The sequence below is a fragment of the Antechinus flavipes genome, chromosome 3 (assembly GCF_016432865.1).
Source record: "Antechinus flavipes isolate AdamAnt ecotype Samford, QLD, Australia chromosome 3, AdamAnt_v2, whole genome shotgun sequence".
Classification (NCBI taxonomy): Eukaryota; Metazoa; Chordata; class Mammalia; order Dasyuromorphia; family Dasyuridae; genus Antechinus; species Antechinus flavipes.
Genome location: NC_067400.1, coordinates 99,858,974 through 100,435,689, shown reverse-complemented (window position 1 = coordinate 100,435,689; position 576,716 = coordinate 99,858,974). Strand labels below are relative to the sequence as shown.

General features: G+C 33.1%; 2 protein-coding genes across 2 annotated transcripts; one reads left to right on the top strand and one right to left on the bottom strand.

The window, feature by feature from the left end:
• Nucleotides 1-151,225: 151,225 nt before the first annotated feature.
• DIAPH3 (diaphanous related formin 3) lies at nt 151,226-570,943 on the top strand. The gene is made up of 27 exons (XM_051983890.1): nt 151,226-151,675; nt 210,275-210,454; nt 224,155-224,259; nt 248,001-248,131; nt 264,688-264,762; nt 264,836-264,905; nt 267,052-267,188; nt 268,599-268,704; nt 276,827-276,937; nt 277,968-278,086; nt 278,481-278,597; nt 283,425-283,543; nt 283,629-283,693; nt 286,154-286,258; nt 290,131-290,469; nt 292,749-292,863; nt 329,659-329,754; nt 332,182-332,276; nt 340,789-340,890; nt 361,589-361,828; nt 379,140-379,269; nt 392,248-392,373; nt 402,279-402,442; nt 422,263-422,398; nt 443,422-443,517; nt 443,996-444,055; nt 569,708-570,943. Exons 1-27 carry the CDS (start codon nt 151,481-151,483, stop codon nt 569,968-569,970), a joined length of 3,597 nt encoding a protein of 1,198 aa, XP_051839850.1. The 5' UTR covers nt 151,226-151,480; the 3' UTR covers nt 569,971-570,943.
• On the bottom strand, nt 485,734-488,895 carry HDAC8 (histone deacetylase 8). Its single transcript, XM_051983891.1, has one exon. It carries the CDS (start codon nt 488,809-488,811, stop codon nt 487,672-487,674), a length of 1,140 nt encoding a protein of 379 aa, XP_051839851.1. The 5' UTR covers nt 488,812-488,895; the 3' UTR covers nt 485,734-487,671.
• Nucleotides 570,944-576,716: the final 5,773 nt, after the last annotated feature.

The window sequence follows — 576,716 nt, the reverse complement described above, 5'->3', positions numbered from 1 at the left end:
TTTCCAGTTCACTAATCCTATTTTTCAAGGATTTTACTTCTTTATCCACTCTCTCTTTAACTTTCTCCAGGCTCTTTTGCCAAGCCTCCCTCTCCTTTTCCCAAGCTTCACTCTGCTTTCCCCATTTTTCTTCTAGCTCCCTTGTGAGAGCCTTTTTAATCACTTCTATGAGGTTCATCTGTGCTGAGGAACAGATGATTTCCTCCTTTGGGGAATCACCTGGGGACTGCCTGTTTTTAGTCTCCTCAGGATTTAGAGTCTGCTCTCTATCTGTATAGAAGCTGTCAAGGGTTAAAGTCCTCTTCAGCTTCTTGCTCATTCTGTCTATTAATCAGAGATAAACTACCAAATAAAAACAGAAAAAACTGGAGTCTTTCTTTGGGGGGGGGCTGGGTGTGTTATCGAGCTTCCTCTACAGACTGCAGGTGGCAGCAGTGAGGCACTAGCAGGACTGTCCTGCGCCTGCGCTCTGAGATCCCAAAGCGTGCTGAGTCACTGAGGGGGGGAAGGGGGGGGGGGGCCAGGTCCTGAGAGACTCCAGCTGTTTGCGGTTGTGTTCTTCAGCCCGGTGTTTTTAGCTTCTCTGCTGGGCTGTTGACTTGCTGCAGGTTCCAAACCTGTAGCGAAGCTCTCCCCGCAGAGACGGCTACGATCACTCCCCACCCCCTCTCAGCTCTGCTCCCGTGCTCTCACTGCCGCTGCCCTCAGCCTGCGCCCGATCTAAAACCGCCCCAGCCCTCCAGTAAAGACAGACCTTTCTTGGCGGATCTCAAGGATGGCTTCTCTTGGTAACTATTTGTGGGTTTTTTTCAGTCAAGCATTGATTCAGAGGCTTGTAATGAAGTGGATAGTGAGAGAAAGCGCGGAGCTTATGCAACTGTGAGCCTCCTCTCCGCCATCTTCACTCTAAGAAACTAAAACTAGTGTTGGAAAAGGTACTGTTCAGCATTGATAGAGGGAGTTTTCCAATCAGGGAGTTATTATATCTATATAGACATGTACATATACCTATATACATATATGCATATATGTTATATATACATGTTATATATACACACACATTTATATCTATGCATACACATTCCATGAGGCTAAATGTGTGTGTATATATATTGCATTATTTCATAATCTCTCATATAAATATATTATATATATATATATTTTCTCAAAATAAATCATTCAGTTTTTTCAGTGAGAAAATAAATCACATGATTACATGGAATTGTAATAATAACTAACTTTTATGTTTTGTTACTATATGTCAGATATTATAGTAAGTGCCTTATAATTATTATTTCATTTAATCCTTACAACAACTCTAGGAGGTAGGTGCTATTATTATCTCCATTTTACAGATGAGGAAACTGAGGAACATAGGGGTTAAGTGATTTACCTAGGATCACAGATTTGAATTCAGGTATTCTTGACTCTAAACTGATTACTCTATTCACTGAGCCACTTAATCTGAATTAAAAAAAAAAAAAAGTGAACTTGTTAGATTGCTAATGAATAATGAATAATAAAGGAGAGACATCTTTCTCCTTTCCTCTCTCTCTTTGCCTCTTTTTCTTTGTTTTTCTCAGTTTCTGTCTCTGTTATCTTTCTCTGTCTCTCTGTTTCTCTCTGTGTCTCTGTCTCTGTCTTTGTCTCTGTCACTGTCTCTGTTTCTAGCTTTGTCTCTGTGTACCTCTCTCTTTCTCTCTGAGCCTCTCACTTCTCTCTCCCTCTTTACCCCCCTTTCTCTCCCCCTTTATTTCCCTGAATGTTCCATTCTATTTGAGACTCAGAGACCTTTTTATTTTCTCTTTCTTTTTTTTTTTTTTTTTTGCCCAGCTTTGTGATTTCAATGTTTATAGATTTAGAGCTGTAAGGGATCTTAGAGTCTATCTAGTCTAACCCCTTTGTTTTAAAGATGAGCAAACCAAAGACCATGAAGATTAAGTGATTTTCCTTAGATCACACAAGTAGTAAAAAAATCAAAGCTGAAATTTGAACTCGGGTCTCCTGACTTTAAAGCCAATGATTTTTCTATTGGTGTATGGAATTCCCTAGAAGAGAAAATGGCAAACTACTCTAATACCCCTGCCAAGAAAACCCCAATTGGGGTCACAAAAAGTCAGAATTGATTGAAATGACTGAACAACAATAAAAAAGGAGTTCCCAGTGAGGAAACCCTCTCTACTAATGTAGATGATCAGCTGTTCCTATTAATAATTGTGTGGGTTACTGAGAAGATGAATATCTTGTCCAGGGTAAGACAATCACTATGTGGATGAGGTAGAATTTGAGTTCATGTCTTCTATAAGTCTACTATATACCTCACTATACACTGATTGTGTTTCTCATGGTTTATATTGAGAAGTAAACAGTGGGAGTTGACACCCTTTCCAGAGGAGGATAAGCAAACCCTAGACATCCCCAACCAATCGAAAATAAGCCAGATAAGAATGTACACCTGAATTCACACTATTTCTTTGGTATTTAATGATTAGCTTCTGAATTCATCATTTGCTTTGCTTGTTTCTGTTTCTGGAAAGAAGGTGTAAGTCTAACCAGATTGCTTTATTTGACAAGACCAGTTTTTTTCCTTAGGAATCATTTTCTGCCACAATACTATCATGAGCGCCAAATGTATTTTAAGATCCTCCTGGAGTTAACATTGCTTTAAATATTAAGATGTCAATACCAAGAATAAGACAAACAGATATTTTTACTGTTGTTGTTCTGTTAGGTATATTTGTAAACGACTCAATATTGGTTTGCTTTAACTTAATCTTCAATGAATTTAATTTATAAATTAATATTTCACTAAATGCTACCCGCAGGAGTCCTCAAACTTTTAAAATAGGGATCCAGTTCACTGTCCCTCAGACTGATGGAGGGCCTGACTATAGTAAAAACAAAAACTTTGTTTTGTGGGCCTTTAAATAAAGAAACTTTATAGCCCTGGGTGAGGGGGGATAATCGTCCTCAGCTGCCGCATCTAGCCCTCAGGCTTTAGTTTGAGGACCCCTGCTAAGGATTTTGGGATTAATTTAGGTACCTAAATTCTTATTGAATGACTGATTGATGGATTGAGTGAATAAATTTAAGTATCAAAGGAGTCAGGAATGGGAGTCACATATATTGCTGAAGTTGGTGGAGTTTTGTGAAAGAAAACTAAAAACAATCAAGTGTCTGAATTAAGTCTAGCACCAATATGGTGAGACCCCAGGAACAGAGAGCCACCAAGCTGCCTGAAAGGTGTTAATCAGCCCAGGTTAAACAAACAAACAAAAATAACATAACTACAAAAAAATACACACAAAAAACAAGCAAACAAACAAAAAAAAAGCAAACAGGTAAAAACTTCTAAATTAATTAATTTTGGGATCAGACTAGCAAGTAGCCAGTGCACTTCCAACATGGATACAATAGGTAGACTCAATCTAAAAACAAACAAATACATATTAAAGAAGAGAAAAGAGAAATATAAAAATGATGCTGTTTATATAAAGGCTCTGAAGGATAGGTGCCACATTAGGTCAAAATTGTCCTTGATACACTTTATCCAGCAAAGCTGCCATAAATGGAAGGATCTGACATGAGAGTAATCTCCCTGTAACAATCTTCTTACAACAGAACAATCCATAATAGCCATAATAGAGAAAGCAAACAGTAATAAAGGTACATTACTGTGCCTTGGCGAGATCAAACAATACTCAGTTTGATAGAGTGTGTTCTTTAAAGTGTCCTGAAAAGTCCATATTTCTGGGTATCATTGAACTACTAGGATTTTTCCTTAGGTAAGGTTAAAAAAATAATTGTGGCTTAGACTTCTTTTTTCAACAAGAGAAGGATCAGTAATGTAAGTTCTCTAAGGTAAAAACAGGGATATAGAATATAGCCTATTCCTCAGGGCCATTGTAGAACAGAAGAAAGATAGTGCTTCAGAGCTCACTGCCCTGAATGTATTCTTTGTTGGGCTCAGAGGTGTAGGATGCTCGGGGTTTGTTGAGATTTTTTTTTCCTTTTTTTAATGGCTACTTCAACAGAGAACTGCAGCGGAGCCTTTTTCTTAAAAAAAAAAAAAAAAAAAAAAAAAAAAAAAGCTTTCAGTCATCCTAGAGATACTTCTATCACATTCCAATTAAAAATGGATTTCTCACACCTGTTTCTCTCCACTTGAATTTTGCCTATTATTGAAACCTAACATAAAGAAAGAAATGTCTAGTAGCTGAGGAGAACTTTCTAATAGGAATAGAACGGGACAGGGAGGGACATAATGCCATTAAAAAAAATACCAATTCTAAAAGGAAGAGACAAATAGAAAGAGGGGACGGTTAGTCAGTCAATATTATTTACTGAGCACTAACTATAAGGACATAATGGACTTAGTATCTATTGTCCAAGAATTTATAACTTAATTGCATGATGGGGAAGGGAGGCAATATTGATAGGAATAAAGAATATAACAACTAAGAGCATATAATTAAAAAATTCTTTTTCTCATCAATAATCAGGAAGAGAACCCATTGACAAGGTGTTCCTCATTTATAAAATATACTTAAACTTTCATAATAATTCTCCTGTTTAAAGAATAGATACATAAATATTTTTTAATTGTGTTTGAATCTTTGTGACCTCATTTGGAAGTTTCTTGGCAGATATACTGGAGTAGTTTGCTATTTCCTTCTCCAACTCATTATACAGATGAGGAAACTGAGGCAAACAGGATTAAATGACTTTTTTAGAGTCACACAGTGAGTAAATGTCTGAGGTCATATTTGAAATTAGGAAGATGAGTCTTCCTGATTCTAGGTCCAGTGGTCTATCCACTGAATTACTTAATTGCCTTAACTATCATATATCACACCATAATATTATGTAATTATAATATTCTATATTATTACATAGTACCTATATCATATATCACATAGACATATAAGCGTATAATACATACTCACATAAAAATTTGAATGAAAGAAAAAAATGCATTTGTGTGAAATCAGAAAAGAAGATTCAAAAAGATGATTTATCTTAGTATATATTTTTTCTTTTGGTTGAATCTTCCCTGACTGAAAATCAAAAGTAAGAGTATAACACAGAGTATACCTTTCTTGTGTCATTTGGACACAAGGAGATGGCATCACCCCATGTTTAATAGCATAGGATACAAAGCCATTCATTATATGAACTCTAACTGCTCTACTTCACAGAAGTGATTGGACTTGAAAGTGAAGTGACATGGAGCCATATTAGGTAACAAGAACATTTACATAATTGCTTGGTCTCTTGGTGAATTCAGGATTTCATTTAGAATTCACTATTTTATAAACTACACAAAGGTATTTTTAAGTTGTCAGGAATGGATTAAAAAAAAAAAAAGATAGGATAAAGCATCTAGCTCAAGCCACTCTGACTTTAATATTTTTTTCCTCAGTACTATTTATCTTCCCAGTCATAGCTGGTACTCCATCAGTCGTGATAGCTGCTATTTTCTCTGGATTTAGATCAAACAACTTCAGAACATCCATCAGGATCATTTTTATGTCTTTCCTCCTTTGATGACAAACCCCCAAAATTCCCCATCATGTACTGTGTGCAAGCTGTTGGTCTGACAAGCATTAGTAACCTCAGAATGTCACCCAGAGACAGGCTTTCATCCTGGAGGAGGCTAATGAATTTTGCTGCAACCAACTTGTTCTTGTACAATTTTTCAAGTCACTTTTCACAGTAGTTTTAATGTTCTAACAGTTTACTTTTTGTCCATCGAATCAGAATATAAAATCTCTGATGAAATGGAAAGAACGTTATATGATATGAGTTCTGGTCTTAACTTGTGGTCTTAGAAAAGCCATTTAAATTTTTAGTATCCCCAGCTACAAAATAATGGCATTTAGGAATGAGAAATGGGGTGAGATTTAATGAGTTAGATCAATTGATTTCTAAACTTCCTTCTAGCTCTAACATTCTAGAATCAATCACACTTATAGGTATTCCCTACAATTGGTCAATAATGATTACTTCCTTACTAGTCTATCCAATGAAAAGACTTGCACCTCTTACTATTTAACCAGCTTTACTATTTCCCACAGGCCAGATCAAGCACTTGGAGCTGAGATACCTCCCAGGTGTGCCCTGGCCTCTCCATAAATAAATGCTTTCTCTTTGTATCTGAAGATGTCTCTGATTAGTTAATTTGTGTAAGGGGCTTTAGTACCCCCAATCCACATATTACTCATTTCTGGACCTCTACGTAATTTTTGTGACTTCTATTGTTTATGAAATTTTGTTAAATTCCCCTATAAAACAATGAGAATTTTTCTGTTACATATCTAAAGACTACATTTCTAATTTAGGTTATCTGGTTTGCAAATGTATGCTATGGGTTGCAGGGAAGAACCAGGAAAAAATGGCATAGACAGACTAGGACAACTATATTTCCACTATTGGAAAAATAGAATAATATCTGTATGCTACTATTAATAATGATACAGAAAAGGAATGTATGATATGAGGTAAAACTAAAAATAATCATAAAACAGGAGAATTATTGTGAAAATTTAAGTATATTTTAATAGAACATCTTGATAGTGGGTTCTCCTGATTATTGCTGAGAAAAAAAGGATTCTTTTCTTATTATATTAATAATCAGTTTTATGTACTGATCCAAATCCAAAGATTTGCTTTTTGATTGATAACCAATAGTGAATTATTAGTAGGGTTTTTTTCCTTTTCATTTTCTTGTGAAGAATGGGCTGATGAGACATTTTCTTTAATGTTGGATGGGACCACACTCAATTAGGAAAGTTTAATAAATATATATATGTATATATCTCCAATATATATATATATATATATATGTATATGTCTCATATATATATATAAATGTATATATTTCATATATATATAATTTTCATTTATTTATTTGTTTGTTTTTGCTGAGGCAATTGGGGCTAAATGACTTGCCCAGAGTCACACAGCTAGGAAGTGTTAAATGTCTGAGACCAGATTTGAACTTCCTGACTTCAAGGTTGATGTTCTATTCACTGTGCCACCTAGCTGCCCCAGAAAGTTTATTTCTGATTAAAGAGTAAAAATAATCTAATCTGGGTGAATTCTACCCATTGTGTTCAATTTAAGTAGTCTGGGTAGAGATAATCTCTTTGTCCAAGAACACTAAAATGAACACCCCTAGCCCCTTATTAAAAAAAAAAAACAAAAAAAAAACCTACCTCTCATTATAATATTGATTCTGTCATTAATTGTTAACCAATCAGAATTGATTTTCATCCTTAAGGATACTATCTTTTCTAAGGATATTTAAACATTCAGTGGTCTCTATACAGGATCTGGTTTCTGAGAGAAACACTGGCCTCAATTTATTAATTAATTGCTAGTCTAATTAATACGTTGATCATTATTAAATCAATTGATCATCTAGAAACTGTGTTTCTTGGACTTTTCATTTGTCTCATTGTTTTTGCACCAGTTCTATCTACTCATTCCCAAAGTACACAACAAAATGTTTCTACCATTTTGTAGATATATTTATCCCTACTTATATTGTCTTGGGCAGAAGGTATCAATCAATCAACAAGCATTTATTGAGCACTATTAAATGACAAGTACTGTTCTAGTCTCCAAGTATGCAAATATAAAAGAATGCACTATGAGAAGAAAGCATGGTAAACTCTGTTTTCTTTTTAGGTCTGTCTTCAAATTGAAATGTAATTTGAGTCCCAAAGTTTATTGGTGTGGGACTCTCTCTTCATTGCTGGAAATCAGTGCCCCATAATAACCGTGCAAGGAGAAATGAGTAGAGTTGGTGAAACTGGGAGAGAGGAGAGATCTAATTTTCTCTTTGGTCTTTTCAGGTTCTTCTGGCTTATTACTTCAAGAGAGAAGTGGTCAATGCTAATTATTCTTCAGGGTCAAGAAGGGAGAAAGACTGGAAAGAAGCAAGCATACAGAACTTCAATTATGTATTCATTTTTAGCTTGCTAGCCAAGATTTCAGGGAATTTTTCTTTTGTGTGACAAATGGGACTTTCTCCCTTAGTTGAACCAAATTATCTTGCTGCCAATGGGAGAGCTCCTTCAATTTATATTGACTGTATATATTCTTGTAATTTATCGATTTCCTATTTTGCTATTGACTTGGATAAATAAGTTTCTGTGTTATTTAGTATGTATTTCGCTATGAAACTGGTATTCTGTAGGAAGGGAGTAAAATCTTGAATATAAAACTTAGGGTCCTCTTTCCCCACTTAGACATTGTCATTAAGAGTTTAGTTTAACTTAAAAATTACTTCCCTAGACTAACAATTTTCAAAGGATCACAAAAATATCATTTTAGCCTGATAGCCCCTCCTTTTTAAAAGAAGATCTGTGTCTTGACTGACAATTGAATTGAAGTCTTCCCCAGCAGGATGAATACAGAGAGGACTGGCGAGACTTAAATGAACTGATGCTAAGTGAAATGAGCAGAACCAGGAGATCATTACACACTTCGACAACGATATTGTATGAGGACATATTTTGATGGAAGTGGATTTCTTTGACAAAGAGACCTAATTGAGTTTCAATTGATAAATGACAGACAAAAGCAGCTACACCCAAAGAAAGAACACTGGGAAACGAATGTGAACTATCTGCATTTTTGTTTTTCTTCCCGGGTTATTTATACCTTCTGAATCCAATTCTCCCTATGCAACAAGAGAACTGTTCGGTTCTGCAAACATATATTGTATCTAGGATATACTGCAACATATCCAACATATAAAGGACTGCTTGCCATCTCGGGGAGGGGGTGGAGGGAAGGAGGGGAAAAAAATCGGAACAGAAATGAGTGCAAGGGATAATGTTGTAAAAAAAAAATTACCCTGGCATGGATTCTGTCAATATAAAGTAATTATTAAATAAAAATTTTTTAAAAAAAAGAATTGAAGTCTTTCTTGAGCAGATAGATGTTAGAGATTTCTAGTCTTGCCTTCCAGAGACTCACATAGAACATCCATATTACACATGTTGAGAGGAAACCTTGTTAAATAAGCAAAGACATTGTTCTATTCATTCTTCTGTAAACAAAGACACAGTTCCCATATACTCTCCCCATTCCCCCCAAAAAAGTTTAGGGATTACACAAGCTAGATTTTGAAGGGCTAGTTCCCAAGATCAGTTTCTCTGATTCTTGTTCCCATCTTAGAATTTTGTTGATGAAGTTTCTAAAATAAAAGTTCAATATGGTATGTGTTGCTAGGAATAGAACAACCCTTATTTCACTTGCTTCAGAAAATGCATAAGACACAAAGTATCCACTGGGGCCCATGAACAAATACAGAAATATCAAGCATTTAAATAGTCTCTTAGAATCATTAAACTTTCCCCAGAAAATAAATACATTGGAGAGAGGGTTGGGAGAAAGCTGCTGAGCAAACAATTCCTCTTACTATTAGTAAGAGACTTTCCAAGCAACTTATAACAATAATAGGTTGGTAAGAGTCAATTCTCTTGCCCCTACATGGAACAGCTTTTGCCCTTCAGTTACCAGGTCTTCTTTCATTGGCAGTCTTCTCCAAGTTATAAACTGATGGGAAATGTTCTCTCTCCAGGAAGTTTGGTGCCTGGATACTCAAATTCAGGAACTCTTAAATTTACATGGAAACACCATTCTCAGAAACATTAGTCTCAAAGCAATTCTCAGAAAAGGAAATAGAAAGGCAAAAAAAAGGCAGCCAGGAAATTGAGGATACAGTAATTTCCCTCTCAGTCTCACCTGGGTAGATATACACCTCTTGTATGCTTCACCTACAAGTTGCCATTTTCTGTTTCAAGTGTTAGAAGTGGGAAAGAGAAGAAAGGAAGAAATCTTTTTATTCCCTCTTGCACTTTGGTCTAGAACTTCAAAATAGAGAGAATATAAAATGCAGTACAAAATATCTGAGCTGACATTTCAGTTCTCCTGAAAGGTAGTTCTTCTGACAAAGTCTATCTCCTCTGTCCCTCATTCATCAGTCATTTCAAAGGCATCCTGAGTTACTATTTGGTACTATGGGACATGTGTGGTCAATCCCTGTTACATCTAAATATGTAAGTATTTAGAAAGCAAATATTCTTGAAAGTTTTAGGGACAGGATGCTTTGAGACATAAAAATTAATTTATTTCCAGAAACTTTTTTTATTTATTCAATTATCTTGTTGCACAAGAAAAATCAAATCAAAAAGGAAAAAAATGAGAAAGAAAATAAAATTCAAACAAACAACAAAAAGAATGAAAATGCTATGTTGTGATCCACATTCAGTTTCCACAGTATTCTCTCTGGGTGTAGATGGCTCTCTTCATCACAAGATCATTGGAACTGGCCTGGATCATCTCATTGTTGAAGAGAGCCACATCCATCAAAATTGATCATTGTATATTCTTGTTTCCATATATAATGATCTCCTGGTTCTGGTCATTTCACTCAGCATGAGTTCATGTAAGTCTCTCCAGGCTTCTCTGAAATCATCCTGCTGGTCATTTCTTATAGAAGAATAATATTCCATAACATTCATATACCGTAACTTATTCAGCCATTCTCCAACTGATGGGCATCCACTCAGTTTCCAGTTTCTTTCTACTACAAAAGGGCTGCTACAAACATTTTTGCACAACCACAAACATTTATTAATATGTAATATAGCTTTCTCAATATGGTTCATAGGGAAGAAAGTATTTCCCCCTCCCCACCCTTCTCCAAGGGATACTTATTTCCTGTCAGGAGAGAAAGCAGCAGACAGAAGCCAGAGCCTAGACACTCTACTCCCTTAAGAAACGAGGATACTGGGCTAGAACTATACCTAACTACTCCTTTAGATATTGTCAGTCTAGAGAAAATAACTTGATCACTATTCATTAATGAGGAAAAGAGACCCCAAGACTCCAAAGTTTGACTATCTTTCATCAAATATCAATTCTAAAATGAACCCACATAACAAATAGCAAAGAAATTCATTTATTTAAGTTGACAACAAAATAAAAATCAGAGAAACTTTACATTTGAGACCATATGCTAAATAATACAGATTGATGCAGTTTTTGCATTGGGATGAAATAACACATCTTAACCACGAGAGTCCCATATCTCATCCAAGTAAAAATTTCCTGAAATCTCCAATACAGAAATCTGACAACAGGGACACAATAGAGACTTCTAGCTCCTCTCATGAGCTGACTTCTTCCTTGTCTTTCTTTCTCTTCAACAATGTGAAGAGAGGTTGACATCATACATCTTCTTTCTTCAAGCTGGAAGCTAGAAAACCCTCTCTCCCCCACTGTTCTCACCAATTCCTCCCCCATCATCCATGTAGGTGGGGGAGTATTGATCTCCACCAATGCAGAGGCAGTGCCTTATCAATGAACTTTGTTACAAAATGAGCTTATGTTAAGCATATACTATCTAAAAGATACTAGGAATACAAAGACAAAAAAAAAAATAGCTCCTGTTCTCAAAAAGCTTATTTCTACTATATTTTGATAAATCTGTGATTTTATTGATATAGAAATTCCTCCTAATAGTATATATCATAAATCACTTGTAGTTTTTTATCACGGTGACTCCTAGTCATGGCTTCCAATATACTTTCCATAGAATATTTATCCAGTTTTCTGTGAACTTTCATATAGAACTATTGTTAATACTTTAATTCCAGTAGAAGACATAGGTTATCTACTAGTTATCCCTCTTTTTTAGTACATGAATAAACATCTTTTTTTTTTTTTTTCTGGCCATTTATCTTTCAGTTGATATTCTTTGTTCTGTTTCTCTTGGGAAATTCTTTTCTGGTAATGTGTTATAATCTACTTGCACTCACAATCGGTCACTTCATTTCTCTTTGGGTGACTCACAACTTCAATTCTCTAGAGACTGTGATATTCCATGACTCACAGTTGTACAGCATACATATTAATGTAAGAAGTGGGTCTTAGTTTCAGGGAAATACTTAGAATCATTAAAAAGTACTGCACAATTTCAATTCAAATTGCAGTCCCTTTCCTATTTCCTAGTTCATTGTCCATCATCAAGATCTTTCCAAGATATATGTACTTAGAAATATACTTTATGACTTAGCCATCCATATCACAGCATATGATAACCTTAACAATAGGAATTCTTTATTCACTATTTAGTTTTGTTAGTGTGGCTAATTAGACTGAACTCTTTTGAGTGATTATGGGATTTATTGGGAATAATTTACAATGTTCTTGGGCTTGATAACATAATGGTATTAGCAAATAATGCCATCTGAAGTACATATAATATACAATATATGGACTTCTTTTACTATTCAATCTCTGATATACCTATAAATTAGTCTGTTTAGGGAAGACAATGAGGTGAGAATGTTGTCTATATTGTTGAACCAGAAATCCCCTTGGTGAGTATATATCCTAAAACAGTCACAGACATAAAAATCACACATGTATCAAAATATTCATAGTAGCACCTTTTGTGGTAACAAAAATCTACAAACAAAATAGGTGCCCAACAATTGGAGAATGTTGAAACCAATTATAGTATATGAATGTAATGGAATACTAATAAATAGTAAATAAAAAAAATACCAGGCATTAAGAGAAACATAAGAAGATGAAATGAGGCGGGGAAAGTAATCAGAATATTTCCTTGTAAATGAGCAAGGAAAGGAGAAAGGATCTAACTATAGATAACCATACTCTGGGGATAGAAAAAATTAGGGTCACATTAGAAAAACAATTGATCTGGGAAACAGATCAAGGAGAAGTAGTTGGACCATTTAAAAATTATGATTTAAAAAAAAAGGATCGTGATACAATATTACAAGAAATTATTAAGGAAAATTGCCCTGAAGTTATAGAACAAGAAGGCAAAACAGCACCTAAAAGAGATCTCAGTTCTCCTGAGGAAGATTTAATTTAAAGGAATATCATAGCCAAGTTTCAAAGCTCCTAGGTTAAAGAGAAAATATTGGAAGCAACAAGAAAAAAACAATTTAAATGTCATGGGTTACTCAATTAGGGTTACACAAAACTAGCAGTTGTTATATTGAAGGATAATAGGTATTAGAATACTATATTTTAAAGCAAAAGAGCTGGGCTTATGACCAGTGGTAACTTACCCAGCTAATTTAGGTACAAATCTGAATGGGAAAAAAAAGGACATTTAATAAACTTAAAGATTTTCAGATATTTGTGACAAAAACAACAGAACTTAAAGGAAATTTTGGCATATAACATCCAGGAGAAATATAAAAATAAACATTCAGTATCAATCAAAAAGGACTCAATAAGGTCAAATAATTTACTTTTTATATATGAAATTATAAATTATATTATGACTATCATTTTTATTTGGGTTGTTTAAAATAAAGGCTTAGACTGAGCTAGATACGATGGGGTGATTCCAATGTAGCCTACATTCCTAGGCAAGAGATAGTTCTCCTTCTAAAGCCAATCCTTCAATTTGTGTCCTTGATTCCCATTTTCTCACTTCTCTTCCGGGAGCTTACTTTGTGATCACTTCCCCTTTCTCTCATCTTTGGTTCCTCCTTATCTAATCTATTGCCATCAACCATGATTAGATTCATAGGATCATAAATTTAGAAATGGAAGGACTTTAAAAATCATTGCTTTTACTTAAAGATGAGGAAACTAACAGCCAGAAAGTTTATACAGATGATTTACTCACAGTCACCCAAGTAGTGAATGGCAGAGTTAAGTTTTAAATCCACTTCTATCAGTAATCTATCTCCTTTTCAATAATGTACCTTTTTTCCTTTCTCTCAATACATTCTTTCCTTCAGTGATTTTATCAGCTCACACTGGTTCAATTTTTACACAAATGTTTCTAAGATCTTTATAACTAGAAGTACTTTGCCCTATATCCCAATCCTATATTACCTATTTCATGTTAGCCACTGCAGATTGAAGACATCCTTTTTGATCTCAACTTTAACCTGTCCAAAACAGAGCTTATTATTTTTCATGCTAAACCTCCTCTAAAATCCCCCTTTTCTGTTGAGAACATCACCAAACTTCCTGTTATAAACTGTTATAAGGATGAGGCAAGTAGAGCACTTGCCTTGTCACATGAAGAGCACAAAAACATAAAATATGTATCTATTTTCCCAAGCACACTATACCTTTAGGATAAGTAAAAAATAATTTGATATTTTTATCTCAGACACAAAATTAACTGGAAACAGTGCTGTTAGTTACTTTAGTTCTTGATTTCAGATTAATTTTTGACCATTTCCAATACTCTGTCCTGGTTCCTCTGCTTTTCTTAGAAGATATTCTCTTCTTTGGTAAAATCATAAGCTCCCATGGCTTAAAATACCACATTTATGTAGATGAATCCAAAATCTATCTATCTATCTCTACTTTCTTCAATTTTAGTAGCTCATTGTATTACTCCCCTGAAATCTGAACCTTTTCCATATTTTCCTAGCATTATTGAGGCCATCAATACTCTTTTAGTTTCCCAGGTTCCCAAAGTCACAATCATCATTTGCTATTCATTCTTCCTTACTCATATTCTTCTCATTTCTAAGCAGTCACCAAATCTTGTTGAATATATAGTCATAATATACCTTACATCTTACATCTATCCCTTCTCTCTATTCAGACAGATACTATCCTTCTTCATCACACCTCAGTTGATTAGCCTCTTAACTGGCCTTCCTATTTTTCAGTCCCTCTCTAATCAATCCTCCACACAAACATCAAATTAATATTTCTAAAACACGGTTCTAATCACATCATTCTCCCCTCAGAAATCTATGATTCCTCTCTAAAATAAAATGCAAACTTTTTAACTTGGCATTTAAAGCCTTCTACAGACTAACTCTCATGAATAAGGATTCATAGTTTCTCTTTCCAGATTTATTTCATATTATAGCTCTCCACACAATCTACATTCTAGCTAAACTTTCATTTGATACCTGAACTTAACATTCTACCTCCCATCTCTTCATCTTTGAGCTAGGTTTTCCCTATTTCTAGATTATGCTTTTTCTTCAGTATTCTCATGCCCTAAAGTATTAGTTTTATTCAAAGTTTAGTTTTCTCTTCCTAGGCAAAGGGTTTTCTAATCCCAAGATTTCTTAATGTTTCTCCTTTTTCTAGACATTTTGTATTTCCTTGTCCATAGAATTAAATTATAAATGGAAAAACGCAGTGATCTAGTTGTAGCTGTAAAAATGCAAGATAAAGGTCACCAGTCCAACAATACTAAGTGTATTCTTGAGGTATGTAGAACCTCCAGAGAAATTTGAATATTTCTAAGACTTATTACTAGGAGCATGATGTGAGTTGAAAGGAATTAACTTGCCCCATCCTAAATAGCAAGCAGGTTTCAAGATATCAAGTGAATATATCAAACAGAAAGATTTTGATCCAAGACACTTGTATGTACTGGCCAAGTGTGTCTGTGAACCTAACTAAAAAAGCAATGAAAATGTATTAATTACCCTGTGGCATATTTCAGCTAGGGCAATCGCATAAAACAGGAGACAGTTCCAGAAGATGGCAGCAGCAGCTTAGTAGAGAAAAAGCCCAGCAAAAAAATGATGGTAGCAACTCTGTAAAGGTAGCTTCAGAAATGGAGATCATCATGGAAGCATGAGAAGTTGTTGGGACAATAAGCTAACAAATCTATCAAAATGTTCCCACTGAGATATAAACCAAGGCATATGAGCTGTCCAGAAAATTTCCTCTCCTAATAACAGCAGAGAAATCTATAGAAATTGAATGAATAACATGAGGAATATTTCCTTATTATTTAAGTTCCACTTTAAAAAAAAAATGCCTTTTGTTTTGAATTCATGTCACCTGGCTTGATCTGGTATAATATAAATTGGGAGGGATTTATAATTATGATTTTGACCAGATAATGAATAAATAGTATGGAGATTTGGAGTATAGCTGGAGTGGGAATGAGAGGTAACACCGTGAAGGAAATCTAGGCAATTACATGATGAATCTTTCTCCTTCCTAGGAGAATATACATGCACTGAAGACAAGGAAAGATTTTTTTTTCTTCCTTTATTAAACTGAATTGCCTTTGAGAAAAAGAAGCATCAGTTAGAGAGGGGACATGTTTCATGTGGGCTCTTTGTACGTATGGGTTCTTCTACAATGCAACTCATTATTCTTTGCTCCTATTTAAGTACAGGAACCAGAACCTACATGACAAAAACATAGCCTTAGAGATTAAAACAAATATATAATAATAAAATTTGATTTTCTAAAACTTCATTAGGTAGGTTTTTGTGTAAACAAAGGAGATAAGTGCCATTGAAAATCATAAACCAATAACCCCCCAAAAAATAATGACTCATTACTACAGCTAAATAAGGCACAATTTTTGCCCATTGCAAAATTTCCACTATAAAGATGGAAATTTGCAATTCATAGAAAACTATGAAGATATTTTCCATGGAAGAAATGCAAGCTTTCAACATTATAAAAATGCTCCAAATAACCAATAATAACAGAAATACAAATTAAAGCAACTCATCAGTTGAAAATAGAAAACAATTGTTGGAGGAGTTGTGAGAAACAGACATACTAATGCATTGTTGGTAAAGCTACTAAGTGATACAATCATTCTGGAAAGCACTTTGGAGCTCTATTTTAGATGAAAATAAAATACCATTAATCAGATATATTTCAAAGGGTCCCCCTCCCCCCAAAAGGAAAAGGATTATATGTACAAAAATATTTATATATTTATTATGCTTTTATTTGCATTCAGTCACCGTAGTTCTTGGTGCCAATGGCTCTTTCCATCACAAGTCTATTGTAATCACCTTGTACAAAAATATTTATAGCAATATATTTTGCTATAGACAAGAACTAGAACGAAGTGACTGTCAATTGGGGAATAACTGACCAAATTATGTATGTAAATGTAATGAAATATTATTGTGACCTAAGAAATGACAGAAGGGGTGAATTTACAGAAAACTTAGATGGAATGATGCAGAGTAAATTAAGAACCAAGAGAACAATTTTAACAACCACAAAAATATAAAGTAAAACAACTGAGAATTTAGATCAACGATATAATTAATCATCATAACATAAGACTGATGATAAAACGATTCATATTTCTTAGAAAATAAATAATAAACTAGAGGTAAAAAATAAGAAATATATATTCAGACACAAACAATATGTGAATTTCTTTTGTTTTAATATATTTACAGTATTTTTTCAGGATTATTAGGAGAGGAAGAAGAGCTATGGAGAGGATTGTTGTTCAGTCTTTTCAGTCATATCCCTCTCTTTGTGACCTCATTTGGGATTTTCTTGGTAGAGATATTGGAGTACTTTACAATCTCCTTCTCCAGTTCATTTTATAGAAGAGGAAAATGGCAAACAAGTGTTAAGTGACTTACCCAAGGTCTAATAAGTGTTGCAGGCCAAATTTGTACTCAAGAAGATGTGTGGTGCCTAAAATGCTATATAATTTTAGATATATATTTAGACTGATGGGAAAGTTGAGAGTGTGGTTTTTGCAAATGTCATTTTGCAGGGTCATTCCAAATAAGTTTTTCCATTACTCTTTTACCCTTTTAAATAGGAAAGTTTCCCAACTGTTAGCCTGTGAACCTGCATAATAAACCTCTTGAATAATGTGACATTACAAGGCACAAATTAACTGTTTTGAAAGTCCTTACAATTTTTGTCTAGGGTCATGTGGAGTTGAGGGAGTCTTGACCCATCATGCCTATGATAGCTTTACCCATGATTTTTAGATGCAGATATTACAGAACAGTTTGATCTTGTTAAAATCATGTTCCCTCCTTCTTCTGAGATAACCAATGATTCTGACCATTGCAGAAAAAAGGCTATTTTCATCTTATTTATTCTGACCTTAATAAAACAATCATTTCCATGACACAGCAGAAGAGAAAAAAAAAAAAGGATGTTATGCCACAGTTCTCTTTAACTGTCCTGACTCAGTTTCCCTGTCTCAGTTTCCTTAACTGCTCTGTCTCTGACCCAGTAAAACTAAGGATTATTCGCTCTCGGGTTATAAATTAGCAAGATAAAAGAGTAGATCTCCTGATTCTTTTATGGATTTACAATATTCCTTTAGAATATTCCAAGATCAACCCATGATATCTTTACTTCTTTGTCTCTGGAATTTTTAGGTTTTATGGCTTCCCCTCCCTGATAAAAACTTTCCCTCCCTTTCTCTTCTTTGTCTCCAAAAAGGTATTTAAGAAGTTGGGGTTCCTTCATTCATGGCTGGAGAATGGCATCTGGCATCTGCTGGACGCTGGATTCTTTGGGTCCTCCAGCCCTGGGACCAACATGAATTCCTTGGTCCCAGTATATCTTTATCTCTGTCTGACTGGATAATCTGAGACGAGAGTCCTGTCCAGTCAATCTTACTCTCCCATTAATAAAAATATTAAAACTCTCTAATCTCTCTCCTGCCTCAGTTTCTCCGGCATTACAAGGATTGCAAATGAAATGCAAATCTATTAAGTATAACTTGCTATTCCCTTTATATATAAAATAAAGTTATCATGTAATTTTCTTTTTTCCCCCTTTTTTCAATCTTCTCTAGTGATAATGATAGGGATATGAAGTTGGAAAAAAAAAAAACTACACAAATCAGATGTACTTTAATGTTCAAATATGTTAAATGCTTAAGTAAATATTAGTACCCCAAACTGGTGCCTTTGGGGGATTAAAATTTTTCACACTCCAATAAGAGACTGAGACAAAGCTCTGAACCAATAACACTTCAATAAAGGATCCATGGCCCCCTTGATAAAGTGGACTTCATTTCTTCCTTATAATCTGAAATGTCCATTTTTTCCAGGACCTTGTATTTGTAGAGTTTAATATCCCAAATGGTAAAATACATTATCTCATTGGTTGATATATGATACATAAACTAAAATTAGCAAAAATGTTATGCAGTAACTAATTGGATGAAGCAAAGAATATCTCTGCTGACTAGGTGGTCACAATATGGATGTGGGCTCCTCTTTAGGTCAAGCAGGAGAAAATGGTACAAGCTATACATAGTCTTCAAGAACATATGGAATAAATTGATCAATGATGGACAGAAGCAGCTACACCCAGAGAAGGAACACTGGGAAATAGTGTAACCTGGATAATTATGAGTTCCACTAGGGAATTTGTCTTTGCATTTTTGTTTTTCTTCCCAGGTTATTTTTACCTTCTGAATCCAATTCTCCCTGTGCAACAAGACAACTGTTCAGTTCTGCACACACATATTGTATTTAGGATATACTATAACATATTTAACATGTATAGGACTGCTTGCCATCTAGGAGAGGGGGTAAAGGGAGGGAAGGGAAAAATCGGAACAGAAGTGAGTGCAAGGGATAATATTGTAAAAAATTACCCATGCATATGTACTGTCAATAAAAAGCTATAATTATAAAAAACAAAAAAAACAAAAAAAACAAAAAACAAAAAACAAAACAAAAAAAAACATGGAGTAGGAAGACTTTCTGTACCATGGATGAGATCCTGGCTAACTAGGTGGGATTGGTAGAAAAAGTCAGAAGTACTCATAAGACTATACTCCCTGAGGCAAGCAAGGAAGGGCACTGAGATTAGATTAGCCTTACAGTCCTACCCCTGTGGAAGTCTTGGGAAACCACATTTTACTGTGTCCAATCATAAAGTCAAGTAATAAAAAAACCTGAGGTTAAATTACCCCTAAATTTATCCATAGTCTATTCTATCTTTCTTAAAACTCCTTTGGGTTAGCCTGCCACAGCATTCTACCTCATGGTATTGTTCTCCTCACCCCTCCCTTTTGGTTTCTTTCTTCTAGTAATAGCTAACTAACTCTTTTTAAGTGATAAATCTTTTTTTTTTTTTTTTTTTTTTAGGATTTGGCCTGCCAATTGATGACCTATGCCCACCTCATGGAGTAACCCCTTACTCCTGGATAATTATGAGTTCCACTAGGGAATTTGTTTTTTCCTTTATTAATTGTTAAAATCCTTTTTTTTTTTTTACTAACTATATACTCTCCTATATGAATTGCTACTGAATCTCATCATTTGATTCTGGACCCCAATCATCACCATGGTGCCCGCCATGCTTGGTTTGATCATGGACTTTGAGTAAAAGAGGATGCAGATATCTTTGTCAACATTTCTGTGAATGAGCAAGAAAACTCTATAGCTAGTAACAAGTAATGAACATTACATTAAAGTTTGAGGCCTATTATATGCCCTTTTAATTAGAATCTATATTCTTATGTGTCTTATACGAAGTATAGAGTAATATACTGTTCATTCTTATAACAATTATTAGGTGATTGACTAGATATGTATTACTCTATAAAAATATTAAAATATTTACTAATAATCATTAACCCTTATAAAACCATAATAAACTGATTTATACTGATTAGAATTTGAGTAGGGGTCCTCAACAAATCATTTTTCTTACCAGGGGGAATGAAGCAGAACAATTCAAGAAGCAGAGGCAGAACAATTTAGGGAAACTGAGGCAGAACATTTTAGGGAAACTGAGGCAGGACAACTTGTGAAACAATAAAAGGAAACTGTGGCACAACAATTTATATATAAATAACTGATTAAGAAGGATCAAAGTCATTAGTAGGGAGCAGGCAGACTTTAATAAATATTATTCAACAATGAACCACATCTTTACTCTCTCACATGATATAAAAGTGCTTACTTTTTGTTAATTACCAAAAAATGTATCTGACTCTAGAACAAAACACCCCCTTACATGTGTATTTCCAATGTATCTCCTATTCATACACTAAGATCATTCAAGATTTATTGGAAATTTTGTATTTTTAAATCAATTTTCAGTTAAATTTGATAGACATTTATAAGTATCTAATAAGTGCAAGAAAACATGCTAAGCTTTGGGGAAAAAAGAAATATAGTCTCTTCTCTGAAGAAGTTCACAATCTAAGAGGAGAAGACAACATATTAAAGGAAGCTAAAAGGAGTAAAAAGGAGAATGCCAGCAGAGGGGGCATAATGGTGGATGGAGTTGAAATCAAGCTGAGCTGTTGATGGAAAATGGAGAAATACCTGGAGGGTTCTGAAAGTTCAGAACCTTTCTTAAGGGGAAAGCTTTGAGAGGGCTTTATGACAGTCTTCCCATCAGAGGGGAGAGGCAATTGAAGAAACTGAGGTATTGAGTATTAAAAGAAAAAATCCATCTGTATGGTGATGAGATTTTGGTTGATCAACTTATTCTAGAGGGTTATCCAAACCAAACAAGGATACTATTGGAAGAAGGAAAATTGTCCAAAGACAGAACAAAAATAATACTGTTCAATAATCAATATCAAGTGAGGAATAAAACAGGTATTTGACATCATGATAGAGGAGATCCAGTGCAAAGTTCAGGTTAAGGAGAGATTACATGTGATGTGATCTATGATATGGGATTTGTCACCAAATGATGTCAGGCACTAAAACTTTGGGTTCGGTCACGTGAAGAATTCCCAGTGGCCATTCTCTTTGACAAAAGGTAGATTAATTTAGGGAAATAGGTTACAGAAAAAATGAAGGTATACAATTGACCCAGGGAATGATAAATATGAAATGGAATTGGGGGAGCATATGAAAGACAAGTTCCTCAGTGGAACTCACATTTACCCAGTAGAAAGAGAGCATCCCATGAGTTTGGGGCAAGCCCTTAGCTGGTAGATTAAATCCATACCCTAAAAGAGCTAGTTGTAAGGAGGCAAAGTGGCTTTGGGGAGCACAATGAAGTTAGGGGGGATACCACATGGCATGAGGGAGGAGAGGTAAGGAGAAAGACACCAAGAGGCAGAATGCCATGGTGGGCTGACCCAAAGGCTTGGCTTACAGATAGATTTTATAGGGAAAATTTAATCTCAAGAGAATTACTGGGATTTCTACGGGGGGGAGAGAGAGGGAGTCTCAGAGATTTGATATAATTTGGATTTCAGAATAGACCACCTCTCCAAAGGGTGGAACCATGGAACTAAAGTGATCTCTATCAGAGCCTTCTGCCTGCTTGCCTCAGGGATTAATTTTTATCACTTCCTCTGCTAATTACACCTAACATAGAAGACCTCATCACATGTGTATGGTAGGGTTCTCCAAATTTCTGATTTCAGATAACATTATGCTGATTTCACTAAGCTCCAAAATTGCATTTAACTGATCCATCCACATAGAAAAGACCAAATGAAGAATGACTGTTGTACAGATTTCAACATGCATCTGAATAAACATTCTCTAGTGCTTTTTGAACAATCTGGTACAGAAAATACAGATGGACAATGAGCTAAGCCCAGATTTGAAAAGGATTAAGGGAGAGGTTGGATTGCTTTCAGGAAATTCCAAAATTTTTAGCAATGAAGCTTCTCATAACAGCAAAAGCAAGTCTTTTCAATGCAAATATTTTACCGTTGTTGCCAAAAGGCAACTAGACCTGGGATACCAATGACTTCAAGTAGTTAAAGGTGAGCATCTCAAAGGAAGTAATGGAAAGATGTAATTACTTTGAGAAGTCTGCAACATATAACCAATAAATAATTCTAACAAAGAACAAGAGTAAAAGATGTCATCAAGTCTATAACAGAAAATGAAAATGTGCTAATTATGTAGCAAGAGTGAGAAAGGACAAATGAAGAGATAAAGTGTTCCATTAGTATATTCTTGCTATTGGGAGAAAATGAGAAAAGCCTTGAACATATTGGGTGGACTTCCCTCCCCCCCCAGCAAACTTTCAGGAAAATACGGACTAACATCATGCAAGATTGACAGGCATATATAATTATAATTTGCACCATTGGAGGAGACTTTCAAAATGATGAGATCCTACATCCATTATTCCACTGTACTGGGTATGCAAAGTCAAAAGGCAAATAGTTCATGGCTTCAAGTTTATATTCCAATGCTTACAAAGAGCTTATGTTCTAAATTCTGTTGAACAATTTAATGTTTCCAAATCTTCACTCTTCTGCTTAAAAATCTTCAATACCTCCTATTGCCTATTAGATAAAGTTTCATTTCATGACTGGCTTAAAAGTGTCCTCAAATCTTCTATAATGCTTCCCAGTCTTACACAGATCTTTTCCATGCAAGCTTTCCATGTCACAACTACTTTAATTCTCTTAAACACTCTCAAGGAATTTGTGGTGCCACATGAAGGACTATCCTAAATTATCCTAATTATCCTAAAATTTTCCTTACCTCTCCTCCCTCATATCATGTGATATTGTGTGGAAAGTACAAATATCCTACTAATCAGGGTATTTAGTTAATTCTAGCATACTTCATACTCTAGAATCCAGTCAAGTTTAACTACTCTCTCTTTTTTTCTCAATAGTATTTTATTTTTCCAAATATATATAAAGATAGCTTTCAACATTCATTTCTGTAAAATTTTGAATTCCAGATTTTTTCTTTCTCTGTCTCTTGCCTGTCCCCTCCCCAAGACAAGCAACAATATGACCTAGGTCATACATGCACAATCATTTCTATATTTGTCATGTCATGAAAGAAAAAGAAGACCAAAAAAAAAGAAAAAAAGCACAAGAAAGAAAAAAGCAAACAAACAAAAAAAGTGAAAATAATGTTTTTGATCTATATTTAGTATCCAAAATTTTCCATCCCAAGTCTATTAGAATTGTCTTAGATCACTGTATTGCTAAGAGGAACTAAGTCTGTTACAGTTGATCATCACATAATCTTGCTGATATTGTGTAAGTGTTCTCCTGATTCTGCTCACTTCACTCAGCATCAGTTTACATAGGTCTTTTTAGGCTTTTCTGGGATCAGCCCACTGATAAGCATCCACTCAATTTCCAGTTCCTTGACACTACAAAAAGAGCTGTTACAAACATTTTTTTGCACATGTGGGTCCTTTCCCCTATTTTCTGTTCTTTGGGATACAGACACAATAATGACACTGTTGGATCAAAGGATGTATAGTTTTATAGCCCTTTGGGCAAAGTTCCAAATTGCTCTCTAGAATGGTTAGATCATTTCACAGCTCCACCAACAATGCATCAGTGCCCCAGTTTTCCAACATCCCCTCCAACATTTATCATCATCTTTTCCTGTTTTCTTAGCCAAACTGATTGGTGTGAGGTAGTACCGCAGAATTGACTATTCTCCTTATTCTAAATATAATTATATTTGCTTATCTTCTTTTTGTTTTCTTTTTCCTTTGGACAGGAATGTTCTTTTATGCAGCAGGGATTTTCATCCTGACTATCCAACATAATCTAAGGAATACTATCCAGTTTCTTTAATAAATGTTATTTATGGGGGTGAAGTTCAAGTTGTTTTGCTCTGATATTTTCATATACCTGACAGTATAAATATAAATATCTATAGAAAAATACTTTTCCTCTGTGTTCTCCCATCAAGATTTTAAAATGTGAGCTGGCTAAGACCTACAAGGACACACATATATAGATATACAGTTGTGCAAACCTCATATATACACATTTATGATTACATATATGCAATGTATATATGTATACACTTATGTCTCTATATACATGTGTATATATAAACATTTATATTGAGAGTTCCTCTCATATTTGCAATTTACCTAAGTGGCATGCTGGGGTTTATAGAGTACTTTCCAGAACCTCTAATTCATTTATGCAGGAAATATTCCTGGTTTGAATTGTTATCATCTTATTTTCATTTGCTCTATAAAAACAACTATAAGTATCACTATATTTCCCTCTTCTTCTCCTTTCCTAAGTTTACAATTCATTATTTTAATACTAAGTCAATATCCTTTCAGTCTTTCATTTACATCATGCATCATGTAGGGAATAGCATTGTCAAGGTCATCTATTGCCTACATTGTCATATACATTTCTTTTTATAAAAGCACAGCATTAATACTGGCATTACTGTTGAACTGTTCCCATTTCTGTGACTTTACCATATAAAAATGTATTATTCATAAAAGAAAATGCATTTCAGATATTTTACAATTGTTGTTATTGTTCTAGAGGGGGAAATAAATGCAGAAAGTGGTAGTTGTAGAAATATGTTCTCTTTCACGATTTAATCTACAATAGCAATTTAATCCATTTACCTTCTTCAACCTTAAACTTTCCACTAAACTGCAAAACTTAGAGTCAGCTAAACCATAAGCACTAATTTAAGGTCAAGGTACTCCTGGGAAAGATTTGAATACTTAAGATAGAATTCAACAACTCTCACAAAGGTCTATAGAATGACAAAAATCCTTTCTAAAAATAATAATCATAAAGTGGAAACTCCATTTCTGCTTTTTTAAAAAATCATTTTCTTAGGCTCTATGAAACTCTCATTTATGGATTTGCTGAGATATTTAATAGCATTCTAAAGATGCTAAAGTGCTAAATTCATTTCTTATGCAATGTACAACACCTCTCAGAGGTAGACCACCACTGATACTTCGAAATACTTTACATTGTTAGGAGTTAGTCCTCATTAATAACCCATAAGCATCTTTATTCATAATTGTACAAAGATGAAAATGTTTTCTTTTTCATCCCTACATTATCATCGAGGACATCATCCAGGATTCTCTTTTACTGAAACTGAACTCTGTTGTTTCCAAATACATTTTCATTATGATGCAAAGATTAGAAGATTCAAGATTCTCTCCAAGTTCATCCGTGACAGAATACAGGTGTCCAAGGATATAAACACATTAACTGTACTAATACCAGTTATGCTTCCTCCTCTACTGGGAATACCAGAAAACCATGGCAACAGGGTACGGAAGCTCTTCAAATGATTTGAAGGGCAACTGAGTTAAGACTTTGAGAATTACTAGAAGATCCTGAGACACTGTTTGGAGTGTTGCTTAGAGTCACTGACCAAACATCGCATGACACAACTTGACAATATTGTCTTGTATTCCGGAGGTAATTAATTATATTTTCACCCAATTTCTCATAGTTTTGAATTGAGTTAGAGTGGCCTGTGGCTTTTGAGAAGCAAACGCAGGTCTCATCAACCCTATTTAAATAATATAAGATGGTTTTATTAGTCAGTCCTTCCTTTTCTTTGGTCTCTGTTTAGAAGCCCTATAATGGCAAGTCAGCAATCAAGAACCTGTATCCTAATCATTTTAGCAATCAGCTAGTTGGATGGTGTTGAATATCCCAAATTCTTCTTTGATCTCTATTTCTTCATCTGCAAAAAAAAAAAAAAAAAGGCTTGGATTATGTCCCTTCTAAAGTCCCTTCCAGTTCTAACATTTCATGGTTCTTTGATCAGGCGATGATACTTTGACAGTTTATATCATGCACTTCCTAGGTACATAATAATGAAAGATATCATTTATAATAATGGGTCATGAAGAGTCAGACACTACTAAAAAATGACTGAACTGAAGTTAATAATTACAAAATTATATATGTTTTTGGGACTATGTTTTGTCCAGGATTCAATGATAATATAGTTAGTATATTCCAGTAACTTTGCCAAGAAAAGCCCAAATGGCATTATGAAGAGTCAGACACTACTGAAAAATGATGGCATTTGGGTTTTTCTTGGCAAAGTTACAGGAATGCTTTGTCATTTCCTTTTCCAGGTCATTTTACATATAAGGAAACTGAGGCAAAGAGGGTTAAGTATCTTGCCAGAGTCAAACAACTATTAAATATTTAAGATCAGATTTGGCTTTAGGGAGACAAGTTTTCCTGACTCCAGACGTAGCACTCTATACATTCCACCACTTAACTGTTTCAATTATTAACTACATAGTTATAATTTCCAAGAAAGCAGGTAGAAATATAAATATTAACCCTGATTCTCAACTGGCTGTGTAATGTTTAGAGACTAGTAAGAATGGAATATATAATGAAAAGTATAATTTTCTTTAATAAGCAATGTAATAAACAATAAATAAATAACCTGTGAGCTCCATGAGAATACAGACTAGGTCTTATCTAAAATTTTTCTCTTCTCACAAGGGTCTATACTATCTATGTAACCCCATGAGGGTGAATAAAGTTTACTTTAGGTTTTCTTAAATTCCAGATACAATAAATTTAAAAGGATAAGAAATTCGAGCTATATTCTCTTAGAAATATAATTTGGCCTTTAAGTTTATAAGTTGTATATGAAGAGATAAATTGTATGTAAAGATAAGCTACATTTTTTTTTGCCAAAATGACTTCCTGCAAAATGTTGCCTTTGAGGAAGAAAATGTATTGTAAGTATCATTATCCAGAGGGATTTGAATGATCTGTATCCACACCAAGCTGACAAGCATTATTTCTGTTTTGGAACTTGGTAAATTGGTATTTTCTCCCATTCATTCCATTGGGCAAAACTGTCCTTCATTAAGGTAGTCCAAGTAGACTGATGAGTGAAGAATCAATACCTACCTGATGGTCCAAAGATATCAAGTAGATCACTTCTGTGGGAGAGGAATAATTTTCATTGAATGTAATTTCCTTGTCACAGCAGAGAGCACTGATGGAAACTTCAAATGAGTACACTCTGAAATGTTCAGGACTGGAATTCTATGTTTGGGAATGTACAAAAGAAAGTCATTTTCTGTTATTTCTTTAGCTATGCCTCTATCTTACTATTGTAACTTTGGTTTGGTAAATAAAAATCTTCCAAATTGATTTATATAGTTTGATATGTCCAGATCTTTTTCCTACTATATTTTAGTACAAAAAGATAGATGACTGCTGGAGTTGGCTGCTAGATTTAGTCATTGTGTTCTGTAATGGGTTAGCCAAGGTCTTTTTTGTGATTGCTTGGTGATGTCTGTTTGTTCCAAAAGTATTTCTGTACGTTTTTAACCTGTTTATATATCTTATGACAATATCTATCATTTTTTATATGAGGAATGTTCATATTTCTAAAGCTGCCTTGTATGAAAATCCCTTACAATCAAAGAGGTTTTTGTTAGGGATGTTTCAGATCTGTTATTGTTCATTTTATTGTTCCAAAAGTATAACTCAACTGGTACCATGAAGATATTAACCATAAACGAGTTCCTCTCATGAGCTTTGTGTGTCATCAACATATTCATACATGGAGCTGCATCTTTCTCCTTGGTAGCATTATACCCTATGTATATTGCCTATAGAATAATAAAGTGTTTGTAAGTATCATTTTCTTTCACTAGTTTAATGGGACCTCTGGTTTCCAGATCAAGACTTCTAGTCTCAATTTTATCATAATATAAATGAACAATTTGACATTCATCAAATCTGAATGATATTTTGATATCACTGAAGAATCACTAGAGTTGTTTGTGATAGACATTGCATGGTCCCTGACAACTTGACAAATAGTTTAAAGTTGAATCCTTTTTTTTTTTTTTTTGTGGAGACCATTGTAACTGCCTTGCTTACTTGTTAAGTTGATTGTAATCTGGAAAACTGATTTTTCTGGCTTAGTTTTCCTCTGTTCAACACACTGTCTGTTCCTTAGCTACATCCCTTCCCTCCTACCTATTATCTTAGTTTCTTTTTTTTTTCTCTTTCCCTTTTTCTGAAAATTCCCCTTTATCTCTTCTTCCATAATCTAGAATTTACTAAAGATATAGTAGAAGAAATTTAAACTATGGATAAATTATGTATCATCTCTATTGTCTTTTCTATTAGGACTCTACATTGTGAAAGTTTTTGTTTCATGTAGTTTGGAAGGTATAATAAGCCTTTGGTATGGCAACTTCTATATTAAAAAAAAAAAAAACATGTTCTTTTTAAATTTTTATGGACCAATCTTATATTCAGACAACTATGGGCAACACTTTGGTCTGTGATATTTCAGTTTTAGTACAATTTATTGCTTGAATTTTCAAGGGTATTTTGGCATGTATTTTTAGCATGAGGATTTTTTATCACTCCAAGAAAGAAAGTAAATTTCCAACATATAATTATAGCCACAAGTTATAGCTTGCTAAGTATTCAGCAGGTACTACATTTTTGTAGCCTGTAGAGATATATTGAAAAGTTTCTACCATTTCATTGAATAATATGGGTGGATCAGTAAGTCTGACCTCTTTCAGATAACCCATTTGTTATTTCTGGTGGTAATGGCCTAGATCTGAATTGCTATTATAAACTTCCCATTTCAATATCTCAATCAAAAGAATGTCTCCATTTAGCAATTCTCTTTAAATGAGAATAGATGCAATTCCCATCCATTACAAATATTTTTTGGCAAGTTAATTCTCTCCAGAAGGAGTAGAAAAAATGCCTGTGGGTTGTTTTATACTTTTCCAAAATGTGAGTATCAATAACCTATTCTCTAGAAATTTGGCATGGTCCAGCATTCTGGGAACTGCCCTTTCTTCTCTGTGAAGTTTATTTGATCATGTTTCTGCTACTGAGGAGTTACTTGATTGAACTGTGAGCCTTTAATGATTCATCCTGAAATTTGCTTATGGAGAAAAGCATGATATCACTCACTATCTGGACAAATAAAGGGGATAAAAGATTCTTCTGATTATCCTCTAGGACTCTGAAGTATATATAGGGTTACATAGAATGAAGTCTAACTCCAATGTATTTAACCAGTGTCCTTCAAAGATAGGACTTCTTTATGTTTTTGTATATGTCCTGGTACCTTTTCACAGTCTGGTAAAATCTATTTGTGAAACAGGTGAAACCTGTTTTGTAATGATGTTTTTAAATACATAAAATACACAAGGTTAAAAAAGGAACACAATTATGTTGAAATACAGTCATCAAATAATAATAAGAAAAAGTTCATGAATTAGCCCCAATGCTACATAAACTATTTGAAAAAATAGGGAATGAAGGAGTCTTACCAAATTCCTTTTATGACACAGACATGGTACTGATACCTAAACCAGGTAGGTTGAAAACAGAGAAAGAAAATTATAGACCAATCTCCCTAATGAATAGTGATTCTAAAATCTTAAATAAGATATTAGCAAAAAGACTACAGAAAATCATCCCCAGGATAAAACACCATGATCAAGTATGATTTATACCAGGAATGCAGGGCTGGTTCAATATTAGGAAAACTATCAGTATAATTGGCCATATTAATAATCAAATTGAACAAAAACCATATGATCATCTCAATAGATGCAGAAAAAGCATTTGATAAAATCCAATACCCATTCCTATTAAAAACACTCGAGAGTATAGTAATAAATGAACTTTTCCTTAAAATAATCAGTAGCATTATTTAAAACCATCAGTAAGCATCATATGTAATGGGGATAAACTGCAACCATTCCCAATAAGATCAAGAGTGAAACAAGGTTGCCTCGATCACCATTACTCTTCAGTATTGTATTAGAAATGCTAGCTTTGGCCATAAGAGCTGAGAAAGAGATTAAAGAAACTAGAGTAGGTAATGAGGAAACCAAACCATCACCTTTGCTGATGATATGATAGTCTATTTAGAGAACCCAAGAGATGCTACTAAAAAGCTATTAAAAATAATCCACACTTTTAGCAAGTTTGCAGGATACAAAATAAACCCACATAAGTCATCAGCATTCTTATATATCACAAACAAAATCCAACAGTTAGAGTTACAAAGAGAAATTCCATTTAAAGTAACTACTGACAGTATAAAATATTTAGGAATCTATCTGCCAAGGGAAAACCAGAAACTTTATGAGCAAAACTACAAAACTCTTTCCATACAAATAAAGTCAGATCTAACCAATTGGAAAAATATTAAATGCTCTTGGATTGGGTGAGCAAATATAATAAAAATGACAATACTACCTAAACTAATCTATTTAGCACTATACCAATCAGACTCCCAAAAAACTATTTTAATGACCTAGAAAAAATAACAACAAAGTTCATATGGAAAAACAAATGGTCAAGAATTTCAAGGGAATTAATGAAAACAAAATCAAATGAAGGTGGCCTAGCTGTACCAGATCTAAAATTATATTATAAAGCAGCGGTTACCAAAACCATTTGGTATTGGCTAAGAAATAGACTAGTTGATCAATGGAATAGGTTAGATTCAAAGGACAAAACAGCCAATAACTTTAATAATCTAGTATTTGACAAACCCAAAGACCCCAGCTTTTGGGATAAGAACTCACTGTTTGATAAAAATTGGCGAGAAAATTGGAAATTAGGATGGCAAAAACTAGGCACTGACCACACGTAACACTGTATACCAAGATAAGGTCAAAATGGGTTCATGACCTAGGCATAAAGAATGAGATTATAAATAAATTGAAAGAGCATAGGATAGTTTACCTCTCAGACTTATGGAAGAGGAAGGAATTTATAACCAAAGAATAACTAGAGATCATTATTGATTACAAAATAAAAAATTTTGATTATATCAAATTGAAAAGTTTTTGTACAAACAAAACTAATGCAGACAAGATTAAAAGGGAAATAATAAACTGGGAAAATATTTTTACAGTCAAAGGTTCTGATAAAGGCCTCATTTCCAAAATATATAGAGAATTGACTCTAATTTATAAGAAATCAAGCCATTCTCCAATTGATAAATGATCAAAGGATATGAACAGACAATTTTCAGATGATGAAATTGAAATATATCCATTCATATGAAAGAATGTTCCAAATCACTACTGATCAGAGAAATGCAAATTAAGACAACTCTGAGATACCACTACACACCTGTCAGATTGGCTAGAATGACAGGGAAAGATAATGCGGAATGTTGGAGGGGATGTGGGAAAAATGGGACACTGATAACATTGTTGGTGGAATTGTGAATACATCCAGCCATTCTGGAGAGCAATTTGGAACTATGCTCAAAAAGCTATCAAACAGTGCATACCCTTTGACCCAGCAGTGTTACTACTGGGCTTATATCCCAAAGAGATTTAAAAAAAGGGAAAAGGACCTGTATGTGCAAGAATGTTTGTGTCAGATAAAGAGAGCCTTAATTGATCAAAGATGGACAGAAGCAGCTACACCCAGAGAAAGAACACTGGAAATGAATATAAACTGCTTGCATTTATGTTTTTCCTCCCGGGTTATTTATACCTTCTGAATCCAATTCTCCCTGTGCAACAAGAAAACTGTTTGGTTCTGCACACATATATTGTATCTAGGATATACTGCAACCCATTCAACATGTAAAGGACTCTTGCCATCTCGGGGAAGGGGTGGAGGGAGGGAGGGGTAAAATCGGAACAGAAATGAATGCAAGGGATGATGCTGTAAAAATTACCCTGGCATGCGTTCTTTCAATAAAAAATTATTAAAAAAAAAAAAAAAAAAAAAAAGAATGTTTGTGTCAGCCCTGTTTGTAGTGGCCAGAAACTGGAAACTGAGTGGATGCCCATCAATTGGAGAATGGCTGAATAAATTGTAGTATATGAATATTATGGAATATTATTGTTCTGTAAGAAATGACCAGCAGAATGATTTCAGAGAGGCCTGGAGAGACTTACATGAACTGATGCTGAGTGAAATGAGCAGAGCCAGGAGATCATTATACACTTCAACAACAATACTATAATGATGATCAATTCTCATGAACGTGGCCCATTTCAACAATGAGATGAACCAACTCAATTCCAATAGAGCAGTAATGAACTGAACCAGCTACACCCAGTGAAAGAACTCTGGGAGATGACTATGGACCACTACATACAATTCCCAATCCCTCCATTTTTGTCCACTTGCATTTTTGATTTCCTTCACAGGCTAATTGTACACAATTTCAAAGTCCGACTCTTTTTATACAGCAAAACAACGTTTAGACATGTATATATATACTATATTTAACTTATGCTTTAACATATTAACATGTATTGGTCAACCTGCCATCTGGGGGAAGAGGTGGGGGGGAGGAGGAAAAAAGTTAGAACAAAAGGATTTGCCATTGTCAATGCTGAAAAATTTCCTATGCATATATTTGTAAATAAAAAGTTATTAAAAAAAAAGAAAAAAATTTAAAGAATGCAAAAATGTAAAAAAAAAAAAAAAGAGTAAATTCATAGTCCCCAGACTGTAATCCCGACTGTAAGGGTGATTACTTGGGATCTCCATAGGCCAAAATAGATGTGGAATCTATTTGTGGGAGTAATTTATGATCCTGTACCTGCTACAAATGTCTCAACAATTAAAGTTTAGGTCTTGAGGTGCCAGAAAGGGGTAGACATTGAATCCTTTTAGGATTATCCCAGTTTATAGAAGCTAAAAAGGAAAATGTGATAGGATAAATTGAGATTTGAACTCTAAGTAGCCTGTGTTTTACTTCTCTGGTAGTTTGCCAAATGCAAACTCTCAGAATAGAAAAGGCCTATCAGCTTCAATCCCCCATTCACAAGTTACCCAGTCATCTCATACTCATAAGACTAAAGAATTTAACATTCCTTGTCATATTCCCTTTAGATATATATAGAGAGGCACATACTGTCAAGCAGAAGTATGAGAGAGACTGCAATATTGTAGAATAAAAGCCCCATTGTTCTGTTGATTCTAAAGTAAATGATGGAAATTATAAGCTAATTTACATACTGAAAGATTAGGAAAGTATCCCTTTATTCCTATTAATATATTTTCCCTTCCTAATTATAGAGATTTGAATCTTTTTAAAACAACTTTATACAAAACATTTGTGTGGCTATAAGAACTGCATGTTAAATGCTAATTCTGGGCGAGTTATTTGCATAACCTTACAAAGGAGCTAAATTGCTTGTATTTAATAATAAATAGACAGTTTTAAAAGGACTTGGGATATCTTGGAAAAATATGAAACAGAGAGAAATCCTGCTTCTATTTTAAGATTTGGAAATTTTTACAGCTAATATTTAAAACTACTATCCACTCTCTAGGGGGAAATTGTCCTCATTTTCTGATAAGTTAAATATTTCAAGGATCTTTATAAATGATGGTTTCAAATAAATTGCAGGAAAGAATTAATTTCTTTAAAAAATATTGTGGATAATTTTCTAAAAATAATGAATCACCTCAAAAATAATATTTTGTTTTTATAAAATAGAAAGTTGTGAAGACCACTTAGAGACTGAATTAAGTTAAAGTAAAAAGAAGGATAGAAATAACTACTTGAAGGATTCAGGCAATAATATCTCTTGAAGAAAATGGTTGAATTTTGCATTAGGAAGGGGAAGGTGAAATATGTTTCCTCCACTTTTGCATTATGTGCAATTTATGAAATAATTTTTCCAATTCGCTCTTTGTTCCTGGAATATTCCTTTACTGAACATATTTTATGGCATTGTAAAACAAATTATGCCCCAGCTAAGTAACTACTGTTACTTTATATCCATACATAGTTGTACTTATATACATACATATGCATACATATGGTAACTACAAAAAAATTAACTTTGTAAGAGAGATGTCAAATGTTTACATTTGACACAATAAATTCTCTGATAATTTTTTGTGTGAAATCTATTTTTTGCTGCTTTGCCTACTTGTTAAGTTTGCTGAAATCTCAAAAAAAAAAAAATCCAAACCATTGTTATTTGTTTGTTGAATTCAACACTCAGTAAATTCCTAATGAAGTCCTCCTGTTGTTACCTGATATATCCTCTTTTTTCCCCTGTTTCTTCTCTCAGAAATTTATGATTTCTTCTAGGCAGGAAATTTAGGTTTTCCTATATGATTTGGTATTTTCTGGGTGTAACCTCAAAGTCAGAAAACCAATCAAATGTATCTCCCTGGGATTCTTTTCATCACTCTAAAGCATATAGAGCAGTCCTGATAGCCAAGTGGACAATGACTACAAAAATGAGTGACCCATATATCCTGAACCAAAATCCTAGTTGAAATTTGGTGGAATCGTGTACCAAATGGCAAGCATCTTGCCAAGCCTTCTCCTACAATAGCCTGAAAACCATCATGCTTGAGGCTGCCTGGTTATATCTCTTTTCTGTTCCCTTCTCACTTTAGAGATATTGGCCCGAGTTCCAATGTGAGGTGCCTGGGGTGGGGAGATGGGGGTGGGGAGTGGAGGGGGAGGGGGAGGCTTGCATATTGCTATGAAGTACAATAGATGGCCAGAGGAGGAGCAGACTTTTGCACAATGAAAGGTCTCAGACTAGGATTGTCCTAGTGTAGATAAAATGAGTATGTTCTTCTCCAGGTTGTGGGAGAGAATCCTTGGAAAGAGGGTTCACTATGGCATATAGCAGATGCTAGGTACTTGATTTAAGAAGCCCTATACTACCCTAAAAGCAGCAACCCAAGCCATGATTCTGAGTCTCCATGACATCAGTGAAGGTCCTTTGGATGAAAATCCTAGGTGTCTCTGAAAGGTGATAAAACCATATTTTCTATAACAGTCATTTCCCTGAAGAAGCACTGCCCTGAGGGGCCAGATTTCCCTAGTCAAATATTCAAGACCCAATCTCAATTTTCTGCTTGAAGCATCTGCTGACTCTGCTTCTTACTCCTACAGCCTTGATTTCTTCTACTACCTCAACTATGGAACCTGAAACTAGGACTGCTTCTCTCCCTAAAGATTACAATACCTACTAATGGGAAAGTATTCTTGAGCTACCAGATTTGGATTAGGAATAGACCCAAGCTTTAGAAAAATCTCTTGGAATTGGGAGAGACTTGAAGCAAAGGAACCAACTAAAAGGCTTTAAGGTGATAAGATATTGAGTAAGAGTAGTAGTTATGTGAGTGGAGGGAGTTTCTTCAAAAGATGTAGTAGAGACAGAAATGATGAGATATGGCAATTAACTGGATGTGTGAGGTGGAAGGAGGAGCAAGAGTGAGAAGAGGGATGATACTGAGTTTCTAGTATACTTCCTATGTACTTCAGATTCCTATGGAGCTTATCAGGGAGTTCCTCAGAAATATTCACATCTGATATCCAGTTCTACGCCTGGCCAACAAAACGCGTACTATCAAGCAAAAGGTTCCTATCTTTTTCTCCTCCCTTTAGTTCACAGCCAGGATCAGCACCTTCTCATCAGGAGAACTGTTGGTCCCCAATTTGGTGATTGCTACACCATCTCCTACAATTTCCCAGTAAAAACTATGATGATATTACCTATGACCCACCCACCATTCCACTAAAGAGTTTCTTTCCCAAGAATGTTGATATCACACAATCATCTTCACACCATAATCTTATGCTTCAGTAGAATAGTCCTCTCCAGAATGCTTTATGCCATCTTTCTCCAGGTTTCATCACAGTCTAATTTATACCAGGAATGCAGGGCTGGTTCAATATTAGGAAAACTATCAGTATAATTGGCCATATTAATAATCAAATTTAACAAAAACCATATGATCATCTCAATAGATGCAGAAAAAGCATTTGATAAAATCCAATACCCATTCCTATTAAAAACACTCAAGAGTATAGTAATAAATGAACTTTTCCTTAAAATAATCAGTAGCATTATTTAAAACCATCAGTAAGCATCATATGTAATGGGGATAAACTGCAACCATTCCCAATAAGATCAAGAGTGAAACAAGGTTGCCTCGATCACCATTACTCTCCAGTATTGTATTAGAAATGCTAGCTTTGGCCATAAGAGCTGAGAAAGAGATTAAAGAAACTAGAGTAGGTAATGAGGAAACCAAACCATCACCCTTTGCTGATGATATGATAGTCTATTTAGAGAACCCAAGAGATGCTACTAAAAAGCTATTAAAAATAATCCACACTTTTAGCAAGTTTGCAGGATACAAAATAAACCCACATAAGTCATCAGCATTCTTATATATCACAAACAAAATCCAACAGTTAGAGTTACAAAGAGAAATTCCATTTAAAGTAACTACTGACAGTATAAAATATTTAGGAATCTATCTGCCAAGGGAAAACCAGAAACTTTATGAGCAAAACTACAAAACTCTTTCCATACAAATAAAGTCAGATCTAACCAATTGGAAAAATATTAAATGCTCTTGGATTGGGTGAGCAAATATAATAAAAATGACAATACTACCTAAACTAATCTATTTAGCACTATACCAATCAGACTCCCAAAAAACTATTTTAATGACCTAGAAAAAATAACAACAAAGTTCATACGGAAAAACAAATGGTCAAGAATTTCAAGGGAATTAATGAAAACAAAATCAAATGAAGGTGGCCTAGCTGTACCAGATCTAAAATTATATTATAAAGCAGCGGTTACCAAAACCATTTGGCATTGGCTAAGAAATAGACTAGTTGATCAATGGAATAGGTTAGATTCAAAGGACAAAACAGCCAATAACTTTAATAATCTAGTATTTGACAAACCCAAAGACCCCAGCTTTTGGGATAAGAACTCACTGTTTGATAAAAATTGGCGGGAAAATTGGAAATTAGGATGGCAAAAACTAGGCACTGACCACACGTAACATTGTATACCAAGATAAGGTCAAAATGGGTTCATGACCTAGGCATAAAGAATGAGATTATAAATAAATTGAAAGAGCATAGGATAGTTTACCTCTCAGACTTGTGGAAGAGGAAGGAATTTATAACCAAAGAATAACTAGAGATCATTATTGATTACAAAATAAAAAATTTTGATTATATCAAATTGAAAAGTTTTTGTACAAACAAAACTAATGCAGACAAGATTAAAAGGGAAACAATAAACTGGGAAAATATTTTTACAGTCAAAGGTTCTGATAAAGGCCTCATTTCCAAAATATATAGAGAATTGACTCTAATTTATAAGAAATCAAGCCATTCTCCAATTGATAAATGATCAAAGGATATGAACAGACAATTTTCAGATGATGAAATTGAAACTATATCCATTCATATGAAAGAATGTTCCAAATCACTACTGATCAGAGAAATGCAAATTAAGACAACTCTGAGATACCACTACACACCTGTCAGATTGGCTAGAATGACAGGGAAAGATAATGCGGAATGTTGGAGGGGATGTGGGAAAAATGGGACACTGATAACATTGTTGGTGGAATTGTGAATACATCCAGCCATTCTGGAGAGCAATTTGGAACTATGCTCAAAAAGCTATCAAACAGTGCATACCCTTTGACCCAGCAGTGTTACTACTGGGCTTATATCCCAAAGAGATTTAAAAAAAGGGAAAAGGACCTGTATGTGCAAGAATGTTTGTGTCAGATAAAGAGAGCCTTAATTGATCAAAGATGGACAGAAGCAGCTACACCCAGAGAAAGAACACTGGAAATGAATATAAACTGCTTGCATTTATGTTTTTCCTCCCGGGTTATTTATACCTTCTGAATCCAATTCTCCCTGTGCAACAAGAAAACTGTTTGGTTCTGCACACATATATTGTATCTAGAATATACTGCAACCCATTCAACATGTAAAGGACTCTTGCCATCTCAGGGAAGGGGTGGAGGGAGGGAGGGGTAAAATCAGAACAGAAATGAATGCAAGGGATAATGCTGTAAAAATTACCCTGGCATGCGTTCTTTCAATAAAAAATTATTAAAAAAAAAAAAAAAAAAGAATGTTTGTGTCAGCCCTGTTTGTAGTGGCCAGAAACTGGAAACTGAGTGGATGCCCATCAATTGGAGAATGGCTGAATAAATTGTAGTATATGAATATTATGGAATATTATTGTTCTGTAAGAAATGACCAGCAGAATGATTTCAGAGAGGCCTGGAGAGACTTACATGAACTGATGCTGAGTGAAATGAGCAGAGCCAGGAGATCATTATACACTTCAACAACAATACTATAATGATGATCAATTCTCATGAACGTGGCCCATTTCAACAATGAGATGAACCAACTCAATTCCAATAGAGCAGTAATGAACTGAACCAGCTACACCCAGTGAAAGAACTCTGGGAGATGACTATGGACCACTACATACAATTCCCAATCCCTCCATTTTTGTCCACTTGCATTTTTGATTTCCTTCACAGGCTAATTGTACACAATTTCAAAGTCCGACTCTTTTTATACAGCAAAACAACGTTTAGACATGTATATATATACTATATTTAACTTATGCTTTAACATATTAACATGTATTGGTCAACCTGCCATCTGGGAGAAGAGGTGGGGGGGAGGAGGAAAAAAGTTAGAACAAAAGGATTTGCCATTGTCAATGCTGAAAAATTTCCTATGCATATATTTGTAAATAAAAAGCTATTAAAAAAAAAAAGAAAAAAATTTAAAGAATGCAAAAATGTAAAAAAAAAAAAAAAAGAGTAAGTTCATAGTCCCCAGACTGTAATCCCGACTGTAAGGGTGATTACTTGGGATCTCCATAGGCCAAAATAGATGTGGAATCTATTTGTGGGAGTAATTTATGATCCTGTACCTGCTACAAATGTCTCAACAATTAAAGTTTAGGTCTTGAGGTGCCAGAAAGGGGTAGACATTGAATCCTTTTAGGATTATCCCAGTTTATAGAAGCTAAAAAGGAAAATGTGATAGGATAAATTGAGATTTGAACTCTAAGTAGCCTGTGTTTTACTTCTCTGGTAGTTTGCCAAATGCAAACTCTCAGAATAGAAAAGGCCTATCAGCTTCAATCCCCCATTCACAAGTTACCCAGTCATCTCATACTCATAAGACTAAAGAATTTAACATTCCTTGTCATATTCCCTTTAGATATATATAGAGAGGCACATACTGTCAAGCAGAAGTATGAGAGAGACTGCAATATTGTAGAATAAAAGCCCCATTGTTCTGTTGATTCTAAAGTAAATGATGGAAATTATAAGCTAATTTACATACTGAAAGATTAGGAAAGTATCCCTTTATTCCTATTAATATATTTTCCCTTCCTAATTATAGAGATTTGAATCTTTTTAAAACAACTTTATACAAAACATTTGTGTGGCTATAAGAACTGCATGTTAAATGCTAATTCTGGGCGAGTTATTTGCATAACCTTACAAAGGAGCTAAATTGCTTGTATTTAATAATAAATAGACAGTTTTAAAAGGACTTGGGATATCTTGGAAAAATATGAAACAGAGAGAAATCCTGCTTCTATTTTAAGATTTGGAAATTTTTACAGCTAATATTTAAAACTACTATCCACTCTCTAGGGGGAAATTGTCCTCATTTTCTGATAAGTTAAATATTTCAAGGATCTTTATAAATGATGGTTTCAAATAAATTGCAGGAAAGAATTAATTTCTTTAAAAAAATATTGTGGATAATTTTCTAAAAATAATGAATCACCTCAAAAATAATATTTTGTTTTTATAAAATAGAAAGTTGTGAAGACCACTTAGAGACTGAATTAAGTTAAAGTAAAAAGGATAGAAATAACTACTTGAAGGATTCAGGCAATAATATCTCTTGAAGAAAATGGTTGAATTTTGCATTAGGAAGGGGAAGGTGAAATATGTTTCCTCCACTTTTGCATTATGTGCAATTTATGAAATAATTTCTCCAATTCGCTCTTTGTTCCTGGAATATTCCTTTACTGAACATATTTTATGGCATTGCAGAACAAATTATGCCCCAGCTAAGTAACTACTGTTACTTTATATCCATACATAGTTGTACTTATATACATACATATGCATACATATGGTAACTACAAAAAAATTAACTTTGTAAGAGAGATGTCAAATGTTTACATTTGACACAATAAATTCTCTGATAATTTTTTGTGTGAAATCTATTTTTTGCTGCTTTGCCTACTTGTTAAGTTTGCTGAAATCTCAAAAAAAAAAAAAAATCCAAACCATTGTTATTTGTTTGTTGAATTCAACACTCAGTAAATTCCTAATGAAGTCCTCCTGTTGTTACCTGATATATCCTCTTTTTTCCCCTGTTTCTTCTCTCAGAAATTTATGATTTCTTCTAGGCAGGAAATTTAGGTTTTCCTATATGATTTGGTATTTTCTGGGTGTAACCTCAAAGTCAGAAAACCAATCAAATGTATCTCCCTGGGATTCTTTTCATCACTCTAAAGCATATAGAGCAGTCCTGATAGCCAAGTGGACAATGACTACAAAAATGAGTGACCCATATATCCTGAACCAAAATCCTAGTTGAAATTTGGTGGAATCGTGTACCAAATGGCAAGCATCTTGCCAAGCCTTCTCCTACAATAGCCTGAAAACCATCATGTTTGAGGCTGCCTGGTTATATCTCTTTTCTGTTCCCTTCTCACTTTAGAGATATTGGCCCGAGTTCCAATGTGAGGTGCCTGGGGTGGGGAGATGGGGGTGGGGGGTGGAGGGGGGGGGGGAGGCTTGCATATTGCTATGAAGTACAACAATAGATGGCCAGAGGAGGAGCAGACTTTTGCACAATGAAAGGTCTCAGACTAGGATTGTCCTAGTGTAGGTAAAATGAGCATGTTCTTCTCCAGGTTGTGGGAGAGAATCCTTGGAAAGAGGGTTCACTATGGCATATAGCAGATGCTAGGTACTTGATTTAAGAAGCCCTATACTACCCTAAAAGCAGCAACCCAAGCCATGATTCTGAGTCTCCATGACATCAGTGAAGGTCCTTTGGATGAAAATCCTAGGTGTCTCTGAAAGGTGATAAAACCATATTTTCTATAACAGTCATTTCCCTGAAGAAGCACTGCCCTGAGGGGCCAGATTTCCCTAGTCAAATATTCAAGACCCAATCTCAATTTTCTGCTTGAAGCATCTGCTGACTCTGCTTCTTACTCCTACAGCCTTGATTTCTTCTACTACCTCAACTATGGAACCTGAAACTAGGACTGCTTCTCTCCCTAAAGATTACAATACCTACTAATGGGAAAGTACTCTTGAGCTACCAGATTTGGATTAGGAATACAGATGCTGCTGGCCTTTAGAATGAACATTTGGTAGAACTGGAGAAACTCAGGGTCTAGTTTCAGTTCCAAGTAAAAGCCAACTTAGATCTTTTTTCATCCTGGCCTCTACAGGTGGAATGAGAGCCCTGAAAAAGGAAAAGGAAGTAGAAGATCTATTGACTCCAGAGTTCATTAGATGCTGCCCGCAAACTCAATACCTTCCAAGATAGAAATCTGTAAGTTAGGAGATGCTGTTCCTACATATGTAGGTGGTACAGGGAGACTGAAGCAAATTCAACCACCTGAACAGAACCAAAATATCAGATCTCCTGGGGACATCAGCAAAGAGAATGATGAGGAGAGACTATCTCTCATTGATGCATAAACAAGTCAAGTATCACTCCAACTTCCCCAACAGTTTTTATCTCAGTGTTGACAGGAGTCTAGAGTGAAATGTGTAGACAATTAATTGATCAGTATGAATTTATTAAGCAATTATTATATGCTAGTCACTGTGATAAAGAACAAGCAAAAATAGTTCCTGTTCTCAAGCAATTTATATTCTAATTCTAATAATACATAAATAAATAGGTACATACAAGACAGAGAAAGGGAGAGCAGATAGGAGGATGCCTTAGAGGGAGAAGACATTGGTGTTTGGTTTTGGGAAAGATCTTCTAGAGATGATGGCACTCGATCTAAGTCTTAGAGGATGTCAGGGATTCTAAGAGATAGAGGTGAGAAGGGAAACAATTCCAAGCAAGGAGGATTCCCAGTACGAATGCATAGAGGCAGGAAAAAGTGGTTAATATTTGAGGAATAACAATTAATTAGTTCAGCATGTACAATGTAACAAGGTATAAGAAGACTGTAAAAATAAGAAAATGTCAGGCTTTGAAGAATTTTAAATGACAAGCAGAGGACTTTATTTGATCTTAGAGATAATAAAATTATTGAGTTTTAGTAAGTGGGAAATGGGTGTTTGTGTGGGACATGGTCAGACCCAAGCTTTAGAAAAATCTCTTGGAATTGGGAGAGACTTGAAGCAAAGGAACCAACTAAAAGGCTTTAAGGTGATAAGATATTGAGTAAGAGTAGTAGTTATGTGAGTGGAGGGAGTTTCTTCAAAAGATGTAGTAGAGACAGAAATGATGAGATATGGCAATTAACTGGATGTGTGAGGTGGAAGGAGGAGCAAGAGTGAGAAGAGGGATGATACTGAGTTTCTAGTATACTTCCTATGTACTTCAGATTCCTATGGAGTTTATCAGGGAATTCCTCAGAAATATTCACATCTGATATCCAGTTCTACGCCTGGCCAACAAAACACGTACTATCAAGCAAAAGGTTCCTATCTTTTTCTCCTCCCTTTAGTTCACAGCCAGGATCAGCACCTTCTCATCAGGAGAACTGTTGGTCCCCAATTTGGTGATTGCTACACCATCTCCTACAATTTCCCAGTAAAAACTATGATGATATTACCTATGACCCACCCACCATTCCACTAAAGAGTTTCTTTCCCAAGAATGTTGATATCACACAATCATCTTCACACCATAATCTTATGCTTCAGTAGAATAGTCCTCTCCAGAATGCTTTATGCCATCTTTCTCCAGGTTTCATCACAGTCTAATTTCTTACCCAAATATTTAAAGCATTTTAAATGTTTAAATATTTAAAGCATCTCAAATAGTCAACTATTTACTCAAAATAAAAGCTCTTTACTACAGTCCTAAGTATGACTTTCAAATTACTGTAAGAAATGTTTCCACAGTAGCTATCCCAGTAGATGCATTTAGAACCATAAGACTACAAAGTTAGAACCAGAAGAAGCCTCAGAGACCATGGCAGAGACCATGCCATCTACCATTACCATTTTACAGATGAAGAAACTACAGATCAGAAAATGACTCACCTGGAATGACATAGATTGTATCAAGCAGAGCTGGGATTCAGTGATTCAAACTAAGGTCCTAATTTTCAGCCAAGGTCCTTTCTACCACTACTCACTTACAGTGACAGTTCTTGACACTTAGTAGGTGCTTAATAAATGTTTATTGACTATTGATAGACATTTACCACAAATCAAGCTGTTAGGAAAAAGCATACTCTACTACTGCAATAAAAAGACAAGCTGTCTGAGTGACATTTCAGAGTTGATTACTTAGTCCTATTCAGATAGAAATCCCTCTGTAATCAACAGTCATCCTTAATGTTAACCTCAGTAGGGATTTTGCCTTAATAAGAAATTGAGAATTGGGTTTTTAGTGATAATTATGATTATAATTTTCAAAGGACCAGTCTTTCCTTTAATAAATAATCCTTATCCAAGAACAAGCATCCTTGAATCTTATCTCTGCTGTTTTCAAATTAGCATTTTAAGAAATCAATTTTGGTGCTTCAGAGATATGCAGCAAATCAGTGAAGCAGAGTTTTCTTATATTTATATAGTGATAACTGCACAGTACCCATAACAGAGCATTATCCATGTTTAGATTATCCATGTTTATATTTCTAATATCAGATAGTTTTTTTTTGTTGTTTTTTAATTAATCTACTTTCACTAAAACAATTGTAAGCTATTAGAACACAGAAAACTGGGTTCTAGTGTCAAGTCTGATTCCAACTACCTATGTGGCCATGAAAAAGGCAGTTAACTTTCCTGGCCTCCGTTTCCGTATCTGTAAATAAATGAATTGGGTTAGACCATAAGTTCGAGATTTCAGGGAGAATCAATGAACTTGAACGGAAAAAAATTACATTTTAATTTTCACTAAATTAACTGAAATTTAGTATTATGAACATAGGCTAGTATATAAAATTCATAAAAATGGTGGCCAGTAAATTGTGCATGAAGATCTCAGCAAGCCACATAACTATTTAGAAAATCACACATCTTTATGTTTTTTTTTAATCAATAATCATCATATTAAAGTTACATAGGAACTACATTTTAATCTGCTTTGGGCCACATTCAGAGTGTTGTAGGCTTCATGTGACCAGCTGGTCAAAATTTTGACATCTATGATGTAGGCAACAAACATGTTATAGTTTTACCAAACAACCAAAGGGACACATATCAGAAAAAAAGAATAAAACTCCATGGCTGGGTAATCTCTAAGATCCTTTCTGGTTCTGTTATTCATTCTTCATTTTAAAGAAGATCAATGACATAATGATAAAGGCAAGATATGGTGTGTTAGGCTATATTTGAAAGTCATTGGATTGATTGGAAAGCACAAGTGGTCTCTTAGCACATTTAAAGTGGAAGTGTCTCTGATTTGTGCACTTACAGTTCATTTGTACTTCTATGATTCTGCTTTATTCATGGAGTTCAACATCTGCTTTGATGCAGGCAGAAAATGCTGAATGATCCTATGTCACTGTTGCTCATGTTTTATGGCTAAATTAAAGTTTCTAGGTCTAAAGATACTGTAACGATATAACCCTTTCAACCTTTTACAATTCTCATCTTTGAAAGAATCAAAGACCTTCAGTGTATAGGAAAGGACTACTTTTCCCCACCCATTTATTCATATGGGATAAAAGACAAATGTAAACACTGGGGTAGCAACTTGTGTAAGCCCAATTTCAAGTCTGGAAAACCTGAGTCTGTATGACTTTAGCCACTTATAAGTTTTTGATGCTGGGCAAATCATTAAAGTTTCCTTAGCTTCAGTTACATCAATCTATAAAATGGGGAAAATAGTATCCATCTCCCAGAGTTGCTGTGAAGATCAAATGAACTAAAATATATAAAAATAAAATATATAAAGTAAGACCTTTTGAAAGTTAAAGCACTATACAAATACTATTTTTATAACTTGAAAACTGGATTGCCAAACTTGAGAGCCTTTTGGTGGTTATTGGACCAATATACCCATTACTTGCTTTAAAAATTAATTTTCAGAAATTGTGAAAAATTAGTAGATATTGGGAGATGCTCCTGAGAAGTTCCAAGGCTGGAGTCAGAAAGATCTGAGTTCAAATCTAGCCTCAGATACTTACTAGCTGTGTGACTCTGGGCAAGCCACTTAAACTTGTTTGTCTCAGTTTTTTCCATCTGTAAAATGAGCTGGAGAAGGAAATGGTAAACCACTGTACTATATTTGGCAAGAAAACCCCAAATGGAGTCATGAAGAATTAGACATAACTGAAATGACTGAATAATAATAACAAAAACATCATAAACTAGGATGAATTTTCTGGAGGAGAGATCTCAAGCTCTTTAAAAGGAAGAGAAGTTGAAAGAAATCTAAGCTTGAGAGTGTCAATGAATGGGAAAGACTTTTCTCTTGCTTCTAAAGAGTTTGACCTCTGAGACCAAGAATGATCTGTAGAGATGAAGGTCTTTGGGAGAGGCAATCTGGAAATCAAAAACAAATTAAGGAACCTGCTTACTCTATATGTCTATAGCTTCCAAAGTCTTTCTCTTTGCCCCAGGTTACACTCTTTTCATGTCTGTCCATCCAGAAGAATGTCTCTGACATCCACAATAAGTTTTTACACAGAATCTAACTCATCATTCTTTCTACCAATCAGGATCTATCTCCTTTAATACATATTCCACAGCATCAGACTGCCCTGCCTCAGGCTCTGAGGAATTAGGTTTCATTTTTATACTTTTTCATATATAAAGGATGCATTTTATATTGACATGGTAGTCACTTCCCAACCCAACTTCAGTAAACTCTCTCTTTAGGACAAAGGAAAACAATTAAACAAAAACTTAATATAAAAACCTTACCCTAGTGTAGATATTTTAGTTTCTATATATGAATTGTATAATTCATATACAATGCTTTTATTTATATTATCCATATTATATTTTGTTTCGTGTATATTATCCATATTATATTTTGTTTTATGTATATTATCCATATTATATTTTGTTTTATGTAATATATATTGTATTTTTTATTTATATATTTTTACATATTGTGTTTTGCTTATTTTTTTGTATAGTCTGTATGTATACTATGCTCTTAGTCCTCTTAGCTTCCTATTGGAAAGAAATTATGTTTCATTGTCTTTTCTCCAAATCCTTCATTGGTTTTTCTAGTACTTGGAAATGAATTTTCTTTTTGGTAATATTTTCATTTACATTTTGGCAATCATTATGTATATCTTTTCTTTGGGATTCCATTCATTTTATTCTTCATCAGTTCCTACAAATCTCACATTTCTCAGAATTTTTCATATTTTCATTTCTCATTGAATAATAATATCCTATTATTATTGAATGCCATCATTATAAATTTCTTATAAATCATAACTATATTATCATTTTAAAACACAATTTTTACATTTAATATCACAGTTCCTTATTAATGGATATCCATTTTGTTTCTAGATCTTTGTTATTATAAAGAATGACCGATAAGTATCTTTCATATAATAGATCTTTGCTTTTCTTTAGCTTCCTAGGCATTTATGTCTTATTTGTGGGATAGTGGGGTCAAAGGATCTGGACAATTTAGATATTTTTTATATAATTTTAAGTTGAAATCAAAAAAGGATGGATCACTTACAGTTTCATTAAGTGTGTTATTAAAATGTGTTGAGTTAAAAATGTGTCTTTTCTGTGAAACCCTCTAAGGCCCAAAGTATCCAGATGCCTGGTCTGTATTATTATAAAAAAAAAATCTTATAAAGAAAAGTAAATTCTAAGACAAGGCAATACTACTTTTAAAAAATAAGTAATAAAGATACCTGACATTTTATTGGGCTTTCTAATTGCAGAGTATATTTGATCCTCACCACAACATGGGAGATAGGAAATACAGACATGATTATTCTCATTTTACTGCCAAGGACATCAAGACTCAGAGAGATTAAATAACTCCCCCAGGATCACACAGCCAGTAAATGGAAAATCAGACCGAAGATCATGTCGTCTGAGTCTAAAGCCAGTAGTACTCCTACTATTCCCTCACCAGGTTTGCTAAAGGTTATAACTTCACAATTAAAAAAAGTTAGTATTTGTGACAAAAAATAACTGAGGCATTTTTGCTCTATATCTAGGCTGGGAACTTTTTTTTTTCTGCCAAGAGCTATTTGGATATTTATAACATCATTTGCAGACCATACAAAATTATCAACTTATAGAACTCAAGCAGTGTGAGTTTGATGAGCTAAAAGCTCTTCAACACCTGCCTAAGCAAATGATTTCACAGGTCTATATGGCTGGAGAACCAGACATTTCCCAGCCCTGCTCTCTCTGAATAGGCCTTAGCACCTTTTTAAAATGTGTCTCTAAGTTGATTGCTAACATTAACCTTTCTGAATATCTTATTAAGATCTAGTAAATTATCAATAGATCTTAGAGCTGGTTTAATTAATTTTGCTACAGTTGGCAAGTATAGTATGACAAAAAAAAAAGTCATAGAAAACAACTCAAGAAAAGCAGACAAGTAACAGATGACTGTTATTACTTCTGGAAATAATATTCCCCAAGAAGATAAAATGCACATCATACTGATATTAAATGAGAGAAAGTTGCCATTGAAATTCCAAATTCTGATAATATAACAATATAAGAAAATAACTGTAATTTAGAAGTCCACAATTTTAAAAATTAGCAACACTTTGAATTTTTTGAAATGATAGTTAAAATGTATTTGATCACTAATGTATTCATATTCTCACGTGAAATTATAATAAATTCCAGGAAGCCCAAAACTCCTATCACCAGGAAGCACATGTCATTTTTTGGACGTACTGTGCCTTTTACCATAAGCAATTCTCAATTATTAACCTTAAAACATTTCAAGAAAGACAGAAATGGAGATAAATTCTCTCTTTTCTTACAGCCCACGCCAGACATTTTCATAATTTCCTCCTCTCTTTGCAGAAGGCAATTAAACCCCTGTGCATAAGATTTACAAGTCCTTGGAAAAACAAAACCATTAGAATGAAAACAGTATGAATATTTTTAAGAACTGTGTTCCGGGTAGGTAATTAGCAATTGAACTTTGAGATATTAAAGCAATAAATTTCATTATCAATCAGGATATAAAATGAGAAGCTAAAATCTTTGTCACGTGTTTTAAATGGATTGAGTATTTCAAGGCAAATATTTTAAGACCAATCTCTCGAGGTCTTTTCTAGCTCTGATTCAATGAATAACTTTTATTCAGGGTCTCTGAGGAGAGATCTCTTTTCAAACTGACACTGCATTCGTTTTCTATTGTTCAGGACTTGTGAAAAGCTAGATAATACCATATAAATCTTTATGATACTTATCATACTTTTTCTCCATTTTGATGTGGTCAGCTGTCTCACTGTTAGAAACTGACAAGTGATGGCAGTACATGACTGTATTTAAATCTAACACATGATGATAAAGTATATCTTTATGTTGTGATAACATATAGGGATTACTCTTTCAATACCAATATGTTATACATGGTAGGAAAACTAGAAAGCACCTAAATCTGAAACCCCTCATTTAACAAACGAGGAAATTGAGTGAAACAAGGTTGCCTAATAAGGGTGGGATTCAAAATAACCATGGATGAAGTTATCATCAGGACTTATAAGCTATCTTACCTGTCTTTTAGGAAAAAATCTTTCAACTTTTAACAATTTTTTTTTATTAAAGCTTTTTAATTTCCAAAGTATATGCATGGGTAATTTTTTCCAACACTGACCCTTGCAAAACCTTTTGTTCCAAATTTTCTCCTCCTTTTCTCCATCCCTTCCTCTAGCTGGCAGGTAGTCCAATACATGCTAAATATATTAAAATATATGTTAAATCCAATATATGTATACATATTTATACAGTTATCTTGGTGCACAAGAAAAATCAGATCCAGAAGGAAGAAAAAGAAAAACTGAGAAAGAAAACAAAATGCAAGCAAATAACAACAGAGAGAGTGAGAATGCTATGTTATGTTCCACACTCTGTTCCCATGGCTCTTTCTGGGTATAGATGACTTTCTTCATAACTGCACAAGTGAAACTAGTTTGAATCATCTCAGTGTTGAAGAGAATTGATCATCAGAATTGATCTTCGGATAGTCTTGTTGCTGTGTATAATGATCTCCTGGCTCTGCTCATTTCATTTAGCCTCAGTTCAAGTAGGTCTCTCCAAGCATCTCTGAAATCATCCTGCTGATTGCTTTTTACAGAACAATAGTATACCATAACATTAATAGAGCATAATTTATTCAGCCATTCTCCAATAGACAGGCATCATTCAATATCCAGTTTCTAGTCACTACAAAGAAGGTTGCCACAAACATTTTTGCACACGTGGGTCCCTTTCCCTTCTTTAGATCATTTTGAGATATAAGCCCAGTAGAACACAGCTTGATCAAAGGGTATACACAGTTTGATAACTTTTTAAGCATAGTTCCAAATTGCTCTCCAGAATGATTGGATCTGTTCACAGTTCCACCAATAACATGTCAGTGTCCCTGTTTTCCCGTATCTCCTCCAACATTTGTCATTATCTTTTGCAGTCATTTTAGCCAATGTGAGAGATGTGTAGTGGTATCTCAGAGTTGTCTTACTTTGCATTTCTCTGATCAATAGTGATTTGAAGCACCTTTTCATGTGACTACAAATAGATTCAATTTCTTCATCTGAAAATTGTCTGTTCACGTCCTTTGACCATTTATCAATTGGAGAATGGCTTGAACTATTATAAATTTGAGTCAGTTCTGTATGTATTTTAGAAATGAGGCCTTTATCAGATCCTTTGGATATAAAAATGTTTTCCCAGTTTATTGCTTTCCTTCTAATCTTGTCTGCATTAATTTTGTTTGTACAAAAACCTTTTAACTTAACATAGTAAAAATTATCTATTTTATGATCAATAATGATCTCGTTCTTCTTTGGTCACAAATTCCTTCCTCTTCCACAAATCTGAAAGGTAAACTATCCTATGTTCTTCTAATTTGTTTATAATATCATTCTTTATGTCTACATCATGAACCCATTTTGACCTTATCTTGTTATATGGTATTAGATGTGGGTCTATGCTTACTTTCTGCAATATTAGTTTCCAATTTTCCCAGTAGTTTCTGCCAAATAGTGAATTCTTATCCCAAAAGCTGGGCCTTTGGGTTTGTCAAATACTAGATTGTTATAGTCATTGGATATTTTGTTCTGTGAACCTAACCTATTCCACTGATCAACTTTTCTATTTCTTAGCCAGTACCAAATGGTTTTGATGACCACTGCTTTATGACATAGTTTTAGATATGAATAATTTTGTTGTTATTTTTTTCTAGGTCAGTAAATAGATTCTTGGTAATTTGATTGGTATAGCACTAAATAAATAGATTAGTTTAGGTAGCATCTTTATTATATTTGCTCGACCTATCCAAGAGGTCTATCCAAGAGCACTTGATATTTTTCCAGTTGTTTAGATCTGACTATTTGTGTGGAAAGTGTTTTTTAGTTTTGCTTATATAGTTCCTGACTTTCTCTTGGCAGATAGATTCCCAAATATTTTATACTATCAACAGTTATTTTAAATGGAATTTCTCTTTGCGTCTCTTGCTGTTGGATTTTATTAGTGATGTGTAAGAATGCTCATGATTTATATGGATTTATTTTGAATCCTGCAACTTTGCTAAAGTTGTGGATTATTTCTAATAGTTTTTTAGTTGATTCTCTGGGGTTCTCTAAATTCTCTCATCGTATCATCTGCAAAGAGTGATAATTTGGTTTCCTCATTACCTACTCAGATTCCTTTAATCTCTTTTTCTTCTCTTATTGCCAAAGCTAGCATTTCTAATATAATATTTAATAGTAATGGTGACAGTGGGCAACCTTGTTTCACTTCTGATTTTATTGGGAATGATTCCAGTTTATCCCATTACATATGATGCTTGTTGAGGTTTTAAAAAGATGCTTCTGACTATTTTAAGAAAAAGTCCATTTATTCCTATACTCTCTAGTGTTTAATAAGGATGGGTGTTGGATTTTATCAAAGGCTTTTTCTGAATTCATTGAGATAATCATATGATTTTTGTTAATTTGGTTATTGATATAGTCAGTTATGCTAATATTTTTCCTAATATTGAACCAGTCCTGCATTCCTGGTATAAATCCTACTTGGTCATGGTGCATTATCTTGGGGTTGATTTTCTGTTATATCTTTGCTAATATTTTATTTAAAATTTTTGCATCAATATTCATTAGGGAGATTGGTCTATAATTTTCTTTCTCTGTTTTCATCCTACCTGGTTTAGGTATCAGTACCAAGTCTGTGTCACAAAAGGAATTCCTACCTTCATTCCCTATTTTAAAAAATAGTTTATATAATATTGGAGTTAATTGTTCTTTAAATGTTTGGTAGAATTCACATGCAAAACCATCTGGTCCAGGGAATTTTTTCTTAGGGAGTTGATTAATAGTTTGTTCTATTTCTTTTTCTAAAATGGGACTATTTGAGTAATTTATTTCCTCTTCTGTTAATCTAGGCAATATATATTTTGGTAGGTATTCCTCAATTTCACTTAGATTATCAAATTTATTGGCATAAAGTTGGAAAAAGTAACTCCTAATTATTGCTCTAATTTCCTCTTCATTGGTGGATAGTTCTCCCTTTTCATTTTTGAGACTAACAATTTGATTTTTCTCTTTCCTTTTTCTAAAGGTTACTAAAAGTTAACTAAAGGTTTTTCTATTTGGTTAGTTTTTTAATAAAACCAACTCTTAGTTTTATTTATTAATTCAATAGTTTTTTTTTTTACTTTCAATTTTATTGATCTTTTATTTTTAAAATTTCAAGTTTGGTATTTGATTGGGGTGTTTAATTTGTTCTTTTTCTAGCTTTTTGGTTGTAAGCCCAATTCATTGATCTTCTCTTTCTCTATTTTAGGCAAGTAAGCATCTAGGGATATAAATTTCCCCTTTATTACTGCTTTGGCTGTATCCCACAAATTTTGGTATGTTGTCTCATTATTGTCATTCTCTTGGATAAAATTATTGATTGTGTCTATGATTTGCTGTTTCACCCATTCATTTTTTAGGATGAGATTATTTAGTTTCCAATTACTTTTTGGTCTATTTTCCCCTGGCCTTTTATTGAATGCGATTTTTGCTGCATTGTGATCTGGAAAAAAATGTATTTACTATTTCTGCCTTTCTGCATTTGATTTTGAGGTCTTTATGTTATAATATAAAGTTAATTTGTGTATGAGTTCCATGAACTGCCAAGAAGAAAGTGTACTCCTTTCTGTCTCCTTTCACTTTTCTCCAAAGATCTATCATATTTAGCTTTTCTAGTATTCTAGTTACCTCTTTGACTTCTTTCTTATTTTGTGGTTTGATTTATCTAGTTCTGAAAGAACAAGGCTGAGCTCTCCCACTATTATAGTTTTGCCATCTATTTCTTCTTGCAACCCTCTTAATTTCTCCTTTAGGAATTTAGATGCTACACTACTTGGTGCATATATGTTTAATACTGATATTGCTTCATTATCTATGGTACCAAGATATAGTTTCCTGCCTTATCTCTTTTAATTAGATTGATTTTTGCTTTTGTTTGATCTGAGATCAGGATGACTACCCCTGCTTTTTATTTTTTTATTTCACCTGAAGCAAAATAGATTCTGTTCCAGCCTTTTACTCTGTATGTATTATTCTGCTTTAAATGTGTTTCTTGTAAACAACATATTGTAGGATTCTGGCTTTTAATCTAATCTGTTATCCATTTACACTTTATGGGAGAGTTCACCCCATTCACATTTACAGTTAAAACTACTAATTTTGTATTTCCTACCATCTTATTAACCCCAAATTACACTTTTCTCTTTCCTTTTCCCCTTTCCCTCCTCCCCAGTATTCTATTTATGATCTCTACTTGCCTCAAGCAGTCCTTCCCTTTTAGAGACCTCCCCTTTTCTTATATCTTTCCCCTTCTATTTCTGTTTTCCCTTCTATTTAGCCTATTCCTTCCCCTTTCTCCTTTCCCCTCCCACTTTTCTATAGGGTGAGAGAAATTTCTTGGTGAAGTCAAATATATCTAATATTCTTTCTTGGAGCTGAATCTGATGAGAGTAAGATTCACATAATATTCATCACCCTGCCTTCTTTCCCTCAAGTATAATAGATTTTCTTTGTCTCTTCCTGAGATGTAATTTCCCTCATTTTACTTCCACTTTACCCTTTTTTTTCTGTTACAATCCCCTTTCCACCTCTAGTTTCTTTTTTATATCATAACAGTAAAATCAGATTATACATGTACTCTCTATGTATACCCATAATAGAAATACAGTTCTCAAGAGTTTTTTTTTTTTCTTTTTGCCTTTTTATGCTTCTCTTGAGTTCTATATTTTTTTTGTTTAGCTCTGGTCTTTTCAACAAAAATAAATGGAATTCACCAGTTTCATTGGATGCCCATCTTTGTCCTTAAAAGAAAATGCTTGGTTTAGCAGGGTAATTTATTCTTGGCTGCATTCCAAGTTCCTTCACCTTTCAGGATATCAGATTCCAGGCCCTTTGATCCTTTAAAATGGAAGCTGCTAGCTGAGTAATCCTTATTGTGACTCCCTGGTATTTGAATTGTTTATTTCTGGCTGCTTGTAATATTTTTTCCTTGGTCTGATAGTTCTGAAATTTAGCTATAATATTCCTTGGGATTTTAATTTTGGGGTCTCTTTCAGGAGGTGTTTGATGAATTCTTTTGATGGTCATTTAACCTTCTGATTCTATGATACCCAGGCAGTTCTCTTTGGTGATTTCCTGAAAAAGTGTGTAGGCTATTTTTTTCATCATGTATTTCAGGGCATCGAATAATCCTTAGATTGTCTCTCCTATATCTATTTTCCAGGTCAGTTGTTTTCCCAATTAGGTATTTTACATTTTTTTCTATTTTTTTCATTTTTTTTTTTTGTTTTGTCTGACTGATTCTTGTTCAATTCTGAATTTTAGTGAATTATTTTCTTCATTTACTTTAAAAAAATTTTTTTTTGTATTTGTCCAATTAAATTTTTAAATGAGTTGTTTTGTTCTATGGAATTTTTTTCCATTTCACAAATTCTGTTTTTTAAGGAGTTATTTTCTTTTTCCATCTCACAAATTCTGTTTTTTAAGAAATTATTTTCTTTTTCTGTTTCACAAATTCTATTTTTCTGAAAGTTGCTTTCTTTTTACCATTTTATCAAATCTACTTTTAATGAGTTATCTGCCTTTTCTAAATCCTCTAGCAAAGTTTTTATTTCCTTTCCCCATTTTTCTTCTAGCTCTCATTTAAGATCCTTTTAAAATTTCTTCTAGGAGAGCCTTGTGTGGTGGGGACCAGGTTATATCACCTTTTGGGGCTTCATCTGGAGAAAATCTGCCTTTAGTCTCCTAGAGTTGGAAATTTGTTCTTCTCTTTCACCATAAAAGCTGTCTATTGTCAGAGTTCTTTTTGCTTTTTTACTCAATTTTTAAAACATTAACATCTGCTTTTAGGTTAGGGGAGGCTTTCCAAGTTTCCTTTACAAGCAGCAGTTTCCTCTATGAGTGGCCATGCTATGCTGGGTCAGTGCTGGGTGGCTGTAGCTAGGTCCCATGAGATTCTAGTGATTTGGGTTTCACTATTGACCTTTTGTGTTTGTGTTAGATGTTTTATAACTTCTCTGATCTACCAGCTTGCAACCAGGGCTGAGTGACCAACACTGCTGTAGATTTCTGTAGATTCCTCCCCTTAGATTCTCTGCCACAGAAATAGTGAATGCATCCTTTTCAGACCATGATGCATTGAAAATTACATTCAATAAAAAGCCACAGGAAAGTAGACCAAAAAATAATTGGAAACTAAATAATCTCATACTAAAGAATGATTGGGTGAAACAGCAAATTATAGACATAATTAATAATTTCATCCAAGAAAATGATAATAATGAGACATCATACCAAAATGTATGGGATGCAGCCAAAGCGGTAATAAGGGGAAATCTCATATCTCTAGAGGCCTATTTGTATAAAATAGAGAAAGAGAAGGTCAATGAATTGGGCTTGCAACTAAAAATGCTAGAAAAGGAACAAATTAAAAACCCCCAATCAAACACTAAACTTGAAATTCAAAAAATAAAAGGAGAGATCAATAAAATTGAAAGTAAAAAAACTATTGAATTGATTAATAAAACTAAGAGTTGGTTCTATGAAAAAACCAACAAAATAGACAAACCCTTAGTAAATCTGATTAAAAAAAGGAAAGAGGAAAATCAAATTGTTAGTCTTAAAAATGAAAAGGGAGAACTCACCACTAACGAAGAGGAAATTAGAGCAATAATTAGGAGTTACTTTGCCCAACTTTACGCCAATAAATTCGACAACCTAAATGAAATAGAAGAATACCTCCAAAAATATAGCTTACCTAAACTAACAGAGGAAGAAGTAAATATCCTAAACACTCCTATCTCAGAAAAAGAAATAGAACAAACTATCAATCAACTCCCTAAGAAAAAAACCCCAGGACCAGATGGATTTACATCTGAATTCTATCAAACATTTAAAGATCAATTAACTCCAATGCTAAATAAACTATTTGAAGAAGTAGGGATTGAAGGAGTCCTACCAAACTCCTTTTATGACACAGATATGGTACTGATACCTAAACCAGGTAGGCTGAAAACAGAGAAAGAAAATTATAGACCAATCTCCCTAATGAATATTGATGCTAAAATCTTAAATAAAATATTAGCAAAAAGATTACAGAAAATCATCCCCAGGATAATACACTATGACCAAGTAGGATTTATACCAGGAATGCAGGGCTGGTTCAATATTAGGAAAACTATTAACATAATTGACTATATCAACAACCAACCAAACAAAAACCATATGATCATTTCAATAGATGCAGAAAAAGCATTTGATAAAATCCAACAGCCATTCCTAATAAAAACACTTGAGAGCATAGGAATAAAAGGACTTTTCCTTAAAATAGTTAGGAGCATATATTTTAAACCTTCAGTAAGCATCATATGCAATGGGGAAAAACTGGAACCTTTCCCGGTAAGATCTGGAGTGAAGCAAGGTTGCCCACTATCACCATTATTATTCAATATTGTATTAGAAACACTGGCCTCTGCAATAAGAGTCGAGAAAGAGATTAAAGGAATTAGAGTAGGCAATGAGGAAACCAAACTATCACTCTTTGCAGATGATATGATGGTATACCTAGAAAACCCCAGAGATTCTACTAAAAAGCTATTAGAAATAATTCATAATTTTAGCAAAGTAACAGGATACAAAATAAATCCCCATAAATCCTCAGCATTCTTATACACCACCAACAAAATCCAAGAGCAAGAGATACAAAGAGAAATTCCATTCAAAATAACAGTTGATAGCATAAAATATTTGGGAATCTACCTACCAAAGGAAAGTCAGGAATTATATGAGCAAAATTACAAAAAAGTTTTCACACAAATAAAGTCAGACTTAAATAATTGGAAAAATATTAAGTGCTCTTGGATAGGCCGAGCAAATATAATAAAGATGACAATACTCCCTAAACTAATCTATTTATTTAGTGCTATACCAATCAGACTTCCAAGAAAATATTTTAATGATTTAGAAAAAATAACAACAAAATTCATATGGAACAATAAAAAGTCGAGAATCTCAAGGGAATTAATGAAAAAAAAATCAAATGAAGGTGGTCTAGCTGTACCTGATCTAAAATTATATTATAAAGCAGCAGTCACCAAAACCATCTGGTATTGGCTTAGAAATAGATTAGTTGATCAGTGGAAAAGGTTAGGTTCACAAGACAGAATAGTCAACTATAGCAATCTAGTGTTTGACAAACCCAAAGATTCTAAATTTTGGGATAAGATTTCATTATTTGATAAAAACTGCTGGGATAACTGGAAATTAGTATGGCAGAAATTAGGCAAGGACCCACACTTAACACCACATACCAAGATAAGATCAAAATGGGTCCATGACCTAGGCATAAAGAACGAGATTATAAATAAATTAGAGGAACATAGGATAGTTTATCTCTCAGACTTGTGGAGGAGAAAGAAATTTGTGACCAAAGATGAACTAGAGACCATTACCAATCACAAAATAGAAAATTTTGATTATATCAAATTAAAAAGCCTTTGTACAAACAGAACGAATGCAAACAAGATTAGTAGGGAAGTAACAAACTGGGAAAACATCTTTACAATTAAAGGTTCTGATAAAGGCCTCATTTCCAAAATATATAGAGAACTGACTCAAATTTATAAAAAATCAAGCCATTCTCCAATTGATAAATGGTCAAAGGATATGAACAGACAATTTTCAGATGAAGAAATTGAAACTATTACCACTCACATGAAAGAGTGTTCCAAATCACTATTGATCAGAGAAATGCAAATTAAGACAACTCTGAGATATCACTACACTCCTGTCAGATTGGCTAAGATGACAGGAAAAAACAATGATGAATGTTGGAGGGGATGCGGGAAAACGGGGACATTGATGCATTGTTGGTGGAGTTGTGAACGAATCCAGCCATTCTGGAGAGCGATCTGGAATTATGCCCAAAAAGTTATCAAACTGTGCATACCCTTTGATCCAGCAGTGTTTCTATTGGGCTTATACCCCAAAGAGATACTAAAAAAGGGAAGGGGACCTGTATGTGCCAAAATGTTTGTAGCAGCCCTGTTTGTAGTGGCTAGAAACTGGAAAATGAATGGATGCCCATCAATTGGAGAATGGCTGGGTAAATTGTGGTATATGAATGTTATGGAATATTATTGCTCTGTAAGGAATGACCAGCAGGATGAATACAGAGAGTCTTGGAGAGACCTACATGGACTGATGCTAAGTGAGATGAGCAGAACCAGGAGATCATTATACACTTCGACAACGATATTGTATGAGGATGTATTCTGATGGAAGTGGATTTCTCTGACAAAGAGACTTAACTGAGTTTCATTGGAGAAATGATGGACAGAAACAGCTACACCCAAAGAAGGAATACTGGGAAATGAATGTGAACTATTTGCATTTTTGATTTTCTTCCCGAGTTATTTTTACCTTCTGAATCCAATTCTCCCTGTGCAACAAGAGAACTGTTTGGTTCTACAAATATGTATTGTATCTAGGATATACTGCAACATGTTTAGCATATATAGGACTGCTTGCCATCCTGGGGGGGGGGGGAGGAGGGAGGGAGGGGAAAAAACGAAACATAAGTGATTGCAAGGGATAATGTCGTGTAGAAATTATCCTGGCATGGATTCTGTCAATGCGAAGTTATTATTAAATAAAATAAAATTTATTATAAAAAAAAAATTATCTTACAAACAACTTTACCTCTTCAACAAATTGGTTTATGATAGATCTCAATGGAATGCTTTAGGCTGAGCCACTGGAGCCAATAGTAAATTTGGAATACTGCTAAGAATGGAGCGATGATTATAAGAAGCAGACAGATTTATCAGTGCTCAGAGTTGTTATTCCGTTTGGCTACTTCTTTCTCTTACATCTTCCACAATACTCACCACTGATGGGCTTTCAATAAATCCCTTGTTCAACAAATATTAATTGGTTGGAAATTATTAAAACAAGGTGACTGTCAATAACATTTATATTCACTTACTCTATAAATTGACTTACCAACAGTCAACTCATCCATCATTAATGACAGTATTCTTTAATAATATTAGGTAAGGTGTTAACATGAAATAGAAGAAATTGAAGAGTGATAAAGATGTCTGATCTAATAGTCACATTTTACAAATAAAGAAATTAAAGCCTCAAAAAAAAAAAAAAAAAAAAAAAAAAGATTCTCTGCTACGTGGGGCCCCATTCAGCTGAGTCTGCACCACCCCTGACTCTGCACTGCCTGCACTAGCATTTGTGCTCAGCTGTTTTTGCTTGACTGCCTCCTTCCCATTTCCAATTGAAACAGACCTTTTCTGCCAATCTTCAAAATTATCTTCTGCTGGTAATTTGTTGCACTCCCAATATTCATGGATTCTGCTTGTCTAGAGCTAATTCAGAGGCTGGATTTGCTAATTAGTCTGAGGGTTGTAGGAGAAGGTCAGAAGGAAATCTATGTCCTCTCTGCCATCTTGGCTCCACCCCAACAACTTTGAAAGACTTTAGAACTCTCATTGTGGCAGTGATAAGTCACAATTTTTTTTAATATTTTATTTTATTTTATAATAACTTTATATTGACAGAATCCATGCCAGAGTAATTTTTTTTACAACATTATCCCTTGCACTCGCTTCTGTTCCGATTTTTCCCCTCCCTCCTTCCTCCCCCTCCCCTAGATGGCAAGCAGTCCTATATATGTTAGATATGTTGCAGTATATCCTAGATACAATATATGTTTGCAGAACCGAACAGTTCTCTTGTTGCACAGGGAGAATTGGATTCAGAAGGTATAAATAACCTGGGAAGAAAAACAAAAATGTAAATAGTTCACATTTGTTTCCCAGTGTTCTTTCTTTGGGTGTAGCTGCTTCTGTCCATCATTTATCAATTGAAACTCAGTTAGGTCTCTTTGTCAAAGAAATTCACTTCCATCAGAATACATCCTCATACACTATCATTGTCGAAGTGTATAATGATCTCCTGGTTCTGCTCATTTCACTTAGCATCAGTTCATGTAAGTCTTGCCAAGCCTCTCTGTATTCATCCTGCTGGTCATTTCTTAACAGAACAATAATATTCCATAACATTCATATACCACAATTTACCCAGCCATTCTCCAATTGATGGGCATCCATTCAATTTCCAGTTTCTAGCCACTACAAACAGGGCTGCCACAAACATTTTGGCACATACAGGTCCCTTTCCCTTCTTTAGTATCTCTTTGGGGTATAAGCCCAGTAGTAGCACTGCTGGATCAAAGGGTATGCACAGTTTGATAATTTTTTGGGCATAATTCCAGATTGCTCTCCAGAATGGCTGGATTCGTTCACAACTCCACCAACAATGCATCAGTGTCCCATTTTTCCCGCATCCCCTCCAACATTCATCATTATTTTTTCCTGTCATCTTAGCCAATCTGACAGGTGTGTAGTGGTATCTCAGAGTTGTCTTAATTTGCATTTCTCTGATCAATAGTGATTTGGAACACTCTTTCATATGAGTGGTAATAGTTTCAATTTTATCATCTGAAAATTGTCTGTTCATATCCTTTGACCATTTATCAATTGGAGAATGGCTTGATTTCTTATAAATTAGAGTCAGTTCTTTCTATATTTTGGAAATGAGGCCTTTATCAGAACCTTTAACTGTGAAGATGTTTTCCCAGTTTGTTGCTTCCCTTTTAATCTTGTTTGCATTAGTTTTGTTTGTACAAAGGCTTTTTAATTTGATATAATCAAAATTTTCTATTTTGTGATCAGTAATGGTCTCTAGTTCAAATTTGGTCACAAATTTCTTTCTCCTCCACAAGTCTGAGAGATAAACTATCCTATGTTCCTCTAATTTATTTATAATCTCGTTCTTTATGCCTAGGTCATGGACCCATTTTGATCTTATCTTGGTATATGGTGTTAAGTGTGGGTCCATGCCTAATTTCTGCCATACTAATTTCCAGTTATCCCAGCAGTTTTTATCAAATAATGAATTCTTATCCCAAAAGTTAGGATCTTTGGATTTGTCAAACACTAGATTGCTATAGTTGTAAGTCACAACTTTTAAAAGTCAGTGATGCAGCAGTACAGAATAAAATGTAAGCTTTCAGACATAGTCAATGTGTTGATTTGTTTTGCTTGACTTTACTAATCTGGATTATGGTACAATGTCTATGTTTATATGTACAAGGGAATGGAGTTAGTAGATGACAGATGCAAAAAAATGAAATAAAAGAAAACATAACTAAAATATTAAAAATAAAGGAGAAAAACAAAAGAAAGTACAAAATACAGGGTCATTTTGTTAATGATTTGTTACATTTATTATACTTTTAAAACTGTAGGTAATGGAAGTTTATGACATTACATACCATCCCATTCTCTATTCTTTGTAGTTGAATTTTTTGTATTTGTTGATAATTCAAAAATCTTTTTGAGGGAGGCAATTGAGATTAAGTAACTTGTCCAAAAGTCACATAGCTAGTGTCTGAAATGTGATATAAGTTCAGCTCTTCTTGACTTCAGGAGCAATGCTCTATTTACTGCACCACTTAGTTGCCCCAAATTAAGTTAAGATGTAACCTCTAAGTTCCCATCTAGCTCTAAATCAAGAATGCTTAAAAGAGTCAAACAAATTTTCAACCAAACAAAATACAAAACCCCCAAACCTAATTCATAGAACTTGCAACACTTTTGAAATGAACACACAAATATTTGGAGCAATAGCAAATAATAATAATAATAGCAACACCAACTCCAAAACATAAATGACCAAAAAGCTGCTACTAATTTGTAATAATCCTAAAATAGTTTTTAAAACTAGAGAATTCTCAGAATCACATAGACACAACTAAGTGACACAGTATATAGAGCTAGAATTAGGAAGATGCTTTAGATACTTACTATCTAATTTACTAAAGTATGACTCTAGGCAAGTCAATCTCTGTCTGCCTCAGTTTTCCTCATTTGTAAAATGGGGATAATAATAGTAACTGCCTTCTAGGATTGTTGTGAGGATAAAATAATATTTATAAGACACTTTGAAAACTTTAAAATGCTACATAAACTTTAGCTATTTTTACTATAGGATTCTAAATGGACAGCAGGAACAATATCTCTTGTTTTACATATGAACAAAATGAATTAAATAACTTCCTAGGGTCACTCAGTAAATAAGAGTAAACATCTAAGTAAACTAAATAAACAAGTAAGACAGTTTTTCCTATTACTAGCAAATGATAATGATATGATGATTGCATAATATGCCTAAAACATTCACTACTAGTATCTTATCCCATTGCTCATCACTTCACATCTGGCTTCTTGCAATTGTCACTATCATGCTCCTCCCCATTTCATCCAATATTCTCTTGCCAGATAATCTTCCTAAAACATCATTTTCATTATTCTCCACTACTCTCCATAGTGCACCCTTTATTCTAATCAGGCTAGTCTCTCACTCTCCATCCCCACACACTTACGCACATTTTCCAACCTTGGCTTAATCTTTTTTCCCCCTCTCATATCTGAACCTTAAATCTCTTTTAAGGTCTATATTAGTATCATTCTACTCAGGACACCTATTACATTTCTTCTTGTGTATACCATAATTAAGTAATAGATGAAAGGTTTTTTTTTTTTAATTTTCAAGAACTTTAGACATCTATCTTTCATTCTTCTTTTTGCAGATGAGGAATCCTGAAGCTCAGATAGATGAATTAATCTACTTAAGGTCATATAGTTAACTGAAGGCTGAAATAAGACTGTGTAGAAAGTAATAAGTGCTTTATACATATTGTTTTTCTGTCATTCAGTCATGTCTAACTCTTCATGATTGTATAGTATTTTTTGAGCAATAGAAGTATAATAAGTATATTAATTTCGCAAAAACAACTCTATTTTGGTTTAATCCTCTATTTTGTTTTTAACTAGGCAGCTAGGTGATGCAGCAGATAGAGTTATGTGCCTGAAGTCAGAAAGATTCATCTTTTTCAGTTTAAATCCAGATTCAGATATTTTACCAGTCAGTAAATCCTGGATAAGTTGTTTAAGTTTGCTTCAGTTTTTTGCCTCAGTTTCCTCATGTGTATAATGAGTTGGAGAATAAAATGGCAAACTATTTTTTTTTGGAGCAATAGCAAAATTGTATTTTTGCCAAGAAAACAGAAAATCCAAATGGCATCATTAAGAGTCAGACATGACTGAAACAGTATAACAATAACAAACACTGGTTTGTAAGTTCTTTTCCTGTAATAAGTACTGGGCCTATAGTCAGAAATATTTAAGTTCAACTTTAGCTTATTACTTATTAGCTGTAGGGCACTGGGCATATTACTTAATTACTTAATGATTACTTAATTCTGTCTACTTCAGTTTCCTCAACTCTAAAATGAGGTAACGGTCGTAATTACCTCACAGAGTTTTTTTGAGGATTGAAGGAGATAATATTAAGTATTTAACAATGCCTGGAATTTAGTAGTTGAGTAATAAATGCATTTATCCCTCCAATTGATTAGCATAGGTTGGCAATGACATTGATTGACAATGGATCCATCTCCCAAATCTGATAAACAACTAATAGTGTGTATGTCCCCCAAATTTGGGAAACAGCTGATAAATAACTACTCATTAGCAAGTCAGAAAACCAAATAAGCATACTACAAAATAAAAACTTTGGTGGTTTCTTTCATCATAAGCTTAGGCAATTAATCACCAATTAGAACTTAAATAAAAACCCACTGGGAAGCCATCAGTGTGCTTCTGGGTGGCTAAAAGAACTGACCCATATGATCTTCGTACTCACAGATTTGAGCATTTCATGTTTGTTTGAAAATAGTACTGTTCATGGAGACTTGCCAGAACACTACCTTGGAGGGAAAAACGTGGCCTTGGGTTGGGCAGAGAAGAACTTTGTCATGAATACAAGTATGGACTTGCTTCCCTGATCTCTGGAATCATAGATATTTTGGCCCTAGAGGGGTTGATTTCTTATATAATTGCATAGTATCTATTAATAAGGAATGATTTCATACATACGTATGGTGCGGGTGTGTGGGTGTTTGGCCTCCAGAGAAACATTTAAATTCCTGAAGTGCAAGGAATAGCATTTTTCCTTAGAATTCAGTACAGCAGTAATCATAAAATTGGCCTGTCCAAAGTACTCAGTTAATACCTATTGATTGAAAACAATTAAATAAGTTTGATATTCTCCCCTTTCCCAACTCTAAACTAGATAGGTGGTGGCTATTACAGATTAATAGACACAGAAACTCTTTCTGCTTGGTTCGGTGTTTTTATAAAGGTAAGTGATCTCTCTCTCTCTCTCTCTCTCTCTCTCTCTCTCTCTCTCTCTCTCTCTCTCTCTCTCTCTCTCTCTCTCTATATATATATATATATATATATATATATATATATATATATATATATATACATATATATATATGCAGTTTAAGCTTACATTTATAAAGTGTCTAGAAGTGCTAGTCATTGATAGTATACAGCAAACTCTTCAAAAAATATTTGTTTTTTGATAGCCTGGGAAATACTCTTCTTCACTAATTAAGCCATTCTATTAATTTATCTTGGGGCAACTAGGTGACTAAATGGATAGAGCTTTAGGCTTAGAGTCAAAAAACCCTGGCCTCAGACACTTACAGGCCAGAGGTTTTTTGACTCTAAGTTGCATGATCCTGGACAAGTCATTTAATTTCCAGTTTCATTTAATCCCCTGCAGAAGGAACTGGTACAATCATTCCAATATCTTTATCAAGAAAACTTTCACAGATGGTAAGGCCCATAGAATCATGAAAAATCAAATGAGACTGAACAATAACAGTTAATTTAGTGGTTGATTCTTAGGAAGTTGCCTGGGGAATTGAAGTTAGGTGACTTATTCAAGATCTTACTAGACAGAACCTAAATCTTGACTCCATGCATAACTTTCCATCTATTAGACACACTGAAGGTACAAGTCAAAAAAGTGAATAATAGTGGCAACCCTCAAGAAGCTTACATTTTATTGGGGAAATAAAATGTAAAAATAAGCAAATAAAAGAGGAGAAAAAGAGAACTAATGACCAGAGGAATCAGAAAACGGCTTTATGAAAAAATTGACAGTGGAGATGGACTTTATCAAGTACCATTGCCAAGAACTATACTGGTAAAGATTTTGTGCTATATAAAAAGGTAGGAGAAAATATTTCTGTCGGTAAAGCTATTATACTTTATATTCATTTTTTCCTGAATTTATAGGAAATGGTGCATAGCTCTGGTTACATGTTTCTGAGTGCATTTCTGAAATGCTTTGTCTATAATTTCAAGTTGTCACAAGGTTAGTTGGTTCCTGATGTGTAGTGGGAAAAAGAAGGAATATGTGTAAATATATTTAAAAGCTATGATAGAATTTCTCCCTAGAATATGACTCACATCTACTATAAACATTCCAATCATTCAATCATTTACTCCACAAACATTTGTTAAGCTCTGTCTTTGAATAAGGGATGTATTAGGCATTACAAGGGTAAAGACTATATGGTCCCTCTGTTCAATGCCACATTATAATCTTATCCTTTTCTCATTATGTGAGATTTGTACATTACAGTCACAAGATCATAGCTTTGGAGTTGAGAAGGACCTTAGAGGTTATATATTACAATTGCTTCATTTTGCAAATATGGAAAATAAGTCCTAGGAAGTGAAAAATTACTTTTTCAAGGTTATGTAGATACTAAATAGATGAGCCATAATTTAAACTAAAATTCTAGGGACTTTGTTCAGCAATTTGGTACATTTAAAATAAACTATACTGACATTTTCAGCTTTGTAAACAATTATAATATTTTTTACCAGGACATATATTTTGGCCACATGCTTTCATTCAGCAAAAATATATAAAGCACCTGTTATGCTCCAGCACAATCATAGGTTAGAAATAAAAAGAACAAAATAATCCTAGCATTCAAGAAGCTCAGAAATCATCTAGTGCAATGAGTAACTGAACAGAAATCTTTCTCTCTTTTACATCTCATCTAGTGCTAGGTAACTCACTACCTTCTACTTTTGGAGAGCTCTAATTATTGAAAATTTTTTCTAACTTGGAACTGATGTCTAGCTCTCTTTAGCTCCTACATATTTCCCCTAGCTTTCTATTCTATGGCCAGCTTAAATCAATTTCCTCTCTAAAATGATATCCCTGCTTTATTTGACACTTACTAGCTTTGTGATCTTGAGCAAAGTTACTTAACCTCTAAAGACTTAATTTTCACTTCTCAAAAAAGGGAGATTGATGTAGAGACTACTTTAGAATATTGTTGTAAAGTTAAAATAACGATATAATTCCTTTGCAAACCAAAAAAGACACGTGTAAAGAGGTCACTCTAGTAGACTCCAATTACTATAATAATAAAAATTGCTCAAATGAATTAGTCAGTGGTTATGATGAAGTTTTAAATGTTTAAACAAGATGATCTATATCTTGTGAATTCATTGATTAACATCAATTTTGTGAACTTCTTTAATTGACCTAAGGAGAGAATAGCTGATTGGTTAATTAAGTAAGCTAACCATACTTCTCAGAACTTTAAATAGCTGAAGATTTTCAAGAGTCTAGTTGTAGAAGAGTTCCAGTTCAAAGAATTCCAATTTGAGAGTTAGAGTCAAGCTCCTGAAAAGGAATTGCTGTTGGGTAGAGAAAAGAAAGTTTCTGTGGCAAGGAGGAGGGGTGCAGGCGGGAAGAAACGCACTAAAAGTACAAAGACAATGAGTCACACATATAGAAAACACCTGGCAAAGGGGAAACTCACTTGGTTACTGGAAGTCTTCAGCTTTCTTTAAATAGTTTTTAATGACATTTTGCTTAGGTATAAGTCCTCTGCCAGACTTCAAGTGCCAGTTCCTTTGTAGTGTACATCATTAGTACTTCTCATCACCATAAAGGGGTCATGATCCCTAAAGCTGCCTTTTCTCAGGGACCGTTGGTCCTACTTGAATGTGTTGTGCCCTTCTGTAAGCCCTCATTAGGCTGATAACTATAATACACACTATAACATGAAAAATACATCAGAAAGTTGTGAAATAAAGTTCTATTCGAGGGGAAAAGGCCTTCTCACATAAAATTTTGTGAAATGATCAGGCAAGATTTCATAAATGAGGTGGCATTTTGAATTAAAGGAATGGATAGACTTTCTACACCTGAGTCCAAGATGAAATAGGAGTGAAAAAAAAATATAGATAGATTTTTCAAAAATAGACTTTGGCATGAAGGGTAGTAATATGAGACATACAATAAAGATACTAGAATGTGGAGGGCCTTAAATCCCAGGCAAAGGACTTAAATTTAACAAAGCAAGTAAATGGAAGCCACTGAAAATTTTTGAGCTGAGAACCTAGAACAAAGAACATAAGGTTTAGAAAGATTTTTCTTATGTCAATTTATTTGATTCTTACAACAATCCTGTGAGATAAGTATGATTATTATTTTCATTTTGCAGATGAAGAAATAGATTGAGAAAAGTTAAGTAATTTGCCCAGGACCACCCAGCTCCTGAAAGAGGTTTCAAATTCATGTCTTCCTAATGCCCAGTCCAGTGCTCTTTCCATTGTGCAGTCTCACTATGTTGAAGAGGAAAGGGAAAAGAGTATGAAAGTCCTCTTAGGAAGTAATAGCAGTAGTATAAGTGAGTGGCAAAGAGGAACTGTCCTAGACTAGTAAGGGTGGAATTGGTGGAGGATGGAAAGTGATAGTGGGTAGAGAGAAGAAAGATGCAAAAGTGATTGTGGAAGTAAGGGGAGAATAGGAGGAAGGAAGCAAATCTTAAGAGTTCTTGGTAAGTGGTTGCACATGGAAACTGAGTAAAGTGTTAAAGATAGAAATCTAGGTTTTGAACATGAGAAACAGCTGATCCAAAAGAAATGAAAAACCAGAAATAGATGAGGACCATCTGTTGACCCTAGGTGTATGCTGCCTACTTGGGCTTTATTGATAGATGCATCTGGACCCCAGGTACTTCTGTTTCTGAGGTACTGACAGGTTTAAAAGCCTAAATGGTCACCTGCATAAGACAGATGACTGATTTACATGAAACTATTAATGATGAGGTATTAGTGTAATGAATCCGTATTTGTATTACAGAGAATTAGGATTTTTAAAGTGTCTTCCCACTCTTAATTCCTTCAGAAAAAAGAAAGAAAAATTGCTTTCAGCTCTCAGCTATCCTATTCATGGACAAAACACTATGTCCTGAGCCATGTCACTCACCATAAGCAGAAGGAACAAAGTGATTGATAAAGGCAGAATTGGAATAAAAATGAATCAGACCCAGGAAATTTAGTTAGGCAGGATTTAGGGGTGTTGAAAACTCAGAATAAGTATGTAAGGCAAGAGCTCATTCTATTATACCACAGCTTCTGGGAAATTCTCACTCTATAAGAAAGTTTTAATATTTCTTTTGGGGAATTCATTCAACGCATAGTCTGAGATGTCTTGCAAAAATGATGTTGGATCCTCAGGGCTAATCCTTGTTTCTAGGGTCCCCCAGACAGATCCATGACTATTCCAAAACCACAAAAGGAGTACATCTTTGGTCTCTTTATCTCAAACTGGTCTCCAGAAAACACTGTAGAATTATAAGGAAAGCTGATTTTTGTGTATCATTACTATGCATCCACTTTCTGCTGGGGTCAGTGTTCCCTGAGGACAGTCTGCCAGGAGCCAGGCCAGGTATCTCTCTTCCTTATGCCCCAAAGCAACTAGTTCTACCTATACAACCAAAACAAGGAAGTGCCGGATCCAGCTATCATCCCAGCTTCCTAGGTAACTTGTGAAGAACTCTTCAGTGCAAAGAACAATATCTTCGATTTTGGGTTTTCCATCTCTTGCTATGTTTGTCTACTAAGTGAAAAGAGTGATGTTTTCCATTCAATGAAGAACATTTTTATTTCTGGTCATAACCAAAACATCCAAGGGATTATTCTGATAGGGTTGACTACAAATTTATATTACATAACTTCAACTGAGTGCTCACAGCTGATAGGCAAATTTAATATACTTCCCTTAACAATTCACTATCCCACTCTCCATAGTAGCTCTTCAAAATCATTTTATCTATCTTCAAACCTCTCCCCAATCTCTCAGCTAAGAAACTTACCTCATATTTGATAGAAAGAATTACATCCAATTGCTGTGAATTCCTTCTCCTCCCATATTCCTCATTTCCTATTACTCCCATGTCTTCTGCACTCTCTCTCCCTTCACTCCTGTGTCACAAGGGAGTGGCCTTACTTCTTACTAAAATTAATCCCTCTACTTGTCCAAGTGATCCCATTCCATCCCATCCTCCAGCAAATTACCCCTCTTCTGTCATGCCCATCTTTCACTTATTTTCTTTTTTTTTTTTTTAGTAAATTTATTGCTTTATGAATCATGTTTGGAGAGAAAAATCAGAGTAAAAGGGGATAACCATGGGGGAGACAGAAAAATAGAAAAAAGAAGTAAACATAGCATGTTTTATCATGCCTCATCTTACTTCTCTGGTCATTTCACAACTTATACCCACAGGTGCCTGTTAGGGTTTTGCCCTGGACACTCTTCTCTCTATATGCACTTCACTTGGAAATCTTATCAATTCTTATATATTTAATTATCAGTATAATCTCTATGCTGATGGTTTTCAAATCTATATTTGTAATGGGCTGAAGTGCAAGTTGATGCATTGAGGACCCAAGCACATGAGGCAAAATAGTATTGGACCATACTCTATTAATATTGGAGAAAGAATGGCCTCTGCCTCTCTTTGTTCAAGTCCTGATGTGTTGTATAGGAAATGACGTAGGGATGATTTTGGTGGGTGGAGGCAGAGGGGAGGAAGAGAGATGGAGAGAGACTGCTGGCTGGGTTCCTGTTGCGGCTGTTCACATTGGGATCGCCATCCCCCTTCACCTCCACAAAGAATAAAGAGCGAAGATTTTTCCCTCAACCTGAATTCCTGACTCCAGCTGATTTTAAAATATGCAGTCATCACATATATTTCCTGCCCCAATCTCTCCATTGACTTCCAATCTTGCATCTTAAACTGAATGTCCAATAGACATCTTAAATTCAATAGGTCCAAAACAAGTCATTATCTTTTCTTCTAAACCTTTCCCCCTTCCTATCTACATTATTACTATATAGTGCAATACCATTCTCTCAGTTCTTCAGGTTTGTAACTAAGGAATCATCCTGGATTCTTCACTATCCAGTATCCCCCATATCTAAACTGTTGGCAAGGTCTGCTGATTTTACCTTTGAAAAATCTCCCAAATGTGCTCCCTTTTCTCCTTTGACTGCCACAAAATTATTTCAGGCTTCATTTTGTATCCTGAGCTTAGTACAGGGCATGGAATATAGTAGATGCTTATTAAATGTTAATTGATTGATTCAGTAGTCTCTAAAAACCTTTTCAATATTAAAGATATGTATAATCTCCATCACAGCTCAAGGTCAGAGATCCCTGACTATTCCTTAGTGATTAAAGTAGTAGATGGTGGGATTGAGGTTAATGCTGAAGCTCAAGTAACTCAGTCTGAGTTGGGGGAATTAGAATAGGAAGGGGTTACCAAAGTAAAAAAAAAAAAAAGCAACTAAGCTAGCAGGACATCTGTGGTGAAGACTAAAGAGGTCCTAGAATAGGAAAAAACAGGTAGAGGGAGAAGAAATGGAGCCAAATAGATAAATGTAGCCAGAATAAAGGAAAGAGTCGAAAGATATTTCTAAAGAATGAATAAGGACCTAAAACTTCAAGGATAATGAGAAAACTCTAGGGAAATTCTGCTTGATCTAAAAAGTCATCAGAAGGAGTTGACTGTGGGTAAAAAAAAAAATCAAAAATAATAATAGCTGATATTAACAAAGCTCTTTCATAAAACATCTCATTTCATCTTCATTTCACAGTTGTGATCATTTGTCAGATTTTAAATGAGATATTTATGTTGTTCCCCAATCCCAACCTTACCTAGATTAATTGAGTTGGTTCAGAATTGGGAATAATATAAATAAAAGGAATTGCCAATTAGGAACATCCTTCCAAATCCTTAGCAACTATTCTGAAATTTGTAGTCTTAGAAAGTGGCTCTCTCTTGTTATCCCTTTCTGTCTTTCTGTGCTTCTAGTTTTGAGCATTTAATTCCCTTCAGTTCAGTTCCTTATATATTTGCTTTCTATATGTGTGTTCACTGGCCTAATTGGTATCTAGTATGTGCCTTTGCCTACATATGTGTCCTGACCACATATATCACACATGTGTGTGCCTTATGAGGGTCTCTGGAGTGCAGCCATTGATCATATGCTTTCTTTATGTGTATTCTCTTCATGTATATTCTTGGGTCATCCATATTCTCCACATGTAGGATCTCTCCCACTTGGTACTATAGAAATTACCAGAAAAGCATTTCCCCATGTGCCCCAGGGAGAATATTTTTAACTGCTTTATTATATAGTTTGTTTTCATTTAATTGTTTTAAATTAATAAGGCTATGGAAAGTACCTGCATCAAGATGTTCAAGTTATGGATTTGAGAGGATTTTGACCAACATGACACTTTAAAGGAGGAATCGGTTTCTTGGAATCCTTGTATGTGGGGGAGCCCAAGTTTCTGTAAGTGGAGTAAAATTGCTTCTAAAACTTGACAATCACCTAGATCCCTGAGTACCTCCAGGGATAAAGAATGCATTACCTGAGTTGGGGGAATTAGAATAGAATAGGAAGGGGAAAGACTACCAATTCCCTTTTTGGATGGCAATAATTTTTAGAAAGTTTATCTTCGTGTGGGTTGAAATCTGACTCTCCCAAATGTCTACCTAGTTCCTCTCTCATTCTAGTTAGATGGACATTTCTTCTAAAAAATATTCAGTATAAGAGTTATCTTTGCTAAGTTTGTCCTTAGACTTTACAACCTTACTTTCATTTAACCTAAATACCACATGCTATAATGGAACCTTGTTCTCTTTTGTTCTGTCTATAGTGGACAAAGGGAACAGATGGAAACTATTCTCTGTGTGCAGGAGAGCACAAAGGTCTAGTTGACATGTTATTTGCCACCTGTGCAGTTCTACAAAGGGTGAAGTCTTCTCATCCTTAATTCCCTACTGATACCTTTTAATGACTGCCATTGATTCACGGTTCATTGCCTCAACCATTAAGTCTCCTGAGTTGAATGCTATTTTTTTTTCCAGTTGCCAATGCTGTCCTGAAGGGTTGGATTATAAGTTCTGTGGGAAAGAAGGTCTCTCTATATTTTACTTAAAATGTCTAGGGAGGACATATGCCTAAGCATAGTCCTTTTCTAAGCATGATAACTGTACATACTTGATTACTTTTGAAAATTGCCCTTGAATTCTATCCTCCCTAGTCTTTGAATTTTGGATTAAGGAGAATACTTATTTCTATCTTAATCTTCTTTGCTCAACCATTTCTAGACTTGCTAACAAGTTCCACTTGGTCATTGTTTGAGCCCCGATTGAGTCAGAGTGAATATAAATAGTAATTGTTTATATTTGAGTCAGAAACTCTGAAGACCCTCCCTTCCCAGATTGATTTTTTGACTAGGTAAAAGAGACCATTCTCTAAATTATTTCTTACTTAATCTTAATGATTATTGATTGATTGAATAATTGATTGAGCCTTGCCTCAGTCAAACTGAGACCCTAGCTTAAAGACTTCAGCTTAACAAATTAGAAGAACATAGGATAGTTTACCCCTCAGATCTGTGGAGAAGGAAGAAATTTGTATCCAAAGAACTGAAACTTGTAATTGAACACCAGATAGATAATTTTGGTTATATTAAGTTAAAAAGGTTTTTTGTGCAAATAAAACTAATGCAGACAAGATCAGAAGAGAAGCCATAACTTGGGAAATAATTTTTACATTTAAGAGTTCTGATAAAGGCTTCATTTCTAAAATATATAGAGAATTGACTCAAATTTATAAGAATCCAAGCCATTCTCCAATAATAAATGGTCAAAAGATATGAACAGACAATTTTCAGATGAAGAAATTAAAACTATTTCTAATCATATGAGAAGGTGCTCTAAATCACTTTTAATCAGAGAAATGCAAATTAAGACATCTCTGAGGTACCACTATACACCTCTCAGATTGGCTAAGATGACAGGAAAAGATCATGATGAATGTTGGGAGGGATGTTGGAAAATGTGGACACTGATACATTGTTGGATGAGTTATGAATGGATCTAACCATTCTGGAGAACAATTTGGAACTATGTTCAAAAAGTTATCAAACTGTGCATACCCTTTGATCCAGCAGTGTTTCTATTGGGCTTATATCCCAAAGAGATCTTGAAGGAAGGAAAGGGACCTGTATGTGCAAAAATGTTTGTGGCAGCCCTTTTTGTAGTGGCTAGAAACTGGACATTGAATGGATGCCCATCAATTGGAGAATGGCTAGATAAATTTTGGTACATGAATGCTATGGAATATTATTGTTCTGTAAGAAACGACCAGCAGGATGATTTCAGAGAGACCTGGAGAGACTTACATGAACTGATGCTGAGTGAGATGAGCAGAGCCAGGAGATCATTGTACATGGCAACAACACGACTACACAAGGATCAATTTTGATGAACATGACTCTTTCCAACAATAAAATGACTGATGCCAGTTCCAATGATCTTGTGATGAAGAGAGCCATCTATACCATAGAGAGGACTGTGGGAACTGAATGTGGATCACAACAAAACATGCTCACTCTTTTTGTTATTTGTTTGCATTTTGTTTTCTTACTCATTTACTTTCTTTTTTTGATCTGATTTCTCTTGTGCAGCAAGAGAATTGTATAAATGTGTTTATACATATTATAATTAACATATATTTTAACATATATTGAATTGCTTGTCATCTAGGGGAGGGGGTTGGGGGAAGGAGGAGAAATCTGAAACACAAGGATATGCAAGGGTGAATGTTGTCAAATTATGCATGCATATGTTTTGAAAATAAAAAGTTTTATTAAAAAAAAAAGACCTCAGTTTAAAAAGGCCAAGGTGTCTCATTGCATCCAGTGCCATCTCCAGTCATCCTGATCTCTACCTTGCCTGACTAGATGGCACTGGAGGAGAAAGTGAGACTGGTGACTTTGCACAGCTCTCCCTCCCTTCAATCAAACTCACTTGCATGTCATGGTATCCCTTCCCTGAGGTTATGGCCTTCTTCAAGAATAAAAGAAAAAAACAAGCAGTCATACTAAAATGATTTAACCTTTCCTGTCTTCTCTTGTCCTGCCTAAGTAGTAGTGAAATGTCCTTAAGGGTTTAAGAACAAAGAGGGAAGAAGAACAAGAAACAGTGATATTCCATGACCTAAAAAAATCTGGGTTTCTATATAATTGACTCATTTATCTAAGAGCTGGGATCATCAACTGAGATTATCTGTTCTAGCCTCATAAAATCCATAGAATTTTAGCATAGAAGAGACCTTAAAGGTCTTCTAGTCTACCTGCCTCATTTTGCAAATGAAAAAGCAAGACCCAGAGTGGCTAAGTAATTTGCCTGAGGTTTCACACCATTAGTTATTAGCATTGCTGGGACTAAGACTCAGGGATTTTAATTCTTTATTTAGCATTCTTTTTTCTAAGGTATATTGTTGCTCTAGTTAAATCTTGTTGTAACTTGCAACCTCCAATGTTTACCCTAAAGAAAGATTGAATTTCATTTTCTCATTTGATTAACAGAGTAACTTCAGTTCCTTTGGACCATTCTGGGAAAGGTTTTGGAAAGTCCCACTAACCTCAGTTGTGTTTAATTTAGATCTCTTCAAAACATGGGGAAATCTAGTAAATTCACTTTAGCAAATATTTGAAATGTTGAAAAGTTACAATATCATAAGTTCTTTCTCTTTTTGGCTTGCTTTTTGGAAAAGTTGCTAAAGATTTTCATTATTCTTTCACAGTCTTATTGTTGTTTGTCCTTTATTCCGTGACATCAGTGAGATGATACCATGACATTCAAATGAGTTTGATTTAAGTGATGATGGGCTATGTAAAGTCATCAGCTCTACTTTTCCCTCTCCTGACACTTGGGTATAATGGCAAGGAAAAAAAAGACTAGGAAAAGAATAAGGTAATAAGAAGGATTTTTATTGGTTTAGGTGTATGGATTTAAGCCAGTAAAGGGATAATTTCTTCTGGTTTCCAAGATATAGCATGGTGTTTGAACTTAGATTTAAAATCAGTAGAACTATGTTACAATCCCAGAATGGATATGTACTTCCTTAATAGAATTTTATATTAGACATTTCTATCTGAATGTCCTGGAAACATCTTTACCTATATAAAATAGAACTCATTATCTTTCCTCCAAACTCTTTCCTTTTTCAAATCTGAAAATACAAATAAATTCTTCTTTTTAACTTATAAAGTTATAAACAATTTCACTAGACATTATCACATGATCTCTCCTTACCTCCTCTTTCTCCACCCCGCTTTTCTTCAATCCAGTCAAATTGACCATCTCCCTTTGGTAAAGAAATAACAGCTTAGCACAGAAGGTATAAAACTTGACCCAAGTAACAGGCTCCTTAAAAATTAGAATGTCTTAAAAAGAAGTTAATGACTTTGGGAGACAACAAGAAATATTAAGCCAATTTCAAAAGATTGAAAAAATAGAAGACAATGTTATAAATCTCACATTAAGGTAATTAGACTACATAATGGTAAGAAAGCATCTAACTACTCTCAACAAATTCAATTCAGTAAGTCCAAATGAACTGCATTACAGAGTTTTTAAAAACTGACAGATATGAATGTTAACTACTTTTGATAATCTTTGATCTTGGATAGAGATAGAGGGATAGAGAAGGGCAAATGTTTTGATTTTTTAAAAAAGGATGAGGGGATAAATATCTTCAAACAATAGTGCCATGTTACAGAGTTTCTCATCCTAACTCATGGACAAAATAAAGAAATCATACATTAGGTACACAATTATATAGATCTGACAACTGTTTGAATGATAAATAATAATCATCAGGAATCATCAGGATAAGGAAGTGTCACCTTGAAAGGAAATCTGTAATATAGTATCTCAACATTTTTGTCAGTGACTTGAATGAAATCATAGAGGATATATGTATTAGCCTAGGTGAAGCTGGCTCCAAATACAGGATCAGGACCTGAAGAAACTAAATCAATAAAGCTTATGATAATAATGATGATGATAAAATATTTTTATTAAATATGTACAAACATTGAGCAAAGATATATAAACAAGCATTCAATGAGGATATATAAGTGTAACTCTCCAGGTTGATTTCAATCAGGGAATACATAGGTCCACAAAAAAAGTACCTTTCCTCTAAATCAACCATTTATCAAATCTGAAGATTCAACTCCTTTAATTGATATCAATTTATATAAGATTCTCTCTAAAGCTGTTCTTGCTGTTATTTGTCTCTTTTTTTTCTGGCTCTCCATGATCAAAGGCCAAATCATTAATCATACCAAATATTTAATTAAATAATTAATCATTAATCAGCCTTTCAAGACCCAAGGCCTAGACAGAACATACTTGACAATATAGCATGACTGTCAAATTTCCAAAGTCACAAAACTGGGTGACATAGTTAATACTGAAGACAAAGTAAAAATCACAAAATTCTCAATAGATTATAAAAAAAAAGGACTGAATTACAGAAGTTAATATTTCATAGTAATAAATAAAAAAAATCTTAGTTAAAAAATCAGTTTCACAAACTCCTTATGAGGTACCCATAGTTAGATGGTAGTTTCCTGGGAACATGGCTAGATTTCAAGTCAAGTATGTTACATGGAAGTCAGAAAAGAAAAAAAAAGCTAATATTATCTTGGGCTATATTGAGAGACAAAATCTATCATGAGAGGTTATTTTGCTGTACTCTTATATAATCAAAATAACAATAGGAATATTATTTTCAGTTCTGGGTGTGACATAATAGAATGGCATAGACAAGCTGGAGTGTATCCATTTTAGGATGATTTAGATGAAGCGTGAACTACAAACTCTGACATATGAAGACTGGTAGAAAAACTGTGAATGTTTCATATGGAGGAGATATGACAAGTTAGAGATGTTAAGAGTCTTCAAGTATTTGAGGAAATGTCAAGGAAAAGAGGGATAATTATTTATCTTGACTTGAAAGGCAGAATGAGGAGTATTGGATAGAAAATGAAGAGATAGCTTTAGGCATGATATGAAGTAAAGCAACTTAACCAAAAGCTGTACAAAAGAGATGCCTTAGAAAGTAAGTAATGGGTTCTCCTTTGTTAACCTTCTTTAAGTATAATTTTCTTTCTTCCTAGACCTCTTAAAGCATTTATATAGATGAATGTTTGTTAGATATATTGAAATAGGGATTACTTCTTAATTTCTATTTAATTCAATAAGAATTTATGAAGTGCCTCCTATGCTCCTGATAACATACTTAGACGTTGGGAATATGAAGGCAAACTAAAAAGAGTCTCTGTGCACAAGAAGCTTACAATTCTACTTGGAAGTTCCTTCCAATTATGAGATTCTGCATTTTCTTAGATCCTTTCCATCTTTAAGTGCATGATCTTGTAAACTTCATTTAACCTTCATAAAATTTATAATTCTTTGGTTATTTGTGTTTCTTTGTTTTCTTAGGATTAGTTTTCATTAAAATTTATTCACTGCTGTGAATTCACCTACATTTATAAATGGGGATTAAAAATAAAAAATCCAAAATGCAAGGATATCCACAAGATAGAATCTAGATGGTTTTAAAATTATTTTTGTTGAATTTGGCAATTAGAATCATAGAATCTGAAGGCTAGAAGTTAAACCTTCAAGGTTGTCCATTCATCCCCCTCCTTTGGAAAGCTGTCTGTATTTTTTCCCCATCAGACTTCAAAGCAGTAGCATAATGCAGTGGGTTATTTTTTGTCTGTTTGTTTTTTCTTGCTTCTCTATTTGTGGCTGCTTATGAAAGAATATTGGGAGGAGGGTGAGGGAGAACCAAAGAGCCATTGTTGGATACAGTTCTGAAGGAAAAACAACAACAAAAAGATTGATCTTAGCAATCAATTAACGTGATTATTGGTTAAATGAGGTTAATTCCATGTTGGAATAAGCCAAGATATTTCCCTGTAGTGACAGATCCTATTTTGCTAATATGAATTTTTGCCTTGCCAGTGAGCCACAGCAGACTACTTGAGACAAGAATAATTAATTAAAAGAAACATTTCATGAAGGCAGATGACATTGACAGAGTAAGAAATAAGCAAAGCAGAGAGACTAAAGCAGGAGAATTCACTATCACAAGATGAAGCACTCTCCTTCACCCTCCTAACCAAAAAACCCAAAAAAAACAAAAAAACATCCAATTCCAGTGAAACAGATATTTCCTTCTGATGAACAAAAAATGCAGAAGGCAATTCAGCCCTTCAGAGATCTGTTTTTTTCATCAGCTTTGATCTGAAAATGGAGACAAGTGTTTCGAGTACTGTAGCTGATAAGAAGTACACTTGAACAAAATGTGGATATTCACACCCTGAGCCACTAGACATTTGCTGCATTTAAAAATTAAAAAAAAAAAAAGACCCCCAAGTCACCAAGTTTCAAAAAGTTCTCTAAGGAAGAGGACACAACCTATAGCACTTCCATGAGCACAAAATCTGTCGTGTCCACAAGAACACAAAACTTAAGCTAAACTCATATTCCCAGCTTCATCTTCAGCTTTTAGCATATTCATTTCTAGACAGTTTTTACTGACAGTGTGTTTACAATCCTTGGCTGTCACTTGCTAAAACTGATGAGTGAAACTGATAAAGGCTGCCTTGTTTAGTTATTATTGTTGTAATAATACCTATTATTGTAGGTAGTTGGGTTTGAGCTCCATTTCCTGCTCATTTTCTGGCCATCTCTTGCAGAACATTGTGCCAGGAAGTAGGGTGGATGCAAAATCTGAATAAATCAGGTGAGGTCTTATCTCTGACTTCCTGGTGTATGTAACACACAAATCGGGATGGATCAAACTTTTTAAATAGGGGGCCAATTCACTGTCCCTCAGACTGTTGGAGGGAGGGTCTATAGTAAAAACAAACAAACAAAAAACCTTTGTTTTGTGGGCCTTTAAATAAAGAAACTTCATAGCCCTGGGTGAGAGAGATAAATGTCCTCAGTGGCCGAATCTGGCTCGCAGGGCCATAGTTTGAGGAACCCCTGCTAGGATATCACTGAATGGGTGCAAGTTATAGGAAGGCTTATTTCAGATCAGTTAAAGAAAATGTTTACTTATTCAAAATACAAATTCCTCTGCCTTTTCCCTTTACCACCCAAATCTCTAAATTACTCTTCCAACTGAGTAGATGCCTATCAATTGGAGAATGGCTGAATAAATTGTGGTATATGAATATTATGGAATATTATTGTTCTGTAAGAAATGACCAGCAGGATGATTTCAGAAAAGCTAGAGAGATTAACACAAACTGATGCTGAGTAAAACAAGCAGGGCCAGGAGATCATTATATACTTCAACAACAATACTACATGATGATCAATTCTGATGGACCTGGCCATCCTTAGCAATGAGATGAACCAAATCAGTTCCAATGGAGCAGTAATGAACTGAACCAGCTACATCCAGTGAAAGAACTCTGGGAGATGACTAAGAACCATTACATGGAATTCCCAGTCCCTATATTTTTGCCTGCCTGTATTTTTTTTTATTTCCTTCACAGGCTAATTGTACAATATTTCAGAATCCGATTCTTTTTGTACAGCAAAATAATGGTTTGGACATGTATACTTATTGTGTATCTAATTTATACTTTAATATATTTAACATATACTGGTCATCCTGCCATCTAGAGGAGGGGATGGGGGGAAGGAGGGGAAAAATTGGAACAAAAGGTTGGCAATTGTCAATGCTGTAGTTACCCATGCATATAACTTGTAAATAAAAAGCTATTAAAAATTTAAAATAAATAAATAAATTACTCTTCCAATTTCATTTCCTACTATTCCCCTCCACAAACTAACTCCCTGTCAAATTGGGTTAGGATAAGATGGGACCTGTAGAATAGAAAGTGTCTTTGTATTCCCAACATCCAACACAGTATCTGGCACTTGATAAATAGTTAATGGGTGACTATTTGACCTTATTGACCATCATTCCAACCCCTTCATTTTACAGATGAGGCAATTGAAGCCCAGGGAGGTAGATTGCTCAAGGTCACAGATATAGTTAGTAATAGAGTTTGTTTTTTAATTTGGGCCTTCCAACTTCAAATTTTGCTACATCATTTTAATTGTTTTCTCATTTCCATAGTTTTCTCTGACTTTCACACATATAACTTGCATGTTCAATAAAGACCTCTCTTATACATTACAATGTGCTCCTTTTTTTTTTCACCTTGTCTATTGAAATCCTTCTTTTCCTTTAAGACCCAATTTAGAAATTACCTACTCCAAGAAGCCTTTTCTCATTGCCCTATCTAAAAATTTTATCATGTTCCGGAAATTTTCCTAAAACTCTTATTTTAGAATTTGTAATATTCCTCTTTTTATATCATAATATCTCTAAGAAAAGAAATGGGAGAAAGCAATAGAATGTTAGTGTTCTATAAAAATGATAAACAAGTTGATTTTAGAAAGGCCTGGAAAGATTTACATGAATTGATGCTGACTGAAATAAGCAGAACCAAGAACATAATGTAAGCAATGACAATAGACTTTGAGCAGAAAATGCTATCTGCATCCAGAAAAAGAACTATAGAGATTAAATGTAAATTAACACATGCTATGTTCACTTCTTTTTTTCTGTTTTTTTTCCCCTCTCCCATAGTTTTTCCCTTTTGTTCTGATTTTTCTCTCCCATCATGATTCATAAAACATGTGTATTAAAATAATTAATTAAAATAAAAATAAAGAAAAAAGAAAAAAAAAAGAAATGTAATTTTTGTCTTTCTATTTTTGTACCTCACAAAATAGTCGTGGTACATAGTAGATTCACAATAAACATTTGCTGTCACTGAACAAATGTTCAAAACTATGGGTCAGCTAGGTAATTATTAATAATTAATTAAAATCAAAATAAAGAAAAAAGAAAAAAAAAAGAAATGTAATTTTTGTCTTTCTATTTTTGTACCTCGCAAAATAGTCGTGGTACATAGTAGATTCACAATAAACATTTGCTGTCACTGAACAAATGTTCAAAACTATGGGGCAGCTAGATAATGACTGAAGTCAGGAGGACTTGAGTTCAAATCTTGCCTCAGACACTTAACTCGACCTAGCTGTGTGACCCTGGGCAAGTCACTTAACCTCAATTGCCTCGGGGAGGGGCGAAGGGGAGAAACCTATGCAAAACTGGAAATAAACTTCCTTGGGAAGTAGTAACTTATCCAACTCTGAATGTGTTCAAGCAGAAGGTAAGCAAATTTTGAAAGAATGCCTAAGAGGGGATTTCTGTTTCAAGAAAGATGGCCTTTTAAAAATTTAATTTTTTTCAATGAACAAGCATTTATTTTCTCTCTTTCCACCTCTCCTCTCCCACTAGAAAAAAGAGAGAGAAAAGCCTTAGTAATAAGTATGTATAAGCAAGCAAAACAAATTCCCTCATTAGCTAAAATCAATTATTCTACAACTTGGGTGCATGGGTAGCAAGCTTTGTTGGTATTCTGGAATTTTAGTTTTCCATTGTTAAGAGTTCTTAATTCTCCCAGCAGAGAAGAAAAGAACAATTTACAAGGAAATAAAGAAAAGATGGACACTCATGGATATACTTTCTTCTACATATTTAGATATATATGTGTATATATATATATATATATATATATATATATATATATATACACACATATACTTTCTAGTATATAGTAGTTTGTTATATATTTTGAATTCTCCCTGATGTTCTGCTGGGCACATGACAATGTTCTCCTGTTTTATTTTGTTTTGTATCCTTTTCTGTTTTTCTTGTTTTCTTATTCTGTTTTGAAAAACAGAATAAATTTATTAAAAAGAAAGCAAGAAAGAAAAAGGGAGGACTACATGTAATAGTGCATAAAGCACCAGCCCTGGAGTCGGGAGGACCTGAGTTCAGATCCAGCATCAGATACTTGACACTTCCTACCTGTGTTACCCTGGGTAAATGACAATACCAACTGCCTCACAAAAGAAAAAAAAGAGTTCTCAATTATTTCAAGATTGATCCATCATAAAAATGATAACCTTACAGGTCCTTTCTAGCTATAAACTATAAAGTAACTATATGGTAACACTGTAAAAGAAGAGCAAACAAAAAGAGGATAGGGAATAATGAACTGTGAAATAATATTTGCAGAAATTTTATCTTAAAATGTTATATATTTAAGATATATAAGGAAGTCTTGTAAATATAAAAGACAAAGAGCCTTTAGATAAATGATTAAGCAATATGGAAAGGAGGTTTTCAGAAGAAGAAATGTAAGACATTAACAAACACATCAGAAAATGTCATATAAGAAAAATATCAATGAAAACAACTTAGAGATTCTACTTTATACACATCATATTGGCAAAGATGACAAAAAGAAAAGAAACAGTTATTGAAAGGGAATTGCAAGGACAGGTACATTAGTATACTGTTGATGAAATTGAGAAATGGTCCAACAATGATGAAAAGCAATAAAATGATACTATGCCTAAAATGTCACTAAGCAATATCTAACATTTGACTTAGTAATATCACTATTAAGCTGATACAACCAAAAAACGTATAGAGTGAAAGGACCCATATATTCAAAAATGTTTCTAGTGGTGCCTTTTGTTTCTGCAGAGAACTAGAAATAAAAGGAAAAAAATTAAAAGAAAGCAAGAAAGAAAAAGGAGGGACTAGATGGTATAATGGATGCTTATCAATTGGGAAATGACTGAACAAGAATGAATAGAATGGAATATTATTATACCACCAAAAGAGACGTTGAATGGACTGACATAAATTAACATAGTGAAAATAATTTATGTAATTACTGTAATATTGTAAAGGAAAACAACTTTGAAAGACTTGAGAATTCTAATCAATTCAACCATGACTTCAGAGAAGCAATGGTAAAGTATACTTTCCATTTCATGAGAGAGAGGTGATGGACAAGAGCTGTGGAATGTGACATACAGTTTTAGACAGTTATTATATGCATTTATTTTTCTTGATTCTACTTAAATTATTTGTTACAAGAGAGGACTTATACTTCGGAAAAAAGTAGTTGAGAGTTTGGGGAAAGTAATTATAGGAAGTCTCCCCCCCTTCCCCCCTTCCCTTTCCCTCCCCTCCCTCCCCGCAAAGTGTCAAATGAAACACTTAAATATACACAACAGAAAAGAGATGGAAGGACCAAAAAGATACACAAGCAGAGCAATCCTGGTACTACCATGTTACATTTAATGTATATTTTAAAAGAAAATAGTCTAAATATGATAGAGAATCAAAGTCTTATATATAAAATCCTCTTTTTCTTTTCACCTGTCTGACAACATAATCATCTACAACTCAAGACATTCATAGAATCATAGTTAGCATTGGAAGCATTGACCAAAAGTCCGAGGAGATAAGAGCAACTGGGCGACGAAAAACACAAAGGGCACAAACCAATCTTTCAAATGAACCTTTTTTTAAATATGGAAATGCTCATTTTTATTGATGTTTGTCAAGTTCATTTGAAAATAATTTGTTGGGGGGGGGGTTAAATGAACTTGACAAATATCAATAAAAATGAGCATTTCCATATTAAAAAATAATGTAACATGGTAGTAGAATGAATTGTGGGTCAGGGCAGATTGGGAGTAGTAGGTGAAAAAATAAAATAATGGACTACAAACCTGCATGTATGTTGATTACCATCACATTCTAAATTCCTGCTAGGAAGAACAGTCTCAGATAGGGATTAACAGGTATTCAGCATCTGTTAAACCTGAGAGTAAGGTGTTATCACAGACTACTCCCAAATCACACTAGATTCTAGCTCTACCATGACAATCTGATTATGACCACAGTTAGACAAGAAACCTTGAAAGTGAGCCAAATATCACATGCCCTTGGCTAATATCCCATGAGCAGCAGTGCAAAGTATAGTTCAAAGAAACCTTGAGTTTTCTGGTCTTATCTTTCCTGCCCTTTCTCTATTCTCTAACTATATCAGTTCCTCTCACTAATATCTCTTCATCCCTATCCTTTATCCCTATCTAGAACCTTCCCAAATCTGGATTTTTCTATATCTGGAGATTTTTAGGCTAGACAATTCCAGTTTCCTAGCTGATTGGTGTCTCCTTGTCTGTGATTTCAGAGGTCCATTTCATCAGATCTAACTCATTCCTTCTTTTTAAAATACCTGACTTTCTCTAATTTGTGTAGCTGCTACTACTCCCAATCTGCCCTGACCCCCAATTCTGATCTGCCCAGGAGTCCCAGTAAAACCTTGTTGTACTGTGTCTTGGGAAAAGCTTTTCATCAACTTTCTAATGACTATTGAGCCTGAGGCTCCCTATGACATCCCTGGCTATAATATTGCTCTCTCTCAGACCTGCTCTTGTGGAATTAATCTTAACTACAATGTGTTTTGTGTATAGGAGAACCAACCATTAAACATTTATTAGCACACTGCTGATTGGAGCATACTAAGACTAGAGCATACAAGAATCCAAGAATCCAAAAAGACTAAAGTTAACCTACATCCAGGGCACTATTTGCTTCCTCATACCTTGTAAATAACTATTCTGTTAGATTACCTTACATAAAATACTTATATGTACTTAATTAAAGGCAAATCCAGAAAGGAGATTGCAGAACTCTCTCGAGCTATTGATAATAGTTCCATAAATTACAGAAAGCCAAATATTTAAAAATGAAGGAATTATTTGGACCTGATGGATTTCCTATCCTTTTCAGCCCTGTAGTACAACGACATTACTTCAACTATTATTCTAAAAGAGTTAAACCACCTAGTGAGCAAAACTTCAGAGCTACTGTTTGGTAAACACCAAATTTTTGCTAATTTGACCACCTCCCAGTACTAGCTCATGTCCCACAAAGCTTCAGGAATAGTTCCAAAATCTTTGGGTTTAAACAAAAGCAAGGACAAGAAGTATGCTCCTACCATTGGCCTAGATCAAATCCTAGAAAAAAATTAGAAACCTCTGATAAAAATCTACTCAACTCTTTGAAATCATTCTAAAAGCTAAAAGGCCAGGACTTAGAACTCTTCAAATGAAAGGTAACTATACCTCCCACTAAAAGTGAATTCTATTTCCCTTATTTCCTTATTCTCCTTCCTAGTTGCATTATCCAAATACAAGCCTCAGTTATGTTTCACAACAGTCTATTATTTCCCAGATACTAGAAGAAAATTTCAGTGTTAGTCTGTGTTAATAGTTGATATCACAAATAATAGTAATTTTATCTCTGCGAGCGTATGGGACTACATAGAAAGTCATCCATTTCAGAGGAGAAATGGGATGGTAAGAATGGGAGACAAGTACTCTGCCACACTGATTGTTCAATTTGATGTTCACAGTGTGCAAACTTAGTTCCTAGAACTCCACAGGAACATTTGAGTGCCAGGAATCATTCATGGCACACTGAGGCCTTACCTCTCCTTATATTTGTTATCTCTTCTTTCCCTAAAGGAATCCTCCCACTCTCTTTTTGCTATATGCCATACCCTTGTAAAAATAGAGGTCTTGAGTATCAAAGTAAAGAGTTTATTTTTTATTCAGAAAATAATGGGAAGCTATTGCTAGTTCCTAAAAGGGTTTTTTATATTAGAAAGAACAATCTGACAATTCCCAGAAAGATGAATTGGACTGGAGAAAAACAGGAAATAGGGAGACTAGTTAAAGGCTTTGTTATAAGTGAGAAGTAACAAGGATCTTCAGTGTAATGATTAGAAGAATGGAAGTATGAAGGGAGGGAATAAAAGCAAAGCATATAAAGGTAGAATCAACAGAAGTTGACAACAGATTAGCTATGAGAATTATAGTGAGGAGGGCTTAGGTAAAGGGATTCTGAAGTTTTTATCATGGTTAACAGAAACAAAGATGATACCAATAAAAAGAAGAGAGAAGGAAGGAAAGAGTGCTTTCTATGTGTCCAGATCTGAAAGCAAGAAGAATCAGGTTTGGGGGAAAGAATCAGGTTTGCTTTGGGATATATTCAGCTTAAGACATCATCAGGATGTCCAAATGTGCCAGAATGGAGCTCAGAGATGGAAGAAGAGATACAGATTTCAAAGTCATTTGCATAGAAGTAGTAAATGGAGCTATAGAAATTTTATGAGATCATTAAAGAAAAAAAAAAGGAAAGTGAGAAAAGAGTTACAGACTGAAGATAGAAATTTAAGGCTTGTCCACACTGATGGAGTGAGAAAAAGAAGAGGGCAATGTTTGGGAATGCACACATTATGAATGAATGCATTTAGAAAGAAGGGTTGGTGCTAAGTGCTTCAGACAGGCCAAAGAATGAGCTCTGAGAAAATGCTATTGGATTTAGCAATTAATAGAATAGTAGAGAACCTGGAAAGAATATTTGCAATAGATTGGTGAGATAGAAACCAGATTACAGTGGTCTGAGGAATGAAATATGGGGCACTATGCACCAAGTAAATAAAGATGATTCTCTCTTGAAAGAACTTTAACAATGAAGGGTATGAAAAATAGAGGGAAATAGCTAGAACTGGTAACAGGTTCAAAGGAAAATTACTTGGCAAAAGGGAGACTTGGGTACCTTTGATAGCAAAGAAAAAGGAAACATTAGAAAGGTAGAGCATATACTTATTGCTTCTTCTATGTTGAAGTGACCATACCCACCTTATTATAGTGTCTCTGTTTCTAATCTTGAGTGAGAAGCTTGCAATTTATAGGTAAATGATTGGAAATAGCTGACTGTAATAATATTAAGACACTTAATTGATTAGCTTTAAAGACATTAATATGTTCTATAAAATTACTTTTCTCTAAGGAATTAAAAGAACAACATAGATGAGGTATGATAATCTGCTGTCACCTATCCCGCAGGGCTTTTCTGAAGAAAGAAATAGATGAGCTATAAAGCTCTATAGAAATAGGAACCACTAAATCTACTTTAAAAGAATGTTACTATACTACTTTTTTTTAAAGGATAAAACCTTCTAGTGTGTTAGACAGGTATTTTTCACATCATTTTATAATTGATTCAGAAGGAAGATTTGCCCCAGGTCACAGCAACTTGTGTAGAGCCAGAAATATAAACTAGGTTTTCTGACTTCCTTTCATCTCAAGATTCCTATTTTATACTCTTGAACATAATATCCTGAGGACTAAACTAGGTAATTCTTCAACCTTCTTGAGCTTCACCTTTTAAAGTGTTTGTAAATCTGATAAAAGACTGATATAGAAGGCACACAGGGAGTTGACACAAAGAGCTATTTCTTAGTAGATAAGTGGTCAAAGAATATGAACAGTTTCCAAAAGAATTCCAAACTCTCAACAACTATGTGAAAAAAGTTCTGCAAATCATTAATAAAAGAAAGATGTAAATTGAAAGAGTCCTAAGCTTTCAGCCAGAATTATTGGCAAAAATGCTACAGCTAAAAGGGGATGGTTTGTGATAAGGTGGGAATCTACTAAAATGTTGACAGAACTGTGAAATACCCTAATAAGTCTGGGAAATCATTTGGAATTATGTGGAAAACCCCCCATTAAATTGTTCATATTCTTAGACCCAGAAATACCATCCCTTCAGCATATACAGAGAGAAAAATGGTCCTGTGTACAACTTATTCATAACAGCACTTTTTATAGTAGCAAAAATAGAAAACAAAATAAAACCCTGGAAATAAAGTGGGTGCTCATTAATTGAGAAATGAATGAAAAAATTGAGGCATATTACTGTAACAGAAAATTGTTAGGCTAACACACAATGAACAAGAGGAATTTAGAGAAATGTGAGATTTGTGTGAACTAACCCAGAACTAGAAAAGTAATATATACAACTTCAATAAATGAAAAGAATACTAAAATGGAACTCAATACTGGGAAACTATATAAGAGAATAAATGAATGGAAAAAGTTATGAAGTTACAATGAACAAATTACAGGGATTACAAATATAAAAGTGAAGATAAGTCTTTGTTCTCAAGGAGCTCCCATGCAAATGGGAAAATAAACATATATGGGGAGTATCAGTTTCATGTAGCTTAAAGAAGTCCCATGATACTCAGGGTGTATGAACAAAATGGAAAAAAAAACTTTAATGTCATTTTACTGTCAGTTTTTGATATGAAATCAGTTGATGGTACCAAGGACTTTTGTGCTAAGAATTTTTTTTCCTCTGAATTTTCAGTAAGTGTCACTGCAAGAATCTGAAGAAGCAGTTGCCAGGCCATAACAATAAAGAATTTACTTTTGGAATGATGATGTGAGGGTGTGCTGAAAGCAAGATCAGTAGTCTGAGAGATGCCACTAGTCCCAGCGCTCTTGCCTAACCATGCCAGTTGGTCAGTAGTTGATATTGATAGTGGCAAGGAAGGAGTTGATTCTTTCAAAGATAATTACAGCATGTAGGCTGGAAGCAATGCTAATGAATGGAGAGCACTGTTATTCTCAAGACTCCTGAGTTTCAGAATTTAGGCTATCCCAAGTTGAGTTCTAGGAGAGGTAGTAAGAAAGGAGATTGTGTCAGATTGACTTGATTAGCACATTCTGTCTCCTATTTCTCCCTTTGGATATCCTGCATGCTTTAGCTAGTCTGAAAGAACCCTATAATGATCAATCTTGGTCTTGTTAAAAAAAAAATAAGAAAATGCACCTTTTCCTTTTCATTGGACAGTTGGGAAGAGTGTTGGGTACATATTTGTTGCAAAAGCAGTCACTGTGTTGATAGGTTTTGTTTAACTGTTTTTCATTGTTTCAGAGGAAGACTCAGCAGATGGATTGGAAGGTAGCAATGAGATATGTTAAAAATGGCTATAATATTAAAAAATTAAAGGCAATAATATAGCTTAGAATTTTTTAAAATTATTAGTTAGAGGACATGAGAAAAAACGAATGAGAATGAATCAATAAAGAATACTGATGAAATTACAGCAGTAGTTCATGATCTGAGTCCATGAATATATTTCAGAGGAATCTGTGAAACTAGATAAGAAAAAAAGTATATTTTTATTTTTGCTAACCTTTAGTTTCCTTTATTATGCAATATATTTTATTTTATGTGTTAAAAAGCATTATTCTGGAGAATAATTGAATAAGTTTTACCAGACTATTAAAGATGGTACACATTTGGATTAGAGTGACAAAAAAATTATAATGATACCTTATTCATTAAAATTAATTAATTTAAATGTAAATAATACTAAACAAATTTAGTTGGTTGAAATGCTATTTGATATTAAGGTTTTAATAAAACTCATTTTTAGAAAATAAAGCATTATAGACATTCTGAATGAATAAATGAAGAATTTATTAAACACTTACTTTGTGCAAAGCACTGCAATAACCACAGGAGATTTAAATATAAGTAGAATGGGGTTGGATCATGTCTAAATCAAAGCTTCTTAAACTGTGAATAGGGTTACATAATTGAATGTGGAGGTCACAAAAATTTGGCAACAGTAAAAGGCAACAAATATTCCACCAAAATTTAATTCTTTATGTAACAATAAAGACATCTATCTCATTAGTATTCAAATTTACTTTCATTTTTAATAAATGGTAAAATTAGAAGTATACCAAAGAATTGTTTTAAAATAAATCTATCTCTTTATGATTATCAATGAATGTTTGACTTACATACTTATTTCATATACCTATGTACCTAGGGTCACATAAACATTTCTCTGGTGAAAAGAGGTCATGAGGGGAAAAAATTTAAGAAGCCCTGTTTAGATTACCTAAGATGGAGACACCAGTTTCTGGGAGATATTTTGTGTTCCCTTACATTATGAATAGGAATATCTCTTTCCATTTGTTGCATAGCTTGAAATGCAGCTTTAAAAAATTGCCAGACCACTATCTTCTCTGCTTTTGTCTGTAAGGGGTGAAAGTCTGAGTTCATCCATGATGGATGTCAGGAATAAACTGATGGGAGGGGAATGGAATAACCTCTGCTCCCCCTTCCCATTTCACCTACTAGCTTTAAGAAATAGAGTTGGAGTGGTTTATTTTGTTCTATTTCATTTGTCCTTAGTACTAATCACCATTGGACCTGAAATTGAGCCTTGTTGACCTTGGCACCAGGATTCCAGCTGAAAGCTGCAGTGAGTTATTCAAACTGAGAGTTACAGTACTTAAAACTGGGACCCATGGGGGCTTTGGACTTGGGGCTGTCTTTATACAGGGATTGAGCTAAAATGAAAGCCTAAACATCTCCCTTGCCTGTTCCTTCAAACATATGTGGTATAAGTGGTGCAGGGGAGGATTATGCTCCACATATTGGGGGGGGGGGGGTATGTTTGTACATTTATTCTTATTGTACATTTGAAGTAAATGTTCCTTTATAAAAGCTAATCTGATAGTTAAATAGTTTAATGTTACTGAGGTGCAAGAGAAATCAAAACTGTAGGAACATAATTAATGGGGGCGGGAGCCAAAGGCAGAAAATCTGCACATTCGTAAATCTCCTTAAAAGTAAAGGAAAACCTTGGAGAATAGGTGAGATATGACATTCAGGTAGTAGTGGTCAAGGATAACCACTTTTACAAGAAATGAAAAGCAAGATTGTCCCTATTTTCAAGGAATTCATTTTCTAATAAGGAATATGATATCTTTCTTGCTACTTAGCTTATTTTTCGATATTTAATCTTAAATTTTCAAGGATTTCCCATTTGATTTATAAATGAATGATTCTCTCCTACAATAAATCTTGAGAAGATGAATCTATTCACTTCTAAGCAACCATTCTAGAAAATTAAAATTTTGCTTAAAAAAAAGACAAAGGGGAAAAATCTCGTAATTTATGTTATACTATTGAAATGCTCCATGAAATTCACTGTCGAGACATTTTATTTTAAAGTCAATTTAAATCCTTCATGCCAAAAATAAACTACCTTTTTTGTTTCTTCCTCAAAGGAGATTAAAAACATCTGGTCATTGTTTTATGCTTCTCTATGAAGAGACTTTCATGTACTTGTGAATTGTTATTAAATTGCTCCTTAAGCTTCTCCAAGCTGAATATTTGTGTTGGCGTGGAATTGTTTTGTTAACTTGTATCCATTCTGAAGTCCTTTAGCATTAATACTTCCTAGATTTCTCTTGACTAGCAATACCAATGAGCTTCTCTCCTCCCCTTTAATTATGTTAGTTGGTGTTTTCCCAAGATTAATCTCATGTCATGAGTTTTTAGGCATACATTTCTAAACTTGTTAATTCTGTATATATTATCTCCCTTTTGTGGTGTATATGTCTAAAACGCCTGGTTTAACACCAGCTGCAAATTTTTAATTTGCTCTTTACTGTTTTCCCACCAGAATTAAGTTGATGTTAAATAAAAACAAAACAAAGATTCAATATACCCCTCAGAGAACTCCAGAACAAGATGCAAAGATTTGCCTTGGGCATACCGCCTAACATCAGGGCATTTCAATTTTATTCTCAATATCTATGTCTTGAAAACTTTTTTCTTAATGCCATTATGAGTTAAAACTTTTAGCACTAGATAGGAGCTAATTTCCCTGTTTAATAAGATAAAGGCAGTTATGGAATAAGCAAGTTGACAGTGGGTCTACTACATGTATATTCAATAAGTACCAATTCATTCATTGGGAAGGCAAGTAACATAGTTCAGTTCTAATTGTAACTTTGTTACATGGTCTTGGGCAAGTCATTAATGTGATGTGGATTTCAGCTTCTCTTTTGTAAAATAAGATAAAGTGAAAGTAAATGATTAAAAAAAACTTTTAATTTCTTGAAAATATTCAAAGTTATAACCCAGCAACAAGGTTTATATAAAATTAGAAATTATAATTCTATAAAAGATGATTGTAGGAGTTACTGATCTCCCAAGTAGCCCTTACATAATTTGTAACAAAAATGTTTGAAAATCATTTAAAAAATCATCTCTCTGAGCACCAGTCCTGAAGTCTGGAGGATGTGAGTTCAAATCTGATCTTAGACACTTAACACTTCCTAACTGTGTGACCCTGGGCAAGTCACTTAATGCCAATTGCCTCAACAACAACAAAATCATCTCTCCTTTGCTATCATCTTTAAAACCATGCTGATTACAACTCTACTTTAAATTAATCTCATCCCTCTTCAGCCTCCTTTTCCCTTTAACTAAATCATATGAGTAAGGCAGCCAGTTTTGAACTGTGAGAATGCTGTAACCTTGAATCCCAGAAATAGACTGTTTATCTTCAGAGTGAATAGACAATATATTGATGTCAGTCAATTAGAGAAGTAGATACCCTAAGGAAGTCATTCCCACCTGACTATTAAAAGGCTCCATGTATCATTGTTCCTTTTCTTCAACAATTTAGGAGTTCATTCTTTACTATGCTCAGAGATTTTCAGTTGTTTAAGATAGTTTATTATGGTTGCATTTTCTCCATTTATTATTTGAGACGAGGTGGTCATTTATCTCTTTTCCTTATTCTCCCAACACCTGATACATATGATTGAATCATCAATCAAACTGTATTTACACTTAAACTTGGACTTTAAAAGGGAGAGACACCAGGATAGACAAATGAGAATTAGAACTGTGAGGCTGAATATAGCAGCCACTTACATATTGACTCAGTTTCCAAGAAATAAATTTGTTGTGTCCGGACTAGCTCTCTGGAGGATCTCAGTATCAATCCGAGAACTTGGTCTTAGTGGAGGAGTGATGAGGCAGGACCCACATGGATGGTCAAACATGGAATCCGTTTATTCTAAATTCTCTCACCCTTATACACCCTAATACCCTAATATAACCATAGTACATTGTGCATGTGCTAACTGTATACTGTTCATGTGAGATTACATAAACAACTTACTATTGTATGTAGATGACTTTTTGCCACTTGGTATCACTCTGTTTCAACTACAACACAGGTTATCACGGCCTCCTGACTTCTCAGGGAGGCAGAGATCCTTTAAGGGAGATGGGGAGCCAAACCAGACACTGTTAGCAGCTTCCTGCTGGGCTGAAGGGTCTTATACCTCACTCAGAGTTCCCCTACTATCTATAGCCCTCTACATAAATCTTCATGGCCATGTGATGCACACAAAGTACCATGTACTTACGTGATTCTTCTAGTACCAAAGATGTCAAGGAAGCACTTAAGGGTAGTTCCTGACCAGAATTCCAGATAGAGAGGAGGAATTATCAAAAAGTGATCAATTCAATATAACAAGCATTGTTTTAATTTGCATTTCTCTCATTAGTAATGACTAGGAATTTTTTTTTCATATAAATAACCTAGGTTTCTTCTATTGGGAGAAAAAAAAATCTGTCAAATCCTTTATCATCTGGGAAATGGCTCTTTTAAAAAATAAATTTGAATATGTTCCTTATATATCTTAAAAGAGAGGCTTTTATCAAAGCAACTTACTGCAAAGATTTCCCCTGGTTAATCATTTCCCTTTTTTTATTTGTTTGTGTAAAAAAAATTTAAAGTTTTATTAATAAAAAATTATCCATTTTCTCTTCTGTGATCCTAAGTTTAGCAGTAAGTTAGGCAATGAAAATAAGGCAATACAAAAGGTACACAAATGAAAAATCTTGACCTCAAGTTTATATTCTAGTGGAAAAGATTCCTTCTTTTTCTTCCTTAAATTTTACTTATCATTGCTCCTGTCATCAAATTCTATCAATCAATCTAGCATAGAGATGGAATCCAGTGCTCTGGCAACAAGGTGTAAAGGATCTGAAAGCAACCAATCTGCCCCAGAGGTTAACCTAAATTGATTTCTAGGACGATGTGAGTCAGAAATTTTAGTAAGGAGTCTCATTAACAGAATCTAATACCATCTCATCTACACTGTAAGACTACCAGAGATCATTTTTTAAAGAAATTATTCTCACTACTACAGATCTCATCATAAAGAATAGTGAAGGTAGTGAGGGGTCTACTGTAGGTAAGTACTTCAAAGGTTACTCAGATCAATGTTTTCTGGGACATGGGCTAGACTGTCTTTCCATAAGGGTATTTATGGACTTCCCTACATCGACTGAGCTCTCCCCATCAAGTACTAAATGTTATATTCCCTTTGATAACCTTCAAAGACTCTCAAAGAAGACTGGATTACTAGTTAGTTTGGTACTTTGGTCACCCTTTTTATCATATCAAATACTCTTACTTATGAGATACTATTTATTACCTAGTTGAGAAGAATATATAGTTTCTTTCTGAGGTTACTGTTAATGACCTCATGTTGTTACTCAATTATAAACCCATGCAGGGTTTCCCCCTTTCTAATAGACTTCTCTTCCAGTCCAATGTGACAATTTACACTTTTCCCCTATGATAATTTCTCACCATCTCTGATATGACAATTCATGCAATAGATTTATGAGTTTCATATCTTTACTACTTTTCTCACAGTACAGAGTGCTAACAACAAACAGCTGATTGGCATAGTTATGTATTTCTTGTTAAAATCCAAATTGGTTTAATTTTTTAGCTGATGTTTTTCAATTTTCACCAATGCTGAGGTGAAGAAAAAAGAATGAAAAATTCAGTTGTGAGACTCAATGCTTAAAATTAATATGAAAAGCTAATTGATGAAAAAAAGTTTTACTAATCAGTGATAAAAAATTTAGCAATTTCTTTTGTCAAGAATAAAAAAAAAAAAAGACTTCTACTCTCTGGTCTTTACTATTACAGGAAAGATTTGTTTTTCTTTTTTTTTCCCCTTCGTGAGACATTTGGAGTTAAGTGACTTGTCTAGGGTCACACAACTGGTAAGTGTTAGGCATCTGACATTGGATTTGAACTCAGGTGCTCTATCCATTGCACCATCTAGCATTTAGTTCTTAAAATAAATGACTTTATATAAGTTGTGTAATTTTTGTGAGTCATTATTTTTATCTATTAAACAATGGAATTGGATTATATTGTCTTTAATTCTGATCATGGAGGATTAAAAAGAGTTGGTATTAAATTTGTGCTCTGAAAACAGTCTCATGTGATATATTGTTTCAGAATAAATAACACATCAGAAATGTACTCAACATTGTCTCTGAAAGACCTTTTCACACAAACTTAGCTTTTACTGAAACAGACTCTTAGTTATATGATAATGATGGCAATCACTACTACAATATCCCTCACATTCAAGTTTATTAGATCACAGATTATGAGCTGAAAGGGATCCCAGTGAGTACCCATGCTAAACTCTTCATCATAACAAATGAAGAAACTGAAGTTTCTGTTAAGTGACTTGTTCAATATGACAAATTTAAAAAGTGGTAGAAATGGAATTCAAAAATAAATTGTGTGACTTCACATGCAGTGGTCTTTCCACTGTGCCATACTCTGCCACTAAATACATAGGAAATAGAGGGAAAAATCACAAATATATGCCCATGGTGAGGGAAGTTTCTCATAAGGAAATTTGTGTAATATAATAGAGATTTACCTGGATCACAATGGGGTGCCAAACTGCAAATTCGGTGGTACAAAGACTTGCCATCCTCATCAGATCTGATGATGTCATTAAAAGCTTTTCCTTCTCATAAGATCAGAGATTTAGAATTAGGAGGGATCTCATAAACCATCTAGTCCAATCCTTTCATTTTACAGATGAGAAAATAGAGCCCTGGAAAAGTAAAGCCACTGCCTTAGGTTACATGGGTAGTAAGTATCAAAATATCCTTTTCAATCCTTTCCTTAAGCTTCCCATGCACAGTGGATAAAGGGCTAGGTTTGAAGTCACTAAGAACTGAATTTAAATCTTGCTTCATATATTTCCTACCATTATAGTCTGAGGAAAGTCACAACTTCCCTTAGCCTCAGTTTTCTCATCTATAAAAGAAGAGTGTTAGATCCAGTGGCATCTCTCTGCCTTTGGTCAGGTGGTAGCAGATAATAATAGTGTTACCAACTGTGGAACTACCATTATCTACTACCACCTGGCTCAGTTAATCAGACACCTTCAGCATCACCATAAACTGCTGATCATCTTGCTGATCATATCACACTGTACTTCTAATGCAGAGAAAAAGAGTTTGTAATTTGTTCTGAATGGGAGGGCTTAGGATCAACATTACTACAATACAATCCAAATTAAATCAATATATTCCTTAATATTTAGTGAAGTGTATGCAAAGGTGGGCAAAAAAGAGGACAACAAAAATATCAAAAACAAACCATGAATACCTTTTTCAAGAAGCCAGGGGATCTATAATATTCTCCCCAAAATTAAATAGTTTGTACATTAACTTATATGTTAACAACTACTTACAAAGATAAGAATCATTTCTAAATCCAGCTTCACAATAAGCAGGCATCTTTTTTTAGATACGAATACTCTTTCAATAATGCTATCTAGCTATCAGTCTTCAAAGCATTAAAATTGAGGGTAATTCAAAGATTAAAGAAGTTGTGTCTAATAGTATAAGTTGAGTGTGATATATTATTAACAAAAAGTTATCCAGAGAAATGGCATAAGGGATGTCATATATATGACAATGACTGGAAAAGGAAGGGGATAAGAAGAAGAATGAACAGTTGATATGTTCCAGTGGTATCTAAGCCATATTAAGAGAACTAAAGGAAGATCCCTCACAAATTGGATGAATCCCTTTAGAAAATGTGTGAGGAGATACAAATGAGTCAAATAGGATGAAAACATGTGGTCAGGTTGTGATTTGTCATTACAAGTATCCAAGTGGAAATGACAAATATAATGAAGTATCAAAGCCATTGTCATTGTTATCTTTAAAAGATAGAATTATGCTAGGTGTTCTAAAAGTAATTCTGTGACATGATCTGCAAAGCTGCACAACCTTATTGTGTGTTATTGTATAGGAACTTAGGAGAACATCTCTCTACTGGTCCATGAAAATACTAGCATCCAGATATGTATCTGGAAAATTGAGTTCACAGTTTGATTGAGAAGGTAGGGGAGAGGGGAGGAGTGATCTCATCGAGAGGTTAAGAAGGCTGGGAATACCCTGCAGAGATGGAAGGCAGGGAATTAACATCTTAGAATATATTTGGGGGGCTGCCATGGAATTCCTACCTATATTCTAATCAAGTTTCTGAAAACCTGTCATTGAAATACATTCTTTTTTTTTTGAAAGAGATGCTACTCTATATTATTAACATTTCTTCTTATTCATATGGTATTTAATAATTTACCTTTCCCTAAGGAAAGTTGATTTTGTTATCTTCTTTTCCCCAACTATAAAGACAAACATTGATGTTTAATTAGATAGAAGTTACGAAAACAATCATATACTTTGATCCATTGTTAATTACATTTTGGTAATATACACTGAGAGTTATCAAAACACACCCCCAAAAATTATCTGGTCAAATCTCTCATAGTAGCATTATTGAAACTGCAAAAAGCTATAAATAGTTCAAATGACCTCAAATAAAGGAATCATTAAAAAGTTTTGATACCTTAATATTATGATTTATAGTATAATTAAGATTGACAAACATAGGAACTGAAAGGAAGTTGAAAGTTGAAAAATGTTGAGCTAGAAAATCAAATATGCTCTTAATAAGACCATAGAAAAGGAAAAATAAATGAGAATTAAAGGAGACTTAGAGGTGACAACAGACAAATTATTCTAAGTCAAGTCAACAAGTATTTATTAAGCATCTACTATATGTCAGGCACTATTAGAGAAAAAGAAAGTGAAAAAACAATTTTTTATAAAAACAACCCATTCTCTAAGAGAGCTCATAGTCTTAATTATCTTATGACATTTTATCAATTGAAATTCAGTTTTTAATATAGTTGAAAAACAAGTTAAATCAATTGTATTAATGCTTAATATTAAGTTTATACTAAGTTGCTTGTTTAAAGGATTTTCAAAAATGACTGCCAGCCAGTCATCCATAATCAATGAGTCCTATTGGATAAGGAAGAAAAAGGGATGTTTTTCTGCTATTAATTAAACAATAAATAATTAATAATTAAACAGTAATCATTTCAAAGAATTAATTTAGACCAAGTTACAAAACAGGATTTTTAAAGTTGAAAATAAAAGATTAAGAGAAGAGGTATGGAAAATAATAGAATAAAGAGTATTGTCCTGATTTCTTTCTTAATACTACTGATTTCTTTGAAATCAAGCTGCCTAAAAATATGTTAGAAATGAAACCATTTTCAGTAACAAATAAATAGTATTGGTTGTCCCATGATCTTATCAAAATGATTCATACTTCCCTTAAGATGGTCAGTATATGAGTCACATTCCTTTATCCAGCTATATTATTATGGATATAAGCATAATTTCACCATTAATGGAAAAATTGTCTTAAAGCAAAAGATGAATTCACCCTTAAGTTTATATCTCAGAATGTAGTATTTACTTATAAATGTTGTCACCCAGGAAAAGATAATGATAAATGTTGGAAGGGATGTGGAAAAACTGGGAATCTAATACCTTGTTGAAGGAGTTGTGAATTGACCTAATCATTCTGGAGAGGAATTTAGAACTATGCCCAAAGGACTATCAAACTGTGCATACCCTTCAATCCAGCAGTATCTCTGCTAAGTCTGTATCCCAAAGAGATCATAAAAAAGGGAAAAGAACCCACATGTGCAAAAATGTTTGTAGCAGCCCTTCTTATAATGGCAGGAAACTGGAAACTGTTATGTATGTCCATCTTTGGGGAATGATTGAATAAGTTATAGTATATGAATGTAATGGAATATTATTGTTCTGTAAGAAATGATCAGCAAGATGATTTCAGAAAGGCCCAGAGAAACTTTCATGAGCTTATGCTAAGTGAAGTGAGTAGAATCAAGAGAACATTGACCATAGCAACAACAAGATTATGTGATGATTAACTGTGATGGACTTGGCTCTTTTCAACAATGAAGTGAGTCAGACCAATTCTAAGAAAAATTTGGAACACAATATTTTGCAAGGGTGAATATTGAAAACTATCTTTACATGTATTTTGAAAATAAAAAGCTATTATTAATTTTTAAAAGAAATGTCACAGAGATATTTTATTCCAACTTCTTTTGGGAGAAACTGGTTCAAGTGAAAGTAATTAATCTATAATTTGTAAGTTCCATGTTCTCTTTTCTCAACTTTATTCCATTTTCCTATCATCCTATAATGTTTAGATATCAGTGATGGAGTTAACAAATATTTTTATTCTTCCTAGAAAAATATTCTAATTTCTTTAATTCAATAGAAGTTAGAATTAAAAATTGATTACTGCTGAGGAAAGTCAATCAAGTTACCAATTCAGAAGGTTTAGTGAAAGTAGAATAATCAATATTGTGTGGGTATCCTCCAAGCTATATATCTAGTCAACTGGGTGATTAAATGGTACTATAGAGCTGTCATGACATTGGGAGGCTTCTGCATTGATTAAGAATGAACCTTGGATTGAAAGATTAGATAGAAGTCATTGGCCCAGAGCCTTAGAGAGATAAATTCTAAATCTGACTTAGATGGATTCTGAAAGGCAGATTGGATTTTCTTCCTAAGGCACAAGTACAATGGTTGCTATTTCCAGCTGAGAAGGAGCCAGGATGATCATACTAGATTTAGGTAATATTTAATATGAAATAATTTAGGAAATTTAAAATAAGCTTTTATCATATAAGGTCTTATATTAAATTCTAGGAATCCAAAGACAAAAACAAGTCCCTGCTGTAAAAGGTACAGATTTTACTAGAGCTACCTAATTATGTCTTATAGACCCTTTTCCCCCATTAGGCTACCTTTGCATTATTACAATTCATTCCAGAAGCCACATTTTAAGAAGATATTAAGCTGAAGTGCAGACATAAGACCAAAGTATTAAGATAAATGAAGATCAGGACATAGAATGAGATGAAATTAGGATTGCTTAAACTATAAAAGAAAAGTTTTAGGTGGGAACTGTTTGCATATATTAGAAAGCCTGCCATATAGAAGAGTCATTGGGCTTCTTCCTTTTGGCACCAGAAGTAAAAGACATGAGTAATGGGTAGAAGATGAAAAAAAGACAGATTTAGGCTTTTGTAAAGAAGGCCTGAACAGAAAGGCCCAGAGAGACTTACATGAATTGATGCTAGGTGAAGTGAGTAGAACCAAGAGAACATTGTACACAGTGCCAAAAAGGATTATATGATGATTAATTCTGATGGATGGTGGCTCTCTTGAATAGTGAGGTGATTCAGGGCAGTTCCAATAGACTTGTGATGGAGAGAACCATCTGTACCCAGAGAGAGGATTGTAGCAACTGAGTATAGATTACTATAAAGAATTTTCATTTTTTCTGTTGTTTGCTTGCCTTTTAGTTCCTTTCTCATTTTTTTTCCTTTTTTATTTGATTTTTCTTGTGCAGCATGATAAGTGTGGAAATATGTATAGAAGAATTGCACTTGTTTAACATTTATCAGATTACTTGCTACCTAAGGCAGGAGAAAAAAGGGAGAAAAAATTTGGATTACAAGGAATACAAGGGTGAATGTTGAAAACTATCTATGCATATATTTTGAAAATAAAAAGCTTTTAAAAAAAGGAAAAAGAAAAAGAAAAACTTCTGAACAATGAGAATTGTCTTAGTGAAATGGGCTGCTTGTTAGTGGATTTCCCATTACTGAAGGTCTTCAAGCAGATACTGATTCATCATTTGTTAAAGAGAGGACTCCTCTTCAATTAAAGTTGAACTCATTGAACTCTGAGAACTCATTCAGTTCTATGATCTTGAGATTCTATTATCTTTTCCACTCTGGTCTCTCTCTCTCTTCTTCCCATCTACCATTTAGGGAACCTCAGCAACACCCAATACAACCTTCATAACCAACAGAATAGGACTTCTGGCATTGGCAACCAGAGAATCCATTCTTAGATGTGTTCTGTTAATTCCAAACCAAACCAAAGAGACTCCTCTACCTTACAATGAACCACTTTTCCTGACTCAGCTTTTGGATCTCATATATCAAAAGTAAATGTTAGCAAAGAAAAAAACAAACCATTATTTCTGCTATTCCTACTGTCATTTCACAATCTTTTCTCCATTTCCTTCCTCCCTTAATTCTGACATAATAAAACCTTTCCATACTAGTTTATAGGACTAGCCCAGTGCACATGAATCAGAGGATTCTATCTCTTGTCCTTACCCTTAGCTTCCCTAATTTGTCAGAGTCCTGAATCTATACCATCTGGCTTGTTTGTTATACTTCTCTATCCTTTTATTATGACTCCATTAACTTATGTCCAGGGATGTCAAGAGAATGAATAGCCCAATAAAACAATAGAATACACTTCCAGATTTAAAAAGAAAGAAATACACATGAAATCCATAAATCACACCCACATGACAATAGCCCAGAAGATTGCATGAGAAGATCTTCTTCTTTCCTGCAGAGAAAAAGAAAAATTGAATTGCTTGTCTCTTACGTCAGCCCTTGACAGCTAGAATTATTGTACATTCAAGCACAAAAGCAGAAATGGGCAAACATTAATATTGGCTTCAAAAATAATTATATCTGAAATAGGCACAATTTCATGGCAGATGACTATGTATTTCCTTTGGTGTTTGTTTGCCATTGACAATGTGCTTTTGATCAGGAGAAACTCAATACAGCTAATTGGCCAGATAATTCATTAGCAGAAAATATTATTATTAAAATATGAACTTTCATAATATGCTATACAACTCTATTTTGTTTGCCTTGTGATACCCTGAAACTTTATATTGATTATATCCATTAAAATATAAACCTTTAAAAGAATACATCATGAGCCCCAGTCTCCTGCCTGCCAACCTCACACCTATATAATGGAGACTCATGTTTCAACGAACTGGTTATAGATAAGCACAAGGCTCTTGTCCAACAGTAATACACAGCTAGCATGAAGAGTTCAAAGAGCTTAAATGAGGATAAATTTGGAAGCCCCATGCAGAGAACCGACAGCTTCAGAGGCTTAAATTAATCCAGTGTTATCTGACATATGGCACCCACTCTATCTAAAGTGAAAAGAATACTCTTTGTTCAGTGTCTCATCATTCTTTTTCTAGAAGTGATTATTTTCTCTCTAAACATCTTCTGAGGCATTTACATAAAGCTTCTGCAGAGTCTACTGTCCATGGAAATTATATTACTCAAGCCAAACAGTCAATTAATCTAATAATTCTAAATCAAACATGGTGTCTGAAATCTGTGTTAAAGAAGCTTAATATTAAAGTAGATCATTTCTTCCTTAAGTTGTAGATCTGATTTGATACTTGGGGAAATTTTTGTTCACTGTTGTAGAGAAAGCCAAATATCTTTACTATTCAAAATAGATGTGCTTTATTTTTATCTCATTAGCTATTTCCCAATTATATGCAAAAATATAATGATCATTTTTAGAAATTTTGAGTTCTAAATTCTTTCCCTCCCTCTCCTGATTCTTTCCCTTCCTTGTAAAAATAAGCAATTTATATATGAGGTCATGCAAAATATATTTCTATATTAGCTGTGTTGCAAAAGAAAACACAAAATAAAACCACAAAAATAAAGTTTTTAAAAGTATACTGCAATCTGCATTCAGAGTTTGTCAGTTCTCTTTTGGGAAGTGGATAGTATTTTTCCTCTTTGTTTTTTGTAATTGTGTTGGATCATTGTCTTGATCAGAGTAACTAAATCTTTTATCGTTGATCATTCTTACAATATTATTTTTATTGTGTATAATTTTCCCCTGGTTCTGCTTAATTTGTTTTGCATATGTTCATATACATTTCCCCAGGTTTTTCTGATACCATTCTGATTGCCATTTCTTATAACACAATTCCATCACAATCATATTCCACCAAATTGTTCATTCATTATCTAGTTATTGAGTATCCCCTTAATCTCCAATTCTTTGCCACCATAAAAAGAACTGCTATAAATGTTTTTGAGCAAATGGGTTCTTTTCCCTTTTCTTTGATCTCTCTGGGTTGCAGACTTAGTAATAGTATTGGTGAGTCAAAGGTATACACAAATGGATAGACCTTTGGTCATAGTTCCAAAAATTTGTTCTCCAGAATGGCTAGATTGGTTCAACTGTTCACCAACAATTCATTATTAGTGTCCCCCCATTTTTCCATATCCCCTCCAGCATTTGTCATTTTTTTTTTGTCATGTTAGCTGATCTGATAGGTATAAGGTCATATCTAAAAGCTGTTTAATTTGCATTTTTCTAATCAGTACTGAATTGGAACATTTTTCAATGTGAATGTTCATAGTTTTGAATTCTTCTTCTGAAAACTACCTGTTCATGTCCTTTTACCATTTATTAATGGGAGAATGTCTCTCATTTTATAAATTTGGCTTAGTTTCCCACATTTTTTGAGAAATGAGGCCTTTATCAGAGAAACCTATAATAAATATTTATTTTTGGTTTCCTGTTTTCCTACTTGTAATGTTTGGGCTAGCTTTCTGGAGGTCCTCCTCCAGATGGGCCTTGGTTTCAGCAGGATAGACACCAAGAGAACGGTCAGGAATACAGTCTAGAGTCTTTATTGTCTCCTTCACATCTCCTTTACAGTCTGTGTCTGTCACAGTCTGATCCAGCCTCAGTCTGCGTCTCTCCCAGTCTCCTCCTGCAGTCTGTGACAGTCTAACTCAGTCTTGATCTTAGTGGAGGAGTGCAGGAGGCAGGAGAGCCACTAGGAGGATGGTCAAGGATGGAATGTCTTATTTCCAGTCTTTCTCAGCCCTTACATACCCTATTACAATTACTTCATTACATCATACTGATGATGTGTGAACTAGAGAACCATTACATCACCATGCTAAGTACTAAGTATATATATATATATATATATTAATTGTGCCAAAAGCTACTTCACACTTTTTGTCTAAATCATTTATCTATTTTGACCTTACCTTGATATACAGTGTGAGATGTTGATCTATGTCTTATTGCCATTGTTCAGTCATACCCAAAACTTTATAATCTCTTTGTGACAGATTATACCATGCCAAAATATCCTTTCTTGACAGACTTTGGAGTGATTTTTCATTCCCTCATCAAGTTGACTGAAGCAAACACAAGGTAAATAACTAGGTTTTTAGTTGATTCTCTAGGGTTCTTTAAGTATACCATCACATCATCTCAAAGAGTGTTAGTTTTGTTTCCCTATTGCCTATTTTTATTCCTTCAATTTCTTTTACTTGTCTTATTGTTATAGCTATTATTTCTAGTAAAATATTGAATAATAGTAATAATAATGTACCACCTTTCTTCATCCCTGATTTTATTAAGAAAGCAAAATAGATGTGTTTAAGCATTTTTGTAATGAAATTTTGGAAGAAAGTGACTATCAATGGAAAGTTAGATTGTTTGGACTTAAAAGAAACACAGGTATTAAAGATAATTTTTTAAAAGCTCAGGTGACAAAAAGGAAGTAAGAATGAAAGGGATATGTATTGAACATTATGAGCTGAATCTATAGGATATTCCTTCCCAAATCTCTTTTTATCGTGTAAGAAAATACATAGAAATAAGAATGCAATATTGAACCACTATTTTCTATTTTTTCATCTCCAGTTGGACTGAGATGCTGAACAGATAGATGCTGGAAAAAAGTATGTGTTGCTATATTAATTTACCAATAAATACTACTTTCATAGTCAAATGGATCTATGGTTTCATATTTTTGAATTCCCTCCAGAAATGTAGATCACCACCCATCCATGCCTCTCTATCCTGTGCAACCTTCTCCCAAAAGTTCATCACAAGTCATTTTTCCCTATGAAGGCTAATTTTCCCTCTCCTAACATCCTTGTATATACTATATAGTAGTAGAACATTCCAGTGGTCTTCTTGTCACTTCTCACTCTTGACTCGTTGAAGTACTTTATTGATAACATGTTTCAGTCTACTTATTCTAAATATAGGTCTTCCTTGCCTTTTGTGTGATGCTCATCCCTACTAGTGTAGTTTAGTTAGTAGTACTAATTTAGTAAGAGGTAGTGTGGACCTGTGTCTCACAGCCATACAGCAACACTAGTGAAATATTTATATAATTAAAAATATAATATAAAAAACCATGGACTTTGCTGTTATGGGAAATCTGGGTTCAGTAAAAAATGCTTTGTGGTTACCTACCCATTCCAGTTTCCTTTTCCTCTTCTAATTTGATACTAGCTCATTGGCTATCTCTATTATTTATCCCAGAAATAGATACTATTGGACAAGATCTATAGGTTGTCTATTCGCAAGCATGTTGCAATTTAAACAATAAACATTTTTCACATGCTTACCTTTTCCAATGTGGCTGGACAAACTAAATTCCTCGTAATGATTATAGAATGACTCTTCAATTAGGCTCTGGAATGTCTTGGGGGCAAGAGGCAATCATACTGTCACCTGAAAATAGGAATATGGTGGGAAACACCAACCACAGAGAATCTATTCAATCTGGACTGTGTTAGATCTCTAAAGAGGCAAATATTTCTGACAACCTATTTTATTCTTCATCTAATGGTTTTTTTCCTTTTTCAGATCAGAGGGCTATTTAAAAGAGCTATTTATGTTAAATATTTGATTGAATATTGAACAAACTTGATTTATTGATGGGAGACATTTATAAAAGAACATATAATGTAAGGTTTTGTTCTAAAGAGTTGAATTTTTTTCATAATCAACAATAACCACAATGGGATTTTATATAGTCTAAATCTTTAAGTCACTTGTAAGATAACAAAGATGTGGTGCTTTGCTTTCTATCTTTTGAGAAGATCTGATTGTTCCCCTACAAACATCCTTAATGTGTGCTTAGATATACATCATGAAGACTTTGTTTAGGTCACAAGGTTTCTTGGTCAACCCTTTTCAAAATTTTTTTGAATAAATGAATTCTGATTTTTTTCTACATCTTTTCCATAGTCTCCTTTTTTAGATACTTTGTAGATCAGTCCTTCAAAATCCTGACAATTATACTATCTCCAACATGAACCCTGTCAATATATATATATTTGATTTAATTCAGCTGCTTTTCCTAGTTTTGCTCTCTTTAGTGCTATTTATAACCGTTCTATAAGTTTAATGTTGGAATCTGAGTGATGGTTTCATTATCTTTCTTTTTTTTTTTAATTTTATTTAATTTAATAATAACTTTGTATTGACAGAATCCATGCCAGGGTAATTTTTTACAACATTATCCCTTGCACTCGCTTATGTTTCGTTTTTTCCCCTCCCTCCCTCCACCCCCACCCCCCCAAGATGGCAAGCAGTCCTATATATGTTAAATATGTTGCAGTATATCCTAGATATAATACATATTTGCAGAACCAAACAGTTCTCCTGTTGCACAGGGAGAATTGGATTCAGAAGGTAAAAATAACTCGGGAAGAAAATCAAAAATGCAAATAGTTCACATTCATTTCCCAGTGTTCCTTCTTTGGATGTAGCTCTTTCTGTCCATCATTTATCCATTGAAACTCAGGTCTCTTTGTCAAAGAAATCCGCTTCCATCAAAATATGTCCTCATACAATATCGTTGTCGAAGTGTATAATGATCTCCTGGTTCTGCTCATCTCACTTAGCATCAGTCCATGTAGGTCTCTCCAAGCCTCTCTGTATTCATCCTGTTGGTCATTTCTTACAGAACAATAATATTCCATAACATTCATATACCACAATTTACCCAGACATTCTCCAATTGATGGGCATCCATTCATTTTCCAGTTTCTAGCCACTACAAACAGGGCTGCTACAAATATTTTGGCACATACGGTTTCATTATCTTTCAATGTGAAAATTTTGCTTTTGTTTTTTTTTAATATTTTGTTATGATAATTTTTGAATTTTTTTCCTGTTTTTCTTGGTTGTAGTCCTTTTTCTATTTTCTCCTTGAATGTTCTAGGGATATTTTGCTTATTTAGATATCTTTCTAAGTTTTTTGAAGACTTGTTTTACTCTTTACCCTTAAATGCTTCTGTTTGTTTTATGAAATAATGGGGCTCAACAAATTTATTTAAGATTAAAAAATAAATAAATTTATATTGCAATCTAGTCTTATTTTAGGCAGCCACACCTCTCTACTTTATTATTGTAGTCATTAATTTACATTGGCTTAACTTCTGGAGGAAATTATTATAATTGTTATTTGCCATTGTTTTGTCCACTTTTCATTTTCAATAGCTTACTTAAATGTTCATAGTTAATTATATGCCATTTCTCTCTTTTTTCTTATTACTAATCTTCTTGTTTGTTATAAAATTTGATAGTAACTGATAAGATAAATGTTTTGTGCAAAGACAGCTAATTTAGGGATAGTCAACACTTAACAAGTGTTGACTGACAGGTCCTATATCCGTATTGTCTTTTTCTTATCTGTTAAGATATAGTTAATTTAAAAAAAAAATATTTCTTCCTTTTTTTTCTTTCCTTCCTTTCTTTCTTTTTCTCTTATTTATTTATTTGATGATGTTGCTTGGTGTTCTCTCTGCGGAGCACCTATTGCTTCTTTTTCTAAAGTAAATATTTGTGACAGAGGCATGAGACTTTTGTATAACCTAAAAGTAATTGGAATTTCTCATTTTTTTTTTAGAACTATACTTTCCCATGTATTCCTCCCAATTCTCCTCTTTTCCCACCTTTTCATTCAAATCAGCAAGTGTGAACAAATATGTTAATTTGATTTGAAGGATTTTATCAGTTATCAGCTTGATAATTCATCTTATTCACCAGATCTAGCTTTAAAAGACAAATCAATTTCGTCCAAATCAATCTTATTCTCAAAGGACAAAGATTTGTTACCTTTGAGGATAATAAAAACAATCTGTCTCAGACAAACAATTTATCTCAGACAACTGCTGTTTCAAAAGCAGAAGTTCCCTAAACTGTAAGTGATGAAAATCTCATCACTTATAGTTTATATGGAAAACCTCTAATGGAATGACACTTATATAATAGGTTCAACACCAACTTTCTTAAATGATGAACAAACCAAGACTATCTAAGCTGAAAATAAATCATTCCAAACAAACAAACAAAAAAAAACAACAACAAAAAGAAAAATGAAATCACCTTTGTGACTTAAAGATAAAAAAAGATTGTAGAAGAATATAAAGAAAAAAGAATTCAGTTGATAAATGAGTAAATGTAGCATAAATATTGAAATAATGATAATAGCTAACATTTACATAGCTCTTTAAGATTTTCAAAACACTTTATAACTAGTATATCATTTTAATATTACAACAAATAGATTATTATCTCCATTTTATAATAGAGGCTAAGTTATCTAGCAAAGGTTAGTGCAGTCAAATATTTAACAATAACCAGAGAATATAGCAAAAAAAAAAAAATCACACACAAAAAAACCCTACATGACTTAGTTAAATTTAGCTAGGGTATCATTTGCCAAGTTGGATTTTGTAGAACTCTGTTTCCATGAGATGTGAATTGGGGAGAGGATTTTATGAGGATTTTGGCTTTAGATTTATTTATTATTTCTCAGATATTAAGTGTAAATTTTTGAGCAACCCAAAAATACTTATGTGAATCTTGGCATGAAAATAGGCTTAAGTTCCACTATTTTGTTTCATTATTCTCCCAAGCTACCCTTAATATTATGTATCTTCCAGACCACCCACTAAGCATGCATATATAAGCTCTATACTACAATCATAGATGCTATATGGTAAAGTTAGTTTGATAAACACTGATTTCAGGCATCAGTTAGAATTGTATCCTTGTTATACAATTATCCAATATCCTTGTAGATACTCCAGCCTTAAGAAAGTAAGGAAGCAGAGTGGGTTTGGAATATTTCTTTTTCTAACAAGCACGTGTAAGAATCTATAACAATCTTGCTAAACTGTCATTCTCTTCCTCTCTCCCTTTTTTTTAAGGGGTTGAGGGAGGAAGGTAATAGGACAAATTCATTGACTATACTCCACTTTCCAATAATATTGTGCTCTCATTCAAACAGAATAAGGATTCCTGGTAGGAAGAAAAAAAAATAGAGGGATTGGAAGGAAGGTAAAAATATTCCAGGATATGGTATAGATGAGAAATTTGTTGCAAAAGCCAAGGTTGCTTGGATACCTACTAATTATGATTAACATTTCCCAAAAAGTAGAAAAAAGGCTCATTACTGAGAGACAACTTTTATAAAAGAGTGAATTGATGAATCTTCTAGGAGCTGAGATAAAGGCAATAGACAGAAATCCAGGAAGGACTGACCTCACAGAAAAGACCAGTATGGCAAAAAGGGACTTGGAAGCAATGCAACCAGACTACTGAGACTTCCTCTTTTGGTGATATGAATCTTTTGCAAAAACTAGGATGGAACCATTCTGAAGAAAATGGAATGGGAAATGATTTTACTTTTAGGTGGGATATATGACTTCCCTTGCAAAATGGACTTAGGTGCAGTCTTATATCTGTTTATTACATGCATATAAATAAAACATTTTCTATGTTCCACACCTTGAAAGCCTGATATTTTCATTAGAGTAATTGAAAACCCCTAGGGAAGAACCAAAATAAGCCAGGTTCTGATGTCCCAAGAGTTTCTAGGTGGAGTAAACGTGAGCTGGAGAGAATAATGATCGAGGAGCTACTGAGATAGAACTCAGGTCTCTAACGCCAAAGCTGCTTTTCTGCAGTTATACATCACAGGTTAATCTTAAAAGTGATGTGAGAGGACTTGCTGCTCAGACAGGGACTGGAATAAATGAATTCTGACGTCCCTTCCGATTCTTTGTTCCTGTGATTTTTCTATCTTGCCTGGTTGCTGTGTCCTGCAGTGGGCCAAAGGGGAAAATTATGGCAAAATGGGAATGCAAGCTTAGGAGCTCAATGTTTTAGCCATCTAAGCATCTATCCGCTAGAGGCCAGCAATGATAGCTGATCAGAGTGCTGGGAAAGTAAGCACTTGCTGTCAGCATCTATGTAAAAACCTCAAGGAACAGTGCTTAGAGTAAACAGATGTCTGAATGAAGGCTGGAGGTTCAGCAGCATGTGGGGATGGAATGGGGTTCACACTAACATTAAGGCAAATGTACTCTCAGATGCATGGCAAGAATCAAGCTAGAAAATTCATTAACCTAATCTAAGGAATTACAGTCATCTGCCCAAAAAATCTGACTGATTCATAATCTATTAGAAAACATAACTTTGTTCTGTAATTGGTTCCCATTTTCTTTCCATTCCCAGTTGCCAAATCTCTCCTTTCCTTTTCTAATTATCATGATCCCTGACCTGTCTTTCAGTATCAACATTAGGAATTCTCTTCTGCTAATTCAAGTTTATTTAACTGTTTGAAATTACATTGTAATTTCATACTATGAAATAAAGGCAGCTAGGTGATGAGTGCAGTGGACAGAAGGCTGGATTTGGAGTCAGAAAAACCTGAATTCAAATTTAGTCTCTCAAATTTTAGTTGTGTGAACCTGATCAGGAACTTCTCTCTGCCTTAGTTTCCTCAACAATAAAATAAAATAAAATAAAAAATTGTTGTTTAGTCATTTCAGTTGTATCCAATCTTTTGTGAGCCAATGTGAAGTTTTCTCATCAAAGATATTGAAGTGGTTTGCGATTGCCTTCTCTATCTCATTTTACATGGGAGGAAACTGAGGTAAACAGAATGAAGTGACTTTAGAATCAACCAGCCAGCAAATGCTTGAGGTTTGATTTGAACTTATCTCTTCCTAACTCCAAACCTGGCACTTTATCCATTATACCATTTAGCTGCTTCAATAAAAATGATAATATTACCTAAATTAATTTATAGATTCAGCGTCATACCAAATTAATCAAGAGTTACTTCATAAAACTATAAAAATACATTTATAATCTAGATTTTAGGTTAGGAATCTCATTGAAAAATTATAATAATAAATAAGAATGAAGAGAGCCTGCCACATTCACTAAACTATATTGAGATCACAAATCCATCAAATTATTTTATTTAAAATGATATTTATTGGGTGATTAATTTCTGCCTATGTTCCTCAGTTTTCTCTACATATGGATATGGCCTTAGCTTCAGTCTTTTCTATCCTAATTGGCTCCTTGGTGACAGGCACTGGAATTGTACCTAAAAAGTTTAAGCAGAAAAATAACCAGCTGGAAGAATGTGTGTCTGACAAATCCAACCTCAATTAGTGATAATGAATGACCAAAAGAAAAGAAGAGCTAAAATAAATGAAGGATTCTGTGTATGTGAATACTCAAAAGTCCAACATAACTGAATAATTCATGCTTGGTATTCAATGGGCATTTGTGTAACTATGTGATGTGTAAAGATATAGTACATAATAGGAGATCAAGAAATATTTGTAGATGATGAAGATAGTGATGATTGTTGCCACGTGTCACATTTCAAAGCTCTGCTGCTGATCAGATTCTGAATCCCCAGAAAAGCAAGATCCAGAAAGACTTGGGAAATGTCATAATGTTGGAAACCTACTCTTCTGAGTGCCCAAGAAAAGGTTTGGTTCACTAAAATTGGTATTCAGGTAGATGGGATAGCCCCAGTATCTTTATTTTTAAGTATTCTAACCTTCTGTACATTATCCTAGTTAGCTATTGTTCATGTAATCAAGCTTTTTTCTCTTGCTGGTTCTTTAGTCCCTTGCTCATATATAGTCTTCTTTTCTTAATGAAATATCCTTAGGCCATTACACTTTATCAGTGGATCCTGAGACATTTTGTCTTTTTCTAAATTAAGTTTATGAATGTCAATATACCAGGACATGACTGAAACAAAGGACAGAAAGTTATAGCAGGTTAGGTCTGACAGGCTGAGTTAATAATTAAGGTTTGAGATGGGAACAAAATGAGATATTCTTAGAACTTTTAGCAAATAGCAAAAGGAACTGAACAGCTCATAGAATGGAAAAAATACTTAATAAGCTTTTGTCTCAGATAGATTCCCTCTTATGCCCTCTTACTTTATAGAAATGCAATCATTTGGTCAACTGGACAGAGTGGGATGACTCATAACATAGTAGGACATCTGCCAAGTCCGAGGGGCACTAACTCCACATGGGCTGGTCTTTCTAATACCATTATGTATCTCCAAAGCCATCACATGATGACTTGATTTAGTCCTTGGTACCTTGGAAAAATCTCAAAGACAGGTCCCTTTCCTTTGAAGAGAAAGAACAAACTTGGCCCACAAGGCAAGGAACTTTGTTGTCTGCTCCTAACACCAAAGTTACAGGAATTAAATCTTAAGATTTTAACAGGAAATTGTGGAAGTATGTGACAAAGTTCTACATCTAATTCAAGTGAAAAAATATGCTAATTGAATGGGGCTTGTCTACAAGTTGATAAGCTTTTATTCTTTTTTTTCTTTAGTTTTCTTTTTCATCATTGTGAACTTGAAAAAACTCAACAAAAAGAAACATGTCCTTAACCAAAGATGATTTATGACACTGAATCTACTGCATGCAATTTTTAATGAAAAACATTTCAACAATTTAAATATATTTTAAGTATGTATTTCAAAGGCAACATGCTACAACAGATAGGGTTGGCCTTGGACCCATGAAGATGTCAATTCAAGTGTTTCCTCTGGCACATTCTGGTTATAGAATCCTGGGCAAGTCAATTAAACTGCCTTGAGACCTGTAGAAAATTTTCTAAGATTATAAGGTGCAGAGAAAGTACTAATATACACTGGTAGAAGGAACTGACTCATGCAAAAGTTCCCTATATCAAAGAAATCAAAGGGGTCCCTAACCCTTTTTAAAAATTCCTTCCTTTTTGTGTGCTCTCTTTCTCACTCTTGCTCTCTTCTCTCTCTCTCTGTCTCTTCTCTGTCTCTGTGTATGTATGTGTGTGTCTCTGTCTCTCTGTCTCTGCCTGTCTCTATAGCTCTATTTTTCTCTCTGTGTCTCTTTGTCTCTCTCTGTTTCTCTGTCTCTCTGTCTTTCTCTCTGTCTGTCTCTCTCTCTCTCTCTCTCTGTCTCTCTCTGTCTGTCTCTGTCTCTCTCTGCCTCTCTCTCCCTTCTTCACTTCCTTTTTTCTCCCTTCCTCCTTCTCTACCTCCCTCCCTTCCTTCCTTCCTTTTTTCTCTTTTTTTCTTTCTTTCCTCCTTCCCTCCTCCCTTCATTCTTTCTTCCTTTTTTCTTTCTTTCTTTCATTCTTGCTTTCTTTCTCTCTCTTTCTTTCCCTCTCTTCTTCACTTTCTTCCTTTCTTTTTTCCCTTCCTCCTTTCTTTCCTCCCTCCCTTCCTTATTTCCTTCTTTTTTCTTTCTTTCTCTCTTTCTTTTTCTTCCTTCCTTCTTACACATATATCCTTTTTGATAATATGTTCTGGCTACTTGCAGTGCTTTCGCTTCTTCCCTCTACTTCCTGACTTCCTGTAGCTTTTCAGGTAAATAAAAATAGGACTTTCTGTTAGACCAAAAATATAACCTCCTTCAAAATTTCTCCCAGATACTTAGTTCCAGCTGTTTTTCCTGAGCTATGAAACTTGCAAATAGCAGCAAGAGTCTGAAAGCTAAGCTGTTAATGATATACTTCCCTAATCACTCTTACTAGAACCCAATCTTTTCTTCTATCTTAAGCTGTCTTTTACCAGGAGAGATGACCTTCAGTCCCTTTTCCTGTTCACAACAGACCAAATGTTTCCATGTGCTCTCATGCTGAAAAACAAAAATAAAAAGTAGGAGGCTGTTTTCCCAAAGCATTCATCCATTCATTCACCAAGTGCAAACCCTAAAATGTTCCTCCCTTTATCACCCACTTTACCGTGACTATTGGGCTGTCAATCACTCATTCTTCTAACCTTTTCTCTTCTCCTCTCAGAGGGTCCTTGGATTACCATATAATCATCTCCCTCTAAAGATCTGCAGGCCCTAATATTTTAAAGAGGACCATAGCTCTATTGTAGTTTATAATCTGGAGTTCTGTCAGGACAACAGCTTTTAAGAATGCAGAAGATTTTTCTCTTTAAACTTTTTAATGCCTATTTTAAATATATAGAACATGGTAAAATTATTTTTAAACATTTATTTTATTATTTATTATATCTATTTTAAAATAAATAACTATTAAAACAGTTTAAAGGTTTGTTATCCTATATGTAAAAGGGAAATAGAGAACACAGAATCATGGTGAATTTTAGAAGAAAGACCCCTTAATTTCTTAGATGAAAAACAAAGGCCTTAAGTCATAACTGAAGACCGGTCACATAGTTAATTAATGGCAATAATAATAACTCAAATTTTTGTAGTGACTAAAAATCAATAAAAATCCTTCCGTATATTTTCATCCTTATAATAACCACCTTACAGGGTTGTTGTTTTTTTCATCCGCATTTTATTCTTGAGAAAAATGAGACAGAGAAAAATTAAATGATTTGCTTGTGATCATGTAATTAAGAAATGTCTCATATAGGATTTGAATCCATATTCCTGATTCCAAGCCTAACTACTATTTAGTTATCCATAACTTGAAAGTACTCTCCAGACCTTACTTTCTTCTGTTTTCAAAGGCTTGGGCACATCTCAAAGAGTAGATGAGCCATCAGAAGAGAACTTTAGTCTTCTTGTAGTGAAGGAAATAATGTTTCTTGCAGAAAAGACAAAAAAGATTAATGTGTATTTTCAAACAATCCTCTGATAAATACTTATTGAATCCCAGGCACTGTGCAGACTGCAGTCCTACAGATTGAGACAATTTAGTTGGAAAAATAGTCTAATTATTTCAACTGACTGTTGGACTCTGTTAAGTCTTGGCTTCTACTATAACTAAAGTTACAATCTATTTTGTGAAATGTACTTCTTACTATTTTTACATGTAATTGGGAGGGTTGTTTTTTGTTTTTGTTTTTGTTTGGCTGGGTTTTTTTTTTTTTTTCCAGAGGCAATTGAGATTAAATGATTTGCCCAGGATCACACACAGTGAGTAAGTGTTAACTATCTGAGGCCATATTTGAACTCAGGTCCTCCTGACTTTATGGCCAATGTTCTATCCATTTTATCTAGCAGTCCCTTTACATGTAATTGGACAAATAAATTAATAGTGTGAAAAAAAATTTTTAAATGTTTTTTATTCTGTGGAATTTTCAAAATATGTGTACTCATTACAGTTATATAAATAATATATATACTCAAAGTAAATTTAAAAAAATGAATAAAATTTTTAATGTGAATATAATTTATTCCAATCATTCACCTCTTTTTTCTTCTTTTATTTCAAATCATGTGTTAAAGAATACAAAGGCCTTCATCCACAATTAAAATAAGATAAAATAGAATGTATATATGCATTTTTAGTAGATCATGTTGTGTCATTCTCTGAGACCGTATTTTGGTTTTCTTGGCAAAGATATTGGAATGATTTGTTATTTTCTTCTCCAGTTCATTTTACAGAAGAGAAAACTGAGGCAAACAGGATTAAGTGATTTGCCCACAGTCACACAATTAGTAAGTGTCTGAGACCAGATTTAAACTCAGGTTCTCCTGATGCTCTACCTACCATCTGAGTGGTTAGTGGACATGTGAGTGGCACTGAGCCACTCTAGTGTGTGTGTGTGTGTGTGTGTGTGTGTGTGTGTGTGTGTGTGTTTGTAATATATGTGTATGAAAGACTATTAGAACTAAAAGAGACTTTAAAAATCATCTAGTCTCATTTCTACATTCAAATTCCTAAACACACTTCATGATAAAGAATACTCTCCTGTGGGCTCTATCACTTCTTGTCAAACACCAATTTTAGATCACCCTCACTACTCTTCTCTTTTTATCAAGTTCCCCTTCTTAGTATTTAATGTCCTTCACAATCTGTCTTCAGCTTAACTTTACAGGTTTAATTCCCTCTCTCCATTTACATTGGCCAATTTGCTATTCTTCATGTGCAACACCCCATAGCTCACTTCTGCATTTCTGCACAAGCTATATTTCTTCCCTACCCATGCACTCCCTCTTTACTCCCTTATCTCTTTAGCATCTTCAAAGCTCAAGCACCTCCATCTCCAATCCCACCCCACCCCCACTTCTCAAAACCATCTTGCATTTATTTTGTATAACCTTAAACATGTACATGGTGGTTTTTTTTTTTTTTTCTGATGTATAGAAGCTCCTTGAGGGCAAGAACTGTGTGATTTTTGTCTTTGTAATGTTTAGAATAGTTCCTGGAAAATAGAAGGTACTTAAAACTGTTTATTGATTTGTTTATAAATTTTAATCATACTCTAAATCAGTCTGAAGGCTGAAGTCTACAACTTTCTATACTGAAGATTGCTTATTTTTGTTATCTGTTCTCCTTTGGGAAGCCTCGGTTTTCTCATTTTTAAAATGGGTATAATAATACCTGTACTACTTCAATCACAGGATTGTTGTGAAGATAAAAATGAGATAATTTACATCAAGTGCTTCATAAACTTTCAGTTATTATGTCAATGAGCGATCCTTTTTTTTTTTTTTTTTTTTTTTTGGTTCTTCTCTGCTCCATTTTCTTTCTTGAATATTACCTGTTGTTTCAGGTATTGCTGCGCTATCCAATACGTGTGTATACTCATGCAAATGTACCCATTAGTAAGAGAAAAGAGTTCTAAACTTGTAATCCAAAGATCTAGTTTGAGACCTAACTCTTCCTTTAGTAGTCTATGACCTTGAGAAAATCAATTACTTAGTCTCTCTAAACCTTAATTTCCTCTAAAATGTTGATAATATTTGATCTTAAAGGATTATTGTGAAGGTTCAAGATGAAGATATCACAAGGCTAGAAGTAGAATCAGGAAGATCTGAGTTTAAATTCAGTCTCAGTTACTTGCTAGCTATATGACTTGGAGCAAGTTACTTACCCTATGTCTGCCTCAGTTTGTTCATCTATGAAATGGAGATAATAGCATCTACCTTCCAGGGCTTATTGGGTGGATAAAGTGAGATGATATTTATAAAGAGCTTTGGAAACTTTAAAGTGCCATATAAATGTTAGCTATTATTATTTTTACAAGAGATCCTGTATGTACAGATATATAGAATTATAAAGTTTTATGAATATGAGAGATTATTATAATTAGTTATGTCAAACAGGCAATCATAATGTCACAAGATTTTAATAATTACCAAATTAGGGGGCAGCTAGATAGCACAGTGGATAGAGCACCAGCCCTGAAATCAGGAGAACCTGAGTTCAAAAATGAACTCAGACACTTAACACTTCCTAGCTATGTGATCCTGGGCAAATCACTTAACCCCAATTGCCTCAGCAAAAAACAAACAAAAAAACAATTACCAAATTAGTTCTGGCCAAATTCAAAATTGCATAAAATCATGTGAAAGTAGTTTTGTAAACTGTAAAACACAATACATGTAAAGGGGAAAATATTGTTGTGGAAATAGGGTTATTCAAAGCCAGCTGAAGTATCAATATATTTTGAAAAAGGACAATTAATTAGACAGACTTCTGATTTATAATAACAGAATATATAAAACAATGGAGTCTTTAGTTCATAAAGCTCTGGACAAATACTTGATTGATTGAATTGGGACACAGAAGCTTTTCAAAATCATCAGAACAGTTGCTTACATGACTTTGATGGGCTACAGAACCGATTCCCAGTTGAGTATACTTTTGTTTATTCTTATTCCAAATCACCACCTACTTTAATAGTTGATTTCAAGGCTCCCTGATTTCCTTGGTGTGGGTACTGCCTTTACTGACAGGGATCACAACCTACTATTATTATCTTTGAGAGTTGTGATGGATAAAGTAATTCATTAACTGTGACCAATCTTCTAATAATATTCATTTCCAAAATTAGCCAGGCTTGTCCTCATATAATAGACATATCAACAATTGAAGCCCTTCTAACTTTGTAGACCTATTTGAACTTATGTTCTGTTGACTTGTCTTCAGGAATAGATGGATGAAAATAACTTCTTACTTTGTGCAAAACACTCTACTGAGCACAAGAGATAACAAAAGAATAGCAGCATGATATATCCTGCTCTAAAAAAAACTCATATTCTAATAGGGAGAAACTATTCATGATAGGAGATTTTAGCTGAAAATCATATGGAAAAGCTATATGGTCTTTAGGGCCCAATGGTCAAGCAAATGGGAATGCATTTTCTTTAATGGTATTTCCATTGATGAAACATTTTCATTTCTGATATCAAATTTTTGACAAGGTCAAGGACTATGGTGGCAAGAATCTACAGTTTCATCCATATAGCATTAAGGATCTGAAATAGGATGATAGTAGAGGCAACTCACATCATTTTTTAAAATTTAAGCTATAGATAAGCACTTGGTCATAATCAATGAAGTGGTCTTTATTTTATATATCTATATCTATACATATATACATATGTATATATACATATACATATATTATAGAGATCATAGTTATCTAGTTTTCTAGGTCATTAGATTTTTTTCTTAAATGACATTTTATAAAAGGAATATTGTCAAACTATGTATCTAAAAATATAATCATTATAATACACACACATACACACACACACACACACACACACATACACACACACACACACACGCACACGCACACCAGAAGAACCAAGATCTTTGCCGAAGAGTAGATAAGACAAATAATAAAACAGATAAGCAAATAATAAATGAATGAATAAACAATTATAAATTAATTGATGAATAATAAAATTAATTAAGATGAATAATAAGATAATTTGATTCACTAAGAAAAAATGGACACATTTTAAAGTTTAATCTGCATTATTAACATTTTCTCTATTACTTTTTAAAGCCTAGATAACCAACACAGTAACAACTCAAGCTTTAATTGTAGAATTTTCTATTTTCCAAGGTGTCAATGCTCACTCTAAAAATTTAACAATCATGTTTTTCCAACTGGTTTGAGCTGGCTATGCAAACTCCTGACTCTGCCTTCAAAGCGGGGAGGCAAATTAAAGTTCACCAGCTCCACCATCAATCCCTCCATCATAATTATATCTAAGGTTTTAAAGTTTCATAATTTGCATGGTCTAGCACTAGAAGACAGAGGATGTTTGGCAATTTAAAATAATTCATTTTCCCTAACTCGATTAGCTGAAAGAATGCTGGACAATTGTCTATTAAAGGAAGAAAGGAAAATCAGGAATTAGAAAAACCATGTACTAACTACCTGAGAGGCCCTTTTATATGAAACTTGGATAGGTCTGTGGACCTGACAGCAAAATCAGTCAATCAATAAACATTTATTAAATATTTACTATGTCCAAGAAATTGTGCTAAGTTATGAGACAAAAAAGATAGTCCTTGTCCTCAAAGTTTGCAATTTATTTGGGAACACAACATGCAAACAAATATATTAAAATAAGTTATATGCATGTGATAAATAGGAAATAATTAAAGGAATTAAGGTACTGAATTCAAGAGGGATTGGGAAAGGCTTTCTGAAAGTGAGATTATAGTTGAGATTTAAAGGAAGACAGGGAAGTCAATAGGCAAAGTTAAGGAGGAAGAGCATTTCAGGAAAGTAAGAGAATATCTGTAGCTGAGAGATGGAGTGTCTTACTTGTAGAACAGCTAGGAGAACAGTGTCATTAGCTGGAAGAATAAGATGTAAGAAGACTAGAAAGGAAGGAGGGACCTAGATTATGAAGAGTTTTGAATGCCAGAGAATATTGTATTTAATCCAGGAGGCAAAAGGGAACCCATGGGGTATATTGAATATCGAATATGTTGGTGACATGATCTGATTTAGCTTTGGGAAAATCACTTTGGTGGTTGAATACAGGATGGATTAAAGTGAAGAAGGACATGTGGCACGTAGATTTACAAAGCATCTATGAGAATAGTCCTGTGTGAGGGGATATGGGCCTGCATTACAGTGGGGGCAGTGTCAGAGGGGATGGGGGGTATATTGGTGAAGTATTGTAAAAGTGAAATTAACAGGTCTGTCAACAGATTGATGGGGGCTTGGGAGTAAGATGCTGAGAAGTAATTAGGAGTCAAGAGTGATTCCTTAGGTAAATGACCAATAAGATGATATTACACTCTACAGGAAAAGAGAAAAGTGGGGAGTGAGGCAGTTTAGGGGAAACATGTTTTGAACATGTTTTGATTAAGATTTCTACCAGACATCCAGTTGGAGATGTCTGAAAAATAGCTGGAAATTGGAAACCAGCAGAGAGATGGGAGCAGCAAAAATAGATCTGAAAATCAGCATAAGAAAGAAAATATGTGTTGGTTTATCCCAGATAAATAAGAATAGGTTAGTCTCACAAAAGAGAAATAGTAACTCCCTTCAGGAAGAAGATGATGTCTGGGAAATGAGCTTTCCAGGAGTCAACTGAGTAGTGCCAGTAGTTTAGCAGAGAAGCAGAGATATAGCAGCAGTGAAGACAGAGTGAAATAAGAGTGAGCCACAGCCATTTTTTCAGGAGGTAAACTGAAGGATAATCTCACACAATCTAAGGAATGTGAGATATCTAGGAAGTGTTTCTGTTCTCATAAACTTGGGAGTTTATGGGAAATTGTGTTGGATCTTGACTTTCATTCATGACTTTGAGGACAAGGACTATCTTTTTTGTCTCATGTTATAACTCCAGTGCTTAGCACAATAACAACTAACAGCATAAATCATTAATAGATGATTAGTGAACATCTAAAATTGGAAGTGTTTATTAAAAGGAGCCATCACAGATTCTAGAAGAACTTATGCTAGACTATGGAGAAGAGAAGAGGGAGTAAGTATTTACATAGCACCTATTACATACCAGCCACAGTTTTACAAATATCATCTCATCTGATCTACACAACAACTTTATAAGATAGATGCTATAATTATCTCCATTTTATGGTTGATTTGCCCAAAGTCACACAGCTATTAAGTGTCTGATTTTCTGACAGGATTACTAAACTAGTAGATACAGAATGTTATGAACATAATCTACCTGAATTTTTAGCAAGCTCTGGGTAATGTATTGCATACTATTCTTGTGGAGAGCAACAAATTAGATGCTAATTCAATTTAGCAAATTCAGAAGTAGCAGGATGGCCAGACTCTGAGTACAGTAATTGTTAACTGAGTACAGTTAACAGTTCATTGTAACATGGCAAGAGATCTGCACTGGTAAACTCAAAGTTCTATGCTTTATCTTGTCCTACTTTACATTTTTTTGACTTGGAAAAGAAGGACAGATTTCATCAAATTTTCAGAAAATACAATGGTGGGAGGGTAACCTAACACAATAGTTGACAGAAACCAAAAGGAATTTGACAGGATAGTACATGGGCTGAATCGAATGAGATGAAAATCAATAGAGATAAATGTGAAGCCATGCTTGTGATGATAAATATCAACTTCACAAGTATAAGATGGAAGACAATGGATAGATGGCAATTGTCCAAAAAAGATCTGGTTTTTGAATCTGATTAGATTAAAAGCTCAGTGAGTAAGCAGGGTGATATGGCACACACACACACACACACACACACACACACACACACACACACACAAGCAAATGTTATTGGAATATGTTAATTATTGGAGTGTATTAATTAAAAGAATTAAAGCACTGCAGTCAGATGGAATACAGTACTGGATCTGAAAGCAGAGAAACTTATGTTCAGATCTAATCTCAGATACTGCCTAGCTGTATGGCACTAGGCAAATCAGTCATTTACAGTTTCCTTATCAATAAAATGGGCATAAGAATACCTTCTACCCTCCAAGATTGTTATTAAGGGTTAAATGAAATAACATTTGTGACATTCTTTCAAGCCTTAAAACACTCTGCAAATGTTAGTTATTATTAAATCTTCAAGGAAGAGAACCTTAAAGTATTATATAAATATTAGTTGTTACTATTAAATATCCCAAAGTAAGGAGGAGGTAGTCTCAACAAACAATATTTTACTTGTCAGAGTTTATTATCTAGAGATTTGAATTCTGTTTCCAGAGTCTTTTGGAATTATCTTGGATCATTGTATTTCTGAAGAGTAAAAGTCATTTATAGTTGATTGTCAAACAATGATACTGTTACTGGGTTACAATGTTCTCCTGGTTCTGCTCATTTCACTTTGTATCAAGTTATATTAGACTTTCCATAATTTTCTGTGCCCATTTCTTTGTTTTTTTGAGAAATAGCTTTTTTATTTTTCAAAATACATGCAGAGCTAGTTTTCAACATTCATTCTTGCAAAATCTTGGTTTCAAATCTTTTTCCCTCTATCCCCACCATCCTCCTCTCCTAGATAGTAAATAATCCAATATAGGTTAAACATGTGCTATTTTTCTAACTAACTAACTGTGTGTGTGTGTGTGTGTGTGTGTGTGTGTGTGTGTGTGTGTGTGTGTGTATCCATATTTGTCATGCTGCACAAGAAAAATCAGATCAAAAGGGGGGAAACGAGAAAGAAAAAAACAAGCAAGCAAATAACAACAACAAAATCAACAAGGTAAAAATACTATGTTGTAACCCACATTTAGTTCCCATAATCCTCCCTTTGGAAACAATGGCTTTCTTCCTACAAGTCTATTGGAATTGACCTGAATCATCTCATTGTTGAAAAGAGCCAAGTCCATCACAGTTGATCATCACATAATCTCGTTGCTGTGTATAATGTTCTCTTGGTTCTATTCACTTCACTTATCATCAGTTCAAATAAATCTCTCTAGCTTTCTGAAATCATCTTGCTGATCATTTCTTATAGAACAATAATATTCTCCAATTGATGAGCATTCATTCCGTTTCCAGTTCCTTGCCACCACAAAAGGGCTGCTCCAAATATTTTTGCACTTGTGGGTCCCTTTCCCTCCTTTATGATCTCTTTGGGATATAGCCCTAGAAGAGACTGCTGGATCAAAGGATATGAAGAGTTTGATAGTCCTTTCAGCATGGTTCTAAATTGCTCTCCAGAACGTTTGGTTCAGTTCACAACTCCACCAACAAGATATTAGTATCCCAGTTTTCCTTCATGCCCTCCAACATTTATCATTATATTTTCCGGCCATCTTAGCCAATCTGAAAGATGTGAAGTGGTACCTCAGAGTTGTCTTAATTTGATTTTCCTGAATCAATAATGATTTCTTATTGCACAATGATATTCCATTAAATTAATATATCACAACTTATTCAGCCATTCCCCAACAGATGGGCATCCTCTTAAATTCCAATTTTCTGCCACAACAAAAGGAGCTACTACAAATATTTTTGTATATAAGAGTCCCATTTCACTTTGAAATATAGACCCTAATAGTAGTATCGCTGGATCAAAGAAAGGGTAGGCACAGTTTAATTGCTCTTTAGATGTAGTTCCAAATTGCTCTCCAGAATGATTGGATAAGCTCACAAACTTTACCAATAGTGCATGTGTCCCAATTTTCCTATATCCTCTCCAATATTTATTAATTTTTCAGGCAAAAACCTTCTTAACAATTAAAGGTATTCTAAAGAAAAATAGGCTAATTGTTAGAGGAGATGGGATCCATCTCTTTGAAAGTCTTCAAGCAGAAACTAGACAAACATTTGTGGGTTACAGTGGAAGTGTTTGGGCTATAAGGGTTAGATTAGATGGTTGTTGAGGTCCCTTCCAATTCAAGTTTTTTCTTTTTTTTAATTCTGTGTTTCCCTTCATGCATAGTGGTTGGAAGGGGGTACCTAAAGAACTAGTCTACTACTTGATTTTCCCTTCTTATTTCTTTTGTTATTTTGTTTAAATGAGACAAAATATCATAGCATCCTTAGGGTTCTTGGCTTAGAATAAGGAAGACCTTTGTCCAAATCCTTCCTATGACATTTATGAGCCACATGATCATTGACAAATTATTTTTTGAGGCTCAGAAAATACTTATCAAAGTCTATCCACTAAATTAATGGCTGATAATTTTGCACAGAGCTCCCCTCCCCCCACTTAATCCAATTCACTTAATTTTTACTTGCATGTCATGGTATTACTTCCTTGATGAAACAGGTGGGTTTTTTTTGTTTTTGTTTTTGTTTTTTTGTTTTTTTTTTTTGAGAATGAAAGACAAATAATGGCAAAGCTAAATTATAGATAGATTTCTATCTGTTTGTTTGAAAAAATACTAAATCCTTGATGTATTCTGTGTTAATTAAATGCTTTCCTATTTGATTTATAATGCCTATCTGGTCTATTGAAAGAGAATAAAAAATAGGGGCTTAATCCATATTTGTATAGCTACTATACCCAAAATACCCTATAGAGAATTCAGTTTTATTTGAGATCCATGCTACTGTACACATTTTAAATACTCTAATATACATTTAAAATAGTCTCAGACAAATACAATGTTTAATAGCTGTGTGGCCTGGATAAGTCATTTAACTCTATTTCTTCCATTCCTCCTCTGCAGAATGAGCTGGCGAAGGAAATGGCAAACTACTCTTGTATCTTTGCCAAGAAATCTCAAATGGGGTCACAGAGAATCAGATTTAACTGAAACAACTTAACAACAATCACAACAAAAAGAAAAAGAGCTACTTGCCACATGAAGATTCAAAAAAAGAGAATAAATCTAAAACTGTCTCTCATTTTTTAATTGATGAAGTCCTTCCTCCACTGTAGTCACAGGACTAAGGGAGTAATAGAAAAATTGTTTCATTATCCCAAAGCGATTTTCGATTCTCCTTTAAAATCCTACTCAAATAAAACAGAGAGTGCTAGAGTAAGAAAGACTGAGTCCAATCTTGCTTCATATTCTCACTTGTGACAGTGTTTGCCCACCTTGGAGGTGACATTTAACATTATCTTCGGTTCAATTATCTCACTTGTAAAATGAGGGAAATAATAGCCATCATTTCCCTCATTTTACAAATGAGATAATCCTCATCTATCCTCATGTGGTTGTTGTGAGGTTCAACTACCATACATAAAGTCTTTGCAAACCTTAAAATTCTCTGTAATTGATTGATATTACTATAAAGTCTTTCTTGATCTTCTAGTCAATAATAGCTTCATTTTTCTCTTCCCACATTATTTTTTAGCTATCAACTAGTGCATTATCTTTTAAAATTGTATGTTTTAGTCCTCTATAATTCTTTCTCCATTTGACTGTAACTTCCATAAGGTCAAGGACTATCCATGTTTGTCTAAACTTTGTACCATTCTTACTGCCTAGCAATGCTCTGAATAACCATAGCCACTTAGTAGATATTTGTTGAATGAATGAATAAACAAATTAATGCCGTTGAAAAGGCAAAATATTCCTTTGAGCATCAAGTTTACTTGTGGTATATCAGTGAGGATTCCGGAGTATCATGTCTAAAACTAATGGCTGTGTCCTTCTTATTAGAAAAAACTATAAAATAGTAAGACACATTAATGAGATTAGCAGTATAGAAGTAACAACAACCACCCAAACTTTGAAACCAATTAAAATAGACCAAGGCCAGCTATGCCACATAATGAGTGATCATTTTAGCATTTTTCTGAAAGGTCTGAGAGTGAACCAAATTTCTCAGTAATGACTCGTGCTGGACAGGCTCATGTTTGAAATATGAGATACTATATCTGATTTAAAAAGCATTTTTGAGATCATGCTGGAAATTCAGCAATGTAAATAGAAACCATCATTTTCTTTCAGAACTTAATACATTTGCATTGTGGTTTTGAAAATAATGTGCAAGCCTATACATCCAATATAAAAATTTATACAAATATAGAATGTGGAGAGGTGTGAGATGGTCTTAATTGGTAATTGAATTTGCCAGACTAGATTAAATGAGTAAGATCCAAAAATATCTTTTTTCACTTTGATAATTTCAGAAATGCTTTTTCTCTGCCATTGCTTCTGGTACTGTTAGTTTTGATATGTTTCTGTGTTACTAAACATGGTGTTAATTCTTTATTTACAACATAAAGCAGATGGGGAAGGCATTGCCAATAGACACTCTTGCCTAGGAAACACTAGTTTTGGTGTTGGAGGATGGCATATGTACACAATCACTTTTATGAAGAACACAAGATTGGTTCACACTTTCTCAATACCAGTTTTCAAAAGGCCTGATATAAAGGGACAGATGAAATGAGCAAAGTTGGCACTCAACACAGTAGAACATCTGCCTCTTTTATCTTTAGCACAACTAAAGCAAATCTGTCTGATTCCAGCAGTCTTAAAGCATAGAGAACACACAGATCTAAAACAATTTGAAAAAGCCTTCCTATCCAGATGTTTGAGAAAGTTTCCTTTTCCCTGGGGTGATTGGAAACTTTCTGATCCCACCTGTTGAAAAAGTACATACAGATTCATGTTTTTTCTACCAATATACAGTGTGGTGTAATAGATATAGCATTTCTTATAGGCAGAAAGATCTGGGTTCAAGTCCCATCTCAGACACTCATTAGCTATATGACTCTGGATAACTCAATTTGTCCAAACCTCAGTTTCTTCATCTATAAAATGAGAATACTAATAGTATCTTCCCTCATGGATTGTTATGAAGATTAACTGAGATGTCTGTTAAATGATATATGAATACCAACTATAATATAATTTGGTATTTATAAAACTTACCCAGTCTGTATAAAAGATGAGTTTATAAAGCATTTCCTATTCTGCACATTTTGTCAAGTATTACAAACCTAAGCCCCTATTTATCTTTTTAAAAATATAATTTTCCTTAAATTTAATATATTATAGGCTACTTTTTAATTATGTGAAATATGTATGCATACATATATATGTGTGTGTGTAGTCTATGTATTTATATAATTAAATTGAGGAAAAGACTCAGGATAATTTTTCTAGAGTCTTTGTACAAAAACTTAGTTTTTAGAAAAAATATCTATTTAATGTTGTTTAACTTCAATTCTCCATTTTACTTGCATAATAATAATAATAATAATAATAGCTTAGTTTTTATGTTTTATTGAGACTTTTGCTTTTTTACACCAGTTATTTCCCAATAACCATTATGGAACACCTTCTCTATGCCAACAAAACTCTCTTTTACAGCAAAAAAAAAAAAAAAAAACAAAGTTTAATGAAACTGAGCACCAGCCTGAAGTCAGGAGGGCCTAAGTTCAAATCTGGCCTCAAACACTTAATACTTCCTAGCTGTATGACCCTGGGCAAGTTACTTAACCCCAATTGCCTCAGAAAAATAAAAGTTTAATGAAACTGATTGACATAGTGCCCCCATTGTAACATTTATATAGCATTCTGAATCTCTGCATCCTTGGATCCCAATACAGATACTAACTTTAGTTATCTCTGAAACGTAGCTAGAAAGATGGGAAGTTCTCTAAATCTCTGAAGTTTATAAGGTGATCCTCTAGTGAAATCGACCCAGGGTTCTTCTCCCCACTACCCTCCTCCATCTGATATCTTTTCAAATGGTTAGCTAAAACTCTCTTTTCTTTCCATTTACTATATCTCTTGGGTTCTGAACTAACTTCCTAATTTCATTTAGGTCCCAAACATCATTACCAAGTTTCCTCTGTCAATTGGAATAGACTTCCTGTTCAATATCACTAAAATTCATTCATTTAGTAGCTCTCAAGGACATTCTTAAACTGATTAAAGACTTTTCACACTTTGATTGAGATGTGTAATCACATTGTTAAGGGTTTAGCATCTTATGTCTTACTTTAAATCTGTTGGAGTAATGAGATTGATTGGTTTACTTAATCACTGCATCCTTACTCATTATCCTAAATGTATATTGATCTCTATTTCTACTTTTTTCAATAGTTTATATTTACACAATGCTTTATGGTTCAACTATTCTTTATAGAGATAATATTCCTTTCCTGTTTTTTTCCTTGAACTCAAACCCTCAACTACTGTTAATGCCTTTTTAATGAGATTACCTTTCAAATACTCTATTTGGCTTGTATGTAAGCAGTTATTTGCATATTTCTCCCTTGTTAATATGAGATGTCCTTGAGTAAGAAACCTTGCTTTGCCTAACTTTGCCCAGAGGATAGTACAGTCTGACATGTGGTAAGCGCTTAATAAATGCTTTTGACCAATTGATTGGTCACATGTAATATTTCCATTTTACATATGCAAGCACATCTTTCAGTGTGGCATAGTAAATGAAGTACTACTTACAATCTGGAAAATCTTCAAATCTTGCTTCTACATTTATTAGAGATGTGAGCATGGGCAAACCTTTTAATTTTTTGAGTCCAAATTTCCTCATCTATAAAATGAGGATGCTATTATCTGGAATTTCAATTTAATTGGGTGATTGTGAAAATCTAATGAGAAATTACATGTAAAGTGCTTTTCAAATATTAAACTGTTACATAAATGTCATTATTTAGTGACTTGTTGAAAATCACATGAGTAGTAATGATGGGGTTCTAATGGCAGTCAGAGAGTTGTGGAAATAAATCCCCTTTTGGTAGGAGGCGCAGGTTCTTTGTGAAAGAATTCATGGACCTGAAGAGTTTTAGGTGACAAAAATGGAAGTTTATTGTTGGATGAGAAGTCAGCTTTGATAAGAGACTGATTTCCTAGTGGCAAAGTCCTATTAGGGAAATAGAGGCTGGCACTGAGAAGAGAATGTTTTATCAGCGGGCAGTGTCCTGGCAGCTGTACCACGGGACGAGGCATAGTCCTGCTTTGGACATTCTTCAAATAAATAAGTAAACAGAAACCTATTATATAAGCAGATCTTGGGTGGGGGATGGGGTGGGCTGGGGCAGGTTGAACTGATCAGACCAGGATCTCCCAAATGAAATTGCTTTGAAGGTGTTTTCGGCCTGAATTTGAATAGAGATTGGCTATCAATGGAGGTGATTTGCCTTAGAAATGACCCAGTTGGACCAGAAACTGGAAACTAAGTGGAGTTTCCACTTGTCATTTGGAGTGGATCAATTGGAGAATGGCTGAATAAATTGCAGTATATGAATATTATGGAATATTATTGTTCTGTAAGAAATGACCAACAGGATGATTTCAGAAAGGCCTGGAGGGACTTATATGACTGATGCTGAGAGAAATGAGCAGGACCAGAAGATCACTATATACTTCAACAACAATACTATATGATGATCAATTTTGATGGACCTGGCCCTATTCAACAATGAGATGAACCAAATCAGTTCCAATAGAGCAGTAATGAACTGAACCAGCTACATCCAGAGAAAGAACTCTGGGATATGACTATGAACCATTACATAGAATTCCCAATCCCTCTATTTATGTCCACCTGCATTTTTTATTTCTTTCACAGGCTAATAGTACACCATTTCAAAATCCAATTCTTTCTGTACAGCAAAATAACTATTTGGACATGTATACATATACTGCCTTTAACTTATACTTTAACATATTTAACATGTATTGATCAACCTGCCATCTGGGGGAAGGGGGGGGGGGAAGGAGGGAAAAAGTTGGAACAAAAGGATTTGCAACTGTCAATGCTGAAAAAATTACCCATGCATATATCTTGTAAATAAAAAGCTATTAAAAAAAAAAGAAAAGAAAAGAAATGAGCCAGTTGGATGAGGACTCTTAATTTGTGAAGGGAGATATGCTTCTCAGGAGGGCCTGAGACTCTATTCTCCCTTCTTTACAGATCAAAAGGTACACAATTTTAGAGTGTTAATTTTACATATTACCTTTAATATGTAATTAACAATTTCACACACCTGTCAGTAATAGGTTTCGAACCCAAGTTTTCTAATGTTAAATGCAGAACTATGGAGAATATCATGCTTATAAGATCAGGGATTGGGTAAAAGATTGCTTTGGTGCTTAGAAGAACTCTTTGGCCAAATAATTTTACCCAATGGGACCTCAGTTGTCTTACCTATAAAGTGAATCAAACAGACTAGGTAATGTCTAAGGGTTTAAAATGTTATGTTTGTTTTTTACATAGCTTATGTAAAGCTTTCCATTTCCTTTTTTTTTTTTTTTAATCTCTCTTTTCCAATTTTTTTTCTTGCTAATTCCACATTGAAAACAATATGGTTGGTAGAACCCTAGCCATAACTTCTTCCAAAGTTGTTGCCAATCACAAGAGGGTTTTTCATTACAAGTGGTGGCAATAGTAAAGACAAAGATGGAGGCAGAAAAGAGTTCCTAGATTCCTTTGGAATTTCTTCACAAAAGCCAAATTACTCTTTGTCTCTTGGAGGTTGAAAGACTCACTTTGTTAAACTGTAATTATTCATGAATTAATGTATGACTTGAAGTACACTAATTGTATTTTATTAAGAAAGGTCAAATCTCCATAAACTATGTGAGTCATGTTTCATCCCTTCTATGTAAAAAAAAACAAAACAAAACAAAAATCTGCACTGGTAAGAGGAGAAATAATTTTCATATTGTAAAAACAAACAAGTTCCTTGTCACAACCCTGCCATCTGTCTTCCTGTTCTACCAACAATGCCATGTGTAAGCTTTGCAAAACAGTTTTGAAGCTAGCCAAGGTTACTGTGCCCCTATCTTATAGCTGAACATTAGACTGCCAATGAAGCCAATGTGAGACAGGGTTTTTGTCATTCTTAGCAATCAAACTAGCAACAAAAGAAGGATAGCTTTTTTTCAGATTAAGTCTTAAAACATTTTAACTAACCATGTACCCATGACTCTGGAACATCATGGGCTCTTGGTTATATATATCTACATGTGGATTATCTACTTTTTAAATTGCCTGCTTCAATTTTAAATAGTTAAATCTAATCCAATTTATGTTTTTAGACTACCTTCCCATATCATTGATTGGTAGATATCCAGAGAATGCAAACTAATTTTAATAGATTCAATAAATGCAGCTACTAAGAATATTCATGTGCAACACACCTTTCCAGGCACAGCAATAATTATTTGGGGGAAACTCAGGAGGCCTGAATGTGGTTGATGCTTGGAGAATTCTGGTAAGAAGAGAGAGATAGGGGAAGTTGAAGAGGAGTGGGTGTTTTATTCATCTTGAGGAGTAAGAACATGCAATGAGATTTTTTTTTCCTCCTAACTTCCTGTATCTGGTATATTTTGTCTCATGAATCTCTCAAGCAATTTGTTGACGTCTATGGAAACCTTCTTAGAATAATGTTTTATGCATAAAATAAAACGAATAGGATTACAAAGGAAATAATTTTTTAAAAAGTTCATGAGTCCTTCATAGAAGGGCTGAGTGAATGGTTGCAGAGACGCAGAAATGCTTCTGGGAAAGTGGCTGCAAAACCATCAGTTGTAAGAAATTGGATGATACAGACATTCTGGAGAGCAATTTGGAACTATACTCAAAAAGTTATCAAACTGTGCATATCCTTTGATCCAGCAGTGTTTCTACTAGGCTTATATCCCAAAGAGATCTTAAAGAAGGGAAAGGGGCCTGTATGTGCAAGAATGTTTGTGGCAGCCCTGTTTGTAGTGTCCAGAAACTGAAAATTGAATGGCTGCCCATCATTTGGAGAATGGCTGAATAAATTGTGGTATATGAATATTATGGAATATTATTGTTCTGCAAGAAATGACCAGCAGGATGATTTCAGAAAGGCTTGGAGAGATTTATATGAACTGATGCTGAGTGAAATGAGCAGGACTAGGAGATCATTGTACACAGCAACAACAATACTATGTGATGATCAATTCTGATGGACATGGCCCTCTTCAACAATGAGATGAACCAAATCAGTTCCAATAGATCAGTAATGAATTGAACCAGCTACACCCAGGGAAAGAACTCTGGGAGATGACTATGAACCACTACATAGAATTCCCAATCCCTCTATTTTTGTCTGCCTGCTTTTTTGATTTCCTTCACAGGCTAATAGTACACTATTTCAAAGTCTGATTCTTTTTGTACAGCAAAATATCTGTTTAGACATGTATACATATATTGTATTTAACTTATACTTTAACATATTTAACATGTATTATTAAATCTGGGAGAGGGGGAAGAAGGGGAAAAATTGGAATAAAAAAGTTTTGCAATTGTCAATGATGAAAAATTACCCATGCATATATCTTGTAAATAAAAAGGTATAATTTAAAAAAAAAGAAAGAAAGAAACTGGATGACACAGTCCCTCACAGAAGCTTTTCCTTCCTGTTACTGCCTCCTTGCCACAAAGACAGAAAAAGTAATATCGAATTACCCTCCCTGTGTCTCAGGTAGGTAGCTGTTCCTGCTCCCTGCAGTCAGATTAATCCTATTGTACTTCTATTGTGCTGATCAGCTTCTACCCCATTTGTTTTGTTTTATTTTTTGCTTGCCCCAATTTAATTTTTAATTCTCTTTAATATACAAGATACATTTTTAGCACAATACCTTTGGTTATGTGGTCATTTAGGGAATACTGGAGGAGAAGAAGAAAAATGAACATGATAGAGTTCAATTCTAGGGTTAAAGTACAATTCTGTTGTTTAGTCATTTTAGTTGGGTCGACTCTTCATGATTCCATTTAGAGTTTCTTGGCAAACATACTGAAGTAGTTTCCTATTTCCTTCTCCTGCTCATTTTACAGATGAGAAAAGTGAGACAAACAGAGGTGCTCAGGGTCACACAGCTAGTAAGTATGTGAGACCAGATTTGAACTCAGGAAGTTAAGTGTTCCTGACTCTAGATCTAGCTGCCCCAAAGCACATAATAATTTATTAATTCTATCTACATATGTACCTATCTTGGCTGGAAGAGCAATAGATGGGCCATTCTGTCACAATATTTTAAACCCCCCAACAAATTTTAAAGCAATTCAAAGTAAAATAAATGGAAGAGAGAGAATTATATTTGAACCTATATACTTCCCTCCTCCAGACACATGAGAGCACCCCTTAAAAGGCAGAATGAAAAGGAAGTCATCACTGGAAATGTACTTTAGCCAGTTTACATCCTTAATGCACCCCATTGCCTTTTAAGTGACCTTGTAATTTTGATTCATTTGGAAGCATGATGGTCCATAATTCACAGTCACATATGATCACCAAAAGAATATTGTTATTTTTGAAATGGATTTTTGCAGTGGGAAGCAGTTTGGGATCATTGAAAGTGCCATGCAATTTGCCAAATGCAATCCAGTCTGATTTTCTTCTATTCAGCTTTGAGTCTAACTCGTTGTCCATTTGCAGTGACAGTAAAAGTGTAAGTATTGATAAATGAATACAATGAGCTGTCTGTGTCCATCCAACTGAATGCTATCATCTCATCAATAGGCATTTTTCATCAATTTGGTTTTTACTATGTGAATTGCTAGAATAATCCCTTCTGAGTGACCATGGAATTCAGTGAGGAGGCCCTGTGGTGTTTACTGTAATAGGACCTGATGAAATCAGCACATTGTCATCTGCAAATAGGAGCATCTGGACAATCTCATTACCAAAGTAATCTTCCTAAAGTACAATTCTGACAATGTCACCTCCTCCCTCCACCTCCATTCAATTAACTCCAGTGGTTCCCTATCAAATATAAAATTCTGCTTGGCTTTTAAAACCTTTGATATTCCCCCCCCCCCCCCATCTATCATTCCATTCTTTTTACAACTTATTCCCTTTCATTTATTCTCCAATCCAGTGCACTGGACATTTGTGACTGACATGTCACACAAGATTCTCCATCTCCCAATTGGGTACACTTTTATTGGCTGTCCTTCATGACTGGAATGTTATCCCTCCTTAATTCTACCTCCTCCCTTCTCTGACTTCTGTCAAGTCACAGTTAAAAGTCTCAAACTGAGATCTGTTAAAGACCTTAGCTTAAAAAGGCCAAAATCTCCCATGGAATCCAGGACCATTTTTAGTCATCTGATTTATAACTTGCCACTGGACCCAGACAGCTCTGGAGGAGAAAGTGAGACTGGTAACTTTTGCACAGCCCTCCCTCATTTAAGTCCAATTCACTTATATACCATGACATCAACTCCCTGAAGTCCTCTTTGAGAACAAAGGACAAATGTTCAACAAAATTCCTACATGCTCAAGAAACCTTTCTCATTCCTCGGGGATGATTTTCAATTTATCTTGTGTGTGTGTATATATCTCTATCTCTATATCTATTTGTCTTTCTATTTATAGATAGATATATCTGTGTATATATTTGTACATATGTATGTGTGTATATGTTAATATGTGTGTGTATCTATGTTTATGTGTTGTATGAGCTTCTTGAGAATAGGGACTGTTTTTGCCTTTCTTTGTATTCCTAGAGCTCAGCAAATCATAACAGCTTAATAAATGCCTGCTGATTGATTGATCTACCTATTGGGAATCCTTGTTCTCTTTGGAATTTACCCTCCAAGAAACTGGCAAATATTTTTTGGCAAATTTTCTACCTTGCTTGATGTTGATAGCCAGAGAATCAGAATGACTCTATTTCATAAATTTAATTTAACATGGAATCTTGTGTGATGCTAAAACCTTGTTTGAAATGAACCCTCAAGAGGGAGCAGGTTTTAGTTCTAAGCTAAAGTCTAAGCTAAGATTTAGACTTGTTTAGTTTGAGGCTCCTGTAAGATATTCAAGTGGAAAAGTTTAGCAGGCTTAGCCCATTAGAAAGACCAGGCTGGCTGGGAAGGTTTGGCAATTAGATGAGTACAAGTGATAATTGAACCTATGTATCCTAATATTGTCCAAAACCCCTCCAAAACCCCAAGGGTACACAGAAATCCAAGACACTAAAACTAAAATTTTTTAAAACTGAATTTCTCTAAAATTATGAAAGTCAAATAAAGCAAAATGTATCCAAAAGTAGCTTGAGTTCTACTGAAGGATTTCATGACATATAAATTTTGTTCTTTACAGAAATGACAAAGTCAAAAGAACATATTAGATAAGAAAAGGAAAGCAAATAATAAAGTATACTCGGATTGGAAAGGATAAGAGACAATTAGTAGAAAGTTTAATAAACATATCAGGGAGAAGATTCCAGAGAAAAAATAATGCTAATCATTAAGGACTATCTTAAAATTAAAGATGTCTGTAAAGTGCCTGAGATTTTAGAAAAACAATTTTGAGGTTGTCTCAAAAATAGTAATCTTTAACAAGAAAAATCAAAAGAAATTTATATACTTTACGAATAATAAGTCTTGATAAAGTCACAATTGAAAACAAAGAATATAGATTTTAGTCACACATAAATTAGCAGATATATGAGAATTTGATCAGAGATTAAATGTGATTAAAATGGTTATTTAATTTATTTCACTTTTAGTTTTTTAAAACTCATGTACAGCCTTGCTTTCCATGTAAGTCTAGGGTGGATTTACTAAGAGACAGTCCTGTGTCACCTCCTGTTAAGTGAAGGAAGAAATTACTCTAGATTGGTTGAGAAATTTAGCAACTTTGGAGAAACAAACACTTTGGAGCTACAAATGAAGAGAGAAGAGCTCTAGTGTGGAAATAGTTATACATAGAAATTTGTGGAAGTATTGAATAAATAATTCAAAGGAATGAGGCAAGAACCTGTCGTATAGCATCAATAGCACAAGAATTTTGAATTATAGTTATCTATATTATATCTTATTTAAGTCTTTGCAATTCAACAAGTATTTATTTATTTTTTAAAAATTTTTTATTATAGCTTTTTATTTACAAGATATATGCATGGGTAAGTTTTCAGCATTGACAGTTGCAAATCCTTTTGTTTCAACTTTTCCCCTCCTTCCCCCCATCCCTTCCCCCAGATAGCAGGTTGACCAATACATGTTAAATATGTTAAAGTATAAGTTAAAGACAATATAGATATACATGTCCAAACAGTTATTTTGCTGTACAAAAAGAATCATACTTTGAAATATTGTACAGTTAGCCTGTGAAGTAAATAAAAAATGCAGGCAGACAAAAATAGAGGGATTGGGAATTCTATGTAGTGGTTCATAGTCACTCCCAGAGTTCTTTCTCTAGGTGTAGCTGGTTCAGTTCATTACTGCTCTATTGGAACTGATTTGGTTCACCACATTGTTGAAGAGGGCCAGGTCCATCAGAATTGATCATCATGACAGTATTTCAACAAATATTTCTTAAGGACCTACTATATGCCAAGCAATGTATTAGGTACTAAAAATATAAAGACAAAATAAAAAAAACAATCCCCCTTTCTCAAAGAACTTGCATTTTATTAGGGGAAAACAGCATGTATATAAATAAATAAACACAAATATATATAATAAACACAATGCAGACCCAAGAAAATGATATACACAATGATCATAACAATGTAAATAGAAATAACCAGCAGGAAGCCACTGAAAAGGAACATTGCAAAATTACAAAAAATAAGCTTTATCCCAAAGAGGAGGGACAAAAAGACTCTCATAAGAAGACACTTCTCTTTTCCAGGCATACTGTATGTGTGTGTGTGTGTGTGTGTGTGTGTGTGTGTGTGTGTGTGTTGTGTGTGTGTGTGTGTAGAGAAGTTGAAAGTGGACAAGGTTTATAATATCTCATATAACACAGGATTTTTTTTTCAATTTTTTTCTTTTTTTTTCCTTTTTTTTAACAAACTTCTTTGTTATAAGGGATTGCTTTTGGGAAAGAGAGAGAGAAATAAAGGAAGAAATGTAGCAATGGAAAAACAAAATATATAAATAAAAACCTATGAAAAAGGAAACAAAATATGGTTTGTTAATTCTCATGATTCTCTAATTGTTGGCATTAAAAAGTGTTAAGAGAAAGTGTTGTGCAGTGAATTCTTTTCTTTAAGACGTTAATTCAGTTGAACCTTAAATGGCTTACTCCTGTATTAGACTGTACTTTCCATGAGGAGCATGACAGTACCTTATCTAAACTTTGCAAATCCTCTAGAGACCAACAGGATTCTGTACTATAGGTATTTAATATTGGTGAAACGATGAATGAATGGATGGATGAATAAGTGAGTAAGTGAAAAGAAAACACCCAGAAGTCAACTTTCAATTGTACTTATACTTTAAAAATTTTGAAATTAAATAAGAACTATGGTCATATAGAATTGAATTGTAACAATTAAAATGATAAGATTAAACTATATTGACTTGCTATACTAATAAATTACTTTGATTTTTTTATTGGTGTCACTTTTTAAGAAAATAATACTTGGGCAAGAATCTCTGCACCAATGAATTCTAGTAATACTCACTTAAAGATTCTAAACAAAAGAGAACTCCAGCAGTTTATTCTATTGAAAATATTGATTTTGATGTTCTTTGTAGTCAAGAGATTTTTTTTCCTGAATAAATTGATTTCAAAATACTTGGGTTTGTAGCAGAAAAAAAAAATTGTATATATAATAATTAGATAACCAAAGATCTCAGAGATAAAGAAGTTTTAAAAATGATATAATTCTTGGCTTAAAAAAAAATCACTCTACTAATACCATACTCTGTTGTTTTGTTGATCATCATGAGTTTTTTGCAAAGGACTGATGACATCACAAATGATGTCTTGACTTGAACATGAATTGGATGTAAGTAAAGCAGTGTTGCAAAAAGTCATCAGCCCCACTCTCTCTTCCAGATTTACTGAAATCCAGTATCAAGACAAAAATCAGGACTATTGGCAATGACCTGGAATAACCTTGATGTCTTTGATGTTTGACCAAATACTAAGTGCTTGCAGCATTGAGTCCCAAAGTTTTTGATAATGGAACAAATTCTGACAGGTCCTATGGCTCGCCAAGCTGGAAAGGCTCCATCTATATGTTAACTAAATAAGAAAATATTTTGAAAGACTGACCACCAGGTGATGAATTTATTTTAACTATGACAACTTACAGTACTGTCTACTCAGAAGTAGAAGGACTATTTGAGGAATATCTGCAGTAATGAAATCACAGTTCTTTGGGGTATTAAAGTAAAAAAAAACATTACATTCATAGCTATTTAATCTGTCTAGATTGATAGAACAAAAATTATCCCTTTTTTCCATCTGTTGTTTAGTCCTTGAGAAACATTATCAAAGAACCAGTTATTAAAGTTGATTTGTCCTCATCTCTACTCTCTTAAATATTATCAAGGATTGGCAGAGAAATAAGAGAGATGAGGAGGAAAGGAAAGACTGACTTAGATAGAAACCTGACAAGTTGAATGAGAATATAAGAGAAATGAGGATCTGCCCTGTATCTAGGGCATGGCCAAAGAGACTTTTCCATTGCTAAAATGTAAATAGTTGTGACAGCATCTGAAGCTCATATCACAGTATTCCAGGATTTGCTTCTACCTGCTCCTTGATGGGAAAAATCTTTTCACCCATTCCATCACTGAAGATGGAATCATGGAAACCTTGAAGTGTCTTGGAGTTGGTGTCTCTGCACCCAGCTACAGAAGTTTCCCTAGAAGCAGTGTTATACATACCCACCTCATGGTCTTTTTAGTGATATTTGCCTATCCATCACATATGTTGTATCTCCTTTCTGCCTTTCTTTTTGGTCCATCTCCTTTTCCATTCCCAAATCCACAGGAATCCATCTAGGGCCTCACACCAGCTATTCCAGAACCACTTCTTCTTTCACTAAAGTTCTTCTTTCTCTAAAATTAGTCCAGCCCTTTCCATTCCCCACCCCTTCAAAATTTCCATTTCCTTAGAGCATTTTAGCTCTAAGGAGAAAGCAAGAAAATGAAACAAAACTGTCCCAGGATGTAAGCAACCAAATCCACATCTAGCCCACCTTTTCTTTTCCCTCTTCATCTCTTTCCTGTTAACCTAAGATTTTTTTTAATTGGTAGAACTAAAAACAGTGTAGGAGAGAAATTTTGGTGCAGTGGAGCACCCCTAAATCAAGTTCAGCCTACTACACAAGGCAAACAGGATTTGGCAAAAGAGAAAAAAAAGAATAAGGGTCTGTTGTAGCCTCCAATGGGACAGAGGGAGGAAGGGAGGAGATGAGGCAGCCAAGTAGAAAAAAGAAGCTACCTTGAAGAAACTTTTGGCATTTGAGCTTAAAATTATACGCATACACACATACACAGTTTTTTTCTAAATCCTGGTTATCAAGGTAACTCTTTTGGCCTGCCTCACCTACTCCCTAAATACATTGCAAGTTACTGATGCCCAAGACAGAACCAACAATAAATTTATAGAATGGGCTATACACTCTCGAACATGTTCTATTGCTACTAATTTGTTTTATTTAGCCATACATAGTTGTTACAAGGGAGAACTTTGGGGGGGTGGGAAGGAAGGAATGCAGAATATAGTGGATAATCATAAAAATAAAATCTCCCCACAAAAGCCAAATAAAACAAAACAAAAAGAAGTACACAAGAGGACATAAACAAATTAAACAATTCTTTACATGTTTCCTTAAAAAAAAAACCCACTCACATAAAAGAAATTCATAGTTTCTTATACAACTCTCTAAAAAGGCTCTTCCATCTCTGATAATTACTGTCTGTGTGACACTGGGCAATTCATCAGATGTCCTTTGGCTTCAGTTTCTACATCTTATAAAATGAGAGAGGTGGATGAGAACTTTTGAGTTCTTTTCTAGTCTAGATCTCTGATCCTATGATCATCATTGTATATTAAAATGTTTATGTTTCTTGACAGTTATTAAGTTTACAATAAAAACATTTTTAAAAAAAACGCAGACTTTGGATAAGCAGAACTTGGGACCATTTATGGTGATATGTAAACTTATCTTGAGGTTCTGTATCACTTCGACCTTTAGTAAAAACCACTGACAGTAATTCCATACTATTGTGGATTTTATAGTTAATAAATATTTAGACCCTATTCAAGGAGGCTTAGTTACTAAAATATGAAAAAAATTGTATTGTAGTTTCATCTATAAAATAGTCTCTTATCATGGTAATCAACTAATTTAGAGGTGGGGGATAGAGGATGGAGAATAACAAGATCTATTGTTAGACTAAACTGAATTCTATCTTCAGTCTAGTGACTGTTATTATTAATTTGAACCAGTTCTATGATTTCACTGGGCTAAGAATTCTCCTTAAGGGAATTCCTTCTACCAATGCAGATTGGCACCTGCTTTGTAATTTATAGATTCAGAGAACTCCCTTGGAGATTATGATTTGTCCATAGTCATAGAACTAATATATGTCAGAAGCAAGACTTGAGCTCAGATATTCCTGACTCTTGAGACTAGCTCTCTCCTCTCTACCTCCTAAACAATACTGCCTTATTTTTTATAATTGTATATGTGTGCTTTACCAAGTTTGATTGAATGTGGCTGTTTGACTGAATTTACCAGGTAGCTGAATAAGTAGTCTTGTGTAGCCCCAACCCCAGAGATCCTTAGGTTATTTTAAGGGAAATTGTTTTCCTTTGAGAAATACCATATAGATCTAGTCCTTATAAAAATGAACATAACCTTTCAATATATCTATGGTCAGCCTAGGGGGCTGAGTAGCAATTAGCCTTTTTTGGTCATATATATCCCAAACACAAGATGTAAGTAAGAAAAAATGTCTAGAGACTGAGTGTTTAGAATTCTCTTGGAAATATAAAGTGGGGGAGAACAAAGATGGCATGTAAAGGAGTCTCAGGTGAATGACTTTTGGAAAGCTTATTATTTTGCAGAAGAAAATGTGACAAATATGAAATATAGTTCATTAACTCAACTGTGAACATTAAATGGCTCTCCTTTCATAGGGTCATGCCGCTGTAAACATTGCTGGCTAGCGTCAGAAAGGCTCTCAAGCATGGCCAACATCCTTATTAAGGGCAATGAATCATCTGTGAAATTCAGATGCATTTATTGGTTTGATAAGGAAAAAAAATGTTAAAACGTGACATTTGAGTTGCTGAATGTATTGAAGCAGTTTAAAAAATTTAATCCATAGGTTCAGATCTCATATTTTACAAACAATACAAGGCATCATGTTTAAAAGTAACAACAAGATACCACCCATTCCTGATACCATCAAAAGGAACTATACCAAGTTCTGATGGAATTGTGACATGATAGACTAAATAATATGTAGAGAAATTAATTTTCCTTTCAGAACAACAGGCTGCTCTAAGATATTTAGAAACTTAAAGTCAGACTTGTGAGGTCTCTGAAGGAAAATAGTTTTTAAAATAAGACAGACAACTTGGTAGATCTTATTACTACCTGCTGTCAGTATTCCAGATAAAAGCTTTGCCTTTGTGATTGAAGAAATTGAGTAGGAAGTTTAAACTTTTAATAAGAAATTGTGGTAAGGGGAGAATTATTGACTGAAATTAATGATAATAAATTTGTGTTTACAAACCTCAAGACATTTTTATTATCATATTTAGGAAATACACTGAATGCCTTTTAAAACTTCAAACTGTGTTAAACTCAATAGTTATTTATCTCTCCACCCACTCCCCAGCTATCTTACTTATGTAGTAGATGATTAATAAATGTTTATTGAACAAAGTTTGAAATTTAAAGCAACATCTGAATTGAATTACTACAAATAAACACCTTACATTCCTCCTCCTCTGACCTGTTGAGATTTCAGTGGATGCTTAACTAATCTATCCCTACTTTTTTGGCTCTGTCATAACCTGTAAGACATTCAACACAGTTAGTTCTGTTAAATTCAACCATGAGAAATTAGCTGCCCATTTTTTTCCCAAGGTTTTCATGTGCTGTTTCTTTCTTTTTTGTTGCCATATCTACTAACTGAGAGCGATGTGAAATTGTAAAAGAAGATAATATAAATACACTGCTTTGACTTTTATCTCAAATTTCATCTCTAATGGTGATAGGAATATTGTCTACAGGGAGGAAGTTCTATTTCTACAATGCCAATGTTCACTCCCAAGATGAATTAAAGCACATATGAGTCACTTGGATTGAGAGGTTTGATAAATAGTTTCCTGAGCAAAAGCTTTTTAGAAATCTCTGGTTTGCGTGACTATCTCTCTCTGGACAGGTTTTCTCTTCATCTGTTTCCTCTATCTGGGAGAATTATCTTTAGACACTAAAGAAGAGAACAAAAATGGCTAACAGGGAATTGAAACCCCACATAAGTGAGGAGGTGGTAAAAGACTTGCCTGCTATGAATTCAAGTCACCAGGCCCTTAGGAAATAAGTTTCACAGTACTGAAATAATTTTTGATGTAATTTCTGAGCTTTGTTGATAAATTTTAAAATGTGGTGTAGATATGCATAAAGGTTATTTTAATTTCCTTTTTTAAATGTTTTTTTCCAATTACATGTAAAAACAATTTTAATTATGCTTTTTATTTAAATTTTGAGCCTCAGATATTCTCCCATTGTCCTTTCTTTCCCCCTCAATTGAGAAAGTCAGCAAATTGATGTTATATATGTGCAGTCATGCAAAACATATTTCCCTATTAATAATGTTGTGGAAAAAAAAGAACCCCTCCCCAATAAAAATACCAAGAAAAATAAAATTTTAAAATCATACATATATATATACACAACACATAAACACTTACACACATGTATTCAGAGTTCACTCTGTACTCTATTTATTCTTTTTCTGGAGGTAGATAGAATTTTTCACCATAAGTCCTTTGAAACTGTCTTAGATTCTTATATTGCTGAGACATGCTAAGTCATTCACAGTTAATCATACAATATTGTTGTTATTGTGTACATAGTGTTCTCTTGGTTCTGCTCACTTTATTTTGCATTAGTTTATGTAAGTGTTTCTAGGTTTTATTCTGCTAGTTATTTCTTATAGCACCATAGTATTCTATCACAATCATATACCCCAACATTTTCAGCCATTCTTAATTGATGGTTATCTCCTCAATTTCCAATTCTTTGCCTCCACAAAAAATAATTGCTATAAATATTTTTAAACATAGAAGTCCTTTTCCTTTTTTAAAATTTGTTCACAGTTGAGAAAATGGAGCCATAGCTAATGAATTTGAGTTATACAACTAGTAGGCCTCTGAGCCCAGATTTTAACCTAATTCTCTACTGTGTCATCTATCTGTCTCTTGGGTAGGGTCATGATCTGAACTGTTGGAGGAATTAATTTCCTAACTCGCAATGGATATTATATTACCTTATACTCATTAAATTGGTAAAAATAATTAAAATAACAAAATTCAATGGGAACAGGGTAAGCAATGTAACAACAGTCTTACTGCTATGGTATTACAAATAGTCTTCAAAATTCGATTCTTTCCATATGCCAATTCACCTTCCATATGATTGCTAAAGTGATTTTCATAAAATAAAGATTTAACCAGTGATAAAAAAAAAAAAAGCTGCTCATCTGATATAGAGGTGATAGAATAATATGTAGAACGAGACACGTATTTTTGACATAGTCAATATGAAAATTTGTTTTGCTTAACTATACTTAATTATTACTAGGGCTTTTTTTTTTCCCTTTCTTCTCAGTGGGAGAGAAGAAGAGGAGGGAAGAAAAACAAATATTTAATAATTGAAAAAATTTTAATTAAACAAGAAAAAAACTAAAAGAATCTGAGACTTAGATACTCCTGAATTCCTTCCTTGTTTACATAAAGGGAAGCAACAAGAGCCAGTATGTGTGGAGTGGTGTAAGGCAGGCATATGACTGAGAACTTCCCCACCCACATTTCAAAAAGTTTACTTCTAGAGGGAAGGGATCAGGGTGGAAGGAGGACTTTTGAGTATGTCTATTGTTTCAGTCAAATTGACCTGTTAAAGACCTTAGTTTAAAAAGGCCAAGGTCTCCCACGGCTACCAGGGCCATCTCTGGGTGTCCTGATCTATATCTGGCCATTGGACCAGATGGCTCTGGAGGGAAAAGTAAGGCAGCCCTTGCACAGCCCATCCTCAAATCTGGAACCTGTCATTCCATGATCACTTGATGTCATGGTCCTCTTCGAGAAGGAAGGATAACCAATAGTTTCCCATACTGGAATCACAAATTTCAATTGAGTATGACAGTGAGTTGTGATATTTCATAGTAACCTAGGGAAATAATCAGTACTCAAACTTGCTCTTGAACCTCTCCAGGTAATTAGTGGATATTTTGTTATTACTTACATAAGTATATGTTGTACCAGATAGATTATATAAGCTTCTTGAGAGCTGGGGTTGTTTCATTTTTGTCTTTATATTTGAAACATTTAGCATATCACCTGGCATAGAGTAGAATTTAATAATTGCTTGTTGATTAACTGATGGGGCTCTGAATTCACAGAATCACAAAATTTTAGAGTTGGAAAAGATTAAATTAGCAGTCATCTAGTCCAACACCAGACCTCACCCCTCAAATAATGACCTCTAAATAGTCTCCACCATTTGTCTGAAGACCATTTGCTTCTCGAGGTTTTTCATTCTATTTTTGTATAAGTCTGTTTATTAGAAAGATCTAATGACATTAAAATATAAAATTTCATTTTCTGGACTTCTCTCCATTGTTCTTGTTTCTGTCTTCTGGGTGCAAACTGCATGGATTGATGGGGTTTCTTCCATTGCTTGAATGACATTGATATTCATTTTTCTTTGGCAACTAATTTCGTGACTTCTATACCTTATTTGGGTTTCAGTAATTTACTTTAACATGAATAAATTATACATCATTACTTATAATTACTTGATTCTCTCCCCCCACTACCCATTTCAAAACTTGAGAATGAAACCAAATAGTGAAATTCACCACTTTCAAGTGAACTATAGTTAAGAGGTTCACACTACTAGGAAGATCTTTGTTCTCCTTTAAACAGCTCTATCATCTGCAAACACAGGCAGATTAATTTTCTAATCAAAACATTCTGGGAAACCATTAAGCATGACATTAAACAGTGTTGTACTAATTACATTCCCTATGAAGAATTTCCTTACAGAAACTTACAGAAAAAGACCCTGGAGAAAATTTATCAGAGCACAAATTGCTTTAATGTATTTTAAGAAGAATCACACATCCACAAAATAATTTTGCTTTTTCACACCCATTTTAGAGTTAACTACTATGCTTCATTATGATAGCAAGATCTTCTTGACCCTGTTAAACACACAGTTTTGTGATTGTGGCAAGAGAATGTACTTAACTCCATGGCAAACATTTGTTCTATAATGAATATTTGCTTTTTACTTCTGTTACTCTGGCTGGAGAAATAGAAATGTGTGTGTGTGTGTGTGTGTGTGTGTGTGTTTTCTATTTGGGAAAAACATTTCCCACAATATTGCTCAGAGTACAAAAACAGGGGATGATCCTTTTTCAGTCTGGACTCTGTTTGGATGGAAGCATTTATGGTGTATGTCATGAAAGCTGGGAAAGAACTATTAAAAAAGAGATGAAATGTGGGAAGCAGTGTAAGGATGAAATAAGGGGAAAAAATGGATACAAACACAGAAAGTGGAAGTGAAGGCTATATATCTCCCTGATATGAGGGCTTGTCCTAAGAAGATACATTGTTAAGATTCAAGTTTTTACATAAGAATTAGGTTCTGAAGTGTTGTTCAAATCATTGATCCAGCAGAAAATCCTTTTTGCTTTCTCCTGAGTTGTTGTAGTATGCTGATACTGATGCATGAGGAGTATCAAGGGAAGGTGGTGGGAAGTCTGTTTTCTTCTACCTGTTTACAAGACTTACCCTGAAAGCTAATCCAAGAATCATAGCCGAGAGTCTTTATAAATTAAATTCCCTAGGATTTGGGGAAGTTGTAACCTGGAAAGGGTAGATAAAAATGATTGCTATTTGATTCTTATTTCATGTTATATACATCTTCCATTTAGTTTTAAATGAATGTCTTTTTGCATTGCTGGGAAGTCATTTGATTAATCCTGTTTGTTCTTGCAAAGTTCCATGGGGCATTTGTGAGTGGAGGTTGAATGAAATCAAACAAGTACAGATGATACTCTGGTTTTCTGTTGTCTGTTACTTCCCAAATCTTAGCTTTCATAACCATCATTTTTATTCTCTATACTGCTTAATTTACTATTGTATTGCTGTTGAGAAGTGGTTGGGGGGGGGGCAAATGTACATAGAAAAAGACCACCTTGTTCACTAATGTTTTATGAAAAAACTCCATGAGAAACAACATCCTATATTACACCATGTAACTCAGAATTTCTCTGAGAATTCATAATTTTCATTAGGATAGGTAGGTAGTAGAGTGGATACTGACTGGAATTAGTAGGATCTGAATTCACAACAAGCCTCAAACATTTGCTAGCTGTGGGATCTTGGGTATGTCACTTAACAGTTACTCAATTTCTCATTGAAAGAAATAAACTGGAGAAAGATGTAGTAAACCAATTCCATATCTTTGCCAAGGAAATCCCAAGTGGGGTCATGGAGAGTGGGAAAGCATTCAACAGCAACAATTTTGCTTCGTAGTCTGAACTTTTGTTCATAAAGGGATGAAATCTGATTGATTAGAACATGTTTCATATTTGCTTTTTCAATATACTGTAAGTGGTAGTGGTGGTGATGGTGGCAATGGAGTTGAATGAATCCCCTGTTCAATTTCAGTTTAAGTGATGAAATGGAAGAGTAAGTAAGAGGTAGATAATTGGGACAATGAGACTTAAATGCAGTTACTTTTTTTTTTTTAAATCAAGTCTGAAGAAGATTCTCCATCAAGTATGATACAATTAGAAGACAATTAATCATTGATTGGCAGAAAGTTCTGAAATATCTCAAATAGTCCTCTTTTTTTGGGGGGGGGTGTGTGGTAAATTTTGCAATAGTATTTTATTTTTTTCCAATTACATGTAAAGACAATTTTCAACATTTGTTTGTGAAAGATTTGGAGTTCCAAAATTTTTTTCCTCCCTCTTCAAGATGGCAAGTAATCTGATATAGGTTATACTTGTGCAAACATTAAAACAAATTTCCTATTATCTTTGTCCATATTTGTCCATATTAGTCTCAAACAGTCCTTTAAAAAAGTAAGACATGCCCTCTATGACAGTGTTTATCATCATGTGGTCTAGGAATTCCTGGGGAATCTCTAAAACCCTTTCATGTTTTTCATAATTATTTTCATAATAATAGTAAGATATTATAATTTCTAATGTGATCAATATCGATAGATATAATCTATATAAAAAACAGTTCTTTGGAGAACCCTCCATGTTTAAGAGGGTAGAGAGGTAGATTCTGAGATCAAAAAGTTTGTAGAGTCAAGTCTCTTGAGATAGGGACAACTTTATGGAGTGTGAGCTTTGGCTATGGAAGAAGACTCCAGCTCTGAAGAGGGAACTTGCTCTTGTACAGAGATTTCTTTCTCTTCCCCTAATCAGCCAATATCTTGCTGTGGATGAGACATCAGGAAGGAGGCTAGGAGAATCCAGAGGAGTGACATAATTAACAAACGCTGTGAATAGGGAAAAAGAACATTAGGATCTTGAAACTATATGTTATCTTGGCCACCCAAATTCCCTAAAGGTATGGCTTTACTAGGGAATCCTAGGAGTGTGCCCACTTTTGCCAATGATTTCAAATTTATAGGAGAATATGTTTCAAATTTATTGGGAAAATAAATGTTGGGAAAACATTTTGGAGCCAAGTATTCTTATAGTCACATCTTAGTAGCACCTTGCTTGGTTCTTTTGCGTTCTCTAGCTAGATAAGGTAAATGTACAGGTTGGGGCTGGTGAGCTGTAGTTTTAGGAATATGAACTCATAAACTACCTTAAACCTAGAGAAGATATCCTCTGAGGGCTGCAAGCTATGAGTATGAATTTTAAAGATTTTTTTTTAAGGACTTTTTTTTTTTTTTGAGGGTAAGGATGAGAGAGTGTATCAATAATGCAGAAGGGTTGCTAGGCATGAATGCTTCCTAATTGAATGAGTACCACAATTTTTATTTTTGTTTTTGTTTGTTTCTTCTTTATTACCATTAGGCAGGAGTATGTAAGTAAATGTTTCACAACTTCTCTCTGGAAAAAAAAAATGTACAAAGTACACATTTTAAGTTTAATCGAGTTTATTAACATGTTCTCCTTTCTTTTCTTTTTTTTCTCCATTATTTTCTTAAGTCTACACCATCAAATAAACATAATCAAGCCTATTTGTAGCAGTTGCTCATTTCAGAGATGTAAATGCTCACACTGAAAATTTAACATTTTTTCCAAGGTATCTCCAGAACATCCCTGACAAATACATAGACTAAGTCAATTTCAGGTCTTTTAGATAGGAAGATCCATTTCTAGATTCCACTAAGTAAGTGGAACTAACTTAGTGGGAGTAATAGACTATGTTGTGATCCACGCTCAGTCACCATAGTCCTCTCTCTAGATTAGATGGCTCTCTCCATCACAAGACCATTGGAATTGGCCTCAATCACCTCACTGTTGAAAAGTTCATCATTTCTTATAACACAATAGCATAGCATCACAATCATATACCAAAATTTGTTCATCTATTCCCCAATTTATGTGTATCTTCACAATTTCTAATTCTTCTAATTCCTTAATAATTAAACAGGTTTTTTCCTCACAATAAAGCAACATTTTTTCTTTTGGTGAATTTCTAGTTTTTTCCTCTTGTATATACATATACATATATATGTATATATACATACATACATACATACAGATAAAATACAAAAGATAATTTTGTGAGAAAGGAAGAGGAACGACACCAATAATTGGGGGAGGAGAAAGAAGGAAGGGAATAAGCAATTATATGGCATATACTAAGTGCCACTGAACAATGTAGGTGCCAGTATTATTCCCATTTTATAGTTGAGGAAGCTGAAGCAAACAGAGAAACTGCCCAGACTCATACATCTTAGTAAGCATCTGTGATAAAATTTGAACTCAGGTTTTCCTGAGTTGTATTCACTGTGCCACCTAGCTGTCTTTATGATCAATAAACAAAGTTTTCAATTCATTTGATCATTTCCCAGATGGGCACATAAGCCTAAGATGTTTCCAATTTTTGCTTTCTGGAATAATGCTTATGTAATGTAATATTATGTAATACTTCTCCCCATTTCTCAGATGTCATCCTTACAAGTAGTTTTCAGTGGGATTACTATTTTTTCCTAGTTCTTATTGTATCACTTCATATTGTTTGCTTCCATTTTTTTAGATCTTGACTCTAGTGGTCTGAAGGGAATTGAATAAAAGGAATTTAAATTAAACTGACTTTCTTTGGGTATTTCTGCAGAGGAGAGTCAACACTTAACCTCGAACAGTGTAACATGGTAGGCAACAGTGTTACATGGTATTTAGGGAGTACCTAATGGGAAAGTTTTAATGTTTGATGTCTGTCTACTTTGATATATGTCAGTGCTAATAACCAGTTTCCTCATTATGCTCTCTTTTCATAGACTTAAGCCATGCAGGTAATATTTTATGAAATATATAATATTTCTTCATTATTATTGTATTATATATTACTGTCATTCAGATTCGTATTTAAATGTATATATGTAGCACCTTTGAAAATATAAAGTAATTCTTTATATTTTCAATATTTTTTTAACTCTCTCATGAGATGTATCTTCTGGTTCTGAATTATAATAAATTATAATAAATGTTTACCTTCTTCTTAACTATCTTTCACACCAGCAACCTAGGTTCAGATAATGATCATTTGCTATATGTTTCTCAACTCCATCCCCACCTCCCCACCTGTCCTTGTCTGTAAGCAAGCAAGGACCAAATTTTACACAGAATAATAAACTTTTATGTGACTTGACAGCTAATTCTGTCTAGCTAAGTGGCATTGTAGAAGAATGCTGGATTTGGGGGTTAGTAAAATCTGAATTAGAATACAGCCTCTAGTACACTAATTGTGCAAATCACTAAAAATTCTCTCAAGAGTTTACTCATTTATTGAATGGCAATAATAATCAGATAGCCTCCAAAACCAGTAAAGGCATTTTAATGAGATTTATGTACTCACTGGCTGGGCCAAACTCTCTGAAGGATTTAACCCAGTAGAAAAAGAAGCCAAGGATTTTTTATAGAGTAGTAATGATTACATCACAAGATATGAGGTTATAGGAGGAGTTTGCTAGCAAGGGGAGGTCCTAAAGAGAATGAATACTGAAAAGAGAAAGCGGGATGAAAGAGGGAAGGACTGTATTAATGAATGGTGATATTTTACCTAGCAGGGGTTCACTCAAAGACAGCAAAGAAGGAGAACTGCATATATTCCATGTCAGGAGAAAGATTTATTGAGGTTTATGACTCAGTGTCTTGTTCTGCATACTGTTGGTGCTACTTTCTTGTTGGATGATTTCTGTGTTATGTTTTGTGGGAAACATCAGGTAGCAACTTGGTGCTATGATTACAGAATTTGTTGACTCGATCATTATCTCATGATTAATGATTTCTGTGGTGCTCAAGGCTGGGATAGATTTGGGCTGGGATGCGCTGGGGGAACAACCAGAATTTCCATAGCAGGGCAAGTAAGCCTCTCTCAGTTTTCTTATCAGCAAAATGGGCATAATAATAGCATTTACAGCACAGCTATAACATCAGATGATTCATTATATTATTCATACTATTATGTTTAATATATATAAAATGCTTTGCAAATCTTGTAGTGTTGTGTAGTCATTATGATGTACAATAGTCTTTTTTACTTATTTTTCTTTAACATCCATTTTTTAAATGTTGAGTTCCAAATTCTATTCCTCTCTCCAGTTTTTTCACTAACCCAGTGGGAAGGTAAGAAGTACCCATAATACATGTGAAATCATACAAAACATTTCCATATTAGCCATGTTAAAAACAACAACCAAGAATAAAATAAAATAAAAATAAAGAGAAAAAAAAAAAAAAACACGCTTCAATCTGTATTCGGAGTCCATCCATTCTCTCTGAGGAGGTGGATAGTTTTTTTTTTTTTTTTTTAAACCATGAGTCCTTTGGGGGATCCCCATTCTTTGGATATTTATCAGAATCTTTTTTCTTTTGGTTGATCGTTGAAGAGGCTCTATATAGAGCACAAGATCCTGCAGTTGCTGCACAAACTGAAAGCTTGTAGTTTTCTGGTCATTTTCTGGAGAAATTGAAATAGAACTACATTTCCCAGAAGGTATCGCGAATCTGAAACGCGGTTAAAGAGGGTAGCCAAGCTGGGAGGAGAGCTAGTCAAAAAGACCCGACTGTTGAAATGCAGAGCGCATGAAGTCACCGAAGAGGAAGAGTTACAGTGCGAAATACAACGAAGTACATAAAACACATAAACTCTAAGTCAGCTTCGGTTTGACAATTCCGACCAATAAACTCACGCTCCGAAGAAAGAGGGAGGGATTTAATGACTGTGCGTCAGATCGCGGGAGGTTCTGGATTGGCCGAGCCGGAGGCGGGGCGGCGATGGCGGGAGTATTCGGACTGCGGTGGCGGCTGCGGCGGTGACGGTTGGGTTTGGCCGCATCCGGGCTTTCGTAGTGCCGAGATCAGGTCTGTCCATAGACCCAGCTTCTGGCCTGCGCCGTGTCCCGTGGCTTGGCGCGGCGCGGCGCGTGGTCAGCTCCACCTTCTCTCCCCACTCCGGACGGAGCCGCAGCCGTCTATTCCAGCTCCGCCGGCAGAGCTCGGGAAGGATGGAGAGGAGCCGGTCGCGACGTCCCCACCAGCCGCACGGCCTGGCCGGAACGCCCTCCTCCTCCTCATCTTCGTCGTCTTCGTCGTCCTCATCGTCCTGCCGTGGTGGCCGGGACACTAAACCGCAGCGGCGAAAGGGGCAAGCGTCGGGCCACGGACCTACGGGGGAGCCCGGGGAGAAAAGAGCCAAGTTTGTAAGTATCGTCTCTAGGCTGGGCTACCACTTATTTATTTGATTGGGGATTTGAAGGCGCTATACCTGAACCAGCAAAGCCCACCTAAGTTTTCACTTACGTCATTGGTAGCCAACTGGAAGGAGACCCCAGTCCTTGGGGGTGGGGAGTGTCTAACTAGTTATCCGCTATGGCTTGACCTCCCGTTCCGGCTTGAGCAGCAAGTTTGAGAGCAATCTTGTTTTTCATAAAATTCTGCTAATCGGTTCTCAGTTATGCTTTCAGTATGATTAGAAAATTTGCATGATGGGATTGGAGACAGTTTAGTTTTAAATCTTGGCAGGATGGGCAGGACCTGTAGTCACTCCTGAGGAATGTATTTGTTATCTTGGAATGGAGTCCAAAATGTAAGAAACTTTCCAACTTGCTGGCATAAGCGTCCAGCAAGGGAAGAATGGGGCAGAAGACTTAGGTTGTCCTCTTGCAGTTGTCTGTCATCTTAGTGACATTCCCAAGTTGAAAGTTATGTAGCTCTTATTTTGTCTCTTGTTTACCAACCTAGTACAGAGGTTTAGATCTTCTTTATAGTCCAACCTGGAAGCTTATCTTTGACTTTAAACTTTTGACATAGTAATATAGAAAATTCTTTTGTGATATACCAGAAACTTTTAACACATGTATCTACTACAAATAAGTAGACATTGCTATGAATTTATGGAAAAATACTAGTAATGACTCATTGCTTTAAGAATTAAAAATGCTCAAACTGTTAGAGTATCATTGAACATAATTTTTAGTTAGCATTAACAGGGACTGTATAAAAACTATTTGGTTAGCAATAATAGGGATTGCATACATATTATGACCAAAGTTACTATATATATAATAACACATGGGGATATATGGTGAGTTAAGTGTCAGTTTCCATTGCTGACTCATCTTCTTTCCAGCCAAATGTGGGTGTATCCCAGGGCTTCATCCTGAGCATTTTTTTTTTCCTTTTATATTTTAAACAATAGCTAGCATTTATATGGAGTTTTAAGCATTGCAAAACATTTTATATAAATCATCTCATTTCATTCTCACAATAACTCAGGGAGGCAGGAGCTATTATTCCCATTTTACAATTGAGGAAACTGAGGGAGATAGAGTTTAAGTGACTTGCTCAGGTTAACATAATTTGTAAGGATATAAGACTGGACTGGAATTCTCATGGCTTTAATAATCATCTCTCTATGTGATAAGAATATGGATAGAGTCTGGACCTATAATTTCATTGGTAAAAGCAATTCCAACACTTCTTTACAATTTAAGAGCTCCAGAGAAGTTAAATGACTAAAGAGACTTAAGTGACTATGTCAGAAATCGGACTTGAATCCAGTTCTTTCTTAGTTCTCTTACTAACTGTGCTACTTTGGCTCTCTATCCACTACGCCAGAATACTTCTCAGATTCTTTGTGAAGATCATTCATAATTTTCTCCTTCATTTCTCACTTGTACTTTTGTCCTGACTTTGCAACTGCCTGATGAACATCTTCACTTGGATGCAAAAACAGAGATTTCAAACTCGTGACATCCAGAATGGAGCTTGTTAGCTTTCCCTTGAAACAAATTTCCTGTTTCTAGAGCTTTCACATCCTTTCATTTTCAACTTCCATCATCTGTGTTTCCAACCTTCAAATCATCTCAATTATCCCCACTTACAATCAGTTGCTTAGTTTTTCAAGTTCTACCTCCTCAACATTTCTTGCTTATATATTTGTCCACAGTGTCCTTTCCCTTACCTGGCTACTAACCTAGTATGGTCCTTTTTCACTTTCTGTCCAGTTTTTTGCAAGAGCACAATGGACAGAGTCCTGGGCTGGAAGACTGGAGTTCTAATCCAGCTACTTACTGACACTTACTACTTCTGTCTACCTTAGTTCTCATTTGTAAAATAGGGATGATAATACTTCCCAGGGTTGTTGTGAGAATCAAATGAGATAGTATTTATAAAGAGCTTTACAAACCTTAAAACACTATATAAATGCTAACCAGGCTCCTAATTGGTCACCTTGTCCAAGGCTCTCCCTTCATCAATCCATCTTTGTAGAAGAGTTTCCGTTGTCTTTAGTTGTCTTTATGTTAACACATACTTGGTTCTGTTTGGTATTTAAAGTCCCATACAGTTGAACTTTAAACTCTCTTTCCGCCCTGATTTCACATTACTCCCCCTCATTCTGTTTCAGCCAAGCTGGTCCATGTGCTCTTTGTCCCAATAGAGAATTATGTTTCACTTTATGTGCTTGGAATATTCTCACTTTTGTATCTCTAGTAAAGGCCCATTTCAAGTGCTCCCTTCTACATGTGGCTGTTCTTGATTCTCTCTAGTTTTTAGTGCATTTTCCACCAGTTGAACTTATTTTGTTTCTATCTTATATTTATTCAATTCAGTTTAACACATTTATTGTTCCTACCATGTTCCATGCACTTGGGATGCAAAGTCAAAATGAAAAACAATTATCATTATAGTTTACATTTTGTTGAGGCAGGGAACAATGCATACACTGACAACGTAATATGAACATCATAGAGCATCCCAAAAATCTTAGGGCAGTTTTAAGTTTAATAGTTTTGTGCATTATGTGTGTGTGGGCTGGGGTGAGGTGGGGTGGGTGGAATGTAGTAAGTCTTGGCCTATGAGACTGAGGAACTTACTAAGTTCTTTTAGTGGTATCTATATACATGTTTTCCCAAGTATGTTCAGAACAAAGATTATTTCATATTTTTTGTCCCTATCTGTAGCACTTTATAGTGCCTGGCACATAGTAGTTGCTTAATATATTCTTGTCAAATTGATTTGAAAGAATTTAATATGGACATAAGCTCAGAGAGGATTTATGATCTTCTGGCCTTTGATTTTAGTTTCCTTAGTACCAGAATAAAATTTTATGTTTTTCTCCTCCATATCCTAATCAGACAGTCATAAAGTAGGAGTCAGATTGCCAAATGAAAGATTCTTTCCAACATGAGAAAAATTAAACTGGAGAAATAATTATTTTCTCATCTGTTATAACAACCCCTTTTCTATCTTCAACTAAGAAACATGACTGTAAAGCTAGAATATGAGGATAAGGGGAAAAAGTGAAGCCAGTAAGAGATCAGAAGTCATGATGAAGGTGAAAAGATCTTGAGGATTGAGGACATAGGACAGTGAGGACCGGATATTGTAATCAGAGAGAAACATTTCTTTGTTCTGGAGTTTGCAGATAGAACAGTTCTGAGGAATGATAAGATCTTATATATGTATGGCCTAGTGGCTACCCAATTTTATTCTTTCTTCATCCCTTAACTCCCTTGTACTTTTGGTATTTTTGTTGAGCCTTCTTGGATAACTCTAGACTCCTAGAGCCAAACTGCTGAACACTTTAGAAGTAGTATCCTGGTCCACAAGTCTATATTATTTTGGAAATAACTTGTAAGAATGAAAAGATCATTTGATTTTGAGTTTGTCAAATCTGAAAGCAAGTGACCAAAAAAGTCACAGAGCTTATGTAACCACCTTTTAACTCTAAATTTGCCAAAGAGCTCATGCAGGCTATCACAACCACAGTTAACCTTAAAAATTATCAGGCTCACATAGCTCATCACAACCATAGTTAGCTCTAAGAAAAAAAAATAGAATAAAAATAAAATGTAAAAATAGAGGGGTCATAAACAAAACCTTTTTTTATTCCTTTGGAGGGATACTAGATACATGTACAGATGCCAGTTTTAGTGTGGGCAAATCTCAATATATAGAGCAATGATTACTCAGCAAGCTGTAGTCCTGGCAATGAGGCATAACAGCAACTAGACAGTTTGATTCATAGCAGGGCTTTGTGACCAGAACATATATCCTATCGGTGCTTGTCTGAACTCAAAGACTACCAGGTGCTGGAATTTTATTATGACCGAGTTCATCTAGGTTGCATACAAAATATTATTGTTGTGCCAAGTTCAGGGACAACTTGTTTCCTGAGCCTTAGCTCTGGAAGACAGGGTTTCTCCAAATAGTAAAAAGAGAAGGGTGGTCTTGGTATGGAATACTGAAAAATTAGAGGACTTGGATTAGATTGTTGAGTTTGTCACTTATTATCTTTGTGACTTTGTGCAAAGACAAAAATTACTTAACTTCTCCTTAGTTTCCTCATCAGTAAAGTGAAGGATTTAGAAATGTCTTTTGAAGGCCCCTTCTAGGTGTGACATTATATGATCTTATGACTTTAACTATATCTAACTACTTCACTCTAATCCTTTTATTCCTCTCTTGTTATCTCATAATCATATTCATCATACTAATTATTCCAAATCTCTGACACTTTCTTCAGACTCAGTTCTATTCACTTGAGCTTTTTGCAGATACCTTCTCCTTCTACTTTGTTGAAAAAAATCATGCATGCAAGTTCACCTACCCTCTTCGATGCCTCATGAACTTGCTAAATATTAAAATACAAGTTAGGCATAAAAAGATTTGAGGAGAGAAAATGGAGAGCTCCTTTCAAATTTAGCTAGTTTAGGGACTATCTGTTTTTTTGTTAAGAATTTAAGACAACAGGGAACATAGTTTCTATATTGTTCTGTAAATTCAGGAAAAGCCCTAATGATTTAGGAGACCAGTTTCCCATAAACAGCCAGGTTATCATCTTCTGTCAAACCCCATTTGAATTATTATAGTCCTTTGGTGGTTTATCGATGAGTTTTGATTTTGCTTTATTCAACTGTTTCTCAGTCTTTGTTATTTATATCTTTTTTCTAGTTTTTAACATATATATGTATACATATTTATATGACAGATTTCCAGTGTGACTGTTTTTCAAAATTTTGATAATTTTTTCTTCATATACTCTTTTTCCATTTGATAGGTGATACCTTGGAGTTTATTTTTTTTTAAAGTTTGCATTTCTCCAATTAATGATTTGGAACATTTTTTTCACCTCCTTATATAAATGGCAGGTCTGACTAAATTATTCCTCTGCTTTTTAAGGTGTTAAACTGATATGATTATTAGTTCATTCAATGGTTAACCAAAAGAAGTTTACTTAACCCTAATCTAAAAAAGGATATTCGGTCAGATTGCTTCTGCCAATCTGGTTTAAAGGGTAGGATGTGGGTGTTCCTTCAGTCTCTGGACTTCCACAAGGTGGGACCTATATCATTCTGGCCAGAAGCTACCAGCAAGCTTCAGCTAAGGATGTGGAGTTTAAGCCTTAGTCAAGACCCAGGCCAGTCACCTGGCTCATTTGAGACCTAGTGACTTCTTTTAGGTGACTAAAAAGTAGCCTGACTTACCTGGAGGAAGTTTGAAGTTCCTAATGAATAGTGATAACAGTTTGCTGATGTACTTCACATCCTTGACCACTTATCTCTTGGGAAATAGCTTTTAGTCCATTCCTAAAATTTGATGAATGCCTGTGCTGATTGAAGAGCTTCATCTTCAGGCCTCCTTTATAATTTTTTAAATGGCTCTTCTTTGCCTTCCTCCAAAATTTGAGAAACATTAATTTGACATGGGTCCAAGATCATGATTTAAGGCTAGGGTTATAAGCTCATAGATTTAAAGCTACATGGAAGAAGCCATGTAGCCCAACTCCTTCGCTGTACTGATGAGAAGACTGAGGCCCAGAGAGGTGAGATGATTTGCTCAGGCTCATACAGATAATACTTTTCAGAAGTGGAATTTGAAACCAGAACTCTTCCTCTGGACCAGATGCTGAATGTGAATTCAGGAGATTGAAAATGGATGTGTGTGTGTGTGTGTGTGTGTGTGTGTGTGTGTGTTAGTGATTTAAGACTTAATCCTTTCCCTTTGTTAGGAGACTGAAGTTGGAGGTCTCTGGTACCCTTCAAGATACCCCAAAGCAGTGGTTTGAAAATTAATAGTTAATGGTCTTAGTAAATTCAGTTTGGGCTTTTTGTGTTGTTTAATCTCAGGATTTTTATATTAGGTGTTCTAGCCTAGCTTGGCCAACTGGGTTAACTCTTAGAGGAAGATGCTTTTGGAAATTAGTTAAATGGCTTCAAGTACTCCACACTGGTGAAGTCATAGTCACAGAATCCATGGTCCAGTTTCACTTTGATCTCTTCTTTTTTTCTGTGTCCCCCTTTCTTCAGTCCCATGGCCTTTTCACTCTTTTGGCTCCTGGTGGCCTTTAAGGCTTATTGTACTGGCAAACCTTATGCTGTGAAGGGATGATTTTTTCTGGGGTAGGAAAACATGTTTTTTAAACAAGGCTTCTAGTTGACCAGTCCTTGAATCTTCTATTCACCAATCTTCTCTCTGGTATCAAAAGATGGGGTGAGCCTACATCTTACCAAAGTTAATGTCTCAACCTAGGCCCTTGATCCTATCTTCTTTCTGCTTGGTTTCTTACTTAATTATTTCTCCACTAACCTAAATTTAAATCTGACCACAGTCTCTAACTAGTGATGTGACTCTGGGTATCAGTTAACCTCTGCCTCAGTTTACTCATCAGCAAAATATAAATGATAGCATCTATCTCACAGAATTGTTATGAGGCTCAAATGAGATAATATGTATGAAATGCTCAGCACAGTGTCTGGCATTTAGTAGATACTATTACTATTATTATTTTTATGATATTTTCATTTTTAAATCTCTTCCTCTTCTGATTTCTTCCTTTTAAGTCCTCCAACTTTGCACGATTATTTTGTTGACACATTTTAAATGTATTTGTTATCTGTTATTTTTCATCTTAATTGAATAAATATATATATATGTATATATATTGCAAACCTTAAAGGGCAATATAAATAAAAAGAGTAACAGCATTATTATTTAAGACCTTTCTCAGGTCTTGCTACTAGGTCTCCCTTTCTCAGGATTAGCTCTTTGGCACAGTGAATAGAATACCAAGACTTGAATTGGGAAGACATTTTTTATGAGTTCAAATCTGACATCATACAAACCACTCTAGTGTCTTTGCTTTGAACACCTCATGGACAGTATGGTCCACTGGGTCAAGAAGAATTAGATATGACTGAACAACAACAATAACAGGTGCCACTTATTTCGCTACATTGTTGTAGCAAAGGAATAAGGCAATTGGATGATGCCATAGCAGCAAAATAATATTGTATCAGGTGGAAAAGTTGCAGTGAATCCAGTGTGGTTATTTTATTAATGTCTATGGTGGATTTTTGGGAAGATTGTCCCCAAGACATGATTAATAATTTAGTCATGGAATAGATTCGATTCCATTCATCAGTAAACATCCATTCTGCTTTGCCAGTCAAGATTCATCCTGGACAGTGGACAGAAATGCCCTTGTACCTTTTTATGTGTGAAAAAACATTTTGAACTGACTCTAAATAGTAGATACAATATTCTCACACTACTATGGATTTAGTAAAATTTTTTGCCAAAATTTTGAATAGGTTGGGATGGAGTAGAGAAGGAATAAATGAGACGATCCAGGACGCTAGGAAGAAGCTTCTCACGACAGGCAAAATGGATGTACACCTTTCTGGTAGATTAGGTCTCTGACTCTAGATACTAAGGATTTTCATCCAATTTAGTTCCCCCAGTCACAACATAATTTACTTGCTTGTTCACCCAGTTTACTATACTTACAGTCATGTGATAAGTAGTAGTTTTCAACTGTTTTATATTGCATAATGGCTACAATATGGGTTACTTGTATGATGTGCTGAAGTCAATTCAAACTAAGGAAAACAAATATTAAGTTTTCACTGTGGACATTTACACTGTGGAAATGGGCAAACTCTACAGATCTAGGCTTGATTTGTTATTTTGGTGTTTGTACTTAAGAAAATAATAGAGGAAATGTTTTTGTTGTTCTACTATATAGTCATGCCCAACTATATGTGATCCTTTGGGGAGCTTTCTTGGCAAAGATAATTGGAGTAGTTTATCATTTCCTTCTCCAACTCATTTTTCAGATGAGGAAATTGAGGTGAACAGTTAAGTGATTTGCCTAAGGTCACACAGTTAGTGACTGAGGCTGGATTTGAACTCATTTTCTTGATTCTAGTTCAGGTGCTCTATCTATAGTACCACTTAGTTGTCCATAAATTAAGTAAATTAATAAAAGTAGATTAAATTTTAAAAATATGTCTTAAATACTCTTTTTCTTTTCTAGATAGCCAGTTGTTAAACATTTATCAGTATGCTTCTGGTTAGGTGAGTTTATATGCTTTTGTGAGCTAACCTGAGTAACTCTGCATTATTTTTAATCTTCTATTGAGAAAAATACACTTAAGTCTGATTTTGCATTACAAGAATTAATAATTGTAATCTCATCCCCTTAGTATACAATAAGTTTAGCATGATAGAGATTGTGTTTTCACTTAAACCTTAATTTTTCTTGGATTAATTTGTTGTACTAAGTGATGTTACAATCTTTTGCAGCGCTAGTATTCTCTCAGAAGTCCTACACTCACATTTTTAAATACTTATAAATATCTACCTGAATATTCCACTGGCTCCTCAAATTCCATGTGTCCAAAATATTAGTTCCTTAAACTCTCTTCTTCTTTCAGAATTTCTATCCAAACCTTGGTATTATTTTTGATTTCTTCCTCTCTTACTTGCCACATTCTATCTTGATAGTCTATAGGTTTTGGATTTTTTTCTCTTCATGATTTCTGAATACCTCCTATTAGTTCTGTTCTCATTGGAACTATAGACCTTCCTTACTCTCCTGGACAGTGGCAATATATAAATCCTGCTAAATGCTTTTTCTGCCTTAATTCTCTTCTCTGGCATATTTATGCTAGCTTAATCTTTATAGATTTGGTCATGTCACTTCATTCAGAATCTTTCAGTAGCTCCCTAGAAATCTGAGAAAGTTCTGATTTCTTATTCTGGCATTTAATATGCTCTCTACAATCTGGTGCCACTATTTTTTTTTTTTCAGTCTTATCTCAGAAACCACTCCACATAATCTATGTGTCTGCCTTCTCGCCTTCCATATATTTCTTACATTCCTCTGTCTTCTATCATTAGCTCACAATGTTTTCAGTGTCTTAAGACTGCTTTCCTTCAAAAGGAAGTAGACACTCTATGTATAGAAATTCTACTACATCTGAGAGCACATCTGAATTAATTAAAATTAGTGGGGTCAAATCCCACTTCCAAACTTATTAACAGTGTGGTATTGAAAAACTTGTTTCACTTAGCAAAGTTTTAGCTTGCTTAATTGCAAAATGGATATAATAATGATAGGGCTGTTGTGAGCAAGGTACTCTTCACTTTGACATACTTTATGAATTTTTTTATTAATTATCTTTAAAGCCCAGATAAAGTATCACTTTCTTTTGAAAGTCTTCCCTAACTTCTAGCCCCCTGAAAGGTATTTTTCTCTTTTAACTTCTATAGCATTTGGTTTGCTCCTGGACTACTGCTTCTCTCATTCTTACCTGACTTTCTCTGGTTTCTATGCCTTTGGCCAGAATAACATTCCAAGCCTGGAATGGATCTCTCCCTTGCCATTTATTGGAATCCTTCATTTCTTTATTAGTATGAGTCAGCAAAAGTGATATCAAGAATCTTCTCTATGTTTTAAGATTTGCAAAACTCTATCGATTAATTAATTAATTTGTTTGATTCTCTAAACTATGAGGAAGGGTATGATCCCTGTTCTTATATATGAGGAAACTAAGGAGCATTAATGTGAAGGAACTTGTTCTTGGATATATACCGCTAGTAAGTGCCAGAAGTGGATTTAGAATTCAGCTCTTTTAATTCCAAGGCCATAGCTTTTCCACCTATATTTAGGGGCAGATTAGTTAAATTAGATAGCTTCTTTCTGGAAGAACAAGTAGACAAGCAACTGGAGTACCAAAAATAAATGTATAGGTTCAGATTCTAACAATGAAGAACTCTGACAGACTCCTATTTATTCTTACTTAGCCTACTCATAGTTGCTATATCAAAAATTCCTGGGATCATTGGTACTCTTTTTGTCTATCTCATTTAAAAATCCACAAAGAATCTACTTATTCTATTTCATTTTTAATTAGTCTGAGCTTCTGAATAGAGCCCATTTTTTGATTTGAGTAATGAGTGTGATTTAAGTTTCCCAGAAATAGAAGGAGGCTGGGGCCCAACAGTAGTGATGAGGCAGAAAAATATGTTTCCTTGTATCCTATGTTTGTGTATGTGTGTGTGTTTTCCTCTGTTGGTTTATGTGCTTTTCATAAATCCTTTAGTTATATTAGAGATGGTTATATCTATATTTCTGTTTTTTGAGAGCCTGAATCAGACTAATATAATCATGCTTGAGTGGTCTTTGCTCTTAAAGAGATTACTATCTAGTATAATGACATAAGAAATCTGCAAACAACTATAATGCAATTAATAATGTATTTTATGTGTGTGTGTGTGTGTGTGTGTGTGTGTGTGTGTGTGTGTGTGTGTGCATGCTTGTGAGAGAGAGACAGAGAGACAGACAGACACTGATTTCAGGAAAAAAAGATCAATTGCAATTGAAGAATTTAGGCTGCCAGAATCCTAGTTGCCAGAGCTCAACGAGGTGGTGTTTAGAGGATAATTGGTAGGGCCTGAGGAAAAAGGAATCTCCTGAGCAAAGTTATCATAGTGTGCCATGGTCTAAAACAGCAAATAGAAAACTATCAGGAGTTTACAGCTAAGTAACCAAATCTCAGGATTAGATAGAAAACAGACCGATAAGTTTATAGCAGTAATCTAAAACCCTACTAAAAGTAGTCACTACACACAGAATGCTGTATAAGATTTGGGGATACACAGACAAAACGGAAAAGATTGTTCCTGTCCTCAAGGACTCTTTTATATGGCTGTGTGGTTATTTGTATGGTTACACAAGGTAGTCATGATGAAATGTTTGATCATACTGTTGTTTGTCCTTTATGGTATTTTACCTTGCATGTGAATTAGATTTAGGCAAGGCAAAGTTGCACAAAGTCATCAACCTCACTATTTCCAAAATCATAAAAGTCCAGTGGCTAGACAAAAAGTAAAAATACCTGGCCTGTTGATGGCCTGGGATGCAGTGGATTACCTTGGTACCTTTTATATCTGACCAAGCATTGGACCTCTTTCAGCTGTTGTCATGGCCATTGGAACAAATTGTTCTTATCTGTCCATTCTATGGGGTGAGGGTGAGGTAGACATTGTTTTAACTCACCAATTTGCTTGAGGCCTTTTGGTTATCCTCAACCTAGTTTAGCCTCTGCCAAGATAATTTACCAGGCTGTGGTTGATGCATATACTATTGCTTCTTAGAGCCACATGTTGGATGAGCCACTGAAGTGTTAGTCTTCCCTTAACATCCCATACATATGCAAATATATGTGATATGTGTTCCAAGAGGACTATCATTTTCCTCTGTCTTACCTCACATTAAAGATTTGACCTTCTGGAGCAGTCCCCAAGTAACTTCATAGTGAGAAATTCCAAACTGATGCTGTTAAAATTTGTGAGAAAATTGAGGCACTGGAGTGCAATCTTTTGTCATGGAGTTTATTTTATTGTATGTTTTTTTTTTTTAATAACTTTTTATTGATAGAATCCATGCCAGGGTAATTTTTTTTACAGCATTATCCCTTGCATTTACTTCTGTTCCGATTTTTCCTTTCCCTCCCTCCACCCCCTCTCCCAGATGGCAAGCAGTCCTTTACTTTTGTATGTTTTTCAATGAATCTGTGATCTCCCTGTCTTATCCTGTATAATTATTATCCCCTGTACTCCTGTGTGGTCATTCAAAATATTGTAGACCTTCCTTAGTCTTTAAAAACAAAAACAATACTTCTCTCTGTGCCACTTATTTTTATTTGTTTATGGAAGGCTTGCTAATTTAAGTTTGAAGATTGACCTTTAGAAGAAATAATCAAGAGTTTTCATCATGGCATATATTACAGAAAGCTCCCTAAGGGCAGGGATGATCTTAGTTTTATTTATACTGGATCATCAGACAGTGACCTGCACACTGGCCAGTATTTAAGAAAAGTTTGGATTGAGTTAAGTTTAAACAATTTTCCCAAGACTGTCTTTCCACTTTTGAATCCTTAATTTGGATGACATTTTTGTTTGTAAAGAATGAAAGATCTGATTTTCAGATGAGAATTTTAGGCTTTAGATAACAGAATTCTGTGAAGTATAGTAGAAAGCCTGGTAGATCTTACTGAAACAAGATATTCTTCAGTGAAATGCTAAGATGAATCAAGTGGCCTGGAATTGCTTTAGCTATGTCTTTTATTTGCCATAGAAACACAAAGCAATTTTTATGTTTTTAGTCTGTAAAAGAATATTGAGTAACCTATTTTGCTTGTCTTTCATAGTGAAAGCAGATAATAAAGATGAATGACATTTCTATAGCCCTTCATGGTTTACAAAGCTCTTCCTATTGGTTAATCATCTTTGATACTCAGAATTATCCTGTGAGGTTGGTAGTGCAAATATTATCTTCATTTTTTTAGATAAGAAAAATGAGACTTAGGTTAAGTGCTTATCTAGCCTCTAAAGAGTAGGTTTTTGGATTCCAATTCAATTTCTTTTCCTTATTGCAGCAAAGTACATTTATAATAACTCTACTTATTTCATTCTTTCCTACTCATATCTTTGTAATCCTGAAGCCTAAGGACTGGTCTCAGACATGTACTAGCTGTGTGATCCTGGGCAACCTTTACCTGAGAACCACCTCTGTAAAATTATTAGCTGGAGAAGAAAATGTCAAACCACTTCAGTAACTTGGCCAAGAAAGCCTCAAAGCCCAAGAGTCAAAAAGCATTGGAGAGAACTAGAAATAACAAAGTTAAAGTTAAAAATACAGAGAAAGGCTCTTTGATTTGGAATTAGCTTAATTGCTTAAAAAGCATTTTTAATTATGGCTCCAGTAAATATATTAGTTATAGCCTTGTGGTACTCTACATTTCCATTCAATTGCTGTGGAAATTTCTTCTGAAGAGATGTCGCTTCATATGCTTTTGTTGAGTTTATAGAATATTGACATTTTCATGCTTTTATTGTTGTTGGCTTGAATTAACTTTGCTTTATGGGTTAATTTTATTGCAGCATCCTAGTATCTTTATTATCCTACAAAATGAATTTCATTTTTCATATGTTACATGAATTTTTAAATACATGTAAAGTGTGTTGCTGCTATATGTCTCAGTAATTATCTTTAACTCTTAGCCCATAGTACCTTCCAAAATAGAAAACAAATGATTGCTTACAGAATGTGTGCAGTCTTCCTTGCTGATTTCCAAAACTGATTTGACTTTTAGATCTATAAAATATAGATTAAACATAACCTTTTAACTTCATGGGATATTGAAGATCAAAGTACGGACAAATCTTTGAACAACATCTACAAAGGTGCCTTTCTCTGTTATTAATAGTGTGTCACTGAAATATCTTAATCCAAAGGGACTAATTTTCCCAAATGGTATATTGTAATGGATGTTATTAATGTAGGGGGCGGGCATTTAAAAGTTTAGATAAGTTGAATTACTGGGGTCAGAACATCCAAATAACCAGTTATTGGTCATTTATGACCAATTAAACTAGCTGATGATACTTGCTGTAGTTCTGGTTCTTTAAAAAGTACATTGAAATCTTTTTTTGATTTCTAAGCTGTTTTTCCCCCTAAGTCATCTTTCTTATTTGTTTTGGATACTTAATTCAATCTCAAATGTCATTCCATACATACTGACTTTCCTTTGAAATGAAATGTCATTAATTTGATCTAATTGTGGAGAGGGTGAATTTGAATGAAAAAAAAGTCTGAATTTTTAAGAGGCAGCAGCTAGATAGTACAGTAGCTAGAGCACTGGGCTTGAGTTCAAATATGACCTCAAACATTTATTGGCTGTTTAACTCCAGGAGAGTCACTTAATCCTTTTTGCCTCAGTTTCTCATCTGTAAAATGGACTGGAGTAGGAAATGGAAAACCACTTTCCTACCCTTGTCAAAAAAAACCAAACAAACCTCCAAATCCAAATAAAATCATAGAGTCCGGCATGACTTACACAATAACAACTGAGTTTTAAAGTATTTTTAGGAACATTTAGTTTTGTTATTATTGTATGCCTTTAGTAACTTGGCCAATTCCTTGAAGCTTTATCTTAATGGACAGAGGAGTGATTTGCAATTATTGTATCAAATATTTGTATGTTCATGTGTTTCTAAATGGTTTTAAAATTGTTTAATCATTCTCTAGTATCTCCTTTACCTTTCTATCTTCTCAAAATAAAAATCAAGTTTCTTTTTAGATTCTACTTGGTGAGACTTCTTTATACTAATGAAATCACTTCTCTAATCTTATACTTATCCCTATCATGGTAAATTTCAAATATCTTTTTCCTGTGAAAATAAATTTATAAGTATTTTGGGAATTGTGGGACATTTTCCTTTCTTTGAAGTATAGACCCGATAGTAGTGGTACAGAATCAAAAGATATATATATATATATACACACATGGTTTAGTCATTCTTTGGACATAATTTTTTTTCAGAATAGGGGACCAATTCACAGATCCACCAGTAATGCATTAATGTTTTGGGACAAATTTCTTTGTCCCAAACTATAAATCACAGAGAAGGTGCTGATTTGCATTGAAATAGGGCATTTCCTCATTTTGGAGGTCCCTTTACTCAGTGAAATCACAGGTTCAGACAGGGGTATCTTCTCAGGAATTTGTTCCGTTTATGCTGACTGTAAGGCTCTTACTGGAAATAGGAATGTAGTCTGGAGAGTATTGCTGTTTCCAGGGCTTTTTGGTTGAAGGTCTAGAGCTGTCTCCATTGGTATGAGAATGATCATGGTGATTTTACTAGACTAGCTCATGGTACTTCTTGTCTTAATACTTCAGTTAAGCTGATTTGCTCTTCTGAAGTGGCAGTTAGTTAGAAATGGCTGGCTTCTTCTCTATATTAAACGCTTAGTCTAGATGCAGAACTGGTAGTCTGGTGGGGTGAAGTAGGAAGGACAGGGACTTTGGTGACAAGACCACACCTAAACTTTCTAATATCTGAAGGAACCTTTGAAAATAACTTATCAAAGTTAAATTAAAAATTTAATACAGCCTCTATAGTTAAACTGTTGTTTATTAAAATGGCTGAGTTAAACTCAAAATAATAATTAAAATTCATTATTAATAAAAAATTAATTATCCATTAAATTAAAATGGAAAATATCATATAAATCTTTTCTTAATACTCTAGCTCTATGAACCTGTGACTGCTTTAATAAAATAGTAAGCATTCAAAACTATTAGTTTGCTTTTCTTTCCTCTTGGAAGGAATATTTTTCCAACTGATATCTCACATTCTTTCTCCATTTGTATTATATGTATAATATTACTCTTCCCTTGATAAGAGAAAAAAATCATTTTTAGTTGTTTAACTTGCTTTACATACATATTGAAAGTACTTCCAAAAAAATGGACATTACTTTTTAAAAAAAATATCCCAGATGTACATGATATGGAGAGAGATAGGTTTATGATCTCTCTCTCACTCTCTCTCTCTCTCCTCCCTCTCCCCCCAACACACACACACACACATACACATACCCCAAAGCACAAATATTTATTTAATTAAAATTTGGACAAAGTGGCATATATTCTAGCTTTAAACTAATTTATTCCAATTCTGATTTCTCTTGGCAGTCATACTGGTAAGCCAGACTAGTTTGATTCTTGTACTTGCATTTCTGACCCTGACTTGTGTTTTTGGTTCTGGACTGGGCTAAAAAAGTTATTCATTCTGTTAAATAAAATGACCAGTTCAGAAGTTCTCAGAATTCTGGTCTTAGAAATCTTTTATATTCTTAAAAATGTTTGAAAACTATTCCTCCTAACCCCTCAAGAACTTAGGTTTATAATAAGTTGATTATATCTATTTTGCTATATAAAAATTTAAAATCTTGTATTATAAAAATGGTTTTGACCTTGAAGACTCCTAAAAGGTCTTGGGTACCTCATGAATACCCAGATAACACATTGAGAACCATTATTTTAATCCATACTTAGGAATATTAAACATTTAATAGCTATAGAGTTGCCTTTTCCTTTTTAGGAACAGCAAACAAAGGTTGTGGTAGAAACTTTGGCCGGGCCACTAATGACAGTCCAATCTCAACTAACTGATGGCTATTACTTAATAGCTACATTTTTCAAACTTCATTCCTTGGAATCTGAGGTCTCATAAAACAGTACAAGAGATTCTTTGAAAAAAATAAGCTGAAGAGGTAGGTAAATGCACTCAGGAATCTATTAGTTCTGTTATCTGTGTCTGCTCTGCACATTATACACACAAGCAATTAGAGCCATTCAGTCCAATGGAAAATATGATCAAAAAGTTTGTCTTGACTTAGTTATTGAATGCAATCAATAATGGTTGCTTTTTAAGTTGCCTTGAAAGAGTATTTTTATTGACTAGCATCTACTTAACTCTCCTCCCCCCAAAAAACCTCCTCATAAGTATATTTTTGCATAAATGCCCATTTAGGATAATTAGGCAAAACCAGGACGTTTGAGTAACCAAAAATTAAAAGCATCAATAGCCAAGACTGAGGATGACACAAAGGTTCTTTTTTCAATTTAGTATTTTCAGTTCTAGATCCTCTCCATCCCCATTGAGACAACAAGAAATATAAAATACTTTATGGATATGAAGTCATGCAAAATATTTATACATTAACCATATGTGGATGGGTGAGGAAGAAAAAAATAGAAAAAAATGCTTCAGTTTTCACTCTGAGTCCATAAGTTATCTTTCTGGGGTTAATAGCATTTTTTTATCAAGAGTTCTTTGGAACTGTGGTGGGTGGAAATAAAGTTTGAGTGCCAAATTCCAACTACAGTAGAAATGTAAATATGATGATAATTATATTCAATTTGGTTGTTTGATTTTGCTGAGTCTGATGTGCAGTTATGTTATGTTACCAAGTCTTTAAAAACTGCCCCACGATTCTGCTAAAATTTCAAAGATATTTGCAAGTAAAATGTAATCTATTGAGAAAAACTCTGGTAATTTAAAGAGGGACAGAGGCACAAGGTAATTTGATGAATCAGTTTTGAAGAAAGGTTATACAGCTTATTTTGAATTTTATCTAAATTGTGTTGTAGAACTTGTATGAATTTGTAGTTTGCTAATGTGGAGTAATATTTGGAAGTTCAGTCTCAGGATCAGGAAGACTTTGAGTCCTCAGTATTACCTTTAACTGTATAATCCTGGATAAATTACTTAACTTCTAAATCCTGAGCAAGGTTCCTCCCTCCTATTCTTAATGTAATAGAAGTTACATATCTACCTTTTATCCTGTGAACAAATGAAACATAATTAAAAGCACATCGGGTTAACAAGATTATACTCTCTGATGTTGAGTTGTCAGTTCAGTTCAATTCATTTGGAAAAAATTAACTTGAATATATAAAAGTTACAGTGTTAAGCATTAGAGCAACAAAGACTGATACAGATTTATAATTACTTGAGAGTGTCTTCAGAGTACTTTAAAGAATTATTTTAGCAAATTTACATATAATAGAAATAACTGCCTCATGCATTTGGGCAAAATATAGAAATGTCAATTTTGGAGTTTATTTCTTCTAGCCTCCCTTTGTCCATTCCTTCATGATTGGTCTTCTTGAGCTACATTCTTGAGTAAAATGGCTCTCCTTTGAATAGTAAGGTCCTTTTCATAATCATAGATGCATAATCTTTAAAATACTATATATATATATATACTTCTGCTTTGCAAGTTAATCAAGTCTTGACTGTCTTAGAAAAAGTAAGAAATGTCAGTAGAAAAATAATAGCTCTTAAGAAAGATCTTGAGAGCTGAGGCTAAATATTTACTTAATTGTTTACCCAAAACTAGGTAGCAGTGTTACATTGTGGTTTCTAAGCACAGACCAATTAGTAGCAGGGAGAATCACAGTGTTGGAAAAGATCTCAGAGTGTCTAACTTACTCATTCCAGAACAATAATCCTCACTATAACATAATTGGTTTTTAGTCATCTAGTCTTTAAATTCCAACCTTTATTATTAAACTATGTTTCAATTAAGTGTCTACTCAAGTAGGAAGACATACAAATATAGCCCTTGTGCTCAAGAATCTTTAAAATACTAAAATTTGTAAAGTCCTTTATAATGATTATTACATTTGATTTCAAATGAAACTACTCTTTCTAATCACCACTTGTCCTCTAATTGCTAAACCTTTTTTTTTGTCCTAATTCTTCTTACCTGCTTTTTAGTATCAACACTGTTGATTACCTTCTGGAATACCTTTACCTCCTTAAAATTTCATGCATTGTTCTTTCCTAGTTCTTTTAAAACATCTATTTGACCTCTCCAATCTCTTGTTGCATCATAATACATGGTCCATTGTGGATGAATCCCTCAGACTATTTTGGCCCTTGGGCGGCTGTTAAGACATTTCTCAAAGATCCTGCCAGTTTGGTTCCAAACTACTGCAATAAAGTAAATATTGCTATAAAGTGAATGACATGAATTTTTTGATTTCGCATTATTTTTACACTGTACCATAGTATATTAGGTATACAATAATATTATATATTTTTAAAAGTACATATATTAGTTAAAAATACTTTATTGCTAAAAAATGATATCATTGAAACTTTCAGTGAATCATAATATTTTTGCTGCTAGAGAGTTGATGGCTGCTGACTGTCTGGGTTAATGGAACAGTCAAAACACATGCAACATTTATCAGTTTAGTTTGCATGAGTATGGTTCATGGAATCCCAAAACAATTATAATGCTAACCATCAAAGATTACTGGTCATAGATCATCACAACAGATAATAGTAGTGAAAAAGTTTGAAATATTGCAAGAATTACCAAAATCTGTTACAGACATGATGTGAGCACATGCTGTTGGAAAAATGGCTCTGATAGACTTGTTTGATGCAGGGTTGCCACAAACCATCTATTTGTTTAAAAAAAAAAGGCACTATCTATGAAGCTCAATAAAATGAAATGTAGTAAAACAAGATATGCCTATACTTGTGTATTATTGAAGGTAGGTGTGCTAATCATTTATATGATAATATCTCTTCCTAAAAGGCTAATTTGTGAGTGATATGGGTCCCTAGTGTGTGGAAACTCCATGGGGAGAGTTGGGTCAGTAAATATTTGTAATGCCTCAGTTTTTCTGCGTCAGTTTCCCAGAATTGTAATATCTCAGTATCCCTGCCTCAGTTTCCCTGGTGGCAACCTCCCCTTCTTGTGCCATTGGAATTGAGAGAATAGGGGCCTCTGACTACTCTCACAAAAGAGTCATAAAACTCCACATGGTTTATCTCAAATGCTTGGTTATCTCCTGCCTCAGACTCCTTTCTCCTGCTCACCATCTTCTTGACTCCCAATCTGTCAGAATTAAAAAATTATGGTCCTTCCTAGAATTTCTACTCACCCAGTGCTCTGCCCTGCCTTGCCTTTGTTTCCCTGATAACTGGAGCCCTATAAAAGAGTCTAGTATTACTTGCTGGTTGCTAAGTGCTTTCAGACAAGAGTCCAATCCAGGCCAGCTAGTATAGCTAGCCCAAATTCTCCACTTAAAATTATTGTTATTAAAATATTAAAATTCCAGTCTCTGTCTTGCCTCGGTTTCTCCAGCATTACATATTCATTAAGTACCTACTACATAGTAGTACTATATAGTAGTATAGTACATAGTAGTACTATATATAGTAGTAGCCAGATACTATACCAATCCCTGGGGATACAATTGTAGCTGCTTTATAGTTCTATGGGAATTCTCTTGAAGTCTTTTGTACTATGATGACTCCTTTCTCGGTTCCATCCCCTTTCCTTCTCTAGCTCTGGCTGATCTTTATTCTATTTCAGAATATATTGTGTTTATATTGAGTTATTTGCTTTCAGGGGACAGGACCAATAACCCAGTATTTTAGCTTGTTTGTATTGGATGTGGGAAAGGTGGGGAGCACCAGTTTGGACAAGTGAGATCTGTATTTTGGCCCTTGAAGTATTTTTTTTTTTTCCTGAGGTAACTGGGGTTAAGTGACTTGCCCACGATCACACAGCTAGGAAGTGTTAAGTTTCTGAGGCCAGATTTGAACTCAAGTCTGTGATGACCGCGTATTTAAAATCAGCAAGTTAAGGGGAAAATCTTCTATCTTTATTGAAGTGAAGAGGTGAAAAAGGATTGCGATAGCAATACGGACAAGAAAGATTGCGATAGCAATATGGGCAGCTGCGACAGGAAGCCAGCTAGCAGAGGGAGATCTAAGCTGAAGGGCCGTCGCAGTGGCAATGCAGCAGCTGTGACAAGATGCCAGCCAGCAGTCTCTCCTTCCCCTTCCTTTTCCACTCCCTTGCCTCCACCCACCAAAAATGTCATTTCCTATACAACACATCAGGACTTGCACAAAGAGTGGGCGGGGCCATTTTTTTCTCCAAGCATATATATTAATAGAGTATGGTCCAATTACTATTTAGCCTCACGTGCTTGGGACCTTGGTGCATCAACTCAAGCCTCAGCCCATTACACAAGTCCTGCTGACTTAAGAGCTGGTGCTCTATTCACTGCACCATGTTGCTGTCCCCCTTGAGGTATTTCTGAAGATAAAGGTGTTCCTGTTTTTTTTTGTTTTTTTTTTTTTTTGGATGAAATTTTAATTGCTAAATATTTGGGGGGGCAGCTAGGTGGCACGTATACTTAGCACTTGTTTGACCTTTCCAAATTTTCTTATTTGTAAAATGTGGATAGTAACAATAATTATGGTGCTAAGTTCACAGCATTGTTTTGGGAACCCATTTAGATAATGTAAATAAATAAATAGCTTTGAAAACTTTAAAGAGTTATGTAAATATTATTGCTGCTGATGCTAGATAATATCTATTAAGTATTTAACCCAGTCCTTCTGTTCTTTGTGACTAAAATCCTTGAAAAGGATGTTTCCATAATAGATAGCTCCTCATAACTCCTTATAATCAGGCTTCTGACCTCATCATTCCATTGAAACTGCCCTCTCCAAAGTTACTAATGATCTCTTAATTGCTAAATCCAATGTCCTTTTCTTGTTGTTTATTTTTGTTTTTGCAAAGCATTTGAGATCAAAGAACTTGCCCATGGTCACACAGCTAGGAAGTAGTAAGAGACTGGACTTGAACTCAGGACCTCCTGACTCCAGGGCTGGTGTTCTATGCACTGTGCCATCTAGGTGCCATTTAGCTGCCCCCAGTCTTTGCTAAGGCCTCATTCTCCTCTACCTCTCTGTAGCTTTTGACAATGTTGCTCACCCTCTTTTTCCTTGATACCCTTTTTCCTTCTGATTTTAGGAAGCCACTTTCTCTTGGTTCATTTTCCTCTGACCAGACCAGTCCTCCATGTCCTTTGTTAGGTCCTCATCCAGATCATGCTCTCTATCAAAAGGGTTTCATTCTAGGCTGTCTTATCATCTCTTTCCTTACTATTTCCCTTGGTTATCTCATCAGCTTCTATATATTTACCAAATATCTCAAATTTGGTCCCAAATCTGCCTTTCCTGTCCTGTTTTCTCTTCTGACCACTAATCTCTCATCTCAAACTGCCTTTCAGACATCTCAGATTGAATGTCTAGGAGACAGCTCTTAAAGTCGACATGTCCAAAACTGAATTCATTATTGTTCTCCCTAAAACCTCTTTTAACTTCCTTTATATTGTAGAGGGAAGTATCATCCTTCCAGTCCTACAATCTGGATGTTGTCCTCAACTTCTTTCTGTCTGTCATCCTCAATATCCAGTCTGTTGGGAAGGCCTCTCCCTTTTTTATCTTTACAATATCTCCTGAATATGCTGCTTTCTCCCCTCTGTCATTGGCACCACTTTGGCACTGACCCTCCGCTCATGCTTTGTGTTGTTGTGGTGGCTCATTAGTGGGTCTTCCAGTCTCTCCCTACTCCATTAAGTGATTTTCCTAAAGTATAGGTCATCCCTGTCATCTTCAGGATGAAATATGAAATCCTCTGAAATTTAAAGCTCCTTATAACAGTCCTCTCCTATCTTTCCAGCCTTCTTATACCTGACTATGTAGCACATACTTTTTTTTTTGTTTTTTGTTTTTTAATTTTATAATAACTTTTTATTGACAGAACCCATGCCAGGGTAATTTTTTTACAACATTATCCCTTGCACTCGCTTCTGTTCCGATTTTTCCCCTCCTTCCCTCCATCCCCTCCCCTAGATGGCAAGCAGTCCTATATATGTTAGATATAGCATATACTTTTTGATAGAGTGACACAGGCCTCCTTACTCTTCCATGAACAAGACACTTATCTCTTGGTTGCAGACATTTTCTCTGGCTGTCTTCTGTGGTTGAAGGGCTCTCTCTTCTCATCTGGCTTCCTTCAAGTCTGAACTAAAATGTCTTTGTATAGAAACCTTTCCTGTTCCTTCTTAATTCTCATACCTTTCTTCTGTTAATCATTTACTATTTCTGCTGTAGATAGCTAGTTTGTACATATTTTTTTGCTTATTGCCATTAGACTGTAAGCTCCTTAAGGACAGGTACTGTCTTACCTTTTTTTTTTTTTTTTTTTTTTTAAATCCCAGCATAGTGCCTGGCACTTTGTAGCCAGGGTGGTTGTGGGGTGGTAGTGGTGTTTCTGTTGTTTCCTACTCTATTGATCCTGATTTGGGATTATCTTGGCAAAGATACCGGTTTGCCATTTCCTCCTCCAGTTTTATTTTACAGACAAGGAATTGAAGCAAACAGGGTTAACTGAGTAGGCCAGGATCACACAGTTAAGTGTCTTGAGACTTGATTTGAATCATGACTTCAGGCCTGGCACTCACTGCTACTTAGTTGCGCTGTAATAGTTTGATTAAAGTGCCTGTTAACACCTCTTACTACCCACTCCTTTCTACTTATGAATTGAATGTTGTTTACTTGTGTACCAATGCATCTGGAATTTAGTTTTTAAAGTTGGAAATGACCTTGAAGATTTTGATTACATAATGTTTGTGACAAATGTGTTTTTTGAACTATTAGTATATGTTATTATTTATATCAGTGTTCTTCAAAGTGAGGAGCTGCTCAACTCCAAGGAGTATGTGGTAACAATCAGGATAGTGAAGAGTGGTCTTATCCCATTCATTTATGAGGTTTGACTCTTAATAAAATCACTCTCCTTCTTGTTCTTGAACTCCTTCCTTCTTCCCTCTTTGCAAGCTTCTAGCTTTTCCCTTTTAAGCCAGGACATGGCCCTTCATATATCATCTAGTTACTGCTAGACACTAGCACACCCCTCCAGGTATACTTATTCTTTGTCTCCTAGATCACCTGACTGTGACTATTTTGACTCAGAAGTAGAAGCTCCAGTCCCACCTTCTTTTTCCTTTTGGGTGGGACAGCATGAGTCTGAAACGAGGAATGGAAATGAATTATTTGTATTCAGATCTCATTATCTTTCCCCTCAAACTCATTCCTCTTCTAAATTTGCTTATTTTCTTTTGAGGATACCATCATCCTTTTCAGTCACCCAAGTCTAAAATCTCTACCTATCCCAATCAGTTACTGAATTTAGTTGTATTTACTTCTATAACAAATCTCCATACTACCCCATTTAAGTTCTCCTCACTTCTCTGAAAGATTGCCACATCCTCCTAAATATCAGCCTTCTCTCCTCTTTCTAATCTATCCATCACACAGTTGCCAAGATGATTCTCCTAAAGTGCACTTCTGATCAGGTCAGGAATCCAGTAGGTTCCCTTTTGACTTCAGAATCAAATGTTATTTCATATATTTTTAATGTCTTTTTTGTATTTTATAATGTACATAATTATATGAGCACACATGTACATAATTACACATATATGATTTACCTTTACAATTTATAAGACTTAAATAAAATATTCATTTGGTATATGGTCAAAAATTTTTTTTAACTGAGAAGGATATGTGATCAAAAACATTTGCAAATCACTAGAAAGTACCTAACCAAGACACTGCATTCTTTTATAATCCCAGATAAGAAAAAGTTCACTGAATCTTAGAATTATAAGGAAGGCCATTGAATTTAATGATCTTTTCATCTCATCTTTAATTGTTTTTGTTATCTTCTAGTTCTTGAGTATGGAAGATCTGGTTTCAAATCCCCCTACTGACACTTATTAGTCAATTGTGCTTATTTGTAGATTTATATACCCAGAGGAAATTTCCTATATAAATGGAACTCCACACTCTTCACTGTAGAGTGGAAATTATATATTATATATAACTATATAATATATATTGAAGTATTATATTACATATAATATGTAAAATATATGAAATACATATTATATATTTTATATTATATATAAAATGTATAAAAATATTTATTAAACATTTTCTGTATGGAAGGAAAGCAGAGAGGTAGATTTTGAGAGAACAAAGGTACAAGCGTACCTCATTTCATTGTACCTTGTTCTATTGCACTTCACAGGTATTGAGGATTTCCCCCCCCAAAAAAAAAAAAAAAATTGAAGGTTTGTAGCAACCCTGCACCAAGCAAATCTATTGGTGTCATTTTTCTAATAGCATGTACTCACATTGTCTCTGTTACTTTTTGGTAATTCTCCAGTATTTTAAACTTTTTCATTATTGTTTCACTATTATGATGAAATATGAGCAGTGATCTTTGATGTTAATGTTTTAATTGTTTTGGAACACCACATGAGATGGTGAACTTAATTGTTAAATATTGTGTGTATGCTGACTGCTCCACCGATTGTCTCCATCTCTTTGAGCCTCCCTGTTCCCTGAGATACAACGATACTGAAATTAGGCCAATAAATAACCTTATAAGTGGCTTCTTAGTATTCAAGAAAAAGGAAGAATTAATTGATTTGGCTAACTTTATTGTTAAAATTATTTAAAGAAATTTCCACAATCACCCCAACCTTCAACAATCAGCATTCATCCATCAATATGGAGATAAAACTCTTTACCAGCAAAAAGATTTCAAATTGCTGAAATCTCAGCTAATGATTAGAATATTTTTAGCAACAAAATATTTAATAGACTATGATATACTGTGAAATCTATGTCATGTGCTTTATTATGACACTTGCTTTTGTTGTGATGGTCTTTAACTGAACCTGCAATATCTCATTGTATATCGTGTATGTGTGTGTGTGTGTGTGCGTGTGTGTGTGTGTGGCAATAGATAAAGAGTGTGGGTGTGGGTGGGTGTGGATGTATAAGTTACATTCAAGGACCTTACAATAAATTGAAGAAGCTATGGTAGGACAGGCATGAAATCTAAAAACTCTTTAGAATAAAGAGCAAGATGTATATAAATGGTAGGTCTGGGCATATGGTTAGTGGAATATTTTAAAAGGATGGGAGTGCGCAATTTAAGAGACACTTAGAAGATTAGACTTTGTGCAGGAAGTAGTCTTAAGGTTGGGACTGGAAGAAAGGTATTGTTTTGAAAGTTGCTATCCCACTATATCAGCAAATGTTCTTTTAAAGGCACTTCATTTAAACATTTTTTTAAAAAAGGAAATATTTATTGTGTTTTTAGGTTAGTTTTTGAAAAATTGCATGTTGTAAACATCAGATGTCATTTATGTTTGTGTTTAGTGATCATGTTCTCATTAATGGTAAGTAATTATCACTGACTGGTATAAACGAACATTATCAAGATGGTACAAAATAGTTTTTAACTTGGAATAAAGGTAAATGACAGATTAGGTTTATGCCATTATTATGTGTCATAAAACATAAAAAATAAAACTAATGCAATATGTTGTTGCCACAGAAATTGAATTTGTGTCAAAAGGATTTGTGTCATAGTGATAAAGTGAACCTTATAGTTTTATTGGAATTATGTATCTAGTAGGTGGCAATATCAATTTATAAATCCAAAGAACTTTTTTTTTGAGTAGGGGCAATTTGTATGTGTGTATTTTTATTAGTTACTGTGGCCAAATAAAATAAATAATTACTGTATTTTATTGACTTACATTGTTAGTGATCTTGGAAAAAGTAGGGAGATTATACTTGCTATATATATTTTCTAAATATTTTTGCTTACTTTCAAAAGGCTGAATCTGCCTTTTTTAGGTAGTATGCTAGACTAAGAAGAGGAAAAAAAATTTGCAGAACAAAATGCAAGGCAAATACTGTGAAGTTCCAAAGAAGCCTCAGGAAAACCTATTATTATTTAATCAGCCTTGTTAGGGAGACTTCTGGGGTTCTCTCAGAATCTAATCTTTTGTTAGGACTTTCTCTCAGATTCACTCTCTTTTCTTAACTTTCCAATAATGGTTAAATAACCTCCTGAGATGGAAAAGTCTTGTTCCCCTTTTGGCCTATTTCCTTATGTGTAACAGCGGGCTTGGGCAGCGTCATTCCTAAAGTCCACTCCAGCTTTTAAATTTTAAGATATTGAGATGAGAGATAGATTTGGTTTTCTGGGGGAAGGTAAATGGAACTAAATGTCTCTTTCCCTTAGAAATCAATCATTAAGTGTTTATTAAGTGCCTGCTCTTTGCTAGAAAACGAAAATACACACACACACACACACACACACACACACAAAGACGATTTCTGTTCCCAATGAGCTTATAACATTATAGATATGTACAGAATAATGAAATAATTTAAGTACAGGATGATTAAATATCAAGTAGCCAGTGAGCAAAGAAGATATTTTATAGAAGATGCTTGGGCATATCTCAAGGAAGTAAAAGAGATTTTGGGAGGTGATTGTAAGAAGAGATTTCCTTACAGACATGGGCGGGGTGTATGAGAGAGCCAAGGCAAAGAGCATAGAAATGGGAAATTGGGTGCCAGGGGTAAGGAAGAGAGATTGGTTTGCCTGAACTGGAGTATAGGTTGTAGGTGTAGGGGGAATCCTATATTAGGAGGCTGGGGAGATGAGGGAAGAGGGATGGGCTTTCTACTGATTTTATCCAACACTTTGTACTTTGGTTTCCAGTGTCATCCATCACTCAGTTGAAACTGCCTTTCCCTCAGCATCAGTTCATGTAAGTCTCTCCAGGCCTTTCTGAAATCATCCTGCTGGTCATTGCTTAGAGAGCAATAATATTCCATAATATTCATATACCACAATTTATTCAGCCATTCTCCAGTTGATGGACATCCACTCAGTTTCCATTTCTGATCACTACAAAGAGGGCTGACATAAACATTCTTGCACATACAGGTCCCTTTCCCTTCTTTAAGATCTCTTTGGGATATAAGCCCAGTAGTAACACTGCTGGATCAAAGGGTATGCATAGTTTGATAACTTTTTGAGCATAGTTCCAAATCACTCTCCAGAATCCAGCCTAATTTTTCCAGACTCCTTTACCATTACTCTCCCTCTCCAGTTTCCTCCCTCTTTTCCTTTCTCTTCCACAAACCCAACACTCCATCTCCTTTTCTACATATTTACACTATCCTAATGTGCCTGAAATATACTTTGTTTTTTCCTTGTCTGAATTCCTTTTTTTTTGATAGAGGTGAAATGTCATAATTTTTCTGCATAAAGCTTTTCCTATTCCTTTCCATTGCTACTACACTCCTAACCAAACTATCTTCCAACTACTTGGTACATATTTGTATTTTTTCCACTTTGTAATCATAATAATAATTAGCATTTATATATCAAGATTTGCACAATACGCTACAGAATTTATCTCATTTTATCTTCATGATAACCCTGGGAAATAGGGATTATTATTATATTATTTTATAGATGACACTAAGATCAAGAGAGTTTCAGATAGTTGTTCATCATCACACAGCTAGTAAGTGTCTGAGGCAGAATTTAAGTTAGGTTTTCCTCTCTTTAGGTCTAGCATCCTATGTAGGATGCCACTTAGCTGCCTTTATATTTATGCTATGTATATTTATACATGTAATTATAAGCTCCTTTGGAGTAAGTATTTTTTCTTTGCACTTAAATCTCCAGTTTCTGATACCCTGTCTGATACAAAAATACTTATTGGTTGATGATTGATTGAAGCAAAGACTTAGAGAGGAAGAATACCTTCTACCTGAGTCTTAAAGGAAAATAGAGTTTCCAAGAGGCAGAGATAAGGAAAGTATTTATGGGACAGCCAATATGAAAGTACAGAGATAGGAAACAGTGTACTGTATTTGAGGAAAGTTAAGTCTGGTTTGGTGGAGTCAAAGAAGAATAATATGAATTAAGGATGGAAAGATAGATTGGAATCAGGTTATTGAAAAAAATTATATGTCAAGCATGATCCTAGAGGTAATAAGGAGTCACTGGAGTTTAGAATTAAACTTTAGAAGGAACATTTTGGCATTGATGTGTAGGATTGATTGGAGTAACTTGAGATAGAGGGACTAATTACTTGAATATTGTAATAATTCAGGACATAGGATATTGGCAACTGCATTAGATGGTAGAAGCCTTGTAAATGGAAAGAAGGTGTTACAGATGCAAAAGACATGGTAGAGACAGAAATGACAAGATCTGGCAAATGCTTGGATGTCTGGATCGGGGAGAATAAGGAAATCAACAATTTTGTAATCCAGTGACGTTCTGGAACCTTCTATTTGAAATCAGGAACTTGGCAATAAACTTTTTTCATCATGTTGAGTTTGAGATTCTTCAAGGACATATGGAATGTTCACCAGGTATTTGGTAATATGATTGAGGGAAGATAAAACAAAACAATGAATAGAACAGAAGATTTCTCTGCTCAAGTTAAGGCAGGAGTAGGATGTTTTTTCCTCCCCTCCTCCTTGGTTTCTTCCTAGACTTCCTTTATCCCTCCTAAATCTTTTAAATCCAACAAAATACTCCGAACAAATCAATGATGCTAGCTCTAAACTAATTTTATAATTAATCAATTTTATATTGTCATTGATAATATAATAACAGGTTGTTTGGGGACTTTGATGGTAAATTGTGAAATATTCTTTGGACCCTTTAAGTATTTGATCTTTGCAATTTGGTTGGTGTCTGGAAATGGCTGTGAATGATGTTTGTTTTCTATGATTCTTGATAACTAATAGTAAAATAAACACAGGTATGGATAAGGCATGCTGCCCTTAGGCTTATAAAGTATATTTTTCTAGCTATCTTAAGGGGAAAGGAGTACAGTGGTGTGTGAATTTTTTTAATTGAGTGACACCTCAATATGTATATGAATCACAAATTATAATTAAAAGCAAAGTGACATTTGCTGGATAAGTCAGCAAACTGTCATTCTGTCATTTTGTAAAATAAGACACTGTCATAATGTAGTTTGAGATAATGAACTGTCTTTAGGTACTATGCTTGTAAGATAAATTATTGAAACTCTTGAAAATGAACAAAGCATTTGAATAAATGTTCAAACCTGTAATCCATTTTATACCCTGCAGCTAGAGATTTGGATGCCTTGTTATGGCAGTTATTTAAGCATGTCACCTCTTTGGCTTTTGAAGATCCTTCTGCCACCTGCAGGATTACAAATTCCCTACCTGACTTTCTAGGCCATCCTAAATATGGTTCCAGCCTCTTTCTCAAAACTTATCTCCCATCACTCCCTAATTGGAATTATCTTAAGCCAAAGTAGTTCTTTGTTCTCCAAATATGTCATATTTTGCCACTGTACCTTTTTTCATGCAAGGGCCTTAAGGGTAAATGCTTTCCTGTAATGTTTTTACAATATATCCATCTTTTCTATGTACCACCTTCCACTATCACAACATACTTATTCTTTAATATTCGTCTTAATTACAACCATCTTCATGTGCTGAATGTATGAAACTGGAGATTTAAATGCAAAGAAAAAATACTTACTCCAAAGGAGCTTACAATTACATGTATAAATATATATAGCATAAATATAAAGGCAGCTAAGTGGCATCCTGCATAGGGTGCTAGACCTAAAGAGAGGAAAACCTAACTTAAATTCTGCCTCAGACACTTACTAGCTGTGTGATAAACAAATGGTTTATCTAGTTCCTGGCCTAGGTCTGTGAAAGGTGTGATGAAAGTATTGTTTATTTTCATTCTTTTTTCCTTCAGTGTTCAGATCTCATTCTTAGGGTGTTTCATTTGTCACTTAAGATCTTAATGGTTTTTTACATATAGATCCTGCTTTTTCTACTTGGTGGTAAAAATCTTGAAAATTTGAACAATTTCAGTACAAGACACTTATTAAAAAGTTTGTTGTACACAGAACACTGTTTTGCTACACTTGGGAAGAGATAACAGGATTAGCTTATTTACCATATTTCAAATAATTATAACTTCAAGTGAAGAATCAATGTGACTACTTCATAGGTTTCATTATTTGTACCAATAGGAATCTTACTATAGTTTAGAAGTCTGTTAGACTTTTATGTTGTCTGAAGCATCGTGGTGTGAATGAAGAGTTTGGCCTTGTCCCTACTTTGCTGAGCATTACATTTTCTACTGTGGACTAGCTGCCTAATCCCTTTGGATCTTACTTGCCACTTTTATATGACAGAGAGCCAGAGAAGGGGATTGATTTTTTCATACTTTTCTTTGTAACACCCATTTTATGTTTCTTACAAAACCAAACCAGATTTGACATTGTTTGGAGTAGAATCAAAGAAAAAAACCTCAGGCTTCTAGGAATATTGCCTATCCAACCAATGATGTTAGATTATTGACATTAGCTTATCTTCACCTATTTAATATTAAGTAAGCATTAAGCATATAGTTTGAAGACTCTATACTACAAAAGATCTTAAAATTTAGTAGGAAGATACTATATTTACAAAATTATAATATATACAGTATCTAAATATATGTAAGTCATACATTCAGCACCCTGACAAGGAAGAATTCGTCCAACTGGGAGATGAGGGATAGCTACATGAAGATGGCTGTAATTAAGACGAATATTAAAGAATAAATATGTTGTGATAGTGGAAGATGGTACATAGAAAAGATGGCTATATTGTAAAAACATTACAGGCATATGGAATAATAAATAAAAGCAAGGGGTTGGGAAAAGAAATGGTGACTATGCTAGATTGTGTAATTAGAGTAATTATAGTAATTAGAAAAGAGTAATTAGAGGTGAGAACAGGTTGGAATTGGATTGTAGGGGGCCTTCTTTAATGCCAAATTCAAGAGTTTAGAGGTAAAAATTGAAGCTTTTTTTTTTTAAAGCAATTATATATCATAGTAAATAATTTGGTAGCAATATGATTCATATCATAATACAGACTATTGCATTAGTTTGTATGAAGAAATAGGTCCATCATCTAGGCTAGGCTAGTTGCAGTGGAATCAAAAAGACAATATGGATGCCAGAGAGATTTTATGGAAGAATATTCAGAAGTTTTAATGCCCTTATCTATCATTCTCTTTGTCACTGACAGATTTTATGAATAAATTGGCTGTGTTCTCTGCTTTTTCTGGCCGTCTGGTTTTTAGCTTTACCACTTTACTGAAACTGTTCTTAAAAATCATTAATAACCTTATTGTAAATTCTTATGGCATTTTCTTATTTCTCATTCTTTCTAATCTTTCTGTAGCACTTGGTGCTGGGTTCACTACTCACTCTTTATTTTGGTATTTTTCTACTGTTCTTCACGATATGTTCCATTATTTTTATAACCATTCTTTCAATGGTTTTACCATTACCAATCTTTCGTTCCTTCCCCTTTTACCTCAGTGTTAATTCTGGGGTTGGTCCCAACAAGGTCTGAGGGATTAGAAATAGGGCTGGTGGTCTTGAGAATGCTACCATTCCTAGTTCTTTTGGTACAAATAATGTATTCTATAAAATAGTCACATCTATTCGAATCTTCACTCAAAGTTATAGTTATTTAGAATATGGTAAATAAACTAATCCTGTCATTATCTCCTCCAAAGTCTAGTAAAACAATGTTTTACATATAACATACCTAGTACCATTCTTGATCTCTGGGTTTGTATGCTATCTGCATTTAATATTTCCTGGTTCACCTAGCAATCCAAGCTAATTCTGATCAGTTTCTTATTTTAAAATTGCAAAGTACTAAAAGAAAATTAAGGGTAAAGATGTTCATGGCCCATTTTTGCCAGCCCCCAAAATGGCAATGCAGTTTATCATAGCTGGATTTGAGTCTCACTTTCTTCTGCTCCAAGATCTACTGCTTGGGAAACTGATGTAACCCTTACATTAGATATGGTACAAGCTAATTTTAGGGAAACCAAACTTAAGTAGGAAAGTACAACTCCAGGCATAAATAAATGATTGTCCTATCCACAGACAATGGAATTAGTAACAGCTTCTGTCCTTTACATCAGCTCTACCAGGATTTCCTACTTTCCCCTTAAACTGGAGACATTTAAACCCATATTCATTATCTTCTCTTTTCAAGCCTATTCTTTCCCTAACTTTCCTGTTCCTATTGAAAGTACTACTATTCTCTTAAGTAATTTTGGCAGTGTTCCTTTCCTTGTACCACTGTAATATCCTTATAATTGGTCTTACTGCTTTCAACCTCTCCTTTCTCTAAGTCATTCTCTACACAGTTGCTGAAATTGATATTTCCCAAATACAAATCTGATTGTCTCCTCATCCCTTCTGAAATACCTTTGGTAGCTACCTATTGGTACTAGATAGAATAAAATACAAAATTTTAGTTTAACATTTAGGGTCTTCCACAATCAGGCTTCTGTCTTTATAATTGTAATTTATATCACCATCCTTTTACACATTCTTTTTTACCCCTTAAAAAAAAACTTGAGACTTCTGGCCAAGATGGCAGAGAGGACACACACATCTACTTAATCTTCATCTTTCCTCAATTCTTATTTCATGGCAAGGCCTCGGAATTAGTGCTTGACTGGAAATCCCCTCCATTCTCCTCCCTCCTCCCCCCCCCCCCCAATAATTACCAACAGAAGACATCCTTGAAATTCACCAGAAAAGGTCTGTTTTTGCTCTTGGCCATGGACGGCCAGATCAGGTGCAGGCTGAGGGCTGAAAGTGAGAATACGGTAGGCAGCTCACACTGAGCAGACTAGAGGGGGAGTGGGGTGTAATCTCAGCTGTTTCTGGGGAAAGAACTTCGTGTGGATACTTTGCCTTGACAGCAAGCCAATAGACCAGCAGATAAGCTGTAAACACAGGAGATAAAAACTATAACCCTGAAAAGCTAGGGTCTCTTGGGACCTGCCCACACCCACCTGGAGTGTCTAAGCACACTCTCAGAGTCTGAGTCTCAGAGTGCAGATGTAGTGCAGTCATTGCTGTCCTGCTAGTGCCTCACTGCTGCCCCCCGCAGTCTGTGGAAGAAGCTCGGGTAATACCATCCCCCTTCCCCCCCCCAAAAAAAAAAAAAAAAAAAGACTGGATTTGGGTTTTTGCTAGTTTGTCTTCTTTGATTCTTCTCTGACAAAATGAGCCAAAAATTAAAACAGACTCTAACTATTGATAGCTTCTATATGGATAGAGAGCAGACTTTAAACCTGAGGAGACTAAAAACAGACTGTCCAGATGAATCCCCAAAAGGGGATATGATCTGGTCCTCAACATTCAAGACTCTCATAGAAGAAATTAAAAAGGCTCTCACAAGAGGGCTAGAAGAAAAATGGGAAAAGGAAAAGGAAGCTTGGCAAGACAGTCTGGATAAGTCATGCCACTCATTTAAAGATGAGAGTGGATAAAGAAATCAAATTCTTGAAAAACAGAATTAGTGAATTGGAAAAAGAAAATAGCTCTCTAAAAAATAAATTTGGCAAAATGGAAAAAAATTCCAAAGAACAAAACAACTCACTTAAAAACTCAATTAGACAATTAGAAAAAGATATAAAAAAAGTGAGTGAAGAAAATAATTCCTTGAATCAGAATTGAGCAAATGGAATTGAATGACTCCAGGAGACACCAAGAATCAGTCAAGCAAAACCAAAAAAATGAAACAATGGAAAAAAATGTCAAATTTCTTTGGGAAAACAACAGACCTGGAAAATAGATCTAGGATAGATAATCAGAGAATTATTGGACTCCCTGAAAAATATGAAGAAAAAAAGAGCCTGGACACTATTTTCCAGGAAATTATCAAAGAGAACTGCCCAGAAGTTACAGAAACTATATTTTACCCTCTAGGGGAAAATAGACATTGAAAGAATTCATCGATCACCTACTGAAAGGGATCCTAAAATCAAAACACCAATAAATATAGTGGCTAAATTCCAGAACTATGAAACCAAAGAAAAGATATTACAAGCTGCTAGAAAAAATCATTTCAAATATAGAGGAGCCACGATAAAGATTACCCAAGATCTAGCAGTGTACACATTAAAGGATTGAAGGGTCTGGGAAGTGATATTCCGAAAAGCTAAAGAACTTGATATGCAGCCAAAAATAAGTTACCCAGCCAAAATGAGCATTTTTTCCCAGGGAAGAAGATGGACATTCAACGGAATAAATGAATTTCATCTATTTCTGATGAAAAAAACCAGAACTAAACAAAAAGTTTGATCTCCAAATATAGAACTCAGGAGATACCTAAAAAAGCAAAAAGAAATCTTGGGAACTATAGTTCTGATAAAAAGATATATAAAGAACACATGTATAATCTGTTCTAGAAACTAGAGGTGGAAAGGAAATTGTACTAGAAAAAGGGTAAAGTAGGGGTACTATATTTCACAAAGAGGCAAAGGAAACCTATTATATCTGAGAGAAAGACTGGAGGGGGATGAACATAGTGGGTGGCTTTACTGCCATCAGAATTGGCTTAAAGAGAAAAATATTAGACGTATTTGATTATGGTGAAACTTCTCCCACCTCGTTGAAAAGTGGGAGAGGAAAAGTGAAAAGGGAAGGAGTAAGCTAAATAGAAGGGAATTCAGAAATTGTGAGGAAAAGGAGTAAGATAGAGGGAGGAACTCTAAGGTGGGGAGAGGGATACTAAAAAGGAGAGTTGTAAGAAGCAAGTGGTGCTCACAAGTTTAATACTGGGGAGAAGGTTAAGGAGGAAGGAAAGGAGAAAAGCATAAGCAGGGGTTAACAAGATGGCAAGTAATACAGAGTTGGTAATTTTAACCATAAATGTGAATGAGGTAAACTCCTCCATAAAGAGAAAGCGGTTAGCAGACTGGATTAAAAGCCAGAATCCTACAATATGTTGTTTACAGGAAACAGACCTGAAGCAGGGCGATACATAAAGAGTAAAGGTAAAAATTTGGAGCAGAATCTACTATGCTTCAGGTGAAGTCAAAAAAGCAGGGGTAGCCATCCTCATCTCAGATTAAACAAAAGCAAAAATTGATCTAAAAGAGATAAGGAAGGGCACTATATCTTGTTAAAGGGTAGTACAGATAATGAAACAATATCAATATTAAACATAGTAGCATCTAAATTCTTAAAAGAGATATTAAGAGAGTTGCAAGAAGAACTAGACAGCAAAACTATAATACTGGGAGATCTCAACCTTGCACTCTCAGAATTAGATAAATCAAACCACAAAATAAATAAGAAAGAAGTCAAAGAGGTAAATAGAATACTAGAAAAATTAGATATGATAGATCTCTGGAGAAAAGTAAATGGAGACAGAAAAGAGTACACTTTCTTCTCAGCAGTGCATGGATCCTATACAAAAATTGACCATATATCAGGACATTAAAAATCTCAAATTCAAATGCAGTAAGGCAGAAATGGTAAATGCATCCTTTTCAGATCATGATGCAATGGAAATTACACTCAATAAAAAGCCAGGGGAAAAGAGACCAAAAAAAAATTGGAAACTAAATAATCTCATAGTAAAGAATGATTGGGTGAAACAGCAAATCACAGACATAATTAATAATTAACTTCACCCAAGAAAAAGACAATAATAAGACGTTATACCAAAATGTGTGGGATGCAGCGAAAGCACTAATAAGGGGAGATTTTATATCTCTAGAGGCTTACTTGCATAAAATAGAGAAAGAGAAGGTCAATGAATTAGGCTTGCAACTAAAAATGCTAGAAAAGGAACAAATTAAAAACCCCCAGTCAAACACTAAACTTGAAATTCTAAAAATAAAAGGAGAAATTAATAAAATTGAAAGTAAAAAAAAAATAACTTATTGAATTAATTACCCATGCCAGGGTAATTTTTTTACAGCATTATCCCTTGCTTTCACTTCTGTTCCGATTTTTCCCCTCCCTCCCTTCACCCCCTCCCCCAGATGGCAAACAGTCCTTTACATGTTGAATGGGTTGTAGTATATCCTAGATACAATATATGTGTGCAGAACCGAACAGTTTTCTTGTTGCACAGGGAGAATTGAATTCAGAAGGTATAAATAACCCGGGAAGAAAAACAAAAATGCAAGCAGTTTATATTCATTTCTCAGTGTTCTTTCTCTGGGTGTAGCTGCTTCTGTCCATCTTTGATCAATTAAGGCTCTCTTTATCGAAGAGATCCACTTCCATCAGAATACGAGATGTCACTTTTAATTTGATGTCTTTTTTGGACATTCTGTCTCCTCCTCCCCCCTCCACAATTGTTCATTCTTCTTCCTTTTTGAAATTACTTTGTAGAATTTTTACATATGGTTTGTAATTATTTATCTTTGTACATTTCCTTTCTCCCTTAACAGGATATAAGTTCCTTGAGGGCAGGGACTAAGAGTTTTGTTTTTGTTTTTATATCCTTAGTTCCTTGCACAATCTCTTGTGCTTATTTATTTTAGTAGGTGTTTAATATTAATTTTTATCGAACACTGGAAGTCATTTTTGATTTTTCCTTCTTCCCACATATTCTATCAGTTGAGCTTCCCTAGAAATGTGAACAGCCTGTAACTTCCAATTGAATTTGCTTTTTCCTTAATCTTTTGAGGTATAAAGATTCTTGGGATATTTTGGTCTGTTTTTGTGTGCTAGCTAAACTGAAACTACAAAAGAGATGCAGTTTTGCTTTTTAATAGGTACTATCAAAATAAATTTCTGATATTCTGTAGGAATTTCAATTCAATCTTTTTGGGACAAAAAGTCCTACCCAAATTGACTACTACAGAGATCACTCATAGAAAGCAGAATTATTTATTAGAATATCGAGAAGCAGACCCTATCATGGTCTGTGAACCAAATTCATAGCAGGACAGAGCCACTCCCTTGAAAATGTTCACAATATTTATATATTTCAGACAAAGAACCCCCAAAATCCCAACTTCCATATGTTGTGATTGGTCACATAAGTCTGTATTCCCCTATTTGGTCAGTGGAATACAGTAGATAAGGTAATGTACAGCTTCTTTTTTAATCCCTTTTTTGGACAATGGAATGGAGTCCAGGCCTTATCTAAAATCACGTGACTCCGGAGAATCCGAAACTGAGACTTTAAGGCTTCAATTAATTTAGCTAACAGTCTCTGATAAATATGTGCTTAATCTGTAAGTTTTTCACTTTTTCCCTCACAAGTTTATATAAGTTGAATTCCTGAAGCCATCACCATAATTGTTAGCTGGCTAAACAACATTTAAGTTTAATAATAAATTTAATGTAATTAAACCAGAGTAATTGTCATAAACATATAAAGCATAGTTTATTTCTCTAAATATTATTTAAATTATTTATTGTAATGCCAATTTAAAATCCAGTAGGGTATGTTTAGACTTAAGGTAAACTTTATAATGTAAAGTACAGGAAAGAGAGTGAAAGAGCAAAGCCCTCTTATCATTTCATTGACTTCAATCTCTGATTCAGATCTGCACGCAAGTCCAACAGAGAGGTCCAGAGTTCTCTTGGGCCACCTGAAGGAGAGGAAGAAAAGTAGGAACAGAATCACTAGGCCAGCCACTCTCTTCTCAGTTAGCTAGTGATGAAGCAATGGGAGCCAAAGGGTCAGAAGCCTCCCCTGCTGGTGCAGATCATACATTCATATGTAACCATATATTTATTTTCAGCTTCATCCCTTTAGAAGTAATGCACTACTTTTCCCTGCTGAAAATTTCCCTACTTAACTATATTTGAAAGTGCTACAACCAAGGGAGTCTGACCCTTATTTAGTAAATAGAGCCAGACAGCTTCTTCTGTTAGAGAATTGGAAGGGAGAATGAAGCAGTGGACACTTGGTACACAAGGGATATCTTCTCCTTGGTGGTTGATAATCTCTATCATCATTTCTACCACATTACCCAAAATGGAAGGGGAACTGAAGACACCAAGTTGTAATTTCCACTTGACTTGTATAGGCCCTTACTCCTTCTTTTCTAGGTTGTTATCATAATTCAGTTGGTTGTTGCCTAGGGAACAAAGTCCAGCTAACTTTAGTTTGCTATTCAAAGTTTTACTATTGTTTAGCACTAACATATCTGTTTAGCTTTATTTCAAATTACTTTAAGCACTAGGCCTGTTGCCTAAATGTAAACTTTCATTAATTATTTATTTGTCTCCCCCAATTTTGTGCCTGCTTCATGGAATGCTTTTTCTTGGTTGAGTTGTATTTGGATTATAATTCCATCAACGATCATGTTCTCTGTCCTTTCCAGCTTTATTTTTTGAAAATTTATTATATATGCCATCTATGCCTTTATTCAGTTTTTTGATACAAAATAGTGAATAAAGCAAGGTTATTGATACAGTGTTCCAGCAGGCCTCCAGAGACTTCTCTTCATGTAATACTGAGCACTGAGCACTTTATCATTTGTCTCTGCATCTGGTAATTCTAATAGTTAAAATTTCATTTCAATCTACTTTTATCTAGCCCAGAAGTGTCAGATTTAACAACCTGTATAAATCTACAGTTCATCCCAACCAGATTAAAATATAGTTAGGAAATGTTTAACAAAATACAAAAATATATATAATGTAACAATAGATAATGTTAATTTGTGGTTTTCTAAGTCTATGTGTTCCCTGCAGGAATCCTTTTCTATTTGAGTTTGAAATTACTCTTTGATCTAGTTTGTCTCCAGCTCCACCTTTGAAAATACTTAGAGTTGGGCATTTGCCTTTCTGAAGCCTAGCTATATTATATCAAAAGCATTTCTTTTCATCTAGTAAAGACGGCGGAAAAGAAAGTCTAAGATTAGTCTTATATGAATTAATACTTTCTCTTAAGGAGACATACTTTTTTTAGTTTGCAGACTCCTATTATAATTACCTTTATAATTTTACCAGGAGCTTCATTAATTTAATAATGATGAATATGGACAACATCTATCTCTAGTCTGTTGGTATTTCTCTTTAACACAATTTCACATTGTCACTTATTCAGTAATCATATATATGTGTGGGTTTTTTTTCCGTATCCTGAGATTTAGGTTTTTTTTTTTTTTTTCCGAATACATGATTTGAACCTTTTGAAGTTAGCTAGATATTTTCTTACTGTTACTTTAGGTTCACATCCTTGGTTAATCATTTTTATTCTGTCCTTCCCACTTTAATCATTTCCATAGGTGGAGAAACCAAAAATCAATAATAAAAAATACTACTCATTTCCAGAGAGAACTGATTAACTCTTAATACAAATTTTCCTGTCTTCATTTGGGGTGCACTGGGGCAATATAGCTAATATGGAAATTGGGGGGGTGATATGGCTAACATAGAAATATATTTTGCATGACTTTGCAGGTGTTATTGATAACATTTTCTTAGTGGAGATGTGAGGGCTGGGATAATATGAGAGAATATTAAAATAAATTATAGGTTTAAGAAAATTTTTTTTGCTTCTATTTTTTAGAGACAAAGGTGATTTTATTATTACAATTATTATTTTTTAAAAAAATGCTTGAATTTTAAAGGATGGCTGTGAAGAACAGAGAAGTATTTGGGAAGCTAATTCCATTTTACAATGTAAAATTATTTTAATGGGACAACTAAGGTAGTGCAGTGGATAGAGTACCAGCCCTGAAGTCAGTAGGAACTGAATTCAAATGTGATCTGAGACACTTAACACTTCCTAACTGTGTGACCTGGGCAAAGTTACTTAACCCCAATTGTCTCAGCAAAAATAAATAAATGAATGAATGAAGTAATAATAATAATAATAAAAAATTATTTTAAGTAAGTTAGAGTAGTTCTTTTTAAACTATTTTCACTTGTGACTCCTTTTCACCTGAGAAATTTTTAGGTCACTCTGAGTATATTTGTACATAAAATAGGAATACAAACCAAATACTTATTGATAATAAAATCATAATTTTGTGACCCTGACATTTAGTTGCAAGATCCCATATGGAGTCCTGAACCATAGTTGAAGAAGCTAAGAGTTAGATGACATAAAGGTACAGGCAAAAAGGCAGCTTTAGTGGTTTGAGAACATGTTATGAACTTTTGCTATTTTCAGTAGAATTCACTTAAGATTTTGTATAGAAGAAAATAATTCTTTATTGGTTTGAAACTATTTTGCTTTCAAGAGGTTAACAGTACTTTAAGAGAGGGACAAGATACTGTGAATTGTTTTTTCTACTTGAATAAAAGAATGTGTTTGACTATTTAGAATTATTTAAAAACAATCTATATTCATTTTCTGGAACTACTTATTTCTTTTGCTCTGTATTTTTTTTTTTAAACTGGAAACCAATTTATTCCTTTTTTTTAATTGGTCTTGTGATGCTTTCTTTGAATTGCTTTGCCAAAGAGATTCTTTGGGTCTAGAAATGAAATTTAAAAGTGTCCACTATCAACAGTGGTAATAAATCAACTAGAAGTATTATAGGTACAAACATTATTTTTTCTTTGCTTTTTGCATAGGATGGTTTAGCTAATTAAGCCAGCAAAATACTTTGTTTTCATGTGTGAATCTTATAACCTTCCCTCCTCCCCTCCCTTTTTAAAAACTCATTGAGGGGAATATATATTTAATTTGCCAGTGTCTGTTTTTTTGTTGAATAGTCAAGATACTGGTAAAATAATTCCATATTCAACTTCATAGAAGTTCTCTTTTTTCCCCCCAAAATACTTTAGCATCTTAAAAAATATGGGGAAGAGAGAAATAATTGTAAATTACTGAAAGATTGATCTTTTTTTTTGTATTTACAGCATTTAAATATTAGGACACTGACTGATGATGTGGTAAGGTTATTCTTAATATTTCCTGTGTTCTAGATCTCAACTAACGATTCTACTGTGTTGCTCTAACTCAAGTATTTAAAAAAATGCATGTGCAAGCATAATATTTTTAAAATAGTAAACAAGTTATTGAATTATTTCTTTTTGAAGAGTTTATATTATTGCTTTGGATTGGAAAAAAGAAATGAGTTCATAATATGCATGTTCATATTTTTAACTTAATAGTTGTTAGTCAATTTTAGTTTGATCATATAAGCATGCATTTGATTTGATTAGCATGGCTTAAAAGTTGTCCAAAATTAGCTATTTTATCAACTCTTAAGAACATGTAGTTGCTAATTTAAAACATTTTCTAAGTCCACATTTTCAAATTATGGTTTTCTAATAACTACAAATTGTTATTTATTTGTTGAATAGGTGAATGATCATGACTCTTGCCCTTAAAGGCTTATATTAAATAAGAAAATGTATGTGAAATACTAATAAAATATCTGTTATTTAAATGGTGAATAGTCATTTTGTCATCTAGAAATAATTAGCAATTTTTTTTGTTTGATCAACATTAAAATTTTAGGGTGACATTTTTGGACATTATGGCTTACCTTTCTTTCACATTATGGTTCAGTATTTGTAATTAGATTTACAATGTTATAGTGACTTAATCCGATTCTTGATAAACTCTTATATTTAAGGACATGATTATCCACTAAATTTTAGAAGATAAATTCTTAAACTCAAGGGCATGATTATCTGCTAAATTTTTCTGTAGTGTCTAATTGAATAGGATCTCAAAGGGTTGGTTTTTGTTTGTTTGTTTGTTTTGTTTGTTTTTGTTTTTGTTTTTTGGATATTTGATCAAATTTAATATAGTTTTTAGGTTTAGTTAATTCATGGCCCCCAACTAATGTTGCAAAACTTAAGTGGATAAAATTAGGGATTTAGAGAATTTTGAGGGTTCCATTATATAAGCTGATATTAAATATGAGAAACATTTCATGGTATGTAGTCAGGCTGTTTTATATATAGACTGATTCTTCTGTTTGGAACTTTGAAGTTTATCTGATGTCACTAAATTAATACTTTTATCTCTAGAATCATTAAAAATTAATATTTCAGTCCATTCTTATATTTGGGCAGGAGCAGATCAGGTTCAGCATGAAATGGACTATGTCCAGCGTGGAAGGACATGGCGAAACAGGAAGTGAAATCAGTTGGCAGAAAGAACAGATCAGGTAGCACTAGAGGTCTTAAATCAATAGGAAGGAGTCAAGCAGATAGAAAAGATGCTAAGTCTGAGAAGTTAGATTTATTTAGCAAGGGTACCACTAGCAAGAAATACAGATGAAAAGAAAATTCTGACCCAGAGTCAAAAACTGTTTTCTTTTTTTCTTTATAGTGAGTGCTGTGGTAAATATACAAACATACATACTCTGAGGATTAGTAAGACTATATTAGAGCTCAGCTGTGTGTGTGTGTGTGTGTGTGTGTGTGTGTGTGTGTGTGTGTGTGTGTGTGTGTGTGTGAGAGAGAGAGAGAGAGAGAGAGAGAGAGAGAGAGACAGACAGAGACAGAGAGAGACAGACGGACCAAAGTCAGGGTTGATTTCTCATTATCAGGAGTAAATACCTAGGAATCCTTTTAATGGATATGGATTTGTTTGTCATACAGAACGAACAAATTATTACTTTTTCTTGTTTATTCTGTATGCACCAATCTGATGTTAATTTCCTATTTTTTTTGGTGTAAGATAGCAATCACACATATTCTTGGCATATAAAATTGCTTAATACTGTGAATAACCTTTTTTTTTTTTTTTCCAGAATGACTTGAGAGAAGGAACACAAAAAAGGTGTTCTGCTGCAGCCATAAATTTGAATAATAGTTTGCTAGAAACATTAAAAAGGAATATCATGGGAAGCATTAATATTAAATCCCATCTTTTTAAGTTGCTTTGTTAGAGGTCTGCAAAGTACTTCACATTTCAAGGTTATTTCTTGAGTTACTCTATCAAAAAGTATTTGTTCAAAAGCCTCATTTTGAAAGCATTTGAATTATTTTTGTAGGTATCTTCAAGCAGAGAATTCGATTTATCAAGTATTTATTGATTACTATGTGAAGATGTTGGTGATACAAAATTTAGTTAAGAGAAAACTCTGCTCTCAGAGTGCTTCTAGTCTGACAGAAGATAAGATAAAAATAAAATAAACATATTAGAGTGGTGTTGTGATATGGGAGCCATCTGCCAGTGGCTGCTGGAGGTCTAACTCAGACCTATAGAATGGATCTCTTCATGTGAGAGGATGATGATGATACAAGGAAACTAAGAGACAGTTGCGTTATCTGACCTCTCTCCTCTTTCCTTTGCCTCCAGTTTATTTCATTTCCAGTCCACAAACAACATCTGTGTCAGTAAAGGCTGCTTTGCAACTCCTTCAGATAATTATGATTCACAGCTGTGGAGGCTCTGGAAGAATTTACCTGCCCCTTCACCTAGGCATGGTCCTGAACAATTCCCTGTTTTTCTTTTTATGGATATTTTCCCCCCACAGCATAGTCAGTAAGTTTGTGAATTTGCTGTTATCTGAGTCCAAACACTAAGGAATGCAAACAGCAGTATCATCTCTGGATGGTTATAGGGTGAGATACTATAGTAGGTGTTGATCTTGTGAGATGTCATGGAGGCAAACTTTCAAACAGAAAAGAGGACTATAGTCAGAACAGGCATTTAAGTCTTTCATCAATCTCCTGACCTGGCCCTTTGATGTGTTGGCCTCATTTATTTACCTTGACTAAAAAAGTCTTACTAGGTCTCTTCTTTTCCCCATGGGTTACGGAAGGAACTCGGGGAGGATCCTATTCTCAAACAGCTCTTGGAAGCTGCTGTTTTTTATGCCCCACATTCCATCTTTGACCATCCTCATGGTGGCTCTCCTGCCTTCATCACTACTCCACCTAAGACCAAGGCTCACCCAGAGATCCTCCAGAAAGCTAGTCTGGACACTACAGAGTAGTACAACAGAATATAGTATATGCATAATTTGGGGACAGAAAGTTAAGGAATTGTTTCTTTTAGAGCAATCACTGTTTGGATTAGATTTTTAAAGGATTCAGTTATAAGAGAAAAGTTAGATTGGTTTTTCAGGCCTAGGCAGAAATATTAGGAAGGCATGGAGATGGCAAATTATAGCAATAGTTAGTGGTCAAAATTAAGATAAACTCTGGCACTGTTTCAAAACAACAACTTTGACAAAATCAAATAATAGCAACAGAAAAGAGGGGAAAGGAAAGAAACATTTACAGGGAACATTTCAAGAGAAAATAACACATCAAAGAATTAAATAACCAAAGTCCTAATAAAAATAAACTGAACTAATATTTATTTAATCTAAGGCTTTTTGCTAGAAAAGGAGGATACAAAAGCTGAGACAAAATTAAAACAAATGTAAAACAGGGTAAACACGTATAGGGTGTGTGTGTATGTATGTGTGTGTGTGTGTGTGTGTGCATGTGTGTGTATGTGTGTGTATGTGTATGTGTATGCATTATGGAGTAGGAAATTAAGAACTCTTCAATAGCAAAGAACCAGGATAGCTAATTTTTAGAGATGTAATCTAGATCAGATGAGTCAATTATTAAGTTCCTACTATGTGCTTGGCTAAAGGCAGAAGAAACAAAAAGGCATTATACAGTACCTGTCTTTTAAGGATCTCACAGTTTGATGGAGGAGAACAAAACTGAAAAGGGAGAGGGTTACCTAGTTCAGGCTGGGATGTATTCCTGAGCTAGGATGGGGATAAGAAGTGAGCTATAGATTGATTTAATCTTACAGAATGATGAATTTTTGAAGATCATGAAATCCATCCTGGTAGGAAATTGGAATTAGTTCCTTGGGAGTCCTCCTCATTTAGGGGATTGGAAGGAGTTTCCAGATATCTACCCTACATCCTTTTCAACCTAGTGTAGGAAGAAATTCCAAGGGTAAGGGATGCTGAAGAGGTATGAATTTCATAGTTGATTTCATCTTACAGAATGAGTTTATAGACATGAAATCTTGGGAATCACTGGTTGGGATTAGTGTGGGTTAGAATTAAAATAAGACAGAAAAGGAGATAAGATTACTAAAGGAGGAATATAAGCACATTAGCATCAACAACTATCCTGGGCTGTTTCTTCTATTTTGTAACCAGTAAAAATAGGCTGTTTATAAAGTGGTGTAATTAAAATCACCCAGAGGGCAAAAGAGTAGATCCCTTTCTTTTTTAAGTGTCTATTATTGGATGGAATATAGCTGGAGAACAAGGAAACCAATATAGATTGGACAGCAGCCTCTGTTGTAGATATTATTTTATCAGAAGAAAAGGATAAGCTTCTGCATGACCAGAAGCTTGACAGAGGAAAGTTAAGCAAAAAAAAAAAAAAAAAAATTGAGCAAGTAAAATAGAAAAGATTTTAAATCAGTGAAGAAATATTTTGTAATATTGAATGAGAAATGAGAAAGTATGGAAGGACAGAAATTAGAAATCAGAAGTCTCAAGAAACATATAAAACAAATAAAACAATGGGCTGTTTAGAACACTTGATCAAAAATCTCCTAAAAAAAAAAAATCTCTCCTAATATGACTACGAAATAATGGCAAGTTTGTTATTGAAAAATAGATCTCAGAGAAAATTTGACAAAACAAAGGCGGTGCCATTGCAAGATTGCATGAATTCCACACAAATGAAAGCAACTACCTGTGGATAGGCTTCACAGAGATAATTTGAAACTTATTGGTCTTCCAAGAAAACAGTGAATTAACAAACCTAAATTACATATTACAAGAAACAGAAGAAAATTGTACCACAATCCAAAATAATGAAACATAATAATACAGTGTATTATATTATAATCCATAGTTATCAGAGAAACTCAAACCTTCACCCCCCCCATGTGGTTTTTAAATTTAATTATTAGATAATTACTATTACTACTAATAGTTCTATCTTACATTTATATAGTACTTTTGGGGTTTCAAGGCACTTTATATAAATATCATTTGATTCTTAGAACAACCCGATAACAAAGGTGCTTTTACTAGCTCTTCCTTATAGATGATAGAGCCTCAAATCAGAGAGGTTAAATGTTTTGCCTAGAATCTCACAAATATTTGGATTATGAGGCATATTTACTTGAATCAAGTTCTGCTGGCAATCAAGATACAGACCTTTGCTATTAACTGAAATAATTTTTAATGATCTATGAGTATGATTTGGGTTTAAATCCCTACCTCTGACCACCCCAGGGCGTCACTTCTAAATACCCCAGGTAGCTCCCCAAACAAATTTAACCTTGATCTGCTTTGGTAGAGAAGAGTTTCTGTCTCTGTCTCTGTCTCTGTCTCTGTCTCTGTCTCTCTCTGTCTCTCTCTCTCACACACACATATACACACACACATCTTTAGGAGAGAAAAAATGCCATAAGAAATCTAAAGTAAATTGGCTATTTGACATTCAACTATTTCAGATAGAAAAGTAAGAAAGGCAGATAAGTATAACTAACAAGAAAGTAGGAATAGTGAAATAGGCTGTTCTAGGGTTGTAACATTTCTCCCCCTCCCCCCCCCCCCAGTCTCCTTAGAGACCCAGGAGAAGCTAAGGACAATCAAAGGAAAGAATGGGGTCTAAGAGACTAAATTTTAACAGAATAGGAAAAATAATCAGGAGGGAAAACAACATTCTGTGTATTAAAATCTATTTTTTTCTAGATCTTTTCTCTTTGTGTGTATGTATAACATGAAGGGAAGTCACTTAGGTAGTGACAAAAAGAAAACTGATGAGAATGCTAGAAAGATACATTTTTGTTTGAGAAATAGTCTCATTGGTCCTTATTTGGAGAAAATGGTAAAGCTGGGCAAATGCAGTAGAGAGGAAGTACCTGGAACTAGGAAATGGGAAGGAAATCCTTTCCTAATTTGGCATATGATTGAAGTATGAGTAATTGCATTAAGTAATGTAGGGGAGTATAGTACTACACCAGTTTCTTTTGTGAGGAGTGTGTCACAGGAGATGTCTTCTTTAGACAAGGGTATCTCACTTTGATTTATTTCATGGCACCCAAAGTAAGGGGTATAGACCATTGGGAGGGTATTGTCTTGAATTCATAGGATCATCATAAGAAAGGTAGCCTATTCTGGTCTTAAGATGAGCAAGTGATGAATATAATGACAGGGCATACAATCTTTCAGTAGTATTCTTTTTCTACTGTCCCTTTTAAGAAAGCCTTTTCATTTTAAAAATCATTATTTTTTAAAGGAAAAAGAAAAAAAAAAACAGAACCAGTCAATTCATTGAAAAAGTCTGAAAATGCATGAAATGTTCTACTTTGATGGACCTTGTACTACTACAAAGGAATTAGGGCAGGTGTCTTTTCAAATTTCCTCTTTGAAGTTTACTTGTTTTCATAATTCTGTCATATTCACTTTCATTTTGTGAGGGATAGAAAATTCTATCCAAAAATGACTACTCAGAGACCTCTCAAAATAAAAAAGCAGAAAAGTTGTTTATTTAATAAATTCTCATGAGGGTGAGCAATTCCACCGTGAGGAGGGAAAGAGAGAAAGCTCACGGTAGTAGGGCTAAAGAACTAGGAGAAGATATACAGTTTTTATAGGTTTTAGTTACAAAGGATTACATCATGAGGTAGGGGAACATTGAGAGATAGGTGCCTCCCCCTCCCCCCTTAATTGGATGTTATTCGTGCCCAAAACAGCAGATTCTCTGGTTCCCGGAGGAACCATACATCAGGCAACTAGTTGTCTAAACATTGACAACTTGAACAGCGATAAATGTCATCATTTTAGGTTAAATAAATATATCTAAAATCTAAGTACATATTGGCTAATACTCTCAACATACTTATGCAGGTCACAGAGACTTAGAGAAACTGAAATGCAAAAAAGAATTTAAACATTCTTGGAAGTTCTTCACTTTATCTCTACTCCATTCCACACAATTTGGTTTGTGATTCTTCTTCTCATTTATATTGTTATAGTCATTATTTGTTTCTAATTTTTTGCTGCCATAAAAAAAATTATTGCTGTAAGTATTTTGATTTATTTGGGGACCTTTAAAAAAATCATTGGCTTCTTGGGTCAAAGAATCAAAGAGGTCAAACATTTTAGTTAATTCATTTGTTTTTTAAATGTCACCATCAGTGTACTAGTGTGACAACTTTCCCACAATTTCTCCAGTGTTGACAGTTTTCTCTCTTTTTCATCTTTGCCAATTTGTATAGTGGGCCATAAAAGTTCATTTGTTTTGATATTCCTTTCTTTTAGTAGTAATATGGAACATTTTTTAACATGGTTATTACTAGTTTGCAATTCTTTTGAAAGCTGTTGATATTCTTTGAGCTGAAAGAAATTATTATTAATAACCAGAGTTTTGGTTACATTTAGATTTCTATCTTTTTCTTTATCCTTATTTAAGCCTTTAAAAGAAGGCTAACCTTTTCTATCCAGAACTCACCCATGCGAGGAATCCCTTGTGCTCTACTCAGGTTTGGGCAGAGATAAATTCTTTTCAATAGAAACTTAAGATAACTTAGAAGTAAATGACAATCAAAGTTCAGGTTATTTTAATATTCATTCTCTCATTAATTATTAACTAATCATGGTTATAACCTTCAGTCAGCAATACTTCTCTTCCAATAGGCTTATAAACTATGAGCCCATCCCACTCTTGTTGTCTTTGATCTAAGGGAGAAATAGTCAAATGACCATCTGTTTATTCAAGTGCCAGCATTATTAATAAAATGAAATTACCCAGAAAGTATATTTTTTGAACCTTTTTAAGCTCCACAGACCATTTATTCTGTTGGAGGAATGGCTTTTGGTTTTATATCTTTTAGTTTTCTCTATATTTGGATATCAAACCCTGTTTTGAGATTGGCTAGTTTTTTCTCCCCTCCATACAACCGCTTACCTTTGTAATCTAGGTGCATTAATTTTATTTGTGCAGAAGCTTTTCAATTTTATATAATCAAAATTACCTATTTTATTCTTTGTAATTTCCTCTATCTTATTTTGGGGTGAGGATATATTTCTTGCCTATAGCTGCAAAAGACATATGACCTTCTCTGTTGATTTTTTCAAATAATATCTTTAATATTAAGATCCATTTTGAATTTATTATGGAATATGGCATATGATATTCATTTAAGTCTATTTTCAGATTACTTTCTAGTTTCCCAGCCATTTTTACTAAATAAGGAATTTCAAGTTATTTATGTTTTTGGTTTTATTGAATATAGGGTTATTGACTTCCATTCTGATTCCCCCTTATTTAGTTTAATTTGTTCAGCTAATTTATTCTTTTTTTTTAACCAATGTCAAATAGTTTTCATGACTACTGCATTTTCATATCATTTGAACTTTAGAAGTGATACATAGGACTTTCTACTTTCTACTTTTTAAAAAATTATTTTTCTTGACGTTCTGGATCTTTTATTTCTTAAAACGAATGTCTTTATTTTATTGAATTCCATAAAGAATTTAGTTTGTATTGTATTAAATTTGAAAATTAACTTTGGTAATAGTGTTGTCATTTTTCTAATATTGTCATGGCTCGACCTTGAGCACTGAATATTCCTCTATCAATTTAAATTATTCTATGCTGAGTTTTTTTTTTTTTAACATTCTGTAGTAATTTTATTCTGTAATTTCATTTTTATTCTATTTGTCTTTGCTTTTCAGATTTGTTTCTTATAAGCAATAGATTATAGGTTTTCTTTTTTAACTTGTTACTGTCTTGTTTTACTGGATTATTTAAGGAATTTTCATTTAAAATTATGAGTTAGGTTTGAATTTTTCTCCATTTGTCTCTAGCCTCACCCCTCACCCCTCACCCCCCAAATTAGAATTTTGTTCTGTTCCCTTCTTGTTTTAGAAGCCAATACTTTGTTCCTAGTATATTGGGATTAGTTTTTCTTATCTATTCAAGGTAACCCTATTTAATAGGCTTTTTCTGTGGCAATTTTTTTTTCAATTTTTATTATAAACTTTTTATTGACAGAACCCATGCCTGGGTAATTTTTTTTTTTTACAACATTATCCCTTGTACTCATTTCTGTTCCCACTTTCCCCCTCTCTCCCCTCACCCCCTCCCTCAGGGGTCCTATACATGTTGAATATGTCACTGTATATCCTAGATACAATATATGTGTGCAGAACCAAACAGTTCTCTTGTTGCACAGGAAGAATTGGAAGGTAAAAAATAACCTGGGAAGAAAAACAAAAATGCAAACAGTGCTTTAATTTCCAAACATTTTTTCATCACTGATATGCTAGGTCTTGATTTTATATAAATTTATTTCATTTTTTAGATAGATGCTGTTTGTCATATTAAAGAATGGTTCTTATATTCCTACACTTTTTAATGTTTTTAACAAGATTTTTCTTTTGGCAAAAGCTTTATCTACATCTTTTGCTATAATTCGTTTCATTTTTGTTTTTTAATCTATTATTATTTTTATAATTTTTAGACTATTGAGCCAATTCCAAATTATTGATTATATTCCATGGATAGACTTTTTTTTTTTTTTTTATGACGACTGCTTTTACAGTAGTTAATATTTTTTCATTGATATTCATTAGGGAAATTGATCTGCAGTTTTCTTCTCTGCTTTATATCTTTCTATGATTCATATATCAGAACTACATTTGTCTCATGCAAGCATTTTGGTAAATAATTTATATAAATTTGTCATTAATTGGTCTTTGAATGTTTGATAAAATTCTGTTGAAATTTGGTCTGAGGTATAAAATGCTCATTCTGAAAATGTCAGAAGAGATTCTCATGAGCCAGTTTAAACAAGCTTGAGCACACTCCTGGTCTGAACCTAATATTTTCTTGACTGCTTTCCAGATTTCTTAGTTGTTTTTGTCAAATCTTACGGCTTCTGCTCCATAAGGAATGTCTTTGTATCAAACATTGAGCTGCTGGATTTTTTGCTTCCATGTATTGTACACCTAATATGTTCACCTTTATTATCATCTCTATTTCTCAGTCAGTATCAAGTTGTTCCAATAATTATTTTTAATGTAGCCCAGTTTGAGATTTGACACTGATTTACTCTCTTCCTTAACTTTTTTTTTTTATACTACCCCTGAGATTTTTGACATTTGGATTTCATTAATTTTTTTTCCCTCTAGCTCTATATAATTATGCATTTGGTAGTTTGATTGGCATAGTACTGCTAAGTAAGTTTGTTTTAGTAATATCAGTTTTATAATCTTGACTTAACCTACTTTTGAGCAGTGAATGCTTCTCTAATTATTTAGGTTTGTCTTTATTTCTGGGAAGTGTTTTATAATTTTTATAATTAAATCAATATAACCCCAGGGTGAATGTTTCTGGTGTGAACTTAGTAGATATTAATATGGCAATATCTAATCATTTTATAGCTTCTGTACAGTATTTGTTTTTCCATTTCTTTTTGAAGTTTTTTGTTACATGTAGAAATATTTATTTGTATGTATCTTATATTCTGCCACTTTGGTTATTTAAAATTTCAATTAAATTTTAGTTATCTATCTAGAATATCACCAGCAAAAAAGGAATAATTTTGTTTTTTCTTATTTACGTTTATTGCCTTAGTTTTTGCTTATTGCCTTTCTCTTTTTCTTGTCATATCATTATCACTAACAATTCTAGCATTGTGTCAAATAGGCGTCATCTTTCTTTTTTTACACCTGATTATTGGAAGGGCCTATAACTTTTTCACTATTATGCATATAAAATATTAGCTCTAAAAATATTATTTCCTATCCTAAGAATAGCTCTAATTGTTCTTCTGATTTCTAGAGTACAAGACTAATAATTGAATTTTAAACTTTGTGTTAAGCTTAGGTTTTTTGACTTATATAGTATATAACTTGGTTCACTAATAAAAATGCTATTCCAAATTCACTTATGCTCTTAAGTTGTAAATAACTATCATTTGTTGGTTTATTTTAAACGTTTATATTGATGTGTTTTATTTTTAACATTACTTTTGTTATTTTCAGTCATATCCCAATCCCTTTCAAAGCATCCCTTGAAACAATGCATACACAAGGAGAAAAAAAAAAGCATAAAATAACTTACTGATGCATCAGATAATTCAGTGTTCCATACTCATTGTCCCTCTCTCGAAAAGAAAGAAGTGACATTTTCTCATCTCTTCTTGGTACAAGCTTGGGTATAGTAATTATATAGTCAGTTTTGGTTTTGCTTTGTTCTACTAATATTGTTGAGTATATATTTTTTTCTTGATTCTGATTTTTTCCAAAATTATGACAGCTCATGTTCTTAGATTTATGTCCAAATCTTTTAGTGCAATAATTCTATTACTTCCTTCTATCAAAATTTGTTTACAAATAGGCATCTATATTGTTTTCCCTTCTTGCCTAGTATAAAAGGTGTTGCTATGGATATTTTGGCTCCTTTCTTTCTGTCTTTGACCTCTTTGCATACCTTGAATGGGATCTCAGGGTTGCTTATTATACAATTTGAAATTAGGCTAAAGAAATTACTTAAATGTCCATAATTTCAAATTGTATTCCACAATGGCTGGGCCAGTTAACAATAACCAACCATGTATTCTTATATTTGTCTTGCTGTAACCTCACCAAAACTGACAATTCAACTTAGACTTAGGTCATATTTGCTTTTATTATATTTTGAAGATTTTTTTCCCTAGTATTTCTGTGTGAATTTAAAGAAAATTGTTTTTGCAGCTAGAATAGTCATTTATGGGGTTAATTAGTTTTTAAGGAAATTTGTGCTCTCCCTCCTTAGTACTAAGAAAGTATTCTTGCTATTTCACATTCTTCACACTTAATGAAATGTTAAGATGACTAATAACTGCATTATCTCTTCTTTTCCTTTTAAAATGTTAAAATATACATGACAGGGCTGTCAATTAGGACACCATGTTTGAACTATTACAAGAAAGTTCTCTGTGTCTAAAAATCCAGATAAGGTCCTTTAGTGTCTGCTTTTTGTTTAATTAATTTTATTTAAACTGTCAGCACTGATTATCACTGTGATTATTCAATATGAGATAATACTCAATAGGGTGCTCATTTCACTCTCCTTGAAGATAAGTGATATTAATTTACAAACTCAATTCATTGAAGACAAAGCAGTAGCTGCAATAATTAACATGTCTTATTACCATTAAGTGACATTACAGTGTAATCCCCATGTGTTTATAACAAATTCTTTGAAGAATGCAAATCAATTAGAAACCATTTATTAATATTCTTTAACTTTTTACATTATAGTTAATTAATTTTAATGATTATTATTTTCTTTTTTGCTTTGTCTCTTGTTATTGTTCATTTGTTCTTTCTTTGTTTCTCTGTCTCTCTATTTTTGTCTTCTCACTTGATTGGAATGAAGTGAACTTACAGATGGTCTTTCTTGGCCCATCCATTACATCTTACCCCTTTCTAGTACCAACTATGGCCTTCTGAAACTCACCTCTATTTCAGTTGCCTTAATGGACCCTACTTCCAGGCATGTATCCTTCCATCTCTTCTAGTTATTCAGTGCTGTCACACCATGGGAGGAATCTGTCTCGAGGTGATATCCCTAGACTTTAGAACACCCTTTTAACACTGTTAGCATGCTTACTCATATCCTATACTCATTGGTTAAGGAGGAGAACTGGGGATATTTCTTGCCGCTCATTGTTACTTCTAGACTTTTCCTTCTACCACTATGGCTTGGGAATCTTTTCTCCTTTGCAACTCACTTGTTTCATATTTCTAGTAGCTGTTTTCTACTGAATTCCAGAACAGTTCTTAATGAGTTTGATACATAGATTTTTTTTTTCTTTCTCAAGTTCTGCCCTCTTACAAGAGGAGCTCAACATACATAAAGATACAGCCTGACCTATTTCCTTAAGTAACTTATTTCTCATGTCCTACTTTACCACCTTTTCTCATCATAGATGGTCTTACTTATGTTCTTGTCATCACCCACAAATACTCCATTTTGATGCCATGAACTCTGAAATTCCCTTATCTGATCATAATCTATTGTTATTCTTTCCCTTCCTTTGTCTTTCCAGCCCTAACTTTATTCTTGTGTCCTCATCGAGACCTCTAGTTCCTGTATCTCCCTTTTTTTTCTCCTGGGTTGTAATGTTGGGTGATTTGTTGGTTTGGTTTTCTTGGGGTCTCTGGAAGCAGCCTTCGTTTCAGTTCAGTAATCACCACACGAGTAGCCAGAGGTTAAAGTCCAAATCCTTTATTATCTCTTTCAAAGTCCTATCTCCTTCCCTTGGGGCTAGGCTAGTTTTCTTAGAGGCCTCCCTCTCTCCTTGGTTCCGAGAGCTTGAGCTCCTGCTGCCAGTCCTTTGTCTTCTCTGCTTCTGCCTCTAGCTTTCTCTAAATCTATCTGGCTAAGACTTCTATCTTATATGCTCTATACTGAGTATAAACCAATCATTATATCACTAGGAAACCATTATTTGTTCTAAGATTAAATCTATTGTACTGAACCATACTAAACTAGATGGTTACATTGTCTCCTCAATTCCACTGACTTAGCTCTTTGTTTCAAGTTCTGGCCCATTACACTGGGTTGTACCCTTGCATTTGGTTTCTCACTTCTTCCCCTTCTTGAGTTGTTGGAGAACCAGTTCAATTCTACCTTGTCATCTTTTTTCAAGTCTTATCTCCCCTTTATCCTATTGGTGATCTTGCCCTGATAAAGCCACAACTTTGGAGTACTCCTACATCCTAGCTTTTTTTTTTTCCTATTCATTGTTACAGAATGAAGGTGGGTTAAACTGGTAAAACTAACTATACTGACTTGCAAATTTATGTTAAAATATTCTCAGCTGGACCCTCCATGAAGCAGAATAGTTCTTTTTAACCCTCTTAATTTATTCACCATCCTACTCACCACAGTGGGTTTTCTAAATCTTTTAGACTTTTAAAAAATTCTAATAGTTTCCTCTTCCTTTACTCTCTCAGCTGAGAATATTTATTATTTTACTGGAAAAAATTGAGACTATTCCTGAGAAATTCCTCTTCTTTCCTCTTCTTCCCTCTTCATCCCTCTTCATCACACAGCACTCAGATATCCTCTTTCACCCTTGTCTCATATGAAGAGGTGACTCTTGAAATGAAGTTGATCTTTCTAGAGGTATTAATGATTTCTTAATTGCCAAATCTAATCCTCATCTGTCTGGATTTCTTTGCAGCCTTTGGCATTATTATTCACCACCTTCTTGATATTATTTTCATTAGATTTTTATGACATTACTCTGACAGGTAGGAGGTGTATTCTTTTCTTCTTTTTTATAGTATATTTCATGGTGATGTTGTCAACTCCCATGATCATTTTTTATGCAGTGATTCTACTTAATCAGCTTTAACTTCTCTCCTAACGTCCAGTCTTATATCTCCAACTACTTATTGGATATCTTGAACTATGTTCCTTATACCTTAAAATCAACATGTCCAAAAACGATTTTGTTTTCTTGACTTCCTTATTCCTTTTGAGGGCCTCACTATGATCCCAATCATCCAGGTGACTAGGTGTCAACTTTCACTTCTCACTTTCTTTCACTCCACCAAATATCCAATATATTTCCAAGTCAGCTTAGTGACATCTCTTGTATATTCCCTCTTCTCTCTTCTGATACTGCTATCACCCTGCTATCACCCTGGTGCAGATTGGTGTCCCTGCTTCAAATTTCTCTCATCTACTTATTTCTCAAATAGATCTTCCTAAAGCACACTTTTTACCTTTCAGTAAAACCTCTTTCTTATCTGTTATTTTCAGAATTAAATATGAAATCTTCTATTTACCTTTTGAAAGCCTTTTATAACTTGGTCTTTTTCTACTTTTCCAGTCTTCTTTTATTTCTTTGCCTTTTCACCTTACTCCTTGACCAATGACACAGGCCTTCTTATTGTTCCATACAGATACACACACACACACACACACACACACACACACACACACACAACTCTCAATTGTTAGAACTCACTGGATATCATTTATTCTTGAAACCCTTTCCCTCCCAGAGATAGGGATTTTCCGGCGTCAGATCAAATATGATTTCAATAGATTGATGAATCATGCCTCCTTTCTGTAAGACAATATGAAATATCTTTTGTGTTGATTTGTTTTGCTTAGTGTATTTGTTTATTAAAGTTTCAGTGTGACGAGGGAAGCCCTGAAACTCCCTTTCTCTCTCTCTCTCTTTCTTTTTCTCTCTCTCTCTTCTCTCTCTCTCTCTCTCTCTCTCTCTCTCTGAGTTGGGGAGCGCTTGAGAAACTTCCTCAGAGAAGCTCTCCCTGCCCACCCAGGGAATGAAGATAAAGTGGTTTCATTCTGTTATCTGGGTGGTTCTGGTTGAGTCCAGGACTACATCTACTTAGCTAGAGCTGGAGGTCTAGATATTGATCTGTATTGAGTTGAAGATTTGTCCAGGGACACTAATTTATTTGGAAGATTCTCTATTCTGATTTCAACTCAAACTGCTCCCAGACTCCATAACAAGCTTCCTTCAGCTGAATTCCTTGCAGAGGGCCAAAAGCAGGAATCATGACAGGCAAGGGACCTCCCTTGGCATAGCTGTCTGTGAGGGACTCTCTGCCTACTGAAAAGACCATTCTCTTTTCAGTCCTAACTTCTCTTTGTCTCTCTCACACATTTCCTTAAGAGGACTGAAAAGGTCTGCTAGACTTTTACTTCTTTGTTGGGACCTTACCATTAAGGAAGTCAGCCTGCAAAAAAGCTTTTGCCATTCTAACTTTTCGGGTTCATAAATTCATTTATGAAGGACCTGAGCCGACCAGAAGGGGGTTCCCACAACTCTCTGCCCAGAAATTTGCATAGTGTTGACTTGTCTTTTATTCATTTCTTTGTAATCCATTTCACCAATTATTTTAACATACAATATAGGTATTTAATGTTTCCTCAATGGAAGCAAAATTTTAAGTCAGTTACAATTCCTTTTTTTGGGGAATTGGCAATCTTAGGGGATAACACAACTCATAGTGTATATATTAAAGTAGTAGAGAAGCAACCAGTGGGTAGAATTTAAAGGTGAGTGGTGATAAAAGAAGAGTTAATAAGCTAGAGAAAAGTGGAATAGAATGGGATCAAAAGAATATATTGAGAGGATTTTCTTGTTAAGGAAAAAGATCACCTCTTCATGTGAGACAATAAAGTAGGAGATATTTGGAAAACATATCTGAGTGATGTGGGTTGAAAAGATGAGTTATCCTAAATTGTAAGACTTAAAATCTCTACTCCTTTAAAGATGACTATTAAATGTTGTGTGATCCAGAACGTAATCTTGTGGCACTTGCATTCTTTCTAGTTGCTTGCACTATTTTTCTTTGACCTGGGGTTTCTGAATTTGGTTATAATGTTCTTGAATTTTGTTTATAATGTTTTCATTTGGGATTTTCTTTTATGGATCATGAAGTTATTGGTTTCAACTTGAATTACAGTAATTCAGGGAGTTTGCTGCTTGGACAGAGTTTTGTACCTTTAGTGCCAAGCTGTTAATTTTGTTTCCAATTCTTTCTTAATTAACTCTCATTTATTTTCAAGCTTTTTTCACTAGCTTTCTTATTACATTGATAAAAAGCATTTTTACCTTTTAAAAACACACTTGCTCTATCTCTCTCAGGAATTCAAGTTGAATTTTTGCCCAGGCTGTGTTTTTCTTTGAGGCTAAGTTCATTTTGTAGTTTTTTTCTTCTTTTGGATTTGTATCTTGAGTTTCCCTCACACATAATGGAATTTCTTTTCTCTTGTAGGATTTAAATTAACTGAGAAACTGGAACTAATCCTGTAATTTTGATGTTATGGGATATATTATGTTATAGGAAGGAAACTTTAGGGATCATATGGATCTTCATGTGTCTTTCGGCACAGATCATCAGACACTCTGGGGAAGTATTCAGTGTAGTGCAAGAACTCTTGTTAGAAGATATAGGTTTGAGTATTAGTTCTACTTCATTTGGATTCCCATTCTGCATCACATTGTATAATCTTTTGGAAAGTCCTCCAACTTGGCAGTGTGATACAGTTGAAAAATTGTTATCTCTGAAATAAGATCTGGTTTTAAATCTTCACTTTGATATTTACTCTGCATGTTACATACCTGGACTTATTTTCACTTATTTTTCTTCTTTGTAAAAATGAATTGGATTAATGATGGCTTCTGAATTCCTTTCCAGCTCTAGCTTTATGATCCTTTGATTTTTCTTTGAGCTCAGTTTCTTTGTAAAATAAAGGCATTAAGTTAGGTGATTTCTTTGGTTCTTTCCAACCCTAAATTCTGTGATTTGAAATCTCATAAGCCATTTTATGTTTGGCAAATAATTTAATTTTTCTAAGGTGCAAAGTAGGGATGATACACTCACTTTCTACCTCACAGGATTTTAATGTTCAAATGAGAAAATGTACTTTATAAGCACTTTATAAAACACTGTGTAAGGATTAAGAACTATGTAAATATGAACTACTATTACTACTCCTATTTACATTTCACATACTAAGAGGCACATGTTATTAAAATCGCTGTTATATTGTTGCTGAAGAGAAACACAAAACTCATTGTTTTTTTTTAAGCTTCGGGACGCATAATTATCATTTGTATTTATTTATTTTTGTTTTTCTGTGTAGTTGGACAAATTTGCCAGCATAAGGATGCCAGGAAGTAAGAAAGAGAGACCTCCATTACTTAATCTGAAGCACACGTTTTCCTCAAGCACTGATTGGCCTTCTACATCCTCAGATATGATGGAAAATAATCCTAGACTACTGTCAGAGAAAGAAATCCTCACACTTTTTGAAAAAATGATGGTAAGAGTTTACTCTTCATAAAAAAGTCAATATTTTCTTGTATTAAACGAATATTAGAATAGTTTGGAGATTGATGCTCTTCACAAAGATATTAAATGGTGGGCATGTCAGGAGGAAGCAGCTGCATATTCTATATTTTATAAGATTTAGTTCTTTTAGTGCTATAGGTGATCTTTTATTAGGAAAAAAGACATTAGATAGTGATGGAACTTAAATGAAAATTAGATAGAACTTCTTGCTAAGGAGACAATTTAGCATCCAGATAATCTAGATCATAGTGTGTTGTGTTGTGCTAAATTGTTCTGGGGTTAATATCCAAGATGTGGCAGAGAATTTCTGAAGTATTATTTGACTTGATTGTTTTGTACTTTTGGAGTTTCATATGAACTTAAATGATATGTCAGAAAGGACTCTAGAAAACAGTGCTAGAATCCAATTCTCCCTACGCAACAAGAGAACTGTTCGGTTCTGCAAACATATATTGTATCTAGGATATACTGCAACATATCCAACATATAAAGGACTGCTTGCCATCTAGGGGAGGGGGTGGAGGGAGGGAGGGGGAAAAAAATCGGAACAGAAACGAGTGTCAATATAATGTAATTATTAAATAAAAAATTAAAAAAAAAAAAGAAAAGAAAACAGTGCTAAAGATTATGAAATCTTGTGTAGGAAACTGAATATTTTAGAGACGTACATAGTGTATTCATCATTGTTACTAATTGAAGTTAAAGTTTCAGAACAGTGCAGAAAATATAGGGAGTTAGCAGGTATTTAAGAAAATATCTGAAGAATGTGATTGAGATTTGTATACCATAACTTAGATTATATAGATAGAAATGATGGGATTGTTACTACATCTGTAACATATCTAAAAGAGCTTTGGTAAAAGTGTATTTGCCAGTAATTTTGGAAAGCATTATACTGTGAAAGAAGAGGTAGCAATAAATTTGCTTATATAATCTACCAGATGTAATATCATATCATATCATGTCATATCATATCATATGGATATCAGAGAGAGTAGGGAGAGCTAGAAATGCATAGCACAGAAATCTAGTAAAGAAGCAAGCAGTGGAGTTTCCATGGTTTTTGGCACCTTTATGAATACATGCAAAGTATAGGTAATAAGTAAGGTAAACTAGAGAACTTAAATGGGAGTAGAATGAAATCTGGGTTAAGTAAAAAGTCTATATTATTCAAAAGCAAAAGGAAAGAGAATAACTGGGGTTAGGGGAGGAGTAGAATAGCATTGTATGCTAGGAGTTCTATTTATATGATGCAATATAGAAACTAGATGGGAGGACAGAAGGGAACTCTAGGGTGAGGCAGAAATAGTAGACAGATTGTTTCTGGAGGGCATTATAGCCTACCTATACAGAAAGAATAAGTGAATGAAGAATTGGAGAAATAGGTTTCAAACCTGGCAGAGAGGAATCATATCATAGTGATGGGAGACCTACTGATGATGATGAAGATAACACCAACAAAACACCTGGAATATAGGTGATGTTATTGTCTCCATTTCTAAATGAGAAAAACTGACACAGCTAATAAGCAGATTTGAACTAAAGGTCTTCTTGACTCCATGTCCAATGCTCATTTGACCATCTAACTACTAACAATTTTTTACTTAGTTTAATGAGTTCACATGCTTGACATGTACTCTGAGTTATCTGCCTCCAAGGGTGCCCATCTAGTCTGTACCCTTATCGCTGTAGTTTATTGATAGTCAGGCTGACTACTTTTGCAATTATTAAGAATTTTAATACTTTAAATTCACCTGTTTTGCATTTTATATTGTACATAGTCGCTTATATTTTCCAGGAAAACATCACTTTGTCCTGGGGCCTTTTATTGGTACTCCTTTATTATTTATAGTGTGATACATATATTGTAGCTAGAAGGGACATTTGGATCCTGAGTATGTTTCAGTTTCAGTTAATTGTTTTTCCCAAATGAATAATTTATTAACCTACTGAAGAAACTAGGTATGTCAGAGCCATAGTCAATCAGAAACTATGGTGTGAAAGGCAGCTGTGATGTTATAAAGAATATTGGATATCTAAGGACTTGAATTTCAGCCCCTTCATTACCTGTGTGCAAATCAATTAACTTCTTTGGTACCTTAGCTATTCTTTAAGATTTTCAGCACAAAAGCCTAGGAATCTCTCTGGTAAATTGTTCAATTGAATAATTGATCTCAAAAATTATAAAATCAGCAGATTTTTTTAAAACATGGGACGTCTACACGAGATATTAAATAGCATTCAAGAAAGGAGTATTCGATAGACCACATACATTCCTGAGTAGAGGACAAATAAATGGTATAGACAATAATTAGTAGAAATGTGAAGATAGATCAATATTAATTTAAATTAGCTGAATTTCAGGCAAGGGAACCTGGATCAGGCTCCATTACATTTATGGAGGAACCAAATCTTAAGACTGATTTTTGCAGAAAATATAGGGAGTTATCAGGTATTTTAAGAAAATATCTGAAGAATGTGATTGAGATTTGTATACCATAACTTAGATTATATAGATAGAAATGATGGGATTGTCAAAACTATTAGGAGAAACTTTTCCCTTGAGAAAGATAGAATGGTTTTCAGATGTGACCATGATAGAAATGGTAATATAAATATGGAAAAATTTCTCTTTGCAAATTTTTTTGGCCTAATTATATTTTACTATTTTTCTTGGAGATGTGCATAGCACAAATAAAACTTGAATTTATAGCAGAATTTCTTCTACTTTGTTAGATAAATTTGTGTTCTTAAAATATCAACTCTTAGACACATCTGCCATGTTGCTTAGTAGCAACCTTTATAAATTCTTGTTACTTGTTCTGGACAAAGAGTGTGAAAAGGTGGGAAAAGTTTGTTTCAGGATATGCTTTGTTGGTCAAGCGTAGAGAATATTTATAAGAGGATGAAAGCTAGGCAACAAAGGTCAAATATATTACAATTAATATATTCTTAAGTGCCAACACTGTCAAAAAAAATTTTGTTGAAAGTTATTCCAAATTCTGGCCATCCTATGATCTTTGTTATGTATATAAAATATATTAACATTAACCATACACACACACACACACACACACACACACACACACACACACACGTATAAATGAGGAAACTATGTATATTGTGAAATGGCTCACAGGCTAAATCAAATATGATTAAGCAAGATGATTATGGTGGCATGAACCATATGGACCAAGCATGGACCAAGTCGAAAGGAAGAGTGGAATGGAAATAAGGTTAGAGTCTAGGGAATTAGGGAGAATTAGGGAAGGGACTAGTTGAGAACAAACTCACAGGTGCATATCTATGTCACCAGGCAGACGACACAGGAAGAAGTAAATAGAGTATGCTTTTTAGGTATGTTAATAAGATAATCTAAAGAGTTGTTCTAATTCTGTGCCAATGGAAACAGGATGCATGGATTAATATTGATCTGATAATGGACTGATTAAAATTCCTGTTCTATATCATCTTTCCTCTTTCAACTGTTAAAATAATCATTGGTCTCCTGTTTAGGGAATTGAAACTTAAGTTGAAAGAGAAGGAATGATGTGTAACAGAAACTTTAATCAATTCATTGTCAGAACTTTAATCTACCCATCCTATTTCCATGGTCACACACAAAGGTAGGCCACCTCCTGAAACTGTCTTGATTAGCATACCTAAAACAAATTAATCATGTACGTTGTCACTTTAATGTGCTCCACCTGACCTCTTCCTGTTTCCTCCCTTACTCTTCCCCCAACTTTTCCTAATTCCTCTCTAAATCAGATCCTGCTCTTACTTCCCCCTGCCTCTATCCTTTGACTTTAAAGGTCCATGCCACTAGAAGCATCTTGCTTAATTATATCTGGTTTAACCTTGTCCAATCATATTTGATTTAGACTGTGAGCTGTATGTCATCCTTTATGGCCGTGATAAATATCTCATGAGTTTTTTACTTTGTGAATCACTCTCCTACAACCTGGTATCTGACTACTTTATTTATCGGATACCTCTTCATATGAACAAATAGTAACTTAGATATTTCTAAAGAAGACATATCAAAAGTATTTTTACTGGGGAAAAGTTTGTCTTATTTCATTTAAGTTTTTTTTTTAAATAAAATTACTAAACATCAATACACATGAATATTTAATATGTCAAGGATAGAAAAAAATGGATATAAAACTGACATTTTTGACAGTTTTTTTAAAAAGTGAATATTAATTTCATCATGAAAGTAATAAAATGAACAGCTGGAATAGTGAGTCGAAAACTTAAACTAAGAAAAATCTGGTATTTAATGATCCTGTGATAATGCAGAATAAATCAGTTAATCTTTTACTAGTCCTGGAATATCTCTAAGAATGTAGGTTGAAAATTAGTACTTACCTGTTTAAGTGGGGAAAGGTACTTACCGTGGGTTGTCTCTGTGAATATATGTTCTTATTCTCATACTCACAACAAAATTAACCCATACCAACACCATGGACACCAAAGAAGTCGAAACTATTTGAACAATCATTCCTGCCGTTATCGTTGTCCTAATTGCCCTCCCATCCCTACGCATCTTATACAGGAATCACAGTTCCAAATTATAAAACCTGTTTGAATTTTTTCATGTTTGGGACTTTTTCAAGTCTCATTTTTCTACATTTTCTTCTTTCTATTCTCTTAAATTTTTTTTGAATGATTCATTAATGCTTTTCCTCTCTTTTATGTATCATTATTACTGCCTTCCCACTCTCTATTCCCTTAGTCCAAATCCCCAGGACAAGTTTTCCCTTGGATATATACAAATATATATGGAGTGAAGTTTAAAAAACAAATTTCCAGATTGGCTTTATCAGAAAACAGACCTCTCTAGTTGATCAGGTTTTTGCCAAGGATCTGGAAGAGTGTTTCATTATTTTAAAAAAATATTTTATTTTTCTCCCTACTAAAGGTTAAAACAATTTTAGACAATTTCAAAATTGAGTTCTGAATTCTTTACTCCCTCATTTCTCCCCACACCATCTCTGAAATGGTAAGCGATCTGATGTAGTTTATGCATATGCAATCACACAAAACATTTCATATTAATCATTTTGTATAAAAAGAAAGAAAGAAAATAAAAATTGGCATGTTTCAATCTCTATTCAGATAATATTAGTTCTGTCTCAGGAGGCAGATACTACTGTACTTCATCATTAGTTCTCTGGGATTGTTTTTTATCCTTGTATTGCTGAGAATAGCTAAGTCATTCACAGTTCTTTATCATACAACATTGCTCTTACTATATACAATGTCTTGTTTCTGCTCACTTCACTTTTTATCAACTCATGTAAGTATTTCCATGTTTTTTTGAAATCATCCTGGTTGTCACAGTGATACTCCATCACAATCATATATCATAACTTGTTTAGCTATTCCCCAACTGATGAGTATCCTCTTGTTTCCGATTCATAGCCACCAAGAGTTAAAAATTATATTAGAGTGAATTAAAAATAATTTATTGATGTCTTTTTTGCTTAATATCATCATAGTTTTCTAAGCATCCCTTCTCCAAACCCCCAAGGGAGAGTTGGGATTTATCATCCCAAATGATAAATAACAATTTTTAAGGGCCACCTCCAAAAAAAAAAAAAAAAAGAAAAGAAAAGGAAAGGAAAGAAGAAAACATTATTGCTGATCAATACATTGAAAAACTCTGAAAACATATGTTATATGTAGCAAATTGTGGTAGGTTGGGAAAGTTTCATTCTGAGGCTTTGATGGGTGTTCTTTTTTTTTTTTTTAATAGCTTTTTATTTATATATGCATGGATAATTTTCCAGCATTGACAATTGCAAAACATTTTGTTCCAATTTTTCCCCTCCTTTCCTTCACCCCCTCCCTCAGATGGCAGGTAGACCAATACATGTTAAATATGTTAAAGTATATATTAAATACAATATATGTATACATATTTGATGGGTGTTCTTGAGACTTTCTACATGTTTTTCCTTTACTTTCTTGTTGTCATTGTATAAATTGTTCTCTTGATTCTACTCAAAATGAGTATTTAACTTTGTATTTAAATATTCTCATTTCTCTAAATCCATCCCTTTCATCCTGTATTATGGATCAATCTTTCATTAATGTATCTCATTTAAAAATTGTCATTCCTCAATTGATGGCCAATGCTTTAGCATCGAGTTCTTTGCTGCAGCAAAAATTACTTCTTTTCCTATGTGAACATTTGATTTCTTTGAGGATATATGTATAGCAGTGCTATTGCTGTGTTAAAAATTATATTAGAGTGAATTAAAAATAATTTATTGATGTCTTTTTTGCTTAATATCATCATAGTTTTCTAAGCATCCCTTCTCCAAACCCCCAAGGGAGAGTTGGGATTTATCATCCCAAATGATAAATAACACTTTTTAAGGGCCACCTCCAAAAAAAAAAAAAAAAAAAGAAAAGAAAAGGAAAGGAAAGAAGAAAACATTATTGCTGATCAATACATTGAAAAACTCTGAAAACATATGTTATATGTAGCAAATTGTGGTAGGTTGGGAAAGTTCTCTCATATCTCTTTCTAATCACAGCAAAATCTTATATACTGTGAATTTTTCATACAGTGTTAAATATCCTTTCTGAAAGTTTGAACTGATTCACAGTTTCACAGATCATGAATTAATTATATCTTGCCACCATAGTTCCTCCAATAACAATCATTTTCCAATTTTGGCATTTTTGTGAGGCTGATTTTGGGAATTTTTAAATTTACATTTATTATTAGTGATTTGGAGCGTTATTTTCAACTGGTTGTTAATAGCTGGTTTTCCTTTCTGGAACTCTCTATTACTCTCCTTTGACCATTTATCTGTTGGAGAAAACCTTCCGTGAAATAAATCTCACCTAAATGTAGGTTTTGTGTTATGTTATAAACCCTATAATTTTTAAGGTAATTAAACTTTGTGAGTGATTTCTTATTTAAATTTTGTACCTCTCTTTGTCCAACACTGTACTTAGAAAGAAATAGGTGATAAATATCTGTTATTGGTAGAAATATATGTTGAAGAAGTGAGAGAAACAAAAGAATTAAAATGCAGATATGGCAGAGATCCTGTTTTAATACAGTATCTGCTCCATTGACATAGTTTTCTAACACTTCCCTCTGCTATTTAAAAAATTACTGTCAAACACTTATAAAGGCTTTTTAAAAAAAAATTATATGTGATCTAACATTATAATGTCAAGTTCATTTGTTTAAATTCCTGACTCTTACATCTATTGTGTTAGCTATGTTCCCAGCTTTTGTGTTATCTTCATATTTTGATAGACAAGTTAGATTGATGTTAGATACATGAACTAGCTAGGTGGTACAAGATAGAGCACTGTATTTGGAGTGAGGAAAACATGATTTTAAATGTAGTCCCAGACACTAGATATTTGACCCCAGGAAATTCATTTAACCTGTATCTCTCACAGTTTCTTCAATTGTAAAATGGGTATAAGAACAGCATCTATCTCCCAGTATTATGAGATGAGATAATGTTTGTACTTGGTACATGGCTTTACACATAGTGGTCATATAAAAAGTGTGTGTTTCCTTCTTTCCTTATAGGTCTTTTAAGATTTCATGGTTACCAAGACAATATACATGCTCAATACTCATTTGTTATCTTTCATTCTTATTAAAAGATTGGGAGTTTCACAATATTGCAGGTTTCCCTATGGAAGGTTAATGAAATAGGGAGTTTAATGGAATAGAACAGTATACTTAGGATTATGAAAGAATTTATGCCATAACTAGGCATTATAATATGTGGAGAGATACTTGGGGAAAAAAAAGAATTTTATTTTACATGCTATGATTCTGGATAACACGGGAAGAGAGGAGCAGAAGGTAGGTGTTGAACTCTAATAATGGAGAAAGAATCAGATGATATACTCTTCAGGATTTGAACTAAATCTTCTTAACTTCAAGCTCATCCTTCTTTCTACTCATACCACCTACTTGCCTATTCTTCCAAGGTGAGGTGAAATATGGAACGAATTATTACAAACAGTACCTTTGCTGCATGAAGATCTCTATGAATATAATTTTTTGTCCAGAAATTATGAAATTAATTCCATGTGGTACTTAGATTCTATTAGCCCTTATTTCATTTTTGGAAAGGGGAGATTGGGTAAAAGATAGTAAAATTTTTTTTCCTTTTTTCTATTTCAGTTATTCTGATTCTGATTTGGATTTTTCTTTATATAGAGCAAAGTCTGTGAGGAATTTTCAGCCTTTCCCATATTCTGTTTACATTGTGCTATATTGCAAAGTTATTTCTTAGGAATGTTATATCTTTACTCTGAATATTAAATGTAATTCTATTTGGGGGCAGAGCTATATTTGTTTTTTTCTGTGTTGAATTAAAAAAAATATATGTTTCTAGTACAGTCTTCTCTGTTTTTGAAATCTATATCCCTGGTGCCTATCAGATTTTGAAGCAACATAGTAATCTAATTTTTTTGCATAGTTTTTAATTAAAAAGTAATTAACTAAAGAAAAATTACTTTTCCATGTTGGAACTCTCAATTTCCCAATGCAAAACTATGCCAAAGTATAACGATGAAAAATTGTTGTATGAATAAGTTTAATCAAAGTGTTCATATATAAAATATTAATTAACTTTAATAGAACCACGTTAATTTTCTCTTCAGATTGTCACAAATCAAAATTTTTGAACAAATATCTAAATGAGTAGGCAGCCAAAATTGATCTTTTCACTTAAGGAATACTGTAGATTTGTGTATTACATTTATTTTTGCTATTAGATGGTTAATTCCTTGAAAATTTTTATTGTAATTTATGTGAATTATATCCACTACAGTCCTCAAGCATATTATCTTTCATTTTAATAGGTGACTCAAACTTTCTATTTTTAGTGAGCCAACATCTTTTCCAACAAATTCTCAATTTGGTCTTTACATATCAGTCTGTTTAAATTCCTCATAAATCATGAATTGTTTTTTTTTTTTTTTTTTTTTGAGTAGATCCAACAAAGATAATAAATTTTATTAGATGAGTAGATATGGAGGAGTTTTGGTATATTTCAATGACAAACATATTGATGAGATCTTGGAGCTATTTAAATATTAAGGTATCCTGTTGGATTCTTGGGTTAAAAATAAATCATGAATTGTGGAATGAATTGGGATTTGGAATCAGAGGACTCTCAAATCTCATCTCTGCTACACATTGTGGGCAAGTCATTCAAAGTCTTAGTCTCTATTTCCATAATTAAAAATGAGGATTCTGAGATCTAGCTTCTTAATTTGTTATTCTGTTATCTCCTGTTCATTAAATTCTAAGCTCTCTTTTTCAGTTTTTCTTCTCCTTGCTTATTAATTTGACACAGCAGCATATGATTCTGTTGATTCTTGCCACACTGTAGGTATTTTTTTCTCTTGCTTCAGAGAGCACTCTTATTTTCCTCTCATCTCTCTATCCTTTGTCTAAACTTTTCTTTTTCCTGACTCCCTAAAAGTGAGTGTTTAAAGATTTTTTGTTTCACTTTTATTTTTTCAATTTCTTTTTAAACCTTTTTGGTTCAACTTCCACAAATTTAGTTTACTTCTATGAAGATGATTTTCAGGTAGTTCTTTCAGCCTAATTTACTGCAGAATTGAGTATATATGTATATCCCCTGAATACTTTAAACTCATCAATTTAGATCACTGTAGAGCAAAAAATTTGGCATAATCAATTTAGAACTGGAATTTTAAAATTGAGATCTTACTTATTGAAGTTTTTTATTTTCAAAACATATGCAAGGATAATTTTTTTAAAAACATTTATCTTTGAAAAACTTGTGTTCCAATTTTCCCTCCCTACCCTTCTCTCTCTCCCTTGGATGGCATGTAATCCAATATATGTTAAACATGGTAAAATATATATGTTAAATCTAAAATAGGCATACAAATTTTACAATTATCTTGTTGCACAAGAAAAATAAGATTAAAAAAATGAGAAAGAAAATAAAATTCAAGCAAACCACAACAAAAAGAGTGAAAATGATATGTTGTAATCCACCCTCAGTTCCCACAATCATCTCTCTGGGTATAAATGACTCTCTTCATCACAAGATCATTGGAATAGGCCTGAATCATCTCATTGTTGAAAAGAGCCACATCTGTCAGACTTGATCATCATATAATCTTATTGTTACTGTGTACAATGATGGGATTTTGCTTTAGAAATTAACTTATCTCTTTTACCAATTTAGTCTTTTCCTTCCTTCCTTCCTTCCTTCCTTCCTTCCTTCCTTCCTTCCTTCCTTCCTTCCTTCCTTTTTCCATTTTCTTTTGTTCTGAGGTTCAAAATCCTGTTGTTTTTAATATTTCCTTTTCCTTCTGCTCTCATGTGCAAGTTTTTAGCAAATGTTCATTTCTACCTCTTCAATATTATTTGTATTTATTCTTTCTTTTCTACACACCCTAGTACAGATTTATACTAACCTCTTAACTGGTTTTTCCACCTCTGTACTCTCTTTTTTTGCAAAACATTGATTATATTATTTCCACTCATCCTAGATATCGGATGCTACTTTTCTGCTTCTACTTTTTCAGTTATTAACTATTGCTGGTGATTTAGGTTTATAATTCATAGCCTAATTTTTGAGGTTCTTTAAAAATCTGCTTTTTTTTGAATTTTAGCCTTAGTTTATATTTTTTTCTTTTCATATATTTGATGTTATAACCAAGGTGTACTTTTTTTTTTTGTATGTCATATATATTTACATTTCCAAAGCTGTGTTTGCATTGTTCCTTATGTCTGCAATTATTGGCTTGCCCTTCTATTCATCTTTTTGATTGCCTATCCTTTAATGCCTTAGTCAAAATCCACCTCTTCCTTCCTAATCCCACCTACTACTCAGTAATGATATTTTTACTAGGATGCTGTCATAATATTAAAAAAAAAAACAAATTTAGATTATGAGTTATGATTATGCGCCTGCAGCAGATAGTCATTTCCTTACTGTTAAAATATGATTAATTTACTTTTTTTGGTATTGTGCTAACCATACTAAACACTTCTTGACTTGACTCTTCTCTTTAAGAAAGTATATAGCTATGTGACATTTACATAGTCCCATCATCTATATGGACCTATCATTACTAGAGATCCATGTTTCCTAACATACTTTTCATTATTTTCCTTCTACATATTGAAGTCATTGAATATAAAAGTGTATATTGATTTAACTTTAGGGGTTTTATTGAGTTCTATATAAAACATCTGTACCTCTTTATCATCAGAAACATGTTTCTGATTAGATGATCAGAAATATTGATGTATGTGCTTTGTTTTCATGGTCATCTTTTTTCAACCCTGCAATATCAGATAACAAAATGCTTCATGATTGGTGGTCCTTGTTGCTGTAAAGTGAATGGTAAATTATACTATCAACTTGTGGTAGAGTGGGAAAGGACACTGGCTTTGGGGATGGAGGACCTGCATTCAAAATCTAACTCGGATGCTGTGAGACTTAAGTAAGTTATGATATCCTTAAACCAATTAAAATTTAACTTCAAAAACAAGTAACAGTCAAACCTGAAAGCAGTTTATTATTTATTGGAATTATCTTTGAGAACTGTGATCTCACCCTCATGTTGTGGCAAGACACGGAAGTATAGAATTTTATAGAGAGTCTAAATTAAAAATAACAAGAAGAACAACAACAACAAATAATAAGAATAACAAAAATAACAAGAGCAAACAAAAGCCCAATAAGAACCCTTGGAAAATTGATAAAACCATCATAAAATAAATTGTGGTGTTACCAAAAGATTACTTTGGTAATTGGGTTATTTGGTAATTTACTCATTTGAATAAATTATTTAATTGAGCTGTTGGAATTGGATAAATCATTTAATATCTCTGAAATATAAAATGAGAGATTTAAACTTGTTTACGTACTTAGAGTTCTCTTTTAATTTTAAAATATCTCTCCCCTTCCCTTCCCCCCACCTTTAAATAAATTTAGTTATTTATCTTTCACTTCCAGAAAAAAATAATATTGTCTTCAAAAATGAGTAGATGGTAGATTTTTTTTTTTTTTTTGGCATTAAGTCACAATTAGAGAAAATACATTTATATGTTTATATGACATCATTAAAATTTATTTTCATGAGATTGTCATTGTTGCCATTTGAAGAGGACATTTATGTGAAGTGATTTTTCTCTACTTTTGGTTATTTCCAAACTTCTTCTACCACTTCTTAAATATCACATCATTTTGTGCCGTAGTTCAGGACACATCTTATAATATTAGTACTAGGTTTCAAAGATATAGTAAAGACTTCTACTTACAGTAACTGGAGTTATCTTTTTTTTCCCTCATGTCTTACAGAGAAGGCAATAATCTTTATTTTAAAAATAACTGATGTTGAGGTATTGCTCCAACATTCATGAATTATTTCTAATGTTTTGCTCTTTTTAATTGTAACTTGAAATTTGCTGTAACCATAGAGAATTTTTTTTCCCCCAAATGACAGTAGTATGACTTATGATGGCAGTTAAATATATGGTAATGTCTGGTATTTATAGAAAACAAAATGAAGAGAAGATTTTTGACTTATTTCAAGGGTTTGGCTGCCAAAAGCCAGAGTTACGTAGAATTTAGAAAACATTCTACCTACTGGATGGAGTAAGCCATTTAGAGTACTCATCTTGATGGATTAGTTTCTTAGTGGATGTATTCCTATTTACACTTAAGTATTTCTCATCATAGATCATAGATCTGAAATGAACTAGGGCTAAGACTTAGTTGAGATGTTAACACAATTGTGCTAGTACCCTTCTTTTACCTTTCTATTCTTGTGTCATCACTTTTTCTTTGTTATAGTCACTATTGAGGTTTTCTGTGTCAATCCTATTTTCCATAAATATTTTGACAGTGATTCTAGTTGAAATACATACAATGGTTTTCAAGTGAACAGTTATAAGTGCCTTTCATAAATATTTTGACAGTGATTCTGGTTGAAATATATACAATGGTTTTCAAGTGAAGAGTTATAAAGGACATGTCCACAGTTGTGGATGATACATTGACAAGACTATTGATTTTAGGGTGAGTGGGCTTGGGTTCACAGCCCACTACTTACAACCTCCATTCCCTTTTTTTGTAAAATGAAGGATTTGGATATATAGCACCTGAGATACACTATCCAACCCTAATAGTTATGATTGTGATTCATATGTTATCTTTCGTAGTACTAGAATACAAATAGGATATAATTTAAAATAATTCATTTAGTAGCAAATTTTTATTTCTGACAGTAGAGCATTTGTATAATATACTAATTCACTTCCAAGTGAATTTTAAGTTTATCAGAGTTAAAACTGATCACAAAGATATACTGTGAAAGGCAGTTCAGTGAAAATATCTCATCTTGAGATTATTGGAATTAATTGTCTTTGATTACCATTAAGTGAAAATGTACAAGAGAATTTTTACAATTAACAATGTTACAAAAGACAGGGTCCAGGATACTATAGAACTCTTTCCCCTAACTATCCTTGTCTAAACACCAGATATTAGCCTGCAAATCATTTCAAACCAATTAATGCTGTTTTTAGACAAAAAATATTGATTTTAGCACAAAATTTATGTAGAATTGCTCCTCTACATAGGTTATAAAATAAAGCTTTTTAATTGTGTTTTCCAGGAAGATATGAATTTAAATGAAGATAAAAAGGCACCATTGCGGGAAAAGGATTTCACTATCAAAAAAGAAATGGTGATGCAATACATGAATACTGCTTCTAAGATGGTGAGTAAAACTACTGAATTGAGTGATGTACTTTATATTTGAGTAAAGATGGAAAAAAAGAGGACAGATTTTTACCTTTGAATAGTGCTATAATTTTTGGGCATTTCTAATATTAGGAGTTTTATGAAAAGTAGTGCAAAAATAGTAGTCAGATAAATATGATTTTGACATTGTTTGAATTAATAGCAAAATTGGTTTTAAATCAATTCTCACTTGAGGTAGTTATTTTTCTAACCACATCTCAGAGATTTAGCATTATTTTCTTATTTCCTAAGAAGTCTTTTGTTGTTAATATATTTGAAATAATGTTGTACACATCTTTTAGTTCTGTTTAGGAACAAACATAGTACTTTTCAAACAAATAGGATATCAATAGTAAAATGAAAATAATATTTATTAATATTTATACTCATAAGTTAAAATAATAATGATTCACTATCCATTTAACTGAGTTGTTATAAAGAAAGGGCTTTGTAAAGTCTTAGGCATTGTATAATGTGAGTTGTTGCTGTTATTATTAGCAACAACAATAATAACAGAAAAACTTTAGTCAATAAACATTTAGCTTGCTTGCAAAGAGTAGCAAGATCTCAGTTAAAGGCAACAGTTAAAATAAATACTTTGTAAATCCTTACAGTGAAGCATACTGTATGGTTATAAATGTTATCAACTCATAAAGCAGAGAAAAATCGTGGAGGATAAAATCTGTTTCAAGAAAGTTTGGCAAGAGATGGAACTCAGAAGTGTCCCAAATTCATTTGATGGATATGGAAGAAACATGTTATATACAAAGATTCCTATTAAAAAACTGTTCGATCATTTAAAAAATTGGTACTATTGCCTTTGAATGTTTAACATCACTGTTCTAGATTTGCTTATAGGAGAAGTGGAACAATGATGAGGAAAACAGCTACTGGGGACCAAGTATATTATAGAAGATTTCTATGTTGGAAAAGACAAATTATAAGAGGCCTAAGGGTCAATATACAAAATATCTGAAGAAGGGAAAGATGAAGATGCAAAAAAACAATCTAATATTGAATTAGATGATTAGGAAGAATCAGCAACTATGAACCCATATTTCTACTGTCTCATTTATAAAAATATCTTTATGTGAATCATCTATATATGTATTAAGGATGTCTTTGTTGAAAAGAATAAGAAGGACTTTACAAGTGATATTCAGCAGTGTAACACTTCTTACTATTTAGTAGCTGACTGAGAGATGTAAAGAATATAAGATCCTATTGTCTTTATTGTTGATTATGAAAAAGGATTTTATTTGCTACAAGAAAATGTCACTTTAAATTCCAAACTAGTGTCTTTCATTCATACATCAATGTCATGGAAAATTCTTAGAAAACATAATAACAGAAATATTACCATTCAGTGTCTCTGGTTATAAATATCATGTGAACCTCTAGAGGGAAGATAGAAAGAAGATACCTTGTGCTCATTTCTTGCCTGAGCTTATTGTGGAAGAAAAGTGCTTTTACATAACAGTATCTCCCCCAGCATCCTCTGAGGTGAAGAGAGGATGCCAGTCCACTTAGTTTCTAGCCTGGTCTTCTGCTTTGAGGGAAGAGAGTATCATTTTTCTTTCTTCCAAGCTTTTGGAAGAAAGCTCCTCTTGAACTCTGCAAAGCTCTGAAAGGAATCCATTTTGAAGTTATAGTCTACTGACTGAAAACTTTTTTCTTTGAAAACATTTTTCTTAATGATTAACAAAATCCCCATTGGTCATCCGCATCTCAGTGATTCTGAGGTTCATCTTTTAAACTCCATTTCTTATCCTTCACTGTCCTATTTCTTATCTTCATTTTCTTTAATAACCTCCTATTCTCACTAATCTCTAATGTCTTACACCAAAGCTATTCACCCCTTCAACTATGCCCTCAGGGATTCCGAGCTTCATAGTAAAAAAAACTTGCTTTTCATCTTAAATTTTTTTCTTTTCCAATTCTCTAGTCTGTTGGCTGTCACTGAAATCTGACCTCTTTGACCACCTTTTCCATTACTAGCTGTTCATTCCTTCCCTTTAACTTCTTCCCTTGTACTTGAACACATATAGTGATATTCCCTCAAATACCCTAATCTCTCAATTCCAAATCTTACTTATTCTCCTGAGTTACTCCCATCACTTTGCCTCAGACAAAGAAAAATGTTCATACTCTTGATCTCACCATCATATTCAAAAGTATCACCTTCGTGTTCATGCATAGGAATTGCTTCTAGTTGACTTTGTGAACATGAACACTCCCAAACCACTTCAGATTCTCTCTTTCACCTCCCCACTTCCTCCATTCCCAACATATTATAAGGAACTAACACTTGTGGAGATGCAATCTGGCAATTTTTTCTGTAGGTGGATTAGTCCTTCCATGTCTTTAGCAACCACAGTTTCTGAAGACTTAGTAAGTTACTTAAGTGAGCATATCTGGCATCTCACTTGAGTGAGACTAAGACCAACAGTCTTTGACTGTCAAATAATTCTATATTAGAAACTTTTGGTTTTATTAAAGGAAATGCCTTTAAAGAAGATGGATTACTACAGGTAAATTCATCAAACAAAAGAGTCAAGCAAAGTAAACAAGTGCATTTAGCTTAGACAATCAAAAAATAAAGCCATGCTTTTCATTCTTCTACATAAGATAAGACTTAATTAAAAAAAAAAAAGAACAAAGTCTAGTTGTTAATCTAGGAACATCATCAACAAACAGGAAGGATGATGAAGATAATGAATTTGTATACAGTGGATAGGAAAACAGAAAAAGGTGTGTGTGTGTGTTTTGTGGGGCTGTGTGTATGTATATAGAGAGTAGGGTAGGTGTTAATTTTTTTGTTTCTAATTTTTAAAAATTATAGTTAGGCCATTCTCCAATTGATAAATGGTCAAAGGATATGAACAGACAATTCTCAGACGGAGAAATTGAAACTATTTATAGACATATGAAAATATGCTCCAAATCATTATTAATCAGAGAAATGCAAATTAAGACAACTCTGAGATACCACTACACACCTGTCAGATTGACTAGAATGACAGGGAACGATAATGTGGAATGTTGGAGGGGATGCGGGAAAACAGGGACACTGATATATTGTTGGTGGAATTGTGAACACATCCAGTCGTTCTGGAGAGCAATTTGGAACTATGCTCAAAAAGTTATCAAACTGTGCATATCCTTTGATCCAGCAGTGTTTCTACTGGGATTATACCCCAAAGAGATACTAAAGAAAGGAAAGGGACCTGTATGTGCCAAAATGTTTGTGGCAGCCCTGTTTGTAGTGGCTAGAAGCTGGAAAATAAAAGGATGCCCATTAATTGGAGAATGGTTGAGTAAATTGTGGTATATGAATGTTATGGAATATTATTGTTCTGTAAGGCATGACCAGCAGGATGAATACAGAGAGGACTGGCGAGACTTACATGAACTTATGCTAAGTGAAACGAGCAGAACCAGGAGATCATTATATACCTCAATAACGATACTGTTTGAGGATGTATTCTGATGGAAGTGGATCTCTTCGATAAAGAGAACTTTAATTGATCAAAGATGGACAGAAGCAGCTACACCTAAAGAAAGAACATTGGGAAATGAATATAAACTGCTTGCATTTTTGTTTTTCTTCCTGGGTTATTTATACCTTCTGAATTCAATTCTCCCTGTGCAACAAGAAAACTGTTTGGTTCTGCACACATATATTGTATCTAGGATATACTGTAACCTATTCAACATGTAAAGGACTGCTTGCCATCTGGGGGACGGGGTGGAGGGAGAGAGGGGAAAAATCGGAACAGAAGTGAATGCAAGGGATAATGCTGTAAAAAAATTACCCTGGCATAGGTTCTATCAATAAAAAATTATTTAAAAAAAAGAAAAAAAAATTATAGTTAGGTCTGTTTATCTTGTCGTTGGGTTTGTCTGAAAAGGACATACTAAGTATTTGTATTTATTTTCAGTGATGTTTCTTTTTAAGCATACTATAATTTTCCTTTTAATCAAGTACAATTTTACTGTTGCTTTGTTGAGATTATGCTTGCTGTCCCTGTATTTTTGTTCTCCTGATGAATAATCGATTTTGTCATTTTAACTATGTGAATTTTCCTATTTAAATTGTGTTGTGTTTCTTATAAACAACATTACTGAATTCTGGTGTTTTTCTTTTCTTTTCTTTTCTTTTTTTTCATTCTGTTTTCCTCCATTTTCTGGGTGAATTCATCCCATTCATATTCTGGAGCGATAACTGTTAATTGTGTATTTCCTATCATTCTGTTTTCTTCATCTTTTATTTTCCAAAGATAGTTTACTTTGACTAATTCCTTCAATACTCTTTTTGTAGTATTGTTTTATGTATTTCTATAACAAATGTGAGTCTCTATATTTAATCCTTCTCTAATCAGGTAAAAATGAAGTTCATGTGTTGGCCTACTTCCACACTCCTTCCTCCATTCTTATGTATTCTAATTATTTTAAATAGTAACTTGTTTACCCTTTTTCATTTTTTTCCCCTTTTTCTCTTAAGATTATTAAAATATAAGAAAACTGTTCCCCTGCTATCTGTCTGTCTTCCTCCATTATACTTGAAGACATTAGCGTTCTGACTGATATTCTTAACTTCTTCTACTAGAATATTAAAACACCATCATTATATAGGCCCTTTTAATTGCTAAAATATATTTAGCTTTCTCTTGACTATGTTTTTAGTTTCTCCTGACTACTGTGTTTTCATTTCAGAATATCTTCTCAACTCAACTCTGATATCTTCATCAAGAGCACTTGGAAATCCTTTATTTAATTAAAAGTCTACCTTTTTCTGTGTAAAATTTTATTATTTTCAAACTTTGAAATATGGGATATCATATTCCAAGCTCTATTTCCAAGTTTCCAGGTCTTATGTGATTTTAATTGTGTCTCTTTGATATATCTATCTAGTTATTATATATTTATAATATATATTATATATGACACATATATTTATATATTCATGATATATAGTTATATTTTATATGTTTATATTTATTTGTAGTTTAATTTCCTGGAAGCTCTGGATTTTTTATATTCCCATTCTTGGGAGTTTTCATTTTATGACTTCTTCCAGGAGATAGTCAATAGAGACTTGATTCATTTTGCCCTCTATTTCTAATAAGTTGGTCAGTTTCATTATTTATAAAAATAAAAATTTAGGCTTTTTAAAAAAAATTGAGGTTTTTCAGGTACTATGATGATTTATATATTTTCCTCCTTGGCTTCTTTTCTACTTGACTTATTTTTGATAGGAAATATCTTTCCTATGAAATTTTTTTCAGTTTTTTGACCATGTTCTAAAATATTTTTTTATTACCTCATACAGTGATTGATCTCTGTTTTATATAATTTAATATTCAGGTCCCCTGTTACTTAGGTAACTTTTTCATCTTCTTTGTTAATCTTTTGCTTATTCTTTACTTGTTTTCTTTCTTAGTTTACTCTCCTTCTCCCCTCCTACCCCCCAGCACTCTCATATGATCATTAAAAAAAAAAAAAAAAACTTTGTTTTTATTTCTTTAGGAACTTAGGATAACTTGTAGTACACCAAGCCTTTGCTTATCTGTGTTATGGAATGATGTCTTCTTGAGGGTTTGTTTCTTGAATGTTCCTGGCTCCATATTGTTTCCTAATCATTGATCTTTTCTTTTATTGACTCATTTCTCCAGACTTTTTTCTGTATTATACTTTGTCTTAAGGTCAGGCTGTGTGTATTATGAAACAAGTAATGAGGTCCTCCTTGGCACTATTTGTTATTATTTGATATCTACAGTATTTTTAAAGAAATGTCAGAAGTACATTAACTGCCTTAATGATGATCTAGGTGGGTCGCTTCTACATCAGGAATTGGATGAATTGGATGCCAGTTATGCGCTGATAATTGTTCTTCCTAGTCCTAGAAAGAGCCCTGTGGATCTTAGTTTGGATTGTGATAAAGCTTCAGCCTCCAAGGGTTGAATAAGTTTCTTGTGGTCTGGGTTTCATATCTTACAACCCTGGCATACAATTTTGAATTCTAGGTTTACTGTGCTTACTGATTGTCCATAATAGTTTTCCGTGGATTGTGCTTCCAGGCAGACTTTTGTTTGTCTTTGACTCTGTGTTGACCTGACATGGTTTCTTCTTGGGTTTAACATAATTTCTGAGTTGGGTGTTTTTTTTTTTTTTTAATTCTTACTGGAATAGTTATGAGAGAGCTGAACTTTTCTTCCTTTGACTCGGCCATTGCAAGAAGATGTCTTTAAAAAAAACAAAATATGTTTCTTGAGTTCATGGTGTTCTATATGTTTCTCTGACCCTGTCTCTGTCTTCCTCTCTTTCATACTGCAGTTATTTTTAATTTTTATTTCCTGTTGGCAGTTACATTAGAATTTCTCGAATCTTCCATTCACCAATTTGTTCTTGCCTGATAGAAAAATCTCTTTAACTTCCAGCTTTTCCTGAGAAATCTTCCTTGATCTGGCAGGTGGGTTCACTTGCATATTCTTGTGAATTAGTCTAAACAAATAACATACAGTGAATTCATTTCAATGTTAAAGGCAAAAAAATCAGAAAGCAAAAATGACAGTATAACTTTTAAAATTTTTCTTATGTTAGTAATATCAAATAAAATTCTTTTTTTGTTGTTGAATTGCTTTAGTGTCCAACTCTTTATGACCCCATTTTGGAGTCAGTGGAAACATTTCAACTGTTCTTAATGTTTATTTTGTTTTCGAATTTAAAATTTTTCAAAATAAATATATTTAAATATTTTATAAATCCCCTAAGATTTGCCTTGTTGAAACACTTTCCCCAATAGGTTTCTTAGATTGGCTGAAGTCATAACTTCTTCCCAGGTAGTCACCTATATTTATTTAGCACTTCAGAATTGTTATAATTATCATCTGTAAAAACATTTTTTCAGTAATACTTTTAGGTACTATGGATTTTGTTGTCTTTAATACAGTCATCAAAGTGAGATTCAAAGAGGTTAAATAATGGATTTTTTTAGAATTGGAAGAGAAATTAGAGATTACCATGTATACGACCTTTTGACACAAGGGTTGAAAGAGTAAGATATAGAAAAGTCATGTAACTTCCCTAGATATTTGTCAGGCATTATGAATGGATGTGTTCTAGTTTCCAATATTAGCTTAGTGCTGCTTTTACTACTGTATCCTATCTTCCTCCTCAATTAAAAAGAAAAAAAAAATGTTTGTTTAACTTTATAATTAGCATGTGATAAAAAGGATAATATGTGAATAGAATGAAATTTTGTTATATAATATTCTTAATGTGATAAATTTGGAGTGTTTATTCACCTACTTCAGCCTAAACTTTCACCAAAACATCCTAATGTTCTATGACTTGCAAATAGATTTAAATAAAATACTAGTGCTTCCCTGCTTAGTTTGATCTCTAATTTCTACAATCTGTTTATGTATGGATACCATCTTTATACTCTTCTGTCAGCAAGATATGTAAAATGAATTATGTCCTTTCTTCCTTTAACAGTTAGTAAAGTCTGATTCTACTTTCCCCTGTCACTAAAATCTGAAAATGAAGTCTCATCTGCTTGTGTGTATCTATAAATTAATGTGTGTATTAAATCTATCACAGCATGAAATCACTTGAAACCTTATGAAGGATAATTTAAAGAATTTAAATTGATTGCAGATGTTGGTGCAATTAAGAAGGCCTGATGAGCATAGAATTTACTTTATGAATTAGAATGTAAAATTTATTTTTCTTAAATTATAGTGAAATATTCCATGTAAATGTAGTTCATAGATATTTGATGTTTTTATAAGTGTTAAAATTGTTTTGAAAAGTGGAATGTAGCATGTGATCCCTTATGAGGTTACCTATATAATACTGAATTTCATGACATTTTATATATTGTATGCAAGTAGTAGAGTTTCAGTGTAATTGAAATAAGTTTTAAATCATTATTTTCTTAATTTGCTTTCTAGATAAAGTTTTCTGTGGAAAATAACAATCTGTAGTAATATTTTCTTAAAATTAAAACAAAAAATTGCTTGGAAATAATATTTGGTGTTAGAGATATTTCCCTATAATTAAAATGGAATATAAAAGCACAAAATAATAATCACTTGGGCAAAACCATAGATTTTATGTATCAGTTAGGAATGTTTCTTTGAGACATCATGCTCAGTGCCAGAGATACAATGACAAAAGTGAAACCCTTCCCTGACTTTCATGAGGTCATTCTAAAAGGAAAGACAACAGAAGTATTTGCCTAGATGCAAAATGAATACAAATTAGTTTTGAGAAGTATTAGTAGTTGCGTGGAGATGTCTGGGTGGTTGGAAGAAGACTTCATGCAGAAGATTGTTCTTGAAGGAAATTAGGGATTTTAAGATTCCAAGAGAATGCAAAAGCATAGAGATGAAGGTTGGACTCCAGCCTAATGTGAAGAACAACAAAAGAGCCATTATGCCTGAAATATATGGGGGAGACTGCTTTCTATATAGAAGCCAAAAGAACATTAAATACCAGATAGATCATTAAAGCATTGAAGAGCATTAAATATCAAATAGAGGACTTACATTTGCTCTAAGGTTAGAGAAAATTGCTGGAGTATAATATATGAAATGGAGCAGAGATGGGGAGTAACATGGCCAGACTCCTATTTTTGGTATTGTTAAGGTGTTTTTCAGTCAGGTCTGACAATTTGTGATCCCCATTTGGGGTTTTCTTGGCAGTATTGGAATGGTTTGCCTTTGCTTTTTCTCATTCATTTTACTGGTGGAGAATTTGAAGAAAAAGAGAATTGAGTGACTTGCCCAGGGCCACACAGATTTGTGTGGTCAGGTTTGAACTGATGAATTTTTCTGATTCCAGGTCTTGTAAGCTTTTTAAACTGTGGGTGGTGACTCCATATGAGGTTGTGTAACTGTGATTTTTTCACAAAAAAATTTGGCAGCAAAAGTTTCTGAATGCAGTAACCAAAAATTAATTCAAAATCATATGTGGAATGAATCCAAAATGTTTCTGATAGCATTAAGTGCATTAAGTTGCATTAAGTGACTTCACTGCAGTCTTGCTTCTGAAATACAATATGCATACTTTACACTGCGCAGGCATGAACAATGCCTTGGCTCAGATTTGAGATGGGTTAGTGTAAGCACTTCTTTGTCAAAAAGGGATTGTGAATAGAAAAAATTTAAGAAATCCCGTAGTATTCTGTCTGCTGTACCACCTACTTACCTCCTCCCATGCTTTAAGAAAATTAGAGTAGGAAGATACTTGAATCAGGGAGAACAAATAGACAATAATAATAATCTAGGGGAGAAATGATGAAGGCCTCTACTAGGGCAGTTTTATTTAAATGGAAAGAAGAAGACTTGTTTGTGAGAGATGTTAAAATTTGGCAACTGATGAGATTTAGAGCATGAGACTTGAGTTTAAGCTGATGCTGAGGTTATTTACTTAGGTGACTGGAAGTTTATTAGGGTGATGTCCTACATTAACAGTAAAATTTAGAAGTATAGTGTGTTTAAGGGAAAGGTAAAGAATTCTTTTTTGATGAATTTCACATGCCTTAAAAATATATGAAATGTCTAATAAACAGAAGGTGATACAAGATTAGAGCCTAGAAGAGAATAGAACTGGAATGTTAATCTGGGTTTTATATGGCTGTAAATGATAAATGAACCCATGAGAGCTGATCAAATTACCAGTGAATATATTGAGAAAAAAGAAAGCTCAAGACAGAGAGCCTTGGGGGTACTTATAGTCAGTGGGTATGACAGGGATGATCAAATTTCAAAGGAGATGGGGAAGAAGTAGTTAGACATGTTGGAGGATAACCAAAAGATCTATCAGTGTTAACAAAAACCAAGCTCATCCGGGAAGAACAGTAACCCACAAGGTCAGATATTACAGAGTGGTCAATGAAAGATGATTCTGAAAAAGGCCATTGATTGGTTGTCTTGGAAAGAGCTAGACTACAGAGGGATTGGGTTGCATGGAGCAGGAGGTGGAGAAGTTGGTGGGGAAGGATAGAACTATGTCTCCTGGTATTAGTGATCTTGATTATAAAGCACTGAAGAAGACTTTTCTGTTTTTTATTCTTGGAGTCATTTTACCTGTTGCGTTGTAAATTAGGAAAGAAGGTATGAAGTCTGTAATAATTTCATAACAAGAATAAGTAGATTGTATTGTGTGTTCATTTTCAGTTTATTTCAAGTTGATTCATAGACATTAATTAAATCCGTCAATTTCTGTAAGACATTATAAAATGTTATAGGCATTAAGACTACCACATACTTCAGTAAAATCAATATCTGAAATAGTGATACTGTTTCTTTTAGTATGAAGATCATAATAAACATTATTTTAAATATAGTTCATGATGTTAAGTGAAATGAGCAGAACCAGGAGATCATTATATACCTCAACAATGATACTATATGAGGATGCATTCTGATGGAAGATCTCGACAAAGAGATCTAATTCAGTTTCAATTGATCAAAGATGGACAAAAGCAACTACACCCAAAGAAAGAACACTGGGAAATGAATGTAAACTGCTTGCATTTTTGTTTTTCTTCCCGGGTTATTTATACCTTCTGAATCCAATTTTCCCTGTGCAACAAGAGAACTGTTCGGTTCTGCACATATATTGTATCTAGGATATACTGTAACCTATTTAACATGTATAGGACTGCTTGCCATCTGGGGGAGGGGGTGGAGGGAGGGAGGGGAAAAATCGGAACAGAAGTGAGTGCAAGGGCTAATGTAAAAAAATTACCCTGGCATGGGTTCTGTCAATAAAAAGTTATTTAAAAAAATAAAGTATAGTTCACTGCTTAAGAATCTATAATAATAGCTACTATTTACATAGTGGGGTTTTTTTTTTTTTTTTTTTTTTTTGCCTTTATCTGATTTTATCTTTACAACAACCTGGGATTTTATTTTTATCTCTAATTTTTAGATGAAGAACTGATACAGAAAATTAAATAACTTGCTCAGGGTGACACAATCATTAAGTGTCTGAGACAGTATTTGATCTCCATCTCTAGTCCTCTTCCTACTTTGTCAGCTGTTGACATTTCCATTTAAACATCTTAAATCTTTTAAAATTCAAAGATGGTCTTTGAACATTATTGTTTCCCCTCCTCCTCCTCCTAATCTGTCATTCTGTAGCCATCTTTATGATAAGCCTTTCTGAGTCTGATAGGCTATTCCTTAGGATGTTACATCATTTTAGTTGTGAGAAGTTTATGAGCAAGGTAATGAACTATTTCTTGAAAGTAAAACTCATTTTATATATATATATATCAAAAGTTTATATTATTTTGAGGTAATAGAAATGATAGTACAGTATAGTGAAAAGAGCTATGAATTCTGTTCCTGTCTTTGTGATGGATCAGTTTTGTGTCTTTGGACAAATCTTTTCACCCTTATAACCTTTTGCTTCCCTATCTAAAAATGAAAAAGAGCATATGATTTCTTTTCGACTCTGAGTTTCTGCATTTTCTAGATTATAATAGTACAAGATAAGATTACCTAAATGAAGAAAGAGAAGACTCAGGTAATGTACAAGATGGTGTTTTCTAGTATTTTCTTTTCTTTTCTTTCTTTCTTTCTTTTTTTTTAATAACTTTTTATTGACAGAACCCATGCCAGGGTAATTTTTTACAACATTAGCCCTTACACTCACTTCTGTTCCGATTTTTCTCCTCTCTCCCTCCATCCCCTCCCCCAGATGGCAAGCAGTCCTATACATGTTAAATATATCACAGTGTATTCTAGATACAATATATGTATGCAGAACCGAACAGTTCTCTTGTTGCACAGGGAGAATTGGATTCAGAAGGTAGAAATAACCCGGGAAGAAAAATAACCCGGGAAGAAAAACAAAAATACAAACAATTTACATTCATTTCCCACTGTTCTTTCTTTGGATGTAGCTGTTTCTGTCCATCATTGATCAATTGAAACTGAGTTAGATCTTCTCTTTGTCAAAGAAATCTACTTCCATCAGAATACATCCTCATACAGTATTGTTGTTGAGGTATATAATGATTTTTTGGTTCTGCTCATTTCACTTAGCATCAGGCTCTCCAAGCCTCTCTGTATTTGTCCTGCTGGTCATTTCTGACAGAACAATAATATTCCATAACATTCATATACCACAATTTACCCAACTATTCTCCAATTGATGGGCATCCATTCATTTTCCAGTTTCTAGCCACTACAAGCAGGGCTGCCACAAACATTTTGGCACATACAAATCCCTTTCCCTTCTTTAGTATCTTTTTGGGATATAAGCCCAGTGGTCTTCTAGTATTTTCAAGGCTGTCCCATGGAAGAGAAGTTAGATTAAATTTAATCAAATACTTATTCAGGATTTGCTTGAAACCTTCTGGTTAGAGATGAATCAGGATTCCTGCGGGTTTCCCCAGTGCTTTGAGTATTTCAGTGATGAGGTTACAATTTCTGAGGGGGTGGTTATAGTAGAGGGGAATTCTTTCTTTCAATTAGATTAGGCCAGGTGGCCTCTGATGCCCTTTTCAAGTCTGAGATTCTTTCTCAGTCTAAATATACTTAGAAATAGAACTTTGAAGTGAAATATAGAAAAACTACATTCAGTTGGTTTATGTATGTGGGAAAATCCTGTTATCTCTATTGATTATAACCATTGGATATTGTTCTCTGTCACTGCTACTACCATCTCTCCAACTTACCTTGTATTGACTTTTTTATATGCTTATAGATATTCACATTTCCTTCTTTGATTGTTAGCTTCTTGATGGCATGAACTTTTTGATTTTTTTTTTTTTTGTCTATAAATACTTAGGTACCTAGCACAGAGCCTGACATATATTAGATGCTTAATAAATACTTATTGAGTTTCACATTTCTATGCAAAACAATACTTCAAAAGCCTTTAAGACTTGGTAACATTTTGCATTTTGGGCATAGTGACATATTTCTAAATAAAGCTGGAAAAAAATCAACCAGGCCCTTACTGCAGCAAAGTGGTGTCAAAGTTAAATTGAAATGGGGCTTGATAAACCATGTAAAAGAATTCCCAAAGGCTTCATATTGACTAGAAAACTTGATATGAACCCTATCTGTATTTTTATTTATTTTATTATTTTCCATTTATATGTTTGGGTAGCATCTCTCTACAACTCTAGTCACCACAGTGACAATTTAAAAGCTCTTTATCCCTAATTGACTTTAAATAATAACATTACAATGACTTTTGTTGTTTTAAATTCAGAATTCATTTTGGCCATAAATGTAACATTGTGGACTCAAAATATGACTCAAAATTATAGGAAACAAATAATATCCACTAGGGAAAGGATAGACAGATAATATAATTTTAGAAAATTGTTTAGGTATTTTGAAAGCTTTCAAAATGTTGTTTCATACTTTCTCTCTCTTTCCCCCTTCTTTCTTTAAGCATAGTATATTCAACATAGTCAACAAGATAATAAACCAATTATTGTCTATATCAAGTAGTGTTTTGTGACTATTCACATGTCAAAGAGATTTTTATCCTTCTCTGTACTGTTAAATCAGAGTTAATTAATAATTTGGGGAAACAATATAGTTATTCAATTTTATTCAATTCTTTTTTATTATCCATCCTTCTAAGGAAGGACCTCAACTAAGGTTAGGACTGGGGATTCTGAGCAAAAAAAAAAGAATATAGATATATAGATAAAGAAAGAGGTCTTAGCAGGATGAATACAGAGAGGACTGGCGAGACTTACATGAACTGATGCTAAGTGAAATGAGCAGAACCAGGAGATCATTATACACTTCGACAACGATATTGTATGAGGACATATTTTGATGGAAGTGGATTTCTTTGACAAAGAGACCTGAGTTTCAATTGATAAATGACGGACAAAAGCAGCTACACCCAAAGAAAGAACACTGGGAAATGAATGTGAACTATCTGCATTTTTGTTTTTCTTCCCGGGTTATTTATACCTTCTGAATCCAATTCTCCCTATGCAACAAGAGAACTGTTCGGTTCTGCAAACATATATTGTATCTAGGATATACTGCAACATATCCAACATATAAAGGACTGCTTGCCATCTAGGAGAGGGGGTGGAGGGAGGGAGGGAAAAAAAAATCGGAACAGAAACGAGTGTCAATATAAAGTAATTATTAAATAAAAAGTAAAAAAAAAAAAAAAAAAAAAAAAAAAAGAGGTCTTCATTTAGTAGTATAAGGAAAGACTATCCTTGAGTGAAGTGGCATCTGACTAGAAGAAAGATCTTTTTGGTAAAGGAAAGGACCTTAGATTGATTTGATTCCTGACAGAATTAGAACTTAGCTTTAAAAAAAAATTTTTTTTATTATAGCTTTTTATTTACAAGTTATATTCATGGGTAATTTTACAGCATTGACAATTGCCAAGCCTTTTGTTCCAATTTTTCCCCTCCTTCTTCTCATCCCCTCCTCTCCCTTTCCCCCCAGCCATGGCAGGTTGACCAATACATGTTAAATATGTTAAAGTATAAGTTAAATACAATATAAGTATACATATCCAAACAGTTATTTTGCTGTACAAAAAGAATCGGACTTTGAAATAGTATACTATTAGCCTGTGAAGGAAATCAAAAATGCAGATGGACAAAAATATAGGGATTGGGAATTCTATGTAATGAATGGTTCTTAGTCATCTCTCAGAGTTCTTTCGCTGGGTGTAGCTGGTTCAATTCATTACTGCTCTATTGGAACAGATTTGGTTCTTCTCATTGCTGGAGATAGCCACGTCCATCAGAATTGGTTATCATATAGTATTGTAGAACTTAGCTTTTAAGAAGGAAAAAAAGCCCTCAATAATTTGAGGGCAGGTCCTCAACAGGGACCTCAGTGTTTTATTCCTCAGTGAAGGAGTGGGGCTTTAGTAATACAAACTGAGAAATGAAAATTAAAAACATCTATGATCAAAATTTCGAAGGAAAAAGCAGCTTTCTCATAAGAACAATTGGAATTCCCAAACCCAAATGAAATAAAAGTTAAGGTTTTAAAAGGATATTATCAATGAAATTAAAATTTTGGAGGAAAGATTTCAAAAATTTATTATTAGCTTAATATAAGAGGTGCAAAATTTTAATCCATATAATCTAGGAATTTGAAAGGACAAAATAGAAGTTAATTACACCATAAAACCCCAAGAAATATTAAAATAAATTCAAAAGATTTTTCAAAAATGGAGAAACTGTGAAATATTTAATCAGATAATCAGTAAAACAAATCAAGAATAGGTAACTGAACCACTGAAATCCTTGAACATAAAAAAAGAAAACTAGAATCATTATAATAAAATATTAAATAAAGGTGCCTAGGCATATTAGGACAAGAGGATAATGGGAACTTAGAATCCATTGATTACCTCCTGAAAGAATCCCCCAAATGAAAGCTCTTGGGAATGTCATTGCAAAACCTAGTTTCTATATCAAAGAAAAAAGGCTTCAAATAGCTGGAGAAAAAAAAATTAAAATTCTAAGGAATCAGTCAAGATCACAGAAGATTTAGTAGTTACCATTAGAGTGGAGAACTTGGAATGAGATAATCCAAAAGGGAGAATATATAGGTTTACAATAAAAGTAACTTGTCTGGCAAAATTTTGTATATTAATATAAGGAGAAAAATGGATCTTTAGTAAAATAGTGAGATTCAGGTATTGATGATGAAAATATTGGATGTGAAAAGAACTTTGAAATACAGATATAGGAATTAAGTGAAAAATAAAAAGTAAATATAAGTATATATATTTTTTATTATAGCTTTTTATTTACAAGTTATATGCATGGGTAATTTTACAGCATTGACAATTGCCAAGCCTTTTGTTCCAATTTTTCCCCTCCTTCCCATCCCCTCCTCTCCCTTTCCCCCCAGCCATGGCAGGTTTACCAATACATGTTAAATATGTTAAAGTATAAGTTAAATACAATATAAGTATATATTTCCAAACAGTTATTTTGCTGTACAAAAAGAATCGGGCTTTGAAATAGTGTACTATTAGCCTGTGAAGGAAATCAAAAATGCAGATGGACAAAAACATAGGAAATCTTTTTATTTATTTATTTATTTTTGCTGAGGCAATTGGGATCAAGTGTGTGTGTGTATATATTTATATATATATATATATATATATATACACATATATATATATAATTTTTTTTTTACAAAGGTATTTTACAAGGATGAGTTCTTTACATTCTAAGGTTAGTAGGTGAAGAAGGGTTAAAAGGAAAGAAAGGAAGGTTAAGAACCTGTAATAGAGGTCAGAAAGCAAAGAAAAAGTACAAAGCAACATATACTGAAGGTAAAACGTTAATGAGTTTCAAGGAGAAATAGCTAAGTTATAATAGTGAGGATCCTTATGATTCCTCTTCAGATCTGCAAAAATCTAATAAAAAGTAAAAATAAAAAAAAAAAGTTGAGGGCCTGAAGAAAATTTTAGGAAATTTATTTATTTTTGCTGAGGCAATTGGGATCAAGTCACTTACCCAAGATCACACAGCTAGGAAGTGGTAAGTATCTGAGACCAGATTTGAACTAAGGTCCTCCTGACTTCAGGGCTATTGCTCTATCCACTGCTCTACCTAGCTGCTCCAATTTTAGAAAATTTAAACATGATAGAATTTTAATTGTCATTACATGGGACAATAAGAGAGTTTATATATTTCTCAGCTGTACATGGCACAGTATAACACATTTTACAAAAAAAACAAACAAACAAAAACAAACACAAACATCTATTAGGACATAAAATCTTCCTGGCCAAGTACAGAAAGGCAGTAATATTAAATATGTCATTTAGTGATCAAATGCAATAAAATTATATTAAATAAAGACTGAAAAAAAAGGTATTTAGAATAAAATGGAGCCTAATTTAAACCTAAATTTAACCTAATTTAAAGCTTAAATTAAAATAGAAATGTTAGATAATTTTGTTAAAGATGATAACAGAAATGAGAATAACTTCCAAATAAATACCAAAGTAGAAATCCTGAAAATTAAGGAAGAGGTAAACAAAGTTGAAGGAAAAAAATAAAGAATTGATTTAAAAATAATTGCACAGGTCAACTATTAGGGAAAAAAAGAAAAAAAGAATAGTAAGTTACCATCATCAAAACAACAACAACAAAAATAGAATGCACAATAAATGAAGAAATAAAGGATGCTTTTAAAAATTAAATTAAAAGGGTATTTTAATGTAACAAGATAGAATTTAAACAACTTAATGTCAGAAAAAGAAATTGAATGTCATAAATGAATTCCCAAAGGAAGGAAAAAACAATCCAGGAGCAAATAGAATCACAAGTAAATTTTATCAAACAATTAAAGAAAAGTTCATTCCAACATTACACAAATTATTTGCAAAAATAGCAAAAGATGGGATTCTTCTGAATTTCTTCTATGCTCAAAGATGTTCTTGATACCTAAGACAGGGAGAATCAAAACAGAATAAGAAATTTCTAAAATAATGTATTAATAATAGTGTAAAAAATTTAAACAAAATATTAGCAAAAAACATACAATGTTATTACAAAGAATTCCAAGATGCAAGTTTGGTTTAAAAATAACTTTCAAATTAATTTGCCATATTAAAAACAACAATCAAATAATTTTATAAATAAATCAAGAAAAAGTTTTCAACACAATGCAGTATCTATTACTATTAAAAAATATTAGAAAGCTCAGGAATAATTGTACTTTCTTTAAATAATATATATTTAAAATCAAGAATCAGCAATACTTATAATCATTTCTAGTAAGATCAGGGTTGAAATAAGTATGTCTATTGTCATCATTTCTCTTTTACATTATTTGAAATACTAGATATAGTAAGCAGTAAGACAGGAAAAAGAAATTTAAAGGAAATTTAGGGAATAAGCACCTAGTCATAGACAAGAAGACATAAAATTATTATTTGTTTGTAGAGGATACGTATTTGAGAACCGTACAAAATCAACTAAAATTAAGAAAATTTCAATAAAGTTGCAAAATGTAGTATAAGTCACAAGTATGTCTGTTCAGTGCCAATAAATCATAGCAGTAAAATTCTATTCTAAATAATGATAGGATATATATCAGATAATTGAGAATCTACCTACCAAGATACATACAAGAGCTATGTGCATACCCTTCCTCTCACACCCTGCATTGTTTTATAGAAATATATATAGACCTAAAGAATGGGGAAAATATTAATTGCTTATGGACAGACCAGTCTATATATAATGACCATAACAATATTACTCAAATTAATTTGCTTGTGTAAGCTCATACCAATTAAACTACCAAAGGATTATTTGATAGGACTAGAAAAAAAAATGAAATTCATAGAGATTCAAAAGGTCAAGAATCTCCAGGAAAATAATGAAACCAAATGAAAAAAATTCTGACTTTTACTTTTAGGATAATATATAAAAATACTTTGCTGTTCAAAGCTATTTATAACTTAGTGTAGTCTTCTTCCCCCTGCCCCACTCTTATCTTTCCAGCCTTATATTTTATATACTGCATGTATTTTTTGATCCAGTGACATAGATGAAAAAAATTTCCTTGCTTTTCCACCACTAAAACTCTCCATTCAAGCACTGGTTATTCTTTTTGTCTGTTCCTTATGCCTGGAATGCTTTTCCTCGTCTTCTCCACTTGGTTTCCATGACTTCCTTTAAGTCCCAGCCAGAGTCTCACCATCTCTAGGAAGCCTTTTCTAATCCCTCATTTCTAGTGCCTTACACTGTAGTGTTCTTTTTCTTCTTTAAAATATATGATGATGGTTCTCTCTGGGAGAAGGTAGGTTTCTCGGGGGAGGTTTTCTTCGAGGCAGCCTTAGTATCAGTTCAGATCAATAATTACCCCAAATGCAGCCAGCTGGTAAAAATACAAACATTTATTTTCTCCTTCCAAAGTAAGCCTGGTTAGTTGAGGCCGCTCTCTTTGCTTGGTTCCAAGAGCTCCCTCTGAATGTCTCCAAATCCAAAGATTTTGTCCTTCAGCCTCTGCCTCTGCTTTCTTCAGCCTCCAGAGCCAGCACCAAGTTGAATCTGTCTTGCCTCAGAGAGCCTTCTCAATCTTCACTGAATTCTCCATTCGTAGCTTCTTCCTCTGAAAACTCTTCTTCTGCCACCAGCCAGCCAAGTGGAAAATATTCCCATGAATCACTCATCACTGGCTTATATATGACTCTTCTGAGAGAATGGGATTATGGGTTTTCTCCCATAGTGCTCTCTGGCCCTAAGAGCTTCAAGGGAGGTGTGAATTCACAAAGTTACACAGTTAACTTTGTGAATCTCTCATACTTGTGAACTCCAATGAGTAAAAGTGTGAACACAAGCATTGTTTCAATTACTACTTAGTACCTTGTTTCAGGTTCTGGCCCAAAAGATCTTGTAAGATCAGATCAATAATCTATCAACTCTAATGAGTTAGCAGTTTGTAAAGATTCCAACATTACACTTTGTTGGTTATTTTCTAATTTATCCTCCATATAGTTTGCTTCTTGTCTTGTCCATCATATTGTGAGCTTCTCAAGGGTAGGGACTTTTTTTCTCAAATGTTTAGCACACTGGTTGGCCCATAGCAGGCACAATAATAATGGTTATTGATTATTTTCTTAAAGAGCTAGTCTGTAACTGTGCTACTCATTAAACTTTAGTGGATTCCAGAATGAGATATTTATAAAAAGCTTAGCCAAGTTCCTGATATAAAGGATGGTGCTCAACAAATGCTTGTTCCCTATTTCTATCTTATTTTAGTATTTTTATGGGTATATATTTTATTGTGAACATAATAGTAATTTATAAAAATAAGGGGGTGTGTGTGTGTAGATAGATGGGTAATGTTTATGTTCAAGATTTTATTGATACTGGTACAAGATGAAGTGGTTTGAAGACTACTGTCCTTTTTTTTTTTTAATTCACTTGGGAGTTATTGAATAGCCTAAATTTTTTAAAGTTGAGCTCTCTGAGGTAACCAGAAGGTATATTGCATCCTTTGGGGAATCTATACCATGTTTGTGTCAGAGAGGAGTTGAAATGGTTAATAGACTAGTTTGTCCAGGAGACTTTTTCCTCATGGGTATTTTAGATATTGCATTTCCTGCTGGATGATTAGCATAATGTCATACTACATTCTAGGCTTGAGGAAGGCAACACAGAGTCTGATCTTGACCTTACACTGGAAAATTCTACATATATTAGAAAAGGTGTAATATAATTGAATTGAATTGAAAATTATCTAAAAATAAGAATAAAAATCTGTGTGTTATATTCTAACATAATAGAGTATGTTTTGGATCTTAGTATTCTTTGTTTCACTTTGATAAAAAACCAAAAATCTTTTTTTTTTTTTTTTGTAATGAATATATAAGAAATCGATTTTAGTCATTGCCATAAAATGTTCTTGAACTAATCATTTTCATTTACAGGGCTGCTGGCAGGGTGATAATGAATTGAGCTGCTTAAGTAAGAATACCAGTCATTCCAGTCTGCTTTGTGTTGCATTGCTATATCCTGTTGTCAGCTTCCCATGAGATTTGCAAAATGTCTACTTATAGATCAACAAGAGATAGTGGACTGACTCCTTCACTGAATTGTTCATGGCTGTTTAAAATCATTCACTTGCTTGTGGAAAATGTTTACCATATAATTGTGCTTCATTTTGTTGGTAATGGGAGCTACAATATAGCTTTATTTTGCTATGTACATGATATCCAAAATGACTCTATGACCATGAAAACATGAATAGGGATTGGAAACAAACACTGGGAAAAAAAGAATTGGCTAAATTCTCAGATGAAATGCAATCAGTGAGGAAGAGACAATGAATCTGTTCAAGACTGGTAGTGCAGAAATGATTACTGTTCTGGTGCAGGTAAGATAGCATGGGAAAAAAATAGTTGAGAATAGATAAATAGACGTAGTGATGGAAACAAGACTGTGGAGCAAAATATTGCTTTTTATGCCTTGCAATCTATAAACAAAATGGAAGGTGTCAAGAATATAGCAAGAGCTTTTTTTAATGTGTTACCTTTGATATTTCAAATTGAAGGGCAAAAAAGTTTAAAATTAATATTGGATAAACTTTCCCACTTTTGTGGTGATACCAAATAGATATCCGCATGTTGTAAATGTATTTTGATAACCATAAAGAGTAAAACTCTCCTAGTATTTTCATCTATATAGCTAATGGACCTGAAGTTATATAATGCTGAGTTATACTTTTTTCTTTTTAAAGCTATTATGTGAAATAAAAGAAGCATAAGAAAAGCCATCTCTAGGATTCTTGATTACTCAATTGACACAATGTTTTCTTTCTATCATTTTTTTTGTCCATACTTTATGATAGTGGAATATGAATATGAATTAAAGAGAAATTTTATAAATAAATCAAATCAAAATGTGTGTGTGTTTGTGTGTGTGTGTGTGTGTGTGTGTGTGTGTGTATGTGTGTGTATGCATGTAAGCTCCAGTTCTCATATAAGATTTTTTGTTTCTTACAATAATTTAAGTTTGGTTTTATCTCCTATTCTCATCTCCACACAAATAATCTATCTGTCTGTCTCTGTTTCTCTCTGTGTCTCTCTTTTGCTTTACTTGAAGTTCTGGGAAAATTCTCCAGCTATATTTTACTTTTTCTTTCTTCCAATATGACAGAAAACTACATTGTTCTTTCCTTTTCACACTTACATTTTTAAATGATTGATAGGATATAGTTTAATCTTCATATGTCCTTATTAAGCAAATAAAATGTTCCAAATAGTGGAACATGTATGCATTTTTATACCAATTAAGAAAACTCTGAGAATAACTTCCTTATCCTATGTACAATTATTATTTTTTTCCCAAACCTTTTTTTCTTCCTAACATCCTTATTACTGTAAAAGGTACCAGCATCCTCCCAGATACTTACCAAAATTTACAACTTGGTGTCATTCTCAGCTTCCATCTCTCTCTCTCTCTCTCTCTCTCTCTCTCTCTTTCTTTCTCTCTCTGCTTTCTTCTTTCTTCTCTCTCTCTCTCTCCCCTACCTCCACCTCTGTCTGTCTGTCTTTCTTTGTCTCTCTCTCCTTCCAATGCTAAAATCTGCTTTTTTTTTTTCTTAATATCTCTTATATACTTTATTCTTCTGACACTGCTAACACTTTAGTATATACCCCTCATCAAGTCATTCCTGGCCTGTTGATATAACATGCTGCTTGGTCTCCAGTTTCTCACCCCTCCAGATTCCTTCCTCTACTTAACTGTCAGAGTGATTTTTCTAAAGCCAGGTCTGATAGTCTCACTTTCATACTCTATAAATTTCAGTCATTCCTTTCTAGGATCAAGCATTAAAAAAAACCTCTGATTGGGATTCAAAGCCTTTTATGACCTGGCCTTCTCCTATTTTTCTAATTTTCTTATTTAAAAGTATGTTTTTCTTTTGATTACTTACTTAAAATATATGACTGACATTTTAGATAAATTCTTTTTTTTAGTTAGATTCACTGAAGGAATGTATAACTGAATAACCATATTGACTATTAACTAATTGAATAACCATATCATCTATGTATTTTTGAACTATATTATTACTTTTTTTTTTTAACAATATAGTAGGTTCTACATATTAGATGCTATTAAAAATGTTTTCTAATTTACTTGACAATAAAAAATTGATATTTCTATGTGGCTGTGAAGGAATTAATGCTTATATGACTAAAATATTTTTCAGCCTGCTAGCGTATTTTGGTATAAGATGTGCTTTGCCTAAATGTGACCATATAACTATTATTTTGATTCTGATTTTATTTAAGTGATGTGCTTTGTTGCTTCCTCAAATTAATTTTTCTTTTTCTAAATTTTAACCATCTCATTGACTTTAATTTATTACTTTCACTTACCTAAAACATTAAAAAAATAGCAAGGTAGTATATTGGGTGGAGCATTGAAACTAAAGTCAAACTGTTCTCAAACATTAAAATTGATTTTGTGACAGTGGACAAATCACTTAAACTCTGTCTGCTTTAATTTCCTCAATTGTAAAATGAGAATACGTACCTATCTTATAGGCTTATTGTGAAGATTAAATAAGATAATATTTGTAAAGTGCTTAGCACAGTGCCTGTCATAGTTGTCTACTTAATAAATGCTTGTTTCTTTCCTTAGAATATTTATCTTTTCTACATTGAACTGTTATTTTATTGTTAGTGTACTTTACCTCTATGTTTTTTAATAATATTATTAATAATGTTAAATAAGTGTTTTTTATTTCATTTCTCACTTTTTTATGATTGATAGGAATAAATTTGCTCACATGCAGAGATTTAAGACTTTAAGATTGCTTTGTTTGTTTGTTTTTGGTTTCCCCATTGCATTTTGGGTTGACATAATATTTGTCTTTTGTTTTAATATCAGTCATTTTTGGATATAGTGCCCTTTTAAACCTCTACTATGCACATATTCCCTGTAAGTCTTCTGATAAAGCTAACAAATACTTTAATTGCAACATATATATTAGATTAAAAACATAGCTCAATGAGTACAAATATTTTTGAATGGAGCTATAATTTTTTATATTAAGGATTATGAATTTATATATTCAAAAATGAAATGATTCCAGTGTATTTGTGAATTGCATGTGTTTTTTAAAAAAATGATTTATTCTTTTTGTTATTTTTGTAATGTTAAGAAGCCATCACTCAGTATAACTTTTAAAAATGTTTATTTTAAAGGGATGCCTCAAGAGTAGTCGACAAATATCACCACAGGAATTCATCCATGAACTGAAAATGGGAGTTGTAGATGAAAGACTTGTCACATGCTTAGAGTCCCTCCGGGTGTCTTTGACCAGTAACCCTGTCAGGTAATTCATTTACCTTAAAACTATTATGGTAGGCAGAAGGATTTAACAGATATAGTGAATTTATTATTTATTTTCCACTATATTATTTTCACTTTAGCAATTTACTGATTTCTGGTTGTTGAATCTGAGTTTGTGGTTTTTTTGAGTGTGGTGAACCATCACATCTGTTTGCTTTATCTTTGAAGTGTATCATATAGTTGTGAAGTCCTATGGAGTTGATTAATAATGTATGTATGTATGTATGTATTTGTAATCTTGTGACTAAAGTGAAAATATATTATTGGGAGAATTTAGAAGAGGGAGAACAATTTTTCTCCTTATATTCTGTTTTTCTTTCCTTGAGTTTTATCTCTCTTTTTACCATCTTTGACTTTTATTTTGGTTACACTTTGACCTCACTTTTCAGTAGATAGAGTCATAATCTGGCTTACATTTGTACTGAGATTATCATCATCATCATCATCATCATCATCATCATTATACATTTATTATCTCATGTGATCCTCACAGACTTCCTATCTCTTTTACAGAAGAGGAAACTATGGCTTAGAGAAGTTAAATAGTTTTACAGGGTCATAAAAAAGTGTTAGAAACAGAAAAAAGTGTTACCTTAGGTCTAGTTGATTCCTAGTCTAACATTTTATCCATTGTATCACTTGGGTCAGCTGCTTGGGTCTCTGTCCTAAACCTGTATTTGCAATGAAGAGAGGAAACTGCCCAGTGACAAGCATTGTCAACAGGCTTTCTCAAAACAAGGAAACAACCAAATCAATAAAATACCCACTAATCAACCAAAGCTTATATTGTAGTATTTTGGGATAAAATATACTTATAGGCACTTTCTTTTTTTTTTTTTTTTCCTACTTTTTTTCATCTTTAATTGGTCACAGTATCCATTGTGGGTAGTAAATCTGAGTATGCCTTTGATTGGATACCAGCTATGTTGTAATAAATGTTTTAGACACTATGGGTATATATAAGGAAATAAATTGTAAAGAATTAAATCCTATTTATTTTTTGAAAATGGAGGGGGGGATATTAAGAAAGAAAACTAAATGGAGTTTTGGATAGAGTACTGGAGAATCCTGCCTTTCACATTTGCTATTTATGTGGCCTAAGGCCAGTCAATAACTTTTCTGGGCTTGTATCCTCATATGTAAAATGAGGAGTTTGAATGAGGTAAATGAGATGACCCAAGCTTCTTTGAATCCCAGACTTATGGTGCTCAGAATGATCTGAATGGTACGTTAATTAAAGAGAAAAAAACAAAAAATAAAAACAATGTTGTCATATGCAAAGTCATATGATATTTTTAGTCATATCATATCACATGCTTAGAGTCCCTCCAGGGGTCTTTGACCAGTAATCCTGTCAGGTAATTCATTTACCTTAAAACTATTATGGTAGGCAGAAGGATTTAACAGATATAGTGAATTTATGAGAGTAACAGGTATTTCTGCTTATTTTCAGTTACAAGAATCCTGAAGTATTGAATTATTGCCATATAGTAGTTCATAGGGGGAAGACATTATAGAAAAGCGGTACAGTGTCCCAGTATGATAGCTAAAATTTGAGAAACAAGAAGCTGCACCTGTGGACCCCTGCTTTGTGGCAGGTCAAAAAAAAAAAATGATGTGTCAGTTATGTATAATTTAAGAAATTTCTATTCAGAGAGAAGTGCTGGCTTTTTTTCTTATGAGCATTTCTCCAAAGCTGTTTTTCACTTAGAAATTAGAGGCTTGTAAGATGAATTTTCGTATTCACTCTCCTTGGATGCTTTATTTCATACAGTTACATATCAAAAAAGATGCATTAACATATGTGTATGTATATGAATATATTTGTGAGTGTTTTATATATATATAGTCTTAATAAAGACTTAATACTGTTTCTGTCTTAAGTAAATACGTTTTTTAAAAAAATGCCTTTTTGTGTCTTCATATGTCCTTTTCCAGAAGTGCTTTGAATAAATAATATATGAATGAAAAATTCACTGGTAAACAATATTTTGAAGATTATATTGTATGTTTTCCCCCAAAAGCTTAAAACTTCACTTTTGGACATCCTATAAATAACATCATTGGTGTGGGTTTCATATCTCCTTATATGCTTTATTGTATTATGATTATCTTGTTCTGCTTTATATGAATCTTAAATATTAAAGTTGAATATTAAATTTAAAATTTTAATTTAAATTAAATACTTTAATGTTGAACTTAATGTAATCAATTAAAATGAAGATGTATTAATTTCTTCTAAGAATTGAGTATTTATTTTTTGTATATGATCGATCAGAGTATTTCAGCTCAATTTCAGCTTGGCCTAAAGATTTTAAAGCTATAAATTGTTTCTATTTATTTGTTTGAAATCATATATTATGTATTATCATTCCTTAATGAGGTTAATATAATTAAGGTTGAGTTTTCATTGAAGTAAGTATCATGTCATATTTTAATTTCTGGGTGAGAAGCTTCATTTTGACTTTAAAAGAACCAGGGGAAACAATAACACTGCCAAGTTTCTCATAATTGCCTTTCAGAAAGATGAGTTTATTAGAGAAGAGTTGGGGAAGCATTGTAATATACTATAGAGCATTTTCAGTTTTCATTCATGTAGCATAATTTTACTATTGAAATTTGATAGTAACTGTAAAGGCAAACTACTTCAATTTTGTTTTTAATGATATCTCAAAAAGCAGTTTGTTTATATTTATGAAAATCTTTGGATATTAATATAAACTTTGTCTCTTAAATTATTTTGTAGGGAAAATGCTATGTTACAGAATCTAATTCTGTGGTCATAGGTACTGGAATCTGTTTCTTAAAGCTTTTTTTTTTTAAGGGGTTTCTGAGTAGGAGGAATTTTCTTAGGAATTTTTTATTTTATAATAACATGTAAAAAAAGTAAATAGAAACTAATTTGAATAATACAAGCATAAAATATTTCTTGATTGTATTTCTCAAGAAGGAGGTACAGAGAGCTGAGAGGGGGAAATGAGAGAGATCTCCATTCCTGCATTGAGAGTGGATTGTATAATTTAATAGATGTGGAAAGTGAAAGATTAAATTTGGAAGAAGTGAGTAATGCAGTAAATAGGTTGAAACCAAATCATGGAAGATTTTAAATGCAAGACTAAGGAATTTGTATAAGAGTATTCTTTTTCTTTCTTTCTTTCTTTCTTTCTTTTTTTTAAATTGGCCAGCCAGTTGGAGTTAAAAAGCTTGCCCAAGCTAGGAAGTGTTAAGTGTCTGAGATCACATTTAAACTTAAGTTTTCCTGACTTCAAGACTGATGCTCTATCCACTGTGTCAGCTAACTGCTCCATATAGCAGTATCCTTCATAAAAACAGTTCCCATAGCAGAACATGATTTTCCCTATGTAGTATGACTAGTTTTGACAGCAAATGACTATCACTTTCTGGTCCTATAATTCTACTTCTCAGAATAGCATCTTTTTTTTTTTTTTTTAAATTGGCTGTTGGTTTTAGGGAATTGCAAATACATTGTGAGTTAGTAGTGTGTGCTTTGATACTATATACACAGAAGTATCATATTTCTGAATCTTCAGTTAACTAAAACTGTCAGATCTTTTTTCAAGCAAACTTCTTTCTGACTCTATTTGGGCCAGAACCCTGGAACCCATTTGGAGTTGTTAGGTGTTCTCTTACTTCTTGCTTTACCTATACTTGGCTTCAATATCTGTATTTGATCTATCCTTCCTTTAGTTCTTTGTAACAAAGTAGATGAAAGGATGATAACAGTAAAGTATATTTGCTTTTTAAACATTAAAGCTTTATATAAATATGAGTTGTTATAATTAATATTATACCATTCATCCCTTTGGTAGAAATCCATGCTCTTAGCACTGAACAGCTTTTTATCATTCTTAGTACTTTTTCCTAGACTATTAATTCATTTGGATTCTTGCTATAATTATCCTGCCTTGTCTGTATCAAGCCTTGGTTTGATCTTTTGTATATGTACCTTTTGAATCTTAGTTTTATTGCAGTGCTTCCTATGAGAACATTTCAGATTGTTACTTCTTTTTTATTATTGTTTGGGAAAAGGCCATAATGTCGATTTTTCAAAATTATAGATTAGCAAGCTAGACCATGGGGAAAGGAAACAAGAGATTATAGGTAAATAGCAAGCATATTATTGACAAAACTGATCATAGCATTCAGGATAAATGGAGAGAAAAGTAAAATTAGTACATGGCTTAATGGACTGTGAGAATAAGGGAGGGGGAGTGAGGGTATACAGCAATGTTGTCAAGCTCAAATGCTAAATTATTTTATGCAACCTCTGTGGGTACAAATTGACTTTGAAAACTATATTATTTAAAACATTATGTATATTTCCTTGTATTTTTATTAATTTCATTAATTTTCCTGTAATATTTTAATCTGCTTTAGGCCTCATCAAACAGTATTATGAGCCACACCTAACCCTCTTGCTACATGTTTTATTGACTGTAGTGTAGAGGTAATAATGAAGGAAAAAGAGCACATTTAGGAGGAATGCAGGCATGGGAAAAGGTATATCATTTTTAAAGAGAGTTGCAGTATTTGATACTCCAACAAAACACAGCAAGAAGAAATATAAAAAGAAATTCCATTAAAAAAAACTACAGATAAAATACTCAGTAGTCTGCCTACTAAGACTGACACAGGAACTATAAATTCCTATTCCATTCCTATGGAAGTAAAAAATAGAACTAAATAACTGGGGAACTTATTGCTAGGCCAAGCTAATATGATAAAAATGACAATATTGCCCAAGTTAATTCAGTACTATACTAAACTACTGAAGGATTATTTCATAGCAGCTAGGAAAAAACCATTTGGAGGGGGAAGTCATCAAGAAGCTGAAGGGAAATAATTTACAAAAGGGAGAGTTGGGGGGTCCTCAAAACAAATGACCACTATTTGACAAAAATTGTTGGGAAATCTTGAAGAAAGCAATCTGGCAGAAATTATGTTTAGACTTAACATTTCAAACTCAAAATGATTCAAAAGTTAGATAATCAAAATCATATAGTAAACATATTATAGGAGCAAAGAAGGAACCATGTTTTAGATCTAGATAGGAAAAGAGTTCCTGAACAAACAAGGGATCCAGCAGATAAAATGGACAATTTTGACTATACTATCAACACTGAAACAAATGACCAAAGAGCCACAGAGGTTTTGTATTTATTGTTAATTCTAATTATATTAAAGAACTCACATGGATTATCTCAACCACAATTAAAATCTGAAAAATAAAACCAGAGATGAATAATAGTCATAAATAAAAAGTTTTTTTTTTTTAATTATTTCATTGGAGGACTGAAATAGACAAATGTTCCATGACCCTTTCTTGTAGGAGATCAGCTTTAGTGTGGGTAAATTTTAGTACATATACCAAGAACTATGCATGAGCTTTAGCCCTTGCAATGAGGGGTAATAGCAATAATAAGACAAGTTTAATTCATAGCAGATTACATGACTGGAACATGGTTACTTGTCTGATCTCAGAGACCACCTGGTACTAGTGTGAAATAGTTCTGGGTTTTGCTTTGGGGAGTTGATCTAGAGAGCGAACCCAAAGGATTGTTGTTTTGCCAAGCTCATGGCACAGTTGGCTTGTTGGGTCTTAGCTCTGGAAAACAAGGTGTCTTTAGTCTAAAAAAAAAGAATTGGTGGTCTTGGCGTGGAGATCGGATTCTGAGAATATAATAATATGTATTATGAAATGTAGAGAGCCACAGATAGTGGGGGAACTCTGGATAAGGTATAAGACCCTTCAGCCCAGAGGGAACCTGCTGACAATGTCTGGTTTGGCTCCCCATCTCCTTTTGTTGCTTCTCATCCTTTCTGAGAAGTCAGGGAGAGCATGTATTCAACTTGAAGCAAGGGATACTTACAGTAAAGAGAGGCATTTACACACCAATAGCAGGGTACTTATAATTAGCACTTGCACAGTGTGATGTGATGATGTAATGATTCTCTAGTCTGTACATGCTTAGTGTGCTATAATGATGTAATCATACTAAGGTATTTAAGGGCTGAGAGGATTTGAAATGGAGACTCCATCTTGGACCGTCATGGGGGCTCTCTTGCCTACTTCACTCCTCCACTAAGGCCAAAGCCGGTCCTGAGATCCTCCAGAGAGCTAGTCTTGATGATACATTTTAGCACCCCAATTTGGGGGCTTTAGAAAGCACACTACATTTTGGAACCCAGAATGAGGCACAAGAAACACAAGAAACAAAGAAGCAGCAGCACTTTAGAGCTGTTTGTGAGTAAAATCCTCCCAGAGTTCCTTCAGTAAGCCATAGGGAAGGAAAGGGAAAAAAATCCTGGTGAGACTTTTTTAGTCGGGGTAATTAAATGAGCCAACTCATCAAAGGGTTGAGTCAGGAGACTGATGAGTGATTTATGAAAAATACCTGTTCTGACTACAATCCTCTTCTCTGTTTGATTTGTTTCCATGATATCTCACAAGATTCAACACCTGCTGCAGTGCTGTTTGCATTCCCTAGCATGTGGACTCAGATAACAGCCAGTGCACAAACATACTGACCAGGCTGTGGGGGGAAAACGATCACATTCTCATAAAACAAAAAACGGGGAATTGTTAAGAATCATGCCTAAGTGAGGAGGCAGGTCCGTTCTCCTAGAGCTTCCACAGCTGTGAATAATAATACTTGAAGGAATTACAAAGCAGCCTTTGATGCAGATGTTTCTTGTGGATTGGAAATGAAATAAATTGGAGGCAAGAGGGAAGAGGAGTGAGGTTAGATACATAGCTGGATTGGAGAGGTCAGAGAACAGCAACTGCCTCTCAGTCTCCTTGTATCATATTATAGTGCTATGGTCAGTTTTGTCAGTTTCCTTTCCCCATGGTCTAGCTTACTAATCTATAATTTTGAACTAATAATACAAATTGTACTTCATGAATTCTCTTTGCTTTGTTTTTTAACCTTTTTCTCATTAAGCATTTACTTAGGAAAGACTGCGAGCAGGAAGGGTTCATCTAGTTACTTAAGTACTAGATTCTCATTCTGTAGTTGTGGTTCTATAGACAGAATGTAGCAGGATCTTGGAGTCACATATAACCCACTTCTTATCTCTACTTCAAGCATTCTATCTATTGCACTATGCTTTTATTTTTAAATTGCAGCCTTCACACATATTTCTATTAATTTCCCTATAAGATTATGATCAATGTGTTTGCTAATAAGTCTTCTTTTATGTTCATAATTCTATTGATATAGTTTGACTAAAAGAGTCTCTTTTTTTGGTGTATCTAATAGATAAACTTAATTTTTCATCAATATTATCTGATTAAATTAAGTTATTATTTGCCATAGAAATAACATGTGTCAGATCATCAGAGGCAAAGTGATGTATTTGGATTGTAGAAAAGGAATACTAACTTAATTATAGTGATACAAAGTCTAATAGGTAGAACCCTGGAATAAATTACAAGCTTGGGATATACTTTCCAAATGGAACCATAAAAATGTAATTAAGATTGCATTTGAAATTTATAACAGTAGTATAGATTTTTAATCAGAATGTTGCTTAATCTCTCTTTTGAAGAGGGTGTCATCAAATATGTTTTCATTCAGGGGAAAGTCCAATTTTTTGTAATTGATTATGGGTGCATATTCTTATTCTACATTAGGCATATTAAGAAGAACTATTTTTCGTTTGAGTATTTAATCATCTTGCTAAGAGTAATGCAAATGAAAGTTTGAAATAAGCTACAATCATATTAAATATTAGTGATAAGTGTCTATGTTTTTTATATTATATGATATTAAAATTGATGTTTAACGTTTAAGATATTGAATTTCCTACTTTCCTACAAGGATATGAGTGCACTCCCTTCCCATTCCATCTCCTCCCCTCCCCCCAAAAATGTTATTTTTAACTCTTGGCAAAATGGTTACTTTTTCATCAGTATGTAACATTGCACTGTCTTGAACTGTATAAGAAATCTATGATCACTATATTTAATTTTACTTCATTAATTTTCTTATTCTGATGCCCTTGTTAATTCAGGAATATGTAAATTTTGATCATTATTTTGCCTAAAGTTTTCAGAAAAGCATTAAATATTTCATAAAAGAAGATAGTTATAGCATTCATTAATCACCAAATGCCAGTCACCATTCTTTCAAATTCATGCATGTCCATGCCACAGACAATATGATGTAGGGAAAGAACATTGGGCTGTTTAAATCTGAACTCTGTATGACTTCAGGCCAAGGCTCTTTGTGCTCCTGTGTTTATTCCTGCATCAGATGGAGTTGATTAAATGTGCAATGACCACAGTGATGTAAAAGAAACTTTTGAAATATTTCAAAAGTTGATATTGAATCAGTGACCAATCATGACTCAAGAGGATTTCTGTTGAAGCATGTTGGTAGAATATGAATTATTTTTGCAGACATGGCTATGATTATTTTGCTTGACTGTCCTTTGTTATAAGGAAGATTTTACTTGGGGAATATGTCCTGGCAATCAAAGGGTAGTGCCAGTGACACAAAAGAAGGATCAATAAAACATCTGAAAAAAAAATCAACACAATTCCTTCCATATAAAGTTGTGGTGAGGCAAGCACTTGATAAAATTCGGAATGCTACATAATGTGAATTTATTATTATTGAGAATTTTGCAATCCCAGAACAGGACTTATTGCTCTTTTCAATCACCACTTCTTTCCTTTCAGTTTTCTTTATCATTATTTTTTCTTGGTTGGTTTTCCTTGAATGATTTTTTTAAAGCAGGAATCTAGCTTTGTAAATCAATAAATTCTAGTGACTTCCTCTCAAAGATCAATTGGATATGCTCATTTTTGGCATTTAAAGCTCATTATAATCTGCTTGCAATTATCTTTCCAGTATAATTTCACCTGCTTTCCCCTTACTACAATTGAGTCAGCTAGATATAATTGCTGTTGCTTACATGACCATCCATCTCCTAGCTCCATGTTTTGGTGTTGGCTATTCTTCATATCTGGGATTCATGCTCTTATGAGCCCACAGGTTTTTTAAATCTGTGGTCAAATACTAACATTTATTTTTGTAAAGCCTTTTCTAATCCTTCAAGTTTCTGGTGTTTTCTCATCCAAATTAATTTAATAAATATTGTGTGTGTGTGTGTGTGTGTGTGTGTGTGTGTGTGTGTGTGAATGTATTTATACTCCTACTTAGACACACACACACACACACACACACACACACACACAAACTGGTGAACACAAAATTGTCTTCTTTCTATACTATAAGTTCTTAAAGGACAAGGACTTTTTCTTCTTGCTTTGTATTTCCAACATCACAGGAAGTTACTTATTCTGTAGCAAACTGATTCTTTTAAAGAGTACATGTATTGGTTGGCTGCCATATATGCCCAGTGTCTTGTCTAGCTCTTGTCTCACACTGACACCCATGCCAGATACACTGTGTCACCAAATCCTTCCTCCTTTGGCTTTCCCTATGAGATTCCTAAAAAGGTCCAAGGACCTTTTGTTCATTTTTATCGGCTTAACAAACTTTTCCATATCCCTCCCCAATCTCAGACTGTTATTTTTTTCCTGGGTATTTACTAGAATCTTTCTCTTATACATGTTTGCTATATATTTTTTAGCCATCAACTTTGTGCCACACACTGTGTTGACCTTTAAGAGTACAAAAACAATTTCTTCTGGGAAAGTGGTGATGATGAAGTGATATTACATTAACATGACTTTAAGTAGGGGAAACATATAAAGCCATTTGCAAATAACAAGCATCTTAATTCTAATTTCTTTCCCCATAGAACATTATTGATTTGAAAATTATTAAAGCCAAGTTTTTTGCAGTCTTGATAAATATATATCACTGTAAGACTTGCATTGCTCATTATGCTCAATTAACAAGATACAAAAAAAGGGGAAGGGAATAATAATAAAAGCAAGTATTCAAATAACACTGAGAGGTTTGCCAAATGCTTTACAAAAAATTGTTTCATTTAATCTTCAAACAGTTTTGGGAAGTGACTATTATTATCATCCCTGTTTGACATGAGAAAACTGAGGCATACAAAGATTAAATGACTTTCCCAGAGTTACATAGCTAGTAAATGTCTGCAGCTGGTTTTGAACTTAGGTCTTCTTGATTCTAATCTAGTCGGTGTACCCTGAGCTGCCCTAAGAAGATGAGGTGAAGAAAAAAAGACACTGAAAGTCAAGAAGGGGACACACAGAGTGAAGGAATTGAAGACATAGAATAGGGTAGATAGGTTTAAAATAAATGAATGGAGGGAAAATGTAGGAGAAGGTAGAGAAGGCATGAGATGGAGCAGACACACAGGCAGAGAAGTGAACATGTCTATTATCCAATAGGCAGAACCATGAGAGAGGGACAAATGACTAAACAGAAGAAGGGAAAAGTAAGTTCTGGCCTAAATAAATGTTCAAGTCACAGTTTTTTGATCAGGTTGTGGCTTTTGTATTCCTGCTAGGTTTCTATTTACTTTAGGAATTAATTTACTCAAACCACAAATATTTCTTCAGTGTTTGCTGTTTTTGGAACACTGAAAATTATATTAGAAAAATAATTCACAGCTTCTCAAGAATTTAGTAATTAGAAAGATCAGAGACCTACGTAACTGATATGATATTGTCTATAAGGTTTGAAAATCACTGCCTATAAATTATTTTGTTTGAAAAAAGATGTACAGAGATAGTATCTTAGGGCCTGGAAAAGCTAACAAAGTTTTCTGAGATAGATAAAAGATTAAGAAACTCCATTTGGGATAGAGATAATGATGATAACCTGCTTGGGGGAAGAGATGGAGCCAGTAATACAGTGGACTACATTAGCTATGAGCTTTTGCTCCTCCCCCTCAAAAAAAAACGTAAAATAAAATCGATAAAGCATAATGGAGAAAATGTTCACCCAAAAAGCAAGGTCTCTCTTCATTTTATTGCCAGTCTTGTAGCTATTTTAGCAATTCTGTAGCTATTTTAAGTTGTGTAATCTTTTTTGTTTGTTTCCTTATCTAAAAACTTTCAGTTATTGGTCTGGAAACCACAGAATTTTTATTCTAGCCTTGACTGTGCTTCTAACCTGTGTGACATTTTTCAAGTTATTTAACTACTCTGGACCTCTCTGCTTTTTCAATAAAAAGAATTGATTGAATTAGTAGACTTAAGGCCTTTGCTTGGTCTAAATACCTTTTCTTAAAAAAGATTTGAAGGTGTACTGGAATAAATAGATAATATGTGAAAATTATTTTTTAAAGCAAAAAAGCATAGTATAAATTTGATATTCTATAAAAGATGGCTAATTTTTTTCTTTCTGAGGCTAACAGTACACTGGAGACTAATTTGTGTGCTTTTGATTTAATTCTCTGTCTCTAGAAATAATTCAACCTTAGAAAGTTAACTGGTTTCAACAGTTAATCTTAGAACCTCTGTCTGATTGTTTTATTTTTTTTTATACCTTCTGCTTCTACACCGCCTCTGCCACCAATCCTCCTCCACCCCACTCATTCTCCCAACCTGCCTGCATTTCAATGTAGATATTATTATTAGAGATGTTCTGAACATTTTATTTGCACAGTGAGAAGAATTAGATTTGCAATTAGGTGATTTAAAAAGGTGATAGTTTGTGTTCAAGTAGAATATAGTTTCTATTTAAACCTTTTTTTAAAAAATGTAAATTGGCTTATACAAATGTCAAGATGATATTTCATCAATATTCCTGAAAAAATAAACACTTGCATATTCCTCATTCATTCTAAGTTTATAGTTTATAGTTAAACTGCTTAATGCTTTTGTACTGTGTGGACCAAGGCTAAAGAAATGGATGTGATTTTTTTTTTCTTCTGGACAATGACTATTGTTACTCTTTGTTTCTTTCACTGATGATGAGAAACTGATGTAAACTGTATTTCCCCCAAAATTTATCATTTGTTTATTTATTTATTTTTTGCTGGGGCAATTGGGGTTAAGTGATTTGCCCAGGATCACACAGGCAGGAAGTGTTATGTATCTGAGGTCAGATTTGAATTCAGGTCCTCCTGACTTCAGGGCTGATGTTCTACCCAACTACACCAACTAGCTGCTCCAAATTATGTTTTTTTAAAATAAACTACATTTAGAACCTTGTTCCTACATTTTCAGTATAACTTTTTATTCTGGACTTGTTTCCAAAATAGAAAGTGATATTTTCAATAAACTAAATTACTGAAAATGGAAGGTGGGGAGTGGAGAGGTGAGGAGAAGTAAAGAAATTTATTTTATTTTGCATCTGTATTACCAAGAGTTTGACAGTAAATGAACATTGATGGTATAAAAAATGTTCAAGGACAAAGATTATATAGACATGTAATTTTCAGTGCTGATTGGTCAATATGCTATAATTTTGACTGTCTTTCCTTTTGGTGCCCAAGAAATCTGCAATTTTCTTTAATTTAGACATTCCTTAGTTTGTGAGATGTCACCTTGAAGTGCCTATTTGTAAAGTACAAAACATTGTCTAGCCTATAGTAGTTCTGGTTTTGATTTCATTGCTGCTGTTAAGAAATTAAGCACCTTTAAAGAAGTTAAAGGTTATTACTTGAAGTAATTTAGTATAATGACTCAACATTTTAACTTTTGGAAGGCTCATTTTTTGAATAATTTAATCAGTGAAAAGGGACCCTCTTGGTTTGATTTCATCCTTATATCTTCAAATAGAATTTGTGTGCCTTTCAAATGAATGCTTTTCTGATCCAATTTTATTATTTCTAACTTGGGAGACCATATTGGATAGTGGATAAATAGTAAGTCTCTAAAGCAGGGCACTCAGGGTTCAAATCCTGCCAGGGTTATGCATCACTAATCTCTTATGTGTCATTAATATCTCAGTGATCCAGACAACTCTTGCGATTATATACTGCAGAGAAGTAGTGTCTCTTCTGATAAAAAAAACTTCTTTTTTTAGAGATCAATTCTATTATTATTAATATTACTACTACTATTATCATTATTATTATTGTGTGAGACAATTGGGCTTAAATAATTTGCCCAGAGTTACACAGCTAGGAAATGTTCAGTGTCTGAGGTCAGATTTGAACTTGGGTACTCCTGATTTCAGGACTGGTGTTCTATTTACTGCTCCATCAGGCTGCCCCGTGAGTTCTTTATAACCATAAAATCCCAGTGTTCCTTCTTGGGAATACTGGATTTTGGAGTCAAGGAGCTTGCCTAGGAGAATGACCTTAGCACTTACATTTCTTACATATATGATGTTGGGTGGCAATCCATCTAAGCTTTGGGAACCTAACTTTCCCCATCTCTAAAATTAAGGGTTGCCTTCTTTTCACCCCACCTTTATTTTCATCTATTTTGGGAGTTTCTTTTGAATAATTCGCTCTAGTATTGAAGATTTGTTAGCTCGTTTGAGAATAATAGTCTTACAGCATTGTGGCATTGATGGGGGATGGGCATGAGAAGTTAAATTACTTACCCAGGGGTCATGTAGCTAGTATGGGGGAAGCATACTTTCTGAACTCACTTGTTTGGCTCTCTATCCATCACATAATGCTTCTGTCGCTCTAATATTCTTACATCCATATATATAGATATAGACAGCATCAAGTTCACATGGAAAAAAGGAACCTCTAATATGCCTTTTTAAAGTTGTGTGTTAGAAAATAATGGGCTATGTCATTGTCATAAATAATATTAATATTTAAATGAAAATACTATTTTATAATCAGTTGCTAAGTATGCACTTCAATTAATTTACTACTTAAATTCCTATTATGTGTCATGCATCTACCTCTCAGGTCCCCTAGGAACTGATTATTTAATATCCTCAAAATTGCACCAATTCCATCATGCCATGTGTAAACCTGATCTTTTTCTTTCTTTCTTTTTTTTTTTTTTAATTGTAATTTTACTTTTTCATGAGCACATTTGGGAGTATGATGTTCAAGTCCAAAGCACTGTCATGAAAGAAATAGTTTGTTATAAAAATCTTGGCATTATCTTTTCTTTTAACATTCTCTTCCATAAGATTTTTCCAACCAAGTTTATATTCCAAACTGGCATGTTCTTGACTATGATTTTTCATCACTTAGGAAAGAGATTACTGCCTTGCTAGCCAGGGCAATTTTGAGACTCTTTTTGGTTTCTTATGTGGCAGCTGCTTTACAATTGTTAAAGAAATAGGGGTAGTCTTTGCATAATATTTGTTCTCATCCATTTCCAATTTTTTGGATTCAAAAGTTTTTGGCAAATTGATCAGGTTGGAATTGTTGCCTGTTATTTCTTCCATTTTTATTCTCTTGGCTTGGTTTTGATTTTGATCTTCACTCAATCTAAAGCTAGCTAGGTCTTCTATATCAATATATACCCTGCCTATTCTGTCATAATAGAATATATTTTTTGAAATATTATTTGGTTTTTCCTATATAAAGCACATCAGGCTCTCTTCTTCCTTTAAATTTCATGTTACATATCCTGAGGTTTCTGTGTAGCCTATAAGACTTTGTCCACTCTTATTTCTTTTTTTTCTGGATGTATTTTTCTATTGACTTCTCCTATGTTCATTTTTGTACTAAAATTATTGAGAATTAATGTTTATAAGAATTTAATTTGAAGGATTTTACAAAATTAATTTCAACGAGATTTTTTTTCTCATTTCCTTCATACACCCATAATTGTTGTAGTCTATATATTCAAAGAAACAAAAAGGCTCCTGTTCATAAGGAACTGAAGTTTCTCTCATGTCTTGAGGGAGAGAGTGAAAAGGAGCACCTGCATGGATAAATTTATACACCAATATTGAGAGAAATTACAAAGTAATTTTAGGGACAGAGGAAAAGCACTTATACCAGAAAGGCATTCCTGAAGAAAGCAAAACTTGAAGGAAGCTTAGATGAGGAGTAAGGGGAGAAATGTATGGACATTTTGGACCCAGAAATTGTATTGCATTTTTCTTTATGTTCTTTCTGTGAATGCTTATCATGAGCACTAAAGTATAAACAGACCAAAAGTCCTGTGAAATCAAATTTCCTGTCAATCTAGGTGGCACTGTGGATAGAGTTCTGGGCCTGGAGGGATGAAAACTCCTTTTCCTGGATTCAAATCTGGTTTCAGACACTTACTAGCTGTGTAACCCTGACAAGTCACTTAACCTGGTTTGTCTTGGTTCCTCATTGGTAGGATTAGCTGGAGAAGGAAATGGCAAACCACTCTAGTGTCTTTGCCAAGAAAACCCCAAATGGAATCACTAAAAGTTGGGCACAACTCAAAAACAACAAAATTCTATAAGTACAATAAGGCCAGGTCCTTTTTTTGTCTTTCCAAGAAGCACTTCTGTTTCATTCTTCTATTTTTGACACTTTTGGTTTCATTTATTTTGAGGCTAATGAGGGAGGAGGAAGGTAATAAGTATTTATATAGCTCTTACTATGTGCTACATACATACTATTCTTTATAAATATTATCTTATTTGATTCTCATCACAACTCTGTGAGGGAGATGCTATTGATTATAATATTTTGCAGTTCAGGAAATTGAGGCAGGCAGAGGTTGAATTGGCCAGACTCACACAGATAGTACAGATCTAAGGTCAGTTACCTTCCTGGCTTCCGACCAAGTACTCCACTCATTGCACCATCAGTTGCTTTTGTACAGAATAGATATGATTTGGTTGCTTGTATATTTTGTCTCTTTGTTTATTGGACAGACTGATCTTTAGGGTCTGGAAAAATAGATGTAAAAATTTGAATGGTAGTTAACTAATTTTTTGTTTCTACATCATCTGTCTATTATCAATGATTTAACAATTCATCTCTAAATTTTCATTTAAATTTACCTACCTTGTATTTTACTTTTTATTTATATGGTCAACAGATAAATTAGTATTTAAAAAATAATCCAAAACTCTGCCCACCTTTCCTTCATTTTCTTTCTTTCTCTTTCCTTTTTTACCACTTTTGCTTTCTTCATGACTACTGCCAAGAAGCAAGAATGAATTCTATTTTGTAGTTTTTTTTTTAAATGTCTTATAGGTTTCCTTGGCTAAAGAATTCATTATTAAATAGCTACTAAGCTAGCTAGATATTTGTGTGTGTGTGTGTGTGTGTGTGTGTGTGTGTGTGTGTGTTGTTATTGTTGCTAGGACCATAGATGATTCTCTTTCCTAATGGTAGAAGCTGCTGGATTTGTTCTAATGGCATTTTAAAAAGAAATTAGGCTTATCATCACTTTGTGATAGAGGGATTAAATAGGATTTCTTGAAAATCATGGAATGATTATAATAAAAGTAATGTACTTAAATTCCTTAAGGTTTTAAAAATGATTTTTCTTCTTGAAACTTGTGGCATAGGTAGTATAGATATTATTGTTTCCATTTTTTTAGATAAAGTTGAGGCTCATTGGTAAAATGACTTGCTCAAGATCATATAACTAGTAGATGTCAGAGCTGGGATTTGAAGGCAAGTTCTACTGTACTGTTAGGAAGTTACATTTTATCTTGGTTTGTTTGAAACATTTGTAATCAATTTTATCATTATGTTTTTCAGTTGGGTGGAAAACTTTGGACATGAAGGTCTTGGGTTATTGCTGGATATTTTGGAAAAACTGATAAATAGCAAAATGTAAGTATTATTGACATTATTTATCTGTATTGTAAATCTATTTATTATTATAGTATTTCTCCTGTCATTCCAGCCAGGAAAAAATTGTGAAGAGGAGTCAACACAAAGTTATACAGTGTTTGAAGGCTTTGATGAACACGAAGGTAGGAGAGTCTCACAAAGTAGATATAGAAAATGTGAATGGCAGTTAACTCATCTTTTGTTATCCCCGCATCATTTGTCTATTATCAGTGATGTAATAATTCACCTCTAAATTTTTATTTAAATTTACCTACTATGTATTTTGCTGGTTGAATTATATGCTTTTTAACATGTTTATTTTACAAGCGAAAAACATGTGGGAATAAATTGATTCACTGTTGTCTTTCCAGTGTTTTAACTTTGGAATTAATGCACATTCTGTTTCTTCAATGTAACAGTTTGAGTAAAATCATCCAAAATATATTTCTTTGGTTCCCATTAGTGGTTCCCTATCCCATTATAATGTTATTAAAGAAAAAAAGCAAAACTATGTAGATTTTTCAGGCTTTTTTTTTTTTTTTAAAGATAATTGATCTGGATATCTTTTTCTTTGTGTGGGTGTTTGACTACAGCTTGTTCTACTCAATGTTCAGTCAGCCATCTAAAGAAATACCAGTTTCTACTAAAGGAACTAGTATCTGTCTATGTTCTGCTGACCCAGAAGCTTCTTTGGATGAAGCTTTTAATAGTTTTAGACCCAATCTCTTTATTGTTAAAACTTTTTATTTTCAAAACATATACAGAGATAATTTTTCAACATTGATCCTTGTATAGCCTTGTGTTTCAAATCCCCCCCCCCCTTTCCCCCACCCCTACACTACATGGCAATTAATCCAATATATGTTATACATGTTAAAATATAAGTTAAATCCAAAATACATAAACATATTTGTACAATTATCTTGCTGCACAAGAAAGATCAGATCAAAAAGGTAAGAAAATGAATAAGAAAACAAAATACAAAAGAACAACAACAAAAAGAGTGAGAATGTTATGTTATGATCCACACTCAGTTCTCACAGTTCTCTGGGTATAGGTGGCTCTTTTCATAACAAGATCATGGAAATTGTAGGCCCAATCTCTTAATTTGCTAGAGTATGGTTTGCAATTTGAGGGAAAGTGCTATTATCTGGCCTTATTGGTTATTTCATCTTGTTATTCTTGTCTATAAAAAAGATTTCTGTGTGATGCAATGTATATGCTTCTACTTTTCTGCTTAGTATTTTCCACATAGGCCTTTAAAGATTGCTTGTTAAATTCAATTTATTACTTTTTATCATTGTCATTGTCCTTTCTTTTCCACAGTATAGACATAAGCCTGAAGAGATTTCTTTTCCTTTTAAATCTTTTAATCACACCGTTATCTTAATCTGTCTTTTTCTGATTGACTTTAATATGACAATGACAATCACATTTCATCCTTATCTCAGATCATTTCAGTTCAATAATAAATGCTTTGAATGCATATTCCTTATGATTATAATGAGCCATTCTGATTAGATAAAATATTCTTACAAGGAGAGATTGTTACCATTGGTTGACTTTCCTTGCTTTACAGACATTGTACAGAAAATTGCATGAACTTAGTAGCTAGGGCAGTAGAATGGGATATAAAAATGGTGATACAGTACTTGTCTTAAGTATTTAATCTACCCTAAGTAGATTTAAGCAAAAAGGGATAGCTACTAAGGTCTTTGCTACCTGAACTGCTATAGTAATATTCTATAAATCCTTCCAAAGTCTACTTTTTTTTTTTTTTCCTACAATCTGTTTTTCATGCCATTGTAGATTTAGTTTCCTAGAAGGCAGGATTTTTTTTTTCTTTTTTTTTTGTACTGACAACACCTATCCTATAGTGGGTGTTTCATAAATATTTATTGATTTTTTTCAGTCACATTGGAGAAAGCAGCATGATACAGTGAGTCACTGGGTTTTTAGTCCCTGGGCTCTTTGATTTTCTGTCTCAGGCAACATGGGCAGGAAAGCCATGGCTTCTTTGACTTTTAATTTTTTCATATATGAAATTTACAAAAGAGATGATTGGATAACACCAGATAAATAAAAGTCACTTTGTAACTGAAACTTAGGATGTTAGGATAAATTTTAAATTATTACTATTTTTCTTAAAGTAGATTTTCATCTTAGAGTTTATGGTAGAACAAGAGCAAAAATGAAATATTAGCCTACATGCTATTTAATGTAAATCTGCTTTGGATGACTTTTTAAAAGCCAGAAAATTTAACATTTGTGTTTTCAAATATATTTTAGTATGGTTTGGAAAGAATTATGGGAGAAGAAAAGTGTCTGTCATTATTGGCGAAGGCCATGGACCCTCAGCAAGCCAACATGATGGTGGATGTTGTTAAACTTCTTTCTGCAATATGTATTGTTGGAGAAGAAAATGTGTAAGTGTTCCACTTAGAACATTAGAACAATAATTTAAATTTTATTTTGCTTATTTAATAATTTTACAAAATATTAAATTATTTCATTATCATGAAATTAAATGAGTGATTAGGTTAATTTGTTTGTTATAAAATGTTACAGTTTACATCTCTATCTTTCTGTTTTAATTGTGTGAAAGGTAATTTATCCTTGAATAAATTTCTGTAACTTTTTTAGATTTGTTTGGAATCATACAGCTAAAAAATTTTGTATAGTTATGATATGCTTTAAATAAATTTTTATATTATTCCCATGATAATCTAAAGCTTGCTTTTTTATCATTAAAAAAACTTTTTTTTGCCCGGTGTTATCTGACTCTAATATCTTGAAATGATATTACTTTTGTCTTTGATTTGATTTTGAGAGATGTACATATAAGCCAGTATATTTAATTTTAAGGATGCTACTATTCAGAAACCTGAATTATAAGAATATTATTGAAATGTTAAATTTAAATTAGCCTACTGTGTAGACTGAAGTGCCCCTACTTATCACTAAGAATTTATAAAGAATTAAAACATACATGGATAGAAGAATAATTCTGTGATCTTTGAATATATTAGATATATTGAACTTTAGAAGGAATAACTGAATATTTTCCTTTTTATAAGAGCATATTTACATTGGCATAGAGAGAGCTATAGACTGAATTTTAAGATCCAATATAAGACTATGGCAATCTTATTGATTTCCCAGAGGAATACAGTTTTCATTCTTGTACCAAATGCTTCTTAGAATAGAATTGTAGTTTTCACTTGTTTTGATGATTAAAAAAACACACACACACAAGTAATTGTGTAATTTAGAGTTTTGCAACATTTTTGTTTGGATTTATGTCATGGACTCAGGATATTAGCTGAAGAAATGTATTATAACTGTAGTAATTAAATGGGAAAATCTGTTACAAATTTTAAAAATAGAAATTCTTCAAAAATACAAGAACAAATTGACATTGCATATAGAATGATTTTACCCTAGATTGTTAGCAAAGCTGAAATTTGAATTTGAGTCTTCTGATTAAAAATTTAGTATTTTTTTCTCAATACACTATGCTGCCTCATGTGCACCATAAATGTATGGTACATCTAAGTATAGAATAAAACCATAAAAAACTACAAACCATTGTTATATGACATTTTTCTATTTTTACATATATATATACATATATATTTAACCATTTATATTACTATAGTAATCTATTAACACATTAAGTTCTAAAAGGGTAATCATTTGCTTTCTATATAGAATTAAACATTTAGTTGCATCAGGTAATTTTTTTCCCATAGTATTTATTCTGTATATGTTCAATCAGTTTAATGATGTAAATTTCAGTTTAATAATGCAGATAATTAATTTGTTATTTTTAATAGTCTTGAAGAAGTTTTAGAAGCCTTAACTACAGCTGCAGAAGAGAAAAAAATCGATAGATTTTCTTCTATTGTAGAAGGTCTTCAGGAAAATTCTGTTCAGTTGCAAGTATGTGGTTTATTTCTATTTTAAAGGTTAAAGATTTCTATTTTTGATTTATCAAGTTTTTCTTTTGTATAAGTTTCTATTTGAAATATAGTAGATAGGTTTAATGTAGTAATTTTCTATTTGAACATTTTGCTTTATCATACAAAATAATTTTTTGACATATATGTGGCCAATAGAAATTTTTGTTTTTAATGGCAGTTGAGTCCTAAAAGAAGAATCAGTGAAAGCAATAATGCATAAAGCATTAGACCTTTAATTATTATCTTTTATATCTCATGGCAAAGAAGGAATATAGTCAAAATTGGGTCACCTGTGGACATAGAGGCAGTGGGTATAGAGGAGAAGAATTTAGGACCCTTAACTAGAGACTAGAGAGGAAGGAACAGAGAGACAATTAAGCTAAACTCACAGGAAGAAGCTTGCCAGGTCCTAGCAGTGGGAAGAACATGGCTCATTGATAGTACTATAAGAAGCTCCTCTTGGACTTAATACATGCAGATTGTAATAAAGTCTTCTCAGCCTTGGATTTAATCACTTCTATATTATGGCAACTTATTTGTTCCATAATGGTTAAAATATTTTATAGAAATGGGGAATCTCCTCACTTAAGGCTTCATAAGTAGTTTAATGGTATGTAATAAATTCACATTTGGATAGTTCTTCAGAATCTGCAGAGTATCTTACTTGAAATAACCCTGTGGCATAGACAATACAAATGGTATGCCCATTTTATAGATAAGGGATATTAGGTTTTGAGAAGTGAATTGAATCATCTGTCATCAAATTGCTAATAAATGTCACAAATGAGATTTGAATTCAGGTCTTTTGCTTAATGCACATGTGGTAGAATTTCTGTAGATAAAGGGACTAGAAATTGTCTGGGGAGAGAATTACCTACAAGTAGGAAATGATGCAAACTAATGCTGTTAGGCAGAAAATTTGGGACATGACTCAGGAGGTGACAGATGGAGGAGGTAACTGCACTATATATATAGATTGTGTGGAGTGATTTTCAGGTAAGGCTAAAAAACAGAATGGCACCATATTGTTGAAGGCACTAAATGCCAAGCTAAGACATTAGAACCTTTTTCAGATTTCTAGGGAGTCAATGAAGGATTTTGGAAGAAATGATATGACCAAGGTTATGCACAAAGATTTAGCTGGTATGGATATGATTATTATATCAGAGGAGAGTAAAGGTTGGAGTAGCATTTAGCAGGTTATTTTGCATTAGTGCAGGAGAGTAATGAGGATCGATGGAAAATATTCAAGAAATATTAGGGAAAAGGAAATGACAAGCTATCAGAATAGGGTTTGGCAGGTGAAGGAGAAGAAGATCAAAGATAACATCAAGAATGACTACTATGGAAATGTTTTACATAATTGTATGTGCATATGTATAAGTATAACCTATATCTGATTGCTGACTATCTCAGGGAGGGAGGGATAGAATTTGGAACATAAAACTTAAAAAAAAAAAAAACACAGATGTTAAAAATTTGTTATGACATCTAATTGAGGAAAAATGAAATATATTTTAGAAAATAGAACAATTATTAGCTTTTAAAAAGGGGATGGCAAAATATATTTCACATCTTGCTGATCAAAAAAAGTACTTAATGCAGCCTCTGACACTTTACATTTCTTATCTGTGTGACCCTGGGCAAGTCACTTACCCCAATTGCCTCAGCCAAAAAAAAAAAGTATTTAATTCACTTCTTTAATGAGGTAGGACTGCTGTTGATATTCCTGTTATCGGGAATAAATGTGGAATAATTGTTGAGAAAAATAAGGTGTTAAATCTATAGGGATTTAAAGTGGACACCATTTGTATTTTTAAATCATTGCTAAGATAAATATATGATATAATAAAAAAGAAAAAATAATGCTGCTGACAGAAATTCTAAAGGAGAAAAAGGCTTTAGGGAAATAACATGATTAATTCTGGACCTATGGAATTTGAGGTGCTAATGGAACATTCAAGTGGAGATACTGATAGGTATTAGTGTTTCTAAGACAATACTAATATTACAAAAGATTGGTTGTGAGACCATTCAATGCAATGGTTCACTTATTAAACCATGGAACACTAGAGGATACACCACGTTGAGTGAAAATACAATTCCTTCCTTGTTAACATTACAATATAATAAAAGAATGTGACATAATCACCAGTTTCTCTGATGCAAAATATAAGTACATTACAAACTTAAAATGCATTTTTTCACTGTAGCAATAAGGTTATAAATATTTTTTAGGTGCTCAAGTAAGCACAAAAGCATATTAATATAAGTAATCCATATTGTAGCTATAATACAACGCAAGATATTATAAAATAATTGAAAATCACCATTTATAATATGACTGCAAGTACAATAGTTATGGCAGTGTCTGGTGAGAAGTCAGGTACTAGGAATTCCCCAAGCCCCCCCACCTATGATTTCTTCCTTGCCTTCCTCTTCCCTTTCTCCCCACAAATTGAAAAAAATGATATACCTCTTGCTTCTAGTGTTAACTAGGCAGTATCCAATAATTATCTGTTCCCCAAAAGGAAAATTATTTCCAATAAAGTGTGCTTTGTTTACTTGAGAATGCATTAAATGCCATTTCATTCCCTAATTTTAAGTGTCAGTGCCTCCTTATTGTCTGTAGGATAAAATAAAACCTTCTCTATTTGTCATTTAAAGCCTTTTGCAATCTGATGTAACCTATCTTTTCAGACTGATTATGCAGTATTCTCTCTTGGGCACTTTGCTTCAGAGAAACTGATCCACTTACTGTTCCTGATGACATTCTATTTATTGCTTCTGTTCTGGCTGTTGCACTTGCCTTGTCCCTCCTTTTTGTGCTCTGTCCCTTGAGGACTTAGCACAAGTATCATCTCCTTCAAAGACTACTTATTTCCCCTTTCCACTGAGATTATGGGTGTGTATACAAAGAGAAAAGTACCATGGACAGCACTTTTAGGAGCACCCTAGATTAGCTTAGGAGATCATGACAATGTTAATGACCTCTGACATTTGAATAGCATTTTTAAGGTTTGCCTAACAGCTAACATATTTCCTCAATTAATTTTCACAACTATGTGAAAATTTTTATCTATGTTTTGCAGCTAGAAAACCTTGAGGCTTTGAGAATTTAAGTCAATTTAGTTGTGATCTTACAGCTCTTAAGTGTGATAGGTAGAATCTGAATGTCAGTCTATTCTCTCCACTCTGGTGAAGCATGGTGAGTCAAATCTTGGATTTAGTGAAGATCTTGTTGGCAAGTCTGGAGCAAATGCAGGTGGTTGATAGATAAATGGGAGGAGAAGGATTGGAAGCAAGAAGTGGCTGTGAAGTGAGAAATAGTACATTGATTTGAGGGGTGATAGAGAAATGAAATGGTTTGTTTCCTCCTAATCTCCACTCCTCAGAAAAATATGTGTTCATATTTATAACAACAGGGAGAGAAGAAATAAGTAAGGAGAGATTGAAGGGTGAAGGAGAGTGCTTGGCGTAGCCAAGGAGAAAAGCCATAATTCCTCAAACAAAATAAAGGAAGAGAGAATTACAGAATGATAAAGCGTTTTCATGGGATAGTTATAAAGAAAGTTTTCATGGCATATGACTTATTTTTCTTGGTGAAGTGATAGGAGTAGTCCTCTAGTGAAAGTCAGGAGATAGTTTTGGGCGCTTGATGAAGGTTAGAGGGCAAAGTCAGAGTCTGTTGGTTGGGGACCAGTTGAATAAAGAGTTGCATTGCATTAATGCAATTGTCTATTATTTCACATTATGAATATGAAAAATTCAGACGATCCTTTCAAGATTTACATGAATTGATACAGAATGATGTAAACATAGTCAGGAAAACAATTTACACTATGACAACAACAATTATCACTACCATTTATTATAGTGATTTTAAAGGTTGCAAAGCACTTTATAGATGGTGGATCATTTGATGTGCTTAGTATAGTACTTGGCAAATAGTAGGCACTTTATAAATGCTAGTTATATAATTGACAAATGTACACAGAATAAGAAGTTGAAAACTCACTGTTCTTATTGTTTTTTGATTATAAAACATTTTATTAGCTAGAACAAACTGCATCTTTAAAAATTCTGCTCCAAAAAATTGTCTCCATTGCATGTCAAAATTTATGAGATTTCTTGAAAGATATAACAACAGAGCTAACCTTGTTTTATAAGCCTCTAATCATTAATATCACACAATGCATAAAACAAAGCTACATATCCTTGCCAAAGGAAATAATATACTATCATAGAAGAAACAGTGCTGAATACAAAACAGAGAGGGTGGTGAGGGGCTCCATATGTTGTTTGCACAAGAAATTGTAATGATTATATCAAGCTCTGGAACATTGGAAAGCCTCATAAATGAGACATATCTTTATTTAAGTAACTTTATTATCCATATAGGGAAAAAACTCAGAATATTTGTATAAGAACACTATTTTATCCATCAGTGCATATATCTTAGATAGTCAGTCATTTGGATTTGTTTTGAAAAGGAAAAAGATCGTAGGCTAGATTAGCTTGGAAAAAGTCAAAGTTCTTTGAGGAATCCCATGTTTCTCTCAGTGCCTCAATCTTTATCTTTCAATGCTCCAATATTTTTCAAATTTTGATGTATAGTAGTGGAAATCCATAATTTCAAAGTTGAAACTGAAGTTAATCTAAAGGATGCTAGGCTCTCATTAAATGCTTGGGATGGATAGATTTTGTTTAGTATCTAAGCTTCAAACTTGTTTATGCATCTGCCTATAAGACATTTCTACCTGGATGTGATTCAAATACCTTAAATTTCTCTTTGTTTAAAACAACTTTATTATATCTGTTTCCTTGTTCCACATATCCTGCTTTTCATCTTCATAACATTGCCTGTCATCTTTGATCCTGTCATAGTTGTTCAGTTACCATATTGTGGTTAGTATAGTTCTGTACGATTTTATTCCTTTCATTTATTGTATTTCCAATACAGTTTCCTAATATTGGCTCTTATGTTACCCATTCCTTGGACTCTTACAATAAATTTTTAATAATTCTTTTCTAATTCTAATAATCTAGTTCTGATGATAATAATATGATAAATAATCTAACCTAATTTTAATTATCCTCTCCTCTGTTCTCTCTTATGTGTGTAAATACATTTTTATTCATATCTTTTTGTTTTATCACCCATACTATATCCATCACCTATTCTACATCTTAAATTCCTTAGCTTTGTGAATAAGGGAGGGGAGAGATACTTTTTCGTATGTCTTCTTTGGAACCAGGCTTGTAATTTCCCATTACTCCTTCCTCCCAACTACCAAACCACACTTGTAACAAATATGAACAACTAAGCAAAAGCTGTGTTTGACAATTGTCTAGTTTCTCTCCTAAGAGACCATAATAATGCTTCAGCCTTAGATTTCTGAAGTCATAATCTCTATTATTATGCCTTAACTTTGATTCCTTCTAATCTATCCTTCATACTCCTATAAGAAAATTTTTCTTTCTGTGTAGCTCTCATAGTATACTTCTCTGCAATATTTTGTCTCTTTAGTAAAATTCCTTCTCCTCTTTCCATAGTATCCTTCTGCTCATTTCTCCCTTTCCTGGAATTCCCTTGAACTTAGAAAACTTCTTTCTTACCTAAACATTTCTCTTTGTTCAACCAGTACTTAAAATAAGGCAAATAAGCAGGCAATAAATGATTTTTGATGCTTGATCTTCTTCTGGATTGTTTTAAACCTTTTGCTAGTTGTTATTTACATGAGATTTTGAAAAGAAAATAGTCATCATATCCTAATTTTACTGCAATTGTATTTTTAAATGACTATTAGAAAAATAATTTTGTCTTTAATTTTTAAACTAAAACTTTTATTTATGTGACTCATAGAAGTAAATCTCTGCTTGCTCTCATTGCATCTTGTGTGATCTCTTTTGTATTGCTTTTTTCCCCTCCAATACCCATTAAAAAGTTGTATTGATTCTTTTTTGTTTTTCTCTCTACCCATTTTCCATTTTTCCTTCAATGAAATGCTTCCATGTAACAAACATATGTAAACAAGCAAATCAATGCACTGACTGTGTCTGAAAATGCATGTCAATTCCATATTTGTCATGTATCCTCTCTCTGCTAAGGAAATGGGAGGTTTGGGGGGCTAATCTTCATCTTCTGTCTTTTGAAATTGTGATATGTGACTTTTTTTTTTACTTAAAAATTTTTTTAATAATAGCTTTTAATTTTCAAAATATATGCAAAGATAGTTTTTAACATTCACCCTTGCAAAATCTTGTATTCCAAATTTTTCTCCCTTCCTTCCCTTCACCCCTTTTTCCTAGAGAGCATATAATTAGACTTCTAAAATCTTTTAACTTTATTTTCTTAAATATCATTGTTACCATCACATGACTTGTTCTCCTGTTCTACTCTATAAACTTTTCCAAAATTTTCAGAATCCATACAGCCTAAAGCACAAACACATAAAAATTGAAATACTATATTTATATCAAAAAAACAAATATAGTATACAGGTTTATTTAGGCAAAATTGTTGTCCAGTTGAATAAAATGACTAGTTTGAGTACATGTCTGACTTACCTTATTTTCAAAATAACCATTTTATATGAGCAAAAGATGTCAAATTATAGAATTACATCATATCTTAAGGCACAATTCCATTTCATTTCATTCATATAAAATAATTTACCTAGCCAATCCCCATTAATAGGCAGCTATTTGTTCCCAATTGTTTAATCTTATGACTATAAGCATCCTTCCATATACAGATCTTTTCTGTCTGTCCTTGACTTCCAGAATAACCAAAAGTTGTTTACAATTTGTTGACTTTTAGGTTATAGTTTTAAATTTTTTTTTTGTGATGATTGCATCAATTCAGAGCTCTGCTTACAGTATACTAATTTTTTTAATAATCTTTTCAGTCTTTCTGCTTTTTTGTTTGTTTGTCATCTTAATCAGCTAGTAAGCTTTTAGTATATTCAGATAGTGTAATAAATGCTAGTGTTTGGGACAAAAAGACCTACCTAAATTGACTACTCAGAGATCACTCATAGAAAGCAGAATTATTTATTAGAATCTTGAGAAGTGGATCCCATCCTGGTCTGCAAGCCAAATTTCACAGCAGGATAGAGCCAGAGCCTTGAAAATGCTTACAGCTTTTATACATTTCAGACAAAGAACCTCCAAAATCCCACCCTCTATATGTTGTGATCAGTCACATAAGTCTAGTGTTCCCCTAGTTGGTCAGTGGAATGTAGTAGAAAAGTTGATACACAGCTTCTTTGATCACTCTCTTTGTTGGATAATGGAATGTAGTCCAGGCCTTATCTAAACACATGTGACTCCAGAAAAGCCGAAACTGAGACCCATAGGCTTGATCTACTTTCGCTAACAATCTCTGATCAATATGTGCTTAATCTGTAAGTTCTTCACTTTTTCCTACACACTAGGGATTGGAAATGGCACCTGAGAGTTGTTATAATTTACATTTATCTTATTTTTAGCATTTTGTAGCATTTTTTAACACGATTGCTCATAGTTTTAATTTCTTCATTTGAGAAGATACTTTCTATTCTATTGGCATTGAAAGCTTTCTTAGCCATAAAACTCTAACTCATTGTTTTTGCCTACTGGGATTTAATATTTGCATAACATATTTTCATTCTAAGAATGGATTTTTATTATAGAGTAGCTATCTCTGATTGTTGTATAAAAGGAAAAAAATATAACTTTAAAAAATTATGTTTAGTTTTTTTGTTGTTCATGTTTCAGTCATGTCCAACTCTGATTCCATTTGGGGTTTTCCTGGCAAAATATACTGGGATGATTTGCCATTTCCTTCTCCAACTCATTTTACAGATGAGATAACTGAAGCAAATAGGGTTAAATGACTTGCCCAAGGTCACACTCCTATTAAGTATGTAAAACTGAACTTAAACTCAAATGCTGTCCCATGTTCAGATTTAATTTTCACTAAAATATTTTACCTAAAATTAGGATTATTTAAATCCTTGGTTCTGTAATGAAAGTGGGAATACTACAGTTTTTGTAAACATTAGATATTTTAATATTTTCCTTGTTAACCATAATTCTCTTGATATTTTCTTTTGTAGGTAGCTTGTATGCAACTCATCAATGCCCTTGTTACGTCTCCTGATGACTTAGATTTCAGATTGCACATCAGAAATGAGTTTATGCGCTGTGGATTGAAACAAATACTGCCTGTAAGTGCCCTACAGTTTCTCTGTTACTAATCTTTGAGCTTTTTAGTCTTAGGATCTTTTCATATTCTTAAAAATTGAGTACTCCCTAAAGAACTTTTGTTTATGTGAATTATGTCTATTGATATTTAGCATATTAGAAATTAAATTTCTTTATACTTTGAAAATACTTTTTGATCTTGCAGACACATAGGGGATCTGAAGGACACCCAGGAGTCCTCAGACTGTGCTTAGAGAAACAGTGTATATATGAAAATTAGGTGACTACTTGAATGGAAAAAGAATTCGATAAAAAGTGTAATGTTCTTATTTGGTTTTCTTGGTCTCCGGGGCAGCCTTCTTTCCAGTTCAGTAATCACCACAAGAGTAGCCACGGGTTAAAGTCCACATCCTTTATTATCTCTTTTAAAGTCTTGTCTCCTTTCCCTGCGTTCTGGTTAGCTTTCTTAAAGGCCTTCCAGAGTCTTGGTTTTAGTGGAGAAGTGTAGGAAGCCAGGCCAACTACCAGAAGAAGCCTGACTGAAGATGGAATTGAATCACTCCCTGTGTCCCCCCTGACTTACATGCTCCACACTGAGTATAAACTAGTCATTATACACTAGGAAACCATTATTTGTTGTAAGATTAAATCAGTCATACCGAATTTAGGGAAATATTAAGCATCATGCTAAACTAGATAACCATTGTCTCATCAATTCCACTGAATTAGCACCTTGTAAGAATCCTTGTTTCAAGTTCAGAGTTCTGGCCCATACCAAAAAAGCCTCTCAGAAAAAAAAAATTGACATAATATGAAGACTTATGAAAATCAGTTTTTGAAATATAAACTAAAATCTTTGTTTTTTTTTTAAATTTAGCTTTTTTTTTTTTTTTTGACATAGTATATGCTAGAAATGTACAGTTTAGGACAAATCAATTATAATCACCCAAAAGTAATTTTTAAAAATAGCATTTTAATTGATTATTTAATACCATTGTTGGAAAGAATACTCTACTTAGAATTGCCAATGATTTGTAATTAATTCCTTTACAGAATTTGAAACATATAAAAAGTGATAGTTTAGATATCCAACTTAAAGTGTTCGATGAACATAAGGAGGAAGATTTTATTGAGTTCTCTCATCGTTTAGAAGATATTAAAGCTGAACTTGAATATCCTTTTTTACCGAAATGAAAAAATTTCTTTTGAACATTAAAAATTGGAATTTTAATGACTATTGCTTTCTTTGAAACTTAAATTTAAACAAATACAATAGAACGACAGTTGGGTAAGAACCTAAAGACAATACCAGTGCTGCATTATGCTTTTAATGTATTGGTTGCTATATTTGTAGAATGTGATTTGAGTGACTATTTATTTGTTCCCTTGAGAGAAAAAAGATCATTAACTGCAAATTGTCAAAATTGATCTAGAACCAGGTTTTAATGTACCTTTGTTTAAAGGAAATAAAGAATTAAATTTTGTTAGTTTAAAAAAATCCAGTATTTTTATCAGGTATATTGTACTTCTGTTCATCCCACTTGTTCTGTTCCTTAACTGATTTACTGAAGTGAATGAGGTTTACAATATGTTGTGGAACACGGTGAAAGAAACAAGAGCCGAAGGATATTTTCTTTCTATACTTCAACATCTTTTGCTTATTAGAAATGATTATTTTATACGGTAAGCTGAGTCCAACTAACATAGTCCATACTTTTGTTTGTGTATCTTGTTATTTTCTAAAATTAGGTAATAGTTTTAACTAGGTGAACCTTTACATTACCTGCTTATTTATATAAATCTTAGATCAGTTTTAGGTGTTAGGTGTCTTAGATCTTTAGGTGACATATTTTAAAGCTAAGGTATTGAATGCCAAATTATGTTATTATATATATTTATATATTATTGTCATTTAGTAGAGACTTCCTAAAGCTTTCATTTGAGAAGTCATCTAAAATATATGAATTATTAATTACTAATGGATCATGTGTTTTTTCTGTAAGAATATATAATTTTTCTCTTTTCAATTCTACCATCATGTGCAAATCTCTTTATGTGCTGACTCTAAAGTGTAGTTGTCAATATTTTCTAGTTTTTTTCAAGTTCTAGTAATTTTCAAGATCCTGACCAGGATTTCATTATTTTGTGTATTTAGCATAGTGGTCAAAATTTTTTTTTTTCAATCCATGTAAAAATTTGACATTTTTGTTATTCACATTCAGAGAAAGAGCTATGGAAACTGAATGTAGATCGGAGCAAATTATTTTTAAATTTAATTACATCAGCATAATTTGTTTTTTAAAACTTGTTTTTCTCTTTCTTCTGGTTTTTCCCTTTTGTTCTGATTCTTCTTTCTCAACATGACTAATATGAAAATATATTTAACATGATTATACATGTATGACCTGTATCAGATTACTTGACATCTTGGGGAGGAATGAGAAAACAGAAACAAGGGAGAAAATTTGGAACTTAATATATTACAAAAGTGAATGTTGTAATTGGAAAAAAATAAAATATTAAGTAAAAAACAAGAATATTAATTTGTGGTTGTTGTTGTTGTTGTTGTTTTTTGCTGAGGCAGTTGGGGTTAAGTGACTTGCCCAGAGTAATAGAGCTAGGAAGTGTTAAGTGTCTGAGGCCAGATTTGAACTCAGGTCCTCTTGATTTCAGGGCTAGTTCTCTATCCACTGCACCACCTAACTGCCCCCAATTTATGTGTTTTTTTTTTAAATAGTAGTAGAAAGTTTTTTTAAAAGACATTTTATTGTATTATTGCCTATGTCCATTCAAAATTACATCACAGAAAGGTTGTAATTTGTAGTTCTTTATTGTTTTTGTATGTAAATTTAGTTTTAGAAATGTAAATCCTGAAATTTCTTGAACTCTTTTTGAAAATGCTAGCAATTTTAAATATAACAAACAAGATTAGATATATTATGATTTCATTTGCTGCCACTGAACTGGCATAGAATCAGATACTTATTCTCCATAGGCTCTTATTTTTAGAGCTCTTATGACCCACTTTATATAGCAATCACCAGATTAGTTCCTCATGACCTACTCTTATAAAGTCTGTTTTTCTTTTCTTTTTGCCAAAGCTAATATTTCTAATATTGAATAATAATGGTGATAGTGGGCAGCCTTGTTTTGCTCCTGATCTTATTGGGAATGGTTCCAATTTATCCCTATTACATATGATGCTTGCTGATGGTTTTAAATATATACTACTGATTGTTTTAAGGAAAAGTCCATTTATTCCTATATACTCTAATGTTTTAATAGGAATGGGTATTAGATTTTTATCAAATGTTTTATCTGTATCTATTGAAATAATCATATAGTTTTTGTTAATGTGATTATTGATATAGTCAATTATGCTAATAGTTTTATTAATATTGATATTAATTTAATTAATTTAATATTGAACCAGCCCTGCTACAGTCTGTCATGTAGATACATGAACCAAGATACAATCTATCCAGTAAATATAACCTGAGTATCTAAATTTGGTCTGTGGATCAAAATATTAAGAAGTATTTCTTACAGACAACTGAAATATTGTATATTACCCACAAAATCAGTTGTTTACTTTGGCTTTTCTAAATTATAAGTTGTTAAAATTACAAATTGTATTTATTTACTATAGGTAAATAATGCAGAGTTGTACTTCTAAGATTAGTACTATAAAGTAAAAAATAGAAATTCTATTTCATGATCTTTAGATTTAGAAATGAAGAGAGAACTAATGTTGAAAATTAGAAGGATTGAACTTCTTTGGAAGATTGGCTTCTAGTAGTGATTGTACTTAAAGGCATGTTACCTGTTGAAAAAACCTGACTTGCTTATATATCATGTCACAGAGACCTAAAACTTTTTCCCTTAAGACATAAGATATTTATTTTAATATTTTCACAAGGATCTTGACCATTTTTATCCAGAATTTTAAAAGATCTCCTTATAGTCCATACTGTAGAATTTTTGTTTCTCTCATAGGTCATTCTTAATTTTTATGATTGGATCTAGCAGGTTAGAATTCTATTTAAACATGGTGCATATATATATATATAGAGAGAGAGAGAGAGAGAGAGAGAGAGAGAGAGAGAGCAGGCTCCCAGTCCCAAATCTATCCTTCAGAACTGCTTTTCCTTGCGTTTGAAATGTCCTTTCACCTGTTCAACCTTTTCTTCAAGTAGTTCTTTTTTTTTAGAATATATTTAGCATTTGAAATTTTGCATTTTTTTAACTCCTTCAAAGAGCTGAGTCTGCTTATTTTTATGTACTTAAAACTTATTTTAAACATGATATAAATATAATAAACTATTTTCAAGCATATTAGAGCATATATATTTCAAACATATATTTTGATAGACAGTGAGCTTCTAGGTATAGAAATGACATTATTTGACATTACATCCCCTGGTTTTTCTTTTTTAAAAATAGTGTTTTTGTTTTTTTTTTTTTTTCAATTATAAAAAGAGGACAATTTTAACATTCATTTAAAAGTGTTTTTGAGTTCCAAATTTTTCTCTCTATTCTACTTCCTCTCTTCTCTACTCCCTAAAATGGAAAGCAATTTGATATTTTATATATGTGCAATTATCTATATTACTCATGTTATGAAAAAAGAAACAGACCAAAATGAAAAAAAAAATAAAGACAGTGGAATTAGTATGATTTGATCTGCATTCATAAGCCATAGTTCTTCCTCCAGATGTGCAGATGTGGATAGCATTTTCTATCATGAGTACACTGGAATTATCTTGGATCATTGTATTGCTGAGGAAGCTCAATCATTCATAGTTGATTATTGGACAATGTTGCTGTTACTGGGTACAGTGTTCTGTGCTTTTTTTTTTTTTTTAACTTTATGTCACTTCATTTAGATTTCTCCAGATTTTTTGAAATCATCTTGGCCATTATTTATCATAGCACAATAATATTCCATTACATTCGTATGCCACACTTTCTTTAGCCATTGCCCAATTGATGTGGCATCTATTCAATTTCAAATTTTTTGCCACTACAGAAAGATCTATCATAAATATTCTTGTACATATAGGTCCTTTTCCCTTTTTATGCTAGGAGTGGTATTGCTGGATTAAAGTATATGTTCAGTTTGATTGCCCTTTGGGCATAGTTCCAAATTGTCCTTCACAATGTTTAGATCAGTTCACAATTCTACTAGCAGTATATCAGTGTCCTCGTTTTTCAACGTCCACTCCGACATTTACCATTTTGCTTTTCTGTTGTATTATATCAGCCAGTTTGGTAGCTCTTCTTCGTTTCTCCTTGACTTGACCATCTTGAAAAAGAGTCAAGGAGAGGGAACCTTTAGTAAAACAGAATTATTCTAGAATGCAAAATATAGCAGAATTCTGAGGAAACTGGAGCTGATAACAAGGGTGAGAGTTTGTTAAATGAAATGTAAATTGAAAGGATCTTTAAAGAAAATTTCTCTTCTCATAGGTGTGCAGAAATATAAAATTTTGGAGTCGAATATATGGTATACTAATCATTTATCTAATCAATAATCATTTTTTAGTTGGAGAATTTACCAGGGATTGAGTCTAGTTCACTATTGTATTAGTTTGTATGCTCTTTTCCCCTTGCAAAAATGACCATAAATTTAGAATTGTTCCTGTATTATGCCTTTATTAGACATCATATGAAGTATCATATTTCATTCTGGTTACCATAGTTTAAGAAGGACATGAATAAACTGAGTATGTCTAAAAGAATATGGCCAAGACGGTGACAGGTCTTTAATTTATGTCACCAGAAGAATTGGGCATTTGCAGCATAGTCAAGAGAAGACAGGGAAGTATAACAAAATAATATTAACAAGAAGAACCACTGTCCTTTTGAGGTGGGAATCAGATTTGTTCTCGTTCCAGAAGGAACCATGGGTAGATGTTGCAAAGAGAATAAACTAGCATTGAGGTGAGGACAAATTAACCATTTTTAAATTGTTGCAAAGTGTAATAAGCTACCTCAAGAAGTGATTAATTTGCTTGTCTTTGGAAACCTTCAAGCAAAGATTGAATAACCACTTATAAAATACATTATGGTATGATTTCCCCCTTGTGTAGGATTTGTACTAAATGGTTACTGAGTCTTAAATTCCAACTCTTAGAATTTGTATTTTAGTGATACTTTTAATCTGGTTAAGAATTCTTAATTTCTTTGTATCCATTATTATTTTTTTGTTTCATTAAAAGGTTTTTCTCTGGTTTCTGCCTGAAAATTAGAGAGACTGAATTTAACCTTAGTCATATTTGATGAAATAATTTAATTCTGGTTCTGCATTGTCAATATTTGGCTATGTACTTTGAGGGTTAAACATTTTTTAAAATAGTAGCCCTGTGTTAATTTTATTATGGTTGTTTTTGTTATCGTGGTATATTAGAAATAAAAAGTGAGATCTGATAAGGCATTTTCTTGAGATATAAGAAAGATACTTGTTATATAACCAATGTGGATTTAAATTTTCTTCTTTTTTGGCTTTAGACCACAGTATTTCAAATTAATTGAAGAATGCATATCTCAGATAGTATTACACAGAGATGGAACAGATCCTGATTTTACATATAGAAAAAAATTAGATGTAGACTTAAGACAATTTGTAGGTGAGTATGCTTATAGAAAAATCTTAAACTTGTGAAGAGACTCAAGGGTAGATCATATAGGAATTTCTCATTTTTCTAATTTTAGATATTTGTGTTGATCAAGCAAAACTAGAAGAACTTGAAGAAAAAGCATCAGAATTTTCCAGAAAAGTAAGTGACAATCATGAAATGAGTTAAGATGAAAAAGAATAATTAGAGATTCCTAGAAATAGAAAGACATATATGAAGTATTGTATCTTAGTGAAAAACTTTACCATGCATTTTCTTTTCTTTTCTTTTCTTTTTTTTTTTTTTTTTTACTGACGCAATTGAGGTTAAGTAACTTGCCCAGGGTCATACAGCTGGGAAGTGTTAAGTGTCTGAGACTGGATTTGAACTCAGGTCCTCTTGACTTCAGGGCTGGTACTCTATCTACTATGCTACCAACTGCCCCTACCAGGCATTTTCAAAGAGAAATATTTTTATTTTTTATTCTTGAAATTCTTTAGAATCCCACATTTTTCAGTGTTGTCGGTTGTCAGTATCTTTTTCCTTATTTAACCTAGGCATACTCTACCTATTGATCAAATATAGCAGTTTGATGATGGCAGATTTGGGATTCCCTTCGTGCTTTATGCTATGTACTACAACTCATTGTTTTCTTACAAGGTCCTTGGGGTAGCCTTGTTTGTGGATTGTGGGATATATGTCTATTTCTCCTCATTCTAGTTCTTGAGTCCTCAATAGTATATACAAAATCTGTCAATCACAGTGACAAAATTCACCTTGACATTAAGTATTTATTAATTAATAGATAAAAAGTAATAATGTTAACATATAATCAATAGAAAACAAAATGAAGATAGAGCAAATTACTGTTCAGTCATAAATCTGGATTGTATTCATCAATGCAGGTAGTGTTCCTAGGGGACAATGGATACATATACATGAATGGGTAATACCACATCCTTGAATCCTTTCACTAGGGTGGTTTTGTATGTATTGTTGTCTTCCCCTTTAATATCAATTTGTTTTATACAAAGATGCTTCTCTATTCAGTGTCTACACCACTCTTAATGCTAAGCAAAGCCACTCCTTAGTAAGAAACTGAGAAAAGTGTTAGATACTTTTAAGCCTCCATTCCCTCTAATCCCCAAATCACCATTGTGCTTCTTGGTGACAGTTTATATAACTAGATAATTATAAAGTTCTTCAAGGTGACTCCTTGAATAGTCAGAGCAACTCAGCCATATTTTCACGTAAGAGGATTTTTGTTTTCTTCACTTAACTTCTAGTAATGCAGAGCCTTTTATCCAATAAGCACAGCTTGAAGAAAAAAATAAGATGCTTAACCTGTCTTTCTTCTTCTTTTTTTCCCTCTCTAACCATAGAGGGCAGTAAAGGGCATCCAGACACTCCTGAGAGGTTTCTTTCTTTTCAAGCTACAAATTGCATTAAACAGTGTCAAGCTAAAAATCTCTGTACACAGCAACAGGCTTCAGCTCTCTATTCATCTGTACAACATTGAAGAGCTGTTTTGAGTGACCCAGCTTTTTTTCATCCAATATGCAGAGCAATGTTTTTTCCCCCACTTAATCTGGCTCTAAACCAATAAACTAGAGTTCGCATATCCCCACTTTCTTATCATTCTTGCACTTAGCTAGCTCTCCAGCTTCCTCCTTTGTTCACCTTCTCTGATAATACTGTATTTGGCTTCTAATTCCTCAAGTCAGAGTCTTTGTAAGCAGTGATGTAAAACTTTATATATATCCATTCCTCCAGCAATCCTTATGTAATGTATATGTCCCCATAGTCATATGTCTTGTAAAACTTTACAGTCATATGCAAATAAATTAATGGAACACAATGCTCTGCAGTCATTGTTCTTTCTTTGCTCAACAATATATGAAAGTCCCCTCCATGTTTATCAAGATTTTTTCTGGTCTTCATAAGAGTCTGTATCTTTTTCCCCCACATTTTATTTGTGGAGTTGTATTTCTTTGCACATTGATTGTTGTCAGTTTTCCCTATAAAAGTATTTTTTCCTGCCCCTATTAGCAACTAAATTTTTTGTAGGCAAAGAGCAATGGTAATTTCCACTTAGTATAGTGCAGTTCTGTTTACTTTTTTTTTAAGTTTGGCTAATGATATTTAGATAATTAATTTCCTTTGCAATCTATATATTTTTTTATGTGTGAATTTAAAAACATTGTCTGAGAAGGATTCCATAGGCTTCTCCAGTGTCCCAAGTTAGTTTTATGACATAAAACAGGTTAAGAATGTCTGGTTTACATTAAAAAATCGTAATGCTGAAAATTCAGCAAAAAGTTATTATAAGTTCTTTTTGATATAGTAGCATTTAGTTTAAATTAAAGGATCAAGTTTGTTACTGTATTAGTTACCTTTATATAGATGAAAAAATTCAGGTTGCATTTTTATCTCAGTCACTGCCAGAATGATGTGTGAATGCTGCTGTTTGCTAAGATTACTCAGAAAAGGGTAGATGAGGGAACACAATGATTGTCTACCATTAGAAGACAATTCAAAAGTGAATCTGTCCTGTTGTTAGCATGCCATTTTCATTATCTGTGTATATGAAGGATGTTTATTTAAGTCTATTTTTCTTTTCAGTTTGAAAAAGAATTTACAGTTCACCAAGAAACTCAGTCCCAATTACAGAAAAAAGAAGAAAAGATCACTGAACTCCAAGCAGAATTACAGGCTTTTAAATCCCAGGTAAAAAACAAATCTACACGAGTTAGCAGAATGGATGGATTTGATTTCATAAGTGTGTTTTTTCCCTTTCCCAATGCAGATAATACTTTCTCCATACCTTTTTCATACCACGTAATTCTTTGTTGTTCAAAAATCATCCATAAAGCATTCATCCAATTCACTAGATGTGTCTAATGATACTAATAAGTATCTCTTAATAAGTGTCACTCCTATAGCTAACAATTATTACATAAATGGCCTCTTTCCCTTTGGGTTCATACTTAACCTTGGATATGAATTTAATTTTACTTTACTTCATTGCTAATGTTCCGGATGTATACTTATGTCCACCTTGTGACTTTTCTGCCTTTTGTGTTACTTAGAATCTTAAAAAATTATAGTATTCTCTGATTATCAGAGAATCTAAAAAAGAAAGATAGATACATTTGTAGGTGAGAGTAGTTAGTGGTCTTATTAACTATCATGGGATCAGTTATTTAAGTAATTCCTAGATGAATCTAGCCAGCTCTAATCTTTTTTCTCACCACCAATTACTTTTAGGACTCCTAGACCCTAATATCTTGTAAACATCTAAAGCTCAACATGTCCAAATAAAGAGTCATCATTTTTCCTTCAAAACTCTATCCTTTTTTAACTTTCTCAACCTAGAGGACAGCAACTATTTTCATTTCTTTCTTTCTTTCTTTCTTTCTTTCTTTCTTTCATAATAGCTTTTTATTTTTCAAAATACATACAAGATGGTTTTTAACATTCACCCTTGCAAAACCTTATGTTCCATATTTTTCTCCCTTCCTCTTTACCTTCTCTAGATAGCAAGTAATCCAATATAATTTAAATATGTGCAATTCTCCTACTTCCATATTTTATCATGCTGCTCAAGAAAAATCAGATGAAAAGGGGGAAAAAATGAGAGAACAATAACAAAAAAGGTGAAAATATTATGCTATGATCCACATTCAGTCCCCAAAGTCGTATCTCTGGGTGCAGATGCCTCTCTCCAATACAAATCTATTGGAATTGGACTGAAATCACCTTATTGTTGAAAAGAGCTGCATCCATCAGAATTAATCATCACATAATCTTATTGCCATGGACGATGTTTTCTTGGTTCTACTCACTTCTCTTAGCATCTGTTCATGTAAGTCTATCTAGGCCTTTCTGAAATCTGAATCTGTTAACAAGTATTTTCTTAGCCACTTAGGTTTTCAATTTCAATGGAATTCTCAATTTATTCTCATTCATCCTCCATATTGCATACATTGTCACATCTTGTCTTTGCTAAAGTTCCAGAACCTTTAACATATGTCCCCCTTCTTTCTACTCACATGACTACCACTCTTAACATAAACATTTATCATTTTTTTCCTATGACATTGTTGTATCTTTTTCATAACACTCCTTCTTCTAATACATACTTAGCTGCTAAAGTTATTTTTTCCCCCTAAAATACAGCTCTGACCACTTTAACTTCCCTCTCCATAAATTCCAGTGGCTTCTTCTTACCTCTAAGATTAAATATTGTTTCTTCTTTTTGATATTTAAAACACCTTTTCACTTGGTCCCATTTTATTTTTCCAAGCTTATTATTCTTTACACCCTTCCATGCAGTCTATTATCTAGTCATACTGATATATATGTGCAATGGTGTACAGAAGAGTGTTTATCTTATGTTGTTTAAAGTGTGTGCATTTGGACAATCCAGTGTGTGTGTGTGTGTGTGTGTGTGTGTGTGTGTGTTTAGAAGAACTTCTTTAAAAAGTATCTTTTAATATTTAATATTTTTATCTAAATGTGATTTTTATTTAAAATATTGTCATCTTAATTTCCAACTGATTTTTTTGTATTTTTGCTTTTATTAATAAAAATCTCTCATGCTTGTTTTGGATTATGTTCCTAGTGTTATATTTTTAAGTAATTAACTATAATATACATAATGTCAAAAAAAATTCATCTTTGATACTTATATCTCCATTCTTCTCTCCCCCCATGCTTTTCAAAATTTCTAGCTATTCTCAAGTGAAAGTGAAATTTTGTGATAAATTAGAACATTTTACGTTAATTTTTCAATTTCCAAGATTAAAAAGATGTAAAACATGGCACAAAATAACCTAGATTTTGAAGTTGATAGTCCATTTTGAGCTGCTATACAGAGTTAATATCTATAAAAGAACTTTGCAATTCTTAATATAACTTTGTAGGTTTAGTCGTCATTATTGTCATCACTTTAATCTCCCACCATGTTATGTCAATTGTCTTTTAATTTGACACAAATATGCTTTTAGTTAAGACTTCTTATGATTTTGCCTTTGGGATCCCATTTTTGAAAGAAATCCTCATTTTAAAATATTAATAAAATTAGAGAAAAACTGTGCTCATGCTTTATATATAGTTTTGGTATTTTCATTTATTGAGTATAATACTTTTTAGTTCTTCATAGTAAGTTGAACATAAAGAGTTAAACTGAATATATTTGAAGATTTAAAGATTTGGGTGGTAATTTAGAGTGTTTCTAATCATGGTTTAGATTAAATTAAATATTAAATTAAAAGTGATATTAACTATTATATTATGTTAATATATTATAGTAAATAATTTGCAAAACAAGTATATTGGTAATTATATAGTCTTTCATTTATAAGCAACTGACTTATGATTGATTCTTGATAAATAAGAATATTGTATTACCAATTAGTTACAGTTGCCTATGTCTGCCTCGTTTCCTTGTGTTTAGAACATCTGAGGAATTATTGCCCTAGATTCTTAGTCTTTTTTGTGTCATTGAACTCTTTGAGAGTCAAGTCTCTATCCTTTTCAGAAAAAATGTTTTTAAGTGCTTAATTTTTTTTAAAGTGTTACCAAAAAACTGTGTGAAAATTTGTGTAAAATAATGAAAAACAAGCAAGTTTCCAGACCTCCGGTATGGATAAATAATTATCTGTTATGCAATTGTCTCAGTTGAATCTCTTGTTGCTGCTACAGAAGGCTGATTCACAATCCTTCCAATTCTATGAGAACTAGAGCAGATCTTTACTTCTGTTTCTAAGGGAGTAAGAGAATTATTGAGATTCTAGGTTGAAAAATTGGTGATAATTGTAAATAGTGATTATAGACAAAATAATAATATTGATTCTCATTGTTTATGGCATTTTATGGTGGTATTGTCTTTTTCATTCCAGCATCAGCTACAGTTGCTACAAAATAATGTGTTCTATATTCCAGATCACCCCTAGGAAAACAAGATTGTGTGTGTGTGTGTGTGTGTGTGTGTGTGTGCACGCATACAATGGGAATTGCTTGTACTGTAAATATGATACATTTGTTGAAAATAGTTCATTGTATCATCTTATATTTATATATGGATCAATTGAAGTAATGGCAGGTTCTGCATTTTTTCTGACTAAAGCTAATTGAATTTCCATTTTAATGTTACATGTTACCTCTATATTAAACACGAATAAATATTTCATAGCTTAAAAATGTTTCAGAGATTTTGATACACATTTGCTTTGTAAACAATAGTGTTAACAGGTCATTAACGATTAGTTTATTTTATGCATTAAAAAAAAAAAAAAACAACTTGCAAAAGGGACCACAGACTTCAGCAGACTTCTAGTGGCATTCTAACATAAAAAAGTAAACAATCTCAGCTCTAATAGAAAAATAATATGCATATCCTAGTAGAAAATGCATTCTGTGTTTTATTAGCAATAAGTTAGTAAAAATGTTTTATTAACAATGACATTTATTTTTTTCATGTACAGTTTCTTGGCTGATTATTGTGAATTTAAGTAAAAGTAATTAATGATCACTATCACAGTTGTGAATTTTCATTTTCAGTCAAATAATACAAGTAATTGAATTTCTTTCCATAGTTTGGTGCTTTACCACCTGGTTCAGAAACCTTTTTGCCACAGTCAACAAGAGATGTAACTGGTGAACACTCACCTTCACCACCATCCCTGCCAGTGGGTGGATGTATGCCTTCAGTACCGCCACCGCCACCTCCTCCACCACCACCACCACCACCACCACCACCTCCCCCCCCATTTTCAGGAATGCCGATGGCTTTTGGTGCACCTCCTCCCCCACCACTCCCTCCGGGATTTCTTGGAGTACACCAATCTCCTCCTCCGTTAACACTACCATTTGGATTGAAACCAAAAAAAGAATTCAAACCTGAAACTACCATGAAAAGACTGAACTGGTTAAAGGTAAAACACCTACAAATAGGAAGTGTTTTTTTAAAAATACCTTAAGACATACATTCATATATCAAACTGTACCCTTGTACTTTTCGTTATTTCAGTATTCTATAGGAAAATTTAGATTTTCAATAGTTCAGGGGAAAAAGTTCTTGGTTTTTTAGTTAATTGAAAGTTAGTGTTTCAGAAAAGTTCTGCCCCTCTTCCCCTTCACTTTTTCCCTCCACCTTTTCCCCTCCCCCCAAAAAAAGCAGCTATGAGTAGAAACAAAGTGCATAAAATAAGGTAGGTGATAAATCTTGTCTTACTATATATACCCTACCCTATTCACTTCTTTTCTAAAATATTATATTCATTTCTTGATGCCAGTGTTGGCACTTAATGGGCTTTTAAGTGTTTATTGATTGCTTGATATCTATGAAAGACATTGGAAATGGAATTTTGCCAAGGAATGTTACTACAATAATGTGAATTATTACTAAGATGATATGAGTTCTGCTGGTCATATATAAGTTAAAATCTGGGGTATGTATAACCAGTAAAAAAGAAGATTTAGAAGGCCATATGATATCTTTCTTTAAATATTTGAAAATCATGTGGTAATTTTGAAAATTGGAGAATAAATTATAATGAGTTCTCTCTTCTAGTTCTGAAAAACCAATGATTCCAATATAATTTTATATTGAGAATCAGCTTATGTGGCATTTATTTGAATATTATAATAGTATTAAGATTAGGTGGATTACTTTGGTTTTCAAAAGGGTGTTTTAAATTTTTCTGTGACATTTCCAGTTCCATTTTTACTAAAGCAAAGATGATTGAGGAAGTTTTTCAGTATTTGTATTCCTAACAAAAACTAAAAAACAGGTCACTGACATGTATGGAAATACATCATGGGGTGAGAGAGGTCTTCATTGCAGCATTAGTTTGGTTCTTTAAAAAGTTATTCTGAAGAGAAATTTAATACATTGATATTCAAACTAGATCTAATTATATAACTAAAGTATTTTATCAATTTAGATTAGATTTTTATCAATCAGATTAGATTTCCTTTGACAATAAACATATGTCATAACCAGCTCTTCTTACTTAAGATAGCACTTAACTCTTAGAATCATAGAATTCTAGAGTGTGAAGTGACCTTTGGGGCAGCTAAGTGGTTCAGTGGGTACAGTGCTGGATCTGCAGTAAGGAAGATTCATATATCTGAGTTCAGTTCTGACTGTAGTCTCTAATTAATGGTGTGTCTCTGGAAAATCACATAACCCTTCTTACTTTATTTTCCTTGTCTATAAAATGAGCTGCAGAAGGAAATAGCAGACAACTCTAGTTATTTACCGAGAACACTCTAAATGGCGTCATGATAAGTTGTAAAGACTGAAAAACAATAGAACAATAATAATGAGGTGACCCTTGAGATTATGTATCCTATCCATATAATTTTACAGATGAAGAATCTGAAGTTAAGAATTGGTCATTTGACTAAAGATTGAACAAATAATTAATAGAAGACTATGGATCAAAAATCCTGACAATCCATCTAGTGTTTGTTTACTTTATACAACTCTATATTATAGTGATGTTTTAAAAGAATAATTAGTTGGATTTAATTTGAAAAGAAGTTTGTATCAGAAACATGTAAATATATAACAGGATTTGTTAACATAAATAAATTCTTAAAAATATGCAAGCTTTCTATTTATTGTAGGAATTAGTAACCTTTCTGAGGTCAGATTAAATCCCCATTGCTTTCCTTGCTTTGTTTTTCGTCCTTTTTGCCAGCGGCTGAAATTTTGTTGTTTTGCTGGTATTTTTCACTAGGTTGGGGCAGCAGAACAAAAAGAAGGCTGAGAGAAAAAGTAGAGCTCTTTATGATGGAGTGTAATTCCTAATACCACATTTTAAAAATATTCTTTAAAGTGGGAGTTCCATTGCCCATCATTCTGTCAAAGGGTTTTCCTGTTGAAAATAACTCACAACTATATTTGTCATCAATTAGTGTTGTAGTAAGATTTGACAGCCCCACAAAGTAGTATTACTTTGTATAAAATATGTGTAAGAGAATAAGATGAACCTGGAAAAAGATGGGTGTTGGGGGAGAGGAAGACAAATAAACAGAATGGGAGGGAAGTGTTGAAGATTACACTGATTAGTAAATATGCTTTTTCAGTTGTACCACTCATTCATCTTCCAGGCTACTAGTCTCCTTTTTATTGGTATAAAGTGCAATAACAATAGCCAATTTATCATATATCCATTTTTATAAACATCTTTGCCTTTGATTTCAGATCAGACCTCATGAAATGACTGAAAACTGTTTCTGGTTGAAAGCAAATGAAAACAAGTATGAAAACACAGACTTGCTCTGTAAACTTGAAAACACATTTTGCTGTCAAAGAAAAGGCAAGTTAAAAATCTTTGATTTTTAAAAAGTCCCTTAAAAGTTTTCCTTTCTTAACTTAAATTCTTTTTCTTGACATGTTTTCTTTTTGATAATGTTGGTAAACAATATGGAGAATTTATGTAATGCCATTTATAAATGGAGCATCTTCAAATGCTCCTGCTACACAATCATTAACAGTATGAAAACAGGATAACCTATTTATTGTCATGGTTATGTACAAATATAAAATGTCATAGGTTACTATCATTTAATACCCATTCATTATAGGCTTATTTTATGTAGCTTCAAAAATGAACTATGAGTAATTTTAAGTTACAGAAAGACAGATTTTGGATTAGTATGAAAAAAAATTTAGCATGAATGAAAAAGGCCTGAGTGGAAAAAAGCATTTAATAAGTGCTTAAATATTTACTTAAGAAAGCGCAAAACACCTTACTGGGGTACAAATAGGAAAAAGAAAATAGCAGTTTATTTTCTAATTGGGGTTGGGGAAAGAAAATAAAATTGAGCTCCAATGTGAATAGAAAATACAGGAAGATCTCATTATTCTTCATTGTTGTGAATGACATGGTCCAGGGTTCTTAGTCTCTGTAAGTATGTTGGATATCAAATCTGGGGGCTTTGGAGAGCATAGTGACAGCTATTATAGTTCTCCATCTTTTCTGAAGGAACAGTCATATTTCAACCCAATGTGTGAGTAGTCTGTACTGCAACATCTGCATAGGAACCTACACCTGTTAGTAAGTCACAGGTGATTGCAGCATGAACTCCACTTTGACTATTTTGTTGGGCTTGTATCCTACAGAGTTCACTATATTCAGAAAGCCACAAGTAGTTTTGTCTAATTTCTAGGCATACCCTTGCTATAGATTTCCAGTCATTAGGGGTTAAGATTTCAAAAGCCAAATTCTGTAATAACATCTTAACATAAGCTGATGTAGCCCCATAAAGAGTGCAAGCCTTTTTTAGGTCTTTGAGGATTTCTATATCAAAAGAAGCGTATTTTCTACTTTCTTGACCTGAAGAATTAAACTGTTGAATTACAGGAAAAATGTGGTGTTGAAATTCCGATACATCTCTCCCTTCCACTTTGGCCTTAATTAGTCCCTTTTGCAATCTAGTCATAAGAGCAGCTGGATGCTGGGGGGGAGGTGCTGGTGTTGTCACTGCCCCCCCCCTTCCCATCTCTCCCCCACTACCCCTCCATCCCGGAGGGTGGGGTTGATGGAGGAGAGTCAATTACCTGCTCCTTAGGTGGGGCTGAAGCTGCCTCAGATTTACCACATCCTTGAGCCTCACTTAAGTCTCCATGCCCTGTGGGAATATGGTCATTAATCTGTTCATTATCTTCCTCCTTTATTTCAGGCCTCCCCATTTGGCTGTTCTTAGAGTTTTTTTTTTTTTCTATAACTTATACGGTTATTATATTGTATAAATAGATACCTTGATGGAAATTGAATGAAGACCGTTTTCGTTATAGTATGCGGAGAGCTGTTGCCCAATTAATGTCCAATTATCTGGAGAGATTTGCTCTTCCTCTAAGAACCAAGGGGAGGTGTGTTTTAATGTACCAAGAAGTCTAGCTGTCTGTTCCCAAGTTATAAGTAGCCCTTGATCATCTATCAGCTTAAGCATGCTTTCTATAGCACCACTCCTGGGTGGGGGTGGGGGAGTTGAGGTGGGAGATGGAGAATCTTTAGCTAGCATCTGTCCCATTTCAGCCAAAAAAATTACTAGTTTAGTCTTTAAGAAAATAAGTTCCCTGTTTGTCTATTATACTCACCTAAGTTCCTGGTCACTGGAGACTTCTTCAGTGAAAGTAGGGTCCTTGGTTCCCACGCTTGGGCGCCAAATGTGATGACCACGTATTTAAAATCAGCTGGAGTCAGGAATTCAGGTTAAGGGAAAAATCTTCAATTTTTATTCTTACTAGAGGTGAAGAAGGATTGCGATAGCAATATGGGCAGCTGCGACAGGAAGCCAACTAGCAGAGGTGAAGGGGGATTGCAGGTGAAAAGGGATATTAGGTGAAGGGGGTCGCGAAAGCAATGCAAGCAGCTGTGTCAAGACACCAGCCAGCAGTCTTTCTTTCTGCTTCCTCTTCCACTCCCCTGCTTCCACCCACCAAAAACTCACCAAAAATTTTCTATACAACACATCAGGACTTGCAGAAAAAGTAGGCGGGGCCATTCTTTCTTCATACATATATATTAATAGAGTATGATCCAATTACTATTTAGCCTCATGTGCTTGGGACCTCAGTGCATCAACTCAAGTCTCAGCCCATTACAATCCTATTCTTTTTTCTTTTTTCTTCATTTCTCTGTTGGCTTTTTTCCTACTCTTTAAAAACCTACCTTTGGCTCCCTCATTTTTAAAATAACTATCGCTATAATTCTGCTTCCCTTTTCTGGCAAAGCCTCTTTAGAATACCATCTACAGTTTTTCTCCTCTTTTAAATGCTCTAAAATGTGGCTTCTTCATCATTCACCTGTCTTCTATAAAGTTATCAATTACCTCTTAATTGTCAAATCTTTTTTCAGTTTGGAACTTCTTTGTAATATTCAAATTATAAATAATTTGGAACATTTTTCATATGATTGTTAATAGCTTAGATTTCTTTCTTTGAGAATTGTCTGGTTTTATTCTTTAATCATTCACATATTAAAGAAAGTCTCTACCTTATAAATTTGAACTATTTCCCCATATATCTTAGATGTTGGCTTTTTTCCCAAGAAATTTTGTACTAAACTTCTTTCTCATTTCTAGTTAGCAATTTCCCTTGAAGTGCATTTATTTTGTTTGTGTTGGAGCTTTAAAAATTTTTATGAAATCCAAAATTTTCAATTTATCTCTTGAATATTTTCTATCCTTTCTGTAGTCATGATCTCTTACATTGTATATGATATAAAAGGTTCTCCTTTCTCAAATGTTATTTGCTTATTCATGTGTCCATTTGGTGCTGGTCCATAGTATGGAAAAATGGTCTAAAACTGATTCTGCCAGGTATCTTTGAATTTTCCCAGCAGTTTTGGTTTATCATCAGGTCTTATCCAAATAATTGGGGTTGTTGATTATTATAAAATTTTTGTAAATTGTAAATTGATTTTTTACTCTGTATATATTCAGATAGTACTGAAACAACTGAACAACAAAAATATGTTCCATTGAATTTTCTCATTTTAAATGATTTTGATGATTTGATATATAGTGTAGTTTGAGGTCTGGCAACTTTTCTTCCTCCTTTTTTCCCCTTTGATGATTTTTTTGAGCTCAGATTCTGCCCCAAGTTGATATTAGTAACACTTCTGAAAATTGTGAGAATCAAATGGAATGTTTATAACTTGCTTAGTAAACATGAAAATATTATACAAATGCTGTTATTTTATGTAGTCTATGGTATTTGAAAATCTACTTTTCTATATTTTAGAACTTTCTTGGTGATGGTGAAATGAAAAAGATGCTGATGCTAATTATAAGCATAATACTATGCTTATTTCCTCAGCTCTTTTTTTCTTGACTTATTGCTATAGTTACCATTTATTATATCAAACAATACATATGATAATGAACATCTTTGTTTTTACTTCTAATCATACTCCAAAGGACTCTATATTTATATAATTTCAGATAATGCTACATCTTTTGTTTGAATAGATATTATTTTTAAGCTATTTTTCACAGAAATACTTGTTGCATTTTGTCAGATTTTTTCATTTATTTTTATAATTATTTTGGGGACTTTTTGATATCATTTCTTATGATTATAATTTTCTTAATACTGAGTTAATCCTGCATTCTTTCTCTAAATCCAAAGTGCATATTTTTCATAACCTTTTTATTATCTTGTGATAGTATCTTTGTAACACTTTATATTTGTAAAATTATATTCAATTTGTGTCACTATTCTTTGGTGATATTGACTTATCATTTTTTCTGCTTTGTCTCTTTTTGGGTTAAATAGCAAAACTATATTCAATAGGATCCTTTTTTTCCCTCTTTTTTCAAACATTTTGTAGTGTTGAAAATAATTCTTCTCTGAAGGCTTAACTTAGCTTACTATTTGCTTATTTTTTTGTCCTTTCTGCAGTTTCTTTTTTGACTTGTTCACTTTCTTTTTTTTCTGAGTTTATGTCATTGAAATGACCTATTCTGTTCACTTGGTATTTTAGTTTTGTATTCATTTCATTTAAGTTATGATTTGGTGGGTATAGGATTGTGCCAATACTTTATTTCCTTCTAGTTTGTTTGGAATTGCCTCTTTTTTATTTTTGATATTCCTTCTCTTTTAGGGGAAATCACATCATCTATTTATTTAAGTAGAAATTCTTAAAATCAAATATAAGTAGAGAAAAATGAAAACAAAAAAAAATCCTATAGAATTAAAGATAGCTTGCTTTTTCAGTTCAATAGGTTTTCTATTTTGTTCAATATTTGATTTTTAGAATTTCCATTTTTGTGTTTATTTGCATTCTTTGGTTTGTTGTTTTTCTAGTGTTGTTTTTTTAATTACATTCCCAAATGATTGATCTGTCCTTTCATTTTTTTGTTGATGAAAGCATTTAAAGCTAAAGTTTTCCCCTAACATCTGTTTGATGCGTCATTCTTAAATTTTCTTTAATGAAATTTTTTCCTCCGAAACTTTTTTTTGACCTATAAGTTCTTTAAAATTAAGCTATTTACTTTCCATTTTTGTTTAATTTTTTTGACTGCTTTTTGTTATTTTTAATTGTTATTTCATTGTAATCAGTAAAGGATTTACTTTAAAGGATAAAAATTTGGCTTTATTTATTCACAAGGTTTTTAAAAAATGTTCTGTCAAAGGGGTTGTCAATATAACAGTTTCATATACCGTTGAGAAAGCTCTATATTCTTTTCTATTCTCATTCAGCAATCACCATAAATCCATCATATAAGACTTTTAAAATATTCTGCAGTTCCTAAACTGCTTTCTTGATTATTTCTTCATTCCAGTTATGTACAGCTGAAAAGAAGCTCCTATTGCTTTTTATTTATGCTAATAATTTGATTAATTTTTCCTACAAGTACTTATGATTGCATATAGTTGTTATTTCATTCTCTATGATGTCTTTTAACATAGCATAGTTTTCTTGTTTACCTCTTTTAATCATGTCTTTTTACTCTTGTTTGAAATCATGTTTACTACTCTTGCCATTTTGAATTTGCCTGAGGGACGATAAATTCTCTTTTAACTTTATGTGCATCTTGTATATTCATTGTATTTCAGAATGGATAATTCCTGCAAGCAGTGAGAATAGTTACAAGATTCATTTCAGTAGTTCATCCAAGCAGTAACAGTGGGAATGAATACTAAAGCAGTTGTAGCTCTAGAAATTTGGCAACTGAATCAGTTCAAGACATTTAGTTGGAGATTTACAACAAATAAATCTGAATGTGGTTTTAGAGCATGGAAGGGACTTTTTGGTTAGAGATAGAGATTTGGGAATCATTCACATAAAAGACAGAGCAGAAACACAGAGAGAGAAAAGTGAAGAAAGAAAAAGCTACCATGAGGAAATAGCAATGGAAGTAGGAAAAAAAAGAAGAGACAGCAGAGGAGACAGGAATGTAATATAATGAAAAACAAGTACTGATTACAAGCTGTGAAGTTTAACTATTATAAAATCATTACTTGCTAAAGAATCATCTTTTTAAAATTACATGTAGTTTGTAGTGATACTGCTTTATTGGTATTTGCTTTATATTACAGTTTTGTAGCTACTCTGCAGGAAGGGGTAGGGAGAAAACCCAAATCCCAACCCTTATTTTCAGATATTTTAATTTTAGCATTGTGTTTTTATGTATTAATTTGATGTTATGATTCTTGACCTGGTCAATGTTGTTAATACCATACTGTGGAACAGAATAACATGAAAATAGAAAGTAATGCATTTGAACTACATGTAGTTGGGAAAGTATATCCTCTAAAATTACTCAGAAGAGAATTAATCAAGGCTATTGAGTGGCATACATTTTATGGCTGTTATGGTAACTATTGCTGTGATATTAATTTAGAAGTTTAAAAAAGTAAGATCACTTATTTTTAGATCTATACATCCATGTATTTTGCATAGAGGAAAAGAAGCACTGTGGTTGCATACCATTTGCAGGTTTCCATTTGTACTTAATGAGCTTGTTCAAGAACATGTTTATTTTTCTTTTGAATTATAATCACTGTGTTTATATATTGAACATTTAGAATCATCAAAAGCACGTTAATGACCTGTCCATTTTTTTAGCCATATTGGAAGCATCTTTTAATTTCAGATGCTATATGAGAATAGAGCGAATTATATTAACAAGCTATTGGCATTCAATTTTATCAACCACAATTAATATTAATTACTGCTATCGTTCATAAACTTAACTTAATTGAGATTAAAGGGCATTCTCAATGCGTATTACTATACTAATTTAATTCCTGACTTATTATGAGAATATAGTCCAATAATTATCAGAATTCATATATTTAACAACAGGTACGTCATATTTGCTAGATATAATAAACTAGTTTGAAACAACTTCTGAAATGAACATTTATAGCAAAATGGAAGCTACGAATAGATTTTATATTTAAAAAGAAATCTAATTTAGAATATCAATGGCTTAATTCATTTAGAATAATGGAGGGCTAGAGATTGATCAGATAAAGATTATTCTTATTAGTTGGTTGTATTAAGTCATTCTTTATTTGAGCTGTACTATACTCATTTGTATAATAAAAGAGGGCAATGATCTAAACAAACAATATATAACTTATATTACATATACCATGAATGGCGTAATTTATTGTGAAAAAAAATGTAGAGATCTTAGAGACTTTCTATGTTTCTACAAATAGATAGTATGTATTGATGATCAAAGAAAATTTGGGGGGTATAAGAAGGGATAATATTTATTTCCTATGAGCAAAGAACTTACTTGTTTAGAGGAAAGAAATCTCAAATGAAAAAGATGTGGGAGAATTTTAGCCAGTTTAGTAATAAAACCCTTTTCTTTCACTCTTTGCCAAAATCACTTGCTATTTCACTGTTAGAAAAATTAGAACACAACGCTGTTTTGCTGTTTAAGCAAACAAGATTGGAGATTGTAATGCCACAGACTACAGATAAGGAAAAAAAAATTTTAAATATTATTCTCCTTTTCTATCATCTTTCATACAGATCTGCTAGTGGATTAGTAAGGTTCTGCCAATTCTTTCAGGACCAGAGAATATAATTCATCTGGATTAAGTGACTTGAATTTATCAAGGTTTTTTAATTACTTTCTTACTGTCTTCTAACTTATCTTGGACATCAACTCTCTGTTAGTCATTTTTGTTCTTGTCTTTTGCAGTGCCAAGATCATCCTTCTTTGTAAAAGTAACAGAAAGAAAATATGAACTGAGCAGCATTGCCTTCTTTGTTGTCAGTCATTATCTTTTCCACCCTGTGTCAAGGTTAATTCTCCTTTTTTTTTTCTGCCCAGTATAACTAAAGAAGTCCTTTTTGTGGTCCTTAGCCAACCTGAGCTCATTTGGAGCTTCATCATGACAAATGCTATTTTTAGAAGATAATGTTATGATAGCCATCTGCTGATACCTTCACATTTTTCTCACTTACGGTATCTTTTTACAATTTAAATTGGGGCTTTCCTATCACATCATTAATTAAGATAAATCTTCTCTTATTTCTCTATTGCAATCATTTCCATTTTCATGTTTGGAATTTCATTCTTGAGCATTTCTCATAGAATTCCCATAGACTTCCCTAGAATTATTTATCACATTGGGATCCTTATTTCTCTGAATCCATTGAAATCTTATCTGGGCTCAGACACTTAGCACTTCCTAGCTATGTGAAGCTAGTCACTTAACCCCAATTACCTCAGCAAAAAAAAAAAAAAAAAGTTAAAAAAAAAAAGAAATTTAGGGCACATATGAGACAAGTTCTCAGTTTTCCTCTCCTCTGTAACAAACTACAGTATGTTCTCTTCTCTGCCCACTCTTAGCCTTTACCCTTTCAACTAGTTCATAGGAATCTGATTTGAAAGCGAATTTCCTTCTTGTTGTTTCCTCTGCCTTGTAAAGGATGAAATCATCACCAAGACAAAGAAAAAAATTAGTTGCTCTGCTTTTTTCTAGGATAGAGCTGTAATAGGTGTAATTTCTCCACAACCTAGTTGTTATCTTCTACTCCTAACTCTCTTACTGCTTGTCTATATTGTTGCCATTTTCTATCCATTTCAAGACATCTCTTACATAAGCATCCTTCTCTCCTCTGATATGCAATTACCATAGGATGGGCTCTCACCACCTCTTCTCTGGACTATTGCAACATACTGTTAGTTTGTCTGTCAGTCACAAGTCTTTCCCCACTTCAGTTCATCTTCCACTGAGCTTCAAAGTGACCTGAAAGTACAGATTTGACTGTTTGCCAACACTCCTTCAATAAAATCCATAATCTTCCTTTGAACTTCAGAGTCAAATATAAAATCCTTCACTTGGTATTCAAAACTCTTCATATCCTGCCCCTCCTCCTCTATTCCTGTCTTCTTATATCTTACTCCCTGTACTCTTTGATTCAATCAAAGTGTAGACAAGTAGTAAGAAAGGGAGGTGATTCAGTGAAACTGAAAAGCCTTATTGCTGTTCCAAGAACAAGACACTCCATTTCTCAGTTCCTGGAATTTTTACTAGCTTTTCCTTATTCTCAGATTGTTCTCCCTTCTTGGTTATACTGGCTTCCTTTAAGTTCCAGCTAAAAAAGGAAACATTTTTTGTTTCCCCCTTAAGTCCAGTGCCTTCCTGTCATTGATAAATCCTGTATATGTTTTGTTTTTACATAGTTGTTTGCTTATTGTCTCAATCCATTAGACTTTGAGTTCTTTGGGATATGGGACTGTCTTTTTCCCTTTTTTCATATCTTAATTTTCATAAGTTCACTTATACAACTTGCATATCCTCTTGCACGTGATAGACATTTAATAACTTTTTACTGACTGAATGACTAACATTTTCATGTCTGACGTACCATTCTTGAATTTTATTTCCAAGATCCACCATTGGTTTCTTCTTTCTGTGGTCTTAATGACAAAATTATGCCTCTTCCCCAACATTAATCAAACATTCTATCACATAATAGTTCCTGGATTTCTGCTTATGAGTTTAAATTTTTAATATTCAATACAGCTTTATCCTCTTTAATCAATATCATTTCTTTTGAAAAAAGTATATCCAGAGTCACAATTTAATCATGGGTTTTCTTGTGCTAGGACTCATCCTTGCTTTGGGACCTCTTGTTATGCTTTTTTTCTATTCTAGCCTTTGGACATTTGCATAGGGAAAACTGAAGGAATGTGTTTTCCTACAAGCTCCTTTGAGTTTTGTATCCTGAAATTTCGGATCATCTTCTCTTTGCTGCTTCTTCTCTATCTCTATCTTCCTCCCTCCCTCCCTTTTTCCTTCCTTCTTTCCCTTTCTCCCTGTCTCTATTTTTGTCTGTTTCTGCCTGTCTCTCTCTATATATCTTTCTATACACATTGACATATATATCTTACATACTTATATGTCTGTGTACATTATTATCTAGAAACCTTACTCCCATTTTTAGATACAAGCTAGCTGTTAATGTTTGTCTTCATCCATTGACTTCAGTAGAAAACAGTGAATAAAGTATAAATTGTACCTTTGTGGCCTTTTTTCCCCTCTGTACTTGCTCAATGAAGCGATGCATCTTCTAGGGAGGATGTAGCAATACTGCTAAGGCCACCTAGTCTTGGAAGTGATGTAGTTAGAAATGATATATTTCTTACCCCAGACTATCTTGCCTCAGTTTATTCTATTTGACCAAGATGCTATGGCCACAAATTTCGCTATCAGATAACAGCCTATTGATCTGTGATAACAGGGTTTCTGAAACTAATGAGTATCAATAATGAGATGCTTAAAGTTGATGCAGGTGCAGAACAAAATTTCAAGCCCAGGAACACGCATTTTTTTTTTCCTCATCATTTGTTTGGAATTGTCTCTAATCATTGTATTGATTAGACTAGCCAAGTCCTTCACAGCCGATCATTATTTTTTGGCTGTATTTTTGCACAGTGTTCTCCCAGTTCTTTTCACTTCATCAGCTCATATAAGTTTTCCCATGACCCTTGTCATTTTCTACAACATAGTAGTACTTTACCACAGTCATTTGCCTCAACTTGTTCAACATTCCCCAATTTTTTGTCACCACAAAAAGAACAACTATAAATATTTTTTGCACATACAGATCCTTTTCTTTTTTCCTTATTCTAATAGTGGTATTGCTGAGGCAAAAGATACACACACTTTTATACATAGTTCCAAATTGTTCTCTAGCATGGTTAGATCTGTTTATAACCACCAACAGTTTATTAATTTATCAGTTTTTCCTCATCTTCTCTGGCAGTTGTTATTTCTGATAGGTATGATACAGTACTTCAGAGTTGTTTTGATTTGTATTTCTCTAATCAATAGTGATTGAAACAATTCTTCATATGATTAGAAATAGCTTTGATTTTTTTTTTCTTCTGAAAACTGCCTGTTCACATCTTTTGAATATCAATTGGGAAATGGCTCTCACTTTTAGAGATTTGACTCAGTTTCTTATATTTGGAAGTGGAGTCCTTTATCAGACAAACATTACTCCATTGAATAAGGTTTCTTTTAGAAAAATTTATTTTCCCTGAGTATTTCTTTTAATTAGATCTAGTTTTACTTTGGCTTTATCTGAGATCATGACTGCTACCCCTACTTTTTTTTTTTTTTTTTTTTTTTAGTACTTAAGCATTTTAGATTCTGTTCTGGTTCTGTGTATTTCCTTCTATCTTTTCTTCTGTTTGTCCTTTTCTTGTTCTGTGTAATATTCTTTTCTAAAATATAATATTCTCTGGGAGCAGATTTCTTGGGGGGCTTCTGGAGGCAGGCTTCATTTTAGTTCAATAACCACCCCAAATGCTGCCAGGAGTTAAAGTCCAAATCCTTTATTGTCTCTTTCCAAGTCTTGTCTCCTTCCTTGGGGCCCAATTAGCTTTCTTAGAGGCCTATCTCTCTCCTTGGTTCTGAGAGCTCCTGCCACTAGTCCTTTGCCTCTGCCAGCTTCTGCCTCTAGCTCCCTCCAAATGTCTCCAGCGAGCACAAAGGTGGAAGATGGAATGGATCTCTCTCCTCCTCTGAGAGCTTCTAGTGGGCTTCTGTGGACCCTGAGAGGTTCTTGCTTATATACTGTACACTGAGTACACACCAGTCATTATGTCACTAGGAAACCATTATTTGTTGTAGGATTAAATCAATGCTAAACTAGATTTAATCACTGTCTTCTCAATTCCACTTACTTAGCACCTTGTAAGAATTCTAACAGTTCTGTCCCTCCTCAAAAGTTTCTTTGACTTCTGGTCATTGCTTCCCTTAATTCACCCATTTTTTGGTCACTCCCCTATCCCCTAACTCTCCTTAGAATATAATGTCTAGGTTCTTTCCTTGATGATGATTTTGAGGTCATCTGATAATTTTTTTGGGGATAATGTAGTCTTCCATATGCTTTGTTTGTACATGATGTGCTGATTTGTACCATGTCTCAGCATATTTTGCAACTTCCTGGAAAAGATTTTTGATTAGCCAAAGGATTCTGGCTTATCTGTCTTAACTTTAGAGATCGATTGGATGTAGAATGTCTATCACCCACATTTTAGTATGCATTTGTATATACAAATATATTTAAATAGGAAATGAAATACTTGACTATCAGCTATCAGTGGGTTTTGAATACTGTGAGGTATTCAAAAGAAGTTATAGGATTCTTAAGGAAATTAGTACATAGATGAAATTAACCTGTAACCCTATAGAATTTAGCCATCAATTTGTATATTTGGGGCAGATGGTCCAGATAGACAACTATTTGGTTACTTAGCTGGAAAAAAAAAATAGTATAAAGTTGGATTACATTTAAGAAATTGGCAAGTTTTGTTTTTGTTTTTGTTTTTTTTTACTTCAAGCTTCCCATGGAAAGCCTAATAAAAGATTCATATCAAAAGCCAACAACTTTTATACTCACTAATCTTGCTATAAAGACAAGAAATACAAGTATTTCAATGAGTGTCATGCAGAGTGCAATGAAGGTGTACCTGATTGATATAAGCAGGCTGTAATCTCTCAACTTTGAGGAACTGGGAAGAAGAGGACTAAAATATATCATCAGGGTGCTGTTAGGAAGAGAATACAGGCTTGTTGTGGCAAAATGGAAGATGATCAGTGCATAGCCATAGCGCTGTACCAGTGCCCTTAAAATGTCAAGAGAAACCGAGGATCTTGCTGTAGTGAACTTATGGGAGACTACAGAGAGCAATTATATTAGAGGACTAAATGTAAATAGTTTGTGATCAGTTTCTTTAGAGGAAATGTCCACCCAAAGTTCAGCAATTTTTATGCATTTATTTTGTGTCCTGCTATTTCACTGTATTTAGCAATTCAATTAGTTTCTTAGGTTAATCTCTGGGTTTTTTTGTTTTGTTTTGATATATTTTTATTAATATCTTTTGTTTTGCTTCATCTACATTTCCAAATACATATATTCCTTGCCTTTCTCTTTGTTTCATCTACATTTCCAAACACATATATTCCTTGCCTTTCTCTTTCCAAGAGAACCATTTCTTGTAACAAAGCATTTAAAAAAAAAAAAAAAAGAGGAAAAATACTTTCGTAATACTATTATGGCCTCACCATGCCTTGATATTATACTAATCAACAAAATTTATTAAGTCTTTTCTTAAATGTGGGTTAAGTTGTTGATATTACTTAATTGTGTGCTAATAGGCGTGGTGTAATTCTTGGTTTTCCAAACCTAATTTTTTTCAGCTTGGTTAAAGAAGGGTAAATGTGCTTATCTTTTGCTTAGAAGAATTATAATACAAACATACATTTAATCATAGTTAATTAGTGATTCTTTTTTAACTGTTCAGAGTCAAGTGAAAGTCTGAATGTCTGTTTATTAGTTATACAATTAGAGATTAGTTATGAGAGTGAGTAATATCTGTTACCCTTCAACTCTAATAATTATGTTATTAATTTTTAATAATTACTCCCACCTTATATACAATAGTCTCAGTTCTTACAGTTCTTACAGTTATATATATAAGCAGACCAATATTTTGAATTTGCATATTGAATTCTGAATACCTAATACTGAAAAGTGAATCCACTTTTATGTAATTCTTTTTTTTTTTTTTTTTTGGTTCCTCTTATGTTTATGTCTATACATCTATTACCTGTATGTGTGTGCATACATATGTGACATTTTATTTTTTCATTAATTACATGATTAAACAATTTTTAAACAGTTTTTTAAAAGTTGTGAATTCTAGGGACAGCTAGGTGGTGCAGTGGATAGAGCATCAGCCCTGAAATTGGGAAGCTCTGAGTTCAAATGTGACCTCAGATACTTATCACTTCCTGTGACCCTGGGAGAGTCCCTTAGCCTCAATTGCCTGGGGTTTGTTGGGGGGGAATAGCAGGGCGGAATTGCGAATTCTAAATTCTATCCCTCCCTCTCCTGCTGCCTCCCTGAGATCATATGTAAGCCATTTCTGTTTTAGTCATTTTTTGCAAGAAGACTTGGGGGGAAAAAAGATAGAAAGTGAAAAATAGTATGCTTCAGTTTGTATTCAGCAATAGCAATTTTTTTTTTTCGTTAGCGGCAGATAGTATGTTTTATCATTAATCTTTCCAATTGTCTTGGATCATTGTATTGCTAAGAATAGCTGCCACATTACTGTTACTGTATAGAATATTCTCTTAGTTCTTCTTACTTCACTTTGATTTGATTCATGTAAATCTTTCATGATTTTTCTGAAATCATCCTGCTTGTCATTTCTTATGTACAGTATTATTCTATCACAATGATACACCATAGATTGTTTAACAATTGCCCGATTCACCAGGATCCCTTCAATTTCCAATTCTTAGCCACAAAAATAAATTGTACTTTTATATAATTCTTAATGGTTTTTGTAAAATATTTTTGAACAAATAGGCCCTTTTTTGATATCTCAGTAGTGATTTAAAGAATTTTTTATGATTATAGATTGCTTTGTTTGATTTGTTTTGAAAGCTGTATTTTTACATCCTTTGACCATTTATCAATTGGTGAACAACTTATTTTTTTATGAATTTAACTATACATTCTCTATATATTTGAAGTACTCATTGAAAACCTCCTTCCCAAGTTTTGTGCTTTCCTTTTAATTTGGTTGCATTGATTTTGTGCAAAAAAATTTGAATTTTATGTAATCACAATTTTATATTTTGTAATACTCTTTATATTTTTTTTGGTCCTAAATTTTTGTATCATCCTTTAAATTAAAATCTACTCATTTTAGTCTTATTTCGATTTATGATGTGAAATATTGATAAATATCTAGATTCTGCTATTTTCCTTTCTAGTTTTCCTAGCAGTTTTTGTCAAATAGTGAGTTCCAAAAACTTCATATTGTAATCATTTACTAAATATACTATGTACTTAATATATTCTATTGATTGACCACTCTATTTCATAGCCAGTAACAGATTGTTTTGATTATTACTACCTTATAATATAGTTTGAGGTCTGGTACAGCTAGACCACCTTCACATTTTTTTTTTCATTAATTACTCTAATATCCTATCTTTTGTTCTTCCAGATGATTTTTCCTAGCTCTGTAAAATAATTTTTTGGTAATTTGATTGGCATGGCACTGAATCAATAGATTGTTAGGTAGAATTATACTTTTATAAAATTTCTGTAAAATATAAATAATGCTTACTAGAAAGATATAAAATTCCTTTTCTCTTGTGATAGAATTTCAGTTAGATCATTTTGAATAGTCTTATTGATTATAGATTGTGTGGTGATACTAAATACTAATATTACTACTAATACTAAATAAATCCTAATATTAAATCTAATACTGAGATTGGAAAGGAACTGAATTGGTCATTTTGCAATCGTGTATAGAAAAGAATAAAATTTGTCTTTAAAAGTTAAAGGAGTATCTAAAGAAAGTTCATTTTATAAAATTCATTTTTTACTTTTCAAAACTGTTGAATGTAGCAAATGATTGTTTAAGCTGATTGTAATGCATTACTTCATTCCATATTCTATGAGAAGGTTTACCTCTGTACTCTGCCTTTCCAGCTGTTGTCTTGAACAATTAACAGCAAGTTATTATTCCGATATGAGCTATGTCATGCTTGAAAGTGAGATAAAAAAATTAATGAGTATGTGAATATTAATTGATAAAGGTTAAGTAGATACAAATATGAGTAGATACAAATATGCTTTCTGAATTCTTTATTATGAATGTTCAGAGAGGGGCAGTGTATTCTGAAAGCATGTAAATAAATGGAATTGATTGACAGTTTCTGAATTAGCACTAAAAATGATATGTACAGGAATATTCTGTGTTTCAACTAAATAACTAGATGCTTTACAGATAGAAGAGTACTATTGATTTGGGTGAATCATCATGTTGCAGCTTCAGATTATTATTATTTTTAAAATATAATGTCTTTTTTCTTTATAATACCAAAATTTCAATTTCACTCATTGGGAGTTGGGTATTGTAGATGTGACTATATATTATGTTATACTTGTGACTAGTAATGCTGCTTTAATTTACCACCTTTTAAGAGTTCTTATAATTTTTTTGAATGTTTAGAATAACTATTTGTAACAAATAAATTATATTTAATAAGTTTTAAGTATAGTTATATATAGATATATTGTTCATTTGCATAGAGTTACAAATTTCTTTTCCTTTTTTGTAATTTGTCCTCGCCAAACCCACATTTGGCTTACTGGCTTATACCTTCAGCTCATTTTTATCATAAGTTAATTAAAAATGAATTATTTTAAAATGCAGGAAGCAAATCTCAGATCATGCCATTTCCTTTTTTTTTTTTTTAAATTAATATTGGTAGACTGTGCATATTACAAAGCTGTTTTTTGCTGAGGCAGTTGGGATTAAGTGACTTGTCCAGGGTCACACAGCCAGGAAGTGTTAAATATCTGAGGCCTAGATTTGAACTCGGGTCCTCCTGACTTCAGGACTGGTGTTTTATCCATTGTACCACCTAGCTGCCTCTCTCTTTGTTTAGACTAAGAAAGATACAGCTTAAACAGTGAAACAAGTAGATGGATTCCAAATAGTTTGGATGACTCTATTCAAAGTATTACTGTTAATGGTTCATTGGCCACATTTCCAGAAATATCTAGCAAAATACCTCAGGAGTGTTACTTTAGTTTGCACTATTTAAGATTTTTAATCAGTTATTAGGATAAAGGAATAGGTGGTATGTCCATCAGATTAGCAAATGATAAAGCTGGTTGGGTTTGCTAAAAATTTGGATGAATTGGGATCTAAATAGATCTTGATAGTGTAGAACATTGCTCTGAAAAATGAAATTCTCTACGGATAAAAAGTATTTGGGTTCAAAGTATCAACTCCAGAAATACAAGGTAGAGGAAGCAGGGGTAGATGGCATTTATTCTGTATAAGTTATAGGGATTTTAGCATAGGCTAATAAACTTTTAGAAGAAAAGATAAAAGATATTTATTTAAGTATTCTTCTTTTTTTTTATGTTCATTCTTATGGAATTTTCTCTAGCTCAAGATCACTTTAGCTTTGACTGCCATATGGAACTGATGAATTTAATCTCCCTTTTTATTTATTTTTTTTTCAAGCATTCTCCCTACAGAGATTTTAAATAGAGCTTTAATACTTCAATAAAGCCTTCCTGTTCAGTGCTCAGTTATTTTTGTCTTTCTTTTGATCTCTGTGTCTGTGTCTGTCTGTTTGTCTCTCTCTCTGTCTCTCTCTCTCTCTTCCCTCTCTCTGTCTCTCCCCTCTCTCTGTTTCTCTGTCTCTCTCTGTCTCGGTTCCTCTCTCTCTCTCTCTCTCTCTCTCTCTCTCTCTCTCTCTCCCCCCCTCTCCTCTCTCCGGCTCTTTTCTCTCTTTGTCTCTCTGTCTCTTTCCCTCTTTTCCCTCTTCCTTTCCCTCACTTTCCTTCCTTCCCTCCATTCTCTTTTATTCCTTAGAAATGAAAGCACTGATAGCTATTGCATTTTCAGAAATGTCATTCTTTCTACTTTTAATTATAATAATCTCTTTATTTTTTCATTGTTTTCTGGCCTAATTTCATGATACAAAAATACATCAGTTACACCAGTGTTACTTCATTCCCCTGAATAGTTAAATTGGATGAAGCATGAACTATTTTGAAGGGTTGTGAGATGGATTGAAAATATATTGTGAAGAATATTTAATAATTTGGACTTGATTTGTTAGACATTGATGGGTCTTCATAGTATTTCTGGTTGTATTTTAACACTATCATATTTGTTCATTATGAAGATTAATATGACAACTGTTTAAAAAATGAAATAGAGAAATATTAAGAAGGAATTGTAACAATTCAGATAAGAGGCAATGAGAGTATAGACTAGTATGATGCAGCAGGGAATAAAAAGTAAGGATAAATGCTAAAGAGATTTTGGCAATGTAATCACTAGGATTGGATTATGATGACTCAAAAGGAAGAATCAATGTTAATTTATATAAAAACTCATTAACCCTGAGGATGCTAGAAGAGCCATTTTTAAGAAAAGTTTGTGATTTCAGAGTTATACATTTTTATTTTGTGAAGTTATGAGATCCTTAATTTGGGTTTCATTGGCTCTAGGATACCATGTGCTTTCTGTTTCCTTTTGCATAACAGATAAAATTATTATGTATCATTTTAGGAGGAACTTTGTATTTAGTTTTAAAAAACTTTTGGTTCAGCTCTCAACCAGTTAGTAGTATCTTCCTAGCCTTGGGCAAGCCATTTAACTCTAGATAGTATTTTCTTATCTGTACAATGAGAGAATCAGACTAAATTGTAAGCGTTTTTCTGACCCTGAATTCTTTGATCTTATTTACTTAAGATAAAATAAAGATCTTTTTCAAAAATAACCACCAAAATTGTGATATAAATAGGATTCAGATTTTTAAAAAGTTTTTTTTTTTTTTTTTGTTAAAGATCTTGGTCCCTTTTCATTTTTAGTCTTTTAAATATAAATATATTTGATTAAAGGTGTCGTCAAGGGTGTTACATTATTGTTTGGGTATACTTAAAAAGGTAGACAAGGAAATTGAATGACCAATAGATAGTTTGGTGTTTTTCTTATTCATTTTTCATTTTATATTACTTGTTTTCTTGAAAAGCCCAAAGTTGACTTTGTGTAGTAGATATAAATTAACTTTAGAATGCAATACACTTGAGAAGATATCTCATCATTGATTTTCTTTTAAAAGGAGAAATTTCTTTTCATAAAGGTTGATCCTGAAGTTTATAAAGAAAATATAAGTTACATTCAAGACATAAAGTTTTCAATAGTCAATTTTTCCAAATGGTGTCTCTGTTTCAAGAGGATTGCTGTTTGTAATTAAGAAAATAGGAATAATATTTCTTTTATCCATTATTTGCTTATGATTTAGTGAGGAAATGAAGTAGAGTTTGGGTATTTGTTAATTGGAGAATGACTGGTATAAAAATCATGTCAATAAAACAAATTCTTAATGTACTTTCTTGGTTTTTCTTTTGAAAAGTGTTTTTGATCTTAAGGAATTTTGGCTCTTCCCTTGGAAAATTAATATTTTCTGGGCACATTTTCATTTATAAAGACAAAGATAAAAAGAATTCATTTATAGGTAATTGATTTTTATATTCTAAATAATTAGAAATGTGGGAAGCTTCTCTTCTTCATTATATCTGACTGAATTATTCCACTTTTGGGGGAAGTCTTGTGGGTTTTAGAGTTTAATTTTTTTTTTCTTTAGTCCTGTGGTCAAAACTTAGAGATGGATACTCTTCTTATTTTTATTTTGTTTTATATGCTAGTTTGGGAAATTTATGAAAATATGAAAAGCATTTTGAGATGAAATGCTACAGCATCACCAAAGTTTAGTTTTTATTTTTGACCTTTGTGACAGTGATTTACTATTGGATAGTTAGTCTGGTAATTCCAATTTCTTTGAATTTTATATATAAGAAGACATTGGCTTTTGTATATTTGCATGACTTATAGTTTGCAGATGCTTTCATATATCAATTATCTCATTTAATTGACAAGATAAGTCAATAAGTCAACATAAGTTTCAATAAAGTAAAATGTTTTGGTTCTGATCATTTTAACCTTTCTTCTGAAGGATTTAAAAATCTACATTTACGCTTGATTTCTTTAAGAATCTATGTTACTTGCTATAGGATCTGCAATTCCTAGGAATGACTTTCTCTTGATAAAATGGTAAGACCAAGCTTCTCCAATCTCATGGTTAGCCTCCCCATATGGAGTTGAAAATTTGTTATTAAATATATTTCTCCCTGAGAATTGATATCTTGGGCCATGACATCTATTGATAAAATCCCTGCAAATGGGAAGATTAAAGACTTCTGTCTCATATTCCCATTAATTCACTAGTCTCTACATTAGAATAACTACTTCTACTATTTTTAGGATAGTAATTTTATGAAACAAATGGCAGCCTAACATGCTAGAAAGAACACTGCTAAGATGTCTAGAGACTTTAGTCCTGACACTAACTAGCTGTTTGATCTTAAACATTTCACTTAATATCTCAAGACTTTCTGTTACATACCTACAAAATTAGGTGATTGGACTACATGATCTCTTTGGTCCTTTCCAGCTCTAACACCATATAATTCTAAATCATAAGAAATGAAATAAGTAAATAAAAAGAAACATTTACAGTCGAATAGTAAAATATAATGCTTAAATATTTGGAAGCAATTTGGTAAAATATTTTGAATATTAAAAATTGAATTTAAAATACAAAATTCTAAGTACTTGTATATAGTTTAACAGAGATCTATTTATTATGTTATTTCTATGTTTTTAAAGTTTGTTTATCTAAGCTTTATGAACATTAACTTTTATAGATGGTATGATGTTTTGATGAATCATTTAAACTAGAGAGGTCTTTTTAATAAGATAGATGAGAGAGTTTACTGTAAGAGATATTCTGTTTCCTGTAAAGATTTTTCTCTGCTAAGAAGTTACTGCTTTTCCATTCTGGTGTTAGGTGCCCCAATATAATTGTGAAGTAATTGGGCTTTAAAGAGATATCTGGTAATAAGATTTAAGCTACTTAAATCCTCAGTAATTGAAGGTCATCCCTCCACCCTTCTTCCCCATACCATCCCCAAGAATTAATTATTAAGTTTCATTTTTAAATAGAAAATTCATCTGTTTGCTACTGGTCTCATAAGGAAATTCATTATAAAAAACTTGAGGTTTCATTTGTAGCTTTTTGAGGTGGGAAAGATTGGGGGGAAGAATCACTGTTTTAACAGGAATACAGGGTCATCAATTTAAACATGCAAGGACCTTGGATGTCTTCAGATCCAACTCTGTGAGTATAAATATAAAGAAACTAAAGTTTTGAGAAGTTAGCATGATTGGTCCAAGTTCACATATATAGTAAGTAGAGGTAGAATTTGAATTCAGTTTGTCTCACTTTAAATCTAGCACACTTTTCTTTTTCTTTCTTTCTTTTTTTTTTTTTTAAATAGCTTTTTATTTACAAGTTATATGCATGGGTAATTTTACAGCATTACATTTGCCAAACCTTTTGCTCCTTTTTCCCCTCCTTCCCCCCATCCTCTCCCTCCTATGGCAGGTTGACCAATACATGTATGTTAAAATATAAATTAAGTGCAATATAAGCATACATGTCCTAACAGTTATTTTACTGTAAAAAAAGAATCGGAGTTTGAAATAGTGTACTATTAGCCTATGAAGGAAATAAAAAATCAGGCAGGCAAAAATATAGGGATTGGAAATTCTATGTAATGGTCCATAGTCATCTCCCAGAGTTCTTTCGCTGGGTGTAGCTGGTTCAATTCTTTACTGCTCTATTGGAGCTGCTTTGGTTCATCTCATTGTTGAAGAGGACCATATCCATCAGAATTGATCATAATATAGTATTGTTGTTGAAGTAGATAATGATCTCCTGGTCCTGTCTAGCATACTTTTCACTCTATCATGTTGCCTTTTATTTTCTCCTTATTTTCCTTGTAGCTTTCTTTTTATTTCAAATGTTGGGCACGTATGACCCTTACCTTTGGCTAGCCTAAAATAAGGCTCATCATATTCTTGGGACTGCTGCTATAGAGCCACCCAAATGTTGTGTCTTCCTAAACTTAGAATGACAACCACTATTGTCATCAGGATGAGAGAAAGACAAAGGATTTTTTGGGAGAAAATCTTAAGCAAAATTGTGCACATTTATGAGAGGGAGGAAAAAATAAAACTCTCTATAATCTAAAGTTGAAGTTCAAAAACATCTTGAGAAAAAGAACTTGTCTCTTTTTCAACTTATGTGAAAAGCACTGAAGTTAGAGGAAGATGAAAACCTGAAAAGTGAGTTAAATTGCAAATTAATTTAGTATTTGGACATTTCTGATATTCCATGAATATGCTTATATTTTAATATTATATTTTCTCATTCTATAATATCCAGTTTATCTTACATCCTTCTAACATTTTATATTTCCTTATTACATTTAACATGATAGTATCAATATCATCCTGCTTATTACTGTATCTTTATGAATTTTCTTTTGTTCTCTTCTGTATTTTTATATGTATATATATATATTCAAAGCAAAGCAAAATATATTCAAGCAAAAAAAATTCACACACTGTTTAAAAGCACATACATCATGCTGGATTTCCAATCTAATCACCTCACTGAGAAAAGATGGGAGAGAAATTTTTCATTAGTCTTCTAGAGATCTGATGGCTCATTGAATTGAGTTGTTAAGCTTCCCAAAGTTGTTTTCCTTTTTATAAACTGCCAGTTAATACAACTGCCAGTTCATACAAATTTTTTCCATATTTCTCTGAATCCATTCCTTTCATAATTTCTTTGTTACATTTATAAACCCATAATTTGTCCAGATACATCTCAATTGTTGGGCAATAAGGAAAAAAAAATTAATGTAGAACTTGATTCATGAGCTTAGCAATGAAGGAAATAAAATATTCTAAGAGGTACTGAGTATTAAATACTTTCATATGGAGAACAACTTGTGGGAAGATGGTTGGTGATAGAATGTCATATGCTAGGAATGGGGAGAAAAACATATATTATAAACTATATGAAAATGAGTAATATACAGTAGATTTTGAAAAGCATATTGGAGTCAAATTATGAAGAGCTTTAAATACTAAAGAGAAGTTTTTAGTGTAGCTAAGTAATGTAAAGAAGTGCACCAGAGATAATAGGGAACCATTGACGTTTGAGCAATTGATTTTAATGCTCAGATCTGTGATTTAGGAAAACCATTTTGTCAGTTATTGTGGAGGATGGTTTGAAAAGAGTAGATGCTTGAAGTAAGGAAATCAGTTAATATAGTTGTCCAAGTGAGAGGTTATAAGAGAGTGCATTAAGTATTGGCTGTGTGAATAGAGTTTGAGAGATCTCTTGATGGTAGAATCAATAAGACTTGATATTTAATTGTAAGTTTTAGGTGAGGTTAAGCAAGGCATTGAAAAAGGCACTAATAATATGTTACTAGGTTACTACTGCATGCTCTCAACAAAGATAGGAAAGTTTGGAAATGGGATTGGTTTATGGAGAAGATGATAAATTCTATTTTGGACTTATTGAATTTAAGATACCTTGGGGACATTCAATTCAAAAGTCTAACAGACATTTAATTATGTGAGAATAAGGAGAGGGACCAAGTCTAGAAAAGACAAATTTGGGAATTATTTGCATAAAGATGATATTTAAGCTCATCAGAGACAATGAGATTTACTAAGGTGATCAGGTCATCAAGAGAGAGTGTAGGTTCTACTCAATAAACACATGGATTATAACAAATTGAAGAAAGAAGGCCCAGAATTCTAAATGAAAAAAGATGGTATTTTGACTCCAAGAAGCCATCTATACACAATCAGGAAATGCTTGTTTTTTCCCTCATGTTGTAGGAAATCACTTTAACAGATGAATAAAGATGTGAACCTTAAAAAAAAATTTTTTTTTCAAAGAGTAACTTTAAAGAAAGCAGTTTGAATTGAATGGTAAATTTGGAAATAAGATTGCAAATTTTTTGAGGAATGAGAGTAGAAGACTGTCCTGAGAATAGATTGAAACATGTATAAAAAATGCATTAATGTCTTGCTTCATGCTAGGCATTTTGTTAAATGCTGGGAATTCAAATGCAAACAAGCAAGACAATTCTTGCCTGCAAAGAGCTAGTGCATTTGCTAATGGGAGAAGACAGTATATAAAAGTTCTAGAAAAAAAGAGTAGGAGTAGATAATAGGGAAAGGGATTTATAGTTTGGGAACCTACTGGACATGATGAAGGGTCATATATTAGAATAGATTCTAATATTGGGGGATAGGAGTGGGGTGTGAGGATAACAAAGTATAGGCAGCATCATGAGAAGAGGATTGTAAAGCAATGTAGAAGCAATTTTTCCTGTGAGTTTTATTTTGAAGAGAAGAGACATAGAATTTTAGCTTGAGAATATGATAGGAGAGAGCCCTGGGCTTATGGAGAAAATAGTGATGGAACTAGTAGAAAGGTGGAGGTGATTGTGAAGGCCATCTTCTGAAGAATACTGTAGAGCATGAAGTCAAGGGTACAATATAGAGTGGCTTTGTCAGAGATTTATGCAAAGAAGAATAGAATAGGAGATGTTGTCAAGGGATTTTCATATATAGAGAAACAGAGGAAAAGGAAATTGGGCAGAATAATCTATCTTTATATTTTGAGAAAATGGACAATGGGTAGTATGATTGGCTTATGGAAAGAAGAAGATATTTCAAATATTCTAAAAATGGGATAGAAAATCTATTTTTAGAGGAATGAGTTTTTAGTGAGGATCAAGTCCAGATTAGATAACATCAGTTTGTAATTGAATCATTCAGCATGGTTGTATTACTTTTATTAGCTACATTTAGAAATATATGAGTAGAAATGGGAGTGATAGATGGTAAAAATCCAAGGGTAAATTTAGTAAGGTATAAATGACACTAGGATAAAGGCATCCAATTCAGGAATGGTTTTGAAAAGTTTAACTCTGGGATCAAGAGAAGGCTAAAGCATGAAACTGAAATAATGTTCATTGAATTGTATTTTTGGCCCAGAAACCAAGCCTGTACTCCAGAGAAAGGGGAAAAAGATATATAGATATAGATATAGATAAATGTATATTTATTACTTCTTTGTGCTTATGGATAACTATACACTAAAGGGATTGTCCATCATTTGGTAAATGTCTGAGCACACACAATGCCATTGTGCCATAAGAAAGAAGATGGTGAAAAAGAATGTTTTCAGAGCAACTTAGATTTGTATGAACTCACGCAGAGTGAAGTAAGCAGAATTATGAGACCTATTTATCCTATGACATCAGTGTTGTAAAATTAAACACTTGTGAAGGATTTAAAAATGCTAATATAGTAAAGGAACAGTAATCATTTTGGGGACCTTCCCTCATGCCAGAGAGGTGATGGATGTATGTATAACAAGAGACACAGTTTTTTGTTTTGGCCAATATAGAAATTTGTTTTGTTTAATTATGTGCATTTATCACATGGGTTTTATTTTGATTTTTTTCCCCTTGTTAACACTGGTGGTGGTGGTGGTGGTGGTAAAAATGAGATAAATATTTAATTGAAAAAAATGCGGGGAAAACATTTAACCATTCAGCAAGATTTCTATTTCCCCCCCACACATTTCCTCTCTTTAAAGATTTTTTTTATCTCTGAAAAAGTCTCTTGACACAATAGTAATTAAAATGATAATTTTTTTTAACAACCTTGCCCAAAGATATTAGTAGGGTATATTTCTCTAGAGTTTCCTGCTTGCCTATTCCTTTATAAATCATGCTTGATTGTAAATTCATTTTTCTCATGCTTTATTACAGACTCTTTAGGACTTTCTGGTTATAGAAATGATATTCAGTATTTCTGAGATTCTCCCTTGGGTCCATTCTTATAAGTCAGTCAGTAAATAAATAACTATCAAGTACCTACCATTTTCTATACACTTTGCTAAGTACTAGCGATAAAAGAAATATAAAAAGATAATCTTTGTTCTTAAGGAACTTATAGTGTACTGGGGAAGACAGCATGCAAAAAACTGTGCAGACAAGCTATTGATATATAGGCAGTATCATAGGATAACTTGGCAATAATAAAAGGAAGGAAGATATTAGAATTAAGAGGAATTGGGAAAGGCTTCTTGTATAAGTTTTGATTTTAGCTGGGACTTTAAGGAAGCTGGCAGGCAGAAATGAAGAGGGAGAGCACTGCAGGTAGGGGATGTGTGAAAATGCCCAGAATCAGGAAATAAAATGTTTTATCTAATGATTTCATTTTTGGACATGTATGATTTATTTGATATCATCAAGCCAATTATTTCTATTATGACTGTTCTGTCACTAGGAAGTTGTCAGAGAGTGATGCTGGTTTCTTCTTATAAACATATTACTGTTGTCATTTTTAATTATAAGAGACTTTCCAGTACTGTCCTGTAGTTTTTCTGAAGAGTAAAGAGATGAGGTTTGTATTTTTAAATCTTTTTTTTTCCTGAAGAACCATGATTTTTTTTTTCAGTAACTTGTTTGGATATTGTCTTTTCTTCATTTTTAAAGACAATTGAGAGTGGAACAGTCTGGCAGAGGGAACTGAATTTAGTTCAGTTTATATAGCTTGACAATGGGTTTTAGGATTCTTTATCTTTTATCTCCAACTTTCTAACCTTTTATTTATTTTTTATTTTCTGTATTTCTCTTAAAACTTTCAAAATAAGAATAGGAAAATACAAAAATATTGTCAGTTTTAAAGAAAAAATACTATACAAATATATATACTTAGTCTGATGCATATGATTAAATTATCTTTTACTTGAATTCACTGCAACTGAATTCTAGGATCATCTGGAACATCGACAGCTTTCATCCAAAGGTTTATTAGGTAGCAGATATGAATAGCACTTCTCTCTTTTTGTGTTTTCAGGTAATAATTATAATACGCCTGTTTGTTGAGGGGAAAAGAAAAATGATCATCATCATCTTTTAAAAAACTGGGAAGGGAATGCTTATATTATAAAATTGAAATTTTTTTTATCTCATATACTATGCAATGCAACAGCATATGCTTTGGGGGGAAAATAACTCCTACAAAGCTATCAAATGATGGAAAAGACATAAAGTTATCTTACTGAAGCAGGCATGTTCCTCATAAATTAGATTCTCTCTTGAATTCTGATGTCAGTCATTTATTATGTTCTAAATATTTAACACAAAGTTCTTCATTTTCAGACTGTTTTATGTAAAACTGAAATCTCAAAGACAGTGAGAAAGAGTATAACTAAATATTAACTGAACACATGCTCTACTGATGTTAGATATTTTTCTTTTCCAGTTTAAGTGCATGTTTTCTCACTAAGGTCTTTGCATTTACTAATCACATTATTATTCTGTGTTTAGGTAATTTTCTCTGCTTTTATCCAAATCTTAAAGACGTGTTTTGACCAAATATATTTTGTATTTTATAAGTATACTTAAAATTTAGTGGACAAAGAATAAATGGCTTTAAATATATGACAGAATTTTTAAAATTAACTATTCCAGTATAGAAACACATTGCTGAACTGCTGAAATGGTTATGAATTAAAGACCTGGGATATTCTGGAAATAATGCAAATTTATCTTACTGTCGAATTGGATGACTTTTGGCCATAGCAATCAGAACTGTTGGTGGCATTTGGTTATTGACTTAGTTTTCAAATTCGGAACTACACAAAAAATGATTTTGTTCTAATTAAGCTCTCTTAAAATCAGATTTCTCTTATCCTCAAACTGCTACATTTTCAATTTATGTGTTCATAATTTAGCTGAAAACAAAATAAATAGACTGAACTATGTATTATTATATATAGAGAAAAATATAATAGAAAAAAGAAAAATTAAGATTTTCATATCGACCTTTGAGAATAGAAATTTTTGTCATTTTGACTCTCTATTCTGACAGTCAGATTTTTAAGCAAAATAGGTACTCTGCTAAGGAGCAGAATCATTTCAGAGCAGATTTCTTTTTCTCTTTTCTACATTTTGGAGCATATCTAAAAACAAGATTAAGCACCTATCTTTAATAATGAGATAGACAGAAAACTGGATGAGATTATGTAATCCTAATTCTAGAAGATGGAGCCTTTTAGGAAAAAAAGTATTATATTTGAAGTGGCATTTAGAAAGGAAGCCATGTCATGGTATAAGGGATGGAACTGATAGTCAGATATGCTTTCTTCCTATTGTCACTATAAGTGAGTTCTTCTCTAAACTTTTCTTAATAGACAGATAGGTATAAAACTGGTAAACAAAACAAAACAAAACAAAAACACATCTGGACTTAGAATTAGTAGAGACCTTGGTTCAAAGTGAGGGATTGTGGGCAAATCACCTAAGCTTTCTGAGCTTCAGTTTGCAAGTTTCTAAAATAAAAATAATAATGCTGATAATACCATTATCACTTAAACTCACAAGGTAGTTCATTTCACTAATCCTTTATCAAGTACCTAATATGTGCAGTAAGCAGTGGTTGATATTGGGGATATATGTGTAAAAAATGAAAAATGGTATGATATATCTAAATTAACAGGCAACAGGTGTGACAATTATACTAATACATAAAGTAGGATTTGGTAAAGGTAAAAGAGAGACAAGACAAGGTGATAGGGGAAAAATGTGAAATGGGATCATTTTCAGAACTATTTGTGTGTGTGGGAACATACACTTGGAAATTGTAGGTGGATATCAGAAAGCAAAATCAGAAATTAACACCAGGGCTATACTTCTCTTTCTCTAGGATATAAAGCATACTTGTCTAACTAGCATTCTATAAGCTGGCTTTTATGTATCCCTACCTACCTTTCCATTCTACTGTCGTACTTTCATTCATTTATTATGACAAAGTAGCTTTCTAACTATTCCTGGAACTTGATATTAAATACATGGACATCTATAATAATGTAGGAAAGAGAAATGTGGTTAGCTGTTAATAGTTCAGTTAGCAAGAACATAGAAATAAAGTAGGAGTATAGAGTGCCCCTAAGAATTGTTTTAGAGTAAAATCTGTCTGGAAATAAAGATTGATTGGTATTCTATTGTAAACATTTCTTAAATGCTTCACTTAAGAATTTGTATTTTCTACTATAAGTAAAAAGCCCCTATAATTTTTTAGCAAGAAAATGATATTTTTAGAAAGATGATTTTGTTAGGTGTGTAAAGGATCTGGTGGAGAGAATAAAGTTTGTAACATGTTTAAGCCATGTGTTTCTCCATTGTCATTTAAGTGGCTCATAGAGGAAGAGAAAGGAAATAAGCTACCAATTAGTTCTATAGAAAATTATATTTCTAGTGTCAACACTATAGCACCACTTAAAGATAATTAGTATTTTAATTTAAAAAAAAAAGGTTGGACTTGGGAGTAACTTAGAATTGTTAAAAGTACTGTACAGAGGTAAGCCAGCTCACTCTTTCCTCCTGTTTTTTCTGAGAACATTTCATCATAGATACCTTGATCTATCCAATATCTACTGGGATATCATCCCAATAACTTAAACATATGGACTTGAAATTCAGAAGATCTTGAAATAAATATTGCATCAGATTCTTATTAGCTATATTACCCTGGGCTTATTTCAGAATGAGTTTCTTTATCTAAAAAAATGAAGCACTATCTTAAAGGATTTTTATGAGACTCAAATAAGCTAATGTACATAATATTTTGTAAATCTTAAATTCCTTATTAATTGCCATTTTATTATTGTTATCAATAATAAAATTAATCTTCAATTTATAGAAGTGCATATTTGTGTTGTTGGTAGTGTGACTGAAATGCTAGTTATTAAAAAACCCTAAGCAAAGTAATATCTTTAGTAATTTTTTACTTTGTTATAAAGTTTAAAATCAATATGTTAACAATGGGACTCTTCAGAGTTAAAACAATGAAACTGAATTAAATTCAAGGAAACAAAAGTCAATCTCATTATTTTTGCATTCATGAGTATGTATTGTTAGGAAGTCTGTTGCAGAGACTTATACTTAATGTTTGTTGAATAAATGCATGATTAAATAGATTTAAAAACCCATCAAATACTATTTCTAGAAAGTAATTATTTCTCCCAAGTCTATGAAAATAAAGATGACTTAAGGCCATATAATTTCTTAATGAAGGAGCACTGATTTTATTCATTGTGTTACTTTTCTGAGAGTGATCAATTTAAGTAGCATAATGTCAAAAAGGGGAGTATTTTAGTACAATTGAATACAACATTATCCGGCAATGAAATTTGTTAGAGATATAGCTCAGATTATTTTGCAAGTTGTTTTCAAAGAAAATAGAAGGCTAAAATTCATCTTCTTACTATGGACATATAGAAAACTATGTTTTCTATGACATTGTTTTCTTATAGTATATACTGTCTATATGAAAAAGTGACTCTAGTTTCAGTAGTATTTGGAAGAAAGGTGGGATTCAATTCACATATAATGACTAAAATATGTATTCCTAGTGGTCCTTTCAGAATAGACTTTTAGTATTTTATTCTCACAAAATTTATGTTGCAATTATATTTCTCTTTTTTTATGTTATAAAGAATAATTATAGAAAGTTTCTCATATCTAGAGATAAAGCTTTGAGCTGAAACAGAGAAACTGAGTCAGGACTGGTCAGGATAATTATAAAAACTGAGAACTGTGGAATAACATTCCACATTCTCTTTCTTCTGAGTATTCAGATCATTGAATTACCTTCCTCTAGAAGGTCTTAGCACCACAATTTTGACCATCCCTATGTAAAGCAAATAAACCAAACTAAAACTTGAAAAATTCAAGGACTTATGGCAAGGACCAATTTTTTCCTGATAGGCCCAGAATTATTAGCATCAAATAGCATTCCTCATTTAGGGAGATACACAGACCTCCCTGTTCAGGTCCTCTGCAGTTGGGGAGCAGCTCTGCCAGAGAATCCAGTTTGAGATGGACAGTTCACTGTGAGTTAGGTCTGTGGTCATTTGTGCATTTAACTCAGCCTCTGCTGAGTAGCAGTGCTCAAGACAGTCCTGCTGCCCATCCTAAGAGGCGAACCAAAAGTCTGTCAGTGACTCCAAAGCCGGGGAAAAAGTGGGGTCTGGAGTTGCTCCACCTGTACCCTCTCGATAGAACAGGAGCTGCTACTAGGAAATGGATTTCTGAGCAAATTATGCAATTAAACCAAGGCAAGGACACTATTAGAGTCCTGATATCAATACTAATTAAGGAACTGGGACAACAGGAATGGAGAAACAGATGAGAGACTGCCAGTCCCAGGACAAGTGTCTGATTTCTGGTTGTTTCTAAAAAACAATCCCCAAAACTGAGTCTGCTAGTGTAATTCCAGCAGAATAAGGGATTTCAAAGTTAAAACATAACTAACAAATCATAGTCCAGTCAATTTTAAGCAAGGAGTTAAATAATTTCCAATTCGATCTGAACTAATGAGATGGGGGCAGGGCAGAAGTGCCTAAGAAAAATACATTAGTTTTTCCTTATTTCCTGATCAGTTTCAACCAGATTCCTTCCTCCCTTTTTTTACATGGAAAAAAAATTATCAAATTGCTATTCCACATATAAATCCCATGATTGAATCAAAATTCCTATACATAACAGACTAATACAGTGTAAGTTTCCAAAAAATCCCTCAAACATACATCAATAGTTACAGTTTTAACAAACCATCCCGAATTTTAAAAACAGTAATAGATGACCAATCAGGGTTTCTAAATTCCCCATATCTGTCCATCAGGGGTAAGGGACAAAAACTGCTTCAGGCTGGGCACTGGCAGGAGACTCTCAATCCATGGTGTGGCCCAGCGTGCTGACAATCAAAGCTGATCTAGAGCCCAGAAGCAAGTCAATACCTATAATTTAACCAAAATCTAGAACAAAAAACACAAATCTAACAAGTAAAGGTCAGAACAGACTGACACAAAACATGAAGAGGCCAGTATGAATTGGCCAGCAGCTTCCCAATAGATAAAAAGGCAGTCAGGCTTTTTTATCCTTTCATTAGTTAGAAACCTTTAAAAAAAAAAAAAAAAAAAAACTTGAATATCCAGACATAATATCCAGTAACAGATAGATATCAGTCTAGATACTTACTTGCCCAAGTATTTAGGACATAATGATTACATATAACCAGATTAGAAATAGCAAGGTATGACATAGTTAAATTGCAGTAACAATTCCTTATTAACCATTGCTCTGATCATAGAAATTAGTTACAGGGGGAAAAAATGCAGGGACATAACTATAGCATAAACAGTTAAAACTTAACTTTCAGCAAAACAGGATTAAATAGCTTTAAATCATTTTTACTCCTGTTAATTGTCCTACTAACTGTCAGAGGGTGGAGCTGTAAAACTCCCAGATAGCATTGATTATAAGTCCAAAGAATTGTACTTCTAATAACAAATTCTATTAACCAAGTTTTAGATATATCTTAAACAAATATTTACCATAACCTTATATTTATAACAGTAAAAATTTGTCTCAGTAATCAATTGCTTTTAAAAATACACAATACATAGACAAATTTTCCAAATTACATATTGTCCATAATAGAAACTTTTTCAAAATGACAAAAAAAATTATTTTCAGAGGCTCTTCATATTACCTTAGAATATCCTATACAGAACATCCTAATATCACATAAAAGAATCCAAGAGGTTCTTAAAAATACTAAACTTTTAGAAATACCATAACCTCATATTTATAACTAATACATTTGTTTCAGTAAGTTCACAAGTTATCTTTCATATTTAACAGAAAATGTGGTGTTTTTCTTCTTTAAAATATAATGGTTCTCTCTGGGAGCAGGTTTCTTGGGGAGGAGAAACATTTTTCAAAAGGACAAGGAAAAACTATTACTTTCAGAAGCCCTTTAAATGATGGGCATAACCTCAGGATACAATCAATTAAACTTATACAGAATACCCAATTCTACAGAAAAGAATCTGAAAGATTCTTAAAAATATCCTTTAAATCTTTAGAAATAGCTCTACCAAATTATAGATCAATTAACTTAAAATCAGGCCTATCTCTTGAAATCTTTTGCCAAAGAGGCTTGAGCACACTTAATATGTGTGTGGGATTCCACGTCAGCCTTTTCTCCCACTCTACCTCCCAAGAGGCAGGGGGGAGAGGTGAGCTAGTCTTCACCCCAGGCTAACTATGTGGTCTGTAGCAGAGAGCAGTGGGGTGAGTTTAATTTTCATCTTGGAAGACAAAGGATCCCTACTCCACTCAACATTTAAAGTAGCAGAAAGTAGTGGGGTGGAGGTGGGGGAGGATTTCATGTGGCCGCCCTTCCCAATGGACTTTTCCTAAACTCCAACTTGGCTAGTTTTGAAACCTTTAGAAAAGTCAGACCCTAAATTGGAGACACGTGACCCCTTTCAGGTAAGTTAACAGAACTTCCCTCCAACAAGTTCTTAGGATCTTACATTCAAAGATAACTAAATCTAGCCTGCACAAGCAACAGTAAAATTATTTCCCACAATTTTAAAACTGCCCCAAAAGAATATTCAGAATAAATCTGGCATGCAAAGGCAACAGTAAAATTATTTTCCACAATTTAAAAACCATCCTAAAATCTCTAATCAGATGTTTTCTCCAGCCAGAGTTCAAAGCAATTAGCATAAACTCCTTTGTTCTCAGAGGCCTTATCTAGCTCAATCCAAGCTAGGTCTGAATTTAAACTACCGGAGTGCCAGTTTTTAAAAGTTTAAGATCACAATCAAATTTTAACTAATTCCCAAATTTCTTAATTTAGCAGAGCTCTGAACCAAACAAGTCACAAACAAGTTACAGACAAACAAGTCACATAAAACACAGACATTGACTGAGTAGTTATAACATAAAACAAAACATTTAACACAGACAAAGGGCTATCTGGAAATTTTAGACTAGCCCTGGGGGAAGTTGTCAGCTCCAGAGATTTTCCTCCCAGAATCCAAATGGAGCTTTTTTTTTTTTTTTTTTTTTTTCAGCCAGATAGTGTCTTTAAAAAAAACAACAAAAAACCCAGATTATACTCTGGAATGCCCACAGTTGTGCCAACTGGCACACAGAACCAGATGTGTCTTTAGACACCAGGTAGGTTCCCCTGCGTCCTGAAGACCCCACTCCCAGAATTTATGCCTGTCCACATTTCATTATTCTGGGAATCTAGATGATAGTAACATACATACAGACAGAACAGAACAAGTCTTAAGACTTAACCAGATAGTACCCAAAAGGTACTCATACAGACTTATTCTCTTGTGCCTGAAATGGGGGTGTCCACCATCAGGAACAGTTGTGGCTGGAAACTGCTCTCTTTCCCGTAGGCTCTGGAAAAAAAAAATCCAGGGGGCCTGCCTCTCCAGGCCAAGAATAAAGATCCTCAACCACTCTGAGGCCCAAGGGGAGACCTGAAAGTCTCTTATCTTTAATCTTGCTCATTTTCTAACATCTTGATGGGAAGCCTCCAAAATGTAATGCAGGAGAAACTGAGGCAAGAAAAAAATTAGAGAGTATTTAATAATTTATTTAAAGGAAGAGATTTACTGGGACCAAATGGATTCATGGTTTGGTCCCAGGGCTGAATGAGATTATTGTCTCCAACAATCCAGCATCCAGCCAGCATCCAATAGCTAATGCCAGTCCTCAATGACATATTTATAACAGTAGCTAAACAAAGGCAGGGGGGTGGAGCCCAAGCTCTGGTGAACTGGAATCTTCAAGCAGGAACTATCAACTCAGCTCTCACAGGTTGGGGAGGTAGGACCATAAATTCTAACCAATCAGGAATTAAGAAAGTGTCATACTCCAGCTACAATGTCTGGAGTTTCCCTTTCTGAGTTTACACATTGACAATTTATAACCTTAGAGCAAGAATCCAGACAACAATGAAGAGTTCTCAATGACCTATATATACATGGCTCAGACTTAGGGAGTATACTGAGGCAGGGGTGGAGTCAGGATGCTTAGAGTGGGAATGGGACTCTGACAATCCAGTTCTGACAGGGTGAGGGTAGGCATGGGGGGAGGAACCCCAGAGATGGGAAGAGGCATCTTATCTTGATAAGATGGTATCTGACATTCATAAGATCTTTTATCCTTATCAAATATTCTGATAAAGAGGGAGGGGACTGGGTCAGGATAATTATGGGAACTGAGAACTGTGGCATAACAATAATAGGTAGGACTGCCTTGTTAACATCAACAGCAAGAAAAGTTGGAGACAGTGGTGGGATGAATATGTAAGGGTTAAGTGAGAGGGAGGCAGCAATACAAACAGTCAGAAATATGATAGAGGAATTACAGACAGAGATGTTTTATCTTTCTATGCTACTCACTGTAGCTACTAAAGATTTTTGAGGAGGGAAATGTCATGTTTGTATTAGTACTTCAGGAAGATAGTTTTGGCATTTGTGTAAAGGATGAATTAAACAAAAGGGACAAATTTCAAAGTGTGTCTGTTCTCTACAGATTGTATTACTTGCAGTTCCTGATAACTGACATTCCAGCTGTCCTCGTTTTTGCCTTTGTACTGACTGCCCACCATGTTTGGAAATTATGTCTTTTCTCATCTCAGACACTTAAATTGTTCAAACTTATTTCAATAATCAACTCAAATCCTATCATTTTGGAGGATTTTCTAGGTTTCCTCAATTGTTGATGCTTTCTCTTCTGAAATTCTGCTGAATATCTGCTGTGTGGCTCTTATATGTACCTATTTAGTTAATTACATGGCATACATGTGTCTTTCTCCTTCCTTTTATATATAATGGTTCGTTGATTTAATATGCATGATAACATTGTGTCGATTCAATTCTGTCTTTATAATATGTCATCAGTAAATTTCTGCTTCAGTAGATTAATATAGCATATTTGGCCTAGAAATCTTAGTCTTTACATTAACCAAAAATCCATCAGATTTTTGAAAATTCAGAAGCAATCTTTGGGCTATAAAGAATTTACTTATTCTCAATATTATCAAATAATTTTATTCTCATTATTAATTTTGTATTCCTTATATTTTGTCATTTAAAACTTTTTGCTGCCTGTCCTCTTTGTTACTTGGCTTCTTTTACCATATTTTCCTCTAGGAACTGTTGCGTCTAGTCATACTGCTCTATGTCTACTGATTGTTTGTCCTTCTCATAGGTTGGTATATCTACAATCTCTGTGCCTTTGCACTGGCTTCCTCATCTCTTCAATATTTTTCTTCCTATCCTCTCTGAGAATTTCTGGCTTCCATCCAGACAAAGCTTTTCTGAAATTTGTTTCTCTATCAGTTCTGTTGATTTTCCCAGGTGGATGGATGTCTGTACATATGTACATATTTTTATATGTACACTTAGACATGCAGAACAACCTGTATGTGCTTAATTTAGAGTTTCTACCAATTAGGATTTTATTTATTGTAAGATTTTTTTTTTTTTTAGGTCGGGAAACAAACTGAATGTACACCTAAATTCAGTATGTTTTATGCAATGCTTTCAAACGAATTTAAGTTCCTTAATCTCCATCAAAATACACTTAATTATAATGCCATCCATATATGTTAGAGGCACAAATAAATAACAATTCAGCAAATTTTGGGTGTTCCTCTGTCTGTTTATGTACATTCATGGGTGGTTTAGATCTTCAGTACCCATTTATTAAATACAAAATATAATATAGAACCTGAGTCATTTTGTGACTGAACCCTTACCTTATTAGGACTATGGATTTTCAACTAAGCAGATTTTCCATATGGTCAATCAATATGCATTCATTAAGCACCTATTATATGCCAGATATTGTGAGGACTGAGGAATTGAAAAAAAGTCAAAGGATGGTTTGCTCCCAAGGAGCTGTTTTGCTTGTTTTTGTATTTACGCATAGATGACAGTCATCATCTATCTATATTAGTGTGTTGAGAGGAAGGAAATTTAAATGAAAAATTCAAAGCCACACTACAAATAATTATAAATTTAAATTGTTTTCCATTATATTAATTTAATTTTTCAAATTCAAAGAAACTAATAATAACTTATAATTAATACTTGGTGTAAAGTTTAAAATTTTTTTGATCTTGAATTAGAGCAATAAATCATGTTTTTGAAGTATATCAAATATGGAAGGAAAGAAGAATAGCATGTTGAAGACTTATTTGTGATTGTAAATTAGATCTCCAAATCTTTATTACTTACATATATGGAAGGGAGAGACAGTAAAGAAAGTTTTTAAAAATTCAATTAGATAATAAATTGCATTTCTGAATTCTGTTGTTCTTATAGTGCTACTGAATTATCTAAAAATGCCCTTGCAATCCCAGAGTAAATATTACTTTTGTTTTTCTGGATGTATGATTTACATGCATCTATTTGTTACATACATATCGATTTATATGTGTGTACAAATGAACCAGGACCTAAATGAAGTAACTGAGATGTTTATATAATATCTTTATAAAATGACATGTATATATCAAATTTTTAATTGATTTTAAAAAGTAGGATCTTCTTTGCTTCTTTCAAATTTCCAGATTCATTAAAAATGTTTTTTAATTTTTTGATGCTTGTTTATGTTTTTATTCTACATGAAATTCACTCATTTGTAGTAATTATCCTTCATTTGCAGAGAAAAAGGAGGAGGAGGACTTTGCAGAAAAGAGAACAATAAAGAAACGAATCAAAGAACTGAAAGTTCTGGATTCCAAAATTGCCCAAAACCTTTGTAAGTTAACAGTCTTTTCATATTAGTTAATTGATAGTATGTCTGCTTTCTTTTCCTTAGTTCTGTCTCTAAATTTCTTTGGTGGAGATTTACACAATATATTTTAAAATATTGTTTTTGCTCGAGGGCAATTTAAATTGTTAAATTAGTGAACTTAAGGAATAGGTAAGGAAGAATTTAAAGAATGAAATTAATCTTACCTCTTCCAAAAAAATTGCATTTTTAAAAATACATGCTTGGAGTATGTAATGACCAAGTGGGATAAAAGAATAATTATATTTTAAGACTTATTTTTGATAGTGAGTTAAAACTCCAAACCTTACTTATAGATAAAGAAGGGAGAGATAGTAAAGAATATAAAAGATTTATGACATAGTAACTGCCATTACTCCCTTTAAAAGTTTCAAAGATTTTATTGGGAAAAGCTGAGTTTTAATGTTTGTCAAAATTATAATACTAAAGCAGACAGATGAATGAATTTTTTCACTGAAATACTGATGTACAGGAGATCAAATATCTTTATGCTCTACTTGGAAAGCATACATTTCAAAGGAACTATAGGTATATAATAAAATTTTGCTGGCCTAGCATGTGTAAGGACTGAAGGTAGAAGGAGAGGTAGTATTTCTTTTTTAACAATTTCATGTTTCATTATATTGCTTAGATTTCACTGAACTTAATTTATGTGACATGATATAATAGAATTTGAAGAGGGATTTTTTGCTATATAAATGTTTCTAGATTGTTTTATTTGAAGCAAGTAGTTATTTTGCTTAATCAATAAACCAATTTGTGTTGCTTTTAATCTTATTTTATTCTCACTTATATTGTAAGTGTCCTGGAATTTTGGAATTCTTACCTCTTAATAAATTTAAATTCTATGTAATATTTAGAAATCTAAACATTTTAATGGATAAACTTCAGAAATATTTTGTTGAAAGAAAATAGTCAAAAATATATCTTTACCTTGAGCAAGAAGGAAATTTGAGGATAAGATTCCACTTTTTTGGAAGCTTAATATTTAAGAAAAAAATCATATATTTTAAACTTTGTTAAATGCTATTAGGATCACCATATTTGTGCCAATCATAGAACCATTTATGTTAATGCTTTACCTCTGGTTTAGGCTTCTTTTAACATCTACCTTTTAGACTAGAACTCCCAAATGAAATGAAATTAAGAAATTTATAAAGGCTCTTTAGCAATGAGGAAATTAGCTGTTATAAAGCTTATTTATTACATGAAAGAGCCACGGAATGACTTAGGCTTTTTGGCTTACTATGTAAAGATAATACAACAGATTAGGAATTCTGAGTGGAAGAGCCTCATAAAGACAGGGAATTGTGTCAACTTCCTATGGAAGAAGATAAAGTAAGGACATGAATAAAAAGATTGTAGGGCCACAAAGAAGTTTGTGATCATTTAGTACTGGAACAAATAAAATGATTTGTCTTAGAAAGTAGGGAAATCATGATTTGTATTACAGATAGAATGGATGAAAGGCTAAAAGAAGTACAATAACTAATATTCATTATGATTCTTGGTTCACCATGTATATATTAAAATGGATTTATTTAGTGTGTATAATATATTTTGGCTTGAGTGAAATAGCAATAATAGGTATGCTTCCTCTAAAAAAGGAATTCGATGAAATTGGTTCAAAAGTTTGAAAAAATGTTGGGCATTGTAGGAATAATAAGATATAAAATATTAATCATTGTTAAATATTTAAGATATTGGGCAAGTGGGAGATTTTTGTGTTTTGTATTGGTATGAATGCATAAAGAGGCAGCACTGAATATGGAGTTGAGTTCAAATCATTTTTCAATTATTATGTACTTATTTTTTGGGAAAGAACATATCTCTGAGTCTTAATCTTTATCTCAAAAAAAAGAATGTGTCTTGAGGAGTTGGCAACCCCAGAGGTCCTTTCTATTTAGATCTGTGGTTCTATATTCTTTTTATAGGATCTGCTTTAAAAAAAAAAATAAAACTTTTTATATGATGAACAAATCTTGAAATTTTTATATAGAATGATGTAAGAAATATTTCATTGTGATTACAGTCATATTTTATGATATTAAAATGCATCAAATCTCATTATTCAAATGGATTTATCAACTCTTTATTACACATTAAGATTGTTGCATTGTTTTTGTAATAGCCTGTATGTAAACATTAAGTGCAATTCTGCAAGAGTCTCTACAGGAAAATAATTAAGAGCATATGAAGTTTAGTGTTAAGTCCCAGAACTGAAAATGGCCCAAAGTAATACGAAAAAGAAGAAAAGCTTCATTTTTCAAATTTGCCAGAGTCTTATGTTGGACATAGTTCCTTTTTGATAAATTTGAAATAATATAAAACTTGTTTTCTCATTCATTATTTTTATTTGTTCATTCAATTTTTTTGTCATTCAATCTTTTTCAGCAATTTTTCTGGGTTCTTTTCGTGTGCCTTATGAAGAAATAAAAATAATGATATTGGAAGTAGATGAAACACAGTTGGCAGAGTCGATGATTCAGGTAAACAGCTGAAAATTGCAGTTTTTACAAGAATGTATCAACATGCGCTTTCATTACATGGAACTTTTTTTATTCAATTAAAATTTTCTTTACTGGAAACCCTCCCTTGATGTATCCTTTCCACAGTTTGGTTATGTATTTCCCAAGTTTAGTTGTGCAACATTTTGTATCAGATAACATTTTATTCATCAATCTGTATAATTTTTTTGTGTCCATATTCTTTTAGGTTGTTGTTATTTACAATATTAGGATTGTTTTTTTTAATAATACCCAGTAGCCAAGACATCTGTACAGTATGATTTAATTTCTTAGTACAATTGAATTCTAGAGAGCTCAAAAATAGTTAAGCTGATATTTCAAAACAGTTTTTTAAAAGTATCTAAATCAATAATAAGACTGTATTAAAAGTATATGCTAGGTACTGGCATTAAAAAAAATGACAAAAGTAAAATAATTCCAGTCCTTTATGAGTTTATGTTCTGTTGAAGACAACATATGTGTGTGTGTGTGTGTGTGTGTGTGTTTGCATATATAAAAAACACAAAATAAATCATGTGTTAATTTTTAGAGAAGGACCATGGTAGCTCTGCAGGTGGAAAGAGGACATAAAGAGTGCACATTTTTTTCCCCTGAGGGGAAAAGAATGCACAGCAATGACTTGCCCAGAGTCACATAGCTAGGAAGTATTAAGTGTCTGAGGTCAGATTTGAACCCAGGTCCTCCTGACTTCATGGCTGGTTCTCTGACCTCTGTGACACCTACCTGCCCACAAGAGTGCACATTCTTAAAGGAGATGAATATAAATAAGGAATGGATTCAAAGGCACAAAGATAGGAGAAAGACTGTCATTTATAGGGAGCAGTAAGGAAACCAAAAGAAAGAACCATTGAATATGTGTCTGGGAATAATACTTAAAATGTTTAAGAAATTGAATTGTGCAGGCCTTTAATATCATATAGAAGGGCTTGCATTTGATTGTTTAGGCAATTGGTAACCAGAGAAGTGGTGAATTTTTTATTCTTTGTTTTTCTTAGCAAAAGATAACAGTTTAGAAAAATTACTTTAATGGCTATCTGTAAGATGATTTGAAATAAGTTAACCAATTGGGAGCATGTATCATTTGTTGAACAAATAAAAAAATTATGTATTTTTGGTGTATCTACTATTGTACTTGTTTCTGAGGATTCAAATTAGAAAGAAAAAAACAGCGCCTTCCTTAAAGACACTTATTCTGGTGGAGAGAATACCTACACTCAAAAATGATTGTCTGGCATACTTCAGTTCAGAGTGTTACTGGCTTGGTGAGTAGGGCAATAGAGGAGTAAATTGGCATACCCTCTATCCAGGAACAATGACCGAATTGACTTGACCATAATTCATGGTTCTAGAACTGCTGAAGTCAAGGGATGAATAGCAAGGTGGTTAAAAAGCTGTGGAGATGATTGGTGAGTAGGAAGGAACTGAACTTAGTAGATGGGTTTGTTTGTTTTTTTCTAAAATAGTTGCCTAGTAGAGTTTGTAACCAATAAAACAAACAGCTAGGCAAAAATCAAGGCCTTAGAACAGAAGTTCCTCTAGTAGCTTAGGCAAGAGGTAATACAATTCTGCTTTAGGGTTTTTATGATATTAGTGAAGAAAGGGATGGTTTTGAGAGAGGTTTTTTTTTGGTTGTAGTTAGAACAGTATTAAGAAACTAATTGAATGTGGTATGACTGAGAGTGATAAATTTAAGTTCAAACTGGGGTTTCCAATTTGAGTGACTAGAAGAATAGTTCCTTTGACAGAATAGAGGGGTAACTGAGTAAAAGATATCAATTCTATTTTGACCTTACATGCCAATTATCTGGCAGTTGTCTGTAGAATTTTGGACCATATCTCTCAAGTAAGGAATCAAAGACCCTATAGTGGTGTTTATGTTTTGTTATTTTTCATTTTCCTTGGTATTCTCCATGTGAAATACTAAGTATAAAGGAGGGCAGTAGATCTCCATACAAAAAATTCCCTGCAACAACTTTTTCTCATTGATAATGTTTTATACACATACACACATGTTTATGTTATATCAAGCAAAATTTAGATTTTTTTTTTGAGATTAGAAAGATTATCAAAGAGAATTATCTAACAGAATTGACAGAATTCTAAGTGAAACTGTGACTTTACAGATAGAAAAAAAAGGTCATAGAAACTTTAGAGATCATGTATTATGGAAAGCATTGTGAGAATGAAAAATTTTGTTGGCTTTGGCTCCATTTGCAAAAAAATATTTTGGATAAACTATAGGGCATGAAGATGAGTGTGTAACAAATCTAGAAAAGGAGGTTAGGGCCAGACAGAGAGGAGCTTTAGCAGTTAGTTATAAGAGAAGAACTTTAAAAGCTGTACAGAGGAGTTTGTATTTTATCCTACTGGCAAGAGGGGCTCTCCAGGGATTGTTTGTTTTTTGAACTGGACAATGAAATATTTAGACTTGTGCTTTGAGAATGTCATTTTTGTCAGCTTTCTGGGATCATTTGAAGGAAATGGTGCTTTTTAGAAAGCTAATCTTATAGTTTGGGCAAGTAGTTAGTGATGAGGACCAGAACTAGATTGGCTGTGAAATATATAATATATAAATAATATGCAACACATGTTTTGGAAGTAGAATTGACAAAATTTTGCAGCTGATTAGATTTGAGGGAAGAAGAAGAGACAAAGAACCCCTTGATTATAAACCTGGATAGCTGGAAGTCTGGTAGAATCATTAGCCAGAAGTATTAGTATCTGCAGCAGAAGGTTGAGAGGAAAGATGGGTTTTGTTTGGATACATTTAGCAGGTCTATCCCTGTGAAAGTATCAAGTTGGCAGGTGATATTGTCAATTGGAACCAGTGAGATAGCTCAATGGATAGAGCACTGGCCTGAGCATTAGGGAGATCTGAGTTGAGATCTGGTTTCAGATAATTACTAGTGTGTGTCCCTGGGCAAATCACTTAAAGCGCTGTTTGCCTTAATCCAACAGAGAACCCGACTGGCAAACTACTCCTATTTGACAAGAAAATCTCATAGACATTATGGTCCATAGGGTCATGATGATTGAACAGCAACAAATACCAAGTTGGAGCTCAATGAGATATTTGCCTGGATATATAGATTTTTGTGGTCATTGGCACAGAGAAGGTAATTGACCCATGGGAGCTAATGAGGAAACAGATAGTAAAGAAGGAGAAGTGAAAATCTCAGAGCCTTGGTGTATACGCATAATTAAGGGGCTGAGTATAAATGATGGTCCAGCAAAAGAAACTGATAAAGAATGCCCAGAGAATTCTCAGAAGAAACGGTAATCAGGAGCTTCATATTGTGCAGTAAGGTTAAAAAGGATGAACATTGAGAGGAGGTCATTAAATTCTCCAATTAAGAGACATATCACCAATTATTTTGGAGAATGTAATTTCAGTTGGATATGATAAATTGATGATGTAGTAAAAGAGGTTGAGAAGGAAGGAAGAACAGGCAATGTTGGGGATGTGATAGTCACTCTTGCTAAGAGTTGGATTGTAAATGAGATGGGAAATACCTGAAGGATAGCCTGAGGAATGGGAAGATGGGAGAGAAGGTCTGTTACATTGTGGTAAAATGTTGTGAATAGTTAATTAAGGAAAATAGGTATTGGGGCCTTAATGAATAGAATATTTAACTAGAGCCTGGGAGACCTGGTGTGATTCCCATCTAAAACACCTATCTAAAGCCCCTTTTACCACTCTGGGCTTTGGTGTCCTTCTCTTTAAAATGAGAGAAGTGGAATAGATAACCTTTAAGATCTGTTTCAGCTCTAAATCTATGATACTGTTAATTATCACTTTGTGGCAATGCAGACCCACTTTAGATGAACTAGCATAATTTTGTCATAACTAGTCAGCAGTATTATAGATAAGAATGGTGTATCTTATTAAAAACTTGAGAGAGCTGGGCAAAGGATATGAAATTAGAGAACATACATTAGAAAACAACAAACTTTCATTGAAAAGTAGGTTAAAATCAACTTGTAAATAAAATAAAGGCATTTTTCTTACTCTCTCCACCCTTCATATTTTGTATCAGGCTTAGTTGGTAGTGAAATATTCTGTGACACTACTTTTTCCTGCTTTGTTGACCAACAAAACAGTGTCGTGTGATTTTTTTTCCCCCCCAAGCTTGTATAATGTGAGAATGACAGATGTTTTGATCTAAAAAGGCTAATATATATGACTCTTCAGTCAACAGCATTTTCTTGAACAGTTTTTACAACATAGTGCATTATCTTATTTGTCTATGTGTCTCATCTTCTTTGCTAGATCATAAATTCCTTCTTAGTCAGTATGGTATCTTAGTTTATATCTGTATCCTCTATAGAGGTTAGTAAAATTCATTGTATGTGGTAGATACTCAATAAATACTTGTTGAATGAATGTTTATTGAACAGCTTTGATTCTTTGTGACTCTTAGAAATGTTTTTGATATTTACTTTTGGTATTTGGCTAGAGAGAGAATGTGTCTTGAGAGTATTGACCTTTTAAACTTTTTTTTCTGTATTTGGGTTTTAATATATATAAAATCCATAAATTAAATCCACCATTTTCAAAATTCTCATGTTTCATTTAAAAATCTCATCCTTATTTATGGTAATTTGTGACCCCCAAATTATTTTGATTAATTTTAGAATAAGGTTTTTTTTTAAAAAGTGCACACATTATTGAATAGGATTCAGAAATAAACATTTACTACCTTTCTCTTGAGCATCTCTTGAGATGCTTAGCAATAACTCATAGTTGTTTTCCCCACACAAATAAAAAAAGTCGTATTTTGTATCTTTTTATGTTCAACAAAACAGAAAGTGACCTTGAGAAATTAGGAGCATATCATTTTCCAGAAATATTTCATATTACAGTAATTTCTAAGTCACTTATACAGCTATATTTTTAATTACATTTTCTCAGTTTTTTCATTTAATATAATTTTTTTCCTCCTTGGAATCACTACTTATTGAATTTCACTTAGACTTTATTGTTTCTTTTTTACTTTTAATCTTATCTTAAAAAAAATAAAGACAATAACGAATCCTGTGGACTTGGACTTGTTAATAGCTGAATGATATTAATGGATATGACTTTGGGAACTAAATCAAGTTAAATCAAGACAGTTTAACCCCACAGATGCCTCATACATTCCTAGTTACATATCTTATGCCATTAAATATACTTTAGTAGTTCTATTCTCTTCTTCCCATTTCCACAGTTGTACGTTAATTTTTTTTTAACATAAATGTGCTACATATTTACTAGGAAACATAATTTTAAGCAGGATACTTTAAATCATCATGACAATAAAATTAAATAGTCATTTACAAAATTTCTTTTTTCCCTAAGTTGCTGAAAGGACCTATAAGATAAAAGATAACTAATTACATGGGCATTTTAATAATTTTCAGATGTCTCTTTGAATACAAGATGGTCTTCCTTTTATTAATTACTGGAAAATCAAAACTGTGAGGGAGGAAGGCAATAGGTATTAATTAAGCCTGTACTATGTGCTTTATAAGTATTGTCTCATTTAATCTTCATCATAGTCCTAAGAGGTAGACACTATTATTATGTTCATTTTATGGTTAATTGAAGCAGGAGAAGTTAAGTGCCTTTCCTGGAGTCATACATCCAATAAGTTCCTGATGCTTGATATAAAACTAAGTCTGACTCTAGGCCTGGACTCTATCAACAGTATCATTTGGATTCTTTGGTCACTAAATAATAAAAAGGGAAAAAAAAAAACATTAGAAAGGAAAAAAAAATTTTAAAAAGTGAAAATACTATGTTTTGTTCCACGTTCAGTCTTCATAGTTTTCTCTCTGGATGTAGATAGCATTTTCCATCCCAAGTCTATTGAAATTGCCTTGAATCATCACATTGTTTAGAGGAGTCAAGTCCATTACGGTTAATCATTATAATTTTGTTATTGGCTACAGTGCTCCCTTGGTTCTGCATACTTCACTAAGTATCAGTTCATGTGAGTCTTTCCATGCTTTTCTGAAATCAGCCTGTTCATCATTTCTTACAGAACAACTATTTTATTACATTCTTATACCATAATTTATCCACAAGCATGTCCCAACTAAGGGACATCCAATCAATTTTCAGTTCCTTGCCACCACAAAAACGCTGCTACAAATATTTTTGCACATGTGGGTAATTTTCCCTCTTTTATGATCTGTTTGATACATAGACCCAGTAGTGACACTTATTCTTAATATTTAATGGAAAATGTTGGCTGCTATATTTCAGAATTCATGTAGGTTTGTTTTTATGGTACATAAAAACAGTATGAATATGAATATGAGTCACTGTGTCAAAATTTCTTTGAAACTACAGTAAGAGTCCACTGGACCTCCCAGATTTGGTCAGGTCCTTCCTCAATGTCTCTTGCCCTTGTTCTTGTTTTGCTGCCAAGTTAGTGTTCTATGGTTAAAATGTATAAATTTATTAATTGAAGAATCCAAAGGAAAGCAGTGTCATTCAATTTTTATAATGAAAATTTCAACCATCCAATAGATTTTATTAACAAATAAAAAAGTTTTATAAAAACATCACACACTCAATGTGTGTGATGTCTTTCATATGAAAGATTTGTGAAAAGTATAAATGTCAAAAAAGCAATGGAATGATTGCAAACAACTTGGAGGGTCAGTGCTAAGAATAATTTGAACTTCCAAGAGAAATAATTAGATGTAATGTAAATAAGTAATAGTTTCTCAGAGAAAGAGAGGTTGCTGTTTTGCTTTCTTAAAAATTTCTTCTTGAATTCACATTGAATTATTTGGTGTGTAGGGGAGGGAGTGGGAGAAAGGGAAGGGAAAAAAAATTGAAACACAAGATTTTGTAAAGCTGAATGTTAAAAATTATCTGTGCATTTGTTTTTGTTGTTTTTTTTTTTAACTGCTTTAATTTAAAAAAAAAAATAAGATTATAAGTCACTATTGCACTTGTTAGCCCAGATAGGTTACTAAAACCTTGTCTCATAAATAAACAAGTAAACAAATAGGTAGATAGATAAATAAATAAGGAATTATCTCTAAAATACATGGAAAATCAAGATTTGATTAATTTGAAATTAAGGTTATTTTGTGTAACTTTATTTATACATGTCATTCCTTTCAGCAGATTGTAAGCCACTTGAAAGCATTAAGTACTTGATGACTATTAATTCTAAAGCCTATCACAGTAATTTTTCATTAAGTGTTTGTTGAATTTGACCAGTTTTCATTAATGTTTAGTACAATAGACTTTTAAATTTCATTTATATTATTAATATTTTCCAACATCCCTTTAAGTTTAGAAAAGTTAAAATTGTAATTGCTTAGCCAAAAGAAGAAACTAATGTGTGTTTTTTTGTAATATTTGTTAACATAATTTTATATCAGTTTTGTATAATGAGGAAAAAAGTATTTATAATACTATTAAAAATCAGTCTCATAAAGTCTAATAAAATATTAATTTTTTATATTTATAATTGACTTTTGATCACTTACATTGTACTTTATTTTCTCTTGTTTTGATTGACATTGAATCAGTGAGAGAGTGATGTGTAATTTGATCTAATGTTGTCATAATATTACTTTCTTTAAAATTTTTTAAACACCTTTTTGGGAATGAGTTATTCTGTTTGTGTATGTCTGGTGTGACAATGACAGAAGGTCAGAGTTAAATAAATTATTAGCAAGTGTTGAGACTTAAACATTTTAAATGTTAATTTTAATATATGCCTAATTAAGATCATCATTTAGCATCAGCATTCTTTTATAGCATTCAAAATTTAATACATTAAAACATCTCTATGAGAGTTTTTTGTAAGAGATTAAATCTTGTCCAACGGGATAATTTTATCATTTAAGTACAAAAAGGGATGCCACTGTTGAATATTTCCTCCTGGAGTATCTTAGAACATATCTTGTGTCTTCATGTACTCTTTCAACAGAAATCATTCCTTTACTTGCCTGCAAAAGTATTTTATGTTTCAGCCTATATTTCTTTTGGATAATTGATTTAAACAGTGGCACTATACTCTCTTGACTATTCTTTTGCCCATCAGCTTCCATTTTAGTAGTGAACAGGCAATTTTCTCCCCTGAATGAATTAATAACTAAATGATAACACCTATGTAGATTTCTTCTATTAATGCTTTTAGTATTCTTTCCTATAATTTTTGTCATTTAATTCTTTATATTGTAAAATAATGGTAGGATTTCCCCAGTTAGTAGCTTCACTCCTGAAAAATTTTTTTGTCATTAATAGAATATAATTTATATTATTATTGGATTCAATTCATATATCAATTTTGCAGGTAATTCTATTTCCCCTCCTTTCTTTCTTTTCTTCCTTTGCACATGTAATTTTTTTTTTTTTACTTTTAATGGGAACTTTATAATGAAAATTTTGTATATGAATACAAGTTTTCAAAATGTAGTTTGTAGATATTGTTTAAAACTTTTTTTCTTTTTTTGTTGTTAGAACTTAATAAAACACTTGCCAGATCAGGAGCAGTTAAATTCACTGTCTAAGTTCAAGAATGAATATAATAATCTATGTGAGCCAGAACAATTTGCAGTTGTGGTGAGTACTGTTCCTTGGGATTTTGTTTGTTTATTTTAGCATATATGCTGTTACTGTTTTAGAGCAGTCATTTCTTTGAAAACTGTTCATGGCCTTTGACATGACATCCATTAGAACTCTTGGCCTTTTCGTATTTTGTTTCAATATATCTTGGATACCATATCTTCATGTGATTATTTGATTCAAAGATTTTTTTTTCTTTTCATTATGAAAAACCATCTGGAATTTTGCTAAGAAATTGAATTAAAAAATTTCATTTCTGAACATATGCCTCAAGAAGGCAAAGTTCCAACATACACTCAAATATTGATAGTATTATTGTTCGTGTTATTGTGCATTTTCAATTTTTAATAGTAATTCACTGGAGAACTCTCATTCTTTTGCATCCCCAGCTTTAGCAACCTTTTCATAGGACCTCATCATTAACTTATTACTTATTTTAGAGGTTCCATTAGTATTTCTTAGATATAGTTGCCTACATCACTTTCTCTCTTATTTTATCTATATATTTTTGGTATCAATAGCATTTTATCAGAGAAAGAATTTGGTGGGGCCCTGTCCTTGTATTTTCCAAATGCTTTATGTAATATTGGAATTAATTATACATTAATGTTTGATATAATTTGCTTGTGATTCCATCTGATCTGGTGAATTTTTTTGTTGGAAGTTTGTGCATGAATTTCTTTTGAGAATGTTTTATCTACATTTTCATAAATATGTTTTTCTGTTTCATTTTTCAGTTTTATTGTCATATAACTAGATAAAATAATTTTGGCTAATTTCATTTCTTCTCAATTTTCCTTTGCTGCTATTTTATGGTTTGTTTTTTTGTTGTTGTTGTTAATCACATTAATGATTTCTCTTTAAATAAAAAAATACATTGTCTTAGTTTTATTGATTTAATAATTCTCTCATTCATTATTATAAATCATTTCCTTGAGTTTCAGAATTTCTATTGTTTTGTTTTTTCTAGATTTGTTATCATTGATCTCATTGTTCTCCCTTTAGTAGATGAAAATTTTAAAAACATTTCTCATAAGATTTGTTTAGAGAACACACCCTAAATTTTCCTATATTCTCTTACTGTCATCCTTTTTCTTGATGAAATTATGTATTGTTTCAATGAATTTTTTTTACTAAGTTTTTTTCCATGCTACTTTGTATTTCTTTTATTGAAAGACATTTATTGTAATTGTCATTAAAGAATTATGTAATAATTCTGATTTTCTACATTTGCCTTTGAGGATTTTATGCCCTGCCATATGCTCATTTCTTTTTATAATGTTCTAGACTTGTTGAGAAATATACTTTTTTTTTCTTTTTCCATATAGTAATGACTAGGTATCCTCTCATTTCTAAATTTTTAAGAATTGCATTTCAGGCCTGATTGCCTATTTATTTACTTATGGTATATATTTTTTTATGTTTGTCAGAATTTGGGAACTTTTTATTTTAGCTGTGTGAATCTTAATGTTTCAAGTGTGTTTTTTGTAATAAAAACAAAGACTTAGGTCGTTCTCTGCTTTCTCTTGTCTTTCTCCCCCCTTTCTTGCATTTTTAAGGTGAATTCTCTCTATTAATTTTTACTCTTGGGATAGACAATTTTATATTTCTTTTCTTTTTGTCCTCTTATGCTTTATCCCCTGTGTCCACCTCTAATTCATCATTTGCTAAGAACAGAGAAGGCTGCTCAGTACCATTTCTTTTTGCTCAACATAATCTGATTTCATCCTCATTTTCATTTTTCTCGTAAGAAAAATAATAGTCTTAGAAATTTGCCTGGTGGAACTAAAAGATTAAATGATTTGTCCAGAGTCACACAACCACAGTTTATTAAAATTAGGGTTTGATTTCATGTTTTATTGATTCCAAACTCTGTCCTATGATGTGCTGCCTTTATAGAATAATAATAATAACATAATTTCATATAGTGATAATAATTATATTCACATAACCCAAATTAGTTATCTATTTCGTATGACATAAACAGTCTCCCATTCCCAGTTTTTTCTTAAAAGTTTTTTTTTCTATGAATATAGTTATATTTTTGCACATATGAGTCCTTTAATTTTTGGGGGGTTTATAAAGAAAAAAACTGGTATCACCAAGTCAAAGGGCATATGTAATTTAGTTCATTTTCTAATATCTCAAATTATTTTCCAGAATGGTCAGACAATTTCAGTAAAAGTGAATTAATATTTCTATATCCTTAAGATCCTTCCATCATTTTTTTATTTGCTTGTTTGTTTTGAAGCTATGTGATGCTTGAAAGGAATAGAAAGTTTCAATTAAATATAGCTACAGAATACACAAAATATATTAACATAGCAAGATATCCAGAGTCTGACATTTATATCTAAAATTTTCAGTAGTACTCTAGAAGTTAAATAGGTGAAGAGAGTATGCTTATTCAGAATTAGACTATGCCAATAGTCTATAAAAATTTTGAGTTTGTTAATTGCCAGAGCAATGAAACTACTGAGAAATTATTTAATAGAACAAATTAAGACAATAATTAAATTCTTCCTGTCAGGGAAATTCAAACTAGCTTGAATTGCAAAGCAAAGGACAGTTAAGAGGCATTGAGAATGATGTTATAAATAAGTTTTTTTACTTATGAATATAAGATACAACCATATCTGAATCTTTCTCTTACAACACAGATATGTGTGTGTAAGTATATGTATATATGTGTATTTTTGCTTGTATGTACACATATATACTCTATCTTAAAAAAGCAGATGACTTGAGACATATTACATAAGTATCCAAAAATCCAATAAAAATGTTAATTGCTTAAAGTTCTAAAACTTCACTTGTTTCACCACTTAGACTGAATAAAAGATCTAGAATTTCAAAAGAAATAATGATGAAAAAATTGAGTAAAGGGATATAACCTTACCAGTTCTCAATGTGTGCTTTAACTGATTAAAAAAGAAAATAGTTGAAGAATGAATTCGTTTAGTTAAGACACAGAAATCATGCATTTATTTATTTATTTATTATACCCAGCATAGTATCCTCATATGTAGTAATAATAGTGACAACATTTTAATACTACCTTTGGATTTGTAAAGTGGTTCTAAAAACAATTTATCTTCTTGAGTTCCTGTATTTTCCAGAAACACTGCTCCTGGGTCACTTATTCAGGGTTATACCAATCAAATTATTATACAGAGCTAGAAAAAAAATCATAACAGAATTCATTTATAAGAACAGAAGTTCCAAAATTTCAAGGAAATTAATAAAGAAAAAGTGAAGGAAGGTAGTATACCTATAACAAATCTCAAACTGAATTATAAAGCAGTGATCATCAAAACAGTCTACAGTCAGGTATTGGAGAAGAAATAGAAGTAGTACATCAATGGCATGGATTGGTATACCATACACAATAGAAAATGACCGTAGTAATTTTTAACATGTGTTTTTCAAAATTTTTATTCCCATATTCTCTTCCTTTTCTCTCTCTTATTTCCTCCCTAAAAGTAATCAATTTGATATAGCCTATACATATGCATGTCAAACATGTATAAATGTATACTTATAGAATATACAAATATGCAACCATTTCCACATTAATCATGTGATATAAGAAAACACCTACTCCGCCAGGGAAAAAAAAAAGATTGTGAAAAAAATAAAGTGAAAAATACTATGCTTTGATTGTCTTGAGACTCCATCAGTTTTTTTTCTCAAGATAGTATTTTTCATCATGAGATCTTTGGAATTATCTTTGTATTTCTAAGAATGGCTAATATACATTCATCGTATGATATTGCTATTCTTGTTTATAATATTCTTCTGGTTCTGTTTCCCTTCATTTTGATTCAGTTCATGTAAGTTTTTTTTGATTTTTCTGAAATCATTCTGTTCATCATTTCCTGTTCATTATTTCTTATAGCACAGTAGTATTCAACACTTGCACATACAACTTGTTCAGACATTCCTTGACTCTCCTTTGATAAGAATGGCTATTGCATTTTATCTAGGGGAAATGGGAAACAGTTTAGGTAGAAATAAGATTTTGATTCACATATCAAGTGATTTTAACTAAAGCCATTTGAAATACTTTGTTGCAGTCAGTTTTTTGGATCACAAATAACAAATACCTCTTCTTGTCTTAAAAATTCTTTCCAAGGCATACAGGTGAGACATATAACCAATCCAGTGGGCTTTCCATTATATTGCCTACCATCCATCAGAAATATTTCTTATATACTTGGTTTTTCCCACCATATATTTTTGCTATGACTTTTAATGGCTTTGGAAGTCTTTAAGAAGGCCCTCTAATATTTATTGTTGCACTGATGTTTTACATTTGTAATATGAATAGGAGATGAATAACAGAGTCAGAAAAGGTAGTTATTCACCTTCATTATTTATATTGCTATGTGCTAAGCCTATTGTCACATCCTTAGGAAAAGAACATGTATAAAACTCATGTAATAACTGTACCAAATGATGGTAATATACAAAAAGCACCTTGAAAACCTTTGATTACTACACTAATATTAAGCATCTCTGTAAATATAATTGCAATGCTTGCTTACGACTGCTTTTGATATTTTATCTTTACATTCCCAGTTCTTAATTTTAAATATAAGTTTTCAAGTATTTTAAGTGATATGAAGACAACATGTTATTTGTTAACTATTCTGTCTCAACATGTTTGGATTTTGTTTGAAGTGATGAAAAAGAGCCTTTCAAGTTTTAAGAGATGAGAATCTGCTTTCATAGGTTTATAGTTGGTTCTTCTTAGAATGAGAACCTTTTATAAAACTCAGGAATGTAACAAGCAGTGAAAATGTACTGTTAGTCAACCATTTATCAATCTATCTGTAATAATGAAATATGATAAATAAGCTAAGGGAAAATATCTCTGTCTTTATTTGTAACCTCTTATATAAGGTAGGAAGTAAGTGGATGGTACAATGGTGGCACAGGGTCCTGAGTCAAGAAAAGTAAAGTTCAAATCTAGTCTCAGATATTTACTAGCAGTATGATCCTGGGAAAATCATTTAATTTCTGTTTATCCCAGTTTTTTCAACTGTAAAATGGAAATAATAATGTCATCTACCTCCCAGAGTTGTTTAGAAGATCAAATAATTATTTGTTATAGTGCCTATCAGTTATACAAAGTTTGGGATACTTTGTAATCAGAGTGATAATTGATGAGGGCCTGGACTTGAGTCTAGCTTTGTAACTGGAGATACGTATGTAGTCAAGAGATGTTGTGGAGAAAGAAAACTTAAGATTTAATATAAGCTCATTGTATTTGTGGAGTGGTAGAGAGTAAAAAGTTAAGAATAATATTCAGGTTTTGAACCTGAGTGATGGAAATGATGATGATTAGTTTGACTGAAATAAGGAAATACAGTGAGGAAGAATGAGTTTTTAGAAAAAAAGAGGAATTGTGTTATGACCATGTGACCATCTTAAATTGATGGGTGTGGTACATCTAGCTTAAAATGTCAAATAGGAAGTTGAAGATGTGAGAGCAGAGCTTAGAAGAGAGACCAGCCTAGGATAAATATGTCTCCAAATTATTTAAATAGAGATGTTAACCAAGCTTACTACAATGATTAGATCACCTGGTAAAAGAATATAGAGAAAAATGATTAACAGACCTTTCTGGGATATTCATAGTTAATGGGCAAAAATAAAGGAGACTAGAAAGTTGAAGTTAGAACACTATCCAGAACCAATAGAGAACAAAGTTAGAATATCATTGAGGGGAGCATATCCAGGTGGAGGAGGTCAGCATTGTTGTTGATGAAGATTGAGAAAAGGCTTTTGATTTATTAAAGATACATTTATGGAACTGGACTAATGGCTTACTCTTTTGACCTGTAGATTAGCTTTTTTCCTCCTTCCTCAAATAATACAACCTATTTGTGGTTGTTTCATCTTGACGTGTACCCCAGAGAAGCTGACTGAATTGTCTTCTTATTTATAAAATAAGGAAGCCAGTATAAGACAGTGAAAAGGATGCGCAATTTCAATTCAGAGGACCTTCATTTAGATGTTGACTTCTTTACTTACCTATCTGTGTAAGCAGCTTTTCCTGACAAACTGTCAATTACTTAACTGGGAAATGATGTAATTGTTTTAGATAATCTCAGATGTTTCTTCTAGCTTTAAATCTGTGATTCTGTGATCTATTGCTGTAAAAGGTGGGTTTTTGGCCTTTTCGCAGAAGTCTAGTGTAATAATAATCCATGTGGATGTTAATAAAATAATAATAAGAGTAGAAGGCTGAAGCAAGAGAGGACAGAAGTTGGTAGACTGTTCTGTTAGATGAGAAAGGTAATGAAGATGAAAGTTTTAGTTTTAGGAGAAAGCATATATTACATTGTCAGTAACAGATTTTGTGAGGTCAAAAGAAGTAATCTTGGTGATTGAGGAATAATAATTAATCTTTTGAAATTTTTATGAATTTGAGCTTATTATAGAATAATCAGTAAATATAGAGATTTGATAATACGAATCATCATTCAGAGATTTACAAGTCATCTTTGTAACTGTAAAGCCATTATAGTGACATAAAAAAAAAAAAAGGAGAAATAAGAAATTGAGAGAGCCTTTATCCTATCCCCTTCTCCCCCCTACCACACACACACACTAATGCATTATTGGTGGAATTGTGGAGAGCATTCTGGAGAGTAAATGACTTACATGTGCAAAAATATCTGTAGTAGTTCTTTTTATGGTAGCAAAGAATTGCAAAATGAGTTTGTTTTGTGATTTTAGGGAAAGGGTCAGATTCGCTCCTACAAAATGATGTTCTCGGACTCAATTAAAGTGAAAGTAAAATTTAATTATACAATACACGGAATAGATTGCTTGCAATGACAACTAATACAGCAAATAAAACAGACAAAGAATGATGAGGATTATGATTAGGATAGAGAAAAGAGATAAATAATATTTCACTGATTCGAGGCATTAGAGTGGCTGGGGGCCCCATTCTGCAGCCTTCAACTCTATTGGGAAAAGTGGGTCCCAGGCAGATGAATATCTCCATGGATGAGGCTCCAAAATGGAGAATGCTTTGCCCGCTTTTTATAGGAATCAGGACAAAGAAGGCTTTGGGCCAAATGAAGACCTCATGTAAGACAGGGACATACCAATGAGAGCTCCAGGTGGTTTTAGTCAAATGTAGCATTGACAAGGGGGCCAGTCCTTATCAACAGCAATGGTTCCAAGGAGTGGTGAGTTCCTGGAATTACGTATTTGGGGCTAAAACACAGGTGGTACGTACCTATCTTATAGGTTAAAAAATGGTCAAGTTCTCATGGGAGTAAGAGCTAAAACACCTGTTGTTATGGATTAGGGAATGGTCAAGTTCCCACAGGAGAAGAAGCGAAAACATATGCTCTTATGGGTTAGGGAAGGGTCAAGTTCTCACAGAGGGAGTCATGTCCTACCTCGGTTAGGTTCACATGGTCTACATGGGAATTAGGTTCACATGGAGAGTGGGTTCACATGGTTTGGATGGAGATTAGGTTCAATGAGGAAAGTCACGTTCTTACAATGATTTGAAATGAACTTACTAATAAAATGGAGATTCCCTATTCAGAGTTGATGCCCATCAATTGGGGAATGGCTGAATAAGCTGTAATACATGAAGGTAATGGAATATTATTGTTATATAAAAAATGATGAACAATCTGATTATAGGAAGGCCTGGAAACCTCTGTCTTGTTCAGTTTCTCTGGTATTACATTTTGGAGCTCCCCCAGCCAGATATTGAGAACTGAGAACGGGACTAGGGATTAGCGACATTAAAAGTCTCCACTTTGGGCCTGGAAGACAGTTGGGGATCTGGGTTTTCTCTTTCGTGGAAGAGGCTAGCCCTCTGGATTCCTCCAGAGGCTCCAAAAAGAGAGCAGTTCACCAGCTGGGGCCATACCCAACAGTGGATACTTTCGATTCAGCCAGGAGAGAATAAGTCCAATCTGATTTGTTTTTGTCTGTGTCGGCACTTGGATTCTCTTATTCAGGACACTGGATAATACCTTCTGGTTTTGTGTCTCCTAGACACCTGGTCTGATACTTGCTTGTGCTAACACATGGGTTCTCAGAATAACAGGACACCGACAGGTGTTAAAATTCTGAGAAGTAGTGTCATACTGGATGCGGTTGGCACTGAGTGTCTCCTAAGATACATCTGGTTCTGTGTGCCAATTGGCACAACTCTGGGCATTCCAGAGTATAAGCGTGGGTGTCTTTTAAAGACACTATTTGGCTTGGCCTTGATTAAGTGTCAAACCGAACATGGTTGTCACTATTGGGGTGTCCTTTAAAACACTATTTAGTTTGGTTCTTGATTAGTGTCAAACTAGACATGCCATTGGCTTGCTTTTGATGTCAGTGTCCTCCTGAATGTTGCAATTGTGCAGTCTAAGTGTGATCAGTGTTCTGTATGTCTTGTATATTAATGCCTCTTTTGTGGCTTAAGGTTTAAAAAAACTGTTAAAAAGATATTAGGAGTTCTAGTGGTATAAGGTCACTTTATCATAGGAAAATCTGTCTCAAAACCAAAAAACTCCACTAGGTCATCTCCTTAAACATTTTTCTGAGACATTTGAACACCACGATTATGGGATTATGGGATATATTATGGGAAAAAAGATAAAACTGTTTTGCCAAAAAGTGTGGCCTTCCTTTGGCATAGAATGGCCACCAGAAGGAACATATGATAAAGAAATAGCACGAGCAGTACACCAGATAGTTACTGGTGAACCTGGCCATCCAGATCAGTATCCCTATATTGACATCTGGCTACAAGTTATTTCTTACTCTCCTTCCTGGCTAAGGGCAGTTTTAAAATTGTGGGAAATAAATTTTACTGTTGCCTATGCAGGCTAGAATTAGTTATCTTTAAGTATAAGATCTTAAAAGAACAATAGCTTATTAAAGAAGTTCTGTTAACTTGCCTGAAAGGGGTCATGTACCTCTAATTAGGTAACGTATGTAGCAAAAAAGATCTGACTTTTCTGAAAGTTTCAACTTTGGCCAACCCGCTCTAGATTTAATTGGAAGTCCTTTAAACAGTCCTTTTCATTTTTTATTCCTTGCTTAAATTTACTAGACTATGATTTTCTGGTTGTACTTTAACTTTAAAATCCCTTATTCTGTTGGAATTGCCCTGACAGACTCAGTTTTTGGGATTATTTTTTAGAAACAACCAGAAATTGGATACCTGTCTTGGAACTGGCAGTCTCTCTGATCTGTTTCTCCACTCCTATTACCCCAGGTCCTTAATTAGTATTTCAGCATACTTAAAAGGACCTTGTAGTTGATATCGGGCCTCTAAAAGTTTGGGGTTTGCCTGCCTTGGTCTAACTGTGCATAATCTGCTCAGAAATCTGATCCTTTCTGCAGCCTTGTCTGTTCCTCTGGGCAGGAACAGGTGGAGCTACTTCAAACCTCTCCCTTCTCCCTTGGAGTGAGTTGCCCTTCTGATGAGCAGCACAACTGTCATGAGCCCTGCTGCTCTGTAAGCAGAGGCCCAGTCATGGACTGTTAGAATCCTAGTGTTAACTCAGTGAAATTGAGTTAACAGTTACAGCAAATCCTTAAAAGGTGTTAAGTTAATACTGGTAATGATAGAAACAATGCTTAAATTAACACCTTTGAGAATTCACACTGAAGGAGATAAAGTGAGATCTTTCAAGACAGTTGTGAAAATTGAGTAAAGCTTCATCTATTTCAAAGTTTGAGTAGGCCTGAAGGACTTTAAGTATTAAGTCAAGGGCATACTTAAAGTGTCTCCTCCCTGCTAGCTTAAGGACATACTTAAAGTCTCCTCCCTGCTATCCTCCTAAGGGCATACTTAAGTCCCCTTCTTGTTATCCTCCCTATTTTCAGCCAAATATGGGCACCTATGTACTTATTGGTCAAGTTCAATTTCTTGAATAGTTCCTGCGTTTAGAATGTAAGATCCTCAGCCAATAAGGATGAGGGTCAGTGGTGGGAGGGGAATTTGCGTTAAAGATTAAAAGCGATGACCCTGCTCCCTATGGTGCCTCCTCCCTTCGATTGTCTGCTCCATGGGTGGGGTGCCCATTCTCGAGGATGTAAATAAACTTTGCTTTGCTTCTAGAGATCTATCCAGTTGTTTTATTAAAGGTTTCTGACCCACACAACACATTGGCTCACACATTGGAGTTCACAAGTAGGGGAGATATACAATTAACTTTGTAACTTTGTGAATTCATACCTCCCATAATCCCACTCTCGGAGGAGGGGTCAACCTTTGAGTTCACCCCTCTAAAAGAGCATAAAAAGGAGCTGAGTTAGTGAAGTCAGTCAATTTGGAAGATTGACAAGCTAGAGACTGCTATGGGGCAGAACAAAGTATTTGGAGCAGGAGACCCAATGGAGGCGACAAAAGACAAGCTGCAAGAGCTCTTGGAACCAACATGGCAGAGAGGCCTCTAAGAAAGCTAACTGGGCCCAAGGAAAGAGATAAGACTTGGAAGGAGAAAATAAATGTTTGGATTTTATCAGCTGGCTGCATTTGAAGTGATTATTACTTTGAAAACTTCCCAAGAAACCTGCTCCCAGAGAGAACCATTATATATTAATAAAAAAGAAGAACACCACAAAGCACAAATGACCACAGACCTAACTCACAGTGAACTTGTCCATATGCTCCCCCAACTGCAGAGGATCTGACATGATTGAAATAAGGAACTTTGTATGCTGATTAACTCTGAGGTTATCAGGGAGAGACTTGACCTTGCCATAAGTCCTTGCATTGTTCTAGTTTTATTTTGATTTTCATTTCTTCTTTTCATTTCTATTTACTTCACATAAGTTTGTTCAAAATTATGGTGCTAAGACCTTCTAGAGGAAGGTAATTCAAAGATTTGAATAGTTAGAAGAGAGTGTGGAATATTGTGCCACATTTCCCTTTTGATGTCCTGACTTAGTTACCCTATTTCTCCTATTTAGTTATTCTGCCTCAGGTTATAATCTTTCCCTCCTAATGTTTGATGAGATAAAGGTCTACCTCAGTTGCCCTGCCCCAAAAACCCAGGCTATAATCATTCCCTTTTAAATGGTTGATGAGATAAAGGTTTTATATCTTTAGATTTTATATGTGTGTGTGTGTGTATCTTTAGTCATTCCTTCTTAATGTTTGACAGGATAAAGATTTATCCATTTTAGATGTCATTAGAATAACAGTAACCTCTCCAGTACCTCCCTCCATTGTCATCTTAGGTACCTCCCCCCATTAGGTTATCCCCATCCAGGTATTTCCTCCATTATGTCATTGTTCTTGCTATCCTATAAAAAAGCTTGCTCTCTGATACTTAGTGCTGGATTCTTTGAGACAATAGTCTTGTCCAGCCCTGGGACCAAGATCCATTTGGTCCCAGTATATCTCTCCATTTAATAAACTATTAAATTGGTCTCTAATCTCTTTCTTGCTCAGTTTCTCTGGCATTACAGTATTACAGAAACCATTCTATTAAAACTTACTTGAGCAACAAAAAAAAGGAAAACGTTAATATTTTTAGCTGGAAGTGTTTCTACTGGGCTTATAACCCAAAGAGATACTAAAGAAGGGAAAGGAACCTGTATGTGCCAAAGTGTTTGTGGCAGCTCTGTTTGTAGTGGCTAGAAGCTGGAAAATGAATGGATGCCCATCAATTGGAGAATGGTTGAGTCAATTGTGGTATATGAATGTTATGGAATATTATTGTTCTGTAAAAAATGACCAGCAGGACGAATACAGAGAGGTTTGGAGAGACTTACATGAACTGATGCTAAGTGAAATGAGCAGAACCAGGAGATCATTATATACCTCAATAACGACACTGTATGAGGATGTATTCTGATGGAAGTGGATTTCTTTGACAAAGAGAAGATCTAACTCAGTTTCAATTGATCAAGAATGGACAGAAGCAGTTACACCCAAAGAAAGAACACTGGGAAATGAATGTAAATTGCTTGCATTTTTTTGTCTTTCTTCCCAGGTTATTTTTACCTTCTAAATCCAATTCTTCCTGTGCAACAAGAGAACTATTCGGTTCTGCACACATATATTATATCTAGGATAGACTGTGACATATTTAACTTATATAGGACTGCTTGCCATCTGGGGGAGGGGGTGAAGGGAGGGAGGGGAAAAGTTGGAACAGAAGTGAGTACAAGGGATAATGTTGTAAAAAAAAATTACCCAGGCATGGGCTCTGTCAATAAAAAATTATAAAAAAAATAGCAATATAGTAATATTTGATGAAGCTGGAGAGAGGGGAAATTTAGGCTTTTTTAACAATGCCTATTTTTCACGAGTTTAGATAAGAAATAAAGGATACAAGTTCTATTAAAAATATATACATATTTTTAGCTGGAGGCAGTTAAATTAATTCTGTCTTTTAATTGTTGATATAATAATATCAATAGTCCTTGATAAGTAATTTATAGCCAAGGAATAATATAGATTTTATTGGTCAGAGAAAACACATAACTTGAATACTTGTTAGGATTTTCTTTTCAATGTATATCATACACTTGGAGAATGAGATGAATCTAATAATGTTCTATTTTCAATGGGAGGTTATATTACATATGTGTGGATTTTAATTCAGCTGTAGATATGTATCTACAGTGGGCACTGGAATTAGATTTAGAAAAGTTTTTTTTTTTTTTTTGAAATATGACATACATAAATAAGAGTGATTAAAAACATTTTCCCTACTGAATATACATGAGAATATAGTACATGGGAGCAGAGCATTATAAAAGAGAATTGTAAAGATACATTTTCCTGAGTTTAAAATCAGAAGACCTTGATTAATTACTACTTATCTGTAGGCTTTATTTTCCTCATTTGTAAAATAAAGGCTTTGAAGTAGATGACTCCTCCTATAGAGGACTCAGTGGTTTTTTCTTGAATCTTTTTGCTTTATTTGTGAAGTGATCTCCCAACTCCCTGGGACTTTCAAATTGAACTGGAATTCCTTTGGCAACCTCAGTGGCTTAGAATTTATGATGATTTTTAGAGTGAGGAACAGAAATAGCCAGAAACCTGATATATCTCAAATCAACTATTGAGTAGAGAGACTTAGAGCTTCCATTGTAGAAAATTTAATTGGGAATTATCACATTCCTTTTTTAAAATTAGCATTGCATAGTGAAAATTTTTTTTAAATTTGGGATCAAAGCAATTGAAATCCTAAGAGTTAAATAACAGTATAATTTGCTAATTTCTTGGATGCAACATAGGTGCGGGATAAATAGAATGTTGGTCTTGTAATAAGGAGACCTTTATTTGAATTACATTACTAGCTATATTAGCATTATAAGTGACAACTTTTTGGGACCCATTTTCTCATCTCTAAAAGATGGATAATAATGTGTCTATTATCTAGTTCACCATCTATCATAGATTAAGAGCTGGAAGGGACTTCAGAGACTATCAGCCTACTGGTTTTACAGATTTACAAATGAGGAAACTCAAACATAGAAAGGTTAAATAAACCTTTCAAAGATAATTAGTCAGTCACAAAGAAAGAATCTAAGCCTAATGTCGAAAAATGCTTCCTGGGTATTAAAAAAAAATAGGATATATAAATATCTTTTTTTTTTTTTAAATTTTTGTTCTGGGCTTTTGCTTTCATGAGTATGGGGAACCTTCTTAGTATGAAACCCCCTTCTCCCAATGTATAGCAGCGAGTCTGTAAAATTATAGTCTTAGAAATTTGCCTTGGACACTGAGTGCTTTAATTACTTGCCCAAATTCATGTAGCTATTACATATTAGATAGAAGACTTGAATTTAATCCTTTCTGCTTCCAAGGCTGACTTTCTATATACTATACCTTATTACTTTTTGCAATTTGTTATTGTTATTGTTGTCATTTATTTTACAGGAGAAAAGTATATTGTAATCCTTAAAAGATCTCACAAATGTAAATTGTTACTTCAAATTCCTCTAAGAACTTAAAATAAAAATGCCTATTGTTTAAGATTGGTTATTTTCATCATCACTGTCATTATGAAAACTGAATTTCACAAAATGCAGAGCCCTATAAAAGGAGAATGTTTAGATTATAATGCAGGAGAAACTGAGGCAAGATAGAGATTAGAGAGTATTTAATAATTTATTTAAAAGGGAGAGATTTACTGGGACCAATGGATCCATGGTTTGGTCCCAGGGCTAAATGATTCTATCATCTCCAAGAATCCAGCAAACAAGGTGAGTTCTCAATGACATATATACACGTGGCTCAGATTCAGGGGGTAGCCTGAGGTAAGGGCCGATTCAGGGTGCTGAGAGGAACAGGACTCTGACCGATTGGGGTGAGCCTCTGGAGAGGGGGATGACATAAAAGGGGGAGGCACCACAGAGATGGGAAGAGGCATCTTGATAAGACGATATCTGATATTCTGATGGTTGGGATGGGGAGAGACATTCTGATATTCTAAAATAGAAGATCTTTTATCCTTATCCAATATTCTGATTAAGAGGGAGGGTTGGTTTTGCAGAATTGAGCAGAACAATTAGAGAAACTGACTTGAGGATAATTAGGGAAACGAGTCAGGACAATAAAAGAGAACGAGTAGGTTATCAGTGTTAGTAAAGAGATTGGGGAGATGGTTATAAAAGAATTTACACAAATAACAAGACTATAGAAATTATAGTAAAAACTCTTGAGAAGAGCTCACATATAAATAATCTGTTCTCAGCAGTGAGAAAAATATAAACTTTGTAGGTTTTGTAAAATCCAATTTCTCTAAAATAGGGTTACTCCCTTCAGCTAATGGCCTTTTGTGTGAATTTGAGGATTTTTGAAATGAGGAAACTTTTCAGCTTCTCCCACCTATTTTATTTCCTACATTTTTCAAGTAAATAATTATGTGGTAACTCAGCATCTGCACTAGAGTTGGAAGAAAAGAGAAGAAAGCAATGTACAAAAATTATGTGTTTAAAAATATTAAAAGTTTATTTTGTACTACATTAGAAATAGTAGGCCTAGAAATGATGCTATAGTCCTCCAAATCTGCATGGCTACTTTAGAATCTCCAAAAAATACTTTCCCAGTTTTTCCATTTTACATATCAGAAATTTCATTCCTTGTGGATTTTAGAGGTATTTCTTCCCTGTTGGAAGATTCCAGGATTTTGATTGAGAGCATGGTGTTATTTATATTACATCCATCCTAAGACTGTTATTTAAGATCTTAAAACTCAGTAATTGTTTAAAGGTGGGTGAAATTGATTATGGTGTTGGAATGATTTCTAATGTACTCAAGAATTGGCTTAGAAGGGAAATGTCGAGTATCTTTGGTAAATTAAAAATTTTTTTTTTTAATGTGGAGTGTCTTATCTCTGAATTCTAGGTGATATAAATCCCTTTTGTTCCAGATAATTATTTTTGAAGTTATAGTAGAAAAGGGAGAAGACCTAATCTAGTTATAGCAGTAAAAGCAAAAGTAAGCAAAAAGCAGTTGGACAGAGGGAGACAATTAATAAAGGCATGAAATTTTCCTGTAGAATTGTGGATGAGTGCCAGAAGAAAGGCCTTGAGGATAAAGATCTTCTGTGAAGGAAGTTTATATTTTTTCCTAGGGATTTTCCACATATAATTAATAATCAGTATTGAAAGAGGAATTAACTTTGAGTAGAAAAAGAGCCCTACAAAGAGGAAAAGGCCTTACTTATCAGTCATTAAATTGTGTTTAATTGTATAGCAAGTATATGTATGTGTGTGCGTGTGTGTGTATTTTTTTTTCTTTTCTTTTTAAATATATATATATTTTCTAAGGAGACATAGCCAGTAAGTATCTGAGGCTAATTTGAATCCTGATTTCTCTGCCTCCAAGATCCCCTCTTTTATGTATTTTAAATTTGTCATAACATCTTATGAAATGATGTATGTATAAAGTTCTTTGTAATAATTAAGCACTATAGAAAGGTAATAATGCTAACAGTTATGCAAAAATAGTATTTGTGTTATGAATGACAATATTTAAAAACTGAGTACAAATGAAATTTTACTTTTTTTGTTTACTATTTTTTTTTTGTGAGATATACTTGATACCTGTCTATAGATATGAATCATACTTAATCTTTTCGAAGTTTTTTGGAGACTTGTAGCTTGCTGTATTTGTTTAAAGGTAGATAGAACAGATGACAATACTCCCTAGACTAATCTATTTATTTAGTGCCATATCAATCAGACTCCCAAGAAACTATTTTAATGACCTAGAAAAAATAACAACAAAATTCGTATGGAAGAACAAAAGATCAAGAATTTCAAGGGAATTAATGAAAAAAAAATCAAATGAAGGTGGCCTAGCTGTACCTGATCTAAAACTATATTCTAAAGCAACAGTCACCAAAACCATTTGGTATTGGCTAAGAAATAAATTAGTTCATCAGTGGAATAGGTTAGGTTCACAAGACAAAGTAGTCAATAACTATAGCAATCTAATGTTTGACAAACCCAAAGATCCCAACTTTTGGGATAAGAAGTCATTATTTGACAAAAACTGCTGGGAAAACTGGAAATTAGTATGCCAAAAATTAGGCATGGACCCACACTTAACACCATATACCAACATAAGCTCAAAATGGGTCCATGATTTAGGCATAAAGAACGAGATCATAAAGAAATTAGAGGAACATAGGATAGTTTACCTATCAGACTTGTGGAAGAGGAAGGAATTTGTGACCAAAGAAGAATTAGATATCATTATTGATCACAAAATAGAAAATTTTGATTACATCAAATTAAAAACCCTTTGTACAAACAAAACTAATGCAAACAAAATTAGAAGGGAAGCAACAAACTGGGAAAACATTTTTACAGTTAAAGGTTCTGATAAAGTCCTCATTTCCAAAATATATAGAGAATTGACTCTAATTTATAAGAAATCAAACCATTCTCCAATTGATAAATAGTCAAAGGATATGAACAATTTTCAGATGATGAAATTGAAACTATTTCCACTCATATAAAAGAGTGTTCCAAATCATTATTGATCAGAGAAATGCAAATTAAGACAACTCTGAGATACCACTACACACCTGTCAGATTGGCTAAGATGACAGGAAAAAAATCATGATGAATGTTGGAGGGGATGCGGGAAAACTGGGACATTGATGGCATTGTTGGTGGAGTTGTGAACGAATCCAACCATTTTGGAGAACAATCTGGAATGATGCCCAAAAAGTTATCAAACTGCATACCTGTTGATCCAGCAATGCTACTACTGGGCTTATACCCCAAAAAGATACTAAAGAAGGGAAAGAGACCTGTATGTGCCAAAATGTTTGTGGCAGCCCTTTTTGTAGTGGCTATAAAGTAGAAAATGAATGGATGTGCATCAATTGGAGAATGGTTGGGTAAATTGTGGTATATAAATGTTATGGAATATTATTGTTCTGTAAGAAATGACCAGCAGGAAGAATACAGAGAGGCTTGGAGAGACTTACATGAACTGATGCTGAGTGAAATGAGCAGAACCAGGAGATCATTATACACTTCAACAACGATATTGTATGAGGATGTATTTTGATAGAAATGGCTATCTTCGATAAAGAGAAGATCTAACTCAGTTCCAATTGATCAATGATGGACAGAAGCAGCTGTACTCAAGAGAAGGAACACTGGGAAATGAGTGTAAACTGTTTGCATTTTTGTTTTTCTTCCCAGGCTATTTTTACCTTCTGAATCCAATTCTCCCTTTGCAACAAGAGAACTGTTCGGTTCTGCACACATATATTGTATTTAGGATATATTATAACATATTTAACATGTATAAGACTGCCTGCCATCTAGGGGAAGGTGTGGAGGGAGGGAAGGGAAAAGTCGGAACAGAGGTGAGTGCAAGGGATAATGTAAAAAATTATTCAGGCATGGTTTCTATCAATAAAAAGTGATAATAAAAAAAAATTAAATTAAAAAAAAATAAAAGGTAGATAGAACAGTTGGTTTCTATAACTAAATAAGTTTTAATTTCATTTCTGTCCAAACTTGGTGGGAGTAGGATTGGGGTGTTGGTTCTGAGCATACCCCAAATTTGCTGAGCTAATTGACTTAATAAGAGAGGGCTGCTGCATGATGGTAGAAATAATTTTAGTTTTGAGAGTACAATCTTCTCAAGGGCAACTTCAGAGAAATGGCTTAAGGCGAAGCATGGGCTGTTAAAACTTCAGTTTGGGGGCAGTTGGTAGTATAGCATGTAGAGCATCAGGCCTGGAGTCAGGAAAATCAGAGTTCCAATCCAACCTCAGAAACTTACTGTATGACTCTAGGCAAGTCATTTAACTTTGTTTACCTCAGTTTCCTCTTCTGTCAAAAGTGGACACACTGGAGAAAGAAATAGCAGATTTCTCCAACATCTTTTATTTACCAAGAAAACCATGGAGTCACGTAGAATGAGATCTAACTGAATGACCAACAACAATGAAAAAGTTTTAGGATATCTTGTAGATAGCAGATTTAAAATAATGAAAGGTAGCATGGAATAATACATATTTGAAGCCAGAGGATTTGTGTTCAAATGGCATTCTATACCAATACGACTTTGGCTAAATTACTTATCTATACAATTAAGACATTGGACTACTTAGCCTTCAGTGTCCATTTCGATTTTTAATGTATGAGTCCATAACCCATAATTTCCAGCTTTTGTTCTATCTTCTAGATATAAATTTTATTAGTCCAGCCAAACAGAACTTTTTTCTGTTGTTCTTTGAGTTAGTTATTACTCATGCTTTTCTTCCTTCTGGAATGACTTTTGGGTCTATCTCACCCAGATGTAAAATTTTTTTCTTAAATCTTCTTTGATATGAGTTCAAATGTTGGAGTTCTTGTTCTTCTCAAGGCAAAGCCGGTTTAGAGGCTTGGAGCCCTTCGGATGTCTCCAAATCCAAAGGTTCTGTTCTTCAGCCTCTGCCTCTGCTTTCTTCTGCCTCCAACCAAGACAGAGATGGAAGGTCTCTCTTATCTCCTTCTGGGGAGCCCAGCCACCAACTTGCCGCAGAGAGAGGGCTTCTGGCGTAGCTCCACTGAAATCCGTCAAAGTGTTCTCTGCACCAGAGTCGCTCCTCTCGAGTCTAGCGCGATCAGCCAGCCAAGAGGAAAAAATGTATTCTGCCATAGATGCCTCATCGCTGGCCTTTTATCTGACTTCTGAGAGAATGGGATTATGGGTTTTCTCCCATAGTGCTCTCTGGCCCAATGAGCTTTAAGGGAGGTGTGGACTCCCTTGAAGTTAGAAAGTGTACTTTGTGAAGCTAGCATACTTGTGGACTCCAATGTCCACATTGTGTGTGACATTAAGGTGTGAACACAAGCCTTGTATTAATTAGTTCTACTTAGTACCTTGTTTCAGGTTCTGGCCAAAACATCTTCTTGTAAGATTAGATCAACTCTAATTAGTTAGCAGTTAGTAAGGATTCCAACACTTCTTATTACTTTGTTCCTCTTGTATGACATTGTCTATCTTGAATTATGATTTCTTGTGCCGTATTCCACATTCCTTATAAATTTGTCAGCTCTGGGAGAACAGTGGTGGTATTAGACAGTCTTTGACCAAGTATTCAACAAATATTTGTGGAATTGAATTGGATTAGAAAAATAGTTTGATTTGAAAAAGAGATCTCTGAATGAAATAATAGCAATGTGAACTATTTCCATGGCTTAAAACAGACAGGATCACCTAGTTTTCAGTCCTGAACAATCAGTGTATGAGTTTTATATTAAGTCATCTCTTAAACTAAGGCTTCTGGATTTAGATGATCTTTTCTAGTCCTATGATTGTTCCAAAATTATATATAGAAATATACGAGGATCAAGAATTAAGGTATACTCAAAATTCTTTATTTTATTTTGCTTTCTGTGTTCATGTCAGTCTGAAAATGAACTAAAACCAAAGGCAATAACATGACTTTTGTCAATCCTCCCATTTTCTTTGTTTAACCTCTTCAGGGAAGACTTGTTATATCGTAGTATGTTTATCCTTATTATTTTCACATTATGTCTTCCACTGTGTCCCATCTATGACTTTGTTGGAATGTGACAAAAGAAAGTCAGTTCCCGTCCTTTTCTGAAGAAGCTCATTTTAACATAACTGAAATTGTTGATCTTCATATACTTATTCTAAGCAACCCTGATAGCTATTTTATGGCTACTTCTGAAAACAATTTCCTTTTTAGCAGAATAAATGCTTTTAGACACTTATAAATATGTGTAGAACAGAACAACGTGACTGATTTTCCAAAGATCTGTAACAATGCCATGTCTCCACAATTAAATGTCAGAATACCTTTGATTTTGTTATAAATATTTGTGGATATAATTTGCATTATTGCATTTTAAGATTTATCTGAAGAAGTAGATTACTTAAAAATATTACCAAATAGCTTAGCTATTATGAATAAGGGGTTCCTTTCATTTATTATTGATTTTAATGGAACTTTATTTTACTTTTAACTCTGAATTTTCTCTCTCCAACTTGTCATTTCCCCGCACATAAAACATTCTCAATAACAGGAGCAAACAACAATTTTCTCAAGTATTAATTTCATATTCATTCACTAGTTTTTTCCAATTTTTGGAGAGTTCACTACTTCTGTCCTTTTCTAGCATAACATAGCATAAAGAATGTCCATTTGTATAGTACTAAATAAAAGATATCATGAATTTTAAAGAAATTTTCTTTTTCCCCCAGATGAGCACTGTGAAAAGACTACGACCACGTCTCACTGCCATTCTATTTAAACTTCAATTTGAGGAGCAGGTGAACAGCCTCAAACCAGATATTATGGCTGTCAATGCTGCATGTGACCAGATAAAGAAGAGTAAAAGCTTTAGCAAATTATTGGAACTTGTGTTGCTACTGGGAAACTACATGAATGCAGGCTCCCGGAATGCCCAGACCTTTGGGTTCAACCTTAGCTCTCTCTGCAAAGTGAGTTTTGTGTTTTATGTTTATCTGAATGTTTTATTTTGAATTATAAGGATTATTCATATTTATCAAATGAAAACAAAATTAATCTGCTTATTATCAGATACTTGAACTTAATGACAAACCAAGGCTCATCTTCACTCAACTTCTAAACTAAATGCAAATATTGATTTTTTTCCCCTCAAATGTAGTCAATCAAAGTTACTATATTTTATTTGAAATAAAACACAGAATTCAGCTGGAACATCAACATACTGAAAAATTGTATTTCATTAAGTTCAGAATTCCTTTTTATCCTGTATATGTTCAGAGATCTTTAGACTTAAGTTGGATTTTTTTAAACTTTTAGAACCTTTAATTCACATTTCACATTCGTATTTTTAAAAATATAACAGACAATAATAGTACATAAATATACAATATTTGTATCTTAGCTAGATATGCATAAGTTTTTCAGAGCATATTGAAAAATTTTTATCTTGATCAATGAATTGGAGTAAGATATGCAGTATATTCAATTTCAAATTGAATCAGATTGTAGGTTGTTTTCCTTTTTTTTTTTTTCGTATTTGAAAATTGAATACCAAAAATTTTATGCACAAACTAGTTTTCATTTTTTTTTTTAAATTTCTTTTTGGGGGAATTTCCTGTGGAGGTAGTGTTTTTCTGATCTGATAGTGAACTTCTGTGTGGTTTTTTGGGGGGGGCAGTAGAATGGAGGAAGGTGATGGATCTTTCTCTGTTAATACAGCTCAACAACTGTGCTGTAATTTTTGTCTTTGAGAGTTTCCAAAGGTCATCTACACAATAATCTATCTAAAGCACTTGAATCCAGGTCTTATTTATTCTGAAGGTTGCTGGCTATTCATTATAAACTGAGTTGCCTGTTTTTCCCCCATTAATTAGATACTGTAAGTTTTTTTTCTTGTCCTTGGATAGATGAAACGTACTCTCTTATGAATGTATTGCATTACTTTTGTTGCCATTTTTGGTAGGAAGACAAGCAACATTTGTAGTACCAGCCATTTACATGTATTTCTCTTAGTTGAGGGCATATAATATTTTGTACTCAGCTTTTAGTTTTCCATAAACCTTCGTTGAACATCATATATTCTTCCAGTTTCCTTTCATCTCATTTCTGACTTTTGTTTTTTAATGGCTGGTTTAATCTCAGTTTATTCAGGTTATTCAGATTTTTCAAAATTAAAATTATTCATATTTTTTCTCATCTCATATCTCAACTTTCTACTGATTTTAGAGGTCCTTATATCCCTCCAATAAGAGTGTCATAGTACTACCATGGTACTATAGTACTAGAAGTAGCATATTAAATAATATTTTACTATACCTACTTTTATTTTCAATTCATTTACTTAACCCCATTTCCTTTTATCATATTCACAATAATTGGGATTTTTTTCTCCTCTCCTTTATAGAAATTAATCATTAAAATCATCTTCAGGGTAACAATTAAGATTGTTTTTATTTCTTTAATCTTTTAGACTAGTTTTTAAAAGGTATATGTATTTGAAAACACTGAACAAAATGCATTTCAGTCATTAATCCTTAATGAAACATTTCTATTATGATTTTATATTGGAATATATTTTAATTCTATTATAGATATTTTAATCTAGAATCTTTATGTTTGCATTCCTCCTCTTTTTGTACAACATACAAAATTAATTCCTCAACTTCATATCTTTTAAGCCTCCTTGTGAAAGAGAGTAGATTTTTTTTTTTTAACAAAACATTATTTTGTCATCTTTATTATTAGTAGGTATAGCCTGATCTTTGAAAATTGTGGTTAGATTTGCAAACTGACTTTAAAGGGCTCCTGTTATTGAAAACCATTCATTCTACAAATTTTGTGTTGATTCGACAGAAGAAAGGCAGAGAAATAGTTGAATTTCTTAAAAAGCATGCTGAGAAGTTACACTCTTTGACATTACATATTCCAAAATATTTGCTTGAAAGTGACCATTACAAATTTAGCACCAGCATAACAAATGTGGAGTGTCTATAAGATTCCAAGATTTAGAGATGGGGAATGATTTTGCATTGAAAAAAGTTTTGTCCCTAGCTCTATCTATCTATCTATTTAGGAAGTTGTACTTTGAATCTGGATCCTCCTGTTAGTTAGGCCCTCTGTCCATTGTGCTTCATTAAGAAGGTAAAATGTGTGTGTTTTTATGTGTATGTATATGTTTGTATGTATGTATGTGTTCCTTCTCTTAGGGAGGGAGGGAGAAAAAAAAATATATGTATATATATATATATATATATATATACACACACACACACACACACATATATGTCCAGTGCTAAAAAACACTTGTCTTTAAGGGAGTAGAAAATATTTCCAAAGTAAGAAATATCTGACTGAATTTAGTTCCCTATTAAAGTGAACATAGTAAACTAGTAAAACTAGTAAAATTGAAATGAGTTGATTATGATATTCTAAATTATTCAAACCCACTCAACCAATTCTTGATACATAGCAAAACTTTAATCCTCATAAAAGCATGAGATTTAATGTTTGACCACCATTGTCTTCTCCAGTAACTACCATGAACCTTCTTTAAAAAAATAGCAAATCCAGTTATTTACATCTTATTACTAGCACATAACTTAGCGGTTCCCTTCTCTATAATTTACTAGAGGAAGATTCTCAGTGGCTCCTACCTGAACAGTAACATTACAGGTAGATTTTAGCAAGTTTATTATTGTGATTATTGAATCACCTCCATCATTTGATAGGCATTTGTGATGTTCTCTTCTTTAATGGTTCTCTCTGTGAGCAGGTTTCTTGGGGAGGTTTTCTGGAGGCAGCCTTAGTTTCGGTTCAAAGTAATAATCACCAAATGCAGCCAGGTGTTAAAAGTTCAGATCTTTTATTGCTTCCTCCAAAATAGCCTGCTTAGTTTTCTCTCTGCTTGGTTCCAAGAGCTCCTTCCCAATGTCTCCAAATCCAAAGGTTTGTCCTTCAGCCTTCAGCTAGCACAAAGGTGAAAGTTGGAATGAATCTGACTTGCCTCTGAGAGAGGGCTTCTGCTGAACTGACCCCAACTGGTTCACTGAAGCTCTATTTATGCTGGGTGCAAAAGGCTGACTCCTCCTCCAAGGGAGGGATTAAGGGAAGTGTGAATTAACAAAGTTAGAAAGTTAACTTTGTGAATCTCCCATACTTGGGAACTCCAATGAGTACTTAAATACATAGTGAGTTAGAGAGTTTGCTAAGTTGCTAAGTACCATGCTAAATTAGGCAACTGACTTATCACTTTATAAGGATTCTAACAGGCATTGATTAAACATTTTTAAATAATAAATGCTATTCTTAAATTTGCACCAGGAAGTTAAATAGTGTATTTACTAGTAGACTGATTTCTAAAACAACAATTTAATTTGGACTTTTTTTTTTTAAACAAGAAAAAGCTTGTTTCTGAGTTTAGCCTCAGATTTTAATTTTTTTTCTTTATCATATTGCCCAAACCACATGTATAGAACTTTATTAAGCTTTATATTCTATAATTTACACAAAGCAATACTTTTGTTTCTCCGGAGTCTTTTTTAATTCATTGAATGATAATAGAATTCGGAAATGTTAGAACTGTAATAGATGTTTAAATATCTAATCCAAAGTCTCCCTTTTGTATATTAGGAAATTAAGTCCTAGATTATTGCCTTGTTTCAACTATCTGCAATATTCTTTAGAGTTTTTATGATCATTATATGTGTATTGCATTTTGTGTATATTCATCAATTCTCAAATGAAAAGCCATGATAAAGGAGAGAAGTTAGAGGATAATATTAGTAAATTGCAATAACTGTGGGAAACCATTAGGGCAGAACCACAACCACACAGTGGAAAATAAACTCTGAAATTATCAGATGAAATAAATTAGTTTTTTTTGTTTAAATCAGGTACTGTTCATTAGCTTCCTTTTAACTTCTGTTTGTAATAATTATGTCAAATATGTTAAAAAGATAAAAATATCTTTGTTTTTAAACTCTAATTGCATATTTGATCCATTATCCTTTTGCTTGATTCTTTTCTTTTGTTTATAGTTATCATTAAATCACCTCCATCTTTAAGGAAAAAAATGCTAAAATAATGAATTGGAGTCAGAGGACCTGAACTTTAACCTTAGCTCGTATATATACTATGTAAATGTCTCCTCAGAAGTCAATAGTTTTATTAATTTATTAATTCCTTTTGATTTTATATTATATTTGTTTCCACATATACTCCTCTTCACCTATATTTGTTCAGACTGCTTTCCAGTTTCTCAATAAATCTTGTTAGACAAGGTGTTTTTCTTTTAATAGTTTAGGGTCTTTTATTTAGTAAACAGAGTGCTAATGATTTGATTCTAGTTCTAGTTCACCTAGTATGTTCTGCTGATTGACTTTACATTTTTAACCAGTAGTAGAAACATTTTATAATTAATGCTTTATTGGTCTGAAAAAACTATCTTTCTCTCATTCCTATTTTCGTTTTGATCATTTCCCTTCATCTTCAAGACCTTTACTTTATCTCAATTTTGTCTCCAAAATGACTCACAAATAGTTTTGGTATTACCATTAAATCTGTAAGTTAATTTAATTTGTCTCATTGTTTTTATTAAGCTGATGTTGTACAACAATAAACAATAAATATTTATTCAATTAAGGATTCTTTTATTTCTATAAAGTGTTAACTTTTTAAGGATACTTATGGAAATGTTGATTGTGCCTTTGTAGGTTGATTTCCTAGAAATCAACTTTTTGCAAAGGGGAACTTTTACCCCTACTATTTTGAGTAGGATTTCTCTCTCTTTCTTTTTTCTACATTTGTCTTTGTTTATTTCAAATAGAAATTCTGATGTTTGAATCATGTTATTTTCTTGGTATTTTTAATTCACTTAATTTGGTTGATACCTGACATTTAATAAAGTAAACTTCACATCTACTGGAAATAGGAATAATTAATTCCATTATTTCATTTTTCAACATTTCATTAAAAGTACCTTTTGCATTTTTCTTTCTTTTAGCACTTATAGAACTTTGTTGTAATGCCGAAAAAACTGAGGCAAGACAGAGATTAGAGAGTATTTAATATTTTATTTGAAAGGGAGAGATTTACTGGGACCAAATGGATTCATGATTTGGTCTCAGGGCTAAATGAGACTATCCTCTCCAAGATTGCAGTCAACAATGTGAGTTCTCAATGACATATGTAATACGTGGCTCAGACTCACAGGGTAGATTGAGGCAGGAGCAGTGTCAGGGTGCTGAGAAGGCACCAGAGATGACATAATGGGGGGGGGGGAGAAGGCATCTTGATAAGATGGTATCTGGTATTCTGATAGATTGGGATTTTCTAAAATATGAGATCTTTTATCCTTATCAAATATCCTGATGATTAAGAGGGATGGGGTGATTTTGCAGGATTGAGCAGAACAATTAGAAACCAAGGCAGGACGATTTAAGGAAACCAAGTCAGGATAATAAAAGGGAACTAAATATGTGAAATATTTAGAGGGAGATAGACATGCTTTCTTTACCCCTAATTTGTTGGAAATCTTTGCTTTTCCTCTTTGAAAATTATTCTAGCTTTTGGTTTTAGATATATACTTTTAACAATAGCCCTTTTATTAAGCCTTGTTTTTAAGAGGTTTGGGCATTAAAGAATTTTGTATTTTGTCAAAAGGCTTTTTCTATTGATATAATCATGCCATTTTGATTGTTGTGGCTGTTACCATAATTGTTCATTTTCTTTTTTGTTATCCTAATGTTGAAACTTTTTTTTTATGTTTGGTCTAAACTGTTGTCATAGTAAAATATATATGTATATAAATATACATACATATATATAGAGAGAGTCTTAAGCATAATCTTATAGTTGTTTTGCTAAACTTTTATATGTTTTTGGGGGAGCAATGTTCATAAGAGATATTTATCAGATTTTTTTTAATGTGTGCCTGATTAAGAGATTAAGAATAAGACCATACTTATTATAAATAATAAGGGACACTAGTGACTTATTAGTTAATAAATTTAATGACCTTTCTTTATGCATCTTATTTTATTATTACCTAAATGTTTGAAATTTTTGACTAGTCTCTGATATAGTCCTAATGGAACTAATTTATGAATCAAATTTTCATAAATAATTTAAAAAACTATTCATAGACCAAAGATTAAAATTAATACAATGTTAAGAGAAAAAATAAATATGAAAAATATTGTGTCCAATTAAAGCAATGACAAAGTAATAAATGTGAAAATAGGAAATGGAGAGATGAAAGGACATTTATTATATACATGTTTTTTTTCCCCCCAGCTCAATGAACTTCTTTTAAAAAATTAATTTTGCTGACATTTTTTGTTTGTATGTTTCCTATATTTCCCTATTTATTTTTCTGTCTTCTGCCTCCTGCCTCTGAGAGAGCTTATCCTTTATAACAAAGAATAAGAAAGTGGAAAAATTAGTTCACCTGTAATGCTGGAGAAACTGAGCAAGACAGAGATTAGAGGACAATTTAATAATTTATTAAATGTATAGAGTTACTGGGACCAATGGATCCATGGTTGGTCCCAGGGCTGAAAGAGACTACTGCCTCAAAGAATCCAGCACTGAATATTAGACAGCAAGACTTTTTATAGGATAATAAGAACAATGACATAATGGGGGAGGTACTTGGATGGGGATAACCTGATGGGGAAGGCACCTAGGATGACACAATGGAGGGAGGTACTGGAGAGGTTACTGATATTCTAAGATGTCTAAAATGGATAGACCTTTATCCTGTCAAACATTAAGAAGGAATGATCATAGCCTAAAGATATAAAACCTTTATCTCATCAAACATTAAGAGGGAAAGGTTATAACCTGAGGCAGAGTAACTAAATAGGACAACTAGGTCAGGATATTAAAAGGTAACTGTGACACAACATAGCAAAATTAAGCAACATATGGAAAAAATGTATTATATGTAGAGTTTTACACTCAGCAGTCTTCCTCCTCTGCAGAGAAATGAAGGTATCTTTAATTTTCTTTGAAGTCAAGCTTGGCCATTAGAACTTAATGGTATTACCTTTCTATTATGTTTTTGTCCTTTTCATTTGCTGTAGCAGTCATTGTTATGGTATCTATGTTTTACTAATTTCCTGGGAACAGTTAGGGGGCATAGTCTTGGCACTTCGCAAATACTTGGGAATCCAAGGTAGGAACGTAGGCAAGTCACTTAATCTCTTTTTGCCTTAGCTTTCTCATCTGGAAAAGTGGGGATAATAAAAGCATATCTCAACCAGGATTGTTGTGAGGATAAAAATATAAAAGCACACGGTGCTATACAAATGCTTATTCCCATTTTCTTTTCCTTCCTGCTCTACTTACTTTCTTTGCATCATTTCATCTAAGGCTTTCCATGTTTCATTGTATTCATTAATACTCATCCTAATAAGGAATCTATTCCAAAAGTATCTATCAAATGGAATAAATGATATCAAAGTTTTGGAAAACATTCCGGACCTTAATATTTCCCAAATTGCATTTCAAACCTTATTATATATTCATCCTTATCACCTGCTGAATGGTATAGCCAAACTTATTTTAATGCTGTTCTTTTACTTTTACTTTCATTTGTGTAGTTTATTTCCCATGGTAAGAGTGCATTCTCTTTATTCCAACCTCATAGAGCCTCTCATTTTCTTCACAGCTCACCTCATCTGTCACTTTTTATTCAGTAAATTCATTAATCAATCCCTGATGTGATATAGGGACTCTACTTGGGACTATATATTTAAATATAAAGAATGAAATAATCTTTATTTCAGATGAGTTTACCTAAATCTGCTCCTAATCCCTAGCCTCTTTACTCCTGAAGTTTATCTTGTGTTTAATATATATGTAGATAACATGGTATATGTGTATAGGTATACATATATACTTACATACATTGTTTCCTCAAGTATGTTGTAAACTTGATTTTAGGGCTTATCCATTTTTGCCTTTGTAACCTCTTGACTAGCACAATGCCTGATAGGTTGTAGACATTTATGAAATAGCATGTTGGTGAACTGATCATCATCTCAAAATGAATAAAAAAATAATAAGGAAATACTGTGTCAAATGTTTTCTGCTTTTCTATTTTTAGCAATTGTTTCTGAATCCAATCTAAAATGGCATCAAGATCATATTTGTTATGAGGGTAGGTTTTCACAAGCAATATTTCCCAGTAGTCTATATTTTTACTATTGTGTAATTGATTTTTTTTAAATGTAAGAATGTAGGGTCTCACTGTGCTTGTTTATTAAGTATGAAAAGTGCATCTTATTGGTTAGGTCAAAAAACTTTCCCCAATGCATATATCATTATTATACAAGATAGTTTAAAAATATGATGATAGAAAACCTTTTCATGGCCCTCTAATTTTAAGGAATGTGTTAAGCATAAAACAGTGAGATATTCCATATTATTATGAGGAAAATCCTATTTAGTAATGGCCAGGTTGGCTCTCTGGAGGACCTCAGGATCAGTCAGAGTGAAGATCAAAGTCCTTGGTCTTTAGGAGAAGTGAAGAAGGCAGGCAAGCTGTCAAGGGGCTTATCAAAGATGGATCCTGGACTCTGGAGACTCTGAAGTCTTTCCTCTGAGCCTGCTGCAACAGAGACACTCTGACTCTTTCCCTCAACCCTCTAATCCTTCCCTAAGATTACCTCTCCACAACACATTCTTCTAGCCCCAATCATGAGGAGAGCCATCACATCACCATATCATCTAAATATATGTTTATAGAACCATTATCTTACATTAAGTAGGTACTTAGCCTTAAGTACTCTGCTGTCTTATATTCAAGTACACCTTTTCAGAGTTCCAGCCCTCTGCACTGTGTAGATTCCAAATCAATGAGAAATTATTTTAAAATGGTAGGATTGTCCTGTTCCTTATCATTGAAAGTGCTATTGTTTTTATTTATGTCAAATCCATATGTCAAATCAAAATTAAGCACCAGAGTCATTTAAAAGAATATATCTCTATACACAGAAAGATAAAGAATGCCCGTTTTCTAGATTAACTTCTAGGGGAATGGATACCTGATGAAGCTGTTCCATCAAATATCTATTTTGAACAGACCTTGTAAGGGGGCAGTGAGCTCATTTTAAATTTGATCAAAAGAATGAAAATTGGCTGGATTAGTTGAATTTTTTTTTTTTTTTTCTTATGGAGTCCATTGTAACTGTCTTGCTTGCTTGTTAAGTTGATTTGCAATCTGGAAAACTGATTTTTCTGGCTTAATTTTCCTCTGTTCAACACACTGTCTATTCCTTAGCTAGATCCCTTTCCTCCTACCTATTATCTTAGTACCTCTTTTTTTTCCCCTCTTTTCCCTTCTCTGAAAATTCCCCTTTATCTTTTCCTCTATAATCTAGAATTTACTAGAGATCTAGCAGAAGAAATTTAAACTATAGATAAATTATGTATCTTGTCTGTTAGATCTCTACATTGTGAAATTTTTTTGTTTCATGTAGCTTGGAAGGTATAATAAGCCTTTGGTATGGCAATCTCTATTAAAAAAAATCCCACTTTGTTTTTAAATTTTTATGAACCAATCTTATATTCAGATAACTGTAGGCAACACTTTGGTCTGTGATATTTCAGTTTTAGTACAGTTTATTGCTTGAATTTTCAAGAGTATTTTGACATTTTTAGTATGAGGATTTTTTTTATCATTCCAAGAAAGAGAGTAAACTTCCACCTTGCTAAGTATTCAGTAGGTACTACATTTTTGTAGCCTGTAGAGATAAGTTGAATAGTTTCTACCATTTCATTGCATAATATGGATGAATCAGTAAGTCTGACCTCTTTCAGATAACCCATTTGTAATTTCTGAGGTGGTAATGAATTGCTATTATGAATTTCATTCTAATATCTCAATCAAAAGAATGTCTCCACTTAGCAATTCTCTTTATTTATTTATTTTTAAATTTAATTTTATTTAATAATAACTTTATATTGACAGAATCCATGCCAGGGTAATTTTTTTTTACAACATTATCCCTTGCACTCGCTTCTGTTCCAGTTTTTCCCCTCCTTCCCTCCACCCCCTCCCCTAGATGGCAAGCAGTCCTATATATGTTAGATATGTTGCAGTATATCCTAGATACAATATATGTTTGCAGAACTGAACAGTTCTCTTGAGCAATTCTCTTTAAATGAGAATAGATGCAATTCCCATCCATTACATGGATGATCAATTGGAGAACATTACATCACCATATTACCCTAAGCATATGCCAACTAGATTGATTAAATCATTACATTAATCATGTGCTTAGAGAACCATTATCTTATATTTATTTTATCTTATATTATATTATAAGTAGGTACTTAACTATAAATACCCTGCTGTTCTAGATTTAAGTACACTTTTTCGGAGACCTGCCCTCAACAAGTAGGATTTATGTAGAAGTAGAAGGATGTTGATAAGCCCAGGGCTTTTGTGGCTATCATCACTTAACTGAGATGCTGAGAGAGCAGTAGAGAGAGGGCAGGGTAGGGGTGAAGAGAGAGAGAGAGAAAGGTGTGGGTATATATTTATATTCCATTGACCCCAGTTTGTCATTTGTTTCATAAACATTTATTTTCCTTCCAAATAATTGCTAAATTTACTAGTTTATTTTCTTGGAACTTTCCTTTCAAATAAAATGCAATTAATTTACTAATCCTGATTATAATTATTTATAAGGGTTTCAAATATGAAGAATGGACCTAAATTTCTTTCTTTTCTTTTTCTTTTTTTTTTTTTTTTTGCCATATTGCTATTCAAATTTCCCAAGAGCATTTATAAAACATGAATTGTTCTTCATCATTTGGTACTAATTACTTATTATGGAATGTTAATGTTCTTTGTTTACTTCTGAAATGTCTATTATATTTCATCGATCTGTTTTTTTCACTGATTTGTCCAGTTTCAACTAATTTTATTTATTGATGCATTATATTGTTTTCAACTCTGAACTGTCAATTGTGTATTTGTTAATAAGACTTTGTTTTAAAAATAAGCTTTGATTTTTCTCTTCTTATAAATTTTGCATAATGATTTCAATGTTCTTTTCCCACTTTTATAAAATAAGTCTCTGGGATTATGATTTTTATTGCATTAAATGAATATGTTAATTTGGAGAGTTTGCTTTTTTTTTTTTTTAACTGTCCTAGATATAAAAGTTAAAACAAACAAAAAAACATTCTCCAGAAATAAATTTTGAAAAAAAAATTATTTTAAAATTAAAGCTTTTTATTTACAAAGCATATACGTGGGTAATTTTTCCATTTTTGTTCTTAATTTTCCCCTCCTTTTCCCTACCACTTCCCCTAGATCCAACATATATATACATGTATGTATACATATTTATACAGTTATCTTGTTGCACAAGAAAAATCAGATCAAGAAGGAAGAAAAGAAAAACTGAGAAAGAAAACAGAATGTAAGCAAATAACACCAAACAGAGTGAAAATGCTATGTTGTGTTTCACACACTGTTCCCATAGTTTTCTCTCTGGGTGTAGATGACTCTCTTCATCACTGCACAAGTGTAACTGGTTTGAATCATCTCATTGTTGAAGAGAGCCATGTCCATCAGAATTGATCATTGTATAGTTTTGTTGTTGCCGTGTATCTTCTGGTTCTGCTCATTTCACTTAGCATTAGTTCATGTAAGTCTCTCTAGGCCTCTACAAAATAATCCTGTTAGTCATTTCTTACAGAACAATAATAGTTCATAACATTCATATACCATAATTTATTTAGCTATTCTCCTATTGATGGGCATCCATTCAGTTTCCAGTTTCTTGCCACTACAAAAAGGGCTGCCACAAACATTTTTGCACATGTGGGTCCCTTTTCTTCCTTTAAAATCTCTTTGGGATATAAGATTTGGGTGGATCAAAGGGTATGCACAGTTTGATAACTTTTTGAGCATAGTTCCTCTCCAGATAATTGGATCTGTTCACAGTTCCACCAACAATACATCAGTGTCTCAGTTTTCCCACATCCCCTCCAACATTAGGCATTTTCTTTTCCTGTCATCTTAGCCAATCTGCGAGGTGTGCAGTGGTATCTCAGAGTTGTCTTAATTTGCATTTCTCTGATTTGATTTCTCTGATTTGGAGCACCTTTTCATGTGACTAGAAATAGTTTCAATTTCTTCATCTGAAAATTTTTCCTATCCTTTGACCATTTATTATTTGGAGAATGGCTTGAACTATTATAAATTTGAATCAATTCTCTCTATATTTTAGAAATGAGGTGTTTATCAGATCCCTTGGATATAAAAATGTTTTCCCAGTTTATTGCTTCCCTTCTAATCTTGTCTGCATTAGTTTTGTTTGTACAAAAACTTTTTAACTTAATATAATCAAAATTATCTGTTTTGTGATCAGTAATGATCTCTAGTTCTTCTTTGGTCACAAATTCCTTCCTCCTCCACAAATCTGAGAGGTAAACTATCCTATGTCCTTCTAATTTGTTTAATATCATTCTGTATGTCTAGATCATGAACCCATTTCGACCTGATCTTGGTATATGGTGTTAGTGTGGGTCTGTGCCTAATTTCTGCCATACTAGTTTCCAATTTTCCCAACAGTTTTTGTCAAATATTGAATTCTTATCCCAAAAGCTGGGATCTTGGTTATACTAGATTGTTATATTCATTGGCTATTTTGTTCTGTGTAGCTAACCTATTCCACTGATCAACTTCTCTATTTCTTAGCCAGTATCAAATGGTTTTGATGACTGTTGCTGTATAATATAATTTAAGATCAAGTAGGCCACCTTCATTTGCTTTTCTCTTCATTAATTCTTTTGAAATTCTTGACCTTTTATTCTTCAGGTGAATTTTGTTGTTATTTTTTCTAGTTCAGTAAAATAGTTTTTTGGAAGTTTGATTGGTATAGCAATAAATAAAAAGATTAGTTTAGATAGTATTGTCATATTTATTATATTTGCTTGATCTATCCAAGAGCACTTGATATTTTTCCAAATTTTATTTGTGTGGAAATTGTTTTTTAGTTTTGCTTATATAGTTCCTGACTTTCCCTTGGCAGATAAATTCCCAAATATTTTATATTATCAACAGTTATTTTAAATGGAATTTCTCTTTTTATCTCTTATTGATGGATTTTGTTAGTGATGTATAAGAATGCTGATGATTTATGTGAATTTATTTTTTATCCTGCAACTTTGCTAAAGTTGTGGATTATTTCTGATAGCTTTTTGGTTGATTCTCTGGGGTTCTGTAAGCATACCATCATATCATCAACAAAGAGTGATAATTCTAATTCCTTTAATCTCTTTTTCTTCTCTTATTGCCAAGGCTAGCAATTCTAATACAACATTGAATAGCAGTGGTGATAGTAGGCAACCTTGTTTTACCCCTGACCTTATTGAGAATGGTTCTAGTTTATTCCCATTACATATGAGGCTTGCTGACCGTTTTAGATAGATGCTCCTGACTATTTTAAGGACAAGTCCATTTATTCCTATATTCTCTAGTGTTTTTAATAGGTATGGGTGTTGGATTTTATCAAATGTTTTTTCTGCATCTATTGAGATAATCATATGGTTTTTGTTAATTTGGTTATTGATATAGTCAATCAATTTAATAGCTTTCCTAATATTGAACCAACCCTGCATTGCATTCTTGGTATAAATCCTATTCGTCAAGGTGTATTATCCTGGGGATGATTTTCTATAATCTTTTTGTTGATATTTAAGATGTTTTCATCAATATGCATTAGGGAGATTGGTCTATAATTTTCTTTCCCTGTTTTCAACCTACCTTGTTTAGGTATCAGTACCATATCTGTGTCATAAAAGGAATTAGTAGGAGTCTTTCATTCCCTGTTTTTTCAAATAATTTATATAACATTGGAGTTAATTGTTCTTTAAATGTTTGGTAAAAGTCCCATGTAAATCCATCTGGTTCTAGGGATTTTTTCTTAGGGAGTTGATTAATAGCTTGTTCTTTTTCTTTTTCTAAATGGGACTATTTTGTAGGTATTCCTCCATTTCACTTAGGTTATCAAATCTATTGGCATAAAGTTGGGCAAAATAACTCCTGATATAATTGCTCTAGTTTCCTCCTCATTGGTGGATAGTTCTCCGTTTTCATTTTTGAGACTAACAATTTGATTTTCCTCTTTCTTTGTTCTAATCAAATTAACTAAAGGTTTATTTTTTTTGTTGGTTTTTTCATAAAACCAACTCTTACTCTTATTAGTTCAATAGTTTTTTTAGTTTCAATTTTATTGATCTCTCCTTTTATTTTTAGAATTTCAAGTTTGGTATTTGATTGGGGGGTTTTAATTTGTTCTTTTTCTAGCTTTTTTAGTTGTAAGCCCAATTTATTGATTTTTGATTTTTCAAGAATTTCAAGTATTTCAAGATTTCAAACTTGGTGTGACATTTTATCTTACTTAGGTTTGTGACCATGGGCAAATCATTTTATCCCCTTTGCCTCGGTTTCTTCATCTACAAAATAAGCTGGGGAAGGAAATGGCAAACTACTCTGGTATCTTTGCCAAGAAAAACCCAAATGGGATCATAGTCAGACATGACTGAAACATCAAAAATTTTTGGTTTTCTTTTTTTTGTTTAAAAAAAGATTGTTCAGTGGTTTATCTATTTCATTGTTTGTTTCCCCCCATAAAATCTAGCTCCTAAGTCTTATTTATTAATTCAATTTTTCCTCTTTAAATTTTATGGATTTCTCTTTTGATTTTTAGGATTTCTATTTTGCGTTTAATTAGTAATTTTTACTGTGTAAAATGTAAATATTCTTTTAAGTACTGCTTTGACTTCATCCTGTAAATTTTGATATGTTGTCTCAATGTTATAATGATGTTTTCTAAAATTGTTTATTGTTTCTATAACAAACTCTATAACAAACTAGAATTAGATAATTTATTTTCCAGTTAATTTTTAATTATGCTTTGAAGGCCCTCTATTGAATAAAACTTTTATTTCATAATTATCTAAAAATTAAATCCTTAATTTTTCTGCATTTATTTGTGAATTTTTGTACCCTAATACTTGGTCAGTTTTTGTAAAGCTGCTGTGCAGTGAAGATAAAAAAAGTATACTTTCTATTCCTATTTAGTATTTTTCAATCCTATCATATTTAATTTTTCTTTACCAAATGAAATTCACTATTTAGTAGATAAATTTAGGTCATTGTTCTCTGGATTACCAAAAACCCTTTCTGAAGGTCACAAGATCCTTTAAATCTAGGTATGTTTTTTTTTTTTTTTTTTTTTTTTCTGATTGATCTGAGAGCATATCATTGGGACCTCCCCTGAAATCTGTAAGGCTACTCTAATTGATAGATGGGGTGACCTTTGAGTATTAGCTCATTACTCCCTCTCTTGTTCCATGAGAGTAGCTGCCTCATAAAGTCTTGGCTTAATCAGGTTCCTTCAGGTTTTGACTTCCCCATGGGACATCAGTCACCCCACATCTTTGGCAAAGTAAGGATATAAGAATCATCCCCTGTGGATGGCCTTAACTTAAACTGGCTTCTGTTTACTACACAAAAAGAAGTAAGAGGCTCTACCCAAACTAGTTAAGGATCTATTCTCTAGAGGAATGAGTTTTGAGGATTCACAGAGAAATATTGGCTGTTTAACTAAAACAATTCAATATTAATTTTCCACATTTCTATTCACACTTTCTTCTATTTTTTTATTCTTTTGATTTTATTGTTGTTATTATTATTTTGTTTCTTGGAGTCACTGGCTTCCACTCTACCAATTCTAATTTTAAGGAGTTAGTTCTTCAGTGAGGTGTTTTTTAAAACCTCTTTTATTAAATTGTTAGTTCTGTCTTTATAATTTGTTGAACTACCTGTATTTTCCCATTTTTTTTCCTACCACTTTTATTTGGTTTTTTAAAATACAGTTTTGCTCTACTTTTATCCCTTTAACTTTTTTTTAGAAATTATTCTTGGGCTTGTATCCAGTCTACAATTTTATTTGAGTCTTTGCTTATGAGAGTTTTCAGTTTTTCTGATTTTGTGAATTGAGCTTCTCTGTCCCATAGAAGATTCTTTTTCTGTTGTTTGCTGATTTTTCTGGCCCATTACTTGACTTTAGACTTTGTTAGAATTGGGTTTTGTTCATCATGTATGGGGAGGAATGCATAGCTTGAATTTCTCTAAGATCAATCTTCAGACCTGTAAAATTTGTTGCTTCCAGTGTGATAGGGTTTCTGGTCACTGTCCCCACTCTGCTTTATGCATTGATCCTTACCTGGAGGACCCCTTTCTGTCATGACTGTGATTATACCTCTCTAATCAGAACTTGCCACCTGAAATTGTATGATAGGATTATGGAGTAGGCAAATGGCTTCAGATCTTGTACTAAGTAGTCGCACAATAGTACTTTACACAGTATCTCTTTCTGATCAATTGTTCAGTCACTTTAATGTCCCTTTGTTATTGCAACTATCACTTAGAGAGTCCACTGTTGGTGTATCTTCCACTGCAAATAGGATGTGTCTCATCTCCCATCCTTTTCCATATAATTATTTATATCTCTTTTTATTTAAGCTGCCTAAGACTGTAACAATGACTCATTTTTTGTTGGCTTTTCTGCTCAGAATTTACTGTGATTGTTTCTGAGATCATTTTGTAGGAGAAATTTTAGGAAAAGTTTTGCAATTGTGACCCTTCATACTGCTATCTTCATAAAGTTAGTATTCAAATCAAGTTGTTATAAGTATTTATATAGTGACTACTCAGTGCCAGGCACTATGCTTAGAGTGCTTTTAAAATAAATATTATCTTATTTGATCCTCATATTAATCTTGCTAAATAGATGCTATTATTATTCCTTTCTTATAGATAATGAAACTGAGGCAAATAGAGAGTAAGTACTTTTCCCATATAGCTAGTGTTTGAGGCCAGATTTGAATCAAAGTTTTTCTGAGTCTCCTTGTTACTGTATATATCATGTCATCTGCTACCTCCTGATCCTAAGCTTAGCACCCTATCCTATATGCCACTAGCTTCCTTAATTTATGTGATTTATTATCTTTACATTATTTTCAAAATCTCTTTCAAGTCTGTTTAATACCTTTTGGATCCTCCAAATTCTAGCTTTGTGTCCACAGAGGAGTTTGACCATAGAATATCCACTAACTATTGATTTACTACTTTTTCTAATTTTTTTTGTCTAAAATAAGCAGAGTTTGTTATTTATAAGTATTTATAATTAGGTATCATGTAAAAATAGTTTAAAGTTTCAACTCAATTTTTCTCTTCTTTCTATTTAGCTAAAAGATACAAAGTCAACAGATCAGAAAACAACATTACTCCATTTTCTAGCTGAAGTATGTGAGGAAAAATATCCAGATATACTGAGTTTTGTTGATGATTTGGAACACATAGACAAAGCTAGCAAAGGTATGTATTTCTGCATTAAAATTTTGATCTTGAGTGATCATTAAGAACTATTAAATGGTAATGAAAGATACTGCGTAAAATGTCTTAAGAATTTATTTTAAAATGTTCATATTTTTTGAGTGAACATCTTGGCTCAAGTTAAGTGTTAAATTGTATTTGTTTTTTATGAGAGTGGGAACTAACTGCTATTATTTTTTGGGAGGACTGAGGCAATTGGGATTAAATGACTTACCCAGAGTAAGTGTTAAGTGTTTGAACCTGGATTTAAACTCAGGTCTTCTTGACTTCAGGTATGGTGCCTTGTCCCCAGAGAGCTATTTTTTTGTAGTTCAGATAGTCTATGTTTCAGAAACACTTAAGTGTTAAATGACTTGTATATACTTTTAAATGTTTGCTGTCCTAAGAACTTCACTTGCCATGCTGTCTCATCTTGTACTCTTTGCTGCTTGTTGCCTTGTTCTTTTTTTTTTTAATCATTCTTTAAAATTTTGATCTCCTACCTTTGTTGTAGATTATTATTGATCCTTTGCTCAGACTTCTTTCTACTTCCTGATTACTTGAATCTTTCCTATATAAAATAGCATGACAACTGCCTAATCACTTCTTCCATTTTGATTTCAAAAGTCAAATGAGGTTATTAGGCTTTAGAGAGGTTTAATATTTAAGCTTATCGTACCCTTCCTTTCCCCGGCTTGTAATTTCTTTCTTTCTCAAAACTTGTAATAAAACTTGTCAGTGGTTAAATTAATAAAATATGAAAATAATTTTGATTATACCACTGTACTTCAAATATATCTGAGTATTTACTGCAAGTTCTCCATTTATTATTGCTAATTACAGCCATCTACAACTTAATACATTTTCCTAAAGAGTTGCTATGGTTTAAGACCATACTTCGGTCAGCATAAAGATGGATGTCTGAACTTAGCTAGGCTAGTTCTAAGTGAAAGAAAAAACAGTCAGTTACTGACAGTGTTTCCAAGGTGAGCCTTGACAGACCTTAACTATTAGTACAGGTTTCTAAGATTGGGGGTTGCTTTCACATCAGGGTGAAGGATTGGCTCTATTTGAAGGTACTAGTATCGAATGATAGAATGAATGAACATATCAAAATAACTACCATTTTAGTACTAAATACTGACCTGAATTAGAACTATAGTAGGAAGTCAGATCTATATAATCTACTATATGTTACATGTTATAGAGCTAATAAATCCATACAAGTTTGTTTTTTACCTATGCGACTTAGTCAAATGCCAGAGTTGAGAATAGGAAAATTAAAGGGGGAAAAAAAAGTGTATACTTCTCTAAAATGTGGGATAGAAAATAAATACATAAGTTGTCTGTCAAAGCTGTCAAGATATTTTGTTAACTAGAGTAGTTTCACATCTAAGAGTGTATATATTCTTTCTATGTATTCTGTATATTCCTTTTATTTGTATAAAGGAGCTTTGTTATTTATTGATAGCCTTTCTAATGGGGATATGTACAGTGGCAACACCTGTTCTAGATCACATTTGAATACACTTTCATGAAGATCACACCAGGACTATACCTAATGTCACCTAAAAATAGATCTAAATATACTGTTTTCAAATAAACTACAGGTTTTCGAATTCTATACTATTTAAATGTATCAGATTGGTACTGTATTGCTGCAAATGAAGCAAAACTTGGTTAAATGCCAAGAATAAAAGTACTTGTCTTAAGGAATTACAGTATTTAGTAGTTGAGTTTATTATTTAGCACAAAACAATACATAGTCAACCAAAACTTGAATGTGTCCTTTGTGGAAATATTTTGTGAAAGAAATGGGAAACTAGCCATGCTTTCTTGATATCTGAAGATAAAATGTTCAGAAAGAAAAAACGAGCCTATTGATTTCTTAAATGAATATTTCTTGATCAAAAAATAAAAGCAGTTTCTTTAAAAAGGGTTTATTATTAAAAAAAATTTAATGCAAGGACTTCTGTAATATAAGGTTCTCTATCACTTTCAGCTATAGACTTTCAGTCTTTTTGACAAAAATTAAATTAAAATAATGAAATAATTTGTTTCCTGATACTTCAAATGACAGTGTTTCAGTGTGAGGATAGAAAAATTAAAATGAAACGATAGAAGTTATTAGTTTTGTTTAGATGATTTTTTTATTGCATGCATATTTCACATGCATATTTCAATGGAGAAATAGTGTAGTAGAATGAATAGTATGTTGCTGTTAGTATAAGTTGAAGTCTTGGCATGTAGCACATAGTAGCTGTTAATGTTGGCCACGACATTTCATTCTTAGTGTTTATAAGTAAATATTTAAGTTCATGATGAGAAATCTGTGTTGGGGGACTTTTCATGCAATAAATTTTCTATAGTTAGGAAATATATGGCTTCTCACCCCCTAAAATGTACTTAAGTATATTGGGTTTGTATTCTTATCAAAATAAATAGATTGCAGCACACTTGTACCTGCTTGTCCAGTACAGTCTTTGTCTGTGTCCATTGAAAACTGACCTTGTTTACAGAGCTACTCAATAGGTCAAATGCTTTGCTCTTTATCTCTCAACATTACCTGGATAAAGGAGCATATATACACTATCACCATCCTTTTTTTAAAAATGATTATTTTTATCCTTTCATTCTCATTACATTTTGCTTTTTTCTTTTCTATTCATGCTTCTTTTTTTAATCAAGATTTAATTTTTAATTGAATATCTGCTTTACATATTTACTGTGTTTCTATGTGTTTGAGGGTATTTTTTTGTTTTGATTTTAATTTTATTATAGTAAAACATGAAATTATTAGTGAATTTCTTTCCAAAACAAGTAATTCCAACAAAATCTATTATTTAATCCATTCTTCCACATACATATAACTTCTCTGGTTTGTTTTTCATTCTGTCCAGAATATTGACCAAGATGGTGAAAATTTTAAAATTAAACCCATTTAACTGAAAACAAAGAAGACAGTTGCTAATGTAAAATTAACTTAGACTTTCTTTTTTATGACATCATCATCCTCCATACACCTTGACATTAATATGTTTCAGCTTACATATCCACCATCACCTCTCCAATCCTTTATGGCATATTCATTTTTAATTCTCCAGTCATTTTCCACAGTTATTAATATCTTCTACTTTTGGGGGTGTTAGTTTCCCTAGAAAAATTTTATACATTTTCTTATTCAGTCTGTTTTGGCATATAACTCTCAAGTGTGTGTTTATGTAAAGTTTGGGATAGCAGATAACTCTTGTGTTTTACAGGAAGTTCTTTACTGGGGAACATAGTTATACTAGCTTAGAAACCCCTTTTCTCCTTAGAGGAGATTTTTGATAATTTTTTTTATTATAATATTTTCCAATTAATGAAAGAATTGATATTTTTGAAGATGTGGATGAAATATTTTTGATGTGATGATGGAATTGCTTATGAGTATTTAGTCTACTCTTATGTTATATGTCACCATTGAAAATTTCCACATTTGAAATCTCTTTGATGAGCTATCATAAACTAGAAAGTACCTCTGTATTTGAAAATAATATCCTGGTCATTAGATACTCCTAGAAATCAGCAGGGGAATTTTCATTTCCACTAATGAGCTTACCATTATGACAATTTCTAAAGATCTGCTTCATTAGCATTGCTTTGTTTTGAAGACTTTGTAGCTTTTTTTTTTTTAATCTCTATATTCCTATTTTAACTTTTTAAAAATAATAGACGTGTAGGAATAACCATCTTCCTCTTTCCCCCGTGGGAAGTTTGATATTTGTTTTTTTTATAAATTGTAATCCACTATGGAATTAGAAGAACAAAATTAATGATATTACTGAATTAGAATTCGGTAACAAAGTTCTATTCTACTGCACATTACTTCATCTAACTCATATCCCTGTTAGATATTTCCAGCATTTTCTTGGAGTTAGATTATGACTGCCATATTTTCACAGTCTTGAGCTCTTTAATTAGTATTAACTGGTGAATGCTTTCTGTTTTCTTCTTGTGCCTTTCTGAGGTAGGTTCAATTAAAAACCGACTTAGCTTTAGGTCATTGCAATAGCCCAGCAATTTACCAAGGGTCGTTCTTTATGTCAATGGCTCTTAATTTTTCTTTCCTTTTCTTTTCCTGAACCTCTTTTTGAGGGTGAAAACAATCCTTAAATTTTCTTTCATTACAAAAGAAAAATTCCTGTTTCTCTGTTAAGGTGCCCTTTGATTAATTACATTTTCTATTATATGAATCTTTCTCAATTCATGGTTCAGGACATAGAGAATCTGAATGATTTGGGTACCACCTCTTAAAAGTTCACAGTATAATATAAAGAGCAAACAAATGATTTAGACACAATTTGATTTTAATTCTTTTAGAAGACTGTTTTGTACTTCCTATGTTACATTTCTTCTTCTTATTTTAATCTATTGATGATCACCTTTGAAAAAATTGAAAGTGGGCTCAATTACTTTGTTTTTTTTAGAACTAGGTAATTGTAACAGTGATTGTGGATAGGTTATCACTATACAGTTTAAGATCTTGAATTTATTGGTCAAGTTTATTTAAAGTAAATAATACATATTTATTTTTAAATAAATGCTGCTTGGACAGAAGTTTATCCCACCCTTGCACTTTGCTCCCACCTATAAATGTTCTCCATGAGGGGCCTGCTAGTATTCTAAATAGCACTTGACAGTTGATACTCTGGGTCAGATTTCTGTGCCCCACTTGTGAATAAAATTGTCTTCTAGAATCTTGTTTGCATCATCAGAATAATTTTTGCAGCTATCTAATTTGACCTCATACTGCTTTTTTTACTCTCTAATTTTTTAGCTTTTGGAAATTTCTTTTAATACATGGATATATATATATATATATATATATGTCTTCAAACATTTTTCACACATTCAAGAACTTCTATTTATCCTAATTCATTTGTCTGTTCTTTATATCCCATTTTCCCTTAGTGGCAAACTAATTTTATCTCACCAAAATACTCATATCCAATAACATTGAATTTTAGCTAGCTACCATCTCAATAAATCTAAAAAACTACTTCTCTGAATCCCAAATATTTCTTTTAGTCACCTACTGAGTTCTTTTAGAACACTCAGTTTCCAGGTGGTTGCCACCTGGAAATTGTACAGAGTTTGAAATTTTCAAATGAATCTATGCCATAATGAGCAGTAGTATTTTTCAAAGGCTCAGTTAACCTCCTCATACTATCACCTTAAGAAAATACTAATTAAAAATTTATTACCAAGTTGGATCTTGATATTTTATTTCTGACTTTGCATTTTGTTTTATAATTACAGAGGCAAAATATGAAAATATTAATTTTAAGATAACATTAATATTTATAAATTTGTATGGCTTGGAATAAATTCAATATGTAGCTAGTTTAATTTTCTAGATTATTATGTAGATGTGATTTAGTGTGATTGGGAAAAATAGAATTAATTTATCATACATGTATATGTACTCATTCAATTTCTTTTTATATTTGAAATAAATTTTAATTCCTCTTATGGTTCAATTCAACAAACTTCTACTAAGAGCATACTTGGTGAGTGGGACTGTATTAGAGCTTGAGTATTTAAAGACAATATTAAATAGTCTTTGTTCTAAAGGAGCTTTGGTTCCTCACTGAAATCATGAAATCCTTCTACTTTTCTCTTTTATAGAGAAGTCTGAGTTTTAGTCAAGCTTTTTCTTTCGTTGTTGTAACTCTTTTATTCATTATGTTAATTTGATATAGAGTGAATTTTGGTGTGTTTAGCCTCTTGCTCAGATATTTTGGTCAGAAATTTTCTGTACACTTTCTTTGTAGGGTTACTTTTTACCTCTAATTTAATTATTTGTCAAGCATCAATAGTAATTTTTTTTGGTGGATAACGAATTGTTATTTTATGCTTTATATTTCTTTGACTCATTTGTGTATTGTTTCTCTCCCCTCATATCATGACAAGATAATTTGAACTTGCTTAGAGATGAGGAGTGAGGAGGCAGTGGGAGCATTAGATCACCACTTGCTGGTTGTGGTATAGAGATACCTTATGGATATAGGTATAGGGACATATTATTTTACTAGTAAGAGTCTGTGCAACTTTAAAATTCTCCAATTCTGTGATGATAGCAAATCATAAAGTAAGCACTTCATTAAAATTACTTTTAAGCTTTAGAATACAAAACTTTTTTTTTTCCCCTAAATTATTTATTTATTTATTTTTAAATAACTTTTTATTGATAGAATGCATGCCAGGGTAATTTTTTACAGCATTATCCCTTGCATTCACTTCTGTTCCGATTTTTCCCCTCCCTCCCTCCACCCTCTCCCTTAGTGGCAAGCAGTCCTTTACATGCTGAATAGGTTACAGTATATCCTAGATATAATATATGTGTGCAGAACCGAATAGTTTTCTTGTTGCACAGGGAGAATTGAATTCAGAAGGTTTAAATAACCCGGGAAGAAAAACAAAAATGCAAACAGTTTATATTCATTTCCCAGTATTCTTTCTTTGGGTGTAGCTGCTTCTGTCCATCTTTGATAAATTAAAGCTCTCTTTATCTAAGAGATCCACTTCCATCAGAATACATCCTCAAACAGTATCGTTATTGAGGTATATAATGATCTCCTGGTTCTGCTCATTTCACTTAGCCTCAGTTCATGTAAGTCTTGCCAATCCTCTCTGTATTCATCCTGTTGGTCATTCCTTACAGAACAATAATATAGAATACAAAACTTTCAAACTATATGCATTGAAAATAGTAAAATATATGAAGCTAAGTGACACAGAAAATAGAATATGGGACCTACAGTCAAAAAGACCTGAGTGAGTTTGAATTATGTCCAAGACAGTTAACTTCTCTCTCAGCTTCAATTTCCTCATCTGTAAAATAAGAATGAATATGGCAACATTGTTGTGAAGATCATATGAGATAAGTGCTTCACAAACTTAACAGTGTTATACAATTAGCTGTTATTATTGCTAGTTATCATTATTGTTTTTGTTATTGTTGTTTTAAATGAACACTTAAATAAATCTAACATTTGTTATATCTAAAGGAAACTTTGAGTTGATAGCTCCAAAATAACATATAACCAAAAACTAGGAGCTGAGATACATCTTTATTTATTGTTTAGCTAATTGTGTTTATATATACTTAATCAGTTTTTCTTTCCCTTTTAATGTTTTTCCTTAAAATTGAAAGGCATTTATAACTATTGAAATAAATATTTTTTAAATTATTAATACAATTAATGATAACATAATTTTTAAACTCAGAGAAAGGAATGAAAAGGGAAATAATGATTTTGGTATAGGGAAAATATTCTATTTCTGTGACCTAATTAGAGTTTCTGCCTCAAATCTCTCTCTTCAATCTATTCTTTAGTTGGCTATCAAAACAATTTTTCTAAATTTTTTTTTTATAAATAAAAAACAACTCATTTTTAATAATGTTCAACAAATCTCTCTTGCATTCATGATCAAACATAAATTTTTCTCTTTGATATTTCATCCCTATCCAATACTTTACTTCTCTACAGGAACTTTATAATCCAGCTACACTGGACTTCTTGGTTCTTCTCATACAAACCTCTATCCCCAACTCTATGCATTTTTTTTTTTTTCTTTCTGTCACTTATGTGGCTTGAGGACTAACATGATGTGGGTGATGTAGATATTAGATGATGGCAGGCCACCAAAAGTTGGGGTTTGGTCATGTGAAAAGTTCACATTGGCCATTTTCTTTGACAAAAGATAAATTTATTTAGGGAAATAGGATAAAGACAAAATGAAGATATACAATAGAGAGTTGGAAGAGCATATGAAAGACAAGTTCCTAAAGGGACATAGCACCTCAAAAGAGTTAGCTAACTATGAGAGTAGGTTGGGAAGCATAGAGTTATAGGAGATACCATGTGACATATTTATATTATTTACATACATATATTATATTTATCTAGTTATTTGCTTGTTGTCATACCCATTAGAATTTGAGCTTCTTGAAGGCAAATATAGTTTTTTCCTTTGCATCCTAGAAATTAACCTCATAGCTGGAATATAATAAGAACTGAATAAATGCTTGTGGCCTTTAAAATCTGGTTTTTTTTTTTTTTAAATAACTTTTTATTGATAGAACTCATGCCAGGGTAATTTTTTACAACATTATCCCTTGCATTCACTTCTGTTCCGATTTTTCCCCTCTCTCCATCCACGCCCTCTCCCAGATGACAAGCAGTCCTTTACATGTTGAATAGGTTACAGTATATCCTAGGTACAATATATGTGTGCAGAACCGAACAGTTTTCTTGTTGCACAGAGAGAACTGAATTCAGAAGGTATAAATAATCCGGGAAGAAAAACAAAAATGCAAGCAGTTTATATTCATCTCCCAGTGTTCTTTCTTTGGGTGTAGCTGCTTCTGTCCATCTTTGATCAATTGAAACTGAATTAGCTCTCTTCATCGAAGAGATCCACTTCCATCAGAATACCTCCTCAAACAGTATCATTGTTGAAGTATATAATGATCTCCTGGTTCTGCTCATTTCACTTAGCATCAGTTCATGTAAGTCTTGCCAGTCCTCTCTGTATACATCCTGCTGGTCATTCCTTACAGAACAATAATATTCCATAACGTTCATATACCACAATTTACTCAACCATTCTCGAATTGATGGGCATCCATTCATTTTCCAGCTTCTAGCCACTACAAACAGGGCTGCCACAAACATTTTGGCACATACAGGTCCCTTTCCCTTCTTTAGTATCTCTTTGGGGTATAAGCCCAGTAAAAACACTGCTGGATCAAAGGATATGCACGGTTTGATAACTTTTTGAGCATAGTTCCAAATTGTTCTCCAGAATGGCTGGATGTGTTCACAATTTCACAACAATGTATCAGTGTCCCTGTTTTCTCACATCCCCTCCAGCATTCCACATTATCTTTCCCTGTCACTCTAGCTAATCTGACAGGTGTGTAATGGTATCTCAAAGTTGTCTTAATTTGCATTTCTCTGATTAATAATGATTTGGAGCATATTTTCATATGTCTATAAATAGTTTCAATTTCTTCGTCTGAGAATTGTCTGTTCATATCCTTTGACCATTTATCAATTGGAGAATGGTTTGATTTCTTATAAATTAGAGTCAATTCTCTATATATTTTGGAAATGAGGCCTTTATCAGAACCTTTGATTGTAAAAATGTTTTCCCAGTTTATTGTTTCCCTTCTAATCTTGTCTGCATTTGTTTTGTTTGTACAAAAGCTTTTCAATTTGATATAATCAAAACTTTCTATTTTGTGGTCAATAGTGATCTCTAGTTCTTCTTTGGTCATAAATTCTCCCTCTTCCACAGGTCTGAGAGGTAAACTATCCTATGCTCTTCCAATTTATTTATAATCTCATTCTTTATGCCTAGATCATGAACCCATTTTGACCTTATCTTGGTGTACGATGTTAAGTGTGGGTCAATGCCTATTCCAATTTTCCCAGCAATTTTTGTCAAATAGTGCATTCTTATCCTAGAAACTGGGGTCTTTGGGTTTGTCAAACACTATATTATTAAAGTTATTGGCTGTTTTGTCCTTTGAACCTAACCTATTCCATTGATCAACTAGTCTGTTTCTTAGCCAATACCAGATGGTTTTAGTAACTGCTGCTTTATAATATAATTTTAGATCTGGTATAAAATCTGTTTTTTATAGACAAATGCCCAGTAATATCAAGTGCCGTAGTTGGTCAGATTCTTAAACAACTCCTATTTTTTTAAAGATTATATGGAATCAAATAAAAATGTTCCTATACATTGTTCTTGATTGTTCAACTTACAAAAAAATACTTTTATTAGTCCTTTTCTCTACTATCCTACAGATTAAAAAACATACAATAATACAGTAATCTGTAGGACACTAAGAAAAAACTTAGGTTTATTTAGTTTTAGTATTATATCTGTATTTCCTTCATATTTAAGTAGTTTTTATGGAAATCAATTTGCCTGGCTGCTGGCATTTTAAGAATAAATGTAGAATTGTAAACTTTTCTTATAATAATGAATAGCATGTCTAAGTGAATATTTACCAAATAAATTAGTACTTATATTCTGTTTGATTCAAGTATTTGTAAACTTTACTGGACTTAAAAACAAAACAAAACAAAACACTGAACCAACTGAACCCTAAAGGTATAAATGGAAGAGATATATAGTTTATATTTATGATTGCCTTAAATAAAAAGATCGTTCTATTACTTTTTTTAATGTTATGTGCCTAATGTTTTAAATCTTTATTATGACACAAAAACTAAAAATATATTGTTCATGGCATTGTTTTTCAACTTCCTGTTAAATATTTTGAGTACTTTGATTTTAGATACTGTTGTTTTCCCCAGTAACTCAAGAGAGATAAAAGTTTTAACTCACAGTTCAAATATGCCACTTTAAAATAGATTAGATTAAATAGATTAATAAATAGATTAAATAAATAGAAATTTACAATATAATTTAGAATAGAATTAGATTAATAAATAGATTAAATAAATAGAAATTAAGAATAGAATATAATAGAAATAGAAATAAAATAGATTAGGGGGGAAAAAAACTCAGCAAGAAAGACTGGGGAAGAGGATCTAACAATCTCAAAGTCTAAACTCTTCTGTTGTAAATGTAGCAATGGTAGTAATGCCACCTTAAAAAATTATAGTTTAAATTGCTCCCAATTTATAATTAAGGTCATTTCATAATATTGAAAGAAAACGTAAAAAGAGATAACTATTAATACAAAGTGAAACAAAATATAATACAAAACATAATAATGCAGGAGAATCTCAACATTTTGCTATCAGCTTGTAAAACGGAATGTTAATAAAAAGAAATGATAAATTTCCATTCATTTAATATATTTGAATAATCATATATAAGATGAAAACTAAATAAAAGAAAAAGGGAACAAATATGTATTCTTTTTAAGTGTACTTAAAATGCTTATATAATAGAAAATCTGTGTGTAAATTCCAAAGGGCAGAATATAGGAATGTAGTCTGATGTGCAACCTAGATAGTAATGGTTTCTGAAAAGTACTGATTAGTATCCTATAAAGTAAAATGCATCAAGAGAAGTCAGCCCATAAACAATGTCAGATGCTTAGGAAGGAAGTTTTGGAGACAGAAGCATCTCAAACTGAAACATAAATTTTCCTCCAATCTTCCAAATTTCCCTTTTAATGTGTAGGGCACCACCATCTTTCCTATCACTCAGATCACTAAGAATTTTTTTTTTTTTGAGAATAATCATGTCTCTTACATTTACTCCACATGTTTAGTCTATAACTGAAGTCTAACTTTGCTTTGTTAACACCATTTCTCATTATCCTTTTCTCTCTTTTGACACAACTGTCACTTTTAATAGGCAATTGAAATAATTTGGGCATTTCGCTTACCTTATATCTCTTCTCACACCAATCCATCCTCCACATAACTGACAAAGTGATTTTCTTAAAATCCAATATTGATTCTATTCAGTAAAGTCTTAAGAGGTTATTTATTGCCTCCAAGATCAAATATAAAGCTCTTTTTGGCTTTTAAAACCTTTTATAACTTTGCCTTTTCCTATCTTTTCAGTCTTCTCATGCTTTACTCATTTCTATTTAATGTATCATCTATCAATACTTGACTTCTTTCGATTTCTTGCAAAAACATCCATTTCCTGACTTGTTGCTTTTTCAGTGTCTTTCTCCCAATACTTAATAGTATCTATCTTATCTAGATATATATACTTATATAGTTAATATACTATATAGGATACTATGTAGGGTTTTAGTATTATAGTATAGTATAATAGTATAATATGTAATATATATTATATAACATGTGATTATATGATATATAATGATATAGTATAATAATATACTATATAGTATATGTAGAATTATAGTATATTGTATAGTATAAATATACTATGTAGGATTTTACAAATTCTACTTTTACAGACCATTACTATTTCCTGTCAGTTTCCCTTTACTGTTTGTTATTATACATTTCCTTTGTACATAGTAAATTTGCTTCTTTGTTATCTTATTAGAATAAAGAGAGAAACTATGTTTTTGTTATTCTTTGTATTTCTAGCACTTGGCACAGTGCTGATCACATAGTCACCATATTAAGCACTAGAGCAAGCAGCTTCCATTGAGTAATACTGTAAGAAGTCAGGCACCAAAATATTGAAAAGTGAGGGAAAGAAGAAAGAATTGAGGCAAAGAGGACAGGTAACTTTTTCTACGGATGTGGTTAAAAAAAAAAATTAAATAGGGCAGCAGTTTAGAGAGGGCTTCACATAAGACTTCTCTTCACTTAAGATATTTTTATGTGACCCTGGGCATATAGGTATGCAAAATAAATACACAAATCAAACATTAACGGATAACAAATCATAATTTTTCCATCCTCCATATTCAGCTATAAGACCCCATTTGGGGTTGGGACCCACAATTTAAGAAGTTGGTATTCAGAGGATATTTGATTTTTATAAGGATTTTTTGTTCTTGTTTTTTTATTTTTATTTTTTTGACAATGGGGAAGACTGCTACTTCTGTAAATAATCAAGGAGGGATTTAATAGAAATTAAAGATTTGAGTGAGATCAGAAATAATAGTGTGGGCCCTTCCATTCTACTGATTTTATTTTTTTTCCCTACTTTAATTAATTTGGAAAATAATTTTTTTGAAGAATGACATTTTTCATGTCAAAATTTCTTCTAACGTTTTAAAATGGGATTATTTCAATGTTACATAGAACATATACTCTTATGGATCTTAGAAGTAAATAATTAATCTTCAATCACCTTTATAATTTTTTCTGTTTTACCATATGTGAAGCTACTTATATGCATTGTTATTTTACTGTTAACTGTTTTTATACATAATGTATGTTCTAGAACACTGTATTTAGCTAATGTAATTTCCCTGATGTTGAGATCTTTAATTATACCATATTTTAGTCTCTGTAGAAAACCTGGAGAAGAATTTGAAACAGATGGGGAGGCAACTTCAGCAGCTTGAGAAGGATTTGGATTCCTTTCCTTCCCCTGAGGACAAACATGACAAGTTTCTAACAAAGATGTCCATATCCTTTTGACAGTTCTGTCATTTAAAACACATCAGTCAAATAGTCTGAAGATTTATTAAGTGTTTCACATTTATTTGCATGACCTGTATGCAAATTTCAGCATTCATAGTTTGTAAGTTTTCACTCTTTCATTACCATAAAATAATTGACCAAACATTCAAAGCCACATGTTTACCATCAAAGTGCAAAATACTGATTAGTATCTCATGATATCCTTGGAATAGCTGGGGAAATACTCTCTTATTTTTTCTCCCTTTAATATGTCCTTTCTTTCTCTCTTGGTATTGAATACTGGTATGAATTAAAATAACATTCAAATCATGTTTATTCAGTATAAATATAAAAAAACATGGTATGGTTTATTCTACTGTTGGAATTTTTTTTGGGGAAAAAAGCCATAGAGCTTTATATGTCCACTCTTAATGATATGAGTTAGGATCAAAATATTGTAAATCTCTTATTTTTGAAAAAATTCAGATTATACTTCATAAATCCTTTTCAATTTTCAGTTCTATCAGTGATTTCCATCAAAATTCCTACTTTGACAAGCATTTTCAGTCCTTCAAGTTGGACTTTAAAAAGCAGTTGAACAAAATTTTAAAGAAGTAAACAATAAAACTTAGTCTTTCTATGAGTTGTAAGTGCTCCTTTAAGTTTTCTTTGTCATCACTAATTTTGTAATTAATATGGTGAGATGATGAAGTTTTAAACCAATTTCGAAACTAATTTTAGTTACATTGTAAGTAGTATTATGAAAATGGACTGATAATATTACCTTTTATGCTACAATAGGATATTTCTCTATAATACTAAAATTCTACATGGACTTTTCTTCTACATAGAATTCTTTATGAAAACCTTATTTAGAAATTGAGTTTTTATAAACAGATATATACCTTTTTTTTTCCTGAGTTACTTAAAAAGAAATATATAATTTCTCTCCTCAGCTTTCCATCCTTGATAATTTCCAATGAATTATAAAATCACAATTTAGTTAATCATTTCAATTGTGAATGAGTTTGGTTTCAATTTCTTTTAATATTATAGAATGTATTCTAAAAATAAGTATGATTGTTTTCATTAGAATCTTTTCTGCTCTAGGTTCATATGAAATAGGGTTCCCTTACTACAATAAAATCACACAATTACATTTCCAAGAGATATTTTTATATTGCATTTATTATATTGTTTCATAAGTTACACATTCCGCATGCTGCCTTCACTTTATTTGGCATTATATATATATAACATTTGTTATAGACATGGCAGCATACTATCATTAATAATTTTTATTTAAATTGTATTATCACATTATTATTTTAATCATTAACTACAACCATCTGAAGTAGTCATATTCACCTGTTATTTCTCCCTGTGGGCAGTTAGCAATTTAGAAACAGTAGACTTGCATGTGGCTTTTCGTAATGCTTTGTGAGTGCATTAATTAAAGAGCCCCAATTTCAGGAAAATAGGAGCTATGATAAATTGCTAACCAGAGGAAGTTTGATGTAAAGGTTAGTGAATTTTACTTGGCATAATGAAGTCTGGATCTATCCATACTTATATTAATATGATGTGGAAAGCTTTGAATGATGTTAGTATCTTGAAAGGCATGCAACTCATAAAAAGCAACCAGCATGCAATCAGACCAGGAAAGATAGTGCTTTGTTGGAAACAATTTTTCATTCTGAGTAGAATTATATTTCATGGACAAGCAAGCAACTATATCCTGTTGCTAAATATCCCAACCTAGAAGCCTCTAATGAACTGATTAGCATTCTTGTATCTTTTGGAAGTCAGATATGTGAACAGTTGGTGCACTTTCATATTGACAAAGCTTATAATCATAAATATTCTTGCAGGCTTCAGATTGCTCTAGTTTGCTGTTCATCTTAGTTAGACAAACTAGTCTAAAAGCAATTAAATCTATTTACTGAAAAGCCTTGTTTACTTTCGGAATGGCAAAGAAGTGAGATTTAGAATATTAAATGTAATTGTGTAGATTATACTTGAATGGCAAATTATTTGATTTTCTTAGACCTTGTAAATGAAGGAATTAGGGGATCAAAAAAAAAATCTGAAGTACACATGTATTTAGCCAAGTTTAGATAAATAACTTTCATATTCTCTGTTAGGGTTTAAGTTTGAATATTTTTTTAAGTATAGTTAAATATAGTATATATCAAATATGTGATTTGAGAATGTGTTGAAAATGAGAATCATGAAAGCAGTACTTTACATAAATTAGTGCAATGAAATTACAATAATCTCTTAAATTTGTATATAGTTTAATTCATACTAATAAGGACTCCATCAGCCATAACTTCTAAGTCATTTTTTGAAGAAATAGCTTAAAAATCTGACAAAGACATTTTTCTCTAAGGAATTTAGTTATAGTACAAATTTTTAAATTGATTTTATTAAATCGTAAGATTGTGGAATTTCTAGCTTTGTATTTTTCCTCAAAGGAATTATCAGTTTAATTTCTCCTCCTCCTACCCCTCTGAAACTCTGGTTTGGCATCATTGCATTATGTCAGCTTAGATAGAGACTTGTTTTTATCATATGTTTTATCCATAATTATATTTGTATAATTGTGTCATGCTAATCCCATTAAGAGATATGAGTAGAACTATTTACCATTAAATACATGGACAAAAATCCTAATCTGTAAGAAATATTTGGCTATTGTGTCCATCTTTGAAAGACATACAGTAGTTTCACAGAATTATTTTTGTATTAGAAAGTAGAGAAGAAATACCCCTCTTTCTCCACTCTTATATTTTGATATCTGAGTCATGTTTTCTGTCCCTGATTTGAAATTCCCATTTATTTTCTTAGACAAAACCCTGAAGAAGTCTAAATTATAGTTGAAATTTTTCTTTTGTTTAACAGTAACAGTAAATTTTCCATTAAAAAAAATAGGGTTCATCTTTGACCATTCTCATTCCTTGACTAGAAACAAAAACCTATTTTTGTGTTTAGTTTAATCAGTATAGCAGGAAGGCCTGGGACTATGATATTAATATATGAACCTCCCTCTACCAATGGAGGTATACCTCTGCAATGTATAGCTTTAGAAAGTTGACAAAAATAACTACAGATTAAGGGACTTGCCCAATGTTTCAGATAGCCAGTTAGTAATCAGAGGAGGAACTTAAACACAAGCATTACCGGATTTCACTTGATTGTAAATCCAGCTTAATAGCTATAATTGAAATACAGTTTCTTTGTCTCAGATTCCCTTTCACTGAAATGAACTTAATAATAATGATAACAATAATAATCATAATCATAATACCTTCAGAAAAGGAAATAAATGGCTTACATTTTGGAACAGTTAGCTTGTATATAGTTATTTTTAGCAGATAAATGATGTGAGATACATGTGATAAAGTAGAAAGTGATCCAACTACAAAACTAAAAGTCTTAAGTTCATCTGACAAATACTGATTGTGGGACCCTGGAAAAATTCTGGCAACACTCTTAATATTCTTTATAACTTAATAACTTAAAGTTGCAGAGAATGTATAGATCTCTTGTAGTAGAGAGAAGGTCCACATTTGAGAGTTCTTTTTACCAATAAAATCGTAAATCCATCTTTTATCCTTGTATGATTTTGTTTCAAGTAGAAAAACACACACTGAAAAAATATGAGTTCATTTTTTTTCTAGAGATTCAGAATGAGATATGTTTTTTCTATCCATGACTGGTGAGTTTTATTGTTACCTGAATATTCTTTTTTGTATACAGAGAGATGGTAGATGGGAAGGGAGGCTAATTGGTGGTGATGATACATGCCTCCCCAAAAATAACATCAATTTAAATATACAGCAGAAAGCAGAGGTATAGAAGGATACACAGAACACTTTTATTACTACTTTATTTCATTCATATGTTTGTATGTATATGTGTATATTTTTTATTTCATTCATATCTGTATATATGTGAAACAAATTATATATACAGGTTCAGTTTCTCATATTATTCTTTCTTGTTCTTTTTATAGCAAATGTGTATGTTTGTTGATGTTCAGATTCCATCAGAAAGGTCTAAGAATTTAAGAAATAGTCTAAGAAAGAAAAAGCAAATCTTAACAAAATAAATATTAAATATTCTAAAACATATCATTCTATGTATTGGAGATTCACATGTGGAAAAAGATACACCTTTTACTTATAAGAAAGGCGTGAAAATATACACACTCACAATTAAAATATATACACAAATTAAAATAAAAGTTGAAAAAAGAAATCCAAAGTATTAGGAGAAATGTAATATCAGAGAAGAGAAAAGAATTCATGATATAATCATTATTGTATTATTTTTCCCTTTGAGTAGATAGTTGCTAGATCATTTGATTCCTCTGACCTCCCTATGTTCTTTTTTAAAGCACTATGAGTCTTTATGACTCAATATTTTAAATAAAATCCAGCACTTTTTAAATAATAGCTTATTATTTTCAAAATATATGTCATTTTCATACAATACAGATAATTTTCAACATTTACCCTTGCAAAACTTTGTTTTTCAAATTTTTCTCCCTCCTTTTCCCCAATTCCCTTCCCTTAGACAGTAGGCAATCCAATATAGGTTAAACATGTACAGTTCTTCTAAACATATTTCCAATTTATCATGTTGCACAAGAAAAATCAGATCAATAAGGAAAAAAAATAGGGAGGAAAAAAACAAGCAAAAAAACAATAAAAATGAAAGTACTATGTTGTGATCTATATTCTGTCCCCATAGTCCTTCTGGATGCAGATGATTTGGTACTAAAGACGCAAATTGCTCTCTCTAAATTGAGAGAGAATGATTCACTTTCCAATAAAAAGACTACTGGTTTATTCATCAAACTTTTGTTTTTACACAATTTTTCAGGCATACTGCTATTTTGTGAAACACAAAGTAAAATATCTGTCTTATAACTAGTTTCCTTTTAAAAAAGAATATCAATAATGATTATTTCTTATTTCTTATTTATTTTCTTATTTATTAAAAAATAAAATTAAGATAAATAATATATTTGTATTGATTATTTAAAAGTAATTTCAAGTATTTTATTCTGATGGAATTCTTGCAAAGAAGAGGAAAAGATCTTTGAGAAGTTGAAAGAGTTAATTAGTTGCACTATATTATGATATACAGATTGAAAAATTCAATAACAGATCAAAAGACTTCTCCATCACAATAATATCATTTATGCAACTAGATGTCTAGTTTCTAATCTAGTTTCAAAATAACATCATTTAAAACTCAGGCACTATGCCATTTTTTGTTTTAATAAACTGCACAGATCAACTAAAGTTAAAAGAAAATTTAGCTTCAGTTGCCAATTTGTGAATGAAACCATATATTTTAGCTCCATTAATCATATACTCATTAGGTCACATTGAGATTGCTGATTGGCTAAATGGATATTGCTGAATTTTAAGTTCACAACTGCTAATTTTTTGAACACTATATAGACTCAGAATTTTTTTTTAATAACTCCTCTTCTTTTAGACACTTTTGTGTTAAAATCATTATTTTAAATACAGTTTAATATATTGTTTCTTGATATGCTTGATATGGCATTATTTTGATTTACTCTCAATTTGCAATAACATTGCAATAAAACTGACTGAAATTTTTTATTGTTTAATTTGTATTTTCATAATGGAATGAGAAGTAAAAGAAATGATGTTTCCATGTAAAACTGTTCTGACAAGATATTTTCAAAGTTCCATTTGAAGATAATTTTTTGTTCCACACTCTAACCTCCTGCTTTATTTCAGTTGTCCTTAGTATATATAGATAATCAGATATTTATTGCAATACCACTTTGAAAACAGTATATACCAATGTGCCATTCTATCTCACATTTAATTGGTTAAGTCAAAATTAAAGAAAAAAATCAGTAAGATAAACCCTAATGTTCCATTTCTCAAATCCTTTTAAAGTAAGAAACAACCACCACCAATGGAATCATCAGACTGAAAGTAATTAATCTTACAAAAATGCATTAACAATTCAACTCTTCTCAAATTTTTTTGTGTGATTTGTTCACATTAGTTTCCAATACTACATGACATATTTATATTAAACTAATTTTCTAAATCCTACCCTCTTTTTGCTGTAATTGTCAAATATCAAGAAGTAGATATTTGTGTTATTTCTTTAAAAGTTATTTAAACCATGAAAGGAATTATAAGTTTCTAGAGAAAGAGGGATTAACACATAATATTGTATCCAATATTTTCACAATCACATAACTAAACTAACTAAGTTAAGGTTTTAAAAATTGTTGATTCTTTATAGAATCATCAATTTATCCTAAAATTATACAAGTACATGAAATGAAGTAAAAATGCCTTACATTCAATTAAATTAAAAATTGCATTTCTGTGTTTATTTAACCTAAAATTTTCAAAGAACAGAAAATAATTCTGTCATGTGATTTGGATTATACAAATAATCTATAAAGTTTTTCAAAAATTTTGGATGTTTCCTTTGAAAGTATTCACAACATACATTGTGGCAATGTAAAAATAATGTGAGTTCTGAGTTTGTCATCAGGAGTCAAACTTTCACCAGTTATAGTTGAACACTTTGGAATATTAATATTTAGTGTTTAAGCAGCATATTTTCTTTGATGTTTTTGACAAGATATTTATATATGTAATGTTGTAATACAGTCTTTCAAAAGTTTTTCTTATACTTAGCTGATATTTGAACAATGAACTTTTATTGAAAGCCAACTCATATCCTCTCTTATATTAATTATTATAACCCATGATAATCATCCCTTTCATTTCAAAAGTCTATCCCTGTAACACTTGATTTTTCTTTTCTTAACTTCTTTTCTGTGCTTTAGCCTTCTATAGCTTACCTAGATTGTTATCTCTTTTAGGACAAGTGTTTTGTCTTAGTTATCTTTCACAGAATCAACTACATAGTTGAAACTTATATAGTTTTTCTTTGATTCAAAGAACAATCCATCAGATAAGGAGATTTGTTAATAACGCCTGGAATATTCTAGCCCCAGCACCACCTTTTTCTCTACCACAAGACTTAAAGAAAATATTTTTATACTAGATATAGTTAGTTTGTTTATAGAGCTTACTACTGATAAGACAAATGTTGGGTGATTGGTTCATATCAACCCTACAATTCTTGGCATTTGCATTCACAAAGCTACTGAGGCTGAGGATAGACAAAAGTATCTTATTTATTAATTTAACTTCGTGAGTGTCTCCTAGATCCCTGAGTTATTTGTCCTTTTGTTCAATCCACAGATGTTCTTCTATTATGATAAAATATGACTTCAAGTCTAGTAGCTAAAAAAGTCAAAAAAGATAAAGTGAAAATAAATCAGATCAGCAGATCTTCTAATGGGGAAGATCTACCTCAGGAAATAAAAATTAAAGAGTTCTTTTCCACCAAGAGTACAGTTTTTCTTGTCTCACCAGGAAGCTACCATTTCATGACATTTTCCCTCCTAGTCACTACCTCTTAAAATTGTCCATGTCAGTGAGCTTTGCTACCACCATCATCATGACTATATAACTCAAGCCTATGAGTCTAGTATTTCTATTATACTAAAATTGATAACTCTTTGATTAAATATGCCACATATATAATCATGATTTTGTAACCTTCACATGCAAAACATATTTTTATGACAGGTGAACAATAAATAACTAATGTTTTAATATACCATAGTGTGGACTTGCAATTAAATCCATATGATGATCTTTTAAGTAAGGCACTTTTTAAAGATCCTTTTCTTATTTTTTTTTCCAAATTATAAAAATATATTTCTCCAAATAAAGTTTTATTCTTTAAAAAAGGAAATCAGAACTCTTGTAACAAAATAAATAACAAATATCTATTTGTCTGTCTATCAATTCATATTTACACCTCAAGTCTATCACCTCTGTCTGAGGAAATGTATATCATATGCTTCTTCACAGTTCTTGTGGAATAATGGTTGGTCTTTACATTGATCAGTTTTAAAATCTTTTGATGCTTTTGTCTTTGTAGTGTTGCTATTATATAAATGTTTTCATTTCTGCTTATTCTATATTGGTTTATACAAGTCTTCCCAGTTATTTTTTTGCATAATTTGCAATTATCCCTTTCATAATTTCTTATAATATGATAATATTCCATTGCATTCATATACCATAATTTGTTCAACCATTTCCTCGTTGAGGGACAGCCTCGTAATAATTTGTCATACATCACACAAACACAAAGAATTTATATAGGTGTTTTGGTACAATTAATCTGTTCATATTTCTTTGAGGTATTGTTGACCTGCAATTTAATAATTGCATATTTCTAAATTAATTTCCAGAATAGCTAAACCAATTAACAGTTCTACCAAAAGTTAATTAATATCCTTGTTTTCCTACAGCTCCTCAGAAATTTGTTGTTTTCCCATTTGACCAGCATTCCAGTTTAATAAGTATGTTTTCACAGAGTTATTTTTCTTCCTATTTGTCTTTATGAGTGATTTGATTTGGAACTTTGATTCATGTGGATAAATATAGTTTAGATTTCTTTCTTAGAATCATTTTGGCTAGTTAAATACTTGATAAATAAAAATACTTAGACCTCTGCAAAATATCAATTACTCTTATAAATTTGAATCTTTTCTCTCTGCATGGTTTCCTAAAAATCTTAGTTCAGTTTTTATTAATTTTATTAATTGCCTTACTATGCTTAAAATGGTGCTAATTTGTTCATAATATCTTGCTTTATGTCTAAGAAACCTATCCATTTGGAACTTATCATAATAAATGGTGTCTGGATTGCTTTTGTGGTTTTCAGTTCACTTTTGTTGAATGAGTACTTAACTCAATACCTTAAATCTTTTATCAAACACTATAACAATGTGATTCTTTGCTTCTCTGTGTTTTGTATCTAATAATTTTCCATTAAAATTTTTCTGCTCATCCTCTCTAATTGTTAACCAATACTATGTCATTTTGATGATTATTCTATTTACTGACTCATCTATTTGATTTGCTTCTGAGAATGTTGGAAATGATTTGTATTTCACTTTCTTGCCTGGTTTATAGAAAAATTACTTGGGAAATGGATCATTGTCCTTCAAATTCTTCCTTTCAAGAAGAGGAAAGGATCAGCCTTCATACACATTCTTTATTGTGTGTGATAATTTTTACTTTATAATATTCCACGTGTTTTGATTTAAATAACAAAACATATAAATCTTTGAGACTCTTTTTCCAGTCTCAACCTTCTTCTCATAACTCCTTCCCCAATTCTGTTGGTAGTCAAAATGTGGCTTGGTGTCCCAATTAAGTTATTTTTATTAGTTCAATGATGTAAGTTCCATGATCTTCATTTTTTTTTTCTGTAAAGATGACATTGTTTCTCTTAATGTCAAGCTAAACTCAAATCCCACTTTCTCAAGACATCATTCCAGACCCCTGCCACTTAATACTTGCGTATCTTTGGTCATGCCATTTCATATCTATGACCCTCAATTTCATCATTTGTAAAATGAGGAATTGAATTAGATGACTTGTGAGTTTTCTTATGCTTTAACTCTTACAATCAAATGAGATATAACTAAAACAGATTTGTGGAGTTAAAAGTATAGCTCTCTCTCTCTTTTTTTTTTGGCACGAACCTTACAAATATTTATACATAAAGAAAAAGAGAATTTTGAAATTCTCTTAAAAATGTTGGATTAGTTTAGATTTTATCAAACTAAAATGTATATAAATGATTTTAAAATTACACTGATAAGCCATTTACTATCTTTTGAAAGAAGTTAGCAGATAATTGAAATATTACATTAATGTCATATGAACAGTGTGTTATTGTAAAAGAGATATATTTATTAAGTCATTAACTTTTACATCCATACTACCTTAACTGTAACATACAGTTTTGTGACCTCTGCAAAAGATCAGTTCCAGAAACTTTCAAGAATGCATGAAAACATGGAAAAATCATACCAGTGCATAATGGGCTATTATGCTATTGACATGAAGAAAGTATCTGTGGAGGAATTTTTTACTGATTTAAATAACTTCAGGACTATGTTCACGGTAATGTAAATCTACTTTGACCATTTAAAATAATCATTTCTTTCTTGTAACATCTTACTTATAGTTTCCTTGACTTCTTCAGTTACTTCATAACTACTTTTGTATTTAACAGTCAATACTGTCTAGCAGTAAGAACTTACTTTTTAAGTTTTGAAATTCCCATGTATATACATTATACCTTTGTAATTTCTTTCCCTTGTTAAACTATTATCAGAAGTTTTAATTCAAAATGGGATGAATCCTGAAATTCTTAATAGCTGGTCTAACAGATTCCTCCTGACTGATTATGGAGCACTTTTATAAAAAAAATTTAGCTATGAATTTAATTCTTTATACTCAAGATCAGTTTGTATTTTTAGGGTATAATTTTACCAAACCCAAAATAGCTCTTAATCCTTTTTACAATAAGCTATTCCAAAGATTTCCTTTGACATTTCAGAGAGGAAGGTCTTTCTTTTATTTAAAATACTTTCAGTTAAGTATTCAAAAAGATTTTTTGAAAAACATTAACAAATTAGATGCAAAACCAACATTATTAAAATGAGGCAGTTTTGTTAACTCCTTACTAATGCAGTTACAAATCTTCCATAACAAAAAGAAAGATGTTATCATTCTTAATATTTAATTATCTTTATCTTTTAAGGAATGTTTGGGAGAAGGAAAAACTTTTGTATTTTACAACTTTAGAGTCATCTATTTGTAGATAGGTTTATTTATTTTGACTCATTCAGATCACTTGACATTTGGATAAATTGCATGTGGATTGTAGTTGAAGAGACATTCATCTGACCTATGAAATAAACCTTATATATGAACTAATAAATGAATAAAACTACTAAAAAAAATGAAATCAAGTTGTCCTCAAGGCAATAATTTTGCAGGATTTCCTTCTCTACAAATTTGAAGATAATTTCTAAATTGATGGTAGAGTTTTGTTGCCTTATGTATTTCTTATAGGAAGTGAACCATTAGATAGGAAGTGCAAACTCTGTGTATTGTGGAGAAACTGTTGATTTCATGAAAATTGTTATTCTATATTTTCATATTATATTTAAAGTATTTATAAGGAGAATTATAGATTACAGTAAATAAATCTAGTAGCCATGTTTGTCCTTCTTAAAATGGACAGAAAACTAGCAATTTAATGTAGAATGTTGAAATCTTGACTAAATTGTTTATATATTTTAACATTTACATTTGCAGCAGGAATCTTAAGATATATTTTTATGGGTCCAGAGAAGTTAATCAAAAAGTATTTATTAAGCTCTTAATATGTTCCAGGAATTATGCTAAATGCCAGAAATTCAGATATAGTAAATGAAAGTTACAAGAAATCCTCTAATAGGAGAGACAGCAAGAATATGTGTAATATTGAAATATATATGTATTTGCATATATACACACATAATCACATATATATGTGTGTATATATATATGTGTGTGTGTATATATATATATATATATATGTATATATATATATACCTCTATACTCAATAAGTAAATACTAATATATAAAAAATAATTACATATACTGTCTAGAAAAAAAAGGGCACTAACAGTTTAAAGGATTTGGAAAAGTTACACATAGAAAATGGTGCTTGCCTGCATCTTGAAGGAAGAGGGGTTTTTTGCAGCAAAAGTAAGAAATGCCCACATTGTTGTCTTGGATAATGGTCAATGAGGCATAAAGACAGAAGATACAGTGTTGTGTGTAATGAACAGAAAGTAGTACTCTATTTGGATTGAATGGAATGGTGCTAGGCTGGGAGTAATATACAGCAAGATTGGAAAGATGAGTTGGGACAAGATTCTAAGAGTATTTGAAACCTAAATTGAGGAATTTACATTTGATATTACAGGCAGTAAGAGCTGTTGGAGTTGATGGACCCATAGAGTGATATGGTTAGATTTTGACAACAATATGGACAAATTGGAAACTTGAGACTAGGAAACTAAATGGAAGTAGTCCAAGCAAGAGGAAATGGACTGAATTAAGGTGGCAGTTATATCTGTTAAGAGATGTTTTACATATAGAATTCATAAGATTTGACAAGATCACCTATGTGAGGTGAGGGAAAATGAGGGGCTGAGAATAGCACCAGAATTTTATTCCTTGGTGACAGAAATAAAATGTAGTACTCTACAAATATGTAGGGAAATGATGAAAAAGTTTGTTTTTGTCCAAAATAGAATGCATGTTTTTTGAATTTAAGCTCTTTATGGGATATTAGTTCTAAATGTGAACATAGATCATTAGTGATACAAGTGTAAACTTCAATTTAGAAATTATAGCTATATATATAACTATGTGAGTTCACTAGAAGTCATGGTTGAACCCATAAGAGTTAATGTAATTTCCAAGAGAAAATGTGGTGAGAGAAGAGAAAATAGTTTAGAACAGTCATTTCATATATATTTATGATTAGGGGATTAAGTATATATATGGTTCAGTATGGTTGAGCAAAGGAACTGTCAGATAGAATTAGGAACTTTTGTTCCTAATTCTTTTCCATAATTTTCACATATCATAATCAGAGAAAATCATGATCTCAGAGAAAAATAAGTTCCACTTAATTGATTATGGAAACGTGATAGACTTTACCATATTTGGTTAGCAATAGATTCTGCATTATAGCTGACATCAACTACATATTTCATGGGATCATAATTATAGAGTTACAAAAATTCTCATTGGCCATATAGTCCAACTTTTCTTTACATAGAAGAGAAAATAAGACTTGAAGAGATTAGTTGACTTGCCCAATGTCAGGCAGCTGGTAATTGCTGGCATTCAAACCGTAGGCCTCTCCAAATCCAGTCTTTCCGCTATTCCAAGCATGAGCAACAACAGCTAATAAGTTTTAACTTATTTCTATGTTTACTTGTGAGATACAAAAAGAATCAGAGTGAAATCCCAAAGATTACTGGATGGATCCTCTGTGAAGTATCTGGAAAATGCTTTGCAAGAGAATATGAGAAGATTTGATCTATAATTGAAAAAAAAGTACTTATACTATTGAACTCATGGTTGAACAGACATTAAATATCTGGTTACTGATCTCTGTCCAATAAGAACACAGATCAGCCACAACAAATTAATCAATTTAAAGGTTAATTAATACCAAGTTAGAATGCAATATTAATGAAAAGATAAGACATATGTATACAGATAAAGCAACTCTAACGTGATCTGTTTCCTGACATGTTTGTGGCTTCTTTTTGCTCTTAGGATAAAATGTAAAGTTCTCTATTTGCATTTTAAAGCCCTTCACAAATGTTCCTCAGCTATCTTTCTGCCCTAGTTTATATGTTACTTTGTCCTTTACAACACTAGCCTTTTTTTGCTTTTCTTCACGTGTCCATGATACTCCCTCTCTAATCTCTGTGCCTTTTACTGGCCACCCTTTTTGCTTGCAATATAGTTCTTCCTTATTTCTGCTTCAGAAACAGGTAACTATTTATTGATTGCCTGATTTAAAAAACACCAAGAGACATTTGATAAAGGAGTTTATCAAAAGCAAGTAAGGGGCAGCTAAGATGGCACTGTGGATAGAGCACCAGCCTTGAAGTCAAATCTGGCTTCAGACATTTAACTCTTCCTACCTTTGTGACCATGGACAAGTCATTTGCACACCCACACACAAAAAGCAAGTTAAAAAAATGTTGAAGTCATTTAAAGATAAAATAAGGACAACTCCTTTAAAGAACCCAACCCTTTAAAAAAGAAAAATATATTTAATTTTTTTTCATTAAAACCTGTTAATATTAATAGAGAAAATCTTTAATTGATTAAAATATTAAATTATCTTTAAATATTAAAATATTTTTTATTAAATATTAAATATCTTTTAAAATATCTTTAAGTATATTAAATATCTTTAAGAATATTTATTACCAAGTCTTTTTTTATCAGTGAAAATAGAGCTCCGTATTTAGTCTTAACATCATAGCACTGTCTTTCTAATTATACATGCTACTTGAGAAAACTAGAAGTAGTTCTAAAGAAAACAGGAAAAGAATACCTAGACTAGACTAAGTAAACACAGAAGATATTTGGGTGGAGGTAGGTGACACAATTTTGAGAACATTGAGGGATTGATTTTCAAAGTAAGAGAAGAGGAATACAAACGTTTGGAAAACACATAGCCTTTGATATTTCCAAAAGAAAAATAGGACATTAATCACTAGTGAACAACAGATCTCTTCTATACAAAGTTGTAATAAAAGCACTCAATGCATTGATCAAGGATATTCTTTTTTTATGTATCTAGTATTTATTTAAGACAGCTGTTAAGTGCCATTCTCATACTCAACTACCATTAATTGATCTTGATTCCTAGGTCTAATCAGAGACACTCTAATAAATATTATAAATCTTACCTCTTTTTTGAGGTCTCCATAAATCCTCTGGCTGCTATCTCATAGGGACACAGTTTGAGCACAACAGAGCACCTGAGAGTTTTGGCAAACAAGCTTAGACTTTATTCACATGGTTTACATTTCATTCTATGACCTCTTAGTATCTCTCCCCAAGCCGAGCTCCAGATGGAAAAGAGATGGATAAAGGGTAAAAGAGAGATCTAATTCTTTTTCCTCTGAGTTTATTTAGAATCTATGAGGTCACAGGCACAAGCCAATTGATGATGGAGATTACATCCTGATCCTGATGCAATTTCAGAGTGTTTAGGATTCCTGCTGTGGCTGGAGGTCCCACCCATGAAAGAAGTCCTTATGTACTCTATTTGCTTTAATGTACTAGAAAAAGAAATGGCAGACCATTCCAGTGTCTTTGCCAAGAAAGTATGATCCATGGGGTCATGAAGAGTTGGATAATCCTGAAGAACAAAAATTAGATATTCATTAAAAAATTTTTTTTAAATTTTGAGTTCAAAATTTTCTCCCTCCTTCCTACACCTCTCTCACCCATTGAGAAGGCAAATAATATGATAATGATTTCATGTGTGAGTTTGTATTTATGTGTGTGAAGTTAATCAAAACATTTCCATGTTAGCACATACTCATAAAAGACAACAAAAATATACTTCAGTTTGCACTTGGAGTTTGTTAGTTTTCTCTCTCTGGAGGCGAATAACATTTGGTTCATCATGAGTCCTTTGGAATGTTCATGGATCAGAGTAGCTAAATCTTTCACAATTGATCATCATTATAATATTGTTATTTTGTATAGTGATGTCTTGGTTCTGCTGACTTCACTTTGCACCAGTTCATATAGATCTTCCTATATTGTTTTGAAATTATCCCTCATGTCATTTCTTACAGCACAATAGTACTCCAGCATAATCACATATGCCATAACTTGTTCAATCACTCCCCAATTGAGGGTCTATCCTCAAATTTCGATACTTTAAACACCATAAAACAGCTGCTATATTTTTGTATATATAAGTCCTTTTCCTTTTTCTGTGATTTCTTTGTATTATAGACTTTTTTTCCCCAAAATATAAGCACAGTTTCATGGCATAGTTCTAAATTTTTCTCTAGAATGGTTGAACTAGTTCATAACTCCACCAATAGTTGACTAGCATATCTATTTTTCTTCATCCCTTCCAGATTTGGCATTTCTAATAAGTGCAAGGTAACCTAAGAATTGTTTTAATTGGCCCGTCTCTTATCTATAGTGATCTAGAACATTTTTTCATGTGACTATAGATAGCTTTGATTTCTTCTAAACACTGCCTGTTCTTATCTATTGACAATTTATTAATTGTGGAACAGCTTTTAATTATTTTTATAAATTTGCCTTGCTTCCTATATACTTGAGAAACGAGACCTTTATCAGAGGAACTTGTAAATTTTTTTTTTTTTTGATATTACTTTGTGTGTACTTTTATCAATAATATATTTTCTTTGATTATCTCTTTTAACTAGGTCTATTTTTGCTTTTGCTGTTGCTTTGATATCATGATTTCTACTCTACTTATGCTGAAGCATACTAAATTCTGATACATCTTATTTTAAATGTGTGTATATGTGTGTATATCTGTTTCAGGAGTGTGTCTTACTAATAGTAGATGGGTAGAATTTTGTTTTCTAACTCATTTCACTATTTACTTTTATTTTATAGATAAGCTCATCCCATTTACATTAATTGTTCTAATTACTGTATATTTCCTTCCATCTTACTTTTTTCCTGTTTATCCTTCTCTTTTTTATCCTGTCCCTCCTCAAAAATTTATGACCACCGCTTCCCTTAATCATCTTCCCCAACACCCTTTCTCTAATCTTTCTCCCTTCTATTTCCCTATAGGGTAGGATTGAGTTCTGTACTCAGCTGAAATAGAAAGTAAGTGTAAGTGTGTGTGTGTGTGTGTGTGTGTGTGTGTGTATCTATTTCATTCTTTTCTCTTTGAAACAGTTCTTATGAGAGATATTCAAGCATTACCACTTACCTCCCAGTTTTCCCTTCCATTGTAAAAGCTCTTCCATATGCCTCTCTTACGTGAGATAATTTTATTTTTCCCTTTCTCCCAGTACATTCCTCTTTCTTATTACTTCCTTCTCTTCTTCTTCTTCTTCTTCTTCTTCTTCTTCTTCTTCTTCTTCTTCTTCTTCTTCTTCTTCTTCTTCTTCTTCTTCTTCTTCTGAGATCATGGCAACATAATTTACTCTAATTGCCCTAATAATACAATTCTTAAAAATTACATATATTTCTTGTCATCTAGGAATGTAGACAGTTAAATTTTTGAGTCTCTTAAGATTTTTCTTTCATGTTTACCTTTTTTACGTTTCTTTTGAATCTTATATTTTAATGTCAGATTTTCTATTCGGTTCTGGTCTTTTCATCCTCTATTTTCTTAAATAGTCATATTTTCCTCTGAAGGTTTATACTCAGTTTTGCTGGATAGTTCTTAGACATAACTGGAATATCATATCTCAAGCCCTTTACTCCTTTAATGGAAAAGCTACTAAATCTTCTCTCATCCTAATTAACTCTACAGTATTTGAATTGTTTCTTTTTGACTGCTTACATATTTTCTCACTCCTTACAGTGTCATCTGCCACCCCATACTGGATTTAAGATATAAGGGCATTTTTCCTTTATAATTTTTTGAAATATAATATCTCAGCTCTTTTTTTGATCAAGGTTTTCAGCTAGTTTAGTAATTCTTAAATTATCTTTCCTTGATCTGTTTTTTAGGTTAGTTGTTTTTCCAATAAGATATTTCACATTTTCTTCTATTTTTTCCTTTTTTTTTTTCTTTTGATTTTTGTTTTATAATTTCTTTATGTCTCTTGAGTTAACTTCCATTTGTCCAATTCCTTTTTTTTTTTCTGAGACAGTTGAGGCCAAGTTATTTACCCAAGGTCACACAGCTAGGAAGTATCATTTACCTGCTCTTCATTTTCTATTTTTAAGCAATTATTTTTCTCATTAAGGTTTTGTATCTGTTTTTTTACATTTGGCGGTTTTTAAAGAGTATTTTTCTAATGTGAATTTTTGTACCTCTGGTAGTATTTGGCCAAATAAGTTTTTTAAAGGGTTATTTTCTTTAGTATTTTGTGTGTTTTTGTGTCTGTGTGTCTCTGCTTCTTTTACCTAACTTGTTAATTTTCTTTTCATAATTTTCTTGCACAACTCTCATTTTTTTTTTTTTTCTTTCCTCGATTTTTCCTCTATCATTCTCTTTCCCTGGGAATTCTTTTCTTCAGGAATTCTTGTTGAGCTTATATCCATTTAGCATTATTTTTCTTTGACACTTTGACTACAGAGGTTTTCACATTGTAGTCTTCTTCTGAGATTGTGTCTTGATCTTCAATTCCTTGTTGTAGCTTTTGATAGTCAAGTTCTTTTTTTGTTGTTGTTTTTTCCATCCTACTTCTTTACTTTAAACTGTATGTTAAATTTGACCTCTACATGGCAGGTGATAGGTCATTTTCATGCTGCTGTTTTCAGTGCTAGTTCTGAGAGTTTTGGGGTCTTCCAGAATAGTTTAAACTGAGAGAGGTATGATCACTGCTTTCCTGTCTGCATCCTGATTTTACCCATGAAGAACCCCTGCTCCTCTTAGTCATAAGCGCTAGTGATCTTGGCCCTGGAACTGTGACCAAGTACCCTGCTTTCTTGTAGCTACAAGCACTAGTGATCTCTACTTTGCATCTGTGACCAGGATATCTACTCCCTTATGACTGACTACAAGCATTCCTTGCTACTCTAGAACACAACCTGAAATGTGTAAGGAAAATAAATGGCAAATAGCATCAATTGTATCCAGTGTCTGCAAATGTCCCATGTAATCTTTTCCTAGTCAGATGTTTGATGTTATTACTGTCTTTGGACTGAGAGCCCCTAAAGCTTCTGCTGCTACTGTTAGCAACTTCCAAGGCCCACTGCTGATGGTGCCACTGCAAGTCCATCCTATATCACAGACCTCACCTGCCAACTTCCTAAATTGTCTTAGACTACTACAATATTTCACCCTGATTTTTTCTTGACTCTGCCACTCCAGAACTCAATTTGAAGGGGTTATTTTAAAAGTTTTTGGAGGATACTATTTGGAAAATTTGGATGGGTTCCTGTTTTTAACTTGTTATCTTTGCTCTGCCCCAAGCAGTAAGATAATTCTTGATAGCGGTCTGATTAAGGAACCAAACAGCCTTTCAAAAATATGTTCTTTTGATCAACCTATCTTTATAATTCCACAATTGAGAATTGTGGAGAATACATAATTTTAGTTTTGCTCATTTTGTTTCTTAATCTTAAAAAAGAGTCTGTGTCCCTAGTATAAATTAGTTGATTTCTTCTAACAAGGTATTTTCTATGCATATGTCATAATAATAAAACATTCCTTGGAAAATGTAACACATATAAAGATTACTTTGTTGAACTGATTATTAATAAAAGTGATGTATAAAACAGAGAGATGTTTATTTGATGCTGTTGCAGCGATTGTCTGGTGCTAAATGCAAATAGTGATACCACTTAGGTAGTAGCATCTTCCAGATGCTTCTATTGAAAGATAAAGCTTTGCTGGTTGTATTAGTGCTTAGACATTGCAGGGGCTCTTAAATGAGATTCTCAGTTATTCAGAAGAGTTTGTCTTACACAGTTTGTCTTTACGTAGAAAAAACCAAGTGGACAAATACTATCTAATTCTGAGATTATTATTATATATAGTTACATGCAGAACATGTAGAACTGGGTCATCAGTACATAGATCATGGACAAACATTGTGAATGGACAATGATTTGGGTCTGGAAAAAAAACAGAAGAATGAAAGCAGTCTTGATAATCTTTAGAATAACTTAAAAAAATTATTTCCAAGCTTTTTCTGAAACAAATTCTCATATATTTAACACTATTCTCCTAACTATATTGTATGACTATGTGTCATGTAGACAACTAAAGTAGGTTGTCAACCAAGGTACAACAGAAGAGAGATGCATGGTACATATAAGTAGACTATAAAGTTTCACCAGTGAAAAATTACAGAGAAGCAGGATTTCAGAGTAATGTCAAGCAAAAACAGATAGGCCAGTCATTTAGGGATTCCTCATTAGAGTAGCCTGCATCCAATAGTATGCTCAGTGTGTCAGAAGATTTAGAGGCAAGTCTTGAGCACTGTGGTTTTAGCTTTTATGGAGAAGTTACAGGAGGACATGGAAAAGAGATCAGAAGCCAACAATGCATTGGACTCTCTACTGTTGAAAGTCATTCCATTAATAATATCCCAGATCCAGTAGAATATTTTTAAAATCTATTACAGAATTTGTCTCATGATTAATCATGAAGAATTCAAAATTAAAACTGATCGGTCTTATTCTACACATTTTCTCTGATTTTTTAATATCTGTGGCAATTGATGATACAGCTCAGGTGGCAGTAGGTGCCCAAATCCACAATACTCCATAATTTCTGTTTGCATCTTTGAAAATTAATCTTATTCTGATCAGTCTTCTTAATTTTTTCTCTTCAAGGCTTTCAGCAACAAAAATACACTTACACTAGTTGATTTATTTTTTTCCTTTATAAGAAGATTTACCATCACTGGGCTATGTTCACCAGAATAATAAATAGTCTTTGATTGACAGATTCCATACAATTAACTGGGTGATAATCTTTTTTTTTCTTCAATGTTTAATTATTATAGTAGAAAAATATATTAGAAGACAAAGCCTAGATTATCTAATATGTAATGGGAACCATTACTGTGGATCATTAGTGAGAAAAAAAAGAAATCAAATAAATAACTAATGTGTAATGAGAGAGCAAGTTAACCAATGTAACTGAAAAGATAACAAAAGCTTAGAAACCTATAACCTAAACTAAAATATGTTTAATCATTTTATGGTACTTTATGTAGCTTTAAAGAGTACTTTGTTATAATTTTCATATATATATATATATATGTGTGTGTGTGTGTGTGTGTGTGTGTGTGTGTGTGTGTGTATTTAAATAAAAATTTCCTTCTGTAAGTAACATTAAAGTAGAATTAAGGTGGGCAGTTAGATATTGAGCAGATTGTAGCTCTGGAGTCAGGGAGATCTGAATTCAAATATGGCCTCAGATGCTTATTAGCTATGTGACACTGTGCAAGTCACTTAATCCTATTTGCTTCAGTTTCCTCATTTGGCAAATGAACTGGAAAAATTAATGACAAACACCTGCTGTATCTTTGCCAAGAAGTCTTTCCATTTTCCTCCCCAGAAAAGGGGTCCTGAACAGTCAGATGCAACTGCAAATGATTAAACCACAGAGTTAAGATAAAGTTTAAACTATTGAATAGACTTATGCATAACATTTTATGACCCTAGTTAAAATACTTGTTCATTTTTCCATTAAAATACTTTTCATTAGTTAGAATCAAAGCTACTCCTAATTTCATATTTATCTATAATATTTGTGGCTACCCATCTTGTCCATAATTAATGATTGGGAAATAGACAATTTAAGATATCTAGGTGGCACAATGGGTAGAGAACAGAACTTAGAGTTAAGAAACCTAAGTTTAAATCCAACTTTAGACACTGTGTAACCCAAGATCTCAATTTTCTTTTCTGTAAAATCAGGATGATACCACTTGCCTCCCAGGGTTGTTAGAGGATAAAAGCTTTTGCAAGCTTTATAATACCATGTAAGGCCCAGCCATCATTATTAGTAGCCATAATAATCATGATGATGATAATTTATCTACATAGTTAATTCAGAGACTAAACAAATTTAAATTTTTTGTTTTTCTTTTGAAAAAATGGGCATTATATATTTAAACTATGATTATTTGGAATTAAACCATCAGTCATTAGAACAGCTACTGATTTTTTCTTAAAGTTTAATTCATGTAAGTTGGAAGAGTAGTTAGAAATAGTCCATTGATCTGAGAGTATATTTAATAAACTAAAGCAGGAGATGCATACAAACCCATGTTAATAGTTTTTAAGGGTCAGTTGTTTATTCCCTGCAGTACTAATAAGTAATTCAATTTTTATTTTGTTTTATTTTAGGCTAGATTGCAACTAAAAACTTTGTAATTAAAACAGTTTAAGTATCACCTCCTGTACCTCCTCAAGGACATTATAATAGTTATATATCAGAAGATATTTTCTGTCATCTTTAAGAAATTCTGGCATTAAGGGCACAAGAAATAGGAATTTGTTATGTTAAGATGATGAATTGTTGCTGAAATGTTGTTTGTGCTTCTGCATGCTATATTATAAAATGTCTTATCTCTTCTAGATATGATTACTTCTGTATGAGTTAGGAACCAGAGAAAAAAGCATTTCCTTTTGGCTAAATGAAATTTAACTGGTTTTTTGAATATCTTTTTAAACATTCCCTCATTATATCCATGCAGTAATTATCATGAGATCAAAAGTAAAGCTCATTTGTGATTTTTATGAAATAGAACATAGTCCTCTATCCATTTAAATGAAAAACTTTAAATTTATCACCATGTTTTGAATGAAAATTCAAACACATTTCATTCACTAATCTGTTAGCATCTGTCTTTAAAGGGAAACTATCCTTTGATACAAATAGCATATAATTGTTGTCTACAAAAGCTGTATTTTCTCTTATATTTCAAAGCATACATGTAGGATTTTTTTAAAAAATCTTTTGACATTTTGAATATTTAATCTTCTCAGTGTTTTAGGCAGCTCTCTCAGGCTGTTAGTTGCAATAAATGTATTGACTTTCATTGATAAAAGAAGTTTCTTCACTTAACAGTTCTCTTACTAATGTAAACATAGTTCCAATCCCAATCTTTATCTCAGTTCTATCCAAATATGGTAACAGGAAGAGTCTCTGAAAGATGTCATTATAAGTGCCATTATAACTATAAGAGGGAACCCTACAATTTTGTACCTTCCCAGGCACTACCATTTTCCGGTTTACTCTTAACAAACATTCATACGGTTTAAAATAAAATTTAATTGATGGATCTTGTTTTACATCTCCATTATTTCTCAAGGTATTCCTTTCTCTTTTCTTCTCAGAGAACTTGGCTATAAAGCAAAACAAAAAAAAAAAAAAGAGGGACAAAACCAATTCAGCAAAACTAACCAATAAAATGAAAATGTCTTACATTATATGCAGTTTTCCATACTTAAAATCTCTATGTGTACAAAAATATGGGGAAATTGTCTTCTAATAATTTTACTTTGCACCAAGCTTGGACATTTTGATCTATAGCATTAAATTTTGATTGCTTTTGTTGTTATTTTTTTTAAATTCCGCCTATTAATTAAATACCTACTGCATTCAAATTATTGTTAGGGAGTTGGGATAAAAAGACAAGTAAAACAATCCCTCCTTTTAAGAAGCTAACATTCTACTACATGTAACATCAATCAGTTCTATCATTTTCTAAGAAGTCAAAAAGGACTTTCATGAAATAACCATTAAACCTTTCAGTACTTTCTCATAATATAATCATTGCTTGTTACAAGGGATTTGAGGAAAGGTACTTTTGTAAATAAAGATCGCATATTAGCAAAAGATATCAGTGAACATAAGATTTTTTTTTCAGTTCTGTAGCTAGAAAGAAAATTTCTACTAGAGACAGTTCAACCATGTTTGGCATTCTGTAACAAAGGAAACTTTTTCATAAAAAGGACACATATGAAGGCATCTTGTAACAAATGGAATCCTCTTCATAAAAATGGACACATAATTATTTCCAAAAATGACCTTTTGGTCTAAATTTTTTTTTTAAAGTCTAACAGGGAATTGAAATAGAGAATATAAAGTGAGAGCATCCAGGTGCTCTTGTTGATTGCAGGTTGTCTCATCTAGATGAACTATTATTGGGATACTGAAAGAACAAGTAATTGTGATGAACCATTTTATGATGTTGTGAAAAACAGAAGGTATATTACAGGACTAGATAAAGGAAAATATTTTACTGATTTCCTAAAAGGGAAAAACAAACTGAATGTTTAGAAAAAGGCCAAAGTGATCTTGACTTTGATACCTAACAAAATTCTATAACAAATATATTTAAATGCTTAATTAGTATCTGTTAAAGAAAAGGAAGCAGAATCCATGAGGAGTCAATAACTTCACCAATATTGAACCATGACCTACCAACCTTGTTTCTGTTTTTATAGGACCTATAAATAGATAGAGCAGTGCTTATGCTTTTGTTATGAGAAAGAAAGATTTGTATTATATAATAATATAATTTGGTAACTTTGAAGTTGTGGAAGCACCTGGACATTCATGGTAGAATTTTTACTTAAGTTCTCTGCTTGCTTGATATATTTAATTCTTGAAGAAATTAATCAGGAGGCCTTCATTAAGAAGCAAATGGTCTGTTACGCACTGTGTTGGGCACTAAGGATTCAAAGACACAAATGAAATAATTCCTGCCTGTCCTAAAAATCTTTCTGTTTGAAAAAGCAATACATATTCATAAGTCAACTTAAAAATATAAAGGAAAATAAGGTCATTTGAAAGTGGAAGCTGGGGCAATCTAGAAGCAGCAGATAAAATCAGGAAAGACCTCTTTTATAAGAATGTTGAAGAAACGTGAGATTCTAAGAGATGGAAGTGAGAAGAGAGTAATTTCATATTCAGAGTTAAATAATACAATAACATATGAGAAGTAGCAATAAATTCAACTTTAGCTGAAATACAATATGTTTGACAGAAAGTACAAAAATTCTAGAAAAGTAACCTAGCCATAATATAATTAGTTTTTGTTTTGTTTTTGAACTTTATGGCATATCACTTTATTTTTCTTTAATAATAGCTTTCTATTTTCAAAACATATGCAAAGATAGTTTTCAACATTCACCCTTGCAAGACCTTGGGTCCAAATTTTTTTCCTTCTCTTCCCCCAAACCTACTCCCCTATACAGCAAGTAATCCAATATAGGTATAATCATTTTTAAATGCCAATTAGAGTATTCTATATTTTCTCTTTATGGAAGTAGGGAGCCACTACAGTTTTTTTGAGCAGAGGAATGATATAGGAAAACCACAGAGGGCAAAAGATAGGAGACATATTTAACATGCTGTGACAGAATCATCATCCAAAAAAATCTTGGCAGGATAAAATGTAAGCTGCTGGAAGGAAAAAAATTCTATTGTTTGTTGTACCTTGGTACCCTAGTACCTCCATAGTCATGACACATAATTAGCTTTTAATAAATACTTTTTTGTTGTTTGTTTGAGGAACTTTTGCTGTTATTCAAACAGGATATTCCATCTCTAGATTTCATATCTTCTAATTCCCTTTTCTCTATGCCTGGCATGCTCTCTCTTCTCACACCTGCCTCTTATCTTCCTTTAAAATTCAATTAAAACATTTTTATAAAAAGTCGAGTTGTGAAAAAAAACATATATCTCCCAATCCACTGAAAATAAAGCCTCAAGAAAAATTAAGTTATAAAGAAAGAGAGAAATAAAGAATGCTTCAATCTGTATTCAGACACAATCAGTTCCTTCTCTGCTTATGGATAGTATTTTTCTTCATAAGTCTTTCAGAGTAGTTGTGAATGATTGTACTATTGAGAATAACAAAGTTATTTACAGCTGGTCATCTCAGGACATAGCTATTACTTTATATACAATATTTCACTTTGTTCATGGAGGACTTTCCAGGTTTTTTTTTTCCCTGAGAGTATACTGCTCATCATTTCCCAGAGAGCAAATATTATTGTTCCATGGAATATAATATTCCATTATAAACACATACCACAGTTTATTGAGATATTCTCCAATTGTGGGAGATCCCCTCAATTTCTAATTTGTGTGTGTGTGTGTGTGTGTGTATGTGTGTGTCCTGAGAATAGAGCTATAATGAATTTTGTACATATAAGTCATTTTCCTTTTTTTTTTTTTTTTTTGAAACTCTTTCGGTATTCATACCTAGTGGTGGTATTGTTAGGTCAAAGAATATGCATGAATTTGTAGCCCTTTGGGCACAGATCATATCTTTTGATCATTTATCATTTGTGGGATGATTCTTATTTTTAAAAATTTGACACAGCTTCCTCTATGTTTGAGAAATGAGGTCTTATCAGAGAAACTTGCTTCAAAAATGTTTTTACAATTACTATTGCTAATTGTATTTCTCCCCATTCTCTTTCCTTTCACTCTGTCCCTCTTCAGAAGTGTTTTGCTACTGATCATTCCCCCCTCCCTAAATACCCTCTCTTTTATCACCCCCAACCCCATATCCCAGACCCCTCTTATTTTCCTGCAGGGTAAGATAGATTTCTATATCCCTACTGAGTATTAACATTCATTTTTTATATTTTGAGTTTCAAATTTTTTTTCATCCTTCCCTCCCATCCTTCTCCCTAAAGATAGCAAGCAATCCACAAATCCCACATTCTCCCTCTTTTTTCCTACTTTCTCTGCCTCCTTATCACCCAACTCCTATCTCTAGTATCTTTCCTCTGGAAGTACCTTCAATCTACACTGTATATATCTAATATGTCCCTGGTTATTTGCATGTTTTTCCCAAAAATGCTTTTTGGCAGAAAGCATTTTTTGCATTTCTTTATATCCTTGGTATTTACCACTGGGTCTGGAACATAATAGGGGTTTAATAAATGCTTAGTGATTGAATAGAATATTTTGCATCTAATAAGATGAAATTCAATGGGAATAAATGGAAAGCTTTATACTTGGATTTATATATATATATATATAATTGGACCTGTGCAAATATTAAATAGGCTTCCTTGGGAAATAATAGCTTCTTCCTTATTGGAGATCTTCAGTCCAAGGTTGGATGAGCATTGGTTATGTATTCTTTGGGGGAATAGATTGGACAAGACAGGACCACTGAATTTCTGAATGTGTGTGTGTGTGTATGTGTGTGTGTGTGTGTGTGTGTGTGTGTGTATGTGTAATTTGTTACTTAGCCGAGAAGGAAATCAATATGATGCTCTTTAAACGATTATACAAAAACTTTAATGTGGACAAGTTTAGCTGCTCTGATAGGATGACCTAAACTTTTTTTGTAATGCTGGTTGTTTCAAAATTGATTCTGCACTCTTTCTGAGCTAAGTTAGGTAAAACAATTTTATTCAACTCTTTGCTTATATAGTTTAAGATATTTAAAGATCAATTATTTGTCAATTTATAACCTCCTAATGATATGCTAGAAAACATTCCTTTTAGTTGTTGATCCTGTGTAAGAAAAGGGTTATTATGCTACACACTGTATTTTTTTTAATTGTTATTCTTGAGGTTATAGTATCAGAGAAAATAATTATTAACTAGGTATGATTTTTTAAAAATCTATTCAGGTTTTTAAATCAATACTTAATTTTTCACAAAGCAAAATTGATTTAATGACTTTAGAACATAGTCTTAAATTTAAATATTATTTTTCTTAGAAAATTATTTTGCCTTTTTATTGTCCATGCAAAATAGTAAAGTTATAATGACATCTGAAATTATAGGTTAAAAAATTATGTTATGATCACTCTGCATTTGTTAAAGAAAATATTTGATTATTTGTAATCATTTCTTATAGAAGATTTCAAGTTTTATTCTTAATATATGCAAATATACTATGTGATCCATTATAATACGCTTTTCTTGTTTCAGTAGATCCTGAACCAGCAATATATATATCTGTTTCAGTCTTTAACTCATGTTTCATTTACCTGGAATTCCTAGCCTTCTTACCTCATCTAAATTTCATTTTCCTTTAAAGCACTCATCAAATTCCAGTGCTATGAATTTTTCTTCTAAATAATCTCAAATCTGGTTTAACATATATTGGATTACTTGCTGTTTAGGAGAGGGAATGGGAGGGAAGGAAGGAAGAAGAAAAAATTTCAAACACAAGGTTTTGCAAAGATGAATGCTGAAAACTATGCATTTGTTTTGAAAATAAAAAGCTTTATAAAAATAATCTCAAATCTGTTAAATTTCCACTTGAATGTTTACTTCAGATCACTTGTTCTAATGCACAAAATCAATGAAATGTTGTCATCATATTTATTGCCCTATGTGTGTTTCTCAGGATACTCTATGTTGGGCTTTCTTCTCTTATTTTACATTCTTGGCAAACTCATCAGCTTATCTATGGCTATTTATTCACATGACTTACAGATATTCAATCTTAGTCTCTCTTTCAACCTCTGATACCAAATCACATCATTTTCAACCTTTGATACCACATCATACCATCTGCCTATTGGACATTACAGACTGGGTATGTTGGAGACATCTCCAATTCATTATGTACCAGATAGAACTTATCTTTTTCCCCTCAAACCCTCCTTTCTACCAAACTTGTTTCTCTCAAGGGTACTTTATTCTTCTAATCTCTCAGGTTTATAAATTCTGTGTTATCTCCATTCCTCTCTGTGTCATCTATCTGATCCATTGCCAATTCTTGCTATTTCTACTTAGCTCTTCCTTGAGGCTCTTTCTCTCCCCTCCTACATTCACCACCTTCCTCTGGCTTTGTACTTTCTGCCTTACCCCTTGCAGTCACCTTCTAATTGTTTTTCCTGCTTCAAGCCTCTATTTTTTAATCCATCCTTCACATAGTTGACAAAGTGATTTTCTTGAAGTACATTGTGAGCACATTAACTTCTTTGCTCCATAAATCCCATAAATCTTTTATTTGATTCATAAAGCCCTGGATCTATCCTGTCTTCCCAGCATTACTGTACAGCCTCCCTTCCCCATCTCCTACAAGCCAGCCAGATGCTCTTCTCTTCCTCACATGGATGCTTTGGATGCCATGAACATCTTCTTTGCCTAAATATATTCCCCTTTCTTCTCTACTTCATGGAACATCTTATTTCCTTCAAGCTTTAGTTCACTTCCTATTATTCATATCCTTTTTCTTTATTTATTTTTATAGATTATTTAATGATCATTTTGTCTCTGATGGTAGAATATAAACACTTTAGGAAGGAGTTGTTTCATTTTTGTCTTTATATATCTAGCAACTAACTCAGTTATGGGCACATAGTAGGTACTTAATAAATGCTACCTGCCTGACCGATGATCTAAAGTTATTTACTTTTGTCTGCCAAACAGCTGACCAAAGGATCCTTTGGGTTTCCTGTGTAAACACACACATTCTCTCTGCCCTCTCTTATTTTGATAGGTAGGAGAAAAAGAAATGGCAGATAATTTCAAATGGAAAGGATATTTCACTATAATGAAAGGTTAAAAGTTAATCCATTCTAATTACATGTATTTAAGTTAAAAGATGTTATAGATAGTTCTAGATCTTGTTGCTTCCAGCTCTACAAAATTTCTTGTATCCCTCCCTTTTTTTTCCATTTACAAGGTTTGTGCCCAAATCACATTATTATCATTATTGTAGTTGTCCTCTAGTTGGTCTTCCTGCATCCATTTACTTTCCATAAAATGTGTTCTCCATTTTCTTACTAAATTGTAGTTCCTAAAACATATTCCTGATTTCCACTAAAACATATTCTTGATTTCCACTTCTCTAAAAGTACCAAAGCAGTCTATTGTCTTTACTAGAAAATAGAAACTTATTAAGCCTGATAACTGTTTAAATTTTAAACTTTTACTTTAAAATTAGTAAGGTCCAGACTAACTTTCCAGGCTAATTTCATGTTACCCTTCACATAGTCCACAGTGTAGGCCAAATGACCTACTAAATATTTTGCATGCATCACTTTCCACTTTTTTGCCTGGCTGGCTTTGCCAGGCCCCTGTGTCTGGGATGTTCTCCCACCAAACTTTTGACTTTTTTTTTCTTGCTTCTTTCAAAGCTGCCTCAAGAGCCATATTCTATAAGAAACATTTCTTGACTTCTTGTTAATGAAGTCCACCACCTCACTTAAAATACTTTGGATTATCTATGAATATGGTATTTTCCTCTAGGAAAAATATAAACTCTGGAAAGGCAAGGATTATATTATTAGCACTTAACACAGGATACAAAATATTCATTTTAGGGACCTTTTGAATCAATTTATATTGAAGTTATTTTATCTTGCTTGGATTAAGGTGATAGTTACAGTAGGAATCAAATTATCCAGTTAAATAGATATTCTAAACAATGGCTAAGCACATAAGATAATATTAACCATCACATGATTTTAATTTCTTATTATTTAAATAGGCAAAGTTTTGTTGTCTTCCCTTTTTAATTGATACAATTAGAAACCACATTTCATTTAAATACTTTTTTAAAGAAAAATATACAATAACCATTCTTAAAAAATTTTCTTCCTAATTCTTTGTGAATCTTGTTTTTGTCCTTATTTCCACAGTGCTTAGTGCAATATCTACTATAGAGTGTGTGCTTAATAAGGGCAAATTGCACAAATGAATGAATTTAATATTTTGCCTTTTTTGAGCAATACTCAGCCTTGATAATATTTTGAATCATTTTCATAGCAAGCAATGAAGGAGAACACCAAACGAAAAGAAGCTGAGGAAAAAGAGAAACGTGCCAGGATAGCTAAAGAAATAGCAGAAAGAGAAAAAGCAGAACGTCAACAGAAAAAGAAACGCTTGATAGAAATGAAAACTGGTGAGTATTGTTATTTCAGTTTACACGTAAAAAGTAAACTGATTGCCATATATTAATGTAATAGGTGAAAAAATAATATAACAAATAATTATACTTAAACTCTACAGCAACTCTCTTCTTATTATTTATCTTTTGGTAGAAAGTCTGGTAGAGTGCCATACTTGGAGTTAGACAAATTATCTCTGAAAGTGTCTCTATGACATCATGCAAATTTTTAACCTTTTTGAGTCTCAGTTTCCCAATTTCTTCATCTATAAGAATAGTTGCTCTTATAGTTATTGAGGGAATGAAATATGATATTTGTACAAAAATGCTTTGAAAACTTTCAAGTTCAACAGTGATAATGATTGTTACTAAGTTTGGCATATGTTAAATTGTACTCCATACTGTCCATTTATTTGCTTTCCATTTCATTATGAAGTAGTTTCTATAAAATTATTAATAACCCAAAATTAATAACTCATATTAACTAAGAAGAAATTATATAAATATTAATATAGAGAAATTTACTTTCCTGAGTTCACATTTCATTAACTTAAAACTTAAGTGAATTAAAGAAATTATAGTAATAAGTTCCTACCTCCTTTATTTTCTTTTTTCTCAAATTTTCAAAAGCAAGTCTAAATCTGATTCTTTCATCTCTTATTCCTGAGGATTGGACAGGATACTAATGAAATTCTATTAGCATCACTGTTGAAATGGTATACTTTATAAATAAGAATTGCAAAGTCATTTAGATCTCTTCAGAGGTTAACTAAGATAGCTCCTTTGCAGGAATTCTCCCTTTCTGCTTTTAATTCAGAAGACATTTTTTAGGATGAATAAAGCAAACTGAATAGTCACACACACAGACACAGACACACACACACACACACACACACACACACACAGACACACAGTATCTCCGAATGAAGGAAAGGCATGCAAATCCAAATGTTTGTTTATAAGTACCTCACTGCTCCTTAGGAAATAGACATAGGAATTACCTTCAGCCTAAATACAAATGTCAGTTTTATTTCATTTTATCTGGAGATCAGAGAAATTTAGCTTTGACTTCTAAAGCTTACAGTTTGGAAATAAATTTTAAAATAAATTATCACTACAGAATTTACATAATTTTCTTGCATCCTACCTTTGAAGTTTAACTCATTTGATTTCAGATGAACATTAAACTAAAAGTGACTCATATTTCATTAGATAGTTTAATCATACTTGACATTCAAAGTAAATTTAAGTAGCAATCTCTTCAGATCAAAATATGTAGAATTTATGATGATTTATACAAAAGACTAGATATATTTATTTTATTAAATTCCATCTGGCAGGATAGAATAGATTTGAAATCCAAAAAAAGGGTTTGAATCAATCAGTACGTCAACATTAAATGTTTACTTTGGGCCTGGCACTGTAGTAAGTACTAGAGATACAAAAAGAGGCAAAAACAAACAAAAAAATTATTCCTCTCCTCTAAAAGTCCTCAATTTAATGGAGGAGACTACATGCAAACAAATAAGCTATGTACAAGATAGATAGGAAGTAATTAGCAGAGGAGAAGCACTAGAATTAAGAGGGATTGGGCAAGGCTTTTAGTTGGGACTTGAAGGAAACCATTGAATTGGATTTAAGTGAAATAAGGATATGCAGAGTCACCACCTCATTTTCCACTTAAGTTCAATGGCAAGATAAAGATCAGGGTGCAGTGAAAGACCTTGGTATAAGGTCTCCAACAGGTCTCAGTTTGACTGAGGCAATAGCCTATCACTGATTAAATCCAGGTAAGAAAAAAGCAGCAATCATCACTTTTACCTAGTCACAAAAAAAAAAAAAAATCAATCTGGGAGGTGAAGACCTTCAGAATTTCTAGCCAAAACAGAAAAAAACAAAAGCTATATTCATTCTGGGATAGTGGGTCCCGAACAAACATTGACCAATTGACGTTTAGCCTGGGACCTGTTGTTAGCCAATCAATGAGAACTAGAGTGATTTAGGTTTAAAGCTTGGTCCATAAGAAAGAAATCTAATCTCTAATACTACATACCTTTCAAGATTTTGGTAATCAAAATTTATATTCCTTTGGACAGAACACCTGCAGGTAAGGCAATGATATCCCATGTGGTTGGAAGAGAGAGAAGATGAAGGAAGTTGGAAAGAAAAAAAGCTTAATTGTTCAGCTGGCTATTTACAGATATTGTTGATGCCCTTCATCAGGGAGGTGATATCATGACATGCAAGTGAATTGAATTTAAGTGAAACACAGTGGAACGTTGAGAATTAAATGTAATAATGTATATAAGGTGCTTAGAAAGTCTTAGGGCATTTAAAAAGTATTAAGTCTTAAAATGGCTTAATAGATTTTCTTAGTTTATTACAATAAGTTTTAATAGCTGAAAAGTGCCCTAAAACTTTTAGGACATCCTGTGTTGTAGATTGTGAAATTTCAAACTTATGTAAATATGAACTAGATAATGACAACAAATTTAATGATCAGGCCCTCCATTTCATTATCTTTACTGTTGAACAGGCTTTATCTTCTCCTCCTCTCATTTCAGCATTTAGTTTTGAGAATTTAGGGCTCACACTTGATTCAGAGAATAGAAAAGAGGCTAGTTTAGCCTTCGGTATCACACACACATATGAGATTACTATATAGAGTTGGCAAAATATTCCCTTATACAATAATATATGTGCAAAAAATGATAATATACAAACATTTCTGTATTGTCAAATTTTTATTTTCAGTATTATGAAATAATATAACATATAGAATCAAAACTTACAGCTTGAATTATTCAAGCCCCTCATTTGGCCTATATTACTCATATTGTATATTGTCTATAGTATAGCCATACTGTACTATAATGTCTTTAAATAACTTTTTTTCTGTTGTCAAAATTACTTCTTAATTTTCTTCAGAATTTTTTTCTTGAGTTTCCTATCTTTTTCCAGTTGAATTCTCCTGTAGAATTTTATTTCATGAAATCTCTTTATTATTTCTATGAATTCTACAAAATATGATTCCCCTAAATCTGATGTGTATTTTTAACTATACCTAATAGCCTTTCATATTTTTCTTTATAACAAATACAAATATAAAATGATCAGTTCCCCATGCCTAAATCCTATTCCATTCTCGCTTGTTCTAGCCCAATTTTCTCATATTTTCTACCCTAGTAAGAAGTTCCCCATTATTACTGAGAATCAGATCCAGAATACATTTACTTCAGTCTTTTGAAGGATAAAATAAAGTTAGTTTAGAAAAAAAAAAGCAAACAAACAAAAAAAAAGAAAGCTAATCTATTTTTGATAGAAAAACTCCTTTGACAAATATCTTGATAATTTTAATTTTCCATCATTATCATATTATGTGTCATTACTGAATCATTGCAACCTTAAAATATATATTATGCTTTTCATCAATTTCCTTTCAGGCTTGATCTTTTATAATTTTGATGACAATATCACATCTTTTTATCTGATTCCTAGATTTCTTCACCTGAGCATTTCACAGTGCTACCTGTTTTACATATGTGTGTGTGTATTATTTTTAAAAGGCTTATCCTTTGAAAGCCAAATTTCAGTTATGACTATTATCTATTATCAGTGATATCTAGATATCTAACAGGTTAAATCTTAAAAGTTCTTTAATTTATCTTGTATGTTAAGTATATTTTCCCCCATAGACATGTGATACCCTCAGTTTATTACACATTCCTTTCTTAGATTTTTGTCTCCTGTGAACTTCTGTGTGAATCATTTGCTATTCTCCATGATCTTGAGTTTGTGGCTATAAATAATCAGGCAGTTTTTAATCCTGCTTGCTTCCTTTTCAATTTGTGAACTTTTGAGTTAAATTTGCAGGTTTTGAGTCAAATACATTCTTACTAAACTTTTTAAATTATATAAATTACTAATACAGGAATGAAGCTATGATTCAGAAAGACATATTCTTCTTAGGCAGCATGCTTTTAAACAGCTGTTTACAATCCAAACCTGCCATTCTATTTTAAAACCTTTGCTTTCCATAGGAATCAGTTGAAAAAATACCACCTTGTGTTTCAAGATCTGCTCTTTCTTGCCTAAAACTCCATAGGATTTCTCAATGCTTTTTTGGTTCCTTGTCCCCAGTATCATTTATGATTATGCAAATAATTATTATTGAATGGTGTCAAGTCAGATTCTCTATCACATTTTGGATATATTCCCTGTGAAAACAGAAGAACTCTCTGTTATTATTATTAGGTTGACAAATGGGTGACAGCATACCCCTCTATATGACATTATCACCTTCACTATCTACCTCTAATTTCTCTGGCCCTTTTTGGATGATATTTAGTAGTATAAATTCATAACTAGTGCCTCCCATAATGCCCTTTATTTGATATGTGCTTAATAAATGTTTGTTTGCATTGATTTAACATTTATTTTTTCTAATTTATTGACATTCAGTGTCCTATTCACTTAAGAATACCACCAGTTTACAACCATCCTTTGTCATGTGAGGTGTGCTCTTGTGTCTACCAACAATTTTAATAACATATGCGAGTTTGGAGGCAGTACTGGATAGAAGTCACCATTTTAACCTGGTGAGTCCCAGTAGTATCAAGTGACTAAAATGACAGGAGCCTGATGAGCATTTCATTACTGATAATGTTCTCATACAGAACAAAACAGCTTGTCATACAAGATCAATTTTCAAGACTTATGACCTGGACATCACATTTTATGCATTTATGATTTCCTACAGCAGATGTGTTCTTTAATTGAGAAATTCAGAATTATGAAGATGTGATAGTGTCATCCATGCAATTTCATGGCCTTCCATTTTTATTTCCTCAACATTGAAAAATAACTTAATGATTTTCCTTCGAGTATTTTACTGAATCTTCTATTACAAAGGCAAGAAAATAATTTAGGAAATAGTTCGTTCTTTCAGCTTTCTATTATATTTTTGTAAATTTTTTGTAAATTAAGGAATAATGAGAATTATTTAAAATAGTAGTCAACTGAATACCTTGGGATGAGTGGGAATCAAAATAATGCAGCTTTTTCCAATAAAGAACTTTTTTTCCTTCTCTTAATGGATAACTCTCTGCTAGAAATAATTTGGGTTTTGATCATTCCAATAGATGTCACTAAAACTTCGATCTTCTTTCTGTTAGTAATATAGGACAATCAATTGAAAATAAATGATATATGATAATACAGATTTTCTAATCAATCCAGTTATTCCTTTATGAAAACTTCTGCCAAACAGTCCATACAGCCAAATGAATCAGAATGAAAAAGCATTTAGTAAGCACTCGCCATGGCCAATATCATGATTGGGATCATGAGGATACAGATTCAGGGAGTTAAGACCTGCCCTCAAGGGGCTTGCTAGAATTGGTGAAATTGGTCTGAGTTAGATGAACATAAAGTAAAAAAATTTTCATCAGGGAAGGAGGAAATATGTAGAGGACTTTGAAATTCTGTTTGGAGGTAGGAGCTGGAGGTGATCTACATGAATGAAATAAAGAAAATTTTACACAGAAAATTCCCCTTACTCTTTCCCTATTCAAACTGAACATAAACCAGTTTTAATAGGGAATATCTTAGAAAGATCTGAGGGATACTGTTTCACAACTCCACATTACCCTAGCCAGCCATCTTCATCCCAGCCATCCTACTCTAAGCCCACTTCCAAATTTTCCTACTCCCTTCTGGACTAGCAGTTTCCACATAGGATCTGAAAGCAAAATCTTCATTCCTAGGCCTTCCTGAATCTTTGATCCAGGCTTAGGGGAGCTTTTGTAGCTCTTGCTCTTGGCCTAACCCAGTGCTTGGTGACTATGTGTATGCAAATTCCCTTATCATACTATATCTACTTTTTGGCCCCAAATTCAAATCCAAACCATTCTTTAACTTCATATCCCATTCAAGGTCATCTGCTTGACAACATGCGTACCCCACTCTACTGTTCACCTCTCCAAAAGAAAATTCCCTTCCTTGGTCACTTGTTCCCTATGTATGTAATTTTCCCATTTCAAAAAGGGCAAAGACTGTCTTTTTTTTTTTTCTTAAAACTTTGTACCCAGAGCTCTTAGCATAGTACCTGAAACTTAATGACAATTTAATAACACTTTTTAAATTATGCCTTCTTAAATGATAGGCACACTCTCAAATTATCCTTCATGTTAGTGATGTCTTATTATTTTATTGTATCATATATATACCTCTGAATATTGTTATATAAATCCAATTGCCTTCATTCCCTCAACCTACCATAAATAGGGGAATTCTTTCCATAGAATTAGCCTGACTTCTCATGTGTATATAAGAGAATTGAGTTTATTATTATACCATTTGTAACTTTGCAAGTAAGAAATATACTTTTATGGGTGCAAGAATTAGGATTTTACTACCTAAGATGGTAAAATAAAATTAAATCAGTGTTCTTTCTTGTTTGTCCATCATAAATCATTGCTTGCCCTTGGCAAGATTACAGGGTAACTTTTCAGACCTTCTATTTATTATAACTGTCTTTTCAGAGTGTATATTTTTGTAAGTATAATGAAAAATATGAAGTAGTCTACTGCAATTTCAAAAGAAGGGAAATCAAGCATTCCAAAATGATATTTAGACTACAAAACTCTGTTGTAAAGGTAGGAATAACAGAAACATCACACTACCATATCACATCTTCAGAATTCTTTTCTTTATTTTTTTCTTTCTAGAGAAATTCATGGGTCTTCCAAATATACATTGCTGTATATTAGTTTTTTTTGTGTTGTTTCTATAATTGAAATAAATAACCCTTTATACATTTCTTTAATAAATATATTTAGTAATTCATTTCTTATGTCACATATCAAGTTTCTATAAGTTAGGAGTTTCATACTTTAAAGATTGCATTTTCATTTAATTGGGGCAGGCAAAGGTGAGGCATTAGCTGCAAAGAATCTAGTAATTTTTAAACATAGACACAAACCTACATTAATATGTGTATTGTTTGTACCAAAATAGCTAGGAGAAATAATTGCATGGGATCAATGTATGGTTTTGTGCCAAATTTTATTTTTAGGTTTGTTTAGGTACAGAGAATAAATAAGGCCATTTGATAATAACAATTGGCATTTTATGTATTGGGACTTTATAAGTATATAAGTTAATCCACATGAATTTTAAATGGCTCATCAGAACAGCCTCAAAATGGTTCTGGTTTTATGTGATTATGTTTTGTGGATGAACAGAGTTTACTTAATGGAATAATTTAAACTTCATATGAACAGCTACTGTATTTTAATATTTCATTTATTATTTATTAGATTTAAATGTCTCATTTGGTGAAACTTCAGTCTATTAGGTAAACAGATAATTACCTTTTTAAAATCTGTTGTTTGCTCACTTGGCTGAAACTGCTCCTTTGTTTCTATTTTATGGTTCTGAATAACAGAAATTAGTCCCACTTTTTAGAATAATTGTATGTTATGTTTATATAACTCAAATTTCTTCTATAAATCTTAGCAAATTTTAGTACTAAAGAGTTTATTGTCTCTCTTAAAGGTTTTGGTATTGATTGTTAAAGAAGTTAGGATACTATGTATAATATATATATATTTTTTTTTATGTTGTGCAGAAAGGATAACTATAAGTAAGGTAATTTTATCTACTGGCTAGAGAACTCACCTCAAAAACAGGAAAATGCATCTGTGTTCAAGTCAAGCCTTTGACATATATCATTAGGATAGTCAACTGTAATATTCTTCTCTAAAATGTAATATTCTCTGTTGAGGTTTTCTTGGGGTCTCTGGAGACAGCCTTCATTTCAGTTCAGAGTAATCACCCCAAATGCAGCCAAAAGTCCAAATCCTTTATTGCTTCTTTCCAAGTCTTATCTCCTTTACTTGGGGCTCAGCTAGCTTTTTTAAAGGCCTTCTAGAGTTATTGTCTCCTTCAAAGTCTTGTCTCCGTCATTTGAGTCCTGGTTTGTAATGGGCTGAGGCTCAATTTGATGCACTGAGGTCCCAAGCACGTGAGGCTAAATAGTAATTGGATCATACTCTATTAATATACAAGCTAATTATAATGACCGCATATTTAAAATCAGCCGGAGTCAGGAATTCAGGTTAAGGGAAAAATTTTCAATCTTTATTGAAGTGAAGAGGTGAAAAAAGATTGCGATAGCAATATGGGCAAGAAGGATTGTGATAGCAATATGGGTAGCTGCGACAGGAAGCCAGCTAGCAGAGGGAGATCTAAGCTGAAGGGCCGTGGCAATAGCAATGTGAGCAGTCTCTCCTTCCCCTTCCTTTTCCACTCCCCGCCTCCACCCACCAAAATCGTCATTTCCTATACAACCCATCAGGACTTGCACAAAAAGTGGGTGGGGGCCATTCTTTCTCCAAGAATATATATTAATAGAGTATGGCCCAATTACTATTTAGCCTCATGCGCTTGGGACCTCAGTGCATCAACTCGAGCCTCAGCTCATTACACTGGTTAGTTTTCTTAGAGGCCTTTCTCTCTCCTTGGTTCCATGGGCTTGAGCTCCTCTCTGCCTATTCTGGCTTCTCAGTCTCCTGGACTGAATCCTTGTTGAGGCTCCTGGCTTATATATGCTCTCTTAAAGGTGTGAATCTTGTAGAACTCTAGTAAGTACTAAGTACATGTACTGAACTAGAGATTTACTAAATACCATGCTAAATAATCATTGTCTCTATCAATTCCACTGACTTAGCACCTTGTTTCAAGTTCTGGCCCATAACAGTTAACTAACTTAACAATGTCCTAGGCATCTCACTAAGATAATAACTTGAAAAGTATCCTGTTTCTAAATAAAAATGTTTTGTGAATAAATGTTTTTTTTTCCTTTGATGTCTTGATATTTTAGATCACCACAACTTCCCTCCATACCCCTCTAAATCCCATATAACAAACAGTATTTTTAAAGACAAAAAAAAAAAAAGCAAAAAGTTGAAAAACCAGCATAGCTGATTAATATGTGAATTGGACAGCATTAAGAGGTGTACAGTGAGAGGTATGAATGTCTTCTCATCTATTCTTTAAAGTCATGCTTGTTCTTTATAGTTTTGTAACATTTGTGTGTGTGTGTGTGTGTTCCTTCTGCTTACATTAAATTGATGGTATCAATTGTTTTCTTGGTTCTGCTTATTTCACTCTGTTCAAATATATCTTATGTAATAGTGCCCACTTGTATTCATTCTCTTCTTGCGAAGATATTCACCTTGCTCTTGTTCCAATTCTTAGCAGAAAATATATCAGTCATTTTGATGTCATCACATTTTGATGACCTCTTTACCATTCAATTGGCAGCTTTAGAATGGCATCAATCTAAGTTTTCATGGAAGATTCCTCTTTTTTTTGTTTGTTTGATACAAAATGATCATCAACTCAATATATTCCAAAACAAATTTCCAAACTTGCTTTTTTTGTTTTCCGAATTCATTATTTCTGTTTGTAGTGACATCCCTCAACCCGTTTTTGATGTTCAAAAATCTTGGGATTATGTTATTTTCATTAGTCTCTACCAGATATTTGCATCATAATGCTTCTCTCTCCCCATATCTGATAACTCTGTGCATCTTATTTTGTTTCTGTCTCTGGTTATGAAGTAAACTTGTATCATTGGAATACATTCATTTCATTATTAAAGATATTATATACTTTATTATAATACCCCCTGCCATTTGAATCACAGAACTACTTTAGTTAAATAATTCAAAATTGTTAAAGTACAGGATTAGTGGGAGACATAAGAGAAAGGAAAGGAGAGGTAAGTAATGCTAAGATTCTAGTGGCCAGAAAAAAAAATTAATATGGTATTAACAGGGACTATTCTTAGTGAATAAGCATATCTTTTTGAACCCATAATCTACTTTTAGATCTGTGGCTAAACAACTGTAATTATTGACTAAATCACTATATAAAACTCATTGTTTAAAATTTTCTCTCCCACATTCTCAACTTTTCTTTAAAATGTTAAGACAAAAGATTATATTTAGAAAAATTGACTTAAAATTAAATATAATGGAGAATATTATTGTTTATAATGAAAAGGAAACACAAGAAGTATTGCTCATTTCTGCCTAATTTCTTGAACAAGATGGTTTATAGATTCAGTTGAACAAGAATTAAGGGCCTTCTTGGTGGGAAGCATAATCTTACTCTGGGGAAGATATAAAGGACAGATAAGATAATTTAAAACCTTTTCCTTTAATCATAAAATCTCTCTATATGTGATTTTAATTGAATGAAATTTCATTATGCCTACTGGGTGCCAAAGTCTGTTACATTAAAACAATTCCTCTAAACAGGTAAATACATAATAATTTGAGGATTTAAAAGCACTAATTGGCAAACAATTTATATTCATTTCCCAGTGTTTTTTCTTTGGGTGTAGCTGCTTCTATCCATCATTGATCAATTGAAACTGAGTTAGATCTTCTCTTTGTCAAAGAAATCCACTTCCATCAGAATACATTCTCATATAGTATCATTGTTGAAGTATATAATGATCTCCTGGTTCTGCTCATTTTACTTAGCATCAATTCATATAAGTCTCTCCAAGCTTCTCTGTATTCATTCTGCTGGTCATTTCTTACAGAACAATAATATTCCCTAACATTCATATATCACAATTTACCCAATCATTCTCCAATTGATGGGCATCCATTCATTTTCCACTTTATTGCCACTACAAACAGGGCTGCCACAAACATTTTGGCACATACAGGTCTCTTTCCCTTCTTTAGTATCTTTTTGGGGTATAAGCCCAGTAGTAGCACTGCTGGATCAACGGGTATGCAGTTTGATAACTTTTTGGGCATAATTCCTTATTGCTCTCCAGATGGTTGAATTCGTTCACAACTCCACCAACAATGCATCAGTGTCCCAGTTTTCCCGCATCCCCTCCAACATTCATCATTATTTTTTCCTGTCATCTTAGCCAATCTGACAGGTGTGTAGTGGTATCTCAGAGTTGTTTTAATTTGCATTTCCTTAATCAACAGTGATTTGGAACACTCTTTCATATAAGTGGAAATAATTTCAATTTCATCATCTGAAAATTGTTTGTTCATATTCTTTGACCATTTATCAATTGGAGAATGGCTTGATTTCTTATAAATTAGAGTCAATTCTCTATATATTTTGGAATAAGGCCTTTTTTAGAACCTTTAACTGTGAAGATAGTTTCCCAGTTTGTTATAAAAGCACTAATTGGAGTCTTGGAGAGAAGAGGTATCACAAAAAGTTTTGAATAGGAACTTGCACAAAGCGATTCTTGAAGCTCAGCATTCAAAGAGGAGAGGAGGAGGAAGAGGAGAAGAAAAAGGAGAAGAAGAAGGAGATAAAGGAATGCATACACAATGCACACAGCTTATAAGAAAGGGAAGGGAAACTGAAGACTGAGTTCTAGGAACAGCTGACAGGCTTGTTTGCCTAGATTGTTGAGTATGGAGGGACATACAATATTATAATTTTGAATTACCTATATTGCCAATATTGTGGAAGTATAACATATATATAGAGAGAAATCATAAATTATTAAAACTATTGAACTTGTTATATGTAGACAATTTCTCATTTCCCTTGAAATTCAGTCACTATTTTATAAAGAGAGCCCATTAATATGCACAAAGTAGCACCCTGTTCTAGTTATATATATATATATTATATTCCAAAATATAATATATATATATATATATATATATATATACACACACACACATACATATATATATATATATATATATATTATATAATTAATGTGGCACAAATTTAGCTTCGGTATAGCTACTTATTTTATTAATAAAAAGATAAAAGTTCCCCCAGGTGATCCATGAGATTTAACCTGGACAAATTCTTTAACCATAACAATTGAATTTTAAGGTATGACTATCCTTACACTGATTAGGGCATCATTTATGACCCTAAATTTCTTAGAGATGTTAGATATGTTGTAGGTACCCACACAATTTGCTGCTCAGTTTTCTACCAAAAAAAAAAAAAGTAGTTAAATAACTTTGTTTTTAAAAAAAAATCTTAGCACTATTTTCAATTTTTTCCCTCAATGACCTTTTTTTCTATCATTGTTAACAAATAATAAAATGAGTTAAACCAGTTTCAGTTCCTTTGGCTGCTTCTGCTGTTACACTAAATGAAAGTAATACCAGGCTAGCCAACAGAATGGAAAATTAAGGAAAGCAAGGGCTTAGATAATTCAGTAACTTATTATTATTGCTCAAGAAATCAATTGCTTATAAATGTGAGCATGCATATCTTTATAATAAGAATCATGAAATTGAAAGGAAAATCATTGAGATACCATTAAATATCAAAAGTCCTATGAAGCTGTATTTGACTTATTCCACATAGTTGAGTATTTTTCCTAGAGCACAAACTCAGAAAATCCCCACAATTTTCCTTGGTAACCTGGTTTGATACTTAGACCCCTACTTTAGGAAATTCTTTCTGACAGCAAACATTTTAAAAACTTTTAATTTAAGCCCATTTCTTTATTGAGTGAATACTGAGAAATGTTAGTACCTTCTTTTTTAATATAATAAACTTAAAGATCATTGTCACTCCTTAATTGTCTTTTTAACCTGACTCCATTATTCATCTACTCTGACATCCCGATATTTTCAATGATTCTTTGAATCCTAAAAGTTTTTCCAAATTTTGTTACTTTGATAGTTTTGTCTTCATAAGCTTTATTTATTTTAAATTTATGACAATCTTAAAATTAACTGTTCTGTTATTTTTCAGTAGACAATATGCAAGGTGACATAAATAACTTTCTAATAGCCATTGTTGACTGAGCATAAAGAATGGGAAAAGATGGAAAGAAACACTTATCTGATATAAGAAAATTATAATTACTAACATCTTGGTAGATTCCAGAGTCTATTATGCAGGGAGAAAAGCGCAGAACAGGCTTTCATTTAATCTGGATCAGTATATTGATCCAGAGACATAGAAAATAGAGTTTCAAAAGGGGCATGCAAAAGACTGTAACTCAGCTTAGTTAAGAGAAAACAGTATCACAAACAAGTGTTCTATTCTAGGAATCATTTAGTAAGAGACTAGCTAACATGATGAAGAATATATCATTAAATCTTATTATTAAATCTTGAAAAAGAAAAAAACCCACATAAAAACAGAAATAGTGAGAACAAGAGGTAAAATATTAAAAAAAAAAAAAAAAAAAAAAAAAAACCACAACAACAGTGAATGGAAGACAAAATAAGAGGGTCAGAAATGATTACAAATAATATCATATCTTTCATCTATTGAACAGAATACAGGCATTAAAATTTAAATGTGACATTTTAACAGAAGGAGATAAATACATCTTAAAAGTATTACTTAGATCAGGTTGCTTGAGCTGCATGATTAGAATAAGACAATTGAAAATTGTAATTTAGGTATAAGAAACTTACTGACTTGGGAACATAGCATTGGCCAGCAAGATATATACATATACAAATATACATAAACTTGAGGGTCAAAAAAGAATGGAAAGCATTTTGATAATGAAAAAAGGAAAAGTGAAGTTGTAACAGTTCTCTGGAAGTCAATATTCCAATGTGGCATGAGAAATTAGACTAGTTGACTTCTGATGTCAATATCCCAGCTATAAATTTTTGGGGAAAGAGTGAAGGAATGAGTTGTTTCAGGTTCAAGTTGTAATTTGACCCAGTAGTTTATCTGCAATGGCAATGGGAAGATCCATGCAAGTCTAAAGATAGAGCAGAAGTGAGGTGTCACTATAGACTAGTCAATATTTTTGCCATGAATCATATCATATAATAGAGTAGAAAAATATGGATGTGATATGCCAAGAAGATCAGAATGTGATAATTAACCAATTTTGCAGGCTTCAGTAAAGATGCAATATGCTTAGAGGGAAGTCAGCAATAGAGATGATGATTGGGGATTTGGAGGAATTCTTGCTTTTTTTTTTTTTTTTAACTCAACTACAACATGACCTTTTATCAGTCACTGAATTCTTAGATGGTATGATTCTATCAGAATTTTGTATAGAACATAATTTTAAACTTTTAAACTTCTTTCATTTCCCTAATGTTTTTATTTTTAATTTGTTACTGCTGCTCCCTCGTTCATAATGGCCAGATAATGCATGTCCCATATAATGGCAGCCATTTAGCATACTAGAAAGTATCATTCTATATTGAAGCTATTTCCGTATTGTAACTTTTTAGACTATTGTGATTATGATAGATTAGCACTATTATTCATATTAGGGAGATATTTACTAACTGGAAAATAGTTTGATCCTTAATTATAATTCAAAAATCTTAATTACCAACTTTTGTTCTGACCTGGCATTCCCACATATGTATCACTCCATCTGACTATAAGTTAAGGTGAATTACGATTATTCTAGGATAAATTAATAATTTTTAATACTAAAAATAATATCAGAACTTTGTGGAAAAATATTATCAACTGTGGTGATGATCATTTCCTAGCAGATTTTTGGATAAGCGCAACAAAAATTGAAGTTTTTTGTTTTGTTCAATTGTGTGTGTGTGTGTTTTAGAAATCACTTTTCTGTGTTGCTGAGTTAGGTTTGGCAGCATAGAGCACAAGAATTGCTGTAAACAAGAAAGCAAAACAAGTTGGGAAAGTAGTTGTATGGGCTGCTTTCCATACCTCCTATAAAGAGAAGTGAGACAAAAGGAAGATATTTGCCAGGAACTGGGGAATTTAAATCAGGATGAAGTTTTATGTTCCCTAAAAGTATAAGATACTTAAAGAGGAAAGAGATTTAGTCCTTGCTATTCTTTGTTCTCTAATGTGATATTAGTGTTATTTAAGAATTTATTCAGAGAAGAAACTTCTATATATTTCATATATGCATATATATATATATACACATAGTTATTTAAGAATTTATTCAGAGAAGAAACTTCTATATATTTCATACACACACACACACACACACACACACACACACACATATACACACACACACACGTTGCTTTAAATGATGCTATAACCTGTATCACATGCAATAATTTGGAATGTGAATTCATAAATCAATAAATCTAGATTGGTTGGTTTTATAAAGACAAATATATTTTTGATAGGAAAAATGATTTGAAATTCTATGATGTTTACATGTCTTAGAAGTGTTCTTATGTTCATTCTATTTAGTATCTTTTCCTAGGAAAGGTAGCACACAGTTTCGGGGAAGGAAGTCACAGAGGGTAATTACAGTAGGAAGGGGTAAATTAATGAACCCAATGTTAGCTGTTTATAATGGTCTTAAAGATCCATCAGAGAGACACAGAAATATTTAGGCTCTTAATGAAGCTGAGAAAAAATAAATATTGAATAAAAGGAAACTTTGGTTTAATTTGGATAGTAAATGATTGATTCAGACTTACAGGCTGAAGGAGATTTCTAAAAGTTCAGCGAACAGTAAAAATATAAAATCTAGAGTCAGGAGCTAAGTTCATATTGCAGCTCTGTCATTAATAGAGGTAGAGTACTCTATTTTTGCCTGCTTTTGTTTCTTTGAATTATAGTTACAGTGATCTCAGTTGATTATAACTTACTTTTAATTATTAACTCCCTTCCTGAAGAAATTATGTATAGTATAAGTATAAAAAATATATATTCATAGATATAAAATATGTTAAGAGTCATGAAAGTTTGGTATAATTCACAAATCTTTCATGTTTATTTCTTTAGTCCTAAACCATATTTTACACCATCATGCCCTATAGGTTTTCAGAAGACACAGCTATATGGTGTAAATGATCTTGTCCACGTCTTTGTAAAATTTTAATATTCTTTCATATTCTGTAGCAGATGCTTGTGCATAAATTAGTTTTCCTCATCACAGTCTTTTAGTTTATTCTTATAATAATCACAAAGAAAGAAATGATATCAAATATTTCTTGAGGCCATGGTTCTTTTCCATGGATGCAGAATAAAATCAATTCTTTCATTTGCCTCTATAAGAAGGAACTGATGAGCTATCCTTTTGTCATTTAAGTAAGGTTATATATATTTGAAGAATAATAACTAGGCATTATATATTGTCTAAAAACTGTGTGACTCTTAGAATTCTCTGACATTCCATTGTATTCACTGAAGATGTAAGAAGGGGATCATTCCAGATAAGGAGGCTACACAAAGAAGTAAAAACAGTCTTGAATTTGGAGGACCTGTTATCTAAACCTGGTTTTGTTACTCACTGATTTTGTGGCCTTAGCAAACAAAAAGTTCTCTGTGCCTTTTCTTATCTATAAAAGGCCTCTTGATTTCTCTTGTATTCCTTTACAGTTGTAAAACTTATGATCCTTTGATTTTGTAATTCTATAATTGAAGCCCAATTTTAATTTTTCTGTTGTATGGATCACTGTGACCAAAGAATTCATGAGTCTCTCTGTGCTTACATAGGCTAATCCTTATATAGAATTTGTAGTTTGTCATCACTATCTTTTATACTTGAAGAAACCTACCATAGTCTTCAAGAATTCAATATATCTTGAAAATGCCATGGAACTAATTGCATTTTGCCTTCAAAATTTTAATTGCATTTTGCCTTCAAAACATTAAAAACCTACTTAGTGAAATATACTCTGGCACCAAAAAGAAAAAGAAAGTGCAGTCTGAATACAGATACATATTTCCCAGACAATGATGTGTAGGTAGAGAAGTATCTTATTGAATTATATTCTGGTCCAGAATACAGAGCTTGGAGAAATAAGTAGTTATTGGGTATCCGGGATTCAGAATTTGATACTGATACAGCAACCAGCCAACGGTTGGGAAAATGCACAGTGCCTAACAATGATACCAAACTATTTGGTTATACATATATTTATCTCGTGCAACAATATTTTTTTATTTGTTAAATTTTATACTAAGAATGAGGAACATCAGAGGTAGAGGCCAAGTCCTCCCCTTGTCACCCTGTGATATTAAAAGCACAAGTAGAAGGTCTTTTTGAGTTATTGAAGGTGAGAAGGGCTCTTAACCAGAAGACTAGATCCATAGTAGAGGATCAGAAGAAAAATAAGTAATTAGTTTGAGTAGAAAGACTTTCCACACTAGTAAAGCTGTCTATATTCATTTGGGGAGATTGTAATGATCAAGAACATGTGTTTTTGAGCCCCCTTATAAAACTGAAGTTTTGGAATTTATAGTCACTGAAGAATAGTATTTGAGGGGATCCCTGAAGGAAAACTAAGCAGCTTGTCTTTAGTTTTTCCCAAAGGCAGATTTCACACTGCTATTTGTCCTTAATTTTTGCTTGATTCTTGATAATGAATTAGACTTTTAAAATTCCCTCTATTTGAAAAAAAATTTTGATATGTTTTTCTTCAGTGCTTTATAAGTTCAAAAAAAGCTTTTAGAAGTAATTTTCAAATCTTTTTTTTTTTTTTTTTTGCTGATGCAATTGGGGTTAAATGACTTGCCCAGGGTCTTACACAGCTAAAAAGTGTTAAGTGTCTGAGGCCAATTTTGAACTCAGGTCCTCCTGACTTCAGGGCTGGTGCTTTATCTATTGTGCCACCTAGCTGCCCCTCAAATTCTATTTTTTTTTCTTTTTTTTAGTAATAACAAAAAGATTTATTTAGCCGTGATAGAAGACAGTCAACAAGGATTGACACTGAGGACACCTCACATTAATTGTATTGAACAAAGGTCCTTTGGGTACATTGCTATCTTCCACTAGCCAAATATTAGTGAAAGAATACATGAAACTTCTGTTTTATACCTAGGCAAATAGTATAAATGGTTTGTAGTCAAACTAAAGTTTAAAATTCAATTTGAGCTAACCTTTTAGGTTTAGCCCATCATGACATCCTGACTCATGATGTCTTTCTTTCTTTCTTTTTTTTTTTTTTTTAAATAACTTTTTATTGACAGAACCCATGCCAGGGTAATTGTTTACATTATCTCTTGCACTCACTTCTGTTCCGATTTTTCCCATCCCCCTGCCCTAGATGTCAGGCAGTCTTATACATTTTAAATATGTTATAGTATACACCTAGATACAATATATATGTGCAGAACCGAACAGTTCTCTTGTTGCACAGGGAGAATTGGATTTCTTCAAGAAAGAGAAGATCTAACTCAGTTTCAGTTGATCAGTGATGGACAGAAGCATCCTCACCCAAAGAAAGAATACTGGGAAATGAATTTAAACTGTTTGCATTTTTGTTTATCTTCACGGGTTATTTCTATCTTCTAAATCCAAATTCTATTCTTAATAAAATCTTAACAGTCTTAAAATCTCTTATAATGGGCTTTCTGTGAAAATGAGAGAACAGCTTGTGAGGGGCTTTAAATGCCAAACATAGTTTGCATTGTATAATGGGAATTGGGAGTCTTTTTGACCTGGACAGTAAAATGATTAGATATAATCAAGAAAAGGGATGGAATCATCCCCCAACCCCCTAATCTCTCAATGAGGAATTACAGAAATAATGAAGTTATTTGAGAAATATTAGACTGCAGCTTCCCAAAACAGAAACTTTCTCATTCACTCTCTTAACCTCTTTCCTTCTAAAGTAAAAAATAGTCAGAGATTCCCCTAACAAAGAAACCTTCAAAATCATAATACCTAATCCTTGAAGTAGCTTGTCCCCTTAAAAAAATACCAACATGGCCAATAAATAGTATCCTACTTCCCTTTTCTTTATCTTAGTCAGCATAGCACAATTGTAGTGGGCCAATGTCTAAGATTTATAATGAGGCTAGTGAAGGTATCCAGCAACATCTGGACTACCTGCCCCAATTAAAAGTCGTGATGAAATAAATCAGAAGTCTTTTGCTCTTGCTCTGAACATTGCTGGTCTAAATATATACTTTGGGCAGGTAATTCTCACCATGCCTAAATACCCTATTCATGGGTCATATCATGTCATGATTTGTCTTTGGCATTAAGCTTATTGGCTTTGATATCCAGGAAATGTGATGCTCTGATTCAGAAAAGGCAAGTGGTACTCAATAAGGAGGGACCTCACTTTCATTATTGGGCAATCCATTTATCCCTGCTTCTGGGTAATCCACTGAATTTGACTGCTTTATTTATATTGACTGCTGAATTTGACTAGGCATTAGCTTTTGGATTATATCCCAGTTTGCACCCATCTTTGTTCCAAGCTCCCTTATCTACACTGGCAGAAGAGAGCCAGGAAAAGTTGTACACATGTGAAAAGCGATCATTTTTTTTATGTGCCATTAAGAGAAACAGGTCAAATTTTTTTTCATTTTGATGTCATTTCTGTTTCTCTCATCTCTCCTAGGTTGGCCTTCAATGGATATATTTAATTTATTCCAGGCATCATTGATTATCTTCAAAAGTGAAAACTCTTTAAAATAAAATACAGATTTTATAACACTGTCCTGGAGTTAAACAATTTATGACATTTTCTATTTCTTCTTCTGGATCTTTAATGTTAATATTCACCCAAGCTTTTTTCTTTGGTCTTCCTCTGCTCTCTGTCTACAGGCTTCAAGCTCTTATCCACTTCAGCTATGTCTTATAGGCTGAAGTTTCTCAAACCTGAGCATCCAATTACCACCTCAAACTCAGGCTATCAAAGAGCAATCTTAATTTCTTTCTTAAAGACCTTACTCCTGATATGATCTATTGTCATCAATTTTGAGTGAATTTAGTGTTTCAACTAAAATTATTTTTAAAATTTAAAATATAAACATTATTTACTAAAATATTCGTAATAATGAGTGATTTCATCAATGTGGTTATTCTTTCCACCAGTTCATATTACAACTCATGTAATGTTCCTTAATTGATGTGACTCCTCCATGCCATTACCTGGTGGTCAGCCTTCAAAAAAAATTTATATATTTAGTATGTTTCTTTTTATATATCAAACTCTTATAATATACTGAGAGATGATATTTCCATAGAAAAGTTAAAAGTTAGTAGAGACAAACTGTTTAATTTTAAATTATAACAATGCATCAATTAATCAATGGTTTATTTTTGAATTGTAGTTTTTAAAAAAAGACAATATTGGGCAGCTATTTGTTTAAAGCTCTTTTCCCTTCCCAGAGTTAATATTTAGGATTGTAATGTTATGTAGACTATCAATATATGTACAACAATAAATTATATTTTTATCTACACATTTATATATACAGTACACATGTATATACATATATCAAAATACATTTAGTACATGATATATATGACATGCAAATATTACAATACAATATACATACACATGAACTTGCATATAATACCTACATATGTACAACTGATATATATATATATAAAAATAAATTTGGAGTTACTTTAATTCAGAAAGTTTTGTGATATGTGCGCATCTTTGTTAGTTATAGACTAGATATCCAGCTCAAGTGATTAGAAGTTTTTTAATTTTTGTGAATTTGGAGTGCAGAAGTTTTCACTTAGTCTCAAAGAACCATTTCTGCTGTATCCTTTAGTACATGGCAGCATTCATTGAGTTTTCTTTTGCTTCCTAGAGTTATTATGATAGATGTGAAAAATAATTTGTTAGGAACAGGTTAACAAAATTTAATATGGAAATGTGGAATTTTGTACTCTTGAGTTCATTCAGCAGTACCTCTAACAACAAACCTTCTTCTAAGCCATGATCAACTTTAGAATTAAAACCAGTGCCTTAAAGTAACCTGGTTCAAGAAGGAAAATGTGATTTTTGATAACCTGGTTATGAAATAGTTCTCACGGAAGTTACTTTCCATTTATAGTATCTGCACTTAAATAAAGAGCAGCACTCTGAAGTGAATCAATTGAATCTGGTTTCTCTTTCCTGGACAGCAACATAAATGTTAATGATGTAGATTTCATTAAGTAATAGCTGATTTATGAGTGAGTTAAAGATCTCTCTCAGTTTGAAATTACTGGTTTCTTCTTGACATTTGATCTTTTTTCCTCTAACCTTAACCATTTTGACCCTTGTGTGGGCTGACATTGCTATGGAAACCCTGAGGGCTGATGGAATTCCCTCAATCTCTTTTCACAGAAGGTGATGAGACAGGAGTGATGGATAGTCTGCTGGAAGCCTTGCAGTCAGGTGCCGCTTTCCGAGACCGAAGAAAAAGGACACCCAGACCTAAAGGTGAATATTACACTTGTTTTATGTTAGTTTCTAGGGAATTATAAAAGATCTTTTCTTTATTATTTCTTTAAAGGCTTACATTATGAATGCACTGCTCTGGGCTATAACTATTAAGAAGTTCTACTTTTTTGTTTAATCTTCTTCATGCAAGGACATATCACAGATGCTCATTCATATAGGCTAATATCAATAGCATTTACAAATCTATACACAGAACTTACCATAAAATTATTATCATGACAAAATTCAGCTCAAGAACCATATATATTTTATCTTTTTTAGAGATCTTAGAATAAAAATTAAATGGGAAGCAAAAGTTACATTTTCCATTGAATTAAGTATTTCATTGGGAGTGTAGCATTATCTTGCTTTCAAAAATATTTAAACTGAGTAGAAAAAAAATTAGATAATATCGTTATACATTTTGAGGAACAGATTATATTAAGTTTTTTTGTTTCTATTTTTTTTTTTTTTATAGATATCCGAGAGAGTCTCAGTCCAGTTTCACAGAGGCCTGTTCTGAAAGCTTGTAACCATGGTAATGAACAATATTTATGAACTGAATGTTTTTCTTATCTACTTTTATCCTATTGATATTTGATTTCAGTAGTTTGTGCTGCAATTCTCAAGTTTCTAAATATTTATAGTGAAAATGTATAGTTGATACAAATAAAGAACATGTAAGGATCCCATCCCTTAATAGTTACTTAGAGGTTGTTTCTTATATTGGACTATCATTTACTGGAATACAAAAAAGGAAGCTTTGAGTTTAATGTTTAGAGAAATAATGATAAGATTTTTAATAACTGCTATTCAGAATTCCCTTTTTATAGACTGTTAAACTCTCTCATTGAATTATGTTTTTTAAATTGGTGGAAGAATGCATATTTCACTTAATGATATAATTTAAAATATTGGAATAGATATCCTTCTCCTTCCATTAATCATTGCTCTTTGAAGCTGTTCAAGCAATATCTTGATGGAACTATAAATATCACTAAAATTCCTAGTAGGCTGTTGTAGAAAGATATTGAAGCCAGGACAATGACTATAAAAAAGATATATTGAAAATCAACATAAAAATTAAAGTAGCCAAATCCCACAAACTTTGCTTTTGCTTATCACTCTCAAAGGCCATCCCCCTAATATATTCCTAACTATTTATTGGAATATTCTTTTAAATAACTTTTATTTCTGTTGAATACTCCTGGCCTCCTCCCTTTTGGTGGGATCTTATATCTTCTAGATGGTAAATCTATATTAATTCTCTGATATTTTTCTACTAGTATGATATCACTTACCTTGAAATACTTGCTGATTGAACAATCAAAACTATTCTCTTTTTCACTTAAGTGTCTCTTCTTTAAATTGAGAAAAATATTAGAATATTTAGTTTGAGCAAATTTAAGTCTGTGGTGTTTATTTTGATTTCTATATAGATTCATTAAATCTTGAAACTTTTCATGTCAAAAACTGAAAAAGAGTGAGCTTCTTGGGAAGATCATCATGTACATGCACTTTCCTTAATATCATCTGAATCACAACTATCATTATAATTAATTGTATTATGAAACTAAATATTTTATGAAAGTGAAAATCATAATACAAATGTTGTTTTAGGAAGAGTAATCTGATAGAAATGTGAAAGACAGAATTGGAGATAGACATTACTAGTAGGAACTGTGTGAGTAGAAGAGTTGAAGAGAGAGGTCAGAACTAGAGGCATATGATTTGGTTGTCATTTACACACATAGAGATGACAGAGAAAGCCACAAAAATAGATATATTTTCTAAAGAAGAGAATATAGAGAAATATAGTGTTCTGGGAAATTAGTTTTGCAAAATAAGTTTTATCAGAGGATGAGATGAAGAGACATAGAAGTAGTCAGAGATATAAGAAGAAAACTAAAATTTCATGCATTTTCATTGACTGTCCTATATAAGCTTGGAATTTTATCTCTTCTCAGCTCTATCTCCTAGTTTTGTGGATTTTCTTCAGTCTTAATTCAAACTCTGTATTCTGTAAGAAACTTCTGCAAGTACCCTTTCTTTATAGTGCCTTCTCTTTATTGTTATCTCTATTCTATCTTGCATATATCTTTCTAGTAAATAGTTGGTTGCATATTGATTTCATTGTTGGATTGTGAGCTTCTTGAGAATTAGAACTGATTTTTTTGCCTTTTTTATATCCCCAGTGCCACAATGCCTGTTCACATAGTAGATGCTTTATAAATGCTTTCTGATTTGATAGACTATATTACAGTGTGAGCCTTTGGCATTTCATATATATTTAATATCCTGAAAACTTATGTAGGATAGAGTCAAAGAAGTCAAAGAGAATAAGTCATGAGCTAATTTAACATGACTATATTGACAATTATGTGTAATACTGAACATATTAAGTTAAACATTTGATCCCATTTATAATAAGCCTAGTAGTAAATATGTGAAGCAATGTTGACATTTAATTTCACCATTTTTTGATCCTCAATTCTTGGACCCCTGAGCTATTGACATTTTTATTGGTGCTTTGAATTTTTATTTTCATTAGGAAATTATTCTAATCAACCCTAATTTACATTCCTTTGTAATATTTGCTGTCACTAAAATCATATTTGATTTGATGTCTTCATCTAAGTTCACTGTTCCTTGTTCTTATAATAAAATTTTTATACCTTTTTATACTTTATCACATAGTAAACTATATATTATTCATCTTTATATTCTTTGCTGTGCCTCATATAGTTTATCACAATTTTTTTGGACTTATGAGTAAATGGACTATTTAAACACCATTTCTCAAGTATAAGATTTTAGAATTTTTAGGAGTACTACTAGTTGTTTCTCTTTTAATTTTAAGTCCAGAATACCCCCTACCTACGTGAAATAGTAAATAATGAAGTATTATTTCAGAAGCTATAATGCATCTCCTTGATTATAATATCCATTTGGAATAAAAAAAGAGAATAATTTGGCACTTTGAATGCTTTTCTCTATTAAATAAATTCTCAATCTGTGTTTACTAACCTACTTATATTGTATATCTCATATTAAGTCTTCAGTTTCTATTTGAATGCCCAGCTATTGTTGCCATCTTAAATTTTGAAGAGTCAATTAAACATCAACTAATTCCTCTATGTTTCAGTGCTGGAAATTTGGAAAGACCTTGAAATTTTCCTTAAAAAGAGATTCTTTATCCTTATTTGATAAATGAATTTCTTCCTTATTATGTGATCAAACTTGTCTCTTGGAATCATAATATTGCTTAAGGGTACAACTTGAAAAACTGACCGTGAACTTACAAGATTTAAGAGAAGTGGAAATAAAGATATGATTAAACTTTGTTCCCATTATTAAGACCAAAACTTGGCAATTGTCAAACAAACCTGAATATTTTAGAAGTTGTTAGGTATCTTGAAGTTATGTCATTTCTGTTCTATTTATTCCCAATGAATAAAGAAATACAATAGACTTATTTTCATAATTTTACTCTATTTAGTATAGCCACAATCAGTGAGGCAACAAAAATGTGTTAATTGCCCATTCTAATAAAAGATCATTCTTTGTTAGAGGTAGTACAAGTAGGTAGTACAAAAATACTACTTTTTTTTTTTTTTCCCAAGGTACTTGGGGTTAAATGACTTGTCCAGGATCAGATAGCTAGTACATATTAAGTGTCTGAGACCAGATATAAACTCAAGTCCTTGTAACTTCATAGCTGGTGGTGTATTCACTATGCCTTCTAGCTGCCCTTATAGACTACTTCTTTGTTTAATCTAATTATAATTAATGTTAATTGTAATCTAGCTGGGAAGATAAATATACAGAATATACAGAAGACAACCTTGACAATAATTTTAAAGCCATTATTAATATGGCATTTTCTATCACAAAAAAATTAAATTATCATTATTGTAATTGGATTCTTTTGCCAGAATTATATTTCACCAAATGAGGCGATGCTGTTAGATTTTTAACAGTAATATCATCATCATCATCAATAGCAGGTAACATTTATATAGTTATAGTTATTCTGCATCATAAGATATGAAAAGTGTTTTTGCTTTATTTGAGCTTTACAACTATGAAATATCCCTATAAACAGATATTGAAATAATATTTCCAGTGATATGCAGCAGTAAACATGGAAAATAGGATTTGAACTCAGGTCTCTATGTCCAGTACTTTGCTTTCATTTCAGGTACCAGATTGCAGTTCCATTGGACTTCTTTGGCTTACAGTATATGTTATTATTACAGTATATGCCCATTTTATGTTTTACTTTTGAATTTTCTTTGATCACATGCTTTCCATCTCTCCTCACGAATTTCAAATTCAGTCCAAGTTTGTTACTTTGAGTAACTGTTGATTAAATAAAAACTTACACCTAAAATAAACATATATGAAGCACTTTGTTAATCTAAAACATTGTATAATTTAAGGTGTTATTTTTAGTATCAAGTTGTAATGATCACTAGTTATCCTTCTAGTTGAAATAAAGAGTTGATAGACATATAAGAAATATATGAAAGGCTGTCATATGGAAAGTATTTTGTAAATCCTTATCCAAATATTATTATATATTTGATCCATCATTGTAATCATTGTTATCATCATCATTATGATCATCTAAGTCTAAAAAGTTGTCAATAATTTTACAAAAATTTAATATTCTTCATACTGTTTGCCTCTTCACAAAAAAAAAAGCAATTTGAATTAATCTTTAAAAAAAAAAAACTCAGTGATTTAGATGTAATTAAAACTTATTGACCACATTCTCCAGATGTCTAGTTTTATATCTTTTAAGTCATTCCATTGTTTTTTTTTATTATTTTTTTTTCTATGTTAGACAATATTATTTCTTTATGTCTACTATTTTAGTATTTTTACATCTTGGGATATACGAGAATGCTATTAAAAGTGAATCCTTCCATTTATACTCTGGTTTTTCTCTCTTAAATCAGAATTATATCCATTCCTTCAATAAAGTTATATGTTGAACTAGCAAAGGGGCAACTATCCAACTACTTGTTTAAAGAAAAACCAAACTATTACAACATCAGCAAAAGCATTAAACAATTTTTATGGGTAAAATGCAGTGTCAAGAATGAATCAGAAAACTTACTTTCCTATGTACACTGGTTATCTTCCATCTCTGTCACTTAGTCTGTCAACTGATAATTTTTCCATTTTAAATTATAGTTAAGAAATCTGTAGTGCTGTTATTGCAGCACCCTGCCTGGGCTACTTCTCACACTTGTTCAAGCTACTCATGGGTTGAATTCCTGCTCCCCACTCCAGGGGATAATCTTGTAAATAGCTATTCTTACTGCTGAGCCTTAGATATATATATTTCCCATTAGTTGTCAACCAGAGACTCAATTAGAATTTTTACTAAGATGTCGTAGCAACAACAGTAGTTAAGAACGTCTATCATAAATCCAGTTCTTCTTCTCTTCTATCAGTACACCCAATATATAGGGGAAAGCAGGGATTAAAACTTAAAAGTACAGCACATAGCACACAATGGGGCAAAAATAATCCACAACTTCTGCTGTACCTTGACCTAGAAGTCCTTTTTCTCTTCACAGAATTCTCATGCTTGGTTTTAGGGTTTATATCTTTGTACAGCCTGTCTATTAAATTGCCAAGGGTTTCATTCCTTGAACTTGGTTATTCCTTCAGATGACTGTTATTCCATATCTGTGGCTCTGCTGCCTTCCATATTCTTCTGGATCAATATGAGAATGGTCTTTTATAGGTCAATATGGTTAATAACAAGGGGGAAGAACAGAAAATCTTCTCCACAAATACATTTCAGCATCTCTTCTACACATAATTCCTACTTTTGACCTGAACAAGTTTTGATGCCCTCATAATAACGATTGTTTTTTCCTAATTAATAGTATATTTCCTTTCTTTACCTAGAGAGGTGAGATTTGAACTAGACTCCCACTCCAAGTTCATTATTACATATACCATGGCAAATTGCTCCTAATTATTATAGTAAGCATGAGATATGCAAATGTAAAATGCAAATGAAAAATTTTATATATATACATATATATGTATATATATAAAATGATGAATGTGTCAAACTTTTATATGAGAGAAAATTACTCAGCTTTATAATTTCATATAAAAATCAAATAAGAAGTATATGCAGTTGTTTATTTCTCCCTTTTTCTATTGAGAAACATATTTTTTCCTTATTACCTTTTAAAAATATTTTGTGGATCAGTGAGATAACACATGAAAGAACTTTCAGCTCTTTGGAGGACAGATACTATATAAATCAAATCTTCTGTTGTCTGTAATACAAGAATAATAATCCCCAGCAATAAATACAGTAAATTTTTGTGTCTAATCTATTGAATCAAGCCTAGCACAATGTGAGTCCCTATAAATTCTAAATATTGCTCATACTGAAGAATAATATTCTAGGAGAAATAGAGAACATGTAGATAATTGTGACCTTTTCTTTTCTCATTGGGATCCATCTAAAAGTTCAAGTTTACTCTAATCATTAAATTCACAAAAGAATTGATAGAAAGACATTATTATTTATAGATTATTTTCACACTGTTAAGGCAAGTTTAGAATTCTGTCTACAGCCAAAATCAAAGTGAAGAAGAATAACCATTATCATACCATCTTTTCTGATTATCATTGGGGGACATTAGTAATATAAAATTATTTGATTTGTTATGGTTCTGAAACCCAGAATTAACTTAAAAATTTTTAAAGTTTGTTAGAACTGTGTTTTTCTACATTCACTTTATAAAGTTTAGGAGGGCCAGAAAAATAAATTGTTTAATGTTGACCTTTTTATCCCTGCTCCTTTACCACCTTTTTTATATTTATCCATTTAAAAACCAAAGAAGGTCTCAAAAGGATAGTTGTAGTAGACTGGAGATAGTGACTTAACCATGATTTCATTTCCCTCTACTAATCTAGGACTACAACTTTTATATCTTACAGGCTTAGGAATTGCCTATAGCATTGAGAGGTTAAGTGATTGCCCATGATCACATAGCCAATATGTGTCAGAAGCTAGACTCATTAAATTTTCTTGTTTTCGAGGTTCTCTCTTCTGCCTTATTGCTTCTACAGTTATGTATTTTGCTTTCATTTGACCTTCCCTCTCTTCTGAATTTTCCTGGTTCCAAGTTGACTAATAAATAAACTTTTGTTAAAATAGTGGTGAGTAGGTGGGGACAGGGAAGAGCATGCACCTATCTAACAGTCTTTTTTTTTTTTTTTTAATTTTATTATCCACCCATCCATAATTTACTAGGTAACCAGTGTTTGCACTGGTATATAAAACCATATCTTAGTATTGTATGTAAATCCATGTCTTAGTACTGTATATAAATCCACATCTTAGTACAGGTTTTTGACTGTCATTTTTTTTTCAGTCATGTCTGCAGTTTTGTTGACCCCCTTTGGGATTTTCATGGTAAATATTGGAATGGTTTGCTATTTAATGTATAATGCTGGACTTGAATTGAAGAAGAGTTTACTTTCTGATTCTAGGCCTAGTATTCAGTCCACTGTGACAAACCAGTTTTTGATTATATTTTGCATAGAAAAAAATGTTCATAATGGGAATGTAATAAATTGATTGGCTGATAGAGAATAGCTATAATATTTATTAGCACTGGTACTGGAATAAGTAACGGTGAATAACTACTATGTTATGTCATGTAATCCTGATTACAGAATGCTTTTAGTAGGCAAACCTCTCTTTGGTTAATTAATCTGAGGAACTGTCACACACTGATTTCTGTAATAGAACTCCACATATTATATGAAATAAATGAATACTGAAGTTTCCTGAAGAGAAGAAAAAGTGCATATTCATTTAACATATACATCTGCTTTATTAAGCACTCTCACATTCTGTTGTAGTAGCCTCAGGGTTAAAAGATGTTGGCAGTTTTGTTTTATTTTGAAATGTGATAATTAGGCTTATTAAATTATGTGTACATATTTTTCCATTATAACACTTCAAGCAGCATAAAACTGCCTAATATAATATGCAAATAAAATACTTATTTACCCATATCCATATTAAAAGTTGAACTACTAAATATTATGGTGTATTTAGATTTAAATGATCTCAAAAAAATAAAATTTTCTGAGCAACATTTGATTTGTAACTCAATTTTAACATTAAATCAAAATGCTGTATAACTTCAGATCCAGATATGTGATTTAGCTAAGGCTTTTATGTTAAAATCCTTCTTAATGCTAACATTATAATATTATAGTTAAGCCAGAAAATCTTCAAATTTTATGTGTGAAAAACATGATTGATTGATATTTTATCATCAGGTCAAAGACTTAGTTTTCTAATTGTACTGTAGATGATAGTTTTCCCCTGACCCAAAGAAGGAATGAGAGGGGAGGTGGGGGTGGGAAAGGAAGAATCCTTTAATTCAGAATGATCCATTATCAGGCAACCACTCAAAAAAGTAATGTTTTTAAATGCTCTGAAGTCCAGTAGGAGAAATAAATGAAGGACACAGCTCATTAAGGGATTTCCATTTGAGACTCTCAAAACAGAGGAAATGGCTAGGAGAGCTCTCAGGATCATTCCTGCTTTGACTTTCTTTCCTAATCAGTTTTTACACTTAGATCTCAGCTTTAAGTCTGATCTGTCTAATTTTGCTAGTAATTGATTGAAAGATAGATATAGTTAATTATTATCTGCTGTTAACTTGCTTTCTTGTTAATAGTCATTGTGGTAAGAGAGTCGTATTAAAATTTGTTTTGTGAAGCTTCATTATAAATGAATGTTTCCTTTCCTTATCCCCTCTATCCCTAAAAAAGAAGAGCAAAAATGGATTTTTTTTTTTTTTTATGGACTGCTCAGTCCTAAAATCAAGCATATCTAAGACAGAGTTTTAAAATGCAGGAACTTTGAAAATTATTTTTATTAACATATAGGATTTCTTGAAAATTGTTCAATTTTTCTTCATCTTAGATGTCATATAGTTGAGTGGAACTGGTCATGTATCTTATCTGTCATAAACAACTATACTCAGTAAAACAAGTAAGTTTTCTGCCTTAGTAATAATAGAATTGAGATATTTTACTATGCAAATATCAATATGCCACATAAACACTTTAGGCCTCAGTTTCATCCTTTGTGAAATAGGAATATTATTTGTAATACTTCCCTGACAAGTTTATTCTAAAGTATATTAATATAACCAAATATATGCAAAGCTATCATCATAATCATTCTATTTTTCATCTGATATTCATGACTCACTTGGCTTTTCCATATTATCTAGCTCTCTGATCTTGGTCAAGTTGCTAACCTTTATGTTGATCAATTTATTTATAAGTAGAATAAGGAGTGTGAATTTACTACCACTAAGATTGCTCCCCACTATGATTCTCTATTCCTTGTGCCAGTGATGCATGATCTGTTCAGGTATGCAAGACAGCATGTCTACACTGTGATACAACTGGGCAAGTTATATAATACATATGACTACTATAATGTGTCTCTAGTACCACATTAAAATTTAACATTTCAAGAATATGTGACTAGATCACATGTTCTTCAGTGGTTCATGCTATGGAAGTAACCCTAAGCCACAAATCACAAGTTCTGACAAAATCTACTAGGATAGGAAAGGTTTATGAATTGGCCAATGATGTCCTGTGTATTTGTTATCAGAATATCCTTTTCTTGGTTAAGACATGCTCAATCTGAATTAAAAGGATTTGAAGTGGCATGTTTGCAGTTTCTTATAGCATAATAATATTCTTTTACATTCCATTTACATTTTCATTTATATTATATTTTACATTGACTGTTTAGCTATTCTCCAACTTATAAGCATCTATATTATTCCTGGTCATTTGCTACCATAAAAAGTGCTTCTATAAATACTTTTATGTTTATGAAACTTTTCTTTTTGTCAATGATTTTGTATATGTATAAGACTGGAATCTTTCAAAGAGTTGGAAGATTTTAGCTATTTTATTTGCATAATTACAAATTATTTTTTAGAGTTGTGCCAATTCATGGACAGGTTCGTGAACTATTTTATGTTGTGCCTTCTCAAAGCCAGTAAACAATTAAAAGTTAAAAATTGAAGCCACCAAAATTATTTTGTTTTCATGATGTTGAGGAAACAACTGCTTTGACTGCGTTTTTTATCCCACTACTTTTGATAAGATATTTCCTTGTTTAGTCAAAGATCTTCCTCTGCAGTCTTGTAGTTATTATAGAATGATGGTGAATCCAATTTCTCAAAAATAAGGTTAGCTGAGCACAAATTCTAGCTTTTGCCAACTTGGTAATTAATACTGAAGATAAACTTTTTAACTTCTTAGAAAGTGAAAGTCTAAACCTATTTTAGTATCACTTATATTGTTTTAAAGCCTCATTTTCATTAACTATAGGCAAAAGAACTAAGTGATTATTGAATGAGATGTAAATGCATGTACTATAATATTCTAATAGAGAAATTATATTGAAAAGTTTCAAGCAGACACTGAAACTCCATTTACAGGTTAAGAGTCATTTAGTGGCCAAGATTTTGATCTGAATAATCCCAAATCAAAACCTTCTTAGGTAGTTTGTATATAATTTCTTTTTTTAGGACAACCCATTTTACAATATCTATAGTAATTTGTTATCTGATCACATTTAAATTAATTTTAGCCATATTTAAGCTGATTTTCACTTCTTATCCATTTTGGTGATAAATTATTGATAAGATTGCTCCTTAGTTATTGCACTTTATTGCTTTTCTCTGTAATTTTAGTCATTTTTGTTACTTTTGTCTAGAAAATTTTTCAGTATGGAAATTTGGAACAAAAGCTGTATGCAATAACAAAGCTATGGCCAAAATTCAATATAATATAAATTTTTCTTTAATATATTGAAAGAACTTTGCAGACCTCAAATCCTTATATAAATATTAGCTATCATTAGAGTAATATTATTCACATCTCTTGAATATTAACATATCCCGAACTTGTGTTTCTATGTATTTTTCTCAGTTTTAACCCCTGCTTTGCTTAGTGTCATATGCATATTTAATGAATGGATTCTCACAATCCTGTGAGTGATGGCAATTTGACTTTTCCCTAGTTATGCACATATTTTTGATTATCACTTAGTATTTATCAAGTACCCAGAAGTTGTGTGATTCCATAATAGGTGCTATGAGATCTAAATAGCGTAGGTTAAATGCAGTTTCTTATCTCATAGCATTTAATGTGAAAAAGATGAACAATGATAAAGCTTAATGAAATAAAAAGCATTAAAAGCATACACTGTAACTTACAGATCCTTTTTTAATATACACGTGTAAGGGTCAGATAAAATGTGGAATGATGATATTCAAAAGATCTAGATTAATAAGGAAAGGCTTTGTAAAAGAATGAATTTTAAACTGGATCTTAAAGGACTAATATTGTCTTTGGCCTACAAGTATGATTTTTCCATGATCACTTTGTGTTCTTCAATGACTAATGAAGCTATTTTACTACCTACTGACTTTGTAGCAGTTGGAACAGGTATTTCTGTTTGCAGTTGTCTTTTTAATTCTCACTTAGCTATTTCTATCACTTTTTCAGTGGCAATTACAATAATAATACATTTATGTGACACTTTAATTTTTCCAAAATACTTTCCTTGAGCCAAGCCAACCCTGTGAAACAGGTAATGTAAATATTATTATAGCTTCCTTACAGATAAGGACACTGAAAGGTGAAGTGACTTTTCCATAGTCACATAGCATTCATTGCTCAGTAGTTAAGAGTGCTGGGCCTAGAATCAGAAAGATCTGAGTTCAAATCCAGGCTCAATTACCAGTTAAGCAACTCTCATAATATTTATTTGTCTCAGTTTCCTCAACTGTAAAATGGGGATAATAGAAGAACCTACCTTTCGGAATAGTTATAAGGATTAAATGTGATAATGTTGCAAAGCATTTGGCACAGTGCCTAACATATAACTGCTATATAAATGCCAGCTATTATTATTTTTATTAGTATTCATACACAGGTCTACTGATTTCAAGTTTATCACTTGTTCTACTACCTTATACTACCTCTTTAATTGTATATTATTGTGGCTACATATACATATGAATACACATCTATATGGAAACATGCATATGCATGTATTTATAAATGTATATATGTGTGTAGGTATATATGTATACTTATATGTATACAAACATATATATATATATATATATATATATATATGCTTATACTTATATACATATACTATATGGTATGTGGGGGAAAATGAGACAGGTGACCTGGCCCAGTTCTCCCTTCCTTAAATTCCATTACTTGCTTGTCATGACATTACTTCCCTGATGTCATGGTCCTCTTTGAGAATGAAGGACAAACAGCAACCGCTTGCCTATTTATTTATTCCCACTACTTGGCATAGTCCATGGGATGTAGTAGACACCTAATGTCTGTTAATTAAGCAGGTGTATATATGAATCTGTGGACATATATTTACATATATTGATATCTTTGTATATTTCTGCATGTGTATATATGTACATGCTTATACTATATCTATATGTGTGGGTAACTAAAGAATGATAGAATTGAAAGGAAGGATATTTCAGGACAATCATGTGAAAAGAGCAGATGCAGAAAATGAAATATTTGAGGGGGAAAGAGAATAGGATAAGAGGGTTTTTAGATGAATGGTCTCTATTTAGTTGATAAAGTATAATGCCAGGTATTCTGGCATTGTGGAAGGATATGTGTGGGAAGCTTAAATATAGAAAAGAAGGTTTGGAATAGCCACTATGTGGGTAGACAATCAATATGGCAAATAAAAAAGGATTATCTTGTGCTGATTGTGCACAATTGATTGTGCTGATGAGATTACATAATATGAATTTATAGAAAATCCACTTGTCTCAGTTGAATGATTGCTTCCAGTTTTCTTCAACAGCACAAGAATAGTAGAGAAGGTGGGAGTAATTCAGAACGGAGTTCTGATAAGATACGAACATCAGTAGGAGAGGGGGGTAAGAGGTTTGCAGGAAGAAGACAGCATAGAGTTTAAATTGTTAACTATAGGGTTGAAATTGGGGAACAAAAATACTGGGGAGCAGAATTGATAACCTAGAGTATCTCATTGGAGGGAATAGAAGTCCAGGTGAGAATGAAGAATGAATTTATTCTCCTAAAGAATGAAGAGATGAAATAATGTATGGGATGGCAAACCCCAATTCAAAAATACTCAGAGATATCTCAGAGTGAAGAACAGAAGCTTTATTAGGATCTCCAAGAAATGGACAGTCCCCTCACTGGCATCCCAGAGGGAGGAGAGTCAGTTTCCCAAAGTTTGTAGATAATTTAAAAGAGTCTGTTCTGCTTCTAAGGTTAATAATCAATTAAAATAGTTTAAGGAGACATAGTTTTACCTCAGGCTTTTCTCAATCAACAATTAGGGAATAGCCAGTTTGTACACTTCTTGAATATCTCCAGGCCATTAAATAGATTCTTCTCTAAGCAGTTATCTCTTAAATGTTCTTTCTTGAAAAGTCTTGGTTTCCCAAGAGCCTAATGATTAACAGACCTTTAGTGCTATATCTGGAATTATCAAGTGATTATTCTGAGAAATCCTTAGTTTCCCATTTCACTCAATAATAAGTTATGATCTCACAATATTTATTTTTTAACCATTGAAGTAGATTACTAGTAGATGATGGTGTGATCAAGAATATTATCTTATCATGGCAATAAAGAAGTTATAGATTTGAGGAGATTGGGGAATTATAATGTATGTAAGAAGACATCAACAATACAGATGTTGGAATTAACTGATATGGGGATAAGAATTGGAGTTGAAACGCTAAGACAGGTATTTTAACTCTTAGTGTCTCAATTCTTCTGTCAAGTAGTAGCTGAGAAACACTCCATTCTTAAAATTCTTCCTAAGAAAGAAAATCAAAATTGCAGTTTGAAATGTTGGTAATTCTGTATGTTTGTAGAATATATACTTTAATTTCTCATTTTGCCTGTTTTCTTCTTTCCCTCAAACATATTCTATATTTTCCCCCAAAGACAAAACTGTGCTTCAGAGTGAATATAGAATATAGAAGTTTATGATTCTCCTGGATCAATCAGAGAAGATACAAAGAAAGATACCAGGGCAGAGATTTGGCCTCTGAACCTCTCCCATGTAAACATTACCAGGCTAGTTCTGTGGAAGGATAAGTGACAAGCCCTGGGGTTAATTAAGTTAGGAAGTAGCCTCAGCCCTGGTCACAAAAATTTTTACTTCCCAGATACTGTGGGGAGTTGAGAGTCTGAGTTGGAGAAGACTGAAGGAATCTCTGCTGGTAAGGAGGACCAGGCCCAGTTGTACTGCAGGGAGAACACTCTGGGCGAGAAGGAACCAGCATACCTCTGAATGCAGAAGCTGCAGACTGTGGGCACTTATAGGAGAGTGGAGTTCTCAGGCCAAACAGGGAAACTGGAGAACCTGAGACCAGAGACATCATCTCTTCCCAACCCTTTCTAATCCCTACCCCAACCACAGGATAAGAAGTGATTACACTAATAAGCTCTTGTTTTAAAAAAAAAAAAAAAAAAAAAAAAAAAAAAAAAAAAAAAAAAAAAAAAAAAGAGCAGGCATAGAAGAAAGAACCCAACTATAGAAGGTTACAATGGGAATAGGAAAGACATAGGTTCAGCCTCTCCTACCTCAAACAGTAATGTTAAATGGTTATCTGCCCAAAAAGAATTCATAGAAAAATTAAAAATAAAAAACTAAAAACTAAAAATCAAATAAGCATGATTGAGGAAAAACTTTTTTTTTTAATTAAGAACAACAAAAGAAGATTATCATAAAAATCAACTAACTAGAATAAAGATCCAGAGTCTTAAAAAATGACTATTTGAAAATTATAATTGGGCAAAGTGAAGCCAGTGAAATTATAAGAGACCAAGAAAAATAACAAAATATAAAGAATGAAAAAACAGAAAAGAATGAGACAGCGAAAACATAAGAATAATTGGACTACCTGAAAGTTATAATCAAAGAATCTAGATATGGTAATACACAAAATAATTAAAAGAAAGTTGTCCTGAAGTATTAGAGAAAAAAAGAAAAATAGGTATGGAAAAAAACCCACTGATCACCACCTTAAAGAGGTTCTACAAGGAAAATCTACAAGAATATTATTACTAAATTTTGAAATCTCCAGATCAAAGATAAAGGTTCACAAACAATAACAAAAACAAAAAAAAATCAAATACATTGGAGCTACAATTAGACTCACACAAGACTAATCAGCAGCTACAATAAAAGACTATTGGTTTTGGAATACTACATATTGAACTGAAGTTATGGTTAAAAATATTATATCCATCAAGATTGTGTGGTAGAGCAAATCCCAAATCAAAAATACTCAGAGATATCTCAAAGTGAAGAACAGGAGTTTTATTAGGATCTTGTGAAAAAGACTCCTCCCTCTGAGGGAGGAGAGTCACTTTTACAAAGTTTGTGGGATAATTTAAATGGTCAATGAGAGAAAAAAAAAATTTACAGAAACTATTCACCCACCCTCTTAATCCTCTTAAAATCATTGGCAAACAACCTTTATTCCTTTATTTGTCTCTGGAATATAAGTGGGCTTTTTTGACACTAGGGTCTTGGTTATGCAAGACTTGTTTCAAAAGAAAGAAAGAGTTTTGCTTCTAAAGTTAATTATCCATTAAAATAGTTTAAGGAAATTTGGTTTTAATTCAGGTTTTTCTCAATCAACAAATAGAGATTAGCCAGTTTGTAGACTTCTCAAATATCTCCAGGACATTAAATAGTCAGATTCTTCTCTAAGCATAAAATTAAAGTCCAAGAGGTAATCTCATATATTTCTCCAAAAAGAACAAGTCTTTTGCTCTTCTTTCCAGAGCCTTATTAACAGACCTTTGGTACTGTCCTGCAGTTATTATTCTGAGAAGTCCTCGGTTTCACTCAGATCCCTCTTTTTTTTTTTTTTTTTTAAACATATGAGGACTTCTCATCTTTGCTCGAATTCCTGTAACATAATTTCGCAAGTTTAAAACAATGAGCAGGAATCAGACTCTGCTTTGACCAATTCCCACCATTTGTCTTGGAAATAGTCATCACAGAACAGATTGGCATTTGGCAGAGAGAACTACAGCCCTGTGGAGGTCTGGGGCCTTGGCTCTATTGTCACATCTGGACTTTCTGGAATTTCTTCAGGCTGATGAGGGGTTTATAGCTGACTCTAGTGGAGTCCGGACTTAAGAGGGGAGACAAGTGAGTTGTAGGCAGTGGCAACAGCAGATTCCATGCCGAGCATCAGAATCAGGTCTCAGTTAATTTCAGGTGACCAAGTGGTTGGAATTTCATGGCTCGGAGACTGGGAAAAGCAACTTTCAAGTATATTAAAAATACAAGAATTAAATATAAAAAGAGAAAGAATAAACAAAGGTAGAGTTAATATAGAGGTTAGGGACAGTACTCAGGAAACCCACACAGAAGGCTTGTGGGGGAGGGGGTGATGAAGCTATCATAAATGCCTCTCATCCAAAGAGCTTTCCTAGGACAGATTCTAAAAAATGTTTTTCCCAAATTCTTGCTTTTTTTTTTTTTTTCTCAAAGGAGTAGGTGCAGTGGGTAGAACATGTGCCCTTCAATGAGTATGATTTTTCCCAGAAAAAACCCTTACAAGGAAAAGTTTTTATCCAATTAGTACAGGTGTTAATAAAACTGAAAGCAGTCTGAAGTCCCTGTGAGGAGCAGATGAGCAGGCCCTTTTCAGAATTTACTTGTCTGGGAGTTATGAGGAAATGTGGGAGTCAGGGAATTAAAGTTGCTGTGGTCATGGGCAAACTATCAGCAACATGGACAGCTGTTCTGTAAGCCTGCTTCCATTCAATTCCCCTTCATTTAAAAAACAACAGAAATCTCTCTAAGTCCCTGAATAGCTGGCAGTAATCATTTTCTCTACATACTTAATGGAGAATTATTTAGGTGTCAAAATTTTTTTCTTTCCATATAGCACCCCACGCCCCCTCCACCATGATCATGCAAAGCATGAAAAATGCTTTTGAAGTCAGTATAGGTCTTTGATAAATAAGTCAGGGTTTCAGAGTTGGGGTTCCAGAGACCCCAAGAATCTAGCTCTACTTTCCATTTGTTTACTTTCAATGAACAAAAGGGAAAATGGGAGTGGTCCCAAATATTTGGGTGAAATAGGCCCTTAGTTAAAGAAACTTTAGCTCCAGGAAGCAAAAAGGATCAAAAGATGTTAATAGCAGCAACCAGAAAGTCCTCTAGAGCTAGACTGCAAATGAAAATATCTATATATCTGTATCTTCCTCTGATCACTTGCTCTGACTATAGATATTTGTTTCTTATTCAAAAGAACACCATTAGGAAATTGAGTCACAAGGATCCTACCTTCAGCAGAGGGCCAAGATTGTCCTAAGTCCTTCCTAAATACTAACTTACCACTTGTAACAGCTTCTCTGAGTAGCTTGTGGGATATTCCTTTCAGATGGTGGAACACTGGTTTGATGATCTAACCAATCAGTCATATCTGAATTTAAAACTCCAAAGAAATATCAGCTGCAATCCCAAAATATTTTATCTTCTACAGCAATTATTATTAATCAGAGCTTCAGATGAACTTACCTTTCAAGGATCACAGTAAGAGATAAATCCTAGAGAGTTCACAGCTTATACAGCTTACCTTTCATATCTAAGTAGATGGTTCTAAGCCTAACATTACATAGATTATTTTGCTTTTAAAATACCCAATACTTAGAAAAATTCTAAACTGCATTATCCATAACAGAAACATTCTCAAAAGGTCAAAGAAAAAAAAAAAAACTATTATTCTCAGAGGCCCTTTAAATAATGGACATAGCCTCCCTTAATTCCACATAAAAGAATCCAAAAAGTTCTTAAAAATATTAATTAAACTTTGAGAAATAACCCTACCGAATTATAGATCACATTTATGATCATATTCTTTAACCAAGGAGACCATTATGTATCTAAAGCAACACTTTAATCAATTCGTCAATTAACTTACTATAGTAAAAGTGGGCTGTCTCTTTAAATAATATGCTCTCTGCAGCCTAAAGCCAAGGAAAAGCCACTGCACACTTGATGGGGGAAGGGGAATTAGATTATCCACCTTGACAAGGCTCTTTCCATGACACCCTTTCCCACTCCACTTGGCATTTCTCCCTAGCTGCCCCATGCTTCTTGACACGATTCTTCTTTTTCCATCTATTACATGCTTTCTTCCTTCTAAATACTTTCTCTCCAATTTCCTTACTAATTGTCCCCTTCTTTCTCTTACTTCCTGATATCATTCAAACCTTCAGTTGCTCCTACAAATTAATCCTCCTTAATTCACCCTCATTCCCCTTTCTTTTCCCTTCATAACTTTTAAGATTCACAATACAGTGAATAACTAAATAACTCCATAAAACCCACACATATCCAGCAGAGCTGACAAATTTTAAAGCATAATTTATATTTGCAAATTACTCAATATATGTTTCAGAAGGCAACATCCTTTATCTAATTAGAGGCATGTGACCTCTCCAGGCAATTTATCAGAACTTTGTTTTTACAAGCCATTGTTAAATGAACCAAATCAAATACAGGTTGAAAATTTTTTTTTTCAAAGTGAAGATTTCAATATTCAAACAAATTCTAAGATCTTATAATCAGAATAAATCTGGCATGTGCAAGGCAACAGTAAAATTATTTCCCATAATTTCAGAATTATAGTAACTCTTTAAAATAAACTAAGTTCCCAAAATTCTTAATCAAATGTTGCAGACAAATTCTCCTGCCTGAGTTTAGCCCTTTAAACTTGTCTGCTCTCTAATTCCATGAGAACAAACTTGCTAATTTTTTTTATTTTTCCTGGGACAATTTTGGAAACAAGTCTGGTTTTCCCACAAGTCCAACAGGTCAGAGGACCCCATGTTTGGCCACTCACTTGTCTTGATCTATCCCTTGCAGATCCTGTCACTCCTTGCTTCTGAGATTTCTTATTCCACCCTTTTCCCTGTCCTTGGGTGACTTGTACATTCTAAACTAGGATTTTGATTCATTGATTCTCTTTCTTTTCTTTTTTCCAATCTCTCCTTATATATACCTTCGTTGCTTCTTTCAATAATTCCCCAATTGACTTACCATTCCATCCTTACAATTTCTGCAATTTTCTTATTTATGTCTGGCCATGAATTGGAGACAAAAGATAGTTTTAGCACACTTTCTGTTGCTGGATCTTCTAAATTTATTCCCATATATTTTTGAATCCCCTCTTTGAGATGTTCTAAGAATCTGAAAGGTGATTCCTTCTTTTCCTGTCTAACCTCTAAAGCCTTATTAATATTCTGTCTTTCAGGAAAGGAATTCTTGGTTCCTATAATAATTAGGTCCCTTAAATCTTGCATATTCTGCCTGCAGCTTGATTATTATTATCTCATTCTGGATTTACTAGTAGATATTCCTGTCATCACTCCTTCTGTAAGGGGATGATGTCTCTCCCACTTTTCCATAGCTGCCTTTCTAATAGCTGATTTTTCTTATGAAATGAAGAGAGTTGCTAAGATATACAATAATTTTCTCCTCAGGTATTCTAATTCTCTTTCCAAATGTCTATATGCTAGTCCCTTGCAGGCTCCTGCTGCCCCTTGGTACTTTAGTTTAATCAAGGGACACTGCCCTATTGGTTCTGCCTTTTCATAATGTGGAGGGACTGAAATTTAAGGATCCCAGCAGGGGTGAGATAAGATTTTCTCAGTTTCCATCTCTTTTACATGGCTTAAAAATAGTCAGTCTTTTGTCCCTGGAAGCCAGAGGCTTGCATACATTGATTCTTCTTGATTGAAGGGAGTTTTCCCCTTAACATAAAAGATTTAGTTCTTGACATTTCCAATTATCGGAGGAACCATATTTTGGCCAAATTATTCCTCTGCCACAAACAAAACAGCAATACTTTATCTTTTTTTTTTCTTTTTGTACTTTGGCAATTTATTCTAATTCTGCAGCCAGTTCCCTAATGGACTATTGGCTGGTACTCCCTGACTTGGTTCCTGGCTTGGGGATTTCGACTTGAGTTTTCCCCATTATTGGAGAAGACAGTCGTGCTCCAATCCTTTGGCAAAGATCACTCTACCAATGGTCAACCTAGAGCTGCTTTGGTGAGTTCTTTCTCTTAGGATCTCTGAAATCTGACAGTACACACACACACACACACACATACACACACACCTCAGTTTAGTGAGAGCTAATCTCTCAGGTCTTCCCCCAGCCAATTGATCCTCAGACTCCTAAAGACCTTACCTTGGAGTGTATGCACAAATTGTTCCAGACCATGAGCTCACATACACATACAAGACACCAGGTTCTACACTGCTTTTTTTCTTCACTGAGTCTCTCTGCCTCAGGCCTCTGCTTAGCAGGGAGGAGAATGCTGCCATACCTGGGAGACTTGGGGACAAAAGGTCCCTAGGCTGGTCTCCAAAGCAAGCAACGATCGTTCTCTTACCATACATTCATCCCAGACGAGCCCCCAAAACTGTGTGGTACAGCAAACCCCAATTCAAAAATACTCAGAGATATCTCAAAGTAAAGAACAGAAGTTTGATTAGGATCTCATGAGAAATGGACAGTCCTCTCACTGAAGTCTCAGAAGGAGGAGAGTGACTTTCGCAAAGATTGTGAGGTAATTTAAATGATCAGTGAGAGAAAAAAAAAATACATAACCTATTCGACCACCTACTCCTGTTAATCCTCTTAAAATCATTGGCAAACTTAACATTTATTCTTGTATTTGTTTCGGGAATATAAGTGGGCTTTTGTGATACTAAGGTCAAGGTCCAGGAGGTAATCTCAGATATTTCTGTTAGAAGAGCAAGTCTTGCCCTGTTTCTCAGGCCTTAATGATTAATAGACCTTTAGTATTGTCCCACAGTTATTATTCTGAGAAGTTCTTAGTTTCCTATTTGACTCAAAATTAAGTATAATACTGAATGAAAAAATGGATATTCAATCAATTGCCAAATTTTCATGATTTTATTGGGAAAAAAATATGACATATAAGAATCAACATCAAAGACTAATTTCAAGGGACTCAATAAGGACAAACTGTTTATATTTTATACATGGAAATGTGAACTGTAAAATATCGTTTTATTCCTTAACCCTGAGCAATCACTTCATTTGCGAAAGCCCTAGTGTTACCCAATATTTCACATTGCCAGTCCTAATTCCCAGGGCGTCAGAGTCTCTCTGGCCACTGATCTTTGCAGTGTGAACCTAATTCTACTCAGCTTGCCTCCTCTGAGGCTTTCAGAGATCTTTGGCTATGATTTCTTGAATCATAGTTTAATAACTGGTAGTGCGCTCAAGAACAGCCATGTGCAAACTTAAAGCCTTTATTATACAGGCTCACAGTGAACCATATGTCTAAGATTGTCATTAGTAATTGGATAGTTCAAAAGGAAGATTGTAGTGGAACTGAGTATATGTTTCTGAAAACTAAAACTGTATAGGAAAAGGTAAATATAGTAACTGTTATATAAATGAGGTGGGAAAGCAAGAACCAACACAGAGGATTTAGATGGGAGAGATGGGCTGATAGTTCTGAAATCCTGATCACATTGGGAATGAGTTAAAGAGAGAACTACACACACACACACACACACACACACAGTGGGTGAAATAAAGTGTGTAGATTAATAGGAATGGGATAAAGAGGAAAGTGAAAAGATGAGGGGAGAGGATACTAGACAGATCCTTGGGATAGAGGGAAGAAAATAGCAAGGCAAGCTAGTGGATAGAAGTAAAGAGTTACTAGGGATAGAAAACTAGAGATATTCAAAAATATAGCAAAAATGATTGCAATTAGAATTTATTAGGGAAAAAAAAAGTAAGGCTAGTAATCATTGATTTCAGACAAAATCACTGTTAAAAAAGATTCAATCGAGATCTCTACATTATATATCAACCATATTAATATTATTTTAGATGCGTGTGTGTTTATGTGTATATACATGTCTGTTTACATAAATATATTTGTGTTTAACTGTAGCCTCGAAGGGGGATTGAAAGGGGAAAAACAATACAGTAAAAAGTGCACAGCAGAGGAAAAAAATCCACAAGGAAGCAAGGAAAAGATGGACAATACTGAATACAATGTAGTCTATCATTATACATGTTTTTGTTTGGGAAAAAAGACCTACCCAAATTGACTACTCAGAGATCATTCATAGAAAGCAGAATTATTTATTAGAACCTCGAGAAGCAGACCCCATCCTGGACTGTGAGCAAAATTTCACAGCAGGATAAGGCCAGAGTCTTGAAAATGCTTACAGATTTTATACATTTCAGACAAAAAACCTCCAAAATCCCACCCTGTATATGTTGTGATTGGTCACATAAGTCTACTGTTCTCCTAATTGGTCAGTGGAATGTAGTAGACAAGGTGATTGATATATAACTTCTTCGGCCACATAATCCTTCTTTGGACAAAGAAATGCAGTCCAGGCCTTATCTAAAATCACGTGACTGGGGCCTATAGAATTGCTCTACTTTAACTAACAGTCTCTGATCAATATGTGCTTAATTTGTAAGTTCTTCACCTTTTCCCACCTACTTTATTAAAAGTGAAATTTATTGATACATATTTTGAATCCTCTCCTGTTCTTTTTTTTTTCTTTTTCTGTCTTTTTTCTTTTCTATGTCTCTCCAAGTATTTCTATATGAGAGATTATATTTCTTCTTGGACTTATTTTTATCATTTTTCCATATAGAAATGTTATTTTTCAGTAGTCTTCCAACAACCAAAATAATATTTATCAAAGATAGTGCCTTATGGAAAAATAAGGAAAGATCCCATTATTCTGTTGGTTATCAGACCAGAATTAGATAATTTAGTTGAAAATTTATACTTCTTAATAAAGTTTGTCCGGGTCAAAATGAAAGGCTTTTCTGTCAGTTCTTTCTTTACAGCTATTTCTTCTGGTCTCCTTTTATTATAGCATTTGCCCTTGTATGTGCTCTTGAAAAGAGACAGGTTCTCCTTAGAATTTGTAAAGATAGTACAGTATTATTTATTATTGTATAATATTTATTATTGGAAAATAAATGGCACTACATGTGAGTACTGAGCCTAGAGTCAGTTCCTGAGTTCAAATGTGGCCTCAGATACTAACTGTGTGACTGTGGTCAACTCATTCAATACTGTTTACCTCAGGTCCCTCATATATAAAATGAGCTGAAGAAGGGAAGTGGCAAACTTTTGCAGAATCAGGGGTCATGAAGAATTGAACACAAGTACTGTTCATCTTTTCTGTCCTTCCTTGTAGTTTTTTTTTCTCTGCCATACACATTTTACTTTATTCTTTTCTTAACCCTAACCCTAACCCGTCCCCTCTTCCCCCCCTCCCCATCTCCACCTCCTCCAAACAGGCTACAATTACACACAGTTGTATTTATGTAAGTGGCTGTAAGCAAACTAAATTTTGAATGGTTTTAAAAGATTTTATCTCTACTTTGTCAAAGAAGTTTTTAGACAAAGGTCCATTCCTCTGAATGGGTACATAAAGTATAAGAAGTAAAATGTCACCTATAAGGTTAAACAACCCCACTCCCTGATAAATGAAGATCATTTCTTGTTGCTTAATCAAGAAATATTTCTGTAGCTTCTCCTGGAATATTATGTATCACCTTCAGTGACTACATATCAGCTATTAGGCTTTGACAAAAAAGTCACTTAAGGAATACCAAATGCCTTATTTTGTGTTTTTAAGATGAATAACTCATCTTTTTAAAACTTGTGTTATTATAGAACTCATTCCAATTAGTTTTATTAATTTTTCTTATCAGATGTTTTGCACAAACAGCTTGCTGATGTTCTCTAGTTTGTTTGGTTTTAAACAGTTTAAAAAATATTTCAAATCCACAATCTACTAACACATTATGTAGTCCAGTGAAATATTTCAACTTAGTCCAAATTAACCTATATTTGTGATAATTACATTAGAATTTTCTAATCTTCACTTTCCTAAGGGTCACTATGCACCTGAGTATCAGACATATTATATGTGTGTGTGTGTATGTGTCCAAAAATATAAAAATATTCTTTACTTAATCTCTGTGAACTAAATGTCACATAATCAGATGGTGGGAAAAGCATGCAGAGAGGGAAACACATTAACATGGGAGTTTTTGTATTTGACTCCTATATTCCAGATATCTCTGTGGTATTAAAAAAATAAAAAATAATAATAATGATATTTTCTTCTGGCTCACTAAAAGCCATACATGTACATTAGGTTAGAAAATTTAAGAAGCCTTTGTTATTAATGAAAAAGATCTAGTGTCCTGAAGTATGAGTATGAACTCTGGATATTCTGTTCAGTTTTGGTTATAATGCAGCACAACTAGCCTCTCAGCCAAAGCCCCATGTTGTCTGGGCAACTCCAGTTGCCATAGCAATGAAATTCTGTTGAGAGAGCAGGGCGAATGCTAATTGTAGCCATTTGTTGTTCCTTCTGTCGATCCTTAACTAGCACAGTTGTAGAGCAGCCAGAGACTTTGGGTGAACAGCACAGAGTGCCCTCCAAAGCATTGCTGCTGAAGGCAACCGGCTGCTCAGTTTAAAAATTGTTTGAGCAACCACCAGGGCTGACAGTGCCACTGTGTGGGCAGAAGCACAGCTTGACTCACAACCTGACAACTGTTGATCTGGGATTTGAGGAATGGGGAGAAAGATAAGATCATTTTAAAACTTGTTAAACTGATGACATAGAAAAAGATAGATACTACTCAGGTACTAGGCAACTCTTAGCAACCTGTGTCCAGACGCAATCTCAAAACTGAGGCCTAAGAGCAAGAACCCTGACTTGCTATAATTGTTATTTCTAATTTGAAGTCATTTATATGGCCTGGGGTTAAAAGGATTCATTAGATTAGAATGTAGAGTTTACCAGACTACTTCCCCAGTACTGTTTTTACTATTTTAAATCTTTATTTTTTGGAGGTGTGGGACTTGGCTGGCAAAAACAGCTTAAAACTTCAGTTCACTTCCACTAGATGAAAAGAGGCCCAATTTGGAAAACAGGAAATAAAAGGCATTTACATATTTGGTTGGACTCTAATGCTACTTTAATTCAAGGAATAATAAGCTTTAACATGGAGGGAAATGGTAGGTAGTTATTTCATTAATAAAACCTAATTGCTTTAGATACTTTGAAAAAAAATTATATAAATGGTCAGTAAAAGACATTAGAAGTGCCATTGTTATAACTTCCTTTTAAAAGCTGTTATTGACTATAAAATGGTCAAATTAGTGAGGATTAAAAATTTATTACTTTGTAAATGGTAATACATTTAATGGAAATTTTTAGTGTACAGATTTAAAATATATACACATAAGTAGAAAAGATCAAGTTTTGAGGCTTTAGTGGTCTTAAAATGAGAGTAGAACTTTTTTTTATTGTATTGTTTATACCAGCTGGATCAGTGAATGACTTTAAAATGTGAATTTATGTAGGAGGCAGGTTTTAATTTTTGTTTTACCTAAATTAGCATCATAACAATCCATAGCATTAATTGTGTTTGGACTTATTTTACCCTTAGTAATTAATTACTTTCTAGGCTATCTCATAAATAACAAGATACCACAATATACAAAGTATTGGAAAATATAGTCTGGAGTCATTGTTAATCTGTTTACTGCCCATTTGGCGTATTTCAGAGGCAGGAGACAGTCAAGAGTTAAGTCTGAAATCCAGGACATGAACAAACCTTTCCTTTGGACTTTGTTTTTCATGAAACTCCCTATAAAGGTTAGCTCCCAACTAATTTAGCCTATGGTTAAAATGCACAAGTGTTTTTATCACCTCAGTTATGTTTTTGACATTGATTAGACAATCTGTAGTACCCCTCACCAGTGATGGTGTGCCAAGTGGTGTCTCATGGGTCACAAAAACTCCCAGCCACCTTGAAAATAATGAAATTCACCTTTCCATTGATGCCTGCAACAACCATAAGCCACAAGAGACTCTGTTTCAGCCCCTATTATTCAGGAGGAATAATGACAACTCATGGATAAACTTGTTTTATGTAAAGTATAACTTTTACATCCATAAAGTGTTTGGTAAACCTTTCAGTTGATCTTGTTTATGCAATAATATTATCTTAGTATTTTACTTTGGCTGTCTTTCTTTCTTCTATTTTTCCATTGTTTTAAATTTCCTACTTTTGGTCCTACAAAATAAACAAGTTCCAGAAGATATGTTTAAAATAGGGAACAAAGAAAGAGGGTGGGTGGGTGGGTGATATAGTGAAGTTTTAAAAATCTGCTTTCCCTGGCAGGCATAAAGTGTCAATTCTTGTGAAAACAGTTAGGCTGTCCTGCAGTTTTGCCAAGAATGATGAGAATTTAAAAGGCTCAGATTTGCCAAAGTTATAGATCCCTAGCTTGACTCCTACCCCTGATCTTTTCCTTAGAAACAGAATGCTTTTATTGTCATTGCATGTCATTGCATCCTTTACAGCTTTACCACCTGTACTTTAGTACATGTCTGTACATGTTTTTTTTTAACATGTCTGTAAAAGAGTTCAGAAAATAAAGGTTATAGCTAATGGAAACTATACAGAGAGGAAAGCTTTTCAAAAATCTATTTTGACTATTTTTTCTTTTGCTATAAATAAAACCTTTTTCTCAGAAACAAGAATTTCTTATTCTTTCTTAAATTTAGTGGAAGAATATTTTTGGATCATCATTCATGTTTAATAAAATCTTTAATATAAGAAAATGACAGTGATATCTGTGATACATTTACTTTTTAAAATTATTTTTTAATAGTTTGTCCCTTTATTCCCATTATTCCCTTGTTTTCAAAGAAAATTGCACTCAAATATGTATTTCTAGCTGCATGTAAATGGATTATAAATATAAGCTTTAAATAAAATGAAAATACTCTAATAAATATACCATTAATGTTCCACATTATAAGCCACTAAAAAAGAAAAAAGATACGATTATATCAGACTGGAAGGGATTTACCACTAAATCTTCAAATAACTATTAAAGAAATAAAATTGGCCATATTGTTTTTGAAAAAAGTTTTTTTAGGAAAGTGTGCATGTGTGTATGTCACAGTGCTCTGAGGCCACATTGTCTTTTTTAGGTACACATTGTATTTATCAATTTATTCTAGTCTTTGCACTTAAATTGATAGAAATAATGAATATGGCTGGGAATTAGCAGTAGACACTGGATTAGAATGTTTGTTTTTAGCCTAAATACCTCCTTGTTTGGAGCTTTTGTATTCATTTAAGGATTATAATATGACTCTCAATAGTATTTTGAAGTGAATAATTGGCTCTAAAGACCTATAAAATGTTTCAAGTTGTTAGAATAAGATGAGGAGGGCTGGAGAATTATTACTTTTTTCCATGTAGTTTTGTATTTGTAAATCATTACATTAAATTTTTGATAATAAAATGGGATGTTTGAGTTTGAGTTAAAGGCACCCATGTTGCAATTTTTTTTTTAACAGAAAACAAACCAGACTTTATTGTGTTAGCACTTTTGTGCTATTAGAAACTGCTGTGATAAAGTAATGAATATTAAGAAAAGCACTATATATCTTAAATGCTAATCCTATTATTGAAAGGTTATATTATCTTCAGGAATATTGGTGCATTATTTTTGTTTGCAGATGATTCTGCACTCAGTGCAGCCTCTGAAACTGAGATGCAACAAAGAATGTATCAACGCTCTGCTGCTTGTGCTAATTTTGATCTAACAATTAATATCAAGAAAACACAAGTCCCATCAACCAGCATCACACCATTCATATGTCGAACCATCACTTTCAATAAATGGTGAAGTTTTGGATGCCGTCGATAAATTCTTTTACTTTGGCAGTATATTTTCCAGGAACATTCACATTGATAAAATTGGCACATGCATCAGCAGAGCTAACTCATTGTTGGGGAGGTTCTGAAGGAAAAAGTAAGAGAGGAGAGGTACCAGACTGATCGTCTACAGAGCCATTGGGCTGATCCCACTGTTGTGTGCCTGTGAAACCTGGACAGTTTACTAGCGCCATGCCAGGAAATTGAATCACTTCCATTTGAACTCTCTTAGGAAGATGCTGAAGATCACTTGGCAGGCTAAGATAACAGATCCTAAAGTCCTTTCTCAAACTTAACTGCCAAGCATTTCAACTCTACTACAGAGAGCACAATTTTGTTGGGCTAGCCACACTGTTCAAATGCGAAATTTTTGCTGGTCAAAAAAAATTTTTTTATGGAGAACTTACACAGGATAAGTGCTCACAAGATGGTCAGAAAAAAACAATAAAAGGATATTCTCAAGGTATATCTTAAGAACTTTAAAATCAATTGCATGACATGTGAGACATTGGTGCAGAATCACTCAGCATGCAGTGCCCTCATCAGAGAAGGGGCTGTGCTGTGTGAAGAAAGCAGAATTGAAGTAGCCAAAAAGAAACACAACATGAGCAAAAAGAGAAGATCCCCAAATGTTCATAGAAACTATTTATGTCCGACTTATTGCAGAACTTGTATTGATCTTATCAAAAGTCTCAACTCTAACAAAGCCTTTCTCTCCATTTTCTAAAGTGATGTTAGTCATTTTGGTCCTCTTCTAGAACAAAGGACAACCACCAACCAACATCATGTCCTCTTTTACTTTTTAGATATAAAAGTTTCCCTGTGTTAGAAGAGTAACATCATGTTATAAACCAAAAATAGCATAAATAATTATATTGTGAGAATGCACAGACATAAACCAAGAGTATCTTATCTATTGTCTCCCTGACAAGTTATGAATTCCCTGGAGAGGCTGTAACTTTTCCTTGGTCCTCATTGAGTTTATTTTGATGCTTCAAAATTGCATAAAAGGGGATCCCTGAAATGACATCTAGGAATTAATCCAAGTTGACTCCTACATTAAAGAGAGCTGGAAAGAGATCCCAGTGGAAAGGAAATTTATGTAGGAAATAGCAAAAATGATTTAAAAAATAAATTATTTGAGTTATCCTTTAGATGGTAGTTATAAGTCCCCTTAGCTATAAAGATCCTGAAAGTATAAGGGATCTCAAAGAAGTGAGAATTTTCCTGAAAGATAGTAGAACCACTTAAGTTTGAGTTAATTTTGTGTTTTCTGCCAATCCAACACTAGGGTGCTGCACAAAGTAATAATTTTTAAGTCTATGAAGAGCAAATATAGCAGACTATTGGCATCTGTAGGGTATATAGTTTAAAAGTCCCCATGAATAGTGAAGGCATTCAATATTATATTATCAATATAATAATAAATAAGAAATGGAACTTTAGCAAAGAGTTGAGGAGAACCCATAGAATTATTTCTTTTTTCTCTTTTCCTACCATTAGAGATGCAACTAGGATTTGATGAGGGAAACACTGCCAAAATGGAGAAACCTCCTTTTCCAATTCATTATTTCCCTAATCTGACATAACAAAGTTGAAAGAAACCTGACTGAAACACAACTCCACTTCCTACTTAGTGACCTTGAAAAATCCATGTCCTTCCTCTAAGCTTTGTTTCATTTTAGCCATGATTCTTTATATAGATAAATCACATGATTCTTTAGCTGTTTGTTGCAGCAGCTTAAGATGGTTTGATTAAACAAATTTAGATCTTCTGGATTCTACTTGAGCAATATCTTTTGCTTTACATTGCTATCACCGACTTTTAGACATTTCTCACTTCTCACCTTCATTATGATAGCCTCCTCATTAGTGTCTCATCTTTAATAGCTCCCCTTTTTTTACCACTCATTTGTCAATGACCTTAATGATCACATGTGACCATATCACTCACTTGCTAAAGAAAAAACCCCAAACTCTTCAGTGTCACTATTCTCCCTTCCCGTTATCTATAGAATAAAATATAAATATTTATTTTGGCATTTATGATCTGGCACTACTGAACCCTTTTCAGCTTTCTTTCACATTATATTATATATGTTTGAATTAGTGCCAGAGGGAATAATAAGGAATGGAGATTTGAAAAATCTCTCCCATCAATATTATTTCCAAAATTTAGAGGCAACTATCTGTCTAGATGAGATAATTTGTTATAAATAAATCAAGGTTTACAGTAGGAAGGCAAAAAAGAGACAATGAAAAAAACTTAGTCCAAAAGAGATTAACTGAAGGATACTTTAAACAACTAAATAAGACCCTTGGGAGACATGGAAACATAGGATATTTCAACTCTCCAAGTGTATATCAGATTCATTAATGAATGCTATTGCACCAGTTGTGCGTCTCAACTGTTCCTTTTTATTTAGTAAAATTTTCCATCTCTTAGTCTTAGTTATGATTCATTCATTTTCCTTGACTCCCAAGGATTCTAAAGTTGGAATTGGTGGGGAAAAGAGATGCCTGTGTTACCTCAGCTCTGGGATCACTGATTTTATTAGGTAAAAGTAAAGGAGAAAGAAAAATCTTGATTACTTCCATGGTTGGCTTTGTAAATTTATTGGGCTTTTTTTTAAAAAGGGGAGGAGCAAAATTCATGAATCAATTTCTAATTCCACCAAAAATGCATTAATGAACCAGTAATTCTCCCAAAAACTTGTATATTTGTTCTAACCTAATTAAATTTTAACTCTGTGAGCCTTTCTCCAGATTCTAAAGCATGTTTTAAGATTAGGATATTCATTAATAATTACTCAAAATTTTTATCTAGCATTATGTATTTTAGTTTATCTGGGATTTTTGAGATGGATAAGCAGACTGTTATAGGCTAGCATAAACAGTCCTAATACTACTAAGTTTGCCAAAACTGGACTAGTAGCTATTTGATGATCTTTCTTTCACATCTGGGCACATGTTCAAATTATTCTCTTTTGCCTTGAATATACTCCCACTTCATCTTCCTCCAAGGGCCACTTTGAAAATGCCATTCTGTGACATCTCATTGATAACCTTTGTAAATAAAATAAATGCTTAGCATAGTAAGTGCTATATACATGTTAGCTATTATTATCATACTCATGGGATACTCATCCTGGAGATTTTGCCTCCAATATATCCTTTGTTGCTGCTTCTTTATATTCTTGTATATTTATTTTTAATAACTTCATTTTAAATAATTTTAATAGTTTATTTTCCTTTACTAGGTAAATAATTCTAAAGATATTTGATTTGGTCAGTATGGGTATTTCCTCCAATGTATACATATATATGACCTCTCCCTCATTACCAAGATTAGGCTTTAGGCAATAGATACTTTAAGTAACAAATGTCTTGCTTTGTTTTGGGAATTGAAACAAGTCATTTTTTTAAATCAAAGAACAAGGTGGAGACTAAGATGTATAACCCATCTGCTAGATTTTTTTTTTTTTTTTTTTTTTGCTGTTGACTTTTTTAGCACTCTTAATTTTTTTTTAATTTCTAAACTTTATCTTTTATATGGATAAAAATCTGAAATACATTTTGTTAATAATTAGGTTGAAGAAAATGTTTCATTAAGATAGTAATATACCACTTCACATCTATCAGATTGGCTAAGATGACAGGAAAGATAATGATGAATGTTGGAGGGGATGTGGAAAAACTGGAACATTAATGCATTATTGATGGAGCCATTCTGGAAAGCAATTTGGAACTATGGCCAAAAAGCTATTAAAACTAACCCTTTGATCTGTAAGACCCTGTAGACCCTTTGAGTCTGTATCCCAAAGAGATCATAAAAGCGGAAAAAGGACCCATATGTGCAAAAATAGTTTCTAACAGCAATTTTTGTGGTAGCAAAAAATTGGAAAATGCATATATGTCCATCAATTGGGAAATGGCTCTAGATAATGGCTGAATAAGTTATGGCATATGAATGTAACAGAATAGTATTGCTCTATAAGAAATGATGAGCAGGTTTATTTCAGAAAAGTCTGAAAAGACTTACATAAACTGAAGATGAGTGAACTAAGCAAAACCAGAATATTGCACATAGTAACAACAAGATTATGTGATGAACTATACAATTCCAATAGACTTGGGATGAAAAATGCCATCAGCATCCCGAGAGAGAATTGTGAAAACTGAATATGGATCTAAGCAAACTATTTTCACCCTTTTCCTTGGGAAGGGGGTTGATTTTTCTTTTTTGTGATTTTTACCTTTTGTTCTGATTTTTCTTTTATAAAATTACTGATGTGAAAATATATCTTAAGTGATTGTACATGTATAACATCAGATTGCTTTCTGTCTTGGAGAGAGAAAACTTAGGAAGAAAAAAATTTGGAACGCAAAATCTTTCAAAAATGAATGTTGAATATATTGAATTACTTGCTGTTTTGGGGAGGAAGGTGGGGAGAGGGGAAAAAGAAAAATTTCAAACACAAGGTTTTGCAAGAGGGAAAGCTGAATCTTTGCATGTACTTTGAAAATAAAAAGCTATTATTAAAAAAAAAAAAAAGAGCTGGGGAAGATAGGCCCTGTTCCTGAGTAGCTCATAAAAAATGAATGTTAAAAACTTTTTTTACATGTAATTGGAAAAATAAAATACTATTGAATTAAGGCAGAGAAGGCAAGGAGGTGTTACAATGTAAAGAGTATTTGTTCTGAAGTCAGGAATACTTGAGTTCAATCCTCACTTCATTTTTTAATTAGCTATATGATCCTGAGCAGGTCACTTAACCTCTCTCTGGTAGTTTTCTCATCTGTAACATGAATATAATAGTAATACCTACATCTCAGAATTGTGGGGATAAAATGAAGTAACATTTGTTGTTATTTTTGCATTCCTTAAATCACTCTACAAATACTAGTTGTTTTTGTTATTATCATTTAAGAATATCTAGAAAATATTAGAAAATATGAATTAATTTTGAATAAATTAACTGTGGATTTATTCAAAGAAATATCAAATATTATCACTGCCCTCTAAGAGCCTAGAGTCTAGCTGGAAAGGCTAAAGATAATTAAGCAAACATAATAAGTTTGTACTATATGCAAAGCAATATGCTGGGCTACTTAATATGCTAACTCTAAATTTACCATGCACTGTGCTTGTCTCATTTATCCTCACAACAAAACTGCTAAATAGATGCTATTATTAGCCCCATTTTACAGTTGATGCAACTAAGTCTGAGACTCATCTAGGATCAACACCACTAGACTGAGGCCATATTTGATCTAGCAGAAGAATGAATATGAATATAGGGCAGTGAGTGTTATAGAAGGTCAGAGAAGAGAGAGATCACATTCAGATGGCATTCAAATGTATTATAGTTTCAGTGGAATCTTGAAAGGCAAGTAGAATTTTAATGTGCAAAGTTGTCAAGCTTGGGCCAAATAAAGCCTCTCTGACAAATATTTAGAAATTGTTAAATAAACCATTTTGGCCAGAATAGAAAATTCATGTAGAGGAGGTAAGAGAGAGTAAAACCTTGGAAAGGGAAACTGGAGCCAGATTTTGAAGAGTCTTGAATTCTAGGCTGTATTTGGATTTAATCTTGCAGATTATAGGCCCATTTAGAAGTTTTAGAAGAGCAGGAAAGAGGCTTAGAAAATTATATTTCAAGAACATTAATGTGACATGAAATATGTATAAATTAATAGACCATCACAATAGGGTGTTTTATGAGAGGCTAGAAAGGAAAAAAAAAGTAAAAGTTATAATAGCTACTATTTTCAGTGATGATTATTGTCTTTTAATATAGAGTCAAAAAATATCCCTGATTTAGCTGTTAATTCAGAGATAGTACTCCAAATAATTTCACAAAGCATTACTGTTTCATTTGGCTTTGGCAAATGAAATAATAAAATCATATTTCCATTTTCTGAAATATCTACAAATTGAAAATGTACTCAATTTGATATTGTGATTGAGCCTGTTTATTTTTTCTTATTGTTCATGCACTCTGAGGACAAGAATAGTTTTTCCCCCCAATTTAAATTGGCATAGTGCCAACAGAGCATAATACAGATCAAGATACTAAATATATCTTCATGTTAACAATTATCTTTTTGTGAGTAAAGAAAAATTAGGAAGTACTCAATTTGTATCTGCCAGATATTTTTAATCATATATCTAGTATCCCATGACTTCCATTGTACCCCTTTCCCATAATTTAGTTCTGCCATTCTACCTATGTATTAAACTTCTGCCATGTGTTGGATGCTATGCAAGAAACTAGAGATATAAAAATAAAAACAAAACAGCCCCTCTCCTCAAGGAACCTCTATTCTGGTTGGAAAGAAATCACATGTATGAATATAAGTAGAGACAAAAAATATATAAATTAAAATGGCGGAGGGTATAAGAAAAGGTATTGGGGATCATTGTAGAAAGTTTTGTGGATACAATGGGCTCTAAGCTGAACTTTGAAAAAAAGATAAATATTCTGAAAGGCATAATTAAGGAAAATATATACCTCAGGAATTGGGAAAAGTGACTGGAGATAGCTTTTTCAAATGCATGAATGTTTGCGATGGCATAACCCTTCTCCCCTTTATTCCTGATTCCTGCCCTATATAAAATAGTTGAAATATACATTAATATGCTGGTTTATTTTATAACTAACTTTTTTTTTCAAGAAAGCCATTTGTTTTCTAATTAGACATGGTGCCCAGTATATCTACATATAGTAGGTGTTTAGTGCTTGTTGACTAACTTTTTACCTTTTTTGCAACATTGTACTGATGCCATTATTTGGCATTCTTACTATAAAATTATATGGTGATAATGAAGAAAAAAGAGAAAGGAAAAAGTGTTCTATAGTCTGTTTCTCATAAAATTGGTACCATGAAATCTTCAACACTTCAAGGAGTTATTTTAAAAACATGAAATTAGAGCTAATAGTAAATTTATTCTGCGCAATATGTTGGTTTTCAAAATTAGTAAATGTCCAGAGAGATGCAATTATGGTTTTGTTTGGCTGGTTTGGGTTTAGGGAGTTGTGAACACTCTGCTACTACTAAAATGGTTTTCCAAATTTCTTAAAAGTGATACATCATATTTTGAAATTATTGACGTTAAAAAAAAAAACATCAAAAGCTTCAAGAAACAAACATTTTGCATTAACCTTGCTGAATAGTTATATTTTAAAATTATGAAAATAAATGAAATCAGATGAACTGAATAGAGTTGAAAGCACCTTTCTAGGTGATGAAATTGCTATTGATTTATGACAAATGCTGATAAAAGCAGGCATGGACTACTTTGTTGCTGTCAGATGAAAACAGAAAAGAGGCAGGTTTTATTATCAATCATTTCTTGTCTGTATAAGCCAGAAGCAGACTGTTATAATTGACTTGATAGCTCTATCTGATGTGAGTTCCAGTGCCATAGTGGTTATAACAATGCTTCAGCGCAAAGAATATATGTAAAAAGGATGTGGCCAGATCTTCAGAGGCAAAGCTAGGTCACTGAAAGGTTTACATTTACTTAACAATTCATTAATTAATGAGTCACAACTTTCTATATTAGAAACTCTTGTTTAAAAAGGAGAGAATGCTTTTTCTGTGAAGTATTATGCCCTATGGTTCATATGATACATTAGCCATTTTATTACATTTGAGAATCTGAATTTTGTATATGAATGTTCTACTTAGTGGTTTTAGATTAGCAAATCTTGTTCATAATTTTTAAGTTATCAAGTTTATTTGGTGCTAATACTGATTTTTTTAAGTGATGAGGAAAGGCCCATCATTGTATCAAATATGTTTAATTTCTTTTCCCTATGCTTTTGATTTGATAATCTTTTTCTTAAAAAGATACTCATCATTCCCTTGCCAATAATACTAGCACTCTTGACTATCACTTCTTAGAACTGTATTAGTAGAGTTTTTATTCTGAATCTTCTTCCTCCTGGACATAGATCTGGGAAAAAGAAAAGTGCATTTACCAGATGTTCTTCAGACCAAATAGTAATAATCTTGGTAAGGACTCCTGAGGCAAGTAATTGCCATTATCTTTGCTAATGAATATATGAAATGAATTTCATCTATATCAGTTTCAGAAGCAATATCTCTGCTAAATGAAATTGCATCATTCATATTTAATATAAATTTTCCTGATTTTTGAATGACTTTTATCAAGAGGAAGTTAAAAAGAATAATAGATTTTCACTGAAAGTATCTACATTCCAATCCTCACCCTGGTTCTCACTATGACAGTGGAAGTCACATAATCTTTGAGGAATTCAGTTTCTACCAGCTCTAAATTTTCTGATTCTTATTTGGCTTTATTCATAGCAGATATTCCATATCAATCATGTCATACAAAATAAAACAAAAACCATGTTAGGCAAGCATCCATTACAAAGTAACTCACTGCATGAACCAATGAGAAAAAAATTTAATAATTTCACTGTAATTTTTATAGTATTTTTCATGATATTTTAATTCAATAAATATATATTAAGGCATGGGAGATATATATTAGAAATTAGTAGTTCCTGCTTTTATGGAACATGTTGGCAAATAGTGGAAATTAGGTATATATACAATTCTAAAATAGAATGGAATAAATGGAAGTATTTGGGAGCATAAACAAATTGCAAAACAAAATTAGTGATATCTTTTGTGCTTATATCTTCTTTTCTAATATGTAACTTTAAAATGTTTTTAAAAGGAGAGAGCTGACATTTCAGCAAAACTAATGTATCAATCAACTTTAGCCATGTATGACCTCCAGAGTCACCTTTCACTGCAAATAAGAGAAATATGTTCTTATATCTCCTCTTGGAATCCAGAAGTTTTTTATTCTAATTACACAGACTAAGTTACACATTTATTCTGTCACAGAAAGAGTTCCATTTCTGTTTAGATAGTGCAATAGTTTTTCCACTTCCATTGTTCATACTATTTTCCTGGTTCTGCTTGTCTTACAAGTTCATATGTGTTTTCCCATGTGTCTTTGTGTTCACTTTTTTAAAATGGTGTAATAATAATTACATTCATATACCACAATTTCTTTAGCTATTTCCCAGTTGGTGAATGTCTAATTTGTTTCTAGCTCTTTGCTACTATAAAAAGTGTGGTTATCATTATTTTGGATGTACAGTAGACTCCATTTATTTGGATCTCCCTTTATTCCCCTTAAGTTCCCTATAAAAACTCTTTTAAACCCTCCTGTTTCTTTTCAAGTCTCCCACTCTTCATCCTCCTGCATTCTCTCAATTGAGGATCCGATTTTTAACTTTATTGAGGAATTGGAGAACATTCTTGAATCCCATCATCCTCCCCTTCATCTGAAAAACCTTGATAAAATCCACTAATCTCTTTCTCCCATTCTCGGAGTAGGAGGTGGCCCTAATGTCTTCAGTCATCTACATGATGATTCATTTACATGAAAGTAAATTGTGTATTATAATTATCAGTGATTCTTTAATAGTTTGAAAGTGACTTTGCAAATTCACATTGACCACATTTCTTTGTTATGGTTATGTTGTTTTGTCATTGGTAGTATTTTTTAAACTACTAAATTTCCTTTTACAAAATTGTATTATTAAAAACTTCTGATGTTTTGTTAGTTGGAAGAGCTTATATTTCATAGTTAATACTCTTTCTTTTAATTACTCATGTACTGGTATTTAACTATCTTAAGTTCTGACATTTCTTTCATTTCTTCTCTGTTGTGATTTTCTTGGAAACAAAAAACTGATTTATCTCATATTTTCTTTCAGGTTGACTAAAGGCATGTATTAGGCTTTTTAAAAAAGCAATTTTAGCTTTTGTTTTATCATCTTTTTTCTTTCAAAATTTTCTTTCTTAAATGTTCAAGATTCCCTATATTTTTGTTTGTATATTTTTTCCCTAACTTTTTAAATTGATTATTTATGCTTTCATTCTCCTTCTTTGTTAATTTTTGTTTTTAGAAGTATGCTTTTTCTCCCCTTGTACTCTAATTGCATTTTGGTATATTGTTTTGTCATTATTATTGTCTTACACAGTTAGTAATTGTTTATATTATTTGCTTTAACTCACTTAATATCCAAGGTATTCTGATTATGTATCCATTTATGTCTGTATTTTGCTTGCAGTGCTTATATTGACTGCTGTTTTTTATCATATATATTTCTGATTTCTCTGTATTCAATACTTGTTCTATTTTTTTGAGAAAAAAATATAATTTTTTTATGATCTCATTCATCGAGTCTTTCAGTTTTGCATTCTTTAACAATATGTTCAGTTCTGTATTTTTTCTCTTTAGTTCACCTTTCTGTTATGATCAGCTCCATGAAAGTAACTTTAAGCCTTCCTATTATTGTCTTACACTACATCTTTTTGAACTCAGTTTAGATGAAGTTTGATACTATGTCATTTAATGCATATTATTTAATAATGATTTCAAGAAGCACTTATTAAGCAACTACTACATGCTTGGCACTGTTACTGAAGACACAAAGATAAACTGAAAATATCCCTGAAAAAATAGCATCTTGGATGTAATCTGGAAAGCTCTAATATAGGAAAGGAAGAATGAAACAAGCTTTTGGGATTCTAAAAGACACAAATTAGCAATGAGTAGAGTTCAGATGTGAGGTACAACCTGGAGAAGAATGGAATACTGTGTCAGGAAAAATAAGGATAGATTAACTGAGCTAAACAGTGTAATCTGGAGTTAGATTGTGAAGGCTTTATAAATTGGAGAAGTTTCTATTTTACTCTAGGAGCAACAGGGAACCACTGGACTTTACTGAGTAAGAGGTGGTGATATGACCAGATATCCTCTTTAGGAATATCTTTTGTCATCTAGGAATAATATAGAGTGAAGAAACTTCAAAGAGGTTCACCAATGAAGAGTCTTTCAGGTAAATGATAGTAATTAGCATCGTCAGTGCTATATAAAAAATAATAATAAAAATATAAAAGAAGGGCAGGGCCATGGGGGAATAGAACCATTAAGATTTAGCTGCTTACTGGATTTATGGGGTAGGGGAAAGTAAAGAGTCATGGATGATTGAGGTTATGAACTAGAATGACTGGAACATTGGTGGTGTCCTTTATGCAAATAGAGAATTTCTGAAAAGGGTTGGGCTTTGAAAGGATAATAATAAGTCACATTTTGTACATATATTGGACATATATTTTGGATATGTGATTTTCAATATCGGAAATATATTGGACATATATTTTGTTGAGTTTGAGATGTCTCTTCAGAACATTGAGTGTGAATTTTTCTAAGATGCAGCTGGTGATGTGAAATGACTGGTCCTAGAAATAGAGATCTATTTTAGCCTTGTGGCTCTGGGCAAGTCATTTAACTCAATCGCCTTGCAAACAAACAAATGAACAAGAAATATAGACCTGTGAGTCATTTGTATAGATATAACACATGGGAACTGATGAGATCACCTAGATAATAATTAGAAAAAGAGGACTCAAGACAGAGATTTTTGGATCCAGAGTTGAAAGGCAAGATGTGGATGATTAGCCAGCAAAGGAGACTAAGGAGTTGTCAGACAAGAAGGAAACTAGGAATAGCATAATGAAAACCTAGATATATATGCACATTTAAGAGAAGAGTTTTAAATCAACAGTATGAAATACTATAAGTTCAAAAGAATAAGGACTGAGAAAAGATCATCAGTTTTAACAATCAGGAAATCATCAGTAACTTTTGGAAAGAGTATTTGTAGTTGAATTGATGAGGACTGATGCCAGAATGCAGTATGTTAAGAGGTAAGGAAAGGAAAGAAAGTAGATGTAATAAGTATAGGTAGGTGTTTTGTTTTGTTTTGTTTTTTTCCCCTATGAATTTGGCAATGATGGGGGCGGGGGGCAAATATAGAGTGCTGTAACTTGAGGATCCTGAAGTAATTTTGTTTTGTTTTAAAATAAATAGTGGTAACCAGGGCTTGTTTGTATGCTTTATGGAATAAACCATTTGGTAAAAAGATTAAAGCCCAGGATAAGGGCCAAGATGCTGAAGGAAGGAACAGATTCACTGTACCAGTATAGAAACAGGCCTTGTAAAAAAAATGGCCAGGTCTTTATTACATAAGGCTGAAAATAGTGGAGATGATGGACATGCTGTCAAGATATTTCTGTGAAGACCAGGAAGTTGTAGAACAGGAAAGAGGAAGCTCATAAATCACTTATTTTTTTTTCCATAAACCTGAGACAAGATCTTCTGTTGAGAGGTTACAGAAAGGGAAGACATTAGAGGTTTGGGGAGAAAAGATTTGGAAAAGCTTCTGTGGAGACTAGTATATAGAATCAATTGGGAAACTGTGTAAAGATTGCATTTTTATGGGGAATGTCATTTAATTGACCTAAATTTAGTGAATCTAGTCAACCCAAGTATGTGATTTTCTTTAACACTGTTCCAGCTACCTGTGAGTAGGAATGGAACAAGATGGGGAGAATGTAGATCAGAATCCCTTACTAGTTGTAGAAAGTATTGATCATTTAAGAATCACATTCTTTGTTTTTCCTGGATATTTAAAGAATTGATTTCATCCAGACCTGTGATCACATTGGCACAGGGAAGTTCTGATATGAAAACTCTTTACTAAAGTGGTTCAGCAACTATTCAATAACTTATAGACTTAGCTGCCTCATTCACTTATTGGTTAAGTAAGGCATTCAGGGTAATCTGACCAATATATGACATGCAAGTTCTCTGGCCACATAGCTTCTCATCAGAGTAAGAGTAAAAATAAATACCAAATCAAATTTGAACTTAAAGATAAGAAGTTATCATATAGGAACTTCAAATTGATAATTGATTTTAAATAAAATTTTGATATCTCTTGTTTTGACATCACTTTCGTTTTCCAATATATCTTTACCACCTCCTCTTCTTAGAGTCGGAGAGAATACTTTTATTTCTTTTTTTAGGGCCCCGCTTGGTCAATATAATTTTGAAGCATTTAAACTGTTTTGTTGTTTTTTAATTTATATTTACATTCTGCATATTATTTGCCTGTTTCTTTATCTCACTTTGCATCAGCTCCTATGAATATAAATATTCATATTCATTGTTCTCATTTTTACAGCACAATAATATCGTATGTACCACATTTTCTTTACACATTTGCAAATTGATGGGCATCTACTTGATTTCCAGTTGTTAGTACAAAAAGTCTAGCATATACCTAGTAGGATGATGCATGAGTCATAGTATATTACAATTTTTAGCCTTTTTTTTCCATAACCCTAAATTTAAAATGGTTAGATCAACTCACAAATCAACAACATAAAACTATGCCTTTCTTTCCACACTTTTGATTGTCATTACTATTTCATTCACTTCTCAGAAGAAATCTCAGTATTGTTTCTTTCTCTCCTGTTATAACTGATTTGAAGCATTGTTGTGTAGTTGTTAGTTTTATAATTCTCCTTTTGAGAACTTTTGTTTACAATCTTTTGATCTATTCTCTACTGGAAATTACTCTCCCCCCCCTCCCCCCAACTCTCCCATTCATTGCCTCTGTATTTTATAGCCCAAGCTGTTTCAAACAAGATATTGAGGAAAAAGTAGGATATAGACAAGAGTAATTTAGCAGATATTTAAGAATAATGTATTATATTCATTGTGCTAGCTCTTGAGAAAAGATAAAACGACAAAAAGAAAGTTAAAGGAGCCCCAAAATTGTATCTAATCATCAAAAGAAGTTTCTTAAACTTCGGAGAGTCATAGCTGCCAAAGATAACATACTTAGAGCAGGGGAAGAAAGGAGAAGGAATGAGTATTTATCTAGATCTATTATGTATCAGGCACTAAGCTAAGTGTTTTTGTTTTTTAACCAGTGTCTTATATGATCCTCACAATCATTTTGAAGTAGATGCTATTATTGCCCCCATTTTACAGTTGTGGAAATTCAGGTAAACAAAGCTTAAGTGTTTTACCCAGCATCACAAAGCTTTTAAATGACAGATGGCAAATTTGAACTCAGGTGATCTTCCTATTTATTTTTCTGACTCCAGACCCAGTAGCTCTCTCTCCATTTGGATCACCAACAGACTCTATAATAAACAGTGTCATTTACAAAATATCACTTGTGGATGACTAATTTTGAATAGTAACACTACCAAAAAATAAATAAATAAAAGGAAAAAGAAAAAGAAAAAGCATTTGAGAATAAAGCAGACCTAAAGATAATGCATCTAATCAAGATAATCCCAAGAGCATTTATCTGGAAAATGAAGACAAACATACAAAATAGAGCACATGATGGGGGTTTATAATTTTATTTTATTTATTTATTGATTGATGATAATGGGTTTACTACTTTCACACTTTGCCACTTAGTATTCAATACATTATGTGAGGAAGCAGAAATGCAAGTTAAGATGAAGTCAAAAAGAGTAACTAGACATGATCAAATAAATACAGTAGAAGAAATCCATGACATTGCATTCACTCAGGAAATGATGTTTGTGACCTTATAGTGAGGGGAAGAAGATTCCATAGAATGGAAAATATCAGATGGGTACTTTTGCCCAAAAAGAGTGACCAAGAAGACAGTAGCCACCACTGGTCCATATGCCTACTTTCTCATTTCTACTTAATCTTCATACGAATGAACTTTGCATGCATCAAGGAAATTCCTGAAGACAGTATGAGAAGAAATAGTTGAGATTTTGTATTTATTACAGCTAAGCATATCTTGATTTCACAAGTTACAGAGTTGACACAAAAAACACAATACTACCTACTATTCATTTTTTTTTTTTTTTTAAGTATTTGACTTGGTAGAACAAAATGCAGCCTTGAAAGCCCTCTCAGACAAGGTTTTTCCTGTGCACAAATTAAATTATTTACTCATTTGATAGAACCAATGGAAATACCTTTATTTAGTGATCCACTGAGTATTCTCATTTAGTATAAATTAAAAAAAAAATACCTTAAATATTCTTACTTAAGTCTGCCACTGTCATGGTTGATGCCTGGTTATAGTACAAGCAAAAAAAAAAAAAAAAAAAAAAAACTTATTGATAGGGGAGGTTCTCCCTAAGTTTCTTAATAAGCAACTTTGATTCAAATCCAGAATACTGTAAAATTTCAATGAAATCCATATTAACACTATAATCATTTACACTGGACCAACAAAGTCAATCCAAAGTACCCATTGCCCAAACTATATAGCATATAGCTGGACAAGAGATTTATCAAGTTAACATCTGTGTGTGTGTGTGTGTGTGTGTGTGTGTGTGTGTGTGTATAGATATACACACATATATACATATAGATATATAACATGGAGAAGTATAGTAGACAATGTACTAGACCCAGAACTGAGTGGTTGCAAATATATAATTAAGATATTAAGAGGTAATTGAACCCTAGACTTGACGTCAAGACAGTTTGAATTTGAATCCTGCTTCAGATAATATGACTCTGGACAAATCACTGTCACCTCTCTGAACCTCATTTCCTCATCTGTCCACTGGTGATAATAATAGCACCTACCTCACAGACTGGTTGTAAAGAACCAATGAGATGTTAGTAAACTGCTTTGTACATTTTTTAAAATCCTATAAAATGTAACCTCTTAAAACGCTCTGTAAATGTATCATATTTAAAAATTCAAGATATGGCCTTCCAAACTACTGAGAATTTAAAAGAAAACCTTGCAAGGGACTACTGCAATCTGTAGTACACACATTGATGAAATCCTGAATCTGTTAAAAACTCTTTATTAAAATATAACTATACAATATATGCAGCTATTTTATAGGTGAGACAGTTAAAATATAATTTTTGTTTTTGAAATAAAAATTATATTTAAACACTACTAGTACTATTCACCAAATTCATCAATGACAGTGAACAATTAACCCCAAACATTTCTTGCGTAAAAAGTAAAAACTCCCCACTCCAAACCCACCAGAAAATAATTTCCAAGAATACAAACTTCCTTTGCCTTTTTGAGAAGACATCTTAATTTTATCTCAACTGTGTTTCAGAAAAAGCACCTGAACCTTGCTTCAACTCTTACTTAGAACTCTGGTGTGGCTGCCTACTAAACCTCATGGAGACTAGCAGCTCACTTGGTGTTATGAGGAAGTAATCTTCTCCAGATTTTTCCTCACAGCCACAAATTCACAAAAACACAGTCAGTTTTACAAGAAACCTTCCTATACTGTCAAAATCAGATGTAGAGCTGCCCCTAAACCACATGCTTCATGTTCCCCATAATACGACTCAGGATATGCTGGATTTGGTGCAACTCATTGCGGTCAGGCCGGCAGCTGGGGGTGATTTCCAACACATAATCCGGGCCATATTCGGTGAAAAATTCATGATCTGGAATCTCAGAAGAGAGTGTTCTCCCTAGGATGACCCCAGTCAAGTACGTCCAGCATCGGGCTGTGTTGGCAAGATGGTAGCCTCCTCCTCCCAAAATGAGGGTGGCCAACTGCCACTGAAGGATGTACTTAAGACACTTGCCAAGTCCCACAGGAGTCAAGTTAAATGAACACATTGGGTCCCCAGCTATAGTATCGGCTCCTAATTGTAAAACCACTGCTTTGGGATTGAAGGCTACATAGACCTCCTTGAGGACACTTTTGCAGATCTGGTAATACTTTTCATCTCGTATGCCATCCTGGATCGGCACATTGACGCTGTAATACCTTCCCTTCCCGAGGCCCACATCAGATACATCACCAGTTCCTGGAAAAAACCCTGGAGAAAATTTGTGCAGAGACACGGTCATGACTTTAGAAGTGAAACTGAAAGCATCTTCGACTCCATCTCCATGGTGAAGATCCAAATCAACGTACAGAATGCGGTCAAACTTCCTTCTCAAATGCAGGATCCCTAGGACAGCATCATTGAGGTAACAGAAGCCGGAAGCTTCATCTTTCTTGGCATGGTGCCAACCTCCAGCCCAGTTAATGGCTATGTTACATTTTCCATCAATCAGGCATTGGGCCGCCGTGATGGTGGCACCCCCCACTGCAGCCGCATAATCAAATATGCCCTCCGTGCTGGGGCAGTCGTAGCCCAGACCGAATTCCACAGAGTCGGGATGCTCGTCATCCCCTTCCTCACTGACCTTCTGGAGGTGCTGCAGATAGGCATCCGTGTGGAAGCTGGCCATCTCCTCCATGGAAGCCACCTTGGGCTTCACTACCCTCATTTCCTTCAGCAGCTCATAGGCTTCGATCAGGGAGTGCACCATGCTGGCTCGCTTGGGCACTTTGGCCAGCGAGTCACAAGTTCGGACGTACTCGGGGCTATAGATGTAGACTGGGGGCAAAGGCGGCTGCCGCGGAGGGGGCGCGGGCTCCTCCGCCTCCTGCATGGCCCACCCTCACCCAAGCCCTGGCCCCCCACCCGGGACACTCGAACCTTAGATGTCCAGAGGAGCCCCAAATGCGGCCGCTGCTCCGCCGCCGTTGGCGCTGGTGCTGGCGCTGCCAATGACCCTCCGCGATGCCGCCGCTGCCGGTACCCGCGCTGCTACTGCTGCTACTGCCGCGGCCGCCTCGGTCCCTATCTTAGCTTCCGCCGCTGCTGCTGCTGCCTCTTCCGCTGCTGCTGCCTCTTCCGCTGCCGCAGCTTCCGCCGCCGCCGAGGCTCGGGCGCCCCCCAGTCCTTAACGCGCAGCCGCTGCCAAGGCCGCCGGGAGGGAGGGGGGAGGCTGGGGCCCTGGCTGCGGGAAGGTTGCTATGGTGTGGAGGGAGAAAAAGGCGGGTCTTGGAGATCCTCAGGCTTCCTTCGTGAGAAGTATGAAGGGAGTGACCGTGGGCTTTAAAGCCTGCTGAGACCTGGCGCTGCGACTTTCGTCTGTAACCTACCTGGTTTCTGTGTACCTGACCTGATTCGGACCACCCGCTTCCGGCTCTGCTGTATTATTTTTGAAATGCTGTCTTGCAGTGAGTGAAGGGTTGGATAAACGGCCGCGTTCCTCGGTCGGGCAGTAGAATTTAGAAAGTTGATAGAAACAATACAATTTCAACCAGAACTTACTTTTGCGAACAGCCGCATCTAGCTACCACTTCTGGGTAGTAGCTGAGCTAATCTATCTTGACAAAAGTCAACTCTTTGGCAAATGATCCAGAATGCTTTCCCTAAAGCACGTGAAATCGACTCATTTCTTCATCCCCATTATCTGGTTCTTTGTAGAAATGCTGTAAAAGATGTAAAAAATGCTGAGGCTGGTAATCTTCGTAGTGCTTGTTTTCTAGCCATAATGTTTCTGGTTTCCCATGAGGGGGAATCTTCCTGTTGTATAGGTGTATACTGTGGATCTGACTATTATATGACAGTTTGAAAAGAAAAAGATGCCTCCAAGACAACTCTAAATCTGAACTATGTAATCCTTGGTCCTTTTGTCTATGAAACACCATATGGGTACATTTTAAACTAGCTTCCGTGTCCTGGGAGAAATACTGTCATATATGTTAATAATATGAAAATACCATCCTACTTTTATTAAAAAGTCAATGCAGTCTTAATGGGCCACCCTAGTTTAACATGTAACCGTTAAAAATCTCGCCTGAGAGCGTTCTAATTTTTTTATAATGGATTATAACTTTATGTTACATTAAAAACTAGTGGAACCAATAAAAATTTGTTTCAAGACTGTATTTTGAAAAAGTAATTACAAGATTTAGTGATTGAATGTTTGAATAGAGGCTACATCGGTGACTGGAAGAATGGTGTCTTCTACAAGACAGAGGGAGAATGAAGGGGAAGTGTTTAGAGGGAAAGCTTAAGAAGTCCTGGTTTTAGTATGTTGAATTTGGGATGCCTATTCAATTCAAAATGGATGTTTTAAAAATTCGGTTTAGGATGAAAAATATACACCATTATTAATGTAAAGTAACATAGGAAACTTAATATAGGGCATAAATGCAAACACTATCCAAATGAAAACTGTATTTGGGTAATTTTTTTGAAATTCAAAAGGAAACTCCTTAAGAGAATTTGGTTTAATATATTTACAACATTAACAACAAAATTTTCATTTTGGTAAATGTAAGTCGTTGTTAGCCTTCTACTTCCACTTCCACTTAATATTTTTGACCTACAAATTGAATACTCACATTATGAGCTTGTTATTTAATTATAGTGATCACCATGGTTAAAGAATTTAGAAGAATGACTAAAAGGCATAATTACTATATCCAAGGAAGATCATACTAACTGATTATTTACAGTGTAACTGAAAAGGGAAATTTAAAAAAAAAAAAGGTTTGGGTTGCCTAGCATTTCATTAACAGTAACACAGCTAAGTTTAAAAATTCAGAATCTATCTTAGATCTATCTCTTATTTTACTGCTGCTTTTATTAAAATGTGAAGATCTCAGAGTCTTAATTGTAGTACTGATTTCCTGTTAAAAAAATCTACAGCCTGTATCTCAGAAAACTTCCATAAAGCTGTTAATATGAGAAAAGCCCAAATTAAATCAACACATAATGTTAAACCATTCTGAGCCATTGGGAATTCAATTAATTAGCATTAAAAATAGCATCATTTTTCTACTGCAGATTGTAGTCTAGTAACCTGAACCAAGGGAAAATAATTTGCATCTACTATTGACTATTTTAGGTCTATAAAATTTGATTTCCTTGAGTAGGTTCTTTTCTACACAGAATGCTAAAATATCACTTTGAATTCTTTTTATTCAAATATCTTTGAACTTAAAATATTATTTGAATACATCCTTCTTTCAAAATTCTATTACAGATTAACCTTTTCTCATGAAATCTTTCCAAATAATTTACCAGTCTCCTAATCTGCTTGACTTTATTAGAATCATGGAATTATGGTTTATAGTTGGAAGAGACCTTCAAGACAATCTAGTCCAGTCCCTCACTGTGCAAATAAGGAAACTAACCCATAGAATTCAAATGGGTAGTAAGTAATAGCTGAAATTTGAACCCAGGTCCTCTGACTCCCATTCCAGCACCCTTTCTCCTATACTATGACACATTTATTCAGAATAATAACTTTATTTTTCTGTTTGTTTTGTAAGTGATGTAGTTTCATTTACATTCAGACTGTATGTCTGCAGGTACTTATAAATGCTTTGATACTAAATCATAATAACCACTTCTGCGGTTATTAAAGGAAACAGTCATGTATGCTACACAAGTATATTAGAGTGTAAAATGTAAAATATTGTCAGATCTACTCTTGAAGCTAATATCATTCTCCTAATTCCTATATTTATACTTGTAGAGATTAGAACTAATTTTAGCCAGGGATTTCCTTAAGAGATCCCTTTCTATGGTTTTTGAAGAATACTTGGAATCAGGAAAAAAGTCTTAACTATTTGGTGGTATCTGCCTAACCATCTTGCCAAAACTGGCAAGTTAAAACAGCATTTTAAAATATTTTATAATTGATTAGGTGTGTCCATTATAAGCTTTATTATTATCCAACAAAACTGATACCACTAGTGATACAAACTGCCAAAACTCTAGGATTCCCCTTTATTATGACTCTTCAGATTTGAAATGATCAAGGGCTGTTTTTTTTTTGGTTTTTGTTTTTTGTTTTTTTTAATAAGGGAAGCAGTTAACTTTGGATTAGGTATAGAGGATCTGGGAAATAAAACCTAGAGATGGCCTATTCCCTATTTAAAGTATTTATGTAATATAATAAAAAATAGCACTATATAGCACTTGATGCTTTGAAAAGCACTTGTATTCATCTTGTAGTTGAGTCTCTCTGTTCAAGTTTGAAAATGAAATGAAATGAGACATTTGTGAATCTCATTGAATATTTAACAAAGGAAATTTACTCTGCCCTGATAGCAAGAATGTGCAATAAGCATACAAAGAGTGTTAGCCTCTTTGATCACAAATCTATGATCTGGATATTATCTGGTCATTATGTCATCAGTTTGGTAGTTTGGGGTATCTATCATGTCTGAAAGACCCAGCTTCTCCAGAGCTAGGTCTTCTTATGACCCTAGATGACCAAGAAAATGTGTCAGGAAAAAGCCAGTGAAGTCCCAGGAAGAGATTTGACCTGGACTCATCCTATGTTGTCTTAGGACATGAAGGAAAAATGTTGAGTAAGAAAAGTTAAATCCACTCAGGTTGTGAGGGCAGCTTTATTCTGTGTCATGTTCCTTACAACAATTCAGTGAGGTGGATATTTTGATACCCATTTTACAAATGAGAAACTGAGGTGACAAGTAAATGACTTATTTTTTAAAATTAATTTTTAATTAGCACAAATGCCAAATTCCCACCCCTAGTGGGAGGAATCTATGATGGTAGAGGTAGAGATCTTAATACTTATCCCAAATAGCTACTCAGTGATCTGTAGCCATGACAATAAGGGATAATATCAGTGAGATATTTGTTTCATAGGAGGTCTTCATGAACTGGACATGAGTACTCATTCAGTACTTTTCCAAGCTTCAGAGAACACCTGGTACTAGGCAAAGCAATACAATAATTATATGATTTTTCCCAGAGAATGAGATCATCCGGAGGGTGAATGCAAAGGATTGTTATTATGCCCGAGTTCAGGATACAGCCTGCTTAGCAGCTGGACCTTAGCCCTGGAAAATGTGTCTCCTAATGTCTTTACAATCCTAAAAGTGGCCATTATATTTTAAAGATAACAAAACCTTAATGTAAGGCTTGCATTATAAGCATTTGAAAATATTTAAGTGAGGAAAAGATATCATTTGTCAAAACAGGGCAATAATTCTTAAATGTCTCTTTTTTGTAATTTGAAAAATGCATTTCATGGGACAGCTGCGTGGCACAGGAATAGACCACCAGTCCACCTCAAGAGGACCTGAATTCAAATGTGCCCTTAGATAACTATTAGCCCTGTGACCCTGGGCAAATTACTTAACCCTCATTATCTCTTTAAAAAGAAGAGAAAGAACAAAGGAAGGAAGGGGAGGAGGGAGGGAAGAAAGGAAAGAAAGGAGGAAGGAAGGGAGGGAGGGAGGGAAAGGAAGGAAGGAAAGAGGGAAAAGAGGGAAGAAAGGTAATGATTTTAGAATTTTAAGTTGTTACAGGCTAAATATCAATGGTCTGACAGTTCTGCCACTAGAAAAACATGACATGAAAGGAAACTTAATTACAGTAGGATTTTGATTCCCTCATATACAGTATTAACCATGCTAGAATTCAAATGTTACGCTGATGTAACTAAAAAAAGTACTGATTGTGTTTTCATACATGTTCTGAATGGAAGTATGCATTTGAATAATATCAAATAGTCTTATTACAAGTTCAGAAGTACCCTGGATAATTCTAATATGAAATGCTAATTATTTTCAGTAAAATGTAAATAAGATGGCCCCAAGATTTATTTTCAATGACTAATGAAAGCTGGTATTCTTTAAGCAGAAATAGAAAGCAACAAGGATATCTATCCATTAGGAAAAAAAAAACATAGTTGACAAGCAGATAATGCACACTGGTTTGAACTTCTACTTATAGATTCATTTATTTTTCCTTGTTATTAGTGATAAATTTCATAAGGAAAAAGTCTAATGAGAATATAAAAATGTTAGCTGCTGAACTCTGCCAAAATATGCAGAATATCTGTAATCTATCTCTACCTTCACTTCCTTCTACCTACAAATATAATTTTCACATGAAACTAATTGAAATGCAGTCCATTTGCAAGATCTAGTCATAACGACTTCTAACCCCTCAGATCTCTAATTGAAACAAATCCACATTTCTGCAAATGTGATACTTATGTGTGCATGTATAGACAAACTTATTATATTTTTATTTTTCCTATTCTGGAAATGAAACAATATAAAATAGCTAAGTTGTTTCATAGTGTTGTTTATGATTTAGAAAGGAGAAGGGAAAAACAATTTCAGCTTTGGGGAAAATTATTTCAGAATCATAGTATATGTATATTGATAATAGTGAAACATCTAACATATGATGATTAAATAAAATAATGCTTATATATAGTACATAACAAAACCTTGAATTGTTTACATAAATGCTACTATTAATAATAATAGTATTCAATATAAATTCATCTTGTGTTACCTTAAAACTGAGTCACCAGAATCTTCAGCTAAAGAGTTCCTCCAGTGGCTATGAGAGATGTCCTGATCTATATCTTATCACTGGACCCAGATACTCTGAAAGAGAAAGTGAGGCTGATAACTTTGTCTAATGCTATACAAATCCAATTCATTCTCATGTCATGGCATCACCTTTCTGGAGTCATGATCCTCTTTGAGAGTGAAGGACAAACAACATATACAACAGTCCTTTAGTAACTAAAAGAAGAAATGCATCTCCTCTGTTCTTGCTGTCAACCTGAACTTGATATGGGAAATGTGACCAGATTTCTTTGTAGAGTTAGTACCATAACAAAAAGCTTGTTTCAGAACCCCTTACTGTCTCTCTGATAGGCATTCCCTATTTCTCACAAAAAACCTTTCTGGCTGAATTTAGCTAATGATAAACCTTCAGGCTAGACTCATTTGCTATATTGGTGATCATACTAATACAGTGCAATAATCATGGATCAAAAAATGAAAGGGACCTGATGACAGACTGTCTAACCCCCTCCTTTTGCATAAGAAAATGAGCTTATTTGAGGAAGTTAAGTGATTTGTCCAAGATAATTCAGATGGAATTTGAGCTCAGGTTCTACCCAACAATTGGTGCTCTTTTTTTTTTTTTTTTTTTTTTTTTTAAACCAAAGTACACATTTCATGGGGAGAAATTTCTGGGGAGAACCTGTAATATTAAGGAGCACAAAATCTCCGAGATCACCTAGTCCAAAGCCCATTTGATTGCTTTTTGAGTGAAAAAAAAAATAAATACAATTTTACTTTATAGGCACTTGAATATAACATGTTGATTCCACAATTTTTATAGCTGCCCAATTTGTGCTATTTTTAAAAGTTTGTAAGCTGTTGTCAAATGAAAAAAAAATTAATACCATGTTAAACATTTTTGGCGCAAACTGCCAAGAAACAATTTTGTCCTATTTAACATTCTGTATCCAAGACTTTTCTGACTTAGAGATAGATGCTCAAACTGGCACAATTCTGTCCCAAGATGCTTTCAGGTAATATTTAAAGAAATCTTGAATAAAGGTAAGATAAAAATATTTTAAAATATGGTATTAGGTTAACACCCCCAATTCACTCTCCTCAAGTTTTGTCCTAAAGTAATTAAAGGTATCTGCCTCCTGTCACAGGGAGCTTGTATTCTACTAGAAGAAAAAACATGTTATCGATAAGTAAATTTTTTTCAAAATTAAAATAAATAAATATATATATGTTTCTAGATACATAGCACCTGCATGGGTCATAGGTAAAATGAATATACATAAAATGTTCACAGGATTTTTGTATTAGAAATAAAGTAGATTCTCATTCATTAGGAAATAGCTAAATGAATTCTAGTTTATAAACATAATGGAATGTTACTGTTCCTTAAAAGATGATGAATATGAAAAAGTCAAAGAATCTTGAGAATATATATATGAACTGATACAAAGTGAAATAAGCAGAAAAATTATAAGGATAACAAATACTAGCATTTATATAGTACTTCTATGTTTGCAAAATACTTTACAAATATCTCATTTTATCCCCACAATACTCTTGGGAAATAGATGTTATTATCATTATTATATTCATTTTATAGATGATGAAACTGAGGCAGACAGAGGTTGAGAGATATGTCCAAGTTCACACACCTAGTAAGCATCTGAGGCAGGATTTGAATTCAGGTTTTCCACATTCCAGATCTAGTGCTTTACCCACTGTGTCACCTTATCCCTCTAAAATTCTCAAATGGTGCAAAGTTTCAATATCACTTTTTGCAATTGAATTTGAGAAAGTTATTCATAGTTGGTAAAAAAAAAATTTTTTATACATTAATAATTTCATCATCTATAGTTATATCTCATAATAATATCACCTAAATTCCTCTCCATTACAAAATAAATATATATGTGTACATATATGTGAATGAATATATGTATGAGTATAGGTACATATATATGTTATAGCCCGTAATCATTGAATGGGCATAGTTTTAGACAAACTGAAACTTGGGAAAATACCTTAATTTAGAAAGACTAAGGTTACTCACTGCATTCTGAGCCATCCCAATCACTGGGACTGGATGACATTGCCACTGGACTCGATGACATTGGAGAAGAGAGTAAGATGGATGTTTTTGTGTAACTGACTCAAACCCAATTCACTCTTCTAGAATGAAGGACAAAGACCACCAACAATATATATTGTATTTATATGTGTAATACATATATAAATATTAGAAATATATGTATATATTTGTGTTATTTATATGAGGATTCAGGATATATATATAAACACAAATGCCATGTATGATGTGTGAGCATACACATTTTACCTGTGTTGTGGGGCAGAAGGGATAAATGCTATGATCCTTATCATGAGAAGTTTGTTTTTTATCCTGAAGACAATAGGAAGTTACTAAAATTTTTAATAAGAATTTTTAGTCATGCAGTATTTATTAAATGCTTCCTATGTACCAGGCACTATGCTAAGCACTGGGAATAAAAATAAAGCCAGGCCCTTATTAGTGCAAATCATGATTCCATTATATGGTTACATCTTTCTAACTTGCAGTGTTCAAAGTTAATAATAATTACATATAAAACATAGTAATTGGTTTCAGCCCAATGAAAATTTTTATTAAATACCTTTTTTTAATCTGTTAATTAATATAGTATAATAGCAAAGGATAAACAAAATGTAGGTAAAGCATTGGATACAATGTTAGATTTGAGTTTAGAAAAACCTGAGGCCATATCTGGGCTCAAGAAAGTTACTAGCCCTGTGACCTTAAATCACTTAACTTCCATTTTTCTCAATTTCCTCATAAAATAAAATAGGGATAATAATAGCACCTACTTCCTAGAGTTGTTGTGAGGATCAAATGAGTTAATATTTGTAAAGACTTAGCATTGTACCTGACACATAATAGGTACTATATAAAAGCTAGTACAGTAGTAATAATTATTATTATTCAAGCTTATTTAAAAAGTAATAAGAGTTGTTATAGAAAGCAAAAATTTTTCAGACTCTGAATATCGTACATAAGATCATGCCTACACTGATAATACAATGAAGTTACAACTTTCTACATAAACTGATAGATGCAGAAAGCCTTATCTACATTTTGGTGAATTTGCATTCTCACATTCTCACATAACAAACCAAGTACAGTTGGATAACCTAGGGCATTATATAAATTCAATAATGCTTTCAATATTTTTCCACTGCTAGACTAAAATAACTTGAAAACCAGTTCTCTAAACCTGTTTTAAGTCATCCATACTTTCTTATTTAACCATCAGAGATTTGGAAACAATCGATAGTTGTAGCTTCTCAAAATAATTCTGAGACTGATTAACAAGAACTGTGTTTTCATTGTATTACCTTCCAGTAAGCATTAGGTAATCCTTTGATTCTTTAAATTCAAGTTCATTTTTCTCTCTTAGAAATAAATGTTAACATTGTTTTCCAGTAATCCTGATGTATCCACATTAAAAATTTGTTGATCCACATCCTTATCTTTATATATCTTTAAAACATCAAGATATATAACTACTCCATTCTCATCTGCATTGACCACCTCTCTGTTAATTTTAATGTGCAGTTGAACTCAGTTTTTAAAGTGATCACACTCAACTAACTGCTATAAAAGTTTTTTTATTATCCACTTCATGTCTATTTTCTTTCACTGGTTAAATAAACTTTTGTGTGAAAGAATGTTCTGATAGGAATACAGTTTTGATTGCAATCTTTACTTCTGTTTCTTATAGTAACTTGCAAACCACAGAAAGCTGGTGCAAGTTTACCTTTTTCTTTTGTTTTTCTCATATATTTTACTTATTTTTATTATTTATATATGTATTTATGTAATATACACATGATTATATATATATGTTTATATAATTTATACATTTTATACACTTATGTATAACATATATTTCATAATGTTCATTGATTTTAAAACTCCACCATTTCATCCTATTTTAGAGTTACTATGATTATTTTTAAGCTACTCAGGTACATCAAATTTTTGTTATAATAACAAATATAATAATTACCCTCCTCTCTTCCCATCTCTCTTGCACTGGCACTGTCCTCTATAAATTATTTTTCCTTGTTAATAATATGGTATAAAGCAGCTCATTATATCCATATTCAATGATAAGAGCAGACTGATGATGGAGCAATGTTTTTAAATGCTCAGCTAATTCATAAGCATCACATTAACAGAACTTTTGGTTCACATTAAATCAGACCTGGTATCACTTTGTAATCCATACTAAATTGAATTTCTTCTTTGAACTCATATGAATTACAGTCAAGTTGTATACAAATGAAGAATGATGGTTACTGTGCTCAAGGACATTCTAATTGGAGAAGCATATACAAAGGAGCTAGAAAAGTGGTGGAAGGAGAACGTATGCACAAAAAAAGCATGGTAGCCAAATTCTGAGAAAGGGAATGGGGAATTGAATGAAGGATGACTGGCCAGGTCCTTCCTTATAATGAAAGTTCCAGGAGCAATTCAGTTTGAGAACAGGTCCCTGAGTCAGAAAAATCTTCCAACAGTAGATCTTCCAAGATTTTAGGGCTGGGCTGATTTTCTAGAGTAAGAAGAAAATTGAGGCCTGCATGGTAAAGTACAGTCAGAAGTGGGACTGGGAGAGTACTAAAAGTTAGGTTTGTTCTTGTTATTTTTGTCCTAAATATTTAAAAAGTTCAATTTAGTAGTTATTTGAAAGATAGTTTGAGTGAAGTAATGACTAATTCACCACACTACACCAGGCCCTCATCCCATATATTTGGGATATTAAAGGAGTTTCTCAACCAAAGATTTACCCTCTTAACCAAAGGTTTGAAAAATAGAAAAAAGAAAATAAAACTACAAATGCAACTGGAAATAAAGAGAACTAATGAAAAGTGAATAAGGGCAAATAAGCTAAAAATGTATGCATGTCATTTTATTTTATTTTATAACTTTTTATTGACAGAGCCCATGCCTGGGTAATTTTTTTACAACATTATCCCTTGCACTCATTTCTGTTCCAACTTTTCCCCTTCCTCCCTTCAGCCCCTCTCCTAGATGACAAGCAGTCCTATACAAGTTAAATATGTCACAGTGTATCTTAGATACAATATATGTGTACAGAACCGAACAGTTCTCTTGTGGCACAGAAAGAATTGGATTCAGAAGGTAAAAATAACCTGGGGAGAAAAACAAAAATGCAAGCAGTTTACATTCATTTCCCAATGTTTTTTCTTTGGGTGTAGCGGCTTCTGTCCATCATTGATCAATTGAAACTGAGTTAGGTCTCTTTATCTAAGAAATCCACTTCCATCAGAATACATTCTCATACAATATTGTTGTTGAAGTGTATAATGATCTCCTGGTTCTGCTCATTTCACTTAGCATCAGTTCATGTAGGTCTCTCCAAGCCTCTCTGTATTCATCCTGCTGGTCATTTCTTACAGAACAATAATATTCCATAACATTGACATGCCACAATTTACCCAGCCATTCTCCAATTGATGGGCATCCATTCATTTTCCAGTTTCTAGCCACTACAAACAGGGCTGCCACAAACATTTTGGCACATACAGGTCCCTTGCCCTCTTTGGGGTATAAGCCCAGGAGAAACACTGCTGGATTAAAGGGTATATGTGTCATTTTAATAAATACTTGTTTAAATATGTGGCATTAGTAAACTATACACATGTGAAAATAGTATAAAGACATTATAAAAAAATTAAAGACTGTAAGAAATAACAACTGGGCAAGTCACTTATTCCATTAGTATCTACAATATATTAAAAGTATTAACCTTCTAGAATACTGAGTAAATCCTTTATGCACGAGAATTACCTAGCATGAGAAGGTCTGGATAGCTTGGGATCTGTACTAAGGGAGTTTCCCATAAGGGAGTTTCCCATATCAGTTGTACTTTGAAAAACAAAGGTAAGATGTTAATTTTTACCAGAGCATGTGATTCTCATGTGACTCATAATTGTGTTTCATAGGAGACAAGGCTATAAATTTTGTGGAATATGTATTTTTTACAAGCAGACCCAGGATCCCATCCCTCGATGCACCAAATATATCTAAAGACCATATCAGTCTCTTATAGTCTATTTAAAATATAAGTTAGCTTTGACAAACTTTAACACCAAATGCCATATTTGCATGTATGTCCTCTTCTGAAACCATTTTTACCTTCTTCTTTGGCATATATTTTCTCCATATTGTTATTCCATAATTGTTAGATTTTTGAGGTATGCTTTAACAAGATGGGTGAGGGGAATGGCCTCGAGTCAGCCTGAGTTAAACATTTTGGTTCTGTTTTTATTTTTATTGATTCACCTTATATCAAAATAATTCTTAAAAAAAAAAAAGGTTTTGTTTTTGGTTTTTTTGCATTTGATGATAGAGGTCATACAAATTAATAAAAAAGTATAGGTAACTTTTATGTAGCACTTATTCAGTTCCAGATAATGGTGCTAAGTGCTTTACAATTTTTATCTAATTTATAGTCAACATGTTAAAAGAACTTTATTTTAAAACTGTAACTTTACAAAAGTTAAAATGTTGCTTTTTATTAGGCATCTTGAGTTAAGTGTTACATATGCATATAAAGTAGTTGGATAGAAGTCACTTAGATTAAAATGTTTTTTCAAAAAAAGATTTTTATTCTTACAGTTAAATTCGGAAAGAAAAATATTCAGGCACGAAAGCTTTTCATGATACTTTGCAATAAATTAGTAGTTTCTATTTTTTGTACTAATGAAGAGTTTGAGTAATTTTTACAAAGATAAATTTTCTTATCACACAGTACAGGCTTAAATCTTGGGGGAGGAAAATGGATACTATCACAAGTCTTCACACTGTACTCTTTTCAGGGTTGCATCTTGGATATGTTTGTTTGTTTTCCCCTCAGTTATCAGTAGGTCTGAAAACACTCCTTTTTTAGATGAGGCATTGTCATTTAAATATAATGAATATAAAGTATCTATTAGTCTTTATTGAAATCTTAATTAAAGTAAAAGAATAGGGATTGTTTTGTAACTTTTATGATTGAAGATCTTCAAGATGTTTGAGTGCTGAGCATAATTTATTAAAAGGCATCCATCTTTCTAAAAAATGTCATTTTTTTCCATTGCTTTTCTCAAACATCCCTTTTTCAAAATTCAGGTATTTCACTATCATACACACACACATTTAAAACTGTATTGATAAGGGGAATAAGGACAGCATGGTCTCCCGTGCAGGGGCTCTTAATTTTTTTTTTGTTCCATGGACCCATGGTAATTTGATGAATATGGCTCTTTTATCAAAGTAAGTTTTCAAATGTGTTGTTAAAATATGTAAGATTACAAATGAAGTGGTTATCAAAATATTTCAAAAAACAAGTTCATGGATCCCTGGCTTAGTGGATAGACTGGCTTTAACATCAGCAAGATCCAAATTCAAGTTCAAGTTTAAGCCTGACCTCTAACACAGCTAAGCTCCAAGATTTTTGATTAGTCACCTAACATCATACTGTCCTAGTCTTCTAAAACTAGAGATGAATCTCTAATTTACATCTCTGGAGGGAGCTTTCATACCAGGAATTCCTCACACTTAAAAAATGCTAATTCTGAACCATCAACTAGTACAATTTAGCCTTTCTACTTTGGCACTGATATGTAAGTCACCAGCAAAAACTGTCATGTTTCCTCAGGAAGGACATTCTGATCACTTTGAGCACTTAAGTGATTAGTCACAACACAGTGGGCAGCTAGGTGGTGTAGATGATAGATTGCTTGGCCTAGGAATCAGAAAGGCCTGCTTTCAAATCCAGCCTCAGATACTGACTAGCTATGTGATCTTAGACAGGTCACTTGACTTGTTTGCTTCAGTTTCCTCATTTGTAAAATGGGGATAATAGCATCTATCTTCCAGTGTTGTGAAGATTAAATAAGATAATAATTGAAAAGGACTTTGGTACAGTGCCTGTTACTTATTCTCCAAATTTGTTATATTCATGAATTGTTATAATAACATCAGGACAAATTCAGAGCTCAGTGTGATTTTTTTTTTTCTTTGAAAGCATTTGGAAAAAACACTTCTTTAAACATCCTTCTAGCCATTATTAATTAAAAGAATAATTACAGTTGAAGATGATATCTCTTTTTCTATCCTAATTTAATGATATTTCAATAAACGTAAGTAAAATAAGGGAATATTTACTCTCAGTTCAATAGAACTTTATTCCAGGTTTATCTTGGCTCCTATCCTATTTTGAGTTGAAATATCTTTTCATTAATAAATCTTTATTCTACCCCCTCTTGTTTGTTTGTCATTGTCATTTTTAGGATTATTTCATTTTCAGAGAATGACCAATTAAAACTTTACTTACAGAAGTCAAAAAATGCAAAAAGAGTAGAATTTTTATTTTGTAATTCCTTTTAATTTAGTAACATTCAAATAGTTTGTTTTGTTAAGAAGTTCAAATTCATTTTTTATCCTGAGTATTAGGTTGCTGACTGATTTATATGTAGTTTTTTTTTTCCCCCAATTAATTAATTATTTATTTTTGTTGGGCAATTGGAATTAAGTGACTTGCCCAGGAACACACAGTTAGGAAGTGTTAAGTGTTTAAGATCACATTTGAATTCAGGTCCTCCTGACTCAGGGCTGGTACTCTATCCACTGTGCCACCTAGCTGCCCCTATGTAGTTTATTTTTAAATTTTAATTATAAATATTGTTTCAGTAAAATCAGCTAGTGTTTTTATATGCCTAAATATTAAAGAAGAATGTGTTTTAACTAAAATAATTTGGCACCAACACTGTCCATTATATTTGATTTAAATTTTGTTTAATGTTGTCTTCATTTATATTGTTGTAGTCTTTGCTCATTGTTCTTTTGACTAAGCTGTCTTTACTCTGCTTAAAACTTCACAGAAGTCATCTTATGTTTCCCAGAATTCTTTATATTTGTCAAGCCTTTCAGAGCAGTAATGTTCATTTACATTCAGATTGTACAAATGGTTTAGTAATTTCCTAATCATGGCTTATATCATTTGATTCAAGCTTTTCACTGTAACAGATTGTGTTGTTATGAATTGCTGTTACTAATTTCTTTGGCTATATTGAGATTGCTGTGTCAAAGTGTAAAAAAGATTATATAATTCCAAGTCATTGAATAATTCTAGTTGAACTCTTTGATAGCTTACCTCTATTGAGTTAGTATGCCAGTTTTCCAATATGCAGTTTTACAAAAGAGCTATTCACAATTTGATGGATGGAAAATAAAACATCAGAGTTGTCTTCTTTTGCATTTGCATTTTTTGAGCAATTTTTCAGATGTGTTTATCACTTGTATTTTTCTCTTTGAAAATTATTTAAATTCACTTTTGAACGGGGAGGGGAGAAGGTATATATATATGTTAGTTTCTTCACAGTGTACTTGATTTGTTTTTTCCAAAATCAATTTACGGAGATTTTCTTATTTTATCCATTTGAATGTTTTGCAGTTATCCAGTCACTTTTATATTCTATTTTTTGATATATGATTAATAAGTAATGTTCTCTAGTAACGTGCTTTATGTTTCATTGTTTTTGTTTTTTTTGGCATTTTAAAATTTTAATCATTTGATTTTTGTTTTCCTTTTTAGTTAATTTGACCCATTGGTTTATCCCTTCTACAGATCTTTTAAAAACAACTTTCTATTTTGCTTATTTTTTTCTTTTGTTTTAAATTATGTTAATTTATTATTTTATTTTAGCAGACTTTTGGACTTATTTTGAATAAATGAATATGTTAATTTGATAATTAAGTTACAAATTCATTTCATTAATTCTTTTAAACAAATTTGTACATTTAGGGAAATCTGTTTCTAAGAATTCTCTTAGTTCTATCCCCAAAACTCCTAAGAGAAAAAAAAATTTACTTTCCTTACTGCCACTTCCTTTCTCACTTACTTTTCAATATATTGAGCTTTGATTTTTGTTCTCATAATAATAAAGAGACTTTCAATGCAAAATAAGAAAAAAAAAATTATCATGTGCCCAGCAGATCAGTGAAGATTCAAAATGTGTAACATTAAATTTTCATTTCAAGTAAACATACATAATAGACATAACATTCATAACTATCTTTACTTTTTTTTTTTGGTTTTCTTTTGTTCTCTCCTGTATTTTTTTTTTTTTTACTTTATCCTGTTTTATCCCTTTTCTCCCCATACCTTACCTTTCCCAAGCAGGCTGTACATAAGCAAGAATATATTTATATGTATATGTTTATACATACATACTTACACATGCACAGATACACATACATATTTACATCCACCTATATCCATATGCTTCTAAAACAATGTTAATATGGCTGACATGTACTATAAATTCCTTTTATGATTGATTTTTAAAAGTTGTATTTGTCTGATATAGATGATTACTACCCCTACTTTTTTTTCCCCTACTAAATTTTATTCCTGATCCTTGTTATAGTGTTTGTGTGTATCTTTAATTTCCTATTCCTGCTAACTCTTCCATTTTGCTTGTGCCTGTTGACTTGCCTTAGTATTACTTAACCTTCTGCTTCACCCCCAATGGATCCCCGTTATCTTCACCACCTTCCACCCCCCCTTTTCCTCTATCTTTGTCCCATTTCTATTAATCTCCACACCTTATTCCCACTCCCATAGATTTTTACATCCTTCCCTTTCCCATTATTTCCTATAGATTTTGGAAGGTGCTATGCCCTTCTTGATATGTGTGTGTGTGTGTGTGTGTGTGTGTGTGTGTGTTGTTGTTGTTGTTGTTGTTGTTGTTGTTGTTATTGTTGCCTCTGATTCATTCCCATGGGGAGTAGGTTTTTAGAACAACCATCTAATTCTTGTGTTGGTTCTTGCTATCCCATCTCATTCTTATACCATAATTACTAATTTTCTTAACCTTTTCCTAAACTGTTTTGCCTTTTTTTTAGAGTCACTTCATACTCAGCTGTACCCCAATCTTTTTTCTGGATTGCTCAATTTCAAATGTCATTCTTACACATATAGTTTACATATATACACATATAAAACTTAAAACAATTTGTCCTTATTGAGTTCCTTGAAATTAGACTCTGACGTTGGCTCTTACATATTAAATTTTCTATTAAGTGCAGGTTTGTTTGAGACAAAATCCTAAAAGTCTGAGAGTTCACTGAACATCCAGTTTTTTCATTGAATATTATAGTTAGTTTTAGTAGATTTTTTTACCACAAGCCTAGTTGTTGTTGTTGTTGTTTTTTATTGTCGATATATACTATTCTAAGATCTGCAGTTCAATTCTTAGTGTAGTTCCAGCATATTTGAATTGGCCTTTTTGTTGTTGTTGCTTGTAAAATTTTCTTTGATCTGGGGATTTAAAAATTTCACAGTTATATTTCTACATGTTTTCCTTATAAGATGTCTTTGAGGTGGTGATTGATGATTTTTTTCTATTTCTTATCTCCCCTCTTATTCTATCACAGCAGGCCAATTTTTAAAAAAATATTATTATTTCTTGTATTATTGTGTCATACCGCTCTTCTTTTTCTTTTCTTTCTTTCCTTTTTTTTTTTTTTTTGGTCATAATTTTCAGGAAGTCCAATTATTCTTGTTTTTTTCTTTTTGCTCTGTTCTCCAGATCTGTTGTTTTTCTTTTGTTTCCCATTTTCTTCTATTTTTTCCCATTCTTTTTTATTTTGTTTATTTGTTGGTATCATAACTTCACAGATTTCCCTCTGTCCTATTCTAGTTTTCAGAGTTATTTTCTTTCTTAAGATTAGACTGACTTTTCATAATCTTCTTATTTTTCTTGGATTTTTTTTTCTTTTAAAGTTTTTCTTCAGTCTCTCTCATTTGATTTTTAAAATCTTATTTTAGTTCTTCTGTAAATTCTTTTGGGGGCAGATAGCCATTTAACATTGTTCTTTGGAGCAGAGGAGGTTTTTTTTTTTTTTTTCCTTAACTTCAGTATCCTCCTCTGAAAGTGATCCCAGATTTTCCCTATTCCTATAACTATAAAGTTACTTTAGTTGGGCTCTTTCTCCTTTGCCTGTTTATATATACTTTTAAAAATAATAACTTAATAATGTAATCACTTCTAGTCCTAAGAAGAGGGTGATGGAATCTAGTACCTTTGGCTTCAATTCACTTCTCCCCTCTGTTTTGGAACCCAAAATCAACAACTTCACTCTCAAATACCTACAGCCACCAGCTACCCTGCTTCACTGCTCCCTTTTTATTCAGGACAGTGTCTCAGCAGCAAGCTGGGCCTGGTGTTCCTTCTCAGCAAATATTCCCTTTATCTTCCCAAACTCAGAATGTTCTGTGATTGAGGTGGATACTATTTCTGAACCCAGCTATCCCCAAGACTCTCTGCTTGCTATTACTATGAAGCTGTGAAAGTGTTTACATTTATGGGTTAAACCTCTGGCTGGGGTCTTTCTTTGAGTCTTCTAGTTGTCCCAGGAGAACCCTTGTTCTTAATTTGTTTTTCATTCATCTACATTCATTGTGAGGTGAAATTTTTTTTGGGGGAAGCAGGGAAGAAATCTGAAGAAGTTGGAATTTTCTGATCTATTCTGCCATCTTTCTACTCTTTTTTTCTCTAGTTATGGATTCAACCATCATTAATACCTAAGGAGTAAAATTCATCTTAGAGAGTCAGTAACTTTAATTCATTGAAAACAGTGTTAAAATTACTTATCTGAAATAAAAGGAAACTAAGGACAAAGTTATTAAACAGCTGTGATTTAATTTGCCAAAGTAGTATTTGCATATAAAATCAAGTCACCTGACTCCTCAGATGTCAGAAACAAGAAATGATTTACAGAACTGATCTTTATAACAGAAAAAAAGTAATAAAAAATATAGAAATTTACTTTGAACATAATTAGATAAGATAGGTCACTTGACTAGTTAGCTTCTTCCAATCTTTTTTAATTCTACCCCAGAAGTCCTTGTAGTATAGATGTTGCCTTTTGTAACCAGAAAGTGTACTGGGGAAAGAGGAACTTATGGTCATTAATTAGCAGTCTGCTTTCCACCTGTCCCCCCAGTCTTCCTTAGTAAATTGCATTACTCTAGTTAAATTCTAACTCAAGTGAAAAGGGAACTTATCCACTAAGACTGAAAAGAGGAATTTAACTTCTGGCTAACCAGCTGTCAGAAAGGGAAATTTACCCTCAGATCAACCTCACTTTCTGCTAGAAAGGGAACCTAAGTCTTTTTTTAAACTTTATCTTATGATCATTTTATTCCTTTAAGATATATGCTACTAAATAATAAAGTCTTCTTAATGTATCTGTTCACAAAACTTTTAGATTAAGAGACTATCTCAGTCTTATTTAGTTCAGGGCTAGTTTTTCTTAAAGAGGAAGTTTAATCCTATAATCAAACTAAAATAAAGTAATTATTACTATTTAATTTCCTTGTTAGCAATAAGATGTCCTTATGTTAGATATATCTTCCCCTATCATGAGCTAATTCCCTGATTTTCTAATAGTAATATTATGAAGTATTGTTAACTAATAGATCTTTTTTCCCTCTGTAAATAACCTTTTTCAGATAGAATCTGAGTAGTTTTAATCTAATTTCAGAATATTTTTCAAAATAATCAATTCACAGCTTTAACATCAGTATATTAATATTTCTGTTGAGTTAAGATTTTTACATATCAATCTCAGAAACTAAATGTTTCCAAAGTTCATAGATCTTTAAGTCTTGATGTTAATAATTTCTACACTTTAATAATGTATAAAGGGAATTCTTGATATGCAATGCTGCTTCTCTGTACCATGTTACTCTCTTACTCAGTAAACACCAATAGTTCCCTATTACCTCCTGAGTCAAATACAAAATCTTCTGATTGTAATTCAAGGCTCTCTCATAAGTTCCTTTATCTCTCCCCCTCCCCGGCTTCCCCATCCACACACTTTTTCTGTCTTCTTCACCCTACTCCTTACCAGTTATTCTCAATCCAATAATACTGAGAAACTGGGAAGGTTTTCTGGGAAGATAAATAACATATGGAATGACAGCGTTAGGATATAAAAGAAGTTTGACAGACAAGAGGACTGAATTGAGCCTACTACGATGAAATTGAAAGAGAATAAATGTGGAAGTCTTACCCTGGGACATAGACACACAAAATCAGCTTTATAAGAACACAATAAAAGAGGCAAGAGGCAAGGTTGCAATTTTTGTTGTTGGTTGTGAAGAGGATCTTGGGTTTTAGTGTTCTCTTGCTGCCATATTAGTAGGCAGAGTTTGAATCAACCAAAAAAGCTAATGTGATCTACCTTCAGATACTAGAAAGTAATGATTTCAATGGACTTCTTTCATTATCAAATTTCATCCAAAATATTGTCTTAAATTCAGAGGGTCTTGCATTATTCCAGGTAATTAACCAGTTTCTAAATTACTTAACCAGATACTTATCATACTACATTTAATGTACCAAGTAGTGACTTCTGATTACTGGTCAATCCATATTCTAATTGCTTTTCCCTCAAGGTATTATTATCATGGATGGGAGAAATTGTCAGCTGTTCAGTGTTGAGACCAAAAACATTTAAAAATTCATTAAAACTTTAACTTGAAGCTTAGAAGAAGGAAGTCTTCTAATATCTGTGGAGTCAGGTGATCTAATTTTATATGCAAATATTAGTTTTGCAAAATAATTCATAGATGTTCTCAAGGAGAAACTTACAAGTAACTTTGCTACTAAGTTCAAATGACTTTTTTAAAAGAAATGCTAAATATTATTTTTGACAAATAAGATTATAACTTTTCTGACCTTATAAATTACTATCATAACAAATACAATTTCTTTAATTTTTAGTATACCTTTATTAGTACTATTCAATTAAAATATCTCAAGAAAACATTAACATTAATATTATATTGCATTAAACTAAAATATTGATATATTTGTTTTAGTCTCAGTTTTAAGAATCAAAACTACCTTTATTTCTCAAAAAAGAGATTTGTTATATAATTTGTAGATAATTTAAAAAATCTTCATCAGAGCTCTTTAAATATATACATATACCAATACATACATTCTCCTCCCCCTTAGTGAAATTATAGTTCATCATAGGCTTTTAATTCTTTTTAAAAAAATTATTAAAGCTTTTTATTTATAAAACATATGCATGGGTAATTTTTCAATTTGTAAAATTTTCTGTTGAAATTTTTCCCTCTTTACCCCTATTCCCTCCTCTAGATGGCAAGTAGTCCAATACATGTTAAATATGTTAAAATATAAGTTAAATCCAATATGTCTACATAGTTATGCAGTTATCTTGCTGCACAAGAAAAATCAGATCAAGAAGGAAAAAAAAAACTGAGAAAGAAAACAAAATGCAAGCAAACAACAACAGAAAGAGTGAGAATGCCATATTGTGTCTACACTCAGTTGCCACAGTCCTCTTTTCTGGATATAGATGGCTTCCTTCATCACTGAACAATTGGAACTGATTTGAATCATCTCATTGCTGAAGAGAGCCATGTCCATCAGAACTGATCATTGTATAGTCTTGTTTTTGCTGTGTATAATGATCTGGTTCTGCTCATTTCACTTATCAGTTCATGGGAGTCTTTCCAGGTCTCTCAGAAATCATCCTGTTGGTCGTTTCTTACAGAACAATAATATTCCATAACATTCATATACCATAATTTATTCATTTTCCAATTGATGGACATCTGTTATGATCCAGAACTCTGAACTTGAAACAAAGCATTCTTACAATGTATTAACTTAGTGGAATTGATGAGACATTGGTTATCTAGTTTAGGATGATGTTTAATAGTTCTCTAAGTTCAGTATGATTGATTTAATCTTACAACAAATAATGGTTTCCTAGAGATATAATGATTGGTTTATACTCAGTGTAGAGCATATAAGCTAGGAGCCTCAACAGGTTGATTCAGAGCCAGATACACAGAGAGCTAGAGAAGACAAGCAGACTGGAGACTGAAGCACAAACCTTTGGACAATTCATTCCATCTTCAGTCAAGCTCCTGGTGGCTGGCCTCCTGCACTTCCTCCACTGAAACAAGATTCCAGAAGGTCTCTAAGTAAGCTAACCCAGCTTCAGGCAAGGAGACAATAAAGGATTTGTACTTTAACACCTGGCTACTCTTGTGGAGATTACTGAATTGAAAAGAAGGCTGCTCCAGAGACCCCCAAGGAAATTGAACGAAGAGAACAAAACAGGCATCCACTCAGTTTCCAGTTTCTTGCCACTACAAAAAAGGCTGCCACAAACATTTTTGCTCATATGGGTCCCTTTCCCTCCTTTAAGATCTCTGTGGGATGTAAGCCCAGTAGAAACATTGCTGAATCAAAGGTATACACAGTTTGACAACTTTCTGAGCATAGTTCCAATTTAGGCTTTTAATTATATCTTTCTGGTCTAGGTCTCTAACTTTACATGTAAGGAAATTCAGATCAGAGAAGTGAAATGACTAGCCTAAAGCCACTAAGGTTATAAGTTATGATAATGAGATCAGGGCTAACATATAGGCATTCTTCATTCTAAATCACAATAATAAAATAATGTTCTGAAGTGTTTGTTTGTTTGTTTGTTTGTTTTATCAAGTCTTACCCAAAGGTCTCCCAGATTTTATTTTATTTATCTAGGCCTGACCATTTTAGAAAGTCTTTTTCTTTTTTGATCCTTGGATAGATACATAATCTTCCCAAGTGACTTCATAAATTTCCTTTTTTATTTTCAAATCTGCTTTCAGATCTGCTGATTTTCAGTTAAATATTGTGAAATTAAACTCTTCTGGACTATTGACTGTTGTGCTGATTTTTGACTGCTACTGATTAGTGTGGGTTAATGTGACAATGTGACAAAACAGACTTCTGTATATCAGAGGACTATGAAATTCTTTGTCAAATAGACTCCTAATTGTGAAACAGAAATATCTTTTGCCTGTTTTAATTTAAATATTCTAATTTTATTAAATACTTTAGATGTTTTTCAATTTGATATTACTTTTGTTTTATTATCATTACCACACTTCTGATTTGTGCGTAAAAGATCAAGGGTTAAAGCAGAACTTTGAAATATTTTCTTCAGGATCTCAATTTAGTTCTATTTTTAACTCAATGTCACAGTATTTTTTTATACCTAAAAGATTCATATTTTGAATTGTTATACTGATACCTGATAACTTGAGAGATATAGCATGTTTACTATATAGAGTGGTATAGACAGTATAGTGCATTGTCTTTTTTTTAAATAGCTTTTTATTTACAAGTTATATGCATGGGTAATTTTACAGCATTGACAATTGCCAAACCTTTTGTTCCAATTTTTCCCCTCCTTCCCCTCACCCTCTCCCCCAGATGGCTGGTTGACCAATACATGTTAAATATGTTAAAGATTAAATTAAATACAATATAAGTATACATGTCTAAACAGTTATTTTGCTGTACAAAAAGAATCAGACTTTGAAATAGTATACAATTAGCCTGTGAAGGAAATCAAAAATGCAGGCGGACAAAAATATAGAGATTGGGAATTCTATGTAATGGTTCATAGTCATCTTCCAGAGTTCTTTCACTGGGTGTAGCTGGTTCAATTCATTACTGCTCTATTGGAATTGATTTGGTTCATCTCATTGCTGAAGATGGCCAGGTCCATTAGAATTGATCATCATATAGTATTGTTGTTGAAGTATATAATGGTCCTGCTCATTTCACTCAGCATGAGTTCATCTAAGTCTCTTCAGGCCTTTCTGAAATCATCCTGTAGATCATTTCTTACAGAACAATAATATTCCATAATATTCATATACCACAATTTATTCAGCTATTTCCAATTGATGGGCATCCACTCAGTTTCCAGTTTCTGGCCACTACAGAGAGGGCTGTCACAAACATTCTTGCACATGCAGGTCTTTTTCCCTTCTTTAAAATCTCTTTGGGATATAAGCTCAGTAGTAACACTACTGGATCAAAGGGTATGCACAGTTTGATAACTTTTTGAGTTCCAAATTGCTCTCCAGAATGTATTTACAGGATGTATTTACAATTCCATCAACAATGTATTAGTGTCCCTGTTTTCCCACATCCTCTCCAACATTCCGAATTATCTTTCCCTGTCATTCTAGCCAATCTGACAGGTGTATAGTGGTATCTCAGAGTTGTCTAAATCTGCATTTCTCTGATTAATAGTGACTTGGAGCATATTTTCATATGGCTAGAAATAGTTTCAATTTCTTCATTTGAGAATTGGCTGTTCATATCCTTTGACCATTTATCAATTGGAGAATGGCTTGATTTCTTATAAGTTAGAGTGAATTCTCTATATATTTTGGGAATGAGGCCTTTACCAGAATCTTTGATTATAAAAATGTTTTCCCAATTTGTTGTTTCCCTTCGAATCTTGTCTGCATTAGTTTTGTTTGTACAAAAACTTTTCAATTTGATCTAATCAAAATTTTCTATTTTGTAATCAATAATGATCTCTAGTTCTTCTTTGGTCATAAATTCCTTCCTCTTCCACAGGTCTGAGAGGTAAACTATCCTATGCTCTTCCAATTTATTTATAATCTCATTCTTTATGCCTAGGTCATGAACCCATTTTGACCTTATCTTGGTGTACGGAGTTAAGTGTGGGTCAATGCCTAGTTTCTGCCATACTAGTTTCCAATTTTTCCAGCAGTTTTTGTCAAATAGTGAGTTTTTAATCCCAAAAGCTGGGATCTTTGGGTTTGTCAAGCACTAGAGTATTAAAGTTATTGACTGTTTTGTCCTTTGAACCTAACCTATTCCAATTACACTATTTCTTAGCCAATACCAAATGGTTTTGGTAACTGCTGCTTTATAATATAATTTTAGATCTGGTACAGCTAGGTCACTTTCATTTGATTTTTTTTTTTTCATTAATTACCTTGAAATTCTTGACCTTTTGTTTTTCCATATGAATTTTGTTGTTATTTTTTCTAGGTCATTAAAATAGTATTTTGGGAGTCTGATTGGTATAGCCCTAAATAAATAGATTAGTTTAGGTAGTATTGTCATCTTTATAATATTTGCTTGTCCTATCCAAGAGTATTTAATATTTTTTCCAATTGGTTAGATCAGATTTAATTTGTGCGGAAAGTGTTTTGTAGTTTTGCTCATAAAATTTCTGATTTTCCCTTGGCAGATAAATTCCTAAATATTTTATACAATTAGTAGTTACTTTAAATGGAATTTCTCTTTGAATCTCTAAGTGTTGGATTTTGTTAGTGATATATAAGAATGCTGATGACTTATGTGGGTTTATTTTGTAACCTGCAACTTTGCCAAAGGTGTGGATTATTTCTAATAACTTTTTAGTAGAATCTCTGGGGTTTTCTGAGTATATCATCAGCAAAGAATGATGATTTGGTTTCCTCATTACCTACTTTAATTCCTTTAATCTCTTTCTCAACTTTTATTGCCAAAGCTAGCATTTGTAATACAATATTTAATAGTCATGGTGATAGTGGGCAACTTTGTTTCACTCCTGATCTTATTGGGAATGGTTGCAGTTTGTTCTTATTACATATGATGCTTACTGATGTTTTTAAATAGATGCTACTGATTATTTTAAGTAAAAGTTCATTTATTCCTATACTCTCAAGTGTTTTTAATAGGAATGGATGTTGGATTTTATCAAATGCTTTTTCTGCATCTATTGAGATGATCATATGGTTTTTGTTAATTTGGTTATTAATATGGCCAATTATACTGATAGTTTTCCTAATATTGAACCAGCTCTGCATTCCTGGTATAAATCCTACTTGATCATGGTGTATTATCCTGGGGATTAGTCCATTGTTTTTTTTAATGTATATCACACTACTTTTCTTTAACATAAGCTTTTACAATAGACAGTGTTACGATGACCAGAATTAAATATCATAACTAAATTATTAAACTAAAATATTAAAATATAATATTAATATTGTCCTTCTATAAAACAAAGTAATTAATATCATAATAATTGTTTTAAGTGTAGTCAGATAAAAAAAGTGGAGGAATCAGTATTTATAATTCCCAATTTCCTTTCCTTTTTCCTAGAATTAGAGAGGACTTTTATTATTAATTGTATAGACTAATCTTCAAGAAAGGACCTGTCAGTAGTCTAGTTCCTATAGCATGGGGGCATCAAGAAATCATTGTCTATGTCTTAGCAGTTATCTGTCTTTAAAAATGAATGTTTCCCACTGTCTATACTTGTGCCCCTAGTGGCTTTGACAAGAAATACATTAGTAAATGCTTGTGGAGTGATTAATTGATCGATTGAGCTACACTTTTCAGTCATTTATTGGACTGGACTCTACCTGTTCCCTTCTTATAACTTCCTCATGGATCTTATCAATACATGTGTAGATTATTCTCATAAAAAAAAATTGTATGAATGGGGCAGTAGTTGTTAATACCCTTTCTTTTTTGGTAATAGTAAGGTCCAAGATGTTTTTTCAAGCATTTGGTCCCCTTTCTTCTTTCATATACTATGATAATTTATCAAGGTATTCTTGATAGCTTCTAATTGCATAGCTTCTAATGTGTACCTGGTTTGGTTTTCTTGTCCAGAAATTCTTTGTATAATGGAGAGACATATTATGACCATTTTTTATATTGTATTTTTAAAATCTTTATACTTTTTTTAAAAAAATAATTGACTTCCTTTGTTAGTCTTTCACTAACTATTTATTAAGTGCCTATGTGACAATTCTATGCTATGTGTTAGGGATATGCATCCCTATCTAATTTATAATGTAATGAGGCAGATAGCATGCTCATCAAATTCAACAGGAAATACTTTTTTTTTTTTTTTTTTTTTTTGCAAAAGGGTCTTAAAACTTGGCTTTCAGTTTCCTTAATTTTACAAAAATTATGGCTGAAGTTTTCATAGATTACAAATGTGAGCTTGGTTATAATTTTGTCATTTACTTCTTGTTAGAGGAGTCGAAATTATTCAACACTCTTTGTAACAAAGATAAAGGATTCTAGCACTAAAGGTCAATGACAAAAACTAAACTTTCCTGGTAAAACTGATGTAGATAAAAACATTTTAAAAATCTACTTGTCATTTGGCTTGACTCCTATACCTGGAATAGAATAGAGCACTGATTTTGAAGTTAAAGGACTTGGACTCATGCTGTCTTTGCTCTCTGTGGCTTTGTGATCTTGGACAAGTCATACCTTTTCTAAGTCTTAAATTCCTTACATGTGAAATGAGTAGTTTCAATCTTTAAAATTTCTTCTAACTTTAAATTAATAGTTGAAGAAAACCAGTCCTAGTTATGACATTCCCTTAACAAGGATGTTACCAATGACAAACCAGGCCAGGCCATATTGAAGAAGGACAAGAAGTCGAACAGTGTTTGGACCCTCTGTAATCAAAGGCCAAGCTGCTTCTGAGAGGGGTAAATGCTTCTCCACATCAGGAGCTATCCATGGAGAAAAGGTCAAGGTCAGAAATTTCACATATATAAAAACCAGGCTTCTTCATCTCTCTGGATGTCAGTTTCTCCTTCAATAAAATGAAGGGTTTGGATTAGATGATGTCTGGGATCATACCATGCTCTCAATCCAGGGATCACAGAATTAGTCATCCAGACTGAGAAAGCCAAGAAGTGTATTGTTCTGTTAGTAGCTATTGAAGTAAGTCAATCTTTTTTAATCTATGAAGTGGGAAAAAATTTCCTGTCCTGTCATAATTGAAATACCTAGACTTCTATCATAAAGGTCAGAGCATAGACAGGCCTGTGTGACATCCCCTTGTTAATGTACTAGGAATCCCTCTTAGTGTGATTCGACGGTAGCATATCCAAAGCATCATCCCTAAAGCAGTTGGGAATTGGTTATTCAGTCATACCTCCTGAAAGTTCATTGAAGCTGAAATGTAAAGGAAATAACATTTTTTATTGTGGTCACCACAACTGGTAAAGAGGAAAAACACAATTGTTTTATATTCATTAGTGTGTCACAAGCATAGCTTTGCAAAAATATAGCATACTTTAAAAAGAAAATTTTAGGAGCTTGGTATAGTCAAAAAAAAAATTGTACTTGGTTCTCAAGAGACATATTTACTGCTCTGATATTTTAGTTTCATATTCAGATTATAGGGTACAATGGATTTGTAGTTTGAAAGAACTAAATTCAAATCTTGCTTCACATACTTGACAAATCACTTAACCTTCTGAGTCTAGCTAAAGTTGCTGAACACTATTTAATTGTAAATAGTTAAGTCATTTTAATTTATAGCCACTAAGACCAGAATTTTTATGTTGACTACTTAATGCAAAACATTTCTGGATAATCCAAGCAATTTCTTTGAAGGATAGTATTTTTCTTGTTATCATTATTGTCTTCCTCACCATTTCTCCTGAGATTTTTTTTAATGCCTCAGTAGTGAGAAATGTTGGAGAAAATTCATCTTAAAGATTTTTAGGTTTTTTTTATTTTTATTTTTTTTTTATTGAGCAACTGCTTTATATATAATTGAGAGAGTATTTCAAGAATACTGATTATCTTCCTTTCTGTGAAGAAGCAGGAAACCATGAGTATGGAACTATATATTGTCAAACTTAGTTGATGTGTTGGTTAGATTTTTTTATTTGAACTGCTTACCTCTTCTCATTCCAATTTTTTTATGTCCTTTGCTTCAAAGGAATGGATCTCTGAGGAGAGGAAGGGATGTATTAGGAAATAAAGATGATGTTTAAAAAATTTTTTGTACATTTTTTCATTTGCATATAAAAGTAACTAATAAGACTTCTGCAATCAATAAATATTTGCCTTATTAATCTGCCTTGTGTCCAACACAATGCTAAAATACAAAACAAATATAAAACATGATCCCTGCCTTCATGGTATATATTTGAGGGTCATATCATGGAGAATAACTACCATAGTCTTCCTATCTCTTCTGCGGAAGTAGAATATAGATCTTGAAAGAGGGTTTGCTTGACTCGAAATAGCATCACTCATTGTTCTTAACATGGAAAGTTGTATGCCATGGTAGATAAAGGTAGTCAAGAAGGTCTGGGACCATTGTTACCTACTGTGTGACTACAGGCTGGTCACTTATTGTAACTTTTATGAGCCTCAGTTTTTTTGTCTGTACAACTAGGACAATGATGCCCATGGTATGTATCTACTTAAGGATGAGATGAGATAATATATGTTGAGCTCTTTGAAAATTTTAAGGCATTATGCAAACATCTGTCATTATTTTATTACATAAAAAAACTCATTACTTACTGTGTTCAGTAATATTTTAATAGCATAGTTCTAATCCCACATTTTATAGATTGCATCCCAGTCAGTCATTTAAGTATATATTTCTTGTATATATCTATAATAAGTATGAATTATTACTTGATATATATTCATCAACTCACTTTCAAGCAAAAGAAAGATTTAGAAGCAGAAGGACTATGTTCTTATCTGGAAAACTCTGGGAAAATTATTTAACTTTTCTGATTCTTAGTTGTTTGTTTTTTTCATTTATAAAAATAGAATAGGGCTAAGGCTTGTACTTACCTATCTCCCAGAGTTGTAAAAAAAAAAGTTCTTTGCAAATTTTAAATCACTATATAAATGTTACTTAAATATCTTTTTTTCTATTGAACCCAACTCTACACATAAAAATATGTTGACTAGATCAGCTGAAATATATCATGACTGTTTTCAGTTATTAAGATGCCCATAAAATAGCATTAAAATTTTTATTAAAATATCAATATTTCTTTCTAGAAGCAACAATAAATGTAAAGTTCCTTCAAACTTTGAGAATCCATAATCTAAATAACTCTCAATTAATAAAATGACACTATTCCTTAAATCAATGAATTAAAAGTTTTAGTAATTCAGAAACAGACCTTATCATATAAACAAGAAACATTCTAGAAAATTCAATTTAACAGTGCAATTACTATAACACAACAGCCTTTTATCTGTAGTAGTGTATAAAAGCACTTCTAAGAGTGCATCAATTTTCACAGCTATTTAGTAGATTAGAAAGCAATTGTAAATAGAGTAAAACCCACATTAACTCCTGTCATCATCCTGCCTTTTTCTCAGTTATGGATTTGTTTGAAATAACAGTGAGGTCTAAAGTGATTGCATCAACATTACAGATTGTATTATAAATATGAATGAACCCATTGTAATGGGCTGCATAGTAATATATGGCAGGCATTTGTCCTCCCTATCACAGTAACAGCTTTTGTAAAAGAATAACTGTGACATAAGGGAACGTGTCACTGTCTACAAGAAATAACTCCTCATGTTCTCAAATGGTAATTGTATCAAGTGACAGGTTTTTAGACGGCCTAAATTTTATATTCTGTCCAATATTGTGCCATTAATAACCATCTGGTATTTCTTTGAACAAAATTCAACCAAAAGAACATAACGACTACTGAGATTTTTTATTTTTAAATTCTTAATTTAATTTTAAATTAATTTTTTTTATTTAAAAATGAGTATTAATTTAAAGTATCATTTTGACTTTTAGCAGACTTTTTTCTCTTTTGACACAATCTGAATAGAAATAGATGATATGGTTTAGATATAAATGAAATGGAAATCATTTTTAATCAAAGCTTGAGATGTGTCCTTAAAGAAGAGAAAGCTCTATAAGTGGATTTTAGGGTGAATTAGAAATACAGGTATATATTAATTATTGTGACTATTTCAAAAAAGTTCCATATTGAACTTGTTTTAAGAAAGAACAAGGTATTTTCTTTCTCATATTACAAAAACAAATAGTACATACGATTATAATTGCCCAACTCATTTCAAATCATCATTTTTATCTACATCTAGGGACATTTTTATTCTGTTTAATTTACTACTTCTCTAAAAAATTCTTAAACTCTGTTTAAAAAAAGTTTTACCAAACAGTACTAACTTCTTATATAAAGCAAGCTTTTATTCTCTCAAAATATATATTATTACAAGATATGTTATCTGATAATCAACTTATTCTGTCCTCCAGAACCAACAAAGTAGGACATCTAATCATGGAAAAGAAAGGGTTGCCCTCCACCCAGCATTTTGCATTCCTACTTTCATAAACATAGATGAACAAGAAGGATCTCTTTCTTCTAGGAAAGTTATTATTTGAATACTTTTTCTGGATAGCTTCAAGATACTCAGCAGAAGCAAAAGGGATCTAAATGAATATAGAATTCTCTCTTTTTGTAGTTGTTTTTGTGCTTTACCACTTGCTATCCTCACATATATACTCAGTGGATATTAGTAAATATGTATATTGATGAATGAGGACGATGTCAACAAGTTTGTGGAAAGAGACAAAGTCTAAAATTAATCCCCAGTTTCGTTAAGCCAAAAAATCCTTGTTAATTAATTCAGAGATAAAACCCAAAAATTCAGAATGAGAACTTATTCTGGGGAAGAAGCAGTCTTCAGTTCTTGAGATATGTGTCTGAAACCAATTAAGTTTCACATAGGATCAGGAAAACAGTGTGAGAGGAAGAACAAGTATTAAATGTGCTTATCACAAAGAATGCTATGCAGTGTCATTTTAGAATAAGTTAGTTGTGAGCCATATTGCCCTATCTCCTATAAAGAAGTAGAGATCTTTTTTTTTTTTTTTAATCTCTAGTAGCCAAAATAACACAAAAAATTATGAGTACACTGTTACTTGAAAAACTATAGGGAGAAAAAAATCCATCTATTTCATTTCCTCATTAGGAATTTCTTTAGAAAAATATGGCTCATCAAATCCATAAGAATTTTCTTCTGAAAACTGGTTCAGGATATACATACTATGTTTTCCTGATAATAAGACACTGTCTTCTTATTTTTTTGGACAGAAAACCCACCAGAGGGCTTATTTTCAGGGGAGGGCTTATTTTAATGAACATTGACAGCAATTTTAATAAACAGGTAAATGTGAACAAAAAAAAATACCTTTATTCAATAATGATCATGTCATCTTCTTCAACAACATCGTCATAAGTGTCCATATCCTGAATTCCATCCTGGATGTCTTGCGCCTCTATTTCCTTCAGAAGAAGTGGACTCAATCTGTCATGTCCAGCAATATAGCTCTCTTTAAACGAACATGTCTTGTCCAGGTAACCTGCTCGTAGTGCCTTGGCGACACAGCTGTCAGTAATTTTATCCCATGACTTCTTCACCCAAGTCACGACTTCTTGCAGACAGGGCTTCACAAAGTTTCCACGCTGATTTCTTTCCATTCTATTTTCAGTGTAGTCATTGACTTCCATGCGCAAATGGTCCTTGAATGGCTTGTTTATTGCAATATCAAGGGTGTGGAGATAGGCAGTCATTCCTGCAGGAATCATTACTTGATCTATTCTTCTCTCTGCAAGGAAGTTCTTCATTTCTTTAGTGCTCTGAGTGCTGGCTGAATCCCAGATTATCAGACCTCTTTGGTTACATCGCATAACAAGTGGCAGCATTAAATCAATCCACTTTCTTATAACGGCTTGTGTACACGAGGCTTTTTCAGTTTCAAGAACGTAAATGCCTGATACACATTCAATCTTATCTTTCTTACCCTTACTGATGATTAGAGGTGTGGCTTTCTTTCCATCCAAACGAACTGCTAAAACACAGATGACCCGTGCAGACAGAATAATAAAATTATGACCATCAGTCCTTCTTTTCACTCCATCATGCCCCTCAATAATGTTTTAACCCCATCATGCTCCCTGAGTGCTCCTGCTATCCTCCATGATGCCCTCTGAGTTCTTTTTTTGTCCTCCATCATGCCCCCTCAGTTCTTCTTTTATCCTCCATCATGCCCCCTCACTCCCACTTACATACCGGGTTTTTATGTTGTCCTGCCTCAGCTCTCCTCTGCGGCACTGCTCTCAATGGCGCCAGCAAGCAAATCACTGGGGAAGAACAGGATGACGCGCTCACTACTACAGCTCTGATTGGATGCAGCTCGGAGCAGGGGGGGAGAGGGGGGAGGAGGTGGCGCATACAGAGGGTACCGTAATGTAGCGTGTAGCGCAGGGGATCACCTTCACTACAGTAACAATCTCAATAGGGCTTATTTTGGGGGGGAGGGCTTATTTTAGAGGAATCTTACACAGTAAGGGGAGGGCTTATTTTCGGGATAGGTCTTATTATCGGGGAAACATGGTAAAATCTAGAACTAATTTGTTAATTATATTTATTAGAAAAATATAGAATTGGCTTGAAAGTTGAAAAGATGTCTAGTATATTAGTATATAGATGTCTATTATTCATTTTTTTAGTCAGCTTGGTCCTTTATGATGCTTATGGAAATACTCTTAGTAAATTATTCAATCAAATAAATTTTACATGAGAGTTTTACTAACAAGGCTAAAAAATATTTTCAACTAAATTCAGCCAGACAGATGAATTTTGTTCTCCAGGTGGTTTCATATTTTTTGCTTGATAACCTATTCGGCACCTCTCTTTTGAACCTGTGAATATTTATGTTACAGTGCCCTCTCAATAATTAAGAAATCCCAATTTCAGGAGCAGATGTTTCATATGACTGAATAACTTTGTGTCTTTCTGAAGCAATAGCATTTTTAAAACTTTTTTTTCCTTACTTAAGTACTACGAACAAGGAAGTCATTAGCTGATATTTTTATGATCATTAAGAAACTATACTTACATTCATTGACCATATTTAATTGAAATTTGGGCATCCAGGTGCATAATTTATTTCAGCTATCAATATTGAAATATATATGTAGTGGGCATTTCTCTACATATTTTTCTTATAATTTTAATTTCATATTTTCTTTAGTACTTTAGTGTATTCGTAACCTCATCACGATATCATCACTGTAGGTAACTCATTTGGGGCAATTCTCATACATGTTAAAGAGGGCCTATCTTGTGCAATGAAGGTCTTTATTTCCTTTAGTCTTTCCTGGATCCCAATACAGTATTTTCAGTGTCCATGTACTATCCCAACACATGTAGTTTTCTTGTTACACAGCTTTGTTTTCTAAAAAGGTGTGGGTAATCTTTTCTCTTTTGTTAATTTTCACATCAATTTCTTAAATGGTTTTAGATTTCATTTAGAAGGTCCTGTATTATTGAGGCTTGATGCAGTCTGCACAATGTCAACAGTAAATAGGATCTTCTGAAGGTTCTCACCATCAATAGGGAGTTATTTTTTTTTTTTTTAAGTAGTTCTGCCATTTAGTCTCTAGAGAGCAAAGCTGCAGGTGTTCAAAATAGTAGTTTTTTTTTCCCCCAGATTGATTGACCGAGTGATTAGCTGATTTAATAAGGATTTAATAAAAATTATGGTCTGTTAAGAAGACAGTATAACTAAGATGAATATTTGCTAACAGTCTTGGACCCTCTTTCCTAGTCACTCTTTCATAACTTGTCCCCTTCCAGGCTAAATCTTCATGTACCCAGTCTTGATTTAATGTCTTCTAGGGACCTATGAAGTCTTTGGGCAGGATATCCTCCATAACTATGATGAAGAACTTTGACCAGTATACATTTTCCTCCTTTTTGTCTTATTCCAGTTCAGGGAGTCATCTTGGTTAACAATTGTCATTTTAAAGTATTTCATCATCCTGCCCCAGACTACCTTGGTTCTCATTGATTGACCAACAAATAGGTTGCAGCCCAATCCTAATTATTTGGACTCTTAGGGTTCAGAGTGAGTATAAATAATAATTGTTTCTGTTTTGGTCAGAAATCCTGAGGGTCTTTCCCTTCCAGATTATTTTTTTTTTTTTTTGACTAGATAAAGGAAGCCATTTTTTACCTCATTTCTTACTATCTCTGATCACTGAATCAGTGAATCAGTCAAGCTGAGACTTGTTAAAGACCTTAGTTTAAAAAGGCCAAGTTCTCCCACTGCATCTAGAGCCATCTGCAATTGTCTTGATCCATTGCCACTGAATCCAGATAGCTCTGGAGAAGATAGGGAGGTAAGTTACTTTACACAGCCCTCCCTCACTTTAATCCAATTTTCTTGCAATTCATGGCATTACTTTCCTGATGTCAAGGTCCTTGGATCTTGGACCAAGGAGAAGGAAGGACAAACAACAATGACCTTGCCAGACTTATTACACATTCATCCCCTTTTCATACACAGGTTCAGCCAAATTGGTGGCCTATTTGCTCTCCCTTACACATAACATCTTCCCTCCTCCTTCTATGTCTTTGCACAGTTAGTATGCATTTGGAATTTTCCTCACACCTTACCTCATAGAATATCCAACTTCCTTCAGATCTCGGCTAAAGAGCCATCTTCTTCATTTGGCTTTTCCTGATCCTTTCATTTGCTATTATTTCTTTATACATCCCCAATAAATTATCTTGTAGTAAAAGAGAGAGAACAAGAGCCAGAAAGAGGTTTGTGTCTATTTATGTTTACAGGTTATTTTCTCTGATAAAATGTAAACTTCTTAAAGTTAAACTTCTTAAAGACTGTTTTTGTTTTGTATATCCAGTGAATGCATATATTTTGCATGTACTTATTTTTGTGTATGTTGTCATACTCTATAGTAAGGCAGCTCTTTAAGGGCATAGATTGTTTTGTTTTGTCTTTTATCACCAGGGTCTTACATAGGTTCTAGTATATAATGCTTAATAAGTAGTTAGAGATTGATTGGCTGAATATTTCTCACTCATATTTCTCAGTAAAAAATAAAGATACATCTTAGCAATTATATACACATTATGTGTGTATAAAAGATTATTTACTACAGTATATATTTTGTAAAATATCTCTGTAAAGATTTCCTCTTGAGTGGCTCTTGCTGCTGAGGGGAATCTCATTCTGAGTGACTGTTTTAAAAACAAGAAACAAATAAAGATAACTTATTTGCTTACTTTTCTTTTTTCAGCCACTCCCTCAAAATTATTATCTTAACTGAAAACTTAATGTGAAAAAGAGAAGAGTAGGTGCTCTTCAAAACAGAGATCTGTAATGGAGTGAGGGGACTTATTTTGAGAACAGATTTAATAATTTGCTTCTGCAGAAAAATTAATTAATTAACTAGGAGAAATTTTATTTTATGGTTGTCAGATTATACACGATTTTTTATTTATTATTTATTGCTTTACAGCAAATAGGAGTTTCTTTTTTGTAAGCTAGCTAGGTAAGCTAGCAATGTACAGAATGCTAGACCTAGAGTCAGGTATACCTGAGTTCAAATTTGAGTCCAGGAATTATACTACCTGCATTACCCTGGCAAAGTCTTTTATCTACTATTTGCCTCATTTTCCTCAACTGTAAAATGAAGATATTAACAGCATCAACCTTGCAGGATTGTTGTGAGAATTGAATGAGATATTTATAAAGCTCTTAGTGTAATGCCTGATGTATATAGTTGGGTGCTACATAAATGCTGGTTCCCTTTTCCTGCATGCACAAAATTAATCTACAAACAAGTACAAAAGCCTTATAAAGAAAAGGCCAAAAAGGTGAAACAGAAATCACATGCAAAAAAAAAAATGACTCTTTATTAATAAGGAATTTACCTAAAATTCAACAAAGTTCATAGATTTAATGCTAGAATTATCCATGAAATAAGGCAGAGAAAGATTGTAACCCATAGTTTATCAAATGCATGTAAGGTTTACATATGTTTTTGGAGTGAAAGAAGTACAGAACCACTGGTAGAGAAATTCTAAATTTCAAATCCCAGACTTTGCAGTTACAAATCCCTTTTAATTTTTCTTCATTTCAGTAGAGTGTTAGTGGTTACAGGTAGATGGCACAAGCTTTGAAGGATTATTTTTACTAATATTTATAAAAGATCAATGAACTGCATCCTTCAGTTTGTGTTACACATCAAAGCAATTAGCTTACATATGAAAGCTTAAGTACCTTCAATCAACCATCTGCACATAAATTATGTACTTGACTATTAAAAAAATGGACTCCTAAATTGAAAATATCCTTAAGCTAATGAATTTTCTTCTCCTTCATATTTCCTTTTTTTTTTTTTTTGCTTTTCCTCTCCCTTTTGCCTATCTCTTATTTTATTCATGTATACTTTAAACCTGAACAAGACACAGACTTAAATGTCAGATTAATTTTATGTAGAATTTTGCTGAAGCATGTATTTAATGTAGACAAATGTGTCTTAAGTAACAGCTACAAAAATTATAACTTTATTAATATGAAACACCACAAACCCACAGTAATGTGACATCGTTAATAAATTCTGACAGCACAGAGAAGGTTGCATATTGCACTTTCTTATTTTAAACTTCCATTCATTTGCCATATGCCCTCAAATGAAGGACTATACATAAGTTTTTTGCAGCTTTTATTTGAATTAATTCATTCAACAAACATTTAATATCTTTCATGTGAAAGGCACTATCCTACTGAATACAGGGGGAAAAAAAAAAGTTGATCCCCTATGTTCATCAGACTTACAGTTCAATAGGTGAAAAAATGATATATAGATTGGTATAATGCAATACATCTGGATTTATGAAATAAGAAATAGAGGAAAAAATTCTATGAGACTTCAGAATTGGAGGTGGGGGTGGGCATAGACCATTAGCTCAGTACTACCCTTTTCATCTGTATATTCCTGATATCTTGTATATAGCAAATTCTTAATATTTGGAATTAGCAACCAGATATTTGCTGAGTGACAAATAGCCAAAAAATTGAAAAGGCAACCAAAAATTGAATTCTTTGTACAAGGTACAAAGATAAACATTTTTTTTTCTCTGTTCCATTCCTTCTCTAAATGAGCAAAAGTTTTCTTATATTGGAAACCTCTGGAATTTTGGATAGATGGGAAATGGGGCTAGTGTGCACTTTTCTACTTCATCTAATTTTTACTTTTTAGCACACAAATACTAGTCCATTCTTAATGTGATTATATTCTTGAGATTTTACATTTTTCATATAAATTTTGAAATAACTATACCTCAGCTCAAAAAAACTAGAGAGAAAGCCTATCTGTTCATTTCTTAGAGCCTTTGATAAACATAGTATTCAATTTTCCCAAAAAATTCAGTTAATTGTAAACCAGTTTGAAACTCACTATGAATTTTACCATAGGAACAATATGAAACTTAGCACAAAACTCTATTTATCATATGAGAGAGCCTAAATACCAAACATTTCCTATGAAGAATAATAGAAAGCAAATGTTACAAATGTGCAAATATATTAAGCCTCTTCCTTTTATGAGCTATTAGTCTAAGAAATTATATGACCTAGACAAAGTATAGCTGAGAGGAATGAGTATTGGATTGTGAGTCAATCATTCAACAGACATTTATTAGAACCAGATACTATTCTAGACACTGATGATACATAGGCAAAAATAAAACAATTTTTGTTTTGGGGAAGTTCACATTCTATAGTAAGAGATAATATATATATCGAAACTTATATACAAAATATATGCAAGTTAAATACTGTAAGATACTGTGAATGACATTCTCAGCAATAAAGTGACCCAAGACAACTTGAAGGAGTTATGATGGAAAGTGCTATCTATACTCAGATAAAGAAATGATGGAATATGAATATCAATTGAAGCATATTTTTTAAAAAAATTTCTTTATTTTTCTTGAAGGTGTTTTTTGGATGAGTGGGTGGAAGTTAGTCTGTGTTTTTTTTCTTATTAGTATATACTTGTATAATCTATATCAAATTGCCTGATTTCTTAATGAGGGGTTGAGAGTGGGGAGAGAAGAAAGGAGAGAAGCTAGAACACAGAGTTTAAAGATGAATGTTTAAAAATGTTTTTACAATATAAGGGAGGGAGAATAAAATGCTACATTGTATGCAAGTTAATGGGAAAGAAGACCTATTGAATACTAGAGAGCTCTATAAAGGAAAGACAGATAGGGAAGAAAACGAGTATTGAAGGTTAGTTTTATTCACTTATAGGTGGATTTCTGGAGTTGCCACTGATATCTACATGACTACTTGTATGTATACATATCCTTTAAACCACCTTTTTTTTCACAGTCAGCACATTTTTTATCTGTGTGTTTGTATGTTCACCACTAATCTTGAAGAAAACAATTTCTTTTGTCAGTCTGATTGTAAGAAATGAAGAGCTGCACTCTTTTTACATAAACAAACATTGCAGTTTTAAACTTCCTCACTAAAGGTTTTTCCTCCTATTCACTTGGACTAGTAGATGTTCTCTAGGTCATAATACATATCATGTTACTTCTTTTCAAAATGTATGTATGTATGTATGTATGTATTCTATTCATATTATCCTTGAGTTGTTAAAGGAATATTTATCAACTCAATATGACAGAAATGGAAATTACTTCAGTCCTCATCTTTGACTTGTTGATCAGATAATTAGTCACTCTTTCTTTCTAAATATTTAGTTGGATGAATCTATGTTACACCTCCTAATTATGATTATAATTCAGAGTATTTCCCTGGACCCTCTTCTTTATTTCTATATTCTCTCACTTGATTATCTCATGGGATATGTCCCATGGGTTCAATTATCATTTCTATTCAGATGACTGACAGATTTATATATCCAGTTTTTGTCTTTCTTCTGAGTTCTAGTTCTATATCAACTACTTATTCAATATGTTCCATTGATGTCCCATAAGCATCACAAATTCAGTGTGTCCAAAATAGAAGTCTTTATCTTTCCCAAAAGCTTTTCCCTATTCCTAATATTCTTTTTAATCAAGGATACCCCATTCTTATAGTTATTCAATTTTCCATCCTGGCCTCCTCGAAACTACTCTTCCTCACTCTGTAATTCTTAATAAATTTCAAGTTATGCTGATCCTATCTCCACAAAATCTTTCACTTTTGTCTGTCTACCACTGTAGCCACTACTTTAATTCAGACCCTTATCACCTCTCACTTGGACTTCTGTAAAAATGTCTCTCCTCAAATCTTTTCTCTTATCAATCCATCTTCCTCACAGCTACTAAAGTACTCAAAATGCTCTAGTGCTACTTATTGCCTTTAGGAAATAATGCAAACTTTTTAGTTTGGCATTTAAAACTCTTCCAAATTTAATTCTTTCCTAACTTTTCAGCCCAATTACATATTAGATTCCCCCAAACAACTCTTCAGTCTTGCCAAACTAGTCTGATTGATGTTCCTCATGCACATATTTGAAGATAAGACTAAACCAGTCATGTGTCATGCTTCATTCCATCCTCAGCTGTGTTTCTGACTCCACAGACTTTTTAATGAAGCCCATGAATACTTTTCCCCCTTTTAGCTGTCCTCCATGTACTATATTCCCCTATTAAAATTTGAATTCTTTGAAGGTAATTGTATTTATGTTCCTAACCCTTACAGTTCCTGGGACATATAAGCATTTAGTAAACATTTATTGCTTGCCATAGTATACCATCTTTTGTCTCCTTGCCTTATGTACGAACTTTTCCCCAGCTTTAGGATGTACTTCCTTTTCATCTCAGCCTCATAAAGCCCCTCTCTTTCAAAGCTTATCTCAGTGCTGCGTCCTCCACAAGACCCTTTTTGATCCTTCTCTCTGCTAGTGCCTCTCGTCCAACCTTTGCAAAAATTGCCTTTGTAACTTTACTTATTGGTCCATGGTGATATACTTCTCCCCTGGATTCTTTGGCCTCAAATTACTTTTTTTTTTTTTAATTTATTTCTATCTTTTCTGTCTTCTAGTAGGAAAAAATAATTCCGTGAGGGCTATTCTTATGTTTTTGTTTTTTGTATCTTTTTAATTCAATTCTTCAAATAGTTACAAAGTACATATTTACTGTGGACCCAAAGACAAACTAGAACTTAAATTCTTTAGGAAGGCATAAAAAATAGGTAAATAAAATTAAAAGCAAAATTAAAATAATTTCAAGATAAATTAATGATGATCAGTGGGAACAGGAGAAAATTAGGTATTCTTAATTATTAATTTAAGTGAGTGGATCTATGTTCCAAATTGTACAGATGGAAAATCTGTTCTCTGATTGCAAAGAATGGTTTTCTGCACAAGTAGGTTTTCCTTACAATTCAGGTCTTTCACAAGTTTCTGCTATTATCTACCTTTCTCATGAATCTGTCTTTTCCCATCTGAAACCAAGGTAGTAACTCTTATTACTATCTAATATCCTTTCCTTCCATCTAGTGTGAAGAATTATAATTAATTCAGAACTGTTCTGCGTTCACTGTGAACATCTAACTGTCAAGTCTTATCTAATTCTTTTTTAGTAACCATCTGCTTTTTTGTCATACATTCTACCAAGTTACTTGTTTATCGTTCAGTGTATTCCATTTCAAATCCTCAGGCAAGGCTTCAAAGTCCACCCTCATTCCACCAAGAATATCACTCAAATCATTTTTCACTTACCTATACTCATTTCTTTCACGTTCTTTCTGCATTTCTTGGACTAATATTAAACTAATCTACTTTACCTTTTAAGTCACTATAGCCTACAAAGGGGTTTTCATTGTTAGCAATATGCTAGGAGTGATTTCACCTCTTGCTAAGACCTCTTTAGTTAAATCAGCTCCTGAAATCCCCAAACCCCTAAAAAATAAAAGAGAATGGAGACTTGAAAGACAATTTAATTTTAGGAAGGTCATTCAGCTAGTCAGTGGCAGAGTCACAGATCAGACTAGGGTCAAAGACTAGGGTCATAGGGCTGAGAAATAGAAAGAATATTAGAGATCATCTCACCAAATTCACTAAAAAATACATGTGAGGAAATTCAGACACGATGATAATGAACTTTTTCAAAGTTACACAGTAAGTAGGGCCAGAGTCAAATTCAGTCCCTTGAACTCCAAATTCTGCCCTCTTTCCATTTACAATACCAGTTTTCGTTTGTTTTCTTTCAGTTCTGCACTCTAAAATTATCTACATAGTAACTTATTGTGTATGATACATTTATTATTGTATTGAATTTTTGTGTAAAAAGATCTATAAGTTGTCATTGTCTCCCTTTCAAGCAATATTAGATCAGATAATTGTAAAACTAGAAAATATTTTGGAGGTTGATCTGTCTGCTGCATATGTATGTAGCTTTTTTGTTGTCTCTGGTCATTGTGCATTAATCTCATTGTTTTGATAGCTTTTATAGTATAGCCTCTGTAAAACAAGTATCTTCTTTCCTGAAGCAAATAAGAATTGTAGGGGAGAATGGAACATAATATTTATCTAAAAATATTTGAAGAACTGTCATTTGGAAAAAGGATTAGATTTAATTATTTATAATTCCCTAGAATAAAACCTAGGATTCAAGGTTTGGGGATAGGAAGAGTTTTTCTCTTTTTTTTTTGAAAACTCTGACTTTTCTAACATTTAGAATTGTCCAAAAATATTATGTATTGACTTTAAAAGTAATGAGTTTCTAGTCATTACAAGTGTTCAAGGAGAGATATATTAACTCCCTGACAGAATTAATTTAATTATAGCTACTTGGGATAAGGTTAGGCTAGATGGCAACTAGGATCTTTTCAACTGTGTGCCTTTATTTTTTAAGCATTTAGCATAATGCTATGCACATTTAAGATTAGTAAATACTTCTTGCTGATGATATTTCAGTTTTTCAACTTACAATTGTTTTAATTTTTTTCAGTTCTTAATATTCACCAATTTCTAATTCCCATATTTTCACTATCAATAAATTTATATATATATATATACATATATATATATATATATGTATATGTATGTATTTAGATGTCTTGAATCATCCTATATAATATTAAGGATAAGAAATTGAATAAGGAACTAAAGAAATCCAGGTTTTTAAATTGCAAGTGCTTTATAGAATGTTGTTTTTTATTTCCTCCTTTTAATCTCTCATGTTAAGAATAATACTTAATTAAAATTTCAAAGCATCTTGACACAAAAAATCTTTGAAGATGATTTTGGGATAAAATAGGAGACATTTACTTTTGTTAATATTAACCTCTTGATATACTGCAACATATTTAACATATATAGGACTGCTTGCCATCTTGGGGGGGGTGGTGGAGGGAGGGAGGGGAAAAAACGAAACATAAGGGAGTGCAAGGGATAATGTTGTAAAAAATTACCCTGGCATGGATTCTGTCAATACAAAGTTATTGTTAAATAAAATAAAATTAAAATTTAAAAAAATAATAATACTATTAACCTCTTGAGGACTACAGTACAGCCCTTTTGTTCTCTGGGATTTTTTGTCATTCAAACACCAGCCTGCATTTGACCACACAAACTCCTACTGGAATAACTGGTATTTGAATGTGTTTTCCACTAGTAGAGGTAGGACTACATTCTCTTCTTCAATTTTCCTTTTTGGGGATTATAATGTACAAGTGGTAATTCTGGAAGTTCTTCAGTGAATAGATAATTGTTCTAATGTCACCTTGACTTATAGTATCATTGTTTAGAGAAACTTACAATTGTCTTATTAATTATTCAAATGATCATTCTCTATGACACAGAGATAGAACATTTTCCTGGTAATGCTTTAATTGATATATTTTATTCAGATTCCAGAAATGTCAAAGAAGTTAAACTCAGAAGAAATCATTCTATTTTAAACAAGTGGAACCTCTGAGTTCATTTTGCTCCAACCCTCCTTTTTACAAATGTAGTGAATGAGATCTTAAAAAGTTAAGTGATTTGCCTCAGAGTATACAGCTAGTTGATGGCTTAATTTAAATGAAAACCCAAATCTCTGGATTCCTGATTGAGTATCCTTTCTACCATATTACTTCTCATTCATTTATTTTAAAGACATTAAAAAAAACACACAACTACTTATAAAAGATATCTTCTAAACAGAAAACCAGTTAGATTACAAAGCATTCTAATTGGATCAGAAAAATGTAATTGTGAAATCTTCAAGATAAATAATGGTTTACATATAATCTTTCAGTTTTTAATATTGAAACATCAGGTATTCATTTTAGAGAAGAAACTGAGATAATGATTTTTCATAATTGCTAAATTAAATACAAATTAAATTATTTTTCTTTTTAAGCATTTTGACTATTTTTCAGGTTTGAGTGAATTTCATAGAGAATTATTGTTAGAATGGGACTTGAGTAACCACAAGCTGTCAAGATGGTTCAGTGATTTTACACCTCTGTCCTGCAGCTTTGACTGTAATCAGCAGATGCTGTGGTATTACCATAAATGTTTTCCTAACTGCCTCTGTCAAAAAGAGAAAATCCTTCTTTCACTGTGTCTGCTGCTTCTGATTAAATTCAGTTTGCCTTCTTTTGCATAATTAATGTCCCATGATGATCTCTAACCTTTTGTTTTTAATTTGCTCTTAGTCTAGACTCACTCTTTGCTGAGATACTTAGCTAAGAGCCAACAAAAAGAAACAGAATTAAGCTATACATGAAGCCCTTGTAACTCATTGACTCTGAAGCTTTTAACATTTAATAATATTAGTTGTCAAAGATCATGAAAGGTTCTAGTCATTGCACAATGTTTCATTGCTGGTGCCAGAACTCTGTTTTTGAAGATTGCATCTGTAACTGTTTTGTTTCACAAGGTTTTGTCAGAAGATGTAGGATCAACATTGATCTTGATTTTCACATATAGGTGATTCTCTGGAATTTTTTATAGAAATCTAGCTAGTAATTCAGACAGCTAGGTGAAGCAGTGATAGAGTTCTGAGCCTGGAGTCAAGAAGATTCAGCTCCTTGAGTTCAAATCTGGCCCAAGCTACCTATTTAACCTTTTTTGCCTCAGTTTCCTAATCTATAAAATGAGCTAGAAAAAGAAAATGGTAAACCATTAAAGCATCTTTGCTTAAAAAAAAAAAAAATGAAATGACTGAAATATAAATGCTAGTAATTACTAACCAAAAGCTGATAATTAGGAACTTTCACCATTTCATTTTCCAACTCTTAAAATAAGTTTTTACCCAATATTAATTCCTAATCTCTAGCTCCAGTTTTAAGATCTACTTTCTCACTCTAATTATCTCAGGATATCATGAAATTCTTATAATATACCATAATAAAATTGAGGTTTTTCCCCAATTTAATAATGCATTTAAATGAATCTCTATAGTAATTTTAATAAGTGAGGTGGAGGTGTTATGAAATCATAATAGTAGAGTGTAGAAACTCCAATCTGGAATCACATTGGAGCTTTGAATGTATTTGTCAAAATATGATAATCATGGATCAGTATTCTTATGAGAAGACATTTCTAAGCTAGCCATATGTACTTATGGTATTGGCCTAAAATCCCAAATAATATTTTTGAATAATGAATTTTATTTTCACGGGGCAAGGAAAAGAAGGTAAGTGGCACAATAGTTTAAAAAGTTGGGACTAAAGTCAAGAAAACCTAAGTTTCAGTCCTATGTATATGACTCTAGGCCATTCTTTGAACATCTAAGCATCCTGGCAACTTTCAAAGAATACAGAGCATTGGTGGAGTTGCCAATCTGGGAAGAGAAGGAAGAGGAGGAGGAGAAAAAAAAAACAAATTATAATTTTCCATATTTTAGGGTAATATAGTAAAACAATCTCTGCACTTGGATCAAAAGATAAGGATTCAAGTCATATTGCATAGTTAGCAAGTTAGTGAATCTTTTTAAGCTATATGTATAATGAATATAATATTTTACACTCATACCTATGGTTTTTGTAAAGTAAGTGTTTTATAAATTGTGAAGTGAGGGGAGAGAAAAGGATGAATTATTTTTATAGATTGAACAAATATGAGCTATTATCATTGAATACATGGATGATCTTTAAGTTAAAGGACCATGGATCCCAGAAACCATCTTGTCCCACACCAAGATCATATATAGACAATTAATGACAAAAGCAGGATTTGACAAGAAATCTTCATACCCAAAGCCAGTGATTTTTCCAGTGTATCACATTCAAACTATGCAAGCATTTCACCCACCCCCAAAAAGCACCCCTTTGCCTTTAATTTATTGCTTCCTTATTTTTTTTTTTTTTAAGTTTGGCAAGGAATTCTTCCTAAAAAGCTTAGTGACCCTCCTCCAATAGAACTTCAATCAACATGCTCACTTAAAATTTTGCTCTATATTAGGCTATCAGCAAGAGGTAGTAAGACACTCAAATAAAAAGAGGGCGTAAGAGCAAACAGGCTTCTATTTGATTAAACAAGAGTTTTCAACAACTCCTTATTCTATTTCCTTATTCCCAGTTTATTCATGAAGAAAATGTGTACCACTTAAAAACAAAGATAAAATGTTTCTCTATTTCTAGAGCATGGATGGGGGTAGAAGGAAAAGAATTTAGAGAACTACCATTTTAGGGAAGTATGAGATATTTTCTGGTAAATTGGAGTGGGAGGAGGGATTACAAAAGTTTTCTTATTGGCTTATTTAAATTGAGAACTCAAGAGTATCTGAATAAATCAAATTGATATTAAGTGTACACCAGTGTTGTTCTTTAAGAGGAAGCTGTCAGATTATTTGAAATGACTAAGTAGCTGATGATTTCTAACTATTAGAGCTGTCATTCTCAGCTTAATGGGAAACCTTTGGAAAAGATGATATATTATTCACGGTTATTATCAGCTTCCCACCCTCAAGATCCCCCCATAAAGCAACATCATAGGGCTTATACTTTTAAAGATGAATTTCATAACACTCATTAGTATACTAAAGTATGATGAAGTAGGCTAGAACAGCAAATTTAGATGCTAAAATACTCTAAAATTTTTGTTCATTTATTTTATATTAGGAAACACAATCTGATTAGTTTTTCCAAAAAGGTTTATAGAATTTGAAAAGACCTCATCAGCTTTCTCATACACTATTTAAACAATAAAAAATGCTCAAGACAATCCATAAGATACATAGTCATCCAGCTTTTCCTTGAAGATCTCAAATAAGGGACCCTTTATACTTGTTAGGCAACACATTCCATTTTTGGGGTAGCTCTAATTATTAGGAAGTTTCTTTTAACAGGAGACTAAATTTTCTTTGTACTTCTTACTCCCAGTTTGCCTTCTCAGACTAAATGTCTACTCTTATCCTTTCTTAAGACAATCTTTTAAATACCTGTCATGCTATATGTTCTCCTTGAGTCTTATCTTCTCCAGCTGAAATTCCTGTTTTCCTCAACCTATCCCATTCAGGATATACCCATACTATTCTTCAACTCATATCATATGGTATGAATTCACCAAATCCTTCAATATTGTATGATTGTGGCCCTCTGGACATTTTCAAGGTATATCTGCACCTTATGGTACCATGAATTGAATATAGTACTCCATGTAATCTAATCAGAACTGAAAATTACAGAACTGTCAATTCTTCATTCTTAGTAGATATGATTCTATTAGTGTAGCACAAAATTATATTTGTTTAGGGGTAGTTTTTTGGGGGGTGAGGGACAAGAATGTAATATTCTTGACTTATATTATATTTGCATTCCACTAAGATTATCCTATCTCTTTGAGACAAAAAGCTCTCTAACCCTGTTGCATCCCATCTCATGCTTGTGTAAAATTGTACACTTATATCTACTCAATCTGATACTTTTTAGATCAACTGAATGCTGTAGCCTAAGAGATTTTTAACATCTTATTTAGGAGGTTAGCTATTCTTTCTAGGTTGGTGCCATCTACAAATGTGATACAAGTGCCATCTTTGGCGCTCATTTTATGTAAGTCATTTATAAGAGCACAGATCCCTGGGTCACTCCACTTGAGACTTCCTTCCAAGCTGATGTGATCACTAATGACATTTCTTTGATTCCAGTCATTCAACCAGCTCTGAATTCTTTAATGATATCAAAACAAGAATGAGATGAAACACTTTACTTTATATAGTGTAGGTAAACTGTTCTTGAAACATTTCCCAGATCTACCAATTAATTCGGTTTAAGAAAAATGATTAGATCTGTGATTTAATTGATTTATGGGGCTCACAGGTAATGAAACTTTCTAATAATGCACTTTGGCATCCATTCTTCAACTTAGAGAATACTCTAGAGCAGTAATGCCAAAGTTAAAATGAAAAGTGAGAGCAGTAATCTATATATAAGCATATCCTCATCAGTGCATCATTTGTTTTTCAGTCCTGAAATAATTTGCCTGTTTGCCATATTCTTATGTCTAACATCCTCATTCAGAATTTTCATCCACCATTTCTTTCAGTATCCAGTGATATATTTCATCTAGGCCAGATGACTTGAATCAAAGGCAAATAGGTGGTTTCTTATGTTCTTATTTATATTGGCTATCAATTCTCTTCATTTTCCCCCATTCTGAAGATCATTCACCTTGGCAAAGAAAACAGAAACAAAAGAGAAATTTTTGATTCTCTTTCCATTGTTAATTTTACTCTCCATTCACCTGGGCAGCAGTCCTATCATATTTTTGATCCTCTTGCTTGTAACATGTTTCCTGAACTCCCTCATCTATTTCCTCTTCCTGTGCAGGTTTTCTGTGATATATTCTAATGATAAAAATAATTTCTGTTTATCCCTCCATTGAACTCTCACCTAAATGCTTTCCCTCTCTGGTTACTTTTGTTTTCCATATTAGTTTGCCCTCTTAATATAAAGTGCTCCCCTGACCCCCTTTATCTATTCTGTTTCTTCTTAGTAAAGTATATGTATCTAAAATCATATTGTAGGTGTGAGATTTTTTTTCCACTAAGTATCAGTAATAACTGTGAAGTCAAATTGGACTCCTTAGGCTAGGGCCTCTAATCTATGGCTTTTGTGCCTTTAGAAATCTAGTTTTATCTTTGAAGTTTCTTTTCTGATAATTATAATACTGACTTGAATGATATTAAAGTTTATTATTTTATGTTGTGGATTTAATGTGCCCGTATCATCTATTTTTTATTCAGAATAAAATATTGAAAAGCTTTAATAATTTTACATTAAAATTTTGAAAATGAGTTGAGATTTTTTGTGTATTACTATCTGGGTTTAGAAATATGTTTGAGTTTCTAAAATATATATATCACATTTAACAGGAAATTTCTTTGTCTCAAAATTTTTATGCAAGTTTTCCATGTTTTTATTTCTGCAATTATCCCTTCCTCTTTCTCACCCAGCAAGGATCCCTTTAGACAAAATTGTTTTAAAAAAGAGAAAAAAGTAGTTTGTAGTAAAATCAAATAATTTATTGACCGTGCTAGATATAGATGAATAGAGTATTCTACACTCATAGGATTTTATTTGTACATAGAGAGAAAGGAGGTATATTTTCCTAGCTCTTTTCAGAGACAAAGCTTCAGTTAAGGTTTTTTCTTGTTTACATTGTTGTAGTTCTATAATTGTTGTCCTGGTTCTATTTACTATTAACTCTGCACTAATGCTCATATAAATTTTCAAATGTTTTCTTTTTTCAAAAGGATAATAATTTGTACAATCATAATAAATATTTCTATAATTAGCCATCAAATTGATTGTATTTCATATGCAATTATATGTGCATATACATGTACATATAAATACACATACATTCATATGTATATATACATATACATTCACTATATTTTAAGATTTCAATGGAGCAAATTATTAATATATTTATAGAACCTAACCTCATAATATACAAATACATTTGCTATGAATAGTTATAGATACTTAAAGAAATGTGAACAGGCTGGGCAGACAGAATAAATAGGTACATTGAAATCATTTTTAAACTTTTTTCCTTTTTTTAAAAAATCTTTTTTAATAACTTTTTATTGACAGAACCCATGCCAGGGTAATTTTTTACGGTATTATCCCTTGCACTCACTTCTGTTCCGATTTTTCCCCTCCCTCCCTCCACCCCCTTCCCCAGATGGCAAGCAGTCCTTTACATGTTAAATAGGTTACAGTATATCCTAGATACAATATATGTGTGCAGAACTGAACAGTTCTTTTGTTGCACAGGGAGAATTGGATTCAGAAGATATAAATAACCTGGGAAGAAAAACAAAAATGCAAGCAGTTTATATTCATTTCCCAGTGTTCTTTCTTTGGGTGTAGCTGCTTCTGTCTATCCTTGATCAATTGAAACTGAATTAGCTCTCTTTATTGAAGAGATCCACTTCCATCAGAATACATCCTTATACAGTATCGTTGTTGAGGTATATAATGATCTCCTGGTTCTGCTCATTTCACTTAGCATCATAAACGTTTTTCCTTTATGGGAAAGTTTATATATATGAATATATTCATATATTTATATAATCTTCATAAATCAATGAAGAATCTGTTAGAGGCTAATAATCATAGTTAATAACCTGATTAGAGAGAAGAGATAGAAGGAAAAGCTAAGCCTTTCTCTGATCACAAATGAAATAGCATCCATATTTCCTTACTTCCTCCTCCCAGAATAAGCAAACATTGGTTTTAACCTTGAATAGGTGAGAATAAAGCCATAGCTTAGGTAAAAGATTTCCACTGAAATCATGGAGCAGTAATGGAGGACCAAGGACATTTTCTGCTTCTGCTGGATCATTTCAACTATGTAGTGTAGTGCAAATACAGCAGGTCTGTAAACAGGACTAAAACTGTACTCCTAAATGAGAAACATGTCAAGAAAAAGGTCAAGCCCAAAATTTCTCTCTTGAAGAGCTCAACTGAAAAAGTCACAAGAACATAAAGTTAGCCTACAGCTTATTCTTGACCAACACTACCAGTTTACTTTTGACCAGTTAAATTAATAATCAGAAGCATTAGTTTGGATAATTTAATATCTCTGATAATCTACTGAGTGCTTTCTGGTACCAGGGTGTCTTATTCCTGATATTCATCAGTTATAATAAAGGTGAATCTTGTTCCTGATGTTCATCAATTATAAGAATGGTGAAAAACTAGAAAGGTAGTGATTCCGTCAAGAAGTTTGATTGGAGAAGATAAATTTAGGTTTGGTTGGAGAAGATGAATTCACTCATATACTTTACCCATGTTGATAAGAGATTTCTGTAAAGATAAGCACTAAGACAATGTTATAAACGGTGAACATTACCAGCTGCTTTTAAATCAAAATACATTGTGTGCCAGTGTTAACTGAGGAACCATTGGAAATAACAAGAGTGCTACACTCTATTACACTCACTACTGATAATTTCTACGAGAATCAGAATGAGATCTTATTTAATCTTATGAAATCATGTGTTTTATTTTATACACCACTACCCATAGAAACAACTCCATTTGCATATAATAATTACAATCTCAAGTTCATCATGTCTAGATTGAATCTGTCATCCTTTCTCTGCTCATACCACTTCTCAATTTACCAAATCCTGTGATTTTCTTTGTTCCCAAAGGTCAAAATGTTAGAGTTATCTTTGGTTATTGTATTATATCTTCAAATTTTGCCCAAATTGTTCTCATAATAATTGTTTTTATATGTTACACTTCATCCTCATTTTCTACACTACTTCCCTTTTCCGTATCTTCCTCACCTCATGTCTATATTAATGTAACAGCCTTTTTATTAGCCCACATCCCCTAACTGTAGAGCATCTGTATAGCATCAGATTTTTAAAAAACCCTTTCCATTAAACTACTATCCTACTCACGAACACACAGTAGCTCCCTAGTCCTCCTTCTTGGCTGTCAAAATATTGTTTTACTCATCCAGCTTCACTATTCCCCATCACAGAGTGAGGCTGCTGACCAATTTTCTGATTTTTCTCTATCCCTACCCTGCTCATTCAGTCTGCACCATCTCTTGTGCTGGCCAGTCCACTTATGAGGAATTTCCTTTCTTAACCCTCTCTACCCATTTCTACTCCAGGATCAAACATAAAATCTTGTTTGGCTTTTGAAACCCTTCCAATGTGGTGATCCCTTCCTATTTTCTAAATCTTTTATCTTACTTCCTTTCACATACCTTTAATCCAATAACATCCATCTTCTTTATGCTTTATACATGGGACTCTCAGTCATCTAATTGATCATTTCTACTGGCTAATTGAACATTCCCACTGTTCCCCACATCTACAATACTCTCCTTCTTTAGCTATACCTTTTGACTTCCTTGGTTTCCTTTAAGGCTCAGCTACCATCTTACCCTCTTTTCTAAGTCTTCCTTACCTGAGAAGATTGATGCAGCTTCTCTCACATATATTTGTAGGTTCACAGCTGTTGATTTGCATGTTATCACTATATCAGACTATGAGCTCATAGCATATAGTAGAAGCCTAATAAATGCTAGTTGACTAACATCTAAATCTCCTATTTCATTAAAGACCCACTTCAAAACATATTCCTAACATACAGATAAAATCTTCCTCTTATTTTGAATTCCTCCTATCATTTATGAATGCAGCCTTTACTATAGTATTAAATATATTATCTTTTATATACATATCTCATATCTCCCTCTTTGTTATCACTTTTTTCTTAAATAAGAACTATGCCCCTTTTGGCCTCTTTTTCTTACTTCATTGCCTGGCATGAAGTCATATATGAATCAGTTGCCTAATGAATATTAACTTAATATTACTATCTTTTTTACTATTTTGTATTGTGTGATTATTTTCTATCATACTTATAAGATCAACTTACAAGTATGAGTAAATTTCCTTAGATATAACCAATCTGAAATTTCTTTTTGTACTTTTAATGAATGAACTTCACTTTGTGAAAGCATCAGTATATTGAAAGATTTAATTAGAGTAAAACAAATACTAGCTGCTACTGTTTGGTTTTTTCATGATAATAGGAAGCCAGAATTTTATAATGTAAAAAGGAACTGGGTTCAAATTACAACTCTGATGCTTCCTATCTATGTGTAACCTCTCTGGGTTACATTTTCCTCTTCTATAAAATGAAGGCCTTGGATTACATTCTCTCTGATTTCTTATCAAGCGCTAGATTCATGATCCTGTGATATTTTTGTACTAAGTTCTTTCTGAGATCTTGTCAAGCTATGGCTTCATGATCCTCTGATATCTTTAGTTTCTATCCTAGTAGCCTCACACTTCCCAACCTTCCCAGTAGATAGTATATTAGGAAGAAGAGTTTGTGCACAAAATGCTAAAGGCCTTAGCTGGCTCAGTAACTTGCCTCAGTATGTTGCTTATTTTAAAATATTACATGTGAAATTGTTACTAAGCCTATCAACAAAATGCATGAAAAATAAGATAGCAGAATAAATCCCTGACAATAAATTATTTTATATTTAGTAACCCCTTAGCATGAAGCTTCCACAATGAGAAAGTGGTAACATTGACTTCTTCTTAGGAGTAGCCTGATGATGTTTTTGGACTTGGTACATAATAAATAAAAGAACTTCTAGAAGTTCTTTACAGGCCCACTGTGGTCTTTTTCTATTGTCTCCTTTTTGAATTGTATTTCACCTTATTGTCACTTTCTTTTTGCTAAGCCACTTAAGAAGGGGGTGGTTTTTGCTCCTGATTCTTTAGAAGAAGCTTCTTGATTCTTAGTCTTTTGGTACCTCCTCTGCTGCATAGTCTACATAATGTATGAAAGGACTTTCCTTTAACCTTTTAAAGTAAAAAGATCATAATTCATTGCTATTTTATCAAATGTTTTTAATATCTGAGATATAGAGCTAGATCAATGCCCCTGATAAGAATGAGTTAATTTTTCTATTTCATTCATCCCAAATGTTAATTCTAGTACTTAAGACAGTACCTGGTACACAATAGGCATTTAATATATGTTTATTGGTTGATTGATTAGGTTCTTCCACCTTCTACCTTCAACCATGAAATCATAGTTCCAAGATCTTTCATTCTTGGCTCTAATCAGACAAAGTTTATATTTTATAAAATAAGCTTATAGTGGTGTTAATTATTGGTGTTGAAAGTAGCATGCATTAAGTAAAATTATAATATTATACAGTAAATAACAACATAGTCTAGTCTCAAACTCTTTATATTCCTTCTGATAATCATAGAATTCAGTTAAATATTTAAGTCCCTACTATGTGCAAGACTGTATACTAGGCACTTATAATACAAAGATGAAGAAATTAGTCCTTGGGCTTATTGATCCTAAGGTCACTTGACAGGATGTGACTGATTTATAAATACTCATAACACAAATTTAAAAATGGTTAAGTGGGCAGTGGAAACCAAATAGAGTTACTTGAAACATTGTGGGAGAAAGGAACCATGTGGAGTTGAACAATTAGGACGAGGTGGCATCTGAGCTTAATCTTGAAAGGAGGAAAATGGGCAGAGGAAATCAAACAGAACTTCTTGAGAGAGTTGAACAAGCTGAACTTTTAGCTGGGGAATCAGGAGATCACATCTTTTTAATAGCTGGAGATACTGGTACAACCTGAGACAAGAAAGAGCAGGACAAGAGGAGGGGACAGCTTGCAATTCTATATGGTTAGAGTAAAGCAAAAAGAAGTGTGAAAAAATGCTAGAAAGGAGCCAGATTATAGTGAGCCTTGAATGCCAGGAGTTGTACTTCTGTTTTATTACATAGCCTTTTAGAATCATATAATCAATTTTCTGCTTTAAAGAGATTACTTCAGTACTTGGAAGCAATGAAACTATTTAGAATGCTGTATATTTGAGGTAAAAAGGATGACAACTGAATCATTTTGGTAGAAAGGAAAGCAGTGTAAAGTATTGGACTTTCAGAGCTCTAAGGGATTGTAAAAGGCTGTCTGGTCCATCTCTCTGGTTTTACAGAGAAAACCTCTAGTATTAGAGATGGGAAATGACTAGATGTACATTTTAACAGCCAGTTAGTAAAACAGCAAAGCCAGGTCTACTATTCCAGATCTTTTCATTCCCACTGTGATCTTTCTCCTATTTGAAATTTAAGTAAGCTTTTTCCCCTCACTAAAATATCAATTCTTTAACAACAGTATAAGTATATATATATACTGCATATCAGTATCTGAGATGAGTTTATTGATTTAACAAGTGCCTACTATGTGCAAAGGAACTGTAGTAGGCACTGGAGATACAAAGGCAAAAAAAAAAAAAAAACGCTTTGTTGTTAAGGAATTGATATTTTATTGAATTGATATGTTTACATATATACTTTCTTAAGCAAAAAAAAAATGCAGAAAAGTTTGCTCTCATGTAAACAGTGATCAGTGAGGTGAATCTCTGACTATAGTATTCAAGGCTCATAGTATTTTAAGAAATTTAGTAGAAAACTAGTGTCATGCTTTTTCCTCAGCCCTTCCCATTAATTTTATGTCATCAGCCTTCTGAAAGTCAGTCACTTACACAAACTTAGAAAAGCAAAAAGAAATTAATTTCACCAAATCTTATCCCACATGGTATAAGTAAGTGAATAAAGATACATTGGAACCTTGCTATAGCTCTACATTGTGGAATTATAGAGGATATTTAATGTCATAGTTGGGTAATAAACTATCTTGAATAGTTCCCACATGAAACCATTCTTTAATTAATCTGGTGGTAAGATAATTTGTGCTATAAATGTAATATATGTATAAATGTAAAAATAAGTTTATCATGAGTGTATAGATAATTCCTGAAAATATTAGGGGAAAAAAAAAAAAGAATAGCTCTAGGATTCTCAAGTATGTCCCCAAAAGGTAAGAGCTTGCACAGTCACATTGACGTGTATTATTATACAGTCTTATCCAAGTCACTTGACCACATTAATTGCCAATTTTCTACCCTCTAGAATATGACATCCAGTACATCCTAATATAGCTTTAGGATCACAAGAATTCATGTTGCCTTTACATCGTACATCTAGTTATTATTAGGCATTAGTAGTTGTATAAAGACTTGTTGTTATGTATATGTGAGTGCACATTTATATTTGAATCACCATAGGTTATTCACAATATTGTAATACTCCTTTAAATATAACTACTGGTGACAGGTGTAAAGGTCTGACCTCTAGTGGCTGCAACTTAGAGCTGCAGATCAGACTAGTAATGTGGGGGGGAAAAAACCTCTTCAAAAGATCCTATCAGAAATGTGCTGAAAGTGTAGCCCTGCAAATTAAGGAAATTATTTTGCTTACACTTTTAGTAGTCTACTTATACTAGTGCACCCCCTTCCACTTAGAATAAAGTGTTCAGAACCCACTTCTTTAATCTTGGACTTTAAATTGTCCAGTGTTGTATCAATGTAGCTCATATTGAGGCGTCATTGTCTTTACAGTAGACTTTTGGAAGTTCAGAGCAAACCCATAGTATCAATACTATCTTTTAGCCTTATTATTTGTATGTGAATACATACATACAAACACACACATATATTTGTGTATACATGTATAGTTTTACACACTACAGAATAAAAACTATTATGTTAGAACATATGTATATATGAACATTTTAAAAATTGATATTGCATTTTTATTGCAATAGCAATTCATAGAAACTAATCTAGCTTTTAAAAAAAAAGGCTTTTTATATTTTATCATGACCTTTCTGACTACTTAGAATTATGTTAATAAATGAAATTCTGTGCCAGAGTTCTTTCTCTTCAAAAATCAGAATCATAGAATACATGTGCAAATACACACACATGTCATATATACATATATATCCAAGCACAAAAAATACCCACAATACCCACATAACCCCCTTCTTTAATACAAACTACTTACTACTTCCCTTTTTATCCTATCCTTTTTTTAAAAAATTTTTTTATTAATTTATTGCTCAGCATTTGTCAGCTCTCTAACTCTGGAAAATCATGATTTAGGTGAAGAAACTATAAATTTGCCTCTTGGGGACCTGGATGTTCAGCTCTAGCACTTCCTCTTGATCTAAAGCAAGTCACTCAGGGCCTCAATTTCGTCATCTGTAAATGATAGGATTGTATTAGATGATCTCTAAGGTTTTTTCCTAGTTTTTTAACCTCTTGCTCTACAATTCTAACTTAATTTTTCTGATTTTTAGCATCTTCATCCATAAAATAAAAATATTTGTAAACTTGGGCATTATCTGTTTCAGAGATTTTCTACTTAAAAATGCTTTATAAACCAAAAGGAGTTGTAAAAATTTAAATTGTTTCATTTCTCTCTGGCCAGTTTGGGGACACTGACATTTTGGAATTACTTTAAATTTATTTGCAATAACTATCTGTTAAATTAAAAACCACTAGTGTGGCCTCTGAAGTCCATCCAAGTACCACCTTAAGACTTTCACCTACCATTAATACTTGCTGCTTGTTTAAGAGAGTATAAATAGTAACTGAACAACTAACATATTCTCCTTCCTATCTCCCCTTTCCTGCTTTTGCTGTCCATCCCTTCCTTTTTTGGCCTGTCGATTGCTCTTCCTTCCAATCTCTGTCTCTTCTAGCCACTGTGGGGGGAGTTAATTTGCAGCTCTCAGTATTTCATGTTACCATAGAGACAGAAGGTGCTGCAGAAACCTTGCAGCCAGGCCAAGTGGAAGCCGGGCTTCAAGGAAATATTCCCTGCTGGCTTGAGATGCCAGAGGCAGGATTCTGCAACAGTAAAAAGAGAGAATTGCACAGTCAAACCCTGATTGTGTGTCCGTAGAGTCACAGGAGAGCAGCAGGCCTAGACTGTACTGTATTAACAATAAGTTGTTTACAGAAACCTATTTCTCAGGGAGATCAGTTTAGCTGGTAGTTTCACAAGAGCCAAACTTGGTGTCTTATACCCATAAGAAAATAACTGAAGCGACATTGACCTATTCTTTTTACTGTTTCCCTTATTAAAAGGCAGCAGCTTCTAAGAAAGGTCCTCTTTGCCTGAGTTATTTTGATGATCAAAAAATCTCACCTTTAAAATCCTGGTCCATAGTCTTTGAGTTAACTGAAGCATCAGAAATCAGATCTCACAGTTTGAACAAAAGGGAATCTATAACCAGCACCCAAATTACCTATCCTTTGAGCTAATTCTAAAGCAGTTTTGTTTCTCTTTACCTTTTAAAGGCATGCATAAAACAAGATAAATGTAAAGTGCTTTACAAAACTTAAATCACTATATAAATATTGGCTTTTATCATATATTCTTTATGCATTTTAGAAACAGTTTAATGGATTGAAGTGTTAGCATGGATTTAGTGTAATTGTTACATTTCAAAATATATAAATGTAACTATCACATCATTAGTGTTCTAGAGCAGTTTAAGAGAAAACTAAATTAAAAAGAAAAATGAAATTTTCCCTGTGACTATAATGCATTATTTATAACTTACTTATAGTTATACTCAAGGTAAAGGTGTTCAAACAAAAATCAAGAGCTTTAAATCAAGATTATGTGAAACAAATTATCAACCATTTTTAACTGATACAATTTTACTCTAAAATCACATCCATTCATCCATCCATTGTCCAAAGAATTCTTGCAATGTTTCAGTTACAGATCTTATGCTGAAAGAGATTTAGAAAGGATCAACATCTCCTGAGGGAAAAATGGCCTAGCACCTATACAGCACTTTTTAGTTGGAAAGCATAGTGAGTATCATTGAAAGGATAAAATGTTAGTAAGATTCTTCCAGAAGTCCTCTTATTTATTTGAACTGACAGGAGGAGGCAGTAGCACACTAGCCTAGAATAGTCTCATTTGAAATAGTACCTATGATTTGTGCCAATTTTTCCCTCATTGGCTTTGAGAACCAAACTACTCAAAGAGTTTCTAAGTTTGTTTCTGAACTTGATACCATCATTTCTATATGAAATTAACATAATATAGGTATAATAGCCTTATTTTGAAAATTGAACAAGTTAGATTTTAAAAATACTACCATCATTTGTTTTTACTGATTCAATAAAATCAGGACTAGAATAACAATAAACATATTGAGAAATCCTCTAAGCCAACTCCCTGAATTGGGATGAGCATCTCACCTGTGATAGAGAAATTGTTTTTAAAAAGACAAACCTAGACTTTGATACTTTTTTACTTGTGTGGCCTCAAGCAAATCACTTTACCTGTTTAAGCCCAGATGTCCTCATCTGTGGCAAATAAAGGAATCGGAGTAGATCTTTAAGATCTTTCATAATTTTAAATCCTGAAAAGCCTATGTGAAAGAATAGGAGACTTGCAGTTTTGGCTATTATGTATATGTACTCAGTTGAATGTTTAAAGATATATGCAAAATCCATATGTAAGAGAAATAAAATAACCTTGATGGAAAAACCTAGGCAACTGTGCAATGATAAGAATAATAGCTAGCATTTCCTTTTTTTTTCCAACATTCAAGTCTAGAGGAGTAATTTTACTCTTTAAATAAGCTGAACTAAAAATTAGAAATCTACAACTTTTCCTGCACTTTAAAATAGTGAAAAGCACTAGGAGCAAATCAAAGGCATTATGATGGAGTGAATGCAGTGGTTGATGTGGACTCAGATTCAGGATTACCATTTTTTTTCTTACTATACTTATGTAACTTTGGGAGGGTTACCTAAGCATTTTGGACCCTCAGTTTTCTCATCTTGAAAATGAGAAACTTCATGTAGATGACTACTAAGGCCCCTTCTCACTTTAAAAATATGACAAATTGATTTTACCCTTGGTTTACTCATCTCTAAGATGGGGATAAGATTATCTATTTCCTACTATTGTCATATCATTTGTGTTACATAAAATGATTGATAGAAAATTCTCTGAATGTTTTAAACTACACTGTGCTAGTGATCACTATGACAAGGAGTCTGTAGATAAACTGAATGAAAGTCTTCACTTTGCTCCTAACCAGCTGTGTGACCTTATGTAAGTCAATTAACATTTCTGGCCCTGTTTCCTCAAGTGTGAAATGAAGGTGTTAGACTAATAGCTTACATTTTACAGTACTTGCTGGTTTAAAATGTCTTACATGCATCCCTTCAACAGTTATTAAATACTATGTGCAAAGCATTGTGATAGGTACTGGGAGAAGTATACATTATTGACATGTTTTTTGAATGAGAATAAGACCTTAAAGGTCATCTCATCCAGTCCTTCATTTTACATATTAGGAACCTGAAGCTCAAAAGGATGAAGGCACTTAAATCACGGTCATAAACTCTAGCAATTATAGAACCAAGACTTGAACCCCACCAGGGTTCTAAGCCCACCTCCACTGCTATTGTCATTACACCAAGAAACTAGTCACTAAGTATATATTAAATATGTGCGTGTGTCATCTCTGTGGCTGGCATTTGGGATGCAAAGACAAAAAGTGAAATAGCTCCTGTCTTCAGAGAGTTGACATTCCAATTACATGAATGTTTAAAGGTATATATAAAATCTATATGCAAGACAAATAAAATAGTGGAAAAACCTAGGCCATCATGCAATGATAAGAATAATAACATTTCCTTTTTTCTTTCTTTTTTTTTGGGGGGGGGGCAGTTGGGTGAGTTGCCCAGGCTCACACAGTTAATAAATGTCTAACACCAGATTTGAACTCCAGCACTCCTGACTTGAAGGCTAGTGCTCTATCTACTGTGCTATCTAGATGTCCCAGTAACCAGCATTTCTATAATAGTTAAAGATCTTCAAAGTGCTATACAGTTATTATCTCATTTGATCCTCATAGTATCCTTATGAAATAGATGTTAATATGATCCACATTTTACAGATGAGAAAACTGAAGAAAACAGGTTGTATGATTTGCCCTGATTAAGAAATCTATCCAAGGTATAAAGATAAATCTGCTTTAATAGCATCATCTAATACAAAACTTATGTTAAACACAGACTCCACTCAGGAAAAATGGGGTAATAATAGATATATCTACTATCTAGTGTAATATGTAGTTTCATGATGAAGAATTAAAGAATACAAAAAAAAAAAAAATCTTGTGAACTCAGTACCAAATTATGTGAGACAAGTGATTGTAACAAAAGGATGGCATGATACATATTAAGTTTTTTAAAATTATTAAAAAGTAGTATCTAGTTCTTTTTCCAACCATTGTATAAAGTAATTTGAAGGAAAAGAAAGCACTAACAACTAGAACAGTCAGGATGAAGTATATTACCTCAGATTTGAAAATTAGGGATTCCATGAGGTATAGAAAGAAAGGTAGGATATGCTAGGAATAGGGAATACCCTATGCAAAAGATGTGGAAGTAAAAGATAAGAATACCAGGATCAGGAAATAACAAGTAGACTAGTTTGGTCAGAACATTCACCAAATCAACCCAATGTTTATAAGGAAATGATGGGAAATAAACCTGAAAAGATAGATTTGAGCCAGAATATAAGGGTTAAATACCAAACTGAGGAGTTTTTATTTTATCTTAGAATCACTTGGGAGCTCTTTAAGATTCTTAGGAAAAAGAGTAACATGTTAGATATGTGCTTTAGGAATATTAATTTTCAAAGGTTTGTGGAAAGAGAATGGATTAGAGAGAGGAAGCAAGGAGATGAAATTAATTTGTTTTAGAGGCAATATAGCAGCACTGAAGGTTTTTAGCAGGGAAATAACATGGTCAGGTCAATGATTCTTTAATGATATCCAAGGAACATTATTTTGACAGGTATGTGGAAAGGGCAAAGACTTAAATCTGGTAATGCAAGCAGAGGAATTGATTTGATGATTCAGGAAGCATATATAAACTCTAGGATGGTAGGCATGTTAGTGTGAAAGAGAGAAGTGAGAGTAGTTGTAGAGGAATAATGGATATTTGGCAACTCATTAGATTTAGGGTGGGGAAGGCTAAGAAAATTGTTCTGAGATTGTGAACTGGGAAGCTGAATGGTGCTTTCAATAGAAAAAAAAAGGAAGTTTGGAGAAATATTAGAATTTGATATTCAATGAATTTGAATATGATTTTTGTTTGGGTCATTTTGACCATAAAGATGCCAATTAAAGATATCTAATGGAAAGAAAGTAATCTAACACTAAGCTCTGAAGAGAAACTAGAACTAGATATAGATCTCTGCAGATCATCTTCATGGAGATGATAATTGAAACTATATGTGATATGTGATTACCAAGAAATAGAGATGCAGTAATATTTGAATTCAAGTGAATTAGCAGAATTAGAATTCATAGTAAGCGTCATAATCCTCTGATTTAACAAATGTGTTAAGTTCTGTCACATCCTGATATATGTGCCAGACAGCACACCTTTCTTGCTGTTGATGTTAATAACTGCCTCAATTGCCCTTAGCAACTACTACTACTACTACTACTACTACTACTCACCTTCCTTCCACTGTTACATAAATGGTCTCTCTCATCTATATCAACATTCCTTTAAAAACAAATACATTCCGAGTATCTAATTCCTGCTTTTTTGGAAAAATTTTTTGATTCGTTTCTAGCTCCAAATGTTTAGGAGTCCTTCTAATTTTTCCCAAGTATTCTCTGACACTTTTCTGTCTTCCAATTTTTGGACACAGGTGAGGACATAAGGACTTAAGTATGGTTTTTCAGAATCTTTTTTGTTTTTTGTTTTCATGTTAAGCCCTTTTTTAAAATTTGTTTATTAATACTTAATGACTTTTGGTAAACTGGATACTAAAGGAGTGCTTCTTGAGTCCCCTTGCCTTCATTTGACCTTTAAGCATAGAGAGACATTACTTGCCTATGTCAGAAATCCAATCTCTTTTCAGGGAAACATCAGGTTCTTTTTTTTGTTTGCCCAGCCTCGGGAGAGCTGATCACATGACTAACTTCAACCAGCCTTCAGGGTTCTCTGTATTGGTTAAATGCATGTTTGACTATAGGCAGCTTTTGAGTTTCTCCCTGTGCTTATCCATCATTAATACTTTTTTTCTTCATTAAATTCTTTGGACTACTTCACAGAATCCCAAAAGGTCCCCAGAATTCAATTAGAGAAACAAATGCTTTCTCTCAGAGACCATCTCCAACTTATCATTTATTTGTCTTGTATTTAAATAGTTGTTTGTATATTGTCTACCTATTAGAATGTCAGCTTCTTTGCTAGAGCCCTGGATTTGGAGTCAGAAAGAACTGAGTTTAGGTCCAGCCTCAGAAATAGTAGCAATATGACTTTCAACAAGTCACTTAAACTTTATTTGCCTCAATTTCCTCAACAGTAAAATGGGATATTCATAGAGCCTAATTCCAAGGGTTCTTGTGATAGTCAGATGGGATAATGTTTGTAAAGTACTCAGTGCAATACTTGGCACATAGTAAGCACTATATAAATGCTTATTTCCTTTCCTTTCCCTTCCCTTCTTGAGGGCAAGGACTATTTTTGCCTTCTGTATCTCTTTCAATATGCACAAAGTAAGCATCTAATAAATGCTTTTTTTAACTTAAGTCAACATAACTGATTTTTTTTTTTTAATTTCCTAGCCAGTAGGGAAAATGAGAGGGAAAAATCTACAAATGCAATCTATTTTTCTTAGATTTCCATTAACATATAATAAACTTTTTTATGGATTGCCTGGCTCTGAGGTCACTTCTCTGTCCTCTGCACTGCATACAAGCAATAACATACTATTGTAGCTGATGTGTTAGACTTTTCATATTCAACAAGATGTTATCAGAGTACTTTACTGGATAAACATGGTTCTACTCATGAAAGTAGAAAGCCTTCACTTTAGCCTTCACTTTTGAGAGGTAAAGTTGTGAGGTAAAAGGAGAATTTATTTCTCACACAGGATCTATTCTGTTCAGGACTGAGACTTGGATAATAATTTACATGGGATCAAATAGGAATTAAGAAATCCAGACCTATTCATTACCCAGTTGTTACCAGGTCAGAGCTCTTCCATTTTACAGCAGCTACAATAGCAATAAGGACAAACAACAGTGACAACAGCAATAATGAATAGCTCACATTTAAAATTAAATATATAAACTGAATCTATTTTCTTAGGTTTCCATTTAGATATAACTCATTTTAAACTTATGTTGAATTTTAATTAAAGAAAAAACATGCAATTTGCTTTTATGTAGGTTGCCAGGTCTGCAGTTTTTAAACAGTAGAACAGATGGAAACTTAAGTTTTTAGACCTTTATCCATACCCCACATAGAAACCTGGGGGTCAGACAGCTCATATAAGCAATAAATCTATAATAACACTGTATTAGCATAATTATAATAATAAAGGTTTTCTTCAAGTTAGTCCTCTGAAAAAGAGCTAAATATGCAAAAAAAACCAATTAATACAAAAGAATTAAGTGAAATTGGTATGTGGAATTATGTCAATGAGCATTTATTAAGCACTTACTATGGTACAGGCACTATCCAAACACTAGGGAGACTCTATATGGCATTTATTTTTTGAATGGGGGTATTCTTTTCTGTTCAATCTTGCACTTCATAAGCATAATGACATCTTTACTTAGAGGATAAAATAATGTGCATTTTATCACAAGTATTGCTAGTTATATCTTAACCCTTGAGTAATATTGTTTCTTGAAAAGGGCTGAAAAGTAATGAGGAATATTCCTGTGTGTATACCTATATACAAGATGATTTGAATTTTAAATGACCTTCAATATAAATATATCTCAGGAGGAAATTCTCTAAGGCTGTGAATGAAGGATGTGATTGTTTCAAAGAAATATTCATTAAACATACTGAAATTCAACTTGAGGTATCAGTTCACCTGATTATTTTTAATTCAATATATTCAAAACCAAACTCTAGGCCTCTAGGTAGAGTGTTCTACTGCACTAAATATCTCAAAGGACTTTGGTTTTTCTTCAGAACTTTGAGTTACTGAATCAAAGAATGTTCTGGATTTTATATTCAATTTATTCACATAATTCGAAGTAGTCCATCTCTATGTTAATAATTAAGTAGACACTACAGCATCCCAGCAGTTAGGTAGACTAGTGAATAGAGTGCTAGACCTGGAGTCAAGAATACTCTTCTTCCTGAGTTCAATTCTGGCCTCAGACACTTATAGCTGTTTGACCTTGACCGTTTCCTTAAATTCCCTTATCTATAAAATGAGTTGGAAAAGGAAATGGCAAACCACTCTAGTATCTTTGACAAGAAAATCCCAAATAAGGTCATAAAGGATCAGACACAACTGGGAAAACAAAACAAAACAAAACAAAACAAAACAAAAAAACAAAGATGACTGAACAACAACAGCAAGATCCCAATCTTTCAAGACTCTAGAATCTTTGGAAATCAAAAATTGTGTGTGAAAAAGAGAAAAACCCAACTCACCTCAGAGGTATAATAGAAAGCTTTAGAAAGTACCCATTTAGTTGATAAAGTTAATCATGGCAAGGATTAGCATGTTTGGGAAATAAATACATGGGAAGAATTAAGCACTAAATACATATATTTAAAGCTGGCAACAGGATTTTAAGCCTTTTGGTTTCAGAGGAAGACATAATGCAACATATATACAGATTCCTTTTGGAGTAGAAAACAATTTCACAAAGAGAGACAGTTTTAGGATTAAGTTATACAAACTTTTTAAAAGCACGACTGAGTTTAACATAGATACCCTTAAAGTTTTAAGCCTTTTGATGCTTCAGCCATTGAATTATAGTATAGCCTCAGAAGTAACTTTAAAATAGATAATTAGTAGCTAGAAATACTTGAGATGGTAGGCAGTATTAGATGAAAAACACTTTTAAGAGTGAATCTTCAAGTCCAGTATTCCTGAAACTTAAAATAACCAAAGTACATCAATTTACATGTCACCCAATTATCCCTAAATTAAATTATTTTTAATACCACCTAAATCTGTGTTAATTTGAAAAATTGGGGGTGGGGGGAGGCGGGGAAGAAGGAAATCATCCTTAGTCAATTTAGTGTTCTAAATAATTTTGAATAATCATATTTCTCAAGCAGTAATAATTTCATTGACATAAAGGATACATTCTAATAGTACACTGGACAAAAAGTATACCAATTGTAAAAAGAAGTGCAGGAGAGATAAATTCATTGCAGGATGTAGGAACCTGAAAGAGAATAATACAAACCCATCATTAAATACTACTAAAATAGTGAAAATGTGAATGAACAATTAATGTGAACTGTATGGGAAAGTAGCCACCACAAAAACAGAGAGCAGAGTTAAGAAAAAAGCAAAAAGGGGCTAATTATGATTGCCAAGACAGAGTATCTCTCATCTGACAAGGTATTTGTCAGCAAAAGGAGTGCCAAGTAAAAACTGCAAAACACAAGATTAAAGATCCTGGATGCAGAACCCCGCATCCCTCTTTGGCCTTTTCTGGCATTGTTTTGAGGAGTCTGGGATTACATTCTAAACATGGAAATTAACCCAGAAATAAAAGAATTAATTGCTTTTAAAAGAGATACTTAAATGCTAATTAAGAGGTGGTGGGAAACCGGAGGGGACAAATAGCTGTAACTTTTTAGCTATAGCTCTATTTGTTATTATATCTATTTGCTATTATAAAGTCTCAAGTCACAATTGTTATGCAATCAAATTGATCTCTAATCTCTATCCTGCCTCGGTTTCTCCTGCATTGCACAATTAAGGTATAGCTGAAGGCAGTATTCCCATGAGAGAGTCTTCACTCATTTTATTCCACATATGAATTAACTATATTCATCTGATGGGAACTTTTGGATCAGTCATTGAACATAAATATCTGTTATCAAACCTTCTTTCTTTGATAAAGAAATGGGGTGAATGGGGCTAGGAGGTGGGACTAGGGAAGGGGAAAGTAGGAACTAAAGCCAAGACATTAAGAAGAGAAGCACAGAAAGGATTACTTGAGAGCAACAAAGACAAGCTCTGATAGCCATGTAATTTGTAGTTTGATCTAAGAACCTTCTCAGCTATGTAAAGATATTTGACTATTTAAGAACAAGTAAGAACTGGTCATAGAGAACAGTTTACAAAGTCAGAGCTTTGTAAACATAGACAACTTAGGGGAGAACATTCTTTTGAATCATATGTGAGCCAACACTGCTGTGAACATCCCATGAGATTTTTTTTTTTAATTTACACTAAGTTATACAGCATTTCTTCATTATATAGCACTTTTCATTTCTCACAGATTCAGTAATTGAGGTATCACTTGTATGCATTGTGATAAATTAACCATTGGGATATTTTTACTCCTCTGATCTAAAGCAGCTCTAACTTCTAGATACTTCATTATTTCTGGAATCCTGTGGTTATAAAATTTCTGGCAGAAAACATTTTCTAGCAAAATTTCTGATTAAAATAGAGTTGTACCACAAATAGTAGGAAGTGTTTTTCTGGTGGTATAATTGTTCTTGAAAGAACAAGCAAAATAATTACAAAGTAGGAAAGGTTGCTATATGTAATCAGGGAAACAGAAATATGAGTGATGACAATAGTTTAGGATTCATGAAAGGAAAATGCTTGCCAACTTAAATGTATGAAACAAAAGGAAATAAATTTTAATTGGAGCAAGAGATTTGTAAGCCAAAAGACATTTTTAGCCCAATATTACAAATTAAGACAAGGAGAACTGTGAAATTTCTATTTTAAAAAACTTTATTACTTGTTTATTGCAAGAGATTTAGGTTTTGTAGAGGGTGAAAGAAGCAAATGGTTCTTGTCTTCAAACAGTTTACATTCTAGGTGAGGTGAGAAGATATTCACTCAAGAACACTGTTTATGCTGTGTGCCTTTCCATAGCTTATCCGTAGTATGTTGGCATTAAAACATTGGCTAGATGGCCCAGGTCCTGACACAATTTGAAAATTCCTTTGACTTTAAAGTTTCACCTCTGGTTAACTGGGAGAAAAATGGCACCATTCGCAAAAATGGAATAGTCTAGAGGAGAATACATGTTTTTAATTTGTATTTGGGATAGGAGAATGTTGAGGAATACTTGGTATGTGACGTGAAAACCCAGGAAAGAAAAGAGTATCCAGGAAGAGAAGGTGGTTTATAATATCAAATGATGTAAAGAAGTCAACAATTTTGTGGATTAATAAAAGTCTATCAAATTTGTCATTTAAGAGATAATTACTAACTTTGTAGAGTTCGGAAGAATATCAAAGTTGTGCTATGAAAGAAGCTAGAATTGAGTGGGTAATCATTTCAAAAATGGAAGACCACCTGGACAGGAATAGAATGCTGAACTTGGGAAAAATTAGGTTAGGCCAGTTTTATTACAATAGCAAATGTGTGAATAGGAATGGTGAAAAATAAGCTTATAAAAGTAGGCTGATGGCTATATTGAGAAATAATCTAAATGATAAATTAAGGAGTCTGAATTTTATCTGAGTCATTAGGGAGCCATATAAGATTCCTAAGCAGTGGAGTAATGTGGTAGATGTATGGAAGGAAGATGGATTTGAGGGTAGAAATGGAGCCAAAGCTAATTTGTCCTAGGCAACTTTGTTGACTTTTTTTAAAGCAGGGTTATGGTATGGTCAGTCCTATGCATTTTTCAGTGATATCAAGAAAGAAAGAAAGTTACAAAAGGAAGGAGAAAGAAGATAGCATCTTCAAATACCACAGCAGAGGATAACCTTATTGGACCTAAGAGGACAGACCTAGAGTGGCTGAGTAACTTTTCTGTGGTTACATAAATAATAAGTAGCAGAATTTAGTTTTAAATATAGGGTTCTCCAAAAAATCAAGCCATCATTCCACTATAAAAAGAAGACTATAGAAGGATCAGCATATTTGGCATTTAAAAGCTTATTGATGACACAGAAGAAGGCAATTTCAGTAGAGTAGTACAGTTGGAGTAATTGGAGTATAGTGTAGAGGCAGGAGGAGGCTAAAGAGAGATGCAAAGCAAATATAGATTAATTACTCAAAATAATTTTGTAATTTAAAAAAAAGAAGAAAGAACAATAGCAATAGGAGGCAGTAGCATAAAGTGAGAGATTTTTATTTTATATTTAGAAATAAACATAAGCATCTTTGTTGGATAATTTTGGTGCCCACCTAATCTAGAGAATTCCTGGGGCTTCTTTCCAGCTCGAATTTCAATGGGTAAAGTTTAGCATAAGAAATGACAAGATGAAGATGTTGTCTTCAAAATTTTCTACTGAGGATAATAATATATAGCCAGTCTATAGCAAGCCTGATAAGGAACGCACCCATCTGGGTTAAGGACATCATGAATAACTACAAGGTGTTCTAGTATGGTAGTCTAAAGATATATCAGAGCCTGGTAATATATTTTTTGCCTTCTTTGTTTCCTCTGCTTCCTTACAAAATTAGAGGCTATCAAGGATTTTATGGGTGGATTTTTTTTTTTATTTTAGCTATATACAAAATGCCCCTCTGCTTTTTTTTATCATTTTTTATTCATTTTCAATACATAAGATAAAATAAATAGCAAAATGAAACAGAGGGAAGACGATTATTTATAGCATCAGTAAATCAACAGTAGAGAAAACCTCAAGGGTATGGGCTGCTGGCTGCCAGAGTTGTCTTTGGATTATTGCATAGATTAAAAACATATATTTGTCACACACTTTACTATTATGCAGACCCAATTGTGCCTTTAAAAGTATATTTATAGGTCATTTTGCCCACTACCAAAGTTAAGCCATTGCTGGGATGGAACAAAGCTGCTATTTAGCAGTAATTAATAAAGGCGAATAGTAAATAGAGACAGAATTTTTAGATGAACAGAAGAGAAGTACTCCAATTGATCATACCAAATTTCATCATTCCTTCCCCTGCCCAAGATATTCCAGCCTCTGTATTGACCAGAAGAGACAGAAGCTTAATTTTACATTTCATCTGAGAGCGGCCCTTCCAAGAATCTAGTGTTCATTAGAGTCATATGATTCAGAAATCAATACTAGTTTAAAGGAAGTAACATTCCTTTCTGAATTGGAAGTAATCTTTCCTTCAGTGGTCAAGGAGCTGGATGCTGGAGTTGGAGCTGTGATGCTTTTATGTATGCTATAAACACAGAGCCAGTAGTTGACATTTTTTTTGGTTGTCTACTTTATTATTAGAATGCAAAATTTCATATAGTTTCATTTGATGTGGTTGTTTTTATTGTTGTTGGGAAGTTTTTTGTTTGTTTGTTTTTTTTGCCATTCTCTTCCCAGCTTTCCTCTGTCTTCTGAAATACTCATGAAACAATGGAAATTCTATCTCAGAATGATGATTAAGTTTTTTTTTTTCCTCCCAACTTTCTTTGTTATCCACTAAGGATCAGGTGGGATTCCAAAGTCATGGGACATTACTGGACAAAATTTAAAGCAATTTTTCTTGTGTTTAAATGAAATAGATTCTATACTTTAAAAAAAAAAGCCTCTGCTGCTCAGTTTGAACAATTTGTCAGTTTTCAATTCAGTGTTGGAAAGCTGTCAGAGGACTCTAGTGTCAACTCTCGAGGTAAAAATTGTTCAAGGAACAAAATGGAGAATGATAAGCATTTTTATATCTTAAAAGAAAATAGCATTTATTCTCATGGTATTTCATTTAGATCCTCAGAAACTCTTTATATTTAGGCAGAGTTGTCTGTTTTATTCCTTTACAGAAAGGAAATTAAGAATAGCAGTGAGTTCCTTGCCTGTCTATGCTGAAAATGCCAATGAATGTTTATAATAGAAGCAATCCTAGATAAAACACACTTCTACCAAGATAACATTCAAAGTTTCTTAGAATCAAAGAAAGGGAAAAAAAAGATACTAAGTTTAATTATTTATAAAACAATGGATAAAACCTTTAATCCTTAGAATGCTTTAAACAATAATTTCTTGTATTTCGTTTGAATATTTATTTTGATGAGGTTTTAGAAGAAATAGAGTAACTATCAATCATTAACAAGCATTTATTAAGTGCCAATTATGTGACAGGTTTTAGTCTATGTACTGGGATTACATAAACAAAAATAAAACAGTCTCTTCCCTTAAGGAGCTCACTGGGAAGATAATGTGAACATATATAAGTATGGAACAATAAATGCAAGGTAATTGAGTGATAGAAGGAATGTGATCACTCCCACACACCCCTACCTAGCTGTTAAGGACCAGGAGAGGATCATATGTTATCCCATATTGTAGGAGTGGTCAGGAATAAACAGATTTCCTCTTCTTCTTTCTGCCTCTTCTACATTGAGTCCTTTTGTGTACAGATGTTGGTGAACCTCTATTTCGAGGATGCTTAAGTTGTTCCAGGCTCTCTACTAGCTTCTTTTGTTTTGATTTGTTTTGTCCTGATATATGATTTCACTGATATGGAGTTCCCTCTACCAAAGCAGATGGGTCACCAGTCTCTAGTGTTAACTAGAGAGTTATCTGGGAAACTGAAAAGTTAAGTAAACAACCAGTAGGTGTTTGAGGCAGGGTCTAGAACTTAACCTTCCTGATTTCCTTGCTGGCTTTCTAATACCCAGACCAAGTAGGCTCTCCAAACTTAAATTTGGAGAGGGGCACAGCCCACTAGCTTCCATTTCTATTAGATACACTTATTCCACAAGGAGATACTTTTCACAGGTATTGTCTGCTTGGAGGGGAGCATTTAAGCCTTTTCCATATGGAGGAAAGAAAAATTATTGAGATTTTTTTCACATCCAACTTGATGTATAAAAAGTGACTATTTTATGGATCTAATTGATTTCTTATTATGAGCTCCTCTAAAACAAAAAATCTTTCTTTGTAACTGTCAAAGGGAAAATTAAAAACAACTACCACTGTTAAACAAGCTTACTTCATCTAAAAATTTGCTTGTTCTCTCTTGCCTCCAATTTCCTAATATCAGCCTCTTTATGTTTTTATCTGCCAGAGAGGTACTTCTTTTTCTCTGAGTGAATCAACCTCTTTCATTCAAAATTTATTTAGATTAATCGTTAATTAACCCCACTAGGGTCCATTTTCATTCCTTCATGTCTTCTGTAAAGTACTATGTTGTCGAAATTATAGAAATAAAGAGTACTAGAATAAAGTTGGACATCCAGCCTAACCACATTATTCATAAATGAAGCTATCAAGACCCAAAGAAATTAAATCACTTCATTTATATGTATTTGTTTCTTTCTTTATGAATATTCCTAATTCTTTTATCTATATGTTGATCTTGCTTTCTGCATTAAAATCAGGGGGTCTCCAAAGTTTTTTATACAGGAAAAAGTCATTGAACACATGATTCTATTACATGTATATTTACAACTTATCTACATGTACCACCATATTAATAATTATGGTAGTAAATTTATGCAAATTGTAAAAAAAATTGGAAAATTTTAAAGATGAGAAAAATGTAAAATAATATTCTGAAGTCAATAGGAAGCACTGGAGTTTACTGAGTGATATATGCTTAACGAAAATCACTATAGCTATGGAGAGGGATATGTGTGTGTATGTGTGTGTGTGCATGCATGTGCGTGAGTGCATGTGTGTTGGAGAATGACAGAAACTTGAAGGAGATAGACCAAATAAGAGTATAGACAACCTGTACTGGAATATTGGCCGTGTGAGTGGAAAGGAGATCAGTGCTGGAAATGTTATCGAAGTAGAAATGAAAAATTAGATGTGTTGAGTGAGAGAGGAGAAATCAAACATAGTACTTGGATTGCCAAATGGAATGACTACAAAAATAATGGAGTCCTTGGTAGGATAGGATCGTTTCGGGGAAAAGATAATGAATTCTGTTTTGAATATGATGAATTTAAGATGCTTTTAGTGGTGTATTGAGAGCAATTTTGGCACCAAATGGTGGGATTTAGGAAAGCAGTTACTACCCAAATGATGCGTTTAGGGTTTGGCACCAAATGATGACATTAATGTTCAGGCACCAAATATTGGGGTTTGGTCATATGAAGAATTTACAAAGGCCATTCTCTCTGGCAAAAGGTAGGTTTATTTAGGAGAAGAGGTAACAGACAAAATGAAGAGATACTGGGAATGGTAAATTTGAAATAGAGTTGGGAAAGCAGCTAACAAGGAAAGGGATTTTAATAATCAGCAATGGAAAAGACAAATCCCCTAGTGGAACTCACAGTTAACCAGGATAAGGAATAAGCAACGAAGTGGGAGTATTCTCTTAAATTACAGGCTAGAGGAATTTTAGCACCCTAAAAAGAATTAGTTATCTATAAAAAGAAACACACCATGAGATGTGATGAAGGATGAGAGGGGAAACATCAGGGGGTATGGGGGAAATGGGAGAGAAAAGACACCAGGAAACTGAGTGCTGTGGAGGGCTTAAGCCAAAGGCATTCAGCAAAGATAGTGTGGGCCATGAACAGATTTAGAGAAGAAATTTAATATCAGGGTTTTGACATAACTGACTGAACACAGAAGGTGGAGAGGCAGAGAGTGGTGTAAGATTGATCTGATCCCATCAGTGATCTCCCCTGCTTGCTTCAGGGAGTAATTTTATCAGTGCTTCAGGCTTTCCCTGTTAACCCCACCAGGTTACTGAGGACCTCATCACTAGGACATCAAATTCGTGATGTCCAAAATGCAGTTGGTGATGTGGGATTGACACGCAGGATAGAAGAGGATTGGTAAGAATCGTCAACATAGAGATGAAAATTAATCTTGAGGAGCTAAAGAAGTACCAAATGAGAAATATATAGAGAAGAGAGGAGGGCCCTGAATAAAGCCTTTAGGTGCACCCAGGGTTATGGACAATGACATGTATGATGATTCATCAAAAGAAACTAAGGAAGCACAAGGAGGTAGGAAAAGAACCTAAAGAAAAAAATCAAAACATTTCAAAGATAAAAAGTATACAGGAAGAGAGGGTGGTCAACAGGATAAAATGCTACAAAGAGATCAAGAAAGACATGAACTGAGAAAAGACCATCAGTTTTGGCAATGAAAAGGTTATTTGTAACTTTGAAGAGAGCAGTTTGTTTTGAGTGAGGAGTAAACTATAACAAGAAAATTGAAAATCTATGACATTGAAAACAGGTACTCTTGACAAAAATAAAGAAGCTTCCAAGAAACAGCTGGCTTTTGGGGAAAAGATAATGTACTTGTAACCCATCCAAGCCTGTATATCTCACACTCACCACAAAAATGAAAAATAAGAGGTAGCAAAGACTTACTTATCAGTCATAGACTAAGAATACACAACCTTCTGCTATGGTGATTGAAGAACTAGATATGGGGACACTGGGGGAAAGGGAGAGATTTTGCTTTCAAAGCTATTCTGATGTCTGAGTTGTGTTAGTTGGGTGGGTACCAGGAACCATATGAGAGACCTGCAATAGGATTAAGATTAGCATTAATTTTTTTTTTCCATTTTAGTTTCACATGCAGTGATGTATATACCACAGGCATTCAGCAAATATCTGCTATCCAATTAATCCTATTCTGAAAAGTACTTAAGAAAATTTAATTGTGTTAATCTTGTGGTTGATAAGGAAGAATTTTCCACCCAACTCTCCTTTTATGTAATTCATTAATCAACTTTATTTGGAACATTATCAAACTGTGAGAACTGTTGAAATGTGGTTTATAAAAATGTTAAACTCCTCAAAATAGAATGACTATTCATAAATTATGTATCATAAAGTTAAATTCTATATTAGGAAAACTACATTCTAAGGTGCAGGTGTTTACAAAATATGTTCATAGAACATTAGGTTCAGGTATTTCCAGGAATTCACTATAGGAAATCATTCAAAGTAGTTATTGTGGCCATTTAATTTGTATCAGCTTCAGTCAGTTACTGATCTAAGACCAGTAGTCCTGAAGTTAAACAAACTTTACCCTTTGAAAACTACTAAACTGGTGGTCTAAAATGCCACCTTAGAAGGCAAAGGATGACTTTTGATATGTGTTATGACCTTGGGCAAATTATTTCCTCTTAGTTCTGTTTCTATAGCTATTATTATATCTTCTTTATATATTAGGAAAATTAAGTGTTTCGGTCAATAATTTTGAACTATAAATATGTGTTACTTAAACTCAACAGTGTTGTATTATTTAGAACATTTTTTGTGTGAAATTATTTATAAATTTCTTTTAAGATATCTTTCAGAGAAGTGTCTTTGTTGTACCACCGATTTACTCTATGGCACTCCAGGCAAGTCACTTAGCTTTTTTTGCTTTCACATTTCTATCTGTAAAATGATGGTTGCAATGATTTAAAGTATAGTAAATGCTTCTAAGTAAAGGTGCTATCTAAACCTTTAGTATTAATATAAGCCTTTATTGTTAATAAAAATGGCACTTCACCTCTTACTGATGCTGTTAGCAGAAAATCATAGCAGTCAAAGCATCTAAATAACATTTCAGGAAAGGTAATACCTTCCATAGAAGGATTTCAGATGATATTTAAGTTTTGGGGGGTAGAGACAGGGACAGGGGAGAACTATGGTGCTATATCCTTTATTCATTCAAATATACATTTAACATTTGGTCTTCTGTCCCATGTTATCAATTCTGATTATCTTTGCTTTCCCCCAAAAAATTGTTTTTTAAGAGTTAATCTTCACACATATATACCTTAAATATTAATTTTTTTACAGTCTAAAATGAGATTCTTTAGACTACTCATTAAAATCAAATGATAACAAAATTAGTCCTGTAACACCCCATTTTCTGAAATATTCCTAACCCTTACTCATGATTGAGAAGGAAGGAAGAAGAAAGTGACTATTCCATATTCAAAGATACTCTGTGGATTTGCAATTTGTGAGCTACCATAGCTAGTAGACACAGATAATTCAAAGCAAAGGCATTAATTAAGCTGGAATAATAAACATAGGTAGAAAACATCCCTCTCTAGAAATATGAGGTACGATCACAGTCTCTCTCTCTCTCTCTCTCTCTCTCTCTCTTTCTCTCTCTCTCTCTCTCAATCTCTTTCTGTGTCTCTCTGTTTGTCGCTGTCTCTTTTTTTCTCTCTTTGTCTCTCAACTGGACAGCCTTGGAAAGAATGCATACAAGCTGAGCACATATTTGTAATAAAGCATATGCAATGGGACCAGGTGACCAACACAACTTATATCTCCAATATCTCAGGGCTCAATATTTATTCCTGCATAAATTGGATTTAAATGAGGCAGAGTTGCATGAAGTCACCATTCCCTTCCAGAGCCTCCACTATTCAGTGGTAGAATTGATAAGGTTTGTAAAGTCTTCAATTCCCTTCACTTCCTGGTCAGGGAACCAAATAATGAGGTTCAGAGAGTTGTGGGAACCCCTTCTGGTCAGTGCAGGTCCTTCATAAAAGAATTTTTGAACCTGAAAATTTAGACTGGCAAAAAGTTTATTGGCACTGAGAAGTCAGCTTTTGCTAGGAGGCTAACTTTCTCAGTGGCAAGGTCCTGACAGAAAAGTAAAGATCTAGCAGAAGAGTCCTGGCAGAAAGATAAACAAGGGGTATAAAGAAATCCTGGCAGAAAGATAAAGAGGCGTTAACCCCGAGAAGAGAATGTCTTCTCAGCAAGCAGAGAGTCATTGAAGGCAGCTATGCCAAGGAAAGCTCCCTTGGCCTGGCATGTTCCTGCTTTTTAGATCCTCTGCAAAGAAATGAGCCCCAATGTTGCTCTTTTAAAGGAGATTTGAGACTGAAGTTTCAATTGAATGAGATTACTGCCCCCACGCCTAGATTTCCAGTAGAATGGGACCATTTACTGGAAGTTGTCCTGAGCCAATCTTTGGGGTCTGAAATCTACAATCTAGATCTCCAGTTAAATGAGATTACTTAAGTTTGAGCTAAGGAGGAGTGGTCCTGAACTTAACAAATAGTCCCTGAGGTAGGCCTCTCCCAGGAGGGCTTCTTCCCTTCAAGGAGAGCCTTACAAGCTTCTACCCCAAAGTTAGGACAGTTTTAGGTCTCCCCCCCATCAGGATGACTGGTGATGACTCAAGATATAGTGGATGACCTTGGTGTCTTCAGTGTCTAACCAAGCTCCAAGCACCCCACAACACCTGCTTCACCTGCCTTCATGGCCACTTGTTCAATTTGTTCTCTTATGCCCATTCCACCAGGAGAAGTGTTACATGCTTGTGATAGATCCCCCAGCCCCCCAACTCACCTTAGGGTCCAAGACCTTTGGTTATCCTCAATCTGGTTTAGCCTGCCTGTCTAATGGTTTACTAGGGTGTGGCCACCGTGGATGCCACAGCTTCTTGGAGCTACAGGTGAGAGTGAGGGGGATCAGATGGACACCAAAGGTGGAAAGCAACCTTAACCCCACAGGTGCTAATTTTCCTTCATTACACCTTACACCTCGGGTTCAATATAATAACTGTTGGAATCTTTACAAACTGCTAACTAATTAGAGTTGATCTAATCTTACAAGAAGATGTTTTGGGCAGAACCTGAAACAAGATACTAAGTAGAACTAATTAATACAAGGCTTGTGTTCACACCTTTACTCATTGGAGTTCACAAGTATGCCAGTTTCACAAAGTAAACTTTCTAACTTCAAGGGAGTTCACACCTCCCTTAAAGCTCTTTGGGCCAGAGAGCACTATGGGAGAAAACCCATAATCCCATTCTCTCAGAAGATTCACATATAAGGCAAGAGAGCTATTCCAGAATACATTTTCTACTTGGCTGGCTGGTCGCAGAGGAGAGTTCAGCTGGACTGGAGAGGAGCAACTCTGGTGTAGACAGAGAGCACTTTGCGGAATTACGCCAGAAGCCCTCTCTCCGAGGCAAGGCAGAATATATTCCACTTGGCTGGCTGGTGGCAGACGAAGAGTTTTCAAAGGATAAAGCTACGAGTGAGAGTGGACAATCAGATTCATCTCCATCTCACACCACTGTGGTAGGTGGCTGGGCTCCTGCATGCCCCCCACTGAGACCAAGCTGGTCTGAAAGACTCACCAGAAAGCTAGCCGAGCTCCAAGAGAAGGAAACAAGAGATTCATTCCATCTCTGTGCTGGTTGGAGGCTGAAGAAAGCAGAGGCAGAGGCTAACGGACAGAACCTTTGGATTTGGAGATATTCGGAGGGCCCTAAGCTAAACTGGCTGTGTTTTGAGAAGAACAAGAACTCCAACATTTGAACTCATAACATTTGGCGCCCAACGTGGGGCTGGGGTTTGTGGGGTTGGGGTGGGGGATGGAGAATCTTTACCTAGGATCTGTCCCATTTCAGCCAAAAAAGGTTGTACTCACTCAGTTCCTGGTCACTGGAGACTTAACAAATAACAGTAATAACAATTATATCTAGAATTCACACAGCACTTTAAAATTGACAAAGATCCTTTCATTTTATCTTCCCAACAACTTTGGGAAGTATTTGCTCTTATAGCCCCATTTTAAAGATAAGGAAACTGAAGCTGAGACTTTAAGTGGCTTCCCTAAGATCATACAACTAGTAAAAGTCTTAGGCTTAGATTTCTTCTCAGGTTTTGCTGACTCCAGGTCCAACGCAATTATCTATTATGGCACCTAATTGCTTAATATCCTTTTCCTCCTCAAAGTGTTTCATTTTAGAACCCCTAACAGTCAGAGGTCAAACTATTTGAAACTACTTCTTGTCACAGATTTTATATGTGTGTGTCTCTCCTCCCTATCAGAATTTCCTACTAGGTTAGAAGTTCAGTTGTACAGTTATCATGGCTGATAAGGGAGGAAAAGAGAAAATTACTTCCTGACCTTGCTGATCTTTGGTAGAAATGTAGGATTCACACTCCACAGATCTATTACCTTGTTCTGTGTCATGGAAAACCTACATTTTTTAAGGGCATCAGGGTATGGCCATTCTTTGATCAGCCAATATCACTCTTCCTTTCTAATCCATTATGTACACCTTTTCACATTCTATAAAGGGATAACAGGTCATGCACATATTTTTGCACTAATTTTAATATATTGACACCTAATTGTTTTTGTTATTTGCCCATTTTTTGGTATGATTTGTCAATTGATTTAGAAGGGGAAAAATCAATTCCATTTTCTTCCTACCCACTGCCATAGAGAATTATCTTCCTCAAGAAACCAACATACTTAAGGATTTTACTGAATTCTAGCATGTCTAATCTCATGAGTTATGTGATTTTTCTGTTAAATACATTTTGAAAAAAAAGATTTAGGAAAACATAAGATTTTGCTAATTATAAAAATAGTATTCTCGTAAGAGCCCTGGTCAAAATGAACATTCAGTATGTGAATCCAGGCAGCTTGATTTTATAAGAGATTAAATTAAAGCATGTGTAATGGTTGTCATCACATTTTAATAGAGATTATTAACTTCTTATTTCTTTATGTACAGGCAACTCTGAGTCTTTCCTTGCTAACAATGACAGATAGGAATGATAATTAAGATATCTGATCATTACAAATTATGCAGACATTATTTTAGCCAGGATCTTTAACCTCATCTTCCCCATGTAACATTTTACCAGAGACTCCAAATAGCAGAGTTGATTCGTTAAACTTTGTCCAGAGGTGTGGTAGATAGAGAGGTATCTTCAAAGCCAGGAAGATCTGAGTTCACTTCTAACACATTAAATGTCAATGGAGTCACACCTCTAAGCAATGTATGCATTCAAAGCAACTCCCCAAGACTCTAAAATGTAAAGAAGGTACCAATCTATATTGGTACAGTGAGTTTCTTCATTTTGGAGTTTTCTGTTAAAAAAAAAAAAAAAAAAAAAAAAAGCAGATTCAGTGCCTATCTTCCTGCATATCTATAATGGTATTACCAACAAAAATTTGATCAGCATTCAGCAAATAGCATCAAGGTGACTGAACAGTCAAGAGTTAATTATAGGATCATAGGATTTTGAAATTGAAAGTGCCCTGAAAGATCAACTCTTCTAATACCTTTATTTTAGATTTGAGAAAACTGGCCTAGAGAGGTTAAGTTATTTTGCCCAAGGTCATAGTTATAGTAAGTAGCAAAGCTAGGATTAACCTAGGTCTTCTGACTCCTAATCCTGTCCTTTCTCCCCTATACCATATACTTTGAGCTACTAAGCTTTTTATGTTAAATTGTGCATATATTTTATTTGGTATTGCAAACTTCAACAGCTTGGTTGTAGGAAGAGTCATGATTATCATCTATATTATTGCTTTTGAACCAGGAGAACACTGTACACAATAACAGCAATATTGTGTGATGATCAACTGTGATAGACTTTTAGCCCTTCTCAGCAATACAATCCAAAAACAATTCCAAAAGACTTGTGATGGAAAATGCCATCACATCCAAAGAAAGAACTGTGAAGACTGAATGCAGATTGAAGCATATGATTTTCACTTTTTAAATGTTTTTTCATAGTTTTTCCCATTTGTTCTGATTTTTCTTTTACAACATGACTAATATGGAAATATGTTTAATAAGACTGTACATGTATAGCGTACATCAGATTTCTTGCTGTCTTGTGGAGGGGGAAGAGAGAGAAAAATTTTGAGCTCAAAGTCTTTAAAAAATGAATGTTGAAAACTATCTTTATATGTAATTGGGAAAAAATACTATTAATTGTATTTTTGCTTTTACAAATATAGTTTATACAATTGACCTAAGTGAAAACTACTGCTGTATTAGATTTTGATTTTTGGGTAACAATTGTCCACCTGATATAGAAGAAGATAGGAAAAGGGTATTTATTTTCTTCCAACAGTTAAAAGGTGATCATACTTCTGAAATTCGTTGAGATTGTCCAAGAAAGTGTGTAAAATACTCATCCATCACTAGGCGCCCCTGGTCAGGAAATGACAGTGCAGTAAATATCTTCAGCAGCCACCTTTTAATGTACAAGCTGTTTTCAGTTGGAATTTTCAGCACTCACATAAAACACACTGTCATGAGTGACTGCCTGTGCTCCAAAGTCATTATTATTGGGATAATGGAACATCTTTCACCGAATAACCAAAAAACTTTAAATGTCATGTCAAGTTTGTTGAAGCCATTTTCAAACCCTGTTCAAGGTTACATGAATATTGAGTGTTCCTCTTTTTTTTTTTTAAGTTTCAGATCTAAGAGAAGAATCACTCATAAGACTATAAGATTTAAGTCATTTAATTTTGAGGAGGGTGGTAATATATTTAGTACTCTTTGGAAAAGTCAATAGCTACATCTGTTTCATCATTAAATACTATAAGAGATTCCCAGTGATGATATGATGAGTCAAGATCGTTCTCACTTTCTAGTAATTTACCAAAAAGGAAAGAAAATAGATTTTCTTTCACAATTAAATAGTGACAAAAAATTGTTAATTGTGCTTTCAGATTTTAACACTATATTTGCCTTACCTGTTATCTGTCAAAGGAATTCAAAAGACTTTGGTTAATTTTTCAACCTCTATGACCTTTGATTTTGTGTACAAAACAGCATTGGTTTTGTGTTTCGTTTTGTTTTTTAACTATTACTAAAACAAATACTAAGGGAAAAAATAATTCTAGTGAAGTGGTTTTCCTCTTTAGAGATAGGTACATCTTAAATAATTGGACTTTTAAAAAGAACAAGATCTTTTTTTCTGTTGCAAGTGTCCATCTTTTACCTTTGTCTATTTATGGTACTTAATCAATGAGAACAGGTTTGAGACTGTTTTTGAACTTTTTTTTTTTTTGCACAGTCCTTAGTAATTCTTTCCTAAATTGTAAGTTTTATGTTGTTTTCCTCCTAAATTATAGAGAACCAGAAGAAGCAATTGATGGAAGGCTCCTATTCCCATCACAAATTCAGTCGCAACTCAACCAGGACTCCTGTTGTCAAGGAACTTAATTATAATCAAGACACTCATTCATCCACTGTAAGGATCCAGGATTTGGGAAAGAAGGAGACCAGCAACATAGGAATCACCAAAGAAAAGGAAATGGAGCTTCCTGGCTCTGTTTCTAAAACTGAATCACTTCCTGAAGTGGAGGCCCTACTAGCAAGACTTCGAGCTTTATAAATTCACTTGATAAAAACAATTAAGCAAACTTTAATGCCATACTATGCTTGGCTGCCACATTTTAAAAAATGCATTACTTTTGTATAACTGGCATTATGTAGCTATGCATTTCAAAGTAAATCACAATTTTATCTGAAATTCATACTTGCAATGCTTTTACTGTATGTTTGAGACCCTGTGCAAAACTTTAATGGGCTTAATGCTTTTTTTGTTGACAATCCATTCTACTATAGTTGGAGAGACTGAATTATATATAATATTCTACTGAATGGGTGGGTTACTACTTTATTCAATAATGTTTTCTTAAAGAAAATATATGATATGCCTACAGTTCTAAATAATTGTATTTGGTTTGCTGTCTATGATTAATTCAATGAATCACAGATCTCAGAACTCGACTCTTGTTGTATACATGCATGTATGTCTGTATTTATATATGTGTCTAAATTATTCTGTAGTTATGGTCTACATTCTATCATTGTAACATCAGAAATATGAAACAGACATGTAAAATGACTATTAGATACATTATATAATGATTGCCAAATTCAGATTGATTAGGTTCTTCAAAACAGTAAGGCATATTAAGCCCATTTCAGATATATAATGTATGAAGAATGTATGACTTAACTTTTACACAATGCAGATGCATTTATATAAAAATGAATATATCTTATACCAGTTTTTGCTGCTGAATGTCTATATATGTTCTGGGAAACTGTTTTTAGCTTTTAATCATGGCTGTGGTACAAAATTGTCATTTTGTAGTTTCCCAACTATGTATTTTTTTTTTTTTTGGAGGTCATGAGCTAACAATATTGCAGATTTTATAAACTATACAGTCATCAATAATTTTTACAGGCAGGCTTTAATAAGTAATTTTCTTTTAAAAAAATATATTACATAAAAATAGGGGCATTGCTGCTGTGAATTTCTCATCAGAAAATAAACTTCTTGCACTAAAAGAAAAAAAGTTGCTTTGTGTGGTTTCTCCTTTAAACTTATGATGCACTATGAGTTAATTTGGGGATAGGTTGTTGCTGTTTATATATTTTGCATTATAAAATACACTAGATCTTTTGCCTTTACTTAATAAGAAGTTATATGGAACCAATCTTGGACCGGTCTTTTTCTTTTTATTAGTTGCCTCCTTTCTGTTCCAAGTGAACAAAGTTAATTAATTAGAATTGTGAAATGGGACCTTTTATAGATATTAGGGAACAGAACGTTTTCCATAGCCTTTGTGGGAATAAATTGTTCTCCTTGTATGCATTGCTGAAATGTGCATTGCCCTCTAGTAACAGTTCCCATTTTCCTGACAACAAATAAAGCAGCAAAAGATAAAAGATATTTACACATTTAAACAGACCACAAGCCCTAACAGTAAAGCAGAATTGTTTTGTTTAGAAATGCATTTACAGAAGAGAGTTGAAGGTATCTGTTCCTAAAATGAATTTGAGAAGATTTCTTTTAGATTGTATGTTAAGGAAAACAAAAACAAACTTACATTTATTTGTTAAAGTGCACAATACCATCATGCCAGTTTGTGAGTGGTAACAGGTCCTAATGTAATGCTGAAGAAACTGAGGCAATATAGAGATTAGAGAGTTTTTAATATTTTATCTGAAAGGGAGAGATTGTGCTGGGGGCAGCATCCAGCAGCCAATGTGAGTTCTTAATGACATACGGCTCAGCTACCAGGGTAGACTGAGGCAGGGGTGGAATCAGAGCACTGAGAGTGGGAACAGACTATCAATCCAGTTTTGACAGGGTGGGAGGAGGCACCTGACATTCTGACGAGTTAGAATAAAGAAGAACAATGACAGAATGGGGGGAGGCACCCGACATTCTGATAAGTAGGCAAGGGCTGGGGTCATGATGTCTAAAATAGAATATCTTTCTCCTTATCTGGATCATGATGATTAGGAGGAAGGGGTAATGTTGCAGGATTGAGCAGAACAATTAGGAACTGAGGCAAAACAATTCAGGGAAACCGAGGCAGGGCAATTTAGGGAAACTGAGTCAGGACAATAAAAGGGAACTGTGGCACAACATTAATTGCCTGGAAAATATTTGGGCCTAGGAAAGCCCAAAGTAAACAGGAAACAAAGAACTTTTCCAAGAGGACTCAAGCAAGAAAGAAACAAATCAAAAGGACTAAGTAGAGAGCAGAGATAATCAAGAGATCCACAAATCATTCACTGGTAGGTCTAAGGACCAAGCAAGCAATCTTCAACCAGAAGATCCCCTGGAAGTGAACTTGCTTACTGAGGCAGGTAGGTGAGCAAGCAAAGGATCCAGATAAAGGATATAGTATACCATCTCACTCTCATGTACCTTTTTACTCCTCTCATCCTAGTGAGAGATTTTTGAATGAGGATAACCTACAGACCTGGAAGAAATAACAACTTAACACAGCCTCCTGAGTGAATGAATGCAAGAGTAGAGAGACAGAGTAGAGGGACAGACAGAATTCCAAGACACAGGTACCTTTTCTTGTCCAATGCCCCTTAACACAGAGAGAGAGGAAATGACAGTTAAAACATATACATGTGAGCATACACACACACACACACACACAATCACACACATGTGTATAACTGTGTGTGATAACATTATTGTATCCAACTGCAAATTACAATTAAAGCTATTTTTACATTTATCTCCTGGGGGAAAAAACGAGTACAGTTTCATGATCCTGAGCAAAATATATTTGTTCATCTGAATTAATGGGTTATTACAATACAAATTTATCTGATAGAATTTAGTACACTTGAAAGAATATGTATGTTCCAGATGGACTCAGGACTAATCCTGAATCAAGACTAACTTACACCTTTTCTTTCTTCTTACTCTTCTTTTTATGTAAGAAAGAAAATTCTGTCAAGAAAAAAACTGGATGACTATGCTGTCATTGAATTGTCATTGAACAAAGTCTTGCTGCTAATTGGACTGTTTTCTTCCTACTCTCAAACATTTAAACTTATTTAAAAAAAAGAAAAAGGAGGCCCAATTATTTTGTTATGGATATTTTGCAATGGATTTTTTGGAAAATTTGAGTAAGACACATCAAAACAATTATTCTGTTTATTTGGGTATTTTGAAAATACTGAACTTTCCTAGTAAAAGACCAAATTCTATATAGTAATTCTATATAGTAGTCAAAATTCAAAATTGTTGCAATTGCCATCTGTTACATGAACATTTGTGAACGATTCAAACGTGGTTGTTAGCTATAAAGATACACATATCAACTATACTTCTTCAGTGACTCTTATTTTGGAAAATCCATAATCCAATTAACAGCTAAGTTGCCTAGTTAGAAATTTTACCATTTTAGGCTACAACACATTTTATTCTGTATTTCATTCCTAATTAAATACTTCCTCAATCCTCAAGCCTGAGATATTTAGACCCAAGACCACATTTTTATGGTTATTTCTATGACAACCTATTTGGGTTGGCTATGTGAATTCTGAAAAATGATGTTTCCTCATAGATAAAATGCTAATTGGGTTGATAAAGAAAAGGTATTCATTTCCTGTTTCCTTCATATTAATTATGAGAAGCAGTTTGAATAGATGTAGCTGGCAAAGCTTTGGCTTTATTTTTTTCTAGCAAATCACTCTGTGTTAGCTGTTGTATTCCCTTGCCAGTCATGAATGCTCTTAAAACCTGTTGGTGGGCCAAATAGTTAAATCATTTTGCCCCAAGGACTTCTGTTTAACAAAGCATACACTGAAGTTGCCAAGAAACCATAGGGAACCAACTAGAATTCAGAATTTTCTTAAAATTTCCCCTCCCAAAATGGATATGTGCTTCTTTTTAGTTAATTTTCCCTATAAAAATCTCTCCCCTAAAATGTATAGATGTGAATATTTTAAAGATTAGGAACAGTCCTCAAGGGGAAGGGGCATGGTAGGGAGACTATAATATATTGCTCATTTATTAGCTTATTTTAACCAAATATTTTGTTTTAGCCATATATGTTTGAATCACTGAAAAACAAATAAACAAACAAACAAACAAACAAAAACAGGTTCTTGTTTTATCCAGGAAAACTTAAAATGGAGAAACTCTTGAATTCTATTCATTTTTCAAAATCCTAATCAGTTCTCCAAAATGACTAGAAATCTGGGTGACAATCTCTTTGCTGTAGCATATCTTTATAGATATATTTTGTAGATTTCTTAGACATTCTGAAGTCCAGTTTTTTAAAAAGCCACTTTAATGATGAAGTTGGATTATCCCTAGATCAAGGATGGCAGATTGGATTTTACTACACTTTCTTTGAAAAGTCTTAATGTACTACTAATTGTATTATGTTATCAACCCCCTTTGTTTTAAAAAAGGCAACTTTAAAAGGTAGAGAATTTTCCATTTTCTCTTGGCATTTTTGTATCTTGTCATATTTTGACTATATGTCCATGTCTAAACATTTCCAAATGATATCACATTTGCTTCAAAATATTATTTATTTCTCCTTTTCATTCTTTGTCTATAGGGACCCGAAATTCATGATAAAAATAACGAAGGAAGGAATACAACTAATCATTAGACTTCTATCTAAAAGTTTTCCTGATTGTGACTTATTGAAAACCAAACCAGAGGCTAATAATTGGTAACTCTTACAAGTGCTTGCAGCCAGCAGCATCTCTGTCCTGCATTTGTATTCACTGGGTGTACTGGTTCCTTCTCACCTAGGGCCACTTTTCTGTAGCACAGCTGGGCCTGAAGTTACTTGTCAACAGAGGATCTGTCGATCTTTCTAAACTCAGATCGCCTACTCTCCTCCTGTCTGTTCTGTGGTTGGGGCTGAGGCTGAACCCAGCTAGCCCCAGAGCTCTGTGATTGCTATTTCTGAGGTGCTAGCCTAGAGATATTTACACTTCATACTGATTAAACCCAAATCCTGGAGTCTTTCTTTGGGTCTTCTCTGGTTATCCCGGGAGAACCTCTGTTCTGCCCCAAGTTTTACTTGTTTTTCATCAGTTCATCCTGAGGAACAATTTCATTTTTTTGTGGTGGAAATCTGGAAAGCTAGGAATTTTCTGACCTACTCTACCATCTTCCCAGAATCCTCCTCATTCTCGTCTTTTTTTTTTTTTTTTTAAATCAAATTCTGAACTATTGTACCTCATGGTTAATTGGTTGGCTGATAATTAGCTATTTTTGTATGAACACAAGAGCTCCCAACAAATACCCAGATTCCATAACGATATACACTTTCTGAAAAGTCAAGCAAATCCTATCAAATAGCACAATTGTAACTGGGAATATATAGCATTGTCATTAGCAGATAGAGCCATTTGAATCTGCCATCAGAGAATAAGAAATAAGAAACCCAAGACCAATTGCTTCTTAGATTAAAGAGAAAACTTCTTATCAACCCACTTTTCCCTAACATATAAGTTTAGCCCAATTATGTCTAGGATTCATATGACTTAATATTTTCTGTCTTTGTGGGGAGTTAAAAGAATATCAATAAAATATCACCAATTTGTTTTATCCTTTGTCTGGAGAAACTCCACTAATTTTAGAAAAGAGAAAGAGAATCTCCTTTGTGCCCTCTGTGTATGTGACCACAATTCCCCTCTCTGTTGTTCTTGAATAATCAAATAAATACAGATCACTAATGCTTTAGCTAATCATACTTTTGTCTTAATATTTATAAGTAGAAATAGGTGACCAGAAATGTAAAATACAGACTTTGGAGAAACAAAATAAATTTTGATACTGAATTTTCACTCTCCCCAGGAAAAGAGAGAGGAAAGAAGGAGTAAGAGACAAAGGGAAGAGAAGTTTCATCATCATCATTATTCATGGCAAACAAAGGCAATTACAGTTTTTACTTCATTATCTCTGTATGGTTTCTCTAGTTGTTTAACCCCAATCCCAGTCTTAGTGACAGCAGTGGTGACAGCCACAGCAGCAACCGTGGCCCTGATGTTCAGGATACCATCCATCTCTCTTAAAATCACAACGCAACACAAACCAAACTCTCTAAAGCACATTGCTCACTTCTTGCTCCTCATAAGATTTTTGCTTTACTTCTTTCAGAAAGGGAAGAGTGGACACATCCTTTCCCAAATCTTCACAACCATGGTTAAGAATATATTGACAATTTTTATCTCATCCTATCAACAGCTATTCCAGTTGCTTTCCAGCTCCTTGGATATGAGGATGGGAGACACATAAATATTGAAAAAGACCTAGAGAAAAATCTCTAGCATTATCACACAAATGAGATCCTGGATCCATGCTTGGGACTGTTCAACTCACTTCTCTTTCTTCCCTGCTTCCTCCATTGCTAATTCTATTATAAGAGTAGGACCACTACTGATACTATAAGCTGCTGGAGAGAAAGGAAAATTTCATTTTTTGCCTTTTTTGTCCTTAGTTCCTAGCACAGTGCCAAGGATATAAGAGCCATTATGTTAAAAGAACACAGGTAAACATATAAAATTCAGACTACGGTGGACTTCCGGTTAAGATGGCGGAGAGGAGGCTCACAGTTGCATAAGCTCCGCGCTTTCTCTCACTATCCACTTCATTACAAGCCTCTGAATCAATGCTTGACTGAAAAAAACCCACAAATAGTTACCAAGAGAAGCCATCCTTGAGATCCGCCAAGAAAGGTCTGTCTTTACTGGAGGGCTGGGGCGGTTTTAGATCGGGCGCAGGCTGAGGGCAGCGGCAGTGAGAGCACGGGAGCAGAGCTGAGAGGGGGTGGGGAGTGATCGTAG

What these genes read in the sequence shown, in the direction of transcription:
- DIAPH3 (XM_051983890.1), top strand. Translation starts at nt 151,481, where the DNA reads ATGGAGAGGAGCCGGTCGCGACGTCCCCACCAGCCGCACGGCCTGGCC. An exon ending in CAGAACAATTTGCAGTTGTG is followed by an intron (nt 340,891 to 361,588) that starts GTGAGTACTGTT and finishes TTTTTCCCCCAG; the next exon opens with ATGAGCACTGTGAAAAGACT. An exon ending in TCTGAAAGCTTGTAACCATG is followed by an intron (nt 444,056 to 569,707) that starts GTAATGAACAAT and finishes CCTAAATTATAG; the next exon opens with AGAACCAGAAGAAGCAATTG.
- HDAC8 (XM_051983891.1), bottom strand. Translation starts at nt 488,811, where the DNA reads ATGCAGGAGGCGGAGGAGCCCGCGCCCCCTCCGCGGCAGCCGCCTTTG.